This window comes from Falco cherrug, chromosome 4, assembly GCF_023634085.1.
Source record: "Falco cherrug isolate bFalChe1 chromosome 4, bFalChe1.pri, whole genome shotgun sequence".
In the NCBI taxonomy this organism is placed as follows: domain Eukaryota; kingdom Metazoa; phylum Chordata; class Aves; order Falconiformes; family Falconidae; genus Falco; species Falco cherrug.
The window spans coordinates 39,444,025-40,020,740 of record NC_073700.1 but is presented as its reverse complement, the minus strand read 5'-3'; the positions used below and the strand labels follow the sequence as shown (position 1 = coordinate 40,020,740).

At 40.3% G+C, this 576,716-nt stretch overlaps 7 protein-coding genes across 15 annotated transcripts; 4 read left to right on the top strand and 3 right to left on the bottom strand.

Annotated features, from left to right (window-relative positions):
• The first annotated feature begins 328,140 nt into the window (after positions 1-328,140).
• IL20RB (interleukin 20 receptor subunit beta) lies at positions 328,141-341,985 on the top strand. The gene is made up of 7 exons (XM_027801849.1): positions 328,141-328,226; positions 333,835-333,972; positions 334,686-334,876; positions 337,091-337,215; positions 340,712-340,862; positions 341,169-341,311; positions 341,860-341,985. The coding sequence occupies exons 1-7, from the start codon at positions 328,141-328,143 to the stop codon at positions 341,983-341,985; spliced, it is 960 nt and encodes a 319-aa protein (XP_027657650.1).
• Positions 341,986-354,833: 12,848 nt separating this feature from the next.
• GSG1L (GSG1 like) lies at positions 354,834-414,117 on the top strand. 2 transcript variants are annotated; one of them, XM_027801876.2, is made up of 7 exons: positions 354,834-355,220; positions 372,322-372,369; positions 389,141-389,293; positions 393,480-393,591; positions 398,311-398,478; positions 412,187-412,792; positions 413,281-414,117. In XM_027801876.2, exons 1-7 carry the CDS (start codon positions 354,920-354,922, stop codon positions 413,705-413,707), a joined length of 1,815 nt encoding a protein of 604 aa, XP_027657677.1. In that variant the 5' UTR covers positions 354,834-354,919; the 3' UTR covers positions 413,708-414,117. The 2 variants fall into 2 exon arrangements, with proteins under 2 accessions (XP_027657677.1, XP_027657678.1); XM_027801877.2 differs by lacking the exon at positions 398,311-398,478.
• Positions 414,118-423,749: 9,632 nt separating this feature from the next.
• Positions 423,750-489,593, bottom strand: KATNIP (katanin interacting protein). 4 transcript variants are annotated; one of them, XM_014278020.3, is made up of 26 exons: positions 489,354-489,593; positions 488,627-488,703; positions 486,519-486,688; positions 482,063-482,136; positions 478,031-478,165; positions 475,777-476,038; positions 474,224-474,373; positions 472,004-472,167; positions 469,904-470,016; positions 469,358-469,472; positions 468,752-468,958; positions 464,450-464,590; positions 458,808-459,702; positions 453,555-454,286; positions 452,783-452,991; positions 448,939-449,002; positions 445,266-445,443; positions 442,649-442,814; positions 437,650-437,807; positions 437,263-437,327; positions 435,966-436,076; positions 433,977-434,116; positions 431,349-431,450; positions 430,537-430,697; positions 428,091-428,179; positions 423,750-426,743 (listed from the first exon to the last, which is right to left on the bottom strand). In XM_014278020.3, exons 2-26 carry the CDS (start codon positions 488,686-488,688, stop codon positions 426,688-426,690), a joined length of 4,719 nt encoding a protein of 1,572 aa, XP_014133495.1. In that variant the 5' UTR covers positions 488,689-488,703; positions 489,354-489,593; the 3' UTR covers positions 423,750-426,687. The 4 variants fall into 4 exon arrangements, with proteins under 4 accessions (XP_014133495.1, XP_027657587.1, XP_027657588.1 ...); XM_027801786.2 differs by having other exon boundaries at positions 482,063-482,133; XM_027801787.2 differs by lacking the exon at positions 474,224-474,373 and having other exon boundaries at positions 423,751-426,743.
• A 56-nt stretch (positions 489,594-489,649) lies between these two features.
• Positions 489,650-531,960, top strand: GTF3C1 (general transcription factor IIIC subunit 1). Of its 2 annotated transcripts, none has more exons than XM_055707597.1 (37): positions 489,650-489,893; positions 490,484-490,693; positions 490,859-491,035; positions 491,320-491,463; positions 492,034-492,130; positions 492,620-492,743; positions 495,931-496,089; positions 496,684-496,799; positions 498,356-498,680; positions 500,382-500,599; positions 501,100-501,236; positions 502,957-503,110; positions 504,093-504,196; positions 504,436-504,620; positions 504,973-505,248; positions 505,477-505,622; positions 506,038-506,135; positions 507,748-507,844; positions 508,604-508,781; positions 510,119-510,254; positions 512,107-512,242; positions 514,073-514,154; positions 514,827-515,012; positions 515,548-515,705; positions 516,115-516,257; positions 516,459-516,540; positions 517,714-517,826; positions 518,785-518,847; positions 519,409-519,502; positions 520,616-520,788; positions 521,441-521,725; positions 523,844-524,097; positions 525,559-525,845; positions 526,378-527,038; positions 529,027-529,066; positions 529,821-530,013; positions 531,564-531,960. In XM_055707597.1, exons 1-37 carry the CDS (start codon positions 489,673-489,675, stop codon positions 531,783-531,785), a joined length of 6,474 nt encoding a protein of 2,157 aa, XP_055563572.1. In that variant the 5' UTR covers positions 489,650-489,672; the 3' UTR covers positions 531,786-531,960. The 2 variants fall into 2 exon arrangements, with proteins under 2 accessions (XP_055563572.1, XP_055563571.1); XM_055707596.1 differs by having other exon boundaries at positions 501,097-501,236.
• A 601-nt stretch (positions 531,961-532,561) lies between these two features.
• Positions 532,562-533,299, bottom strand: POLR3K (RNA polymerase III subunit K). Its single transcript, XM_055707622.1, has 3 exons — positions 533,168-533,299; positions 532,837-532,924; positions 532,562-532,763 (listed from the first exon to the last, which is right to left on the bottom strand). The coding sequence occupies exons 1-3, from the start codon at positions 533,276-533,278 to the stop codon at positions 532,636-532,638; spliced, it is 327 nt and encodes a 108-aa protein (XP_055563597.1). The 5' UTR covers positions 533,279-533,299; the 3' UTR covers positions 532,562-532,635.
• On the top strand, positions 533,277-536,465 carry SNRNP25 (small nuclear ribonucleoprotein U11/U12 subunit 25). Its single transcript, XM_055707621.1, has 6 exons — positions 533,277-533,435; positions 533,531-533,621; positions 533,712-533,817; positions 533,923-533,997; positions 535,159-535,221; positions 536,263-536,465. Exons 1-5 carry the CDS (start codon positions 533,277-533,279, stop codon positions 535,211-535,213), a joined length of 486 nt encoding a protein of 161 aa, XP_055563596.1. The 3' UTR covers positions 535,214-535,221; positions 536,263-536,465.
• A 131-nt stretch (positions 536,466-536,596) lies between these two features.
• On the bottom strand, positions 536,597-574,727 carry RHBDF1 (rhomboid 5 homolog 1). Of its 4 annotated transcripts, XM_055707602.1 has the most exons (20): positions 574,216-574,727; positions 573,485-573,657; positions 558,054-558,195; positions 555,722-555,852; positions 553,034-553,135; positions 549,940-550,153; positions 547,953-548,159; positions 547,107-547,229; positions 546,786-546,946; positions 544,301-544,552; positions 543,563-543,674; positions 542,580-542,654; positions 541,836-541,997; positions 541,629-541,729; positions 540,826-540,889; positions 540,274-540,368; positions 539,232-539,307; positions 538,618-538,718; positions 538,197-538,350; positions 536,597-537,355 (listed from the first exon to the last, which is right to left on the bottom strand). In XM_055707602.1, exons 3-20 carry the CDS (start codon positions 558,171-558,173, stop codon positions 536,936-536,938), a joined length of 2,670 nt encoding a protein of 889 aa, XP_055563577.1. In that variant the 5' UTR covers positions 558,174-558,195; positions 573,485-573,657; positions 574,216-574,727; the 3' UTR covers positions 536,597-536,935. The 4 variants fall into 4 exon arrangements, with proteins under 4 accessions (XP_055563577.1, XP_055563573.1, XP_055563576.1 ...); XM_055707598.1 differs by lacking the exon at positions 573,485-573,657 and having other exon boundaries at positions 574,216-574,726; XM_055707601.1 differs by lacking the exons at positions 573,485-573,657; positions 574,216-574,727 and adding an exon at positions 573,687-573,934.
• Between the last annotated feature and the right edge of the window lie 1,989 nt (positions 574,728-576,716).

Sequence of the window (576,716 nt, the reverse complement as noted above, 5' to 3'; positions counted from 1 at the left end):
ATTTAAGACCAGAATCCTGCTGAGCTACATTTGGAGTAGCCTGTAAACACTTGGGGAAACAAGGAAACTTACACTGATTTCAGTGTGAACGGTGGCAGCATCTACAACCCAAAGTATGGAAAACCAAAGAAAACACGCTGAAAACATCAGATTCCAACAAAACCACCCAAACTGGGGATAACAGATAACAGTAAAGGGAAACTACAGCAATGAACACACCAAGAGCTGTCCAGCAGGCATGAGGCAAGGAGACAGAGAAACAAATACACACTACTCAGGCATTTTGGTTTCCAAAGTACCGCAGATGAGGGAGAGAACACCCAGCTGACATACTCTAGCAGGACAGATTACACTTGCAAGCCAGATGCCATTGGGGTCTACATACTTCCTAACTGAGAAAGACTGTAGTTTGTTACCACAGAGGTGACACAACATGGAGCTAAAAAGGGAAATGCAGTGATGGCTAGAGAGGAGTGACGTTAATTCTGCACTCTTGCTGGGGGTTACATCCTCATCTTCTACCCCACAGGACATTCCTGCAGCTTCCCAGTGCCCAAAGGGAACATGTCTACCGTACCTAAAGAGAGTACAGCGTGACCAGAAAGTGCAGAGAAGTGAGAGGGGGACGTTAAGGGACTGCAGCTGTGCACTGCAAAAAGCACCCAGACCTAGGAAATGCTTCCAGTGACTTCCATTTCCTTTCCCTCCCATTCATGAGTGAGGTCTAGTAGAACAGTTGGGAAGTATAAAATTGACTGTGGGGAGAGAGGGATAAAAGGATTCATAGAGTCCACATCTCCTAACATGCTTATCGCCCTGTTTTGTTTACATTTTGCTTAGAAACAAGGCAAGATGCTCACCTATATGGACCATAGCCTATGGATACACTGTGTCCGGGTACACTATTGCAAACAGTAACCAATGCAAAACAGTGCTGCAATTTCAGCTGTTGATTTACCATGTTTCCGTCACTTCACGAAGGTGATGAAATAATTCTTAATGCATATTGTATTCAATAAACATTGTAGAGAAAAGCAGCAGCAAAATCTAGAGAAACATTGCAATCTTCCTAATTGAGTTAGTTACTGCAACAAATCTCTCAACATGTTCTGCGATTAATTCTTCAGCTGAGTTGAAGTTTGTTTGTGAGCAGTCTGTGTTAAATCCACAAATCAATTATATGACTCTGCCTTGCCATAAAGTAAGTGTTATTATTAGGCCTCTATGGATAATCAAAGTTAAAATTCGCTTTCTGTAAATATTCTGAAATATTTGCTGAAAACCGGCTGCCAGCATTCTCACTGAATACCAGTAAATGCATCTGCTAGAGTATTTGTGAAAAGCAAACACAAAGCAGGTGCAAATGAACTCTGATCAAATTTGTTCAAAACTTCAAGCAAATACTAATGTTAGATGATGGGCAGAAACATATTTTCCATATTTGGCTAACTGTAATTGCAATTTCTCTTGTCCAACCAGGAGAATTAAGCAAAAGACAAAAAGAAAATCTGGCAGAGGCTGTAGCAAAGTATCTATTGTTAAAGAATTGTGTTCTAGTGGCAATGTAAATAGAATTAATAGTGTAATGTTACTACGATGCCAAAGCTCCACATAAAGAAATCTAGATCAAGTTTTTATTATAAAAACTTAGTAAGCAAAAATAATTAATTACAAATAAAATTATGTTAATAACAGGATTCAACCATAATTTATGTACTAAACTACTAAACTAGTAATTGAACACCAGCTCTTAGGACATGAATTTGTTTTGAGCAGAAACAAAACAGGGTTCTGGGTGAAGTAGTTAACGTCATGGTCTGGATTTTCAGCACCATGCAGCAGCAGTTAAACTGCTTATCATCTATTCCAAAATTTTCCAGGGATTTCATAGCATGTGTAAAAATATACATAGCTTTAGGTTAAAGTTAGCTTTCATGTCAACTGCATTCCCTTTTGACAAATATGTGGCTATTTGCTAACATCATCACTAAACCTGGAATTAATTAGGTTAAACAAAGAAATAAAAGCCAGAGACTACAACTGATCAAGAATGTTTGGTTTGGAGCTAGCAGGGAGAAGATGAAGAAGAAAAGCCGCTGTGTATTTAATAAAGTGGCTACTTTACCTTGGAATGCTTCCAGAATGATAAGCAACGTTATTTAAGGAACGTAGCTCCTGATTGCCAGCTTATGCAAATGACAAAAGAAGCAGAAAAAGTAGGAGTAGAATAGTGAAAATTATTCCCAAAGCAGATGGGTACCTGTTCTTGAGAAGAATATTTACAAAGAATAAAACACTTTTCTCCATGAAAAAATTACCAGTGTCTTTCTTATGAATCCTATGTATTTTATTTTATTTTATCAATAAATGATTTGATCTAAACTTTGTAAAGGTTGATTAAATATTCTCCAGTACTCAGATATCTTTTACTGACCTGGGACCTGATCTTTGACTATCATATTTGACTGCAAATACATTTCAATCAGACTTTCAGCCAAATTCTTAACAATCCGATAGCTATTTCCAAGGAACTCACAGATGTGCAGAGAGGAACTGAATTGTCAGAGGCAACAGCATCTTCATTGGGTTCTGTGACCAGGATGAGCCTTTAAGGCACATTGGTTGACCCAAGCACACCACCCCCACCTCACAGGGGCAACAGGCACTGGGACAGAAAGTTACTTGACAGATTGGAAAAAAAAAAAAAAAAAAAAAAAGCTAGGTAGTTAAAATCAATTAAAAGCTTTCACATGAAGTTAATAGAATTAGTAGTGTTCTCGCAGGATTTTGTAACGGGCATTACAAGAGCTTCAAGTCGGGTCAGTATATACCTCTTTTTTGTTACAGATCACCCTGTTTGGGGGGAAAGAAAGAGGCAGGGATGTCCTTGCTGGACACAGTGAATATCTTCCCTCTGTATTTAACATATACTGCTATCAGCTTAATAAGATGAAAAACATGGAAAAAATCTGCTGGTGCTGCCAAATTTTCAGATTAATTTACTTCTTTCTTTAGTGAATTGGTGGATTTTACTCAATGGTGACTTTCAGAAAACATCTACTGAACTTTTGCAATCCATTTTATTTTTCTTTTAGCCAGCAGTTAAAGCTTAAGGGATTTTGAAAGCAGAGTACCAAAATTTAGCTAGACCTTCCTTATTAAAAGAAGGAAAATCTCCAATAATTAGCTCTTCCCCTAAATGCTTTTTGGCTCTAATTACAAACAGAGTGCTATGCTAATATACCTTGTGTTGCAAATGTCTCACAATTCCTGCTAATCAAATTAAACTGAATCCTCAGCAAATAAACTCTCAATGCAGTTAATGGAAAACAAGGAACAACACTTTGTCTGAGAATGGGTCATTACCACAAGTTCCTAATTACAAGTACCTTACTGTGCTTTACATTATGGATTCTTATATAGGCTCTTAAGAATTAAAGTGGTAGCAAGATCAAAAATTTGATGTGTCCTTGAATATTTTTATATGTACATTGAATACGTATACAGAAAAGTGACAAAGAGAAAAAAAGCAAACCTGCAAAATACAAAGACTTCACTTAAACACCTTTTGAAATATAATAATAATTTATGCAGTTTATGAGACTGCAGAGAAAGACTGATTTTGACTCAGGACACATTCTGAAACCAATTTTAATTTACCTTCTCCTCTACCCTCTTGATAGAGAATGTTTCACACCTACCAGTTAATGAAGGATTATTACTTTCCTCTAGAGTAAGTTGCAAATACAACCAAGGTTAAAGCAAAGGACATTCATTCTGTATTAGTTTATATGATGCCATCAAACGTGAACACAGGTGATTGATGACTTATTGCTATTACTGCACCAAGCATTTATCAATACTACACTATGAATTATTTTCTGTATCAGTTCTCTTATTGTCATGTGATGGCATATTTTATCGAATTTACTTAACTAAAAAAAATGCATAGAGAAAAGCACTGGAAACATCAGAAGGCATAATAAATCACAGTAACCAAATTACAAAATACAGGATCTGGTATTACTTGCCAGTCAGAGCTCTACTGTTCATAACAGTTGTGTTTCTTTCTTTGAGATTTTAGAAACAATCTGCAAGGACGAGTATTGCAGCCAATGCAGCCGGTACCGCAGGGTTCTTCCGCAAGCCAAAGTATTGGACTCCACCTTAACCAAGTCCTACAGAACTGAGCAGTTAAAAAGCTATTATGGCTAAAAAAAGACTCTTTCACCAAATAATTTTTTTTCCATTTTCCTGGAAGTATTTTGCATATATTTATTTTCCAGAAGAATTATTACCCCAAACTTTCAAAGTTTCAATAAGATAAATATTCTTATCTAACTAGCTACCAGCTAACTCTGGATATGAAGAATTTATATTAAATTGTATCTGGTGCAATTGTAAAGCCTTGCAATTCTGCATTTCTAAAATTGCTGAATGTTGTTAAGATTCATTATTATTGATACAACATGTGTCTGCCTTCCCATCTCCCCCTGACACCACAGATTTTGTAAAAGCTAAGTTCTTATTTCTTTAGCTTTGTATTTGTCCTCTCCCTGAAGTGCATGGAAGCACAGAGTGGGAATTAAGACTACCTGAAAGAAAATTAGATCCTATTTGGCAATCTATGGCACTGTGGAGAAGGCAGGCTCTGGAAAGTCCCACCTCTAACATTGATCCTGTCCTGGGCCTCATGAAACAAAAATTATCTGTGTGAGTTGACAAACAGCAGTTCTTTCTCCACCTCCCCCACCCACTCTTGCTCACTTTTACAATAAAAAGGTAGAAGCAAGCATTATAACTAGGAATGGAAAGGGTTTTTGCTAGGGAGTATTACAGATGAACATTTAAAGTTCGGTCAGCTTGAGAAATATTTACTTGAAGCTGCTATGCAAAGAAAACAGGAATTGGGAAGGACATCTCATCCTCTTAGGAAAAGAGAGAAGGATGGGAATGGTACATTAGAGGAAAGGGGCTCAGGATTAGGGGTTGAATGGACAAATATGAGAGGTAACTAAGCTTCACCAAAAATGACCTTCCAAGTTTGAGCCCTAGAAGTCCAAGGAGCAGAAAGTAAGCTCAAAGAGCACAAACTGCACTATTTTTAAAGTCTCCAGTTTTTCCTCTACTTGTCTATATTACAGACCCTGAGTTATCAGTTTTAAATGCACATTTCCTAGCCATGCGTTTGTGCCATGTGCAAGCATCGCTGACCATCCCTTCAGTCCCCCACATGGTGTGATTTCATTAAAAGGGGTATTTCTTTATCAACATGTATCATCATATTGACTGGATACTTTTTTCAGTCTTGCTACCATTCATGTACTTTTGAGTTGAAGTAAGGAACAAGAGAAATAAAAGGAAACTTATGATATCAGAAAGGAAAGATTCTGTATTTAACACAAAATGAGATATTTTTTCTACTAGTCCTAATGATTCTTTTTAACTAGCTTAAAACTTTAAACAGGTGAAATATTTGTTGGAGTGCTGCTGAACTAGAGTTACTGTAACATCCCAAACTGCAGACACTGGTGGGAGAAGCAGAACTTCATCACTGATGAGGTTTTTGAAGTTAAACACACCATACTGTTATTTTTGGTGAGACCTAGTTACAAGATTAGAGTTGTGTGCCAAGCTCTTCTGGAAATACTAAAATTGGTCGGAAGACATGAGACAACCCTAACACCATATCAAATGCTCTCCTGCCTTCCAAATCCTTCAAAAACCATGAAATAAGAAAGATGGAGAATTTCAAGATATTCTTGTGGCACTTCTCTATATTTTTCTGTTGTTAATGCTTGTTATCATCTCATTACGCTTTAGAAATTTAATCACTGTGAAGCTTTTCAATTTCTCTTCTTTTTTTGTCTATCAATTTTTGAATGTTTTTAATTTCTTCTCTAGATGGCTAAGCCATTAAAATATTCCAAAGTTCAATTTATAAAAAAAAAAAAAAAAAAAAAAGAACTTTTTCCCCCCAAGATACCAGTGAGATTTCATAAGAAAAGCTTATTTCTTCAGAATCACCAGACAAGTCAGTTCTGCTTTCTTTCAAAGTCTTCCTTACATCTCTCTGGAGTATTTGACAAAAAAATGTTTTATTATGAACAGCATTAAAAGTAATCGATTTCTAACAAGGCTTGATGACATGTTGTAACATGAACCTCTTTAAAAAGTTTGTCAATATACACTCTTTCTGATAAATGTACTGCTATGTCTGGAAATAAATTCTCCTAACATCTAGAACTTTAAGCTTCTGATATTAGCTAAACAGACCACCAATTTTAAATTTTCTGAAAAGAAAAATAATTTTAATGGGTTTTTTTATACTACCATGTTCCAAAGTAATAATCTGCATTTCTGGAATTTTTGTCCCTCAGTCATAAAGAAGACCCACCCTTTCTCACCTTTCTCCTTCTTGTCACTAACTTGCATCCTGTGTGAACATTTTGTACTTTAGTTTCTGCAGAAAGCCAGTGTTGATAGTACAGAGAGAAAAAACATGCTGTTGTATCAAAACAAGGGCGTGTTTCAGTAAGGAGCAGAATGCTTTTCATTTGCACTGGCCATTTCTCTGCAGACAGCACTCACAGTTTCTCATTCCTCAGTACTGGTTTATTCATAATAAAAAAAGCAAGCACCTTATCTCAGGAAACTGCATTTCAAAACATAATGCAAATAGTTTGCAGTAAAATCCCCTCTTATCCATCATCAAAACAGGTATAACTTTCAACTTCTTAAAGCTTTCAGTAGGTTTATAAATATTTTTGGTAAAAGAGACTGAACTGACATTTCAGCTTCCAACTAAATAAAGACCATGGGTTTTTCTGAATCATCTTAAAAATCAAAGACAGACCTCAACAGGCAAGTCAAGGCAATTCACTCAATCCAAAACTCTCCAGAAAGCTTGTAGTAGCAACTGCAAATCCTTTTAGTTCTAGTTTTAGACAAGCATAAGTTAGATACACCGAACCTGCTAGCTGTGTTTTAGATGAAGTGGAAAACGATCCAAAGGAAGCAACCACAAACTTCTGAACAGATTCTTATTAAATATAATTCAGATCCTGCAAATACATACCAAAATCCTCCTTCCGTTTCTCAAACAACCTTCACCAGAACTTACAAAGTAATAACTTACATAAGTAATAGTTACATTTGAGCCTAATCACCAATATTAGCTCAGGTTGGCAGTCAGTTTTTACAAATGTTAATATCATAATACTAACTGAAAAGAGTTTCACTGGGAAACATTACACAAGCACATTCTTTCTAGAGCAGAAACAATGATTTTTCATGCCTAAACCCTGTACTCAGAAGAAAAATTAAAAATAAAAAAAAAAGACTAGAGAAAAAATATAACACTTTACCACACCCCTCTAGGAGAACCATTGTCATGATTTATATTCTCTTGTCTCTTTGTGTGTTTTAATCTAGGACTCACACGTATAAAATATTTCTTTCAAAAAGCATCAAACTAAACAAATGAAACAACTTCCTAACCTTCTAATTCATAAACTGTTGCCATTTGCTGATACATTAGTACTGATGGTTTTTATCCAAATTTGAATTTTGAAAAGTTGAAGTACTTCATATTTCATGACCCAAGATATTTACCTTCTGTTCCTGCAGGTTACAATGTGCTGAGATGCAAAGGGTGAGCTGCCCACTGCTCTGACCTGCCTCTGCCTTCTTGTACTACTTTATCATCAGAATATAAAGGGCAACTTTCCTACTGAGATTACACCGACTACAGCGTTTCTGTTCTCCTTAATTCAAAGTTTTGCCTTCTAAATAATAAAATCTTTGGTGCTACTTCCCATCAGCAATGCCAGCGTACTTCAAAACATAGTTTTGCTGAAAAAATTTAGGTTCAGTTTTAGAGCTTTGTTGGGGACTGAATATATCCATGTCTGAGAAAGGGAACCAAGAAATTATACTCAATATGAAATTTACTCTGAATATTGATTTGTGTTTCCTCCAGTTACTGGGTAACAAAAGTTTACAGTAAATCAGCAGAATTATAACATTAAATTATTATCTACCTTTACAGGAAAGTTGACATATATAGTCACTGATGCCTTTAAATCCCTTTCAAAAGACTTTTTTCTTAAAAAAGTTTACCTGGTGTCAGTCCATAGCTCTAATTATCATCTGGCTAACTTCACATCCTTCCAACTGCAATATCTCCTATTTCCACTAGCATTAATAGACAAGATGTGTATAATTTTAATTACTTCCTTTGAAACAAACCACCGTAAGAAAGATCATTTCAATGAACTCTTTATATGCAAACAAAAAGAATTTCAACACACCTTTCCCCCTTTCCAGACTTCTACATGGATGACCTGTTCTAGAGTTTTCTGGGTTGAGAATAACACAGTTATGGGACTGTATCTCCTAAGCTGCATACGGGCTATATGATGTAATAAACATTGAGGAACATAAAAGTGAATGCTTTCAGTTCAAATGGGATTGTATTGTTAATAATGCCAATATGTTCATATTTGTCTTGATGGAAGACATTGTTTGCAGTGAGAACCACTTTCACTGGAACCACCGCCGCTGGTGCAGCCCCTGTCGCTAAAGGCTTTCAGCAGGCAGTTGAGTTGGCTGCTAGTTACCCTCCCCTGGGCTTCCTTTCCCACAAAAGGGCAAATCCCACACCAGGTGATCTTTCAAGGTCCCTTCCAGCCTGGCCTATTCTATGACTCTCCAACCCCTGTGACGCGGTCATTCCTCAGGGGAGGATTCCTGCCCTACAAATTGTTTAATATAATACCCCGGGTGATTCCCGTAAATGGCCTGGAACTCTACAGTTCATTCCCAAACATGATATAATTGAGCTCAGACTTTATAACCCACAGGAGAAAAGTTCCTCTTGTTTCTCAGACAGCTGAGAAAGAAGTGAAGTGAGAATTACAGGTTGATTTCTGTAAGCTCCTTCAGAGTAGAGCACCAGCCAGTACTGGAATGTAGTTTGATTGCAATTAATTTTGTAATACAAACAAATAGTGATGTAATCCCCAGGCACACGTTATTAAGTCATTGCTAATTACATACAATAAATCAGTGATACAATCTTACTAATATATTAATAGAAGGAGGCACATAGCAAATACTGGGCTGATGTGCAACTGACACTGTAAAGGAGACGTATTAATTTTCTACATACCATGTAATAACACAAGCTTGATTTTCAAAGTCACTCCTGCTTTTGATGACAATAGGCAATTATAAACAGTGAAGTTGTCTTGCAGGTAATTCCAAAAGAAAAAGGATCAAATCATTAAACTAACAGTAGCCACTGCAAATGATGTTTTCAAAGAAGAAGCATAAACATGCACACGCAAAGGCTGTATTTGTAGAAATTGTCAGAACAGAACATTTTCCTCTTTTAATCTCGTGGAAATAAGAGTTTTGCTATTCTCCACTGATATTTTGAAAATATGAAGATGCTTTAAATCCAAATAAACAATAGCTAGATCTGTAAACCCATCAAGGAAAACCTCAGAAGAAAATAATCTCCCTTTTTGATATCTTAGGACCTTAAACAAACCTTGAGTTGTCTGCTAGGCAATTCCATGCAGACTTTCATCTTTGCTGTCACTTTTTTACCATTAAAGTGTCTTGTTGTAAAGCACTAGAGACTGATTCAGAGACTTAAGCCAATATAAAAATCTCTGCAGTATGAAGAAGTTTTATGTCACTACTCTAGTTATTTCAGAATTGGCTGCAAATAAGAGCCTGAGGATGATTTAATGTGTCCTCGACCCATCACGGCCATGGTTAAACAAAGTAAACACATCAGTCTTTAGCAATTATTTATAACTGGAAGAAAAGCACAAAACAGCCACAATAAACACAGCACTGGAAAATATTCTGAAGGGAAACAACTAAAAGTATCCGAAAATGTCTTTCTTCACATATTGCTGTGTTCTGTTTCTCAGTAAAATAAAATCTCAATGACCATCCGCAGGAGGAGTTATTAGAACTAAAATCGCTGTTTCTAAGTAAGATCCCAAGATACCACTGCTGAAGTGGAAATTCAGGAATTCAGATCTGATTACACAGCAGCAACCAGTACTTCTACCGCGTCTTTTTCAAAGAGAATAACTAAGCTCTCCAATCTAACAGAATGTACTCACTACTTTAGATGGAAAAACACAAATACTGGTAACTCAGTTGTGATAATTCAACTCCTACAGCGGAAACTGTTTTGACAACCAAGCTGTACGGCACTGATGCCATTCTCTTTTAAATCTGCTCAAAGAGATGATATTTACCTTGCTGTCTAAACCCAATTCCTTCAGCAGACATTGCTTCTTGACCCCTGTACTGGGGGACTTTCTCTAGAGTCTGGACTGAGGATTTGCTGTCAATGAGATGTCTAACCCCAGGATACAGATATTCAAGAAGGTCACTTTCTGTCTTGCATCAATAAGCTGTTTGTTTGCAATGAGGCCAAACTAAAGGACCTGTTTACATAGCTGTAAGGAGAAATTGATTCAGGAGAAGCCATCCTAACACAGGACTGGGTGGCAGTTTGATAAACTGGATTGATGTCAAGGTCTTTCATATGCTTTTCACTGATCTGTGTTTGCAGTGAGAAGAGGAAAACACTGAGATAAATGAAAATGGTGCATGCACACCTCCACCATGCTAGAAACTGCTTGAAAAATTGTATCATCTCACAAGAGACTATGAGATGCCACTATAACCTACAGGACACAACTCCAATTAAATCTTCTTGTTAGAATAAAGAACTGGAAATTTCAACTGTCAAGGCTTGTGGTTGCTATATAACATTGCAATGGCCCTCGCAGACACACAGGTGGCAAACACAGGTTCTTAGTAAGGTAGTTTCTCTGGAGGCACACCAGAAAGTAATCTTCTGAGGTAGAATCACCTTTTCATGAATTCTTAGTCTCAAGATTTGTTTAAGAAAGAGATTAGTGATGGTCCACATTTGGCCAAACTGACAACTTACATTCTCACCTACTAGGTATTCATGTAATTGAGAAATGTACCCAGACAGCCATGCATTGTAATACCCATCATCTAGTAAACCTAAAAAAACCCCAAACAAAACAAACAAACAACCACCAAAAAAACCCCCTAAAAACCTAATAAAAAACCCTCCTTTTGGATTTCTTCTCTTTTGGGAAGGTTGGTTATTGGTTTGTTTGTTTTTTCTTCCTTTTTACCATGAACCTCTACTGATCTGGGAAGAGACAATTTGGCTAATTACATGGAGTTCCATTTTTATCTTAAATGTCGCGGTTACCTTTAGAGGTCAGGACAACTTTATTCTAATTCAGGTAGTCCTTGCATACTACACTTCAGTACTGGCTATGGTGGGAATTCTGAAAGAACCCTTCTTTATGGAAGCAGTAGAAAAATTTTTCTTCTGAGTGGTACTATTTCATGTTTCGAATGGCCAAGCCTTATTATGAGAAAGTCATGATGAGCTGAAAAAACTGATTATTCCTAGGCATGAAAAATAAGCTACCATAAACAATTTTCCTAAATTCCATTTGCAATTCTGCTGTAATTTTCTGGCTGTGAAAGATGTTTGGAAACCAGTACTGTTTCTCCTGTGTTAGCTTTAAGATTGCTGTACTCAACCTGAGGACAGAAAGTCTTATTTTAGTATTAATGAATCAGATTGTAATATTGGAAATCATGCCTATGGCAGACACAATTTATTTAAAGTTTAACTTACATCTCTTTTTTATCTGCACAGAGCAGCCTCAAATCATAAAGTTTAAAAGTTTTGCACTATAAACACACTCCTTCCGGAATGCTAGCTTTGCTGTTTCCTCTCTGGTCCCCTTTCTTAACTATATAATACATTTGGGAGCAGAAGATGCCTATTACTTTCATCAGTGAGAGATAAGAGTTGTCACCACAGAATTAAGCTTTTGCTATACTTAATCACAATCCTCCTATCACTTAAAAAAGCAGCTGGAGATCTTTCTGAATTAAGCTATTAACTGGGATTCAAACACTGGATTTAGTCACAGAAGTTTAATTGACTTTCAAAAAGAGATGAGCATCTATTCTATTTAGGCTGTTCTGATAATACCACCCTTAGTAGCTCAGGTTTATGTATGCAATGTTTAACTTCAGAAGGGGAGGAGCTAAAAGTACCAATTTATAAAAATTGCTATCTTATTCTGTCCTCTGTAGGAAAGTTTATTTAAAAAGCAAACAAAAAAACCAAGAGTTAACACTCTCTTCCTATAAAATTATCTTAAAATTAAGAATTCTCAAAAGAATCTGTATTCAATATACTGTTATCTTTGTACTGATTTTCTGCAGTATCACACTGAACTGAAAGGGTACTCATGATTTAATTGCAATATCATTTCATTTGAACTTCTAACATGAGTTCCAAACCAGCCTTTATAACTTTTTCTCTCCCTTCTTTAGGTTATATTTTTATTTGATCTTTTTTCTCATAGTCCCATTTTATCTGTCCTCCCTTTCTCACAGCCCAAGGCTTACAAGGTCACGCCAGTGACTCCCATATTGAATGAGACACTGAAACCAGGTAACACACAGTGCAATTGATCCCTGATGAGTAGGGGGATATTTCCATCTAAACGAGCAGACTGAGCTCTGTGGTTCCCATTAAGGTTAATGGAGGTTATACAGCTCAGTCCTGGTGTATCATAACAAACGCTTACCCCCTTAGCTAATCCATTTCAATCCTTTAGTTTTAATAGAGGAATTTAAAAAAAAAAAAAAAAAAAAAAAAAGACAAAACAAAACATCAGATTTAGAAGCCAAATTCAGACTTGTTCAATGTTTCTTCACTAACTTTCAAAAGTGTTTAAACAGCACATTTTACCACTTTCCACTTCATCTGCAAAAGTATTCAAGTTAGGGAGAGTTCTATGAGAGCCATTAAAAATCTGTCAGAGAAGTGCTGGTCATGGCAAAAACATTTTTCAGAAGCTGTCAATTTGCCCAGATATCCGCCAGTGCTACCAGGCACAACAAGGGATTCCTCATTTAGAAAGTGTCAATTCTTATTATTAATGTCATGATGAAAACACCTGCTAAGTGTACGTGTCTGACAAAGTGAGGCTCAGTCACGGGAACGAGAGGGTGAACGCCACTCAGATCAGTGAGCAAAGTGGAGCAGGAAACATTTTTTCACACTTAGCTAAAGACAAACAACCTATCTTTATCCTGCGCTGGGGCTCGTTAAAGGTGGGTTACAGAGAAAGCAGTAAGGTATAACTGATGAAAGATAACGCGAATCTAATGTATTAGGTAAAATTACATGTTTGGAGAGATCAGGTTCTTAGTCATTCATTTTGTTTGCAAACTCCAGGTATAATCCGTATGAGAAATACTATACAGTTCATGTTACACTACAGATGTTGGTTGCTGTCAAAGTGCGACTGTAGCTCCTAAGGACACACCAAGCGAGTTTGGCTGCTTCTAGCAGTACTGCTACAGCTAGGTGGAGGTCAGGGCAGCCAAGCTGCAAGCACAATCGTCACAGGCACACACAAATTTCCAAAAAGCTCTTTCAACCTACGTGAACCTCAGGATGCAGTGCCTTGCCTGCTACTGCTAGATAGGCATAGAGCGCTGCAAGCTGTGCTCTGCTTTTAAATAGCACATAGAGAACAAATTTATCCTATGCCTCACTACACATTCTTGTATATATAGATATAGACAAAACTGAAATGGTAGCTGCTGTCAGTCTTTAAAAAAAACAAAACAAAACAAAACAGAAACAAAAAACAAAAAAACACAACACAACCCTACCCCCCCACCCCACCCCATCCCCAACCAAAACCAAAAAATATGTCAATATTGTAGCCATGGAATTATGTGAGCTACCAAAGATGATACCATTTGTGAAAAGTCTTCCTGTGTTTCAAAGGCAGGGTTTGGAAGAGGATTTCAGACTTCTCTTTTGTATTAAGACAAATCATATTCAGTAAGAAAGGTTGCCATTAAGGAAACTATTCAACGACTTCTCTCCTTATTCCTACATCCATGACACAAGTTGAGAAAATACTTTGAGGTAGAAGAAAACACTGTAAACAACAGTTGATCCAGCTGGCCATATGCTGACAAACAGCAAAGTTGCCCACCATGAATCAAGTTTCCTTTCAAAGCAATTGCTATAACAACATCTCGGCTGGCACCAGGCAGGTCTGCATTCTGATGCTGACACCACAAGGCACTTAAATATCTGCTTAACTTTAAGCTCAGGGCTTTAAGCACATAGCATTAACCGTAATGAGTGTTCTTGTATTCTTAATCACATACTCCGATTCACTGCTAGAGAAGGCATGAAGAAATAATGGGCCATATCTTCAGTTTGTGTAGATTGGTGTGACTTAATTGAAATGAATAGAGTTGTGTCAATTAATACCAGCTGATACCAGATCCCAAGGGTTCAAATTCTCGCAAAGTGTAAAGTCAGCCTCCAGCGCAGCTGTTACTGCAGAGTTGTTGCTCTCAAACTATCCAACTCCTCCTTGCCTTTCCACCAAGCAGGAGTTAATGATCATACATCTCGTTTTTGAGATACTGAGAAGGATAACTCCAGTCTTAGCCAACACACTTGTTCTCTCAGTAAAAAATTCCATTATCAAGGCTTGTGTGAGTTATTAGAGCACACTTTGGCTATCATATTTCACTGCAGAGCCTGTAAAGTGTAACTTACTGTTTAGCTGGGTGCCTTAAAAGCTTTTGCACACGACATTTCAAATAGAAAACAGATTAATTTGCTTTTAAATAGACTTCATTTAGATTATCTAAATCTTATCTTTTTTTTTTCTTGTTGCCTATTTTAACAGTCTCTCTAATAGGATCAATGTCATCTTTTTTCTAGTCAGTGCAGAAGACAGTTTAGCACATGACTGCTGTCCATCCTACTTGCACACTGACCTGGTATTTCTGGAAGAAAAGTAGGATTTAAAAATTTGTAAAAATTAGATGTCACAACTACTTTTTTGCAAACATTCTCATGGGGAGAAACAAAAAGCAAATTTTTTTGGACCATGCTACAGGACAAAAGTTTACAAAAATGCCTACAAAGAACAAGAATGGTTATATTTAACCAAAATATAACTTATTAAAGGAGGGCAGTTTTTAAGTATTCAATTCATATGATGTTTTTGCAGGCACCCACCCAAATAAAGACTCTAAACCTTGTTTTCCCTAATATTTAAATCTGATTAATCTATTTCCCCATTAAGAACTTCACAATTAAAAAGATTTCTGTTCAGCAAAGGACTGAACCCAATGCCTAAATCCATCTCATATCAACAGCACATGCCAACAGAAAAAAACAGTACTTTGGTAGAATTTCATTTCATAATTAGAAGTGCTGGTATGCATCACTGCATTTTGACCAGAGATCAGGTGCATTGGAGGTCTCCTACCAAAGCTATGTTATTCAGTCTGGAGCACTACCTTATATTAGCTCTTGATGGAAAAATTAGATCTCACCTATATCACATTTTGCAATTAAAATAACCATGCTCTGAAATACACACAACTAAATCTTAAAATATTTTTTAAAAAATTATGAACCATGTAAACTTTATCCATAATTCTTTGCTTGATCACTTTTACCAGCTAACTGCTCCTGACAACAGTCCAGATTATGCTTAATAGATTTTGGGTTTTTTTCCAGATAAAACTTTCACTTACATATTGTTGTACAATCAGTATTTATTTTAATGGGAATATATACACTTCCAAAGTTTTTAGTTTTTAACTGTAACATGTCAGTACATAAACATTTTACTAAATACAGATATTTGGTTTTGGGGGAGGAAAAAGCTTAAAGCAAAATATTTCAAATATTTCAGGTCCATTCATGCAATCCTAAGCGCTGAGCAGGAATTTGCAAAATCCTCCAGCAATTCCTGCTTCCATACATAGTCCTTTGGCAAAAGGACACCAAAATGATTTTCTGTTCTAATGCTTCAAACAGAAAAGTGGTACCAGTGAATATTTTTGGGGATAGTAACTAGATTTATAACACCTACAGGAACCATGGGGTAAGGATGGCTTGCAAAATGTTTCTTCTGGCCATGGTATGAAACAATTAATTAAGACAGTAACGCTGCTGAGAGAAGTGACTGCAAGTTTTTTAAGTAAGGGGTTCAAACATAAACATTTGTCTGAACTAAATAGGATTTGGGACCTGTTGTCACTTTCTTTCAAGAGAGTTGTTGCTGTAGTACATAGCAATATTTTCTGACTCCTGGTAAGTGGCTACTTATAGAAACCAGAGCAAGGATGTTCTGTAAGGTCTAGTAGTGGCCATGCTCCAGGACAGGAGCTGCTGCTTTCCCAAAACCAACATTCTGTCTGAGAGAGGCAAGAGCTCCTAACTCCCCTGTGTTCCAATTCCCACATGATCATTATCCCAAGTGTACTGGACACTTTTCCTCTCAGAGGGTGACAAAATTTGATACACTCCTTCCCCCACTTACTAGTACCGAGAACCTAGATTTATAGCACAGGCATTGAGCAAAATGTCTAAAGTCAAATATTGGAACTCTCCTATAGTAAACTGTTTGCTTGGCTTCAAAACAGCTAGTAGATAATAACTTAATGAGCTACATATGCTGCTATAGTAAGGGGAGAAACTTAGAATTTTAGTGGCCCAAATTCCTCTTGGAAATCATCCATGGTACTTTCATGGAAACAGAAAGAAGATGGTGGCACTCTGTTACATGGTGAAGGCTGGAATAACTGAGCACTGCTTTATCTAGCACAGGTTTGCTGCATCCAGACAAGAGCAAGGAAACTTCCCATGTGTCCAGCAATAAAATGTTGGGATGGGGAGACAAAGACATGAAGAAGAAACTCTTACAATTTAAATTTTATAAACAAACTAGTTCATGTCTTCCTGTTCCTTTAAATCCTTTGGGTTTTGTAGATCTAACCGATAACCTCTAAGAAAGCACCATCACTGTGCTTCTTGTGGTACCACATCTTAGATGTTTAAAAAATAACCACCAATAATGAGCAAAGCATTATTCTCACTTTTCTGCCTTCATGTAAGAGGTGAGGTGTGAGACCCAGCCTCAATAAATACACACAAAATATTAACAGAAAAATAGTGTGCTCTTAATGCATGATACTTGGCATGAAATGAACACTGAGTTCATTCATTTACTCTATTTATATTTCAGTTTTAGCTCCTCTCCTCTCCACTACTTTTTTATATTACTTCTTTAGGGAAGGGATAGAACAGGACAAAAAAACTAAGGCAGCTTTGTTTACTTTTGTTTTGTAAAAAGCTAGAAAGTTTTCATTAAAACACACATGTATGAGAAAATAATCCTTTATTGTGGAAAAGGTTTAAGGATAAACAACATGAACTAAAATGCCTGAGTAGCTCTACAAATTTTCCTACTTCAGGCTTGGGGTTTTTTTTCTGTCCATGTTCAGTACTTAACATTACCCTCTGTTTCTGCAGCCCATCTAAAATTAGATCATAAACTCTTCAGGGTAAGGATTGTGATATGTTCTTTGCACAGTGCCTACTGTCATTTAGATGCTTGACAAAAATAATATTGAAATGTTATTTTTCCACTTTCTTGTCTAAAACTCTAAAGTACTACGAAAGTATTACCCAAATAATGTAGATGGCAGAGATAACAGCCTGTTTTAATGACTGAACACAAACACTCCAGATGTTTTGCCTGTATTATTCGCTCACTGCTTTTGCTGTTTTCTTTACTGTTTATAAATCCCTGTTGGTTTTGACCATTATATCAGTATTTCTTTCCTAGTTAGCCCCTGAACCCAATTCCCATCAGAAAAAAATTGAGAAGTACACACCCAGTATACTAACAACCACTGCATCCAATGCACATATGGGTTCTATTGTATGAGTCACTACCCTAATGATAGCTAAGCATATTACTGCCTAGAAAATTAACTCACACACTGTGAATAATCACAGAAAAGAAATTTGTTTTGCTACAAGGTTGTTTTCCAGCTGTTTTAACGCAGACAATTTTTTCCTGAAACACAAATTGGGGGAAAAAAAAAAAAAGAGAGAGAAAGAAAGAAAAAGACTTTGAAAATCTGCATAATTTGAAAGTGCTTAATGTAAATTAGATAGATCAGCCTAATTTTATTTCAGTACTTTTTAATTGCATTTATAATTAGTAAAATACATTAATGTGCTACACAGAAGGTCAGGAGTTCTGGTGAAAGAATCTAATTAAAATGCTCTACTGCATTTATGTCACACATGCGCTTAGTAACCTTGAGGCCTTTCTGCAGCAGCAAAGGAGTTTTTTGTACTTCTGTTATTTATAACTTTTGTCTTCAACAGAAAAGCCATAACTGTATGAGTAGCACATGTAATGGGAGTCTTCTAATCTCTCACCCTATCAGAACAACATGCTAATTATGATGGCTTAGTCCATTTCATATTGTACTTTTGCATGACAGACTAATAAATAAAAACAGGTTGGCTCCCTTTATAATGAGGGCTCCTAGATGCCCACCTGCTGCCCAGTCTTTCCCTCTTAGCGGCCCTGAATCAAATTATACCACATATAATGGACAAACAGAGAAAGATCTGAAGTTTGTGCCAGTCAGAAATTTGAGTATATGTGATGTTAGGTATTTACCCCAACACCTGAATCCACTAGCAGCATGTATTTAAAAAAAAAATAAAATATTTTTTTGGAAGAGCTTACAGCAATAATCAGCAAGCAATAATTAGTGATTATAATTTTTTCTACTTAGAACTCATATTGTGATTTTATTACATTTAAATTACACATGCTCAGGTGTTCAAATGCTCTCCTTTCATCACCCTCTTAGGTGGTAAAACATCATTAACATCCTTCTAGCAGCAGAATGATTACTCAGTAAGATTACAGATCTCTGCCTTGCTGAGTTTTACACATACTCCTGTGATAGGCCTGAGCAAAATCTAAGGGAAACAAAAAAGGGAGGGCAGACTTGAGTGTTATACATACACTGTTATTCCAGCTTTTGTCTCTCTACTAGTAACATAACTTTCAAGTTTTGGAATAATCACTGGAATAATAAATTAGTGAATGTCAGCTCTGTCTTCAACCAGAAGAAAAGTTACCTCAATCTTTAATAAGAAGGAAAACCGCAAGAATGATTGCTTCTTCTCAGGATGGAACACTGAAGTTTTCGAAGATTTGTTGCTTCGTACCAGCCATAAAGGTCGGTCAGTGTCTGTAATCACTATTTATTGGCCTGAACATCATTGGAAAGAAAACAAGCTACGAGGCATACAGTGTAAGTAGACTGAAACTTATGTAAAAACAAAAAACATTCATTCCTTTCTATTATAACCTCTCCCACCAGTTGTAAAGCAGTCACCGGGTCCTGTGGACATATCTCTAATAGTTTTGTAATAGAACAGAAATGATTCATTTCTCTTTCTGCTTTTACCTATGGGGTGGAAGTCTTTTCTGAAATAAAAGAATGACAAAAAATGGCAGGGCTGCAGGCTTGCTCGGCCTGCTGGGACTCAGCTATTAGAAAACCTGCCTGCCTACGGGACAGGGCTGGCTCAGATGGCCAGCGAGTTGGACACAAACTTTTGAGAACTGGCAGCCATGAATGCAGAACATGTGAATTGGCAATAGAGTGTGAACAGAATATACTACAAGGACTGTGTTTGCAGAGCACCAAGAGAGGAAGATAAGAAATCTCGGGAGCTGTGGAGCAGGGAGAGAACTGACATTCGCTCACTTAAGTTTTGCTTTGCCACTCTAATGTAACACTAAATATTGTATTACAGCTGGCAGATAAACACTGGCTTGCTTTGAAATGTCTGTCCTGAATTGCTGGCAGTTCCGTCAACCATATCGCTTCCTGTTGGCGTCCAGCATCTACCAGGGGACCAAACTCATTTGGATTCCACAAAGAAATGAAGGGATATTGAAGCCAGATGGCCCAAACCCAAAATAGTTCAGCTTCATGGCTTGCACTTTCAAAGACACGGAGAGCTCGGCACTATTGCAGAGAAGGGGATGTTCCCAGGAGATCCACAGGAAGGCTGGGAGCAAAGCCTGCTACCCCAGACCATGAAAGCCATCCACTCCATTAACCTCAGCCGAGGACCCGTCTTGCCTCTGCATCAGAACTGCGGCAGTAGTTACATATAGTTGCCACCACCACTGCATGATGCATGGACATGGAGAATCTCGAATCCATGCACCTTAATGAAATTCTCCTCTAATCCTAATTCAGACAGAGAATCAGACAGCTACTGGAAAGAATCAGCAGCACGGAGGACCTACGGCTAGTAGGCAGCAGAAAGTTGATGCTCATAGTAATGGCTCATTTTCCCTAAGCCAAATATTTTTGGTTGCTGCCTGCATTGCAAGATAGTTAATATGCAAAAGGGGTTGAAGCTGATGTCAATGGCCAGTATACTAATGTGCTGGAAATTAAATGTATTTGGACAATAGCAGCAGAAAACATCTCAGTGCTGTACAACTTATTTGTAATTGCTTACTTCATCTAAACTGGCCGAGGAATTTAATTTTTTAACTGCATGTATATTGGGCCATATGTAACTAAAAGCACAAACTGTACCAAGAATGTTTTAATCCTTATTCTTGTCCTTTAGACCACAGAGCAACAAATCACCAATGCCATTCCTAAAATTATTTATCAATTACAGTATATAAATTTGGCATTGCATACATTTGTGAATGACACAAAATATCAGGTTTTCAAATACAGGTCATCTTCTTCTCCAGTATTCAGAATTCTTGTATATTGCAAGTCCTATACAGAATTCACTGCTGATTATGCTTGCTATTTCAGACAGGAAAAATAGTTTTAAAATAATTATACTTCAATTATATAATATTCCTCAAAGTGCTGAACAGTACTCTTGGGAGAACTAATCTCAACTCCATACATTTATTCCTAGTTAAGATTGCTCAGGTAGCTTCTCTGAAAGTGAAAACTAACCTCGAGAAAGTATCATATCCTGCCATAAGCTCCATGGAGATGTTTAAATCTCACATTAAAAAAAAAGAAAAAAAAAAAAAGGGGAGTGGGGTGGGTGTAATTTTCATGACATTTAAAAGTATCAACATAAGGCAGACACAGATTATCGTGAAGCCTTAATTGTGCTAAAACCCATGAACCATGTGCTGAAATTTTGCAAGGATCTGTTTTCATGGCAATCATGAACTCAGAAAGAATGATACATTTAGGGAAAACACAATTAGCATCACAATACTCAATAAGCTTATCACTTTACATAAATTAAATTATATATATTATATATATATAGATTAATAAATAAAAATCACACTCATAGCAAGAGCGTACAGAGATTTACAGAACAGAGAAGGAAGTAAAACTCTTGGATTAGGCAAATGTAACCCTCCCAACCTTGACTTTGCAGTCCATAATATACACAGAGAGATTAAGATGAAAAATAAAATCTGACACATATAAAATATTAGCTTTTTTCCTAATGATTGGTATTCATATTATTAGCATTATTGTCTCCATTCAAATCTAGATGTCAATTTCTCATTACACACACAGGGGCCAGGTCAATGTTACAGTTAATGAATATCTGCTGGTGCAAATGCTTATTGTATCTTAGCCTAATTCTAGTAAAATTTAAATGGTCTATTAATTTTCTTAATAAATTTAGATATGGCTTCTGACTGCAATCTGTCTTTGATTAGCTAACAAAAGTGTGCGAAGATCCTGCCAAGCTGATGGTTCGGAATATTTCAAGGAAATCATCATCTACATCAAAAAAAAATTAAAATAAATTTTCATTTCTCTTCCGTACAGGCTTTTAAAATGGGAATGATCCTAAAGTTTGGTCTGCGCAGGCCTTCTCAGTCCTGCTTCATCAGGACTTTTGAAACATAAAAAATGTTACCACTGTTGGAAAGTCTCTTATATGCATGTACTTTCTGGACTACGATTACAGTCCATTAGTTTATTTGGACATATAAATAACTTCAAAGATTTTTTCATCTTTGGACCCAATAAGGCTTAACCTTTGCTAAAATCAAACTCTGTTCTACCCTGCCCAGCTGAATGGCCTGCAGGTACAGTACCACCCGGAGCACAGAGCAGTGCTCAGTCACAAAAAAGATTCTCTTCTGCTGACTTAAGACTTCTACGGTGGTTTGCATCTCTTCATACTCAAAAAAGAAGGGGGATATGTAAAGAGCAATTCACCTGACCTGTTTTAGACCTGTACCTCAAGGAAAATTTTATTTATGGAAAAGCTACTTCTGGTTTGACTATGGAAAAAGGCAATCCAATCCAATGTATACAAGAGAAGTTATCCACCCAGCTGATTTTTTCTCAACATTTATATAGCATCGGACTGAAGTAACAACTGCATCCATGAAAAAGGATTGCAAATATACATTGTTATTTAGTGGTTTGTGCTACTTCTGAAGTGGCAATACAGAGGAAAAAATATCATCATCATGACCTAGAATCATCAGGGGAAGGACCACTTCCTTGTGACATCATCATGAATTTAGCTTGTTCACAAAACAAAAACACAGTGGGACAATGTCTACTGAGAAGATATACCTGGAAAATACCCAAGAAAAGTGCAGACCAGAGAAGGGGAAAAGCTATTTAAACTAAATAACATTGTGTAAAAACAGATAGACAGTCCAAGAATAAGTTCAGGATTCTTGAATACGTTCAGTTTTCCGAGCACCGAATGAGCAAGCCTCTGACATGGCCTTCCAAAGCAGCAAATGGTGGCGTTTCCCGAGTTTATAAATATATGACCTTTACCTGAGACTACAGGGCTAGACCCTTCTTAACACTCTTTTCATTTCAGATCAGTTTCTAAAGATGGTAACACACAAATCCAAGGCAGTAGAAGCCAGGGATGTAAATCTGCTAGCTGTACAAGACAGCAGTACAACTGGTCCCAAATGCACACGTAGTGAGAGAAAAGTCCAATGGTACCTCTAAAGAGACCACTGCAAAATTTTGATCTTTGCTTGCAAAGCACCTAGGTTCCTTCAAACATGAGCAGAATCAGAATAAAGTATTCCTGTGACATACTGCAACACTGAAAAATCCTATAAGTATTAATACAAATTATTCAAATGTTATCTGTGTTATTCATCGAGACAAATCTGTACTAAGATGGAAATGATGATCTAACCCCAGATCCAAACAACTCAAGGAAATAGATGTTTGGAGACATAATATTCAGCTTTCCTCGGCACAGTAGTACAAAAGTTCACTGGAAAATAAATGTTTTGCAGCCTTAATTATCTCTGAACTGTTTTTTGTTTCTTGTTTTGGGGCTGGGTTTTTTTACATTTTAATTACAGTTGGCAACCGAGTGTCTCCTGCTGGTAGCTGTAATCAAAACTGCAAACTGATTAAATGATGCAATCTATGCCACTGGGCAGTTGTTGGGGTCTGCAGCGGGTGTGCAGACAAGTTAGTTGACTTCAAAGACTTAGCCTTGTACCTTTAAGACAGCCACAAATTGTCAGGTATATAAACAGGGTGTGAAGAATCGGAACTTAGAACCACAGCATACGGGCACCTACAGCAACAGCAAATAGCAAGCAAGAAGAAGGACACAAAAACCTATCAGGGTCTAACACCTGCACTGTCTAAGATATATAAATGGTTTGTATAAACAATAAAGGCCATTTTGTCCGAATCCAGCCACGCAGACACAGTGTTTAAGTCCGCCTCGACTTGCGTCACCACAGGCAGTATTATTAGATCCCAGTGCAAAAGACACTAAACCAATCCAATATTTAATATACAAACAATATTACAGCTCTCTTTACAGTAAATAGTTTGGAACATTCAAACCAGGTCTCGCTACCTACCCAGTCATATATGAGTAACACCATGCCACAAAGCAGTCATCTCTGGATTCAGTCGACTGTTCCCATTACATACCAACATTTCTATCCATTACAAGCCATAAAAGCACTGGTGTGTGGTAAAAGCTGCACACAGCACTGCAAAGCACCAGGCTGCATTGGTCAGAGAAAGCCCCATATGTAACAACATTATAGACTCCTGAGTGCCATCTACTGGCACTTTAACTGTTAACTAAACCTAACAAAATTTTAAGTTCCTCATCAAAATTTCTGATACATGTATATTCATTTTCATTCCACGTCATCCCATATGAAGTTTAGACAGATTTTGATGCATACTTTTCCCCACATTTTGCTGTATTCACTGGAAAAGAAATGTTACGACGTTATCTAGTCAGACATACATCTCAATGTCAAAATCAAGTGAAACATTTTACTTTGTCTGCATTCAAGACTGAAATATGTCTGGCTGCACTGATTTGGTGCCTTATGGAAGTGAATTGTTTGCCCATCCTCTTATATAAACCACCATTCTCCACTGGGCCTGTGTACACCATGATGGGTCACGACAACATTTTTAGGGGACGGTTTGATGTTTTTTGTAAAGCATAGTGCAGATTAGGAGCCAAGGGAGTCAAATGGAGATAAGAATAGTAGAAATTGCAATCCCTGTGGACTAATATTTAGGCAAATAACATATACCTTATTCAGGAATTGGTAGAGAGGATCTCAGGCATTTCTGAGGGGCAAAAGAGCTCAAAGCAGCTGGCAGATCTTTTAGGACAAAGCCCTCCAAGCACAACAGTCCATCCTGGTATTCAGGAAAAGGAATAGAGGTAGCAGGACACTGGCTAAGCAGGGAAGTCATGACTGATCTCCAACAAAATAGGATGTACACTGGAGGTAGAAGCAGAGACAGGCTACAAGGAGGAAGATAGATGAGCTCATTGCTCAAGCATGCAGGGAGGGTGGCAGGAAAGCCAAAACCAGGAACAGTTGCTGTGGATGCACAAAGATAAATCATACCTGACCACACTGACTGCATTCTGAGCTAAAATGACTAGGGAGTTGGACTAGGGACTTACCACAATTCCTTCCAACCTGAATAATTCCATGATAATACATTTTTTAGAAATGTTGTTTTTCAGATGAAAGAAAAAAAAGTATTTTTTTAGAAAGCACGCTGTAAGGTAAATAAATAAATAATAAAACAAAACAAAACTACCACCATGAGAAAACACACACACAAAGAACAACAAAAAACCCCAAACCAACAACTAACCCTCAAAGAACAAAACAACCCACAAATACCTTCACTGTTTTTAAATGGGAAAAAAAAAGGATTTTTCAAAGCTCACAAAAAAGGACCTATCTGAGTAATTTTCTGACTAGCAGTAACTGGAGAATGCAGTGGAGAACCTCCTGCCAAGCATTTCTCAGGATTATGACAAGATATTATTCAGCCCACCAGGATGATGAAGATGTCTTATTTAGTGAAAGTCTTTCCTGTGTGTAAGCTCATCCATGACCAGCAGTCTTTTCCACAATTTCTTATATCAAAATGGCAGATTAACAGATGGATTAGGGGAAAAAAGCAAAACCCTTCAAGAGCGAAATTAGTTTACTTAAAAGATACTCAGTGGTTCCTCCTCCATTCCAGCATACCACTGAATGGGTGCCTTTCTCAGTAACACTGTATTTGTTACAAATAGAATTTAATAAATATGTTGATTTCTTTAAAGTGGTCTTAATCATGGGAAATGTTTGGTACCTTTCTCCTCTCTGGTTCCATACAAAGTACATCTATTAACTAGGTGTAAAGCATCCAACACTAGAGTTTCAGGAACTGTACTTTTACTCAAGCTTCTTGATTGCCAAAGGTAATCAGGTGCTAGTTACTATGTCAGTTTGCAACTATGGTAAACAAATAGTAATTTCAGTGGTTTGAAACAAAGCAACTTCAAAAGACAGCTATAACATACTTCCAAAGAAGTGTTCTTGACTCAGCAGTATGTGAACTCTCAGGAATTTTAGGCAAAGTTTGTCCGAAATTAATAACCTCCTCATTCTCAGCCATGACACTAACATCTTACCATCTGCTGATCACAATGAAAAATCTCACACAAGAGGAATTCTGTCTCTGTAAATCTTGAGGGCATCCAAAGCATCAAGAACACACAAGCTTTCAGTGTAACTGCATGGCCTCTTAATCACCAATAAAATCAATGAATCAACAGGCAGAAAGGTAAACTGTAAAGAAAGGAAACATTTTGTGCTCACACTGGAAACCAGAAAAGCTACAAAAGATGGCTGCTGAAATGCCTGGTAGACCCACCATACAAGTCAAATTTTGTTCAAAATATACGAGAATACAAATGTAATTATACATGCTTCATGTTTTGAAAAATATATTTTAATTAGAAGACTTGGAGTTAGAAAGCCTTAGGAAAAAAAAAATATCGAAAAACCTTGTCTTGATAGGAAGAAAAATAAACTGAGAACAAGATTAATACAAACCACAAGGGCTGCTAAAAAGATTTTCCTTCGAAATATCTTTCCCAGATCTGGATTACAGATGGAGCAAAAATTTTTAAAGTATTTACTTTCAGTGGAACATTAAGTCTTTGGTTATTGATGTTCAAAAACGAAATGCCAGAAACCTGAAATATTTCAGTTTAACTATATTCTAAATCCCCTCAACTCCCTAGCATGAGAATTCCTACATCAGTTCTGTTCCTTTTCCTCCAACGTAACAACAAGCAACCACTTCACTAGCAAATCTAAACAAACTGAAAAGACATGAGCACCTACACAAATTTGCCTCTAAAATTCCATTTCTTGAAGACAATAGGACTACTCTAAAACTACAAGTCTTATTTTTTTGTATCATATTTATCTTTGCAAGCTTAACGATTATAACATTTGATTGCACTAGCTGTTAGGAACTGATACCTAACACATGGCTGTTTCTGCTGGACTGGGCTGGGAGGGAGCTAATTTTCTTCACAGGGGCTGGTACGGGGCTGTGGTTTGGATTTGTGCTGAAAACTGTTGCTATCACAGGGATGCTTTCGTTATTGCTGAGCAGGGCTTACACACAGCCAAAGGCTCTTCTGCTCCTCACCCCGCCCCACCCCACCCCACCCACCAGCAGCATGGGGGGCACAAGAAGTTGGGAGGGGGCACAGCCGACCCCCACTGGCCAAAGGGATGCTCCATACCATATGGCGTCATGCTTAGCATATGCAGCTGGGGGAAGAAGGAGGAAGGGGGGATGTTTGCAGTGATGGCGGTTCCCTTCCCAAGTCACCCTTACGTGCGATGGAGCCTGGCTTTCCCGGGGATGGCTGAACCCCTGCCTGCTGTGGGGAGTGGAGAATGAACCCCTGTTTTGCTTTGCTTATGCGCGCGGCCTTTGCTTTCCCTACCAACTAAAGCTTCTTTATCTCAGCACACGAGTTCGCTCACTTTCACCCTTCTGATCCTCTCCCCCATCCCACTGGGGGGGAGCGAGCAAGCAGCTGCGTGGGGCTTAGATGCCACGTGGGGTTAAACCATGACATAAGAATACTTCTTTAACACATTATTTTAAAAACAGGCAGGTTTTTTAAGCAATTAGTCTTATAATACAAGCACATTCCATAGCAAAGAATGTCCAAAGGAAAGTCTAGTAATCTGTAAATAATTTGGTCCTAGTCACTCATTATAAGCAGTGCTGCCTACTTTCTCTTAGACCTTTTAGAGTTGCTTTTGATTATTTTCCCCCTTTAGTTGGGTATGAGGATACTTACAAGGCATAATTAATTCATACTTTGGACTCTCAGGATTATGAAGTATTATAGGATGGCAGTGCTAAGACAAAATGCTTTAATTCACTAGCTGTCATGTATTTAATTAGAGATTTTGATGAATCTTTCCTACTTAGATGAGCTTTCATACTTTGCGTTCTATTAAAAAAAAGGTGAGACAGACAGACAAGAAAGAAAGAAACAAAAGACGCTTTTAAACAAGGACTCTAGGACTCTGATAAACTTTTTGTTAACATGGCAGACTTATCTATCACATTAATGTTAGACCTGGAGTCAAACAACTTGTCAACTGCCAATGCTGACGTTTTCCACAAAGCAGGAGTGAGGGTGCAGGCTCAAAAATGAGGCTTCTATTATAGAGAGAGACAGAGAGAGCATGGACAGAACTCCCTTTCAAAAAGCTGGCAAACCATGCATTTCCAACCTCCCCTATTTTGCATCATCCAGATACTCACAAGGGCAAAACAAACTTCTTTCCCAAAAAAAAATCTAAAAATACTTTCCTTTATGATCTCAAGAATAGTTTATATTTTGTATTTTCCATATGAAATAAGGCTATTCAGCAATAATTAAAGCTATAAATATAAATATTTAAATGGATCTAAGAGTCACGGGTTATCTTTGCGTACATCGTATTAGCAGCAGCATATAGAACACAAAGTGTGAAAGATGAGTTTATAAAACTGATTCTTATTCATGATATTGTGAGACATCCTTTAAACATTTTTCCATAAAAATTTCTCTTCTTATAATGGTAGTGTATAATGCACCGTAGTATTTTCAGTATCAGTGTCTATGTTAATAAAGCACTTCTATGACACTGCAATGCAGTTAACATTGCATAAATATTTTAATTTTTAGGGTTTTTTTTAAACAGGTTATATAGTATCCAAAGTATATAATAAATTGTTGCAGTAGAAAAAATATCCTACTATAATTCTATCTTGAATCTTATTTCTTTATTCAGCATGCATATTAACGAACCGATTCAATGATTCACCTTTCTAAAAATCTTCCATTTTATTTAGGTTTGGCAAGCCTGACTCCCCCATGAAAATATAAGTTCTTGATATCCATTTCAGTTAGATGGCCAAATGACAAATCAGAAACAGTGATAGAAGGAAAAATCTAGAAAGTTTTTAGAGAGAAACTTAAATATTGCGCGTCATTTTAGTTTGCATCTATTAAATAGCCCTACCAATGTGAGGTGGTTCTTGATGTACTGCATATTCTTATCTTATGTTAGGCTAGTAATTATTTAGTATTAATTATTAATTAATTAGCATTATCCATCTCCACTCCCATTAAAGTCAATGTATGATTCAATATTTAAAAGGAGAAAAAAAATTGAAACCTGAAGTATTTCCTTGCCAAGGGACCACGAGGGGAAAAAACAAACAACAAAAGGGTATAAGAATTGTTCTTTAGTGAGTCCCTCTGCAATAAAAGGATAATGATTGCGGAGCGCCAAGCACAAATAGGTACTATTTTTCTGGCTGCTGCCTGAGATGTCTTATCGGTGTGGGCAGAAGGAGCTTAAAGGAGATCTTAAATTTATGATCATTTTAAAACAAATTCCCTGGAAAAATTACTCACCCAATTACCAAGGCTTTGTAAATATAAGACTAGCAGCACAGTACAGGCTTGTAGAAATTAGATTTCTAGTTCTGTGAACAAACTGAGGTTTAAATTTTGAGCATTCTGTCACCCCAGACTGGAACCGTGTCCTTACTCCCCTTCCTTCCCCCTGGTGCTCCCCTCTCACCGCAGGGCTCAGTGGCATTGAGAGGTCTGAATGCCCATTTTGCAGAACCGAAGATGACAGCTTTGCAATTATCTATGTAACCGTTATGTGGACAAACCACCGAGCTTTCTAGCACCTTGGTGCCCTCAGCTGCTTCTCATACAGGTATTGGACTACCAGCAGCACCCCAGACCCAGCCAATGAAGAATCCCACAAAGTCTACATCAGGCTCCCTAAGCTCTCCAAACTGAGCAGCTACGGAGGATAATAGGTGTTTGGCTGGGAGACAGGCTGCCAGGAGCCCTTCACGCGAGATGCAGGGTTTATTCTAAAATCTTTATTGGCTAATGCAGGAGGGGAATGGAACTGGACAAAGCAAGGGAGATGATAAAGCAGCAAACTATTTGCCTGTATGGTTTCTCTGAAATGTTTTAGTAGAAACACCTTCTCAGCTCTAGTATCTGATTAACAGCACTACTAATCATCATTGCATCTTATGGCTGATGGCCTCTAAGACAGAGCAGGACTCAGTGATATTACAGAACAGCACACGTTGCTGTAAGCCATTCAAGGCCATTTTGCCCGGCCCCTGACTAACTGGCATAGCTGGACCTGCTGCTTCCAGCACCCTGCAGCGCGAACGGGCACCACTGCTACATCAGCAGCTGCCGCAGAAAAAGACTTGCTGCAGCAGCACCCTGAACAGGGAGGTGAAAGTTATTGGAATTCATTTATTACACGCTTGAGCAATGGCTGGAACAAGAATTTGGTTGGGGCCAAACTACTTTCACAGCAGGGCCAGGTGATGGTCAAGGAGAGCAGTTCAGCCTTTGGCATAGAAGAGATGTTATGCTCCACTGAAGAAAACGTCTTGCCATCATTATTGACTGCTGAGAAAGAAATATTGTTATTGGGCATTAATTCAGCAAAGCAGCTTTACCAAGGCTAGATTCTAATTGCACATGATGACTTAGAATCACTGATTGTATTTAGCTAAATGCAGAAAGATTTTCATATCTGCTTTTGTTTTACAAATGAAAATATTTTCCGGTTTCAGGTGTCTGTGAGGACAGCATGATCACAACAAATTCTTGCATACTGCATTTTAAATAATGCAATAGGTCTATTAATTAACTAGTGCAAAATTTTTGCCACTGAAAGACTAATCCATGGGCCACCACACAGTCCATGCCCCACTCATACCCCAAATACTCACTTGTAGTAATGGAAAAATTATGTTTTCACTAAGGAAAAGAGGGGTTTTTTTCTTTCTGTATATTATATTGAGTTTCCAAAGCATTAAATCTGTCTAAAATTAAGAGCCATGTACCTTGCAGATAATATATTAGGCCATCTCCTGGAATCCATATGACAGGACTACAGATTATGGTGCCATATAGAAACATGGCATCACTGAGCTTTTACTGTAATGCATCAGAAAAAAAAAAAACCAACACTTTTTAGCATGAAGTTAGAATTCATTCTTTTTATTAAGAACAAATCTTTTTCAACAACTTTTGACTTGTGTTTCCAATTCCATTTCTTATGTTCTAGATATACTATGAAAGTCTAAAATACGACAGGAGTATTTTCTGGCATAGAACCTCCTCAGAAAGCTGTATCCCCCTGTTCCAGAAAAAAAAATTCCATTTCTTAATCTATTTTTACCATATCTGAAACTATTATTTCTAAAGAAAAAGCAGATTTGCTGCCTATTGAATTCTTCATCAGGCTCAGAACAATGAAACAACTGGAAGCTGAAAATGGCTCTTCAGCCCATGATATATATCTATAAAGGAACACTTACCTAGTGTGCAAGACATTTTCACTTACAATTTAAAATATGTTTTCTACTGACTGAAAATAACAAGGAACTATATATACACATATAAAGACATGTCCCAATTTTAGCCAGGACACACCATAAAACATAACTACGTCACTGAATATTAGAGATTAGTCCATCTCAAGTATTAACACATGAATTCATCTGCTTTATGAAAATTTAAATTGCCCTTTTGTTCCCATGGACCCAACAGATGATTCAGTCAATGACAAAGTGTAGCCCAACTACCCCCAGGTCCTGAATTTTGAGTTTCAGCGAGAGAATCACCTCCAGGATTAGACTTCAGAAAGTCTAACAGGCAGAAAAATGTTACTAAACAATACCCCACAGAGTTTCCAAGAGACATCTGATATTCTTGTATCATTTAATAGTCTGATTACTACTGCTACCATTTTTCCTGCAGTAACACCACATGCAACGTTCTTTCCCAGATCACTGTATCACATCATATATTTAAACATTGTTCTCAAATACTTATTCTCAAAATGTTATTCACTTCCCCTTCTCATCACTTGCCCTGCTCCTTGTCCATAGTATGCGAACCAGCAGTCCTGGAACAGGATAGTTTATTATACTTTAAAATAAACAAATGTGTAATTTGTTTCCATGATGCAGTTGGTAATTTGCATCACAAAAGTAGTAAATCTCAAAATTTTTTCTACAAATCTGACATTAAAAATGCTCTTTGCAGTATATTTGAGGACTAGTTGGACTGACAACCCCTTCAAAGGAAATGATGGCCTCCAATTAGTTCTCACATAGCAGACAGTGCTATCAGAAACTATGAATAAATGATTGTCTTTAATTTTCATGACCCCTTTCATGGGGTATTTGAAATTTATATTTTGATAGAATTATGCCTATTAAATGAAAAATAGCACACCATTTTGCAATTCTATCATTATTTATGTCAGCTATGGGCACTTCTCAAAATACAGAAGTTCTGCAGTGGAGTTTGCAGCACCTCCGCAGGACAGAGATAACACAGCTGAGCATTTCCCTGAATCGAGATCACGACCCTGGGAGAAGCTGAGGGACAGAACTGCTGCTCAAGTATTGCTCTGACAGTACATCACAGCAAAAAGGACCTAACATGCCTGCACGCATCCTCCGTTTCTTTATAAATTGATATGAAAGAAGTTTAAAGAACAAGACATGATTCTTACTAGATTTGGAAAGTTTTGTTTTGTTTTTTTTTTTTAAAGGGAATGTATTCTACAACACAGCTGTGCTTGAACAAGGATACTACTTGGAAATACCGCAGTTTTCTTGAAAGGCGTATGCTTTGCTGTTTTAGTGAATAAACACAGGCAAAAATTGCCTCTTTATAATCCTTTCAGATTTTATTGAAGAACACTTTTGATTGATTAACATTTTTCTCTGAAGTGCAATAAGCAAATCCTTATGGAAGAAAACTTTTTGCTTTGCTATCCTCAAAATAATAATATTGCATGAGAATGCTTGTCTGCCTCTTGATGTGTTTATAGAATAACAGATGATCAGAGGCTCCAGGAAAAAAAAAAAAAAAAAAAAAAAAGAAAGGAATAATTCTTTGAAGAAATAGATGAGATGGGTTATATGTACGATCACAAAAAGATTTTTTAAATGCACGTAATGAATTTTGTGGTTTGTAAAATCCTGACTCTGAAAAATAATTGGTTTATGCATAAATCATCTTCAGAAATATTTATGATGAAGCTTCCATTCAAAATAAAACAGACAAATGTCTTTAACCTAATGAAATTGCATAGTAAATTATTTCCAAGAACATTCCAATGTCAAGGTAACTCACTTAATTATCCATTATCATAGAAATGTAGACATAATGTTAATTAAAATGAAGGGGCAAAACCATTTCCATTTTTTATTAAGATCCATTGGCCTCTTGAACAGCTATTAGCCTTGCTGTCAGGGTTAGGTGGAGGACAAAATTTGCCCTGGTAGGTAGACCATTGCAAGCTGATTTCAACAGCTTCGGAACTGCAATGTCATAATGAGAGGCAATTGAAAAACTATCTGCAAGCCATTTGTATTGACAGCACACAGGAAGCTTTTGTACGACAACCATTATTTCTGCAGTGTACTTTGCAGCTGCAGTGCACAGTCACCTCAAACAATGAAAAAAATTATCCACGCTTGCAGCTGAGAATACAAATATACCTGCACATTGTTGGCAATTCTAAGTGACAATCTGCAAATAAAATTTTCCAGCAATATACTTGTCTTAGTTAGAACTTTGTCAGATTAATTATACTGCTTGTACATGCAGATATTTATTTTAGGAGTCAATTATCATATGCTGTACGAAATTTTACCTTCAGGGCTTAACAGCGTAGAAGAAGGAGAGTGAAAGGCCTGTGTACATTAGAATGCGCATTATACAATTCTGGTTAAAGTCCACTTGGAGCAAAGTAGCTGTAGAAATAAAATGGCACTTTTGGGAAACTTTTGTATATACTTGTGTCTGTCTGTACATTCAATTACAGTTCCAGAGGAGAAGCATTCTACATTTGTCTAACACTGTTATGATAAATCATCAACCATCTGTTGCAAATTAGATGCAGACTGATAGAACACATAATGCTGCTCTGCCCACCAAGACACCCCCACACCAAGGTGGTGTGTAATAGCTAAAACAACGAAACAATGATAGTACATTGACTCTGCTGGCATGCTGCTGAAGTTTATTTTTCAAAATATATTGTCGTTGATAAAATAAATTCACAGAACATGTATGTTTGAGACACAAATGCCTGTATAATTCTGTTTTACATTCCTTTCCTTTTTTGTGCCATTCAAAGACTTTTATAAAGCTCCAAATAACATGACTTATGGTTTTATTAAGTAAAATATTTGCTTAAGTGGTTTGAATAATGGGGGCAACAGCACTCAGTCTTGTGCAAAACTGATGTACTGCAAAGAATGAAATTCAGTATTTTTTGTTTGTTTGTTCCACATTTAGTTCCATGTCATTTTATCCTTGAATCACATTTATTAGTCTAGAATCAAATTCAGATTGCTACTGTTATTTTTCTGACTTCTAGTTTTCAAGTTATACATTGTATAGTGAAATAAAAAGGAAACGCTGATGTACTTAAAAGGACCTAGTCTTGATGAAACTGTTGTCAATGTCTGTCTTCACATATGGAAGTAGCTTATTGTAATTCAAAACTTCTAAAGTATTTACATTACATTTAGATGTTTGCTGTAACAATACTTGAAATATGTCAATAAATGCTGTAGGTGAGTGCTATATACCACATTATGTTGCATATTATATGTAAAAGTGTTTAGAGATATACAGATTCAAGATCTTGTTCATAAAGCATACTTCCACGTTTTCACTGTCACAACTTTATTTTATCACACTAGCTAAAAACCTGCTCACCTTATGCACATTAACACGACTCAACATCATTGGGGATTTTCATGAGTAAAGTGTTTCATGAAATTTAAAACATATATTACTTCCTTCAGTCCTTTGAATGGTGAATTATAATTGCTTTAATAATTCAGAATGACATAAAAATGAATCTAAGGTAATAACCGGCTTGCATATTACCTACCACATATTGCACTTTAAAAGGAATCAGGATAGATTAATTAACCAAATCTTTTTTCTGACAAAAAAAGGCACAGTCGCTGGCAACAGAAAGTTTCACTGAAGTGTACTAATGTTTCCAAGTTGTTTGAATAATCTTTTTCCATATCCCTAATAAACCTGAGACACTTCAAGAAATTCAGCATATCATAGTAATTTTCTAAATGCCTAAACTTCTTAATCTTTAATTCAGAATTACTCTTCACCATTATCTTACAGAAGTTAAAAATAAATTTAAAAAATCAAAACAATTTGTTTTCTTCTTATCCCAGAATAAGCTTATGTTTGGCTTGGGATTTTTTCCCCCAATTTTGTAGTTAACAAATTGCCTGGATTTACTTTAGAATTCTGCTAAAATAAGGAGTAGGACAGGGAAAAAATTGTATCACATCACTAACCACAGTGTTAAAGCAAACCTGCACATGAAATAGAGTCTTCTAAGAATTTGGATGCTACTATGCTGCTAAATATAATTTTAGAACGAACAGCAATTATGGAAATAGATAATGCTAAAAATTTTCAAAATTTTTGCATGCAAGCGCACCCACGGTCTCAGAAAGTGCAGGAAAACACATCAAGGACCCTGAAAAACTGAGCTAGAATAACAAAAAAAGGAATTAATGCTAAGCAGGTTCCTCCCAGCTCTCCTCATACCTGTTCAGGACATTCTTTAATCTAACAACATGACTGGCTTTTGTAGGAGGGAGAGGTCCTGTCCTCTCTTCTTTCCAATAATCCCACAAGGCCGGAGGAGGTAAAGCAACAGTTATCTTCCCAAGTACTAGCAGTTGCTTTCCAACGAGCCGACTGACTCGCAGCAGCTCAAGGAGTTCCTCAGCAGCCACCCCACTATCCAAGTAGATCTTGCACCTTGGCAGCTGCGAGGCAGGCGCCCTGCACCTTCTGAGCACTCGGGCCTTTGGGAATCGGGGGCAAACCCTGTATGAGGTTTGCATAGCATTTTAGCTCTAATAATCAAGTTAATCACATCTGAAGGATTCTTACAACACTGTGTTTAGGTCCTCAGTTTGTAGAGTTTCTGTTTCCATGGTTACCCACACAGTCCACATTTCAAAACTGCCACAATAAAACAATGATAAAAATGAGCCAACTTAGCGTAATACAAGTCACTGCACATCTAACAATCTTTCCCCTCCTTTCATCTCCCCTCCCTGCGCTTTATAAAGCTCTCAGATTTCTCGATATAAACAGCCTCTCAAGGAAAGCAAACACCTCTTTTATTGAAAATGCCCAATTACTGGACAAATTTCTTCTCTCCCCCCAAGTAACTTTACAAGTCCTGTAACAATGAGGTACAACGGTTACTATAGTAACATTATTCTGGGACTAAATAACAGTATTTCTTCTGTTTCCTTTCAACAAATAAAACAAAAAATATGAGCACACTCTGGATTAGCGGCATTATTTATTTAGAAGCCTTGGTGGATTGTTATTTATATTCAAAACCACTAGCTAGTTTTGGTGCAGCATTCTGTCTTCTCTGAGTAATCAGGGCTACACCGAATAAACAAGATCTTCTAGTTGCACTAGTGTTATGATCTCATTTGTCAGAAGGTCATGACTGACAGTGCTAAATTGATGGAAAAACATGTTACACGCCTTGAGGGCATCAATAGGTTTTACCAGCCCTGAGCAACCCCACCTGGGACTAACACCCGGGGGCCCAGGAGCTCCCATCCAGCTTGGGCCCCTGATCCTGCCTCTTGCCCCAGCTGATTCCAGACAGGCTGACAAGACGTTGCCAAATGCCTTGTTACACGTCTGGTTCCAACAAGAATCATTCTTTTCTGGGACTGAATACCCTGAGGGGGAATCCTGCTTTAAACTCAATTGCAGAATGTTGTTACTGTGGCACAGACACTCGCGGACTGTTTAAAACCAAACCAAAATAACAACAGACCTGCTTGTTGGGAGCTCTGCATAGGGCAATGCTTGCCTGGGGAGCCAGATTGCTTGAACAAGACCAGTGATCTGTGTCATGAACGGAGTCTCCACTGCAAGCATGCTGCAGCTGCATCTCCAGGTGGACTGGAGCCCACAGAACACTATTCTGCTGAATTCTTAGGTGCTGCTGGGTCCATGGTCCTGTGTGACCACTCCAGTACCCGCATGATCTTAAACTATATACAAAACATCCAGCTATCCTAATTATGTACAAAAGAACTGTCCTAATGTCACCATTCCTGCATCTGCAGGACCAGTTTCTACTGGCTGTGTACTGGTATCTTACGTATACAGCTTGGGTCACTTCTGCAGCAGGAACTCCTAAGAAGAGGCTCTGGGACTGCTAGACTCCCCGCCGGGGAATTAATCACACACTGAAGCACCAAGTTGGTGTATGCACTGCAGGAGCTGCCCGAAGGAACCTGAGACTGTCCAAAATTCCCATCAGGAGGGGTCCTGCAGCAGTTAGTCATTTGCTTTACTGGAAAGGTGCCATGGTGTTCAGTCAATCAAGTCACCCCGACCTCTCAAACCATTCCATGTTCTCACCCACTGATGACTACGCTGGGGAGTTCCTGGACCGCACAAGGAACTGAGGACTAAAGAGCGCCAAATGCACACGTGCACAACCCTGATACCCAGGCACACCACGAGTGTCACTACAGGACCAACCTGAATTTCATCTTTGTATTTCACACAGTGTAAATGCTATGACTCTTACCACACCTCCTACACTAATAAAGTAAAATTTACATAGAACAGGGAGGCTGGAAAAAAGTATATTATTATCGCAGTGTTTAACTGAGGTTTAGTTTAGATTAATATTTACGGAAGAGGGATCTCAAAGTAATAGAAACTGGAGGTTGTATCAGAAATCACAGTAAACTTGTGGTAAGGAATTTGCCATGGATGAATCATCCATGTTATTATGGAACCAAAAATGATTCTCCACATACTAATGGTACAAACAGTACAAGATGGCCACCATTACAGTAATTCCGATTGTTAGGTTTTGTTGCATTTTATCTGCATTTGTCTAGTCAGTTTGCATCACTCTTGATCCTCTGCAAAGAGGGGAGTTTCACCCTAAGGCAAACTCAAGGCTCTTTGAAAATAACATTACTGTTTTTCCACACGAAAAAATACACTGACAGACAGACATCAGCTTCACTATGGTCAGCTATTGCACTTGCCAGATACAATCCTTTTCACACAAACGTGCAAAGAGTAATTTGGCAGTTCCATACACAACTTTTCAAAAAAACAGATAACTGTAGAAAGATCTGCTTGCATAGCTTTCTGCCGTAAATCCTCTCTGCCCATATGTATCAGCAATAGAGTGAAAAAGCACATTAAGACAATGAGTAAGTGTTGCAGACAGCCACATTAAAACCACTGGGGATTTTGCAGAGTATCTTGTGATCACAGATTGAATGTGATTTTTAACTGAATGTGATCACAGACTGAGCATGACCCATTGGACTCAAACGTCCAGCAGCAGATAGGAACATACGAGTGTCAGAGTCCCCTTGATTATTGAATCTGGTCTCCTGCTCATAATAAACAGTGCAAAGGACATCGGAAAAGTTCAGGAAGGCATGCAAACCCCTTTTTCTACATATTGCTCCTCAACATCAGCCAAAATTTCTTCCCTGGCAGCCTACAACCCACTGCAAGATGATCTACAAAATTAAACTCCCAACTGTAAGATTATACAAGAGGAAAGCAAGCTGCAAACTTGGACAGTTAAACTCATGGGAAATCAGCTCACCATGAAACATATAAAATAATTTAAAATATTTAGTTTCTTAAAAAAATAATCATGAAAGTTTAAAATTTTTAAGCATAGTCCATTGGAGTGAAAATTGATCAAAACACTAGATGTCCCCTCAGAATTTCTGATGAGTTGTTAAACATAAGTTCAGTATATGCAAGACAGCAGCTCTTGAAGGGATAATATACTGGATTGTTTGCAGTGAAAGAAAAGTCTGATCAAAATAAGTACAAAGAAAAATACCAGCTGATTTCAGAGCGCTGTACACTTTCAGTCCATTTCAAATATCTCCAAAGCCTGGAATTTAAGGTTGATGCTCTTTTACAAGAGTAAAAAGAAAAGTGCTGAGTTTCAGAGTATTAAAGATGCTCTACTTTTCTTTTTTTCAATGCAAACCCACTAATACCAGTGTCTTTGCCAGCCTTTACACTCTCAGTTGGGAACTAGATGAAGACATGTCCTAAAGCCGAGAGGAACAAAAGCAGCCAATGAGAAAAGCAAGCTACAAAAAGATAGCGTATGTGAATTGTTAACCAAATTGAACAATCATATTAGCTTTCATGTCCAATTCCAAAAGTCCTTGTATTCCTGCTCACAAAGAAAATAAATAAGCAAGCTATGTCCAGGAAAAGTGCAAAATAACTGATATTGCTGCAGATCACAAGCACCAGGGTTCATTAGAGGCAATGCTTATCACAGTTATGGTGAAGGCATATCAAATACCACCCAAAACACACATTTCAAACAACAGTTGCTTCTCTCCCTTTCACGAAAGCCAAATCTACACTTTCACCAATTTTGAAATGTTTCCAAAGCCTTTTAGACCGAAAGGACCAGGCCATTTTCTGCCCAAGCAGCCTCATTTTCATGGAAATGGTCAATGTCTTCATGCAATAATTTGCTGAAAAACACCTTTATCATTCAAATTTTTCCCATTATGACTAATAAATTCATAAATAAGAGGTGCGATGAACATTCCTAAGACATGATTTTTTCTGTCTTGAATGAAGTGAACAGTTTATGACTCAAGCAAGGTATTGGCACTAATAAATTATAAAGGCCTCTCCTCATGAGTGGGATTAATCTTACATATCATAAATACTGATTAGATATTCTATATGCAATATGGAAATAAAATGATCGGTTTATTCATCCTAATATTGTGAATTATGTTCAAACGGCTTTAGAGCCACATGATATAAAATCAGTAGGCCGTGATGAGAAAGCATTTCTAAACAAGATACACATCATAGTTGCAGCAGAAAGCAAGAGAAGCCACTGACAAACCTACAGGACCCCTCATCTACTGCCAATGAAAAATGATTTCATTCACCACTTGCATCCGCACTGCCTGAGTTGAAAAGGTCATATCCGTCGCTGAACACACACATCAGGATTTAAGGGGCAAGAGGGCAGGAAAATGCTATCATTAATATAATAGAAGGTAATGAAATTAGTGTTGTACAAGCTTTATCTTCCATATAACAAATACTCCCTCAAAACGCTTAGAATTGCCCTTTAAAAAGTGCCCACACTTGGCTGTAAAAGAGATCCAAATCTGATTTTAGCATTTCTAACAAATAAAGAACTCTCTATAAGATTTCTTGGAATATTCTCCCAAATTACTAATCACATTTAAAACCGGAAAAATTACTTTTTTTCTCCAAAATGAACTCTTCCTGTTCCAACTTCCTGTCAACAGCTTTTGCAAAACTTTATTCTGGTAGGCTGGAAAACCTCTATTAGCAAAGTTTTGTTCCTGATGTTACTTATGATTTGTGATCCTATAACCTCCTCCTGGTTAACTTCATCAGATTTTTCTCCCGGAATCTCTCACTACAATTGAAACTGAAGGGTAATTTAAGTTGGCTGAAAGTAATTACATTGGTTAGTCAGAACCATAGCACTAACAAGCCACTTTGTATGGAAAGTCCTTGGCATCATTAATGACCACAAGCCCTCTAGGTCTCTTTGACTCAGGAGAGCTTTGAGTAGCGCAGCACCTCTGTGAACTGTACTGGGACACAGGTGTATTACTCTCTAATTTTGTGACAAAAAAAGTTCCCTTTCCTGAAATCCAGCTTTACTTTTGACTTTGCCAGAAGCACTTGACTGATCTGCCTTTCTCTTTAGCTTATGAAGCTTCCAAGTTGCGTAGCTGGGTGAATGTTTAAAAAACCACACAGTCAAACTATGATGACAAACGCAATACCAGGTTCTTGACATTGAAATATTAAAGTAGTTTTACAGTACATTTGTCGCTTTGTAGCATGCTTTATCACCACACTGCAATCTCTATTTTCAGAACAGCTCATCTCAAACCGTAGCATGAAATAAAGATGATAAAATCTGCTTATGACTGTCTTTGTGAATATTTTACTTTTTCAGTCTTTCCCTTTGCTTCACTGTTGCAACTCTCTCACCTTTCTCTCATTGACTATCAAATTTGTCCACAGGTATATAGAAATACCACTATTGGTAAATATAATGAAAGATGATTGTTAATTCAGCTTGATTACTTGATACTACACAGGAAATCTTGTAACTCATTGAGGTTTTCCTAGATGTCACTGGTGTAGCTTTTGGAAATCCTCCAATGCTGACACTTGCACACTCCTCACATACTATGTATAAATCAATTGTACGCCTTATCTATATAAAAAAATATATTTTGCATTTTGTTATGTCTGCAGTTAGTAATAGATTGATAATAAAAACATTTCTAGAATTCCCATTGGATACCATGATTGCTCATGAAAGCCAGCAATTCCTTGATAACTCTCCTGATCAACAACTGTAATCCCCACAGGATTATTTTCCTCCTTGACTGTAGTCATGATTAGTTCACTCTCTGTTTGGATCCAAGAAGTATGTGTTTGTGCTGGATCCTACTGAACCTTCAAATGTAAAACAGCTCAGGTCAGAAGGCAGGCACTTCCTTCCAGGGTGAACTGCTATAGCAGCCAGTACTGGTAGATGTTTCACCAAGTTCCAGACACCATCTAAGTCTACAGTCCTACCCCCTGTTGCATTGCCATGAGGGATGGTTTTGATGGTTTTCAACCCTTTGGAGGGGCTGGGATTTCCAAGCAGACACCTCTTCGGCAATTTCTTTGCAATCTTTCCTACATCACTAGTCTTTTCCACTCCTTCCCATGTCAAAATAAGTTACCTATGTGGAATCTAAGGTGATGCAAGGTAAAGGTTAACTGTAATTTTGAACATTATCAAAGATACTTTGAACTGCCAAAACATACTTTTATTTTTTAATTTCTATTAAAAAACACTAGCAACAGGAAAATCAACTTGCTATTCACTTGTGCTTTACATTCAACTCCACGCTGATACTTACTCAGCAGTCTATTTTTTCCATGAATAAAGAAACTAATATGAGACACAGAGAGAGAGGTTCCTGCCTGATTCTGCAATGATGTGGAGGAGGGAAAACATTTTTGTTTCAGTGATGATTTTATGCTGGTTTATTTCAAAGCCTAAGTGGGCTTTAGTACCCACAGAAATGATGGCAAAAGGTTTGGGAAAGCATTCCATGTAACTGAAGCCCTTACAAAGAATTCAGGGTGAAGGAAACCTTCATGAAGGTATGAACTACACCAGTAGCTCTTTCACTTTGGAAAGCTCATAATATGCTACCCTATGGATCAGGCCCTATTCTGGATTCAAGAGGGATAGACATACAGGTTAAAAAACTTATGTGCACTTTTACCAGGAGCTATTTTGGCGCTGTATTCTGATAGCTTTTCTGGGTAAAGACTGCAAGAGAGGCTCTATGTTATGAGGGGATTACATAAGGAAAAGTCCACCCCATAGGTGAAAGCTGACGTTTACAAGTAACTAGCAACTCCATCTCACTCAACACAGTAAAACCTGAAGACTAAATGATCTTGAAATAATCTTAAACATTCAGGATTCAGAACTGTCATTTTTCAATTTTCTACTTAAATCTTATATTCCCACCCTATGAAGTGTAATATTAAGACATCTGCCAAGACATAAACCAAAGATCTTCAGGTGTAACATCTCTGTAATCTCTGCTGTATGCTCCCTGCCCCCCGGCAGTTTAGCAGGCAGTGAGTGTGTCATGACTGCACAGCCCAGCTCTGACCCTACACACCTGCCTCATCTCCACTGAGACCACCGAGAAAGAGCTGTAAGAAAGTCTGTAGAGAGATAAGGAAGGTAAAAATCAAGAGAGATGGTATGGCTGAGGCATATTCACAGATTCAAGAGGAAAAATGTCAACATAGAAAAGTATAAAATCCCAATGTGTGTGTGTGGGGGGCGGGGAATAAAACATGAAGGCCAGTCAGACCAGTTAGGACAGGAAGAGTTGGGTAATCATGTTGAGCTGTCAGCACCATCAGTTTCGACTGACCTTGTGGCAGAGAGCAGCTTGGCAGCACTGACTGTCCCAGAGAGCAGTGGAGACCAGCCTCTCCTCTCCTGACTGGTGCCTGTTGGGACAGCAAAGACCCTTCAGGTGCTTTAGGAAGATAAGGATATTAATTTTTACTTGAATAACTCATTACGTACCGTCTATATTTTGTGTGTCAGCCAGTAAATAATCACTTTATAATTTTGTTCCATATATTGTGCTTTACTTTGAACATGTTAGAAGTGGTCTGAGCAAATGAAACCCAAAAGCGGGGCATAACAGTTTGTCTCACCCAGGTTATTGAATTTATTGAAAGCAGGTAAGAGCTGTTTATTTCCTTGCCTACATCTTAAATTTAACAAAAGTTTCTACTCTAAGTTTCACTTTCAGTATAAAATATGTCCTTGTGGAAGCTGTTACAAATGTCAACACTTTAAGGAGCATGAATTTATGGTGGCATTGAATTTTAATGGCACTATAAATGTCTATAGTAATGGTGATATATCTATTGCAATAAATTGCTATGAAGAAATATAAAAATAAATGTAAGATAAAAGATTGTGTATAAAATATGTTTTTACATACTCTTTAATGATTAAAAATCATAGAAAACTAGAAGTTATAAATCACTGAAAACTGCTGTTCTATTTTACATGCTGTTTCACATTTACAACATACAGATATAATTCCTTGATCAGAAATTGCACCAACTTTAACAAGGACAATCTAGATGATTCTTTTGTTGACTTGAAGAAAATCTCATTGACATTAAGGATCACTGAAATACTGATATTAATGACCCTCGTTACTGAAGCCATGCCTGCTATGAAAGGGAAATTTATGGAATTTAGCATCAGTGGTTAGTAATGCTTCCTGCCTGGTCCCTTCCCTCACACAGCTCCCCATTATTCACCACAGCTCATCTCATTTTAGTTGAGGAGAACTGTTCATAGGACAAAGGTATTTTCACATTATGGTAAAAGGGAAACTTGAAAAAAAAAAAAATTCATAGACCTGCAGAAGAATAGACAGTATTTTCTCTGTGTAGGTCAGAAGTAGTGCTTGATATAATGAATGATCAGTCTACACTTCCATTAATTCACTGCCTTAAAAACCTTTATGTTCTTGATTTATTTTCTTAAAAAGGGGGCAGCCAGAAGTTATGAGATTGCTCCTTGACAGTCACTGAAGTTGACATCAATAAAACCTGTCCATCCAGGAATATCAACGGGGGATAGGAAACAAACAACAAAACAAACAAACAAAACAAACAAACAAAACCCCACACACAAATGGAGTTTGTTCAGGAATGAATACTTGCCAGGCAAACAACAGAAATCCCAGTAAACACTCTAGGCTGGGGCAGTGGGGTAGGTAGGGGGAAGTCACAAGAAAATTTTGTTTATTTTATATATATATTACAGTCACTTTAAATGCAAGAATCAGTTTTTCTCTGGATTGCAGTAGTAAGATATCTTAATAACTCACTGAAGTCCCTGAGATATGAAAGCTGACCTGGAAGATTAAGCGATGTTGCTATAATTTACATGAACAGAGATTTGTAATGACTGGATGAATCTGAGTCCATGTATTACATCCATTTTGCACAAGGAGATCTGAGGTAGAAGCAGCTGTAGATAACGGGGTATCAGAATACTTCCAGCAGCACAAATTGTAAACCTGATCCCTGCCTTTCCCTTCATTATGCCTAAAACAAAAGCAGGGACTAACGAGATTAAACTGTCCATGACCTGATTATCGGTGACACTTCTGTTTAACATACATAAGCAAGACCTAAGTGCACAATGAATGGAAGTAGTCTAAATGTTGCCAGCAAAATAAAGAGCTGCAAATGAAAACTCTAGCACCTGACGCAGCATTGTCAGCTGTCACCAGGTGCAGGGTTGCAAAGAACTTGGTAAAGGGTATTCCTGCAGTGCAGCAATCACAGCCAGGAGGATGAAGCAGTAGGAATTTTGGACTAAGGACTGTGCTCACCTCACAGTGTTGTAAAAGCACCTTCTGTGCAAGTGGATTCTGCAGATACCTATGGATGTGGATGGAGAAAGAGCTGCCAGAAAATGGCACTGGAAAAGTATCTGTGAAAGTCTCCCAAGAAGAGATAATCTCTGGAGACTAGTGATGATGTTGAATCTGCAAGAGCTGATAAATTGCCAAATCTGTCCAAGGCCACCAGTATACACTAGCATCAACAACAGGTTGTACAACTTGATGTGTGTCCGTGAGGACAATGGCTGTTATATGCATGCAAAGACTACAAGATTATACGAACACTTTACAGAAGAAAGGAAACTGTGAGTGACGTCGTGAACATGTACTTGCAAGCCACAAGCCTTCCATGTGATGGAGGTTATTTGAAAACTTTCTAAGCCTGAAGTATAATTTTTGTTCTCCAGCATGCTTCTTATGGGAATTACACAGATAATTTTGAGGAATCCCTGGAACTGAATGAATGATAGTATCTTCATGTTATATCTTTAGGATGAGATATTCAGGGCTGATTTAACTTTAGTCTTAAGAAAATTAGGAAAGCACAATGTAACAAATGCAAAGCACTTTTTAAAATTTTGCTTTGGTTGTTTCTACCCCTAAAAACAGTGATCATTGAGACAGAGACCTGCAGTCAACTTATGACAGGTACAGTCTCACAACAAAGATCATTGCTGACCAGTGGGTAAAGGTACCGGTTAAAAAAGCATGAAGGTAATAAAACAGAGGTTCAAAGAAAACATGTAGGAAAGAGCAAGCTTAAACTTTTTAACAAATACTCTCTAGTAAAAACAAGTTGTGGACTTACTGAAAAGTCTGCAGATATTGAGTTCAAATGACTGTTATTTACACTGCATACTCTTCATTCTCGTGTGGGCATCTGGTGCTGCATACTTTCTGCAACCTCATTGCAACAGAAAGAGCTCAGTACATGTAGAACACCACATACTCATTTTCCATGTCAATCATAATCTCCTTGCCTCTTACACTTCTTATTTCTTTTCCATCCCTTTCAGGAAAAGGAAAGCAATCATATCACTTCAAGACTCGTTATACAACTGAGAAATTTGTATTTGGGAAAATTTTTATATTATGTATTTCCTTGTCTTACCCATTCTAATTGATGCTCAGGGCATACTATAAATATTAACATTACACATTTTCTCCGGGGAAACGGCTATGTAGAAAACCTGAAAGAAATATCCACCATTTATCTGCTCCTTTGTTTTTTGCTGCTCACCTCTCAGCAGGCTGGTGTGGCCTCCCTGTTTCCATCAGACACCTCTGAACTCAGCATGGGATGTTATTCATTATATAAGTATTCAGCTTACAGAGTCATTCAATTGCAATATGGTGCAAAACACCTGGGCACATTAGCTTTCTTGGGCTTTTGGGGGTTTTTTTGCCCTTACTTTATTAAATTCTTATCTATGGTTATTATTTAAGCATTTTCTTTGGTTTCCACTGCTTGGGGTCTTTTGTCTTGGAATGACAAAACATTTTCTTGACAGATAGCAAAGTTTTAATTAGTATACTCCTATAAGAAATGATTTTAACCGTTTGTTACATTTTAAAACCAAACATTTCCCTGCACCATTCAGCTTCTTAGTGCATTTTTTTTCATGAACAGGATACAACTTATGTTATTAATAACTTAGATTTAATTTTATCAGTATGAGATACAGACATATTCTTATTACAGGTAAAGAGAAATGGATATCTGGGCATATGGAATGTTTTATTAACACACCGCAGATGGCACACATCACCTTTCACTGCTAAATAGGCATCATTTCCATGCTGAGAGGTGAACTTTTCTCACAAAGTTATCACATGAGTATTTCAAACACAGTAGCTTCTCCTTAAACTAGGTTCTTCCTTCATGCATAAGAATTCCAAACCAAGAGTGCAAGATCTTTGAAAAATCTCTCCCTGTGCTTGAAGAAAGCTCATGCAAATATGAAATATTACATCACAATCATGGCCTTGCTATTATTTCTTTAAAGATGTAGAAAAAGGTGATAATATAGGATTTTCTTATTTCAGTAACCTATTTCATTTTGTTCACACTTTCATCAAATTTTGTTTTCTTGAACACATTAATATTTCCACACACATGCACTTTACATAAAAGACAAGAAGGGTCTAGTCACGCAAGATGAAACACATCCAGGGAGGGAGATGGAAATGGTCATTGTCAGAGAAATGGATAAAGTATAAACTGTTATCCTTACATGCACAAAGTTTTTTTTAATACAACATAAGAACTGGTTGGTTTGTTTTTTTTAAATGCACATTGTCAGTAAAACTTTCTACAAGATACAGCCACTTGGAAATGATTACAAGATCTTCCATTCCATCACAGGAAAACAAACAAACAACCAAAAAAAAAATAAACCAACATGAAAAAGAACACCAAAAAACTAAAGGTGAAAAAGAAAATCTATCCAAAACTACTATTAAGTTTTGCCATAAATAGCAACAGATGGGAACTGTAGCTTTACCCAAAGTAATTGAGATCACAGACAAAAAATATCAGCATCACTGTCAAAAGAGTGAACAGGGAGTTTTTCCTGCAATTCTAAGCCAATAAATTGCTGCCATCTAAGTTTATGCATGGCACAAAGCAGCAGTCAGTTTGGGTAGGACAGTCATTGTAGTGATGCATTTGAACCACCTGCTGCCATTAACCAAGCTGATGCATCTTGATGTAAAGCAATGTGCTAAGGTTCCTGCTAGAGCTTTTAAATAAACTGGTGTTGTAGATCAGCCCCTGTAGACAGCTAAGCACCACCCAGCTCCTCACTCAGTCCCCTGCAGTGGGGTGAGGGAGAATCAGACAGGCAAAACTGAGAATAACTTGTGGCTTGAGATAAAGGACAATTTAATAACTGAAGCAAAAGAGCACACCAAGCAAAGCAACAGAAGGAATTAATTCACTACTTCCCATCTGCAGGCAGGTGTTTTGTCATTTCCAGGAAAGCAGTGCTTTATCACATGTAGCCATTACTTGGGAAGACAGACACCATAACTGCAAACATCCCCCCTTCCTCTCTCTTTCCCCAGCTGCCACTGCTGAGCACAACACCAAATGGCCTGGCAAATCCCTCTGGTGGCTGGCACCAGCCGTCCCAGTGGTGTGTCCTCCCAGCTTCTTGCTGGGAGCCCCAGCCCCTGCCTGGGGGGCAACCCCAGAGGCACCAAAGCCCTTGCGGCTCTATGAGGACCATTCAGCAGTAAATAAAACATCCCTGTATTATCTACACTGCTTTGGTAACAAATCCAAAACCTGTTAGCAGCTATTATGAAGAAAATTAACTCCATCCCAGCCAAAACCATTACAAGTGGATAGTCAAATAATGGGACATGACCTGTGTTACAGAACCAAACTTATCCTACTTTAAAAACTACCCTTAAAAAAAAAGGCATGGGGGCTGGCGGTGGGGGGATGAGTAAGGATTTTAGATAATTTTTGTGGTCAGGATCTCAATTGCTCCATGAAGACAGCCCAAGCATTTTGATAGAATGTTTAAAGATGTGGTCTAGATAGAGCATGCACAGATGACATTTTAACTTTTAATTCGTCTGCATTCAGATGTAATTATATTTTTTACTACTGTTAGCTAACATCATAGTTTGCAAGCCTAAGAACAGGTGTGTAGAAATTTATGTATGCACATCTTTAATTTTTGTCAAAATCTACATATATATATTCTCATTCAGTTGCTAGGAATCTGTCTAACAACTTACATCAAGAGTGCTGGTTTGTTCCCAAGTATTATGAATACATGGTAAAATTATAAACAAAGAAAGTTTAAGATAATTAGTTTTGCCTTTCCTGTGCAACAGCAAAAGACTTTTTTAAAAAAATCAATCTTTAAACAGGATGCAACAAGAGTTACTACCATATTCTCACAGTGGCTGCAATTAAGTGCTTACCAGAAGATTTACTGCAAGATCTAAACAAGGGGGACATATTTGCATGAAGAAAGACCAGAAACTGTCTTTGTTTCAGAGCCTTTACCTGATTCAATTTCTCTCTTAATTTCAAGAGAAACGTTCTGCACATGTCCACATTTGACACATTTTACTTCCCCTGCCACACCGACCTGTGCTTCACAAAGGAAAAAGGTCAAGTCACCGTGCTCTCAGTTTCCTTTAAGAAAAGGAAGGTAGTAGGTTTGCAAGAGCAGTTCTTGGCAGGAATCCCTAAGAAACAAGGATCTTTTTTCCATATGAATAGGCAGGTGTCAATTTAGCTAGACCAATTTCCTGAACCAACTGCTTGTACAAACTAAAGAAAGGGCATTTATCTTGCATTAAGCTTAAAGAAAACTATACAGTTTTCAGTAGGTTAAATCCATAACTGACACTGACTGCTAACCTTCCAGAAAACTGTGGCACTGACACAGGTGTATGTGCATCAGCTTCATCTGTATCTGCTCATTCTATGTGACTGTTTTTCAATTGCTTTATGCTTGAGCATTTATTGAGTCAAAACAGTGGGAGCAAAAAACAAAGCTCTAAGCTGTAAAATCTCAAAAAAACCCAACAAACAAACCCTAAATACAAAATCCCCCACAGCTGGACACACCGTTATAGCTTTGTAAAGTGACAAATCAGTAAGTAACTATGAAAAGTCCACCTACAAAGAGTCCACAAGAAGGATCTAGATTTTCATTTTGGGAAACATTTTCAGGTAAAACACTAAATAAACCATACTTGAAAATGTCTCTTTCATCAGTTATGCTACAGACTCAAAATTGATTATAAAGTGACCCATTTGATGGCAGTTACAATAATTTCTCTGGTACTCACATAGCACAAGAGTTCTTCGGATGCTTGCCCTAAGATCTGCATTTATAGAACACCATCTGGTACTTCACACTGATCAAGTTTCGCTGTTACCAACATACTACAAGGTCTTGTTTCCCTAAATATAGAAGTGTTAAAATTATCCACAGTGTTATTCATCTATTACACTGAACTAAATAGTGCTCACACTGATTTGTGATTTTTGTTATTGTTTTCCTAAAATGTGCTCAACATTATAAAATTTTGCCATTTCAAGAGAGTGTGTGATGATAGCTATACATAGATACTCTTGGACTGCTAGTTTCAGCAGTGTCTGAAATATAAATTCCTAAGCAGCAGAAATAGAAATTCTTAAGTGGCACTTTGAAAATCAAAATTTTGGAGGGCACATGACCAAAGCCACATGACCACAATGAGTGCTATTTGCAGTTTTGTCTCAAACTAGAATGCCCTCTTGGTCAGAAGTCACAGAAACACCAAAAGGTCAAAACAGAGAAGACTTAACTGTACTCCTTTCCACAAGGCACAAAAAGACAGATGAACCATCCTGGATCAAGAGCTCTGGGTTCTGCACCTTCCCTCAGAAAAAGATTGAGAAAAAAATACAGCACAGAACACTATTTCCTAAATTCTTAGTAATACTGCTCAGACACTGTGCCACATACAGCAGCAGTCAGAAAGTGGACTGATACAGGCTGGAGAAGTGAACTATGCTGGTACAGTCATGATATAGCCATCAGCCCGGTGATAGGTCCTGTGTTTAGTTATACCAAGATACAGAAGCAATGCATGAATAGAGAAATAAAGAAACTCAGAGAAACTTCTGACAAGTTGCAAGAGGTATGACTAAAGTGAAAATAGCACAGAAGAAAATGAACAAGTGGTCCACTGTTTAAAGGGAATACCCATACTATCATCCCTCCGAGTCCTGACAGGCTCCAAAAGTATCTAAGGACCGACAAGCCAAGTGCTAATTCCATAAGGAGGCTACAGGAATAGATGCATGAATTATCGCTGAAACACAAACGCACAAGGAAAAAAACAGGAAGTGCTCATGATGAGATCATTTACAAAATGGAAAGTCTTGAGGGAAGAGAGCAGCAGGTGTCAGAATGTGATCCAGAGACTCTCAAAAGAGACAGAGGACAAAATACCACCTTGGCCTTAAAGAGTGCTGTGGCAGGGGCTGCAGTTCCACTATGCTGCAGAGCATGGGCTTCAGTTGTAGGAAAGCCCCTTTGCCGCTTACGACAGGATTAAAGGTCCATAGAGTTAGAGTCAGACTCAGACAGCTCATGGCTTTGTTTTGGATACAGCTGGGGATACATGCCACAAATACGCTTGTCAGCCTATCGGTATTGACATGAAATATGGATTGCTTCATTAAAATAAGTCAGATAATCTTTTCCTATGTGCAAGGCATTCCATATTATTTCCCTTACTAATGCAAAACTTTTCAGAAAGTACTTTGTGTTTGAAAGCAGCTGAACTCAAATGTCTTCCAACAGACAGGTTTCCCAAGTTGTTTTTGTTCTTTTCTCCATGGAGTAATGATCACAATTTGTGAGCTGGCTAAAAATACACCTATGAGGAATTTCAGTGCTTAATAATACAGTGTTGTTATCACCACATACAAAACACCCAGGATTATCTCCAATGGTAAGTCAATGGATTTTAGTTTGATTGGTGATTTAACTACAGCCTCGAAAGAGTTTTTGAAGTTACTCATAGCTGAATTCAGCCTGATGTACTAAAAAATATATCACTACTAAAGTACAATGATTTTTTTCAACATTGATTTTAAAAGGTCAGTTTATGTATTCTCTTTAGGCTAGTAAAGTTCCTTTTTTTCAGCCCTAGAACAAGCTATAGCAACACTGTAAACACTATTCAAATTGTATCTGGTGTTCTACAGATGGGGCTAACATATGACGTATGTTAACATCAGGAAAAGACTGTTTCTTTCAATTAACCTTTGCTGTAAGAACAACCTGAGTAGTCACTCAAGGAGAAACACAAGGGATTCACACTTTTCAAGCATGTAGCAAAGCAAGATTATAGCCTCATATCCTCTGACCTACTAGCTACAAGAATCACCATTATCCACACAGCCCTACACATAATCTACAGGTGTGCTTACTGTGTGAGACAAGGCAGTATCTTTTGAGCAAGGAAGAAAAGGGAAACGTATTACCGATGTTAAGAGAACCACATGCGACCCCATGGGGTACTCAGATGGTGCACCTACATGGTATTTTGCATGAACAAAGTCATTTCACCTATATTTTGAGATGGTTAGAAGCCACACTTATTAAAGTGAAAAATGAGATTAATTACACCTCCATGACTTCCAATAAGCAATCAGTTTTAGCAATATCATAGCTGTCTCCCCACTACCTCAATATTCCTCAAAAATAACTGTAAAGTTTGCTACCTCAATTTTGGGGTTTCCATCTTGGGGAAGGAAAAAAACCAACCACAAGAAGTGAATAATTTAGAAAAGTTCACCCGTCAGAGTAGTGAAAATCATGATCATTTGATATAATAACTAAATACATGACAATGATTTCAATGGCAGTCTTCTCAGTCCTGCTCTGTGCAGTTTTTTTAGTGTTATGACATTTCAAAAAGTCTACTTTTAATTCAGGAAATGTAAAGTAAAAAAACCACAGTCATAGTACTTAGATTCATGAAATAAAGATTAACTGTGAGATCACTGGTTTATTTTAATCAACAGACTATGCTAAATCTGTACACGTCAGCAGAAACTGCAGCCCAACTGTGCCTAATGCTGCATGTTTTATGAGAGATCCCTTTCATAAAACAGATCTCAATCTAAATAGACATGAATAACATGAGACTTCCTGATCTCTCAAACTGTTTTTTTTTTCTTCTGGACAATGGTATTTGGTTCTTACGTACAATGACCTAACAAGTGTTACTGCATTAAAGTGAAGAATGACACAAGCCACAAAACAAGAGTAAGCAGTAGATATACAATAAAAATTCAGTAATCAATGAGGGAATACAGTAATGTGATCTAAAGGAAGAGAAGAAAGGAGAAAAAAAAAGCCCAGTTATTAAAAAAAAAAAAAGTAAAAGGAGAGAGGTATGATTGAAAACACACACTCTGGGATTATTTAATGCACTTCCAGCTGCCTAGATCAGTCAGAAAGTTAGAGACAGGCCCAGTGGGATATATTGAAATATCATTTATCATTTTTTGCAGCATGGAGATCATTCTGGCAGGTCTACAATGCTGTATGCCTACTCACTGCAGAGCAGTACATGGTACAACTGATAACAAAACAGAAAATAAAATGCAATTAAACGTACGTAAGACCTGTGGGTTTTAAGTTACTTCATACCAGCTGACCAGCACTATTGTACACAGGCATCTCCAGTTTTCCCACCACAACACGTACAACAGGGTGGTACACAGCCCTATTCTGACTGGAGTCTGCAAGCCCCCTCAGGTGGGTTTATTTATCATGTGTCTGGGGGCAAACAGCCTGGATGTGAATCAGGGGACACAGCGCTCCTCTCATAATAAGCGTATTTCCAAAAGAACAACCGTCTGATCTCACATATCTGATAAGTTTCTGATAACTGCTGCTTTCAAGGCAGAATACTTCGGTAGGCTTTTATTGAAAGAGTTTCCTTTTTCCCTTAATCAGAGGTTAGTGAATCACTTGATTCTTCAGCAATATGAAGATTTTTGAGGTTTTTTTGTAATCCACATGCTGATGTTCAAATCTGGTTAATTCTGCTAGAAAGCTGAGCCCTAGTGTATAGTCCTTTCCCAAATGAATCTACAAGAACTGATCGTGAGTCCTTCACTGACACTAATGACCTCAAGACCTGACCTACCAGCTGATGGACCATTATATCATGATATCCTTTCCACTTTTCTGGTGATTCCCTGAGTTATACAGTGCTTGCCCTGTGTGATAATGAACTGAAGGAAGAGTGGTTCACTCCTTCCTGTGAAAACAGACGATTTATGAGGTGATGACTCTAAGTTATCCAAAAAAATCCTTCTAGCAATGTGATTGAACTATATAAATCTAAAACCTCAAGACTCAGCATCATAAAGTCAGCTTTGTTTAGAATAGGATCCTTTCAAAATTGCTTGCTAGATGGGACAACACAGTTGCAAAACCATTCTTTAAAGTACCTTTTCAGATTTACAAGGGCACTATCAATCCTTCTTTCCTAATTTTAATTCTTTACACACAAAAAAAACCCAAACCCCCAAACTCCCTCCAAAAAAACCAACTAGAAGATTCTACCAAAATCTATTTGCTGAGCATCCAGTCTTGGATATTATTTACACTATTTGCACTTGTTTGAAAAAAATATTCTTCATGATGAAGCACTTGCAGCAAAGAATATATGATTAGCAAAGTACATAAGTACATGCTTACACACATGTTACCTAGGAAACACTTATGTTTGTAATATAATTTAGTTTGATGTTTACAGTACTTTAATCACGTGCCTAAGCATCTGAAAATAAGCACGATGTTGCTTGGATGTTTAACTGTCATAAAACCCATCAAGCCTGGAATATTTCATTTAAAAGTGTGCACATGTAAAGTTTCTATTTTATTCCATAAATAATGTGTTAGCATTCAATACTAAGCTATACATGACAAACAGCTTCAAAGGCAAGCTACAGATGGTGCCCCTTGACTCGATTACACAAGAGAGAGTTTGAGGTCAATATGCATAAATTTACTGGCACATTTAGGATCCCTCCTACCTGGACTCCAAACTGTTTTGTGCCAGTATCCCTTAATGATTTAAATGATTGTAAAATTGTATACTTAAATACAAAGAAACCAATTTTCAGGTCTGTCTTTAGAGTCAGTGGTGTACTCTTCTCAGTTTGCAGAGTGCTACTATAAAATAATCTACCTGAAGTTATGCATCAACTCATCACCGAGGTTCCTAAAGTTGAAATCCAGTCAGCTACATTTTCTGTTCTTTAAACTTGCAAGTTTGTTTTTAAAATTTACTGTATTAAAAAAAAAAAAAAAAGTTTAAATTTTACTGGGGAAAAATTATAGGCTGAAATTGAATTTTATTTATGTGCCTTTTTCATTCCTGGTTACTATTTAGATAACAATGACCATAAGAAGAATTAAACAGCAATCATCATCTAGTCTAGGTATCAGAACTGGGTTTGATTCATTGCACATTCAACTGTGTTATTGATTTTCTTCTCTCTAGCGGGCAAGTATCTGACAAATCCTAAATTTAAGCATGATAACAAAATAAAACAATGACAACTTCCATTTAACAAACCTATAGATTCTTCTGATTTTTCAGGAAGTACTTTTCCTTTTTCTGAGATAAAGTAAAATTCATATTTGCACAGCTGCTTCTCAACACTATCCCCATCCTTATGCCTGAATCCTGCTGCCAACTGAGCCTTTGAAAAAGCCGTCTCAGACACTGCCCAGACACAACAGTGCTCACAGCCAAGTTCCCTGGGCAGCCTACACTTTGGTGGGCCCTAAAGGGTTTGATTGTACCCAGTAAGTGCCAACAGAACAAGATAATCCAGCACAGATATTGACCATTGCTATACTTACTCCAGCTACTCCACTTCTTTTTCCAGAGAAGGATTTTCAGGGTATCATAAAATCAAAAATGTGAAAGGAACGTGGTAATGCACAGAAACAAAAAAGTAAAGAGTAAAGTGGAATAAAAAAAAAGGAAGTAGGAAGGCAAGACTGAAACCAATGAATCCTTCTACAAATGTCCTCCTCTTGAGTAAGAATGCAATCAATACTATGGCAAGACCATATCCTTGCCTGCTATATTACCAAGAAAAAAGCACTAAGGAGCAACCCATTCCCAATACTGCAGTTTCCTTCATTCTTTAATTTGCTTTCCCTACTTTGAAAGATAATACCCAGGACAAGGCTAAAGGATAGATTTGGCCTAAAAGCCATGAGAAAACTGGGGAGAACAGACAGTGCACACCTGCGAGAAAACAAAGCGTTTGTTTTTTACAAGCGATAGCAACCAGAACATTAAAAAATTGTTTCATTCCAAGTAACACAATTTCAGTCAGGAATGACGTACTTAATGCATTTCAAAATGCCATTCAGATCATTACCATTCAGATTGATTTACAATAATTGAAATCACTGTTGTGTATCTGATCATTGTATATGTCTGCATGTGTATAAAACCCTACTTTTTTTTTTTTTTTTTTGTCAGGGCTTCAGCTTTTCACTGAAATAATTATACTATACTGATACTTCATGTAATTCCCCTCCAGGTATAAGCTGAAGAGATAACGTTATTACTTTGGAATAACACTTAGAACTGTACACTCAGGAGGGAAGAGCTGCTTCACCATGATGAAATAGATAAATTGGCACTACTGAGTGTGCAATCAAGAGATACGATACTAAATCTGCATCTATTACCATAGCATCAAAATCCTGTGATATCATCATCATTGTAGCAGCCCTCTGATGTAACTGTATTCCTAGATTATAGATAGAAGACCAAAATTGAAACTCAAAAGGAAAAAACTGCAATAGGATTTAAGAACCTGGAATAAGACTTAAATGGAATTTACATACTTAAGTCTCAGGATGCAAGCTTAAAATCCCTACCCAAAGGGGGGAGGGGTGAAAGAAAAAAAAAAAAAAAAAAGAAAAAAAAAAACCACCAACAAAACCCGACGATAAGTACAAACAAAAAAATCCCAATAACTAATCAATTAAATAATGAAAAATACCCTTTTAATACCTAAATTTTCGCTGGTTTTGCTGTAAGGTTCTCTAGGCCTGGAGAACAGTTGTGTGTTGGGTCTGATTTTGTTTCTTGATGCTGAAGAGATGTGCTCTATCCCAAACCTAACTCCTGTTTTGATCCACAATCTAGGTTTCCTATACATGTCACTGCTTTCTCTCACAAGAATGTTCATAGGGATTTTCTAGCTCACCATGACCCAACCCCAACAACTGTGATACCTGTTCCCAGTTTGAGCCCCTCAGCTATATCCCACCACTTTAATGTGCCAGCCCTTTAAACTACTGGGAACCCAATCAAGACACAAGGTGTACAAAAGTGTTGTGCTGCTCTTGGCTGGGAGGGAGCTAATTTTCTTCACAGGGGCTGGTACGGGGCTGTGGTTTGGATTTGTGCTGAAAACTGTTGCTATCACAGGGATGCTTTCGTTATTGCTGAGCAGGGCTTACACACGGCCAAAGGCTCTTCTGCTCCTCACCCCGCCCCACCCCACCCCACCCACCAGCAGCATGGGGGGCACAAGAAGTTGGGAGGGGGCACAGCCAACCCCCACTGGCCAAAGGGATGCTCCATACCATATGGCGTCATGCTTAGCATATGCAGCTGGGGGAAGAAGGAGGAAGGGGGGATGTTTGCAGTGATGGCGGTTCCCTTCCCAAGTCACCCTTACGTGCGATGGAGCCTGGCTTTCCCGGGGATGGCTGAACCCCTGCCTGCTGTGGGGAGTGGGGAATGAACCCCTGTTTTGCTTTGCTTATGCGCGCGGCCTTTGCTTTCCCTACCAACTAAAGCTTCTTTATCTCAGCACACGAGTTCGCTCACTTTCACCCTTCTGATCCTCTCCCCCATCCCACTGGGGCGGGAGCAAGCAAGCAGCTGCGTGGGGCTTAGATGCCACGTGGGGTTAAACTACAAGAAGTGTCAAAACACATTTCAATCTTCATGATAACAGCTCTTGCTCCAAAGACTGTTTATGTATTTGACCCACTGGGTATAAAATCCACACACAGACTGGAACAGGGACTGCAGCTCCAGCCCTCCCCTCTGCAAACTGCAAACCTACCAGTGTCTCTCATCTGCTGCCCTCCTGCCTGTCCTAGCCCAACTGGGTCTCTTCTCTATAACCCAAAGGTGCTCCTGTGGCCTTCCCTATCACCCCCTTACACCCATACATGCAGCTCCCAGCAAAAACAGAAACACTGAGCCTCCTCATGAACATCCTCAAAAACATTACTAAATTACTGAATAAAATTTGATCTCTCTGTAAGTGTCCCACTTCAAATGAGAGGCTTCAGTTTTGATGCCCGTCTCCAGGACAGAATGTAATCATCACGGCTTTTGAAAAGAAGAGTATGCTTCCTGGTACCTAGGTATTAACAAAAGTTGGACAAAAAAGGGCTGTGATTTCCCATAAACTGCCGGGCCCCATCTCTCAGATGAGACCACTAACTTCTGTAGATAGGAATCGAATACCAGGTACTTTATAAGAAAGCAGACATAGGGCTTGAGTCTCTCCTTCAGGCAGCAGGTGCATAAAAGACCTTCACTGCAATGACTAAGTTTTGTTGCTCCAGCAACCTTTTTGAGGATTTGAGTCTACATGACCTTGCCCGGGTCACAAAACACTTTCCTTCACAGCAAGAAGTAAAGGCTGACACCATAGTAACCCAAATTTCTGCCTGAAACCATGGTAACAGGATCATCTTGCTTCAGGCATGCTGCCTTAGGTATTGAGCACAATTTCAAAATATTCAAATTGAAATAAAACACTTTCAAGCAAATCAATTTTCTGACACTGGCTCCTTCAAATTATTACAGCATAGATTTTCAAGATGCCCTGTAGCTCCTCTTTAAGGGTAAATGCTTTAAAATGGCTGTCCATTTATCTTGATACACCAAAAAACAATGGGTAGTTAAGAAATTCTGTCCAAAAATTCCCTTGAAAAAGTGGTACAGAAAGACACAAGGGTTTCCGTCTGTTCACCTGTGGGTGTTCTTAAAAGCCTTTTCTGTGAGCTTCTCCTTTAATACAGAAAAATGCTACAGAAAGCACTACTAGTTGAACAGTCTAACCAAAATGAAGAAAAAATAGGAAGAAAAAGCCTTTTTGCACTGACCAGCTCCTTTCATTTTCATCAATATTAAGGTTATTTGTAGCACAAATAAGTGCAAGACTGCTGCTTTCAGTTTCATTAATCTTAAGGTTATTTGTAGAAATAACAAGTCCAAGATTTTCTGACAAAAAAGTGATTTTCATGTGGTGTTTTTCCTCTAAGCAATCAGTAATGCAATAAACAAAAGAAAATATAACCTTCTCTTCAAGCTTTTCTGCAGGCTATATCTGAATTTATGACTGATATGCCTACATTTTGTCTGTCATGAATAAAATAATGTGGGGATCACAGTATGCTGTGTCTCGTGGACAACCACAGAATCCTAACAGCACCATACAGAGGTTTCCTAATTGAAAATGTATCCTAAATGAGGTTTCCTAATCAAAAGATTCTGCGTAGTGAGATGTGTACACACCAGTTAGGAAGCAAATGGGACAGAAGGAACAATACTGGTCAGAACTCAGCTGATAACTAATTTTTTATAATCCAGTGACCTCTCATTTGAATGCAGACATCATTTATATGAATTTAAGCAGTTCATTAATTACAATGGAAGAAACTGGTTTACACAGCAGTATTTTCTATACCAAATACAGTGAGAGTTCTCAATAACTTAATGCCAGATTTTTTTATAAAGTATTTAACTGCCCAGCTCCAACAGAATTATTACAGATCAGACTGCCAGGAGGGGCTGTCTTCCTCACAATAGTTGGTATATGGTTTTAAGCAAGAGAGTTTCTTTTAGAAAGCAAGTTTTAAAAATATCTAGTGTAACTGTCAATATTTCATTATCCACATAAATGTCAAATCCTTTTGTGAATATTACTATTTTATTGGCATTAGTATTCTGACAAGCTGTAACACATGTTAATTATGCACTGCATAGTATTTCCTTAATTAATTATGGCCTTTCTTCTTGATGAATGTCCTTGGCTTCTTATATTGTTAGAAAGGGTAAACAGCAGCACACTATTTCACTTTACACTGTTCATTTTAAAAGTACATCTTCCATTCTGTCTCTTATCTCTTTTTTATACTAAGTAGCTCTAATGCACACTGCCTATATGCAGACTTAATCAAATGCACAAAAGATTCATCTCCAAAAAAACAATTTGTGTGAAGGAATACCCATTATGTAGAAGTGGAAAGAGAACTTCAAATTCAAGTCCTTTTTTGAGTATGGAAGTACAATTTGCCTGTGCAGTTCATCAATGGCTAAAACACCTGAAAAGCAAGACTATCTAAGGCTATTATTTGGGGATTTGGTGAGAATACATTCTGCTCAGGAATAAGTAAAAGAAAGAAAAGCTAATTTATTTTTTTTTTAAACCCTATTTCCTGTTTGTCTGAAACACACACCAAATCGCCAGCCAGGCATTCAGTGATACTCAGAAAGAATATTGGACTGAAGCCAACAGTAATATTAATATTACTACCTGATTAAGAACAGCTAGAAAATATTAATTCAGTAAGGTACTGGAAAACTTATTCCCCTCACAGACTTCTTCAGTTCTATGCAAAAATGTAAAATGAGAAAGAGCATCTTCAACTGCACAGTCCATGCCAGTAAGCTGGGATAAGCCTGGATTGTGCCCATTGGAGATGTGTACACACACAGTTTTAACGTGTATATCTACATGCACTAAAACCAAATAAAATATACTTTGACTGTGACCTAGCTCTTCAGCAGTACGTCTCCAACCGCAGTGGAATCTGCAGCAAAGCGCTACCCGCAAAGGCCTATGCAGTGTGGCTGTTCTTAATGGACCTACCAGCACAGCTTGAGTTGACACCAGGGGATTACCAGGACTGTCCTCCTGACCGTGTGCTACACACCAGCCCGCGCCACCGATGGCACGTCCCGGGAAGCTCAGCACATTAGCTAATTTGGGACACTTTCTGCTGGTGTCAGGATGTTTAAATAGTGTATGAATACATTGTATATGTATAAACATATCTATTAGTAGCTAAAAACCTTCCCTCCCTCCAGATAGAATGACATTATACCCATTTGAGCTCTTTTTATATCACATTTATTTGCAGGTAAACATGAAACAAACCTAATGATTCTCTGACAAACAAGGTGTTTCAACCAACAATGAAAAGATATTGCAATCCGACAGGTTAGCTCTTTTGCTCAAGTTCTGAAGCTGCTATTATGGTTGGGAAAACATTTATGCAAACTGCTCAGAAATTCGCCTTGGTCTACTGCCCATCCAATATCTTATTACTCTGATGGAGTCTCATTTCAATGTAATCATATTCCCAGTAAAAATTGGATAGTGCAGGAATGGGAGATTTTGACACAAGTTATTCAGTTCAAAATATATGAAACACTATTAAACTTGGCCATAAGGATTTTCAGGAGAGAGAAGGGAATATTTACTTGACTACATTTAAAATACATTTTATGTGAAGTTTTGATTTTATAGCAAATATCTCTGCTGATCCCTTTGTTGCTTCCATCTGTAGTAAACATGATCTGGTGGAAACATAAGGCTTATTTCAAATCCTAAAAAGTAATTAAAGCTGAGACAGTCCAGGAAAAAAAGAAAAAAGGAAAAAAAAAAAAGATCACCAATGGTTTCTCTGTGCCTAAGGGAAGTTTTAATTAAAAGTCACAGGAGAATAATCTGCAAGAAACAAAAATGAGATGGCTGCTGCTAATTTGCCTGGGTCTCAAGCAGATAAACAGTAAATAAGCAACAACTAAAGTTGCTGTGATTGTGCTCATTTTAACACTTACTGGGAAATGTGTTCCCTTGTCGTCTTCCTCCCGAGTGCTCCTCGGCAAGGCAAAGCCTTTGCTTTCCCAGCCATGGGGCTGCCAAGTCCACCACAAAAAGTTTTCCTCTTCTGTAGCATGGGCTGAGCAGTGGGTCCAATGTCATGCATTTTCACCAGTGTGCCGGTTCCTCTGGCATGAGGAAGGATTCCAGCTCATCATCCACAGACATCCGTAAAAAAAGCCCTGGAGCAAGCTGGGGAAAGAAATCCCCTTTCCTCAGGCTAAACCGCCTGCTGAGGCCCTGCTCTAGCTATTGAACACAGTCCTGGGCTCTCAAATTGCCCTGCAGAAAAATGGCATAGAACAGCCTTCCTCTGATCTTTTTTTCAGAGCAAAAGGGGGAGGTTTCTCCCTCTTTGCTGTCTCCAAGTTCTCTAATTCCCTTCATCAGTCAACTGCAATTTGCAGCTCTGTGGCTCCACCAAGTCCCCCACAAGAGATGACAAAATTTCATCTGTTGATGAAATCAACAGGGTAAGGACAGCCTTTACCCTGTCCATGCTCTGTTCTAAACTCTAAGCTTACAATGGTAACACAGAATACAGGTTTAACAGTGTATATCCATCTGCCCACCACAGATGTCAACCTCAGGAACTACGGGAATAACTGTTATCCTTTCTGCTCCTGGTTTGCAAAAGCCCGGCTAAATGTCAGATCAAGAAAGTTGGGATCTAGTCTTCATTTTAGGAAGAAGGAAATACGGTGTACTGTGTACATACGGAATTACCAAAGCTACATTCATTTGCTAACTGGATGAATAGCTGCCATATATTCCATTTCTTTCCTCCAAATGGCAAGTTGCATCATAGGTGAAAAGTAGCCATTTATATCTGCTCAGAGCTCTTACCCCAGCTTCCTCCTGACTGACATCACAGATAAAATCTAGTAAGACAACTCCTTTTTCAAATTAATCTTTAATACTCTTCCCTGCATTCGTGACAAAGAAAATCACATCTATTTTGGGTTTTCTTCTTGTTATAGAAGTAAAAATCTCTACTCCCATTTATCTACCTACATCCACACTAATTTTGAATTTTAACAGGAGGGCAACTCCACTTGCTGGAAATTCAGACATTTCCAGATAAAATGAGCAGAAAATCAGTTCTTCCTACAGTGCACGTTGAATTGTGCTATTATCCTACACACAGCAGGTGCCAATTTTTACAAAATCATGAAGTGTCACAATTATAAGCAGAATTACTTGTTAAAGTTTAAGAAGCAAATAAATAGCAACCAGCAACGTTGATTATCCAACAACGGTAGAAAAAAAGGAAAGGTATCTGGGTCTGATGAGACCAGTATATTTTGTTCTAAAGGGCAAGATGTATTTCTTAAAAATGTAATGGTTGCTTTAGAATATTTTTAGATACTATTATTTTAAGTGTTTCTTAAGTTACCCATACAAGCATTTTTCCTCAGAAACATTTACAGATAATATCATTAACAATTTTGGCATTAAAACCGGAGATGCTACATCCACTTACACTGCTTGGTAGTTATGTTTAGAGGAACCTGAAAGTAAGGTGGAGAGGCAGCGTCTGAAAAGTGGTACTGCCATACCTTTCTATCCGCTAGCTATTGTTCTTGCCTTCCAGCCATAAGACACCTTTCACATGGAAAGCCCTGATCCCAGAACTGTCTGTGTGGTGCAAAACTGATACAGCGTTTTGAAAACACTGAGAATAAGGCAGGTGCAGCTGAGGTAAGAGCCTTGCTGCTGCTTCTTGTCTACTGTAACCACTGTCCATCTCATGAAACAAGTTTCCTGAAGATGGTCAGAACCGTAAACGATTTGTCTTTTATAGCAACATTAGTAAATTGTGTCACAAGTATTGTTATTCCTTCAACACCCACAAGAAATGAATCAACACAAGACAGATGTAATAACAATAGAATTATCCTGCCAAGTGCCTGCCCTACAACAGTTGCCATAAGCCTCCTCCTCTGCCCTGCTCTCATTGGATCCTCCAGCTCTAAAGGGACACCTCAGCCCGGCAATAAAGTCTCTGCTCCTGTGCAAACACTGCTTACTCATATATATATCATATATGAGTATGAAATATATGAAATCTCATATATATATCTTAGGTATGTGATCATATGCAAGCACATTAATATTGCCACTGAAGTCTCCAAGAACGTTCTAATACCTAAGTTATGACAGTACCTTCCTCCTTAAACCCACTGCCTTTACCAGTAGGCACCTCCTATAACCCACTCCAATGGACCTCCATTTTACCACTTGTTTTGGTCATCCCTACTGTGCCCACTGGAAAGGTAGAAAGCCCTTCTCCATACATTCCAGTCTCAACTGACTTCTGTCCAGAACAGACTGTTTTGGTGAGATCAGGCCCCTCTCCTTCTGTCATTTTAATTTTATGAGATTCTAGTTTCTACCTGAAAATTTTATTAGCCTCAAATTCCATTGCCGTTTTATGTCACTGTTTTATTCTCTTTGTATTATTTATAGGTGGTGTTAATGCAGTCTATGTTCCTACTTCTGAAAAAAATGCATTTCCCCAGCATTAACTAAAAAAAATCAGGTGCTAAGAGATGACATTCTTGCAAAAATTATACTGACTATAACACTCTGAAACTCTTCCTGATCCACTACATGCCTTGCAAAGCCACTGTATATGCTGGAAACTGTAAATATAATACTTGGACAATTACCAGGGCTAAGTGATGTAAAGGTCATTTTGACACAATTTATCACCATCAGTTTAATGCAGGAGGTGGCACAATGTTGCAGACCAAAGTCTTATGTATGAAATGACATATGACTCAATGACGTTTTTCCTCCTACAGAGGAAACGCAGGATCTGTATAAGCACCTCAGATGGTGAAACAGGCAAAAAAGAGTACAAATTCTTTATAGGTTTTTAACCATCCCCTCTGAAAGTAAACAGTATGATATTTACAGGAATAGATTTCAAGCTAAATTGAAACCAAATACAAGATGCAGAAATACCAAAAAAAAATGTCATATTGGAGCAGATCAGCAGTTTACTCTCCTGTTTCTGCTACTGGCTGTCAGTTGTTTTCGGGAACTGCCTTTTGGATACACATCCCTTAAGTGCTTAATTGCAGACTTGCCATGCCCACTCAGGAAGTCATCTTCCTAACTCTGTAAGAAGGAATCCTCCACTACACTGTAAAAGAACTCAAAAGGACAAACACCATCCTGAAAGAGCTCAGGTTTAAAACAGTTCTTAAAATAATAGTTTAGCTCATTTTTGTGCAGTCAGGTTTGGAAAATACTGCAAGATTCAAGAACAGGAGACACTATGTAAATATAGTATTCATGTCAACTTTTTAAAAGGCTGACCACACATTTAAGTCTAAAGCTACATTTCCCAGTATGGGTGCAGCTGTAAACAAGTGTTACCAGTTCCCTTGACCAAGAAATGGTTACCTGACGTTGGATAAGGAACACCCACCCATCACAAAACTGAACTGCTTAGCTATATACTAATTCAATAAAACACAACTTCATCTTCCTATATGCACTGCAAGCTAAGCAATACATGGTCCATAGAGTACACCCAATAATTTACTTTCAGTTGCCTGCCGCTGTTTAACACTTTGAGATAAATAATTGTGGTGGGTTGGCCCCAGCTGGCAGCCAAGCACCCACCAGCTGTTCAGCCAGTCCCCCGGCCGGCCCCCACCACACAGGGCAGCAAACAGGAGGAATGAGAGCAAGAAAACTCATGGGCTGAAATAAAGACAGGGAAATCACTCACCAGTTGAGGTTGCAGGCAAAACACACTCACCTTGCAGAATTTGACTTAATTTATTGCCAATTAACATAAATTATCTCTCCCCCCTCTTATCACCACAGGTGACGCTCAGTCCCAAATGTATAGTTTCATCTCTCAGGTATACATCTGCCATTATTACATGGTGTATATTTTCCCTGGAAAAGCAAAGATGACTGAGCTTTCCACTGTTCCATGGTAATATCAATTTTTGTGTGTGACTTTGGGGTTTTTTTGTTCATCCACTTGCAGTCTGACAGGAATGAGAGAGGCAAATATCTTCAAGCAAAGCAATTTTAAAAATAAAGCAGCAGATTACTCCTATCTTTATAGACTGTAACGAATACACAAAGGAAGAGAGAATCTGACAGAAATAGAGAACACATTCCTGAAAACTGGAAACACAGCAGAGAAAGAAGGCTTCTGGTCTACAAGAGCTGATACCTTAATTAGGCAATTATAACTATTAAACATTGACAAAGCTCCAGGCCTAGATGAATTACAACCAAGAAATCTGTAGAAGAGTGGTAAGGGGAAAAGGAAAGCCCACGGCAGGATTTGTGATAACTTAGTAAGGAAGGGAGTATAAGAGAACTGCAGTGGCAGTTAATATCATTCTTTTTATTTTAAAAGGTTCTGAGACCCTAGAAAGCCCAAGCTTCTTATCCTGGACTCAGTTATGCAGGAGACAAAAAATTATTAAACCACACTTAGAAATGCATGACTTGCAAGACCATGACAGCAGGCTGAATACGTACAAAAAGGAGGTCATGACAGACAAATTTACTCAAATTCTTTTATTATGTTACCTACCTGGAGACAACAGCAATGTAATAGACAATTTATCTGGAATTCAGAAAAGTGTTTCATACCACATCACAAAGCAGATTGATTTGAAAAGGTGGCGTGTTTTTGAGAAGAGCTGACAAAATAAATTCAAATAGATTCAAAGACACATATCAGAAAGAAACAGGCCAGCTGTTGAGTGTGAGAAGAGAACTGGAGCTGCTGGGAACATTATAACTGACAAGTTTAGATTATTTTCTAGAGCTGTGACCTTGGAAATGTTATGTTCAAAATTACTACGTTTGCTAATGGCACACTATTTCTAAAGGCAACAAAGAGGAGAAAGAGAAAACAATTTCAGAATGACGTGGATAATTTAGGTTACAGTCTTATTCATGGCTGACATAGTCCACTCTAAAATACAGTGAGAGCAGCCACCTAAACTAATTCCATAATACTGGAAAGTGACCACAAAGAATAAATATAAGTAGGAAACCCAAGAAAGTATTGTGCTTAACACAAAAAAAAAAAAATCATCTTCTAACTGATTACAGAAAAAAAGCAAACAAGTTGTGGGTTTTTTACCATCAAAAGCATACAGAAAAGAAGTGGAAATTATTCTAGAAATGTACAGTGGGGTGTCATTTGAGAGGATCATATCCACGTTGAGAAATGACCAAGAAAGTTATTGAGCTGTTTCCCTGTACCAATACTGGCTGATAAACCTGTAAAAATAAAATACAACTTAGATTAAATGCTCAAGAGTTATGTGCTTTCTGGACATCAAGGATTTGTGAATTCTGTCCAGAAATCCGCCAACCTTTGTACTTGAAATTATACACACTAATACTTCAACTTCCATACTTTGGATGAAAATTACGATTATTAAATTACATGCTGCTGAATTCTAAGTTTTTTAAAAGGTCTCATATTTGGTTTGATTCTATACTGAGCCACAATTCTGGGGAGAAAATTTTAGGTTTGCCCAATTTATACAGGTATGAGATGAGAGATAAGCGAGACAAAATAATAGATTCAAGTCTTTAGCACCGTAGCTTAGAGGAAGATAATTTCTTAGGATTACTGAAGAGAAAGCAAAAAATTGATGTAAAAAACTGTGACTGGAACTAATACAGAAAAAATAAAAACTATGGCAGCTTTTCTGTTGTAGTATAACATGCCGAGAACCCATCCTTTAAATAAATCCAGCATGAGAACAAATGAGTGAATTTAGTGAATTTAAGATGAAGCTGAGTTTGTGGCTGGAGGAGGAGGAATGATGGTTTTGGGAATAAAAAAAATTGGTATATAAACCAAACTGCCTCTGTGGCGGAAAAGGCATGCTTTGATGAATCTATAGTATTTTCTTGTCCTATAGAGATATTACTATATGTTTCTGATTTTCACATGGCAAGACAATAGGATTTCCTGCCAAAGTACCACAGAAAACAGCCAGCGAGCTCATTTGACCGGCTGGAGGCACAGCCTCTGACTGTGAAGTGAGGAATTCATTAACTGCTAGTAAAAGACTTCCATCCAAAAACATTTTAGGGGAGATTTTGGATTACTGGATTTGCAACTTTGCACATATAATTATAACTTTCATGTTAATGAAATCCTTGTGCCATTCAACTGATTCATTCAATAATTGCCATGTATTAGAGTGGACAATCAGAAGAGAAAGCTTAACCTCCAGCAGACACCATTAACATCCAAGTGGCAGCTTTTTGCTTTTATGTGAATATTCAGGTTGTGTATGTATGTGAGTCTGCTGATTTTACTGTTTATTATGTCCTTACCTTCACTAGTAAAGCTTACAGTGATAATTTTGGCAGAGCTGTTGCCTAATGACTTTCAAATATAATTAAAAACATATTTTGATATAAACTGTATTGCCAAAGTCAAACATATACCAGCTAAGTGAAATTAACCTTCAAGTGATACTTGAATAACAGTAAACCACAAGGGTATGTAAGAGATTAGATATACTGTAGTTTAATTATGTTACAATAATTCACCTCATTAATCTCCTAGGAAACAATAACCACAACAGTTAAATACTGTAATTAACAAACCTATTTCAAACTTAATTTTAATTTTATACGACTTTGCAATATTATCCAGCGCAATTATATAAAAGACAAACAAAAGATAGAAGCAAATATCAAGTTCTCTGGAGAAGACATTAAAAATATCCTCACCTCTGCAACCTGTAATGGGAAAGAAACAAGGCCAGTGCTACTCTGACTTATTTCTGTCCCAATCTATGCAGCAGTGGTTCCACTTCACCTGCAGATAATCTCAGGATCTATCAACTCACAGCTTCTGCTAGGTCACAAGCACTCTGTGGACGTTTCTGCTTCTCTCTGCTACCAACATTCCTAATTCAAATAACACTTCCCTGTGAGAACTACCAGTTTGGGTAACACACTGTAGCTTAACAATGGGGATTTAATGTGCATTTGGGGTTTTTGCCGTTATGTTGGACTACAATACTTTTTTTAAAAATTACATGCAGAAATAAATCTGTCTCTGTCACTTGCCAGAAGCCTTAAATCCTTCAATGCTTCTTCAGCTGCTCATAGTGTTAGAATTGCTATTGTAGGCACGGAGAGAAGCAAACGGCGAACTTCATGGGTCACAGGATTCCACCATATACACAGAGAACGTTCCTCCACACCTGCAGTGCCGCTGCCTTGGGGCAGTATGGGGAAGCTGACATTTTGCATCAGGAATGCTGTGCCCCAGAAGACAGGTAAAATTCACAAGAAAATTCTTTGGTAAAAACATCCCTACACCATGCACACCTGAGGATTATTGCCTTACATAGGGCTCTGAGGGCGTGGTCAGGAATCACAAATATAATGGTACATAGAAAAGGAAACTGATACAAACGAGGCACCTCAAATTAGCAAGGTGAGCCTGGCACCTTAACCGTTATAACTCAGATGGTACCAATATCACAGAAACAAGTTCAGTACAGAGTTACAGGAAAACAGCTCTTGGCTATATCAGACAACACTGAAATATCAGTTTCTTGGGGATCTTCTGTCTGTTTACAAGGTAAATAGAGTTAGCCTTTGTATTTAATGAGCTCACAGTCAAAGTTCATAACAACTGCAGGTATTTTCTATGTGGATTAAGACAGGTATCGCTTAGTTTACAGCTGTAGATCGAACCCCCATTTTTAATAAACTTTGGTATAGATTATATTCCTCATTCAATTACAGTGCCAACTAAGAGATAGTTTGTCTTGATTACTTTGATCTTAGCTTTTTAGCAGGTGTCATCGTTATTCCACAAAACTTCTGTGAAATTACATTCTGATTACGTATCTTCTGTCTTTTGACCTTTTTTTCTTTACAGCTCTCCAAGGAGAACATGAAATATCTTTATAAAATCAGTGAGTGATAAGAATTTCATGTTCTCATAGAACAAAAAAATAACAGCATTAAGAAAGCCATGTGCAAAAATATAAATGTTGCGGGCAGAATAAAACTCATTCATTTATAACATTTTTCCATTAAAACAATGTAATGACTACTGAAGTTCAAATGATGTATGAGTGTCTCCTTGAAGAAGCTATTCTGTACATCTGATAAACCATAAATACTATAGAATGTACCTCAGACAGAACAAGCACATCTTTGCGTGATCCTGGAAAATATACAGTGTACGTGAGGGTGAGTAATGAAGGTGTACAAATGTAATATATCTAGCTGCCCGGTGGACACCCACAATTTGTAATTTAATTATCCACATGTTATGGTGTATTCATAATTGTATTAGACTTTGGATAAGGCAATACTGGTTATATTAAGCTTAAAAAATAGCCCACCTTTTCAGGTTTATGATAATTTATAAAGGAAAGTATAGTTATAAACAAGGTGAATTAAAGCATTAGAGCTGCACCAAAAAAGACAGTATATTGCAGACACATTCTTGAATCCACAACATATAGCGACATTTTTATCATTGTCATCTTGTATATATTCGATTTACACAAGAAAAACCCTAGTATTATCATTCTGCATTACTGCCAAGATATTCTTATTAATTTTTCTCTGTAAGATATTCTTAAGAATATCAAGACTTTCAGAGTGAAAAAGAATTGGTCAGTCTTGAACCACTACTTGACATCTAGAGGCACAGGCATTATACCTACAGAACCAGATCCTGGCAAAATTTGATTATATCAGAAACTCTATTTTACATAAAATAGTTTAAAAATCACTGAACTAGATAGAGAAGGTTAACTTCATATTTTGATGGCTTATACACTCACCTGGAATAAAGCACAATGATTTTCCACCTTTTTTTTTATTTATTTTTTTCAGCGAACATCTCATTATTTAAAAGAAAAATGAAGCATTTGCTTCTAAAAGACTGAGAGAGATCATAGTATAACAATCCAGGCTACTGCAAGTTTTTGGAAGTAACAAACCTTAGTTCAAATCTCTAAATTAAGCAGATGTTTAAACATGATCCTCCTTTTCATATAAAGTTAAACAATATTAGCAACAGAGACTGAAGGAAACGGTTCCTTCATGCTGCATCTGATCATTTTGTGAGCAGGACATCTTTCTGTGCACTGACAGACATGCTAGCCCTCTTGTGCATGAAAGTATTGGGCCCCTTGCACATCCCCACATTTCACAGCAGAGACTTCCCTCAAAAGGAACAGCAGCAATAGTAGCTTTGAGGATCTAGACCTTTATTTTCTCTGCTTTGCTCACAGGTACATTTGCTCTTGTCATGGGAGGGAAAAGAATGCTATTAAATAGAATTCCTCATTTGAGTAAAAATTCTTTCTTTCAGACTTTTTGAGTTGTAAAAATTATGAAGAAAACATTATTTCAGTTTGATTTTAACCATTATTTTTTTTTCCATTTTCAGCATTAACACAGAGCAAAATGAAGGAAAAAAAACAACAGGAGAAAAACATTTGTTCATGTAACAAAGTTCATGGTGTTCTGAGCGTGTATTGATGTGGGTGGAAAAAGGGGAGATGCAAAGGGCACTGAGGGCATGCTTTCATCTTTTCAGTGGTTCCTGGATTATTAATTTACCCTGAGGATCAAGGTTATAAACTGAAAGAGGAGGAAAAGGAGAGACCTGAAGGATAGCAGGAAATTGGCCTCCTTCACAAAAATTCAAGCAAGGAACTGCTCTCTGATTTTGTCAGTAGAGGAGGGCTCTCCAACCTTCTTGGCTTGCACAATCCCCTTTCTGCTTGAGAATCATGTCCTCACCAACCCCCTTGCTCACAGGTCTGAAGTCTCTGCGACAAGAGTTGGGCAGTGATGTATGATGGGCTGGGTTACTCTCAGTATGCTTTTAGCAGACATTGATAGCAAAGACTCTGAAAGCAAAGAGGTCTCAACTGAATTCCCTCAGCAGTGGAGTGAATTAGGTGACTGGGAAAGCCAGCATGTGTTTACCAAAGACAACTCATGTCAGACTAACCTGATCACCTTCTACAACAAAACATTTTCTGTTGACACAGGGGGAGCAGTAGATATTGTCTACCTGGTATTCAGCAAAGCATTTGAGTTTCCCACAGCCTTCTCCTGGACAAACTGGCGAGCTATGGTCTGTGAGATGGGGAGGAAATTGGCTCACAGGGCACATTCAGAGGGTGGTAATCAATGGTTTTTATTCAGGCTTGCAGCCTGTCACAATTTGAGTCCTCCAGGGACCAATACTGGGCCCCATGCTGTTCAACATCTTTATAAATGCAGCATCACCAAGTTTACTGATGACACTAAACTGGGTGGTGAGGTGGACCCATCAGAAGGGAGAGCTGTCTTACAGACCTGGACAGCCTGAAAGAGTGGGTTAGCAAGAACTGCATGTTTAACAAAGACAAAAGCAAGGTCCTGCACCTGGGATAAGCAAAAGGCACAGTGCAGGCTTGGATCTGTGTGGCTGGAGAACAGCCGTGCTGAAAGGGACATGCCAGTCACGGTGGACAATAAGCTAAACATGAGTCAGCAGCAAACAGCTGCAGCAACAAGGCAAATCAGATGCTGGGCTGCAGCCACAGGGGGACTGTTAGCAGAGACAGAAACATGATTGTCCCACTCAGCACTTATCAGGCTGCACCTGGAGTGCTGTGTCCAGTTCTGGTCTGCATGATTCAAGAAAGATGCAGACAGACTGGAGAGGGTCCCAAGGAAGGCTGCAAAGATGATCAAAGAGCTGGAGAACCTGCCCAGTGAGGAAAGGCTGAAGCAGTTAAGACTTTTCTCCCTGGAGAAGAGACAGCCTAGGGCAAACCTAGGAGACATGGAGAAGACAAGGGGCAATAGGTATAAGTTGCACCAGAAGAGGTTTCATCTTGATACAAGAATGAACTTTTTTTACAGTGAGAACCACCAATCCCTGGAACAGCCTCCCCAGGGACACAGTGGAGTCCCCATCACCAGAGTTCTGAAAACGTGACTAGACAGGGTGCTAGGTAATCTCATCTAGGCTGGACCAGACAATCTTTGAAGATTCCCTTCCAACCTGAGCTGTTCTATATTTCCTCATTTTTTTCCCTCAGAAGCCAGCAAACAATAAAACAGATGACATTCTTTCAGATGCTGCAATAAAAAAAAAAAAAGGTAGCTAACATAACATTCCTGTTAAATCTCAAGTCTTCTTGCTCTGTTATCAGTGAAAGCTTCAAAAAAAAAAAAAAAAATCACACTATAACATAAAGCCCTCTCATTCCTCCCCAAAAGACAATCACATAACAAGATCTCTAATAAAAAAGGAAAAGATTAATTGGAGAGCTGCCTTGAGAGACCAAACGTTCCAGACCTGACAGTTTTATAATGTAAGTAATTAGGGCAACATTATGAGTTATGTTATCAGAGCCAGCAGCATGATCAGCAATTGTTTGTATTTCAGGGTCTATTCATGAGTAAAGTACACAGAAAGTAGAGCACTAAAAGCAGATGAAACAGATGTTGATGGAATAGAGCTGACTTGAATGCTGTTCTCACCCTGCCAAAGCCTTCAATGAATTTATCTTCATTAAAAGGAATGTAATCTTCAATAAAAGGAAAAACTAGTAAACTTCTGCTTATCAATGCCGCCTGTAGAAGTTAACACAAATAGACTTCTGCAGGTGTCAGATCAAGTCAACTTCTTTTGTAAAATGAAAATTAAAGATGAACACAGCAGTTTGGGGCAGGGAATAAAACCAATTTGCACTATCCTGCACTCATTTCCACAATTGTACCTTAGCTACCTTTCTGCTAGTTGTCTTGAATGATCTTGGTTCCGGTGGGGGAATGTGTGTGGCTCCCTCCCTCGGCATGTGGCTACACAAAGTAGAAAAGAAACAAAAGCCTAAACACCCAAAACTGAGAAAGCGCGTGCCCCTGAACTGGTAATGCCAAAGCCCTTGATCAGTTGCCAGGTTAAACAGTAAGAAAGGAATTGCTAAAATTAAAAAAAGAAGTCAGCTCAAAAAGAAATATCCAAGCAGCATGAAAATTTATAACAAAGTGGAGGGAGAAGAGGGCAACACATTACCAGTTGGACATTAGCTTGATATTTGCCAGAGGTAACCCCAAGAGCATCAAAACCTCCACGAAACTTGAGGGAGGTAGGGTCTTATACCCCACAAAGAGGATGGAGAGAGAGGTGTATGCAAAACAGAACAAGCATGTAAGGAGAATTAGACACTTTTAGGGATTAATTAGAGGAGTGTGTAGAAATCTGTAGATACATATTAATGTTTCACAACTGCCAAGTATTGCTTATCTGAAGTATGAATAATTGTTTCTGAATGTATAGTTCACTGATTGCCAGTTAATTACATGCCATTAATAAATCAATAAACTGCTTTGTGATTTAAAGAATACAAATTGAAGTTTTCCTCTGACAGCTGTTTCTTCATCAAATCATAGCATTTACTTATTTAGCTTTTTTTTCTTCTTACTTCTGTACTTGTTTCAGACCGTAACTGGTATCATATGTTAAAAGACATTAATTTCAGCTCAACTGAAACTTGTTTTGTAATCAATTCCATTTTTGGTTTTGTCAAATGAAAACTTGGCAAACACCATCAAAAGGGTCACAGATACAGTAAAACATTGGATGCTTATCAAAACCAGAATTAAAAACACTACACGTAATTTATCTTCCATCAAATAAAATAAATACCATATATCTGACCCCAAATCACATGAAAAATTCTACAGGTGCATGTAGTGCTTCCGTACAGCAAGAGTAAACACACCATCACAGATAAGAAATAACACATGACAGGGATGAACACAGGCTGGAATACACTTTGTCCAAAAAACATGCATTAGTGGTACTTCCAAAAAGCACTAAAAGAAATCACCATTCCATCTCAAGGTGCCTAGTGTGCAGTGGGAAAGGCTGAACTTCCTATTCACTTTGCCATAGGTTTCTGAAATCTCTTGTCAAATACCTGCTTTTACCCTTGATGGGCCATTGACTTGATGGATTTTTATCAATATATAGTTTTGATGAAATGTAAAAATCAAGGGCAAGAGTATTGTTCAAAGAGAAGATTCCCAAGCTTCCTGAAAATTCTGCATTATAGCCAATCCTTTTATTTCTGTGCCATGAAACAGCAGCAAGAAATTTCATTTAGAATCCTACTTCACTTTCAGCAGTAACAGAGTTCTCACATGGAGAAAAGAAGCATAAAACATTGTTACTACATTCTCACTTACTGGGAAAAAGCCTAGTTCCTAATATCTGTTACTGTATTGAACATGTAGTTTTCTCTTTGGAATAATTCCAACCCTGGCCTCACCATTTCTTATATCTTGACAATCAAATGAAAAAGTTACAATACCAGAGGGAGAAAAATATTAAATAAAATTTTAAAAATCCCAAAAATAATCCCTTGTTGGAAAACCACAACTACCTAAAAAGTAGCTAATTGGTGTGGTTTAACCCCAGCCAACAGCCAAACACCACGCAGCCGCTCAACCCGCCCCCTCCCGCCTCCCTCAGTGGGATGGGGAAAAGAATTGGGAAAAAGGTAAAACTCCTGAGAAAAGAACGATTTAATAGTTGAAATAAAGTAAAATATAACAACAACAGCAACGAAAAGGAGAGGGAGAGGAATAAACCCCAAGACAGACAAGCGGTGAACACTGCAGTTGCTCACCACCCACTGACCGATGCCCGGCCAGTCCCTGAGCAGCAATTGGCAGCCCCCAGCCAGCTCCCCCAGTTTATATACTGGGCATGTTGCCCTGTGGTATGGAATAGCTCTTTGGCCAGTTCGGGTCAGCTGGCCTGGCCCTTATCCCTCTGGGTTTCTTGTGTCCCTCCTCACTGGCAGAGCATGGGAAACTTAAAAAGCCCCTGACCTAGAGTAAGCACTACTTTAGCCACAACCTCGGTGTGTAATCAACATTATTTTCATCCCAAATCCAAAACACAACACTGTACCAGCTACCAAGAAGAAAATTAACTCTATCCTAGCCGAAACCAGGATACTCATTTAAGTTGATAAGGCAATTAATGCTCCAAAATGAAAACAGTATTGAATTTACAGCTGTACTTTACATTTGAGGAAAACTCCATGTAAAATTAAAACAATGCAAGTTTTAATTGTTAAAAGCTGACTTTTCTTGCAAAATATTCTAGTCAAAATAGTGGTATAAACAAACTCCCTGGGAAAATACAACTTTAATGAAGAACTTCTATGAAAACTACATTTTAAATCATCCTTCCAATATGTGATTCATTCTCTCTAATCTTATTAACAACCTAAGGAAAACATTGGGGAAATAAAAAGATATGCTTTATGCTGCAGGAGTAACACAGGAGCCAGCATCTTCAGGCTGAGCAGAGGTGAGAGACAGAAATTGCTGGTAAACACATGCATTGACAGTTTAGGCAAAGAGGCAATATCTAGTACCTGTTCAGGTAAAGGACAAGTCTAGGACAATTTAAGGTAAATGCTTGTATTCATTAAAAATTTTACTTACCGCTCAATACAGAAACAAGCCACACTTCCAAACTTTTATTGTTTCCTGGGCTGTCCCACAGATTTCAGTCCCACGGTATGACGTGTACTTTAGCATGTGCACCATGAATTCAACTGAGTTATTGACACATGCAATGGTAAACCGTTCCTGAAGCACTGCACTAGCTTGGGCTGGGATACTGAGTGTCAGACAGGAGCAAGCTTCCAAATGGCAGAAAAAAGTTTCCCTTTATGGCACATGAAAAAGGAGCATTGCTTACAGTGCAGAAATCTTTCCTTCCTCATGTCCATCCATCTGGAACAACCTGCCCACATGAGTACTTGCCCAGCAGCAACTGCTGCTCCTCTGAACCAAGCCGAGCTATAGGCTGACACCCACATCTGCTGGGTGATCAGAGCTTTCTATTAGCCCACTGCAGCCTGGCTTGCACAAAATCCTGAACCACATGAAAAGGGATCACGAGTTGATGGGTTTGGGCAGGGTAAATCTCATCTCACCTTTTTCACTGACAAAACAATTTAAACTCTTTAACAAGTTATGTATGGTAACTCATGACAAGTTTTAACACTCTGATCTATATCTAGTATAGAGATTGATCTTTGACTTCTACTACAGACACTGAAGAGGACACCCAAGTGGATAAATACCTTTTTTACACCAAGTATATAAATTTTCTTATCAATGTAAAGTGATTTTTTGTTCCAGAGAATCAGATCCTAAACAGCTGCTTTAATCCTTGCATTACAGATGGAAAAAATATCAAGGTAATATGTATCACAACACCAGTATAGCCTTGCTTTATAGTTGAACTAAAGGTTCAGAATAATTTAAACAAAGTAAATAATGTAGCAATGATTCATCTCAAAGGAATACTACTGTAACCACTGAATAATTACAAGCATCAGTATTTATTAGTATGCAAAGGAGCAAGATCTGTTCCCTTTCCAGTGCAGCTCAAAGGATAAAAAGCCAAGGAAGCAGCACACATTATAATAAATCACAAACAAAACCTCCCTCTTTGTTTCAGCAAATATCTTTGCTATGGAAGCACAGAGTACAGAATTCTTCTTAAGAATTAAAAAAAAAAGAATCTGTTTAATTGCCATTTTCACTGGTTAATCAGAGTTCCTTCAGAGCTCGTTCAATTGAGAAAGTATGAAGGCTTCAGTTTACAGAAGTTTTGTTAAAATTATTACAGAATTTGTCATGCATCAATTTCCAAAACAATCTGTGTTATTTTCCTCTTACGATCTCCTTGACATTTTTAGTTCTTCAGTGGTGACATAAGTTTCTATTTTCACAAGAGTGGCAGTGTTTTATCTGATAAACAGCAAAAGTTAGAAAAAAAATCACAGACATCTGTGACTGCATTGAAAAACCAATACTGTTAATTATTTTGTGGTTTTATGTATAAAAGCATACATATAGAAGAAACAAATGAAGTAACCAAGAGAAGAAAACATTTTTAAGGTGTTTTAAAGACACTGCTTCTCATAAGAAATCACTGAAAAACTCATCTTTGCCTCTTGTGTATGCATCTTTACAAACCCCTTTTGAGGAAATGACAGAACAAAAATTATATGTGCATACTCTCAGAAGCCACACAAAAGAAAAGAGAACGGTGAAGTAAAACCTTAAGAAACATAATGAGTCATTCTAGCAGGACATGAAACATGATATACCTAAGAAAGCATGGTTCTACTTCATGACAATAAAATAAGCAGTTAAAACATTCAGGTCAACTATTTGCCACTGGTCTTTTGTTAAAAAGTGTCAAATCAAGACATTAGAGATGGAGGGGGAGCTAAAAATTGTCTATACATAAGGTGTTGTCTCCATAAAAATAATGAGAAATGAATGTTTGCAAAAAAAATGTAAATGCCTGCCGTCATCTCAGAGAAACTTTGTGAATAGCTGATCAGATCCTCAAAGATGCCTAGAGTGCAGTTCCCTTACATATTAATGGGCAGTGTATCTATCAGAACTACTGCCTGCACTACAAATCTGTAGCCTGTCAAGACTAAAGGAAATCTCAAGGGATACACATACTGCTGTGCTTGTGGGATGAGTTATTCGCTGTCTCTAAGTTGAAAGAAAAAGAGCTTAGAAACATCTTGGTACTTAGAATGTTAGCACCAGACCTTAGAGATGCTACTGTCAAATTAGCCTTTTAAAACAGAAACTAAGGAGACTTGGTTTCCCAAAGCTGTCCACTGGACAAGTCACTCACACTGTTTTCCCAGTCTGCCTCATTCACCTTCTGCCTTCAGAAAGAGCAGAATGAAATAGTTGCTTTCCAGTTTCCACTTTATTCCACTTTCTTTCACATTTAGACTTGCTTTCACTTACAGTTCAGAGAATCACTGAGTAACCCTGGGAATAAAATCACAACAGCATTAGCAAGTTGCCCAAGTACACAAGATTTCAACAGGTTTATACAGTACACCATGGAAGTGCAAATCACCACATCTTTATCATTGTTGGTACTGCCCTGGATGAAATGCACAAGACACAGCTCTACACTGTGCTATGTTAAAATCAGTCTCCAGGTAGAATATGCTGACCTGCCTGCAGCTGAACAGGGGTAGCCAGATGAAATGGCCAGCACCACCAATTTTCCACTGATGAAATTGCAGATCCAACCCTGGCATATACTTCTGTTGTGTGGCCAAACAGACTTATTGTCTGGTAATTCTCAGTGGAAAGAACTGACCATCCCCTTCCTCCAACACACGATCAAGGAAGGGCACCTTGAGCTAACACATTTACACCAGTTTTTAAAATAGCAAATACAAATGAAACCAAAGAACCCCAAGACAGAAACATGGGAGAGGCACAGCTAAATCCTGTTATCTGCACCTAAGACTGTCAGAATAATGAACCAGATGAGAATTCTATAGCCAGTAAATACCACTATTCTTTGAGTTTTAGCAACTGTAAATATAAAATGCTTGTGCACATGCTTATCAAACACTTGTATTTCTAATATACTAGAAGCATACTAGTAGTATATAGAAGTGTGCTAGTATACTTCTAGTAGGTAACTAATCACCTGTATTTGTTGTTTTCACTATATACAGGTATATATGGCTCCCTGTTAAGCTCAGGAAGGAATTCACTGAGCTTCAAGTCCCAGTGACCACTGAGAACAGCTGAAGGATTTCCAATATGTTTCATGAATTACAACAGAAGTAAATCAAAGCCCTGGTTAAGAAACAGCTGTATGGGAAGTCTGCAGCCCAAGCATAGGCAAAGAGTGTGGGGAAGCCTTTTCTGAGGCATACTTAGTTAAGAAACCAACAATAGGGTCTGCCTTCCTCTGTGAAATACCATTTTGGCCTCTCTCTCTAACGTTCCACAAAACAACGCACAATCTTAAAGTTAACAGAGATCCTTTCAAGCGTGAACTTAATGTACTTCTTGCAGGCTGGGACACAGGATGCCTCTGTTTGGCCCTGTACCTTCCATAGTCTAAAGATGCTCACTGCACAAGTAGGCTGCTGAAATTAGTATCTAAGTGAAATTCCTGCCATGCTATTCTTTGCCATGGATGAAATAAATCCACAGAGCGGCACACTGGAACTGCCTGCTTAGAGAAACACAGCTAAACCCTACAGATTTTGTGCTCAAGTCTTCGCTGCAGCCAAGAAACAGAGAAGCTTGCCTTTCCCACGAGAGTCTCATCTGAAAGATAGCATACTCCCCAAACAGGTGAGATAGAGGAGGCACTTCCTTGTAATTATTTAGTGCAATTGCTTCCGAACACAAGCCAGATAATTACCAAATGTTAACAGAAGCTGTTATTTTCTGTCCTGTACCCCAAGTTTGTACGTGGCTACAGGCAAGAGCTTTCCTGATTATTCTTCCCATTCTCCCTGCCCCTAAAAACAATAACAACAAAAAAATACTTTAGAACATTAACCAAACAGATTCTCCTCTTTAATGCTCGTGTACAGATTTATACTGGCTTCAATGGGGATTCTATCATACCTCAGAACACCCATCAGACTAAAATTACACAGGTTTGCAGGAAAAAAGATGATCCAGTACACACATTTGCCAAATGACACGTATATAAAGGGAGGGTCTATATGTGGGTACTCAAAGCTTTAGAAATGTAAATAATGGAAACATTAGTAACTTAATGGCAAGACAAAATACTAATAATTAAATTAATTTAATAGTATGTCAAGATGAGGAATAACAGCCTTGAGAAAAAAGACTGGTAAATTATTATCCCCCAGGCTTGTTCTACACGTTGTTGAACTGTGAAAAAGACAATATGCAAACTCCTTCGCCATATATGTAGCTTTAACACAGAATTAGTGCCTGCAATTTCAGAGCTACTGTCCTTCAGGAATTTTGTCATTCTCACCCTTCTGGATCAACCAGACTGGTGAGAAAGATTTAGAGACAAGTAAGTACTAAACGTGATGGGTATGTGGATTTTTTTAAGACCCTAAAATATACAAATAGGATAAGAAGTTTGCCTCTCTACAGAAATATTTGTTTCCTTGTCATTTCCCAATACACATTTGGGCATCATATTCAATATTACTGTAGAATAGACAATGAATTATGTGAATAAATAATAAGCATGTGATGCATAGTTATTGAAAAACACACTGTTACAGATTTTCTGTTGGGCAATGTTGTAATTTGTAACCCCCATGGATCTATAGGATATCTGCAATAGACAGCACTCTATCTGATCTTATTTTACCAGCAAAACATACAATCAGATCTACCTTTGCAAGAAAACATAACACACGTATTAGTTCTGCAATTAGTTACATATTTAGTTCAACTGATATCCCTGGCAGTATGCTCATCTAAGAAAACAATATAACCTACCATAAACTTACATTTGTTTTAGAAAAATAAAAATATTTAGATTAAAGCTTCATTTTCATAAATATTAGGACTACACCACAGTGTAATATAAACTGTTACAGTCATTTCCAATAGCCACTAACTTGATTGCCTGAGGCAGTGTGCATTTTTTTGTCTTAGATTTACAAAATATTTTCCTCACAAAATATGTGAAAAATACTTGCAGACTGTGGTCCAGATCTAGGAACCACTTAGTTCTAATAGCTATGCTTATTAAGACAAGACAGGAACATACACATTCTTGCAGATTAAGATTTGTGTAGTTATAAAATTATAGAAAATCAAATATTTACCAGTTTAGGAGACAACTAAACGAATAAGACAGAATTAACAGTGGAAGTGATTCAATGGCCAAAAGGATCAGTCCCTCTTCCAGTATAAAAACCCATGCTGTCTTTAACATCCATACAAAACAGCCTAGTTCCTTTTCCTGTTCTAAAAAATATCTTCTAGCAAGTATTAACTGTCTGCATTTAATAGCATTTAGCCTTCCCAAAGAAAGATACCCTTATCTGCAGTGGTTCAAGTGTTTCAATTTACAGCAAAATTTACACAAACAGTGACATTTTGGGGGCTTTGTTGCTGTTCCTGGGATATTTTTAAAAAAATTCTCAAAATTCACATGCTGTATCAAGAAGTCTAGTACTGTCGTAGTGTGGAGACAACCGAACAATTTTTATCCATTGTCTATCCTTTCTGAAATCTGCCTTGTAACGCTGTAAGAGTACTTGGGACAAAGTACACCCTCGGTGTTCGCATACTAATCCAAGCCAATGTAGAGCTAAACACAACTGCCAGTTCTGTAGTGAATTTTCTGTGCTATCTTGGATATCTTTCAGTAAAATTTTCAAAAATACATTCAATAGATTCTCAAATCCAACAGGAATCAAGTTTTTAACTCCCTTGGTTCCTAAGATCTTGACAATATAATTCAAAACAGATAATTTATTTTCTCTTTGCCTTTCTTTAAATTTCTGACCCAATACATGACATTATGGGATAGGGTTTGTCTCTTATTATGCAGACAGATATAGATGTAGATATTCATAGGGTATATATACATACACACATTAATGTATGTATACATAGGTAGCACATCTGATGCAGTAAGGCCCTGCATTCAAATGAGACAATCCGGATTAGTCAATTAAGATCAATTTCTTTCACCCTGTAAATCTAGAAGTAGCTGTCACATATTTTAAACTGAAAGAGGTTAGATTTAGATGTGATGCTAGAAAGAAATTCTTCACTATGAAACTGACAAGAGACTGGCCCAGGCTGCCCAGAGCAGCTGGGGGTGTCCCAGCCCTGGCGTGTCCAAGGCCAGGCTGGACGGGACTTGGAGCAACCTGGTCTAGTGGAAGGTGTTGCTGCCCATGGCAGGGGAGCTGGAACTAGGTGATCTCTAAGATCCCTTCCAACCCAAAACATATTGTGATTCCAAGATTCCTTCCTTATAAATTCTCAAGGTCAAATCCCAAGGTCATCCAAGAGCTCAGACATCTCCACTTGATTTACTGAATATTTTCAATTAAATTGACTGCAGTATAAGTGTCTGACAGATGTGAAATCTATTTTAAATATAAATGAATGTAACAGAGCAGAAATATGTAAATCACTCACTACAAATATATTACAGTACTAGAAGTATAACAATTAATTTGTTGTGTACAGTAATTGGATTCTCTTTGCACAATTTATTTATTGCACATATTTCAACAGAACATGCACATTAATACTTTGAATATTTCCACTTGTGCTTTCTACTCTCACAAAAGCTATTTTGTTATTCCTCGCTTCTGTGGTGATTCTTTATTCTTATTTTAATTGTAAAAAATCTCAATAAGTGCAGTGAATTCCTCACTCACAATTATTTTTAACTAGTTTTTCATGTCCTGTTGAATCTAACAGCTTAAAAGCTTTGGCTTTAACTGCACTTTTTGAACCTCCTGTCCTTATAAATACAGAGACTTTTTCTTAATAGGATTTCCAATTTGATGTGCCCTGAGATGCAAAGCCAGAAGGATTACTTAAACTGTTGAAATTTAATTCTAAATCATTGTGGGTTTGGTCACATAACTGAAGAGGTTTTACTGCATATTGTACAGGGACGTGCCACACAGGCCTTTTTCACATCAGAAAGTTTAGAAAAAACAGTGTTTGTAGGGCAAGCTGATTATACTTTAGTTTTTTGGGCTATAGGTCTTATATACCATGATTTTTTTTATCATAGGTTTACATATTTCTATTTAAGTAGATATTCTAAGGGTCAAGCTCAAGCCGTTCCTAGGTCTCTAAATCAGGAAGAATAAGGATGAATGACAAAATACTTTAGAAGATTTATCACATTGAAAGCATCTATACCACCAGGGAATCAGATCCTCAGGAAGAATATTTGTGCTTTTGGACAAGGACTTCATTTCTTTTGTAGTAGATGCAAGAGAAGCAAAACCAAAAACTGAGTGGGAGGAGCCAGAATCTTTGAAATATAAGGAGAAAACCCATGTGGAATACATGATACATGAAGAATATATTCACATAAGCATCCAGTAGATGACAGGAAAGATCTTCAGATCATTAAACAGCCAACACGAACGCAAAGTCCAAGTGAACTAGTTGTTCAAGTCTTTCAGAAAGATAAGATGTTAGACTTGCACATTCAATGCCATTAAAAAAATACTGACCCACAGTCGCTGAAAAATAAAAATTGTAATCTGATCTGTTGTGTAAAATACCCCAAAGAGTTTCATTCAACATTATCTATATCAAACCCATAACTAATTAGAGCTGAAAGCTGCCTCTTCAAAAATTACTGAAAGTCCCTACTTCAAGTAAAAATTTTAATATTTTAATAGACATTAACTTATTTCTTAATAAAAACTTCTCCATTTTTATTTTTTTCTGACACCTCTAGCATTATCCTATAGAAATTCTGGTCTTCCTGTCTAAAATAAAATAAAGTACTCTACAAAGACAGTATTCTGTCTTACGGACTGCTCAAAAGTTAAATATCTTTTGGGACTCCTGAATTCCTACAGAACACCATAAAGCTTCTACGTGAAAATTAGGTGTCTGTATCTTTTCTACAGAATCACTGTGAAAAGCTGAAATTTACTGTTATTGCACACTTGTCAGAATTGACATTTGATTTTTAAACAAGTTGAGATTTGTCTTCACTCCCTTTGATGGCCATTTCAAGTTACTTTTTCTACCCTCTGTTTAACCCTATTGTATTTGTCACCTGCACCAAGAGTACTGTATCCAATCTTCCCCGTACTAAGGATGTAGCGAGTCCAGAGGAGAAGGCCACCAAGGTTTTGACAGGGCTACAGCACAAGACAGGAGAGACTGAGAGAACTGTGTTTAGTCAGCGTGAAGTTAGACAGTTAAGGGGGTTGGTCGGTCTTGCCTTAGGTGTGGTTATATAGAAGGAAGAACCAGATTCCCCACAAACACACAGCAAAAGGCCAAGAGGCAACAAATACATTGCAAGAAAGTCTGGTTAATTATAAGGACAAATTTTCTATGTAATTAGAAATGTGCTGCCCAGAAAGTCCAGACTCAACAAGACACAATCCTGAGCAGCATGACCTAACTCTAAATTTGGGCAAGATGCTGAACTAACTGACATCCCAAGGCCCTTTCAAAGCTAAGTCAATCTGTGAAATAATCAAAGAAACTTATTATTCTTTGGTTAACAAAGACTCTCTGGATTAGCCCAACCCATTTTAAAACATACTTTAAAAATCTGATCCATGTTTTCACTTTATTTTTCAAATGTCCCAGGATGAATTTCCCACACTGTTTCCCATTTAGCGGCTGCCTCTATTCCACATAGGGCAAAGGGTAAGCAAGGACAAATAATCCCACTTCTGTGCTGGCTCAGGGTATTTCACCCCATCTGCAAAGATCATATTCGTCATGGATTCTTCCAGGGTAAGTATAATGCCAGTTCTTTCAGTAATCACCAGCTGTAATCACAAACGTAGATGACAGCAGCATTTCTAGTGGGCTCCCAGATCTATACAAAGGCTTTGGAAATTCATAATTTCTACATAATGCAAAGTTACTACTGGCAACACTGGAAGTTTTATATTTGATTTCTCTCTGATCTCTTCAGAACACTTGCTATGTTTAGCTTTGTCTACCATTGTGCTAGCTCTTCTGACAGTATCATGCTCGTCTTTTCAAACATGAGTCACCAGAAGGATTTTAGCGCTGTATGAAGCAGCTTGAGTAGGAGCCACTAGCATGAAAACTCACTGTGCTGGAAAGTTACCAGCTGTTACTACCTAGGGAACAGTGAAACACATCAGTTAAGATATAGGCAAAAACTTCACATCAAAAAATATTTTCAACTTTGAATGAAAACAAGTTTTGAAATATAGATATTTCCCATACATTAGAAATGTTGAGTTCTGACCACTCTAAAAGCAGTGTTTCCCTTTGAGATAAACACAGGGAGAAAGCAAAATAAGTCAAGCAACCATCACTAACTGAAATTACAGCAGTGTTAGAAATCCAGATATGTATGATTTGAGCCTTTTACCAACTTATCATACACCCTTTGGCAGGTGATGTCCAAATTCCTGCTCTAAACATACTCTTCCTTTATGTGCAATATTCATTATCACACTCTCCATGGGTTAACTGCGCATCATATCTCCTATCTGCAATGTCCATGTGGCTTGAAGTTTGCTACTTTGACTCTCTGATCCCTTAAGTTAAATATGAGGTAAGAAACTGGAAGATTCTTTGGAAAAAAAAATAAAGCCAACTTTTTTCCCCTAAGCAATTACCTGAAATTTGCATGATCTCTGAATTTTATTTCTGAGGTTAAAAACAAACAAGAAGTTTTAAAATGGAATTTTAAAAAATAAACAAAAAATGTTGGAAGAGGATTTTTTTATTAAGAAAAAAGTTTTCAGTGAAGACTGTCAACTGGATAAATCTACAAGTGTGTGAAAAAAAACCCCTATTTTTCATTTTCATAACACATTTCTATACCAACATATCCTCATCCTAAGCAGACGTCTCTGCCTGATCTTTATGTACCAAAACGACAGAAGATAAAGCCAATAATGGGAAAATTGCACTTAAAGAACTGTCTGTTTGGCAATCTTTTTCCCCCAAAGAGAACATTCAAACTTAATGGACAGAAGTCTTTGTTTAGACGGACAAGAAAAGGAAATCTCTCCAATTGCACTGAATTTAGGACCATCTGAAGTCACTAAGAGTGGTGACATAACAAGTCCAGGGTAATTACTTATCTATGATTAATCCAAGAGCATGTGACCTGTGTAAACTACATTGGGTGTAGGTGGTAAGGTTTTGGCAGTGTGGGTCTGCAGGTGACAACCGCTACCCATACTGAGGCCCTGCTTTGCAGGGAATGGCTGAGCATTGATTGCTGATGGGAAATGCAATATAAATGTCCTTTGGTTTGTTTTGCTTCTGCACATGACCTTCACTTTTTTTTCATTAAACTGCCTTTAACTCAAGCCAGGAGTTTTTATTCTTGTTTTCTTCCCCTGTCCTGCCGGGTATGAGGAGTGAGAGAGCAGCTTGGTGGGCACCTGGCAGCCAGCCAAGGTCAACCCACCAGAAATGGTAACCCAGTGATTAATATATAATAAACTATCAATTATTTTTAAAGATATTAAAGCTATTGGGTGTTTCTTAAACAATGGCTGGTCATACCTGACAATTTCAGTTTTTCTGGATATGCTCAGCCATTAATTGGAAAACTAGCAAACAGGACATATCTCAGTAAATGGATCATACTGTAAAAAAGTATGTATATCCCCATATGAAATCTTTTCATAATGGTAGCAGTACTGTCAGCAATCAGGCACCCATTCCTTCAGACAAAAGGGATTTATGACCCTACTTTGCAAAGCTAAAGTTTCGTTTCACTTTTTTTACAGTTGTAAATCACCAGTTGTGGTATTTCTTAAAACAAATAATGGATTGAGCATTCTCCTTTGTGATAATTCCACATATTAAGTACAAACCCATCAGGAAATTATCTCAATGAATAATACGTCAAAATAAAGCAATGCACTTTAGCTCATATTCTTCTGATGGATTTAAAACCAGTCTTTAGGAAATGATAATGTTGTTTTGAAGATGAATCTACTTATAACAGACACTATGACAAATGATTTCTTTTCAGACCAGCAATTTATAACGGCCAGGTGGAAGATGATATAAACTTAATAAAAGTTTGAAAACATAACAGAACTGAAGGCAGTGCATCAATTTCTGAATCTCCAATCACGAAGGTAATGTCCTTAATAGCTTTTTAGAGCTCTGCCTCTCAAGGCTATAAATGTTAAGTTATCCAGCTCATGCATCTCCTATCTTTTCCAGTCCTACTTTTCTCCCCAGTGTGAGATTATGAAATACATTTATCTTTGCCCAGTAGAATACTGTAGCTATAGACACAAAATATGTTGCTATCAAGGAAACAAAGTACAGTGGAAAGTGTTCTGATATACTTATTAACTGTTTAGTGTTTCTTTATTAGAAGACTAATATAAGCTTAGCTTCTACAAAATCCCCAAGGATTCACGTATAATTGACTGAAGTCTGTTATTGCAACAAACACTGTAAAAATGAAGTTTACTTTCACCATGGGAAAAACATGCCCAAGTCTCAACTGTTTATCTAAGAGTATTCTCTAACAACATACTCCACATCCACCCCACTCAATTTTGTCACATACATCCTGAGAAACAATCATGAGACGTTAATAACCTCAATATTAACTTAGTACAACTTCTTCCAGGGACACAAAGTTCTAAGCACGCATACTACTTGAAGCAATGGGGCAGAAATCCTAGGAAGAATTATTGCTGCGATTGCAATGCCAACATCTTCAGCTGATACTGAGGTTTTCATCAACATTGACATCTTAGTTAAAACTAGGTATGTTGCCTCCTGCTCCTAATGCTTCATTTGGTTGCAGAACAAAAATAAATGATGTCCCACTGGTAGCAAGTGGGTAGAGTGAGCAGGGAACAAAGAACATGCTTAAACATCGTACTATGAAATATATGCTAACATTTCATCAAGTAAGTCAAGAAACCGTCTCAAAATAACTATCACACAGAAAGAAATAGCTTAATTCAACGAATACATGCATGTCTGTACACAGTTCAGCCACTCTGCTGAGAACTGTTGTCATCTCCCAAGATTCAAAGATTAAAAACCAAGATGACCAGAATTGTTCAGACACATGGCTGTCAGCTAGGCTTTGTGAAAAACGGAATCTTTCCCAGAATCTAGCATCAGTTTCAATTTTTGCTCACTTTTTGTATTCTTACTTTGTTAATTCAACAACAGAAACAAACCCCCCAAGTTTCACAGTAGACTGAAGACTGAAGTAACCAAGTTACTTTAATTTTGAGAACCTTTAAATATAGTCTTAATATTTTTTTTGCATTACCATAAGGCACAAGATCTCCTGTTTTAACGTAAACTGCCTTTGTCCTACCTATCCTAAAAATGCAAAAAACAGGGCAGACACCGATCACTATTCACTAACATTCTAAAGGAAAAGACAAAACAAAAACCAAAGGGAAGTTACAACCGGTAACAACAGTATTTGCAGTTTCTCTATTATCAACATTTCAATTCTCTCAGCAAAGCAGATGAAACCTGAAAAATAATCAGATTGCTGTGCAGGTGTGTGCCATCAGTTTCAGTGCTGACTGACTGAATTAGAGATGATAGGGTAGACAGAGCCATGCCTGCCTATCAGCAGTGAAAGCGAAGGTAAGCAGAGCACTTGATCACTGGACAAGAGTTATCAGTGCAGTGATGCACAATAGGATAGATGGGAAGTTTGAGAAGGGTTACTTTTTTCTCCTTTACTTCCTCCCTCCCTCTTCCTCTCTCAGGAGCCCTTGGATGAGAAGTGAAAGACAGGAAGCAGAGCACTGAAGGAAAGGAGTAAGCTAGAAGATGAGCAGAAATGCAAGGGCAAATCCAGAGAAAAGATAGGACATGAGATAAGGGGTAGGAAACAGAACAGCTAAGAACCTTCTGTGTCCATGACAAAGAAAGTCATCTGAAGAGCGGAGAATATATGAATAAATGACTCAGTTCAAACACAGAAAATAAAAATCAGTCTAATCTTCCTCTGTACCATTTCTACTACCAGTAAAGCACTCAAGTTCCTTGAAAAGATATAACCAAGGCCTCCATTATCTAGCCTGATTTGTTAGCCTTTGTAAATCACAAAATCCCAGTCTATAACAACCACCATATCCATATCTCAGAGAACATCACAGCTGATAAACAGAGATGTTCTGACAGACGTAGGTGGTTTGTAATGTTCACGGTAGTGTTGCTCCTATGAACAGAGGGTGCTTTCCTCCCTTTGTGCCACACACTCCCAATCTCAAAATCTCCCAATTGACTATTAGGCTCATCTTAATCAGAATGAACAATATTTTCCACCCCATGTTCCCAAAGGAACAGAGAGAACAAAATCAGGATGCACCCAATGGGAAATGAAACTGGAAATTTAGGCATTCTAAGAATTTTAAAAAAATATACAGAATTTTGTGATGGAAGACTAAATAAATGGGAAAAGTAAAACTTGAAAAAAAGAAATATAAATTCTAGAATACAAAAATCTTGGTACTTGAATCAATTACAATGGACAACAACTTCCCAAAAGAAGCAGCACTCTCTGTCACATGTTACTTTCAGGAACTTCTTTTCAATATATTGGGTTAACATGTAGTTTACCTGATGATTTTTACAAAACTGTGGAAATACAGTTTTGTAAGTAGTCCACAGAAATCTGCTGAACCACCCCTCTGCCCATCTTTAAGACTGAAGCAGGTGCCTCTTTACTGCAATAACATAACAGCAAAACTACTAACGTTGCATTTGACATTATAAAAAAACATCGGGAAACACAATGGTAAACTTTGAACATTCCAAAAATGCTGAAATATAAAAATACCTCTAAGAAAAGATTTTTCAGAAGGTACTAATAAGAAAGACTTTTTTTAAGAAATCATGAAGTATATATGCATAAATTTTTCACCTTGAAAAAGAACTTGAAAACCTAGACTAGAAAGCTGTCCATATGTTTGCTCTAACATTCCTGGAAATGTGAAAAAAAATAGGTAAAATACTCTTCAGTAAAGTATGAAATAGAGTCTTAAAATTTTTGTTTTCCTTTTATAGGTTCTGTGATACAGGAAATCAGGAAGAGACTATCAATGATTATGATGATCCCTGGAGGCGATAACCTTTTACAAACATCTAGACACCCGCAAGAATACCTTTCTCCTACATACAGAACCTTAGGTGATAATGGCAGGTGTTGCAGTCATGCAGAAATTCAGCATCTGTCCTAAAACTCCCATGGATGTGATCTTCCTAATCGACACCAGAATTAATACTTTTGTGTAAATTTGTTCAGTCACATTTTCAGCTGAATTAAGGAAGCAGATAGTACAGAAACTTAAGTGGAGGGCATAAAAGTACAAAAGTAGAGTTCAAAATATTTGGCCGAAGTTCTCTGAATTCTTCTCCCTCAGTTGTGCAAATGTGTGAGTGTTCCAAACTGTTCTGTCCACATAAAAACCTGTATGGCAACTAAAGGATCTGGCCAATAACACTTCAGGGACTTTTTTTATTGTTACTTATTTATCGATTATTTCTGATACATACACCATTTCCAGTGAAACCAGAAATCTGTTTCAGCATGCTTTATATATCTAATAGTTGAGATTTCCTCAAAAATAACATTTTATAGGTGTTTCAGTTCAAGCACTATATAAGCACATGTCAACCTCCAAACATTTTTGCTACAAGAAAAAACAAACATGTCAGCATTTTATTAATTAACGGTTTAGTTTTACTTTTAAAATTACCTCATTTCAGAGTTCTCTATTTAAAAGCATTATAAAAGTGGAAATAATCATAATTAAATTATTTATAATTGTGTTAAAACAATAATTTGAAACCCCAAAATGTATTTGGACTTTTCAAAGCTTTCTATTTTCCAGAATTTTTTATTTTCATTTATGATCAAAATGCCAAGTAAAAATAGAATTAAAAGGTTAATAAATAAATAAAAGCCCCTCTACATATTTCTTCAAGTCTCCACAAATATACACGGGTACATGTATAATCCCAGATTTTTGTGGGTTACCATGGTTATCTGCTTTCTTTGCTTGTTTGAACCAGAAATTAAAAAAAATAAATAAATTCAGAAAAACATATATTCTGCCACTTCCTATAATTCCCTTCTTCATGGTAGCTTTAAAGTATCAGCATAGAAGGGCAGTATGATTCACATGCCCTGGACAATGTTAGGGTTGTCACGTTATCAGGAAGGTCTATAATCAGAATGACCTACTCCGCTATATTTTAGAGCCATATGGACAGTGATCAGCACTTCCCAGTTAAAATGGTTGAGCAATAATTTTTTAATTCTTGGACCCCTGACAGAGGCCAACAGTGCACAGGCAATGATAAGGCTTTTAATGCATGCAAATTCGCCAGGCATGATGCATTTAATAATCCCTCATCTGAGTAAGTTGTAAAGAAGCCAGCAGGAGGAATAATTAATTTACATTAATAGCTCTCAGTGTGGTTTGCTGTAGTGCCTGAGTTAAAAAATAATAATAATAATAATAATAATCTGGAGAGCTAGAAGTAAGAGTTCACTCTGCAACAGCTATTTGCATTCCGATTCTCTGAAAACCTGTAAGTGCACAATTAGATATCAAACACTTGGTACATTTAACAGAGAGCAAGATGTGCCAACAGCAAACTATAGTAACACAGCAATTTGCCAAACAGTGGCAAAAACTGCTTTTCATAGGCATTGAGTTTACAATTAGGGAATCATTTCCGAGTGAGTCCTCATTATCCTGCATGATGGCAACTGATGGATCATGCTCATAAAAAGTCTTTTGAAGTAAAAATAGTGATGGAATAATTGTATCACAATGTGATACACCATGTTTAATGAAATGGAGCAATGCCAAGTGACATTAGCCTTGTGAACTTTGTGCCCTTTCAATACCACTTTGAAAACTACCATAAGGAAAATTTTTGCATGAAAACATGGTTAGCATCTACAACAGCTATTATCTTTCAGTTTCAACTGTTCAGTCTCTAAATTTCATTTAGTTCACATTTAGGTCCACCCTAACACTTTGTTACCAGGACTTTTTTTTTTTTCTGATAAATGAAAACTATAAAAAAGCAGAATCCATCTATAGAACTCCCACAGGAATAATCTCAAGTAATTTCATTTAATGCATCACCTAATAAGACCATAATTTTATTAACAGAATAACATGTGACTCAAAATTACTCAATGTGACCGTATTTGAACAAAGTTGCAAAATGGTGCATTTAGTTCACCTCACAAGGTCTTAAGCTACATGAGAACTCATTTGCTTATTTTGATTCTCCATGTGGCAGACTAAGTTTTGCTTTCCACTATGGAATAGTTAGATAAGAGTCATTGTAATAGGCTTTATTATCAGATCACAAACATTTTATATCATCTGGTGAACAACTGAAGTAGTCAATGAGTTAAATGGAGACATTCAGCAGTTGCTTTCTAATGAAAACAATATGCTTACAATCTGTTCTACATAAATAACAGTTGCAGAGAGCTGAATTACAATTTCCTACCTATGGTAAATATTATTTTAATAGGATACAGTGTTAAAGGGGAAACAGTGGGATGAAAGCAAAAGATGTAACAATATAGGGTCAGGGTTAGGTAGGTTGCTCAAAGGAAAATTGTTGCCAAGCATCCACACTTGAAGAGCCAGCAACAGTTAGTTAATGACTCCTGACATGTCTTTTATTTCCTTTGTCTTGTGTAGAGAAATATGAAGCGAGGAAACAGGTGTCAGGAACGTTAACAGTCTTTCCCAACTGGGATGAATGTTGAGCATGCCTTTTTGGTTACATGGCAAGAATAATCTCAACAGCTGCATTCAGATATATACACACACACAGAGCCAGGGAATTATACAGATTTTTTTTAACATAGAGATGTACTTCATTATGCTCCCCTTCTTTTGCAACCACTGTGCTTTAGTATGTTTTCCCTACTCCTGAAGGTGTGACTAGCTGCAAGGATGTTCAAGGGGCAATGAACCAAGCTAATTAATGACTTCAGGGGAAGACAAACAAAACCCTTCTGGGCAAAGAACTTTCAATTCAACCACATTTTATAACCTGCTCTTAAACATGGGACTTTTTTTTTTCTTTTCTTTTTTTCACTCCCTATGCTTTTTCAGGTATTGATTTCATTACCAGTCACCTTGCCATCTTTCAGGCACTTCCCACCGCACACGACCTTTTGCAGAAGGGAACAACAGTAATTCTCATACATTACCATGCTGTGTCTCAAGGTGCAGAAAGATCTCATTATCTGTTGCGTACCAGTTTGTAAACCCTGATTATTCATGCAATGATGCGACTGGAGCTTCACAAATGTGAGAGGTCATGTCACAGACCTTATATTCAGTAAGTTTCATTTTACTGTAGCATTTATTTAATTTCTTTTTTACTTTTACTTTTGCAAACTAGTGTTTAGCCACCTCACCTCATATAAGGCCACTGTATCACTTCAAGGGGGATATCACATATATACTAAGGTCTAGAATATAAACAGTGCTTTCAGAAAAGATCAGATACTTAAGAAATATGAGAATAGTGATCACGGAGTGGTTTGGCCTGGAAGGAAACTTCCAAGTTCATCTACTCTGGGCAGGGACATCTTCCACTGGATGAGGTTGCTCAAGGTCCCATCCAGCCTCACACTTCAAGGCTGGGGTGACCCGACCACACATGGCCTCCTGTGGCCTGAACTGCCCGCAGGGCCGCCCCACTCCCACCCATGCCTTCTGCACGCCAGCAGCCACAGCCCTGGGTGCCTCACAAGCCTCCTGCTTCTCACGGCCGCCACGGCAGCTGCTCCCCTCAGCTTCCTGCCTTTTCAAACTGCCCTCAGGCACCTCACGCACCTCGCGCTCCTGAGGTGGCGGGGCTGGTGGCAACTCCCCCTTCAAGTTACTGCACCACAACTTATGCTCTAAACCACTGTCCTGAAGGTTGTGTCTCACATTCACGTGGTCAGTATATTTCTTTGTGTTTAACTATTAGTAGTGTATTCATATAAAACACAGATGGACGGACTGATATATATTTATTCTAGGCCCTTCTAACATGCCCAGTAGAGCAGCGTGTCACACGTCAAAGCTGCAGTTTGGTACACTCCACAGATCTTTGATACAAGATCTGCAAGAACATATTTCCTTCTAATTTTTTAGAAGCTGAGTAGCTAAGTCAGTCTTTTCTTACAGTATTTCTAGAAAATCCGTGAAGTGCTGTGCTTGTGTCAGCATCAACAGAGCCATCTTTATCAAAGAAGAGCTACAGAATGAGGGTAATAACATAAATTTCCTCACGGATCTCTCTCAAACCTAAGTTAAACACTTTCAGGAGAGCAGCACACTGGGACTGTTCAGTCCTTGTCCCCTCCAAGAGAGATGATGCAATGCACCTGCACCTAAAATGAATGGGGAGCTGCATTCCAGCAGCACCTGTGGCTTAGTGGCAGCAAGAGAAAGAAATAAGTGACCAGGGGGGTCATTAGCCTTTATCTGCTAGTAGGTAATGTAATGTACAGGCAGAATCACCAGTTATGCCTGTGAATTGACGAGTTTGTGATATGAATGTGTATAAGTAATATTTAAAAAAATTAAAGTTTGCATAATTTAATTTTTATTCCCATGTATCATGAAAGCTTTTTGGCATATGAATCAAGTTCAATTTGTAAAATTTAAGTCAGAGCTCTATGCTTGGTAAACCTACTAGTTCAGCCTTACACATGACAAAAGAACTACAGTTTTACCACATACCATGCAGAAGGCATCTGTATTTAAACGTCAAATAACAAAGAGCATATTGCATTCTTAATTAAGTTGTTTAAAAGCTAAACTATTCTCAGTCTTAAAATATCTACATTTTTTCTGTTGTCTGAATTTGTTTTACGCAGGGATCTTGTTCCCCTTTTTCTTCTGGATTAGAAGTGATCTCCTTACAGTAGTATTAGAAGACCATCATCCATTCATTCTTAACAAAATAAACTTACTTTAAGCTCCTTATTTTTACTCATGCTTTTGCAGGCCTTGACTAATACTTTTTGCTCTTCTCTGCATAGATTTCAGCATGGTCACGTTTTCCCTAAAATGGATTTGCCATTATAGTAACCATCTCCATAATGCAAGATTCACTTATGGTTTTTCTGAATTGTAACTTACTTTTCTTGAAGATTGACAAATTACTGTGCAAGATGAAAAGTGCTTTGTAAATATTCGTTTAGAAATACAGCAAGATCTCAAAGATAATTAGATTCAAATGCCTTGTGGTATGATAAGAGGAAAAAAAAAAACCTTAAATCAACACTTTAAAAAGTTGGGTCTGTAACACATCCAAACTACAGAACAGTATCAAATGCCAGCCCCTACTGGCCTTTTACAATGGAATTACTGATTATAAGGAGATTCTGTAGAAGGCCAAAAAACTATAATTCCATAGTTCATAACAGCCAAGAGACTATAATTACTTTGCAGTGTTCACCTCAACATTAAATATTAAATGCAGAAATGAGGACATGAACTGAATTTGTAGTGAGAAACTAAGAAAATAATTAGAAATAAATGCTGCTCATTTGGTTTCCCCCTTACTATACAAACTACTAAAACCATAACTAATTCTACAAATACAGCACTAGACATTTTGCTGAAGTGCATCCCATGCTTGTACATGGATGAAACAGCACCACCACCCTACCTCCAGTTGCCTCAAAAGGAACTCTGTTCTCCGGCAAGACTAAGTTAAATTTATATAAAAAGCACTCAAGCAAAATCATATCTTTCACTGTGAGAAAGCTGGAGGCATAACACTCACAGAGGGAAGTCACAGATTACTAAATTTATGCCCTGCCTCACTGTTTTACAGTTTGGAATTAGCACCTGAAGGCCTAACCTAAAACACAGTAACAATTATCATCAGATCCTTAATCCTTGAGGATTATTCACATCTCAGAACACTGTTCTCTAAAATTTTTGCACTGGGAGACAAACTACAGAGATGAAGTTGAAGCCTTGCAGATGGTTTGGGGAGGAACAGGGGAAACATTCCTGGTTTCTGGTATTCAGCTAGGGAATAAAGTAGACAAGCTCAAGGCATGTGGCTATACCAATTTACCAGCATTATGGGAAATAGCTGTTACACCATTGAGATAGAACAACAAGTTGGGAAGAAGCTGACCAAAAAAAAAAAAAAAACACCAACGTTTAACATATGGTTACCAAGCACCATGACTTTAAAGACAATTTAACAAAAAGATTGCTCTTAGATACATATTTTTCAGTATTTTTTTTTTGCATGATGCTTGGAACCAAGCTTTGAAACCTGATTTGACTTCCAAAGCGGAAAAGTACAGTCTAGATGCAAATGATAAACCCAGAATATTCCATCCCTTTACCTCTGAAATCAATGGCACCAAATGCATTTCAGTAATTCTGAAAAGCCAGGATGAAACTGGCCCTGCCAGTATAGTGACTCTTACCAGCTCAGATAATGAATCAACTCATCTTGAAGCAATACCTTTTTAAATTTATATCTCTATTCAAATGTCAGCAAATTTCTGGCAACATTGCACTGCAAGGTCAGTCATGGAAAAGTCACACCGGTCAAACAGTTGCCAGGGTCACCTCAGGAGCTAGCCCAGTGCCTGCTGAGGGCAGCCACTGATTTCCAAAGGCTTTGGATTTAACTCACACCGAGAAGCTGAAATGTGTAGCATATAAGGTTGTGTAATGTCCTGGTTTTGGCTGGGATGGAGTTATCTTTCTTAGTGGCTAGCACAGTGCTGTGTTTTGGCTCTGATGTGAGAACAACATTGATAACGCATTGTTTGTAGGGGTTGCTGTGTGATGTTTATACTAAGTCAAGAAGTTTTTGGTTTCTTGGGCCTTGCCAGCCAGAGGGCTGGGGGGGCACAAGAGACTGGGAGGGGGCACAGCCAAGTCAGCTGACCTGAACCAGCCAAAGAGCTATTACAGACCATGGGGCGCCATGCTTGGCATGTGAACTGGGGGAGGTAGCTGGGGGGTGCTGATCATTGCTCAGGGACCAGCTGGGCATTAGTCAGTGAGGGGTGAGCAGTTGTACTGTGCATCGCTTGTTTTCCTTTCTCCCTTTTCCTTTGGATTTTATCTTTTTCCCCACCTTTCCTTTATAACTGTTGTTATTATTATTGTTGTTGTTGTTGTTATTGTTGTTCTTTCCTTTTTATTCTGTTTAAATTATTAAATTGTCTTATCTCAACCCTCAACATTTCTTTCCAACTCTCCTACCCACCCTTCGGTGCGGGGGAGTGAGCGAGCAGCTGCGTGGTGCTTGGGTGCCGGCTGGGGTTAAACCATGACAAGTAATCTTAAGGAAAGATTATAGATAGATTCATACCTGTCTACTGTTGAATAAAATAAACTAGGACTAATAATATATATCAGAAAAAGTAACTCCAGAAAACATTTGTTAGGCCCTTTTTCTGTCATGATCCAACCTGAAGTAAATTAAAGGCAATTATTTTCAAAAATATATTCTTTATCTTTTGATCCTGCTAACAGGAGAAACCTATTTCTTGGGTTTGTGCATTTCTAAAACATGTCACGCTTTTAGTCTTAAATTTCAATTTGTATTTTTTAAATGGTGGTTATATATATATAGCTTATGTCACAGCTGTAAAACTTTATGTCTTCAAAGTAAGTAGAAAAATTACTACTAGGAAACATTATGATGTTTTGCTTCTGGCAAAACCACTGTCAACACTGAAATCTGTACATTCTGATTAAAACAGAACTTCCATCACAAATTTTTGTCACCAAATTCACTTCCAGCTTACATCAGCCAAAAACTTTGGCCATCTCATTTGATTGTAGTGTATTAGCACACAACTTTTGTTTCACTTGGGAATTCTTGAGAAAAATAATAGGTCAATTTTTCAGACAAGCACAATAGAATCAACTAAGATTAAAAACTGAAATAGAAGATATACCCTTCTCTTCCATCTTTTGAAGCGTTCTCAAAACCTTTCCTGTCATATTGATGATCCACTTAAACTTTTTGCTCTCAATCTGATCACTTTGTTCACACTGCTTGAGAGATTAGGTAGAAAAAAAGATGTTTTAGCCATACTGTTCAGCAAATGCCAAGAGCTCATCTTCATAACATCAGTGCTATGTGATTACTTCCTTACATCGTATTTCCACAAGTAGAGGATTATACAGCCTACTGTAAAATCCACTTATTTCACTATTACCAAAGGGAATTTTATTGTCATAAGTACCTACATGCATTTTTATCAGTTGAGTTTACTAAAAGCAGTTGGAAAGAAAAAAATGTCCATATTCCATTCTCACAGCAGATGTAATTAATCATAAATCTCAGGGCAGATGGAACTGTTGTACAGGCTTGGAAATCTCTGCAGTACTTCCAAAATTATTGCATTTGCTGTTTTGTGATACTGCAAAACAAACAAAAATTGCTTGGTATTCAAGTTCGGTTTTCATGTTTATGTTTATATATCTAGTCTGCCCTCAATGTTTTCTGTTTTTCTTATTATTTGGTTTAAAGGATAGGCTTTACTAGGATTAAGACAGCTGTGTTTTGAACATTTCCAATTGTCTTCAGTTTAAAGTACTTAGACTTGATCCACTATTGTAGTACTAGTCCACCAAGAATACTGGGATAGCTCGCTGGCACCACTGCTCATTATAATTTTAAATTTTTCTACCCATATTTCTCTTTCTATCTGCCTGCACATCCCAACACAGCATTTACTTCTAGCTTAAATGCTGCAATGACCGGTCTTATTTCTGCTGCAAATTGAATGGCTGAGGTTTGTGCAGGGATGCTGATGGTGGAATACATAATGCCCTGAACAGAATCATATTTTGCAACGAACTGTATTTTTTATAAATGTAATGCTGCATTGTTATGATTTTGAAATAAAGATCCTTGTGCAGTCAGATATGCTTCTGCAAACTGGGGTTTTTTTGGTCCTCAACCCCATAGCATACACAAGTCCCTTTTAGTAATGAACATCAGGTTCAGACCATGACCCTTTTAATGACATGTAAAACTGTCTCCCTATTATAAAACTTGAGCTGATCAAAACCAGAACCAGAAAATACTTTTCATCATTTTCAGGACTTGTCCAGGAACTCTGATTTTGCAAAGTTCTTGGACAATGTAAAGGGACTACACAAACCCAGAGGAGATATAACTCTAAAGAGAACAACAGAGTTCAAACCTAATACATTCTCTAGCATTTATATTGCACCTCCCTGGAAACACTGTGTACTAGTCGTCATATCAGTAACACACTCCTTGCTCCCAACCACAGCAAAGTTCAGTCCATTTGCCTGAACAAAGTGACCAGAATGCTAACTTACTGTAGAGGAGTCCCCCAGTCATTGTTTTGTACATTCTGTCTGAAGCTGTTCCTTATTTCACAAGCACAATACTTTCTATGCAGTGTTTCATCATTCCTCTCCCTCCAATGCCTTCACTTTAAAACATATTGAGAGTATTTCCATTCACATACAAAATAGTTTCCCTTGATTTAAAAATAAAATAAATGCCACCAGACTGTAAAACCAACCAGGGCCTGAATCCCTGGAAGTTTCTTTAAATATTTCAGTAATACATGCATTGATTAAAGTATTTCATCCTCAGTTCTGTGTAATCAGCAGAATTACCAATACTCATAGCATCACCCACTCCGAATCACAAAATGCTAAGGCTATGAAAAGATTAAATTTGTAATAGCTTTTAAGCATTAATACTAAAATAAACACTTCAGCAATAAACATTTCAGCTAAGTGGCACTGCAGACTTTTCCATAACCTGAGGAAAAGTAAATGCTCATGAACTGTTTTCAGGATTTTGTACATATATTAGAAAAGTTAGAATTGCAGAAATTTCTGTTCATCTGCTTTTACATTAAAACTGGCAGTCACGGCAATTTTTTCCAAAGTTTAAGTCTCTCAATTCTATTGAGCGATAGATGTCAGCACTTTTAACTTACCCTTAAGTGAGCTTATAAAGCATTAAAAAAATTTATCTGGAAGTTCTAAGTACATTCCTATTTTTACTTTTTGCTTGCCTGCCAGTAAGAAAATCTTCCCAGGTTACTTGAGAGCAGACTTGCAAATTTAATATTAAAAGTTTTGTTCAATATTTTAAAGCACAACATTTTAATAATTTGAAGTTTTACAGACAAATAGACACTAAAAGAATTTTAAAATAAACTGTAGAAATAGCTTCAAGCAATCTAAGTTATTTACGTCCCTTTTGATATTAAAGTATCTGATTATTTCTGAACAGCATCGTACCAGTGGAATCTCAGAAACTTAACAGCTATGCTGGAAATACAAATCTGTAAACAAAAACCGTGGTTTGAGCATCACTTCATCTGTATCTAAATGAGCAACTGAACACTCAGTTAAGGAAGCCTCTCTCTCTGTAGGTGGACACATATTTCTGCTAAACCATCGATCATATGCCCTGGGTTGTAGATGTCCCAGCCCATGCTACACAACCATTAGGTTTCAAGCAAATGGAATTTTTGCTGTTCACATCAACAGCATTAGAATTAAATCCTTAAGATGAGAACTGATTGAGAAGAACTATAGTGAAGCTCTGTAAACACAACAGGAAACTTCATTCTTCCCATTTTACTGGCACGGAAATGAAAAAAGAGAATGCTTTCTCATAATAGGATCATTCTCTAGGTTATTTTCCAAATGTTCCCAGAATTCAATTCTTGATTCTAATCAACCTTATTATTTCAACTCCCAACAATTCTTATATAAAATGTTTACAAGATAGAGCGCATACATTGTTTCTAACTATTTTACAATTACCTACTTTGAAGTTAATTATATCCTCACTCAGGACAACCCGGTTCGCTACCACTAATTTACCTCAATTATTCAAATGGATTTAATTGATTTTTGTAGTACATTACTCAAATGCAAATATAGATTAAGCCTGATATTTTCCTTTTGCAAGAGAAACCTTTAGACTGCTTATGATTTGCATAACTTTGTGAAGACCTTTCTTCATTAAAAATAATGACAACGCATTTTAAATGGACTTGCTATTAACAAAATGCTCTATTTGTACATTTCAGGCTCAAAGCCCAATCTTGCAAATAGCTAAGTAGTTTCAGCAAAGCTTGCTAAGTGTCAGAGTACTCTCTTTTCCTTCCTAGTGGTTTTCAACTTATTCAATTTGTGAAAGATAATAAATTTTTCAGTAGAGAGGAAGTCCTTGTATAGCAAATACAAGCATCCTGAGCACCAGTATGGTTTGTGTAGATTTTATTGTACATGCCTTACAGCAGTCTGCAGAACAGATTGAAAACCATTCCTCAGAAATTCAGCAGCATGCAACTTTGATTCCTAACTCTTGGGGGGGAAGGGGGACGCAATACTTGGGTAGAACCCAACCCAAATGTCCAGCTCTGTTGATCACTCAGATAAACCCCCTTAAATTCATTTTGCTTTAATATGCCAAAATTCTCATTTGAGAAGTGAGCATAATTTATGAAGCAGAGAACCTGTGATGAACAGCTCTGAAAAAAGAGGCAAGTGCTACTACTGAGGAATTAGCTGTGCAACAGATCCTAAAAAACAAAATTTAAAAAAACACAAAGCGTACTCTAGAAACAATATTCAATTCACCAGGATTTGCATTAGCACTTTGATAACAAGTCCAACAAACTGCATTTCTTTAGAGGGAACAGAGAACAGCTTGTCTCCACAGTCTATTATAATTACCGCAGAACTGCACTAGAAACTTGGCAATTTTGAATTTCATAACACCCATGACTGACATTCCTAATTAATACTATTGTTTTTCTCCTCTGGCTGAATTTCCTGAATTCCAACCTGCACAGCATACACTAAAAACAGGCATTAAAGAAAATAATATCAATGTTAATCTCTAGCACAAATATATTAAATGCCTTAGTAAAGTGTACGGAAAAGGACAGCATTCCTATAAATAATGGATCATTGCAGCCTGATAATCTTTATCCTCCTACGCTAATAAGATGATAATCTTTCTCCTCCTGTGTCCTTGCCTTTGAATTTCAGTGCTGCAGTGGCTAAAGTGCATTACCAGCTCTCCTTGTCATCTTGCTTTGAAATTTGTATATAAAAGAACCTTCTAAAAGAGAAAAGAAAAAAAATGGCCTAATGAAGATACAATGCAGAATGCTGTGCTGCATTAGTCCCTGATTAATACTGATACCAAGTTTTTCCCATTTCCTTTCTGTCATTTTAGTGTAGATCTAAGTCCTGGAAAATTCATAGATTTATGTATTTGATTCACGTTGGTTCGCTCAGGGCCCCTCTCTAATCTGCAGTAGACATCACAGATCTCCAGGGTATCCCAAACTATCTCCAGAAGCAGAATCAACATATTCGAAAGCAACATCAACACCAAGCTGACATCTCTCCACACCTCGTTTATGAGCAGAGCTGGTATTTATTTCTGCATAGCATGGTACTGAAGAATATAAGAGTATTAACTGTTACTGATTTCATGACCAGAGATTGTATGGCAAAATAAAAAAAATACTTAATTCATTAAAAATTCATTTCATTTCAGAAATGCTAAACTTGTATTACCTTTAAATTTGAAATAGTGATTTTGATGCAACTGGGGGGAAAATCTGACAGAAAGGAAGTAAGAAGGATAATATGAAAAACAAAGAGATTATTAGAGGTGATCAGAAAACTATTTTATTTATAAATAGTATATTGATTTGGCTTCACAAAAAGGAAAAAACACCAGTATTTTTAAGCTGAACCCACAGCATCCTACAAACCCATGTCATCTTCGTTTACCCACCCCCATAACTTTATTTAAAAAAACACTTTGATGTAATTTGGATGTAGAAAACTACCTTAATTTGATGTGGCCAAGATCAGTTGGAAATCAGCAAAAGTTAGATTTCATTTCCAACAGAGACTTCCTGCAGGCCAGATATTAACAGCTCCAAGTTTTAGATCTAAAATTTAAAATATTTATTTTGACAGATTTAAACTGAAATAAAACAAAAAAAACCCCAAACACAGCAGAGACTGTACCATACATATTCTATATATTGATCAAAAATATTTGAAGTAGAATACTCTGCATACAAATTACACCGACAGCCACTGTCAACATACAGAAACATGGAGGTGATAGACTTAAATACTGGATTCCTGGGAAGTGGCCAAACATTACCTGCTGATGGGAAATAGAGAATAACATTTTTTACTTTCCTTTACTTCAGCACACATGACCTTTGCTATTGCTCCACTAAACTGCCTTTATCTTGACCCACAAGGGTTTTTTTCCCCCCATCTTATTTTTTCCTCCCGCTTTCTGCTGAGGAAGGCAATGATCGACTGTCTTGGTGGGCACCTGGCACCCAAGCCAAGGTCAACCCACCACACACATGTATTTCTTTCTAAATTGGACAGTTCTGCAATGCTAGATCCATGGTCACTGATTTCCCAGTAAAAGAAATTTGATAATAATGCCTGTCTCTTTGAACTCATGATCTGAAGACTTAAACAAATTTCTAGCTACAGGGAACGGGAAAGGACCATAAAGCATTTAAATAGAGAGGCAGAGATTTTAGTTCAAGTGTTGGACGATGGAAGTGTGTATGAAAGTCTCAGTGTCTTCTGTTTCTAACTCCGTAGACTGCTTTCAAATTTCTCACTTCCATGAGAACCAATAAAACCAAAAATAGAATAGCACGGCTTGAGAATGACATTCAGAAAGATGCAACTGTTGGAGTCTGTTCTGCAGTGCTATTCAGTGAAACTAATGTATGTATGATTGATTGCAAAATCTGTTCTTTTGTAGATTGGGCAGAATTATTTTTTTTTCTAGCCCATGAAAATGTTAAAGATATCAAAAAGTGTTTGCCTACTGAATCTCAGTAAAATGTCAAAATTTTCAGTGCACTGAATTTGTCAGTTTAAGTCAATCAGTAGGCTTTATAAAATAGTTTTTATATGCTTTTGACTTATATTTCACTTTTTTAAAAATGTGTATCTAAATTGAATTGAAATATCAAAATAGAATAATTAAATCAAGGGGGGGGGGGGGGGGGGCACTCACGGCGGGGGGGAGAGATGCCAGTTTGAAAATACCTAGAATAGAGTAGATCTTCTTACAACCTCAAAACTACTTTACCAAAATTTCTATATACGTCTTTTTGCTTCACTTTCACATCCTATAAGGAAGTAGTAAAGTGCCATATACACTTAATCCTCATAACTGCTTTATCCACAACCTTGCAAATATCAAGCAGAGCATCCATCTACAGATTTTGTTTTGAACACTTCCCTTTTATCACAAGGTCATTCAGTCAGTACAACATTCAAAGACCAAAAGTCTGTGCATGTCAGAAGTCTGTCTTTTTTTTTTTTTTTTTTTAAATCTGCAATGTCATCTTCATCAAAGTCTGCAAAGAGCTTGGAAAAGGCTGTAGTCCCTTGGTAGCCCTGTGTTTCGTGGTGTGTGGTTTGAGAAACGCTTTTATCAGGAAAAGTGTCACAAAATTTTCTTTATGAACCCCATAAAGTTCTGTGCTTTGGTATCAATACATTCCTAGAAATGCCGGCACTGCTTGAATATTTCTCTTGTAAAACTTTGACAGACTTGAGCATGTGGCAGTTCTAATGATCTTTGTCTTGTCCCTTTCACCTCATGACACGTTTTACCCTTATACTTCTCTCTTGATATTGCCACATCCACAGTCCCCTTTCTACAAGTTCCTCTGAAAAACTCAGTGCGGCTGACAGCAAATTCTCTCTTCTTATTCCTTTGGATGTGCTATGGGAGATGCACTTCTACGTGACAGAGACAGACTGTCCCCTAAGACCTCTTTCATGACTGGATCACAACAAGAATGACAGACGTGACACTAGGGACAAGAACGCATTTTCATTGGGTTCTGGAGAAAAATATTTATATTTCAAAAGCATTTTTTTTTTATTTGGCTGTGAGAACGACCAGACTTTGTGCCTCAGGATTTGTTGGCTAAAAGACTTAGAGAGTGAAATGCCAAATTGGAAAAAAAAAAAAATAATCTGAATTTAAAGCCTAATACCAGTAATGAAAAAAAGCCATTAATAACAACAGGAAGGCATCACTGTTTCAGTATCTCTTTCTTTTGCCTTTTCTACTTCTTTTCTCTGGTCTTCTCCTGTTTTCATTTTCTCCTTTCCTCTCATGAATCTTTCTATCATTTTTATCACTTATTCCAGCAGGATTTAAAATATATTTATCCAAAGGTATATGAAGTATAGATTTTTTGTTATTTTTTTTTACCTTTTGTCATTTACCTTCTTTTAACAAAATGGACTGTAACAGTACATATGAAAAATACCTGTAGTTGAAAGCGCAATGTTTTCAGCATTGGGTTGGGAAGTGTTCCTAGCCAACAGGTACAATATGATTACAATATGTCCTGGATGCCTGGGGAAAAGCTGCAAAACTAAGGCAAAGGATATGTGGAAGATGTGAAATCCTAATCTAGACAAGTGTTTTACAGGAGAGTCGAGATTCACTAGAATAAGGAGCTATTCTGGGAACACAACAGTTCTTCATGAGTATTTCACTGTTAGATGAAAACAAACAAGAAGAATAAGAGAAGCTTACAGTTTTCAGAGAAACTATTTTATCTCAGTATTACAGTGCTAGTTGTATGGAGAAGAGATGCTGGAGGATCATATGCCACTGAGATTCCTGCCATAAGGAGGCTGGTCAGATTAGACTAGACTACAGGTAAACCTGTTCTAACTCCAAGGAAAGACATACAGTTACATGGAGATGGCAGGAAGTTTTTCACTTCAATAACATATTAAGCATCTCCACCAGATAAACTGACATGGAAGAAGAAACACACAAGAGAAACAATAGGATAAAAAGGAATGGGTGGTTGTTTTTTTTTTTCCTCAGGGATCCACAAGAAATAAAAGGAACAATCAAGGGAGAAGGAATATATGGACCTGTAGGAAATGATCGAGACAGGCCTAAATCATAAAAGACAGCACTATCAGGTAATACAAAAGGATTCCAGTAAAGATCAGTGCATACCTGAGCTTATTCTTAAATTTCCTTGCTCTATGGAAGAAAGCAAGTATAAAATCATGCTTATTTCCAATTAGAAATCAGGATTTAGAAGGTCAAATATTTTTCTCAGTAAATGGACATAAATCTGTAGTTAGTCTGACTCCTAGACGGACGTTTTAACAGAAAACTTCTCAAAGGTAATCATGGCAGAGTAACTAGCACCTTTTCTCAGGGACACTGCAAACAACCTTAGAAATTACAGCATACAGCATTGAAGCATAAAAAATATGACCCTCCAGATGAACATTGCCCTAACCCAATGTCCCATTTTTAAGCTAAAAATGTACCATACAGGGGGTTTTATATAGACTAATGTTTAAAATGCTAATACAAAAGCATGCAGAGAAACATGTACTTCTAACACACAATGGCATCCTAGAAATGCAGAGAAGTTACTTACAATTCCTTTGGTAGGTATGTGTTGAACCTGATGTATGTGTTAAAACCAGTATCTGTTGCATAAGGTCACATTCAGGGTGCAGCTTTGCTAAGCTTTAACTAAATCCTCCAATTTCTTGCCTACTGTACTTCACGCATTTGCAGATCATGTATAAGACTGCTTCTCCATTTCAGAATGCTAGTTGCAATTCTGTTGTCATTTGTCTGTGCTTCAGTTGCAGCAACACATATGATCAGCTTGGTATCTCTCCTACTGTACACTGTTACTCTGCATCATCATCTTTCTAGACATATCCTGTTCATCTCAGTCTCATCCACCCTCGCTGGCACTGTTTATATCTCAAGAGATAATTTGTGACAATTTACAGATGCTTGCTTTATCAGTTTAGTTTCAAATAGTTATTTTCAGCTTACTCTCTGCATTGTGTATGTAAAAAGTAATGAACCATAGTAAAAAACATATGTTAGTTCTGAATACAGCAAAGACTTGAATACAAGTTCACTCCACAGTCTGACAGGAAAAAAGAAAAAATATCAAAAATACTATGAAAAATATTTAATTACACGAAAAATACTTGTAAAAAAAAGCTAAGCAATTAGTATAAAATTTTGTGAGCATACGTTACTCTATTTCAGGACAAATATGCCTCAAACATGGGAGCCATTATTTCATTTTTATTTTAGATTCAACGTTCTTATGTGAGTCATGATAATACAAGCTGATGGTCAGGTCTGAACTGTCATCACGTTCAACAGTGTTTGCTTCAGAACGCTCCATTGTGTGATATTACAATTAAATACTCTCTGTTCTCATAACAACCGCACTTTGGGGAAGAATTGGGCTTTTAAGCATTATCCATTTAATATAGCCCTTTGAAAGTATCTATTTCTAAAAAACCTAGAGAGAAGCAATTGTGTTGATAAGGATCATTTCTTCTATGTTCAACACTATTGAAATCTGTGCTGCCATGGGAATTATGGTTCTTCAAGGCTAATCACAAGGGCAGTAGTAGCATGGGTCTTTATTCATGACAAGAGACTGTTAATCCTGAAGTGTTCGGTGGCTTGACTGCCTTGAAAGCCAGAAAGAAATGCATTCAGTACCACAAACTGGGAGACAAATTAGCTATAGCTCCTAATTTCCACTTGGAAAAAATAAAACTATAGGAAACCCCTAATTAAGATTCTTCCCTTAATAGAATAACTTCATCATCAAATGAAATAAGAAATACAACAACGACTAGTAAGTACAGATCACAACCTCTATCATGTGGTTGCAAGTGACTCAACACATTCGATTCCACAAAGACTATAGAGGGGGGATTCAGCCAAGTGCCTGAGCTGATGCACTACTGTTATCCAGCACTTCAAAAGAGCACCATATTTAATTTTCGTGTACAGACATTAAAACAAGCTTTTAAAATGGAATTTGAGATACCACTACTGGAAAGTAGGCCAGGTATATCAGGGATCTAAATGGAGATTTGTTCCCTCCCATAAGCCAGGTTTGAAAATTTTAATCTTTGCTTTTCTTCACATCATTCACAGTACATCATAAAAATTCACCATAAAGTGGTAGAACTGCTTTAGAATTAAAGACCAAAATTTCTTCATTTGCTCATGCATCACCCAATAAATAATCACAAACGGTTGTTATTCTAATCATTTTATTAATGGGATCATTTGCAATGTTTTCCTGAACTGGGCATAATTATAACCCACACTTCATCACCCCACCCATCCTCAGTCTTTTTTCAGCCTCTTTTGTTGTTTTGGGGTTTTTTTTCCTCTTAACTGCCAGCTGCTGATACAGATGTCACTTCCTGCCAGATGTTTTCATATTATTATTATTATCTACCCACAAATAGAAGTGACTGTACCAATCCAGACTTTGGAAGTGCAAGTTGCTAAGTGAGATTCTGTTGCTCCCTACAATGTGTCTCTACAGGTGCAATCTTGCAGGTGAAGATTATCTGCATTATTCTTTCTAACTAAATTTAAAAGAATAAGCCAAACAGGTACTTTTAAAACAGCCAATGTGTAATAACCTATCAAAGGGGGATATAGAACTCAAACCTATAGCAAAGAGAGAGATACTGTAGGGAGAGCTGGGCAGGTTGTGGTCAGTCCATAACAGCTCCTCTCAGTCACTCCTTGCCCCTCACACTTTTCCCTGCTCCAGTGTGGATCCTTCCACAGGCTTTAGTACTTCAGGATAAACCACCACCAGCATGGGCTGCTCTCCACAAGGAGCCACTCCTGTCAGGAATGTTCCATCATGAGCTCTGCAGGGCTGCAGTCTTCTTCAGGTAATATCCACCTGCTCTGGCATGGGATACCCTCCATGGACTCCCATGTGGATACCTGGTCCGCCATGATTTCCCCGTGCATCAGGAGAATCTCTGCTCCAACATCTGCAGTGCCTCCCATCCTCCCCCTGCTCTCACCCAGGTGCTCACAGGGTTGGTTCTCACACATTTTTCTCCTCACTGCCTGGGCAGGGTTTTGCCATTTCTTAAGTAAGGAACGGGCTGGAACCATCTGCACCTGGCACAGCCCAGCCTCCCCTTAGCTCTCCTGCTACCGAAACTTTACCACAGACACCCACTACAGAGCCCACACATCCTGCGAGGCTGCTTAACCTGTGTGCCCAGTCACAGTACTTATATAAATCACCCCAGGAATAAAGACTTTTACCTTGAAGTTTTAGGGAAAGTAGTATAACTGAAATTAAACACGAGGTGAGATGAACACAAAATCCACAATATTCCACTGTGCAATAACTTTGCACTTAGGTTCTGATCTTGCTCCATTTTAACCTGTCATCACTTGTTAAACTTCTATGCCAGCTTAAGACACTGAGAACAACAAGCCTCGTATCATTACAGTAATAGCTTTATTAAAGGAATGAGGTTTAAAGCATTACCTTTCTCAGCATCTGAAAACACAGAGATAATTATGCCTGATTTTCTTCAAAGCTTTCCACCCTCCTAATGAGGTCTAATGAATTCAGCATTGAAGATTTAACAACAGGTGCCTTTACATTAGGAGGCCAAGCTGCACAGGCACAAACAGCACCTGTGTTTTCCTCAAGAATGCTAAAAAAGGCCTCCAAAGCTGCTCCCTGGAGCAACAGCTGCCTTAATAAACAAATAAATAAATGCTATTACCTAATGTTCATAACTTGCCCAGGCCCTGGCCTCTACCCCAGTGTTGGAGTGTCTATATCTATCACAAGTATTGGTTTGTTCTCATAACACATGCACAGTTCCCAACTTTTTAGTTCAATCTAGACTATCAGATGCAGGTTGGTAGGATTGTTTTTATCCCTTTGCTTGAAAGTCTGCAAGAAAACCTTTGTAGGAGGCACTCCCATCTGCTGCTGTCTTAGGGAGCAGAATGTTCTTCCCAGATCACCACAGTGACCACATATCTGAGAGGGCATGTAACTTTCTTATCACACAAGAAGGCTGAAAATCAGAAACTGTAATTGTACCTCAGGCCCGTCCTTAAACCATGAGACCACCCTGCTTTTTCAAGGTGAAGAGCTGACCTCCTTTGTCTACAAGGCAAGACCTAGTTTTTCAGCCCAGTGTTCTCCAAGTCGAGAGACTTCTCATGGAATACAACCCAGATTCAGGTCACAGACTGGGATGGGTTAAGAGAGATCATCTCAGAGCAAGATCCCCTCACTGCTGTATAGGAGATAAAGAACAGGAATTCCCCAGGCTGGTTCACAGACCTACAGTGACAGCTAACTCAGCGATAAAGAAAAGCTTCTAAGTGATCCTACAAATTTGGAACAGAGCCTCTGTGAGTGGTTCAGTGGCCGTTGGTGTTCACTTGTATCTTACCTGAATCCAAGGCATTTCCTTTTCTGCCTAAATGTTCCCCAATGTCCAAGAACTTTTATTCTCTTATTTCATGCTGATTTATTCTAAGGAAGGCAATTTCTCAGCATTTGTTTCTTTCTCTTAGCAAGCAATTTAACTAGTGAGAACTCAGCGAAACAGCTGTTAAAAATTGGTGCTGATACTCACAAACTCTTTTATAACCCATGACAGCAACACAAGGGAGTGTCTCCTTAATACTTGCTGAGGAACTCTGGGGAAAACACAGATGAGGCTGGTCTCACTTCTAATTAGGAAAAGAATTATGCTCCTGCATTTTGGTCCCTACCTCAGTGCATAAGATAGCTACAACCTTCTCAAGTGAGAACAAAAGACACTCAAACAAAAAAGCCAAGCAACTTAAAAGGTCTTTTTCACTGAAGTTAACCCACAGTCTCTGTCAGTTTCCAACTCCTACTTTTCATGCTTTGTTTGTCTCCATAAGAGCTACACGTTCTTCTGCTTCAAACTAGTGATGCTAGGAAGAGAACTCACAGAAATCTGTTCCCCAGGCTCTTGTGCCTGAGTCTTTTCCTGCAGACAATTGTGATTTGTGGTCATCCCTAAGCGGTCCAGCTATTTACCTACCATATTGCCACACAAGCATTTCACTCCGAGATCTCCAGCTGTGCCTCAATCTAAAAGTTTCTAATTCTCTTCAGATCACTCAACACATCTCCTGCCCACCCACATCTGACTTCTTGTCTGGATCTGCAGAGGTAAACACATATTTATCTAAGGTGGTCAAGAGACAAAGAGGTGAAAAACTAGAGTTACCAATCACTAAACTGAGATTTTATCACTAACCATCACTGCTTATTTTCAGATCCTTAAAGAGGAAACATCTACATGGTAAATTACATTATCTGAACAGTAATATATGATCTAATAAATCATATTATGTTCAGTAAGATAAAATATATAAAACACATTCTTTGATGTAATAAATATGCTCTAAATGATAGATAACACTCACATAAATCCTTTCATAAAAATGTTGGTCATTTTAATTGTGACACCCACATAAAAATAAGACCTTAAATATACTTAAGTTTCCTATAAAGAAACACATACATAATACACAAAAGACAGTTAAGCCCCTCCCCAGAAGACTCTTACTCATACCACACAAACACCATGAGCATTAGCGTTATGGTCATTGCTCAATTGTTGTGGCACATTCCACTTGCAGCTTTATTTCGGGAAGGTACAATGGCTGAGTATGATTAATCAGAGTCTATTTGTTGCAGAAGCTAATGGAAGGAACAGTGCTAAGCATTTTTCAAAAATGAATAATAACCCAGGTACCTGGCACCTGCATGTGATGTGAAGCATTACAAACAAATGAGGAGTAATAGAGCTTACTAGGCATAAAATGTTACCGTTTCATAAAAAAAGTGCAGAATAAGCAAACTAGAAGTAATCACCCTGAGCACTTCCACCAACTAAATAACCTTTAAACTTTCTGAGGTCCTACAAAATACCATGATTGATTAGCACCTGCATGAATCTAAAGGGGAACGGGACATATTTACTTTGAAATTATACTAGAATTTTAGACCTTCCTTAGTTCTGTTACTGTTCAAATACTAAAACACTGAGTTAACTATTGTAATGATCCAGATCTTTCTATTGTGTTTCCTGGGCTTTTAAAGTACTTGGAGAAATTTTATTGAGGCTATAGGTATTTGCCAAATTAATGTCTGGAGACTGCCAGGCATTTTAAAAAGAAATGCCAATTAATTGTTTCCTTATGTTGCACATTATTTAATATACTTTGCTAGAGATCCATCTTGTTAACAGTCCCCCTGCTTGGAACTTTATTTAAAGAGCAAAAAAAGAACTTCTAAGGAAACCATGGCTGATATATATGCAGATAGCAGTTTTACAGCTGGACAATACCCTTTTTAGAAAGGGTAACAGTCACTGCGTTTGCTGGGTAAAATGTTGCCAGTTCACTGATACCTTATTTCCAGAGAGCTGGAAATCATATTTTGTCATACAACTATATTAATCCTACCCTAGAAATCAAAATTAAACTTGGATTCATCATTACCAATTTATCAATTTTAGTAGTCACCTATCCATGGCTTCATATTTTCCAATTTGTTGGAACTTTTTTTCCATCTGGTTTAGCTTCTTGCTAAAGATTACTCGTACATGCTTTGTCTGTCCATAAACACTCTTACCTCAAAAATCTTCCTTCTGATGTGTCCTAATGTATGAGAGACTTTAGGGTCTGTCCTTTTAATGGAAATATTCTCAATTTACACTAAGAACAAAGAGGAAATTTATTGGTCACTAATTCCAGCCAACATGTAATAAATTCCACTCAAGGAGAAGTAATTCACAGTATACATGGACCAACACCTGAAAAAAAGGATCAGTAAGAACTTCAATTGCCCAATTACAGCACCTTTAAGTTAAATCCAAAGACTTGGGTTCTTTTTGTGGATTTATATTCCATACAGGCCTTAGAAGAACAAACAAAGTAGAGAGAACTTGAAAGACCAATATTTGTTGATCTTCAGAATGCTGGAAGTTCAGGAAGTTATGAGTATTAGAATTTCTGAGAGTCAGCTATCGTCAAATTGTTGTCCTTTTATAACTTACACACTTCAGAGGATTAAACAAAATAAAGAAAATCTTACCTAACTTTTTTCCTATAAGTAATAACACACCTGGAGCACAATTAAATATGGAGAGTACAAGGCAAGTGCACTGAGACTGTAACAGAGTTAAATATGGGTTAAAATTGAATACTATGAAAATCTTAGCCATCTTATTTCTCCTGAAATTAAAGTGCATTTTAAATAAAGGCTTTTTTAGAAAACAATACAGTACCATTCTCCTCTGAAAGAAGTTAGATATTTAGTAGGCTGGCTGACATTAGGGGTTGAATTTGCATTTGGCATACTTTAAATGTTCAAACTGAAAGGAGTGAAAGCCTTTGTTTTGAAACACAAAAATATCACACTGTGGAAAAAGAGAGAGAAAGAGACAGTGAAAACAACTGAATGATGGATTGAGAGATAAACATTGAGCATTATTGTTTATTCAAGCAGCTAGCAGCACTAAATAAGGTTTTCCCAATATCATTACTGTGGTGATTAACATCCTTTTTCACACTTAAAAATCATTCCTGAAACTCAAAAGTGAATTGATTTCTCCCCACTATAATTAATTACTCCACAATTAATTGCAGGAAGCTGCATATTTTTTCAACCCTGTACTTGCAAAATAGGGGCTTAATTCTACTCCCTTTCAGCTCTGTTCTGTGTGGGACCAGTGAACACTGGGGTATCAGGATGATGAAGTACCTGCTCCTAGCTTTCTTTCTATATAAAGCAAGAAACACAGATCTGCCGTACTACATCTCTGCCTCAGGAGAAGGAAAGCAGCTAGTTCTCAGTTTTAAATAAGGTACCAGAGACAAAAGACAGGACTGTAAAAAATATTCACTGTGGTTTAACAAGCACAGCCAAGCGTTCTGCTGGTTATAATGAAAATGGTGTCTTGAGAGTTTCTGTGTTGTAATAAGATAGCAGGGGTCACCTGGGCTACAGTGCATCACATTGGTATTTGAAAGAAAATTCCTATAAAAAGCAAGTAAGAGAAACGGAGACTAAAGATTGTTGAGGATATGTCAAGAATACTGTAATTTGTTTCCAGGTACTTTTTTTGGTTTTTTGAGCTGATTTTTGACAGGGAGAGAGAACAGAGAAATGGTGCTAATGTTTCATATTTAACAGCTACAAGAGTTTCTTGGCATGAGTTTGCTAATAATGTAATCAACTGAATTCTGCCATTCAGGTTTATTCTTTTATTGTTTTGATACACTGCACTTCAACATCAGCAATAATGGTACAACCTGTGGCACTTACATGTGTATGTGAACAACAGTGATAAACTAAACATAGTGCAATGAAAAAAAAAAAAACCTGAAGTAGCTCATAATTCCCACATTGGTGACTAAAGAAGGTTTGGGCATTATTTTTTCAGAATTGAACCAGCCTGGATCGTTTCTGTATTTGTGGCAACTTGGCACTTACCAATCATCAATAATCTAGATTTGGATTTTGTTAAAAACAGACCACCTCTATATATTACTAGTGGTATCAAAGCATTTTTCTGAGCTAGTAAGTATTTAACACAAGTTCAATAACAGAATCAAATGCAGAATATCATCATTGCATCACAAGTCACCTTTTCCAGTGTCTGCTAAGGATGACATCCCTTCAGTAACTTATTTTAGTAGTTCTTTTACTGCAGAAAAAAAAAAAACGTAATAAGGCCTAAAGCCCACATTAACACATTGCTGAGGTGCTTTCTATGCCACTAGAGCATTTGAAAGTATAAAAACTTGGCTTTCAGATCCTAACCCACATCCAATTCCAATGCACAAGATAATAATATGAAACTAGTTTATGTACGTACACATATGTGCAAGTACGCTTTCCAGAAATAATAACTTTGTGTTGATGAGATACTGGAAAAGCCCTTGGAGAAGAAAGCATTGAACTGGTTACCTTATGGTTTACCTTCCTATTTCAGCTTATTTGAAATCCTAACCTATAAATATGGGCAACACCAAGGAAAGAAAAACACAGGTTTTAACAGGTCTGAGGAAATTGATTTGTTGGGCTGAAGAACATTTCTGAACAAGAAGGTTACGTCATGTTTTGTCTCTAGCAGTCAGTACAAGGAAGACCACCCACTCACAACACCAAGAAGTACTTCCACCATGGCTTATCCACAGCCGGTACAGTCAGGCACAAAGCTCAGATCTCACATGAGAGAATACATCCAAATCCTGAAAATGGTCTCCAGTGCCACACCTCAAACATTCCCACAGGGGTTACAACTAGCTTGAAAGCAATATACATCAGAGAGAAGACTGCCTTTAGTTGACCTGTTTCCTGAGCTCTAGGGCCCACAGGTCAAGTGTTTCTCAACAGCTGCTAGAACTAGAAACTGTCTCAATGAAGGCAGATAAAACAGCAAAGTATCATATGACTCAAGGAACTGTGGCTATGCAAAAAAGGTCCAGCTGCTTAAGACTTGCAAACAAAAGTGAACTTTGTTTTCATGATTGTTAGGAGGGCATTATAAGCTGTATTAGCAAGACCATGACCTGCAGGTTGAAAGAAGTGATTCTCCTCATGTTCAGCAATTGTGAAACCACACCTGCGTCCAGGCCAGGGCTTCCCCATACAAGACAGACATTGAGATAACATGTCAGAAGCCATGAAGATGGTCAGGCACTGTACTGAGGACTCAGGAATGGCTGAAAACTGGGTTTGTTCAGCCCCAAGAACAGAAAGCTAATAGACGATACGGCTCCCTTCAGCTACCTAATGGCAGCATGTGAGAGAAAAACAGGCTCTTCTCACAGGGGTAACAAAGAAAAAAGAAGAGGCAAGAGATACTGCCTGAGATATGGGAGCTTCTGGCTAGAAAGAAGGAAAACAAATTTAATCAGGAAGATGGTCAAACACTGGAAGAGAGACCCAGAGACCCTATAGGACACCCATCCTTGGAAAAATTCAAAACTCAACACCTATGGAACTCAGCAAGTGAAGAAGAAAAATGAATAATCAAGTAAAACAGTAAAACAATAAAACAATCCTTAAAATAAGCATCTATATATCCTGATAACATTCTGATTCTTTTAGCCTCTTATTTCAGTCAAGAATCAAGACCCAAATGTGCCAAATCCCAAAACCAAGGCAACTTCACAATGAAGCACTTGCAAGGTGAAGTTACAATGGCGAACTGACTGATAAACCATACAGACAAAAAGCATAGACTAACAATGAAACTGCTCAGAGCAGAGCAGTAGTAACATCACAGCAGTAACATCACAAGTAACATCACATCCTACACACCATAATTAATTCATCATGTTATCCAAAAATTCAGCAATCATTTCAATATATTGAAGTATCTTCAAAGAACAAAGCCTTTGTGAAAGACGACCATGCTTTCAGAATCAGACTTCATTGATGACTGAAAACAAAAGCTAAAGGTGCACCATTAAACAACCTTGTCATGGCCTCATATTACAATAATAAGGTTGTCAATAGATCTAAATTAAAGGCATCATTGTCCGCACTGAAAAACGTTTCATTTCTGCAGGCTGGGATTCACTTTCCCCTGCATGTTCCCTCCTATGTTAAAAAAAACCCCTGTAATTATAAATGCTTTTATTCAAGCAAATGCTTTTTCCCCCCCGACTCTGTAGCTGCATATTTTAATATTGCAACAGATTAGAAATCACAGCTTTCTAAAAAACAAAGAAGTGTCCCAAGAACTACGTCCTCTTCTAAAATGCTAATTTTCTTGAGATAAATAACATTGTCATATGTCAATTATTCTAAAGGAAAAGAAACCAAAGAAAACAAACTACGCACATCCTTGGACTACAACACTGCAAAATTGTACCTTTTGAAAAGCTTTGTTTCCTTACCATGAACTTTTGCCTTTTTGAATTGCTAATTCAGTTAATGAGTTCATTTTGCTCTGAAATTTGCATCATGAAAATTACCAGCCTTACAAGGTCCTCTGTGCACAAAACAGTTTGCATATTTTGTTATAAAGGTTACCTTTGAAATTGGGAAATAGTAGGATGTCTTGAAAACATAAAAATGTAATAAGCTACATTAGGGTCAGTACTATAACAGTACATATTTTCATTTTTAAAAGAAAACATTAAGAACTGCATTTATTTTTATTCAATTTGTTTATTAATACAAAAACCCCAACCCTAAAATAAGTCTATGATCATTGCTTTGTCTGTCAGGTTAGCCAGAGTGGCCAGCTAGACATGCAGAGCTGGGACTTGGACCGCCATAGTGCAATTCTAGATTTGCAGATTTACTTGTCCTATTCCCAGTGATAGGCAGCATATATGAGCACAGGGAAGACAACTAAAAAGTCTCATCTTAAATCTATGGAAGTTAACGTTTGTTTTCAGCTAAGTTTCCAGACACTGTTCTCTATGGAAGGCAGTGTTCAATATCTGCATGACGGGGAATATGAAGGAAATTATACTGTAAGGCACGTGCAGTGGAAACCACACCTTCGTTCTTGATTTGTTCACCACGTAGCAAGAATGTGTCTTGAATCAGGTTTTGAGGCTCCTGTGTCTCAGAAAAATGCTAATGAACCGCTACCTGCAGATTTTAATGCTAAAGATGGTAATTTCTGGAAACTAACATGTGTCGTATTTAAACAATATGACAAAAATAAATACAAAATTACAACATCTGTTTCCAAATCAACCAATGTCACAAGTGTATCTAGAGTCAGGGTTCAGATACATGGATTTCATACATTATACATTATAAATCAAGTCTTGGCAAAGGCATGGAGCGAAAGTCAGAAATATTCACATAGCTCTGATATTCTCAAACTTACATACATGCTGATTAAGACGCGTAAGGTTTTCTTTAACCTCTGCTTCTGTGTTGCCAGGACAGCCTAGTATCATCACCAGAACTAAGCATCTAACAAAGTGTAAGCAACAACCGGACAGTGGTGGCTTTATCCAGCTACACAGGACTGAGGGAAATTGTAAAAAAATCCTTCCGGGATTAAAACATTGTACTGTACTTAGCTTTCCGAAAAGATTGTTGTGGGACATTTTCCCTAGGAAAAACTGAGAACAATCCAAATGAGCAGATACATATTGGAATATGTATTTACACAGCTCAAAAGCCCTTTGAAAGCTTGGTGTTACAGGCAAGACAAGAAGGCAAAGCCTAATTCAGAGCACTTTTGCATTTTGTATTGTTTTAAGCCTAGGGTAAATAATCACAACTGCTAATAGGGCTTTACTGCACCAGAGGTTGAGCAAAAGATTAACAAATTGGGTGACAAGGCTGAGGAGACAGCTCCACACTGTCTTCCACAGGGAGAAGGCTGAGGAAACAGCCTCACACTGTTCTCCACAGGGAGAATCCCTTCAAGCAGGCATGTGAAAAGAGTAGCTGGTACAATCTACAAAGCGGCTGAGAATGACACTTGGGACTTAGTAGCTCACCAGTAGTTTATGGACCAGAGTTTTAGAAGATCTGAAGCGACTGAAGTACTTGACCAGCTGCCTTGAGCAGCTCTCAAGGCAATGTTGCACATCCAAATAAACTACAATATTCTACAAAATGTACTTTATGAAGCAAATCATAACTTCTTTAAACTCCTTAACAATCAGAATGTCACAATACCTATTGATGGGGAAATTTTAATAACTAATGGCTTACACATTTAGGTGTGAAATATAATTTTTGAAGGATAAGAATGTAAGTTCTGAAAGCAACCGATTGCACTGTTAAAGAGGTCTTTAACTAAGATAATACATAAACATCAAGAATTACATGGTGCTGGAAGGACACAGTGTTCCAGGTTGTAATCGTCATATCCCAACTTCACAGATATGTTTATAATAGTTCTTGCTATGAAAACGGTACTTTATGAAAGAAAAAAAAGACCGACCCTGTATATACAATTACTAATTCTGAAGTCTAAATTCATCTGCCTGTCCACTTACAAACCGCAGAAGGATGAATGACTAATGCTGCAGACCCAGTCACGTACACAGGACTCCAGTCTCAGAAACTGCTGATGGATGCTTGCATCAAAGGTTTTCATTTCAATATCACATTCTAACTGCTAGCTATTCTACAGTATTGCTCTTATACCCTTCTAAAATGGATCTACCATAATCTTTTGATTTCAGCGATACAATTTTATGTATTTTCAGAGATAAAACACCACAAAACAAAAATTCCCCAAACTCCTTAGATACCATAGTTCTAAGTTTTGAATTGCTCTTTAGTATTTCACTCTAAGACTGGTTCAGCCACCATTAGTGTATTTTATTGTTTGTGCTTTGTATATCCACAGAGTGCTTTCCCAGCATCATCAATGCAGTCTTGTTACAAAGTAATTTCAATGAGTCAATACACACTAGCAGTTTGAAACAGCAGGGACTCAAAGTCTGAGAAGGGCAAACTCCTGTCACAGTTATGTTTCTTGATTTATTGGAACATAAATGTGATAAACAGGACCCACACTTCATAAAAGCAGCAAGGTACTTTCCTAGGATCGTAGGGTACATGCAAACCACAAGCTTCAGAGGCTTTTGAAACAGAAGGTCTTTGAGAGGAAAGAGGGTCTCAGCTGAAGGTTAACTACATGCACAACATGCACCAATAATGTTTGTGGCTCTTGGACTCAATCCTAAACCTTCAAAGTTCTGTATAAATACAGAATATTTAAGATTCCTAAAAGGCTCTTTAATAAGATACACGTGACCCACATACCGTCTTTCTGTGTTATGAAAGAGCATCATCACATTCAGAAAATAAGTTCTTGCATTAACAATGTTTTGTTTGGCCAAAAAGAAGAAATATATTCCCTTTTCTTTGTTACACTTATGTGATTTCTTAATCATAAGACAGTATGATTGGCTATACTGATGGCACCTAGCATTAAGAGGTTACCCAGCATTCAGAAATAAATGCTTCATAAAATCATCAGATGCGAGTTCTTAAAACCAAGAGACAAAAGTCTTCAGTCCTCTATTCCAATTATTCATATCTTGAAGTGGTATTCCTAAACAAAACAAGGCAAGAGAAGTATCACTGAAAACACATCTTCTAGCACTTTTCTTCAAGTGGCTTAGACAAGGCAGAGAACTTCAGAATAAGTGAAAAAAGGGACAAAAGAAAAGTAGATGAATGAAGTGTGCATGATCATGCTTCCCTGTCCTTATTAGTTCTGCAGCAATTTTTCAAAATGCTGTTGACACCATAATAGTCCCCAGGGAGAACATGTTAACTAAAGGGATAGCAGCTTCATTTATCAACAGTGGGATAGCAAATTTGCCTGTAGAAATTATGCCAACCTGCTAATACAGCTAATCAAGTATTGGTAAAATCAAGACATGCTACAAGAAGTCAAGGTCAAATTGCTGGGGTTTAGTATAGTTGCTGGGAATTTTTTAAGAGTTTTTCATTCTAGAGTGTATGTTCTGCAGGGCTACAATGCACAGCCAAACATGGAGTTTAACAGACCAAAAAAATACTCTCACAGTATGGAATAGGCAAACATTTTTCTTTGAGAAACCTGAGCTCCCCTGTCCAATCCTTGAAAAAATAAAGGAAGCTTAAAAGGTTTTGTCCACAAAGATTGCATAATAGCATAAAGACCCACTGTTACAGTTTGAGTGGGAAAAGATGATAAAATACTATGTGTTTTCACACATACAACTTGAACTTCAGATAACCCACTTCCTTTTGAAAGTAAAGTTCCTCAGATAATTCAGGAATATAAAAAAATAGTCCTTAGATATAATTCCACATAAGAAAACAAATGACTTGCAGAGGGAATCAGAGGAAAGGACATTAATAGATGAGAACAGGACTGCTGTAATTATACTTCATTTATACTATTCACTTTCAGTTGTATTATTCACAGTGGGAGGAAGGTAGAATAGAAATTTCCTTGTTTTGACAGCGTGTACAGAATCTAGGCCTTTACAAACAGTTAAACTTTTTCTTGCTTTTCTTTTATGTTGGGTTGCACACGCAGATAAGGCTTTTGAAGCCAGACCAACCAGAGCAAGAAGAGGCGCTGATAACCCAGTGCCTATGACAGAACCTTCTGTCTAAATCTCACATTTGAAAAGGAAACTTGGGAGTTTAACTACATTCACAGGCATCTTACAAGCTGTGACCTTTTTTCCCTTTTCAAAAACCTAAATCATGCCATTTGCTTTACTAATCGTTTTTTATCTGCTTTCTATTTATTCTGCTCCTTTAGAAAGATGTGCTGTGGAGACTCCCAGTTACCTCTAGATCAGCGGCTCCTGCCAATAACTGGTTGGCATTCTTGTGCAGTAGGTTTTGTCTTACAATAGGTACACAACTGGTAATAGGATATTTCACCTCATTCTTTATATACTGGCCAGCTTCTGAAACAAAGGCAACCAATTAATTCCACTCTCACCTCCCACTCTGGAGAACTTTGCAGAGTGACCTGTGGTAATTCTGTCAAACACTATCTTTTGGACTTGCGTACTGCAGAGCAGCGTACCATCTGCTCCACAGTGCGATAGGTTAGTCAAAACATCACACAGAAATTGGATTCACTGAAAGTAATCACACACTAGCTCAGAAATTGCTAATAATGCATAGATAATAGGAGGATCTGCAGAAAATACAGATACTGTATTCTGATTAGCAAACAGAACTTCACTCCAATGCCTGCAGGTCTAGAGTTCCTGCTAGAAGAGCAAATACATACACATTAACGCATGACATGGGTAAATCCGGAACCCTGCGACCAGCATATTAAAAGCAGAAGCATAAATGTGCTCTCTCATCAGATTTTGTTACTAGTTTGGACTCAAGGGTCCTTATACTTTTTTCTATGAAAAATAAAATACGAATTCCAACTTAGTTTTAAAGAAGGGGGGCGCAAATAAAACGCAAGCATGGAAAGCTGCCTTATATTGCTTATATGAACTAAGCTGGAACATACTCATCTGTTTCATTTTGTTCAAAAAGCACTTCCTAACACAGCGCTTCAAGGGAAGCAGAATGTTCAGAAAGGCAGAACTCTGGGTAGCAGAACAAAAAAGTTACAAGCACACTTCAACAAAAACCCTGCACCAAAAGCAAAATGGATGTATCTTGGGCCCTTGCTAAGCCTTTACAGGGATAAAACATTGAAATAACAACCCTTTCCATTGGTACTGAAGTACTATCTGTGTATATGAACATTAGAGGAAAGAAATGCAGTTTGTTTGTGTATCAGTGGCTTGAGTGGTCAGAACACTGAGGTGTAAACACATCTGAGAGTAGGCAGTCATTTAATGGCTTTGTCATGAAGAATACTTTTGCTTTTTGTAACCCACTGTCACAACCTAAAGGGTTACCTGGTTGACAGGCGTATAGAGATTGCAACCATGGATTTGGAGGATTCCACTGTACACAAGGACACAGAGGCGTTATCCTCTAAATTTCTCTACTTTATCAGATTATGGCAAATACCACTAAAGTCACCACTCACAGCTACATTTTGTAATCACTAGTCACTTCACTGTAAGCCATGGCAGTACCTTAAATAGTTTTAGTCAAAAATTTGAAAAGCCCCATAACAGTTTAATGAGGTATTTTCACAAAACAAAAAAAACCCCACTGGCTGCACTTGCACAAAGCACAGTTGCGTATCTGTAATAAGTTCTTTATTTGTAGCTGAAGGCTACAAATGCGTCTTTCATGAACACTTAATGTAAGTTAGCATCTGCTGTTGCAGTTATTCAGTGAAGTCACACACAAAATGGTGATTTCACACACAAAGAGGCAGGTAAACAGAAGTGTGGATCTACTCCTCAAAATATATTTAAGTATTTACTCCCAATGATTAAGACACACGTAAGGCAGACATACAGTGAAATTTCACCTTCTCCAGTAAGATACTATCAATGCTGCTGGACTGAGCTTCTGTCCTTGACCTTGGACTGCAACAAACAGAAGTCCTGTAGCTCTGCAGAGAGCACATGAAGCAGTTCCCTTAAAAAGAAGCTAGAGAGGCATCATTAGAAGTTTTCCGTGCCTACAAAAATTCTTTTGTTTAGGTGCTGTGTTATTGTTATGAGAGTGATTGCATCACCTGAGATCGGGTGAAGGCTCACAGAGCTATTGCTCAAAGTTAAAATACCTTGCCAAGCTGCACGCCTCCAGCCCCAGGCAGATCTGCTGCTGTTTAACAGCCTATGGTGAAAATACTTCCTAGGTGGATCAGGATGCTGTATGCTAGCTGCTCTACAAGAGGAAAAGCAAAAATAGACTCCCTTAAACCGATATTAGGAGAAATAATCTTGCCATATTGTCATCTGGTGAGTTCTTTCCTGTCCATAATTTTATATGTATAAAACCTCAGAAGAATAAAAAGCACATAATTGAGAAGATACAGATGGCAAATGGGGCATCTGACCTTCTGCCTTTAAATACAGTGGTCTGAACAGTGTGTTTTTTCAGGGAGTTTGATTTGTAATAGCAGAACCTTTTAGCCAGAAAATAGGAAATATATATAAAAAATGGAAAGCGTTTGCTTTTATTATAGTACCTTTCAAGACCGTCAAAGCATTGGCTCCCTCCCAATTGGGGTAAATAACTACTATAACTTTATTGGCAAATAAAAAGACTATTTTTAAAATTTAAAAATACCAACTCTACTTTCTGTATTAAAAAAATGAATATGAAAACAGTATAATTTGGCTGAAAGAGGAAAAACTTGTTTTGCAAGATTAAAAAGATAATTTGACCTTAGTTAACTAACTTCTACACCTGTACTCAACCAATGACCCCAGGGATAAGATTAGCCAAAGTACATGATGCTAATGGGAGTTCAGTATCTATTATTTATTTCAGCATTCTGTAGGAATTAATTTTTAATAAGCAAGCAGGCATTGTGAATTTAAAAACAAATTTTCAACATCACAGATATTTATGTCACCAGAGGGAAGAGATCTTTAATTATGAGACAATAGGTTGATATTTTTTCCCCTACAAATTTCTTTTCCACACTGATGCTTTTTATCTCAAAACATTCATCTCACTTTGCAGGCTAGAGTCACTGTAAGTTTGTCTTCCTCATTACTTCTCTACGTGGGTAATTGTGCTTCTAGTTTTCAGTCTCACTTCACTGGTGTACACCATTTTTTAATATCATTTGTTAATTTTTATTCCACCAGCATTGTTTTTAAATATTTTTTTTTGTTTGGATCCATTGTCTAATTGTAGGCAATGAAATTTCCAGTAATATTAGATTCATGATTTAATTTAACAAAAAATGATTCAAAATTGGTGGTTTTAAGCTTTTTCAGAGATATCGTAACAGAACATCACCATTCATTGCTGCTGTGAGGGTGTTTATAAATCAGATTCCAGTCCAAGTCCCAGTTCCTTGCATTCATTCCAGCGACTCACATCTTGTTGCTACACTCATGAAGTGTTTTATTAATTGAGACTGAATAACAAACACCCACATTCTGGCACATCCACTTCAGGCCTCACAGTTTTACTTTTCTCTTTACGGGTACTTTTGCACTTTTGTTTACTGTATCTCAGATGCTTGAAGCTGTGATATCATCATTATAGAAATGTTTAATCAAACCCACAGTTTACTCCGACAATATTTGGCAGCTATAACTCACTATAAACATTAAACTGGCAAGCTTACTCATTAGATTTTTCCATGGCTTCTAAATAAGAATCATGTGGCATAAAACAGATATTTAGATACACACTGTAATTCCAAATTATTCTACCATGACTTTTTGTGTACAAATGTATACAAATAAGAAGAATCAGCAGATTTCTTCCAATGTTATATATAAATATAAAATAAAGTAACAGCAACTCGGCAAACTTGTATATTGCCCAAATAGGCAGAAGCCCCATTCAACTGAATGATGCAAAAACAGAGTTAAAGATACTGCAGATGCCAAAAAGATGTGCAGGTTCAAAAGCTATTTAGAGAAAAATGTTTATTACAGATGACTGAAGGCCAAAAATGGAGGCTTCCTTAGCAAGCCGTTATATCCACAGTCATAAGCTGCAGAAATTTAGGAACATAAAGATTATTACACATCTGATTGTTCTTACAGGTTTATAATACCTATTACTGGCCATATTAGAATAAAACATCTTGCACGATAGTCTCACCAAGAGCATTATCGTGCTCTTAACAACACTTTCTATCTTAGGCAGGAAATTACTGGTAGTTTTCTTTGAATGTAAATTGGAAAACACTGATGAGCAACATGCAGAATTTACAATTGCTTCAATTACTTACATAAACCCTTCCCTTTTTTAAAAATGTCAATACAAGATTGCTTTTGGGAGCTTATTTCTTTCTGCCTTCTTTTTAATACTGGTCTTCATAAATGGATGTTTAGCTACTTCCTCAGAAGCAAATCTATCTCTCAACATATACGCTTCCTTCACAGGTCCCATGAAATGACGTGAACAATCAAGGGAAGAAAGGATCAATATTTAAAAAAAAATAAATAAAAAAGCAAGTGTCTTCCCTTACAAATGATAAGGTTTACACAGTTTATTTTCAGCCACTTAGTCTTTAACCTGAATACATTCAGACTACTAGAATCTCCAAACAATTGTTTAAATTTTTGCACATCATTTGTATTTGTCAAACTCATTTACATCCAAAACCATATTATCTGTGTCTATTCAAATAGGTACACCACAAATCCTTATTCTGGGTCTGATAGATTACTGCTCAAATATTAGCCTGTTATGAAATGCTTTGTTTTGTCTCAAACAGACTGTTCACATGCTTCAGGTTAAGGATAGCTTCAAGTACTCTGCGATACAAAGACATTTATGAAGCCACTTCTTCAGTTATCTCACCTTTTGTAAACAGTCACGTTAAGAACTGTAGTAGTATAAGAACATTTTGTTTTCTGTTACGTAATTAAGAAGTTGGCAGTTATGGACAGGTTCATAGAGGTAGCTGACATGTTCTGGACTTTGTTGACTTGACATGACTTGACAAAATGACAAAAACCAGACGTTTTCCTTGCATGCTCATGCTAATAGGGCCCAGAGGACAGTGCTCACTACACCCTCTCAGGTAACCCACTCTAAAGATCATTTCTGGAACAAAATGAATCTAGTCTGACATCAGTTTCCCAGGATGCAGTAAGACCACATTCTCCCAAACTAGATTTGGCTGTCTCCAGGGAAACCAGGTGGCTATTACCAGCAAAAGAAACTATTACTTAAATAGTAGGTACCTAACCTCAATCTCTGTCTAATCGGTGCTTTCACAGTAAAAGAAGGTTAACTGTCCTGACAATAAACCCCAGACATTCTATGTATCTGATATTTCTAAGCAGCAACTGAATAAAAAGATTTATTTCTTTCTTCCAATAAGGAACAGAAAAAATATGCAAATACTCACAAGTTTAAATTAATCTGTTTGGGTTTCATTTGTTTTTTTAAAAAAAATAATTAAGCATTCTATATTCAAAATGACTTCTTTTCTAACATTATTACATATATTCTTTGCCAGGGAAGAGTAGAACTGCTGAAATACTACTCCACCAAATTCATCAAGGAACACATTTTATGCTGACCCGAGAGACAGGCTGATTTGGGAGGCAGCAATGGCAGTATTTGCCTTTACAAAGCAAAACCACGGGCAAGTAGAGGAAGCAAAGGAATTGAGTACCAGCGTTCCACATTTAATATAGCAGAAGATGAATCTAGTGCCAAACATTTTTCGAGAAAAACAACCTCTGAGTAACATGATGTTTGAATTTCTGCTCTGAAGAACAACCTCTGACTCCTTAAAAGGAGAAAACTTTTCTGTAAATACACATTGTGAACTACAATTTCCTACAAATTGTCACTAGATGGCATCTTGTCATCACTTTAAATATCAGAGTTCATCACCACTGTCATTCCCCTGTGACAGAAAATACTAAAGAGTGTCCTTATGAGATTTCAGTTTACAATAATGCATAAAATCCTGGCTCTACCATTATGCAATACATACTATGCGGCTGAAAGTCACCTCAAAAAAGGCAGAAAATAAGTCCCCATAAGTTGGCTTTTAGTACATGTTACAGTGTATGCGTAGAAGTGATAGCAAAAAATAAGGGGAGTTAAAGGGGCAGTTGGGAAGGTAAGCTGTTGGGGAGTGTTCTAATTTATATTTTCCATCCATTGGAATTCTAAAAGTTTTTATTGCTGGCTTTTAGAAACATGTTTTCTGGATTGGGTGGCTGGGTTTTTTTATTATTATTATTTTAGTACAGGATTTTATACTTTATGAACATTTTTAAGAAGAACAGAATGCAAAAGAAAACCACAGAAATATTAACTGAACTGTAGGTACTTTTAATATTAATGATGCATTGATTTATTTCCCTCTAAGAGAATGATAAAGACATCAAAATTAACAGTATGCAATTCTCATAACACAGTTAAATAGAATTTGTTTGATGGGTAGCTATACAGTATTAGAATCTTGCTTATACAAATATTTATGCAAATCAATAATTGTATTCATTTGTTTTCCAGTAGCACATTTTTGCAAGCCCTAACTGAAAACCAAGCAAAAGGAAAAAATTCAAAGGAAAAGCTGGGCAAAATTATCACATCCCATTTAGTTTCACTTGAATTAAATAAGTAGATATTTACAGAATCGCTGTATGAAATGTTTATTTATACCCTATGTATTATAGTCTCTTGCATTCCGTCTATGGGAGCACAGTCCACCCCACAAACAATCAGGACTTCTAGCAGTGGAAAAGATCAGCTTTACACAGCTTTTATACAACTTTCATGCAGATACCACCTTTTCCTGCTTTTTCTTAACCTGTTTGCTTATTCTTAGATTGTGAGTATGCTTACAAACTCCTTCCTGAAAGTTTGTCAAAATCCAGTATTTAGAACCACCAAAAATTGAACATTACTAACAGCAAAGACATTTAGTTTTCTCCTTTGCTTACTCCACAATTCCTTTTGAAAGACCCCTGGTTCAGTTCATTTCACCCATAGGGTGGCTTCCTTAATCTTCCAAGTAGAAGCGGTGCGTTGAGAGCCTTCAACGTCAGTTTGGCTTATCCTCCACGAGTGACAATACAAACAGAACTCCTAGACACCCACTCTATTCATAAGTGTCCTCTTCTTCAGGTATGCCTTCCCTCTCTGTATTGACCTGCTGCTGAGCCCCAGCTTTTCTTTCCACAACAGAACCATGAATATTCCAGAAGATACAAAGATCTTCTATCAACCTTTACCTGGTATTTCATCAGCTCTCTAGATTCACCTGCTTGTCAACATTTGAATTTCCAACTATTGGAAATTGCTTATTCTTGTATTATTTAGACGGACTTTCAAGCCCTCAGCTAAAGCACAGAAGCAGAACTTCAGATAGGGAAAGGAAGGCTGCCAAGAGAACAAGGCTTTGCTTAGTACCATCTCTACTGCCAGCCGAGGCAACACCAAACTTTATTTTAATCAATGAAAAAAATCAAAACCTCAACCTCTGTCAATTTATCCTAGAGATCTGCTTTTCTAGGAATAACACACACAGCTACGACTTTGTAAACATCCACACTGTTACCACTGTAGGCAACCTATACAAGCTATAAAAGTAGCACTACCTCATCATCTAAAGGGTGCTGGAACATTTTCAAGGAGACTATTTCCAGTTAACACGGATTGCAACCTCCAGCCACTGGGCCAACTCACCTGATGCGATAAAAGACAGCGCCATATGCAACAACAGTGAGCAATAACACTAAACAACCGAAGATGTAAGGAATAAAAGTCAAGGTTATTTAACTGTTTCTAACTTTTCCTGTCTGCTGTGGATCAACACAGCAAGATACTTCATGTGCCTGGACACTCAAAAGCAGCCAAACCACATGATGTAAAACTTGATAAAATCTACCCACGTTAGGCAACTCAGGTAAAAATTTGACCTTGTTCTAAATTCAATTCACATGCAGTGAAAACCATAATGCACTTTCAGATCCACGTGACAAAGCTGTAAAGAATTTTCCTGTATTTACAACAGTTCTGTAGATTAGGTTGAGGATTAAAAAGAATTAATATATTTTCCCCTGATTTTTTCTTTTATTTTCACAAGTTAGATCAATTCTACAGTATCATCTGAGGTATCTGCACAATGAACTTTCCCTTTTCCCCTGCACAGACAATGCTCCCCCTCCCACCCAACATATTATCCAAATGGTCTTTAATGATGCTTAGGGAGGAGCTGTTTTTTCTTTCAATTCTATTCTTGTCCCTGGTAGTGACAGATTTTTTTTTATTATTATTTTTTAAATGCCAGTGTTAAGATATATTCAATTCAATAGAAAACTAAAATGTAAAGAAATCTACTTTTTTGGCAAACCATTATCTCCAACTAAGCATCTTTGATGATGCTTAGGGAGGAGTTGGTTTTCCTTTCAATTCTGTTGTTGTTCCTGGTAGTGACAGATCTTTTATTTTTTTTTTATAATGCTGCGGCTAAGATACAGTTAATTCAATACAAATCTAAAATTTAAAGAAATCTACTTTTTTTGGCAAGCCATTATCTCCAGCTAAATAGGTATCTCTCCCAAAACAGCAGTAGAGATAAGGTAACTTCAGGTAGCTAGCACATTTCTATTCAGATCACAGGCAGCAATTTCTGCAGCAATTTTATTTCTCCACAAAAATCATTACTGTCCCTACTGAATTACCCTGAAGAGTCCTATTTTACTCTCAGTACCTTTTTTCAACATCTCTTGATTAAAAACCACACATGATATTTGTTATCAAATATCAATATATAGACAAGAGTTTGAGAAATGGAGACTGGGGAAAAAGCAAAACCATTTTAGAAAATGTAAACCTTTAAATAAGCAGGAATGAGATTTAAAGGTAGCCTAGGAGAAGAGTACGAAACTGCAGATAGAAGAGTACAGCACTTAGAGGATGCCATGAGAAAAGGGATAATAATGGCAGAATCCTAGCCCACATCCAGCCCTCTGGATTGTGACAGCTAGTCATTTGACAGCTTCCTAAAGCTTCCCAATGTTCATTTCTTCAGTTAGATTTTCTTGGCTGCACAGGTATAACTGATTGCCTGATGAGATTTAAGAACAAAAGGTTTTAAAAGGCACAATCACTCAGCTTAATGAAAACATCCTGAATTATTTAACAAACAATCTATTAGGCAGCTATACCTATCAAGAAACATGAAGTTTGATAGATCTGATTCACCACTGAGTTACCACTGTGGATTTATATCACTAGCTCCAGTCATTTCAATAAAATCTCAATTATGTAACACAGAAGTAAATTCAGTCTATGAGTTTCAGCTGCATTAGATTTTCGTATAGGCTCTGTCACTAAGAGCAGAGAAAGCAGCCATCAATTATTTAAAAAAAAATACCTGGAAATAAGCCTTTTAGGCTTTGGAACTGGGGCATTATTCAATAATTCATTTTTTTTATCCATTTGAATTCGCATATGTCAACTCTCCTTTTATTACCAGATTGTTCTATAAGCAATGATCTAGCAACACATCTAAAAAAAAATAAAATCTATGTATTCCTTCTCATCCATCACAACAGTTTTCCAAGCAGCAACAGAGACAGCGTAATTTCAAGAGAAGAAAGCTAAACTCATAACTCATTTTTTTTATGCCATGCTTGTGTGGCATCAGAAGTATCGTGGAAACCATGAAACCCTTTCCTCTTCCTATCACAGCTCTCTCCGGTAGATCAAAATACACTGCTCAAGCTGCCTTTTAACTCTTCCCCTCATCCAAAAGTAAGCTAAAAAGCAATAATTAAAGGTCTGAGTTACTGAGGCTCAAGCAAGACAACTCAAGTCCTGGGGTTTTATAAGGCAGTACCTTGAAGTTTGAGGACACTTTCTTACAGGCAACAGCAATCAAAGGATTCAATCATAAAATAAAAGAAAAATTAGAACTTCCAGGTTACATTTGGCTAACATATTCTGTAACACCGTACCCCACCCCTTCTCCCCTCCTCTTTAAAGAGAAGGAGCTTTTCAATATGGAATGAAAGGTGTTTCTAAAAACTTGCTCTGCACTTGTAGCAGACCATTTTCTATTTTAGAACACACATTCAGTCAGAAAAACCCTACCTAATTCTTCAAAACGTTCATTTTTACCTGATACAAACCTAGTTTCAATGCAAATATATGACAAATTCCTAAAAAATTTCCTTCAAATTCAAAAACAAATTCCTAAAAATAAACCTTCACCTCTCATAACATTAGTTTACAAGTTAACTTTTGACAAACAGAAAGGCTGTGACTTTTCAGTAGCTGTTATTGATTTTGAAAGCTGTTCTGGTAGGGAAGGCAGATCAGTGTCAGTGCAGAATTACTGAAAAAAGGTATTCTGCCAAAATTTAGTATATGGGATAAAAAGGATTCTGTCAAATCATCATCAGATAAATTTGAAAATTTGTATATATTATGAACTTTCAAGATATCTTTATTTTTACATTAATGTATCTAAGCAATTTCAAAAGGCAGGGATCTCAAACTGAATGACAGTGTTCGTTCAGGAAACATCCGCCACCACTTCTTTTCAGGGAACTGTCAGTGTTTAAGGTTCAAGTTTAAAGTTGCATTAATCATACCAGCCAAGAGGAAAAAAGGGGTTGCCAAAATTTGAAATATTCTGTATTCCTTTCTTCTGACATAAATCTACATGCCTACATCCTCAGGTCTGAGAGGATACCATTTAGATTATCAAATGAAAAAAAAAATGACCACAAAAAATAGAAACCCAAATGTGCATCAAGTGACATAGTGTCAGTGACTGCCATCATCCAACAAAGGGCACGTGAAAAAACCCTATGGCATGATATTAGCATTTTAGAGAGACAAAAGAGATTAAAGCGACTTAACTGCAACAAATTATTAACTCGGTACATCAAACTGACTTGAATATCATCAGCACCTTTGTAAATCAGGCCCATAACACCTCAGCATAAACTTATTTTATGGTACACTTGTTCCCCACCAAGTAATAATGTTACATGGCAAATGAAGGATAGGTGCAGTATAGAGGCAGACTGTATTATTTTTATTCTTTAAACCAGCATAAGGTACTTCCTCTTGGTCCAGCCCTGTTCAGTTTTCAAGCAAATAGCAGCATTACTCTTCTGAACACTTTGGTCTCACATGCCACTGAACTTCTCCAAATTTCTCTTTTCTTTTTCTGTATCTCCCTTCAGCTGGGGACACCATTCCGATATGGAATGGCAGGGGGAGGCCTGCAGTTGTAATCCCACCCTACAATTTACTCAGATGCTATCCCTCTCTGCACAGTAGTGAGACACAACCTGAAGCAGAGTCTATATGTTGACATTACACAATTAGTAGCACACAAGATAGATTCACTGGGCTGTTAATGAACTTACCAAACTGAATAAAACTGATTAGAGTCCTTGCAGTGTAAGACAGATCTTTGCCATACTATATATTCAAGTATTAAAGAGCATTTATGCTAATTCAAGTACAATCATGTCAAAAGCAGCAAGATGTCACGGGTAAAAATTGGTTCTAGTGATTGATGACTGCAAATTTAAAACACAACCTAAACTCAGCTACAGAATCTAATCTATTCAGCAAAATATTTCTACTTACTGGACCTTGAGGACTGTTCTTGGCACTGGAAACCAGAGTCATAACATCAGATTTATAGTCCTGAAAAGAGAGGATGGGGCAGGGGGAGAAGTCAGAATAAACAGAAGAGTTTGCACTTTACATAACAGGAATAAAAATCAGCATTGAGCACGACTATAATTAGGGTCAAGGGACCCATTAGTAAAAACATTTGATTACAGAGATTTTCATTGCTGTTCATCTTGTACATTAGTCCTTTTACTAAATTACACACTTCTTTGGTTTTACTATAATGATGCCAAGCCGGCTAGTATTCTTATCCCTACTTTAGAAGGGTGTGGGAGGGAAGGACAGGATGCTGATGCAGCTACTGCCTTTCAGAAGCTCAGTCGAGAAGTCCAGTCCCAAACTAGGTCTGCACAGCCTCACCATGGAAGTTTGGATAACAGTTTCTCAGCCAGCCAAAATTCTCTTGTCATCTTCCAAAAATGACTCTCTATCCCATTAGAAGAGCCCTGGTTGATTTGCCTGCTAGGCGACACATGTAATGTGTTACAGACCACTACAGCACAGGCTGTGCAGGCAGGTTCATGGCTGTGCTGCCTCATCACCCTTTTGGACAGGGCTACCTTGGGGTCCACCCTAAAATGACGTAAAATTCCTAGTTTGCTATCTAACCCTCATGGAGCTTCTACTACATCCAAAGTGGCATTCTGCAAGTGTGGAGATAAAGCAGTTTGGGGCTTGGACACATCTTCCAAAGGCTTTGCAGTTACAGCTGAAAAGACCAGAATGCAGGGGAAAAAAAATAGTAATACAGAAAGTGTGAAAATAAGCTGACTATGCTGCCACTAAAGCAATAGAGAAACAAAAGCTTAGAGAGGTTTTTCAATAGGTGACACAAGTGCCACGGTATCTAGATACAGACACAAGAAATACAAGTGCAAGACTCAAGTCAGGAATTAAAACAACTATTTTTAAAAGGATGTGTTAGAAAGTAGTTGGCAAGTTAGATTTTTGTCTCTTCCCTAATGAGTGCAGCCACTACATTCATGTTTATACTTCGAAAAGGTCTCCCAGGGCTAGCATCCTGTTGTCTTGCTGCTCCTGTCAATAAGATCAGACTTGCACGTCGAAGTGAAGCTACGCAGTTCCTCCTGATGTTTAGGAATGGAAGCCTGAGCAGCTGAAACTGAAGCATGTCTGGCAAAGGCAACAGAGTAACTGCTGTGAACTTTTTTCATTATTATTATTATTTTTTAGTATGCCTCCAGATATTAAGCTTCCCGATCTTATATTTATAGACGTGCTGTGATCCAGTAGACGGGACATATTTCAGGGAGCTGATAGTAGTTCTCTGGCACTTCACTGCATGACCTTTTTGTGTCACAGTTTGCCCATTAATATATAGAGGACTACACCGCTTTCTTACCTAAAAAGAAGCTTCATGCCTGTCAACTGTCTCAAAAAACAGCTGTTGCAGAAACACAGCAGTTTGAAGCATATTACATTTGCCACTGACACACAAAAAGAATTGATGGACTACAAACATGAACATCTCTAACGGCATCAAAAGTAATTAAAAAAAAAAATCCTCCATGTATCAGAAGTCACAAAAGGAACTTCTTATGCAGTGACTATCCACTTATCATATTAGTTCCTGAAAAGTATATACAGGAATATCAGATGCTCTCCATTCAATTAGACATTGTATACATTAACATACGCATTTCTTCATAGCAAATGCTAAGAGACAGACTCTACAGGCCATATTTGTATATACACACACCAAACTACCATCAAAATCAGCCAACAGACCCAATTCCTTCAGTCCAACTGCATATTTCCCACAGAGGAAAGCAGTCACTTCCATCCACTGTGAGAAGCTGCAACATCTCAGGGGTTGACATCAAACGAAACCACCAACCAGATCATCTGTTTTCTAGCCTCTGCATAATTTAATAGCACTTCCACATCCATACTCACTGCTGTATCATTGATAAACTGTGCATTTTCTACATTTTTAGGTTTTCTTCATGTTTACTCATTTCACTCTGCTTGCTTCCTCACCTTAGCTCTCTACCTTAGTGCTACAAGCTACAGTTCAGCCACCTCATACCCATTTTACTTCTGCTTTATTATGCACATTATACAGAGTGTACACAGAGATGCAGTACAATGTACATTCAACTATTTATATTTAATGCCCACTACCTTCCACTTCATCTTCTAATTAGCATGCTTTTTCTTGTTATAAAGGTATCATGCAGTAGGTATCTATGACCCTAGATCATAGTTTCACAGTGCTTGCAAAGGGCACTGTAAGAATTCAAACCCCATAAACTGTTTTGCAGGGATGTTGCTCTTGCGAAAATCTCTAGGAGAGGCAGGCTGGCAGACATGCAGAGACAGATTTTATCCTACACAACTCTTTTCCAGAAGGCAATACCCTGAGTTCCAAGTAAGTATGCCATTTTTAACATGTATTTTGCAAATAGACTCTCTGCCTTCTCTGCTCCACCTCCCTTATTTCTAAGCAGCACACAGCTCTGTGAAGCAGTAACAAACAGCTTTGCACCAATGTTGCATATGGCACATCTACTCAGAAAGCTTGTGATGTGCTCCAAATCAATGACATGCTTGCCACCTGTGATAATCCAGGACAGACTGAGCCAGAAAACATTAGCAAAATTAGCAAAAATCCTCAGGCAAAGGTTATTTTTAGGGTGGCATAGAATTCCATCAGTAGTCCAAACTAACCTAAGCCTGTTAGCATACTAGGAAGAGCCTCAGTCCCTTGTCCAGCAGGGCCAGAAGTTTGGGCTGGACAAACTGGTATGTGCCAAACACCAATCTCCTCCTGTATTATAAAGATTAAAATAATCATTCACTCCCTACAGCTGCAATAACAGCATTTGGGTGCAGCTTTCCGATAGACAAAAGAGATTAATTCTCTAGTCCCAATCCCACGATGATCATAATAATTTTCATATGTAAGACATTTTCCTAGACACTATTACTGTATTTAAAACAAAACAAAAAAACCAACATTGTTTGTGGAGTTGCATTCACACCCTTTTTCAGGTAATATGCCGTAATATTATCTCATCTATGTTTGGGTTATGCGAAGTAGTGTGCCACTGAAATCATTTAACTGCACGCTTGCCTTAGAGTCTGCAGGAAATGGAAATTACGTCACTTCAACACTGCAGCATTCAGAGCAGCACAATAAAAAAAAAAACTTACTCACTCCCATGGAACTATACTTCATGCTCCTATCAGTGCCTCCTCCAGGTAATTTCTTTTGGGCCTCTTGTTTCCATGATTATTTGTTTTTTGAAATGGTTTCTGCTTGGTACTCAAAGATGGAATTGCAACAGCCATTTACAGGCCGTTATCAGGGTCTACGCTGTTATAAAGGGAGCTGTGCAGTCTCCACATCAGGGTTTCCAGAGGCTTCTTATGATTTCTTCTTCTACCCTTCTGCCCTTACAGAAATCATGAAATAGCATTAAAAAGCTCCCTAATTTTTATATGGGGCACACCCTTCTCCCTAGCGCTCAAACTGAAAGTTTAGAGTAAATGTCAGCTTACAGACATTACTATCCATTCTTCTGCCTTTAATGGGAAAAATAAATTTTGGCAGTCTTTCCCCAGTGTTAAAAGTCTTAGCTACTCCCTGGGGATAGAAAGAATCAATGCAAGTAAGATCCATATTTTCTTTCTTGGAACACTACTACTTCCAGCAATTTATTTGACTGACTATGCCTTCTATTACCATGTAAATTGTTTCAGGCTGCAGGGGAAAAAAAAAAAAAAAAAAAAAAAAAGTATTAATCTCCCCTCAGTAAGTCATAAAATAAAGAAATCAATTTCAAGGTCAATTTAGTCTAAATAACACCTGCTGCCCTTTTTGTAACATGCAGACTCCTCTGAAACACTAAGTTGCTGTCTATAAAGGCATCAATACGTGATGTTTCACGTAAATCAAGGTAATGTATGGTACAGTACAGCCTATTTTCAGCATACCATCTGAGGCTTAAAGGAAGATTCAAAACAGGTCCCTTGTCATCATGCCTTTTCAGCATAAGCATGAGGCTTTATAACAGAAAACTAAAGCTAAGGAACTCGTGTGTGTATAGAGGTCTGGTTCTGCCAGAAGCTTGTATCTCTGAGGTTTTGGGGCTATCAAGGGATTCGCAGCTTTGTGCAGGAACTATTTAGATCCACAAAGGGTAAACCTCAAAGCAAGAACTTCAGGGAGGAGAGGAGGGAAGTGGTAGGCACAAGAAGAAATCTTTTCGACTTCTAGTGGAAAGCAGAATGGAACGACAAAGAATAGGAAGGAAATAGGGTGATGGGGGGTTTTCCCCCCCAACCTCAAACCAGGAGTTCAGGAAAACAATTTGAAAATTTCTCTCCTGTTTGCACAGAGGGAAAACTTAAGTGGAGATCCATTTTTCTTTTGGTCAAACCCAGTCCTATTTTTCCTTTAAGTATACTTAATAGGTTTTCATGGTAGCAGAAGACTATTTGATGACTCTACAGATCCTGCACATTCATGCACTGTTTCCTGAAAGGTTCACCTTGAACTCTGTTGCTTGTCTGGACCATCACAGAAAAGCTACAGACGCACAGGACTGGGTGGACGGGTGGATGTATTTCCACCCACGGTGGTAGTTTTCCCATAAGGTTAGTACAACTGCTTTTCCTTTCGCATGTGCAATTTGCAACAGTGCTGCTGCCTCTCTAAATAAGAAGTCCCTGATGGAGTAATTCTGAGCCAAAAGGTAGTCAAGGACAGTTATCTCGGGCAAAACTGGAGTTCAGGGAGAGGTTTCTTTCACAAACACCCGAGACATTCCAAGTCTTTGTAGAACCCATTAGGTTGGAAGTTAAGGAACATGCCAAGCCTGCTGCATCTAAAAAGATAGAAGAGATATTTTTTTTTAACAGCCTTTTTATTTCTTCCCTTGGGTCTCCCAGCAGGAGACGACAATCTAGACAGTCAATACCCAAGCAGTGTTCCTGAATGAAGCAAATATTCAGATATTCTGGAAAGGGGATTCCATAGTCTTATAAGACATTTAATAAATAAAAATACAACTTGAAGGCTTTTTAAAAGGGCTGAAAAAGGCTGAAAAAGCAAGGCTGAGCAGACAGGAAACTGTAATCACATTCTAGAAGACAGTTTCACAGCAAGAGTCATTTAAACCATAAATAGATTTTCACTTCCTTAACAGGGACATATAATACAGTTCTCCAGAATAAGGAATCTCCCAAGGGTTTTTGCCAGGCATGAAAAGGCTGACGTTCCTACACAGAGTGTTACAGTAGCAGAATTCTCCCTCAAACAGCTGGCTGGCAAGTGGGAAGTGGTGTCCAAAGCCTTTCCACATTACATTGCATAGGTGAATCCAGCAGTTGAAAGCATTTTCACTTCCTATTCTACATGGCAGAACTACATTCCTACTGTACACAGAGGGGGAAAAAACACCAACCCAAGAATAACCATGTTCTACAGAGCAGGGACTGAGTTAAAAGTCAGACAATACTACCCCTATTTCACAATCCGTAACTAGCAATGGAATGTGGAGCAATTTTAATTATACCGTCTTTCTATACATTCAGCTTTATATTTAAGGTATCTAGAAGAACATATTTTACTTAAAATAATCAAAATATCATTTAATCAGTGCTAATTTTTGCATATATTTATAAAGTATAACAATTCCCCTATGATATTATACTAGGGAAAATGATCTTTAGAGGAAACAATAAGGAGTGCTCCCTTTTTCCAACAGACAGCACTCGGTCAATCAAATCAAAGGTTAGAAATAAATTTGAAATATAAATTCCCAGAACAGCCTGTGAAAAATACTTATTGGATACAAGAACATTTTTCATTGTTGAAATCCATGGTTCTGAATCATATTTAACACAAACCACTGAAATCTTACTATCACAAGCCATCAAAAATAATGGTTGTGTACCAGGAGCTGCCAATATACTCACAGCTTAATGAGTCAAGAAACAAGTATGAGATTTGCTCAAAGTGATAAGCATATTAATTTGTATGATGTAAAATTATACAAATATCCATTTTGCAGTTGAATTGTCTGGCAGCATGAAATTCCACAGTAGAAAAATAAATAGAAGTCTGGATTGGCTATTCAAAAGCCCAAAAGGTTAGAACCATAAGGAAAGAGCAAGCTAAAAACAGTGTATTTGCTAAAGTTAAAGGAAACCAATAAAACACTAACATCAGAGATGTGCAGCAAGAAAGAGTAATGTAAGAAAAGAGAGGAAATTTTTTTCAGCAGGAAATTCTCTTCTCAATATGCCAAGCAGACACTTCAAATGCTGAAGAGTGAATCCCTTGGAAGAATACGGGGAGGTGTTTCCTGAAGATGAAGGATGTAAGCAATGCAAGAGGAAACCTAGAATATCCCTAACTACATCTGCTCAACCGAATTGTTAAATATTTCCTAATCCTCAAACAGTCAGTCAGTGAAGTGGGTAAATTATTGCAGGATGCGTTGTGAAATCAGGTTGAAGGAAAAGACAAAACAACTCAAGAGTTAAATACTTTCAAAATGTAATCACAAAGAAAAGCATAAAGATGAGGATGTCTGACATTTCCTATCTCCCAAGTAGAATAGCTTTAGGTTTACTGAGGCAGAAGCTTTCAGTAACCTACAAGTCTCTCAGGGATGTTTATCTAGGAGAGTTAAAAGACAATCAAGAACAGAATCTACAGAGCAGTGATAATCATCACCGAGGTCTCACAGTTTGAGGAGTTCATCCTTGCGCTGTAATAGCCAGTAAACATCCCCACATATCTTCGAAAATCAGTACTGCCCTTGGGCATAGGTAATACTGATTGGTAGACCTCAAAGTACAAAATTCCAGCTGAGTTCAGAAAAAGAAATAAAAAGTTTCTGTCTGTTGGAAGCTCAGAAAAACCCAGCCAGGCTGTAACTCTACTCAAAACAGCCTCATATAATGTCTCCGACGACGACGACTCTGCAGCGAGGCAAGAAGTGTTTTGCTAGAAACTTCACAGAAGCATACTCCCATAGCACTCCATCACTGAAATATTAAATTCAGGAACTCTCTAACATTTTCTTTAACTGAATTTAAAGGCAAAAGGTCAGACACAAGAAAGTATCCTGATTTGCCCCGCCCCACCCCCTAGCACGGAAATATTTCTTATACTACATCCTTTTTGATCATGGATTGTTTTCAGATTTATTTCTTCTGAGTGGTCTGCCTGTCTTAGCACAGAAACAAAGAACACTTATTCGTAGAAGATACTTTAATGTGATTCTATGGCATCAGTTACAATGGAGTGATGCACAAATCAAATTTAATATCTGCCATCAAGATCCGTTAATGGCACAGCATTGATGTTATACCAGCAGCGATGCATTTTAACTGCCTTCCATTCTCATAACCCAAAATGCTTAGACGAGTTAGGTTATATGCAAGCTTCTAGGGCTGCGACTTCAGACAATAATAAAATATAAGCATAGTTATCATGTCATTAGGAACAGTTATATGAATCTTTGAGGTTTATTCATTTAGAATTAAATTGGTATCTCTCATACTTATTGTAAAATTAACTGGTACCAACATACAGTCTTTTTCTCGGGAAGACCAGAATGTACTTTTTCCAGACTTTGATATATTACATACAGGCCCACATATGTTGAGCCATTGTTACAAAATTTCCTTTGCATGAACCACTGTTCCTCAAAAATAATGGAGCCTTGACTCAAAAAGTAAATATTTCACTCTTGTGAAAAATTAGAAGTTTGTACAGGCCAAACGATGGCTGCACACCCCTTTGCTTTAAACAGCTTAGGGAAGCATAGCTGACTACTTCCCAGCTCCCAGGTGAATACCACATAGTGAATCCAGCTTTCAAAAGTATTTCTATTTTTCCTTCCTGCTAATAGCAATAGCATGTCATGAATTCTACATCCATGAGTTAAATAAGGATTGATAAAGATACATATTTCTAAATATTAATACATCATACCTTGCTCTATGATATTTGATATGTAACCTTCCCTCATCTCCTGTTAAAGCAGGAGGCTGTGCACTACCCATGACTTGGGCAGTTCCTCCTAAGAGCATTTAAGCCAAAGTTTACTTTATTAAGAACAAATTTTAATATATGTACCACCTGTTTTTTGTTAACATTATAACTATACTGACTGTTCTCTGAATGCGGTTTCAACAAAGAGCTGCAATTACAAGCCACCTTATGCTCTGAAGACTTGTTTAGCACAGATTTCTTGTAGGACTGATAGAAAACTACAGTTATGTATTTCAATTTTTGTTATACTACTATTATTCATGTTATTTTTCAGGAAGGTTGATGAAGCCTGAAATAATAGGAGATTTCTTCTTTTTATTGAAGAAGTACATATAAATGCAAACAAAAGTGAGGAATCAATTCAAAATCCTAGGATAGCTCTCCAATAAATAAAAGTAAAATGAAAATTCAGCTGCATGCAGCTATTACAAGCTCATATAACTCTGACAAGATAGCACTTATAGCTCTGTGTTTATTTCTGGCACTATAATATGAGGAATGCTCTATCAGTTGGAACTGGATTAAAAAAAACAAGATTCAATTTAAGAATAAATGGCATGAGTCTTGAGGGAAATTTAAAATTTGTATATTTAAGAAAAATAAATCTATACAGCTTACAAGAAATAATACTTTGCACGGTAAGTTTATGAAGGAGGTATACAAGCTATGAAATTATATAGATAGTGCTAACATACAGTACACGTCAGTTTAAGAGAACCAGCAGTAGAAATTATAGTAACAATAGAAAAGGAAGGCAATAAAAAGCAGATGCTCTGAGCAAGGACAGTAACACACAGAGAATTAGGTGCACAAAGAATAGAATTTAAGGCAAAAATCTTTGTATCCTTTCCCCACAACTCCCTCCCTCCTCGCTGACGTTGGGTTAAGCCTGTTTCCAGAATACATTATAGAAATTGGAATAAAAACAGTCAAATGATTTCTGCAAGAATTTTCAGCATCTCTGTAATGCTTTAAGGTATTAGAAATTAGAGGAAAAACATGTGACTGCATTAGAAACTGAGAATGTCCCTCGATACCACTCTATGCTGTACCTATGCCCTCTTCCTAAAGATTTCTCCTCAAAGATGGTTGTACGGAAGCAAAACCCTCGCTAGCCCAGAGAAATCAGGTGTATTCAAATCTACAACCTATAGAACCAGTTGAAATTTTGTCACTATTTCAAGACCACAAACATCATATACCAAGTTTGAGTTTTCATACAAAAGCTTTCTTTTACTAATGACTTGGTTAAAAGTATATGCCTTTTCTAACCTATTTAACGGACAATTCAAGTACATATTGAAACATGTCAACCCCAAACTTTCAGCTTCCAGAGAACAAGAAATTCAGGTCAACAAAAAAAATTACAGGCCTAAATCAAAGCTCCAGAAAAGGAGAGAACCCTTCCCTTGACTCAAGCTCAAGGGAAAAATTGGTAATAGTATGGCCTACACACACCTAGTTCAGCAGCACCGTATTGCTGCTTAACCTCTGCATTATTCCAGATTTTTATCAGTGAAAGAGTTCAGAACCACATCGATCGTCTCTTACTCAAATGTACGTCTTTCACAGGCACCAGCCCTTGGCAAACAGCAATACCACGATATATATGCAGATATTTCTAACTGACAGTGACACTTTCTACTTGTCACGAGTCTCTAGTATTAATTGCCACTTGAGAATCAATTCCTCGAACCAAAGGTGTCGGCAGAGCACATACCTGTATCAATATGGGAAATGAACAGGCACGTGCATACATAATAGTGGCTTGATTTCCTTTAGGCCACATAGAGAAACCCTCTAGTAATATCAGATCTAGCAGCTTGTCTCTAGCAGAGACCTTTACTTAGCACAGACCTTTACCTCACATGTTCCCAAGTGTAGTTAGCACAAATTAGGGCACATAATAAATAACCATTTCCACTCATGGAACTCAGGCTGTCCTTTACAATCTGAATGTGTCCATTTAAAATAAGGGAAGAAAGCCTGTATTTAGGGTTTCTGAAAATAATCTACATTCCTTAGGGTGCTGTAAAAAGCTCTTTTTAATGATTACTGTCTTGGTAGAGAACAGGTCAGTATCCACAAAATCCTCTAAGCAAAGGAAACAGGGTAGATGTACTTTCCTGATGGAAATGCAAATGCACCCAAACAACCCCCAAGACGAGAGAAATGAGGGCACTGGTCGTTCCTTGAGGGCACACAGAAAAGCAGCCGCAGCAGCCCTCAGAGGGGAAAATGCGAGAACAACGTGGACCAAAGAGACCATCGCTTGCCTGCATGGCAGCCCAAGCCAGCTCACACCCAAGCCCTGAGCCAGTGGCCCTATTAATATTAACAAGGCTTCCAAACACAGTCACCTTCACACTTTGAAGTCAGAGCACTGAATAACGTCCTAAATAAGCCCCTAAACTCAAACTTCTCAACAAGCTAAAACTTGTTGCTTGAAGGAACCAAAATGCTTTCATTTATTCATGATGAAACTTTCATCTCTTGTTGCTCCCTGAGTGGAGCTGAGCATGAAAAGGATTTCTGGGTGTTTTAGCTTCAAGGCATGAAAATGTGCAGTCAAAGCAGATGGCTGTTAGCCAGCTCAAAATTATATGTGACAGGTGAGAATTTGCTTCTGAAACAGACATCAAATTCCAAGAAAAGATGATCTTTAATACTTTCAAAACACAGGCTTTCCCCAAACAAACAGTTTCTGAAGAAAGCTTACAAAGCAGAAGAAACATTTAAAGTGAAGAAACATTTGAAATAGTTCCTTCTGATTTACAAAAATGACTTAGCAATTTTCCAAGTCTTTATTGAAAACTGCGTGGTGAGAATTTTCATCATTTTCACCACAGTGATTGCCTGGGCACTGATACCTCCCACAATCAGACATGGTTTCTGACTCAGTTGTAGTTCAATCACTTGATCTCCTGTCTCTCCTTTGCCAGAAGGAACTGCGTCAAGACTCTGCTCTCTCCTCCATGCCCTTGTGTTAGCTGTCTATAACCTATCTATTGCCCACAGAGTTTTATTACAATTCAATTAATGATTTGCCAGCGGCGGCTCTGTTCCCTGTGTGACTATCCTGTAAGAGAAGGAGCTCATGCAAGTGTGTATGTAGAGGAGCTGGTACCTACCTGCCTCTGAAAGGCACAGGAGAGGCACAGGGCAAGTCTTAACCGTCCTATCCACTGGCTGCCGACAGCTCAGCGAATTACTGTTTACACAGGATTCAATGGCACAATGAGCAAGACTTTACACATCTGAAACTGGATACTGAGAAGATGGTGCAGAAAAGGTACAAAGGGCATAGGAAAGGAAAGCTCATCTCCTAAAATATATTTTTGTTTCATAAACTTACTTCAACTAAAGGTCTTTCTGTTGGGTGGTAGAGTGATGCCAGCCCTTTATAGCTTACAGTCTTCCATCTATGATACAGGAATCCAAACCGAGCACATTTGAACAGAGGGCTTGTTTGCTGGGTTGTTGCAACCAATGTCATCATTTTCCGCACACCTATTATCAGTTGCCCTTGTCTTTCTCTGGCTGCCTTGGTTTATTTTGTGGGACTTTTTAACAGAAGGAATAAAACTGAACCCAGTCTTCAAGATACTGACACAGCAAGGACTCCCACAGCAGCATAACAATATTCTTGCTTCTGTTCTCTACTCTTTCCATAAGACAGAATTTGTCTTCTTAAGATACTATACAGCTTTCCAGTCTGAGATTTATCACACTTTGCTACAAAGCATCCAGCAGCAGATACTACAAAACCACATTACTCAATCCTGTTGCTCAAAGGGAAGAAATTCACCTACCAGTTGCACAACAGGTTCCAGCTTGTGTTCTGTGACACAAGTTACACAGGCTTTTCCTGGGGCGCCCAGCATTTAAATCCTTACAGCAGAGAACTCTTCAGCATTCTTTATGTTACAGCGCACATTAGACATCCTACCCTCCAGATACAACTAGACCTGACTTAAGAGCACTCTTAAGCTTTGCATATTAGGAAGATATGTTGCTACAAGACAAAACTCTTCAAGTTTGTGTCCATCATCATACATTTATCTGATACAAGACTGCTTATTCTCTTTTGGGAGAGAGAGAGAAAACACATTGATTTTACCCTAGATGGATTGGCAAGTGAAATGATACTGAGACAGAAATTTCAGCATTTACTTGGCTTTAATAAACCAAAGTGAGTAGAGTGCCAATGCATTACTGCTGGCACATTGAACATGGAAGGAAAGGGAAGGATATCAACCCACAATTTACACCAGTCAATCTGTGCAGGGAAGTGTGAACTCAACATTCACATCAGTATTTGTGCACACATTATGAGAGCACACAAGTCAAGCTGCAGAATCTGCTCTTAGATTTATTTCAGGGGGGGTATATACTTGAGCATGTGTGTTTGAAGTGCTGCCTTCTGCAGCAGAGAACTTTGCTTAGGGTTGAAATTCACTGTTGGGCAGGACAGCACTGCAGCTTCCAGTTGTTGCAGATCTCTGTGCTTCTGTGGACTCACAGAAAATAGTCAACTTCTAACACAGCTGCAGTTCCAGATTAACTAGATTCTGTACTTTGTATCGCTTAGTCTAAATGTCACTCTACCAACAGGAGGTACATTTCAGCAGCCAGTACTGACTCCCGGTGTTTTGATCCATTTCAAATATGGAAACAGCTCCCTGGTTACTTACTAAGCTGAATTTACATGGGAAGTTACCCTACCCGGGACCTGTTCAGTTATCTGAGGCTTACAGATTCCAAAATTAAGAGTACTTAGGTTATAAATCAAATGACATCTAGTTAAAATAAATTCTAGTAATATTAGAGCTTACAATCTGCAAAACTATTGACTGTACCCATGAGGAAAGTATATTGATTAAAATTTATGTAGAGCCAAAAAAAGTTAATGTCCAAAAGAAAACAATTTGCTTTACATGTAATGAAATTTCCATTAATTTAGTAACAGTCAGCTTGTAAATAACATCTCTGTGATAAAGATTGGCTTCTTCTGGCTGCGTGTCCAGCTTTACAGAGAATTGTTGAGTTTCAGCAGGTTTTGTATTTGGGACTTTTTTTGCCCCTCAGCCATTTCAGCATAGGAAGCAATGGAAAAGAGATCATTGTCTTAAAGGAAAAGAATCCTGCATACAGATTGCAGGACTTGATACTAGAAGCCATAATAGCCCTTTATGTTCAGCAAGAAGTACTGATAAGCACTGAAACCATCCTATATCCAGTGCTCACCGTACAGTTGCCTGAAGGTGTAAACATGAATTTAATGCTAAGTCTACACGAGATATTTTTACCAGCACAGCTACACAGTTGAATCACCTATGGCTGTAGAGAGACTAGCTATACCTTTACTGGAGAGAAGGGCGAGCTGTGATATCAGACGCCAATCCTCACTTCTTATTGTGCACTGATCCGCCTGCATGGCTGGGGGAGGGAGCAGGACTGAGGAAAGCTTAACCCTGCTAAACCGAGCCCCCAGCAGAACACGAAAACTACTACTGAGATACCATTACACTGGCGATGGCTGCTCCCTGTTCTCCCAGGTTCAACCAGTGTATAATGAAGAGCAAAACACTGGTCAGACCTGCTGCACCCGCTTCTAAGTCTCTAGATGAGTTAAATCCTCCAGAGGCCCTTAATCATGGAATTGAAAGACACTATGAAAATTAGGAGGTAGTTTTGGGGTTTTGCTTTAGAAGTAATTTTTTTCAGGATGAAGAGTTACTGTTGTGTATCTCTGAAATTGCTTGGCAATACAACATAAATATTTTAGAAAAAACTTTGAGAGCAGCAGTCCAAAGAAAGTGTTAATAAGATGTCTATAAACAGAGGTTTCTCTCCTCTCAAATTAGATCACCAAAACCTCAAATAACACCCAGTTCAACAACTTTGAAGGGTCAAATGTTGGCTTCACTGTCATTTCATTTTTCCCCTGGTTCTTTATCTTTTTTAAACAGCAGCTATGTTTATGCTTGGAAATAGTGAGAAGTGAATCTTCCCAGAGCATTTTGTGCTTACTTGCCAATCCATACTTTGAATCTGCTTAACTAGAATTTACAAGTCAATTGATACAGTGGTTACATCTGACACACATCAGTCATCCTGTCCCGATGATGGACGAGGCAAGCTGACTGCAAAACGTGTCAGTTTTTAAAGCATTGCCTTAACCAAACAGAAATGAGCTAATAGCAATGCCAAGTTGTCACTCTATATTTATCAACAAAAGGGAATAATTTTTAGGAAAATAATAAACCCTTCTCACAATACTAATGCTAAATGACCTGAAAAACTTTCCTAAGGGACTGAAGTCATAGAACAAAGTTTCATTTTATCTTCATAGATCTGACAGCTCAATTTCCCAAGTTCCCAGGGACTTTCAGCAGTGCTGAACAGAGGCAGTAACAAATGTCAGTGTTTACTTTGAGATCCCTTTGTTAAAGCTCTCTGTACTCAGCAGTCTCTTTAATAACACTCTTTAGGCTCAAGGAAAGCATATTTTGCATAAAGCAATAGGGAATGACTCAGCAGAGTGTGTCTATTATGTTTAAACAAGATGGAATTGCTGTATTTAACTAACATATGTTGAAGGTTTCCTAATGTGAATTCAAACTCTTCAGCTCAATGTGACCATAAATTATCATTTGAAATACATTATAAAACTGTTCAGATTCAGTCATTTCCCACAAGCTCTCCCTAATTCCACACACTGACTCTAGAAGCAAAGGATTTTTCCTTCTGTGCAGGAGTTCACAGTAAATAATATTCAAAACCACCCCTAACGTCCCCCAGATTCTTTTAAAAATAAATCTCTTCTCCAACATCATCCCTACAGCCACGATCTGCAATGACAAATGGTACAAAGGGTCAGACTGTCACCTGTTGTAATCCGCATCCCCCTCATGTGCATCCACTCATTGAATCTTGTTACTTGTGTCATACACTTACAGGCATATGGAAATACTGAAAGCCCTTTCCATATTGCCACAAGAACAAAGAAGAAAAATGCAGACATACAGAAAACAGTTATAAGCATGGCATCAAGGAAAGATGCTCTCCAATATGTTTCTTTTCCTCATCCTTTTTCCTCCAAAACTATTTCACATCTTCCTAGTTGAAGGAAAATTAGGAGAGACAGGTATTTTCCTTTCTTCCAGCAGAATACCAAAGCATTAAAGGTTTTCCTTCCAGTAGACTGATGTACTGTTTCCTGCTTTCAGTCTTGGTGGCACAGACCAAAGTTTTGGTCCATAACATTTACACTACCCACACAGGGTCTCATAGCTAACATGTGACAGCCCTAACAATGCAGCAAATACTTCCGTGAAACCATGTTAGCGTAGCTGTTATCCTCCTATGATACATGGCTATTCCAATGAGAGAACTGAATAGGGGAAAATATGTGGGATATAACGCTGAGGGAAGACAGCACTTCTCAAGTCATTGCACCCACAGGCTTAGTTTTGCATTTTCATCCCATGTCCCATCCATTGACAGCATTCTGCTGCCTTCAAGTGACCTAACCTACCAAAACAAATTTCCATCCTTGTTGACGTGAAACAACAAAACACTCAAGTTAATAAAGAAAAAATTTGGTCAATTCCTTAATAACTCAACTCTTAGTCTTCCATACAACGTCAAAAAAGGAAAACAAATTTTAATTGTGGGGTGGGGTTTTTTGTCATTTTGTTGTTTGGTTTTTTTGTTAATAATATGATATGGTGTAGGAAACTTTGATAGCATCTCCCTTGCCTCCTGAAATTTGTGAGTCTTATAACAGCTCTACACATCTTCATCCATTTTGGAAATTTATCTTGATATGTGGGAACTTGTTACAACACTTCTACTGGCCAGAGAGGATTTTTCCTCATTGCAATATCAACAGAACAATAAAGGTTAGAAACTGCCTGGGCTGAACCCTTTTTTTTCAGCATGTACGCTTTTTCCGTGGTAAAAATCAATAGATATTGTTAGTTCAGCTAGCAGTTTTATTTATCAAGCAATCAAATATCAAGTACATAATGAACAGGGAGATATTTTAATCTAGTCCACATCCAGCTCATGTTTACATGCATACATCCATTCACTTCAGCCACTGAAATGAAAGCAATTGCCAAGATCAGTGAATTATTCTCAAGCACTAATTTTACCTAGGAATCCATACTGGTATTTAGCATGAGTCAGCTGCCTTGACTGCGGGGGGGGGGGGGGTTCTTGGTGTTTTCTGGGTATGTTTTGTTTTGGTTGGTTGTTGGGGGGTTTTGGTGATGTGTTTTGTTTGGTGGTTCGTTTTTTTGGTGGTGGGTTTTTTTTTTGGGGGGGGGTTGTTTTGTTGGGGTTTTTTTTGGGGGGGGGGGGGCATGAGGGTGGGGAGTTAAATTGCATACATTTTTCCTCTTAGGAAGAAGAAACACTGCCTTTGAAAGCAAGCCGTGCTGACATTGCATCTATGTATAGTCACTTACATATTTAAACCTTACCAGCTACGCAAAAATCTCCAGTCTCAAACATATACATATTAATACTACTAAACCTATTAAAATATAATAATGCTTAGATATCCACTGTCATTATAAATGCATTTATCTGATTTGATCTCAAACACACAGATGTGTCCTTTTTTGAAAAAAGATATCTGTAAACAGATCAGATCTTGCATCAGACATTCAGATAAGCTAAAAAGCAAAATAACGATTTGAGAAGGTATTTGTGAAAAAGCATACCACACATATTTCTTGCCTTCTTTCCAGAAAAAAACTCCTGAAAAATTCTATTTTTTTCAATTCTCATTATAAAATACCAGATTTTATTAACTACTAAGCATAAATATGGCATATATTCTCTTATTATGTACATTAAACTACAGGGTAAGGCAGCTAATTCCCACCTTAAAACTGAAAATCAGAATCCAACTTTATCTGAACTGGGGGACACTGCACTGCTAGAAATCTAGAAATAGTGTCATCAGTAGTTATTAACCAATTTATATAGTGATTACAGAAGTGAGCAAATCAGTGTAGGCTCAGAACCATAAAGAAAAATCATAGGTGTCTCTAATCCCACACACCTCACAGACACTTTCTCCGCCCTCAGACTTTTTTCACATGTATCTTTCTTCACAAATACTCCTTTTCTAAGACAAGGCTACAGTTCTGCTCAGTCATTAGACCTGACCTTATGAAAAGATTTTCAGAACAAGCAAATAAATTCTGCACATTAACATTAACATCTATAGTTTGAAACGCAATCTGCTGAATGGAAAGTATTAGAAGAATATAGCAAAAAGGAGAGGGTACAAATAACTACACTGTAAATGAAGCATTCAGCTTCTTTTATAACTGGAAAAGATTTTCAGCTTGATATTTTGGGGAGGTATTAACTCCGCTTTACACATTGTCTTAAACAATATTTTTATTCCATTCAACAGAAGCCTTTATTATGGACACGAAACAAACAAGCAGTAAAACCATTTTTAGTATTTATTCATTGCATGATGTGGCAGGATATGCTACCAGATACTCTAAAAAACACATCTATACTATGCAGAATCATATTTCCTATGTATTCTGCATATAATTTAAATCACCATATAATTCACCACATTCAAATATTCCTAGGTTCCTTGTTTGGCAACAAGAGATCAACAAAAGACAACAAGCAGATGCAGAAAGATTAAGGGTCAGATTCAACACAACTTAATACACAGCCAGAGCCTCCAGCTCCACAGTAAAATAAGAAACAGGTTTCACTTTAGGTTTTACGCTTACTAATATGCAACACATAGCAGTAAACATTTAAAAAGCCTACATAGAAGAATTTACTCAAGAATTGAACTCTATAGCTAATTCCCACCTTATTACTAAAGGTCAAAATCCCACCAAAATGTCTGTACGTATCCCTGCAACAGCTGCAATGTGATGTCTCTGTCTAGCTCTCAAGCAACACCGTAGCACATAGTGAATTATAAACACTTCTTTGTCTTAGAAGTTAAAAGAGATGTGATATTGGTTGCAGTTTTGATGGGAGCTTTTTGGTAGTTTTGGTTTGTTTTTTTCTCCCCCAATAATTCATTTACGTGGTGCTGAATAACCTCAGTATTGTCCTTACATGATTATAATTAAAGTCCTGAGGACATCTTATTAAACCTACTTAATAGGAACCAACAATGTCCAAGATTGCACTAGATCCAAATCCTCGAAGATCACAAATAATCATGTTCCCTATTAAGATACTTCTCTTGATATCAATGCTGGTAACAAACACAGCTCTGTTTTCAAGGACAGTCTCCCCACTTTCAAATGCAGCAATCAATGCTTTGCTTTTTTTTTTTATTGTTTTCTGACTGCAGCCAAGATACTGCCTCACATTTTCTCATAGCTCACATGGAAATACGATGCATTGCAGCTCTGGAGTTGCTGTTGGCCGGATGTGATGTGGGAAAACCACCACACTCCAGGAGTTCACAACTTTCTGCATGCAGCAAGAATGATGGTTACACACCAGGAACAGCAGGCTCCATGAGGCAGCAACAGTGAGAATTTCAGTAACAAAGTGTGATGATGTGGCAAGATATGTTCACTTTAAAATGACATACCCAACTGCTTTGGTCAAAGCTCATCATAACTGTTTTCCTCATAATTAATTGGTTGTCCAAGGTTTTCAAAATCTAGCTGTAAATTACAGATTCAAAGGTGGTTAACAGCAGCTCAACTGGGTGACAGGAGTTTATGCAGAAAGTTTAATCAATTAGAGCTTTTTTTTAAATATTAAAAAAATAAATCAGACTAATTTCCAGCTCAAGACTTGATATGTAACGAAAATAAGTAACCAAGAAAATAACTGGAGGCTTAACTGCCCATTTAAAACAATGAGTTTTATGAACTATTTTCCTTTGATAATATATTTGGCCAAGAACTTTTTCTGAAAACTAGTACATGCAAAAAGGGAGAGAACCAGGATCAAAGAAAACAGAATATAGAAAAGAGAATGTAGAAAAATGGAAACAAGCAATGGAGACAGAACAATAGGACAGTGAACTAACTTGAAGAAGCAGGATATCCAACTCAAGTTGTTCTGTAGAGCCATCCATCTAACCTCTTTTTAAAAGCCTTCAGTTATAAAAATTTCACTTTTCCCCAAGTCATTTATTCCTGTGCTTCATTTTAAGCTTTCGGTTAGAAAGCTCCTCTTAATACTATATCTAGATCTCTCTTGCTACAATTTAAACCCATTATGTTTTGCTCTATTCTCTGTGGATCTGCATTATCATCATCATTACTTTAATCTCTGCAGCAACCTTTTCTGCATCTAAAGTTTGCTAGTATGTCTTCACACACTTTTTTTTCTCTTCTTTAGACTAAGCAACCTTCACTTTTTCAACCTTAACTCATAGACAATAATACAATGTGTAAGAGTCACTATTTTACATAAGTTCAGGCAGGAGAGGGCATAACAGGGATTGAAGCTGAGCCGGAATACCATGCCACTGTTCAAATGTGAAAGATTTTATATTTTTCAACAGCTTTTGAAAGTGGCACAGCACCCGAGTTACTTTTATATACAGTTATGCACACACATATACAGGTACCTTTATTTTTGTGATATCTTAACATTGGTGGTTCAAACCTTAAAGGATTTGTATTGTAATCTATGTATTTTTAAAAGTGCACATCTAGCCAAGCCAGCCCTCTGAACTGGAGGTGCATTCCCGAGTGCAATTTTCATTTCAAAATTCCCGAAGATTAGGTTTATTCAGCTTTCAGAAGCTGGTTAATTTATTCAAGCCTGGAAAGCACAACCACAGATGGCAGCTTTTGGCTCCAGTTCCAAACTCCTAATCGCAATTCCCTTCAGATGTAGAGTTTTCATTTGGCCCATACTACCAGAGACAGCTGTGAAATCTATAATCTGGTGAGTCTTTCAGATTATAAACTCGGAAAGTATTTAGTTATTCTTAACTCTGTACTTTGGATGTGTTCATGTGCCTAGGATCTCTGAGCAGTAACGATTCTCAGAGTGAAGGATGCAGGAAAATACAACTTTTTGCATGTTCCAATACCAAATTCCTCATGCTACTCCTGCCTAGCAACTCAGTTCCACTCTTAACAAAGAAACACTGCTCCTGATAGATTAAACATACTCACCCAGGTGCAGATAGCGCTGTTTTTTTTTTTTTTGTTTTTTTTTTTTTAGAAAAAACTGTAAACATAATGAACAAAAGACAGCAAAGAACAAATACGTTATTTGTCCTTTTTTGATTTGGACTCAGAAACAGAAAACAAGCAGGAGAAATACTTCATTCAAATGAGCTAATGAGAAGTCTGTTCTTGTACAATGAGATCCAGAGAAGTCTGTACTTGCCTTAGCTTCACTGCTTTATTTATACTATGTGTGCTACTCTTATTTGAACTCTATATACACCAAGTCTATACATATAGATTTTAATTCATCAACTCCACTGTTTCTAGAGTAACAGCTCTTCCATGAATAAAAGATGTTAGACATTAGGCTGACAGTTCCATGACAGTTCTTCACCCCACTCCTTTTAAAACCTGGTCAGCTTTGCAAAGTTGAAGATATAACTGAAGTCGCTAGAGAATTTGAACACACAAAAATCCAGGGAAATAAAAAGAAATATACTTCCAAATCATGTGTTGGCTTTCCAGCCCAACAGAAATAGACATATTCTGTACTAGAATCAGTGGTGTCTTACAGCTCTGTATATAAAAAAAATTTCAATTCGTATTCATTAGCAGCAAACTGTTTGAGAAAAAGATGTTGTCCCTCAAGATATCCATGCCATTAAAAAAAAAAAAAATCATTCCATAAAGAAGTTTTTTGACCTATTTAATCATTAAGTATCTTCATTAATCAAGGAAAATATTTCTTTGGTTAGTACTGAAGACCAGGAATTTCTCCTACTCAATACCTAGACCAACAATTTTAATTACTATGACATTTAATTAGTTTTCTTTTCTGGGTTCAAGTGCCTTTTGAGCCACAGAAAAACTGAATCAAAGCATGCTGTCTCAGTAAGCCCAAACAGCAGCATCACATCCTATGCAAAGTCACCCAAGGACTGACTGCAAAATTATCCTTTATACAGCAGCGATGCACGGGGGCGTTTATATAGAAGTCTCAGCTCCGCTGTGCCTGGCATCAAAACTTGTCTTGGATAATGTAAGTACAAAGAAAAACTGACAGTAGGTAGAAAAATGAGGTCAGGAAAACAATAAAGAGACTAAATCTGGTAAAACAAGCATCTGCTAAAGCACACCAGCTGTCCAGCCACACCAGGAGTACTGCCAGTGTCACAGCAGAGCTGAGTTTCCACATGGTACTCGCAGATCATTTTTTTTAAAAAAAAAAAGCTCCTTCTGTCTTACCAGAGGAAAAAAGTAATACACATTTTCCAAGAAATATAGCTATACACTCTCAGTGAAAGTTTGCATTTAATGATTCATATGGTAAGAGAAAAGATACGTAGCTGAAGTAAAGAGGAAAAATCATAAGCGTGTTCTTAAAGGCAGAATTCCCGTTCCTAGGTACTTAGCTACATGCACCTGTCTTCATTACCTGGAACAAGGCCCTGAGGTTACAGAGCCCCTTAGATTTAATATGGATTATCTCTCATAACAGTTCAGGCTGTATGCTGCAAGAAAAAGGCAACCTTCTGAAAATGCTGTTGTAGATGAACTGGCCTGACTGAAACACTTCGGGCAAGATGCCTTTATTATAGTGCCAGCTGGGCAAGATGGAGTCCACTAGGAGCAGGGAAAGATGATCAAGAATTTGGTTTGGGTGATACTGAACTTAAATTGACAGTTGGACATCCACTCTGGGATGCAAGACAGGCAGGCTGAGATTCAACCCTTCTGTAGTACAGCTCTTACTGCTCTGCAGAACAACACTTACCCATCCCCACAGCTGGGCTGCCTTTCACCTCCTGGCTAGTGTGGAATGACAAAACGGGATGTGACGCTCGGAACTGGAGGTAGCAACGGCTACAGTAAAGCAGCCATTACTACTAACGGCCAAACCTACTACCTAATCTAATAAGGAAATAAATTCTTAGTAATTTTTTTGTAACAATACAGTACTCCCTACCTTCCTGGATGAAAAATCCCAGAATATTTCTTTCTCAGTGTTTAACAGTAGCTGCGCGAACTACACATAGCTGACACCTTCCAAAGCCATGCTTTGGGCACACCTGCCCCTGCAGGGCTCTACCCTCCCACAGAAGTGCTGACTGCTACCTGGGGCATGAAGAGTTCAGTCTGGAGAGAATGTAAAGAAACTAATGTCCAAATAATGTAATAGCAAGAGCTTTACTCTCCTTTTTTTTTTTAAAGACAACTTCATTTTAGCTGAATCATTTCATTCCACAATTGCTGACTGCAAGCGTTACAAACAGATTATTCATTCCTATATCACTGCATTCTGCACATAATGTTGGCTTCTTAAATGGCATCTGCAGCTTGCCAGTCTGACTATAAATATAGCTCCTTAGGAACCATTAGGTCTTTTAGAAATATTTAGGACATTTTGAAAAGCTTTGTTATTTAGCTTCTAATAGTTCCATCAGGGACCATTAAATCTATCAGGTAAATAGGTCTTCTGAATTATTATTTTTTAACCACACATTAGTGGTTCCTAATGACCATGAAGATGTTGCTACACTGAGTACGCTCTTAAAACGTATTGATATACACAGGAAAATGCATGTAAATACTGTATTTACCTCTTTCAAATGTTGTCTGCTTTGAGAGTTAAAAGACTATTTAATGTGTTCCCTAAAATAATCAAAATTGTGTAATTAGCGCAAGTTAAAAAGTAACCATTTAAAATGTGCACATTAAATTTGCTTCCACTGTCCCAAAATTCTTTGCTAAATGTGAGCAATACTTTAATAAATAGAAAAAAAACTTTGAAAAACTATAATATTTTTCCTTTGTCGTAGCCTACCAACAGGACACAAAATTCCTTCCACCTAGTAAGCTATGCACTGCATGGATGATCGGGGAATATGTTATAAACCAAGTTGTATCATTTGGTTGAAAACAACAGTTACATAATAAAATCGCCATTACAAATAGAACTCTGATTTCATCCTTAGCTGGAAATCTGTCTTAAAATAACCACAGGGTTGGTCGGTTTGTTTCTAACAAGCAGCAGTCTAAAGAAGGACCCTCAAGCTACCCATATCATTGCAGTTCATTCTGCCTGGCATAGCACTGCGGGGAAAAAGGAACGGAGACCATGCCTTCAATTTGGCAGTAGAAAGGAAGCAAAACACAGTAAAATTACAAAAAAAAAAAAAGTAATTAGGATATCAATTCCACCTTCACAGAAAAGAGTCTGGGTAGTTTGATTTCAGCTAATCAGTGGGGGCTCACGAACAACCTGAACAGATCTTGTAGATGGAAGCAATAGCTGCCTGTCCTGAGCATAAATAAATGAAGTCAGAAGAAATTACTTCAAGAATTGACAAATTCCCTTGGATTAAAAGCAAACTACAGCTTGACTCTATTCCCCTAAACTGACTGAATAAAACATTTTCTAAGGAAAAAAGGGAGAAAATTGAAACGAAAGCAACAACATGTTTTTCACTGGCATGTGACCTATGTTGACTACACTCACAGAAAAGCTGGTGAAGAGCCCACAGGAGGAAGGCACAAACACTGAGTGGTAATTTGAAAATTCAGTCTGCCATCAAATATTTGTTTCAATTTCAGTGTAGTATGCACTCAAGTATAGGGAGAAGTGTAAGGTCAATAACACCAGGAAATACTAATCTAATGGACAATAATTCGTATATTAAGCAAATATGTTTTCAATAATTTCCATCAGTCAGTTACTAACTCTGCCCAAAGTCAGACTGCACATAGGTTAAGCCTACTTTTCTCCAACAGTGAATCCCTAGATAGGATTACCAATTACATGCCTACCGTGGCAACTGCTGTACAGACACGCCACAAAGTCAAAACAACAGAGATATTTCCTCGTTCTGCCATTAACTCTGTAGTTTGACCTTCTGTTGAAAAACCACTATGTCATAAGGTGCTTAATATATATATATATAAAATATTGGGTATATAAAACACTAGGTAAGTATAGAGTATTTGTGTAGATTAATTTGCTATATAATTATAGATTATAACAGTATGTAAATAATTTTCTATAATTACATATTATCTATATAATAACATAGTACTGAAAAAAACTCAAAATTCAAGGTATGTCCAAATGAAACACCTTTAAGTAGGAATGCAGCTTCCCTTCACTTTTTGTCCAGAATGAGAAGTCTCAATGAAATCAACCCTTCAAACCAGATCTAACTCACTAGATCACCTCTGCATTGAAAGCATCTTGAAATTCCTGAAAGATCCTATAGGCAATAGTGCCACATTGTATGCCACAATTATCCAAATTTAATTTAGCTCACATATAATCTTTACAAAGTATGGTAAGTCACAAAAAAAAAGCCCACTATGTAACTGAAAACATAGATAAGTGAAGTTTAGTAACTGGAGGATGGGGTGCTCAGTTGATTAGTAAAGGCATGAGTAGGACACATGAAACTTCTAGCAGTCAGGCCCCTGCTTATTGATGGGTGAAGCTATAGAAGCCCTGCAGCAGAATTATCCTTACTTATGTGATCTCAATCTGTTTTCTATTGATTTTCTTACACAGCAGAAAGTTTTGATTAACTTTAGTAATAGTGATGACTGCTTCAAAATGCCTTGAATTGATCAGACATAAGGATTTTCTGTTAACTAAAAATTAAAAATATATTTCTTCCAGTATTCCAATTAAGAAATGCCTTCCTCTTTGCAAAGGTATAAACGAAAAGATTGTAATGTTCCGCTAGCCATCTTGTTGACTTGGAAGGTCATTAGGACACCTCCCAGAAAGGTGATCTAAGCAGGGGGAGAAGTTTTTCTATGTGAACATGTATTCACAGCACTGAGCATCCTTCAGAGACTGCACAGCTCAGCTTGTTACATGTACCAGAAGATACCACATTTGCAGGAACTGAAATATAAAATACTAGCAACAACCCAATATAACAAAGTAAACAAAACCACTTGTAAGTAAAGCTTTTGAAATAAAAGCTGCCATAGCAGACAATGGAATGCTTGAATGCTGTGTTATTGCATGAGATAACGGTCTTCAAAAAGCTTTGCTGTCAGGCCTGGTGTGCATCACAATGGCTGGTTTAAAATATTTTGTGTCTTCTGAACCGTAAATTTTTGCAGATGCTTCAAGTCTTCTATTTTACAGGCCTTTCTAGAGAAACTGGAGAACTAACATCATCATGGAAGTTCAAAGGTTTATATACTGTCCAGTAAGGACAAAGTACAAACAGAAAAAAAAGATTGCATTGCTGATAAAAGGGTTCACATGCAAACACACCAAACAAAACAGAGATGAACTGCCTTAACAAAGATGACTGAAAACTATGACTTTAAGAATTGCCCTTATAACAAAAAAAAAGTTATTTGTTATCCTATCAGTTTGTATTAGATTAAGCAAATTCATCACAGAAAAAAGTGCCATTTGGCTGGCTACGTTAACCAGAAACATCAGGTTTTGGTGCACATCCCAAGCTGAAAGCTGCTTATTAGACCTGGCAACATTTTTTTTTTCTTCAATGAACAAAAAGTAAAAACATAATATACATTTAGGGTTTGGTTGTTTGGGTTTTTTTAACCTAAAGCTATTATTATGTTAATCAGAATTTGTGGTCAATAGCATGTATTTCTGGTTAAAGACAGATGACCCCATGAGCTTTTGCACAACTCACCTCTAAAAGGAAATTTTATTTGAAATAGAACTAAACCATAGGCTTATTGTGTCATTTAGGCTTCATGGTTCCATTTGTTGCATTTCTGGCTCCTCAGGGGGTGGGAAAAAAAAATAATCACTGAAATTGCTAATATATTCACAGTGTTTGTAATCCCAGGACAGAGAGAGACCAAAGGGCCTATATGGGAGGAGTTAAGTGCTGACAAAAAACCCAAACCTCTGTTGGGTTAAGCATGCAAGAGATAGGGGCACAACTGCTTTCTTCTTCCCGGTCACTAAGAATCCTACTAATAACTTCCACTGCCCTTCCCAGGAAGCAGATGGAGATTCACAATCCATACACACTTCTTCAGCTGCTAACATTGCCTTGGCTTCTCCAGTTAAATGCCAAAAAGATGAGATCACTGCTGCGCGAGTGGTGGAGCTTGTTCTCTACGTGAAGCCTGCACAGCTGAAGATGGAATTTTACTCTGCCTCGCAATTTCTGAGTATTTGAAAGCAAAACCCCTACAACCCCTTCACTCTGTTTTTCGTTTCTATAGATGCTTCCTGTTTCAACCTATATTCTTTTTCATACATTTTCTCCCTAATGAATAGCTAAATTGGAAGCATAATAAGTTATCTCCTAAAACTTCACACTTTATACTGCAGCACACAGAGCAAAGAGCAGATTTGTTTTCCTCAAGTTTTTGCTGACACCCTTTGGAATCTGTAGTTCTGTGAGACTAATACTTCAACAGTTGTCTTCTACTTACCTAGAATAGATCTAAACTGACGGCGCCACATCCTGAGATCCTTGGATCGCTGCAGTTGCTCTAGTCAGTAACTGATTCTAAGGTTCGTAGCAGTCGAGTTCATCACACAAGCAAGCTTTTAGATTTCCATCTCTGTACTCTGGTGTGCAAGCAATAAAAAAGACTTAGTGTCACCTCCCTGTAGCTCTCCAAACACCTTCACATTTCATAATGGCTATCTAAACCCACATTTTTCTCCTCCTGTTTGATGAGAAGCATGAGTTTGTGATTTTTTTCAGACATGTTCAACAAAAGTCTGATGCTACCTTCCAGACCACTGTAACTTACAATTTCCTGTATCCCTCCACACTGCACATTTTAAAGTGTTAGAGTATCTCTTCCATAATGTTATCTAAAAATAACAACAGACTGGCGTAAAATCCACCGTAGAAATCTCACACCATTTGAAAGCAGCCAACAGAAAAACTCCCACTGGTATGCACTCTGGGTAGTGAATGATGCGTATCTTGAGAGAAATATTGTGGAATCGATGCTAGAGATCAATCACTTAAAAGAAACACAGTCATTTGGGACAGTATCTTTTGCAGGGCAGAAAGCAACTCTGCTAAAAAACACTATGCACACTGTACATTCGTATGCATATGATTATGTAGAAGTTCATTTATAATATATCTCAGGAGATGCTGTAGCTTGCATGAAGTTATTTAAATAGTTTGGGGACTTTGCAAGAGAGATTTACTCTTGCTCTCTCTGTGTTTTGTTATGGAAGGTTTATCATCAATATTAAAGTTTAATTCCCCCAAAGCAGTGCATTAATACATTCATAAACTTTAATACCTAGAGCTTTATACCCACCTTCATCATATATTGAACACAACTGTTAAACAGCAGTTCCATAATTTCCTGAAGTTTTTTCATAATAAAGGGATTTCAGAAATATTTCTAAAGCACAGAGTCATTTTGATGCACTACATTTTGCCTGATTTTAAATGTCTGCCATGCAGAAAATTGAGTTTTATGGTTTTCAAAATAAAAACCAAGACTGTAGACCCGTAGTTCTCACAGCTCATTCTTTTCAAACTATTTTGCTAATCACACACACTTTTTGTAAATTTATTATTTATTGCTTGCCCCAAAAGCCTGCTTTCCAGTTCACACATAATCATTTGGGTTTATGCCCTTTCATTATTTTGAAGGCATGTATTGCTTTGTGTAACAAATTCATCTTTGGGAGTCATTTCCCATTAAAGATCAACCCGCTATCCCAAATACTGTAAATATTTCTAACAGGCCATTGCCTGTCCTAAGAGTCCCCTGTGCTTCTCATACAGAGCAAGATATTGGGAAGAGGACATAAGCTGTCTTATTAAGCAGCTAATTAGCGTGATGGCACATTATAACATTTTTCTTTGTGTGTTCTGTGCACTTAGATGAGGTGACATCTAAGGACACAGATCACAGACAACTACGCTAGAAGGAGGAATGAAGGACATTGAAGAAGAACAAACAGGAAAATAAAGCCCATTTTGTTACAGTAGAAGAAAGCAAACGGCACCCTTACTACAGGGGGGAAATAAAAGTACTCCCAAAGACACTATCACTTGTCAGAATTGCTGCTGCTCTTTCTTTGACACCATGGCATGTACAGAATTGAGAAGGGGAAATTCAGAGACTATCAGGACCGCTTTAAAGCTGGCTCTCAGCGTCTAACACAGATTACACCACGAACCAACAAAGCCAGAGACACGAAAACCACCCCCAGCGGTCTATGAGTGAAACCTTAATTCAATATATAATTTATTTAATTTGGCTTCTGCTGCCTATAATTGCTTCAATTCTCAACAACAGCTGGCAGGCACAAAGAGAAAAAACATACTTAGGACAGCAACAGAGAGAGATTTAATTAATTTTTTAAATCTTTGTGGTTTATTTAGCTTCTGCTGCCATCTACAGTAATCACCACAAATCTGCACAAAGACCAGGTACAGCGCTAACAGCAACAAAATAAACCTTCAGCACAGTAACAAGCAGGGCTAGAAAGGCACCGGGGACTTTCACTGTCACTGGAAGATCTAATGAACTCCCTCTTCTCAGCTGGGGCCTAAAAATTCATTTACAGCTACTCGTCAGCTCTGTAAATGAATTAACTCATCTACATAGTACACAGATACAAGCATAGACCTTACGAGCCTGTATAATCAACAAAGTAGCGGTGCTGGCTATGAGCTAATGAAATTTTTAATTTCTCTATAGAAGATTATCACACAGGTATGACTAGTTCAATTCCGTTTCTAATTTTTCCATATGGTCATGTCATGAAAATGGTGGACACCATAAGAAATTAATTTGTTAATCTGCTCCCAAAGAGCCTTGTGTAATGAAAATATTTTTCACTAGTTATCTTAAGTAATGGACGTTTTTACATTCCAGATAACACCAAATAATGCTGCACTTCTTCCAAAACCTGTACATCTAATAAAATTGGTTTGTGGCACAAAGTAATATGCCCAAGGCACACTAGTAATCTTTACAGGATAAACCCAAAAACTCCAAACAAGAATGCAGCATCTGTTTTAATGTTAATTTTAACTTAAAAATAAGTAAATTGAAAAGACACTATACTAGCTAAAACTTTAACAACACACACAATTTCTAGTTCTTTGAGTCTTATCAGCAGTCCCACCAATTTTCATCTCAACTTTGTCAGTGCTATACAGTAGCATCGGAAGCAGCATAAATCCTAAACTTCACTTTCCGAATATATTGAGCCAAGTTCATCTTTTTTTATCCTGTGATTTGTAGCTTTTCTTTTGGGGAGTTTCTCCAGCTCCAACAGTCTGCATATTTCTACTGTCTACAGCATGACACCCATTTTTATTATTTATTTTTTTTAGTTTGAATACAGTCCATTCCTGGGATTCCCATTGGTAGTGTCACTGAGGAGTAACAGATTGAAACAGCTACATTTTGAGCTATACGCTTCATTAAGGGATGGGCTCTAATGCAACTCTACAGTATTCTTACTCCACTGATGGACAGACTGGCACTAGGCTCAAACTCAGAGCTACCACAGCCAAGAAAGGTGTGATTATTACCTTGTTAGAGAGCTGTCTAGTGAGTATCTCTGCTGAAATCCAGTGTTCTCAGATAAACCTTAAGAAAAGGTTACCCAAGGCAAGGCATAACTGAAAAATCAATTTTCTTCACTTTTCCAACTCTGACAAAGAGTCAATATTCAAGCTTACACAGTGCAAGTACAGAAAATATTTCTGAGGATCTAAGAAAGTAGTTTAACAGGTTTTTTATGCATAACCGTACTTGGTACTTCATCATTAGGTATTGTTAGAAGGATAACGCATCAAAATATTTGTTTACTTAAATTTCTGCCATAACACCGTCAACTGAGAAAGACACAGAGTATTAGCTGGACTGTGAAACCAAGTTTAAGCCGTAACAAAATCTTCTGAAGATCAGCAAATACTAATGTCAAAGTGAACACACCTTTTCTAGCTAGCTGTTAGTACATGAGTACTATTGGCTACATGAGATTTGGAGTATAAGTGGAACTCTGAACAGTTTTCACAGTATTTTCCCCCTCTGTTTTTGATTGCTACAGACCACAGCAACACCAGGTAGAGTTTCAGCTTCTGATTATAGTCCTGTGGCCACAGAGGCAGCCGGTGACAGTTCCTGGGAGAGGTTGCCTTCACCCGACAGTAACCCAGGCATTACTCACCTCACTACAAACTGCCACCCACAGCAGCAGTAGCTGCCTGGTTTTTCAGGATCTGGCAGAGACGGCCACAAGCAGATGAGATTAGAGCCATTTTGCCACCCTAGAATTGCCTCCTTTGCCTACTTTAGTCTTGCTGTGCCACAGTTATGAATTATGCTTGAAACTGCATGGAACAAAGCAGCCAAAGTGGAGATTTCCGTGGGTGAGAAGGTACGACTATCATCCCATCTTCCTTCAGTTCTGCTTCCCCAACACACAGAGGTGTTACCAGGATAAACAGATCCACAGCCTTGGGGGTTTTTCAGGTATCAAGGTTGTTGGAGCTCTCTGACTGATAACGAAACTGCTCCGAGGTGCACAGAAAAGCATTTAAACATGCAGTGATCACTAAGGAGCCTTAAGTGCAACAGTGATAAGCACCTGGCACAAGCACTCAAAATGAAACAAATCTCGTCCTGGCTCTGTGACTGGTACCCTACATGACACTGAGCAACTCATTTCAGGTTCCCCATCTTATGGGGTTCATGACAAAGACCTGGACCTGGTTTGTTTATTTGGGAGCAAAGAGGGGTGGGTGGGTAGTTAATGTGTTTTGAGACCAGCTACAGAAAAGTGTTCACAAGGTCACATTACATATTGCCACCACGGGCACCCTAATAGATTTTGGTTTGTAACATTGCAGAAGAGTACTTGGCCCACTGCAGCTGCCAAATATCAAGAACTTCAAAAAGCAGAAAAAGTGAAAAATAATAAAAAAAAAAGTCAGAGCCAGAAACCGTAGGCCATAAAATGACCCTGCTGTAAGGTTTTAATACAGAACATAACAGCAGCCCACTTTGTCGTCATTCTGTAAATAGCTACAATCTGTTCTAATAGATTTACAAATACACTTGAATGTACCAATAAAAACCTGACTCAGCACAAATAAAACTCAATCTGCATCTCCATGCAAAATCTGAAGTCATACCTATGTCCATATTAAATTTCAGCTGTTTCTTCCTCCCATAGCTTTGTCTGAAGGTTAAAGCACAAACCCAAAAGGCAGGCTGCAACCACCAGGTTTTCAGCACAGTCAAGAGCAACAAGCCCTCCCCACCAAAACTTCAGTTAGCAACTCCTGATTGAAATTTGCTGAACAAGCTCTGACACACTTGTCTCTGACAACATCTTTTAAATTATCTGACCACACCTGTTTAATGTTTGGAATGTTACATCAATGGGATCTTCAAACTCCAAGGGCTTTACAACTTCCAATACTAAATTCAAACATGTGCTTTCGTTAAAGTCAAATGTGCACATTGAAAACATTAAATAAACTAAGTGTTATGGCTTCTTAAACTTAACTTTCCCAGTCCCAAATCACAGAGGATCTGCTCAGATAAAGGCGTGTTTTTTTCAAGTTTGATGGCATTTTTTTGTGGACTTTTACAGCTTGATTGATTAGTTAACGCTCATCTTGCAAAATACACCTTATTAGAGATGGCTTTCATTACAGATCCATGTATACTCCCTTTCTACATGCTTCTGATCATCACACCTTTACTGTATTTATGGAACTTCCATGCAAAATCCAAAGAAATTACAGTTGTGGACTACATTGTTCTTGATCCTCATAAAAAACAAACACCAGCACTCTCACCCGCCAAACCATTAAACCCCACATATTAAACAATCACCCCAATTAGAGTCTTACATCACTTGGATGGTTTCAGGAACTTGCTGGGAGTTTCAAAACTGCTTTGAAATGCTGAGATAAGACATGCTCATTTTAAAAACTGACTTGCAGAAAGAAATTGAACCATATACACCGTACAAGATTACTGAACACAGAAGAGCTGAAAGTGTTTGTCAGATTCCCTTAAAAACGTGCCAAGGCAAAAATCATCTGCTGGTGGTGCTGTAACATGAGAGATTTACAGCTTCCTTTCTGCCTGTCCATTTCTCTTCCAAACCAACATTTCACCAGCACACACCACTGATTCACAGAAGGAGAGGTTCTCACATTAGTCCTAAAACTCAGAATGATTTCAGACTTCAGGTTTTACCTTTCAGTCTTCTAGAAATCACCAAATTACCTTCAACAACTCATTAAACAAAACCTTTTACATGCCAGTAAGTAAAGACATTCTGAATATTTTAAGAAGTCCATTATATGTTTTCCATTCTACTTAAAGAAGGCAAAGCATAAAGCCAATAAGGAAAAAATGAGACTGAAGAAGAGAATCAGATATTATAGTCTCCGATAATACCTGTTCTGGTGATCAAAAAGAAAACGTTGCCTACTCAAAAAGCTGTAAAATCCTTACAGGATTAGGATTATGCCAAACACTTCTCCTTCACATAAAATATAGTCTGAATTTTTTGCACAACTGCTGGAAATTGAATGATCTTAGAGCTGATCCTGAAGTGCCTTTTCCCTACTTGCTATGCATATAACATCCATGAGGATACGGATTGCCCTTAAGCCAATGAACTGTACATCTAATAGCTTGCTACTGTTTAGACATGAAACCTTGTAACCCAGAAGACAAGCTTTCCTGAAATAAGCTTCTTACAGCTGAGCCTGTTTATAAAAAAAAAAAAAAAAAAAAAGCACAGTGATGTTTTATTAATAGAGCTAACATCTGTAGGCCAAAAAATTATGCAGTAAAACTACCAGAACTATTCATGGCTTGTTTGCACATTTTTTGCCTCTGCATATTTTAGGGCCAAGTATATTTACCTATTTACTTTAAGAGTCCCATCATTTAAATGTCACATGAAGCATGGGAAAAAAGCTTCAAACCTAAATTAAAAAAAAAAATGTTTATACTGTACCACACCTATTATAAGTCAGTCTATGAAAACAGTGGTGAATGAGCTTCACCAAATTATATTTGAAAGCAAATATGAATCGTTTTACAAACCCAGTGAGTATATCCACAGTTAAAAGGACAGGCAAAACAACTTCTGTCTAAACTACATTTCTAAACTCTTACAGCATTCTGATTGGTAAACTATTTCCCAATAAAAGTGATCACTAAACATGAAGTGATAAAGTGACATGAACTAAAAATGCAGTTACTTACAATTTTAATAACAGGATTTTCAAGAAGATGTAATATTATTACACAACTGTAGATAGAAGTGTTGCTGTTCACGTAGAGTACCAGATATCAAAAGTATTAACTGCTAATAGACAATCAAGTGTACGAGATCATAATACCTATGGGCTGCAGCCCTTTTACTGCAGAACAAAAAAAGTAACATAAAATTTCACAGTTTGAGTTTGTTGTAATTAAAGCCATCAAATATAAATTTGAGACATACTCAAGAGCTGCAAACTACCAATGCATTCACATGTATGCCAAATGACAGAATTAATTACATAAATTGATGTTTCTATTGAAACTAATAATACTTTTGTTTCTTGGAAATATAGCTGAAAATGTTCACCTAAAGATGGTAGTGAAAAAGATCTTGTCATTGAAGTACTTCTCTGGTACTTAGAAAGTCTAATTACTTACTAATTCTGCAGTCAATTCCCAACACAGAGTTAGTTAGCTAAGTTCACCCATCTCAGTTTCCATTTGTAGAACAGGAATAATGCTTCATCCTACTTTTTTTGTCAAGCATCCGCTTTACTATGAATTCACTTAAAGAACTTTTTTTAAAAAAATGCCTTTATAGAGCATGCACTGCAATAGGCTTGCTGCCTTCATAAATTAAGACCATGACAAGAATGCCTACTGCATGTGGTTTTGTTTCAGAAGCAGCTTGTGAAGCTTTTTTTTTTTTTTTCACAAGAAGCTGACAAAAAGCCTCATAGTTGGGCATCTCAAAGAAATCTACAAAGTGCTGCAAATACCAGAATTTTAACAGGCTGAGTATTTTCATGCAGCTACTCGGTGAAGAACAGTGATAACGAGAGGGGGAAAAATTCTCAGAGGGATATATTAATTGCAAATCTGTTTGTGACACTAGATCAAATTGAAGATATTAAAATTAAAACCACATTAAAATAAAACTGCACTAAGAATAAATCACAAAAAAATAGGCTATGTTCTACAGAATTGTCCAATAAATTCTGGAATCTGATTTCAGTCAGAGACACCCATAAAGCTTCAGGAAAGCGAGCAGTTCTGCCAGGCTGCTGCAGCTTGGGGGCCTTGCAGGCACAGCCACACACATCAAGCATACAGGGAAAAACATAGTTAGTATGCTTTTTCAGTAAAGGCATCTAAGATGCACCAAGAAAAAAGTCACCACGACAACCTTGAATGGGTTAAGAACCAACCAACCAGAAACCCAAAACCCTTATAGCAATCAATTGCCTCCTTATTAAACCCTTACAGCAGTCAATTGCCCTCTTATTAAACCAAATAACGCAGACAGAAACTGTTGGAGGCAGCGCTGTATTTTGGAAGGCTGATTCTGAGAAGTGAACATAGCACCGCCTGGGCGAGCAGCGCGGGTGGCCTTTCAGGCGCAAAGTAGTCACCCACGGAGTAGCGACCATGGAGCTCCTCAGGTCAGGACAGCGTTCCATGCTCTACAGACCTCACACATTTTCAGTCATCTGAAAGCATCGTAAAGGCAGAGAACACAGGTAAGGGATGAACGCCCGAAAAGCCACACAGCTGCCATTCAGGTTTTGGAGTACAAAGAGCCCCCAAGGTGTTGCCAACTCACTTTAGGTGCCTCTGGGTACAGAGCGCACTGGTGACAGGCAACCTTTCTGCCCCACACCTCCGCAATTTCCTGTGTTCTCATGCAACTAGTTTGATATAAATTTTTTATCTTGCCAGCCTGACAGTTTTATCAGAATTCCTTATCTGATCAGTTTTACTGCAACTTGTCATTCATGAGAAACCATTAATAATAAAAGAAAAGAGTTTAATGGTAATTTGACTGGCTAAAACTGACTGCCAAGTATTTTAAATCTGAACTTTCAAACTTAGCACGGTGATCTAGATCAGCTGAGGGTAGTGAGCTTTTGGCATACAGAAACCTTTATGGCCTTCACAACTAACACTGAGGGATCTCACGAGTTGTTTTATTTAAGGTATTTACCACCACGACTTTGCCTATACAGAAGTAGACATCTGGAGAAAGTATTTTGGGCACTTGTTCTACTTTCAAGGTATCCCATTTTCAGAATCAAATGGTTCATTTTATAAGAGCTAAGATGATTTATAGAAAACCAAGTAAGAAAATCCAGGGCAACCAAAAGTCATCAGAAGCCTTCAACAGCTCAAATAAGCATCTCTGATCAGAGTGGAAATAAACACTGGCAAAACCGAATCAGGAGTACTTCTTAACAGGGTTTGGAGGCCAGGGCGGAAGGTGAGGTGGGGGGAATGGATTTTCTTTTTTTTTTTTTTCTTACAGAAACATTCTCTGTGGCTTCTCATGGTCATGGTTATCATTAACTGGAGGAAGAATAAATGCCGATAGCAAAATAAAATGGATTGTTTAAGAAGTTCAAAACCTTCTCTATTCCCTTTGTTTTTTTGATAAAGTAGCAATTTGCACTGGAACAAAATATCAGTACTCAGATTAATTCATATTCTGTACACACTCCGTAAGTCACTGAGTATTGCTTCAGTTGCAACCTCCAGTAATAAATGTGCTGAACGTTTTAGATTTAAAATAATATGAGAATAACAAATATCCTTAGCAGACAGGGCTTGACTCTGAAATATATGGGGGTGGAAGTGAAGAGTGGTACACTTTATCTTAGTTGACAAATTTTCACAAACAGCTGCAGCTCTGTGCTCAAGCACAGCACACTACTTACAGAAAACGAGTAAAATACAGGAATTCTTCAGCCCAGTTGCCTATGAAAATACTCTCGGTATTCACTAGGAAATTACCATAGACATGATATGTATCAGAGTGCCAGTTTCCACATAGACAGCAGTGCATAAGGTTTGGGGAATTTTAACCAATCAAGAACATCGTTAAAGCTCAGACATGGATAAATAGCAAGCAGCTGTACCAAATCTGTGCATTTTGGCAAAACCATGTATTTTAGACAAGGTACACTGAATCACCTATACAGCATGAAGTAATTGTTAAAAATTTCAAAAAATAATGTTTCTGATTAAACATCAGTTAAAAGTTATACAAGATAAAAAACAATACTACAGTTGTACCAACAAGACTTCCCCTTGTGTCACCATGTTCAAACATCACTCCCTTCTCTAGACATTCAAGTCAATGAGCAGTCTTCATACCCTCAGTGACCTTCAGTCTGCAGCCTAGGCCAGTTAGATGAGCAAACTAGCATTTCTGAAGAAGTGATCGGTACCTGGGAGCTCCTGCTGAGCTTCAGGCTTTGGCCTTAAAGGAAAAATAAATTAACCATAAAGGTAAAATACCAGCTATCAGAATGCACTGAAGCAGCATAGCTGGAGCCAGCACCGAAAAGCTTTGGGGCAAAATGATTTATGGATCATAAAATTAGGTAGATAAGTGATGTAAATCATGGAGGTAAATAGGTGAGCATACGTGGCGCTTGAGGATGAGAAAATTCTTCCAGACAAATAAGACAATGAGGTGACCAAAGACCCTGCTAGTACAAGAGTGATTTTTTCAGTTACCCCAGTGGCCACAGGACTAGTCCCACAAGGAACCTCCCAAGCAAGTGCAGGTAGGATGAAAATGAACATAAAGATTGCAGAAGCATCTCTGTTTCCACAAACACTCAGCAAAAATTTTCTTTCAAATTCCTTAGAAGCAGCTTGCAGAACACCTTTCAGTCTATCCCTTGTAGATGAGTCTCTTCTGCTTCCTGCCCCCGCGGCTGCACGTGCTGTCAGCGTGTGACAAATGCAGTCTTAACGGGATGCCACAGTAACAAACAGGACATTTATTAAATCACAGACAAATTGGAGACTCTTATTTTCTGACTCAAATTAGAACTTAAAAATAACTTTGGGGAGATGAAAACTCCATGCATTTGTCAGTTATGAGTAAAGAGATGAAATGGCTCGTCAAAGGGAAAGCCCAGCTCCCCGCTTCCCCTGCTGGGAAATGGTACCACCACAAGCCATTTGTCACCCAGCTGCAGCGGTCCCCAAACAGAGAGCTGTCCAAAACTAACCAGGGTACAAGGATGTTCACCTACATCTCAGGTAATTACCTGATAGCATACAAGATAGCCACTAAGGATCGGTGTTAAAGCATCTATCATCACCTTCTTGTCTGGGTCTATTTGTCTACTATGATCAGGATTACAAGCAATTTATTCATCATCTCCAACATAACATGTACAATTTCTACTTTTAACTTTGTTTGAAAAAGATGCAGAATAGGCCTATAATTAACTTTTGTGTTTTAAATGTAACGTTGTGTGTCAGAAAGCTTGCCTAATACAGTTGAGAGCAGAGGGCTAGAGACAGCAATTTGCCATTCTATATCATACCCTGACAGCAAGCTGACATTCTGTTTTAAAAGTACTGAGAAATTTGAAAGGTTTCCAGATAGCAGGGATTTAAATGTTCTTTCTGAGCTGAGATTTACTCATTTTTTCCACTCCATTGGAAAAAAAAAAAAAAAAAAAAAAAAAACACCACACCAAGAAAACCAGAAAATCATTACTCCCTTTATAATTACAAATGCACTTGTTTGGGGGAAGGGTTAAAGCCATATGCTGGGAGCTACAGAAAGCAGCACACAAGCAGTCATGTAGCATTAAATAATCATATTGCTGGGATAAGGTTTTTTTAGGTATTTTGTGAGTAAATCTAGCTACAAAGCATAACACAAGCAGGAAATGTTCTATTCATCTCCAGCTGCAGTGTGGGGAGCAGGGAGGGGCAACTGCTCCAGTGATTCTTTTCACCAAAGTTTATAACATGCAAAAGCCCAAACAAACAGGTAATAAAAAGATTAGAAACATTTACAAGGATATTCCAGAGGAAATAAGTCATGTTATAGCTACAGCTGCCTTATCACACTAGCCCAAATCAACATCACAGGCTGCTTTTCTATGTATTTTTTACTCCCTGCAGCTACAAATGAGGCTTGGTGATTAATTTCATTTTTGTAGCAGTAATAAAAATACAAGTTCAACAAGAACGTGAGGAGGGACAAACGGGGACAAAGAGTGGAAAAAAACTGCAAAGTTACAACTGAGCTTTGCAGTACAGTTATATCTTACATTAGAAAGGATCTCAGATGGGAAGAAAAAGAGTTTTGAAGCATTAAACTTTAATGACTAGATCAAACATATTGCTGTATCAACTGTAAGCTAAGCCTGATAAGATAGAAAGGCAAGATGTACCATCAATCTCACCAAACGGGTATTGTCATTCACATTCTGTGCTTATTACCTTTACCTGTCATGTGTGCACATGACACATACCCCAGTAATATCAATCAATGCCAAGACAAAAATTGAGGTAAAAATCTTCCAGAGTTGCTTTCATCTGAGAGAAGCTGGGTTTTGCACGTTTCATTGACTGCTTGTGCTCCCTTCCCGCGCAAGCCCACAGGTACTGCCATGTAGCCAGTCGCTTACACCACCGCTGTAACAGGCTTTTTAAGAAATGGGCACAACTCACCTGCTCAGCATTGCAGGTGGAAACCTGGATTTAATCTGTAATGCTCAAATGAGAAGGTCAGTAAGCTTTCTTCACCTGAGCTACACCACTGAGCCTAATAACTTCAGAAGACAAATCTGCTACACACTGCCATCCCTTCCCCAATATCCCTAACACCACAAAGCAGCACCACCCAGAAGGGCAGCCAGAGACACAGGCATTCCAAGCCAAACCATTTTATTATTGTTAAAATTGGTTCTCTTTCTATAATTGATTGTGACTTAGGGAAAGCACGTCAGTCATTTCTGCTTAAAATTTAGAATAAACTCAGTTTGCTGTGGTAAATGACACCACACTGGGAGGAGTGGCTGTTACACCAGGGAGTAATTTTTTATTTTTTTTTCATTTGGTCTTGCCTGAAAGACTTTTGAAAAGTAAAATGAAATTAGCAAGAATGTTTCAATACAAACGGCTTTAGTTTTAACATGGCCTTTGTATAACACATGTTTTTCCTAAGATAATCTGATGGCCAAGTGCCCAAAATTATTGCTTCTCAGAAGACTTTAATGTTCTGTAGCCTTTGAATCCTTCAGATATAACCAGAATGGCAACTCCTCTTCAGGACAGCATGATTGTCCCAGTTGGATAAGGAACTGAGCACAACATCACCAATCAGTCAATCCCATGTTATGGCTGCTCACAAAGGTGCAGGAGAAGAGTGGGATGCAGGCAGTACCAAAACAGCTACTTGCATTTTTAGGGAGAGGGGTATTTACTCAGTAGCCCAGTTTGAGCCACAAACCAGAGGTTAAAGGACCTTTAAGCGGTGTGTTTTCAATGAGCTGGAAACCAATGAAGAGTTGTGGTACTCCTGTGTCTGGCTCCCAAACCTCAGCCTTCGGCCTCGCCACCCCAGTGGGGCAGGCGCATGGTACATCTCAGAGCTGCATCTCACAGGCAGGGTCTTCACAGCTGGGTGACTCACATCAGCAGCTGTCAGGGGAAGCCAACTGAAAAATGCCAGTGATGCCGACATGATGATCAGTCCCACAACTCAGCCAGGCAAACACTTTCTCTTTCAGTGAACATCATTATTTAGAAAGGAAATCTTGCAAAGTCTTTTTATAAATTTGCTTTTTTTTTTAGAGACTATTGTAACAATTTTCCTATGGCAACTAAACAGGTTAATTATTTCCTGCAATACTTCTAACACGTACAAACTATGGCATTTTAAATCACATATTAATTGACTATTTAAGGAATGGAATGCTTCTTTTGCAGTGATCTTTCATTGTGACACAGGCAATTATCTTCATGGATGGAAATCTATAGCTCCCAGAACTGCTGAACAATTAGTGAAAATTAATAAAAATCCAGGCATGACTTGATATTGCAGTCATAGATCAAATGGTAAACTAACACCAACTACATCTCCTCAGAGAATAAGATCTGCAAGTTTCTGTTTAAAGTAAGTCTGCTAGTAAAATGATTTTGGAACATGTACTTCATCGCCATAAACAGCTGCTGTGTGTCACAGTGGGAATCATTTCACCAAGATCCCCCTCAGTTAAATTGGTAGCGATATTTGTTTCTTTGGGGGGCTGCAAGTAGATATTTCTGCTTATGCATAGTACATAGATCTGCTTCCTGAGATCTGCCTTCTGAACCTTTTAGGATTTCATCTTCAAATTCAGATCTTTGGAAGCGGCTGAGCAGCTCTAGAATAACTAACTCAGCGCTTATTTGATGTTCCCGTATTATATCACTAATTACTTGGATCAAACACTTAATTTATCTAAATGTGGTCAGGCATGATGGGATCTGCCCCCACACTTCCAGTTCAGATGGTGAACAAGAGTAGAATTGCCTGAAATAGTTAAATGCCTTATTAAACCTACTGAAAGTTAGTGGTACTTATGCTCCTAAGTGCATCTGGATCTTCTGAAAATTGTACTACAAAAGAAATCTATTATTGACTTGGAGCCTGGGCCTATAGTCCCCACACAGCGAAACTCCCACTGTAATTCAGTGAAAACTGCACAGAAGATTGCAGAACAACATTTTTAGATAAAATAATGGTCCCAAAAATTATTCCACAGCACCAACAGCCACTAGAGAAACCACAAAACTCCAATACAGGCTGAAGCGGAACATCGGACATGCCACATAGCGCGCTGTAAGTGTGGAAGCCTGCGCCCATTTAATGCTCTTTATCTGTAAATACTCCCTTTCTTTTCCCTTCTTAGCCCCCATTCCCCACAAGCACAGCATCCATAAACTCTCAGACTGCTTCTTGACATAATCAAGCAATCTTTAACCAGCGTGAAGCTGAAATATGGAGGTATGAGAAAGGTTTGGGAGTGCCACTTTGTGGACCCACCAGTTTCAAAGTGTGTCACTGGTGAACTTCATAGCCTGAACTAGAAATAAGAGTCACTAAAGAGCCCGGCAGAACAGAGAAAGTCTATTTTTGTCCTGGCTTTAATTAATTGTGAGGCACAGCTCTTGGTTAAAAACATTAACAGGAGTACGCTTTACTGTGTATATATAAAGAACTAGTTAATAAGCGTAGTAGCACACTGTTCAACTCTAGGTTTCTGGCACTCATAAAACTTACTTTTTGAACACTCAAAATTAGTTTCTACCAGCCATTTTTTACATCATTTGTTAGCACTTAAATGCCACAAGAGCTTTCAGCATGAGTAAGCAACACCATTTAGAAAATCCATTTGCTTTGGCTGTACCAGCAATTGTCCTTCATTCTTTTTTATGAACATTATAGGAAACAAATTTTGCTTCTAGGGGAACAACGACAGAGAGCAAATATTCAGTTAATATCCTCAAGCCTGCAGAGAAATAGCAATATGTTTTAGATAGGTGGGATAACACTCAACAGAATAGCCAGAGCTGTGACACAGAGGTTATTTATCCAGAGGTGGATCTAACCACAGCTTCCACCGTATCAAGCATACACATCTGGTCTGTGCGAGCATGAGCACAAAGCATGCAATGCAGTGATTTAACAGATATATTTGGATCAACTCCCCTCACTCCAGGAGTGTTGTTTTAGACATCCTAATCTGACACTTACTCCCAAGTCAAAACTCACTCAAGCAGCTTTGAGGCTTTCTCTTGATAGTGACTTTTAATTCAGAAGACTCAAATGCTTTTTAGCTTCTGGTTTTGCAGACATCTATGGAGACTAAAGTCTGGGTAAACTGGGCTTTATTTTCTGTAGTTTGATGGCAGAATATTATGACTGCCACTCTCAGTAAACTTACTCTAACCTACCTATAAACAAAAAAGTGATAGCATTGTTAAACATACCAGTGATAAATACAACCAAAACAATCACTAACTGGTCTGTGTGATTTCTTACACTGAAAAAGAGATGGTGTTTTTCTCAGTTCCAGTGCCGGTCTTTGAGATGTCACCTTCACAATCAACTTCATTCTAAGAAAATCTACCAGCCCCTCTTGTTTCTTTCATTTCTGTATTTTGTTTCTGTTATTTCCTTGTCTCTAATTCCTTTCTGAACTCTCAGTTGCTCCTTCCTTTTTTTGTTTGTTTTCCTTCTCTACTATTGCATTATTTTCCCTTGTATCCCGCAGATCAAGTGAGCAAAATCTTACCATAGTGCACTGCAGTACATGAGAGGTCAGGAGGCAAGTGAGCACCAAGAATTTAGAAGCCAGTCTGCGGACACTCACTGCTTGTGATAGCTCAGGCCAGTAGAATCCATTTATTCAGAAGACAAAAAAAATCCAACCTCGAAACAGAGGCAAACATCCCAAACCAGCAACAGAAGCTGGGGGAGGCGAAGGTGGAAGGCAGAACCCTGTGGCGGTGTGTGTCTGGCTGTCTGCTGCAGCACTATCAAACCCAGGTTAACTTCAATAAGCAGTTCCCACGCCTTGCCCTGGCACAGCTACCAATTCCGCACAAGGTTTCAACAGTTCATCTACTGTCCGGGCTATTTCTTCACCCTTGTCAGGCCAGTCCACCCTGCTTCTTGCCTCCGCCTCGTCCAGAGTCTTTCTTTTCTGGGCTCCTCTTCCAGCCAGCCTCTCCTCATCCAGGCCCCCTGCTTCTCCTGGGGCCTCTCCTTGTCTCTCCTACATTTGGGGCATTGTCTCTTCTCCCTCTGCTTCTTCTGGGGGTCTCTTCATCCAGTGCTCCTCTCCCCTACCCCTTACAGCTATTTAACTACTTAGCAGGAACCAGCCACAGCTGCACCTTCTCCACATTAGCCAGCCCACAGCTCTATATTATCAATGTTAATTAACCTGCCTTCATTCCTCTATAATCCTCTACAGCTGTCCTATCTGCTGTAATGTCCATCTCGGGGAGCCACGTCCGCCCTGCGCGGAGCGGGTGCAGCGCGCCCCGCGCCCCGCAGAGGGCACGTTTGCCCCGGGCAGGCGCCGCGGCCGGCAGCGCTGCCTCCCCGCAGCATCGCACCGAAACCCGAAGGCAGGTTCATCGGTTACGCGGCTCCAGCCTCCAAAAGGCGAATACTACAGCAATTCCTGCCGGTTCTGTTTGTGCCGGTGTTCACAGCCACGCTTTTAGGGGCAGCCGCCTGCCATAGCCCGTTTTGTTCAGGGCCACCTTGCAATTTTATGAGACGATCATTTAAAAACTGACAGGTTTGTTCTACGTGCTGAAATTCCAGGCTTTTGCCTTCACATCACTGTTCACAAAGAGCTGATAGCTCACCAGAAATCCATTTCGAGACAATTCTGTGAACATATTATCACTACTTTCTTCTCCACGTGGAGATTTCACTTCTCTTTTCTCAAATTTTTTTTATGTGGCAATTCTTTTAATTTATTTTATTAATTTTTTTTAAGGAGTACACACAGCCCTGGGTTTTTTGTTTATCCATAAAGCTACCCTGTAGTGACATAACTTCTCCCTCAGCCTTCACTGTATTACAGACAGAACAGTATGCTCCCAGTATGTCAGAAGGGAAATTTAACTCTTCATCTCAAAGGGCTTCACTCTAAAGAGTAACACTTCCTGGACCAAAACTTTGGGGATATGCATGCTTTGCACCACCACCACCATCTTTAGAAAGGCTCAATAGACCTGAATATACATTAAGTTCTAGTCTTAAAATGGCTCCAGAATACAGGATGCTGCATAAGGAAGAAACAGGAGGAACGAAGGGATTAAACTGAACAAGGTGTTTGGAAGGGAAATCATTAGGAGAGATCACCAGATATAACACAATTGCAAATTAAGCTTCAGGATGCATGTATTCCAAGAGGATTTTGTATTCCAGACACAGTCTTTAAATCTGAATATCTGAATTCATGCTAGTCTAACATAAACAGCAAGGCTCTGCTGCAGTCCAGGGTGAAATAAAGAGCAAAGATTAGCCTGGTACATTAACAAACCCATGACATCATACGCTGCTGTCACCTGGTTAGCAGATATATACAGTGTGCAGAGCCACTTGCTGTTAACCCCAAAGAGGAAAGACCCAGCCTGTGAGGCACAGGGCCGGCTTGGGGAGCTCAGTTGGAAACTGTCAGTGAAGCGACCTCAGTAGAGGACTTTGTTTGGCCCTTTAGAGGGTAGTGCTGCTGCGGAAAACTCATCCTTCCCTCTGGAAGGGGCTTTTGGCTATATCCATCATACAGCTGATCTCAAGCACTTAAAAAAAACACCTTTGTATTCTAGCAAGCTATTTCTTGCATTTCTCTGCATGCCAGCTACACTATGCTTAATCCATCACGTTTGTAGCTGTCTACTGCCAAGAAGCAAATACTTCATTGAATATTTTATAGCTATTGCATTTTGTGGAGACAAACTGTGACTACTTAGATCAGAATAAATAATAGCAATAAAAATAAAGACTTCAGTGATTTGATTTTCTTAAGCACATCCAAACCCTTTCACTTTCAAAGTAAGACAAGACACGAATACAAGGCATGCATCTGTCATTTACACAGCAAGAATCTACCTTTATGCAGCCTACCTTCTTTCTTCAATATAAACTAATACTACTCCCTAAGGCAGCACTATTCATCTCTATCATTTAAGTTATTCTCTCTTATTATAACAAAGTCATAAAAAATAACCTTGTTGGGTTATTAATAGAACTCCATTGTGAAAATAAATAATTGCTCTATTCATTAGTACACTGAGTCAAAAGGTGAGAATAGAGTAGGGATGGCTATATTGGAAACAAAGTGAAGAAAACAGATTGAAAATGGCATTTTACAGACTATCTGATATTCTTAGGTTGGTTACTTATAAGCAGTACATTTAGTGTACACAAGTAGAAGAGTAGACAGATTAGTATTGAAAAACAGGCTATGTAGAGATTGATCAAAAAAATGTGGATTAATCCATAGTCCTATTCCACTATGGTAATACAAAATCCCATAATTTCAATGTTACAGCTGTTTTTGGAAGGGTTACAAAAGTAATTGAACAAAGGAAGATGTATCTGAACACTGGCTCATTTCCTTCCTCCAACTTCCACACACCGAGTTGTTTAACTGCAGACAAAAAAAATATTACAAGGGAACATCAACACCTTCACCCTTCAGTGGTCACTTCTCCCAGCCTTATCACAAACTGTTCAAAACAACTTGAGATCAAATAACCATCACTACAACCCAACAAAGCAGCAGCAGGGAATGAACTAGCTGAACCACGAGAAGTTATTCTTCCTGACACTAGATAACTGCAGTTCTCCTTGTAGCAGCAAAGCATGCTTTGTACTCCTCAGTGCTCTTCTGTGACACAGAATTTGAACAGACATATTACTAACCAATGCAAGTCTGTCATAATGAGTTTTATAACAATTCTGTTGGTTGTATAGCTCTCATTTTTAGATCTATAGACAGACTAATTTGGACAGTTACCACCTCCTTCTTCCCCATCTAACAAGTACTCAACATTTCAAGCTACCACTTTTTACAAGGTTAGTACTTTGTTAATTAAGCAAATTCTATCATCTTTGCTGTCAAGCCGGGTAATGCTTGACATTCCTGTAACTGTCATGCAGATGAACACCACAGAGTCCAGGGTAATCAAGAACACAGCTAAAAATCAGATTTGGGATTCCTAGGGGTTTACAACTGCAAAACCACATACGTTGGCCAAAATTTTTAGACCCATGGAGGGCTATAACAGAGAGAAGGCACTAGCTACGTGGAGAAGTAAACTGCTACAAGACAAGCAAGCAGTTACTAGTGAAAGGCTGGTGCTGTAAGGAACAGGAGGAGAAAAATTAGTAAAGACTATGCCGAGTCAGAAACCAAATATATTTTTTACTGCCTTTCATCCATGGTAACTCTCCCAGACAAAAAAAAAGGGGCACAGATCTTGCAATACTGTTCTTCAACAATCTCAGTAACTCAGACAGTGGACTTAAAGCAATCCTTATACACAAAAACCCACCATAAAGATCAAATATGTATTCATTACTTCTGGAAGTATACAGTAACATTAGCTCCTTGTTACATACCTTTTACAAAAAATACAGCTATAGCCATAAACTCCCAATTGTTTATGTCTACTACGTGCAGCAAGCATAGACAGCATCAGGAAATCAAAACTGGAATCACTAGTGCCAGGAGTGCTAGACCATTGCAAATGAGTTTTCAGAATTAGCACCTCTTATTAGTGGGACACACCACCAGAACCATAGTCACTCTCGATAAAATATTGGAAGCATTAGTTAAAATAGTTGGGGTATTGCATCCAAAAATTTCTTAGCAGTTTCACAAATTTCAGCAACGATATAAGGTGACAAAAAAAATAGTGAAATCATTACTCAAGCCCCAATTTGGATCCAGATTTTTATTTAGAAATGCTAAAATATTTTCATTCCAGACATACTGTCTGCATTACTAATTCTAACAGCTCAAAGAAGGAACATTCATAATCAATTATTACAGAGTTAGAGCTGCATTTTAGCAATAAACTGTATAACAGGAAATATTTCCTTCGTAATGGCAAGAATGTAATCTTTCATAGCTCTTAACCAACGAGTAACAAAGTTCTTTGATCTCCAAAGTTGTGGAAAAGAAGAGCAAGGCTTTGAGAATATGATTGTTCTTTACCAGACAACTTCACTTAAATTGTTCCATCTAAGTGAACAATTAAAACCCCTGTAATACAGGCAATGTTGTTCTTTCCACCCTCTGAGTATTTGGAGTCAGGTAAGGGAATCTGATGACTTCATTTTCTCAGTCCCCAGGATGAAGAATGAATGATCTTGAAGTATAAGCCACAGATACCCAGTTTCTGTCTCGGTATACTGTAGGCAACTTAGGCAGCCCAGGGAAAACTGCTACCACTTCTGTGCCTCAATTTCTCGTTATAGGGAAAAAACAAATTACATACATGTATATTAACAGTTACATGAAGCTTGATTATTGTTACAAGTATTGCAGAAACTTTATGTTGAATGTATATACTAGGTACCATTTATATTTTTATAAATATATAAAAGGCATAAAAATCAACCTAACAAGGATAGAACCATTTTTACACTAGTTAAGTCACTGACCCATCAGGTTTACTCTACCTGCATCCCAGTACAGCTGTGAAGAGGCTGAGCCCAGCAGACCACCTTGTTTGTAAGCACCTGTATCACACAACTACAAGTCAGAAGAATTAGGCAGCAAGCAGATGTGGAGTGCTGATGTTAGGGGAAGAGAAGATCTAGAATTGTGAGCATCCCATCCAATTCTCTATACATGGATTAAATATTGTGAAGATGTTTCTGAAATGCTGCCTCTGAAGAAAAAAAAAAACTGCTCAGCATTTCCAGTTCCGAATGACCACCGAGTGTTTTAACAAAACACTAAGAAAAAGGATGGCTGTGGATTTGTGAGGCAGCAATATGTGCTGTTTCAATAGATTGCTCTTACGAAACAAGTAACGATCGGCACCTTGTCACGTTGACCTTGATCCATGAAAAAAATAACTAAATAGCAATCATGAATGATGTTACAACTTCTCTTACTGAAAGCTTCCCTCTTCTTGCTGGAATAACATACTTTACTAACATTTACCCAAAGCAACCCAACCTTCAGATCTCAACCACCTTTAACAACTTAATGTAAAAAGGACTGCGGCTCTAGAAGCATGCTTTCTCAAGATAAGGAGAAACATCATCTTGAAATCTTGAATCAAAGCATGTAGAATACACTAGATTTTGGAACTGGATGAACAAAATACTTTTCTACATAATTATGATATTCTCTCACAGTCAGGATCAAGAGATTGTAATTAACATTCTATTTAGAAAATTGACAGGATTTTTTCCAAAGGTACTGTTACAGGACCATGCTGGAGCAAAGATCTGTTTGCAAACAAGTTACTGTAGTGTGCTGAAGTACCACAGTAAGTCAATAAATGAGGTAGAAGTATACAATATTCAAGAATATGTAGCATTGGTCATGGCATTTGTAAGATCAATAAAACTATTTCTTAGCATACACTGCAGATAACTTCTCACATGTAGTGCTTCCCATGCTTCTCTTTTTTAAAAAAAAATATATACATGTTGTGTAATACTTTCTATCCAACATGACACTTCCAAAACCTTTCCAGATCTATTTTGGCACTCCTAGGTCTCAAACAATTACCAGGGATATGTCCAAGTTTAAATCATTCACAAAATACTAGCAAAAAATAACGTTTAAGGTATAACTTTGCAGTGTGACTTCTCACATCTCAGCTAACACAGGCACTGTTCTGTCTCCCAGCTTCCACTGCCAGTACCCCTCCTTCTACATATCATCAGTGCAGAGCAGGTGGAACAGCAATATTGGAGACTACTTGCAACATCATTCTCAGCACTGGAGTGAGTGTTAAACTGGAGAAAGTCTAAAGGAGGGCCACTGAGATGGTTGGGATGTCGAAAAACATGATGTTACAAGGAGAGGCTGAGGGGAATCTGTTTGTTTACCCTGGAGAAGAGAAAGTTAAGGGAGGGATCTAACTGCAGTTTACCACTATCCAAAGGGAGAATACCAGGTCAGACTTCTCAGGTGCATGGCAAAAGACCACAAAACAGTCATCACAGGTTGCAACCTGGGAAATTTCAATTGGACACAAGGGGGGAAAAAAGCTTTTCAATGACAATGGCTTAGCACTGGAACAGGTTTCCCAGAGGGGTTTTGTAATCTCCATCACTAGATATTCATCGGATCAAAACTTGATCAAACAAGGCCCTGACAATTTGTTCTAACTTTGCAGTTAGCCCCACTTTGAACAGCTGTTGTACATGATGCCATCTGTACATCTCTTACGATCTGAATCTATGATTCCATTTTACCTTAAAAGGCCATGGCTCTCACTTTAAAAAAAAAAAAAAAAAAAAAAAAAAAGAAGAAATTTAAAAAACCAAGACACTATATGATCCAAATAGCCTCTAAGTTATTTTCTCTCATCCATCAGCCTAGCTATTTATTCTCCATCTGCACAGCTTACACTGCTCTTGCACTTGTCTTTGAGTTTCATCAGGCTATTTTGATTTGACACAATTTGATCTTGATGCATCCACATTGTTTCAGTTTTTGTTTTATCCTGTAGTTACTTTTATATAGGCTGCTTAATTTTCTACTATCTTCCCATTGATTGCAAGGGGAGTTAACTCTCTAGTTTGCTTTAGAAGCTTTCTGAAACTGCTCTGTAGCTATTTTCCTTTTTGATCCCAAAAGCACTTAGAAACTTCGTGACTGAATATAACTATCATCTATATGCAAATTCCTTAATTTTTCCTCTGCTAAGTTATATTTGTGAAAAACCAACACCTTAAATGATGTCTATTTTCATTGCACTTGGACTTGATCTTAAAGGTCTTTTCCAATCTAAACAATTCTATGAATCCAAAAATGAAAATAAATCTTAAAACAAACAAATAGACACCTATACAAATCCAAACAGTCTCACATTACAAAACATTCTGGAAAACAATCTTGAGCGAACGCAGCTGGTAATACCTAATGAGTATAGGTTATAGCCCATAGTTTTAAATACACAGAAATTTAGTCTGGCATTTCATACGACAGTCAGCTGTACTGCAAGGACCAGGCAAGGCAAGCTTGATGTGGCTTGCAAGTTGAGTTCTATTCAAATAAGAATCAAAAACGTCTGAACTGGCTACAGAAACCTCTTGCATAATACACTAGATTCCCTCTCAACACGTTCTGGCATTCCTCTCTCTTGATCCTGTCTGGAATCAGGAAGTACTAAGGCAAGATAAATAACTGGAGTGTTTTAAGCTCTTATAGCAACTCCCCTGCCTGTTTCCTTCTCAAAAAGAAAAAAAGACGGACTTATACTTCATGACAATTTTGAGCAGAGCTTTTGCAAGTTTTGTTGTAACTCAGGAAAGGTTTACCCAAGTTCACTCATGATACACAGTAGTTCAGCTCACCTAGTAAGCTGCTCCTGGTTCTCTCCATTTCAGTTTTAGCCTTTGCCTATTTGATAAAGGCTAGTAAGTTTCTACAAGTAGAACAGACTAAAAATAGTCAACTCACTGTTAGGTCTTTAACATACTAAGCAAATGCCACAAAGAAATTTACTTTCAAATCTCTTCCCCGGATTATAAAGACTGATGGCTCCAGCCAGACCTTGCATAGATTCTACTCGGCACCAGGACAGCACTTGGGGTATGTAGAGACCCACTCCGTGCTAGACAGCCCCAGGCGCCAGGGCATCTGCCAGCTTCCCACACAACTGCAACCCCCAGAATTCTCCAGGTCAATAAGATTCAAAACTCTCTTGGAACAAAAGTAATCTCTCTCAAGCTAAAATGAGTGATTATGTGCAAGTGGAGGTTAAAAATCCCAATTATTACAAGCAGAATAATTTAAAAGATATTTTTATTTATTTATTAAAGACCTGAATGTAGACTTTATCATAGCTAGGCAGTTATTATCAAGTCAGCTTTGCCTCTCCTTCCCTTGGATTATCTCTACCCTTTTGCATGCACATCCCCCACTCCCTTGTGTGCTTCAGTAAAGTAATGACTATTTTAGCAGGATTTTTTTTTCCAGTGATTCATTTCCCCAGAGAAATCAGAAGGTGGGCTAAGAATGAGAACACAGAAAATATTAATTATGAGATGTTAGAAGCCCAAAGAGAAAAATCAGACTTCATACACTAATACAATACATTCAGGTTCTGCATTTTATTGCATTGCAAACTCAGCAATCCAGTGAGAAATGCAAGAGGCAATTTTCTTTGTGTGAGTCACACATGGCTGATCATTGCATCCCCACATGTAGCATTTGTCAAGAATTAGAATTGCATATAGAGAGATTTTCAAAATTGAATAGCAACTTAGTCTTTGCCTCCTGTTAGTCTCAATGCAAATTGTGCGGTTAATTTAAGTGGTCCAAAATTCCTGAAATCACATTCTTCCCTTGTAATTTCACTCATAAATAGCAATTGAACTGCTTCATGGAAACCCAAAGGCAGCTATGCCAGGGTCAGGGATATTCAACAGCTTTTTTCATGCCTTCCAGGCCTGCAGAGTTTATAATACAGGAACAAGAAACACTTTCTATTTTCTTGAAAGATTTGTTCTCTAACATCTTAAAACGTTAATTTTAAAATGTTAATACAAACATACCATTGGGCAGCATTGTCTTTTCATTTCACAGAGCTCCAATGCAAATGTGAAACACCACATCCACATCTGCTCTGCTTAGCTGCCCTGCTGTCTCCCTCCATGGCTTCGAATGTTTTCGCCCGAGTTCATCTAGCTAGGACCCCAGCTGCATCATCCAGTGCTTGCTGACTCCCAGAAAGCTGTGCGTGCTGCCAGCAACTTCAGAACCATTTGTGCTATCAGACACATCTGGTCCCCAGCTTGCACCTGCAACTGTGGATGAGACATACTCTGTTCCATTACTACCCATCTTAGCAATCTTCTACAAGAAAACAGTTTACACCGGTATGTTCCCACCAGTGCACCATGCACTTAAACCTGGGTCAGTGGACACACATGGAGGCAGAACAACCCTGCAAGCAGCTGTGTCTGTGAGACACCTAAATGCCTCCTGTCTGGAAGCCAGTCTGCTGCTGCTGGCACTGGGAAGAGAGGCAGATGACAACTGCTGGGAAAGAGGACATAGTTTCTTGCTGCTTGAAAGAGGCAGTTGCTTGCCAGGGGATGGGGAGGAGGTTTTTACTGCTGGGACGGTCCTGGATATGGCTGAACAGCTCTGGCTCACCAGCCTGGAGATGGCTGGGCATTCCCTGTTCCCCCTTAGACTTTTCTCAAGGCCACAGTCTCCACCTTCCTCTTTCCCCATCTCCGTCTAGTATCACTGTTCATGTCTCAGTTTTGGGACACAAATGATGGATTGTCAATCATTGTATTATACTGTTATTTTCATATGTACACAGGCGAATCTGTGAGGGTAGTCCTCAATGCAAAGAAAGATACATGGCATGTGCTTCTAGGATTGAGATAGGAAGCTACAGGAAAGATGTCAGACAGGCAGCAGTTTAAGTGCTACGATCTGGCTAACCTGAACAATAGAGTCTGCGTCGCCCATCTTACATCCCAGGTTTCCTCTGCTAGTGCCATTTGCCATCTTATCAGTTTTCCTACATGAATCAGGCAGTGCTGTAATAAGTAACTAAGGGTAATCTGCTGATCAAACAAGGTAAGCAAGAGGAATGAACCCATTGCGGGAGGTCTTGAGAACTTCCCGAGACATGTCCACAATGTTATCTTGCTACACCAAACATGGGAACGTCCTGCTTGACAAGAAACCACCATAACGGAAGCAGCAGAGGCGCGTACCAAAGATGGCAGAAGCGACCTCGGTGAAGATAAAAAGAGCTGCTCAGCTTGCTTGAATTTGCGAGCCCTTGGTGGAGCTGCAACTCCCCGGCCACCCAGCGCTGCTTTTGCTTTCCTACCTTAATAAATTTTTAGTGAATCCATTTCGGACTCGATTTGTTTAAATTCAACTATAACAGTGCTGTGCCTGATTGCCTCCCATATACAACCTTAAGCCTCAATGAAGTGGCTGGAATCTTGAACGTAAACTCAGGAACAGCGCAGGCTGCCTTTCCAGATGCCACTTGATATAGTGAAAAACCTGGAACTCTGATGCAGACAGAAGCTGCACAGCAACAGAAACATCAACACCCGAGAAAGAGCCAAGGGCGGGAGCTTAGCACTTAGCACTGAGAAGGGACAGTTAGCACCCATGTAGATAAGCTCAACAAGAATGTAAATAAGGAGCCTTCTGAAGAGGACGTGCTCTAGGTTAAAATAATTGTGGTAGTAGGTGATCAGCGACCTCCTACTCACATGGCCCCCATCCCAAAGAAGGTGGATCCCCCGCCCGGGGATCATGCTGATATAGATTAAAACCAGCCCAGCGGGCACGTGTTAGCTTGACATGTTTAGGGTGGACAATAAGGAGGGACTAATCGTTAGCTAGCAGATGTTTTCAGAGAACAGAAACTAAATAACAAAGACTGCTAATGTATGCAAAGATAAACAAGAACTTCAGGTAACTGCCCAAGAAGATGAAAAGTACATCTTGAAGAGACGCCAGAGGGAGGAGATTCTGAATGTTCAGAAACCTTATGTATATGCATGATTTTGTATAACAAATATAGGACTGCTTGTTGAAACGGTGTGCAAGTTAGGAGGAGCGATCCCCCATGTGCCCGGCGCCGCAATAAACATACCTGCTTTGTAACTCTCCTCGAGTTGTAGAGTTCAATTCCACACGTGACTCTTGAGAAATCAAGATATCCTTCATTTGCAAACCCCACTCACACACACATTATACAAATTAATAAATGTGAAACTAATGTAAAGGTTGCTATTATTGCTGTGTCACAGATCCTGACTGAGTGAGCTCCAGGACTAGGTACTTATACCTATAACATTAGGGACAGGGCTTTTATTTCCATCAGTGCTTTCTCACTCCTTGGAAAAAAGAAAAGATAAGTAGATACCTAAGCAGGAGAAGGCTACAGGCTCCTCACAGCCTAAATCTCTTGAGCCCACTGGAAAATTTCAAAACCTTTGTTAATTCCAGGTATCATCGCTAAGGTATAGGGAGAAGGTAAAGCCTGACGCTTGTTATGATTTCCTAAATCAAAGCACAGCTCCTCGCTAAAGTAAAATCAATGCCAAGCTCACAACAGCAGCGCAGCATAGCGCAGCAGGCTTGGAAACCAGCTTCAGTGCAATGCTGTGAAAGAAGCCCCAAAGCTAACCATGGGTTATGGGCAAGGGAGAGGGAAACAGTGTGGGGCGAACCCACTGAAGAAATGAAAATTAGTTTATACAGTGAGAAAAATTTGAGGAATCTACCTCTGCAGACAATTCCTGCACTTCCACATTTCACTTATATCCTTTTCAGAGCTATATGTGAGAAACACTAATACCCCAAATACCCACCTTCTGTAATGAAGATTAAATGCAGTAATTTAGTATATGCTGATACATCTAGCTGCTCCACTTCTGAAAAAGTCTTTGCACGTTAGGGAAAATAGGCAAAATCATGGTGACCACTGTATTATTGTGGCTACATTCTGTTGGATGGGGCTTTCTTCTGGCTAGTACTGTACAAATATCACAGCAAAGATAACAGTTGCTAGTGAAAACAGTATCATGCTACATCTCAAAAAATGAGTGGTAAATCATTAAATACACGCAAATTTACACACATTTTAGCTAAGACTATTGTTATACAAGTAAATACAGCAATAATTATAACATCTTTAGGCTACAACCACACAATTACACCTGTCATACTTATAGCATAAGTTTCTTGAAAGAACAGACTAGAAATTAAGATGGGAACCTGGAACAGTGACTGAAGAGCAAAGGAAGTGTCAAAAGGTTTTCAGACCCCGTAGTGAAAACTGTGCTGAATACCAGACAACAGTGAGAAGCACTGCATGGAGGTAGTTGCTAGAGGTGCAAATAAGGGAATACCAAAAAAACCCCAAAGGAATCTGGAGTTGTGAAAGAACAAACTCACAATGACCATCCTCTGCAGGTAGAGATAAGAGGTTAAGATTACACCAGTCACCCTGAAACCCTGCAAGAAAAGCATGGTGGCACATCCTCATAGCACTGCTGTCAGTTCAAAAAAATCACAGTGCTTCTAAGTTACTTCACCATCTAGTAATTCAACAGCTCCTCTCCATCACTGTTCTCCTTTCCAAGCTGTTTATTAGGACTTCAGCTACCTAATTTTCATCCTAATTTACATCTACTTTGAAAACTGCTTTATTGTACTCTGTACTGTATTTAATCATTTGTCATTGTGACTTTCATTATCAGTCTTAATATGGAAAATTTCTCACAGATGCTGATAATTTAAGCAGGAAAAATAGTAACCACATCTGTTAGCACAGTCATGCCACGCGGTGTATCAGCTGGAGGGCCTGTGAAGACTGGTAGTCTCCAGTTAGCTCCTGATGTGATGGACTGACAGAAGCACATGCTGAGTATACATGTTTTCCGCTGTTAGTCTCAGAGCCAAGTAAATTAACTAGATGATTTGTCAGACACTTAACTATTTGGGTTGTTGACAGGAAAATAGCATTCATCAGTAAACAACAATGGAATCTAGTTACTTTTTAAGCAAGAAAATGTATCAGAGAAACTGAAAGATATAAGCATGACTGGTAGCTTTTTTTTTTTTATGTACAAGATCCTTATTTTCAACTCTTTTTGTATTATTCTGAGCAAAGCTCAGGAATTTCCATTTTGGCCTTTAGGTATTTTTTTCTAGTAACTACTGTTATTTTGGATTTATGAATCTCAGAAAGAAAAACTAATAACCATGGCCAACCATCTCAAATTTGCTGTGGGTTTGGGTTTTTGGTTGTTTTTGTTTGTTTTTTTTTTTCCCCATTAGCACTACCCTTTGTTTATTGAGGATAGGAAATCATTTAGATGGTACTTGGGGCTTTTTTCATAAAGGAGTAATTATCATTACATTGCAGTAATTTAAATTAGTATGCAATAAAGCACTTCACACTGAGTCATCACATTTTCTTGCAAGTGATCCACAATGGGCACCTACAATTATGCATGAAAGGAGTGTGCCACTCCAAAATATAGTGCAGTCAGCAGGAAAATGAGCATGAGCTATGCTGAATGCATTAAGTGTACAAATAAAAAGGAAAAAAAAAAAAAAATCAGAGAGCGTGGCAGCATATTGCTGTAATTGATTCCTGCAAGTCCTGCAGTTTTCTTAGGTGCTCACTAAAACAATGCTGCAGAGCAATTACTACATTAAACAAAAATGTTTTCAAGCTTAGCTCACCTCTGAACTTAGGAAACCTTTTAACTAAGCTCTAATATTCAGGCTCAAGGCTAGGGTGGTAATTTATTATTTTTAAGATCTTTCTCTTTTTATTGAGGCAGAAGATATCTTGCAAGTGTCATCATTGCATAGCAGGTTTTCTTTCAAGCGGTAGGCCTAAAAGAGCAATAGTCTTTGCAAAACTGCTGTTTGAGGCATTTCATTTCTGCTTCGAGTTTCAAAACCAGGACAGTCAGACTGGAGATACAAATCCCCTCTAATATTTGGATATCTTTATTTTAATTGAGAATATGCCCTCTCACATATAATATTAAAATAAACAGATCTTATCAGCAAACCATAAAAAAACACAGCAACAGAAAAAGTCATTACATTTCACCAGTTTTTGAAAGAGCAATAGCTACAAGATCAATCTTTCAAGAAAATGCATGATTTCCATGAATAAATTTTTGTACGAGATTTTCAGAGCTTCTCAGGGGACTTGGATACCCAGTTTCACGACTGTATATATTCATTTTACAATTGGGAAAATTGTAAATTTTCCTCTGCACAGAAGCAGAGGGGAACTCCTGTTACTGATAGAAATGACAGACATGGAACAATAGAGCATTCTTTTTGTGCTTTTTTTAGAGCATGGCTGGGACAATACCCATTCCAATTAGTTCAAGGAGTCATTCAGGCTAAGTGGTTTTAACCAAGGAAATTTACGTGGATATTTATTCTCATCCTATAGGACTTTAAGAACAGGCTTCCATTGACCAACTTGTCAATTAGATGAACAACCAGCTTCAAAGTAGAAGACCACATAGCAGTACTGTTCTTGCCAACAGTAACTCCTCATGCTGCCAGCCATAGGTAATCCCTAATCTGAGTTTTCTCTACTGCTTCTGTAAAAGTTATTCTACTTTGCATGAGAAGTAAATGTTCCCACATCAGAGAAAGATGAGAAAATAATCTCATGGCCAAACAACTAAAGCATTGAGAGGAATGATACCACTACAAAGTATGGAGAGAATAGCCATTGCTACTGCATTTATTGAAGTTTAGTGCTTTATATTAAATAATTACTGGATCAGGGACTTACCTTTTGCCTGGCTTCATCTTTTGTTACCCTACAGTGTTTAGTTTTTCATTTTTCTAATAGCCACAGCTGGGAACCAGACTGAGGTCCCCTTATTAGTATTCCACAGCACACGATGTGACAGCAGTGGCCTAGCAGCCTCATCCATTCTTCCCTTCCCCACCCCACAGCACCCAGATTTCATACAAGTATGATTGCATAGACACAGAACTCTCCTGCAGTAGGATATAAATTCATATCTGGTCGCTAAGCAGGGTCTATAAAAGTGAGGCATTATCCACAGTAGATAGAGCACTGAAGTTAATTGTTCATACACACCTATGGTATCAAATGGGATGAACCTGAGAGCACTGCAGGAGCAAGCCAAAAATCATTCTGAATTTGCTCTCTATCATCCCTGGAAGTTCATGGCTACCAGAGGACCCCGCTTGATTACTGGAAGAAAAAGAGCAGGTGAGCCATCTGTCTTGGAAAAGAGAAAGTAGACACCCTCTGGTTGTTGCTAACCCAAATTATTCTCCAATTTCAACTTCAGTCCCCATCTCTTTGGTTTGTTTTCTAACTATGAAATAAATTGGGTCTACCTAAGCAGTGTCAAAGACTCCTTCCTCCCACTTGTAATTCTTTAATGAACAGGTACCTGAAATAGATATTTTGTTTTGGTGATTTTCAGTCAAGGAAGAGTATTTGAGCTTAATTTTTGAACTGGGCTGTTTGCCTGCAGTGCAAACCTTCTTGTTTCCAGATTTTTCCTTCCTGCTGATGGTCTGCAACTGCTGGTGGGTGCAGCCCTATATTTAAGATGTGATAATTGTTTCATTGCAGAAAAGAAGCCCTAACATTAACTTTTGGAGGCTACAGGTAAAAGAAGTGGCAGAAGAACAAGCCAACTGTGTTGCTAGGTAGTAGAAGACTGTTGCTTAAGTAGGAACTATTCCTACAGAAGAACTGAAAGTGAAATATAGGGCTAAAGTAGAAGTCACCATCATGGTCAGGTCATCTGGAAAATCAGGTTAATCCAGGCCTGTGTTTGAATGGACAAGAGCCTGCTGCTGGAATAGGGCACTGCAGACCTACAACACAGCCAGCCATATTTGCCTTTTAAGCTCAAAACAGACTCAGTCATCTCTCAGTTTATGCAATTTCTCTGCTAAACAGATCTCTGAGTTTGGCACTCAGACTATGTACTTAGTAGTACTTTGATGGAAATGAACCTGTCAGGTAGAATTGTTAAGAAAATCCCATTCTTTCTGTTTCATCATTTAAGTTGTCTCTACTGAGTTCATGGATTACCCAGGTACTCCAATAACTTGCTTTCAATCTCATTATCCAAGTAATTTATATACGTAATAAAATGCTTCAGTCTTGACACTAATTCTTACAAAATTTTACATTGGTATTAATTTTACTTCCTAGATTTTAATTGAAGAGAGTACATTTTGTCACAAGGGAAATAAAGCGCTAGTTCTTCTATCCAACAGCCATGTGGCTTCATTAGAAACTACATTAGTTCCTCATTAAGCAACAATAATAGTGCAGAATTGGGATCAATAAAAAATACATTGCCCTAAGGTGTTGAATAGTTTGGTTCAATTATACTCAATACTTCAAGATACAGTACTAAAAAAACCCCAAACCTAAGAATGCTTAAGAAATGCCTTAACACAATGCTTAAGAAATGTCTTTTTATTTTCAATTAATATAGATTCTGATTGTAATGAAATAAAGGCACATGCTCTGGCACAGCTCTGCACACTCCAAGAAAAAATTTACAAATTAAAAACTTGCACAATTACAAGCATTGTTCCATAAACTACAACATAGGTAGCTTCAAGACCATCTTAAGAACTGACAGAATTAACTGAGTTTCACACCCACAGAATAAAGCACCAAATATGGTATGCAGCACCTTTTCTGTACCATTTGACAATATATTAGCAGTTATCCAAGGGTCAGCTGATAAATACTGTAAATAAGCATTAGGTTTCAGGGAAGGCAGCAGAAGGGATGAACTAAACTCATTCTTTGGAGGAGTCAGTCTATGCACCATTACACCCCAGGACAGGAGAACAGCCCACTGCTGCTTTTTGAAGGCATGAAATGTTTAAAGCATGAAAATTAAAAAGCACAACAATAGAAAAATAAAATTGCAGAGATGAAGTTCAGCCAGGGATCACACTTTTATTCACACTCAATGTTACTTCTCAAACATACAGCCAAGTAAAATCAGAAGGGTTCTGCAAGGAATAGGGTGAAATATCCCATGCAACTTCCCTCTTTGTTTTCTAAGGACCATTTCTTTTCCATCTGTACTGACAGATAGAAGGCCACAAGGAAAATATTGATTTTGCTTCTGTCTGTGTTTTCTGTAAACCAGCAATCCATGCTTGGTTTAACCCTTCTCCCCTTACACTTCATGGTTGTTGCCTGCATAAGGTATTTTCAAGCAGAGAAGCTGGATCTTGATATTTAGACATGGAAGATAACTTCAGACAAGTTATGTTGTTTTTTAGTGAGTAATGCTGTTAATATGCCTAACTATACTATGGCTAAAATTCCTAATCTGAATTATAATCAACATTGCTTTTATGTTCTTATCAAAGGTACATTATGTTGTTATAGAGTTATTGTGGAGTAAGTTAATTTTCAGTACAAGGAGATTCAAAAGACAGTCTTCACTTCTGGCATGAGCTGATGGCCGATGTGGAGTCGTTCACTAAAGACCTGAAAAAAAGTTGCACTGGTATGTATTTCAAGAACATAAAGAGTATCACTAGTTAGAGATCCTGCGTATATCAGATGCTTCCTCCTATGTCCCCAGCTGATAGTACTCAGCAACAGGTTTGGCTATTTTTTTTGGAAATATGTGGCGTGATCAACATTTTGAAGCACCTTAAGACTTTGGAACAGGAGTCCATAGCCCATGCAAATTTTAAAAATCATACACACTATCACATTCAAAGTTATGCATCTGTGAGCAAAACTATAAATCAGACTAAGGGTTAAGTTTTGACCTGGAACCACCAATAATGATAATGCTCAGTGTCCTATTCCTGTGCAAAGCGTCTAACTAGAAATACATCTTCAATAATAATAAAATAAATCAAATAATAATATTTGATTTTATACATTCTTTACTGGAATTATAAATCTCTTTTTTTGTGGTCAAAGCCTCCTCTGTATTTTTTTCTTCTTGGGACATCCACACTCTGAACTCCAATAGCAAAGTAATATTCAGGATATCTTCCCATTGCTGCCCACCAAGTCCTGGAAGCACCCAACTTCGGATGTGTCTTGTGTATGAGTCTCCTAAAAATCCCTGCTGACGTACTAGAGTGCAGTCCTTTACTATGAAATAGACATTTATACAAATCAAAGCAGACCTTTCAATCACTTCTGTCAAGCGAATGAAAAGCTTCAAATATGCTCAAATTGCCATCTTCTTACTTGAATACATGAATTTAGAGAAACAATTGCGTAAGTATAACACATCCAGGCACTAACTTCTTCCTCTCCAGAAGTTCCTATTTGGATTTATTGTTCACTTCAACAACAGGCTTGTAACCATCCCTAAGTCTACCTTCAAGAGAGACAGGGATCAGCCCTGAAGCCCTAGGATCCACAATGTCACACAAAGTGAGAGCTATTGAGACTGTGACTAGTTTCTTCTGTATCTTTGCACAACCATGAAAGGTCTTCTCTACTATCATGCACATGCATCCCACTGCAGGGTTCCTCATCAGCTGGGAACCTGCATTGCTCAGTGGCCTCGTTGTAGGTGCTCGGGAAGTCACATAAGGAATAAGCCACACTTCCAGCTGTAAGAGAAATCCCTCTTCAACAGGGACCATTTTCATCAACATAATACAAAGTTAAGATGTCATGGAAACAGTGATTCAGCTTTCACAGCCCCATGGGAGAAAGTTAAACCTCACCTTTGAGCTGCTACCTCAAGGAAATAGGCAATAGCATGCTAGCTGAAAGAATCACTGACTTCTTTTCCAGGGCTGTCAAAGGAGAAAAAGTAAGCAACTCTCCAGCAGTTATTTTGTATATTCCACAGGTTATGAAACGTTTAAACATCTCAGCTTCATTTTGACATCTGAAAAAGCAATATCAGCAGTTTGCTGCTTCACATACCACAAAGCAGTAGATGTCAAATATTATGTGCAACTACATTTTCCCTTGCCTTGTTCTCATCGTTTGTTTTTCAGCAGCACCTACAGGCCACCAACCTGTATGAGGGCCCAGTTGTTTTAGGCAATGTACACCTGCATTTTAAGATGCAGTATTTGACTCAAAGATGGCTGCATATCACAGGTGAAAGCATAGGTGAACATTTGTGCAGAAAGAATATACAGCTTTTTCCTCCCACAAAGAAGATACTAAATATATCCATGCCTTGTCTATCAGGCTGTTATTGTTTTGGAGAGAAACAGAATCTATCGAAAGCTGAAACTGAGGGTGTTGGATTATGTTCATTTCAATATTGATATGTTAAGCAATATTCAGGTTGACAGACCTCCTGCATTGTGAATCTGTGGGAGGGACCACTTAATGCAAGCTTCTTGCATGCATATTTTCTTTGTTAACTGCAAAACTGGGGAAGATCTGCAAGAAACTGATTTTTCCTTCTATAGCCTGACTAACTGTTTTTATAACTACAGTGTGAGTAAACTAATATTGCCATTTAATAACATCTCACCTCTACTTTGTACTAGCAAGCACAACTACAATGAGTGGGTATTTCACATCTCCCTCATAATCTTTCATCTAACTATACTACCATATGCAAAATTCAGGGTATAATATACTTACTTACTGAAACCTTAAGGAATATAAGCAGAGATACTAGAGTTAATTAAGACTGACAATGACATAAACAAGGATCCTCATTCAATTTTATTCTTAGGTGCTGCTATCTTTACGGCATATTCTGACGCAATTTCACAAAATCTATATCATCAATGGCTATGCCTTAGGAAATGAATCATCACAAAATTCCAAAACAGAAGCACTAGGTAACTGCAGGGAAGCCACAGTTCTGACTAGTAACTGAATTCTCATTTTAAATGCAACAATTATTACAGCTTGAGTCCCAGGTTAGCAAACACAGACATAGTGGGAACAATAGAACTATAAGAACAAGTAACATCAACAATATAAACTCAGACTGTCAGGAGAACTGGAGAAGAAGTTCCATTTCTCTGAAAACTAAATTAATGTTATATTTTTCAAGAGGCTTGGGTTTGTGTTGTTTTGTTTGTTTCCTTTCAAACAATACTGTTAGACTAAGGCAGAAAACAAGAGGGGAAAATCCAAGAATGTACTACTTGACCAACATTGCTCCAGTTTTTCCAGAGACAATGGTAATTTATTTCATCTACCCATCCTAGAACTGTGTCTCATTCATATATAACCCTTCAAATCTAACAGACACACAGAAATGCAAATACACAAGTGACATCAGTTTTAACATACAGGAGGCTACTGTCTTTCTGATTGTATTTGATATTAAATACAGCAAGGAGCTCTATTTTATTTTAAGCAAGGCTCGAGAGATTCATTTCTTCAGTGGAGCAAAGAAAACAGGAGTGGGGAAAAATGATACAAGAAATTAAAAAACAATTAAAAAGGACTGAAAGAAAGAAAGAAAGAAAGGGATCCCTTCCCATGAGGTCCCACTACACCCAATATCATTAACAACAGTCCTACATGAGTTTTCTTGCTCAGACTATTCAGGAAAATCTACATGATTCTAGTTTCAAATTTCTAAGACTTAAAAAAAAAGCTTTAATTGTTAAAATAATATTACATTTATGAACTTTAGTTGTGTCTAAATTCATGAGCTTTTTCTCCCTCTGTCAAACCAAAGTAACTGGGACATATAAAAGAAAAATGTTTTTCCAAATGGTCATTCAATTGCCGAACTCCAATTACCAGTCTTTGATTAAAAAGGGTAAAACCAACCATGTCCCGAGATTCTTAAATGCTGTATTTGTTAATACAGTAGTCCCTACCTAAAAGTTCTGGTGATGTTGAGACCTTTATCAAGTGTAAGTGGAACAGAAGTTTTCAGCTATCTTAACAGCTGAGCAGACCCCTCAGTAACAATTCAGATACTAAAAGATCAAATATTGTTACCAAAAAATGCCATTATTCTGGTTTCTTTCAGTGAAGCCAATCTTTTAAGCATTTCTAGAGATTCAGCATATACAAAACATACTGAAATGCCATGCTTCCAGCGAGCTACCTACCAAGTTTTTTCCCCACCTTCACTCAGTACCACTATGTTCCAACACAGAAGCTTCAGTAGAGTAGTTGAAAAAGTGTAAACATGCATTAGGAAGATTCTTGTGCTCAAAACCCTGATTGAAAACACTGTGTCATCACCATTCCTAGCTACTTTTCAAACACGTGGCAAGAGACAGCCTATGGTCTGACGCGCTTATAATCTAACTAGACGTGACAAACCAAGTGTAAGGAAGCGACTTGCTCAAGGACATAGAGCAGATCATTAGCAGAAGAGCAAAGAGAATCCAGGTCTGACTGTCAGCAAAGTTTCCTACTCAGTAAATCATATAATCTCTGGAAATAAAAGTAGCATTATGAATCTGCAGTTGTAATAATTCCTTCCGCTTTAATTAGTTTCTACCGAGAAATCACTGTACAATCTTTCTAACACTCACAGAAGTTCATTTACTTAAAACAACAAGACTTATCCCAAAGGAAAACAGAGAGGCCTGATACTAAAAAACAAACTGTTAAGCAGATCTTACTTAATACAAGAAGAAAGAAAGTTGTGTTGAAATTTGGAGCGCTAAGCAAAAAACCTACACTTAATAGTATAACACAACTGAAAAGTAGGAAAATAATTTCTTCCATATGGGAATAGGCACATCCTTCCTCTCAAATTTATGCTCTGTATCTACAAGCTGAACTTTGGCAATGTATATTGTTATTAATAATACTCAGAATCAGTATCTGTTGTTTCCAATTTTGTTTTTAATGGATCTCAGGCATTTAAGTTTCCTTACAAAGCAAGTTACCTATGATTATTAAAGCACTTAATCTGCATTTAAAACTCAGCTGCTCTGTGTTTGGCCAAGTGTCAAAATACTCCTCTTGAAATGCATGAAGCATCAGAAATCCATCTGTGCCAGCAGAAAGCTCTTTCTGAATTTTATTTTTGTTCAGATAGTTTTGAAATTTGTCCTGACATAGGTTTGTAATTATTGTGCTCCTTCTGCCTCTTAAATGCTATAAACTGACTTGCAGGTGGATTGGTCAACAACTTCCCTGATGATGAGGTCAGAACTAGCTTACACCCAGGGCCTGAATATGGACCTCTATCCCAAGCCACATGAGCCTTAAGCATCTCAAACACTGCAGCATCATTGTTATACGTAACCACAGGTTGTGCTGTAACACTGCTGACTTCAATTGCTGTAGCTTGAAATCTGCCTTCCTCCTGTTCATGTGCACTAGGATCTGTGCCAGGGCCTTGAGACTACATTGGAAAAAGAAAACCTCCAAAAGAGTCTAAGACAAGCATTCTGCTCAGACACTGTTTTTCAGCTCAGTCCATCAGGATAGGATTCACAGGCTGAGGTGGTGAGAGCAGGAATATCCACAAATACAGCCCTGTCTGCTTGGTCTGTTAAGAGCTATGTATGAGGTTGGCTTGACCAAGCTTCTGGATCTTGACCAAAAGGTTGAATGTGGACGAACAGAGAAATGCAAATATTGTTCCTGCCTGGTTGCTGAAAGGAAAGTCAGTTTACCGAAGTGAAGCTTGAACTCTGCATGACAAGGAGATCTGCAGAGAGATTCACTTTGAATTGGAAAGACCCTAGGAATCAAGCTGGATTTCTCCATTGTTTTTCTTACTATTGCAGTAACAAAGACTAGTATTATGCAAAGGTATAACAAAGACATAGTCCTTGCCCCATGTGAACACCACTGACTTCAAGAGATAAAAATGCAGTTCTTATTCCTCACTCCAGACTACAGACTAAAACCTGTTTACAGACTGCCTTCAACACTGAGGAAGAGTTAAGGTCACAGTTGTTTGTGCAGCACTGCTCACAATGGACCACTTCTAAGATGAAAAGATAATGCAGCCTGTCAATTTAGTCTTTTTCTTGTTATAAGTAACAATAGCAAAGAATAGTCAGTCTGCTGGCTTTCCCGAGGAAGAAAGTAGAGAAAAGACTCTTTAAAACACGATTTTCACATCATTACATGGAATTCAAATACTGTCTGTTTTCTGTATGTTTGACCTCAGTTATTCTTAAATTAGCTAAATTCAAAATTCTAAGTACAAAAATTAGTGACTGTCGTCATGTGTGTTTTTCCCACTTCACTTTAAATTTAATGAGGTGACACGCAGGAGCTTTGTTTTGTTCCCTCTACGCAGACATGCAAAATGACTAAAGTCCTTTGGATGCACAAAAATTCCTACTGAACAGCATTTTGAAAATTAAACAGGATTAGGGCTCTAAGATGTCAAATAAATAGAGTCTAGTAGACCAAATTAATTCTAATATTTGACTAGAAAATGTAGACAACTGAGTTCTCAATCTGACAAAGTATTAAGCTCCATTGAAGTCAATGGAACTTTAAACGTGCCTAAAATTCAGGTTTAAGTGATCTCTTGGATTTGAGTAAAGGACTTTATTAAACAAACACATCCATTAAACATCTTTTCAATATCATGAAATACTGTGCTAAAAGGTTCCAATAACCAATATATTTTTCTTTCGTGATTCTTACAGATATACATTGTCTTGTGTCAACAATGCTGCTGCTTTTATCTTCCATCAGCATCTCCTAACAGTTCAGACCATCCATTAATACACATTCTTAACAACCTTGTGTCATGCCTGTTACGATTCAACTTGCACTAATTTTACTGATGAAGCATTATTATTAAAAATGCCTTCCCTTTATTAGAACAATAAAAGAATCTTCAAATTAAGTGCCCATTTTACTACTCACCCATCAAAACCCTAATTGTTGTAAAAGACTTTTGTATAAAAAGTCTTTGAGTGTTTAAAAGCAATTTAGTGTACGGGCAAGAACATTCCACATGAAAAATAAGGCTGGAAATATCAAATGGAAATGTGCTGTAAACTTGTAAACTGGCCAAATTAAGTGAGGCCCACCTTTATTATTTTAACTGTACCTCAGAATAAAGTGAAGCTGTTACACAAACACTGCTTACATGCAGCTCAAGAGGCACACAGAGAAAATGAACAATGAATATTCTACAGTTATCATCAGCCTCTTATTCTGATGTTGCAAGTAACACCCATGAAGTCAGTGAATTTATTAACTACAGTAAATTGGGATTAATAGCATGCCTGGGAGGCACCGACTGCATAGCAAACAAACAGTGGTAAAAACCATAAATCCTTCAAGAGATATATTTGGATGTGGCTTTATTAAAAATCTGGATTACAGTTAAGAGGCTTAAATCATCAGGAAGGAATCCATAGGCAACTTTACAATTTTGCTTAGAAACTAGATAGAAACTGATTAAATGAACTGCAGCTAAGAAGCATTCAACTTCCAAAAATTGTTACAAATTTTAGAACTTATCAGTATCTGGCAGTCAAAACATATGTGGGGACGTGAGCCTAAACTACATTGCTCCGTTCACATATATCAGGCAAAAATTAATGCAGCAGGGATTAATGAATATTTCTAAGGACTTTTGAAGATAAAAATCATTCAGATCAGAGGGGATCTCTGGATATCAAAGTAGGGTCAGACTACGTAGATCTTTGAAACCACCAAGCATGGAGATTCCAAAGCATCTCTGGGCAACTTGTTCCAATGCTTAATTATTCTTACAGTGATATTTTTTCTTTATACCCAGCTGGAACACCATATTTTTCAAATTTGGGCTAGCTTTTCATTCTCCCTCCATATGCTTCAGAAAAGAGCCAAGCTCCATCTTCTTGGTAACTACTTACACACAGTTCAACAGCAATTAGGCAATTAGGCCTTTGCTCACCTTTCTCCAGAAATAACAATTCTCTCAGCCCATCCTCATAGTTCATGTCCTTCAACCGCCAACCACCTTGATGGACCTCTCCCAGTCTCACTCAAGTTTACCTATACTTATCCCATACTGAGACAACTAAAAATTGGACACAGTATTCCAGGTTCAATCTAATGCATGGCAGATAAAGAGGAATACCAGTTTCCCTAGATCCATTGGTTGTGCTTGAGTGATGCAGCACAGGACACTGCTTGGCCTTGATCACTGCCAGAACATACAGCTGGCTCCCGTTTAGCTTTCTGCCCACCAGGATCCCAGCCTTCAGCAGAGCTGCTACCCAGCCAGGCAGTCCCCAGCTGGTACCACTGCAGGGTTTAATCCATTTCAAGTGCAGAAATTTTTATCTGTGCTATTAATCTCCATGAGATCCCTATTCCTCCAGCCCTCCCAGAGACAGCCCTTGAGTTCATTAACACCCCCCCAATTTGGCATCATGTGGACTTGGTGAGGGTGCACTCCATCACCTCCTCCAGTTCATTGACAGAGATATTAAACGTAACAGTTCCAAGATAGACCTCTAAGGGCTACATTTGTAACTGGCTTACAGGAAGAGGATGAAGCATTAGTAATGGAAAATCAACAGAGCAGTTTTATTTTTTTCTCTTCAGTTTTGCTTAACTGAAATCACTAATGTGCATTTTTTTCTTTGTTATTGTTAAATAAGCTTAATTCAAATTAATAAATACACTGTCTAGGGTCAGTCCAATATAACTGGGCACAAAATTAATTTCAGCAGTCACAGGTGGAACAAATCTGGCTCTGTTTCACAGTACAAAATGCAAATGCAGAGACAGTGATATAAGTTCTACAATCACTTCAAGGCAGATTACAGTACCAGGGCACATGGCCTCTGTAAATAATGGCTGCCACTGTCACAGCCCTTACTCAACTGTGCTAATTACATCCTGTTATCAAACGATGATGCAATTAACCAGGTTGACCATTGCTGTTATACTGCATGTTCTTTTGGTGACCTGAAAGAATAAATTTAGATTCATTCTTGCTTCTTAAATTTCCAAAGTCACGAAATACAAAGGTTCCTCCATGCACTGCCATGACTCACAGCTTCCTCTTGCCTATTGAAAAACTGCAGATTACCCAGGCCTGTAAATTACAGGACTTAAGGTTAAGTAAATGTAGCAATTTATCAGAGACCTTGTACAGATCTTGAAATCTTTTTCTCAAATGCAGAAGATGACATAATTTGGAGGATGTACTCTTGTTTCACAGATCAAGTCGTACTGGTACATTTTCTTAGGGTCTCAATTGCTATAAATCACAGCAGCTTCCTTAATTTGGAGAGATTTTACATGACAATTTTGACTTGCTCATCAAGAATGGTTTATTTACGAATTTGTCAAAGGTAACTGCTTCTGACTTTTTTTCCCAGCAAATCTGTCTGGCTTTCATACTCATTAACATGGCTGTCTCCCAGACCTTTTTGATACTCAGGATAATTAATTCCCAAGAGAGCTTCCTTTATGCATCAAGATGTAAATTTTGAGCTCCTAAGACAAAGTAACCTGTGGCACTCAGGCCCTCACCTCCTGAAAAAATCAACAACAACAAAAAAATTTTAACACATCACCCATCAGCCTCCCTTTCCATTGGCACTACTTATGGCAATGACTAACGAGCAGTTCCTCAACATTTGATAACTAGACATTTTGGCTTAACACACACAAATATTTGTGTTGGAAGCACATGGGACCAAGCATCTACAGGTATATTCGTAGATACTGAATATACTTAAGCATACCCATGTCATTACTGGGCGTTTTCAGTTTTTTGAATATGCTCCCACCTTACGAGATTCAAATAAAGCTGAAAGAATGCCAATTCACTCAGCATCGGGAATTCCAGCTGACTGAGCAGAACTTAATTTTGAAAGCTCTATAAAGCCTAGCATCTGATCCCTGGGCACCTGCATTGCGTCATTCATAACTAGCTCTGAAAAATACACTTCCAAAACTAGAAGTAAAGCAACATACTGAACATTACGGAATAAGGCAAGTCAACCCCTGCAAATATGGATAAGCCGGGGAATGCATAAAAAAAAAAAAGTGTCAGTCTATACAAAATTCAAGCTCTTTCTTCTGCAGTTATATCAGCATATAATGATATTAGGAAAAAAGCCTTAAATTCTAACTTGCCAAAACTGCCTGAAAAGACAAAGCCTCCAATGAAGCAACAAGTCACAGCTTAAGAAATTAATTGGTATCCATATGGTTCTGAACAAGCCACATTGTGTCCTGTCCTGCAGGTTGTTAGTCCATAATAGCAGAAACACTCACATTAACATTGGGACAGTATTTTCAACTGGTTTATGAAGCTAGATGTTATCAAAATAACATTAGCAGACCAGAAAGGCACAGGTCCTCTGCATATTCAGCGCTAGATGCTCAAAACAAAGGAAACACGATCCTGCCCTGAACAACATCTAACTTAAAGAGAAAGTACAGATAGAGGATAATAGAACAAAAATGCTATGATCACAGGTTTACAAATAGAAAACTGAAGCAAGAAGATTAAACCCTTTGCCCAAGATCAGAGAGGCATTTAGTGGTAGGAGCCTAGTGTTTCTTGAACCCAGTCCAACCCCAGAACACAAAGCATCTTTGCTTTCTACTTTATCTGGTTGGGTTTTTTGGTTAATGCAGAGATAGCACATTTTGTATTTTTCCTTAAAACAAACCAATTGAACAACCCTTATTGTCTCCAAGAGTCCTACTGCCGAGAGAGATACAGAGGCCTCAGATACTGCAGCCACCATGCACTTCTAGAGAAAACTAATATTCCTCATAACCACACATTCTGGAGCACTTTATTTCTCAATTATCAGAGTTACCACATACTATTTCAGCTGTATAATGTTGATAAAGTGTGGAAAATAATGATTAAGCCATTGCATAATTTTTCTGACATAAAAAAGCAACACCAAGGACAAACCCACCCTAGCAAAAAACCTGACGTAGAACCTTGTAGCTAAGCTGTATCTTAGAGCAGTTAGATGCTCCAAAGTATTTTTTTCTCCTACTGTTGGACTCAGTTGAGTGTGTTCCAAACTCCAGAGTAACTTCTTCCAGGAGGAAACTGAACTGAAGAAGGGAGAGAGACCACAAGCTTGGTCAGGGTGTGAGGAGACACAGTATTGCTGATACTATTTCACAAAGAGAAAGAGCACACAAGGAATACTAACCCAGTAAGATTTTACATATATATGTAAGATTTTCTGAATAGAAATATCTTGCTTACTTGAGCCCAGCAGCGAGCAACTCAACAGTCTGGAGGTTTCTGAGAGGTTCACGCAAGCCACCCAGCCAGGCCGCCTGCTCCACAGCTCCCTGAGGGAAGCCAACACCAAAATGGCACCTAAGGGAACTGGGAGCTAATCCTTTCTGAGTGAAATCACCTGCGGTTTTATTCTCCAGACTGTGCAGCCGTTAAGAGTTTATTCACTGGGGCAAAAGGGCAGCACAGCTGTAAGGAATACAATGAGGTTGGCAAGCCCCATCAGCCTCACAGTTGGGCCACCTGGGTTAGGAGCAGGGCTTGTAGATGCACAACACCTGTGAGGGGTCGGGAGCAGCCACCATGGGGGCAGGGGGTCCTCAGCCTCGCACCTAGTGCCCCCGGCAAAGCCAAGCCCAGTCAGGAGCACCAGCCTCCCTCAGCCAGCAGTGATGGGCACCATGTAGCTGGGCTGTGTACTTCAGCACAGCAGGAGCACCAGGCCAGGCCAGGGACTGCCAGTGGGCCCACCAGGCACACCCTGGGCTTAGATATAGAGATGGTAGTCAATCCCAAATGATTTCTACAGTAACATGACAGGTTTTGTGGATGAGGAGAGAGTAGCTACTGTCATTTATCTCAACTGTAGGAAGCCTTTTAATGCTGCTGTGTCCTTCTATCCAAGTAAGGACATTAAATCCAGGACGGGTTGATAAGTAGATGACTAGCTGGATTTAAGAAAAAAAATAATATATAGATGATCAGGCCAGGCAGTAGTGGTTACTGGGTTGTTCTGTATCTAGAAGCTGGTAGCCAGTGGAGTACCACTAGGTCTGTACTGGGACCTGTCCTGTTTAACATTCCTGTCAATGACCTGGAGAAGGTCATGGAGTGTCCTCTCTCATGGCACCACACTGGGGTAGGGGTTTGAGTCAGTGTAAAAGGCAAGACCACCACTCACAGGGACCTAGCATGCTGGAAGAATAGGACAACAGGAAATTCCTGAAATCAACAGGGAAAAAATGCAAATGTATGCATCTGGAAAGGAGGACCTCTTTGCAGTTACAGTAAATAGAGAGTAGCTCTGCTGTACAGTCTGAAAGTCTTCCTGGACAGCGAACTAAACATGAACAAACTGAATATAGTGTGTCTTGGCAGCAAAGACAACCAATGTAATCTCAAACAACAGGTCCCAGGCCCACCTTCTCATTAGCAAACAGTAAGTGTATACCAGAAGCAAACTGAACTCCAAACTTCCTTTAAGCAGTGCACCATCTCTCCCGTTCACCACATTAAAATGTTACGCTTCCACAGAGCTTAGCTTGCAGTATCATGTTACTACATATAGAGAAAGAATTTCCTTTTCAATCAGGCTAAACTTTACATAGTAGAGTTTTAAGGAACACAACAAAGTACAAAGCAGTAAATTTACTGTCATACATTTTGTCTAAGCAAAAAAATTATGACAAACAGTTCCAAACAATTTATATGTTCCCAAGAAAGCAAAGAAAATTTATAGAAACATAATTCAATCTTACTACCTTACTTGAATAAATAAGAGATTAGTTGATGTCTAAATTGGTATATAAAGTGTTTTCATAATAATAAACCTATCTCTCACAACAATGGCTCTGAAATGCACTTCAGTCAAGTTTCTGTTCAGATTAGAAGAACAGATTACATAAAAGCTTCATAGCCCGGAAATATATAAAGCAATAAAACAAGAAATTTGTCACATTGTTCAGAACTAACACCACCAGAAACTGGCTAAAGATGATAATAGAAAAAATTAAGGAGGTTGATTATAACTTGTCATTTTTAAGTTGTTCAGAGAGTAAGAAAAGCTGTTCAGTGAACTAAATAAGCTAGCACAATTAGATGCATTTGTGGAAAGACTATATATGATTATGGAAAAGTCTCTTTAGGACGTAGTGGCTTGTTACTGGGGAATCTAGAGGAGTTTAAGGTTGGTCTTTCTAGTCCTACAATGTATGTAGTCCTGCAGGTAAGTAATTTTCTTACTACTTCTCTCTCTCTTGTCTATTACTACTACATTCAAACACATACTTGAGGATGCAAGATTATGTAGTGAGCAACACATTAATTGAGATAATAATGCAGTTAGACTGCAAAAACAACAACCACCCAAGACCAACCAAGTAGCAGATCACAGACATTGAATAGGGTGTTCATAGTTTAATCCTGGAGTAGATCCAGCAATATTAACAGACCTTTTTCCACAAAGACATATGTTACAATATTTGTGATAGTTATTGCAGTATTCATTAATTAAACATAGTACAAAAGGATCCAATGAGATCACATAAGAACCAAAACTTCAAAGGCTTTGAGGAAACATCTTATTTTTTTCCAGTTATGAAAAGGGAATAGTAAGATATATCTAGTTCAAGATAAGTTAATTAAGTATAAATCATTTTAGTTCAAGTTCTTGGATATGGATTAAATGTTTAGGCACAACTTTTCAAAAGTGCCTCTGCTCTACAGCATTAAACTGCACAGAACTATCACCACAAAACCACCAGTCCAGGACTACCACATATCATGGCCAGTCACCTGTGATATGATCACTAGACACAGTAATATGGAGAATATTGGATTATACATGTCATAGCTGGTGCAAGGCCAGAAGCTGTGATTCTTTTAAAGAGAAGCTCAGCAGAAGGCAGGGTCCCTTTCCTTGCTTAGAGGCAAGGTGGCATGGATCAGATGTCCAGCAATATTTTTTAACTTTGAAAGGAGGCATCTCTTGGCTCCTAAGCATATTCAAATTCTAACCTGAGAAGGAGAATAAAACCCAGTGCACTCCCGTAGTTGCCAAACCTGGATTTAAATAACTTCATAAATAGAAATCTCTCTAGAGAACTTGTGTTTTATAGAATACATACCAGAAACAAAGCTCAAACAGTAGCAGGGCATCTTAAAGACACAACTTACCATGCCTGTCAAATGGCAGTCACACCACGGCAATGCAGAACTTGCCTGGAAAACAGGGTACGTTAAATCACATCCAACTCCGTGCTAGATAGAGACAGTGGTGTTGGTTTTAGTGCCCTAGTGAGGTTGGATATGTGAACATTAGACTTCACTCTCAGCATCGAATGCAGGATGCATATAATATTCTAGAAAGAAAAAAATAATTTTCAATGATCAAGTGATGTGAGCAGCCAGAAAGGTGGCCTGGCTTGAAGAGGGGAGAAAAAGAATTACAGAAGAAAAGAAAATGCCTGCCAGCCTTGAAACTAGGTCTGGGAACCAAGAACAGCCTTGTAAAGTGCAGCCGGGGTACCTACAATCTGGAGACTTTGTAAGATACCACTGATAAGCACAAAAAGACCTGAGAAACTGTAACTACAACTTATTGTCTAAAAAATAGAAATAGTCTGGGAAAATAAAATGTCTTAAAGAACAGAAACATCACCAGCATTGACTGTTACAGATGAATAACAGAAATTCACAGCATCTGTGGGCTGCTCAAAGTGATGCTGTCCTACACTCCCTTATGTCTCTATGATATAAAAAGGACCCAATTTTTTTCCAAAATGGAGCTTCTCTCTCCAAGAACTTCCCATGCTGCACACAATTTTCCTTCCCTATTGAGGCTGAATTCTACATGAATTTTCTACGAGACTTTGAACTTTCACCAGGGACTCGCACCGGGGCTCACTTCGGGATCAGTTCAGTTTGTCCCCTCAACCTCTGAGATGGTTGGGTACCCTCTCGGGGATCAGTTCATCCTCTCCTTTGGGGTAGTTTGGTCTCTTCTCACATATGACTAATTCACTTAATACTGGTATTAAATATCCATGCAAGTAATCTATCATAAGAATATCTGCTGTTTATATTGTTGACAAATTGCTACACTGATGACAAGTCTGTAGCAATCTGTAATAGTTTATACTTACTTGCTATTATATTATTTGTTGCTATATGATTGGTTGTTGCCATACAGTTCTTTGCTGCTATAATTAACTGCTTCCATACTATTAACTGATACTGTGTTATTGACTGCTGATAGTAGTTTGTAATAGCTTTAAATATATATTTACTTCATTAATCATGGATATACTCGCTAGTGGTGTTTTCTGTGATATTTGCGGTCATCTTTATTAAAGTAGATAAATTCAGAGAATAAAAGCCTCTGTGCCCTTGTGTATTACAATATCTTGCAAAATCCTCATACACCTGCAGACTGGGTAACCTTTAAGTCATGACATCAAGTTCATAAATGGGCAAGTGTCTAGGAGTGAAATTAGTATAGAAGACAGCACACGAAAAAGGCAGCTGAGTAAAAATGAAAGAAAACAAAATGTTTACCAAAACAAGTGAAAAATACAAAGTAAATTGCACCTCTTAGGACCTTGTTTTTCCACTGCAGCTAGGCACACAGGCGTAAGACTTCTGAAAGACCACTCTGGAATATTTTACATATATACACGCACATCACAATTATTTAAAATTCAGAGCTTTCTGTACTCTCCTATATACAGGGAGCACTCCCGAGACAGAAGAAATCAAATCTGAAAGCCTTTCACATAGATAAAAAGTTCTATATATTATTTCAAGCCTGCTCTGAGTAGCTGATACTCTTCCTGAACAAGGACAATTTGAGTACTTTAACAGGGTGAAACGGATTTGAGAGTACTTCAGCAGAATTAGAACAATTATGTGCATTAGGCTACTATAGGAGCTTAAGCACTTTAATGGGATAAAGAAGAATTTAAGCGCTATGCACTGTATGACAGTTTAAAAATGGATCATTTGATAAAGATTTAAACTAAGTTAATGGATACAGTAGCAATTATCTACAGACTGAATTGCTAGAAACAGATTTTGACAATCATCTTTGCATGAATTCATGGGAAAAAATTTTATTGCTACAGTGTACTGTCCACATTTAACAATTTAGTGAACTCTTTCTTTCTTCCAAAACCAGAATGAAATTAGCATAGATGCACCTAATACATCTCATGTAGCTTAGGTGGCCTCTAGTTTTCTAATCACCCCTACAATGGTAGCATTTTTTAAGTGACAACATTAGGAGGAATCTGCAGATGTTCTTCCTCAGCCAAATTTCACTGCGCAAATCACTTCAGCATGAACAAAGAACAGATGAGAGGAGAAAATGAATTAGTTCAATGGCTTATTCTCTCTCCTGCATACACACAGTAGATACAACTGGCACACACGGTGACAAGCGTGCACAGGAAGAGAATGTCTCTTCAGGTTTTCCTCTTTAAAATACACGGGTCCTTCTCGTATCTTCTGAACAGATCTATCACCTCTTCGTGTCTATTTTAACTGCTCTGGCTGTGTGTGTAAGGAAGCGTACTAGCAAACTCAGGAAAGAGTTACATACGACTCGCTGAGAGCTGACACAGAGCAAGCGAGGAGACAATTTGCTACCAAAGTTTCCTTGTCACCAGGTAAAAACAGGCTTTTCTGCAGAATAACATCTCTCTGTTAATGATAGATTTGGTTAGAGGATAATCTGCTCCTTGGTATTCTCTCTTATTGCTCTCAAAGCCGGATAGGGAAAAGTGCTCTTTCTTACAGGCAGAGGAAGACCAAGGGCCTAAAGTCTTTACAGAGGGAAAATGACCTGGAAGGACCCACATTGCTGGTGAAGTAGATGGTGAAAGAGGGCTTTGTAAAGCGTGGAACATCACACGTTTATATGTGCTCACCTCAAGACATGGTAAGGGTCTTTGTTTTCAGAAGACACTGAACTATCTGGAAATGGTGTCTCCATCTCATCTTAAACAGGATATCCAAAAAGTTGGGCAACCAAAAAAAATCAGTCTTATAGGAAATTCTTGGCTTAGAATTTCAAGTATTTGAGGCTTCCAAGTTAGATTCCCAGCCAACATCAAACAACACAAAAAAATGTGTAACATTGCATGGGAAAATATTTCCTGTTTATAAATTAACTATTATTAATATGAAGTAGTACATAAACCACATTGTTACTATTTCACAGACACTAAACAGAATGCTAGTAAAGCCTATAGTAATATAACCTTCACAAAGAGCAGTATGAACGTATTCATCTTATAGGCATCTACTTAACATAAATTTATGAGGAGAAATTTTTAAACAAGAAATGTATCAACTTCCATATGCTGAACACATTAAGGGAAAGCCACATAAGTATATGTAAATCCAAACCTAAGTTATTTCCTTAACATGATTAAATTATTCACAGAGCTTATAGCTGCATTTAGCATTGTGGTGCAGAACTGAGGTCTGAATCCTGTAGTTTGAGTGTAACGAGGTAAGCACAAAATTAATTAGTGCTTCATGAAATGACAAATTTGGGGAAAGACCTTTACCGTTATTCTTATATTAACATCTAAAGGATGATTCTAACATGTACCAACTTTATACATACTTGCATAATATATTATACATTTCAGATGAAAGCAGCAGCTTCATTTGTCATTTGCCTCATCGAACCACACACACCTTATTATCCAAAATGTCAAGCTAGTGTCTTTCTAGTCTGTTTTTATTACCACACCAGGCTATGATCACTAAATTATGTTCAGATACATTGACTCCCTTCAACAGGGAATAGGGAAACACCACAAGAAATTAACACTAATCTTCTAATTCAACAAGAATAAAATATGTGACTGATTAAATCTTAATTAACAGTTCACAAAAGGCTGCTTAATGTCACGTGGCATATGCATCCTAATTATCTGACTGCTCCATCACTGTTTGCATGAGGGAAAAGGCCTGTACAAATTTCCAATTGCTTTTCATTTCTTCTTCCTCTCATTCCTTACATCCATTTTTAAAGTAACAGAAACTAGTTCCAGTTTCCTAGTGATTAAGACAGCTGCATTTGATTGCTGTAAAAATGTTGGTTTCGTCATGTTCATTTTGTCCTTAGCTCTTGCAGCTGCTCATATCTGAAGTATCACACCCACCTACACATAGCATATGCAGACACGGTCTTTCCAAACTTAAGAGATCAAGCACGCAAGCCCAGAAGAATTAGTCACTTTCAGGCCACCTGAAGACATGTTGTTAAAGTTAAAAAAAATGTTAAAAATTTGTGCAAACTTCTTAATATTGCACAAAAAAATCACAACAGGAATGTTTGCAGTATATTCATTTTCATGTTCTAACAACAACTGTTGAGTTTTATTAAGAGATAGATCTCCTAATAAACTAATTTGAAATCTGTAAGTCTACAGAGTCGTAATTTTCCATAAACGGCATCAGAAATTCATCAAATAACATTAATTACTTAGTTTTACTTGTCATGCCTAAATTTTTGAAAGTATGGAATTTATTCTTCCCTGATCTTACTTACGACCGTAAAGTTTATGCAGTAATTACTTCTTCCTCAGATATGTTGTTATAACCGCATAATTCAGCAGGTAGTATCAAGAAGAAATTCTTGATTAGGATAGGTTCTTAGTTCAATTTAACTTTTGGACAACAACTTGAGTTCTGTTAACTTGAAACATTTACAGAATATTTAGGACTTCTTTCATGCCCAATGTTTATGCAGAGTAAAGAAAGCAACGTGACCTGTGCTTAGAGACCACATAAATCACTTGGCAGCATGCTGGGCATAAATAATTTCTGTGTATGAGACTCCTGATGAAAACTGGACAGTAAGAACAAAGTAAATATTTGCCTCTGATGAGCTATTTGAGCTTTTCAAGAGCGCAAACAAAGTAGGCACAACCTAGCTGAAAATAAATGTATTTCCCCTGAAAAACTGCTTCATTTCTGCATGGCCCGAGACTCCCAAGCCCCAGTACTGCCAGAAGGAGGAGGTCTATACATTTTAGATCTTCTACTAGACTCTGCTGTAATTAAAAGGTCTTCAACACGTTTGAGAATTTAACCCAAATTATCCCAGTTTCAACTTTCAAGACACTATGCTCTACACTTGGAAGTTTTACCTCTCCTGGTAATAAAGCCACCCAGCATTAGTTACAAATTACAGACAATTTTTGTATTGCTTTTAGCTATTTGTAAATGCAGGTCTGAAATGAAACAAACACTGTCACCTTGGACAGCTCACTCGTAGCAAGGATTCTTGCCAGTTTCAATACTTCAACTAACATTTTCCACAGAAAAGCCAAGACTGCCCATTTCCCTCCCTGTAATTTCTATCATGGGCACCTTCTTAGAAAAAACTATTTTAAAGGAAAAATACAGAGTCTAAAATCTACATTCAGTTACACATGTGCAAAATCCACTAAACTTGACAAAAGGAATGCATAGGGTTGCAGGTATAAAGTTTGGGTCCCTTCATCCCTTTCACCTCCTTTTCCAAAATTTAGATCTAAAATCCCACCATACTTATTTACCTCCATGTAGTATGACCATAAATTAGAGGTACTGGCAACGATGAGCAGAAGTGTCTGTGTGTGCCCACAAGGTGTGTTTTTCTTAGAATAGTTTGTTATTTTTGAATAATATTTGATGACCCTGAAACAAGGCTGCATGTGTAATTAGGTTGTGCTAATAAAATAGTTACATAATAAGAAAACCACAGCTTGAAGGCTGTTGCAAACAAAGAAGCTTTAACAGGGTTCCACGGAAATAAAAGCACAGATGACAGCAGAGACCTTGAAAGTGCTGACACAGCACTATATTAAAGGTCCCAAGGCTATAAACAGAAATAGTTAATTACTGATCACTAAAGAAACACAACCCTGAGACATGGGTAAAACAGGGTTTAGGGATAACAAAGGGAGCAAAGGAAGAAGGAAACCAACATATGTAAAACATACTATGAGTATACTTGGCTATAACAAATTGTTACCCCTTTGAGAAAGGGCAAATGGATCACTCTAGCAGACATAAAACCAGTCCTGTGCAGACCCAGAGGGTAAGAAGGAAGAACTCCCTATCATCAGCCTCACACTCCTCCTGGCAAGTAGGCTGAGACACTGACTACTCGCCATAGTGCCCTTTGCCCTTTCACATAAGTGAAATTTCTAGCTGATATTGCATATGTACCCATGGTTTCTCTCCAAAAACGTGAAGGTATCTTTTGATTAAAACACAGTTAATGGCAGGCAAGCCACGGGGGCCTGTATATAATGTATAAATAAAATATTTTCTGGTTTTAAACAGTTTAAAAGAAAAGATATTTTAGAGATTAAAAGATTACATAAATTTACAATATGCATATCTTTGAAATAATCATTTCGATAACCTCCAGGTTGTAATCTCAGCTTTTATAAAAACTGGAACCATGATAAAAACCAGAACTGGAAGTAGGCAACAAAACCCTTAAAACTTGTAATTGGCACAAGATTTATTTCTTTTTAAAATGAATACATAATTAAATTGCAATTTTCAGAACTAAGCCAATTATACCCTGGATTGCTACTGTTATTTTTATCTTCCCTTCTGTCCCTGGCATTAAAGGAGAGCACATACACAGTGTATTTCAGCAGGGGTAACAGGTTTGACTAAGGAACACCTATAGTCATTTTTGAGGAAGAAAATAATTTTGCAGTCCAACACAGGTGCTAGTAATTATTTTCAGTTTGTTTCAACTCCTTGAAACTTCACTATAAAAAAAAAAAACACCAAAACAAAACAACCAAACCAAAGTCGCATATCTTAATCCTACTCAAGCAACATGTCTTTTTAGATAACAGAGCAATTAAAGAATGAATGTCCTCCCCCAAAGAAAGTCATATCATTTCTTTAAAATTGTAGCATATTTTTACCTTAGTTTGGCTTTACCTTTAGATCTCACTGATAAACTGTATTGTAACAAAAAATTTCACTGTTCTTTGAAGGATAAGCACAGCTCAAATTCATGAAATAGTAATTTATTTCCTTCTGCCCCAAAAAAGCCAACAGATGCATAACTAAAACTGAAGGACTGTATCAGCATTGTGTCACATTCCAGTGTCAATAGCTGATGTTACTGAAGGCACATGAGAAAGGAAAATAAATACAAAAAGCTTTCTCTCTGTTATCAGTTGCAACTAAAAAATAAATTAAACACTGCTGTTGCTCATACAAGTCAAAAGATAACACAAAATCACTACCTGCACCCCAACAACATACAGAGACTGTCACGCGTCTATTGTGCTCCAAAGGAATAGTCTTTTCTGGCAACTGTTTCACTGTATAAGGAAAAAAACTGCACAGTAAATGCAATCTCTAGCACAGTATCTCAATGGGCAAAATTCAATGGGAAGGCTGTTAACAGGGGATACTTGGTCTTTTCATATGTTTTCTTATGAATCTTTTCATTCCCTGACCTCTTTTCATTCTCTGCCCAAGGTGAATCTCATCATGATGATGCTTTTTGAAATGCTAAAAGCATTATGAGTAACCTAGCACATTCCATTTCTTAACTTAAATTGAATCCAAAGTGAAGAAGTGAGAGAAGCAGAAATCTGTGCCAAATTAGGTGCAATTCTCTGCATCAACATAAGGAAAGCATAAGCATAAAAATTTTACCTCCCCAGTCTCCATGTAGGACAGAAAAGGATTACATTGTCCTGATATGTTTTTAAACAGTGATTCTTTTGCATGACATTAGTTAGGCCTTAGTTATTTCCGGTTATGTTACTAATGGCTCTTTTCATACGGCTTATTTTGAATCCTGCCATATTACCTGAGCCAAATCCATTGATAGCTATTTTCTGTTATGTTTATATTTAGCCACTTTCACATGCTGCTTAACACTTACCTATTTTGAAATCACTGCAGTTCATCCGGTGACAAAACACAGAGAGAAAATCAAGCCTATACAATAAAAGGAAATCATAGACATAGCATTTACACATGCACATACGCATTTACACAACACACACAGATATATACAATTAAAATCACCAGTTATTTTCCATTCAAAGAAATGGGTAACCTGTGGTATTTCAAATCCCAACCCACAGTAACTTTAATAAAAAAATTTTTGGGAACCCTTGTAACTTACTTTCTCACATTCACTTCTGCAGAAATATAGTTAGGGCTGACAAGATAAAAGCCTTGTTCTATCAGGTTTACTGAGTTCTGAACAACTGTCCAAAGCACCTTGCCACTGTCCCACCTTCTACTTCTCCCAATACACATACAAAACTCACTTCATGTATTTGTACTCCTACTTTATGAAGCCAAATATCACCAAAACTAAGATAAAAGCGCTGCATTTTTCTCCAGATGATGGTATATACACGGGGCCTTGCCAGGCTGCAAAATAAACCTAATTATATTGTGCAGTCCCCCAGCTGAGCTATCTCTGCTTCCAGGAACGCAAGCAGAAGCAGCAGGTATCTGAGTATTCAGATCATGTCATCTTCCAAGACTTAAAAAGAAAATAATTATCCTCTAGTAATTGAAAATACAAAATGAGGTTTAACATCATGTTCTGATCTTTTTATTTCATGCTGTGAGAGGATTAATTTACTGAAAATGGAAAGTGCTCCCAGACTGCTGTACCTGGCCCAATATATTTCACATAATCAGTGCTGATAAGTTGTTTGGGGAGCTAGATACAAGACTTCAAACCTGACCTACTTCAGTGTATACAGGACCAAAAGTCAGACTTTCCCATTATGACTGCTATACAGCTTTATTCAAGTCATTTGCTCTCACTGTGTCTGTTAATTATTCTGTGCACTAGGATAATGACCCTAGGCTGTTTTGAAGAGACTTCACATTTTTCTGGTAGTGCAGAGGTACTTTTCCAAATCAACAAGATTTCTCTGTCCTATTATCCAACTGTCAGTGAGCAAATCTTTTCCCTTCCCTACCGAAATGCAAGATTATCCCTTAGTTAAGATTCTTGTAACCCCACGAATAGGTTTAGAGAACACTACAAGTCTGCCAAAACTCTTGAGGAGATTCTGCTTTCAGAATTTCTTAGACTGAGTAGCCTTCCCACCAGGAGCTTCATAACCTAGCCTCTTTCTTCAGGTTTGATTTCAGTCCAGCAATTTACTGGCTTTCCAAATCAGAGGCAATTCTTACAGCCTCTTCTCAAGCTCTAGGAAACATCACTCTGCCACTTGTGACGTGGGGCTTCGTGTTTGCTCCATGTTTTTTCATAAGAGTACCTCAAGGCCCTCCTGTTTTGTCATGCTACATACCCCAAGCGTATGTAGCAGTTCTCAAGGGCAGAAACAACCTCTCTGTGCTCCAGAAAAAACAACATGTATCTCTAACCCATTAAACATTCTAACATAAAATAAAAAAACTAATACTATCCATCTCATAAGTAAATCAAAACATAGTTTGGGGGGTTTCATTGGGTTATAATTTGCTAACATAATTTTGTTAAATCAAAAGTAAATAGGATAAACCTCAACTTGTAATGAAGCACAAGTCGTAAAAGCCATATGCAAAAATACATAGAAACGTAAGTTGATGTCTTCTGTATTTTTACATATACTTTTAAAAATTACTATTATTATTATTAACTTCAGAAAGCTTTACAAAGGTTTGGTAGATATATCTGTGCATTTTCACGTGCTTTTAGTGTCTTTCATGCCTACAATTAACTCTTAAAAATTTTGTAACTAATCTCAGTATTTCTGACTTTCTAGAAATGTTTACATTTTCTGAATTCAAAACGTTATCTACAAAATGTTTTTCTGCCTCGGGAAAAATATTTTCTAGACACCTTTTCAGGAATCGGAAAAACTTTGTCACTCCTAAGCTGTCAAGTGAAAATGGTAGGCTTCCTCTCACTTTCAAAGTTGCCCAAATCAGAAATGGAGCTGTAAAGCTCAAGAAACCTGCTGGAAGCTTGACAAAGGTTCTTCAATGCTAATACATTTCTGAAAAACAATGTTGTTTTAACAAGCCAGCACTTACAAATCAAATCATGATTCACAAAATAATTCCCAGAAAGCCCTAACAGCCTGATGTTATTCTTATGTAGCCTCATAGGAAGCAAACAAAAATCTATATCTTGCTGGCTGTGGTAAGTTCTCTAACTGCACTGGCCTTTCTGCCCTGCCTTTTTTGTAATTATAGGCATTTGCATATAGTAATTTGTAATTACAGTTCAGAGTGATTTATACATATGAAACATTAAATCTCACTGAGCTTAATATCTCTCCAAAAGAAGTTCCATATGTAATAAAAAATAATGCTTTATATCTGTGATACCTGTCGTCATTTTAAGATGCCTGCATTTCTCAAGTGTTTTGTGGGTCTGACATATATAACTGCAAATGAAATTGTAATCTGGCGCCCCTGGAACACAAATGATAGATAAACCACTCCTCATATTAGAAAAAAAGTTTGTTTCTGAAAATGTAAGACTAAATGGGAAAGGCATTTTCCCCTAAGTTCCCTGGAGTCATCCCTCCCCCCTCAGCATCCTGTAAATGTCTGCTAACCTATGTATTTATTCTCACAAGTACCTTTTCTCCAGATTACATAAGTAGGTTCTCAAGGTTAAGAGAAACTTGAAAAGGCTTGCTTAAAAATATTTAGGGAGTCATCTGAAACTCACAAAGCCCTTAGTCACAGAAGCATGATCTCTATAAAATATTTCTCCCTGTAAGAATAATATGTGACTATCATTAGTTGGTGTTAGGGTCCTTTTATTGCAGTAGTGCAAGCCTCCTGTCATTGTAATCTAGAAAAACGTATAAAGCAAAGGAACTTCTGTCCCCACCTCTGCTTTAGTGTGTTCATATCTTTCTCTTCATTGATCACTACCATCTGAATTCAATTACAGTTTAAACCCCGGCACCTTGCCACTGTCTTTTTGGCCCTGTATTGTCCTATTTTTCTGTAGCCTTATGAATACAGAATGCATCTTGAAAGCCTGCCCATTTTACTTTTCAGATGGCTCAAAAAGATGTAGTGCCTATGACTGTCTTATTTTGTTCCTTAACCTTTGATCAAGAAAGTGTTATGTAAAGAAGAAACATCATAAAACCCCATGACATTGGGGGGCAGGGGAAAGGGGAAGCATTCTTTACCCACTGGAGGGAACAGAAATGTTCAGACTTCATACACAGGTTACACAGGTTTGCTAATGCTGTTAAATCTCATGCTGCCAAAAGAAAAAGCAATGAAAAGTGTTCCAAAATCACAGGTTTCCTGTATTTTGAATCTGTAACATAGCTCTTAAAAGCTACAATCTGTTTCTCGTTTCTTTTATTATCCAGGTCATCTCCTGAAAGATTATTCTACAGTAAGTCACAAAGCACAGACTAGAAATGTATTTATTCATAAAAAGAAAACAAAAAAATAACATTGAGTCCTGCACAGGTGAAAATGTACAACTGGGCTTCTACTGGGAGTATCCAAGAATATCTCTAGAAAGAAAAAAATCTTAAAAATTTGAACTTCTTGGCTTTCAAGCTGACACAATTCAGAAGTATAGACTTTTCAGCACCTTGATCTATTGAAGTTCATTAAAACCCAGGTCTCCAAGAGCGGACAACACTTAACACATAGATTTGAGGAGTAGATGGGCACTTAAAGGAGTGTCTGCTTCTTAACTGCTTTAGTATGCGAATTTGTGGAAACCATCTTCAAAGCACATGGCACTCAACAGGTTAACAGTGGTCTGAAGTAGCTTATCAGTAACGATGGAAACCTACACTTCAATTAGCACAAGTTCTGTATACATTATTAAAGACAAGTGCTAATAAATTATACTTGGGTTACAGGTGGCAGCGTTTCATTTTTCCATTTAAGAATTCTGCACAAATTCTTATTTCAAAGCCACGCGAAAATGAAGCAGAGATTTAACACTGTGTACCACTCTCAGACTGGCTGGCCACTGTCCCTGGTTCCCTGGCAGACAACGGCCTTGAACTGCAGCAGCCCCACCACGCACCCTGCTACCCTTAGTGTCCTGTGGCCATCCTTGCCCCAAACTGCTCACCAAACATGAAGTAGAGCAGACAAAGAAGCAGACAAATACCAGAGAAGAATTATCTGTAGGATGAGGCTGCAGCAGAGGCAGATGTACCTGACAGTGAAAACCCATGGACATTAAAAGTGATATCAATCCTGCTCAGATGCAATTTGTAGATAACCTGCTAAGTTGGTGACAGGGTTGGAGAAGAGTACAAAGGCCTTTTGCTAGTTGCGTAAACAGCACCAGGATGAGTAAGAGTGCAAGGAAAAGCTGTCAGAACAAGGACAAAACTCCACAGCACATGGGAAGTTGAAGTTTACAGTCAGGTTTAGATGTACAGAATGAAAGTTGAGCTAAAGAGAGCATATAAATAAGTTTCTAGTATTGCTGTACCTGCAGAGGTACAATTTCTTACAGTAAATCACAGAAGGACGTTACAGAGGAAGCCTATAACAGCCGTATCTTCTGTGTTTTTTAAGAGTTCCACTTATAGCTGATGGCAATGAAAAACAAAGAAACTTTCATATTACCTTTAAATAATACCAGAAATTCTCAGAGACCAAAACAGAGAACCCACAGCTGAAGGAATATGCGCATGAACAGGACAAGCCTGGTAGATTCTCACTGGCTTTAAACGCAAAGAGGGATTAAACATTTCTGCTAATGGCTGTTGGATTTTTCAGTTCATCGGGGTTTAATGTCAGCAGCTCATAATGCTCAGATAGGTGCATAGTCTGCTTTCTGTCTCTTTCTGGGTTTGCAGTTGGCTGGATTTGATAAGAATAAATAGCAGTAAATGCAAGGAAGAAAGGGAAGAGAAATGTCCCAGAGTTGGCTCAGACTGCAATAGCTAAATCAAATAATTATATATAGGTCAATGCAATTTCTCTCAAACTGTTTATCAGATTGTGCCATAAATAAAGTAGATCACCCTGGGTTTAGGAAAGGCAGGTCCCCCTTGGCAAACCTGCTCCCCTCCTGTGACAGGACGACCTGCCCGGTGGGTGCGGGAAGGGCGGTGGATGATGCCTACCGGGACCTCGGTGTAAAGCCTTTGGCACCGTCTCCCACAGCATCTCCTGGAGACACCGGCTGCTCACGGCGGGGCCGGGGGGGCTCTGCGCTGGGTTAGAAGCTGGCTGGGTGCTGAGCCCACAGCGTGGTGGGGGATGGAGTCACATCCCGCCGGTGCCGGGCACACGGGGTGTCCCCAGGGCTCGGTGCTGGGAGCCAGCCCTGGGTAACGTCTGTACTGACGGGCTGGGCGAGGGGATCGAGTGCCCCCTCAGTCAGGCTGCAGGTGACCCCCAGCTGGGGGGTGCTGGGGGGCAGGGGGCTCTGCGGGGGGGTCTGGGCAGGCCGGGCCGAGCGGCCGAGGCCACTGAGTGAGGTTCAACAATTTGTGTAACAATTATAGTACAACTTTCAGTAGCAAATATGATTCAAGTGGACTGCAGTTCTTAAGATGAAGGACAAACCTTCATGCTGCCATTCCCAAAGTAATGTTCATCTGTCTTACCTATTGAAGGATTTATGCATTCAACGCATACACAGTATACACCATACTCACCATTGCCAGAGCATAACACTTTGTAATACTTAAAATCAAACTATTTTGCTTTCCTTATGGTAACATGGAGGCCAAAATATTATTCAAATATGCAGTATAAATAAACAGGAAATTTAATGGAAATGTCATAAATGACAATGAAGTTTTGAATTCCTGTTGAAAAGAACACCAACTCTTTTATTATTATTATACGTCTTCAAAAACCTCTTCCAATACTTTAACGATATGCAACCATTGACATATTGGGATGCATTTTAACACATTCTGAGTGACTGTGATCAACCTAAATCATTCTTAGCCACAAAAGCAGTATTTTCATGTCAACACAGAGAGAGCTTACACCTAGTTAAAGTAGGCTGTAAGGTTATGATACTCATTATATCACCACTGTAACAGCTACATTAGGTTAAATAAATCTGTGCTGCACGTGGAAACTTTAGTGTGCAAGACCTCAATTCCTAGTTTTGAAAAAGCCCTTTAGGAACTCTGAAAAAGGCAGAGCAGTTCAAGAAAGGACACAGAGCAAAGATATCAGAGAAAGAAGTGTCCTTTGTTTATTCTGTATCTCAAGCATTTGTCCAGAGGCAGCAGTGTAAAACCAGCAGCGTAAAACTTTCCTCAATCCATTTCAAGAATCACATGTCTAAGAAGAGATACACAATTCTTATTCCCTTTCTCAGCAGAAGTATGAAGAATCAGTGCAACTGGCTCTGTAATTTTAAAACGTGGGCAATAAACTGATGAAGAAGCAATTATTAAACTGCAAGCTTGATAGAACAAAACCAGAGATGTATAGGACACATGAAGCCCTGATTCAACTATTTTATTTTCAGGTTTCATATTCCAGAAGCAAATATTTATTCTAGCCTCTGCCAGAGGCTGAACACCACTAGTGCCTCAGCAGTAGTCTGCAGAAGACTGTTTAAGCAGTCTATGGTCTGTACGAAACAGTTTCAAATTATTTCAAAGTATTTCTTTATGGGATGGAGGTATAATGGCACTGTGACAAAAAAAACATTCCAAATAGTCTTTTGATAAATAGTAAGACTAGTTGGTCACATCAGTTCCCCCAAAATATAATATGTTCACATCCCATTTTAGTAAAAATCATACATTATCAATATATATGTGTTTTAAATAGTTTCACCAAATATTCTTTGGTAAAAAAGCTCTGTTTTACAAAACAAAGAAAAATTAATCAAATTATGTCTATGTTCTTCAAGAGGCAAGTGCCAGAATGGTATTACATTATTTGTACTATAGGCACATCTCAGAGCATTTTACAGATGTGCCTAGAACAGTATATGGATTTTTAAGATACAGTATGCTCACACATACACAAATAGTAGAAGCCAGATCTAATCAGTTTGGACCGTCTTGAAAAAAAGTAAAAGAAAAAACCCCTACCTTCTTACTTTCCTCTTCTTTTCTTAAGATATAAACCAAAACTGCTGTGAAAGAATAAGGCAATTCATATTAAACTGTAGGAATCAGGTCAAAACTATTTAATGAAACAGGGGGTTTGTGGAAGTGAAAATAATAATTATTCTTGCCTTTATTTGCCACCATTTTTAGCAGGAAGGGTAGTAATCAAAAATTTGCCAAAAATGAACATTACAACAGAAAGAGCATTGAGCAGACTTCTTTTTATCTTTTCCCTCTACATGGATCACCCTTTATTCTGTGCCCAAACTCTCAGATGCACAATCATCTCTATGACAGCTCCAGAAATTGAATGATCCTCTCTATGACAGCTCCAGAAATTGATTAAAAAAAAAAAAAACAACAAAAACAACACACCAAAAAATTATTCAAACATTACAATGAGGAAAACAAGAGCTAATTTGGCTATTCATAGCTCACCAGCTCTCTCACGATTGCATCACATTCTGCAGCTTGACAAACAGTTGCTTTTAAGCTGTGGTTCTTTCCCTGCCATGATTTTGAAAAGTGCAATTGCAATACCACTTGCCACAGCCTAACAATATTAGCGAAAAGAATAAAAAAGAATCCTGGAAAAAGAACATGTGTCAGTTGTACCACACTGAGACTTTTCAGAGTAGAGGTGCTATGGGAACGAGTACAGCTAAATTATTACGCAGTCTCCTCAAGTACCATGCTTCTCCAATGATTCCAGGTAATCATATTAACAGCTTCAAATGTTCTGTAATGACATCATTCAAACACATTGCTCCCAAAGGTTTGATATTAGATCAGGGAATTACCATTCATCATACATTTGTGACAAATCTAATAGTATGAAATGATTTGTTACACAAGGCAGCTTATGTTAGTTTCTCCCCTAACAGCAAATGTCTTCCCTTACCTCATGCATCTAATCTTGTCTGGAGCTAAGATGATGTACAGGAACCCTTAATTTGATATCTGAATTAAGAGAAGAACTTTACCTGAGGTCAAGAACAGGCTACTTCAGTAGCCTTTCAGTAGTTGATGTATGGGCTGTATTTTTCAAAACCATTTAAGGGCCTCAGGAATAGCAGTCTTTTTAAAAGTTAATAGAATTTGGGCATTGATATTGCATATTTGAAAAGCCAGTATTGGCTGCTCATTTAGGAAAAAAAGATAACAAAACAAAAAAACCTGACAACATATGGCCCATGGATGTTTTAATATCCAGAGCAATAAACATGTGTGCATCATTAAATTGGCTGTGTAAGCACTAGAAAGCCATGTCTTGCAGGTATCTATTCAAAAAATTAATCGAAATTGCAAGCAGAGAAGCACCCAGACTGCCAAAGAGAATATGGTGTGCCAACTATCCACTAAAATACAGCTCTTGTGTCTGCACCTGCCCTAGAGATAGGGCATAGAGATAACATCTGTAGGTTTGGTGGAATTCAGAACTGCTGTAAGCAAAAATTAAGCACCTAATATTCCAAATACTCCGCAGATGTGCAGCACAGACAAGTGTTCCTGTCAAAGGTAAAAAAATAACGAAATCTCAGGAGCAATTAGTGTGCGGACTATTCTTACACCTTTCAAAGATAGTGAATGCAATTGTTCAAAAAATATTCCTAAGTAAACATTAAAGTATATAAATACCTGGCTTGATAACTTTTTTTTGTCCTGGAGGAAAATATGGCCCTATTTCCCTCCCATTTCCATATACTATCCCCCTTCTGTCTCCATACATGGATAGAATGTAGGAGTTGATTCATACTTAGATAGAATACCTGAACAAAAACTTGAAAGTGGAAAATAGATCTGCCAGCATTACTTTTCATTTTCCAGGATTACTTTTCAAGTTAAATTATTGTTGGTTCTTTTTTCTAATTCCACACTTGTTGGAGAAGTTGGAGGCATTTTTTCTACCGTTAATTTCTCCTTCTAGTCTATTCTACAATACTTCTTATGACTAGCGATTACTTTTCATGAGTTCTATATTTTTCTTTGACGTATCACACATGCCTATAAAAAGATGTGTGTATTCAAGTGAAAGAGAGGAAAAGGCAAAGAACCTGTACAGCCATTTGACCGTATACTTAATTAACTGCCTCAGAAGTGACCTCCTTCCTCTGTTTTTATTTGAACTGTTGCCTCCTTGAGGACAGAAGTTTTTCCTTTTTGTTTTGTGGCATGCTCAGGGCTATTCAGAAATGTCACCTCACAAACGAAAAAAAGAAAAGCAACAGGCAAGGAAAAGAAAGCCCACTGAAATTCAGATTATGACACTTCTTGAAAGCTGCAAGGAAATGATGATACTTTACCTCAAACTGTCAGATGCGTCTTCCAAAATCCCTCATTGCTCTGTAATACATTACCATAGCAACTTGTCTCTCCACTGATACAGTACTCCCTATGGGCAGGCCGCACTTTGTCAATGCTGCTGCTTCTCTGATGATGCAAGGAACACTGAGCAGTTAAATAGCAAATCATTAAAGCAATGTTTCCCCAGTGACCACACTGAATCACAGAAGGAATGGATAGCAAAATTATGGCAGGGGAAAGGGAGAACAGAGTGAGAAGAGCTTGCAGCACTTGGTGTAGGAGGAAAATAAATGTGTTGGAAAATAATAAAGCAGAGAAACAACATCTAATGTTTAATTTCCTTAAGGAAAGAAGAACACAGCATTACTACAGTGTAGAGCCTGATTTTATAAATCCTGTCACTGATACACTTCCTTTGCCAGTCCTCTGTCTCCAGTTTTGCTCTAGGTAATACAGACCTTGATTAATATTTATCTGCTCAATGACAGTTGTCACCTAAATGGTCAGCCACCATATCTGTGACTTCACGCATCTGACTACGTATTTTGTTGGGCATGAAAAGATGATTAAGATTAAAATCTAGTTTTTCCTCTTTTACTTTTTATATTTCTTAATCTTTCATCTTCTTACCTATGCACAGGTATTTTAAAACAGCTGATTTCAGGATCCAGCCCCACTAGACACAAATCAATTATCTCTTAAAAGAGAAACCCTGTTTATCATACAGTACAAATACACATTCTCCATATAGCTTGCATCCAATGTTGTCTCAATATGCCACATCCGACATGCAGAGAACTGAGACTCAGAAGTGTTACAACACTTCTCCCACAATACACAAGGAACCAGTGACAAAGGTGGGGGGGAAATCATTTTCCTAATTCTCACTGTTTCTCTTGTGAAGTAATAACTGAAGTCATCGAGCCTGGAAAAATAAAAATGCCAATTAAGGGTATTTTAGATATCTATTACCTATATGATACAGACATGTTTGAAATATTTTGTCTTGTGTTTCTACATAATTGCAGAATCCAAGGTTCATTCTCAAAAGGGTTTTGTTTTCAATAACTAGAAAATGTTACCATATGCTTATAAGTACACACAGTTTTAGTCATTTATACAGTTTTGAAAATACACACCATTTATCTGGAATGGGTAATTCTGTAGGTATCATAATAACAGAGTCAGGATAAGGTTTTTCATCCTCCTGTGCTGCAGGTACTCCCTGCAACACGCTGTGCACTTAACATGGAAAGAAAGCATGTCAAGAAGTTGTCTCCGCTTTCACAGAGCGAGACTGTTAAGCATATGTAACAGTTGCTGCAGCTACAGCATGCTTGAGCTAACAAACCTTAGCTATGGCAGTGGTGCCACGTGATGCCACATGTGTGTTGCATGAAAGTCAATCCATACCCTCAACTGTTCCTGACCTACTAGGAAAAACAGATGCAATTAAAAACATTGCAAAGAATATAACTTTCTAATATCTGTAGTTTACATGCGTGAGCTGGGACTTCAAGATCAGACAGAGTGCTGTTTTAATAAAACAATGAGGGCCTTTTTTGTAATCAAGTGTTCAGAGTGTTCTTTGTCACTGTAAAAGGTTGCTGCCAGTTTAATACAGTGAGGATTACTTGAACAATGGTGGTTCTGCTCTCCAAGTCCAAATTTGCCTCAGCCCCTTTTGCTTGCTTTCATTCTTACAAAGCAGCAGCTTGGTTTGCCCAAAACCACTAATTTGCTCTTTATTTACTTAGAAATAAAAATCTACCTAAGCTGAATGCAGAACAACTCAAGGAAGAAATTCAACAAACAAACCAGAGGAACTGGAGGAAAGCAAATGTCACTCCTATCTTTAAAAAGGACAAGCAGGAGGACCCAAGTATTTACAGGCTGGCCAGCCTCACCTCGGCACCTGGGAAAATACTAGAGCAAACAATCCTGGAAAACATCCCCAGGCATGTGAAGGACAAGGACAACAGGAGCAGTCGCCATGGACTCACCAAGGGGAAGTCACGCCTGACCAACCTGAGAACCTTCTGCAATGAAAGGCTATCTGGGTCGACAAGGGGAGAGCAGTGGATATTGCCTGCCTTGACTTCAGGAACACCTTCGGCACCATCTGCCCATCAGATCCTCATAGAGGAGCTGTGGAAATATGGGCTGGATGAGCAGACTGTGAGGTGGATTTAAAACTAGCTAAACATCCGAGTCCAGGGGGTGATGATCAGTGGCGCTAAGTCTAGTTGGAGGCCAGTAACTAGCAGTGTACCCCAGGGGTCAATACCGAGTCCTGCCCTTTTTAACAACTTCATTAATGATCTGCATGTCGGGGCAGAATGTCTCCTCGAGCATGTTTGCAGAGAACACAAAACTGGCAGGAGTGGCTGATACACCAGTGGCTCATACTGCCATCCAGAGGGACCTTGACAGGCTGGACAAATAGGCCAACAGGAACTTCATGAAGTGCAATGCTTTTTTTACTGTGGGAGTGACCAAGCACTGAAAAGGGTTGTCCAAGGAGGTTATAGAAAACCCATCCTTGGATATATGCAAAAGCCATCTGGACATGGTCCTGGGGAACTGGCTGTCCATGGTGCTGCCTGAGCAGGGGATTGGACAAGATGACCCAAGGGGTCATCCATCCTCAAATCTGTGATAAGCCAGGCTACACAGACATTTCAGAATTCTATTTATTGGTCCTTAAGAAATATCCCATACTGAGCTCTGTCAAGGGCTGTGTCCTAAGGTACCATGCTAATTTGGTTGCTGATGTAATAGCATTGTGTACTTTTCTTTGTATCAGCCTGTATGGGTCCTTCATGAAAGCTATTCTGCCTCAGCTTAATAAATGTCCTTTGTTAAAAATCCTGTCAGCTCTGGGTACTTTTCCTTTTGCTCTTTAACACCTAAGCACTAAGCACAGAATGTCATGATATTCAGTCACTTTTTCTAGAAAGTATCCACTAGGCAATTAACATTGAACTTCTTCAAATGCTGAGCCCTGTGTGATTGACATTTTGCTTGTTTTAGCAGTTCCCATGTTGTGGAAAGACAGCTCGTGTGTATGGTACAGGAGTCAAGGGACTTACAAATCCATTTGTTTCGATATCTGGAAAGACAAAGCAGTCTTAAAATATTATGAGCTTCAATTAAAACACAGCTGAGGGCAACAGGCTAAAGCATGACTGTGAGAGCAGCAGAGCTGAATGCTGACAAGAAACAGGGATGGAGTATTGGAATTCAAAGCAACTCCTGTAACTAATAAACACAGCCAAAGGCGTATTCCCTTCAGAGCAGTTCATTAAGTTCAGCCAGCTATTGCTCTCTGTCTTCTTATGCAGAAGTCAGAAATTCCTTCTTGTTTATGGGCTGTTTTTATGTTAAAGAATTTAACAATACCTGATAGAGAACATCCCCTCCCAGAAAGGTCAGTTTGTAAACAGCATACATTACATACAGTATAGGCACATATCCAATACAAATATGCTCCAGGGACACCTTAGGCAGCAACCTGGACTTCCAACTCCAAAGCTTTTTCAATTACAGACTCTTTTCAGCTCTGTTGCAAGCTATTACATGACCTTCACCTAGTCAACCGTGTTCTCTTCCCCTATTTTACAAGCCATAAAAAGGAGCTCGGTTCTGACCTATTTCACAACTGATGTGTTTCTGTGTTCTGCTTTAGGCTGTAGGCAATAAGGTTTATGGATCACAGAGGCCTCCATAGATGGATTGAAATATTTTATTATACCCATTACCATTGAGCAATCCTTATGCTTGAGAAAGAAAAAAATATTTTCCATGTATGTTTGCAGAAAAGTCCAGCTGCAGAATACATGTACACCGATAATTTTAAGACTGAAATAATCCAGGAAGAGAAGAGAAGGCCTAGAACCTCAGAAAAGCACTACATCATCCAAAGAATGACATAACTACGTTTCGTCTTGAATACAAAGCCGTCTGTACATGCTAGTGTGCGTCAAGTGTCTGTTTCGACTGCATACTTTTACCTAATGATACATGAAAACATGTAATCCTCATGTACCACCATAGATAATTATTAACTTGACTGTAATCCACAGGGGTCAGAACCCATTTCCTACATTCACAGATGTCATCACTGTGATTCTAGTCCTTACTTAATGGAAAATAAACTACCATATCAGGATGGGTAAATGGAAGTAAAACACCAATATACGGCGGCAATTTTGAAAAAGTTGAAATCCCTCTGCTGCGTCCTAACTACAAGACCTTTCCTCCTTGTAATCATGTACTGCATCATTACTATCGGGTTCATTTTGTATTGATTTCTGTTATAAGCCACACCAAAGATGAACAGAAAGAGAACATAAAGCATCCTGTCCAGAAAACACCTTTTGTGGCAAGCTCTACCTTGCTCCATAATACATGTCACTGCTTTCAGTGGGAAGCACCGAGTGACGAAAAGGGCCAATGTGAACATGGGACTATTTCTGGTCAGAGCAAAACATTTATTGAAAAATCAGAGAAATGCATTTGACAAAAATGCAGGCAAGAGAAATAGTCACAATAAATAATGGCTGCTATTGTAATGCCATTACCCTGAAGAAAAAAGAAAGGACAGTAAAAGACTTCATTGTTTAAGTGACTTATTTCTTATAAAGATTTTTCTTCTCCTCTTTTTAACAAGAGGGACAGGGAAAAGGACAGCAGCTTATCTTGCACAGCCCTGCTCTGATCACCAGACTACTCAAGATTCAGAGTCCTCAGTCAGCAATGGCAAAGTCTGTATATCTCCCTAGTTCATAATCATTATTTTTTAAAAATAAAGTCTAACAACTTTAAAGGGTAGGAAAGCTGTTCCAAAACATCCTGTTGCCCATCAAATCACGTACTCTCCTAGCTAAGGGAAAGGTGAGGTACCAGGTTCGTATCCTGCGATGACACAGGTAGAGTTTGTAATTATAACCAGACCGTCCCTCACAGCTGTTCCTTACCCAAACATCTCCCCTCCTTTGCTTGCAAAGATGGAAGACCATACACCCCAGGCCTTTTTTAAAGGTGTTACAAATGCCTGAAAAACAGGGGAGGGGGGGAGGATGGGACATGGCGGGGGGGAGGGGAGAGGGGGCGGAACGACCAAGAGAAACGAGGTCAGAAATTCATTTTCAGTTAAAACAATTTAATAGTCAGTCTAATATATTATGGAAAAGTAACTTTGCTATCAGTCTAAACTATTCCCCTCCAGTTTTCTAGAAGGTCTTCACACATCAAACTAAATAATCAACCATCTGGATGGCTCTAATTATGCTCCACTGCTGAAAGAAATACAAATAATCCACTTTCACTGAAAAACACCTACTTGCACAAAGCAGGTAGGGCCTGCAATTCGGAATAATGTTGCTGCAAGGTGGCATTTAATACCCTTTTCACTGTATTTACTCATGCTGCACTAACTCATGCAATCATGCCAAACAATGGAATACAATGACAGAACATGCTCCTCTTGCTTAATACTAAGGGAAATACAGGGTGCTTATTCTCAGTACAGAAGATCCAAATTCAAAACTGTAAATGGTTCCTTGTTTTAATGATTTTTTCTATTTTATCTGTCCTTGTCATTGCAGCAGAAAAACAGTATTTGTGACAGTGATTCATTCTCCTTTTTCTGATCTGTTATCTTGTGACTGAATTATGGGAATTGTATATTTTCATTTTAAGAGCTCTGTAGACATCACTAATGTCAGTGAATACCTGAATTCTCCATACTTACAGATGATTAAGTGTTTTGTTTCTTTGCTCAATTTGAAAAGGTTACATCTAGTTGTCTTTCTGTATCTCAATTGTATTGCTCCATTTGAGAAAAATACCAGCTTCTCGACAAGACACTCAGGAGTCCTGTCCTATAAAATCAAAATACTCAATTCTATGCAAAAGTATTCAAAACCAAGTCTTCGTACAGTATGAAAAACAACTAACAGACTAGAAATCATAATAATAAATAGATGATCCTCTTATCTGCCTAAGACAACTATCTTTTCTTCTAACTTCAAGGGACCCATATAAACCAGGGACTACACCTTCATAACAGACAGATACCCTTTTCGCCTCCTATCCCCCAAAAGGCTTACCAAAGTATAGCTGAATCTTAATGATTTTTCTATTTCCTCCTATCCCACGTAGTCCCTAGTACAGAATATGCAACTAAGGCAAAAGACATGACCAGAGCTGCACTGTGGTATGGTATCTCCAGTGCGGCGAATGAAGAGACGGGAAGTAGCTTGAAGCAAGCAAGATGTCGATTTATTAGTGATTCTTTTACATTAATATACGTTTCTACATTCTACATGTTAGACACTGATTGGTTAAATCTTAAGCGTGAACTACGCAGATTGGCTATTTTCTAAGATGCATCATTTAAACAATAGGTACTGATTAGTCTATCTTAGCATCAATCTTTATTCTAAGATTAGGGGTTTTCTTTCTACTTGACTTTTGTGAATAACAAAGTTCCTTATCAGCACTATCCAGTTCCCTTATCTTGCTGTATGTCCCTCTTGTCTGTAGGGTTGGCATCTCAGCTGCTATGGCTCAAGAGTCTGCTGTTAACTTGTTCCTTTGTTCCCAGGGCTTATGCCCTACAAGTCCTAACACGTCTCCATTCATCAGGCTAACAGTGCTCAGACTCTCATCCTTGAGGCCTTGCCCTACACTCCAGGACCCTAGAAAGGATCTAAAAGCAAGGGTAGTTAAGTACAATTTAGAGCAACACCAAAACTATTCTTGGGTTTACCAAGGACTGAAGCAGACTCTGGACAAAGCAGGAAAGTACATAGTAGTAGTTGGGTATCATCTCTCTTCTCCATACCTGGTCTTCAACTGCGTACAGCTGAGCTGAATGAGGCCATTGGAACCAGAAACTTTGGAAAATAAAACAAGTACCAGCTGTATTTCTGTCACGAAGGAGCATCAACTTGGGATTTGAGAATGAAGCCAGGTTCTCTGTTCCATGTGTCCATCATCAGTGCTAACTGCCCAATTCAGACTTAACACGAGTGTACAGGGGTTTGCGTGTTGAGCAGAAAGACTCTGCTCAGTTTCATGAGAACTACAGGAATGAACACTTAAAACCTTTTTGGTTTCCAATGAAGAAAACAGTGATGCAAGATATGCCCAGGGATCTGCTTTTTCAAACATGCCCATTATTAGGAAAACTGACAATATAAAAAATAATAACACAGCATGTAATAACAGACAGCTAAGATTCTAAAATAGCTAGTAGAGATCTTATCAATTACTCATTCCATGGCACTGCCATCTTTACTATAGATAGCAAATCTGAGTTCTAAATACTACTGTGTACACCTTAAGGATGTGCAGGGAGAAATCTACATTTCAAAATACCTGTTACTTCAAAGAAGATTTTATTAACTTATTACCAAAGTCTGGTTATAGTGTACTGTTTCCACTAAGAATAAATAAATAAAGGGGGGAAAAAAAGGAAGGTTCTTCTCCCCACGAAGGGGCAAAATCAGCTTTGAGTCATCTTGAACCTCATATTCTGGACTTTTATAAGAGCAAGTAAGGTTTTCAGCATAAAGTAAAGCGGGGGCGGGCAGAGGGGGACAAACCAAAACCACCTGTTAAATAACAGTGCATTTCCCTTTCAGGACTGCTCAGTGGTTGTTCTGCTACCTACAACAGCTGCCAAGGCACACAACTATAAGCAGCACAAAGGATTCATGCCTTCTTGCTGTCTCTGCTGAGGGGACAGTCTGAGTCATATAGGACAGCCTCTGGCTAGATACTGCCTGCACTCAAAGATGTTCTCCCCCAGCCTATTAAATGGCTTTTATAGCTGCTTTAAAGGCTACAACAGAGGAGAAAATCCCTCCCAAAGGTATACTGCACTGTAAAATCTCTCTATGATTCTTGCTTATAAGATGACAGCCATAGCTCTCTGTGTAATCGATGCTTCCTTTAAAACCACCTTGAAGAAACAACTGAGTTCTGTGGCCAGAGCACGCTGGAGCAAGGCTTTCTGAGCATTGGTTCGATTCAGTGAGCAGATTTCTATGAGATGTACTAGGCAGAAGGTCAATGAGATGATCACGTATAATGGTCCTTTCTGGCTTTAAGAGTTTATCAACAGCAATCCTTTACAACTCATCTTATATATGTATACCCTTATTAATAACAGCAGAATTTAAGTAAAAATATTCTTATTTAATCCTATTGATTTATAAAACAGCGAAGTTACAGTCCCTGTAGGCAGGAATTTGAAATGCCAGAGGTCTGTGTGAACATTACACATCTTTATGAGTTCAAGTTTGTTACATGTGTTGATTTATGTGCAGTAGGCTATGTTCTGCAGCACTGTAAGCTTTATAAGTTGATAGAAATAACATTGCTGAGCCTCCTTCTCCTCCCAGCGTTTACAGCTAGATTTAATAGCAAGTGTAAGGCTTTTTCTGTATGTACACAGGATATTTCAGAGATTTTACTCCTGTCTCACTCTCCACTTGTCTCCATGTCTCACTGCTAATAAGTGACCCACACCCACAGGTATCAAGAAGAAATCAATTAGCAGTCACAGGACAACATTTTCCTGGTGGCTCAGACCAAGGTTCAAACCCTCAACCCCAAGCTCACCTCCATTTTATACCAGGCCAGTGTTCTTGAGGCAAAGAAGTGAGAAGGATAGTTCCAAAACCCAGAAATGCCAGTGAGGTTTCTTCCATTCAGCTTTCATGTCTTTAGCAAATACCTTCTAAAAAGATTACAAGGAAATAAAAATCTATCTGATGTGATTTTCACCAAGGTAATGTATTTTCCTGTGGGCAGAGATATGGCAGTGCCACTTAAGTGAAGATGCCAGGATTCAGCATCCATGCAGTGTCACAACCATCTAGTCAAACAGTAGTATAAATTCAAGCTGTCAGATAGGATTCTGCCAATATTCAAGGCATCACAGTCGTAGCTCTGACTCTAAGAGGGGACCAGCTTTCCAAGGCAGCAGAAATGCCCACTGAACTACTTAGAAGACAGTAAACTGGCTAAAATTAAGTGCAATATCTAGTTGATACCTAACCTTCTTGCAGTTTGGGTTGCATAGTACAATGAACATGGTAAGGTTAATAGCAACATTTACAACTGCTTGGTTTTATAAGAACAAATGGTCTATTATGACCATGTAGAAAACTGGCTTGATTTTAAACAACTAAAAGATTAACAACTAGTAGAATCATCAAAGCTATCATACAAATACATATATACCCTCACATTGGTGTTTACTGAAGCTGAAAACATAATTGGCAGATACAGCTATTGTGATAAGGTCAGATCCTCTTAGGTTAATCATTACATAGGGGTGAGGCTTTTTTTGGAGGAGGCACTTTGGAGAAAGGAAACATTTGCCTTGTGAAAAGTTTGATAAAGCAAAGAACAATGTATGCAACGTGATTCATAGAAATTCTTCTGAGATGTGCTGTGGGTAGAAGCACAGAACATTTACAAAGATTTTCCTTGACATCTCCCTGCCTTATTCTAAAGGTGTACACCTCTACACATCTGGGTGTCCTGAAAAGGAACACCACCACTGTCCTCAGCAGCTTCTGTGGTTTGATATGTTTAAACTTTAAATCGGGCCAAATCTAGTTAAATCGATATTTCAAATCTGATCTATACTGGCATAAATGAAAGCAGGTCATAGCCCTCTTTTAATCTTTTTTCCTACATGCCTGACTATAAAAATTTGTCTTTATATCCTTGAAAAAATCTGTGCAGTTGTAATATATGACTGGTTAGAAATGAGTGAAAAACGACAACTTGTTTCTGTGAAAAATTTAGAAAAATGATGTTATTCTATAGTTTTTATTTGCTTTTACTTGAATTGTTTTAAATAAAAATATATTTTCAGTCCTTTTGTATGTCCCCTTTTTCCTCACTTTTGCATGAGAACACTGAGAAATCTTCCATGCTATAACTTCTAGAGCTATTTTCCATATACCATTGTATTAGTTAACCTATTATTTACCAGCCCCTCCCAAAAAACTCATAAAAGTACTAAACAAGTATTCCTTTGTTTTCGTGTAGAAAGTATTATTGATCATATTTGAGAATTGCAATTATGATTATTCTAGCTAATTGATTGTATGTAACTATGCACAGTATCCCCACAGAGATTATTTCCTGTATGGATTCCCAGTCTTTCAGGAGCAATTGAGGAAGTACAGAAAGCCACAGGCTGCAGAGTAAAACAACTCTTCAGAGACTGCAGGATGGGACCAGAAGGGGATTAGTGTTGAAAACCCCAGGACATGAGAATCCGCTCTTGTGGAGGCAGGCATCTCCAAGCCATCTCAACCATCAGGCAAGACATCCCCTAAGGCCTCTGTACTGTAAGCACAGACCAAGGGTCAGCAGAAGAGTCCTCTGCACCTTCGCAACATTGGGAGAGCTTATCATAACCATTATGCCACACTGCTAATATTAACCATGACTGCACGCTGATGAGTGTTTCAGTGTCTACCGTTGCCAATTAACAAAATCATATGTGATGCAGTTATGATATTACCATAGACAAACATAACTGACAATTGTACTTGCCACTGCCATGCTTGAGTTATCATACTTTTTTGTTACTGTCTGTATAAGCTACTAAAAGATCAGTAGCGATGTATATAGCCACAGCCATGTAGCCACAGTTTCTTCCTTTGACAGATAATACTGCTGCAGTTTTTTCTTCCTGCTAACACCAAGGCCAGAAAGGGTACGCGTGCCTGATGTAAAGTTATTTGCTATAGATATACACCAGGTACACTATAACATCCAATTTAAATGAGAACATAAAGTCTTAATGTAATACTATTAAGTAACTTACACTTTGCTTTTTCTCATTAATAGACATTCAAAAAGAAGCCATTAAATTTACCCAGGGTTAAAACCAATGAGAAAACTCAAACTGGTCACCCATTAATTCATTCACCCTTGTGCCTCCCAGGCCATTACTTCTCTCCTTATTACAGACTTGCAATAAACTTCTTTCTTTACTACCTGGCAAGTTGCAAAAATAGAATGATGGCTACAATGTCATCTGATTTATAAATAGGTGAAAGCAATGGCTGAGTGTGTATTACATTGAGATTTATTTTACAGTTTTGCTAATACACAAAATTATTAATTACTTCATACACAAATAAAAGTGTTCAAGTACAATTTTTCCTGAGGAATATTATTCCTTTTATTGTGTTTGTAAAGTTGGTTCATTTATCTGTGAGCCCAAGAATATGGAGCCTTTTGTGTTCAGGTAATATTTAAAAGCAAGGCAAGTCTGAGTTACAACTTGTGAGTGTCCAAACAAGAGTATTTGCAAAGAAAATAAAGCTTACAAAACATTTGTTGAGTATAATTTACTGTATGTTATTTTCAAAAAGAAGAGAATGATTTAAAACAGCTGTGTGCATATATATTATTTAGCAAGAAAAAACTCATTTAGCTTTCTGTTTCAGATAAAGAATTAGTGCTTTTACCTTCCTTAGAATTCTGAGAGTAGCCTACTTCACCTGCACTAAATAGCACATTTATTTGATTTCTCTTAAAATTAGACCTCTTAAAATCCCTCTTAAACATTGTTGTTCAGGATTAAGCTGCAGTCCCTACTTCTACCAAACCAAGAACCCACAGAATCTGAACCAGAAAAAAAACACAGTAGCAATGGCAAGCTCGTAGCCTTTTATGTGGAACAACAAATAAATGTAGCATTGTAACCTATAAACAAGTACGTATAGCTACATTTATTTCTTACCTGTATCATCATCATCTGCACTGTGGCAGTGTTCAGAAATTGCAACGGAAGGTCAGAATGACTGCTTTGTATATCACATAGCTCAAATAATTATGGTAGTTGCTTTAGAGAGTGAGAGCTTTGTTGTGAGGTAGTAGAAAACCAGAGTAAAGGGATACATTTTGACTATACTCTTCTGTCCTACAAGATTGCTCTGTCTTTGCTTTTTAAGACTAGTTTGGTGTGGAATGAGAGAGGTTTTAAGGGAAAAAATGAGAGGTATCACTTTGACAGTGATTCAAGAAAGATTTGTACTTATTCAGAGTGGGTAGGATGACACATGGATCACAAATGAGAGAAAACAAGTTGTAATAAACACCTTGTGGAGTTTAGTGAAAGTACAGAAAAGCTGTCTTAATGAATTGTTTAAAAACAGAAAAGAAAAACTTTACTTCTAATTGAATGAAAGCACATCCCACCTACTACAGATTTGGACTAATTCTCATGTACATGGGTTCATACTCTCCATTCCTACAGTGATTAATCATAAAAATTTGATTTTGAGTGGACTGCAGGGTAGCTCATTAGACAATTGAATAATGGAGAAGAGACAATAGTGAATTGATTTCTTTAGCAAAATGAAAGCTGACAACAAGAAATTAAACATTGCTAACTTTTCTAATAAAAGTGCTAGATCAATACCTCTGAACAGCGTGTTCCATTTTTCAATTTATATCAGCAGACCCTGAATATTGTGATTGGTGAGAAGGAACAGAAACTGAGGTACGGAGGAAAAAAAGAAAAAAAATTGTTGAACAGGTTACCTGGAGAGTCTGTCTGACACTGCTGAAACAAGCCCAGGACTTCTGCTCCTGGAAGAATCCTAGAAGATGCTGCCTGCAACTCTGAGCCGAGTCCCTGCAGCAATGCTTTATTGTGGTGCTTGCTTCAGAAGGATCAACACTTTCTGTAACATTACCAGGTCAGCGATGACCAATAAGCCTTCTCCTATACACAGATTTAATATCTTGGCAAGGGTGAAAGCCATAATAAAAAAATCCTAGACATTAAGGAAAAATCCTTTTTAATTGTCAGTTAAAATGTACAGTGTATGTTAGGTATTTGCATGGCCTCCAACACTCCAGCATCACAATACAGGTTTTGATGCACCTAGCTCATGTTTCTCTAATGAAATACAGAAAAGCCCTTAGCCTTGCTGCTTTGAAAGATGAGAATGAAAGTACAGAGTAATTGATTTGCTCAAAGTCATCCACCAAATGTCTGTGGAAGAGAGAAGGACTATGATCCCATGTCTGCAGGGTACTGGGCTACAAAACAGATTTTTGTAATCTGCTTAATTCTTTCCATCTCTGAGAAGCAGTCACAGTCTACCAGGCCAAGACAACATTTGGAGACAGCAGCACATCACAATGATGTAACTTTCTCAGAAATTCAGGTACACCGAGTTCCTAAACTCCAATTATAGCAATAGGAGACAAAGCTAGCACAAGATTGCTATCCTGAAAAAATGAGACAGAGAGAGGAGGGGGACAGGGGATAGAGGAAGAGAGACTGAGGTGGGGGAAGAGAGAAGGAGGGAGACAGAGAGATTAGTGGAGAGACACAGGCAAAGAGGAGACAGACATGAAAAGACTGAGCTCTGGCTCAGCTCAGTGCTACTAGTCCAGCAGGAATGTCTCCTACATGGTGACAAGGTTAAACCTATCCAAGTGCCACAAATATTTAAGATAGCGAAACCTACTTCCCAAGAGAGGATGGATGCTGGCTTCTAGCTATGTTACCTCTAGAAGACTGACTAGATATTGAGCAGCACAGCTCTTCATATGCAAAACCACTCCCAAAGATGAAAAAAAATGTATTTAAGCAAATTAAAGTACTTCTCCCATTGTCATCAGTAATTATTTAACATTTAAAAGCTATGATACTGTTTGTAAGAGTGAGTTTAAATAGACGGGTATTAAATACAAGGTGGAAAAAAAGTAAGTTTTCTTTGCTATTCTCTGGAATATGAGATATACTTTACTAAAGTTTTAATTCGACTTACATTAGGATTTTTACTTCATGCTCCTTTGACAGCAAAAATCAAATAATCCCATCTACTCTGAACAGTTTGTGATCAAGGTAGACAAAAATGATGAAGAAAAAGAAAAAATAATGTTCTTAGTCTCAAAAAGTGGAAGAAAAAGTTGCCTACAATTCAGACAGGCTTACAAGAGTCTTCCTTAACCAAGACAGGTTGCACAGTATTCTTTTACAATATAACTAAGCTATCCACAAACAAAGAGCAGAAAGTACTGAAGAATTAGATCAGAAAATATTTATTTTGGTGGACCTAGTGGGATATTAAAACATCACCATGAACACAAGGAAAAATAAATGAAATCCTGAATGAGGAGTTGAAAGGCTCTTGGCTACTTATAATGGATTTCTCCTTCCTGAACACCTTCAATAAGACTTTTTTCCCCTCCTCAAAAAAAAATAAAAGCAATTCATTGAAAACTTCTTCACATTAGACTTTTCAAACTACAATGAATATTTTGCCTCTATTCTAATCATTTCTTTCTTGGACTGGGAGAAAAAAAAAAGGGGGGGGGGGGGGGGCGGGGGAGTGTCACGACATTTTCCTGTGATTTCACTTTAAACTAAAATCCTCCTGAAGGTGATCCTATTCCAGTCTGCTTCTTTTTGACTGGCTGCTTTCTAGGTAAAATGGCCTAAGGCAAAGGTATTTCATCAAGTAAGTGGAAAAACAAACAATTGCGCTTAAGCTGAAAAACTGTGGGAAAATTCAAACTAAAAGGATAAAGGCGGTATCTCAAAAAGAGAAGAGAAAATCAATAGTGAAGAGATAAGATCTGTAAAAGTGCAGGAAAAAAAGATATCAACACCACACAGAGAATAAGAACTCACTAATGGTACAGATCAAAGGAGAACAGGAACATGAATAAGAGGGATTGAAGATGTTCTGAATGAGAAGTACAATATCAATATATAAAGTATGAATAATTGTAAAACATCAAAGTAGCACTCAAAATTCACAAGTCTCAAATTTAGACTTGAGATTTATGAAGTGATGGGTAAAGGGAGAATCATCACAAGCAGAAAACTTCAGACTGAATACTAGGGGGGAAAAGGTAACACAACCAGAAACTGTTCCATAGAGTAGACAAGGGGGTCCTGGAAGCACTTGAGAAGAGCTAGAATGGAGAGTGTTTTACTTCAGAGAAAGCACATTTCATTAGGAGGTCAGGGATCAGAGGAGATCATAAAACATGGGTTGCTTCCTAATCAGTCTGCAACACTTTTCATTTCTTTGCCTGAACCCCATGTCAGCTTACAGAAGCAAGTGGCCCCCAAGCCACCACATAACCCTGGTTTGGACAGGAAAACTAATCCTGCCTGTCCCAGCCATCCAGCGCAACTGCCTTTTCCCTGCACCTTCATCACGGACTGTGAAGAGTTCCTAAGGCTCCTCTCCTGCAGGGAGGCTTGGTGTCAGCCGGTCAGTTGGCTTCAGCTGTCCTGGCTGTGCCCCCTCCCAACTCCTTGCACACCCCCAGCCTCCTCGCTGGTGGGGTGAGCAACAGAAAAGGCCTTGACTGTGTAAGCACTGGTCAGTAATAATTAATACATCCCTGTATTATCAACACTGTTTCCAGCACAAATCCAAAACACAGCCCCACACCAGCTGCTATGACAAAAATGAACCCTGCCCCAGACAAAACTCGCACAAGGATGCAGCAGGGTTTGCAGCCAGTCTCCCCAACCCACTGGGCTAGCCAAGCGTGCAAGGGACACTCACTGCACATCCACGTGTGCAACAGGGAAGGCGTGCACACAGGTCCAAAATCACTCCAGTTAATTTGCCTGAGAAAGAGACCTAAAAAGTTCCTTTCACGATTGCAGTATATTTACTGTGCCAAATATAAAACCACATGCTACTCATAAAAATCAGGTCTAGGAAGAGTTATGCCTGGAGCCTGGCCAGTCACCAATCAAACCAATTTATACCTCAGATCTGGTTTAGGTACAGGGAGAGGGAACTCACTTTTAGTTTTAAGCTCGCAGAAGCTCAACAGAAGAAATTAGTAAAAGCATGCTGGAGAAATAAATATTGTTTTATGCAGCACCTTGTTGCTTCTAACACAAATCATAGCTCTTCAGTCATTCCTAACTATTTGAAACCTTTCCCCTCCAATGTGAAATCTGAAAATTCAGGTTATTGTGACAGGTTTTATTACTTCACAAATGTTTCATGAGTACTCTATATGGAGTGGGAAATTATCAAACTAGCTTTTACATGATCTGTCTGTTGTCTCCTGAAAGACACAAATATCAGAGCTACTCTAACATTAGACAGCTGGAAAACAAGATTATTATTAAGATCTTTTTAAAACCTCTTACAAGAGAGAGGCCTGACCCAACTCTCTTTGAAGGAAACTGGAATCTTGCCATAAGCACCAACAGATTATATTCAGACAAGAGGTGAATGCTGAAGTACAGAAAATTGTAGGAGACTAAGTAATCACTGCTATAGCAAATCCAATTAGTAAACTAACACCCCTAATGCCAAATGCCTGTTCCTTGAATGGCTGATAGAATTGTTTTGGTTGAATGATTTTGTTGCACATATTCCCCCTGTTACTTGCCTTTTTAATATTCTGTTCATTTAATCAAGTTGAGTAAGTAACTCAGTAAATATTTGGCTGCTGTTACTGACTCTGATAAGATAGGTTTCTTCCACTCACATGTCTTCTGTGCAAAACACAGAAGGACTGAACTAGTCATAGTGAGCTATGGAACAGAACTCAGATGAGCAACCTTAATTCTGAATCAACAAATTTAGGAAGTTGTTTATTTTATTTATTTTCTTTTTAATAAAATTAGAAGCCTTATGGCTTAGTCCCCTATGTTGCTGGAAAAGTTAGCTGATCATAGCAAGACATTCAAGCTGGTAAAATCTGGACTGCAAGGAACAGGCAAATGGACTTTATAAATGCAGGGTGCATGAACAAAAAAAGCAATGAAATTCAGTGTTGATACATGTGAAGTGATGCACGCAAGAGGAAAAGCCATCCTGAATTGATGAAATCTGGCAACCTACTAGCATTGGGGGGAAAAAATATCTTGGAGCTATAATAGGTCAATTAAAATGTCAGCTCAATGCTCAATAGCAGTGAAAGAAAACAGCATGTTAGGAATTATTAGGAAAGAGCAGAGAACAGAACTAGAAGCCTCATTATGGCACTGAATAATTCCATGGTGAGTCTACAATTTCAATATTTTGTGTAGCTTTGCTTCTCACCTACCTTAAAAGGATCTACTAAAATTAAAGTAGAGAGGAGAACAATAATGATTAAAGTTCTCTCAAGAATATCTAAATCAAATACACTTCATCCTGGGAACGAGCAAACTGAAGAGAAATATAAGCCAAGAGCAGCACAGACAGGTGGAAAGGAAGTAGTTGCTTACTATCGGCTGAAAAGCTAGAGAGGAAGTAGTAAAATTATCAGCTTGAATGTTTAAAAGAAACAAATGTTGCTTCATGCTTTACTCAGTTTCACTGTGGAATTCATTGTTTCAAGATGCTGCGGTTGCAAAAAGTCCATTTGACACATAGAAAAAAGTCTATAGACAGTTACTATTTTCCCCACCAAGGCAAAATCAGAAGAAATATTCAAACCAGGAAGTTATCAAGACTGAAATACGTATTTATATTCTTCTCTGCAAAACCTTAATGATGGACTCAGCCTTTCCTCCGTAACAGAACCTCTGGAATTCTTAGGAAAAACTCCTGGAACAGTGATTGAAAATTTGGTTCTTTTTAACATCTACCCTAAACTGGTGAGCTACAGGAAAGGAGACCTGCAAAAGAAATCACTGTTGAAGTAGGAAAAAATACTGTAATGCCAAAGATCTGATACAAATTCCCAGCTTTGCCTCAGCCTCCTTGTATAACCTTAAGCTGATGATTTCATTTTTCTGTTCTCCAGTTTGATTTGTAAAATGAGAATAGAAATCTTTCTTCCGATCCAATACTCCTCATTTACTATGTAGCCTCTTTGGCTCAGGGCTGTCTTGTCCTAGATAATGTAAGGCATTTTGTGCAGGCAAAAAGGCTTCCTGGTTCTAGCTTCTAGATACAGCTGTAATGTAACACAGTATATTAAGATTATATTTGAGTCATGGATTATATTACATTTATACCTTTACATTACATTTTGACTTACTGTAAATCAAAAATAAACACTGCCATTCATTTATTTCCCCAGTCCAAATGCTGTTCATCTTTACATCCACAGGTGTGAATCAGCATGTTGCCAAATCAAGATAAATCAGACAAATGTCAAATGTTGTTTGGGTAATACCTGCAAAGAACACTGTGCTCTGCCTACTAACTTTCATGCGAGACCTACCTCTCAGTGAGGCTAGAAAGGAATACTAAAGCCATTCACAGTGCAGCCCAGCCCATGCAATTTAATTTTCATTCTAAAATACAAAAAGGTGGCTTGACTTCAGACAGATGCAAGTACACCAGGCCTTGGGGAATCTATTTAAATAGAAGCATTTTACATGGATTGTTTTAAATAACACATTTTCATAGCATCAGGTTAAAAAAAAAAAAATAATCTTACATGCTCTGAAGGGCTCTGGTTAACTTATTAACATACAGATAAGTGGAGTTTACTTTGCTATGCTTCAAGAAGATACATTCTAATGAAGCCAGTGCTTTGAAAGTCCATCTACTCTGAATTACAGCGTAATTAATCTGTGCTCAGAAAGGCATAGAGCAAAACATGTCTACAGAACCCACAATGCCACAGAGCCAAGGGCAGACTGCTCATGAAGTCAAGGGCCAAATGTTCCCCATACAAATGGATCTGTACAATAAAAATCAAGCAAAGTAGAACCAAAAAAAACTAAACCACCCAACAACAACAATCAGTCTCCACAGACACATGGCCTTTAAGTTGACATTAAATTGCATGTGGAAGTTCCAATAAAGGGAGAGTATAGTGGACTGTATGCTACTTTTATTGTTATGGACTGCTGTGGCACAAATCAGGCTTTTAGTTGCAATCTAATTTCCACTCGTCACTGGTAATACTGATCAAAAATCAACATCACTTTAACTTTATCAATAGGTAAGACCTAGTGAAGGCAATGGAAGAAACATATTTGTAGTCATATATCTAAGAATATGGTCCTAGATTTGTAATATGTTTCCAGCTGAGTATTTCTGGGCCCCAGCAGACTTTTACAGAGCCTATGAAGCATGCATAAAACCTAATAGCATTCCAACCATTGCTGGATTTTCTGCCTTCTGTTCTTTATCATAAAGTGGGTTATGATTTACTATTACCTTCTATGTGGACTGTTTGTCACAATTAAATTCTTGATACTCTATCAATAATAAAGTTGAGTAGGAGTGGCACAGGAAGCTTTTAAAAGAGTTAAAGCTTCTTTGATTGGCTTGTGGCTGTGAGCCCCAGGTTCACAATGCATTTTATTCTAGCAAAGGTGATTTGTAAGACACGGAAAAAATCTGTTTTCAAAATATTGACACCACCTTCCCTTTCTATTCAACATTAGCTTCAACTCAGTTTTGCAAAAGTCTTTAAGTCAAAACTATTCTGAATTCAAGCCAATGGTAGAGACTTGGCATAATTTGTATTGCTGCAGTGCTTGCAAGCAGGAACAGCTGCCTAATACCATTCACACTCAAAGAAAAAGCTGGTGCCTCTCCGGGGAGTAACAATGTAATTGTGGAAAAATGAAAGAAACAACTGGGAGAACATCAGGTAATAGCGAGCTTGCTATGAATACAACATCAATATAGGAATTGCTGCAAGAAACCTTGTTACCTTAAGTTGATCTTCTCAACTCACAGGGCCCTCATTTCTAGGATGTTACCTTGAAGGTTATCCTGTCTGGATTTAGAGTTTTTGGAGGAAGTGTTTGAAGGATGGGGAAGGTAAGTGTGCACTTAAACAGAAGCAAATTTGTTTTCTTTGCAAGTGTACTATTGACACTATGGGCACTGTACACAAAGTAGCAGACATCAGGATGGTGAAAAAATATATATTTTGATTTTATTGGATGGTCTTTAACATGACCTCCAGAGAGGGAGAGAAAGCTTGTGATATTAGTGTAGCCACGTGCTGATACCGGGAAAGCATCTAGTATGTACTGCTATGGGGACTGAACTTTTTTGTTTTCTTATCATGATATTCGACTTTTGCAGGGATGTCATATGGCCCAGTCTTTGCACACTGAGATGTCAAGTCTCAAAGACATCTCATGGTGTCTGTCAGAGGCGTTAAAAAAGTAAAAGAATCTCTTATGTATTTACAGTTGCCCTAAGGCCCAGACTCAGTCAACAAACCATTTTATCAAGAGTTCCTGCACTGTTTGAAGACATACATCAAGCCTGCAGCACCTACCACCAAAATCAGGATCTTCATGGCAACATTTTTCCTCCCCACCAGTGCTCCCTGTGTATGGTGCGTGCAACTACACACAGTAATGGGAAAATCTACATTCTTCCTGACAACTACTCTCAATAAAATAACTTGGAAAGGCCTTAGCAGGCACTTCAGTCTGCAAGTCTGCTGCCCCTCTCTATGGTTTATGATCTCCAATACATCAATAGCGTGAAAGCATTCCAGTGATGTATTACTAATACATCATTAGAGTATTGTCACCTTATTGATGAATTGCATGCACACATTGCTAAAGTCCTGTCCCTCTGAAGACATATTATATAAAAACAATTTCCTTCCCCCCCCCCCCCCCCCCAGGACTTAAGGAGCACATTTACTTTACAAGCTTATTTCTCAGTGGTTCTGATTCCTGTCTGGTATTTTATCCTGCACTACTGGATATACGAAATAATGAAGTCACTATAAAGCATTATTCCACAACACACAGAAATGACTGAGCAGGTGAAAGGCTGTGAAACCACTCCACCTCCACCCCCAGGAAAAAACCCAATGAGCAACAAAAAGCAGAATTACAACATATTAAAGCAATTATTGGCATGGTACAAAATAAAGGCTGCTTGAATACAAAATAAAGCTTGGACAATATGAATTCAGCATAGATAAATTGTTCCCAACTGGCTCATCCAAAAAAAAGTTAAACCTTACTGCACATTCCCCTTTTTTACTACTTATTTCACAGAGAGATGAAGAATGGTAGTTATTCATGAGCAATGCAGATTTTGAACAATTTCTGAATTGCCAGACTCTATCCACTTTCTACACTTTGCATCTTATACCTCTCCATCATTTTGTGAAGAAGTAGGCATCGTTATTGACACTTATATAAAGGAAAAGCAAGGCACAGAAAGGCCAGCTGATTCATGGAGATCTTCTGATAGCTGAGAGTAAGAGTAAGGTCCCCTAAAGTCTCTTACCCACAGCTATCAAGACCATTCCTCAGATCTTAAGTGCTATTTAATGCTATAGAAAACATTTATTTTGACACCTATACCATTTTGCATTTGTCACAGGAAACTCCTCAAGACCTTGTTGTGGCTATGATGTTACTTTTTTGAAGTGGCATCACAGTTAGGGCAGACTCTTTGCCCTTCTAAACTGGCATAAACAATTGCTTCCTAAGATACAGTTCTAAGGTAGTTTGATTTATGTGGGTTTGTGTTGGCATTTTTTATTTGTTTAAGGCATACTTTCCAGTGTCCCTGACAAGCTGAACTTGCACTCTTCAGGGTAGTCAGGGTAACTGCCTTCACACCATCACCTTCTCTTCCTTGTTTTACAATTCCCACCTTTCCCTTGAAGTCTCAAGTGCTATTTTCCCAAGTGATTATATATGTAGAATGTATAGAAAATTTGGTGCTCTCAACAAACCTTTCTGCTAGCCTCCTTTCTTTAGCAACACTGCACTTTGGCTTACACAGAGATGGAAATAATAGAGAAATAATTTTGCAATCAGAAAAACATAGCAATGGCTACTCTAATTTACCTCCTTGATGCGATGTGGGTCCCTTTCAAGGCAACATCTCAACATGGGAAGGACATTATGGTTTCAAAAGCCGTACTTCCCTTTTGCTTAAAAGTTAATTTTCCGTCTGTCTTCCAAACAGATTAAGAAGCTACTTCAGCAAGCAAAAGCAGTATGTCCAGCTAAAGACACTAAGTCTTAAAGGAATGAAGAACAGGATATAAGAACAAGGCAAAATCTAAAGCCAAAAGCAGGATGAGTAATTTATAACCAAATTTGCCTCAGCCTCCTAAAAATTGCATCAACTCTGACCCTGCATCCTTTGGCCTAAAGAAAGATTAAGATGAGGTTTATATTCTTAACAGCAGTGCTCAGTGAGATCTGTTAAAATAACCCATTTGGGATGCTTGGACACAAGAAGATGAAGCAAATACTGAACTAGTAGAAGTGAATATGAAAAATATCAGTCCCTAATACCTGAGACTGAGATAGTCAGAAGATCTGCATTAAAAAGCTTGTTCATCACCTGAACATCCCAGAAAAGAAAATGACAATTAAATCCACTTAGTTATAGTTTACTGCTATCCTTTGGTGCCAACTCAGTAAAGCATTTAGTTAAGCAATTGGGTAACTTTCCTCCTATTTACAAGCTCGTTTACACAGACTTTCATGATGTTTTGACTCTTGATTAATTCAGAGGGATACCTAATTTCAGGAAATAGTAAAATCACCCTCAGGTTAACAAAAGAAGCAACTCTGAGAGCCTAGTGAGAAAGAGAGGGGAAAAGAACTTGAAAGTATTTTTGAATCTACTAAAAGCAACATTAAAAGACAAAAAGGTCTACTGCAAAAAGAAGCAGCAAAGCACTTAGAAATGCTATATTTATTCTGGGCAGAATACAAACTCTTCTTCCTTGCCAAGGCTCCTGCTTACATCAGACATTGAATTTTCCAAATATAGCCTAGTAATTATTGATGGTTCTTTCTTTTTTTTATACCCAAGATGAAAGACTGTCAGGGACTGTTTGAGAGCTCTTCCCCCCCCCCCCCAAAAAAAAAAAAAAAGCAGCCTAGAATTTTTACCTGATTTCTGGTAGAAGGGAAATGAACGGATGTGCACATGCAGCAGCACACACTAGAAAATGCTCCTAGAAAGATCCCAATACGTTAGTTTTATTTCTCCCAGACTTTTGTTTCTGATCCTTTTCAGAGACCAAATGGATCATGTTATAAAGGATCCAAACTCAAACAGCAGCTTCCATTTCCCACCAGTAAGATGCACCACCTTCTAAGTCAATCCATTTTTCTGAAGGTTCATACCCAAAACAGGCTTTTGCAACACAAATTGGTTAGGAAAGAAATGGAGCTATTTGGACATATTTAGGTTAGCTGTAGTTTTCAAATCAAATTTAGGCATTGACTTTAAAAGCTCACTTAAATGCATTCAATTTTCTCAAAATCATGAAAGCTGAAAGTGCATTTTATTGGATCACAGACTGCCCTTTCATTCTGGAGACAGTTGAAACAAAAAAAGGACAACAGGATTGAAATACGCAGCACTTGGTTCAGCACTACATTATGCTGTGTATTTGTGTGTCTCTACGTGCCAGAAAAGATGGGAGGGGAGAGAAGGACAGGAAAATTATTGTTCTTTTCAAGTTTCAGCCTGCAGTGCTGCCAAGTACCTTACTAACCAGAATTTTTAGGCAAGGCGTTCAATTAAAGAAATCCTGAATTTATCACTTATGGGCTCACTTGCTGGATTCAAGAATCCAAAGGCAACTGAACAAGTGTATAAGGTACATGTGTTCTACAAATAAATAACCCTGATCTTAAAATGAATCACATAAACACATAATGCTGAGGTATGTTTTGTTAAGGAAAATCACATTAGAAAACAGTAAGATAATCATGGCTTCTGAATGCTGGCAAATATTAGTTGCAGCAGTAGCTCTTGCATAGGAGGTTATATTGATCATTTAAAACTTGTTTACTTTGGCTAAGTAAATGAAGACTTTTAGATACATCTATTATACTTCAATAAATTCCATGTTTAATACTTAGTGTTTATTTAGCACACAGTGCAATAACTGTCTAATTAAATATAGATTTGCAAATCTTGTTTTAAAGCAATACTGACACTGAAAGGACTGCCAAACCCCTTTTTTTTGTACAATGTTGATTTTGGTATCAATCTCTCTCAACTTTTGCATCAGTAAAACTGCTTTTTTCCTACATCTTAACGTCATACTCAAGTCCTGAGGTTTTCTGTCTGCACTCTATTCCCTCCCACAGACAAATTAACATAAGGTATTGGGTTAACTTGATTTTCAAGTCCTAGACTTCAACGTTTTGTATAGTTCCACATCGGCTTCATTATACCATGAGCATAGCGAAAGCCAGGACAAGGCCAAGAGGGCAAAAATTAAAACAAGCATCAATTATCGTTAAGCACATACTGAAGCCATAGTCCCACAATAACAAATGCCAGTTCTGTGTGCTACTGAATCACTCACCAGTATAAATTTGATCTGAATCAGTCATGTTATCCAGACAGTATGGGAAGAATTTATGCAGAAGGATAAACAATAGTCTGTCGGCAAAAGCTAGGTATTACATTGATGAGACTTGATCTGCCATAAAGCCTACTGATACAAACTTAAGCCATTGTGGTGTTTTGTTTGCTTGTTTATATTAAAACAAATTGAACAATCAGAGTGATTCAACAGCAAACCAGCATTCTCCCTCAGAAGACCACAGAATTTTTGTTCCATTAATATGAACTAAAACAAGATTATAATGGCTGAATGTATCCGTTACGTTTCTTCCATTTCAGCAAAAGTACTACCATTTGCTGAGCTGAGCTTGAAAATAAGCTAAACTTTGCATTTCTGTTGCACCTCCTATCCAGAGATATGGAAGCACATTACTACCATTATTAGTCCTCTAGAAAGGAACAAAACGTCTGTCCCACTTAGCAGCTGGATAAGTTTACACAGCAAGTAAAAATATGGTGATGCCTGGTAACAGCCAACATGGCTTCACTGAGGGCACATCATGCCTGACAGATTTGGTGGCCTCCTACGACAGGGTTACAGAGTTGCTGGATAAGGGAAAAGCAACTACCTGGGAAAGGGAAAGTCATCTACCTGGACTTTGTGCAAAGCATTGGACACTGTCCTGTCAACATCCTTGTCTCTAAACTGAAGGGACATGGATTTGATGGATGGACCACTGGTGGATAAGGAATTGGCTAGATGGTTGCACTTAAAGAGATGCTGTCAACAGCTCAGTGTCCAAGTGGACCAAGCTGTGTGGTGTGGCCAAAATGCTGGAGGAGGGGATGCCATCCAGAGGGACCTTGACAGACTTGAGAGGTGGGCCCATGCAAAACTCATGCAGTTCAACAAGGCCAAGTGCAAGGTCCTGCACATGGGTCAGGGCAATCCCAAGCGCAAACACAGGCTGGAGGGAGAATGGATGGGGAGCAGCCCTGAGGAGAAAGATGTTGCGAGTGTTCATGGACAAGAAGCTCAACATGACCCGACAATGTGCGCTCACAGCCCAGAAAGCCAACCACACCCTTGGATGCATTAGAAGAACGTGACCAGCAGGTTGAGGGAGGTGACTGTCCCCCTCTATTCAGCTCTCATGAGACCCCACCTGCAGCACCGCATCCAGCTCTGGAGCCCCCAACATAAGGAGGGCATGGACCTGTAGGAGAAAGTCCAGAGGAGGACCAGAAGATGGTCAGAGGTCTGGAACACCTCTTCTTTGAAGACAGGCTGAAAGAGCTGGGGTGGTTCAGCCTGGAGAAGAGAAAGCTCTGGGGAGACCTTATAGCAGCCTTCCAGTACCTGAAGGGGGCTTACAAGAAAGATGGGGAAGGACTTTTTACAAGGGCACGTACTGATAGGACAAGGGGGAATGGCTTTAAACTGAAAGAAGGTAGATATAGACAAGACACTAAAAAAATTATTTACTATGAGAGTGGCAAGGCACTGGCACAGGCTGTCCAGAGCAGCTGTGGGTGCCCCATCCCTGGCAGTGCTCAAGGCCAGGTTGAGCAGGTCTTGGAGTGACCTGGTCTGGTGGAAGCTGTCCCTGCTCAAGGCAGGGGCGTTGGAACTGGGTGATCTTTAGGGTCCCTTCCAACCTAAACCATTCTGTGATTCTATCATGTCAGCAATACACACAGAGCAGTCCCGCTCTGCAGCATGTGTCCCTGACACTGAACTGTTGACTTCAACATGGCTAGTGTGAATTTATATCAATGTGATTCTAGCCAGTCCTGATCACTGCCTTTCAGCAGGTTTTTTAAGCAATTAAAATTAATGACATGCAGACACCTATAAAAATGTAGCAAAACAAAGCTATGGAAAAAAGCAAAGTATAACTCATGTTTGATCAGTGTAAACCCCTGACCTCTAACCTTACATAAACAAGCACACTCTTCCTTCCTCCACCCCCCAAAAAAAGCTGCCCAAGTTTTACCTCCTAGTAACATACTGTTCATATTGGCATATGCTACACAGGCTTTTGCTTTTGACAGTGTTATAACAACCTGTATACACTATAATTTCCTTTTTTGTTTGATCACCATCATTCCCTTCTCCTCTGCTCTATGGAGACTTAAAGCACATATAAACCACCCAAAGCAAAAGTTTCATCTATCATATTCCAGAGTCAAAAGGTAGAGTCACACTGTGCAGATCTGAACTGTAGGTGATTCCAAGTTGTGACAGTCACACTGTGCTGTGACCAAAGCTGAGACAAAGCTAGCTAGCTCACATCTCTTTCTGCATTAATGTTTTCAGGTCCCCCACAAATACCTCCCGCATGTCAGTGCATTGTAATGAAGGGATTTACAAGCTTAGAAAAGCACTAGAGCATAGAACCCACTGACTCATTTCACTGGACAGACATATCCTTAGGAACCCTTCTGACTGCATCTTCTTTTTTTTGCCAGTGTTTTCAGAGTTGCAGGTAGTGTTGACTTACTAATGCACATGATGAAAGAAACTAATGAAAAGCCTTTGATCTGTATTTCTATACATCTCTAATGACTAACATCCAAACTATACTCATCAATATACCAGTTGTAGTTTTGTCAATTGGTGTTGTGCAAGTGTCAGCTGAAATAATAAAAATCTGGGGTATTACAAAAGAGAATATTCCCCTCTTTAATTTCGCCTTGGTTCTGAAAGTGGGGTTGGGCTTGGTTGTGGGGGTTTTTGTTTGTTTGGTTTTGGTTTTTTTTTGTTTTTTTTTTTAAACAAAATCTCCTTTGTTCATGATCTGCAGGCTACATCATTCAAAGCCCAATCCTAGGCCTTTAATAACAAGTAAGAGTAAGTGGCTTCAACAAGATTACTTATCCTAGCAAAGACTGCAGGACTGAGTCCAGGTATTCCCTGCCCCCCCCCAACAGGTGTTCATCTCACACTACCTATCTCTTACCCAGTGAGATTACAAAGAACTTGTCAAACAGGAAAGAGAAACCAGATTTATGTTAAGTGCAAATAACTGTAATTGACATTTTCCAGAAAATGCTATTATTCAGAATTAAAGCACCTATCTTAAAAGTGGAATTAAATGATCTAAAATAAGGCAGTATCCTTGCTGAATAAAAGCCATGACATCTATGACATCTAAGCTCTTCAAGAGCCATCATGAACTAAGTCCTCACATATACAAGCCTTTACTCCACAGTGAAACAACGCACAGATGTTGAAAATAAGATATTTTGATGACAAACAAAACTAGGCTCTTACTTAAACTTGTAATCATTGAGGAACACATGCAGAGCTGACTGATTAGAAGCCTGGAGCTGACATATTAGGCAAAATTACACAGACTAATTAGAGTCAATTTAAACAGAACTGCTAGCAAACGAGAGACAGAACAAAGCTGAACCTAAGAAAATCCCTAAGCAATCCCTGTGCAACCCACTTGTGAAATAGGACACTCTGCTACTGCAGCACTGGTAGCACTTCAGTAACAACTAAACCCTGCCATAAGTTTTGGCATGCTGGAAACATTGATGGATATTATTTCGCTTATAAATGAGATTATAATGCAAACTTCCAGTCATCAGAGACTGAACACCTCTGATGTACCACACAACTCCTCTCTACACACCAGAAAGTTCTATGTCATCTTCAGAAGAATTAAGCTATGCATTTTTGTAATTTTTGACCAGTTTAATCACTTACTAGAGGAGATTGCCTGGATAACCATTCATTTAATTTGCCAATTTATTCAAAATATTTCTCTCTCAAAAACAACATATAGAAATGTGATTTTGAAAAAGTTTAGACATCTTCATAGACTGAAGACAGCTACTCTCACAGAGTAACATGAATTACTCTTAATAGTGTTCACATTTAAACACAAACTTAAAACACTCTTTGAGAATATAGCCCAGTAAACATATTTCTTTATAAATCTTAATGCACCTAAATGGTAAGATGAAAGACATCTGAAGAGACAATTAAAAGTCTTGACTTATGTTTAAATGATATTTAGTACCTTCATATGTTAAAAGCAAGCAGTAGCTCTGTGTGTCAAATAAAGCATTTGATAACAAGGCAAAACAAAGTACATTGAGCCAAGCTGATTTGTACTATCAATTTGCTTCGTACTTTTCAGCCTGTGGGAGGCACTTCTTTCCCCACTTTTAACTCCAAAACACATGCATTGGTTCATTGTTTGGGGCATGTGAAATTATCCACAAGAAACATGCTCAATCAGTGGAGGTGGTGGAATGAGATGGTTTAATCTCTGGACTGAAAACAGTTCCTTGTAAAAAGGAGTATTTTGTGTGAATTCTTTGAACTACTAATCACTGATTTACTTCCTCCTAAATGCAAAAAGGCACAATTTACACTGAGATTTATTCTGCGGGAGAAAGAAGAAAGTTCCTTGGGAAAATATTTGGAAAGAACTGAAGTTACCAACGTGGGTTGATGCCATTTGTCAACAGTGATTTGTTTGCCAAGAACAAAAATGGGGTTTAAAAAACAAGTGGCATGGCAGACCCATGATGAAATGCAGGTTTTGGGAAAAAAAATAAATTAAAAAATCAGTCTTTCCTCTATATGACTGTACAGAACACAAAAATACTTCAAGTCTGCTAATCCAGCAGATCTTCATTTGTGAGAGCTTAATCTCTACAGGTATCACTGGAGCTACAGACTGCATTCAACCCAGAAAAACTCAGCAAATTCTTCATGCCCATTGGGGAAGCTTAACTCAACTCCAGACAAGAAAAGGAAGAAATTGTGTCTGAAGTGGAGCAGAAAAGCTAAAAAATGTAGCAGAGGCACACAAGCAGCACGTATTCATGCAAGAAATGTGAAATCCAAAGGCTAAATCAAGATGCTCAAAGGCAGAACTATGGAGGAAGGGGCAGCTGCAAGGCAAATAAATCTCCCAGCTATCTTTGCCAGCAGACCTCCAAAAGGTTGTGTATATAGCAGGTTTGACTTGTGAAAACCCGTTGCTTCACCCACTGTTCCAGAGGCTTTTTGGTGCAATGTAAGGCTGTAGACGAAATTCATTTTTCACCGCACACCATGGCTAGTCCACAAAGCAGAAAATATTCTTTACACTGCAAATACTCTTTTCCCCCTATGTGAAGTACAGCAGATACATCTGCGCTCTGTAATTTGCCCCAGCAAATAAAGAGCTTTCTAACAGGTCTCACTTATTTATCCACCAGCAGAAGACCATGCACAAGTTGACAGATACAAACAAAAGACACAGAAGATTGAGACAAAGACCTTCGGTGCTTTTCTTATCCTCCCTTGCTACTGGCCAGCACGCAATTTCACATTATTACTTTGGAAAATATAACTTAAACATGTAGACATTTCCTCCTATACAAACATTGGAGTTGTAGTAGCTGAGAGTTTCAACTGAAATGAAAGATAGTAAAGAGAAGAATAGCTGCTATTGGAAATGGCTTCAAATCTCAGGGCAGTAAAGAACAACAATCCAGAAGCTGTTAGTATAGCTAAAAGATGGAAGTACATTTTTAAGTATGAATGAAGACATAAATAAAATTAATGGAACAAACCAGTGAGAATTCTTTGACTCTCAGAGCCAAAGAACATTAAGATCATATTTCAAATATTAATCTTCTATTTTTCCTCTAAGGTTTGCTACGCAAGCACAGATGAAAACATACTGGGAAATAGTAAATAAACTGGATAATCAGGATCTAAGTTTCTATTAACTTACAGGTAATTCCACCCTAAATATAGGGAACTCTGAAATGCTTTAGGACTCAAGTTCAGATGTTATCCTTGTAAACTCCTGCTACGTGCTAGCAGCAGAAGGTATAAGAGAAATTTTGCATTTACTCTCTTTGAGCCTATAGTATTTACAACATGTAGCTTAGATAGAAACAACTAGACTAACTGAATTACATTTGGAAATCATCACATACAGATATCAGATCTCCTCCATAGTCTCCTTTGCACTCTCATAAGCAATAAAATCCTTATTACATTTAGGGATAAAAAACAGGGCAAACTGCCCTTTCCTTATTTTTCAAGCGTCTTTGCATTTACTGATTCCAGAACCAGAGGGCAGAAAAAAACAGAGATAAATTTTTTTCCTGTGTTGTTTCTAGCTGACTGAGAAGAAAGGAGAACTACAATTAAAAACACAAGAGCCTGTTAGATCTTTCACTTTGTAATCTCGGATTCAGACATCTAAGGTGAGAGAGCTAACCCAAATGCTAACAGTAGGACAACTCATGACTTCTTGTTGTCTAATGTTACCCTGTCACCTACATACTTCAATTACTGTCTGCCTAAAAGCATGCAATTCCGTTGTGAAAATTATCTTAGGACTGTGACCCTGCTTTGTAGAAGAGTAGAAAGAAGTGGAACAAGGCAGGGGTGCTCACATGAGCTTCCACTGGCTGATAATTTGGCTATAGAAGCCTAAGACAGAAATTCAAGTTTTATGCTGTAAATGTACAGAAGAGACCACTCCAGCAGGAATATGGACCAAATTTGCTAAACAATTTTATATTTCTCCAGCATCTCTAATTCTAAACCAGTAATTATATAAATTTAAGGCTACTAAATAATAAGGAGGAAAAGCAGATATGGGGAAAAAAAAGTCCCAACAAATATGCTCTTAAAGCACAAGGTTTTGAATGGATGAACCTGCTTTCTTTAAGAACCCAAGTTACTAAAGGAGACTTTGCTAACAGGAGACCAACAGTTGGACCGGTGTACATGTTCCAGTGTCTTCCAGTGACTCCTGGTGTGTTGTGATGTTGAGGTTCAGAAAGTGACCTCTGGAGACAAAAATAGCAGCAGTTGTATGTGACCTAGTAACTGAATCATTAGATACGGTGTTCCAAATGCACAAAACCATGAAAAATTGCAATAAGATTAATGTATTACAGTGAATTATTTTAGAAAACACTACAGCACAACAGCAGGATTTAAGAATGTTTTCTAAATATCTTAAGAGGCACAAGTTCTTAAAATTTGAATATTGCTAATAATATATATGCTCTATTTGTTCTTTCAGGTCTAAGTATTTTAGCACTAACCACAGAAAGTGAGATCCTGTGTTGGAATTCGGATTTTGTTTTAAACAACAAAAGCCAGCATGGAAAACTGCTAATGCAATAATCTTTACAGCACTCTCAAACCAGATGTAGGCTTTGGTAAGCTATTTCCTTCTGCAAACAGAACTTTGTTTGGACAAGTAACCGAACATGCTCTGGAGAGTACATTGCTCCCACTACAGGGACCTGCATCCACTGATTTCTGTTAGCATCATACTGAATGCCAAATAGCCTTTAAATGAGAACACTAAATTAAGAAGTTCTTAGCCAGTAAATCTCAGCCTGCTTAAACAACTTGCTACATTTCTCTCTGGAAGAGCCCAATAGTTCAAATGATCAGTGGCTATATTGTTATAATCAAATGGCATCATGATACAGAAGCACAGCCCACCTGCTATTGATAGCAGGGTCGGAACCTCATTTACCAGCTTTAACGTCTTCGCATCACTGTGCTGTCTGTCCAACATGCACTAATCAATGTAAATATTTAAGTTATAGCTACAGTAAATTCCTGGACATCCTTTGCCTGGGCATTGAACAGTGGAGTCAGAGAGCCCCCAGTAGGCTGGGAACACGGCCTTGTTTTACCTAACAAGCCTTAGGGTGCTATACAATATGGCAAACATCAATTTGAATCAAAGCCTACAGAAACTGGTAACAGCTACAGATTGTAGTATGATTTTTTTCAGCTCTACAGTGCACAGGAAACACAGCCTTGGGAATTCATCACAGGTTAAAGCAACTGAGGTGAGATAGAAGTGATTTTCCAACAAAACAGAACATTCACTTCCCTCAAATAAATTAACATTATTTCTTACTAGTCATAAGTTCTGAAAATAGTGTACCCCTCCAAGATGGTGTCCTTCTCATACCAAGCTTATCTTCATACAAAAGGTTTGCATCTGCAAATGCATTATTATCTTTGAAACTCAGATGCAAAGCTGGACTGTCTGCACTGGGAAATTAGTAACCTGCCAGGCAGCTTTAAAGGTAGGACCTTAATCTTTAAATATAAAACATCCATCTCACAAAATTATATGCCAGTCCATTCAGAAGTTCTGTAATTAAGTGTATGTTACTTCTGTATTGTCCTAAACTATAATTTTTATTTGCACATTGCATTGCATGGCCAAGACTGCGAGTAACATTCTCTAAAAATCTGCTTCCTCTGGGCCAGATTCCTGGATTCGTCTTGGTCTCAGGCTCTTGCAGGTTACAACTCCACCGATAATTATTTTCTTCCCTTATACAATGCTAAAGAGCTACTAAAGGCTCAAAAAAGCATTAGCCTGGAGACCTGAATTCCAACATTACTTGCTACTTCCAGATGAGCTGAACAGTTGTGCTAAAAGAATAAAGATCATGAGTTTTAATGAAGAGTTCCCACTTCTCAGGACAGCCAAATCCTCAATCAGTAGTACTTTGAAGCATCACCGGCACTTCTCCTTTATTAACTTCTTTTAGTGTTCCATAACGGAATCTGTTCAAGGACCATGCTTACTCTAGTATGGAGCAACAACAGATAGCAAAATGTTTAATAAGCAAGTAGTTGCAATGGCATCTCACTATGATGGGGGTGTGGGGGGGCAGCAGACAACACAAAAAGAAAGAAGTCTGGTTGCTTTTGAGTTAAAGGCCCTATACACACACTTTTCTTTCTTTCCCCAGCACAGAATCTCCCTATAAAAAGGTTGCTCATTTTGTCTTGTCTGTGGCAAACAAATTAGGAAAGTAGAAAAAAAAGTCAAACCACCTACTCCCCATCTTCTGTTCTCTTTACTGTGAAGGCTCACCTCACACACTGTCAATGCAGATTACTGCTACAAATAGAAAATCTCCCCTAAGATAGTATTTTTGCCTTTATATTTTCATGTTGACTCAGATTGGTTGAAAATGTGCCTGTTATCAACTTAAGACTGTAGGGCTAAGAAACAGATGATGCTAGCTTTAAATCATAAGGCTTAGAAAAACACATTTCTATGTAATAGGGGCATCTGCTATTCTTCATACAGGAGTGTAACAGCTTCAAACCCTAAATGACAGCAGTACATGTCATTTGTACCAGCATTTTCATCTACCCTCCCTTGTTAATATTGCAATTTTGGCCCATCATATAAACAACATGTTTTTGTATTCTTTTAAAAAGCTAGAAAAACAGAGATTATAGCCTAGGGGGTGAGAGAGAGTCCCCCATCCAAAAGCACAGATGCTGACAGGCAGGAGAACAGAAATAAAACATCACAATCAACTGTGATAGACTAAGATTTCACCTGTCTTCTCATATACCAAAGTTATCCTCGAGAAGTTTTCAGTCACTTACTCAATATCAAAGTATTGCTAGCACAGCATTTATCATAGCATCTGCTTGATATTTCTTATGTTGAAAATCCAAAAAATTACTAATAGTATCTAGATTTAAAAAACTTGAAACATGTTAAAGATGATCTGCTGCATCTGCTGGCAAGGCCTTCTGCAATGCTGTATGTTTTTATCCTTGAAGAGATCAGCAAACAGGTTCAGAAGAAATTAGAACAATAGCTTCCTTCTACTAGCCTAAATTTCAGGGTCAAGAAACTGCATTATTTTTTCCTTAGTTTTATAGATATTTGTATCTGAAACACCTAACAAAAGGCAAAAATCCAGGTTGTGATCCAAACGGAACATTTATTTTTTCAGCACTTTACCTATGTTAACCTTTTCCGCAAGAGTAAATACTTAAGAGGACTCAACTTTAAAAATCAAAATAGAAAAAAACCTCCAAGCAACATTGACATAAAACCTTTAAATAGCTAACCATTCACAGGCACCACCTCCCCTAAAAGTGACACATCAATGATTATTCCAAACATGTTCTTTTACTTCTCATTTTCCAGTATTTCTTTGCTTTAATCACAGAGCATATTGATGCAGGTGGGTCTTCCCTTTCTCCTTTACTCAATATTCATCTTTAGCATTCTTAAGTGCAAAAACTTTTAGTAGCTATCTATTTCTTTAAGATACAGCCATGTGTTAGACCAGTTCTACAAGCCCGCATAGCACTGGGCAAAATATTCAGCATTTCTTTTTCAGATTCTCTCCCGTTATATTCTATACTGTTCATTTCATAGCTGTTTTCAGAAAGATAGCTTGCACTCAAATCTGAGAAATAAATGCAATACTATAGACTGGACAGAACAGACTGGTACATATAAACAGGACCTAAAGAGAAGTCACTTGGAAAAACCATCATAGATGACACTGAAAAGGTTTTACCGGTTTGATCAAAACAGATGATCTAGCGGACAGCAGGAAAGAAAAACAAATCAGTCTTTTTGTACCCCGCTTCAAGTTACACAACACAGTATTGGCTATCATCTCTGTAACCAAGAGATAGAACATGCAACAGAGATTTATGGTTACTAAAGTTGTACAAACCTTCCTGTTTGTTTTAAGTCCCTGAATAAATGCACTCCTACAACTGAGGGTCCTTCTTACCAGGCAGGTGGTAAACGTTACAAATAACATTTTTAGAAATGACTGAATTGTGGAAGTGCAACTCCATTGTTGGTCCAGAGAATCAGGAACTCAGTTCTCATTAAATGTGGTGGCCTACTGCCCACGACAAGGGTTTTATACTTTGTCTTACACAAGTATTTATCCTTAATTCAGTTTAGAGGGTTTGCAATGTGTAACAGAGCCATCAGCTACATGTTTTCTCCGGTTCCTTTATCTTACTTTCTTGTCTAAATCCTATCCACTGAAAGAAAGAAAATATCTTAACTATTTACAACATTTTGTTGTTTAGTCATACCATTACTGTGTAGAAAAATTATAAATTAGACTGATGATTTAGACAGAAAAGCTCTGCAGAGCTTTTACCTGCACATACCATAGAAAGTATCTTTGATCAAGGTTTATAAGAAAAGACCTCTTCCCAGGGACACGCACTCCAGCTTCTTAAAGAAAAATCAATACATTCTGGGAGGAAGCATCTGGAGGATTAGCTTTTTGATTTAACAAAGCATCCCTCACTCCGGGACTTAGATCTGTTTGAAGCTTGCAGATCTTAAATCACACGTCAAATTTAAGAGTGAGCTTAACTGTTTCTCTAAATAGAAGTCCTAGGAAAGTGGTTTTGCATTTGTAACACAGGAAAACATTGTCACAAGAGTCGATACCCTTCAGATTTCTCTGGTTTTGGATTTTTTCCTGTTTTGTTATAGCTAAATCCAGCTCAACTTTTTAGTCCTTCCATCCAACACTGAATGGTTGTAAAAAAGCTCATAGAACTAAAATATTTACCTGCACTAATAGAATTAATGTAATTTGTTAACAGAAGGTCATTTTTCATATTGAAATAGCCAGTGTTTTCTTTCCAGTGGTTAGAATGCCTCCTTCTACATTACATACTTTTGAAAGACATCTGCAGGACTGTCTGTCCCTTTTCTTTCCAGAAGGGCACCGACTTGATGTAGTGCTGAGGAAGTATAAAAAGGAACAAAATTATGTAACATCTATTGAAACCTCAGTGTTTAAATTCCCTTTCACCAGGGCTGTCAAAAAAAGCAATTTTTATTGAGCTATGGAATCCAATAAAACTGTAACATTGCAAAGGCACTGGGACTGCCTGAAGTAATAATGTATGTATGACTAGGAAGGCAGTTTTTAGACCATATAGGCTAAGGGGTTTTTTTCTTTTTAATCTAGACTTTAACTTATCTTTTCTTCAGGTAAGAACTTCACAGAAAGATTGTTATCTAATAAGAAGTCAAAATCTTGTCTTACTGTCAACAGCAATAAGGCACTCAAATACAGCTGTAGGTCTGGAGCATATTGACTTAGGAGTACAAATTCAGCTACCTTCCACTGAGATTTAAGACCTTACATATCAAGATCACTTTTGAAAAGATGGCTGAAGTTTGTGAATCAGTTAGGTTTTATGTATTTATTCTATAAGTGAAACATAAAATACATTATCGTTAACTGTTGCCTTTAAAACAAACTATTTTATCTCCTCTCACCAGATACAAGAAACTACCTACTCGTTTTGAACATTCCTTTTTACACAGGGTCTAATTTATGGAGATATTCGAATGGCTTACAACTATTTGTGTCATACTGTATCTGATTGAACATAGCAAATCACCCATGCTCTGTGGTAATAACTGGGCTTTTTGCTGCTGACCCATAAAATACTTTCACTACAAATATTATGTAATCAAGTTTTATAGCAATAAGTCCTCCCCTAAAAAAAGTCTCAGTTTCAGCTGCCATGCATAGCAAACAGCACTGAAAAATAGGTTGCAGTAGGAATTTATCAAAAAGGCAAAAACAGTTGATGCTATTTTCTAGTCATCAACATTTTCTAAAAGAAGAAAAGGGGGGTAAACTGTTATTGACAGCTTTTTGAGCAATTCCCAATTAAAATCTTTTTGATATCTTCTCCACTATGACACCATACTAAGTACCTGGGAAGCATGAAATAGGGAACTGTCTTCCACTGAAGTGCTACTGAAGTTTGGAGAAATTCTTCTCAGGAAAAAAAAACCAAACACACACGCCACACACAAAACAACCTCCCCTTAAGGAAGGCACAGCCTGTAACACCATCCTACTCTTGCAGTGCCCTTGACCAACTTCTGCAGTTGCCCTCTATAGACATTTTTGTTTCAGCTGACTGCATTGCCTCTCTATTGTAGTATTTCAGAAATTTTGCCTATAAGGTTATCCAAATTCTATGCTGACTCCAAATTGCTTTTTCTTCCAAAATGTACAGCAAAAGACGACCCAGATTATGGAACAAGAGCAAAGAGGCCAAGGAGTGACTGTTAGATGTTCATAGCATTGACACATGGAACCGGTTCTCCGCCAGATTTGGATGTGAGGTATTTTATTTTCTCTTTTTTGACAAAAAACTGCAGAAGTGTGGCTCACACTCTTGAAGAGGTGTCTGTGGAAAGTAGGAAGACACCTCTCAAAAGCTAGCATGGGTAAATGAGCCTTAGGGCCAGCAGCAAGTAGCAAACTATAGAAATAAAGGAATAAAGATAAATCAGCGTTGGCCTCCATGGCAGCGAAGGGGAGATGAGCAGCAGAGTCTGTAGCCTCCCTGCAGCTGAACTAAAAGCAGAAAAACGCCCATTTCCAAGCCTTTACATCCAAGTAGTGTGTGCAGGGCACTACTGTCATACACTTTATTAGTGTAATAAGCATTTTCCTCAGCTTTTGCAAGTGGCAGTTCATGAAAATATTGTGCCATCCAGGATCACATGCAGATGATGATTTTGCTCACATCATCCATGGATGTCTAACAGAAAATCCCTGCAGTGACAACTCTGACCCTTCAGTAAAAGGGCACAACTTAAAATCTTCAGTAGTCATTCATCACATTTAGTCGTAATTTCATTCTGGTTTTAGTCTTCTTTTTTTTTTTTTTTCTTCTGCTGAGGCATGAGTTTCTTTGACTTTTCTAGAGAAATGATCCACCAAGGACAACACAGGCTATCTGTGACAAGGTAAAGTAAGTCACAGCACAGTGCATGTGCTTCACACCTGCCCCTTGATTCCATTCTACTTTAATTTTTCCAGTATGATGCAGACCAAAAAGCAACTTCAAATACTGTAGTTCAGGAGGGAATAACAAGAAGCAGCATGCAGCACTAGTAAAATTAAAAGGGACATGAATTCTGATCCTAGCAAGCCCGTTTTGACTTCTGGATGAGTATACAGGTGCGCTGCTTTCTGAGCCTTTGGCAGGGGGACTGGAACTAGGTGATCTTTAAGGTTGTTTCCAACCCAAACCACCCTATGATTCTATGATTACTGAACACATCTTAATAAAACAGGAACGCTAGAGGCAAACACTACCCTCTCTCTTCTCTGAGCTAATTGGGAGGTGATAAACTCAAGCTATTATCATAGTGTTTGAGCTTGTGCTAATTACATTGCTCAGAACTACACAAGTTAAAACAGGGCAGCCAAAGAAGTGTTGCCTAAGAACAGTGTCTTGGGCTGAAAATGGAATTTCAAGACTAAACAAGAGAATCTAGTGCCTCTTTACCTCCCACTCTGGAAGAAGTGCCTATGTCCCCCCAGGATAGGCAAGAGCCAGATTCAGACCTTTGTCCTGCCTGCCGCAAGTCCACTTATTGGTATGTGTGACAATTCCAGCACAAAGAAGAATTGACTTGTGACAGCTAACTTATGGCATTGCTTGGCATAAAGATACATTCAAGTACCTGATAGGAATTAAAGCACATAGCAAACACAGGCTTCCTACTCTTCAAATGCAAGTTCAAGTTACTGACTACTTTGAAGCACACCTATCTCTGCCGGCTTTTATTTAGGAGGACTACTGGAAATGACAGCCCACTACATTCCAAAAACAAATCTGGAAACAGCATTTACTATAAACTGTGTTCTAGCCAGCCCAAATTTCCAGGAACTCTAGCGCCTTAAATCAGAAGGTTCAGGGGAACTGGGGTGGAAGCAGACACTGAATACTTTCATATGCTGGAGGTTTTTTTATCAGAATAACTAAGGATTCTTCAGTAAATTTTCAGTAAGGGAGTGGAACAAATTAGGTCACCCAGCAGACTCATGGCTGCAACATCAGTGGCATCACTTCAGTTTAAGTTCAAGACAACTTCAAGGAAAAAAATATTTTTTTTCCCCCAGAATAGAAACCCATTTGCCATCTAACGCTCAGAAATCAGCATATTTAATCCAAAGTGACTTGGAAGCATACACTAGCTCTTTTGATCACCACTCAAAAATTGTTTTAAGATCAAGATTTACACTGACGTATCTTGTCAATGCACTGTCCATGTCTTTTAAGAAAGAGAAGCAGCAGAATACAGATAAAAAAATCACAGCAGAAAAAGGTAACAACATAGACAAATATGCTATGCTTTAAATAGCACACTTCAACAAAAGAAATATTATTTTCTTTAACAGGCAATTTATGCATTGTGATAGATCCAAATAAAAATCCACACCCTTTTTACCACACTGTATTCAAAAACCACCCTCAATATATTTGTAATTACGAATGTTATTTCCTCTGAGTATACAAATTCTGGAAGTGTTTTTTGGATTACAGCTACAATACAGCTAAAGTTCCAGTATTTATAGGCTAGGAAAAAGTTCTGAGGGCAAGACTTCATTTTTTTTCCCTTCCATATGTTTTTAAAAGTCATCATTAGAATCACCTAACTTCTCAGACCAATACAACATAGTGATCGTTATTTCGACTAATTCAAGAGTATCATAAATATTTGCTCAGTGCCAGGTATGGGGCCCAGAGGAAGATACCAATCAAGCAAATATGGATCACATCGACTACCTGGAAAAGGGAGTTTATGCAGCTTCCATTCCAGATGTTAAGGTTGCTGGAGTTTCATACATGAACAGATTAGATTTGCAATTAGACCTTTCTTTTCCATGAAGCAATGAACCATTTGTGAGTTCTTGTAATTAAATCCCTTTCAAGCCACCGTATCTCTGGATTCCTTTTACAAAAAGTTGGAGGGAGTCATCTCCAAAATGTAACAGATGTCTGTTAAAGTACGTTCCATGCTGGAAACAAAGGGTTACTGTTTAAAGCAATAATTCATGAAATATGGATCATAAATCAAGTCTACTCTCTATTCCCCTTACCTGCTATTAGCCAACAGGAAAAATCATGCTACATCTTGTTTTCTTCCATCCTATGTCCTTTCCTTTCTCCTTTCTTTGCCGCACAGTCACACAGATTAAACTGGAGATGTTGCTCATTCATACCCTCCTCACCCAAACCACAGCCTTGCCCATGCCTGCTGCCTAGGTGAGGAACCGTTTCTGTCTGGCTAAGACTGCTTCAGCAAAACTTTCAGAACATTATTTTGTCTCAACTCTTCATCTTCCCTTCTCCCCCTTCTCAAGCTAAAAACTCTGGTAATAGCCTAACAACTAGGAAGTTGTGAGCTCTGGGATATGGACTGGCAAATGACCCTGACTATGGTTTCTTTTCTCATATACAAGCCCATTACCAAGAGCATCATGACTATAGGCAGCTCCTGCTCTTGACATACTTTGGAATGAAAGACTATCTTTATCCAAGGAAAACATTGATTTGGCATAAGTTGAATTCAACTCCAAAAGGTACCTCAGTGCTTCAGTGTTTCCAAAGGAAGTCAGTGACGCCAGTGGGCTGTTAGCACTAACAGTTTTCCTCTAAAGATCCACCCTACCTGGACCTTGTTATTTGCTAATGAAGACATAGCCAAAACCAGCAAGTTTTCTCTATTTCTGATCAGTCTGGGACTGATTGTAGCAGGGCAGGAGCTTCCTTTTACTTAGGTAGGCTCAGATGCAGCACAAGAAAGAATGTTTGAGTTAATGTATTAACAAATTTAGTCTGAGACTGTCTTAACATGTAAACTACAGGAAATACACAGAGGATTTAGAGCACCTCCCTTAGTTACAGAAGATTCTTTGGTTAGATCCAACAGCATTTCCAAAAACTAAATTCAGAGATGTTTCACATCATTGTAAGAATACATATGGAAACCTTGAATGCTCTTAGTTATAAAATAAGATAAGAAAACGGTTTGCCTGTAAAATACACTGGTATGATGCACACTGAATACAACTTCACATACACTTAAGTCAGTATACCTATTGCTGCTTCATTAATACTTTAATATTGACTAATTAAGTAGCCTTTAAAATGCAGGCATAGTGTGATAAGATGGTAGTTGCTATTCATTTTGTGCAGGTCAAATACACAATTCAGTTCAGCTTCTAGATCACACTACAGAGCATTACCAGAGTAGCAATTGCTTTTGAATCACACATCCTCTGGCACAGCACTTCAATTACATTTAATTACTCGGCAGTTGCATTCCAATGAGTCTAAGCAAGATTTATGATGATGAAAATATATTTCCATATGTACTTCAACATTTTCCAGTTCTTATGTACCAGAAATATAGAATTCAGGCTTTTGTAGCTCTTACTGAAGCATTTATGCTTATTTCTGTTTTGATATCTGGAGTCCCATGCCCTAAAAATACCCTTAATTCAGACTCCAAATTCAACAAATTCAGTGTTGCTCATAATTTATGAAAATTCCCAACTGAAAAAACACTAGGTATGAAAGACATGTCTAATTTTGTACAGAAAAATGAAAGAACCAACACCCAGAATCTGAAGTGGAACAAAACCAAACAAAAACCAGGCACGCCATACATGTATTTTTGAATAACCAGGGTGATTCTCCATGAGAAAAGTATCCCAAAAAAAAGTGAGGGATTCTCTATCCAGTCTGAGTTTCCCAACACAAAGATAAACACTGAGAGCCTTCTGACTGGAAGAAACACACTTCTGTATCAAAGGCATCTTACCTGACTCAGTAGTTATAAGTACAAGGTAAAGGCATATGATATTCAGAAGCTAACATGAAATGATCAGATGTTTCCAGTTTTATATCACACAAAAATTCTAGAATCTTTAACTCCATGAAGAAGTATTCATACTGGGATCTCTTCACACTTCTGCAAAGAAGTAATAAAGTACAATAGAAATAAATGCTTATATTGAGAAGTGCAGAGCCCAATTCTGAGAAGAGAAAGAAAACTTCAATTTTTATTCGAACGAGCATTGATGGATATATAAACGTAACAGGAATCTTGCCACTGACTTTTTGATTTTGCATTAGGTCCAAAGTGCCTGTTATCACACAAAAGCCCTATTTAATTTCAAAGGAGGGGATTTTTCACATACCAGCCCTGAATATTAAATAACAAGGACCTAAACTGACTTTTCTATGCAACAGCAGAAGAAAAATCTCCAAAGAACGTTAAATCCAGAGATTTTATTTGCACTGAGTTTTAAAAGGAAGTATGGTCATGTCACTCAAAGAAAAAACAAACCATACTTCATACCAGAACATTTGCTTAATAACATGGTGAATGTCAGCTAGAGATTTCTGCTGCAATATTGAACCTGAGAAAAAACAGTAAATCTCTAAGCAGTATTGCTCTGTGATAAAACTATACACATCGAAAATTAAAACTTCTAAAAGCAAGGCTGACTCACCATATGGCAACTCTAGTAATATTATAAACCACCTAATTGTGTGGCCATCCACCTTCCACTTCGCAGTGGATGATCGTAACATTCAGGGAAGACAGAACATCTGTGAGCCTGAAGTCTGCTTTGAAAATCTGGAAACAGCATTTGAACCACACTAACCATATCAGATTTGATCTTTGTTTTATTTTTATGGACTACTAGGAAGCTTCAGTGTAGTTAAATGCATGCCAGTTTTCAAAGCAGTATTTTGATAAATTACTTCTGCTAAGAATGTTGCAGTTGTTTTCCTGCATTTTGCTTCCCTAGGGAGTAAACTATGGCAAAAGATAGATTTTTGAAGAAAATGTCTATTGTTCTGCATGTAGGATTGGCCTTAATTTTCCAGATAAGAAAGGCTTAAATATTAGATCTGATAAGCCTATCAATTTCAGTTTTTATAAACCTGGGCCATTTATGCTGTCTTCTAGGTCAAAACTGAATGATTTCTCTATGATCAAAGTTGTTATTAGTCTGCAGCTGTCTCTAATAGGTCAAACTCACAAGCATGTTCACTTTTGCAGTAGCTGCTGAACAAGGATCTTGGCAAAGCAGAGCAGAGATCCAAACATTGTCAAGCACGAAGCAATTGATTTGCAATCTTGTTTTCCAACAGCACAGTTTGCTAACTAGATTCTACAGGCTCTATAAAGTACAACATTATAAATTTGATATTTTAATATGATACAGAAACCATTAATACACATATCTGCATATTGATAGACACCTGATTGATAAAGTGGCTTCCTAGACTAGCAAAGATTGAAACCAGCTGGTATTCCTATGATCATCTAATGTATCATCCACTGATTTCTATACCTGTGTGAGCACATTACACTCAGTATTCACCTCATTTAGTCAACCAAATTTTAACACAACCAAATTCTCTCCTGTTACCTGACTCAGTAACTACAGATTAATTTTAACACTAGATGAACACTAAACCTGAAGCAGTCATGGTCTTAGACGTGAGATATTTCTTAATAGCATTATGAAAGTTTATTTTGTCTCTACTCTAAATGTAGCAAAGAAATCAACCCACTGGGCAGAAACCTGCAGGGTCTTTGAAAAGGAAGACCTAAAGTTGCAGAAGGCAACTACTTAGAAAACTCTGTGAGTAGTTTTGTAACCATGGTTTGAATGCTAGATGCATTTACATCACTTTTTAAATAGCGGAGCCCCGGAAATCACCTCACCAAGAGCCTGTTTAGGTTTACCACCATTCAGATTCAAAAACTTCTTGATATTATTTTTCCCATACACCAAGCAGATGGACACATGATCCAAGATATGATTCCTTAGCAACACTCTGCTGCAGTTTAACACTGTTATATTACTTCCTTCACTATATCCATGACCACAGAAAGAAAAATTTGATTCTGTTACTGCATGCATGAGATTTTCTCTACTCTTCAGAAAAGCAATGCAAGAGACACCTGACTTAGAGGATGTGATTACATCCACCCTATTTTAAAGTATGTTTTTAGTACCACTAATTTAAGCAGAACTTACACAGTACTGAAAAGCATGCACAAGCACTTTCCTAGGCCAAATCAAAGCCTCTGTTTGAAGAACGGTATCCTTTTCTCATCATGACCTTACAAATATGCCCTCATTAGTTATGGAGAGCAAAATTAAGCTGCATGACCATACAGAAGAACAAAAGCAAGAAAGAAGATCTTAGAAATGTCTTTATGTTACTGCAAATAGCATAGAAGCAAACAATACACAGAAACCAGCAACAACAGGAGTAACTGTAGGAATTATTTAGTTTAAAAAATGTATTAGCATTTAGTATTTCATAAGCACACAAATTTTCAAATGGGGCAAGGTATTTTCTGTATGTGAGGTCTTATTCTGAAAGAACAGCATATTAGCACTGCTGCCCCTGGAGATATCAACCGCATACCCTACATGGGGCACACTACAGGAGAGAGATCATAGCACACAGCTTTCACCTGTCCATACAATAGACTACATGACTGTAGAGGAATGAAGGCAGTGGGTTGATTAGCATTGTTAAAATAGGGTTTGTCTCTGTCCACTTCTGATTGTTCTAGCGAATCTATGATCAATCTCCATGTTCTTAATGAAGCTGTGGCAATTTTGTCTCCTCTCGTGGCAGCCCCCAAAAGTAACAATCCAGCGCTTTGCATCTCTGAATGCTGGAGACATTTTTTACCGTAACTGGCAAATTATTCCTTTTGCACCACCCTAGCAGAGTTCTTATTGCCATCTCATCATGCTTTATGCTTCTATTTTCAAATATGTCTATTAGCATTGTTAACATAGAATTTTCTTCTTCTGCACCCATATCAATGAGTCCCCATCTACAGTGGGCACAAAAAGTTGCCATTTGAGTTAAGATGGACAACAAATATTGCAATACACCCATATCGATTAGCTGTCAACTGCTCACCTCTCACCATGTCTGTTATAGGTCACAGGTTCTCCCACTTGTCTCAGCTACACATTGGGCACCCACTGCTGTAGTCAGAGTCCAACTCAGGCAGCCTCACACAGGGCACCAGTTGCTGCAGCACAAACAAGCTATCAAGTTGCAACAAGGCTTTTACCATCTGTCAGATTCTACTGTCCATGTTGTATCTCCTTCCTCCAGAGATCAAACCACACTGCTGCTCCTCCACTGTCCAACCCCCTCTCCCCCAATCCTCAGGGCTGTTTAACCACTTAGCAGGAACGAGCTACAGCTGCACGTTACCCATGTCAATCAACCCACTGCCTTGGGGCAAGGCCACAGCTGCATGTTATCAATGCTGATCAACCCACTGCCTGCATTCCTCTACAGGTGACTAACTCAGTTGAAGAAGATGGGCAACCATGCCCTAAGGAGCTGTTTTTCTCAATGTTATCAAATTTAGTCCATTTTTTATTTTATTAAATGCTTCCACCTACATTTTATTCCAAGAATTGCTTTTTCAAAGGATTTTGTTTTGATGTGTATAGCATATTCTTCTTTCCTTTGATAAATGGAAGTGTTGCATTTATATAGCAGATTCCTCTAAAAACTGTGAAGGGGCTAGCCATTTTGTTCCCCAAAAAAGTGCTATTACTGTGAATTATTTTTAAAAATGCTGATTGCATCTGGTTTACCACTTCATGGATGGGTGGAGACTTTTTTGTGAAGGTGAGGCTTCTGCATAACAAACCCATTAATGATACCACACAGACAGAGTGCCGTCTACAGGATCAGGCACAAAACAGTAATTTGCTGTTGAATGTGTTACATCTCCATTGTCTTGCTGTAATAGTTCCAAGCATTTGACAGGGCTTTTCAAACTATCTAAATCTTTTACAAAGAACAATGGAAGAGAGAATGAAGAACTTCTGCAAAACAGTCATTCAATCTTAATCAAGAAATTAAAAAACATTCCTATAAAATGCTCCCATTCATCCTGTCTCATATGTTCCTCAAGTTCCTAAGTTATTATGGAATACTACTGAATGAACCGAAATGGCCCGCACTTACTGCCAGCAGCTGAGCATCCTGCATTTTGCTGAAATAGGTGAGACTGGAATGCTGTGAGCTCATCTGCCTGGCAAGCCAGAACTCAAGAAGTTATTAGTGAAGCGGGTACACAAAGTCATTTCTCACAGTAAATCTTGATCTGGCAAGCCATTTAAAACTTCCATTATTTCAAAAGAATTTTCTTTCTTGCAAGTATCAATGCTTCTAAATTTCCACTTTTTAAATCAAGACTCTCATCAACATTTTGGTTTATTCTTAAAATTCTGTACTGCTGAAGTGATGGAATTATTTCAGAAACTCAGCTTTACTAAAAATTCAGCTTTTAATTTACATTCTTGTGTAGCAGCTTACATTCCCATTTGCAGTCTTACAGATAAATCTGTCACTAAAATAACACCCAAACAGCTTAAAATGTAGAAGGTAACAAAAATTTAATCTAAAATTACTACTTTTAAAATATCATGATTGAAGACAGATTCATGATTTTAAGAGAGGTTTACTTATAATTTAATATTTGGAGTTGTTAATACAAGAGTATTTTTATGATAAAAATCTATGTAGCTGTTAGAAGATTTAAAGTTTTCTGCATATATATATACACCAACACTTTTCTCATACTCATTGTATAATTTCTTCCATATCTTAATGTTTAAGCTGTTGGTATTTTTATTAAGGTGACATTTGACAGTTCAGTCCCCACAGATACAACTGCCTTTATTACTACAGAAACATATTTTTCCCCTCCACACACAATTGTGTAGCCCAAAGAACATGATAAATGATTGGAAATAACAGCTTCAGGATTATTCAATTTCTTTACTCTTTTAAGTATATTGTGCTGGATACTTTCCTCTCCCATTGAAACTTTTCAGCAATGAAAAGGTAAAATGGGTATCTACTATTTACAAAAATAAAACAAAGTAGAAGAAAGCAAACTGACAGTAATATTTAAAAAAAAGTTTTAAATTCAGCCTCTTTAATCAGTTGAGGAGATGAAAACACATGTATCTTGTAGAAGAACAGGCCATTGAGGTAAGCAAGTCGGTTCTTTAGTCAGAAGCTTTTTCTTCCAGCTACCAAAAGCTCAGAGGTGAAAGCCAAAACCCCGGACAACTGTGCTGGCTACTATAAACCATACACACCTGCTAAAGAGGGAGATGGAAGGGCAGGGGAGTGCTGAAAAAAGCCAAGCGGGAAATAAGACCTAATCATAGGGGATTCCTAAATACCAAGATTCTAAAAACAACTACAGAAAGGACAGTCAGGCTGAAACATTGATTTCTCCCCTAATTGAAGGCAATGTGATAATGGCCTCAGCACTTTGTTTGGGTTTCAAAGTTCCTCATGTTATTTTGGGATATGACCTATCTGTGCACATGCACAGTAAGACATCTTTCACCAGCTCTCACAGATCTCTGTGTGCTACTGTCAACCTCTCAGGCCAGTACTCCCCAACAGCATCCAGAAATTAATCTGAACAAAACAAGGAGACTTCCTGAAGTACCTATATTAAAACAACAACAAGCCAATTTCAATTATCTCATTTAGGAATTACAAGATACTGGGACACTGACTGACTTCCACCACCACCCCAAGACAGTTAAACTCATTTGCAATGAAAGCCTGCCATGTAAGCAGAGCATACACACAGAGATCTGTATCAAAGTCAGCAATAATAATTCAGTTACTGTAACAAATCTCCAAACCAATGACAACCTCCAGCCTTCCTAGATAAATTTTCCAGGGAACAATTTGTTTATCCTACCTATCTTTTGCACTTGTTGGGAAACATTTACTTGGGAATATGTCATCATGTCCTGCTTTAGGTCACTTCTATGCTATATAGCTTCTGACCATATACTACAAGACACCTCACATATTACCATGAGGAAAGGACATGGCTTTGCTTTACGTTGGCTGAAAATTGTGAAAGAATCCCCCAACCCTGCCCCTAATCTATAAATTGAGGGAATCCACAGAAAAAAAAATAATTTGCTTAAAAATTAATTTGGGAATGAGGTAGAAAAAAAGTTAAACAAACACTTAAATACTTTATCTGAGTGTTACACTCCCTCTTTAACACTATCTTACACACACACTTAAAATCCCGTGCCTGTATTGGATGCCAAATTTAACATGCAAGACCGCCCACTGGTAACTTCCCCAAAGACATTCTTAGAACATTGGTAGAACTCAGATGTCCCTGATCTTCTAACAAACAGTATGTTATTAAGAAAACTAGCTATGATAAAGAAGAGACACCTTTAGAGTACTGCAAAGGCACTTTAACTCTTTCCTCTCAGTCTCAGAAGAGAAATTCAGGTCCACACTTTATCAGAATTATCTGCTCCATCTTCCCAGGAGGACAGAGCTAGAATCAAGGGGCCAGCTGCCCTTCCTGGAACAGCCACATATGTTACAAAACAACAATTTCCCAGAAGATGCAGTTGCCTCAATGCAGATCTGTTTTGCTTTATCACTGAAATAATAGGTTTTCGGATTTTAAATTATATTAATGCAGATCTTGTTGATCCCTGTTTGAGAGGTGGGTTCAGTGCCTGGCTCAAGCCACCATTCCTGTGGTGGAACAAACTCCTGATTCATACCTTGAATGGTTTCTTCCCCCAGATAACCCTAATGAAATACAAAAAGTCTGAGAACAGCTGTTGACATACCCCTGTAGGTTCTATTAAATTTTGTTCCTGCTCCAGCACAGCTACAATTGGTTCCTAATTTGACACTGGCTTGATGAGAGACAGGTCAGGGGTGGAAACATTTAAAACAGTGCTTTACAGACTATTCCACTCAGTCTGTGTGGCTTCTCAATTTCCTCTTTCCCCCAACGTGTGTAATTTTGCAGAGATCTTTGCATAAAACTTGTGTGGTTTTAAGTATTCATCAGTTCCTGCTGCTCCTTCTCCACCCAAAAGCCTAATACCAACTCTGACACTGCAATCATTTAGACAGTAACTAATTGCAAATCAGAGAAAAGATTGTGCCTCCAGGTGAGGAATGAGCAGCAGGAACAGATGAACTCTTCAAGATCCCATTTTCATGCAAATGCCCCATACAATAAAGAACAGAAAACCACAAGAAAAAACAAACTTCACAATTTGTTTAATGAAAAGTTTCTGTCAGTTCTGCAGGAGGTATCAAGGCTCTTTTAATACAAGTGCACTTTTACCCTAGTCTTAGAGGGCTTAAAGTTTAAGTTTAGAGTGCACATAAAAAACAGATTCAGTCTCAGGTCTTGGGAGATTTAGGAGGATCCCAATGTCACCTATGCAGTTTGCACTACTTGTTCAGTTTAAGTGAAATCAAAATATGTCTAACAAGTGTTATGCAGAAAGCTACCATCTCCTTTTGGCCTAAACTAAAGGGAATTTGTTACTGCATTTGCAAATCAAGTTCTGCTGCACTCATACTGAAAAACTAATTTTGAAGGTAAAGGAGTCTGCCTAGTCTTTGGAGGGCTTCCTGGCACTGAATGCAAAGATTATATTAAATATGACCCCAAGTCACCTTCAAGCTGTAGCTTAACATACAAGCCCTTCGAAAGAAACTGGGCTTTTATTATCAGCAATAATAAACACACTTCCCAAATTTACATAAGGCCTTTCATCAGAGAAACTCATGATGCTTTTCAAACTTTAATTATTTTAGGTGAACCTAATGGAGGCATGCATGTTAAAGTGTTATTGTTGCCATTTATAAAATTATTAATCCTAGAATATGAGAATTTTAACTACTTGCTTTATGTGATACAACTAACTTGGCAAATTGTACTAAGAAAGCCACTTTTGGAGTCAGGGGACCTTTGACTGAACTATTATAAGTACAGCTAAAAGCAAGGAAATTTTAACTTCTTTCTAAGTTAAAGATGTAGGAGGGAAATTACCATGCCAAGGGAGAAAACAAAACAGTCACATACACAGCTGCATTCTTTTTCTTGGTTTCCTAAAGCAAAATGCATCTTGGGACACCAGACATTAAAGCATTGGCTTCTGCCATCCATCTACAGAATAACATCCAGTGCCAACAAGGTAAAACCACAAAGCTCTAGGCATGACAAACATCACAAGTTAAACATCATGATGAATACCAAATAATTTGAACATTGTCAAAGACAAAGCAAAGCTGTTTAAACAGAACCTGACATCCAGCTCCAGAGAGACACACTCTTAACAGGTCTCATCCTCTGTTGCTATGACTTTAGTGACTGATTTCTTTGGTCTCAAAGGGAGCATAAACAGTATCTTTACATTTTCAGGAAGAAGCATCAAGAACAGTGAAGTACCTTGGGAGCTTGATGACAATTCTTTGCATTAGTTTCCTCTCTTCTTGACACCTTTGAGAAAAGTAGATTGTTCCCACGGTTTATTCCCTTACATGTTATCTGTATTCCCCCAGCAACCAACATCACCTCTTCAGCTGAGGGGCTTTACTTCACTAAAATACAATTTCCTTGCTAGGTGAAAGCAACGAAAATCCATCAACCTGACTCCAAATCCCCATTAAAGTCTCTGTATATAATAATATGTCTTCATAAGGAAGACTGTTCAGATGATTTTATATGATTTGTTATTACAGGGGAAACTTGAAGTTTTTGACACTTTAAGCTGTTGGATACTTTTGTGATACTTGAAGCCTTTGGAATTCCTTGGCTAAAAGATACAATGTAGCAAGTGCTTGTTTATGGTTTTGCTTCTGTTTATGTTTGCTTGTTTTTGTGAAGAGAATGGTCTACATACCGACTTCTGCCAATTACCAGGCAGCAAACCTCACTGACTTAAGATGCAGAGTAAGACTCACTGAAACGTCCATTTCTTTGAAAAATTTCTTGGTGCTATTGCTGACTAAATGAACGCTGTGCTAAAACACATCTTGCAAGGGACTTAGGACAAATGGTCTCTCTACCATCTGCCAGGAGAAACCACGCTCTTCATCCCCAGAAGCATCCACACATCTGCTCCCAGTGGCAGAGCACACAGAATCAATTTCAAAAGTTCAAAGCAAAGAGGAGCAGAAAGAAAAGCTTAGTGAATTTTCAAAGTCCTGTAGACAACATGCACTTTCTTGAGATGATGGGAAACAGACCTTATACCTTGAAAGTAATTGTTTTCTTCAGGCAACAGTTCCTTAGCCCAAGGAGTAGGGTCAGTAATTTAAAGAGTTGTAAGCTTTTTTTATAGGCCAGACATGCACATTTCCTTTCCAGGTTTCCTTAAGTCAGCATGCCAAAATTACCAATTAATGAAGTAGGGTATTTTGGACTTTGGGCATAGAAAAAGAAAAATATTCCTGGCAGTTATGAAAACTGATGCAAGACCAAAGCAGCCACAAGGATGTATACACATTTGCACAGTCACATCATACATATGTAACTAATTCAATAATTCAATTCTGCACCCTCTATGAACTGGTATAGTAGTCAAATCTTAATACTAATTCAGTAACCTGTAACAGCTACTTCTTTAGAACCTCCATAAGAGGGCCAAGGATTAGCATGTGAAAAATCCCCCTTCCTTTAGCAAACAGAATTAAGATTAACGTGTTTAGCGATTATGCAGCTGGTATAAGAGAAAAATCTACTTTAGCAATTTAAGTAAATGCTCATTTTACATAAAAAGGCTTTAAGAAAGGAAAGAGATAATAGGATGCTATCACTTGTATATATGTGGAATTCCAATGAAAACTGCCATATACTGAGAAAACAGCAATTGGTATGAAATATCATTAATTATTGTATTTTTTTTTCTTTATTAGGTGGTTTCAACAAAGAAATTGCTCTGTGGGATTATGATTTTCCCCTAGTGAAAAAACAAACAAACAAGCAAACAAAATCATGCATCTGTCCTCAGCATTACCAGGCATCACACTTCCCTAACCTTGTGCAATAGTTTTTCCAAAAAACTAACTTCCTGATGTGCATGAACTTTTAATGTTTTAGTATAGCTCAATCTGTTTCAGCAGAGGCAGCTGTAAATTGCACAAACACTGCTAAGAGAACATTATCATGTCACAGGAGAAAATTAAGAAGTTGTTGCTGTGCCTTGTAGCCAAACTGCCACCACTCTCTAATAACACTGTACTTCACGCTCTTAAAAGGTATCGATAGTCCAACTCGTGTATCCAGCTCTCAAGTGAACTCAACTCTTCTGATTGCTGACAGTCCCTTAACTGCTTTCGCTTCGCCTTGTTCAGTGCATCTAGTGATGACTCCAGCCACCTCTGGAGGTGAGATTTCTTTTATTTAGACATCAGTTACGTATCTTCAGTGAACAGGTCACTCAGGTTTTTCTATGAATTATATAACAAGCTGATCACCTTCCAGCAACATCACACAAGCCCACTGCAGTGGGCAAGAACTTGAAGAGCACATTAGCCCATCGTTTATTTCAGACACACAGTTGGGGTTTTTTCTGGTTTTTGTTTCCTTGTTTTGTTTTTGTTAAAGGCTTCCCTGCTGTACACTATATACACTGCATGTATCCCCAAAGGAACATCTTTAGCAGCTGCCTTATGTACATTATGTACAAGGTTATAGACATTGAGTCCTGAGACACCAAACAGTAGTTTGTGTCACATGTGACAAATATATTTGGATTTTTGTCCAAACTGACCCATCAACTAGGAATATTAAGGAGCTTGGAAAGTAATCTTTGGAGCAAAATTCATCTGTCAACAGATAATAAAAAGATATTAATTTAGTTTATCTTCTTGGCTCTGCTATTTAATGAAGTACTTTTTTTAAATAATCACCATTCAACATATTGTAAGGGTACAATGTGGCTGCCTAATGTTGCACTGATCTAGGACAATGAGGGAAATTAGAACAGAGCTCAGGATTACGTAACAGAATGACTACTGTCAACTGATGGTGTGTTATGGAAAATAATTACAGTCCAACCTGAAATGATTTTTGATTGAAGTTTTGGAGTTCTGTTTGTAAAAACAATTATTTATAATATACATCTACCACTCTGAAGTACTAACATACATATCCAGATTGGCTTAACTGCACAGCTATATAGCACACTAAAATTAATTTAAACATAGCGGGGGGGCGGGGGGGGGGGAGGGGAGGAAAAGAGCAGGGTCACTCCAATTAAGATGCTTCTAGAGTTATGCCGCACAAGGATCTGTTCTTCCATGAATATTAGTCAGTGATTTTTTTTCAATGAATTGAGGAAAGTGTGTAGGGACAAATCAAGTAACTGGTAATTTTCATACAACTTAAACCAAATCAAAAGCAGTGATAAATTCCGAGCATGTCTGACAGAAATGCACTGCCATATGAACACACACAAAGCCATTTGTGACAAAAGCAGCATGAGGGTATAGTTTTAACAGAAACCAGGGTCTGACAGTCAATTCTAGCCTTGAAATCTAACAAGGGTCTATATATTAGTGGCCAAGAACGTCATCCCGTTGTGTAACATGTGCTTACATAGCGACATCAGAAGAAAATCTTGTCACATAACCAAAAGCTATTGTGCCTGCAAGATTTGGAAACCAACCTGTAGTGAGAGGAAGAAATTTTGTTCTGTTGCTTTTCCAAGAATCAGTCTTTTTCAAAATCTAATGCAACAGCTTTCTACAATATCATTATTTATTTTAAATTAAGTAAAAACTGATTAATTGCTCAAGTAGCATTCTTTCCATTTTATATAGACTCTTTTAATTCACACAAAAGTCAATGATTTTGCCCTCTGGAGACAGTGAAAAGATTAGGGGTTTTAGTTGAAATATATATTTTAGTTAAAGCAAAAAAAAAAAACCTTTCAGCATCTCAGAATAGAGGTTACTTCACCAGTCCATTATTGATCAGAATGCTTACTTTCCTTTTAGTTATGGCCCAACTCAAGGAACTAATATAATCTCAGTGTGGTGACGGTTGGTAATTTTACATACTAAAACCATTTATATTTTTTGTGATTAGCCTTTTTGGGAAATAACATTCACTGAAAATATTATGTGTTGAATACACAGTACATTTCAGCTACTAAACCAAACATTCATACTATGACATAAATTTATATACATTATATCAATTCAATTAAAAAAAAAACCACACTTTTTAAGACACGTGATTAAACAAAAAGCTTGCCAAAGCCTACATAGTATAAGTGGAACTGGGATGTACACTTAAGTGAGACTGATAGATTTAAATGTAAAATAAGATTATGCAGCCTGTCTCACTGTCTCTCTTTTTTTCTATCCTTCTTCCAGTGTACTTCAGCTAGGACCTGTTTCTCCCCTATCATTCTAATCCTGTGTTAGCAAAAAGCCTGTCAGTGTACGGGAGCAGTTGTTCTTCCTGTAAGTAGCTCCAGCACAACTTTCCATCCTGTTCAACCATAAAAGTACAGTTACCATACCTTACCAGAAACTGCCAAACACTTCTTATTCTTGCTGGGACTCCAAAAAGGGCTTGCCTATCACACCCAGTCATAGAGTAGCGACTTTGGATATTGCAACATAGGAACTAGCATAATAAATATACAATAATTTGATTTTTTTTGACCCACACAAAGCACATAATTAGTGCTCACCAAACAGGATGGCAAAGAAATCTACTCTGAACCACTGTGTTGTAAACTAGAAAAATTTACTGGATGAAATTCAATCCTTGCTGTTTATGCAAGTTTTATCCTGCCATGAGTTCACTTAAGGCTATGCATATTTATTTGGTGTTTGCACTAGTAAGGCTAAGCCCCAGTTAAAAGAAACAAATGTTCAACAGAAAGCACTAAATCAGATTCAGGTCTCAACAAGAATATCAATAAGAAAGATACAACCAGCATTTAAAAACCACAGATCATCATCAGGGTAATATTTGACAATACGTCGCATTTTTTACCTTTAGATATCTCAGAGATGGTCCATGCTATGCAGCCTTCCAACACCTGCAGTCATTCTGACTTACAGCAAATACAGAAATAAGAATTTTAAATGGCTATGAGTTTACACATGTTATTTGAAATCCTCATCTTAGAGAAAACTTGTGAATACCATCTTACTAAAATCCCTAATCATTAATTTCAGAACAAGGAGACTGAATAGATAACACCGCTTCTCTAAAACAGGATTTACCACACTGTTCATGGACATTAACAATAAAAAAAACTTTGTGAAAACTTGAAGATTTTTCATCTCCTTACTATCAAAGGTAACCAATACCATCAAAATAATGACAGAGGCTGGGGAAATATAGAGCCCATCAAGTGTATGCCATTAATGACTGATCCTATGTTGTCTTCGCTCATCTATTCAAGGTCATTATGACCTTGGGAAAACATAAAGCCCTTTAAGTTTACGCTAGAGATGGCTGATTTTATGGTGTCCCTGCTCAATTATTAAAGGCCATTATGACCCTGCACAATTCTTGCCAGCCTTCAGGCAACAACACTGAGCAAGTAATACACCACAGATAACTCATCTTCACTCTCCCTTTGCAGCCTTTACTTTCTTATAGCAATGAGGAATTACTACAGGTTTCAGACGTTATCTCTGAGTCACAGCTTGGAGACCACAGGTCTTAACAGTTGAGGCCTAAAACCTGAGCAGCTTGAGCATTGCATATAATGACTTCCTATATAGTCTTGGACAAGTACCTGCTTCTCTTTTCCCTCACCTTTTGACTTGTCTGTCCAGTTGCCAACTAGTTAAAGAATTTTTTTTTTTTAACAAGTACCAGAGTTGTGTTATTTCCTAGGGATTCTAAATGATCTGTAATACACAGTAACATTTGAAGCACAAGGATACACAACACGGTTTACATTTCCTTGCAAGTACCTGAGACAGCAGAACAGAAACATTGCAATCTGTAGCACTATCATCAGACACAACTCCACGTAATGGCTGGTATAATATGGCTGAAATGCATTATATTGTAAGCATGCAAAAAGAAAATAGCAGGTAGAAGAAAGATGGATTTATAAGAATTATTGTGCTTAGAAAATCTTTTTCACTTTAAACAAGTTTTGCTTTTAGGACTAGAATGAAGGTATCCTTTCCAAGGACTGCAGTTACTAATATGTCCTCTCCCGCCACTTCTCATTGATTTGTAAATCTTAGATAGACTTTTATTAATTAAATCTCAGTACAACTAATTCAGAATTACTTCATTATCTACCACTTACAGTCAATTACATTAGGTTAGGTTACTCAACTGTTGTATTTTCCTACACTGAGCTATTAGAAGACTCCTGTTAGCAACCAGCTTGCTTCATAACTATTGAAAAAGTTAAGTCCATTTTAATAATAGCTTAAGTTGCCAGAAGGAAAGAGTTCAGGGCACAAGACAACTATCAAAAGTAAACGTTCTGTCTGTATTCTTAATTTAAAGGATAAATTCCTTTCTAGCATATACAAGACTATGCATAACTCCTTGGGCTGTTTAAGAACTGCATAGTGGACAAAGCAGTAGAACACATTAAGTGCATTCTCGAGGGAGAAATTACATGGGTGGCAGTGCATCAGATACTACAGTCTAATTTAATGGAACAGAATAGGCAACTTCTTAGTAATAATGCACCCACAAATGAGTCTGAACATTAAGCACTCCACAGGAAAGGGAAAGCTGGTAAAGCACCAGCTTGCTTCTATTTTCAATTTTTGCATTGTTCCTATGGCATACTCCCCATTGTTTCAATCCAAGCTAATGATTAAGACAGCAAATATAAAAAAAAAACAAACACCCAGAAAGTAAATAATTTTATTATTTTCTAAATCATAAAGACCTGAAATAAAAATATTTTTCATAATGACTGGGAGATTATTCAATGCACAGTAACCTCTATCACATTACAGAAGGAGAAGGACAGTAGCAAATATGAGCAATGCATAACTATCTTAATTTCATATCTCCACTAATTCAACTCTGTAGATAAGAAATGTCTTCTATTGCACTTCAGAAGATTTTGACGCATTTTGGTTGTAATTTCAATCAAAAGTAATATTCCAATTACTCTGCAAAAATTATAATTTTAGGTAATTGATTATTCAAATTGAGATAGAAATGCTCCATGAATGCTCCTTATCAGTAAAATTAAACTGCCAATGGGTAAATACAAAGGACTTATGCCTTGGTTGCAATTGCATGTTAAAAATAGGCAGTCATTTACTGAATAAAACAAAATTTCTCCCATGTCAAAACAATCAGGCAGTCTATATGAAGTCTTTAGTTTTGTACACTTACCCCCTGCCATCTAGTGATCTGTCCTAATAACTACAGTAAAAATGTTAAAATAAGGTCATTCATAAGGGTCTATTTCTGCTGCCTTTAGTTGTCCTAGTCACTTCCTTACTCCTCAAGTCCCAGTGACACAGTTTACCAACATGGGTCTTAACCAGCAGAAGGTTAAGAGGAGGATGAATCAGTTTCAGGGAGAACTTTTCCATTGACTTGTTCTAAGAGCTGGAATCAAGTCTAAACTCATTTTTGAAGATCATTTATCCATACCTTTCTACCAAAGGTTCCCTTATTAACATTTAGCAAATATTCCCGTGGACGTAACTCCAGCAGCTTATATCATACCAACACTCACTTCTAAAGAATTATTATTCCTTTCCTTGCATTTCTAAAGACAAATGCTTCTGTCCTAGATCACACAATATGATTGTGTTACAAATCAAAACAACACAAACCTTAATTCCAGCATATATCACAGCTTGCTCAACAAGTCAACAGACTAAAACCTTGTTATCCTCTAAATCAGGTAACCAGATCCAAAAAAAGGCAAGAGAGGAATGGCAGACAGACTGCTTTACACAACACATTCCAAATATCATGCTATTCAAAATGTTTCAGATCTGTGGTGTCCTCCTAGAGGAGGTCCATTCCTTTCCATAACTTCTGAGGACAAAAGGATTTCAATAGACTTAAACAATATTATAAGTAGGAGGGGAAAAAACTAAACTGCAGCCTTGATAGTAGAGTACTTCAATCTGCTTAGGACCCTGAAAGTCAAAAATCAGCACCTGAAATTGGATTCTCAATCCAGTATGGACCCATCATCCCAAACTGGGTTGATGTTCTCTCTCTAAACATCATTCCCCTTCAAAGTAATATTCATAAATATGATCAAGAGCACAAAGCCATGGACACACAAACAAGTCTTGTTAATAAACCAACTTTAAAGAGCAAATAATTTTTTCTGAAAAAAAATCTATATGAGAAACTGCATTAACACAGTGCGAAGTTGTGTGGCAATGCACAGAAAGGTCAAACTGTCAGACGTCAGATCCGCTTCTTAGACTTGACTCTATGTTGATGCATATATTTCATGAAATAGACTTGAGATATTGAGCCAAAACCTACTTCTTTTATTACCTGAGCTAACATAATAGATAATAAATTTGCATTTCATTTTCTAGATTAACACCATTCTCATATTCAATGCCTCCTTTTATCTTTGTTATTTACCTCAAGTACTTGCATGCCAGCAGCTCGTGCTGCTAGAGGCACATACTAAAGCTTCTGCAGTGAATCCATATGCAGGGTTCAGTTCCTGCATCCTCACCCGCTCTCTGTAGAGCTTTCAATTTGATACCCTGAACCCAGACCTGTGCCTCACGTGAGTGAATTTAATCTTGAACTGAACGTTAGGCCTTTTAAGTTCCAAGTTCATATCTTTATTCCTAGAAAATCCTTCCTCTCCTCCTGAGAAATTTAAATGATCAGCTTTCCAAGGGGTGTTTTTCAGCTTTCCAAGGTGTGTTCTTCTACAGTTTGGGAATACCAATACACCAGTAAAGAGCTGAAGCAAAGTGTTTCTATCAAATGGGCCCAGTACAAGTTTAATGTGAAGCAGCAGACAGATGTTAGGGAACAATGAAAGAGGGAAGGCTTTTCTCATTCTTAACCATGGCCTGGCCAGCCCAGGCTTCTAGTATCTAGGTATGACATGATAGTGCCACTGTGGAGAACAGGAGGAAAGGCCACAGGGACTAGGGCGCATCTTCATTCCAAATGCCTCATGCAGGCAGTGATGAGCACGGGAGAAGAATGCTAAAATTTTAATCAGATATGAAAGGTAGTTTCCCCGTACTCCAACTGACCCAAAATACCTGCTTTTAAAGATTAAGGAAGGAGTGGATCTCCCAGCACTTTTCAAAGAAGTAATGACAAGGTTCAATTTGTTCTGTATGCAAAGACAAGGACATCACACAGTATACCACATCTTCCCATCTAAACTGTATTTAAAATATCTATTAACATCTGAGATTTAGAAAGCTGGATTTGTCACATGCTACAAGTTTACTGTAGCCAGTTCTTCACAGCTGATCAGCAAAACCAGTTTTCTCTTCTTACAAAAGTATTAAAGAGTAAGTTTCATATTCTTTTCTCAGATTTCTTTTATACCATGACAGTCCCAAAACTGCAATACAGATGTTACTTTTGATGTTAACAATGAAAAGCTGCAATTTTTCTTCACTGTACTTCTACACTTTCCTCTTTTCAAAGTCTTCAAAAGGCAATTTCTGTAAAAATTTGAAACAGTGCTTTAATTCCCAAATTCGCTAAGTTTTTCTGAAAGTTGTTTCAGAAGATACAAATGCTCGGAAGGGATAAAAGTTCATGCTTTCTCCTACACATTCCTGCACAGGTGACATTACAGATGAAAAATCAATTAAGATTGCTGGATGCTATATGAACACTAAAGAAGTCAAACCAAACCGGGGAATTTGGTCTTGTTCTATAAATTTTGCACAAAATTTTAGGGAGAAAAGAAGTTTGGTTTGTAGCAAGGCAGGCATTATGAATACAGAAGTATCTTTGCACCAAAATCCAAACAAGCTTCACCAGGTCACATGGACTAACAGCTGGTTAAAGAGAGACCAAACAAGACTGTATCTCCTTTAAGTATAAGGATACATGGATTACAAGGGTACACATGCTTGATGATCGTAACTCGTGGATAACGCATAACTCATATAAGATAGTCAGGGGAAGAACACATCTATCAGTCTAGGGGAAGAACACATCTATCAGCCTAGGAAAAAGTAATTCTTTGAATGCTTACTTCTTCACATGCTATTTCACTAAACTTTATTTTATACTAACAATTTCCAGTACGTATTGAAGCATTGGTAGGGTGACAATCAACCACAGGACATCATGTAGTGGACAGTTATGGTCATCCTCCAACAAGAGGTAGATTGAAATCTACAGACACAGGTTAAATACTTTTACCCAAACTTTTGAAGAAAAGGGGTAACTCACCAGCTCTTCCAAATGCTAATTCCCCACCATCTATACCAAACAAGAAATTTCTCAAGTTGAACCTTACTACAAAGATTGCATTCCATTTTGTTTGAACAAAACACTTCATTCTTATACTATGCCAAAAAGAAATATTACAGAGGAAAAAATTACATGGCCTTAGACTATGTAATTCACATCTCCTGTGTGCAGTTTCCTCACTGTAAATGAAAGCACTAAAAAGAGAAAGGAAGAAGGAAATTATTTTAATAGATGCCTAAATTAACAACTACAGTTTTACCCCAGGTTACTACATTAACTAGCTACTAGTACGAAGTGAAGAAATCATTCCAGATACCACTGCAAACTAGTTGTTGGCAAATGCAGCCCTTCATTCCCATGGCAAACAAAACAGCTCTGTCCAGCGAAGCTAGCGGCAGAGATGTCCTTCTACAATCAACTTCTGCACAGCAGCAGCTACTGTTATAAATACACAATGCCAAGTGAATGCCCAGAAGTATTATACATCATTTCACAAGCATAAAATATAGATGGTGTTTGCATTTACTCATAGTACAAGATTTCATTGTGGAGTAATGAGTTAGAGCAGACGACCTAGGTAGATTTCTTTCTTCTCAACCTAAGAATGGATGTTGAATCAGGCAAATAGCAGTGGAATAAATAAAGAAATAGCACACTTACTGTGCTGATTTTTTTATTACTAGTCCAAAAATGAGTCAAAGCCTATAATTTTTTTTAATGTCCTTCTTTAAAATAGAAGACATAATGGACTATTAGGAAATGTTCTTCCAATGCATGCATTGATTACCCATACCACTATGCCTATTAAAATAAAGATTCTTCTAAGCACAGAAATGAAGTCATTCCAGTGTTTCCTAAGGGCACACAGTCCATCTTTTCCAGCAACTTGCTCTCTATAGGGTGACAGGCACTTACAGCAATAGTTGAACAAGTATTTATCGTTTCAGAAAGAGTTTTATGTTAACAGAATTTCAAATGTCACATAATTTATTTCTAATAATGTCTCCAACTCAGACACACTGCTTTAAATGGGAAGGGGAAAAAATATTGGAATTCTATACAAAACATAGTGCAATATCCCAAGCAAAAGTCCATTGAAGTGAGTGGAAAGAATAGCTTCACTGAGCTCCAATGAATTTTGAATCAAACTCTGTTTAAGAATTATTATAAGAACTGTTACATTATTATAAAAACTATTTAAGAATAGTTTTTAGGCGAGACAAGCAGTGACATAATTGATCACTACCATATTGCTTTGTCGTTATTTTTAGCAAACCCCTGACAAAAAGTCAGAATATAGTGTTGGAGCAGATATACACAGGTCCTTGAGAGGACAAAACAAAAGGGCAGGTATCCATCACCACAGAGTTTTCCTGTACTTGCAGAACATTTAATAAGGGAGTAAACCTAGCCTCACCACTGGGGCAGAGCCCAGTGATTCAGGTACTCAACCATTCTAGTATATTCTACATTCAAAAACTGATCCCTTAAAAGACAAAGTAAACTTACTCAATTAAGGCTTATTTTTCAATAACTTCCTAATTAAATATTATAGTAAGACATACTATCAAAAACACTTTTACCCCAAATCATAGTATTCAGTTATGAATATTTATCATGAAGTGGAATGGATTTAAAGCCTTTATTTCAGAAAAAAACCCACAACATTATGATTTGACCAATTAACTTGTCCATATATTGTATAACTTTGGGGGGAAAAATATCTTTACCAAAACTGGTATTAAAAAAAGAGTGCTACTTTCATATCTGAGAGTTAAAAAAAAAAATAAAAATAAAAGCATGCCTTCATAAGCATTGAAAACCCAAAACACAGACTTAAACCGAAGTGCAACTGTATGCAGTTACATGGACTGATAAAAGAGATCTGACACTCTAGACACATTTTAAATAGTTTCGTGAGTCAGGAAAACTGTTGCATTTAGAGATGACCTTCCACCACAATGAGCTGAGTAAGCGGCCTTTCAAATTATTTAAAAATTTAAATCCTACCAAACTGTGGAGCATCTACTTGACTCCTCATTCGAAGATGAGTATCTTAATTCAGGAAATGAATCCCAGGAGAGAAAAAAATACATTTCAGAAAACTCCTAGACAAAATCTGTACGTTAAAATTTCCAGCAGCTGTTCAGTGAATTCTAGAAGCTACACTCTCACTGTATGACAATTTAAACAGGAAACATCTACACCCAAGACACTGTTCCCACACACACCCCCTCCACTTCTGATTGAGGGAAGCAGCTAGTATGTGTCCAGGAAAAGTACCGGGCCCAGATTGCAACCTTGAGAGGAAAAGCTTCAGCTGGCTGGGAATCCATATGTTGGCGCCCTCTCCCCCCCGTTTTCTGCTATGCCTCAGAAACCTGCTGACAGGCATAGCAGCTGAGTAAATAACCAGTCAGAAAACACTGACAAAGTTAACCTCATATAAAGATCTGGTGATGGTGATACTTATACAGGTAACTGTCCAGCAGCTCTATTTTGCAAAATCTCACAGATGCCATTTGCTCTCTCAGTAGATGAGATCTCTAACCACCAACTGTCCTCTCCCCCTGGAGGCTGTGCCCTCACACCCAGCTGTAAAATAGTGTTCCACAACATAAATGCAGTTGAAAGTCTGAATGGACAGGCTGATAAGCAACCCAAAATGTCCAATTCAATGTACCAACTGTTATCCAATTTCCAAATACATATAGGGAGCTGAAAAACAAGCTTTAGCAGTTAATATTCCTTCTCCCCTCACACACACCACCCCCCCCCAAAAAAAAAATCACTTCTCTGACATACACATTTTGCAAGCAGCTAGCAGTGAGAGCCAAATGAAAATACACACTCCTGCACTAAAAAGCATGTAGCCAAGATAAGAAACTGAAGAGTAACATTCTTATAATCTCAGTGAGACGGGACACTTGATTGCATTTGTCCTACACTACTTGATGCCCAATTACAACTTCAGGATGACAAATAATTTCAAAGGTAACCTCACGGCCCTTCCCCCTTTCCCAGCTCAGAGCCACTGAAGATCCTTACTTACACTTTTGCCTTCACCACCTCCTTCGGGCACGGGCTCTTCTCTGCCTAAACAAGGCATTATTTCTTCTGCTGCTGCTCCTCTGTCCTTCCCAATGTTTCCTCCTTCATTCCCCAGCTTCAACCTCTTCCCCTCAGGTTGAGAATCATCCACGTCCTCCCTTCTCATCTTGCCATCTCTGCCTCGCTGCTTCACAGTGTCTTCGGGGCTGCCACAGGAATTTGACATTTTTAAAGTGTTACGGACTTTTTAAAAAAGACCGATGAAGCTGCCTTTTTTGAAGGGGATTTTGTTTCCGAGAGCTCCGATGTGCTCTCGCTCCTCTTAAATTTTTAAGTGGTGTTTCGAAGCCTTTGCAGGAATTGCACATAGCACTCCTGTTTCTCTGCCGCCCTCTCCTGCTCGCCGGCCAGCACTGTGCCCAGGACACTTCCCAGTGCACGCTACTCGCAAGCTTCTTTCTATATTCCACCCCCTGCACCTAACAAAAAGTAATAACCTTTCCTATATTGATTGTATGCACGAATCTGCTACTTACACTGCCAAAACCTTTGTACTTCTCTTCTACCTGATCCAGGGTAATTGCCTTTCCTTAAAGTACAAAATATTTGCTGCACCTTTTTTAAATCCAGATGTACCTCTGTCCCCGAGGGACGTAGTGATTTTGGTTATATACTGTTACTGATGCCAAGAATGATTACCTATTAAAATTTAAAGGTTGATTTAATTCCAAACAACTTTTTTCAAAATTATTTCATTATAGATTATTTTTTTAAGGGCATTCTTACTTTGTAAATAACCTTTGTTTCTTCTAAATCCATATTCCACATTGTCACATCAATTTTGCACAATGTATTCTGGTCCTACAGCTGTAACAATGAGGTTAAAAAAAGATTAGGACAACTCAACATGACAGTTTGGAGATCCTTTTTCTCTCTCAGTTTATGAAAACCACCAACACAAATAATCGAAGGATTGGTGTAGTATCTGGGCTTTTTTTTTTTTCTAATAACAGTAACCTAGTGCTTTTATATATAGACTACAATATGCTGCTTCACCTTATTCTTCCAATACAGAAGGCAATATGAAGTAGAGTTTTAAAAAAGGGTAATATGAGGTTTGTTTTCTCCTGCTTAAATGCTTCTAGAGTTAAATAAGTTTCCTTGTATCTTGCAGAGTTCAGTGAATCCCTAAGAAGCCCTCTGCAAATCCCTACATATGTTCCAGTCAGGGGCATAGGGACTAAGCTTCAGAAATAGTGATCCGTCAGTTGTGGATGAATGCATCTAATCAAACTATCCAGTATTTCCAGGGTTCAATAAGGTATGTCTTCCAAGAATATGACAGTTACAGGGAGTTAATCTTTGTCCCAACATTGATATCACTGACATTACAGAGTAGGCTTTAGTTTGAGCAAGTAACATTGATTATTCAAGAATGAACATAGAGGAGAAGAACCTTAACAGGCATCAGTCATTCAAGACACCCCAACCTGATCTGCAGAGATGTGCAAGTCTCCACACCCAGAACTAGAGACATTAAACATCTACTAATAAAACTCCTTGTCCTAAAGGAATGGGCATTTGCCTCAGCCTAACTTGCAGCTGTAAATATTTTCAGAGCTGGATGAGTACAAGCCAAGGCAGCTCAATGAAGGAAAAATAAAACTGCTGGGCTTTTTAAATGGTGCTAGATAAATACATGCCTTGTAATCTGCAGTTGTTTAGTTCCACAGCTTGGCCTTCTTTTTTGAATCATGTCCACTTGTGATTAACCATCTACCAAAGTAACCTGCTTGACTGATAACTTTGCTCCTCTTCAATAACCCAGAGACTGCCAGCAAGAGCACAGCCAGGCAGCTACTGCCGGAAGAGTCTCACTCTAGACGAGCACAGATTAATACAGCTCATGTCCCACTTCCCAGATCTAGGAGTTCCTACACACATATAGCTCAGGAGAAAAGGAAAGCTTTAAAACACTACTCACTATCCTCAATAGCAGCAGAAGTAGCAAGTAACAACTGGGATTTTGTAAACAAGTTACATCCCCTATACAGAACTCTTGACTTAGAAAAACCCTTTACCCTCTTCCCCTGCTTATTAACAATATGATCCAATACTCCTCCAACACCTTCTCTCCAATCTTTCCCACCTTTCCCTCTGTCTTGGAACTCTTTCAAGAGTTCTGCAACTGTTCAGACCATGTCCCCCATAGTGGAAGGTAAAGCTCTAAACAGCAACAGTGGTCAGACTGCAAAAGCCCGAAGCTTTCTCCTTTCTAGTGCTCATTCACCATTCATACCTGCTTTTTCCATCACACGTGTGCCACCAGGTCCTTTAATCCTGTTTTCCATTTCTGCTCAGTTTATTCTTTCTATACACTTCCCAACCTTACCTAAAATACTAAAAGACAGAAATAATCCTGAAACAAAAATGTTGTTTTAACTATCATACTGTTCAGGCAGATAGCTTATTTGTACAGTAAACTGCATCAATTTTGGTTGACAGAGTTCTCCATCCAAAAGCTTTGATTTCATAGAATCCAAGCGCTTTGCAAGAAATCGCCAGTTCTACCAGTATTTTAGTTGTGTTTGAAGTGGGACCAGACAGCCACCCAGGCTGCCTCAGTGACCAGTCCAGCCACATCCCTGCCAGTGTGCTTGCCAAGCAGCTGCCTGGCTCCTTGCACACTTGTGACTCCAAGCTGTCTTGACCATAAGCTGAATCTGCTTCTTCCAAATTAAAAACTAAAACATCCAGTTCTTTGTTTTTGAAGCATAGCTTCTCTTTTCGAAAAAATGAAAATTTACAGAGACAGACGCTGTATTTTTGTTTCTAATTAAAAACAAACATTTTGGAAATGCCAACATTTTCTTGCAAAGAAAAGGAGAAATGGCATGATAACAAATAAATTCTCTGTTGGTATTCTGGGAGAGAAGGTTGGTCAGGCCTTTGCTTCCTGTTACTTAGCATGCAAATACTGTATGGCAAGAATAGTTAGTTGTTATATTTTTATGTTTCTACAGCATGTTGCACTAAAAGGATCCCTGACACCAGGCAGTTCCCCCATACATTAGCCTACACCATAAGTTTGCGTTGGAGCACCGGACTTTATGCATGAAACTCACCTCGGAATGGGTTCCAAATCTTTCAGATCATTCGTTATAAATTTTAGAGGAGGATAAAGTGATCAACCTGGGAGAAGAGTCAGTGCTACAGACATATCTAGCTGCCTTCTTTTTTCTGTATTGCTACATCCCTTGCTTAATGTCAGCCTGATTTAGTTTCACCTTCTGACTTAGCTGAAGAGTTCACTTAACAACTCGTCTTGGCCATAATCACTCCCTTCCCTTCTTTTGACAGAAGTCACTTTATACCAAATGAGCATTTTCAGATTTCAAGTCCCTTGTTGGTTCCTCACACAACCCTTCACAAAACCGATCATGAGCCAAACAGAGCAATTAGCACAACTCACTAAAATCTAAGAGGCCATTAACAAGGATGGTATGCCAAACTGAGTAACAAACTGCTTTGAGCCCTTGGGAATTCTTGCACAACCAGCTTTCAAGAGGTTTCTGCTTGGAATCATTGCTAATAAATGCAATATTATCAACAGCAAAACAGAACAGCCAGGCTTTCATAGGTGTCGTACACAATACCATTCTCAGCAGCTAGCCCAGCTCTAGTCAGCATCTCTTCTTGGACCGTAAGGTATGCTAAGTACAATACAACTGGCATGTTGAGCATCCCAGGGCACTGCAATGAGACACCAGTGTTCAAACTGAGCCAGAGATACAAACACATCCTGTGATACCAGTTAACAAAAAAACAGCCCAAAAATCCCTCTGATCTTTCTCTCACTTGTTTACCCTCTCACAGAGGCATCCTTTGTAACAGCAAAGAAAACATAACATCAGTGCTTACCTGGAACCAAACAGGGAGCTGTAGCTGGGAGGAACATGGGGATAGCAGCTACAACTCTGTTTATCTATATCTGGATACCTGTGCACATGTTGGTGTGGCCTACAATCTCAACAGAGAAACCTGTACTTTACCGTTTCCACCTTTGTGGAACAGCAAAACACACTGAGCCCTGAAGCAGCTGGAGGTACAGTAACTGTGAGGTCTCCTGCTGAGAAGCCTAGTCTCCACCAAGTGCCACCCAGGAGCCGCGGGATTTGGATGCATCCTGCTGAGTCTCATAACACTCAGATGTAAAGATGGTTTATTTCATTGTATCCACTTTATAAATAAGCAACTGAAATATCAAGGACAGTTGTTTCAGTTCAGGGGCTGAATTTCATCTCCTGTAGAATGCCGGGATGGTGCCTACCCATTGTTTGCATCCTACTTAATCTCTCAGTTTAAACTTGGCAATGACCCCTTTTTGTTAGGCTCTTCTAGGAAAACAACACTCACAGTGAATTTCAAGTTTCAAGGACAGACTGGCCAAGAGATTATATTTTTACCTAACTGTGCTCCCACTGAAAGTAGGCACGTTCAGTGTAAGCAGAGTCAGACCATTCCCAAGTGATTTTGCAGTTCAGCTCAACCAGTTCACAACCATGATAAAACAGAAGTTTGGGATATTAATATATTTTAGTGTCTTAATGAGTAAAATAATGGGAATTATCTCAGAATGCTATTTATATGAGAGTTCTATTATGTTTAATTTAATGGAATACTTGTTGCATTCCGTTAGCTCACCTTAGTTTGCAAGCCAATGTAAGACTAATCTTCTGATTTAAAGCCCTCTAATGTATGCCTTCCTCACAGTGAAAACACAGGCTCTGTAAGTCTATTCATGTTGCAAGAGAACATAAAATGCCAGTCCTGCCAATGAAAGGCAATATAGTCAGCAGTAAAAGCTCGGATCTCTTTTCATACGTGCTCTGATAAAAAAAAAAAAAAAAAAAAAAAAAAAAGGAACAACAAACAACTTACACACTTGTAAAATTACTTTCATGGGAGGAGAACGGAATTGTAAGTTTACGTTAATCAGGTAATTTGGCACATCTTATTGCTACTAGGAGGACAAGTTATTTTTTAATAAGTCTGAAAATGAACCAATAGGTATGGAAAATTAATTTTTCATTTATTTTGCTATTGCTTCCAAATTAAACTCTGCATCTCATCATTGTAATTACTTCTAAAAGCTTATAAATATTTCATTCTTCTTTATTATTGTTTTATGTTCACTGACAAACATTGCAAGCAGACTCTGTTGTTTATAGCACATTGTTTATAGCTTCAGGTTTCCCTATAAACTTACTGTGCTCTGTACTAGGAGCAGAGAGAGAAATAATCTTTTTGCATGGTGGTTTCTATATTGCCTACATTTCAAAATCTAATTGCAAACCACATGTTATCATATAAACCAAAGTGATAACCTTGTCTAGAACTGTTGAGACATTTGGGTTTCTAGAGATATGATCCCAAACCTTCACAAAGTTCTTCAAGAGGTACTGTAACAGGCTGTAGGTATTGGCAAAGGCCTCTAGTGATATAGTGAAAAACCTGGAACTCTGCTGCAGACAGAAGCTGCATAGCAACAGAAACATCAACACCGGGAGCTTAGCACTTAGCACTTTGAGAAGGGACAATTAGTACCGATGGAGATGAGCTCAACAAGAATGTAAATAAGGAGCCTTCTGAAGAGGACATGCGAACTGCTAAAAGAAAATAAACCAAGGTAAAATAATTGTGGTAGTAGGTGATCAGCGACCTCCTACTCACATGGCCCCCATCCCAAAGAAGGTGGATCCCCCGCCCGGGGATCATGCTGATATAGATTAAAACCAGCCCAGCGGGCACGTGTTAGCTTGACATGTTTAGGGTGGACAATAAGGAGGGACTAATCGTTAGCTAGCAGATGTTTTCAGAGAACAGAAACTAAATAACAAAGACTGCTAATGTATGCAAAGATAAACAAGAACTTCAGGTAACTGCCCAAGAAGATGAAAAGTACATCTTGAAGAGGCGCCAGAGGGAGGAGATTCTGAATGTTCAGAAACCTTATGTATATGCATGATTTTGTATAACGAATATCGGACTGGTTGTTGAAACGGTGTGCAAGTTAGGAGGAGCGATCCCCCATGTGCCTGGCGCCGCAATAAACATACCTGCTTTGTAACTCTCCTCGAGTTGTAGAATTCGTTTCCGCACATCGCTAGCTTTTGTAAGGACTTTGGAACTAGATTCTTGCCATAATATGGCAGCTTCAAAATAGCCCCCTGCAGGTGACATCTAATAAATAAGATTTGGCAAAAGACAGATCTACAAAAATCTTCCTTCCATACAACAGCATTGTGATACATCATCCCTGCAGGCTATGTGCACCTAACGATGGGGGGGCTGCAGCTGAGGAAGAATGCTTGGATGCAACAGTTGTATCTGCTCTGATGGCTACATGAAAAAACAAAATAGGATATGTCGCTGACTATTAAATCTTCCAGAACCAATCAGATATCAAAATATCCCCATGAAACTCTACCAGAAATGTGTCAGGACTTCAGTAAGGATTAAAGATTCATGGTTACTCACAGACAATGGAGAGACTTGCTTTTTCAATCTTGGATCAAATGGTACAGTTTGTTTCTAACTTCTCCCATGGAAGATCAGAAACAGCCCAATGTTTATGCCCTCATGTTTCTCTCCACAGCTACAAGTTGCATTCTGTGCCAGATAACATCAATTTCCATTCCCACTGCCACCATACCTGGGTGATGACAGAACAATGTCCCACCCTCAGGATCGTTATGCAAAACATGCACAGCTGGGTGAAACATACACGTGTGTTTTAATCCCCTTTCCAAATCTCCTTTCTTAATTCAAAGGGGATTAGAAAGAAAGACACTTTCAAGTTTATAATTCAATAAATTTAAGTTAAAACCAAAAAAGTATTTATTATTAAACACATTTATAATAACAATTTTTTCCCTTTGTTGACGTGGTACTTTTCTTGCTTTAGAAAGCCATTGTATGGGTAGGAGTTCTTTCTCCAATATCCTTACCATGCCATGAACTCCACATGTAGACAGCAGACATGAAACTCCTCACAAGAAAGTAGATTATTCCTACATAATTTTCTGTAACACCTTGAAATCCTTCTTAATTAAAAATCTTGCCTACCACCACTTACCACTCTGGAGTTCTGGTTAAATTATGTTTAACATCCAAGTCCTGAGCATCCTATTACTGATAATCTTGAGCCTTAATAACGTTGGATCAGAGTAAAGTAAGCATTTAACTGGATGATCTGGTTTATTTTAATGTCATTAATAGGCCAGAATACGGCAGTTAATTGAACAATGGGATTAATTTTTAACCAAAGCAATTGCTGTCTTCTCTGTGGTCTACTTTAAGCATGAGATGTATTGTACCATCCACTTCCATCCTTCACATTAGTTTCAGTGCATCCAAATCTATTCACCCTTCAAATAAGCTTGTCAAACATCTGATCAAGTGGGCAGTTATTGGCAGGAGCTACGCGTGTCACCTATTGCATTGCCTGGGTTTTTGAGATCAAATTTCAGTCTTTCATTTAATGGATAAGGACATCTAAGATGTTTTGAGGAATTTGAACATCCAGTTGTCAAACTGGGGCAATAAACAGTCACTCTTTGGAGACTGGAGTAACAGCATTCCCGCTTAGGTGGCTCATATTAAAACAGGCCATAAAAAAATCTTCTGTTTCAATTTTTATGTTTCAATTTTTACAAGAAGCCATCTCAAATTATCTAGTTGCATTAGGAAAGTTACTCTGGATTCACACCTGCTGAGTACAAAGTCGATGATGCTGTTATCATCACCCTCCCCCCTACCAACACTTTCCATCTGTGTAACCCTTACAAACCAGAGTAAGTTTATAAAGAGAATCTATTAAAAAACAGCCTATTACTATAGGCTTTATAAAAAACGGCTATCACATTTAAAATCATATAGAAAGCATTAAAATCCCAGATTTATCCTGTCTTTTCTTTGAAGAGAATCTTAAATGGCCAGAGAGTAACAAACCACTACTGAAAGACTGCAGGCACTACAGAGGGGAAATCTTTTTCATTTTTCTGGAAAAGATCTTTCCCTCTGAAAAAAAAGTTATATAGAAGAAAGGTCTAAAAAATGATTATACTTACTTATTGTTTCAACATCTCGGGATCATAAAAGTCAGGTGAGAAAAATATTATACAGTAGTGAACAAAATACAATAGCTGACAGAACACAAAACCATATTCAGATGGCATCCCAGACATACACAGATCAGAAGGCCAGAACTCATCATTTTGGCACAGCCATACCCTGTAAACCCACCACATGGATTTACAGTCTCCTAAGCAACAGACTGACAGGCAGGATTACACAGCACCATACAAGGGTTGGTGCAGCATGCATGAATAGCATCATTTTCTCCCCCTTAGCAAAGGCTTACCCAATCCACAGGATGGGGATGCAGACATAAAGCCTGAAAACATTGCTCCCAATTAATTTGAACCCATACACAAATAGAAAACTCCTAAGTAGATAATAAGCAGCTCATGTTTTTTCTCATGCTGTTTTAAGTCCTCTGGAGGAAAGCTTTTCTTAGTCTTTGTGCCTGCCTAAGTGCTTTGATGTCAGCCTACTGAAAGGACCCTGGCTGTGATGGAATATTGCTTACATGGTCACATTAAACATATCTAAGCACAAAGTTAATTTTCAGTTTATGTGCTCTAAAACTGTAGTATCTCCCTCATGAAAGAAGTATTTTGAAGTATTTAGACTACTTACTCAAAAACAAAGATAGAACAAATATACTGTAAGAACCTGAGAAGCATCTCAGCATTCTGGTTTACTAGCCAGCCATTTGTGCTGGTTGGTCCTGTACTTTTGTTGTGCCATCAGGAGTGGACAAGGGCACAAAATATGCCATTCATAGTTTCATAAAGACTTCTTAATTTGAGTTTGGACTTGGATATATCAGAATGATAGCAGTTGCATGTAGGTTTCAAAGTAACCTTCATATTGCAGCTATAACAACGTTTCCTCATTTATGTGCAGCTCAGACAACAGTATTCAAAACATTTTCACCCTCTTTTAGTCCTTGAAGGCAGCCCAGGCCATGTGCTAGGTACTGTGAAGGGTGCTTAGGTTTAAGGTCAACTGCTGGCTATTGTCAAGACTAAGTTAAGCAGAACCAGATGAAGAATTTAGTATGTTGATGACATCAGTGCTCAAGCTGATTAGTGTAAAATACTATTTTCATTGTTGCACAAGACTAGTTCGCGGCACTAAAATACATAATACATGCTTTTCTGAAAACATGTGCTGTATGTTATCTCATTATATATTAAAGTGATAAAAAGTTGAAGCAATACACTCAGTACTTAAAAGTGCATTTAGTTATATTTTACAAGGCATTAAGCCATCTTAAAAGGTTACATTTTAGTTTAATATTTTTAATTGATTCTTTGGAGTAGGAGCTTCTGTCAGAGAAAGCATTTTCAGACTTCAGGCTGGCTCACTTCAAGACCCAAATTTTGAATTCCAATTAAAAGCTTGAAACTGGTTCACACTTTTCTTCAGCAAGTTGTTGATTATAGGAAAATCAAGTTAGTGCAAAAAACACATAAACCAAATTCAGGGAAAACAGACCTGTTTTTGAAATTGTAACAGAGAGAACATCCAGACCTTGACTGTAATACTATAAAGCTGCTTGGCACATCTCTACAGCAGGTTTCATGTTGACCTCAAGGCCAGCTGACAAACTGAACACTTTGCAATGCAAGTCCTTGATAACAACAGCCTCACAAAGATACACATCCCTGAAGAGATCATCCAGAATATCTTTTGGAGTATAGAAACCAGGCAAAAGGTACTTCAGCCAAAGAATGCTAAGTAATAGGAGATGTCAGTCAGAAAGCTTGTTACCTTCAAATACCCTTTCTTAAAAATGAAACACTATGCTAAATGTTCTCTAAATATTATAGGGAACTAGCAAGCTTTTGTGATTGATAATTTTCTGGAATGTCTATGTTGTCCTTACAAATTATTCAGACTGTCTCAGAACCCCCTGTACAGCACCCAGCAGGTGGGAGGAGGCCAGCTGAGGATGCTCTGTGCAATTAAGGTCCATTAGTGCTCTCAGGGCCCTGATGATTCCATGCTGGAGGCAAAACAGATTGATAAATAAGGATCAGAGAAAAAAAGGACAAGGATGTATTCACATCTGTTTTATAGACAGGGGTTTATAATATAACCAGTACAGGAAGTGATTAGGTTCTTCCTTCAGCACCCTTGGTCATAAAATAAATAAATGACTCCACTCAAGCTCCCAGTAGATGTAGTTAATGTTATATGTCTGCTTCTCCTACCACGTGACTAAACCTCAGGCAAGAGGACAACTAGTTTTTGCTTTCTTCACCCTGTTCTCCTCCCTTGCTGTGTTTTAATACAGGCCATTTCCAGTGAAGTAACACTTGTCTCCACCACAAAAGCTTCCAACTAATTGTCCCCCACCCCAACCAGACAAGTACAAAGCAGAAAAAAAGGAAAGAAGATACTGAAAGGTTATTTGCTCTTTCCTTCCACTTGAGCATCCTTGTAAATTTTTAATAACCAGTATAAGTAAGAACATGCATAAATATGGACCAGCAGAGACCAGCTTCATGAAAATCTTCTTTCTAAATGTTAAAAATCTAGTTCACTTTGATTCCTTGGGGGGGAGGAGGGAAAGCAGAAGCAGCACACAGGAAAATTATTTAAAGCACCTATTAGTTCTGTAAGGATACAGAAATCTCCTGCCTTCTCCAGGTTTAAAGGTCACATAGGACCACCAAGAAAACTATTTTCCACAAAGTTGGGGTTTTTTTCCTAAAAATTTCTGGTTTGTGGTGTTTTCTATCCCACCATCTGTGTCTGAGGCCTAATAATGGACTGGCAGTTCCAAAGCCTTAATTTCATTCATCATTAGATTTCATGCTAGGAACAGACTTCAGAGTTTTGGCAGCAACAGCTGTCATGCATTGAAATAAACTTATTTGTATTACCAAGGCATGTGTCTGAAGGAGCTCAGCCTTATAAAGCTGCCCTTTGCTCTCTTCTCCTTGGTCTTTGAACAAAAATTCACTTTGCCACTCTTACTATCTCCCAAATTCACTGGCACATCTGTGAACAGTGATAAAGCACAGGATTGCAAGGAAGTAACTGACAAATCAAAACAAGCAGCTTGAAAAATGCAGCAATTGGCTCTCACTAAACTCGTTGGGGTTTTTTTGTTCCTCTTTCCAGTATTATTCCAGTTTACAATATGATCTTGATCAGTGAAGTCAAAAGAAATCTTATCAAGTGATTTCAGAGATAGTCAGCTCAAAAGCTTACATTATCATCATAATACTAGAAATGCTACTTACTAAAGGAGCGTGAGAAGACAAAGGCACAAACTAGATGGCTGGAAGAAATAAAAACTGCTGTAGCATTCAGCCACCATTCAGGCATGGTGACTGCCATCTGAATATCCTTCCAGTCCACCTAGCATCTCCATTTTATAAACTCTGCTGTCTTCAGTGCACCCTCTTTACCGCTCTAGCTTCAGCACAGCCTCATGCAAATTCTCCTTTAAAAAGCTTTGTTTCCCTTTCACACTTTGTAGCCCTTGCTTTGCTTGTATATCACATACCTTTTCTTTGTCTGCTTTGTATCTTTCTGAAGGAGTGGTGTCATGCTTCATGCTTTAAAAACCTTAATGCAACAGAACCTTGATCATAACTAGGGCCAACAGATACTACCATAATCCACATGTATGATACGTGGAGCCCATCAGTCAAAAGCAATATTCTTTGTCTATACTGCAGGAGTAAAGAGGAAGTCAGGTCAAAAATAAACACACTAATGTCAGATAACCAGCTTAACCAAGTGAAGAGTTGGTAGTCTGAAAGCAAGGTCATCAGTTTAGGTCAACCTGGAACCAACCAAAGTAGAAATAACTGAGCTACAACATTCCTCTGTAGAAGAAAACAATCTTCTCCTCATAGCCAAAGGAAGAAAATAAAGTGTAACCCGGGGTGCCTGTTACTACCTGAGTCGCAGAAAAGACCAAGATCCAAAGCAGGAGGTGAACCTCACTGCCTTTAGTGCAGGTAAGTTATTATCACAGGTACTTCAGCGGAAATAAAGCATATGATCCCAACCGGTTTTCAGCAATTTCACTTTCCTCCAAGTGATATGGAGAAATAATGTGAAATGGGGATAATGGACATGGATTGTGATTGTATGTGTCTGCTTAAGGAATGTGGGTATGGTGACTAGTCATGGGTGCGGTGACAACCACAGTTTTGAGGAGACGCCTGCCCCTCTTCCTCTAACAAAGGGGAGACGCCTGCCCTTCTTCCTCTAACAAAGGGGCTATTTAAAAGAGAATAAGAAAAGATGAGAGACATTCAAATGCTATCTAGAGGGAGGGAGTGCTAAGTCTCCTTGCTGGAAAAGATTGGGTGGTCACAATCACCTGAAGAAGATCGGGTGGTCACAAGGACATGAATCACCTGAAGAAGATCGGATGGTCACAAGAACATGAATCACCTACAAACCTGCAAGACCACCACATTCCAGGAAACGGACTGATAAGCTAATTAACATACGAAGCGGGGTTTAGGTAACAAATATGTATAGGCGTTAATTGAATATTCATTTGTTCATTGTATAAATGTGAGATGGTTCGTCACTTCGGGTATGCACGCTTGTGGAGGAGCGATCCCCCGTGCATCTGCGCGCAATAAACATACCTACTTTATAACTTTCGAGTTATAGAGTCTAATTCCGCACGTCAGTTTGGCGAGCCAGCCAGGAGGATTTCTGCTCGGCTGAGGGACCAGCTGCGGAGCGGACGCTCCTAGGCGCGCCCCGGGAGATTTCCTCGGAGGAGCCTCCTCTTCTCAGCTGTTCACCCGGGAGCAGAAAAAAAACCCCTGGATCCACGGATAAAACGGTATGTTTAGTAACGGGGCGGCTGGTGAGACGCACGGAGACGTCCGGCGCGCAGCGTAGTCCCCAGGAGGAAAGGTACCTTGGGAGGGGGTTTGCTGACCAAGGGGTGGCCGCTAGCGATCTTGAGGGCAGATCGAGCAAACCCGAGGTTACTGCCATTCCTAAAAGCCCGGAGGCCTCGTGACGGAATAAGGCGGAATCTCACAGGAACAAGAGGGACCTCACAGCAAAAGTAAAAGGGAAACTTTTGCGTAGGAAAAAGAGGAAGCTAAAAACTTCCTTTAGGTTGTCTTAAGAATTGGGGAATTCCTGGAATGTAACAACTGAAATAGCGCTCTGTGTCTTGTTTGTTCTATGTTCAAAACTCGGAGTTATGAAATGTATGTTGAAAAATATTAACATTCTGGTAATTTGTGGCAAATAGCGGAAAACTTAACACTCTGCTTAAGACCAGGAAAAATTGGGTTTTGTTTGTTGTTTGTTTATTGGCAATTGTTCATTGAAATGCATACTTTGTGAACTGTTAGTGTTCCTAAGAGTTTGTACATAAGTGCACGGTACCGTATAACATACTGCTTGTGTGACTGCGGGCTGCCCGGAGAGTGTGAATGGTGTGATTGAGATGCGCATTTTGATTTTCCGTGTATAGCTTAATTATTTTGACTAAGTGTGAGTGCAAGAGTGCTTGAGACAGGCGTTTGAGTGCAAAACGAGTAAAAAGCTCTATCCGCGTTTCCAACCTTGGGTGGCTAAGGCGGCCGGAGAAAAACAAAGTAATTAAAATTGCAAAATGGGAAAGGGAAGGAGTAAGCCCTGTGAAAAATCGCCTTTGGGTTGTATATTAAAACATTGGAGTGATATCGTAGGACAGGGTGGTACCGAAAATAGAAGGAAATTGGTTAAATATTGTAATCAGTGGTGGCCTTTGTATAAATTGGAGAGCGATGCGAAATGGCCTCTAGGAGGGAGGAACGTTAGATTATAACACTCTCCTTCAATTAATGTTGTTTCTGAGGACAGAGGGAAAATGGGATGAAGTATTATATGCAGACATGTTCTTTGTCCTCCAGGACAAACCTGAGTGGCAAAAGGACTGTGGATTAGTACCCCCTCGGGATCCTATGGTACTAGCACTAGAAAGAGTGCGGGATTAACATCACCTGATCTTTGATTGTGGCTCTAGAAAAGGATGTTCTTGTTGAAATTTTTGTGTTAAAAAGCTCAGGTTGCGGTTCCTTCTGTGGAGCAACCAGAATGAAACACGTTGTAAGATATAAAAACATGTACTAATGTATGTAAAACCTGAGGCATGCGTGTGTGTGTGAAGAATCAAAGACCCTGTGAAAGTGTTGAAGTATTGAGGTGAGTTTGTACAAACCCCTGTACCCCCTCGAAGGTGCGACTGAATCATGCTGGAATGCATGGCAGGATGTTTTCTGTTTGCCTGCAACGGCATGATACGTAATAACAACAGACTTAAAGCAACAAGTAGCAGATTTGCATTCAGGGTAAGAAAGAGTTAAAACAGAAGTGCTGCTGCAGAGGCAGGCTTGTGTAACCTGCAGAGCAGGAACAGCATCTCCTGCCCCGAACCCTTCTGCTGGTGAGGAGGAGGGGTTGCTCTTGCTGACAATTGAGCAGAAGGACCTGACAATGTCACCCCAATTGCTGCAGCATTTGCAGTACAACAGGACCGGTAACGGCCCTTCTAGGGCAGGGAATGGGTATGAGGTGGAATTTTAGTGAATACAAAACCAACTTACTTGTTAAACTTCAGTAAAAAAAAAAAAAAAAAAAAAATTGTTACAGTTGTGGGAGCTGCTGGCCACCAGGAAAACATCCTGAAACCTTTAAAGTACAAACTAAAAAAAAAAAAAACAAATAAGAATGCCAAATTCACTAAAATCTTTGTTGGGATGAGATTTATTAGAACATCTAGACGTTTAAAGAAGGGGAAATGAAATTAAAAGTTAAATATGATCAAGTAATTGAAATATTGAGCTTATCTTTAATTCAACAGAAAAGAGGACCTCCCTGAAGTAAAAGAAATTTTTAACCAGGTGTATCTGAAAATAAATTCCAGGAAAGGTGAAAAATGCTTTACCTGTTACAGTAAAATGATAAGGGGGAGGCTTGCCCAGTTCAGATAAAAACAATATCCCTTGGTCAGCAAGGCTGTGGGGATATTGGCAGAAAAACTGAAATAAAATACACTCTGTAGTAGTTCTACTAATGTAAATCTGTGTGTTTTGCCATGACAGTGACTTGTTATGGGATGTGCAGATGAAACTGCATTGACAATGAAGTACAAGGAATAAGGTTGGTCAGGTGCCTCCTACCATAGTCAAGGGCAAGACTGGGTTGGCCTCTGTGTTTGCCACCAAGAAGAATCTTGAGCTCCGCTGTTGGCTGCAACCCAGTAGGCGTTGAGCGGTGGGAACAAATGCCATGCCAGACCTTGATGTGAGGCATGGCCCACTCTGAGGCACTGATTTGGAAATTGGAAACCGCCTGGCCGACCATGAGGCCAGACGAGTAACAGAGGAGGTAGGAAAAGAGGAATTATCCTTAATACCAGATGATAAAATCCAAACTGTAAGTACAGATCGAGAGCCAAACTATTCTAAAGAAAACTTAAAGGTAATTCAGGACATGAATTATAAAATAAAATTAAGTAAGTGGACTTATTTAAGGGATGGTTGTATAGTGGTACCATCCAATTTAATATGGACCACAGCCCTATTATTAATAAGACGCATTGGGGAGCTGATACTTTATATAAAAGTCTAAATCAGAAATTGAAAGGGTGAAACTTGTATACTGTAATAAAACAGGTGACTCAGCAATGTGAAATGTGTTTACGCAATAATCCCAATACAGCAAATAAAATAAAACTAGGGAACATTAGCAGAGGGAATGTTCTAGGGCAACATTGGCAGATCGATTTCTCAGAACTTCCTAGAAAAGGGGGGTATCGATATTGGTACTAATGGATACCTTTTCAGGTTGGCCAGAAGCCTTCCCATGCAGAACTGCTTAAGCCCGCGAAGTGACCAAAATACTACTCCAAGAGATAATACCTAGGCTTGGAGTCCCAGCGGTAATGTCCTCGGATAGAGGACCACATTTTGTGTCCAGAATAGTGCAACAGATCAGCCACCATCTAGGAATAGATTGGCAATTACATACCTCATACCGACCACAATTGAGTGGCCAGGTGGAAAAGATGAATCATCTAATCAAACAACAGATTGTCAAGTTAGGCCAAGAAACAAATCTAACTTGGCCCCAGTCTTTGCCATTAGCTCTTACACGAATTCGAACTAGGCCGAGAGCAAAAGAGGGGCTTAGCCCATTTGAAATTTTATATGAACGACTCTATGGGGTACAAAAGGGGATGTCTTCACAGATTGGTGAAGAAACAATGACTTCCTATATGGTGGCACTAAACAAACAATTAATAAGAATTGAGAAGCATATGATGGGAACACGCAGTAGGGGTCTGGATGGACCTGTTCACGATATACAACCAGGAGACTATGTATACGTTAAGTGTTTTGCAGATAAAACCCTGGAACCACAGTGGACCGGACCTTTTCAAGTCCTACTCACCACCTACACTGCAATCAAGGTTGAGGGACAGAATTCTTGAATTCACCATACCCGGATTAAGAAAGCCCCTGCAACTTCTTGGAAAGTAACCCCAGATAAAAAAGAACTGAAACTCAAATTTACTCGGACAAATGGGAACAATGTGGGTGGCAAGTAAGTGAACCTGAGCAGTTGCGGATCCACCATATGGGAAGGGCACCACAACAAACAATATAGAACAAGAGTCGGGGACTGAGCCAGTGGCCAGGCTCGCCCAACTTGTTATTAGTAAGCCCCAACTCAAACAAAGATATTTTTGATCAAAACAGATTTTAACGTTTAGATTCTTAAAATGATCAATAGTGGGTTTAAACCATTTGTGTTTTTTTGTACCCTCTCTCTTGCCTACAACCAAGAGCCTGATAATTGGCCTTGGAATCATGCTCAGAAAAAACACTGGAATAATGGGAAAGGTGGACTCAAAAGACGAAACTAGCTATGGTGGTTTTTTCTGAAAATGAGGTGTACCAAAGGAATCAATGGGATCGGGAGGATGTACACAAAGTCGACCGATTATGGGGAAAATTAGGAGATAAGATAAAAGTAGGATGTCAAACATATAATGAAAAGGATAACACCAAGATTTCGGGAGACACCCAGATTAATGTCAGAAAGGTAGATAAGGAATTTACCCTTCTAAATACAACCGTGTGCTTTAATTCACGGGAATGTTGGCACAATTTTACCTTAACCGAGCCCATCTTTATAATATGCCTAGGAAAGGACTTGTGGAGGAGCGATCCCCCGTGCATCTGCGCGCAATAAACATACCTACTTTATAACTTTCGAGTTATAGAGTCTAATTCCGCACGTCACAAGCATCATCCCTGAAAGGAAGAGATCCTATTTCCTTCAGTCATGAAACAGAAAGAAGCTGTCTCTGCCTTTTGTGAGAGTGTCTTATAATTGATAAGGGTTCATCTTTACATGGGATTGAAAGGTATGTCCTAATCCATCAAAGCCTTTTATGACACAATTATAGAAACCCACTCGGTGTCTAACAAACATAGCTAGCTTATTTGCCTCTTCCTGTTCCTGTTAGCAAATGGCAAAGGCAAGGCTGCTATCTAGTTTTGTTTATACATGCATTATCACAGGTGCCTAAGCGCTGTGTAAGCAATTTATATTAGAGAGAGCAGAAATTTCAAGAACATACTATAGGCAGTCTCTAATCCAAGGAATAAAATAGAGGTTTTGGAGCCACAACTAACATCTGACTATCTGCTATTATGTAAAGCAGGCTGTGGGTTAGTAGTTTTAAATTTGCCAGAGGACAGCAGAAAAGATTAATGCATACCTGCTCATATCCGCCTCAAAATGAGTCTAGTATTTCAGGTAAAAGACTCCTAACCCCCTTAAGTGCCCATTGTTCATTCTTAGTATCACTTATTTCATTGATGTGTTATGCTCAGAATGTAGCTATGGTGAAATAAATATCTTTAAAGACACACTGAAGTAGAAGGTGGGAAGGTCAGGGGAAAAAACCAAACCTGGCATGCAAAGGCATTTCACACCTTACGCTCCTTTTGTCTCTCTCATTTGAGTATTGATGCTGTGTAATCACACTAGCCTTCATCTAGTTAATGCCCTAAACTTCCAGAGTGTATTCTTCTAAGCAACAGAATTATAATCTCTTGTGTTCACCTTTATGGAAATAAATCAGCCTAACATCCTCTGCAAAACGGGAGCAAGTGAAGGAGTGCCTTATTCGTTTCCCTTAGAAAGTGAAAAGGAAAAAAATCCCTGCTGTACCTCTGCAGAAGCAGCTACAGTAAAGGAAGCATATTTGTTTTACTGTTAATTCTAGGTAAAGCAAGCCCTATATGGTACTTTACACATCACTGGCAAGCAGTCAGATAAGCTGCTGGACAGTGCACAGGTCCTACAAGAAGTTAAAGAAAACTGCCATGGGAGACAGAGACCAAGAAATGGTGAGATTATGCCAGTCTTTACATAGCTCAGATTAAGTCACTGGGGCTATCTTGATTTTACCTTAGGGACACCTATAAACCTAATTGCAAGAAAGCTGTTCCCAAGGGCAGACAAGCAAGAATACACAATTCAAAAAAGTGGTTATATTAAACCAGGGAATGGCTAACTACCCTTAAGACTAACAGAAACCCATTGATGATGTAATTTTTATCACTTACAGGTTCTTTCAACCACAGGAAACCAATGCTTCAAGCAGCAGCTGCCATGTGTTGCTGCCATGAGGAGCCCGAGGTGTGTGAGTGACCAAGGCGGGTGTGAGGAGATTTCCCCATCCACCAGCATGCTCGGGTGCCATGTGCAGAGTGAGGGACCGGCCAGAAGCAGGTCCCTCAAAAGCCCAGAGTGCCACAGCCCCTGAGCTGGATCGATCTGCCAGAAGCCAACTATCGTCAGCCCCCAGGGAGTGGCAGCCATTTGAGGGGGGCACTGCAGCAGTTAAGTGTGGGAAGGGCACCAGTGGCACCGTAAAGCATGCACTGGGCAGGATCATGCAGGACCCTAGAGCCCTGGGAGCATCCCCCTTCAGGGGAGAGCAGCTGAGTGATCTTTGTCTTGCGAGTCAGAGATAGGGGTGCAGGTCAAGGCATCATGCATATCAAAGCCTGGCTTTGTGGCTGGTGTCATTGTTAGAGCTTTGGATTCTATGATGATAGGACCTTATCTGATGAATACAGATAACTGGGGATCCACCTGTCTAAAAGAGGAAGGCGAATCTTTGCTGGCAGATCGGCTGACTTGGCCGATTAGTTTAAATCATGCTTTAAACTAATGAACTTGGGTGGTGGGGTCCAAAGCTGTGACACTTGTGTGCTCACAAGCAACAGGGTAGATAAGCGCACCTAACACAGTAGAGATGAATGCCTCCCAACCCTCCAGAAACCTCTCCCTCAAATCCTGCCTGGCCCCAGGGAGCTGCAGCTGTGCTCTGAGCACTGACGCTAGTGTCCATGTTTCACCACACAGAAGGATGCTTTGCTGGCATCTGCCAGCACACTCTACAATAAGGACAGTTTTATTCATTGCATTTTAATCAGACCTGAGCGATCTGTTTAAAACTGAGATATAGCCTCTGCATCTCACAGTTTTAAAGGTCTCCCCTTTATTTATCAACAGTGTTTAAACAGCTGTACCTTTGTGGTGCAAACCACACAAGGAAGTAATTAAATGCTATAGAATTTGAAGTCCTGGAGAGAAGCCATTAAATTTAATAATAATGCTGGCTTCTACAGCAGCTAAAATAACACATGCACAGCATTAGCTTTTATGTTTTGACTGATTATTTCTGCACCACCTAGGCAAACCATTAAGTTTAGATCTTAAGTTGAAAGATACTACTCAAAATCTCTTAATGAAGAATGAATGCTTCACATTTCAGCTTTAACTATTGAATAGCATTTTTTTTATTGAAGTATTTAATACAACTATAATGTTTATGTGCTTAAAGAGACAGATCTCACTTGCTCTTACCACATAGCACCTCCTTGCATGATTTTCCTGAAAGACCATCTGTTCTGAGAGACTGTAGATATATAGCCACTATAAATTGACTCTGCCTTCAGTGCTGTTGAGGATATGGCCCAGCAGACCTGCCAAGACCAGAGGAAAAGATTTAAACATCTCATGGTGGTGATTCAATTAATAGAAATCCATCTTTTAATACCACAATTGTATAGAAATACAGTTGACCAAATTATCCTACAGTGCATTCACTGCTGCAAAATTTTTGTGAATTGCTACTAGTATTTTAACTATGATTTTCTTACATTCTTACATAATATTCTTTGCTTCTAACTTTTTCAATGTCTATTTTCGTGTATCAATAGAAACATGAGGACTCCTGAAACCCATCTGCAATTATTCTAGACAATTGTACATAAAGAAACTGAGGCATGAGTTAGGGGGTTGACCTGCTAGTCACTCCAGACAAATACCAAAGCAAAGAACAGAATCTAAGTTTCAAAAAGACGTTTTCTACATCAGCAACAAAGTGCTGTGTAAGGTTATATTACAGAAATACTAGTTTTTTTCTCCTTATCAAATGTTTTGATAAGTCTGGTACTTTCCCCCTATCTTTAAACATTACTCTTACAGATATGAAAAGCTATTACAGTCTTGAGGAGTATCAGTTTAAGACATTTAGAAAAAAAAAAAAAACACATAGAAAAGGTTGTTGAAAAGGAGCCTTTGGCATCACCTAATCCCATCTCACATTTGAAGAGGAGCTATTTTAAGCAGTGTATCACATCACATCACCCTGTCATGGAAAGAGATTTCTAAAGCCCAAAGTTTTGAAATACAACTGGGTGTTCCTTCTCTTGTTGCAAATCTGTCCCTAGCCATGAGGCACCTTGACCAGTAAGAGGTTTAAAGCATTTAAAATACTAGCTGTGTAACACAGTACAAACAGTTGCCATTGTAGTTCACACTAATTCTAAACCATTGCTCAAGCGGTTGCTGCTTTTCAGCCCCAGCAATCTATTTCTATTTGCTTTTATACATTATACAAATCCAATTACATTAACGTAAGGAAAAAAAAGTGGGAGTTAAGGTCCTTCATTCTTGTTTTCCTCATAAATGCAGATTTACAGCTACCTGCTCTGCATACACCAGCTTTGAAAAACTGATCTATTTCTGATGGACTAAGAGAAAATTCACCTTTCAAGAGATACTTGTCTAATTCTCATTCATATAAAAAGCTGCCCCACACATGTTCTACAGCCATTTGTGACTGCAATATGTTAAGCTATGGCTTTTTATTTAAAGGGTGAGCTACCAACAGATCCTGACCACCTGTGCCAGTCCTAACCACTCTTACCTGTTTCTCCCTTGCACCTGTTGTGCAGGATTAAGCTAGTAGAGACTTTAATAGTCATAGCTCAACACCAGACACATCAGATGCTGTTAGTCTAAAGCCGCTTTACCAGTGCCACGGACAGTCAGGCTGAGTAGTCCTAATAGCTGTTCTATCCAGTGCAAAATGCATTTTGTGCTTCAAAATCTGAAGCAGAGAAGTTACTCTTTAACAATTAACCTCGGCTGTATATCATGGACTTGATTATTACATTGAGGAGCAACGCAGGGTCAGACTATCAACTACATTTGATACTCAGGTTTTTGGTGGAATAAAGAAAGAGAACTATACTGGGAAATGACTATCCAAAAGTCCAAATCCTTCCACTATGAAATGAATTAGCAAACTTTTCTTTTAGCTAGAGGCATTAATCATCATCTTGCAGTCCTTTTCCAAGAACTTATCTTTTCACAGTATACGAATAACAAAAAAGTAGTGGGTGATACCACTCACAGAGCACAATGCCAGCAGCTGAGATTTTTACCACAGGAAAACAAGCAAAAGATTGTAAAAGACCATCAGGCAGCTGCTGAATCTAGCCGACATTAGGGCTTAGAAAATGCTTAGCATGAGCACTTGAAAGCTAGCCTGTTGATTTAAAGCTTGTTTACCTAGTGGTAACAGCATCCATTTGTAGTGAAGATGCACTTTGGTCAATAAGCACAAATACTTAAACCACAAATTGGGCTAAAGGGATTTCTTCGGAAGAAGCAATTAAAGACTTAATGTGTAATACCTTGACTAAATAATCACAGAGGGGAACAATAACCTCACTGAAATACATGGAGGATGAACACACCAAGGGGGGAGATGACTCTTCAGGGACTAAGATAATAGGATTAAAATTTAGAATATCAAATACTTTAATAGTGTAACCTATTAGGCCATGGAATAATTGGTATCATAGAGCAAAGAGGCATTTTATTAATACCATATAGACAAAGTACTCACAGTGAGACTGTGGAGAAAAGCAACACTTTTAAGGTTTTTTTGTGGCATCATTTTTAAATAGACTTATGAGTCTATTATTGCATTCTTTTAAATATTTTAGTATAATTAATTTGAAATAATAGGTGAGATTTTCAAATGAAAGTAAGAGAAGACTTTTCTCCCAATTTTCCTTTAGGAAACTACTTCTTTGGCAGAATATTTTCCTCACTCTGGTTCATAGTCTGTAGGCAACGAAATTCCTACCTTTGCAGGCAGCTGTACTTTTCCCCCACCCAACAGCTAAACTTCCAGCTTCAGCTAACACTGGCAGTACCGTCTTTCATTTCTCAATAAAAAGTAGGGTCTGCATCATTTCCAGAACATATCCAGTTATGTACAGTGATGGTAATGTTAAAGTGTTTTTTGTTAAGATCAAAATCTTTGTTGCCACATAAAACTTTGTAACTGAGAGACTCCAGTAAAACAAAGTGGAGTCACAGTTTGAATGCCACTCTCCAGGAAAGATATTGATGGCTTCTGGCTGGAAGTCCCACTTCTAATATGTAGATACCCTGCATCAGATTTATATGCCTTAAATGCAAACAAACTAGCTAAAGTTAATCTATTCTCATCACACTTGATTAAACTCAGTACACAAATTCCCCAAATCAATAGTTAATTAAAAAGAGATGGCAATTTCTACATACTAAATTAGCTCATATCTAGCATTATACATTCCCTGTTCCAGCTATGTGTATAAGACTGGAAGAAAGAAAACTAGTTCAACTGGAAACAAGTTATCTATTACATTTATGAGGCTGCCTTTTGTTTTGGGGACAAAAAAAAAAAACAAACAAACAAAAAAAGCCAAACCCCAAACATAACAACAACAGAAAAGCCTCAAAGAAAACTTTTTAATGCTGAATTTTGAAAAACAGATCATTACTAGGTATATCAAGACTGACTAGAGGAGGGCATTGCAAAGTTGTACAAGGCTTGGCCAGCCTATGCAAAGTAGACACAGAACTAAAAAAAAAACCAACCAAACAACAAAACAACCCACAATAAAAAAGGGAACAAAACCAAAACAAAAGGAAAAAAATGTTGCCAATGTGTAAAAATATATACAACTCTGTGCCATTCTATTCCTATATTTCCTAGAGAATGCTACTTGGGTATGGCAGTGAGTTTATGTACCAAAACAACACTTTGGTGGTGTACAGCCAGGACAAAAAAATAGAGCTAAGAAAAGCTGCGCTGAAGCCTTTCTTCTAGTAGCAGGCTCTTACTAGACTTGTGTAGTAGACTTGTAATTGGAGCCATTATTTTCTCATTCCTCTTCCTTCCTACGCCCAACCCAAAGCAAATATCATCAGGCATTCCTCACCTCCTCAGGACTTTCACAGACCATGAATTCAGTAACTCATTTTATCCTTAGGGCCCAGCAAATTAAGGACACTGATTAGTCCCTGTTTCACATGAAACTAGCAAGTCCTACATTGCTCTACTGTAGTCTATGGTATTCCTTCACATGAAGCACACTGCAAAGATAAGGAGTTGTAAGAGTGAGTCATGAGTCTTAAAGACACAAAAATTTAAGGCTTTTCTATTTTTCACTGCGTTTGACTTCCAAGTACACTACAGTCAGTTATGTGAACCTGCCAGCAGCAGAATGCCTTCATCCTATTAGGACATTTTTGCAACTTTCTTGGTTTACATATCTTCAAATTTTTTAAGCTAAAGAAAAAAATTATGTATACCAATCTGGAGCTAGCAGATGTGGGGATAGAACTAGTTATTTGTATTATGCTAATGTAAGCCGGTTCAAAATACACAATTAAATTGCAAGTTTGGTAGGCATGTTAGGCTTGCATATGCCAGCTACTCCACTAGGTCTCTCATGCCCAACTAAGAACTAAGGAATATTTGTAATCCAGGTACAAAATGTCCTCTGCTCCATGCAGTACATAATCCAATTTGAAGGAAGGCAACACGAGCAAGACAATAAAGGAATAAAAGCAAAGGCTAGGACTGCTCACATTACCTCCAGCAGATACCTCATAAGAAAATATCAAATCAGTGGAATCTATGTATTCTGCAAAAACTTGTCAAAGTTTGCACTGGAAGCCAGAGGAGCTGATGGCATAACTAGCTGGTACTGCTGGCCTGCCTTCTTGCCCATCCAGCCTGCTCAGTTAACATGAGTGAGCTGTTAGATTTGCAATTGTCCAAACCATTCTTCACTGTAAACAAATGTTTAGATTGTAACAAGTGTAAAGGCAAATATGAAACATGTCCTATTTACAGCCCAGAAATGACTCACCAGTATTCTTCACAGAAGGTTTTGTAGAGCTCAGCAAGATATTCCATGACAAATGTAAGCTCTGCTTGGAACCTGAATTTTATTTGGGGAGGAGGCAGGGACAGGGGTCGGCATCAGTGTTTTGGGTTTTTTGGGGGCAGGTTTCTTGTTTGTTTTTTCTTTTTAGCTGTATGTAAGATAGTAGCATATATCTCTTTCAATCTGTTCTTGACTATCAACAGTATCTTGAACCAAGTCTGGCTTCATTCCTTTATGAACTAGCAGTACTGTGACTGATTCCCAACAGATGTTCCTCCCCCAGCTTTGCTACTCCTTCAGAGAAACATTACTCTCTTTCAGAGGGCTTTTTCCAGTTCTTCTGTATGTACACGCAAGACACGCCCTCCTGTGTAATGTTTTCCCCACAGAATACAGACGTTTTGTTACTGTGGAAGCAGACTCGGCTACTTCTCTGCCATGATCTCTTGCAATCTTGAGATAAGAAAGGGAAGAGAAATCAGGGGTTGGAATGATTCCTTTTGTTTATGCCATTCGTGCTACCAGTCATTCCAGAAGAAATCAGTTGTTATAACATGGTGTTATTTGCCCCACTGTCACCTCACTAACATTTGTTCACTTTCAAATTACATATTTCTCTAATACATTCAGGAAACATTTTTAAGGTAACAGAGAACATACTCACATCAAAGAACATGAAATAAACAAGGGAAATTCCTTTGTTTGTTTGTTTCTTTGAACACATGGTAAGCACAAGGAGAAAGTGACAGACTGACTTGTCTACTGAATGGTTTAATAGTTTTAGTTCCTGCAGTTTCTCTGGAAGTATGAAACCCTTTTTCATAACATGTCATGGGTTTTTAGTAAAAAAATGTCGTGGTACCCATATTTGTATACACATAGGCTAAGTGTTTCAACTCTGAATTTAAAAGAAAAATATTTAATTGCTCTGGGGTAAATGTACTTCTAGAAGTTAAAGATGGGTTACAGAATATAAAACGATGTATAAAACCAGCAGCTATTATCCTGTGACATCCTTAAACTATATAGTTTCTCATCTCAATGAACTGGCCTGAAGAATTAATTCTAAAAATAGTTCTTCCAACAGTTATTTCTCATTCATTGTACTTTCACTTGAAGGAAGATTATAAATTATTACAGTTACCCCAAATAAAGTTACACACAATGTGGACAAGAGGCAAAAACCATTTCAAAGGAGTAACACTGTAGTTTTTCTAGTGTCAATTTATGCCTTTGCAGACACAGGTAGCCATCTCTCACTAACCCAATGAAAGAATGCTAATGGATGAATACATCCAGAAACACAGTTTCAAGTTGTGCATGTATCATATCACTGAAGAATACATGGGTCTGAGAAGGCAGAGTAAGAGAACTGCAAAGGCTGGAGACTTGAAAGAGAAAGATACACTTTAAAAAAAGAGCTTAGAGATATTTGTTTTGTTTTCTTCATAGTTTGAACTTTAAGAAAAGTCTTTTCCACAGGACAGTTCCAGAGGAACTGTGGTAAACAGGAAATGGCAAACTTCAATTCCAGTCAGATCAATACCTGTGATGTGGGTCAACTCTATAGACTAGTTATGTTAATTCACCTACTTGTCACTCAATAACTGCACTTAAAAAACAGAATACATCAGATTCACTAAAGAAACAATTTGGAATTAGGATGAAATCCTGAAAAACACTGATCCCAAACCAAAAAAACCTATGACTAACCTGAACTGTAGTTAAAAAGTGCATGATAGGATTTGTATTTTTCTCTCAGGAACATCTGTGGTGTAATCCAGATTTCATCCATACTGGTAATGCCGGCACAGGTGGGTTTACTGATCTCAGTGGTTACTGACTGCAGAAAGTGACAGCAGAGTCACTTCTCTAAGTTTTGCCTGTTTAAAAAAAATATAATTAAAAAGAACGCAATTTGCAATTTTCCACAGATAGTTTAAAAAAACAGTTTAGAAAATAATATTAACATTAACTGTTGCTAACACTGTTAGATGCGTCTGCCTCATGCTTTGCAGGGACCACACCAGAGGTCACCAGTTGCTAAAGGTTTATTAAAATAAACTATGCATCTAGAGCTATATGAGCTCGGTACTACAAATGATCTCTTTACTCTTACCTGTTTACTCATCACTAAGGTTTGAAACAGAATAAATGAGGTTTTGAAAATAATTTTTTCTGATGCCTACTTTTCTCTTGCAAAGATGTATCCTTTACTTCTTCCTTTCTACTCCCATAGCTTTCAGGCTTTTCGAATTGACTAAGCCCATAAGGTACCTTCTAGACAGGAAAAACCTTCCAATTGCTTCTAAAGTACAGTCATGGACCTTTTTTGCAGTCAAAAGAGTTTGCCTGCCACTCTGGCATCTCCTCGTGTGGGATCCTGAACCTCTCTGTTCTTCCTCTGTCCTTGCCTGGCTGCCTGCGGAAAGCGCCACACTTTGGAAAGGAAATGTCACCCCAGGGAGCACACACAGGTCTCAGGGGTACAAGTGTCCTGCTCCTTTCCCAGAGTCTAACCTGATCTGGAGCACAGTCCTAGGACCTGATACCAGAAAATCTTCCCAGTCACATTCTTTTTAACTGCACAGTAGCAAAAATCAAACAGCTTATATTGTCTTTCACGTCTGTGTAACTATCCCTCTCACAGGCTGTAAGGGTTGCAAGGAATTTGAACGGACAACCTACAATATCTCCTTTTTCTCAGTCAATAAAATAGAGCCCATGTTTCTTGAACCTAATACCTAACTTCAGCAATCTTTTAATTGACTTTTGTATAGAGCCATTTCTTGTGGCTATTGAAGATGTTTTTACATCTTAGAGCTAGGAAACACTCTGACAAATAACAGAATTGTCAAAATATTTAGATTTCAGGGGACTGAAACTGTGACCAAGCTTGGTAAATAGTTAACAAAGAGGGAGAACACTTCTGAGATACTGAAAAGTTTCAAAATTTAGAAAGCTTTCACATTCATTTTTTATTACCTGACCTAGAAAAATAATCACATTATACTCAAGCCCCTGTGACCACGGCTGATGGCACAGCCATTCACCACAATGACTTCTATTTTATTTCAAGATTGCTCACTCATTCGATAGGTAGAATAGATAATGCCCAGCTAATCTGTGGATTTTTTGTATTCTATTTCCCTCTTGCTGTTCAGTGTTATCCTATGCATATTCTTGTTTTTCAAAATCCTGCTGAGGAGACGGAGTTACTTGGGCCTGTCTTTCTACCACAGGCAACGGTGCAGCACCCAAGCTCAGGAGCAAACACCAGGCAGAACACTGTCTGCTCTGTCCAAACACCTTTAATTTTTCTTTTCACACAGATTTTTTCCTTTTCATACAGGACACTACCCACTGCTGAAATACTCTTTTTTCTTTTCACATACGAACTTTAGTTTTTCACAGGGAAGTTTTGCTAGTCAGTTACAGTTTAGGTATCAGAGCTGAAATGAAAAGTTCAGACACATGTTTTTGAAAACATTCCAAATGTGATTGCTGTTCCTAGGGTGAATAAGAAGTACACTTCCATAAGTTTGAAACAGTTTGTGTTCTGCATTGTATTAAGATTTCCCCAGCATTTCCTTTTGCCGGGTCCCCCCTTACGCAGGACCGCCTCGCAGCTCCCCTTCCTGCCTCCTCACCTCACGCCACCGGCAGCACAGGAGTGTGGCGCCACAGCTCTCGCGAGAGTTGGGTGGGCGAGAGCGGGGCGTGGGCCGTTTAAAAGGCGGGAAGCCAAGGGGAGCTGGCACCCTGGCTGTGGGGTTGCGAGGCTTGCGACGCTCCCGGGGCTGTGCGAGCGGGTTTCGGGGCCCTGGAGGGTCAGGATGGGGGGTCAGGTGGCAGGCTGCTGGCTGGCAAGTGTGGGGTGGTTGTCCCTAAGATTGGTTCAGTCTTTGGGAAGCTGAAGCCGCCAGCAGCAGCAGCTCCTGCGTGCTGACAGGATGTGGGGTGCCTGGGGTACAGGAACATCTGCTGTTGCAAAGTTGACTCACTTGTGAGTGGAAAAACCTGCGCTGAACAGAAAGCTTCATAATCAAAACGGGTAAATATTGTTACATTATTCAGTGGCAATTCATACAAACAGGCTAAAATATTACATTTGTCAGAGCCTTTAAAAGTATTTACCCCCCTCAATATAAATGGGAATAGAAGCACAGAGTGACAGAAGTTAATGGTAAGGATAACAAGAGACCTGTCTCCTGAAGCTAACTTTAATGTTTTATATTTATTTAAACATAAACATTCTTAGCCTGATTCCAAAGTGAAGTGCTAATATCTGTCCGAGTTACTGTCATTTTTTTTCATTGCTTCTTTCTTGCTTTCCTCCTCCAGCACTGCAAAGAGAACCTTCATACTCTTCTGGGGTTTTGTTTGAAAGCACTCATTCTCTGAAGGCTTGGAATGGAAAGGTGGGTGGAGAAAAGAGAGTTCTACTTTTGTTCTTCATGTGCTGCTAAATTATAGTGCCTGGGGGGCAGTTGTGTGATGCAGATTAATGCTGACAGGAATTATGGGGCTGTAGTCTTCCACAAGTTTGAGAGTTTAAAGCTTAACATATATTTTATCAGAAGGTCTGGTGCTTATTTTTATTATTCCATGTTTTCCCTTGACATCAAAGCTCAAATAATACAAATCTAGTAAAATGTGTAGATAATGATATTTCACCTCAGTTTTACAGACTAACTACCAGAAAGTATATATACCCTGGAGTGGAAAAGGGAATGTATAACTATCAGAGAAACTTAGAAATTCTGTCAATGTACACCAAAGGGAAAAAGGATTACTTTTTCCCAGTAGCATTAAAATAAAGCAACGCAACAAAGTGCTTGATCACTACAAAAAGTAGTCTTAAAAGTTTTCAACAACCGACTTGTAACTTCATCTACTTCTACTGAAATGAAAATCCTCTTTTCTCAAAATATTCCTATGTGTCAGATGCATGTCTGACTGACTGAAACATGGCATGTCCAGGAGTGGTAAGGTACAGACTACTTGTTAGTATAAATTAAACAGTTTGACTGAAGGAGACATATTCATATACCTACCTTGCTCATCCTCATAACTTTTGTCTAAAATGCATTAGTTCATGTACTGAAACAGTATTTAAGAGAGATTGATGTGGCTTAGTGGACTCTCCCTGCTATTAAAAAGTACAATAGGAGTACTGTGTTTTTATAGATACTATGAAAAATGAAAGAAACAAAAAGTATTTTGACAAAAGGTTATGTGAACTGAAGCATTAGTAGCTACAGTAGCAAAACACAAATACAACTTGCAAACCTTATGTCCTGATTTTAAAGACTTACACCAGTATTGGTGATACTCAAGGCTAAAGCTAGTCTAAGAAATAGGACTTTACAGTCTGCTACAAGTGAATTTGAACATTGTGAAAATGAGCCTTTTCCATGGTGCATTACTAATTCTCACTGACATCACCTTTCGCTGCCAGTTGCATTAGTTTGACCTGGGAATCAAGCTTTCAGATCAAAATGGCAAATGTAATGCTTCTGCTCTGATAAAAACCATTAGATGAGGAAAAGACATTTGCCTTTTTCCATGTTTTGGGATAATTTTACTTCAGAGAAGTTGTCATGTCCGGAGTGGATGTCATACATGACTGTGTATGTGTCAAAGGAGTTCCTCTCTTACAGAAGACCTTGTGTAACAGACTAATAGAAATATTTCTAGGTGAATAAAAGGGGATTACATACCATGATTTATGGAGAAGAAGCAAGTTTACTTAATCACTGTAGTTTTTTTAAGTCATTACATTTCTTGTGATCCACTGAGCAAACCTATTTGCATAACTAGGTTTTAAATGCAAATCAGATAAAGAATTTTACTAAGTGGATGATTTGTACAATACAGCCTCTAGGTCTCTTGTAGAATTACTTTGATGAGGGAATGTTTCTTTAATTATACTGAGGGCCAATTACCCCATTACAGCCACAATGTTTTGTGGATTGCATATAATTTTGCTGTTTCCAAAGATTCCTTGCCATAATTCTGAAGAAAATGCAAACAGCAAGCAGACACTTGAGACACATTAGGCAAGAGATGAAGATGCTTTAGTGAATTCAATTTAAGCTGCAACATTAAAGTGATTTTGTTGAATAAAACATAATGCAATAATAAGCCTGTGTATGTCAACTCTGCAGAGAAGATGATAGCTGAAGAGCTAGCTTTCCTTTCCTCTTTTCTAGACTCTTCTCTTTTTAGACTCATTAGTCAGACAATCCTGCAGACAGAAACCTTTTCTAGCATCTGCTTTATTTCAGCTTAAGTAAATTTCCTACAGTTGTATTGAACAGTTGAATAAAGTGTTAAAGGAATTAATTTATGTCAGCTTCACAGAAGCACTAATGAAATTACACACTACATAATTTTTTATCAATTTATGCCTGATATTGGGGATAACAATGTATAGATCACTCTAGATCACTGAGTAATGTTTGCCTTTTTAGAGAAGGAGTATTTACAAATATATATAATTCAAGGACAATAAAAATCTCAGCTATACTCTGTCCAATTTTTTCTCATTATACATTCTGTCATCCTTCTTTATAGATGACTACACTGAATGCAACAAGGCCGTGAGCCTGTTATGTCCAGAGTAAAGATTACACATTACATTAATGAGGCTTGCAGTTTGGAGCTCATGGTTTCTTCCCTCCTCTTGGAGGTGCTCAAATCTGAATTACATAAAGTAGGTCTTCTGTGGCTGCAAGAACATTCATCTTCACCAGAAACAGAAGAAAGATTTAAAAGTTAATATTACAGAAAATAAAAACTAACAGGGTTATCTATTCATTTTAGCTTCCATCAGACCTGTTCTAATTTCCATATGAAGTTAACCTATAACTTTGGCTAAGTACAGTACAGCTACCAGGTTTTTCTTTTAAGACCTACCAAAACATCTATAATCTGATATTTGTAAATGGAGATGTGACTCCTAACACTTATATCTGTACTGTTCTTAGTTATTTCTACTTTGAGCTTTTATAGACTTTATGATTTTAGAACAACCACCAGCTCTGGTGTCACAAAGCCCTCCACTACAGAAAACTCCCTGGATTCTATGATTGTAATATACTGGCAGCATTTCAGCTTTAAGAAAACTCCTTTTATTTATTCATGGAGTCATCATTTTATATGGAAAAGAATAGTAATAAATCAAAATCTCAGCCATTCATCATTTAGAGGGGTGCGTCACCTTGTAAATTCAAATTGGTTTAATGGTTTGGCACCACTTTATTTAATCTTCATTGAAGGAAGAACAGCTAAGAGCAGCCAAGCTTATACATCATTACATATATGAATCGAAGGAAAAAACAAGAAAAGCAACAACAGGAAATAAAAGAAAATGTTACTTAGAGGAAGAAAAAGGAGTCAGACAACCTTTTTTGTTTCAATTTAGGTGTTAAAAAATACTGTGCCTTTGTAAGATAATAAAAGCCCTAGGATCTGCAGGATACTGATAGTTCAGTTTGGAAGTTGGGGCGAGTGCTCCAGGGGTCTCTGGCATGCTTGTCTATGGCAGAGTTGAACCTTTGGGGGAAGTTTGTCAAATGTGGTTGACGGTGGTTTTGCCATTGCTGTGGTATGCTAGCCAAACACATTCAAACCTATTCCCTGCTCTATTGTGCAGGGACTCTAGGGGAGCAGCAATATAGAAGAGCTTTATAGCTGATCAAAGCTGTCCTTGCAGTCTTGTTTGCTCTTATCTCCAGTTCTGTTCTCCTCACAAGCCTTATTTCTTTGCTGTTTGGGGCTGCAGAATTTAATTTCATTAGAAAAAAAAAAAAGTATCATTTAAATTCTGTGTTACTTAGAACAACTTTATAACTTAAGTGGGCAATAGGAAATAGATTATGAATTCCAGGGGAGTTCTTAGGTTGTGCTAATTAAAAGAATGAAGATAAAGCACAAGAAATTATTTGCACTACAAAGTGAATGTTGTAGGGACTACAAATTCTAGCATGTATGTTACTTCAGTAGAGGAATAAATGAGTCAGTCTATATTCTCCTATCTCTTTAACTTGCTGCTCAATCCTTAATGAGGAACAGGTCATGCTAGATTGTAGAGTCAGATGGAAAGCATCCATCCCCACTTCTTGAGTCAGAAAAGAACTATGTTTTCAAAAGGTAAAGAAGGAAGGAACAATTTTCAAATAGATGTGTTTACCACAGGAAGTTTAACTAAACTACTTTCTACTGTGTTCATTACCTCACATTTTAGCAGAAAAGAAGCTTCAGCGATAGCATAATAAAGGGATGAGATCTGGGCATTAACCCCTTCTAAACAAAACGTTAGAAACGTTGCTGTTTCCTGCCCTGTACCTTTTTTTCATTCCCTGACTCCTCCTTTCTCATTGACCTCTTCTGAAAATCCTCATGTTGTTGACATCCGGAACAGTGACTGTGTGCTTGTTGCACATGCAATGTGCTTGTTACACACGCGATGGCTACAGCTTTGTTCAGAAATTGTATTTGGTCAAGTAAGATGGCTCAATAGCTACAGGACAGGCCATTTGTGTAATCCCTAAAATCCCTAATTGTGTGTGACACTTGTGAGTTGTGTCATTCCTGAACTGGCCTTATTGTGGTAGCTCCAAGCCAAGAATTATTGTTTGCACTTTGGTGACTGATAGTGTAGATCTAGTGGGGAGTTGCAAAATAATCAATTTTCCCATCTTCTAGCCATGCAACTGACTAACCTAATAGTGCCGTCTATCTTGTACTTGCCCCTGCCTCATTTTATCATTTTTTAGACCATTTCTCCAATATCCAAGATAGTTCTAAATTGCTCTCCAAAATCTTTGCAGCTTTATTGAACATTTCTTCCGATATTCAGTTTCCAATGTGTAGACCAGGAATGAAAACACAGTATAGAACCAAGGCTGTTTGAGTGTCCATCCTTCTGATAAAAGCAATACAGAATGAAACCTTTACTAATAAAGTAATAACATACTGGATATCAGCAGCTTTTTCACAACATCATAAACCCACATTTCTCTTAATTCATTTACCCTACTGAAAATGCAGTAGTAACAACATTAGCATGCGTATATGTCATTCATTCCAGCTTTTGTGTGCTTTGCTGTTCCACCTGTGTTTTTCAGTCTCGATTATTCATTGGTAACAAAAGAACTAAACTTTTGTTTAATGTTCATAAGATTCAAAAATCTAATATTAAAATAGAAACAAAACACAAACACAAAAAAAAATGTGTTCAAAAGGAAAATAGTAAATGGAAAATTGTAAATGGATTGCAGTTTGTCAAAACATATTTAGCAACATGATTTTTCTAGAAGGAGACCTTCAAACTAGAGGGATCCAGTGGTTGTTAGTATTCTGCAGTGATATGCAGGCCTTGGCAGAATATAAAGAATTTTTAGAGACTGATTATGCATTCTTTTTTATTGGTGCCATGTTTGTAATATTTGTTTGTCCCTGGCTGATGCCACAGTAGGTGATATAAAAAGATGTATGAATTATTTATAAAAGAACTCAGTAGTCATCAAAGAGCATTGCTCTGATGGTGTAGTATGCATGAAGGCCTTGGATAATAGATTACAGTGGAAGACACTGGAAGGATACATTTTGGTCTGCATGTTTTTTGCTTCATTTCTAGAGGTCTAGGCACTTTAGACATCTTAAGCTGCAAAAAGAAATTTTCCAAGTAAAAGCATGTTGAAGGTCTATAGTTTCTCCAAATCCTTAAAACAATGAACTTTGTCATACAGAAAGGTCACTGAATGTATATATTGTGTTAGCAGGTTCACTTAGATATTACCTGAGGCCTTTCATCAGAAAGACGTCAATTCTGTTTGTAAATCAGTATAATCTGTATGTAGGTGATTATTCATAATGAGCAGGCTTACTTCTTTTTTTTAAAAAGTCAATGTTATTAGCCTGATCTTAAAAGGGAAACAAAACACTGGTGGTTTCAGTTCTGCGTCTCCACATCAGCATTTCACAGAACAAACTGCTGCTGTCACTTAGAACAGTAAAAATGAGAAGGGATTTAACTTTTGGACCATTGAATGCAAAGGCATTATTATTTAAGATGAGAATCTGGCTGTGTATGAAATACCTTCCGTTGGGACAAAAGCAGAAGCTGCCTGGAGGGAGGTTCCTAAGAGTCCGCTTTCTGGTTCCCTCCATTTTGGACCATAGGAAAGAGGTGTGGCACAATCAAAAGCAGTAGTTCAGAACTTCTGAGATACGTTAAACGTAAGATGATGACCAGAGAAATAAAACTTTAGAGTCTGTATCTAGTCTTACTGAGAGGATGTCAAAACATTTCTCTGTGCTAGCACTGTTCCCTGTACCTTCAGAGAAGAAAACGTGATCCTTTCATTAATGATTCAAAGTGGCTAAGGCTATTTTGAAATAGATCAATGACCTGTGAAAACTGACACTTTGGCTCTTAGAAATTCAGGCTTTGCTCAAAGTTAAGTTAAGGTTGCCTTAACTTTTCTTTCATGCAAATGTTAAGAAAATTAGCAGGCTCCTTGAACAGAAGCACGAGGCAGAACTGTATTTTAAATTTTATTAAGGTCAGTTCCACGAACTTGAATATAATAATTCAATGTATATTGCCTATGCTCATTCACTTCCTTGTGCTCACATGCAGTAATAAGAAATCATGAAGTTTATGCTAATAGTATATTAGCTGGTGCCAAAGTATGTGCTTGAAGCGCAGGGTTTTAACAGAGGGTAAGGCACCTTGTGCCTATTGGCACCTTACCTCTCTTATCCTTCCTCCTCCACTTCTCCACCCATTTATTTAATGTGTGGTGTCTCACCTTAAGTCAAGACTGCAGACAGACGTCGGCAGGTGGTGGTGAACCTGTGTAACTGGATCAGAAGTTCCCTACTGTGTACAGGCAAGAATGAGGTATCAAAAAAGTACACTGAGCTTCAGCGGTTACCACATGGTAGATTGCTTTGTCCAAGCTAGTAAAGTCAGGCAGAGGTCAGAGAATCCTTCTGACCTTCTCAAACACCACATGGTGTATAGCAAAATGGCATTCCAGGAACTGTGGAGCATTGGCAGCTGAAGCTGGTAAAGAACAGCAACAGCAGAGAATTTAAGCCAATGTTTTTTGAACAAGTACGGGAGACCAGGTGAACTGAGAGACTACTGCCTCGGTAGCACCACATTATGGACTAGAAACTCTTCTAAGGGAAAGACATGACAATCTAGAGAGCCTGTGATGATCAGCAGCGAAGTGTATGGACCTACGTAACAAACTAAAGTAGGAAAGGTAATTTTGAGGGGATTTAGTAGAATTAATGGTCTCGGTTTTAAGCACATCTTTTAAACTGTCTAGAGTACAATTTTTGAATACCAGATGGATTATTCTCACCTGTCACAGCTATGCTATCAGATATATTTTTTTTCCTCTTAATTTTGATTCCTGAGATATCTTCAGCACAAACAGGACTCTCTTTAAAAAATCTAAAATTCTCATCCTGAGCCCCGATCACATGCTGAGTGAGAAATGTTTTCTGAGTTTACTTCCATATTCATCTGCCAATATCTGACCATCAGGCCAAACACAGCGTTTTTACAATAATGCATGGTGTCTCTCATAAACCTACAAACTTTAAGAGTCAGACATTCATGTGCACACTCCTGTATCTGCCCAGAGTATTCAGTATGGATGATCTTACAGACTTCTACAGGCAGTTACTGGGACCACACACAGACAGCTTTGGAGTCAGTCTCTATAAATTACTCTATAAAATAGCAATCTGTTCTCATCCATGGAGCTCCAGTACATATCATATATTGTATATAACCTTGAAATGTATACCATTTTTATCTTTTGAATAGCACAGAAATAAACGTAACCTTATGAGCACATTTTGCAGTTACAGAAGACATTCAATTGCCATAGCGCTGCATATAATGAGAGACTTGAGAATTAAAAAAATTAGTATTAGTGATCTCACAATGATTTCTTCAGTCACAGGCTGTAACCTCATATGTGGAAGCTCTCCCCAGACTGACTTTACTGCAACTCTACTGAATTTGGCTTAGTTTGTAAAGAAACAGAGAATGTAAGGTCTTGCTTTAGAAAATGACAGTAACTGGCAGAGATGAACTTCAGAAAAACAAATATGCAGTTCCCATGTTAGTGTCCTGAGAAATAACCATATTTAATATATATCATATATTATACAGGTATAATAAAAATATATAATATAAAGATTAATTTATAATATATATTTATATTATAAATATAAATAAATATAGAATAAGAATTGTCCCTTAGCTGAATACTTACATATATTCTCTGAAGTCTAAGAGGCTTTTAATACTGCAATTTGGCTCCTACACCTGCATAGATATTTCAAAACATGCTTACTTCTCTCCTGTTAAGTCATTTTTTCTTAAAATCCTTCTACACTCAATTTCCTCTAACCTACACTCTCTTTCCTTATTTCCTTACTTCTGGAAAATCTAAGATGGAATTCATGAAAAGCAACTGCTATATACACAGCAAAACTCAAAAATGGCTCACCCTATAGCAAGAAGGTATCTTCTTTGTTAACCATAGCTCTGTTGTGTCTTTGGCAAGACTCTCTTGTTCACTTGTGCTTGAGATTCTTGGACCAGCTTGAATTATTTAAGCATTCATCTAACCCAGAGATACTTTTTTCAAAGAGGAAAATATTAATCCTCAGTAGAATATACATTAAGCTTGTTTCCAAAGTCAAGACTTCCAGATTATCTTTTGGCACTGAATTGCTGGATGTATCTGTTAGAGATTTCTATAATACGTTCCACCAATTTTTTTTCTTCTATAATGGTACCTTATTTTGCCTCTCTTACTCCTACTGAATTTTGACAAAACCCAAAAAAATTAATACACTAGGTTTTCTCTATTTATGGTTCTAGAAAGCATACCAGATAGCAAGGTTTTTTAAGAAAAAAAAAAAAATAAAATCTTGTGGACAGGGTTAACAAAGTACCTGTTTTTCTAAAGTTAATATTCTTTCTTAGCTGCATTAGCTGAGGATAGGTCTCATCTAGAAGTAACACAAATACATTCACAAGTATGTATTATAGCTTCCAAAGATTTTTTGTCTTTAGAAGTTATCTTTGACAAAATAAGGTGCCTGCAGCCATTTTGTGGAGCAACAGTGACATTTAGTGGTCACTGAAGCAATTCCTAAATCCTGTTGACCCTTTATTGTCTTGTTGACCGCAGGAACATTTAGCATACACTGTCTCTCACCCTTTCTGTACTTCACAGCTAATTTCCCCTTCCTCCTATACCCATACTTTTGTATATTGTAATGTAATATTTGTGAAGGGGTAAAAAGCAATTTTCTGTAATAGATTACTACAGACATTTTAACAACATAATTTTTTGTTTTGAGGGTCTTGAAAGTCAGTTCTTCTGCATATTATGATAAAACACTTAATAATAATGAAATCCAAGTTGTTTGAGAATCAGGCCAAAACAGCACATTGTACAAATCAAATTGCAAGGATTGGCTAGAACCACTATTTCCCTTAATTTTTCACTTGGTTATCACAGCATTCTGGTATTAAGCTCAGATTGTTCATTTGTGGGTTTGCTTTGAACCCTGAGCATGACGTATTTGCTTCTTCAAAGTCCCTGTTTCCTACTTCACTTCATAGGAAGTCGCTTTTCCCAGATGTCTTGATACAATTTACAATTGTGTCTGCAGAACTCTGCAAATAAACTGGAAGAGCAGAGCTAAAGCTTTCCTAGCTGGCATGCTGTACCACCACAAGCAGCTCCCTTCCTGACCTTAAAAGCCACAGGCTTAGGAGCATAAGGCGTCACTTACTCTGCAGCACAAGCCAAGCCATGGTCTGTCTATTAGCACAGAGTGAACTGCCAGTATGATTATTCAAAGTTACTCTGTTTTAAAATAGACATAGGTTCCTTCTGATGTAGGTTTTAGGAAAACTTTTGCAGAGCACCAAGAGAAAAATGGTCAACGCTGAGTGTGTGCAGCCTAATGCTTCAATACCAGAACACTGAAGTACATTCTTGAACCTACATACTATTTCTCACATTTCTTATGAAAGTTACAGCCTGTCCAAATTCAGCATCTAACTAAATTTTCCCTCCCTCCTATACACTTGTGTGTACGCTGCTATGTATTGTTAGATGCCAGCTAGACTTCGCTAGATACATAGAAGCAGTTTCAGTGAAGGATTAATAAACCATTGCATGTGAAATTAAGCCTACGAGTTCCTTTGCGATTGGAAGCATTAAATAAATATGCATGAGTGTTCTGTTTTGTTTCACTCTGATTTTAGGAATTCCATACATTTTAACAAAGGAGATCAAGTGTTTGCTAATGATCATCTGAACATAAACATGACATTTAGAGCTTTTGGCCCTATTTTTAAACATAATTATTTAGCTTAGCCCATTGACAGGATCCACATATCTACTGATGTGTAAACTCTTGAGATATCATCCTTTGTCCCATTCTGGGTCTCTAATACCTATAGAGAAAATGCTAGTTGAAAAACCAAAGGAGAAAATCAGGCATTGAGCTAAGGTAATTTTGAGTACTACAGCAGCAGCTCTTGTACTCATCTTGTCTGTATTATAGATTGCCATTCAATGGAAGGACTAAATTAATACCTACATAATTGGAAGCATTGAAAAAGTAGAGATGAGAGTCTTGGGAGAGAGTTGGACGGATAAAACAGATAGTTTTGCTGTTTGACTAATTATGGGAAACAGGACATGACTATCTCTTTCTAAGCATGCTCATTTCATTGAGCACTTAATTCCTGTTTTTCCACTTAAGGCAATATTTGCACTTAGTGTCCCAGTTTGGAGAAAGCTTCTTATTACCTGTATGCCTGAGCCCATAAGCATCTGTGAAAGCACAGCACTGCAGTTTTTTTCAGCCAGTACTAAAGTTATCTTTCGAGACTCCTGAATTTAAAGGGCTATTTCAAGGATGTATTGTCTGTCTTGATGAAACTTCTTCCCAATAAAGAGCTTTGAAAATCTTTTCTAGATTTAACCACAGCCAGGAGTTTCTTTCAGGTAGTGCTATAATTTCTCTTTGAAGAACTTAAAATTGTGCTTTAATATAGTACTTCTCCCTCTAGTCATTTATTTTCTTCTGTCAGCCTTGTTCCTGCTCGTAAACAACAGCAGTAGTTGGTATGCCACTGAAGTGCAATACAGACACATCTGATTCAGCCAGATCAACATAGTTTATTTACCAGCAGCAGGAAGCTCAGCAGCTTATTTATGCTGATGCTTGGGTGTGTTAGTCCACGCTGCGCTTTATGCATAGCTCAACTTGGTAACTACTTCTTCCCCAACATACTTATTTTTTTCTCAAGCTTTCTTAACTGGTTCTGTGCTTTCCACTCACCTAGCAAATCTGTTACACACAACAGCTAACCTTACAGCTAAACTTGTTGTGATTTACTAAGAATGTAAACAAACCAACCAGCTGTACATATTTTGCTTTGATATCCTTCTAATTTGGGTATTCCCTTAGGAAATGTTGGCATATCTATCAGCAAGCCTTATGTTTGTAAACGGCCTTCTGGGGTTTGAGCAATTTATTTTTGGTTGTTTTTTTTTTTCAGAATAGTAGCAAACGATTGAACTGTTTTCTTTACCTTCTGCATTACTGTTGATTTCCTCTGTTTTGCAAACTGAATGATCATTGTTGCAAATATGTTTGGCAAATGTCATGACCTATTTTAGAGTTCCCCTGTTCAATCACACGTATTAGAAAGAGAACTACACTCACAGACCCTAAGGCAATCAATTTTTCCTTTTCTTGGTAGTGGCAGCTTTTTTTCCTCATGAGCAGCTAGAAAAATTGTTAAAACTCCATGGCAAATTCCAGTTTCTCAGTATGTCTTTGTCTTTCTTTTGCTGATTTTCACTTGCAAAGCCAAGCCTACCCAAACATTAATAAACCAATTTATTGCCAATTTATTTTAGGGGTCCTCATTTGTCTCAAACATACCAAAAGCTCAACTCTGTTTACATATTCTGCCAGTTTCCCTTCTGTCCAGTTTTCCACTATTTCCTTGCAAGGTTAAGCTGGTGGTTAACTTGAAGCACCATGTCAAAGGCTGTACAGTCTCTTTTTTTTCTGGATGTAGATTTTGAGTATCATCAAACTAGTGTTAATCAAATTTTATGCAACAGAATCTCATTTCTGTCCTCCTCAGCCAGTGATTGTGATGCTGATGGTAAACTGTCTAAACTGACCACCCAAATATAGTTTTGCAGCATGTTGGATTGATTTGTATGAGCAAAATAATCCAGAATACCTCCAAAGTAGGCAACTGTTGGAATTTACCCATAGTTTCTTACTGAAACTATGTAAACGAGCATTTACAGCTATATAAGCTACATGGAAATGTCGAATGAATCCTGTTTCCTCCTTAAAACATCTTTAATACACGTAATTGCTAAGTGAAACAAAGTCATGACATCTAATTGAGCAGTTGCACAGACCTGTAAAGAAACGCTGGCATCAGATTACCTGGGCACTCCCTGGAACTACACCCTTACAAACAATGTGTGTGTGTCTTTGGCATTGGTGCAGGCAGGCAGAGAAGCTGTGGTTTGCAATATTCCCCTGGAGTCTTCACTTCGCTCACATCATGGCTGGCTCAGATAGGGCTCCCTATCCAGGAGGGGAAATTTCTGAGCTGTGCAACAGGGTATGAATGTGGAAAAAGGCAACAAGAGTGAGCAAAATGTCATTAAAGCACATCTGCTTCTTCCTCTGCGCTCTGATTGCACCAAATCTCACAGGTAAATGGCTAAAATATCTTCAGTTGACTTAAGTCAGAAGGCAAAGGGGTTGTGAGAAACAAAAAGGGTTTTGTCCTTTTGTTAAAAATGCCTCTACAAAACTTAAACCAAATAGTATGAGGTCAGGTGATCTTGCATTTTAATCCTTTGTCTAAAATTAATACTAGAAAAAGACAATCCATAAGTTCTATGTTATGCAAGTCAATTCTGAAATCTAAATGGGAGTTTCAGTTTGAAGGAAATTATCTTACTGACACTGTATTTTTCTCTGCTCTTTTGCTGTTCTGTGGGAAGCTGAACTTTAAAGTCCTCTTTCAAATGCTGATCTCTTTGAACACAGGGTATGCCCTGCCTGTGGAGTGGATGCAGGGTCAGAGAGGAAGGGTGTGAAGTGTTAATTAATAGCTCAAAAATGTTCAGTGAGGGTCTCCTTCACCATGGAAGGAGGCTGTATAATTTGTGATCTTCCCCAAGTAAATACTAGGCTTTTCTAGAAGGAGTTTAGCTTCAGATCTCCTGACGACACTTTGGTGGTTTTGCCAGTCCTCTAGAAAGCAAACATGGCTTGCCACTGTGCTCAGATTTTTCTCAGTTCCACCTTTCTAAATGTGCCATCTTAGCTCCTGAATTCACATTGTGTCTTGCTCCATTTTGTTCTCTGCCTCAGAAAAAATAGTTGCATAGCTTCCTTGGCCAGCAAAACAATTTAGGTAATTGTTTATAGTTCTTAGTTGCTAGCTACGGAAACCACTGACTCAGCACCAGGTTGCATATGCTCTGAAAGTTTATTCTATGGAATAGGAAAGATTATGACAAATGTTTTTTTTAAAAGATGGCAAAGCTGGGCAAGTATTCTTTAAAGAAATCTGGGTTTGTTTTTACTGTATTTTTGTTTCAGGTCTGGCTAGTTGTGTGATGTTTCTGCTGTGTGTAGTGACTGCCAGCCTTGCTTAGCTGCAGACACATCCAATTTTGTCTTCTACACTGAACAGTAGGAAAGAAAGGTGGGATAGCTGATATTGTGCCCCCCATTTTCTTGGTCTTGACCTGAAATATGAAAATTTGTGTCCTAGTGTCCTTTTTGAGCAAAGAACATCGTGTGATTATTTACATCTAAATCTGCCCTGCAGTTGCACAGAGCAGACAGCAGGTTAAGAGGGTGTTCCTGGCTAGCCTGGGAGTCCAGGCTTTGCATCCCGGGTGCTGGGGAGAAAAACAGTCAAGGGGGGTATGCCCTGGGGTCTTGCCTTTTGCAGTCAGTTTGTGCAGGTGGCAAATGGGGGAGGGGATATTCCCAGAGCCCTCAGGTTAGATTTACAGCCAAAGAGATGGTTTAGCATAATTTACTACTGTTGTCTGAAATTGTCACCATTTAGCTTACAAAGAAATTCCTTTAGCTTTTTGTGGTGTTACAGACATTACTCTGTTTTCTTGTCACCAATAGAGTGCAGAATTCTCTTGTCATTTTCCTCTTCACTGGAATTTCCTCAAATGCAGAGGCAGACAGTGCTCAAAGATACAAGAAGCTAGTGACTGTTGTCCTCCAGATTAGAAAAAGGAGATTAAATGACACAATGCTTGGAAGTTAAAAGGCAATACTTACTAACACAGCAGTAAGGAGGGATTTCTCAGCCCTGTATATAAAAGTTTAAGGGTCGTGCCAGAAAAAGTACAGATGAGCTGAAGTACTTCTGAATGGTATGCAACACTGATTCTGGAGTTACTGTATCTTCTTGTGTTTGTTGAGCCCCAGAAAGGAGAGGCTATTATGAATAAAGAGGTAATTTTATTAATATTTTTGCAGTGTTCACTTACATTTAACAGTAAGTAGTGGTGATAGTAGTGATGAAGTAACAGCAAGTAATGATCAAGTAGTAGTGATGAAAGATTATTGGGTTCTGTATTTACAGAGAAAGAACGGTATCAATACCTGTCCCAGAGCAATGGAATTTTAATAGAGTTTATTTAAGGTATTTTAAACTGAAAAAAAAGAATGTACTGGACTTGATCTTTTTTTTTTTTTTAATTGTAAATTCTTTCAGACAGAGTAGAAAAACATTAAACAAAAGAGGTCATCACCATTCTAAACTGGAACCCATTCTTCGCGTCACAAAGTAAATGAAATATACTGCTGATAGGGTAGGAGGCAAAAATGCTATTTACAGAGAAAATCTGGACATGCCTTTTCTCTGGCATGAATGGACATGTTAGGAGTTAAAGTAGTATGACTTGAAAGACACCAGTTTGTTTTTTCCTGTGAGGCTATTTACATATTGCTTGTGAATCCAAAATAAAGTGGAACTGGCATGCAGCCTTGGGCTAACAGCTTTCTGGGTCCTGCCTGCTCTCTCTGTTCAGTTGTCTCCTGCACTTCATATGATTGCTGTCTCTTTCCCCTTCAGTATGTATAGACCAGAGTTAATGGAGTATTTTAGTACTGAAGCAACATACTTCACCGTTTATACTCAGTGCTTTCCCTGTTTATAAAACCTGAATTGCCTTTTCTCCCAGTGTTAAACATGTATTTGCTTGCAATCATTTTGTGGGCTGTTGCAACAGACAGATTGGAGAAACCACAAATACAATTTATTTGGATATGACACAGGATGCATTATGTCTGTACCAACAGTATTTTGGAAAAGCAGGAACCTCTCTTCCAAACTACAGCTTTCAGCATAGCTCTGGGTCCCAGGCAGAAAGCAGGGAAGTGCATTTTTTCTTTTAACGGTTAGGGACCCCATTTCATTGGTGTACTGGCTGAAAAGATCTCAGGTTTTAGCTTCACACCTTTTTGATTTAGTCCTGAGGTCTGGCCATTGTGTTTGCAGTAGGGCATGGTTATGCAGTTACAAACATCTCTATACGTACAATCGAGTGAGCCATACTAAAGCTGAATCGTAAGTTTCACTCTAGTGTATTTGTTATTTAATTATTTAACTTACTAAGCACAAAATTTTATACTCATATATATACATATATAAGCTACACTTGCATACATATGTATACTTATGCCCAGATACCTCTTTCTATATTGTTTGATTATGGAAGGTAAATAATAACTTCCTCTAAGGATGCAGCTCCCCTCATCTGAAGGCAGATGTCCAAAGTAGTGCACTGTTGATGTGAACTGTTTGTCCATAACACTATACCTCATCACTACCATCTTACCTGCAGTGCTGGAGACTTGTTTTCTGTCACTAAATTGCAAACACTCCATGGTACTGAATGAACAGCTGCTGTGTGCTGTGGTTCTGCCACAGAACATATGTGGCCCTGTAAAAATCAGCAAACACACACAAGTATTAGGGTTTTATATCTTATTTCTCTTGGAAAAGAGTTCTTACAAGTAGCAGAATTTGTGCCCATCCTGAATCTATTAAGAACAATCAGAAACTTAAACCAGTGATTTTTTTTTTTATACAGGTCCACGGCACTTTCATTAGGCCCAGAGTTTTTTCTAATGAAAGGAAGAAATCTTAGTGTCTGTATCTGAGCTTCTGTGGTTCCGCTGAAGTGATGCGACAGATCTCACTGTGCCAACAGGAGAGTCACTGGTTTTGCCAGCAAACCAGGCAAACAGTGTACTAAGCCAGGCATAGCCAGGAAATGAATATTGGTCTCAACCAGATAGAAAATAATTTTTGAGCCATTAAAAGGAGAATAATCCAAATCAGAACTATCTTCTGCTTTTAAAACTGGTTTCTAGGCAGTTTAATAAGCTTACTTAGTAAGTTCAGTACTATTGAGCACAAAAAAAAAATATATATCCAAAAAGTCCTAAAGTCAAGAACTTAAAAATTTGGAAACACTCCAGTGCAGTTCACCCCTGTTCAGACCTGGAACATCATTGTGTGCATGAGTCATGTGGAAAAATTAGTGTCTGTTCATGTAATTGAAGTCCGTTGCAGAATTCACACACTTAGGTATGCCAACTCCCCAAATTAACATGGGAACCAAGAGTACAAGGAAAAAATACCATAGAATCACAGAATGGTTTGGGCTGGAAGGGACCTTAAAGGTAGTCTAGTTCAACCACCCTGCCATGAGCAGGGACACCTTCCACTAGAGCAAGTTGCTCATCCAACCTGGCCTTGAACATTTCCAGGGGTCAGAAAAGTAGTAGCAAACAATCTAAATGTTGAGAAGCATGGACAATATAAGAGACCAAATGGGTGTTTAAGCTGCAGAGTGAAAGTCAATACTTTTTTTTAAGACAAAACGTGCCTTGACCCTGGCATGGACCCTCAACCAGCCAGAAACAATAGAACTGCTGATATGGCAGACAGTGACTCTTCCATTATCTAAATGGCAAGGAGAGGAAAGCTGCTCATCCCAGAGATATCTGGCTTCTAATTTAAATAACAGCTGAGCTTTGTGTCAACATATCCATATAACTTATGCCAAAGAATCATTAAAAGGGTTGGCATCAAGATTCTCCACATCATTAGTGATTTTATAAAGATACGAATACAGGGAATATTCTAAGGGCAGAAAAAGGACCAATGTTGTTCCAATGCTTTAAAAGAATAATCATGATGAAAACATTGTTCATGGACTTGTCAACCTGGTTTCGATCCGGAGTAAAACAACTGACATTAAATAGTTAATTTTGTAAACACAGCTTAAAAGACACCCTCTTCTTGATAACACTTAGCAAGGTCTATTTTCCATTAGTCTTTAAGTGAAATAGACATAATTTTTTAAAAAATCTTAGGAAATAATCTTTAGGTAACCTACATATATTGTGAAAGAACAGTTACAGTGTTTCTAGGAGATTGTTGAAATGACCACTGCTATGCTGGGTTGGTTAACCTGCTCCATCCGTTCCTCCCTTCTGGTGATTCCTTGGGAACCATTCCATGCTGAGCAGAGAAAACATAATTTTCTTGGGACTGGAAAGTGGCAGAACAGAGTTAACTCTGTTCCCATAGTGTAGTGCAGGGTGTGCCCATGGAGAATCCTGCCTTCTGTGCTTTGGTCCAAACACTGCTAAGGATTTTATGTTAAGATGCCATAGGATAAAATTAACTACACTGTAGGTACTAACCCATACTTATGTTTTGACCATCTCAGAATAATGTAGTAATTTCATTTATAGTCCATTGAATACATCTATTCCATTAAGAGGTGCTTTGATTGCAGTCTGCAAGCACTTACATTATTAGAATCCTGCAACATGAAAAAAACTGTGCCAGAGCTAGGATCTTCTACAGTGTCCAACCCAGTCAAGTCTGGAAAGAAATGGCACTTTTCAAACCATAACATCCAGTGAAACAGTCTATAGAGTGCAATAGCATAACTGTTACTTGACTTCATTAAATTGAATTGGATAGCTTTATAAAAGCTTGACTTTTTTTGCAGTGTTTTGCTGATATGAAAAACTGAAATAATGAAAAGGCATGCTTTGCCTTTCTGTAAGCAGTGCCAGCCTAATTGCTTTGTCATTTCCTCTTTGGTTGTCATTTCTTCTTTGCAAAACCCTTTCAAACACTGAAGTAACAGTAGTGAAATGGAGAGTGTGTACTTCTGATGCAAAACACAGTTTTGCACTGTTCTTCTAAGCTTTTTTTGTAGTACATTCATATACCTTTTTTCTTTCTTTTACTGGGAATTTTAGGTGAAGATGCTTTGTTGCCAACACCTCAGAATATCTCTATTCTTTCTACCAACATGAAACACTTCTTAACTTGGAGTCCTGTGATCATCCAGGGAGAAACTGTGAGATACTCTGTGGAGTTTCAGGGGTAACTTCTGGGTTTTTTCTTCTTTGCTCTTTGAACACTGTTTACATAGACTAAAAATCCTGCACTGTTAGGATGTCTTGAGCACTGTTCAGTTCACAGGCATAAGAGAAGCTATATACTCCAGCACTGTTGCTCACAAGCTGGGGAGGTGTGGTGTCCTTTTGCTCCTATTCTGAGACTGTTTACAGATTAATAGATACCTAAAATTGCATTAAGCCCACATAAGAAAACAGTCTCTGTCCAAAGATTTAAAAAGGTAGGAAGATTAGCAACAGTTTACTTAAAAGAGGGAAGAGAAAACATTTGAGATTTATTGAGTGTTAATCTTTTAAACATTTAGCACACATTACAGGAGGTTTCTGACACATCTTGAGCTATGACTTGTATCACAGTATGGTTTCGGAATTCTGTTTTACCAGGGATGATCAAGTCAAGTGAGTGGGCAGGATTTGATGCATCGACACTGCGTTTGCTATCCCCACCTCCTACAATATCACGCTGCATTTGGCTCATGAACAAGCTGTTTCTGGGAGATTTTATCTAGATAAGATCTAAAACACACCCATACTGGTTTCACACACTCCTGGCGTTCCAGTCCCAATGTATCCCAGTACTGGTTTTACCTGGAAAGAACTAGCAAGCAGCCTTAGCCTATGTCACAGATAGATCTCTCATCAGACTGTTGTCTGTCTGCTTTCTTTTCCTTTCCTCAGTGAATATGAACGTGAGTATGCCAATGAGAGCTGGATTCCAATCTGTGAATGTTCACTCATCACAGCCACAGTGTGTAACATCACAGAAGATATTTCAGCCACTGTGGCCTATAACCTGCGTGTAAGGGCAGATGTTGATGCTAGAAGATCAGAGTGGGGCACCCTGAAAGGTTTCTTCAATCGCATCACAAGTGAGTTCTGCTATTTGGCTTCAGCTACATTAGTCATGTTAATCAGAGTTCAGTGTTGAGGGATTGCTCATGTGCATGTGTGTGTACTGTGCATGTCACAAAGCCCATAAACACACAGAGCACAGCCTACTCAGCTCCTCTCGCGCCCCGCTGGGTTTCACTCTTAGACAGCTACACTGTGTTCTTGGACATGAGTTCCTCCTGAGGCAGGGCTTGAATTTCAAGGGCTTCAATGATAGGGAAGACTACTCCAGACATTTCTTTTGGCAAGTTGGCCATTCTTGCCTCCAATTTTGAAGGGTCCTGATCAATTACAGTTGCTGTCAATGCTCCATCTATTCCATGTCACCTAGTCAGTTCTGAAGATCCAGAACTTGATCCTATGGAAGCACTCACTCTAGAAAGTCAACCATCTGCCTCATGCTGTCCTGGAAACCTTCTCACTTCCAGACATGATTTCCTCCTCCTATGTTGTCAGATCTATGAAGTAACCTCAGAAGAGGAAAGAAAAACAAATCACAGCATTGCTGCAGTCCTAGCAGTGTAGGGTATTTTCTCCACATCCTTCTAGCTCCAGGCAGAGCTTCGCGCCCAGCTCAACCCAAGGAGCACGTTGCAGCCTAAAATCAGCATATTATTTCCAGTGTTTCTCTGGAATCATTACCTCTGTTCTCTGCCATGCGGTCAGCTGAAAACTGTGGTGGAAAACCTCTGTTGAGGTCACTATTGGAGTGCAACTCAGTCTGGGATGAGCAGCAGTCATCAGTTTTAGCCAAGGAAGAAGTCTGAGAGAAACTCAGGAATTCAAAGCTCAGCCCACAGGTTCTGTATGTGGTTCATAGACAGTCAGGGCATCAGCATAGCCCACGGTACTTCTAGACTAAATAGCTCCAGTGTCAAACCTTAGGTGTAGAGACACATGAAATATGATAACACATGGAAAACACTTGTAAAGGTTCTTTCTAAAACCAACAATTTAGTTGGTCTTCTTCTTTTATCAAAATTCAAATAGTTAGTTGGTATTCAGTGTGCCAGCACAGAGATAAATATAAACGCTCCTGTTTGGTTAGTAGTGGCATCTTGCAATGTCCATTTGTCAATACATTAGCCTGATATTTGTTGTTAACCTGCAAATGTTACCGCTTTTCAAAATTTTGAGTCATAGCATCAAGCAGATGCTCAGCTTTTAATTTAAAAGTATAAAATAGTTTTACAGGCCTCCCATATGTGACACACTTATGAACATACTTTGATTTTATGTTTTCATATTGCTTAGTATTAATGACAATTCACTGGATGCAAAAGCAAATTCTGTTAAGAACATCTCTTCTGTATGTGGCTATATATTGCTCTCCCTCCTTTCTTGAAAGCAAGGTTGAAACCGGTTTCACCTACAACAGAGTGGTGAAGAGTGGCATAGATAAGGAGTGCAAATATGACCTCCATACTGCCTTGGTTCCCAATTCACAAACATACAGTGTGTAGTTTCATCCATGCTTGATTGATTCTGATTGTTTCACTAATACTCCTTGCAACAGAATCCCAGATTGAAGCAAGTTTTGAATATCAAAGTAAGCGTGAAGCAAATCATCTACAGATTTACTTGCATGCATTTACAAAAACTTAAGTCATAGCAGGTCACCAGCTCAGGTCTTTTCAAAACTATGTAGATGCTGAAAGATAATTAGGATTCATGTGAACTGCCAGAGTTATCCTGAGGCTCATATTGCTTTTTCCTTCACCTTTGAATAACTGCCAAAATTCCCATGAAGCAGCAGTGGTTTCACAGCTCCTGTTCTGCATGTTAGTGCTAAGCTAATGCCCAGGAGCAGAACTGGCCATATCTGGTGCCTCAGCTTCTGGTCACCCAGCTGGTTCTGCTGCTGTTGATCACACAGGACCTCCAGGCCAGCCACTTCCTCCACTGGAGAAATTCCAAACCTTTCAAGGTCTGTGCAACTCAGCTATTACCAAACTCCTGTTTACAATACCAGTCATGGTCCTCCTTCTGCTCAAAGTCTGCTACTGTATCTAGACATACTGGGAAGTAGAGCAGAGACAAGTTTCTGCCCCACTGAAGCAACCAGATATTATTCCAGATTAATATTACTGTGCTCGTGACAGCAGCTTCCCTTCCTCTCCCAGCTAGGAAAAAAAAAAGACAGTTTAAGGGTTGCCTGTGATGCAATAACAGTGCTCTCTCTGTGTTGGCAGCTTCCCTGACCCCACCTCTGATGAAGGTCATAGCAGATGGGTATCATTTACTAGTGGAGCTGGAAGACATGGGGCCTGCTTTTCAGCTCCGTGTGCTCTACTGGAAGAAGGGCCAGGAGAGTAGGGTGAGTTTTATCCTTGGGTTTAACAGGGAGCCCACATACTTATAGAGTGCAAGCATGCAGACATTGCCCAGGGCTTGTTCGCCAGTCCAAGCTCCTGCTGTGAGGCTGGATGACCTGCCTGGAGTCAAGGTGTGCCAAATTCCTCTGCACTTACCAGTGGGTTGCTCTTACTCCCATTGCCGCAACACTCTCAAAACTAGTAGGCTACAACAAGGCTTTTACCATCAGGCAGATTCTACTGTCCATGCTGTATGTCCTTCCTCCAGAGATCAGACCACACCACTCCTCTTCCAACCAACCACTTCTCCCATGCTCCTCAGGGCTATTTAACCACTTAGTGGGAATGAGCTACAGCTGCACATCACCCATGTCAATCGACCCACTGCCTCTGAGGCAAGGCCACAGCTGCATACCATCAATGCCAATCAACCCACTGCCTTCATTCCTCTACACCCCATGGGAAGCTTGTTTCTTTCCACATTTCCTTCTCTGGGAAGAGGAATCCCCCAGGGACCTCAGTTATTGAAAGAAACCAGAAATCAAGAATGGAAGGTGTTCATGCTGATTTTCCTCTCTGAATGTCATTTGGACACACAATTAAGGTGTTGCACTAAGGTGCTGACAAAGTTTTCTCAGGAGTTTTTTGTAAAACAGCTTGCCTGTGACAGCAAACTGTAACTTGCTTAGCTGAGGGCATTGCTTACACCTGGGTAATACTGAAGCAGTGACAATTTATGTTCCATTCAGGTCTTCTTGTTTTTACTAGACATATTTTTTCTTTTTCTCCTGGGAATTTGGTGCTTCTATAGCACCTAAGAACATAAAAGCATGAAAGCAGCCATATAAAGTCAGATCATGGGACTATAAAACCCCCCATCTTCCTTCTGCCAGTGGACAATGGATATGACCAAGGAAGATAATAAGGAGAGAGCCTGTGTGTAATTACACTTAGATTATTTTCTGAGATTTCAGAGAGACAGCTCCAGGAAATTCCTGAGGCAGACATGGTATCATTAATAACCCTTGATGAATTTTTGTTCAATTAATTTATCTGTTCTGGTTTTCAAGCTATGTAAACTTTTACTATGTACACCTTTCTGTAGTCAGGAGTTCTGCAGGTTAACTGTTGTGCAGTCTCAGCCTTGGTTTAGCGGGGAGAGAAACAATTATTCCCTATGTGCTTTCCCCACCACTCTAACAGGTTTATATTGTCTATTTTTTTCCAGGCCAGGGACTCCCAGATTGCTTAGTTGTTGACTGTGGAAGCCCTTCTAGCTATTTTTGCCTTTACCAAGGTGGGCTGGGAGTAAACCTGCACGGTTCGAGGTGCAGGAGCACTGTAAGTTAGCACCGTAAAACAAAACAGGTCTTCACACTCTTTTTCTTTTCCCAGTAATTGTTAACATAGGTGACTACCACAGAGCTATTCCATGAAACCTGAACACCAGGTTCCTGTTTCTGATAAGGGATGCTCAACTAAGGTTCAGTCACTGTAAAAATAAAGGGGTAAAATTCTCATGAGCATCATTTTGCATTTATCTGTGTTGAATTTCATTTTTCATTTTCTTACAAGATCCTCCTGCCGTTCTTCACAGATGGCTGTCACCTTTATTATTCTGAAGTGGTGTTTTTAGTGTCATTAGCATGTATCAGTTTTCAGTTTTCTTCCTGATCATCCGTAGAAATATGATGGTGATCACAGATCTGCATGGGTCTCCACCATGACTTCTACTCTGAGAAAGGATTAGCAATCTAAGCATACAGAACTCTTTCTCGTATCAGGAAGCAGCAAGGGTAGGGCTGCTCACTGTGAGCAGGCAAGCCAGGAGCAAAGGGTGATCCCAGTGCAAGCAGTGCCCTCCCCAGTGAAGCACAAACCCACAGAGTGTGACCACAGTGGACAGAACCAAGTACTGGTAACAGGGTCCATTGCCAGCCCCAGACAAGGCAAGCGCCAAACCAGGCCCAGGGTCTCTACAGGGACCCCAGCCAGGAGCAAAAGGAGATGGGAGCAGAGGCAGGGCTTGACGATGAGGCTGCAGTGTGCTTAAGGGTCCACCCTGGAGACAAGCTACATACAAAGTATATCCGAGGTCCCTGCTGGAGACAGGTCTGGAGACAGGCATACTTCCATCATAACTCAGACTGGGACTGAAGGTCTTAGGCTGAGCTTAAATGGGGCTCCTGAGCTATGGACAGGAGAGTGAGGACAGGGAGGCAGACAGGGCTGGTCAGGACCATTCCAGCCTGGTTAGGGCACTCAGAGCTCCGATGTCTTTTTATCCCATGGCTATTAGCTTAATAAGCTTTTGAAATAGATCTTCTTCACTATCTTTTGGAAATGCAAGTAAATGAGATCAACCTTGTCTGTGAGCTTTCTGACACCTTAGAAAAAAGCATATAGATTTGTATGTGATTGCTTTTTATGAATGAAATGTTAACTATTCTTCAGTATATATTAGCCACCTAAACATTAATTCCAAACTTCAGAATACTTTCTACTAACTGGACTGTCACAAGCATCAGATTTGCTGGTCAGTTCATGTCCAATTCTCTGCTGGGGCTCTTAATTTTTTTTTTAAATGACTGTTGCATTTGACATGTCTGATTTGAGGTTTTGCAAGAGGTTACACACCTCAAGTAGTCGCTGACCTGATTTTGTCGTTGAAATCTTCTCAGGCTAATGGCCCTCAAGATCATGTTTCAGTGGAGAAGGCTATTTTGATGGAAAGAAGGACTTGCCCTGCCAGGAGAGCCTGACTGGCTTGTTGGAGGTGTCCATATGTGTGTGGTGCTGGAGGCTGATCAGGCCTTCTGTGAGGCAGGCTTTGCATCTGCAACACAGCAAGATTCAGGAGCAACTAGTTAATTGTTATCTGTCTCTTATGACTGAGGAGACTGGGAGTAGCAATTTCATTTTGCTAGCAGTTAATGGAGTCCTATTTATTACAAGAAAATGATGTACTGGTGTTCATATGGTGTTTAAGGGTTGCTGAAGTGTTATAGTTGCACACACCAAATTCACTCACTCCTCACTAGCCTGGTCCATCTCCTGTCTGTGCTCTAGTCATGAGAGAGCTCTCACACCCCTATCACAGCATGGTTCTGGCACTCCTATCATACCATGCTAGCATCAGCATGATTTTGGTATCCTAGCAAAAACTTGGATCAGTCAAGATCAAGACCCCCCTTCCATGAGGGGAGTAGGTCATGGTCCAGTGTTGTGGACCAACATCATGATTATGCCTCTTTGGCTCACAGCCCCTTGTTTCCATCCCCTCCTACCCTTCCAGACACATGTGGTCTCATTCTGTACTCCACTGTGCTTCCTTGTTTGCTGTTTTTCTCCCTCTCCCCTCTTATTCACGCAGTCCTCTGTCATCTCCTGCTGCTCCTTCCTTTTCTCCCAGTAAAGTCTGGGCTAGCATCATGTTAGGACTCCTCAGTTATGTCCTTGCTCTATGTTCTGATGCTCTCTCCCCTGGGCTTGTGGCAGATGCAACAGAAACTGATGAAAGAGGTCAGCCCAGTTGTTCATCTGGACACCATGGAGGCAGGACCTGATTATTGTGTAAAAGCTCAGACGTATGTCGAGGCAATCAACAGAAGTAGCAGCTTCAGCCAGACACAGTGCGTGAGGGCACAAGGTAACACCCAGCCTTCCTCCCCATTGCCCAAGACAGATACCCCAGCAGCTCTTCCTTTCATTTCCACCCAATATCTCATGTCTTGTTTGCAAATGTGCTGCCCTTTTGTTCCTTGGGGGAGGCAAAAAAGGAAGACTCAGGAGTGCAGCCCTCTGCACTGCACTGGTATCCTTTCCTGGAGTGTACTAGCAAAGGATCTCACCAGGATGGGTGGGAAGAGCAGTCACAGAGGGTGTAGGCTGACTGCACTGAGTAGTTCATCCTAGCAATCTCTCTGAGAAGTTTTGCTGCTTCTGTTATTTCTAGGTGGGACATCCATGTGGCTGGTTACTGCCCTCATCTCTGCTGGCTTTGCTGTGGCTGCTTTGGCCCTGCCTTTCCTTACCTGGAAAACAAGTAAAATCTTTCAGTATTCCTGCTGCCCTCTTGCAGTCCTGCCAGACACACTGGTAAGTTGTGGGGTTTTTATACTTTATTGGTTTTTAGGGTGCTGGGTATTATAGGAGCATGAGGCAGGCAGCGTGATGACCTGTGCTGCAGGGGTCAGGCAGCACACGAGCTGGCTGCGCAGCTGTCACTGCTTTTGGCCCAGAGCCCTGAACAGGGAAGATGCTCCTGGTGCTTGTGGAGAAGCATCTCGGGGGACATGGACTGACCCTGCCTCACAAGCTGCTACCTGAACAAAACAGCTGTGTCACTGGCAGTGCTGCTCCATGTCCCCAGGTACCAGCACTGAGCTTCTCAACTTCTTCGTGAGGAGAAACCATCATCAAAAGCAACCTCTTTTCTCGTGCACTCAGGAGGAGTACGTTTAAGTCAGCAGCTTAAATGTGCTGTCCAATTCAACTGAGAATGCAGGCAGCAGCTTTTGTGTGTGTGGCTTCCTGAGCACTGGATCTCTGGGCAGTTGTGGCAGGAAGGATGAAAGGAATAGTTTGTGGGGAAAAGTAGAAGATGGACAGACCAGTTCATCAGCCTAAGTGCATTTGTTTTACAGCAAGTACCAGAGCCCCCCACCCAGCTGGTACTGTGCGGCAATGAAGAAGCTGAGCAATGTGATCTTATGGTGCGTGTGGTGCCCTCAGAAGAAGTTCTCCGACTGTGGATTCAAGAAACACTTTAGAGCACCCCAGAAAAAAACAACCTGTGGGAACAGAACTTCTAAGCAGAGCTGCCAAATTTTGCCCCCACCACTTTCCTCAGAGTGCCAATAAGTAACATGGTTTTCTTCAGGTCTAAGAGCTGCTGCAAACCAAAGGTGTTGTGTATGATGAGCATGTGGCCTCTTGTGGTCCCCTTTGTAGCATCTTCCTCCATCTACATAAAAAGCAAGTGAAGATCACAGGTGACAACTGCATGTTTCTGTTCTCCTTCATATCCATACCCATGACCAGACATGAGTTAACTCATGTTCCCTTTACCTCTGTCAGCCACATCGATGGTCCCAAGGCAGAGCCCCCCCTTCAGCCACCAGGATTTCACCAGAGCAATAAATGCAGAGCCCAGTTTCTTACTTCCAGACAATTTCAGCCTCATGATTTTTGCCTCAGTAAAAAAAGAAATTAAGCAGCCAGTAAGAGCCTCTCACATGGCTAAATCAGCTGGAATGAGTAGGAAATTATTTTTTTTAAAGCTATAGGCCCTGACCTATGCTCATTTAAAAGGCATCTGGGCTCATTTAGAAGGATGCTGGGCATCCCTGTAGTTCAACACCACACCTGAAGCCAGTCATTGCCTATGTCACAACTGGAGTGCCTATCTTGGCTAGCAGAGGAATATCAGGACATATGGATCAAGCATCACAGCACTGCAATGTTAGTAGCCATTCCAGGCCTGACAACGTCATTATCTTCCAAATATCTTGTCCTCTTAAGGAAGGAAATTGCAAAAGACAAAGAGAAATTCCTTCTAAATACAAGTAAAATATAGTTCGTGCGCATATTACAGTTATGGTTGTCACTTCGAAGGAAAGTAATTTATTACCTGTGAAGAAGAGACCTGCGTTAGCAAGGCATGAAAAGACTTCGAGCTGAAAAGCTTTTTGCGAAGACATCAGTGGATCTAATGAAATGCAAGACAACGCTTAAAGAAGGTGCCTTTTAAAATTTCATTCTTGCAACCTTGCATCAGGCCATCAGGTGGCAACGAAGCACCGTGAAAAAAGTAGAAGTGACAGGCCTGCTGGTACCTCTGTTCTCTGGGGAGGCAGCTCACGCCCTGGCTCCTGGTTAGCACCTCACTTTCCCGTTGCAGCCCAGTTGTATTCCTGTCTCGCTAGCTTCTGCCTGGACAATATGGGACTATAGTGCTTTGGTGTTAAATCATAATATTGGTACTGCTGAATATGTAGCAAATTACAGGGTGAGAAAATCTGTGCAAGTCTGAGCATTGAGGAGTCAAGATTAAATTTTACATTGTTGATACCTGTGAAGTGCCTAGTTGCAAACACCCATGTGATGCTGGGAGCAAAGAGGAGAAGGGCCTATGCAAGGACTGATATGGCAAGTGCTAAGGGATCCAGCAGCTCTCTCGCCTTCCCTGAATCGAGCTGGGGTGGCCGTGGGAGGCAGCAAACAACTGGCTGATTCTGGCAGCAGGCAGTGGAGAGCAATAATTTTGCTGAGGACAGGCAGCACAGAAGTGCACTCCCTTGCACGGCTGTGCGTTCTTTGTCAAACAACCCCTTAAATGGCTTTGCCCAGTGCTTGAATTTTCAAGGCATAGCTCCCCACTACAGATGCCTTAGTAGTAAGTCTGGTTTAGAGAGCTCCTCTGCCTCAAATTTATTCTTATTTTATTCCCCACTGATTTGGATGAGTTCAGTGTCTTGGTTTCTAATGTGCCCCACAGGAGTGCCCCCATGCAGGAAAATGTCCTGTTGTCCATTCCATTGCTATAGGTCTGAAAAGCCTCAGCAGTTCCTCCTGTATTTTCCCTCCCGACATTGTTACATTATGGCAGTTACCAGCAATTGTTCAGGAATACAGAGAAAAGCAGGGAAAGAAAAGGCCCTTGAATGTGAAGGGCTTTTAAAAATTATTTTAATGCATGTTTTCCACCTGCATATTAAGCATAGAGCATATGTTTCTTTCTAACCTGCAATAACAGATTTTATGCCCTTTCTCATTGCCAATAAAGCAGTTAAACTGTTGTACCAAACTGCGCAGACAATGTTAAACAAAAGAAATACCTGAAAAAAATTCTTACAATAGGGAGATGGAAGGGAATTGTTTAAGTGCTGCTACCATCTTAGCAAGAGCATATTCAGCTTGCATCAGGATATTCCAGTTCATGTCTGTGGAGACTTGAAGCCAAAAGTGCGATACTGATTGAAAGTCCCTCGAAAGCTGCTCACTTTGAAGTATGTGCTGCATTTTCTTAAGCCTGATAATCATGGTATAGAACAAGAGCAATTCCTTTGCCATCCATGTACACAGTACCGTGGTGGCATTGGTACAGGCAGCTGCCATCAGTCACTATCTTTAGTGCACTTCTGCGCACTGCAAGAGTTAATCATGCCTTAGCAGTCATGGCAACCGCTGCCTTTGATAACTGATTTTGCTTCCACAACCATGATACTACATTTCAAAGAAGGACCAGACAAGTAACTGCAGCAAAAAGCAATGTGTACTGATGAACTTTGGTGTTTCTTTCCATTGATGTGGTAGTAAGTGGCTCCATTTTTTCAAAATATACTTCTTTTTTATTTTCCTCAAAAAAAAGTTACATGAAAATAAAGCACAAACCTGCACCACCTCTTCAGTGGGTTTTGTTTCTGTGCTGCATGGAACCTGTGGGATGTGATTCCAAAAAAACAACTTTTTTTGTGAAGACTTGGAAGAACAGAAGAACAGGAGAAATGCTGATAAGACTGGTTTTCAAAGGAAAAATGAGTCAGTCTATTAAATGCAGACCAGTAAAAAGACTGTTGATTACATGAACATTTTAAAAAAGAGTTACATATTACTGGCTTGACAAGAAAGCGAGGAATTGAAATATCTGTTCCATGACACTAACTGGCTGGAATACAGACTAATTTTTCCTGTGAAGTATATTTCCTTAGAAGTATATTAATGTTTCCAAATTTAAAGTGCTGATATTAATATATAGTCCAGCATTTCACTGTCCAGTCAAACTGAAATCTTTAACTTAATAAATTACCATTTTAAATATTTTCTGCATATGTATGTTTTGTTTCTTTAAAAGTTACCTTTTTTCTTACAAAATCAAAAAGTAACCGAAATCACTGCTTTGACTACAAATCGATGCAATTTCTTGTGAAGGTGGTACTGTGTCCTGCAAATGAACTGCTACAAAGATAATAAACATCTAAAACACTGCAGATAAAGATGTTTATTGTTTAAAGACTTTATGTACAGATGATTCTGTTGCTATTAAAGTACAAAGCTGCAGAAACAGAAAATTACCCAGTTCAGGTCTCTTGTGGTCTTCTCAATAAATGGAACTATAAAAAAATTCAGAAATTACTAAATCAAGGTATATAAGGAATTAAAAGATGGCAAGGTTAAGTGAAATTGCCCAAATAAATACTGCACACAGAGCCCTAATTTGGTTTCATTCAGCGTATGTGCTATAATTTAGCTATTACCACAGAAATGGCTATTTCTGAGGAGTTTAATGTCTGTGATTCGCTCGGGATCAAACTCTGACCTTCATTAACAGCCAAGGACGTGCTCTCATGGTGCAGGCCAGCAGGCAGTGATCCCACCCAACAACATCTCCTGTTCACCCCCACAGCCTTCAATCCCAGAGCGAGGTTTGACAGGAGCTTGCGCTTGCTTTACAGATCTTCAGCGCTGGAATGAAAGAGAGAAATGAGGAAACTGGCAGCCTGAACTTTCCTGGTGCAGCTGTATTTAACGATGTTAATGGCTAACTTTGCCCACACCGGGGTGTGTCGTGCCGCCCCAGAGTCTGTCATTCCTCACCCGGACCCAGGAGGAGAGCGACAGCTCTGCAAGGTGAGGTGAGCTAGCAGCAAGGTAGGAAGGGCTGCTATCTCCCAGCAAGGCACAGCTCCCCTAGTCCCACACAAGAAGGTCCAGGGGCAATGGTGGGGGTCAGGCGTAATCACTGGACAAGTCTGCAGTGATGAGGCTGGTGGATCAGGACTGGGGCATCAAACACGGCCAGGCACAGACAGAGCCAGAGTGTGGCTCTGGCAATGACCAAGGGCCAGGGCTTGAGTTCAAAGGCTCCCCCAGCAGAGGGGGGTCCTAGTAAGAATTTTCACAGTCCTCCCCCACAGCAGTCTGAAATCAGGTGACATGGGTGCACCATATCAGAGCTGGTCTTGGCCATAGGCCCTCCAGCCACTGACACCAGGGGATCTACTGACCTCCTCTACAAGTAAGCTGAAGGACCTGTGTCTTCATTGTCCCTTGGGACATTGACAATATTTGATTTTTTTGTCATTTTTTTTTACATTATCCTTAATTTTTTGATGAGACATCTGAATCAAGAGCATGAGGCCTATTTAAAGACACAGCACAGGCTTAAAGTAATACATTCCACTTATTAAAAATGACTTTAGGAAGAGCAGAGAAGTGATGGCAAGGTGAAATAGCAAGGTGAAGAATGATAATACAAGCAATAAGGCATCCTTCAAAAACCTAAAGTCATATCCAAATGAGAAGAAACAGGAGGGTTCAAAATTTCCATCTGGTTAAATATAAGCACACACTAGATCAGGAGAAAAAGAATTTGAGATACAACTTCTTACAACTATCTAAACTAATAATAGATCCTAGAAATGGGATGCTTGCCAGGGAGTCTACAGGGCCAACAGATGATCATGTATCAAGGGAGCTCTCAGAGAACTTAGAGCAATGGCAGAAAAACAAACTAAATTTGTAACAACTTCGCTTAATGTGAAGGAATTTACGAAGGTTCCCATGCTGAATTTTCATGCCTGAAAGCATAGGATTACCTTTCACAAATGGATGTGCTTGGAATGTTTGTTCATTAGGAATGTTTGTCTACTAGGAACAAAATGGATAAATTACTCCAATATTCAACCTGGAGTTTCTCTGTGTGTGTGGGATATATGAATACTAGCTGTGGTGCACAGCTCTCCCATGATCCCAGGATAATCCAGGCTGGAAGAAACCTCAGGAGGTCCCTAGTCCAACCTCCTGCTCAGAGCAGGGCCAGCTCTCATGTCAGAGCAGGTCACTCAGGGCTTTACCCAGTGTGGGCTTGGAAATCTCCAATATCGGAAACTACACAACCTTTCTCAGCAACCTGTTCACCTTGGCTGTCCTCGTGGTGAAAAATGTCTCCTTAAGTCTGGACAGAAGCACTCTTGCATTATACTGGGCATAGTACTGAACTTGTTTGTCAGGGTCCCCAGTAGTTTTGATCTAGGTGTGAAGTTAGCTTGGAATTGGGGGTTGGATCAAAAGAACCCCAGTTAGCCATTCCAACCACAAATATTCTACACTTCACATTTGGCAGAACTATTTTAACTGAGTCTTCCTACCTCTATCAAATCATGCAGTCGATTCTGTCTTATGGGGGTTATATTAAATATACAGAACAACAGATTTCCGTGAAAACTGAACCATTTGGAGACTACCCGTAGAGCACATGGTAGAGAAAAGGGAGAAATCTAAAAAAATGCACACAGCCTTAGAAGCTAAGTAGAGAGGTGGAGTGTTCCCTACCTGAAACCTTGTAGGAAAGTGAGAATAGTGAGGGCTTTTCCCCATCCAAAACTCAGCCAAGGAAGGGCTTTGAAAGAGTAAATATTCAAGATCAGCCGTGAGCCTGGAAATACAACCCCAGACTCCTAGGCTGAGCAGGCAGTCCTTAGGCTACTGCTGAACTTCATCCCTCCTGCAACTTCATTCCTTTTTAAGTTCCCAGAAGATTTATTGCATTTTTCCTTTGAACAATTGCTTTTTTATTCTGCCCCCCTGCTGAAGCCAGATAGCTCACATAGTCCTGTGAAAGCAGTCTGTGATACAAACCAGCTGCAGCTCTATACTTTTTAACATATTGTGGTCTTTGAACCAACCTCCCACTGTATAATCCCTATCTGTTCACTGCTGTGCTTTCATTCTGGTAAGTACTGTCCTGCTCGTCCTCCAGGTTGCCCATATATCTCATCCCTCCTGCTGCTATCCAGACAGGCTGATGGCGAACATTTTCTCTCTTTTTGCCAAGTCCTGGCCTTGACTTCCTCTTCTGCCATCTGGTACAACTTCATTGTTAATTTTGACATTGTTCCCATCACTCTGCTGAGTTTGGTGCTACCTCAAATGTCCTGCAGTTTAGAGGATGTCTCTCACCATGACACTGTGTCTCATTATGGGATAGTGTTACCCAGGCCTTCTCAGCTTCTCATATTGTCCATACAGTTTGGAATTTTCTTACTCACTTCTGCATAGCCATTCGTTTTTTTCCAATGCACTGTGAAATATTGTCCCCTGCTAGGCACAAGCTTCCTGTGCACCAGCCTGCCATCCGCCTGTTGACCTTTTCTCTTCTACTTGGAACAGTTATGCAATTACCTAGCTTTTCCATGAAGAGACATTTTTACTCTCTTGTTTTGCTTTTACTATTGATCTCTTAATTTTTACTTCTGTTGCTTTGTCTTCTGCTCCCTTCCCAGGGGGAAAGACTTCTGCTCAAATTGAGATTTGGTAGCAAAATGTTTTAAATCTCCTTGCTGTATGTACAAATTTGCTGTGTTCTGTAGCTTCTGCCTCAACATAGACTGCAGTATTTTGCAAAATTCAGCTTTAGCTTCTAGAGCCAACCTGACTACCCTGCCTTCCCATGGTTGCCAAACTTTGCACTGACCTTCAGGATCACTACCCCGTCTTCCATTTGTCTCTGAGCCAGCAACACTACTTGAGATCATGAGCACAGCCTGGGGGCTCTTGATCCATTGGCTTGGAATATGCATTCAGTGACAGAATGTAAGCTCATTCTCTGCAAGCCATACTGGCCCCATCAGAAAGCCATCCCTGTACATAAGTAGCCTCTCCTGCTCTGCTCTGGTAAAGTCTACTTTCCCAAATGTATTTTGTACAGGATACAATTTCTGCAGAGAATATACAGAAACATGAACCGCAGGGTACAGAGCCTGCTCAAACAAAGCTGCCTGGCTACCCCTTTTTGAACTAAAATCTCATTGCCAAATCATATTCTACCACTTAGAATTCCTAGGCATAGAGATGAATCCTCATTATGGGAATAAAATACATGGATATACAAATAAACAACATTATTCTTCACATAAATGACATCAAATGTACAGAGTTTACTCCTTTGCCAAGCAGAAACTGAAAGCTATAGTCATTTAAATATTATAGCTTCTGTCCCTAAAAATATATTGATAATAGAAGGGGGAAGATGTCTTTTAAAAAACCCAAAAAACAACGGATGGGCAAGGGATATCTGAGAGGAGTTAAAATGCTATTTCAGAGTTTGAATCTATTTTGAGGAAGTCAAATTTTCATTAAATCCATCTTAAATCTGGTTGCTTTGCCACAAGGGCTAGAATGCAATGTTTCTGAGATCTCTGTGATCTCAAAAGGTTTTGATCAACCGTCAGTGACCAACTAGTGCCAGTGTAACCTTAGCAATGTTTCAAAAAACGTAAGTGATATAAATGAATCAATCTCTAGTTAGGGGATTAGGCAATTCAAAAGGCACAGTGGGATATGACAATATATAACTTTATATAAACATGGAAATCAGGTGCCTGGATTATAAAAGAGCACGTTTGTGTAACTGGCCCTTTGACACTTCTCAGCATTGCTGTTTATTGTGGCTACCTTTGTTTTGCGGCTACTATTTTGCCAGGCCAAGGAGTCTACGAATACTGAAAGGCTCAAAAGCTACTATTAAGGCTTTGATGAGCAAGAATGCTTCTTTTATTGTAGCAATAAAGAATGTGAGTTCAGCTTCTAGGGTACTTAAGTAAGCCTCTAACTTCTTGCAAAAACTTAAACCTATCTGAGAAAAGTTAGCCTTAACAAAAGTACTAAATATTAATTAAACTTTCATCTTAATCCAATCCAACAGTATGCATCTTGATTGTGAAGAAATAATTCTTGTAACTCCAGGGCAGAAAAATTTCTAATTTAGGGTCAAAAGTAGGATGCCATTACATTTTATTCACTCCCAGAATAAGCAAACACATGTAAATGGCCTATTGGGAATAGTCACAGAAATATCTTACTTGTTCAGCCATGACCTTTTGGACTGCCTTTTCAGGCAACTTAGCCAGTCAACTCTCCTGGACACGATCTACAACATGACTCAGGCCTGTCACTTCTTTTCATCTCCCTTCCTCTCCACCAGCTGCTGGAAGAATTAAATGCAGATACCAGATAAGTGCAAATCTGTTAGCATCCCATTCCTATTATAAATATATGGACCACCCAGTTCTTACGCAGAGAGTAGTGCTGGATGATTAATCTGACTCTGTTGGTGACAGACTGCAAATCAGATTGCTGCAGAGACCCCATTTGTTATCAGAGGAAAGAGTGCTTATAGTCTGAATGGCACAGTCCTGGTGACCAAGCAAGGATGAGCAACACCGAAAACTGATTAAAATAACCAAACCAGCTATACTGAAGAGCATAGTTAGGAGCGCCTTGTCTACTGACCAGTGACACTGGGCCAAGGAAATTGTTATGGGGAAAACGTACAGGAGAATAAACATTTTTTTTTTTGCTGCTTTCCTTTCTGTCAAGACTGCTAAAGGTCTTTGCTACAGTCGTGTCAGAAACCATTTTTTGCCTGGTCAATTTAAGAGGAGAAAAATTTTCCTAAGCAATCTTCTTGTGCTTGACTCAATGCCCACAAGCAAAGTGCATAAAAGACACACTTCAAGTCAGATGTTAAACTGAAAGACCAAAATTTCATATGGTATAAATATGCAGCCCACTTTCAGATATACACTAGTGGGATTGTCCATTTGCTGAAGGCTTAATTTCTGTAAAAAAATCTGTAATGTCTCTCAGCATCATCTCTGAGATGAACAGGATTGTACAGCTCAGCCTGTGGGCTCAGAGTGCTAAGCATCACTGCTGAACACAGACTAGTCTGGGTCAGAGTTCTAAGCAAAAACTAAAAAATGAGGTGAAAACAACAAAAGGTAGCTTATATATGGAATGGAAAGAAGAAAAACTATGCATAGTTGACTAACACACACAGTAGTGATCTGGGGAAGTATATAGACCATTTCAATCCTAACCCACTTCTCCAAATAAAAAAATCAATACTGTTATGTGACTGAGGTAAGGAAAAAATTGCCATTTTGCTGGACAGAGTGGGGACGGGGTAAGTATACTGGGGGCACACTAACAATTCTTATTTGCCACAGTAAGAGATCAAGAAAAAGATGAGCTGTGCAGATCACTATTCCAAAGGAGGAAAATTCTGACCAGAAAAAGAGATTTTAAACCATTTGCAAGATGAATTAATTAAACAAGTGGTTTCTGTGGCTCTGTGGTGCTGAGAAAAAGCACAGATGAGCTACCAGATGGGGTCCAACCCAAGGTTGGTGGCAGAAGGAGGTGGGAAGCCCAGTCCAGTGACAGCTGAAAAAGACAATACAAACACATAAGAAAACCCAGGAGGATAGACCTGTAAGAAATGAGAATTTTAAGAAAAGCTGTAGGGTTTTTAAAATGTTGATTTAAAACCAACATATAATTCCATGCAGCTGACACCACTGGTCTCAAATAAACAACCAGACTAAGCTCACCAAGCCCTCTGTCATCACCAGGGGACCCAAAAGTCAGGCTTCCTCTCATTTCAGTGAATGTTGCTTCTGTTCCCCACTAGTGAGAAAGGGCTCCCTTGCAAACGCTATCATTATTTTAAATCCTCTGGGTCAAATTTTTTTCGTACTTGAGTAAATACTGAGGAGTAACAATTTACACTGATCCTATAAGAAAGTAAAGGAAGAGGGGTTTAGCTATAACTCATGAAGGTAGTTTTTCTCACAACATCAGAGAAAAGCTATTGCTGCAAAAAGGATTTTAAAGGTTCTTGTAGCCACAATATGAAAACTGCTTCTCTATAGCATTCAAACCCTTCTGTTTTACTATTAAATCTAATACCACATAAATACAACTTAATCCAGGCATCTGAAATGCCTTCTGCAACATACACATGATCTTTCCATTTTTATACACAACAAATCTGATAAACAGATTATATAAAAAGAAGTCATCGGAGCATTACAGCATGAGTATAGCACAGACTAGTTTCTTTCTTTTCAAGTAATGCCAACATATACAGCCAGAGTAGTCTAATAATTGGAAAAAAAATACTTAGGAAAAAGAAAAAATCATGTTAAAAAAATTCCCTGACTTTGAGCATAGTTTACTTTGTGCTGAATATTTTTAAATGTTTAAAATTCTAAAAGCTCTCTATCACAAAAGAAACTAAATTTCTGCTTTCTTTTGCTTTTTTTTTAAAATATACTGCCACCATCTCTATTCTCAACAGCCCTGTCAGCCTGAAAACCATGAATAAAGAAGATAAGGAGGAACACAAATAGAAATATCTGTTAGGATTAGAAGTAAAAACAAAATTATCACAGATAACCAAACTCCTGGATGCCCACCCCACAGGGAGAAGCAGAGTCTGCAAAAGTTGGTGCTGAGACCAGAATACGCAAGCCATGGAGCAGCAGAGAGAGAAGATTTGTGAGAAAAGACCTGCAAAGACCTGTAGTCACACTTGGAAAAGTGTGATGATTCAGATACTGACAGCCACTTGAAAGATAATCCTGAAGAAGAGCACTAGCTTTCTTTTGAAGGCATTCTGTCAGAGTTTAAAGTGCATTGTTTATTCCTCTAAGCAGGTAGATAAGCCTGAGAAACACACGAACATACAAATTCTTTACTAAGTAGGATGTTCTGCAACATGAAAATAATTGAAGTAATAATCCTGTTGTCCTCTAAATAACTATCATCTGTATTTCTTGCATACAATTAAACCCAAGCAAATAATGCTGATTATTTGGCTGCTAAGACTGGAACTGGGAGGGGGGGTGGAATTCAAAGAGGACAAAGGAGACTGTGCACAGAGGCACTCTGCTAGCACAAGCCACTGGAAAAATCCAGCACTGAGGAGGCAGCAGTCATCATGTACAAGCAGGAGTGGGCAAAACGGAGGCCGCTCAGGTAGGGAAGTATCTGCAGTACAAAGCTATTTCACTAACCTTGTAATTTTGCCATCACAATTGTTCTCACAGAGCAGAAGTTTCTAGTAACTTTCTGGTTAATTTATAACATAAAATGGCTGAAGTCAAGTGAGTCGGTTTAAATCGTGAAAAATCACATTGACAGTTGGGACCACACATGCAGAACAGGCAGCAACAAGAAGCATAATACGGAGTCCTATGGCTACCTGTGAGGAGGGCATCAGGGAGGCAGGAGCACATCCCTGAAGTCCTGTGTGGTGGCTTGCTAAGGAGAAACTTCACCTGGTTCTTGCTGGCTTTCTTCAAGGAGCTGGAGAAACTACCATTACAGTTAATGTCTGCAGGCAGTAAGGCATAGGATGAGCTTTGCATATTGAGTCAATGTGCTGACTTAACAGAGTACAGGGTGTGAGATGAGAGCATTGTCCCATCTGCTAGTATGAGCCTGTGTGGCTGCTTGGTTATTTCCAGGGCTTGCTGGAAACCCACTGCTGAATTGCTCTGAGAGGCCACAAGCATCCCCACAGCCCTTGCAGGGAGTCCAAACAAGGCTGGAAGGAAATGTCACTCAGCCCAAAGTCCAGGAGGTACGTGCAACTTCACCACAGAAAATTACATTCATCTACTATGGACACAAAACTGTTGTGTGACAAATGTGGCCAAACTCAGTGCTTGGATACGAGGTCTTACAGGTTGTACCACCACCACCATCAGGCACCCTGGTCTCCCCACAGCACTCAGTATTCACCAGATAGCTCTGAGCAATGTGGAAGAGGTCATAAACTCAAGTCAGCCAACAAACAAGAATGGACGATAACTTCTCTCTGAAAATGTGATACTATGCAGTGCTCCCTGCTCTCAGAGCATTGCCATCTGGCGAGTAAAGGCCAGGGTTTGCTCTAATTAGTTCTCTCCTCCTGCACAAACCAGGACCCTCAGAATGTCCTACAGACCCATGTCAAACAGAACCTCCGCATGCACTGTGGCTGGGAATGAAAGCCTGAGAAAAGGACTCCACCTGGTATTGAGAAAGATGTGGGGTTTACTCATTACACACATTCAAATCTAAATTCCTCTGGGGCTTTGCTGACTGCCCTGAAGACAGAGATTTACACCACTATGCTGACAGCAGAATCAACCCCCTGATGTACTACCCGCTAGCTCAGAGCAGGAATGTTAAAGTACCACTCCATCCCTCCTCCTCCTCCTGGATGAATCTCTGCCCTCTGGTATATGAAAAACGTATTTCACAGCTCCAAATAACAATTCTTTTTGGGACTAAGATGTGACGCCTCCCCCCAGCCCAACTCAACCGTCAGCATGCTGCAGTGGTCCCCGAGGTCTGCCGAGGACGGTGGCAGCAGGCAGCAGCTGTCCCTGCCGCCTGCCTCCCACTGAGTTTCTCCTGCTTCATCCTACGGGAGCAGAGGACAGCGAGTCCCGCAGCCTGCAGGTGTCTCCCAGCGGAGAAGGCTGCGGAGCCCCTTGGGATCATGTGTGGTACCCGAGCAGATGTTCACTTGCTCTTGGTGCTGTTTGTGAGGCAGACCCTCTCTGATCCTGCCAGCGCACTGAAGCACACCAACTCCGAGAGGACGGCCGCACTCCCGCGCCTGCAGCTGCTCCTTTAACATACAAAGGCAGGATTTCAAGTGAAGAGAAGAATGGGAGTCTGGGTGCAGCGTTTCCTTCACTGCTACAACAACAGATTGGAAGAAGCTGAGAGTTTTGATGCCTGGACAACTGGATTCTGAATCGTGAGAGGCTTTGAACGCTCCCCCCCCCCTCCCCCCCCCCCCCAATAAAACAAACCCCTTTGACTTCTTCTCTCAGCAGGAGGGGGAGGGAGGGCGGATTTACCATGAAGACAAATCGAAGATGCAGAGCCCTGCTAGCAGTGAGTCTGAATCTGATGGCTCTCCTCTTCTCTACAACAGCTTTTATCACGACCCACTGGTGTGAGGGCACACAGAGGGTTCCCAAGCCGAGCTGTGGGAAAGAGAAGAAGACAAACTGCCTCAACTACAGTGGGAATGAGACTGCAAATGAGACAAACCAGAATGTGGTTCATTACAGCTGGGAGACAGGAGATGACCGCTTCCTTTTCAGGTATTTCCACACTGGGATCTGGTACTCCTGTGAGGAAAATATCAATGCTGCTGGTAAGTATAAAACAACTTCCTTCCAGCTTGTGTTGCTTTGTGTTTGGCTCGGTGTGATAAACACACAGGCAAGCTGTTCTGTGCTGTATCTTAAAGCAGATTCGCCCTGCAGAGAGAGGCAGGATTTTAACAGTTCTTTTGTTGAAAAGCAACCTGTTTCCAGTGAGGGCAAGGATTTGCTTGTTTACCTGCTGGCTGATGCAGGGTCTGTGCTCTAAAGCCAGCTGAAGCTCTGAGAAGCAGTATGTCCTACCCTCCTGGGCACTGCAGCCAGAGACTGGTCAGTGCCTCCCTTCTGGGAGCTGCTCCATGGAGCGCACAAAAGACAGCGGCTGGTAGTTGTTAAGGAGGTTCTGACATCTAATTGTAATTGCTCCTGAAATATCCCCTAAGACAGTAGTCTGAATGACAGGGAAAGCACAAAGGTCACAGTTTTTATTATGCTGTAGCCTAGAGTGCCTCTTTTCTGGTATCCCTTAGGTAAATCCTGGTGGCTGGGCTGTATGTTTATTGGAGTAGAGAAATCGCAGTTAAAGGGCACAACTGGGCACAAGAAAGCTCATTTCTGTTCCCTGCTCAGCTGTTTACTGGCTGAGAACCACTCAAGAAGACAACCCTCCAGCTTATCAGTGCCTTCATTTCCTTTGCTGTACCCTGGCACTTACCAAGAAATGAAACACCGGAGGGTGGATGGAAGGTAGCAGCCATGGGACTGATTTAAGTCTCAACAGATGCAAACTGACAGTCCCTACTCCCAGAGCTGTCTGGTAGAGCTAACATCCAAGCTCTGCTTTTGAGAGAGCTTTTTTCTAGATTATGTGACTAGAAAATAAAGTTTACAAATGTGACACAGTATGAGATGATGATGGCTCATGGATACTGGTCCCTCTTTGCTGAGCTGTTTCTGTTCTATCCTGCCATTGCCCAAGGAGTAGACCGGGGAGTTGGTCCTTCAGCACTGTTGGGAGAGAGGAACAGTTATTCATCCTACATGTTGTGTCTTTGAGGACACAAGTTCCTCAATAATGGAAAGTTTATTAGACCCTGGTAAAACTACTCTGTAAGGATGTACTATCAAGTTGGGCAAACCTGGGGAGCAGCTCACAGTCCATTTCATCCCAAGGTGCTGTGTATACTCACTGGAATTTTTGAGGAAGGTGCTTCAAGAATTAGTTGGTCATTAAAACTCAATTTGATGTATGAAAAGGAAAGTTCATTAACTCCAACCTTGGGACTGTCAATAAATAAATAGCTCCATGCTGAAACGAGGGCACCAAAGTAACCTTCCTGATGTTTGAAAAAATATCAAAAGAAAAGATTATTTGTCTTACTGATTTGGAAATAAACTTAGGCCACAGCAACTTCACTGGGCAACTCTCAGCAAGACTCTCCAACTTTTTGAGCATCTTAGCTGGAATTAGGACAATCAAACATGACCGAATTTCTGGCAGACATTGAAAGGTTTCCAAGCCAAGATTTATGTGTGAGATAAGTTGTAACTGCATGACTCCAGCCCACTCAGAAAACTGAATTATCTGTGGGAGAAGAGAAATACAGTGATCTATTCTGTACTGGGTAAACAAAGCTGTGCTGTCGTGGGTGATTTCAGGAGATAGCTGGAAGCCAGCTTTAGAAAGTTATGGTGAAAGCAGGAGAGAACGGGTTGTTTCTCCCTCCCACACCACCACAGCAGCCACACGTGTGTTTCATCTTACTTGAAACAGTAACTTGGTGAAAAGTACTCTTCAGTTAGCAGACCAGGAAGGACCAACCTTTGGAAAGAACTCAGCCAGGTGCAGGGATATATTGGCTTAGACAGACAGCTGCCTAGTTCAGGATTTACCATAGGTTTTTTTCTGGTAAGGACAGGAACAATGTAACGGACACAGGTCTAAATCTGTCCCTAAGAATGTCAACATGAAATAACCATGAAAGTTCTTCATTCAGAATACCAGACTGTCATTACGTTGTCATGGCCTTTTGCAGCCTGACTGGTGATCATTATCTGAGCTCCAGGGCAGTGAGGCCCAATCCAACAGCATTGTGATCATGCTTATACATACACCCCCAATGCTCGATATATCTGTGAGTAACCCATCTCATAGGCTCATCACACCGTCCACAGCATGCTTACTGACCACAGCCCTGTAGGTATCACAAGTCATTATGGCACCATGTTGTTAATACACATCCTAGGATGTCAGGAGAACATCCAGAAAATACTGCTAACCACACAGATAGTAGTGTATTAAATTAGTCAGAATCCCTGACTTGAGTGCACTTCATACTTTCAACAGCATCTTTCTTAAAGCTTTACCAATAGCATACTGAAAATGACTGCAACCGCATTACTCCAGGAAAAGTCCTTTCAGTAGCCATTTCCACAGCCTCACACCTCTGTCAGCAGAACATATGGCCACAGCCTATGGTCAGCACCATTCCTACAGCTCCTGTCCTATCCCTGAAGCCTTGCTGCCCATGTCTAAAGTTAAGTAACATGAATCCCACCAGGAACACATGAGTGCCAGTAACACTCTCTGTGGTTGTGATGCTGTCAAAACTCTCCAGAGACCCCTAACTTTCCACATTCTTAATCTAGCCACCAGGTCTGTCCCTACAGTCACAGTACTGTCAAAACTTTCTGCTGTCTGCATTGGTGCAGCTGCAACACCCCAGATATTGTAGTGCAGACACAATAGGACCAGTTTCCAGAAGGTTGATACTGCAAAGGACAGGATTGCAGGGCTTCCAGTTGGCTGGAAGGGCTGGGACTCAGTCATATCTTAAAATGACATTTAGGCTGCAATCAAAAAAATTTTACTGTTCTCCTCCTCCCATTGTTTATCTGAAATGTCTATTTTGATTCCAGAGGTTGAGGTGCAAAAAGCATGCTATCCACTCTGTGCAGGGACTAGCAAAGTGGGCCTTCATCTTGTTGCAGATTTCTAGTTTTCACTGACATCTCTAACAGAGATTGAATGCTGCGATTATTTCTGAAATAATTTGTGACTCCAGAGTTTATTTTTATCCAGCATACCTAGGATGGCTAAAGAATCCAAAAACCATTTAGCACCTGAGAAATATAATTGTGAATCCCCTCTGGGAATAGAAGGACAGGAGCATATATATTACATTGGTGGGTGTGTCCTGTAATTATTTAGCACAATTTCTGACTCAAAAATATGCTGATTCCCCATCTACCAAAACGAGAATGAAGGCTCTCCTTTTCAAAGTGGATTTGATGCTTTGGATTCCACACAGGTGGAGGTACCATCTGTAAATTGAGCAATGCACCTGATCTCTGGAAGGGGATGAAGCTAAAGCATACCCTGTGAGCTCTGCAGATATTGCTGGTCACACATCCTGTTCTGCACTCACATGCTGCACAGGGCACTTGGTGCCTCATCCCAAGCCACAAATTCCTTGGACATGGCCAGGTGTCTCAGAGCCAAGCTCTCTATCATTTAATTTCTTTTTGAGTATGACTTCAAGTGCATATCTGATGTCACACTTGCAGTCTAGGTCTGTCCTTGTGTCAGTACAGGACACCTCAAGATAACAGGCAAGTGATGTATTAATAGCAGCAGTAATAAACTAACCAGTAGATTCCATGACTCAAGAACATACACGTCATGAAAAAATTAACACATGAAGTAGGTAAGGTGGCATACCTTATCCTAACAGGTAAGAGGAGTTTGAGAGCTGGGAAGCAATAATGAGTTAGTTTTGCTCAATAGTGTGTTTGCTTTGATTTTAATAGAAAAAAAATCCACAAACTCAGAGCTTGTTTTAGTTGCTAATGAACAGGCAATCTCAGTAATAACATCCACATTCAGAGGGAAAAGCAGCTGCCTTGATGCCTTATAAGAGTACTGTCCCATTAAATAAATGAGCATTTTCATGTTGCTCACCACACTCCATAGAAGTCAGGTAGATCAGGAATGGCTATGTGTAGTTCTGTTCTTGGAATGATATTTTAAGGGCAGGGGGTCTGTAGCTCTTTGCATGCTCTGTACCACATATTCCTTAGCACTCTAAATGGTAAAGAGGAAATGGTAGAGAGGAACTTGCGTGGTATATAAGGATGCATCCAAATGGGCTGTAAATATGGACATCAAATGCACATTTGTGAAGGGCCCAGAGAATGAGAGAGGTATACCCTGCAGAAATAAATAAATAATGTAAAGACAAGAACTTGCCATACACTTTCACTTATCCAGAGCGGTACTGCATCACCCTTCTCCCCCACCACCGTGTGGTAATAAGCATATGTGATTCACCATAGGCGGCTGTCCAGAGAGGGGGACCGGGGAAAAGCACCTTATTACTGTATAATTAAAAGCAAGAGGAATTGAAAATTCTTGCTGGATTATGAGAAATACAATATAATTGGCATGACTGAAACCTGGTGGGTTTATTCGCATGACTGGAATGTAAAAATTGGTAGTTATAAATTGTTTAGGAAGGGAAGACTGGTAAAAGGAACTGAGGAGGTAGAGCTCTATATTAAAGATAAAATTTCCAGTGATGGAGAAACTGAACCCAGGGGGCCTGGATAATCTCCGTCTGAGGATGTTGAAATAATTGGCACACGAAAATGCAGGGTTAGTAGCAAGAATCTGCACACTGCTGTATTCAAAGACTGGGAAAAAAATGTATACAGGCCACTTGACCCAGCAACCTTAGGACAGTTTTCAGGGAAAGTGCTCACAGCAACAAATGGGTTTTATCAAAGGCAGGGTTTTATTAAAGGTGAATCTTTTAACAATATGAATAATTTCTTAGGGAAGAGTAATGCATTAGGCCCAGTCTCTATGGATTTATAAAAAAAGCATTTGATGGAATGTCCCACTGAAAATTCTTTACAGAAGAACTACAGAGAGGAGAGAATGGTAACAACATGGTGATAGATGTAGGCATGCTTCCACACCAGGGAACGCTAAATAGTCTGAGCCTCTTCAGACTGGAAGGAAGGCACAATGTACAGAGAGCTATGATATTGGTGGGGATCAACTGGGAATGGCAGAGCTCAGACAAGAAATAGTGTTGACTGCTTCTGCAAGCTAAGAACAATAAGGCATAGCAGACAAAAAGAAATACTCCTTCCTACAGAGCTCCCTGCCAGGGAATGCTGTGAAGGCCAAAACTGGGATTGCATGGATGCAGGGAAGAAATAGCCATTTGTGTTACTAACATTATGATTTGTGAGCAACCTCTGACAGGGAAGTCCTTGAACTACTGATGCAGTACTGATATCACAAGGGGAGCACATGGGCAAAATCACCCTATACCCACCCTTTTGTTCTCCCCTAAATATCTGTCATGGGATGACAATACAAAGATAGTGAAGTATGTAGATATTTTGCCTGAACCTGTAGTGCAGATTTTACTTTATTTATTCTAATGGGGATAAATAGAGAGATTGTAAACTGACAGAACAGTCACAAAAAGGCTGTGGCAAGTAATATAAATAGGGAAAATATTATAATGGAGATCAGCTATTTCTAGTTATCCTCAAATTTGGGTTTACGACTGATTCTGTTATTGCTGAGATTAGCAAACTAGGAAAAAAAAATTAGGGATACAATTCACGTCACCTAATCTGTAAAAAAAACCACAACAAAAACAAAGGCAAGATGAATCCTATAGCAAACCTGTGGACATTAGCAAATGTAAATGTCTGTGCCTAAACTGATCGACGTCATTGTTACAGTCAGTGCGTATTTCCTGGGAAGATTAAATTCCTACTCATATGGGATGAACTGAGCCCTGGGATTATATTTTTTCCTCATTGGCCAAAAAGGAATCCATATAAAAAGTTGCCATTTCTAACACAGAAGTCTTAATTTGAAGAGAATAATCCTACTTTAAATGAACTCCTTACATATGCTGAGACACAAAGTCTGGGAATACTGGCATTACAGAGGAGAGATTTTTCTGCATAAGTAAATATGTGAGCTGGTCTGATAGAGTTGCAAGAATAGTACTAAAAATCAAAAAAAAAGCAGCTTTAAAGCACAAAACACTGAGGCATAAAATTCTATGAGGATACAGGTAGTTAGCAATTGCAGGCAAAAGATACGAAACAAGTTGTGGGCCGGTATTTGTCTGTGGGGTGACTGAGCTGCAAAGTGCTGTGATATAAAAGAAAGGTGTTATTCTAGGGAAAAATTAGCACCACTGCGCAAGGTTCAGATAACACCGGTGCATTTCACTAATGCCATCGTGTATAGTTACGGTAAGAAAAAGGGGGAGGTGAAACAGATGCAGAGTGGGATTTCTAAGTAGCTAAGGAAAAGAGAATCTCCTTCAAGAAAAGAAAAGAAAAGAGAAAAGAAAAGAAAAGAAAAGAAAAGAGAAAAGAAAAGAAAAGAAAAGAGAAAAGAGAAAAGAAGAGAAAAGAAGAGAAAAGAAGAGGAGAAAAGAAAAGAAAAGGAGAAAAGAAGAGAAAAGAAGAGGAGAAAAGAAAAGAAAAGGAGAAAAGAAGAGAAAAGAAGAGAAAAGAAAAGAAGAGAAAAGAAGAGAAAAGAAAAGAAGAGAAAAAAAGAAGAGAAAAGAAGAGAAAAGAAGAGAAAAAAAGAAGAGAAAAGAAGAGAAAAGAAGAGAAAAGAAGAGAAAAGAAGAGAAAAGAAGAGAAAAGAAGAGAAAAGAAGAGAAAAGAAGAGAAAAGAAGAGAAAAGAAGAGAAAAGAAGAGAAAAGAAAAGAAAAGAAAAGAAAAGAAAAGAAAAGAAAAGAAAAGAAAAGAAAAGAAAAGAAAAGAAAAGAAAAGAAAAGAAAAGAAAAGAAAAGAAAAGAAAAAGAAAAGAATAACTGGTCCTCTTTAGTATAACATTTAGTATAAAAATGAAGATCTAGAGGGGATGTGATGGTACCTTATCCGTATATATATATATATATGTATAAATATCAAGAAAACAATAGGACTTAAGTAACTTGTCATTGAGAAAAAAAGCGAAAATCCAAGAAGGGGTTCCTAGAGAGGGTGTCTCTGGACTTCACCTCCACAGAGGGCAGTGTGAACAAAGGAAACCCATGGGCTGAAATGGATACTTCTTGAAGTCACAGAAAGAACTGGACCAGGGAAAAGGAATGTTCCTGGCACGAGGAAGCTTGGAGTGAGTCCTGCATAGCTGATTTGTTGGTATCTTAAACGAGGTCTGAAAGGATTCATCTTGGTTTCACTGCCTTGCTGACACCATGTCTATATTCTATTACATGACATCCATGCTTCAGGGCTGCAGTGGGTCACCAGTAGGAGCCAAGAAAAAAACAGTTGCTGACTTGGTGCTTACCATGTTCTCTGGAGGGTTTTATGCCTTCTCTAAAGCATCAGAAATTGGCTACAGGTGGAGACAGTGTGTGAGGAGGTTGCTTTGCTGCCGTTGACATTATTACAGCTTCTCAGTATCTAATTGGTATGTCTGCTCATGCACTGAACATTAAACTGATGATCTAATTTGAGATCAGAAGGGAAATCTCCCTCAGGCTAGATAACAAGGATAGTAACAAATTTTTGCCTTCCTTTACAACATGGGGAAGGTCCATTTCAGAAAAGCACTTGTGAACTTCTAACAAATCCCTGGTTTTTTGCTCTCAGGATAAGATAGGCCTGGCCATAGGAATTTAAGCTATATGATAAGAGTCTTCAGATCTGTTCATGTTCCTCACGTTCACTTTTGCTTTCTTCTTGTGGTACATGATAGCTGTGGGTTTTGTGGTGGTGATTGTTTTATTATAGACATTTGGTTTTTTATAGGATGTTGGGGATATTTTGTGTCTGCAGTGCACTGGGAATTTTGGACTTTAGGTCTTCCTGATCTTGCTAGACAGACTAGCTATATGAACATCTATCATACATAAAATGTGGATATAAATCCCTGCAGGCTGAGACTCATAAGAGTAAAGGAAGGGACTAGGCAATGAACTACTTCTTTCTTATTTGATATGTTTCTACCTCATGAGCAAAAATTGTGTTTCTTTCTCTTTGGATGTGTCTGTCCTCAACCATTTAACCCAGTAGCTTTAAAGGAAGCATCTGAGGGGTTCTGGTATTTTCTCATAAACAGAATAAACTTCAGAGTGCTGGAAGACTAACACATAGGTCCCATATCTCAAAGAGAATGGAGATGCTTACTCCAGTGTCAGTGCAAAATATGAACAGATACATTCATGGCTACAGAAACAAATACAGGATGGGATATCAATCATCATCGTATCCCGTGGTTTTTGAATTATACCAGGATCAATACTGATTTTAAAACTTTCCTTGTATGGAATTAACAGACACGGCTTACTAACAGATCTCAAAATGGGGACTTACCAGGGAATAGGGCTGCTTCTAGCAGCACCCTCTGTTAATCATAAAGTGGCGTAATGCTTTTCAGTATTCTTGTTGGTAAACAAAATGGTAATATAAATCTTTCCTGATCCAGCTTACAAATGACTACAGAAAACAGTAAAACAGTAAATAATAAGAAGCAGATGTTATTACTATGGAATGACATAGCTTGCAGAATAGTCACAGGCAAGCAAAATTCACTTTAAAGTGTTCTAGCTTGCATTTAGCTGCATTGGGGGTGGGGGGGGTGGGGGGCAAGGATGCAAACCATGCTTACGGTGTGGGAAACTGATTTAAGAAGCAGAGCCATTCCACCACATCTAGACCCACTAGGTTTGGAAAGACCGAAAAAAGCATCATACTGTCATTCAGCCGGATTTCACTGAGCATCACCTGGTCAGAAAAAAATCCACTAAATGAGAATTTCTTGCAAAGTTATTAGGTACAAGCTTGGAAATACAGTTCACAAGAGGAAATACAAGCACAACTTTTTTTCACTTGATTTCAAAACGTGGTCATTCATTTGCAGTGTAGTGCAGTGTACTTCCTTTAAAAGTCTGTGGCTGAAAGGTTAAAGTTATCTCAGTTCCCATACCTGAAGTTGGGTTTGCCTGCCTGGAAAACCAGGATGCTGCAACCCAAAAAGCAACTGAGTGTCGTTGGATTAGGAGAAGTTTCTGGAGTTCACTTTGAAACAGGCAGCCTAAATTGCAACAGCTGAGGAACAGAGAGCAGATAGACACACAAATGAGGGAAAAAATATTGTTACAGTGTCACTGTGTTAACAGTGAAGAAGGAATACAGGTTGATGTAGTACAGGCTCTGACATTCAAGGTCCCCTCCCCTCCAGTAATCCCTGTGTCCCTTACCTACAGTCACTTGCATGTGTTTCAAGCTGCAACCTCAGGACTCACGTTCACAGGGACGTGCCAGGCCACCAGAGTAATGCTCTGTCCCAAATCTGTCTTTCTCTCCATTTTGGCACGCATCAACTTTAGAAGTTTTCATTTTCTGGAGTAATCGCATCAGTGAAAAGAAGTTTTCTTCTTTGCTGTCAGTGACTTTCATATCTGCCTGCCCTGCTCATGTATCTCTGGAGCTAGGGCACCAATCCAGTACAAATACTCTGGTTGGGCATTATCTGGAGAGAAACACTGGCATGGATAAAAGAGAATCCGTATTGATCCACAGCTAATAATTGGAAGGAGTGGGATATGATTGGTTACTTACTCTTTTGATCTTTGTTAATCACCAGTCTGAATGGAACTGCTAATGCAGTCACACAGAAGACTGCAGAAGGTATGTCATACTTGTACAATGATAGATTTCAGCTACATCTTCTGCGAAGAGCATCATTTCTAGCCTTTCACAGATTTCTGGGGAGAATTTATAGTCCCACAGATACTGGACTGCTGATAACTACCTTATTTTGGTATAATTACACCCACACAGAGTAAGCACAGTGTGACAGATGGGCACCTGTGGGATGAGCAGGTAAAAACCTTCCTCTTCCTGTTCCACGGTTCAAAATGCTTAAAGCAACTCAGAACTCTTTGTCTGATTTAATGTTTTCCAAATTATAAAGTCAGGTCTAATTTGACATCAGAATCATTGAAGGACTCTCTCAGCACCATTGTTTCCTTGATTCTCCCAATCATTTAGAAAGCTGAACTATTTTCTAGCTCTCCAAATGATAAATGTGTGCACACATCTTTCAGGCCTTACTAAGATAATCAGATGAGTCTTGTGACTTGGATGTGTTTCAATTAGATGTGATTTGAGAGCAGCCTGTGGAGATGTTTGCTTTCAGATACTGTGCAAGATTTTTCACATCAGGAAGAGTTTCAGCACAGAAAATGCAGTTGCCATGGCATATAATCCCAGTTAGCACGAACACTCTGGGCACTCCCTGCTCTGCCCGCACCCTCTGCCCACTGCACAGCTATCTACTGCTCCAAGGAACTGAAGGGGAAACTCCACAGCGTGGATGATACCTCTCTGATAAAATTATTACCATTTCTTTGTGAATAAGTGAATTGAGGCAAAATGCATGCCTGAAATTAAAAAGTGTAAAGCTTAAAGTTTTTCCACTTTAAGAGGTAGAAAGTTTTAAGAGTTTGAATTTGCTGAAAAAAACCTGTAGTATAGCATTCCAATCTAAAAGCAACCCCAAAAGGGAAAAAGGCTGAGAAATCAACCAAATTCTCATGTTATTTGGAAGTAAGAGAAATGTTGATGGGCAGCAGCTATGAATGACAGCTGTTAGAGTGAAAGACAGCAATTGTTTTCATAGTTCAAGACATATTTAGTGCAATTCTGGACGAACTTGTTTACTTTCCAGAAGAAAATATCGCTCCAGCAAAATCAATGTGGTCAACTGAAAAATGTTGATTTTGCAGATTAATACTCAATTTTTCATTAGAAAGAAATCAATTAAATACTCTGTCTGAGATCTGCTTAATCAAAAGTGGAATATTTCACTCACTAATTAACCTGATACAACGCAGCTTGAGTGAGCTCATTAACCTGTATTTTCCCTAATGTAGTACTTTATTTCACTGAAGTTGTGTTGGAGTCCTCAGCCTCGTCTAGGCTGGGATCCCTTGAGGGTTATGTCTTTTTTTAGACAAATACAATGATTTTACTCTCAGTAGATGATGTGGGATCTCATCAGAATCACATGACTCCAGATATAATTGGAGAGATAAAGATTTGTTAAGGCCTATTGGGAAAAAAGGGGACCTTGTCTTTCGTAGGCTGGGAGCCAGTGTTACTAAAAGGGAATGCTGTTTAAATGAAATGTAATCATTTAAATTTCCATCAGAACTGTACTTTTGAACTCGTAAAATTTTATGCAGAGTAAGTGAATACAGACAGCTTTTTCTTTTCTTTGAGATGAAAAGCAGAGTTATAACAGAGATCGTTCAGAAATCACCAGATTTCTTTTAAGTCACATTATTTAACTAGAATATTTTGAAACCATGTAGTTGGGAGACATACAAACTAGGATTTTTTAGAGTTGTTTTTATTCTGCTGCCCTGGTTGTTAATGAGGCATCTATCACTGGCTCAGAAAGGAAAGAACTTGGGAGTGTAGGACCAGTAAGTACAATCCAGGACATCAACTTCTGATCCTTGCTATTGCAACAGCCACGTTATAAACTTAGAATACTATCTTAAAGCCTATGCTCTTTTTGGAGTGTTTTCTGCCCTCTTCCCAATTTCCAGTCTAAACCACCAGTTTACTGAGGTAGACTCTGGAAAAATCCAATCACTGTTGCACAGTGTGGGGTCCTGAAGACAGGCGCACACAAACCATACATTTTAGACAACTGGTGGAAGAAACGGTAGAATACACACGGGTCTCACAAAGGCTTACAGTCAGAGTGACTCCAGTGCGTACAGTGAGCTTGGAAGTACATCTGTGCACTATAGTTTAGACCCAAACTATATGCACCTAGTCCTGCCTCTCCAGCTGCCTTATAGAGTTCCCTAATTGCTCCCTAGAGTTGTCCATAGACCTACAGCGGAATGGCAGCCTGCATCCACTTTGGAACTGCAGCTGAGCAGATCTGTCACAATGCAACTGCACTGTGCCCACGACAAGGAGTGCAGCCCATAACAGGGAAAGTAGCCCAGTATACCGAGCAGACCTGATGGTCTATGGAACCTGTTTGTCTTCATTCTCTGAAAGGACCAAATTTGAGGGATTTGGAAAAGCCACTTCCTTAGCTTTTCCTTTCAAATTATTGTTCAGGCTAGGGAGGTACAGATGTCTCTGAACTCTGCCTGAGGAAGGTAGGAGGAACAAGCATTTGCTTCCAGCACAGAGTCCCAGCTGTCCAAAGTATGTGTGACACTGAAGTAGGACTCTTCAGTGGATAAGGTAACAGAGCAGCCTCACTACCTCCATGGGGAAGGCGAGGTGTCTGGGGGACTGGTCTACCTATCTGAGGTGACAGGACATGTGGGTGACCCCTCCACCGTGTGCGACTGCTTGTCAGCAGTGTCCTGCAGTGCCTCCTTCCCATCCCTACAGAAGTTCTACGCTTACCAGCTCATTTACTTTCTCCAGAACACAGCTCTGCCAGCACAGTGCCTGCTTTTCACACAGCCTTCTACTTTTTCCTGAAATGATTTGATTTTGAAGACATGAGACAATTTTCATGACAAGTATGTGCCACAGACTTGAAAGAGCTGGAAGCTCAGGACTTCCCTCCATGTTGCGAGCAGCAGAAGGAGAATAAAGAGCAGGGGCTTCAGGTGGGAAGCAGGACAGAGATCATCTCATGCTGCCACACCTTTCTCTGTGTCCCTGGCACTGACACAGTGATAAAATCCACATCTTCCTGTACAGTGATTCCTAAGAACACGCAGCAGCCCAAAGCTGAGCTTTCTTCAGTAGGAACTACTGAGGAGCTGGAAAGCATTTGACCTGCACTTCTGCGGGAGCTTCCACAGCTGCAGAGCCATGAAATGGGAAAAGTCTTAATGAGCCTGTCTGAGCAAATGCTGTGTGTGCTCCTAGGCAGCAGATGCCAGGAGACTTTAAGGCCCAGGGGATCTCTCCTCCCTTGACTGTTTGCTGCTGGTGTCCTTCCCAGTTCAGGCTAGGCGCATATTGAAGATGCAGGTGCACACACATGCACATGCACACACACACATGTGCAAGCATGCGTGACACTAGTGTGGCTGGCCACACAGGCCAACCCAGAGAGAGCTGTGCCTTTACCAGCACACACAGAAACAACATCACTCCCAACAGCAAGCTTGCTCCTCTTCCTCCTCTCTGGCTGAGCAGGTTTGCAGATCGCTACTGAAACCTGCACATCCCTTCCCTCTGTAGATGCACAAGCACATCACACTAATGGTCCCTCAGATATTATCATGGGCTGTAAGTTTATCTTCCATACCAAGACTGCAAGACTCTTACCCAGCCACTAGCTTGGGCCTTGGGCCTTTCCTGATATCTGTCCTCCCGCTTTTCGGCTGGTTAGGTTTGAAGCTCCCTAGCAAATTAGAAATACACATAAACATGCACGTAAGTAGTATTATATTAATTAATTAGGATTAATTAGAGAAAAACACACACAATTTTTGGGCTGTTGCTGGTATGAAGTCCCGACCCATGACCCCTTCTTGGGAAGCCCAGTAGAGACACAACTGAGCCCGTGCAGTACCAGTGGTTGTGAGGGAATGTATTTGCAAGGGCTTGCAGAGATGATGTTTCTACCTCACCCTTGGGAAGCCATAAAAGAAGCCAGTATCAAGTGTTACTGATGTTTAGGTGGTCGGTCAGCCCTCTCTCCTCAGCCTCCAGCAGCTCCCTGACACTGCTGAGCTCCAGAGAGCTTCACATACACTGTACACGGGCATTGCTCCCACGTGGAAGTGGAAAGCATTCAAGCCAGGTCATGCCTCTTCTTTCTTATGTGTTACATGCAGGAGAGCACACTTCTTGGCTATCTCTTCTGTCAGAATCGCTGCCACAAATGGGTGAAGGCAGGACTATCAGGGGAATGAATCCTAGACACTGTTCTTGTTGCATGTCTAAACAGCCTTTTCTGTATTCTCTAAAGAGTCTCCAGGAGCCTGGTTATGAGGAGAAGATGCATCTGGAAAAGGGCAGCACAGCAGGATAAACTCTGCCAAGTCTAAAATTAAACTTAAGAGAGCTTAAGAGATCGGTTATACAAGATACCCAAAAATAACTTAGAATAAATCCTAAGAGGAACAGTGAAAGCACTGCTGACATCTTCAGTTCTCAGTGCGATGCCTGTCTGCATGTTGAAGTACGAATGTGGTCTATAAATACCACCAGTGGTTACCATTGAAAATGGAGGAGGGGTTTCCAGTGCTCCAGCAACAAGAACAATGGAGGGAAATGTTCTTTATCAGGAGCTGCTTGTGCAATTCCTACCACAACCTTTAGCAATAAGTCAGGCCAGGCATTAACCACTGAAAATGAAGTGACCTCCTTCCAAGCTTTTCTCTGTCTCCAATCTACAGTCATTTCTCTGTGCTACAGCTCCAAAAGGACTTCTGAACACTCCAGCATTTTCTGTCCATATTATTTAAACTGGAGGCCTCAGCCATGTGCAGCTTTCCTGGGAGAGGTGGGGGTCTGGGCAAGCTGATTTGAGGGAGGATGAGGATGCACATTCTTCCAAATAGCCTGTGATCACGCTCTACATCGGTCCTGCAGACAAGACACCTGCAGCCAAACACTATGGTACCGCCAGCCTCTGCAGTACGCACGCAGGTCAGAAAGGCTTTGTACCTTGCCATGTGTCTGAAACACAGCATGTATCTCCAGCTCTCAGAACAGCCCGTGCAGTTTCTGTAGTAGCAAATGCCATTCCTCTTTGGCTGGCTTGGGATAACATGCTAGAGTCAGGTGTTTGTTAAAATTTTCCAGTAATAGGGCTTCAGATTCAGTGCAGCTTCAGGTGAGAGATGATTCAGTGCTAGCCAGTTAGCTTGAAGTCAGTTTAGAATAAAACTGTGGTAGACGTAACATCTTGCATCCGAAAAGAACAGCCACAATCCCAAACCACAGATCCATATGGCTAGAATGAAAAACCCTGATTAACCTGCTTACATCGCATCTGAATCTAAAGGTCACTCTCCCAATATTCCTTTGATTTTATGTCAATGCTTTCCTGACACACCTCACACCCTAAAACTCAGAGTCTGGATGAGAATGATTCCTGCTTACAGCACAGTATTTTTCATAGTCCACCTGTATCTCTGGATTTCTTGGTCAGGGACCTAAAGTACACCAAGTGTGAAAAGATACTGAGGGAGGTGGCCTTCTTCATGTCCTTAAAAGTAGAAGAAGGATGACTACAAAGATGACAAAGCAGCTAGAGAAGTTCAGGTTGGCTGTGAGGAAACACTTTTCCTGAAGGGTAGTGCAGCCCTGGGACCAGAACAGGAGAGAAACTAAATAGTGACAGGAGAGTCACTAAATAATGGGTGTCACCATCCTTGAAGTATTTCAAATGTGGCTGGGAAATTTCACACCTGACCTGGTCAGGTGTTAGTGATAGTCCTGCTCTGAAGGAGGCTGGACAAGAGACCTGCAGGCTTCTGTCAACACAACACTTCTGGGCTGCTGTGATTTCTGTGATCCATCACTTATCTTTCAGTCTGTCTGCCACAAAACTTAATAACTAACTCATCTGACATTCCTTCTGCTCAGGTATAGACTGCCCTACCTACCTCTTTGGAAACAGAGATGGTGCTTTGATAAGAACTCAAGTGTCGCTTCCTTGTCTTGACTGTCCTCTTGGCCATGCCTGGATTCACAGAGTAGAAATCCTCTCCCCTGCCACGGAGATATTTAAATGTTCGTTTCAATGTCAAGTGGACCTTTTCTTTTAGAGCAACTTATTCATACACAAACAGGCTACAGTCTATGTACACAACATTTTTAAGCATATTTAGCATAGGTTTAAAACTGCAAAAAGTAAATTTAAAAAGTGGTAATAGCAGCATTATAATAATAGATTGTTATTTCAGCACAGTTATAATTTGAATGGTTATGTTTATCTTAATCCCACCAACAAAGACACCAGAAAGATTAACATTTTATATTGGTTTGTATATATAATTAATTACAACTAGGAAAAAATTACACACTGACTTCAACATCACTACAGCATTTCACTGTTTATTCTTTTTTAATGGCTTACATTTCCTAAATTGGTCTTTTGACTGTGCAATTAAAATTGAGAAAAACTAATATAAAAACCTACTCCTATAGCTGTCTGCATCAATTAATGTCTTAAAGGTCAAAATGGATTCTTCTCCATTACCTCTGGCAGGCATGCTGGGCTCTGATTCCTTGAGGCAGGCAGGCTATGGGTCACCCTGGAACATGTCCTGCTGAAGGAGACACATGCACTTGGTGGATGGATGTACCTAGAGCAGAGGAATTGTTTTATAATCTCTGACTGCCTGAAGAAGGAATAAGAAAGGTCAAAACATCCACCCTTAAGATACATTTTCTGCTCAGAAGCACTAGGCTTCTCAAAAACGTCTGCAAAAATGGAGGTGGAGTCCTAAACAGAGAAAATGTAATTTAAAATGATAAACAGATGCAGCAGCCACAAAGCAGAGGGAGTGGCACAGGGCTCTGATGGTCATAGCAAGGCATTTGCCTGCTTTGTCAATTTTTTTTTTTTAGATGCTATGCAATTGCTTAGCTTGCTTTGTGCTTCAGGTTTTGTCTGTCCTAGTCACATGTGTTGTATCTGTTTGTTGAGATGTCTGTGCCCATGGCAATGCTTCCTGGAGCAAGGAGGTTCGGTCACACCCTGGTGGGGCGCAGGCATTGTCCTGACCACGAGAAGGAGAGCAGAAGCGTTGGTGAGAGAGGCCTGTGCCCTCCCAGCACCACCCCTCTGCAGTGTTTTGCGCTCTGTCTCTCCATCTGACGTGCAACACCATTCCTGGCCTTGGGAAAGAGTCTCACTGACCCCACAGGGATCCAGCCATCAGAGATAACTTTTTTCTTCATTAACTGTATTTCATACTCCTGATGAAGGGACTTTAATCCTAAGGGAGAGTCCAGCCTTGTGAGCCCCACATTTTTGGTGCAGGATGCAGGCACAGGAAAATGTCTGCTCTTTGTGTGAGACAACCTAGTGAGCCTGTAGAGAGTCAGGTGGGAGCAAGGACAGAAACACCAGTCAGAGAGAGGAGGCAGAGCAAAACCAATCAACTTCTGTCTCCTAAAATAATCCTTTTCTTTTAAAGGTGAAAAATGTCGAAGTTTTATTGACCTTGCCCCGGCTTCTGAAAAAGGTAAGACGAAACAGTCAAGGCTTCTTCCCATTTTACAAATTGCATCAGTATTGTTTCTTGTCGTACTTCAGTGCCAGGGGAAACATTACTTCCTAAGCACACGAGCACCTACATGTCATCCAGATTACACACAGTCAGGTGAAACAAATGCCAAGGGTTTATGACAGCTGTTTACTTGGTTTATGCAGATCTGTCATTTCTCTGATGCATTTTCTCTTCATTCAGCTGATTTTTTTTCAAGAATATAAAGATCTATATTGTAATACAGACATTTCTTTTCTTCCTCTAGTGAGGAAGGACATGCTACATGGTTTCCTCAGGCCATGAAGACATTTATGGTCAGAAAGCTGCAGTCACAGTACCAAATGTCTTTTGGTGAAAGCAAATCATCTAGATGCTTGTTTGCTTGATTTACCATTGAAAAAAATATATATTCAAGCGCACAGAGACAGGCTGCAAAGATTTTCCTTGCCCTGGCATTGGAGTTGTAAATTCTCAACACCAGTTTAACCCATATTTCAAAGTAGTATTTATCAGGAAAAAATGGGTAGGGTTCAATTAAAAAAAATGGGCAGCTGAGCCCATTCTGCTCCCTGCTCACAACAGAGTGCTCTGCCCACAGCTGAAGAGGTGCACGAGCCTTGCAGTGCCCTTCATACTAGCAGTGGGCTTCTGGAGAATCCAAAGGACAGATGAAAATTCATGTTTGTACAAAGAAGCGGTGTATTTTGTTAGATCACTTGAGACAATCACAAAACCTTTTGGGCATACAGTACCTCCATCAGGTCTGGCAGAGAGGCAGTAAGTGGTGTAAGGAACAGTTGTTCTTAGTTTGTCTGAATTGCTGATCAGCTGGACAAATTGAAAGAGAAGAGCAATTACCATTAATAAAGCAGTAGGGTATTTCTATGAGAGAAACAGTAACAGAGACAGCCTCTGTGAAATTCATTGTAAGTAAACGTAAATAAATTATGCACATAAGGGAAGAACAATCCTGGGATTACTGCCACTAAATGGGCTCTGAGTTAAGTCTTACACACACAAATGGGACCTTGGGGCGTAACCATTCTTATGAAAACACTAGCTCAATACTCAGCAACAGTCAAAAAACAATCAGCTAGAAAACATTAGCAAAGGATTTGAGAACAGAGCAGAGAGTATCCTGTTGCATGAGGACTGTAACCAAAGCTTCACCTTTATATAAAATACAGTGTGGTTTTTTGTCCTTTTTAGTCCAGAACACAGAATGGCATCAAGGATAATCATAGGTCTGGAAGGTTCTGTACAAGGACAAGACTAAGACTTTCCAGCCTGAAGGAGAAGCATGTGAGAAGAGATATGATGGGCATTGATAAAGGCATAAGAGGAACTGAAAAGGCAACTGGGGGAATGGTAGTTCACTGCCTTTCCCAGTGCAAGGACTAGTGGGCATTGCATGACACCTTCAGGAGACAGACTCAAAACAAGCACAATCTGTCTGTTGCAAAGGCAATGGGATGTTTTCATGCTTTATCCATCTTCTGTGAAAGTTCATTATGGTGCATAATGCTTGGTTGCATCACCCACACACTTTCCAAAACAGCATTTAGCGCTTTAAGTATTTCTTTTTGTTGTGTGAAATGCTGTCAGCAAATTTTTTTTTAGTAGAATTTTAGAGTTACTGCACATTGTCACTGTATATTTCCAGACTATTCTATTCTTCCTTTTTAAGGAAGGCAGGCCCTTCTGCTGTAGTGATGTCAAGAAAGTTGTATCTATTTCTGAAGTTTTCCAATAGAGTTGTAAAGCATATTGACAGAAAGAGAGGAGAATGCTCTGTCAGAGATGGAAAATGCTGACCATCTGACTCACAAACAAAGCCAGGATAAATTCCGCAACTGTAGATCGTTGGACACTGCAACATACTTAATCTTAATTTTTCACCATCAGTCTTATACTGTCCAGAGATACTTCCACCAGATGTGAAGAGAAAATTATGTCGGTGATGCCCAATTTACTTTCACTGCAGAATTCTTTAACTTCTTGACTTATTTGGCTCTTTTCCTATTAAAAAGAACCTTCCACTCCCTTAATTTCTTCATCCCCTGTCAGCATTGACTTTAATGGCCAGAGGCTTGTCAAGTACTCAGTTACACCCAATACTGGGACAGATTCTCAATTTTTCTTCCAAGTAAACGAGATATGATAAAACGCAGAAAATATCACAGTTTGAGTTCAGTTATACAAACATATTGTGGTTTTCACAGTCCATTGTGTAACTGGGAATTTTTGGACTAAACATCTTCACAATGAGACTTCATCTTATTCAGTTTCCGTACATATTGTTAGCATCACTTACAACTAAAAAGTGGTTGTTCAAGCTTCAATTATCTAAAATGTCTCAACGAGTACATGCTCCATTACTGCAAAATGAGCACTCAGGTTTTCCAAAGTTTTCTTTTCAGTAGGTTTTCCCTGATCCAAAGAAGACCTCTATCTAACCAACTGTTAAGCTACACACAGGCTGTTGAAGCCTGGGCCTCCTTCTGAGCACATCATCTTCCACTTTTAAGACATGCTAAAAGGAAGCCTAAGAACAAACTTAGTCTAGTTGTACAGCTAGTCTCTTCTGGAGTCTGTCATCAACAGCAAGTCAGTACAAAACTCCTTGATAATATTTAAAACCTGCTTAGCATAGAAAAGCTAATCACCAAAACTCACAGTAATATAAAACCATTTATGCTAAGGCAAGCTACATCCTTACCACAAATCTTGCATTCATAAATGAAAATGTTTCTTATTCTTACTGTAAAAATGTAATAGCTTATGCTTGAGCTTTCTATCTTTAATCCGTTTGTGCTGATCTCTAGTGTAGCTGGATACTATATCTCTGATCAGTTATTATTCCCTTTGCATATATCACACCCATGACATCTACTAAAAGGAGGCAGCAAAATTTGGGGGCAAACAGACCCACAGTATGGTATAAATAAGCGTTTCCAACCCACACTAGGAGAGCTCTTCCCTGCATTTAAGGCAGCTGCCAACAATCTGTCAGAACCTTGTAAGCCTAACATTGAATTTATTAGCTATTGCTGGTTGTTAGTGCCAAATCTGCTTAACAAAATCAGCTTGGTGATGGTAGATAATAACTAGAAAAAAAAAACATTTTCTGTGTCCACAAATATTTCTTATTACAATTTCCATTTGCTGTTGATAAAGGATGATAGGGTAATAGCTGGTTATATTGGCCAGGACTTTTAATAGGCTCTCACAGAGCAGATGTTGTCGGATCCCATGACGTGTGCTATTTTCTAATGTTTGTTACAGATGTGAGTAGAAAGCTAGCAAGTTATTTCCAAAAGGAGTCACAAGGGAACTGTCACAGTAGGCTGGACCTGATCTTTCAGTTCTGAATTGCTCCTGGGGTCTTCTCCACAAAACTTAATCACAGTTTTGTTCCTGCTGAGTATTTTGATATCCAAAGAATAAAATGATAACCTATTTAGTGAGGGACACTTACATGATACACTCAGTTTTCAGCTGCTTGGTCTAATTTTGGATGCGGCTTGAAACCTTTCCTCTCCCTTTGGGCTGTTGTAAGCCTTCCTAGAACATCTTTCTGCCATGCTCCCTGTTGCAGTGTCCAACCAGAACACTGAGGCTGGGACACACTCCACCACTATCCTCCTCTCCCCATACCTTTTGGGTGCACCTTCTAGCTCCCCTTTACCATTGCATCAAATCTGCACCTGAGAGGACTTCCAAGAGGCCATGGAGGATAGGTTCAAAAGGAAGAGACCAAGGCCAAGTATTATGTCTGGAAACTGTGGCACCACAATGGAAAGCAAAATGTGGCTATATATGTCCCATCAAATGATCTGATAAATTGCTTCACTGACTAGCATAACACCACAGCTATATATGTATATAGGTCTGTTCCTCCCCCTGCCCAGAACTGTGTGGGGATTCAAATTCCCACATCCTTCTATAGATGCATAAATGTCAGCTGTCAATGACAGTGACACCGTGAGAGCCAGAGGATGGGGAGTCACGACCAGCTGAACTCCTTGTGTAAGTGAAGGCTGGGATATATACAGTGGAAATAAGTTGGAAGCAGAATTTTTGCTAAAGAACTTTGCTGGGGAAGAGTGAGGGTCTACAGGAAACATGGGGCCCCCAAGAGTTTTGTTCTCCAAGGCTGTGACTCAGGCACTTCCAAGTACCTGGAGTGCCTCCAGCACATGCTGAAATGAGGTGCTCCAGCCTGAGGAGTTCTGTTGCAAAGTTGCCTCAGGAACAGTCTCAAAGGTCAGCATTGGCCCAAAATTTAGAGATGGCTACACCAACACAGGACAGGAGTCACAGGACAGACTCCTTACAGGTGTGGTACAATCTGGTCTAAGTTACTCTAATGCTCTGTAGAACCTCACTTGCTTCAGCTGTGGTACTTATGGAATAATATCCACAATGAATGGCAAAGCAGCAGGTCATCAGCAACTGCCTATATTGCAGTGCTTTCTGCTTATTTATAGGGAAATTCACATGTATAAAACAAACAAGACTTTTTAGAAACTATAGAGGTTGAGGCAAGGCAAAACCTTGCAGAAGGAAAATGTTCATTGCTAGTGAGCATTTAACAGTCCAAAATGTTACAGGGGACTTTTTAAAATTAAAGACTGTACTGGCAGAGGTAGGAGATGCCTTCTGCATGTCCTCTACACAGCCCATAATGATGCATCCTGTAGAGATGAAGCAATAAAAATTCTATATTATCTAAAGAGTAGCTGGCAAAACTAAGGTAGCACATGGCAAACAGCACATAAATAAAGTCTCACCTAAACACAGCACAGAAAAAGAGAAATCTGAGCCAAATCTATACATGCTTCGAAGCCAGCACTACAACAGCAATTAATGAGAAGAGAAACTAGATGCCTGATTCTAATGGATACTGACATAATAGGTGTACCAGAAATTTGATGGGAGAAAGATAATTAGTGGGACAATAACGTCTTGGTACTGATTACACTGAAAGACAAAGCAGATGTCAGGTACTAAAGCTGAATCAGAATAACAAGGTAATGTCATTAATGAGCAACAAAATCTCTGTGGATGGATTCCATGCTCAGATAAAAAATACAGAATTATATTAGTGATCACCCATTGGAATAACTTACAGTAGCAGGGTTAAACTTGATATCAGAGAAGGTATAAGGATAGAAAGCAAAACAGTAGGAGCAGACTTCAAAACCCCATGCAAAAACTGAGAAACATCATGCTTGGCACAATGCAGAGACTAAAATTAGGACAAATTTTATGAGCATGGAGAAAAGAGTTGCAAAACCTGTAACTCTTGACTTATTCCCGAGTGGTGTGGGGACCATGATTCTAAATGTTGGTAAGAAATACCTCGTATCCAGGACTAACAGAGAGAGATTCGGTTCCCTTGCAGAAGCAAGAAAAGTTAAAAACAAAAACAAAAAAACAAACAAACAAAAAAGTTGCGAAGAAGGGTATGCAAGAAAAACGAGTTGATTAAAAGTAATTAAAAGGTTCAGCTAAAAGGACAGATGGAGCTTGAAAACTTTGACAATACTAGATATACTACAGACATCTAAACTATTCACAAATCCTTCTCAGTCACTCAGTGACTGAGAGAAAATGGCAGATAATATTTGGTGTTGGTAAACGCAAAGTGGAGAACACGAAGAGTAATCCTACCTTTACATATATAGTGATGGGTTCTGAATGAGCTTTTCCCCCTCAGGATAGAGTTCCTGGAGTGATGACAGACACTTCTATGAAACCATTAATTCACTGCTCTGCAGACATTAAGAAAAGATAAAAAGAAACATTGGGATCATTGTAGGAAATAAAGAACAGAACAAAAATGTCACCATGCCACCACATGTATTCATGATGCACCCACTCGCAGCACTCTGTGCACCTCTCACCCCTCCTCTGCCAGCCCCAGCTCAAAAAAGTTATGATAAAATTGAAAGAGGTAGAGAGAAGACTTTGACAGTTATGGTCAAGGATAGGGAATACTTTTTTGTTTGCGGACAGCGCAGAACAGATTTCAGGCTGGAAAAGAGACAAATGAAACTCGTAAGAGCCAAGTTAAAAAACAGACCTCCTTTTTTGGGAACTGGGTAGCTCTTCTTGAGAAGAAAAAAAAAAAAGAGGACAGATTTTCTAAAAGGACCACTGAGAGACCTGCATCCAGTGAAAAGTAATGTAACTGGGTTTCCCACAAATTGTACACTTTCCAAAACAGTTTCTACTGTCTTCTTGAATATTTTGTATTTTGATCGCATTAGTCTTAATATATCTGCAATAGGGTATATACATACCCACACAGACACATACCTGTGCACTTGTTTTAGGAGAGCTGTCATTAAGTATGCAGGAAAAAATGTGTTACTAACATTTTATCTGTGTTTTCTTACACATCTGTTATGAAACACTGAAGTTATTTTTAAAAACTCATCAGATATACAAAGATAATACCGTGCTTAGTAGCTGAATTCCTAATTCCTAAAAGGAAGCAAGTCCTGTATTTCACACTGGTGATGTCAAAGACACAGAGAATACTGGTTCTCTGCTGTGGACAATGACAGCCACAGGGTCTGAACATAATTTCTCAGCCCATTGCTGAGGGGGGGAAGTACATCACATGCCCTGCACTGTAGGTCTTCAAAGGGAAACATTTAACCCAAATACATTTAGTAAGGCATATGGGCTAGTCCTTATTTAGAGTATTTTTCATTGTCTTTTCTATTACATAACTCACTATATTACTATTACACCAAGAAAAAAAAGAAAATAAGCACAAAGTTATTCCACAGTCTGCTCAGTATCATGCACAAGATTAAATTCAAAATCAAGCTCAATACCAGAACTATAAAAAGTCACAGAAAACACATCATCCTGTAGAAAAGATTAATTTTAGGATTCACAGCTCCACCTCATCTTTCACAATCAAGAAACTAATGAAGAACTAAAGTTAAACAAAATAGAAACAGCTGGCATTTCTTCTCTCACCTAAGCAGTTTCAGGTATTTGTCATATGGTCTCTCATGTCTGCAAACAGCAGTCTCTTCTCTGGGTGTCGGCCCTTTATCTATCTTGACTGTCTTACTTGCTTTACAACAACAGGTAGTTTTAGGTATCTCTGATAGCTTTTAGGATCATGAAGCTTCCATTCTTTTGGAGGGACGTCTCTCATAGCTCTGTGGTCTACTTCTCCCAGTGTTTTTACACTGCAGCACAAGAGGAGCAGGCAGATGGTCTGATATTATGAGACTGCATTAACCAACAGACAGGCTGACTGCTCAGAGCTGAGTCCCTATGCCAGCCACAACAGCATGCTCAATGTTTATTTCTTTCACCATTTTTTATTGATCACTCCAATATTTCTGGCTTGTAATTGCCAGTATTGGAGCAGCAGAGATGAGCAAATTACTAAAACAATCAGAATGCAACTGGAAGAGAAAGCATGAGATTTACATGGCACTTTCAAGCTTACTTTAATGCTTTTCCCAAATGAGATGCACATTTCTCAATGTGTACCCATTTGTATATTTTTTTCCTCTCTTCTCTCTTGCCCTGAACATGAAGAGGAGAGCTAAAAGTGAGAACCAGGTGTCAGTTCCAACATAGCATGTAAGTCTGGAAAAGCCGAGCAATGACAGCCAGAGTCAAGAAACATAAGGACACCAAATATAGACCAGGAGGAACTAAGCAGACAGGACCAAAAATGTGGAGAAAATTCCATTCAACATAGGTAAACAGAATATTTTTAAAACCAGTAGTGAAAAAAACCAAACACCCACTAGGTCTATGGAGCACTCACCATAAAAACCAGCACCTACTACACATTTTGCAGCTGCCAGTCTGCTCACAGCATTACGCTACTAGCTCTGGAATCAAGTATTAAAGAAATAACAAGATTTTCCCTGATGTGGCAGACCACTGTGTGGGCGCCACAGGCTATGGATGGTCAGCATCTTCCTGAGAATTAGATCTCGATAAGGAAGTGCAAGAGGGCTGTTGGGGCCACTCTTTTCACAGCTATCTCTGCTCCCTTTTGCTTCCTTTCCCAGGAAGGGTGACAACAAGGGCTGCAGTTTTTCAGTTACTAAGAAGTTCTGGGTCCCTCACACACTCTTTAGCTCTAACACAGTACCTTACAGAAAGAAATTTATCTTTAGATTTCCATCATCAAAAAACAAACCAAGGAGAAGGATCGATTCCCATCTAGCACACAGGTGCTCTCCCCCCATCTCCAATGCAAGTGTTATGTTCATAAAGCAGGCCATACAGCCCTGAGGCTGTCAAAGGCAAGCGGGCACAGCTTTTTGTTGCTGGTAACATGACCACAGGTAACAGCTTCCCATCTCCCTGGCTGCTGCAGCATGCAGGGAGACCAAGAAGAATAGTGAAACATTTTTGCACAAAGAAAGAATAATGCCTGTACCACGACTTCCTCCATGCAAACTCACATCACCCAAAACCAAGTTTTACCCTCATATGTGGTTCCTTTCCTCCCATGTTGGATGACATCTAGCTATTTGACTTGTCAGCCTCTTGTGGTTTCCCTGTGTTGTTCAGCCATTCAGGATCTTGGGGACAATGACTGTGAACCATGGGCTAACAGGAGCACTTTCTTCCTCAAGTAGCAGCATCAGTGTCTGGGGCTAGCAGCAATGCCAATGAGGAGGTAGGGAGGTTGCACACTCTCCAGGACAATGTTGCTTGAACACTTGATGTCCCTTCAGCTGTCCAACAATGCAGCACCCAGCTTGTCCTTCGAGTGCAGTGCTCTGGATTTCATCTCAGTCAGCTGCGATAATCCTAATAGTTATTTAGGAGCACACACTGCTCAAGCTCCACTGTTTCTAGTATACAGAAGGTTTTTGTCATATGATGAACCCTGATGTAGAAAAAACCCCAGAGCCTCTACTTGTTTGTATCAGAATTTCTCAGACAGGTTAAGGTTGAATTGACAGAGGAGTGACTTGAAATGATGCCTCACCATAGCTCAGACTATCAGGCTCTGACTATCAGAGCAGATGCGTAATGCTGAGTTATGAGGAATGTGGCAAACATAAACCTTTTCAAGATCTCTTTGCCTGCCTGCACCATTGTCCAGTCTGATTACTTGCTCAGGGACAGCATGGCAGTGTGACAGTTCAAATGAAGCTGCTTTGGTCAGATCCTTGAACTCATCAGCCAGGAGGGCAGTTGTGCTATTAGGAAGGCTGGTGAGCAGCAACCACAGATCATCTTCAGCAGAGAGCAGAGACTGAGACAGTAGGAGGATGAGATCCCACTGAGGCATTCTGAATGTGAGTTTACCCCAATTAGGAAGCTAATTTTCTGTCTGAAAGGGCCCTCAAAAATCAATACAGAATCTGGACTATTGCTTTTTGGGCATTGCTCAGGGAATGCTGGGGCTTTCAGCAGGAAGCATCCCATAGCTTGGCAGTTAATACATTCACTTATGTGGTTTTTTTTTATAATTCTGGCATAATTTCCAAGCTACTAGCCAAAATGCCTGACTTAAATTTTCATGTACACAATTCCTGCCTATGCTGCATATAACATAGTTAACATGACTCAGCAATCTCCTTCAGGAATAGCAAAATTATTTTCCCAGAAGAGATCCTTTATGAGCAAACAGCTCATGTTTATGGATTAAAAACACTTTGAACTCTAACAGCAATTTCTCTGTTGGCCACCTCTTCAGTGCTGCCTTGAGAACATGTACTAATATTGGATCTTTGACAGTAATTTTCATGACCTGACCAGCCTAGAGAAGCAGCCAGGAGGGGATTTCAATATCATTATTTCATCTGGAGATAGGACCTCACAATCTGGCATCAGAAACTGTTAGCGTAGTAAGCTGGCACCAAAAATCAACTTTTCTAATTTGCCAACAAGTATAACTCCATGCCTGCATGTGAATGTAGGTGGTAGGAGGTATAGATGTGTATTTAGGCTCTCTAGAACTAGTTTGTCAGCTGTATTCATCTCCAAAGCTCAACAATAATCGAAATTATGGAACTTTGTGGTTCCAGAAACAGCAGTAAATGCTCCTTTATCATCCTGCTCATAATCGCATTCAGATGTTATCCACGTTCTTGGTATTTCAGCCCAAATTGCTAACGAGTCTAAGAATGGCTTTAATAATACGACACAAGACAACTAAGAATTATCTTTGCATGTTGTGGGGAAAGAGCACAGAAGAGCATGTCAGTAATTTCTTGACATTTCTGAGGTCAGTTTAACCAGAAGTCTCTCACAGAAAAGTCTGCATCAGCAACTGTTGCTTTTTTGTGACAGGAAATTGCAGTGGACCTGAACAAAGAATACTAGATGTTTTGCTATGTATTTTTGCTCAGGATACTGTGAATGGTCCTTGGTGTTTCGTACTCCAGAGGAAAAAGGCCACATGGATACCAACAGAATAACCTGTGGCAACAACAGCAGTTACCCCAGTTTCATATTTATACTTCTTAACTTGGATACCAAACAGGCAAAATCAGCTCAAAACAACTGGAAGTCATTAACCACACTGTTCTTTAGATTCCTTAATCAGGAATTCACTGAAACGTGGTACGATGCTTCGAGTCCTAAGCAGAATTTCTATGACATTTTTCAGAATTCCTATTTCAAAGGAAACTGGCATGGGAGATTCCTGACTCAGAGTGCTCCCTGATGAGAGGTAATAGCGTGTTCATTTACAGTGCCTTCTTCCCTGGTGATCTGGGCTGACTTGAAATAAACTCGGGTTTTGTGAAGAACTTCTGAGCCGAGACTCATTGCAGGCGGAGGTAAAGCTTCTTTACCTTGCTGTCAGAAAAATATTCAGTTTGTTTCATTCATTCAGAAGGTGTCTGCAACCTCCTTTTGTTAACACATTGTCTCTGGCAGATGCACTTAACATGATCACCACAGAAATGCACTCAGTATCTATGAATCTTCTTTCAAAATGTTGATGCTGCCCTCCGCTGTCTGACAGAAATGCAAGGGACTGATCTTGTCAGAGGGTTCATGAAGTACTTAAGTTCCTAAAATTTCAGCAATCATGTGGGTAACAGTTATCTTTTCAGCCACAATGAAGAGTTTGTTCGCTTCACTTGGGGTTGCTGGAAATGAATTTCCTTGGCATGTAACGATGCTGATGCAGTGGCTAAGTCCATGAGGAGGTGACACTGATGCTTTTCGCTATGAACTCCACAGAGAAGACAATCTCTTAGTGCATTGTTGAGGAAATAAAAATAGCTCCAAGGCACAAAGAAGTTTAGTAATGTCCCAGCTATTTTACTGATCTTGAAAAATCAGAATCTCTGGCCAATGACAGAAGCAAGAAAAATATTCTTTTAGCAGGGGTATGTTTTCATTTTAGGCAAAGCTGGTGATCATATAGAGTGCAACACATCTTGAGATAACATGACAGCGGTATGATTCCTTCTGAGGTAGGAATCCAATGACGTCAGTTGATTTATGTAAGTTTTTCTGGTGGGTCCCAGCTTTGCCATCTCAAGTTCCAGGTGAGCAGCTCAGCCCAGGTCCTGTACTTCCAGTGTTTTCACTTCACAAGGAAGTTGTCCAAAAGATGGTGACCGCTTTACCTCCAGGAACAACTTCAGAGTCTGTGGTGTTCAGCATCAGAACAATCCCACCTGTGACATACAGCATAATATCTGTGGGGCAGGAGCAAAGATTCAAAGTGGTCCACAGTACACAATAGTAACTGTCATTGTCAGCAGCACTGTTGAGGACATGGTAGACTGGTTGGTGGAGAAGTACCAGAGTCAACAATGGCTGGAGAAGGTGTATTAGAATAGCAGGTGTTGATGGTTCCAAGATTAGTGGGTCATCAAGATCCATCAAGGCCCATCTACCCATACATTATCAGACACCAAGTTGAAAGACACAGGACAACAAGCAAATCATGATGTGTAACAGAGACATGACAGAACAACAAGACAGATCACTGTCAGCTCCTAGCTGGAATGAAAAGGGACATGCAAACCTATCACATTTTTGCTAACCTACAAAAAGCCCAGAAGACATGAGGAGGACTCAACAGCTGGTGTCCTCTGTATTATTTCAGGGAATCCTGGGAAGAATGACTGAATGCACGCGTCTTGGTGCTTGCAAGCTGGATGGACTCCTTGCACATACTCGTGATTGTGAGAATGTGTGTACAGGAGTGTAAGTGAAATCAGTTTTGATTTAGTTTTGTTTTAAAGACTGTCCTTTCCCAGGAGGTTTCATGTTGCTGCCACAATGGCACAGCATTATTTCCGACAAGGTGAGCAGGGATGACACAGCATCTGACAAATGCTGCTCATAGTGAGGAGGAGGCAGGCCAGAACCTGAAATCTTTCTGCATTAGGGAAGAATGTCCTTGACATAACAGGCACATCCCACTGTACACAAACCCACAGCACCTCTCTGCACATGTAACAGCCAATTTGATGAACAGGCAAGGAAAAAGCATAAACAGGACAAAAACAAACAAACAAAAAAAAAAACCAACAGAGAAAGCTGATGATTTATAAGAATACAGACCCTCAGATACAGGCCATCCAGGTAGGATTCTCCAAATGAATGGAGTGCTGACTCTTCTGAAGGAAAGTTTTTTCACAAAAGCTGAGTTAGGCCAGACAAATCCCTGGAGCAGAGGACACAGGCTGGTGGGAAATAAGACAGACAGAAAAGGTGACAGCAGAAAAGACAAGGAAAGAGAAAAATCCTCTGGAGAACTTCTTCCCTGTCACCTGGAATAACTGAGGTCTCCTCAGGAGAAGGAGCTCTCTACTTTGCAGGAAGGAGGCTGTAAGAGATTGTAAGTAGAAGTAAGTGATGCCAAGTGACTGCCTCATGAATCTCATGTTGAGAGAGGAGCAGTGGGAGATCACTTCACCATCAGCACAGAACAGAAAGACACTGTCTCCTGAATTAATAACCTGAATCAACTGTTCTGCTTCTGACAGACACAGGAAGATGCAAAACCCAGATATAGCTTGCATTTTCTGGATGTTATTATTTCAGATTAAATTCAAAATCAAAGCAGGCAGGACAGGACATAATCAGAACTATGCAAACTCTGCATGTGTAACTTACTTTCCCCCACACTAAATGCATTTTAAAAAGGCATAGAGCAAATATTCAAGGTACGCCAGGAAATAAGACAGAAGAGTTAGAGTTCTTTTCCAGATAGGAATAGGGTCCAAAAAAAGCAGAAAGAATTGACTATGTCTTCCAGGGGTAACTCACCTGGTCATTGTCTCATTGGAAAGAGGTTTCACAGGACAGCAAAACTCATGTCTCACTGAGTTGTTCATCAGGGCCATAGTTCAACTCTGTTTCTACTCCTGTTATCCCTACCCCAGTTAGTTTCCTCCCTCCAGCTGCTTCCCCAGCACAATAGACCTAGGAACTGTGAAATTAAAAAAATCATAGGATGATTTAGGGTTGAAGGGGCTTCTGAAGCCTTCAGTCCAAGCCTCTGCTGAAAGCATGTCCACTAGATCCAGCCGCTCAGGGCCACATCCAGTAGAGATTTTAATGTCATCAAGGACAGAGATCACACAGCCTCACTGGGCCCCTCTTCCAGTGTTTGACCACCTTTTTGCTTAGCTCAATCTGGAATTGTTGCAAATTTTGTCTCCTACTCCTGGTTCAGCTGGTTCAGCTCCAAGGGCTAGGCTCTATTATCTATGTACCTCAGTTAGGCAGCTGTAGAGAGCGAGAACTTCGCCTCTTCTTGTACAGGATGAGAAGGTGAAGCTCTCCCTGCCTTACCTTGTACACCATGAGCTCCAGCCCCACAACGCTTCCTCACTGTCCCCCATGCCCTTAGAGGTCTTTAAATTATGTCAAACCTTCTCCAGCGTATCAGGTTTGAAGATCTTCCAAGGTTATCCTGCTGGCAAAACCACTCTTGTCCCATTTGACCAGGTAGATCCTATTCCTGTCACCAGCCCTTGTTCCTTGTGGTTAGAGAAGCCAGCGCACTCCCTGCGACACCAGCCACACAGCCAGGTCTTCCTTCCTCCTGTTCCTTTCTCCTTCACCAGCAGGATAAAGAACAGCCACCGGGCCCCATACCCTCCACCCTCACCTCCCAGAGCCCTCCTGTCACTCTGAATGTGCACAAGGCTGCCTCTAGCAGCGTCTCCTCTCCTGCCTTCTGGCCACGTTAACCTGGAACCTCCCATAGAGACGTATGTGCATCTCTCCAGCTTCCCATTATTTCTCAAGCACACTGCGCTTCTGTCTACAGTATCCAGCTTCAAGCACTATTTCATAGGTGGGCAATAGATAAAATAGATAAAAATTGTATAGAACCAAGATGTTCTAGAGATACCCAAAGAGGTCCTTTAGTGAAGCTGGTATCTTAGGCAGCAGCTTGTTCTTTCTGCAGTATCTTTACTGCGGATGTGGATCAACTGAACCCCCAAGCCATCAACAAACCCCTAGATCCCTTTCTCCAGGGCTGCACTCCAGCCTCTTGTCCTCCAGTCTATACATACATCCAGGATTATACTGTCCCAGGAGCAGAATCCATTATTTATCCTTGTTAAATTTCATCCAGTTGGTGATTTCCCAGCACTCAGATCTACCAAGATCTCCCTCCTCTCAAGGGACTCAACATCTCCTCCTAATTTAGAATCATCAGCAAACCTTCTTAGCATGTGCTCAACTCTTGTGTCCATGTCACTGATAGAAACATTCAAGAGAACTGACCTTAAAACTGAGCCCTGAGGAGCACCACTAGTGACTGGCCACCAGCCTGATGATACCTCACTGATCACAACTCTTTGAGTCCAATCCTTCTGGCTAGCTGTTCGCCCAAGGAAGCTGAAGACAGAGCCACACTGGAGTCACTACTACAGCACTGCCCTTGTGATACCAGCAGTGAGTATCCTCAGGAGTAGAAACAGAGCGATAAACATCTGGGCAGATATGTTGTCTATTACCCTTTCCAGTCTGGGCTGAAAAATGTATAGAACCACGGAGTCATTCAGGTTGGAAAAGACCTATGAATTAGAACTCGTTAGTTAGGGCTCCCTGCTGCCCCGGTTTATAGTCAGGTTTACATAATCTGATTCTTGCCAACTCAAACCATTTCATCATTCTCCTGTGACAGAAACTTCTGTTTGTGAGAAAATGAGGCAAAATCCGTTATTAATCCTGCTGATTCACAGAACACCACCCTTGCTGTCTCTCACTGGTATTTCTTTTTGGAAGCCTGTGCCAGTTGCCCTGATACCAAATTGCCTAACAGGAGTGAGGTAAACAGCTGTTTGCTGTTGATAGATGCAATATTACACATACAGTCACTGCGAGAAATTAGAAGGTTTATTTATTACAGTCTCTGTAGTATTGTTTAAAAACTCAAAAGGTCGGATACAGTGGCAACAATGAATAGCACATATTAATCAGATGTAATTATAAAGACAAATTCCCAGACAAATATGAGCTGGGATCAACTTGGTCATTAAGAGGACACTCAAATACTTGATAGAAGTAAGACTGCATATCTGGTTTGATATAGGCATTATCACACATATGTTCTTACCGCAAGAAGAGAATGTATTAATACAAGTGAAGCCTGTAGCAGTCTCTATGGTTACAGCGACAATTTCTAATATAAGCCATTGTCTTCAGATGCTTAACTTTCCATGTTTCGACTGCTTAGGCTGAAATTTTCCATCACTGCTCATTGTTTCCAGGTGAATTCTCTAGCAATCAGGTTAGCAAATGTACCGAAGAATTCTAGCAGATTCTCATGCTGAAACAGCAATTGGAAATTTGGCAGGGACTCAATATTATCATCTGTTACCAACCTCTCAGATTTACCCCATGGCTTGGTGACTTTAAAAGGCCCAGCAGATCGTGCAAGAGGTTTTGTGCTGAAATTTCCGAATGTGCTATCTATAGCGAGCGAATCTGTCTCAGCCAGACCCACTTACTTGCGCACAGCCCCAAGGTCCTGCAGCACGCGCAGGTCACACTTGCATGTCAACTCTGCCCTTCCTCTGAGGGATTGTACCTAGGGGTTGCGAAAACGGAAGGCACTCCAAATTTTGTGTCTGCAGCTCTTCAACTGCGTGAGTTATAAATAACTGGCTCTCCCCCACTGGTATCCTGGCAGTTTTTGTATTAGTCCCAGCAGCAGAGACCTGTGCAGTGGATGCAAACGCTCCAAGTCAGAACAGTCATTCGGCAGGACACCACTTTCTGTGAAAGAGTTTCTAGTAACAGGCCCCAACATTGTATTGTGATAAGAATTTTAAAACCTAGACTGAAAACGTTTTCTTCGAACACTCTTGTGAAAAAGAGGTATCCAAACCTGTCCATCTCCACCAGCCCATACGTCATCAGGTATCATGTCCCATCACCTCCATGTATGCCAGATTCTGCTCATCTAAACTATGACACAGGGAGGGAAAACAGATTGTGTGTCTTATGTTTTGGGTCAGAGGAGCCAAGAGGTTCTAGAGATACCCAAAGAGGTTCTTCAGTCAAGCTGGGATCTTAGGCAACAGCTTGTTCTTTCTGCAGTATCTTTACCACCCTGATGCTCTTCATATCTTCATTCACCTCTTTTTTTATTTTTCAGAGTTTGGGTGGTAGTTTGCTAAATTTAAGCTTTCTGAATACACAATTACTCCTAGATAGTCCTGATTTCCTAATCAATTTTTACAAACTCTAACCTCTTAAAGTATTTACCAAATAAGTGTCTGGTTGCTGCTCTGTTGTATTGCAGGTGTCCTGTGGTTATCAGTAGTATCCGAGGTGTTATACATCATGCTGTTAGTCGTCGGATTCAGCCTTATGTGCCTCGAGCTCTTTCATTCAAGCAGTGTGATAGATGGGCTCAAGTTAAATGCCTTTGCTGCTGTCTTCACTGTGCTTTCAGGTATGAACCTTTCCTTTCCCTTTTGCCTGAGGAACCACAACAAGACAAAATTCTAAAACTTTGAAAGAATAAAACCTGGGGGACACAAGACTCTCTTATGCCCATTTAACTAGCATATTTTTCACCATGATTTTTTTGTTCCTTTGAAACAAGGACTGCATGATAAATTTGCCTCTTGCCAGGGAGAAGCGAAAATAGATATTCCTGATTTCACAACAGCGATGCAGTAATTAGCCTTCCCCCAGCCTGCACAGCCGTTACCGTAGCCATAGCCTGAGCCTTCCTTTTTCAGCATCATCGTACTGATTAGCCAATAGAAAATGAAAAACATATAGTGTTGATAATTTTTTTTCCTGTGTTAATCCTGAAAGTAGGTGAAGGCTTGATGCTTCAAACCAAAGAAGCCCATCTTGTTCATTAGCAAAACTAAGTATGAAAAGGGCTCTAGTAATCGCACTGAGCAGCAACCTCAAGAGTAATGTGGGGACATGTACATCTCTCAGGACAAGTGTTTCAGGTTATTTTCATGCTTGGTCTGTACCTGGAGCCCTTCAGTGTCTGAACTTGAGGAACTCCTCTAAAAGAAGTTATCAAATCTATCCATGTAATTAAGTGTCCCTTTACTGCTGTGCTGGCTAAAAGCTCCACTTCCCAGGATTTATACAAGCATCGAGCCACAGCTGGTTTCTGTAAGCACTCCTGCATGGACCTCTCTGGCAGAAAGAACTTCTGTAATAAAAGGGCATTTTATTCTGCTGTATTTCAAGCTGAAAGAGATTATAATGGGCAGTGTACATTCTGTGAAGGAGTTTGTATCTTCAGAAATAGCTTCAAATTTTTAAATACAATTAGAGGTATAAAACTTAGATCAGAAGCAGAGCTGAGAGGACAAAAAATATCTGGTAAAAACTGCCAAAGCATGTATTTCAGCTTTGAATGTAATTTGGATTTTAAAAAAAGTCAGTTCAACTTTCAAAGTCAAAATACATTGAATTCTTCAGCATTCAAGCAATTATTTCCATGCTGTTTCTGTCTCTTCACCATTAACTGTGGTTTTAAAGTTTGTAAGAATTATGAAGTTTGCTTTCCTACACAACTTTCTATTTTTATTTTGTCCTTCCCTCTTTATAAACACATTGCCATGGTGTTCCAAATATAAATTTTAAAGTTTGACAGGGAAAAAAGATAGAAAAATAGGAAGAACTGAAAAAAAAAAACCCAAACAAACCAAAACCAAACCCCATAACACTGCTAGATTTTATTTTCAGTAACAGAGATATCAGAAGAAAGAAGAAAAACATATTTGTTTAAGTTTAGCATATTTATAATGACACAGCTCAATAGAAATTAAGTAACAAAGAGGATTTTGCCTTGGAGCAACACACCTCTCATTAAATCCATGCTAGAATTCCCCCTAAAACTGCAATGGGTTCCTCATATTCTCATAGCTCAACACCTAAAGGTTAGGAAAAATTATGCTGATAGTGTGGCCACTTACTGCAGTTTCTCAACCTCTTATGAGTCATTTAAAAAACAAACCCCAGAACATCATGATTTTGGTATCCTTTGTAACTTTATACAAATAAAAAAACTTACATATGTCTCTCATGTAATATTCATAATGAAGTATTTTAATTAATGTGATATATTTTATAAATAATATTTTTGGTAAAGTTATCTGAACATGCTTTAAAAGACCTTGTCTTTTCAAATTTAGTTCCTTAAGTTTTCCCATTACTGACACCTAGCAACCGTTCTGGTCCTGCAAGGCCAATGATCTTGAGACAGCTATAAATGGTCAGTGTTTCTGCTCTCCCATCCACCCGGTCACTCCAGTCCACCAAATTATCAGGATTTTCCACCTGCAAGCGTCTGTTGCCCTGGACCCCAGGTGGGTGGGCAGACAGGCATTTTGTCCTCTTTGCCCAGCTGGAGGAAAAGATGACCTTGTAAATACAGCATTTGTTGATTTACATTACAGCTGTTAATTTTATCTAAAATCTTACAAATAAATGTACAACAAAAAAGTACCAGAGGATATCCCCATGGAGAACTTGGCAAGGCACACCTAAAATAGCCCACACCAATGGGTGGCATCAGGAACAAGCCAAATCAGAAGTGCATGAAGTAGCACAATGAAAGTAGGATTCGTATTGTGCATGGCATAATGGCACTGCCAGCGCAGCCTGGCACATGTCTGCCCCCACCCCGCCCCACCATGAGGCAGATAAAGCAATAAACACCATGTTTTCGCTGTGGTCCCCCAGTTGCAGCAGGATTTGCTGATGACCTCCTACTCACCTGTATCAGTGGACTGTCATGCTGGCCTCCCACACGGCAAAAGGCCTGAACGTTGCTGAAATGCCATTAAGGTTTTGCATGACAGAACAGATCAGCCTTGCTGAAGGTAGTGCTGGCTGTGTCAAACCTCCTGATGGCTCTGAGTGACTATGACATGTCTCAGGGCAGTCTGTAATATTTTATTAAGGTTGAAAAATTACTGACAGTAGGTACAGGAACAGCAAACCACAAACTTTAAGATCAATGTTATAACTGTCAGCTGGAGAAAAAAAAATCCACCACTTTAAGAAGTACAGCAAGCTCCCAGTGAATTCTGGAAATTAAATATAGCCAGAAACAAGCAAGGTGTGTACCAGTTTGCTGTGCTCCCATTAGGCCACCCACCTTGCTGAAATACCATTCCTTCCGATGTGAATTGCTCTTTCCACCTCCTAACTTTGCAGTGTGTCACACCAACATGAAGCAGCTGAGCAAACCACTGCAGCTTCTTGTAATAAAATGTCTTCTTTCAGCCTCTGCAGTTGTTTGCATCAAATATGACATTTGTCTTGCTGAAGGTCCTGCTTAACATACCCACAACACAAACATGACGTTCCCCGACTTCCCTCCCCCAGAATTGCCCTGAATCATCTACGTGTCTGGTGAGACTAATGAAGAGCTTTAGACTCTGAAAGTAAGCAGGAAAGAAAAGCAAAGAGTTGGGTCTGGGGAGGGAAAAATCAGCATCTTCTATATGGAGGAAGGGCAACCGTGGAAAAAAGTAGATGGTCAGAGAGAACAGTAAATGGCAGCTTCGGTTAAGGTGCCAGTGTAAGGTGTAGGACCACATCGTACCCCACCCTGACAGAACACCAGTATTCCTAACTGCCTTGAACTGCTGATGCAGAACAAGGGAGTTTTTGACATCTGTAGGTCCAAGGTCTATTTGGGATATGATGATCCTGCCCCACTCTTTAGCTAAGTGCCTGAACCCATGCTTTTCGTGAGCTCAGCTGGGAGCATAATCTGCATTGCCAAGGGACTAAGCACACACATCCCAGATTATTGTACCTAGAAAATTCTCCAAGCATCAGAGCTGCTCCTGGCCACCACTCCTTGAAAAGCAGGGTCTGGTTTTCCTCAGAGAGATGTCTAAATGTAAAAATCAGACAGTTTTTTCTGCTTAAGCTGAAGAACCATGCTGGCCAGCTAAGCGGCAGAGCAAACTCAGGCTACCCTGCGATTTATCTGCAGCCCTGTTCTTAACACCATGGTGAGTGGAGCATCTAATCTTCACCCAGTTGTCATTATCTCAGCAAAATATAATGGTGGCACAAAAGCAAGCATCATCAGCATTGTACTGGCAAAAGTATTCCTGTGGTGTCCTCTTGCCACACATCATCAGGAATACTGAGTTCATTTAACTTCCTTGTGTAACTTCCAAGTGTTTTATGAGTGTTCAAATTTATAAAGTTTAGCAGCTGTTCAGATAAAATATCATTGTTTGGCATTAACACTTTGAATCTTGAATTGCCTACAGAAGTCTCTCTCCTTATTCTCTTACCTGAGGCCTGCCTGCGATGGGCTAAGTGAGATAGCTTGTGGGTGGCATACCCCTGTTTTGCAGCAGCAAGGTTGGTGGGGATGCTAATTGTGCAACGTTTTCTTCAACAATTTTCTTTCTTTAACTCTTCTCTTAATTGAGAATTCAGTATGATGTAAAATAATGAGTTCTCAGTCACACCTTTCCTCTGCCCATGCAACTCCCTCCTCCACAGTAGAATAAGAGGCATAAAAGTACAACAAAGACTTTTCTGGAGCTTTCAAAGCACTTCCAGCAGTAGCTATCTCAAGAATTATAAAAAACATTAGCACAAAAATTCCTGTTATAATCCCTGCTTCTCAGGTCTCTTGGGGATGGTGGCACACATGATGTATACTCAAGTTTTCCAAGTGACAGTCAGCCTTGGGCCAGAGGACTGGCGACCACATTCATGGGACTATGGATGGTCCTTCTGGTAAGTGTCACCACTGGTTAATATCTTTTCATTTTTGAGTTGTTCCATCAGTTTGTTGAGAGATTGTACATATCACAGATTTCCAGGAAGATGCATGTAAATTTCCAGCTGCCAAAATGCTAGGAGCAAAAAACCACCATGGCCATACAGTTGTTGAGGTGTAGAGGACAGTTATCAGTGACTGTGCAGCAGCAGCTGTGCCTATCAGCAGGTACATAGCATTTGTAAATAAACAGCAACCACAATTACCAACACAGATTGAGCACTCTCATTAAAGTTCAATTTAGGTACATAATTGCCATGGCATTTCAGAGACTTTGAGCTTTTTTTTTTTTTGCTTTTTTTTTTTAATTAATGTCTTAGTTGAACCTTACACTGCAGCTTTTAACACAGCCACAGTGGAAGGCATAGTGCTCCTGGCACCTTAAGACTTCCCTGTGGATCATGGCAAGAAGGCTTGGGAAAATGGTCATGACATTTTGGAAACTGATTTTATTTTTACTTTTCCCATTTATCTTCTAAAATTCACATAAAAAATAATTTGGCCAAGATACGTCAACTGTGTTATATTGCTTGCAAGCTTATAAGAAGCTTACAAGGAGACCGTGGAGAATAGAAATAACTGCAAACGACTTTCACATCCCTCTAGAGGCATCAGCCTCTTTGCACGGCTAAGGAGAATACTTTTTCATTGCTAAATATAGTGTATTATTTTCATTCCATCTCAAAGCAGAGACAAGAACCTTTGCTAACACCAGTAAACAAACACAAATGCTTCTTACGCACAGCACTACAGGGAATTATTAGTCTTTCCTTCTCCCCTCACTGTATTGTGTTTGATGGGAGGAGTTACTAATATTGTAGTAACATGTTACAAAATATAAATTGCATTATATTTAAAATACAGCTTATTTTGTGTATCAAAAATTAATATTTATTGCATGTGGTGATGAACTTCTAAATAAACTGCAATCATATATTTATAATATTTATATAAATGTTCGTAGCAATTCTGTGGTCATAATTGTATAATTATTAATATCTTTAAATAATAAGGCATATCCTCTGTTAATTTGTCTTCAGAACTCTATTTAATAATTTACTGCAATACTCAAAATTCAGAATATTGTTAAATGTCTAGCATGATAAAGCACTCATTAGATCATTCCCCTTCATCTTGTGCAAGACAAGAAACCCCGTGTCTCAGAGCGGGCATCAAAGGCTTGCAGGTCCCGTAGGGCATCACGAGCCCACTCATCCCACCCATGCTCAGAGAGAGCTGTTCAGAGCCAGCATCCCACCTGCGCTCGCAGCCGGCAGTGCTGCCGCTGCCCTCACCACAGCTTTGCCCCAGAGCAGGCGCACCCCTGCCCGCAGCTCTCCCCACGCAGCCACCGCCAGGGCACAGCAGGCTTTGGTTTAAAGACCCTGGGGTTAGGCTTCACTGTGGAGGATGCTGGAGATACCCACCAGCAGAAAAATACATGGGAGCAACCTCAGCTCTTCCCATATTCCTGAAGTGGGACCTCAGCTTCACTCTATCCAGTAACTGCGGGTTCACCCCGAGCTCTGCTCAAGCTATTGCCGTCACAAAGTAGCTTCTCAGATTTGGGAATCTCCCTCCTTTCCACTAATACCTTCCGAGGCAACGCACTTACCTAGGCAGACGCTGGGCACGGTGCAAACCGCAGCTCAGTCACAGCTCCCCCGGGGCAGACGTGAACAGCGCAGCGTTTCCAGCCGGCAGCGGTGCTCAGCAGCCAGGGGAAGGCCATGGGGTTCCTCATGCCACGTCAGTGACTGGGAGCAGAACTGGCAAAGGAAGGTCTGAAAGTCAAATGCAGCAAAAACAAGAGGCTTCTTCCTCCCAGCTAACACTAAACCACCACTTCCATAGGGACTAGAGAGCTACAACCCCTCCTGGCATCCCCAGACTTCAACGCCTTCTTTAAGAAGGGTTAAAAACAAACACCCACCCAGTCTGGTGGAGTTTGGGAACGCTGCACATGCAGGAATTTCCTTCTGCTCGATCTGGGTTCAGGTGATGGCCTGAAGCATGAGCTTTAAATACCCCTGAACCAGTAGTACAAACATCAGCATTGTTTACAGCCTTCTGTAAGAAGTACCACTGCATCATCCTCCTAGACACCTGTCAGAGCATGGAGAATTGCAACGCCACTGAAACGTGGGTCCTGGGAACACTGTCCCCATGGCCAAGAGCCCAAGGGCATGAGTGCAGACCTGGACTGCCATTCGTTTCCCAAGTGCCAATGGGAAAGCTATTTTTTCCGTGACTCTATTTCCCCTCTATCGAAAGGGGATGACAAAAATACTCCCCTCAGATAAGGAAGGGATGCTCATGATCTGCTCAGACACCCCAGGGTTGAAAATGCATCACTTTGTCCCTGTTATCCTACCCCATTCCCAAGCCTTTGGCAAAGCCTGGAAGGGTGTTTGTGCTCTGGCACGAGCCAGGAGTAGCCCAGGGAATTCTCCACTGGCTCTGAGGATCAGGGGATGTTCAAATTTGCCCCTCCTAGAAAAAAGAAATATACAAAACCCTGAGCTGTTTAGGCCACAGAGGAACTTGAAAGCACAGCCCTGAGCTCAGCTACCAGAGGCACTATAGGTACAGTCCCACCACATCTGGGGCACAGCTGGCACAGAGGGGCATTGCTGTTAAAGAGGCCTTCACCTAAAGTAGGATGGTACTCTTACAGGTACGAGAACCACTTTTTACACTGAAATAACATTTAACCAAAGTCCATAAAAAATCTCAACCATATCAACCATAATTGTCTCATTATTATGATTTACCAAATGCCAGGCCTGAGGTCACATTAAGAGTCTTCATTCTGTATTTCCTTCTCTGAACCTTTCAGCATTTCTGAGTTAGTGATTAGAAATTATCAGAAACTTTCAAGAGAAATTTTTCTCCATATGTCATTCCCCAGGCACCAACCAGGCACAGTGAAGCATGTGGTTTCAGCTGGCTTCTTCCTTGATATTGTTTAGGAGTCCAGCTGGAAATATTTGGAGCTCTTGGAGGTTTTCCACACGCTCCATGTAGGAGGAAGACACTTGCCAGGATTCCCTGTGCCTGGACAGTCACACATAGCATAAATTTCCTTTCCACTTCACCCAGCTGTGGGAAATCTAAGAGAACTTCATCACCCCGGTGTTCACTGTGCTTCCTTCTTATCTGACTGCATCTGGCAAAGGGGCTCAAAAATGCGGAGGAAAGGGGCTGCCTCCACAAGCTTCACTGCCATGGGAGTCCCTAAAGGACTTGGTATGCACTGAATTTTGAAATCATTGAAATGAGCCGTTTCTGTTTACTTGAACCATTTTTTTCCCCCAGATTTTTCAGTGCATGAATAGGTGCTCTTTTTCAACTTTCATCTAATTTGAAATGAGAAACTGTTTCCTTGTCTGCAGATCCTTTGCAGAAAGGGAAAACAGCTCATGCTGAGGGCTCTGTTGATAATGCGTATTTATAAGATAATCCTACTGTGGCTGTATTCTTCCTGTTCTGCATAATTTATATCAGTGTTCAATTTGGTTATAGGAAAGGTGAAAGCAAGGCGCAGGTAAAGTGTGTAGCTGACACAGATGATTAACTTAATCCAAGTTAGTTAGGAAGCCACTGTGAACTGTAGCTGCAGCTGATGGGCTGAATGTGAAGTCAACGGGAGCCTGAAAGCAGATAAGCTCTGCAAACAAAAGGAAGATTTCAGTGCCTTTTTTGTAGCTCTATTTCATGCTCAAAATGCATCTAAACTCCGTGGGGTCATGAGTTCCTCCCCAAGCCACATCTGAACTGGAGATCAGGGAGATGAAGGCTGGAGGAGAGATGTGGAGGGAGGGCAGAAGGCACCTGGGGGAAACCCAGTCCAGAGCAGGGAGCAGAGCAGCTCCCAGCTGAACGTTCCTTGCCAGGAGGCCCAGGACAACACCGGCTGCTGTTCCAGCCTGGCATTGGGACAGTTACTTTTATTTCTTCCACTTTCCTTCTCCCTCCATCTCCCCATGCTTGCAGGTTGGTACTTGAAGGTGTCCTGCTACCAGCTGACTGAGATTGGCCAGCACTGCCTGTACACTGGGAGCACTGCCCTCAGATTTAATCTCTCCACAAAATGCAAGCGCTGTCTTCTATTCTGGTCAGGCTTTTAGAGACTGGATATAAGCCAGGAATGCTAGAAATGTCCATGAGCCAGGGAAGAAGGAAATACAGTAGTCTGATGAAGGCACAAAACCACAGAATTGAAACCAACCCTGCAGTAGCATTGTGCAGAGCCGGTCTCCCATGGACGCTGGAGAACTTCCACTGGTCCAAAAGATGTGTTCTCTGGGGTGGGACTCCTTCTAGGAGTTTGTGACTGCTCTATAGATTTTAGCACTTATCTGCAAGGGTCTGAAACATTTCAAAGGGAAATTGAGAGGCATTTGACTCTTCTGTCAGAGCACATCGAGTGTTCACATTAGCCACTCTGCCACACGGTTGTCCATGGGATGAAAGCTGTGCCCAGCCCCCAGCCCAGCATCCTGCCTGCATGCCTGAGCATGTGCCACAGGTCACTGGAGGTAAGATGAGGAGAACGGGTTTGTCACCACCGACTTACCTGCCTAGTTGCATCCTGTGTATGTGTGTCTCTTGGCATCAGAAATATAACGTGAGCTGCTGTCTTAACCCAGCTCTGCTGGTTTCTCTCTCCACAGTCTGGCATGGGGTTCTTTCACCTGCTGCATGGCGGCCTCCGTTACTACCTTGAACTCTTACACTAAGACTGTCATTGAGTTCAGACACAAGCGCAAAATCTTTGAGCAGGGCTTTCGAGAAGAGCAGAACTTCCTAGACCAGGAAGCCATCAAGTACTTCAGAGAAAGGTCAGTGCAGTCAGTTGCTCGATCAGTGGAGGTTGTCACGGACTCTGCTAGTCGCAGAAAATCCAGGCTCTCACCGATTTCAGCACATGTGGGCGAAGTCTCTGAGATACTTGGAGAAGATGTGTGTTAAAGACAAATACAAAAGATCCTCCTTGATTTGTTTTTTCTTAAATTTTGTGATGTCCCAGTGCCTGCCTTTTCCTATATACTCACACAAGACTGACAAGTCCCTACAGTGTGCATCCGATTCATAGGAACTCATAAGAAGCTATGCTGCCAATACAAGCTGATTTTCCCTCTCTGGAAAGGTAAAATTGTGGGGAAACAAATGTTACAGCCATCTTTTCTCAGCATGTGTAATAGGCACCTCCCAATAATCCTAACAGCTGCTGAGACATCTTCCAGCCACTTTGGAGTTGCTATCTTCCATAGCCACAGGCCTACAACTCATGCTAGGCTCCTCCACACAACTCATCCTCCTGAGCTTCTCCACACAAGCACAGCACATACATTATTTTGCACTGCAGAAACATCCACACAGTGCCACCCACGCTGCTGCCAGGGCCTTAGACAGGCTCTAAGTCCTGCCTGAGCCTTGAAGGCCCAGATGCTCCTTCACTCTGCCCATCACCACACGCTGCCCACCTGCCGCACCGCTGACCCCTTGCACTCTTAGCTGGCCCAGGTGGCTGTGCTGGGATACTTGCTGCCCTTATTCTTTTATGATAAGTTTAAGGCTTTGCTTAGAATTGCATAAGGTGAAGAACACACAAATATTGACCTCACACAGCAGGGAAGGTGTGATGCACTCCACAGGGGTACCTTCACGGAATGAGGAGCTGATAAGTACAGAGAATCCTCACCAAAAGCCTATTGTTGGAAGTTACATAGAGATATTTCAGGGTCAGAGAACATAAGGAGGATTCGTTCTTGTTCTTCTGACCAACGTGGCAGTGGTAGAAAAGAGTGGCTGGGAAGCTCTGGGGAGACAGAAAATTTGAAATGATCAGACATTTCAGTAGTGAAGTGAGGAGCTCCCCTGAGCAGGAAGAACTAAAGAACTTCCATGCTTGTTACTTTGCTTTGGTTACCCAACCTAAACTAATAGTCCCTATTCTTACAGTTATTCCTTAGCCAACTTCCAAGTTTTCACTCTACGTTTCAGACAGTCTGGAAGGATGAGCGAAATGATTCAAACCACCATGATTTTCCTAATTTTGCATTTAGAGGTTGACACTGAATTTAAAAAAATTCTGTGTGTGAGAAAAAACCCTCAAACACAGTGAAGAGAAAGTGGTCAGCATGTGCCTCAGGAGAAACCAACACACAGTGAGGGAAAACACTCAGCCAAGGGAAAACAGTCAGACAAATTACTGAAGTGAGAATTGCAGATGAGAGACCAGCAGAATTGTAAATAACATGTTGAGTTCTATCGGGAAATGCTAAGGAAACTTGATAAAGTACCCCTGCCGCCCTTTCTGGAACAGTAAACAGCGCAAAACATTAATGGCATAGAGGACTGTAACCCCCTTTATCTCACATATGCTTTGTGTGGTTTGCTTTTGATTCCTCGTGCATTCACCACGTTACACAGCCCCCTCTCCTTTCAGTCTGAGAGGGCTTCACCCCAACACACCAGATGAACAGGTGAAGGGCCCCAAAGAAAGACAACAAACCAAACACAGCATTGAGGGTTTTTCAGGTCTCTTGGAAGGAAGGTTTGAACTCAACCTAGGGAACTAGCCGGCTATTTAACACACACATGCCCAAGGCGAGTGACAAGCCCCTCCTCGGCCATACAAAGCAATGTGTTTTTAAACTCTTCTTTCATACGTTTCATTCAAAACCAGCTCCATACAAGGCAACACGCATACAGAACAGCCTGTTCCCTGTGACTGCTCTGCATACTGGTCAGAGCCACCCTGACCAGTGTACAGAGACAACGCTGTCTCTACCACTTGCTTTATGACTGGGCTGGATGTTTTGTTCTGTCCTTCCAGTTTCCGTGCTCGTTTTGAATTTGTGTGAACAGTGCACTTATCTGTCACATCCTCCAAGCCCTTCCACACGCACTTGGCAAACACAGCTCGAGCATGTGGTGTTCCCAAACTTCATGATTATGACTTTCTTTTTTTATATCACATTATTTTAATTGTTGTATCTGAATACATAATAAGAAGCCCAGAGAGAGTGTTACCATGGGATCAATTTAGAGATTTAAACTGTGCAGCATGACTTTTTTTTTTTTTTTTTTTTAAGTTACCATACGCATGATCACCTTCGCTACTGTGACCAGGGAATCCTCTGGGACTGCTGGGCGTCCAGGGGTCATCAATTGGCAACACAGAGTCCGTACGTGCTGTGGGTGCCAACAGTCCCAGCAAGCACACAACTTCCCCTTGCTCCCATCTTCCTTTGCACAAACAGCAAATAACTTCAATTCTCTTCCCTTCCTATGCTTATATATACCCAGGGATACTTCACATTCCTTCCTACTCCTACACCTCCATATTCCTTTTCATATCTCATAAATAAAACCCTGCAGCCTTTCTTCCTTCCAGGTATTTTGCACATTTTGCTACCCTCTTTGCATGTTCCTTTGCCTCAGTACACATCCAGCACCCACTGTACGCACGCATCTAGCCTCTGTGTTGAATAAACTTTGTGCAATGGACAGTTTTCTAAAAGCAATATATTTCTAGTGAAAGTTAAAGCTTTATCATCATTCCCAATAGCTGCAGTTTATCTTCTGGGAGACAGGGAAGAAAAGAGTTAGCCGCATTTTAACTCAGAAAAGTTTTTTGTTGGAATATTCTTCTACAGGTCCCTGTTCCCAGAGAAGAAATTTACTTTATGAAAAATACTGACAGTAAAATAAAAACTGCTAATATTGCAAGTACTATGTCAAACATAATATTATTGTATTTCACTTAATTTTAATCGCATGTAACTGCACATAACAACAGAAGATTTACTAGAAATGTATTAGATGAAAGACCTGAAATGTTCCCTTGAGAGTTCCCAGTTCAACCAGTGTGCACCATGTTCACCACCCAGTGCAGGAGATGCAGGGGATGAGCCACATCAACGCCTGGCATCTTGTCCTGACCTGAGTTTCTCCATCAGCTCAGCCCATCCCCTCCCCTAGCACGTCTGCATTACTGCTGCTCGTTAACTTCGGTCTCCGCATCCTAAGAACTGCCTCAGTGGTGCAGAACATAGGAAAGACATTTAGAATTACATAAATATCTGTGTACACCCCAAATGCTGCTCCACTGCCTGGTTTGACTCCACCTTAAGCACATACAGTTATCCAGCCCTAAGTCCACACGTAAGCACAAGCAAGTTGCAAACAGACAGCTTACAGAGAGGCAGCCAAATTCTCTTGACTCCCTGTGACCACAAAGACACAGACTTTGTCTCTCAATAGCTAAGCATCTCGCTATTTCTCTCACTGGGAAAATATTTAAATGGCTGCTAAAAAAAAATATCAAAGATTGATGGTGTTATATTCAACAATCATTTCATTCTGAGGCCTGGGATACTTTGAAAAGTCCAGACAAAATAGACTGTAGTTCACACCATAAAATCAAAAGATATTATATCTCTTCAGACATAAAAGCTATGATAGCCCTCAGAGTAACTGGAAGCAGAAAAAGTAAATGATACAAGATTGGAGGTGTTATTCATGCATTAAGTGTTCTATAACATTGTCAGTAGAATTATCTGCAATGTGTCAGCTTTCACTCTTTGTCCTGTTATTGGCTGTTCTCCCTTTTTCTCTGGTTTTTCTTTTAACTGAATATTTGTCTATAACTTTTGCTCACCTTTTTCAGTTGTTTAGTTTATTAGGTGTCAGCTCATAATAGGTTATCTCTCTTCCTTCCCTCTCAATTTCTCCTTCTCCATTTCACATGAATAGCCTTGCCCCATATGATCTCGAGCATGGTCCATTGTCTAAGGGTTCACCCCAGCCAGCAGGGAAGGAACCTCCACATCTGCTTCCTTTGCTATGAGGCTCCTTCCAGATAAGTCAAAGGGACAAGAATTCTTTGTTCTCACCTATATAGTCTGACAAGCTGATTGTGACAGTCAGCTGAAGGGATGTCGGCGTGCTAGGACCGTCTCCTCTTCCACTGCCCAGCTATCTGGCTTCTGCAGTGCCCTGCAGCGTAGGTAGCAGTTCCAGGGCTGCCACCCCTTTGCCACTGCCGGCTGCCACGAGATGCAGCTGCTGCAGAGTGGGGTCACACCATGCCATCCCACACTTTCCTCCCCACCCTGCACAAGTGTACCCGTAAGGCCCCAAGCAGGGGTCTGGGGTAACCTCTCCAGTGCAGCACTCACTACGGTGCACTCGGACTACCACATCTTCAGCTTTCTCAATGTAACATCTAATAGATGTGCAATCATCTAGTTTGGGGGTTCTAAAAAGACAGTGAGAGGAAGGCAAGATGGAAATCAGCAGTAGATGCAGCAGTTTTAGCAGCTTTGTCCAAATGGCTGTGTAATAATTAGGACACGTTCATAAGAACTGTGAATTTTGGACCAATTGGCTACACCAACATTACTGTCGCACCCATTCAGGCAAGGGACAGTGCAGCTAGGTGATTCACACTGAATGTCTGTCCCAAATTTGTCCGCGGTTTCTTGCCTTCCTTTTTTTATATATTAAAAAAAACCCCTTTCAACTGTTCCCCACCACCTTTCCCTTCTCCCAGAACTCTGGTGGACTTTGCTTTCAGGTAAAGAAGGAAAACTTTCCTCTCTGCTTCTTTGGTATGCTGGGGAAAGGCAGAAAGCATTAGTGGGGCAGATGGAGACCCTGGGGTGACAGCCACAGCTGCCGGAACAGGGATGATTGTAGCTACAGGGAGGAAGGTCTGGGGCAAGGGAACATAGAGGCTTGGGGTGACAGTACGTGAGGATTGAAGCCAGGGGTCAGGGACAGGGGCCCTGGAAGGGTGCCAGTCAAATCCAGGTGAGCTCCTCATGGAGACCTAGTCATCACCTTGAGCAGGGAATAACAAGTTAGTGAAGCGGTATGAGGAAACTGGCATTACCCATCACCCTCTTTTACTGCTGATGAGAGGAGAAAGAGCAGCAGCTTTTGGAAACGCACCCATATGTGGTCAGGCTGCGTGAGGCGGGGGTGGTGCACCCCTCTGGGACTGCGGCCGCTGCAGACGGGGGGCTAGCCCACCCAGCCTGGTGGGAAGGGGGACCCCAGAGCTCAGCACAGGGCTGTCCCCAGCCTGCCAACCCACCTTTTGCTCCCTGGGAAGCAAATCTCACTTACTAGGTGCTGTCAAACCATACAAATTTAGCAAGAAAGTCTGGAAGATGCAGCCTTCCCCGTGCACTCAGCCCCGCGCAGCGTTTGCCAGCTCGCAGTGCCCACCCACGCCCGCTGTGGCATGGCAGCCGCTCCACAGCAGCCCCCTTCCCCATGGGGCCCTTGCTCTGGTCTGCAAAACCAACCCAACGTCAGGCAGATGCTACCGGGGACATGCTAGAGTGAACAGAGTTCAAACTGCCGTTGATACTAGTGCAGACAAAAATGTCTCTGCAGGGATGGAAAATGTCAGTTTGAAGTGCTAGGAGCAGTCTGAAACAGACAGCAGGTCCAAGGCTGTTGCAGAGATAATAAATCAGGACTACTCCCAACATTGTGAGAATCAGAACTTCTCAAATCATCATTCACATATGCTTTTTTTTTTTTTTTTTTTTTGCTTTTCTGTACCTTTCTGTAATATAGCTTACTCACAGCTTGCTTTCTCTAACTCCATTGTACTCATTTAAGGTGTTGTGCAGATCATACCAATGCTTTCCAAAGACATGCTAAACTTTTGCTCCAGTTTCCTCTTTAGCCCCCTAGATATCTGAACAGATTTTAAGCTACTGACCTACCATAACTCCCGTTTACAGAGTCAGTATCTTTTTGTAGGGACATCAGTAAGAATTTCCAATCTGACTATCCACCTTTCATTAGCACACAGGGATGACTATAACGTTCTGCCTTGGATTTATTCTGTACTTTATTCTGCAACACAGGAAGGTTTATCTGCAGAGCCGTTCCTTCCGGAAAATTACACGGACTGGCACTTAAATGGTGTAGCACTAGCAATACACCCACTTCCAACACACACGTACTGTACAATGCTGTTAGTCCCTGACACTTAGATGCATCCTGAAGAGTGAAAGAGTGGGAGAGACGCAGCCCTGAGCCCCTCATTTCTATCCCCCACGGCCTCTTTACATGAGCTTTCCCCTGAGAGGGGCAAAGCCAATGGAACCAAGTCCTTCCTGAGACCGTTACGAGCTTCGTAATGGGCCTGGCTGGCTATAGATGGAGGAGCCCAGGTATGTTGTGCTCATGTTGATTCTGACCCTTCCATTCCTGTATGTTTGGGAGCAGCCTTTGTTTCTGTTAAAGGTGCTACTTCTATATTCTCTTTTCCAGGACTGAGGAGGAGAGGGCTGAGGCTGGGGACCTGAGGTTACAGTGCCTCCATAGCTGCTCCCCAAATAGTAAGTGACCATGGCTCAAATATGTCCGATACACAATGGCTTGTACCAGCCCCATGCTGGCTCCTTGGGGTTAAGAATAAGGCTTGGAGTAGGAAGCTATGGAAATAGAGGTTTGTAACTTTGCCAGACAGCGTTGCCCAAATGATAATCAACTAGCATACGAACAGTGCAAAATTCTCCAAGATTCAATTTAGGATGTGCACATACCCTATAATTTTATGTTATCTCAAGAAGCTGTGACTTCATAGTAGTTTAAAAATATGCTCTAATTTACACCTGTATAAATTTCATTATCACTACCTTTTTTCATCTATATTTATCATCAATTCATGATGATGCATGCTATTGAATATAAAAATGATTGAAAGCAGCTTTGGTAGACAATAACTTTAGTGTAATTAATGCCATTTCTTGCACTTACTCAGAAAATTGCTATGCTTTTATTCAGCGTTTGCAAAAATTCTTACTTTAAGCTATGGGAATCAGTGGTTCAATGTACGGAGCACTATTGGAGCATGGCTCCTGCCCTGCTCTGAATACTACACTTTTCCTTTACTCTCCAGGAAAGATGTGGGCAGTTTCATGCATCTATTTCCTTGCAGAGAAAGCAAGCGATCCTTCATTCAGCAGGAGGGAGGCTTGGGAAAGTGACTTGCTGACTCTGCGCTATGAAAATTTGGAAACCTCATAGCACTTTGCTGCTTCAGTCTTGCTGAGATGCACGTCTCAGCCACATACGCATGGAAGCTTGGTGTCCGTAACCCTAACAATTGAGGGTCCTGCTCCCTCATCAGACCTGCTGGAACAGCTCTGCAGTCCCATGTCACTGCAAGTGGTCTCCCCACAGGCAGAACAGGGCTAGCACTGCTCTCCAGCTTGGTTTGGCATCAGCTCACTTGGTAACTCCTGCTCCTTGAAAATGCCATGTCAGTTACGGACCTTTCGGAAAGCAGATCCACATCCTTCATTTTCACGGGCCTGGAAATGTCTATTAGTACAAAACGGATCTGGGTCATATTTCCCAAGAAAATTCCCCACTTGCCAAGCTACTGGCTTGTGCTGAAATATGCTCATTTCATTACAAAGACTGTCCAAAGGTCTTTGTTTCAAAGAATGAATAACAATTCTTGACATTAGGTGTTCCAAGGAATAGAAACAAGGGTCTATTGGTCCTTTGCCCAGCTCTGCCTCAGTACTTCAAGTTCAAGGACACCCAGCTTACCTCCACAGGTGAGCCGATAGCGCTGCAAAAGCAAACTGCAAATGAGAACTCCGCTATCAGGTTAAAGAACAGTGGCCATTCTTCAATATTACATCAGTTTCAGCTTCACACCAGCTACCTATCGTAAAAAAAATCAGATCAATATTTATGAAGTGACATGAGTGAAGTTCTGCTCTCAGTTCACACTAGGTATGAATCCAACCTAAGCTTTAGAATCTTCATTATTTGTGCTTGTTAGGGAGGAAAATACATTCGTTACTGCTGCTCAGGATGGCACAAAGCCTCACAACCTTCAGATGAAAGTCTTCCTGGAACAAGCCCCATAACTGGCCTGTACCTGAGCAGAGGATCCTCCTTAATGTTGTTTTTAGCTTCCTGCACTCCCACTCTTTGTCGCATTACCCATGCAACGGGCTCATGGCCAGCAGAGAAGCGTTAGTGGCAGGAGAATGACATGAGAAGTGCTTTGCTAAAAGTCAGAGCAGCCACAAAGGTTACACTGGCCCTTTGGCTATCCAGGGGCCTGCTGGGATGGAAGAGGAGGGCACAGCACCTAGAGCAGACCAAGACCTCACCATTGCTTGGCCAACACACCACCTGCATTGCACTAGCAGGGTAAATGCCAGCAGATCGTTCTGAGCTCTCCTTGAACACTTCACACGGCAGTGGTCCTGTACCAGCAGGACACAAGGAGGTATCACCAGAAGTTATTCATCTGTTCACTTCAACCAGCATTTCGTTCCCTAGAGGACTTGTCTGCTGCCCTCAGAAAAGCTCTGAGGCTCTTCTGGTTTGAACCAAAGAGCATATAAGGAATATTCACTCATTCTCAGCCATCACGTCTACAAAGACAAAACAGAGCATCTGGTCCTTGTTGAGAGGCAAGTGTTTGGGGGGAGTGCTGCTATAGAGTGAAAGAGAAAAAACTTTAAATAAAAGAACAAGACTGAGCAGTCATAGAAGACGAACACCAGCTGGCCAGGTGATTTTAGAAGAGAGAATATTAAAGGTTTGTGAGCAGCCCAGGAGGCCTGTGAGAGTGCAGGTAGCAAGAAGGGCCTTATGCCAAGCCAGGACCAGAGCAGGATCTCAGGTTCCTCTGTTGGCGGGAGTAAGCTATCCATTTTGAGAAGTAGCCTTAAATTATGAATTTCATCAGAAGCTTGATTCCAGAGGACCCCTGATCAGGGCAATGCAATATTCAGTCTTGACAATTCTGTATTAAACCATTTAATATCCATCACAAAACTATAATTTTCCTTTAACAGGGTTTAAACCTGCCTGAGCTGGGCTAAAAAGAGCATCAGGAAACTCTAGCTACAAATTGGCATCCTCCAAGCTGCCTTCCTGTGCAAACATATGGCACTGGCCCTTGCACATCTAGTATCCCCAGTCATATTTCATTCATACCAAATTTAGCATTTCCATTGCAAAGCTCTAACTTCATAACAAAGCTCAACCATTCTTAATAGTCTATTTGTTGTCATTTTTGACGTTGGAGATCTCAACTTTTTCCTTCAGATGTGCAGGGCTGGGGGATCTCAATGCACAGCTTGCGCACGGTGGCTACAGGAAAACAACAAGAAGTTTTACACTAGGATTTTTTTTTTTGCTTGCAGTTATTTATTACCAAGAAAAGCTCACTGTTATTAGGCTTCAGACAGCAACCGTACCTGATTTCAGACATCTGTATGTCCATGCCACTTCCACCCTCTCCTCCAGTCTTCTCCCAGCTCTAGGCATTCATATGGTGAGCTTGCTGCTTAGATCGATGTGCCTGGGACCCACCAGGCGGATGGGAGAGGCATGGGTGATAGCTGTAGAACAAGGGGTAAGAGAGAGGTGAGAGAAACATCACATAGGATGAAGAGGGACAGGTATGGTGGCAAAGCCAAAGAGGGGATGGGCAGCTCAGAAGAGCCAAGAGCTGAGCAGGAAACAGCAGATTCTTACCATCTGTGGCTACAAGACTTGGTTGTTATTTGAGGCAGATAAACCCAGGGTTTGGGACACCAGCTTTTCTTGTAGGACACTGAAAGACTATTCAAAATTAATTCAGCATTAAAAAAATAATAAGGTTTTGGCAGTGTGGGCATTATAGGACAGTCACCTGACAAAGAGGAGGCCTTGAAAAAAAATAATTTTATTCTCATATCATCACCCTGCAGGCATTTCCCCTGGGTCCATCCCACAGCTCTTCTACCATCCTCCCACCCTGGCTGTCTACAGTAAAATTTATGCAACCAGCCCCTCAGTGCTTCACTGTAAAACATATTGTCATTTCTTTCTATTAAGACAAGATCATGAGAAGAACTCTAGACTTAAAACATGGTGAAAATAATTCATAAAAAAAAAAAATAATATCCACTGTTTTTTCTTGGTCACAAGTGTCACAGAAGCAAAGTGGTGCCAGATTTACAGGCAACTTTCAAATGTCTCCAAATTCAGTGCTACAAAAAGCCTACTGCACAAGCTCAGCTGGAGAGGGCAAGGCACAGACGGCAGACAAGGTCACTCTGACAACGGGGAACATGCTTTATATGCTGAGCAGCACAGGGCTGGAAGAAGGCAGACAACAAGGGCTTGACGCATTTGAAGTGTCGCTCAAAGTTGAGTCAAGGTTTCTCCTTGTGGAGGTACCTGACAGCTGCAATCACCTTCCTATTTCATGTCAGCATTGATTGCAACTCCGGGTCTTGCAATTCTTCCTGTAATTTATTCAGTTCATAGTGATTCACTACATAAAAACAGGTGGAAAAACATCCATTCTGATAAAGCACCATGGTTACAGATCTAAGATCCAGCCTTGCTATATTGAAAGCAATGGGAATTTCTTTCCTGTCTTCAGGCAAACCCTTGCCCACTAGAAAACTCCAAAGTTATAGGTCTCAGCTCTGTCCTCATTTACCTCTGCTAAAATCCAAACTGACATTTTGCTTTAAGAAGCTTCATATTGTTTCTTAAGCAACCAGTTCCTCTGCTTCTGAGATAAGCGCGATGATAAAAGTAAGTTCAGGCCCATGTTCAGTGCTGCAGTCAGTGAAAATTAAAGAGTGGAAAAGGAAAGCAAAATAAAGTCATAGTTCATAATATTTTTTTGTTTCCTCTAGTGTACAGGTGAATTGGAAAAGTTTCTTACATAAATTTCAGTGAGATTAGTTACAAAACACATTTTCTGTCACACTTTTAAATTGTATCTTTCAATAAATGTTCCATCTCCTACAGCTAATCCTGGATTTATCCAAAAAAAAACCTACCCCAAAACCAAAAAACCCAAACTAAAACAAAAATTCCACCTTCCACAAAAAAGATAACCCTATCCAACACTGCTAAAGATGTGAAATGAAGTATTTGGGATTGTACATGCACCCAAACAGCCTTTCAGTTGCTGTGCATATTATATTTCCCCCCTGGAATGCAAGTAGGGATTGTTGCTCACTTAACGTTCAGATAGTTTTACACTGTAAGATATTTGAGGACAAATATGCATATTTTTAACAAAAAAAGTTTAAACATGCCTTTTTATTTTAGTTGCCTTAAAATGGGGTTTGCTCTTGTCAGAATAAGTTTCCTACACGTTGCTGCAGCAAAAAAGTATTTCCTGAACGTGGGGTTTTGTAGCGAAGACTAAGCAATGCCCGAGATTCAGCTCTGATTTAAATAATTTTAAGTAAATTTGTGTTATTTGAGCCAGAAGATCCCCCTTTTCCACTCCTCCTCTTGGTCCCAGAGCAGCCCATGTGCCAAGAGCCAGCTCTCCCCCGTCGCTGCCCTGGGGCGCGGGGACGTGCTCCTTGGGCCAGAAGCTCTGGCTCCAGGTCCTCGCACCTTTACCAGGTTTGTGAGACTCTCTGGGGAGAAATGAACAATCAGCTTTGCACTTCACCTGTGCCAAATTCCAGCTTTCGGAACACTCCCACAGCACGACCAAACACGCTCTGAGCCATCATTCCCTGCTTTCAGGAGAGACTGAGAAACAGCAGCTCAGTTATCAAAGGCAACATGAGGAGGATGCCCGGGGCCGGACTCCTGCAAAGAAGGGGAAGCAATCCACCTGAGCCAGGGGGCTGCAAGTTACACGATTTTTCCTTTAAAACCTTTTGTATTTACAAGGGACTATCCTGCAACCGGCACTATAAAGTCAGTATGGAAGAGGACAGCCCAGAGGCTCCAGTGGAAGAGAAGGATGGTGAGGTGGGACTCAGAGGCAGGAAAAGGGAAAGGAGAAAGGGAAACTAGAGGGGGAAATAAATTCCTTTCAGAGAAGGCAGCAGACTACTAAAGCACAGAATAACACAGGGTGGAGAGGGCCTCCAGAGGTCTCTGGTCCAGTCCCTTGCCCACTACATGTCCATTGGACCAGGCTGGATCAGGCTGCTGGGTTCCTTGCCCAGCTGAGTACTGAACACCTGCAAAGGTGGATACCCCGGTACCTCTCCAGGCCTCTGTCCCAGTGTTTGAACACCCTCAGGGTGAAAAAGCTTTTCCTTCTATCTAGTTGGCAATTCTTGTCTTCCATCCCTGTTCAGCCAGTTTATGAAGGCAAGGCACTTCTGGGGACGGAGCCTCCCTCTGACACTTGTGCTCTGGTTTTCTCTCCTGCCTTCCATCTAACTAATTTTATGCTTCTTTCTTGGTTCTGTTCTTATACAGTAGCTTTGCTTTCCCAATTATAAAACCTCTAAATTTGATTTAAACCTAATAATTACACTGTGATCTAGTAAAGGCCTTGATTAACCCTATTGAAGCCAATAGATGTGGGGCATGCTTTTTAGGACCTTAAAAATGTGGTATTTAATTGCATCCGACATTGAGAAAGGTGCAGGGAGGTGGAGATGTGAATATGTAGCTAATTCAAACCCCGATACTAACAGGACAGGACTTCACGCGCTAGATCTCATACAACCCATCCCTACCAGGATTCTCTGCTGTCTTCCACCACAAGAGACAGACGAATATACCAGATGCATGAGAAGACTCGGTTGGTCACTGGTACTGCTACAAAAGTTTGTCATGTCCTTTGGCTGTTAGAAATCCTGTATTGTGATCTGCACAGTGGGTATGTTCATGTTCCCCTTCAAGGTCAAGGCACAATCCCAGTCTACAGCGGTACATCTTCCTCTCTTGCCACCAGTCTTGCCAAACTAAGTAAAATTTAGCCATAGAAAGAAAAGCATTGGGATGTCTCCTGCCTGGCAGCAGCCAGGAAAAAAGTACAGGAAACAATACTGAGGAGGAGAAGTCTGGCATCCCACGTGGCTGGCTTTGCCAGCCACCTAAAATAGCTGGTCAGCCCCGTACACAGGCTACAGCTTGGGGGAGGCAGCGGGGAGAAATGTCTTTAACACACTAAGCTGTATAAAAGAAACATCCTATAACGTCACTGCAGGAACAATGATGTCATTCTGTGCTGCCCTTCTGTTTTTATCTTGCCTGTTTATGCATCCCCTGATGGACTGGGTAACCGTGCAGAGCCACCAGAAACCTGAAGCACGTGGGTCCGAGGTGAAGGCACATCTTCACACTTTGCAGAGAAAACCAAGGGCAGGTGCTGTGGCAACCTGCCAGCCAGGTTTTACCCTTTTGCACTTACTGGAATTTGTCAGAGTCAATATGCCAGTAGCTTGCTTCCCTTCCTGTCCTTCCCCCGCACTAAATCCTTGGTTCCCACAGAGCTGTATGGCTTTTGGGAAGGAGAACACTGATGTACCAGTGATTATCACACTGATAATAGCTGAAAAACGCTTGGTTAGCAACAGGGAGGAGCTGGTCCTGGACTTACCGTGCCTTATTCTCAAACACTTTGTTCCTGGTCATGAGAAGCCGAGGGTTTTATACAGACATAAGAAGCAAATCAGCCTGTGGGGAAATGCAGTTATGGGAAACAGGCTTAAAATTGTCTTATAAGCCTTTAGCCCAGTCCAGAGGAAAAAGTGTCTGTTTGTCTTTCTTTAGGGCTTCACAACACCCAGCTCTAAATGCCACTAGCACGCAGAGGAACAGGAGTGACCATAACGCTCAGAAAATACCCCCATTCGCTACGCCAAGCTCTTCCAGCGACACATCAAGCAGCTCTTCACTTTCATCAGAACCAACCAGCCAGATCTCCATGGTTCAGGATCAAACCCTGCTGGACATTACCTCCATCACTAGATTGGCCCTAGGAGAATCACCAAACCCTCAACCATTTGAGCAAAGAGATAAAAACGTAGCAATATTGTGTTCCAGCCCACTCGGAGCAAGGACTATTGCAGTACCTTGCCCGGCCAGCCCCAGGCTCAGTCTAACACCCAGCTCAGCCAAGCCACAGCAATACTCTGACTCCTCTCCAGGCAGCCCAGGGATCAATGCAACCTCCTTCTATACCTTTTGTCCTCACACAGCACAAAACGTACAAGCTTCAGCATCAGATCACACACTGACCCCAACCAGGAAAAGCACAAGGCCTCCAGCAACAATGACTCCTGAAGAGAGTTCCCAGTCTCCTGGCTATTCTAAAGCTGGATTAAAGAATACAGGAAAGGGTTTTGAATCAGATCTGGAAGATCCTGATCACGAAAGGTACGTATCCAGACCATACACATGTCTTAGGTCTTCAAATGACTCAACTTTGTATAGGGTCATTAAGAGCCCCTCATAAAAAAAAAAGTTAAGTATCTTTTATGACGTAGATGTTCCCAGCACCTGTTTTGCAGTAACAACCCTGTGCTCCCCACTAAACCCTCTTCTCCAAGAAGCAACATACCGCATTGCCATACATTCATATAGCTCTCCAGACCTGCCATCAGCCCCTCCAGCAGGGCACAGCCATACGGCACCTCCTTGCCTTCCACATGAGAAAGCCCACCTCTCCCTGTGCTAGCGGAGAGAAACTCTGCTGTTCCTGCGAAAGCTGGCAGACCAGAGCTGGGGCCGGAGCGCAGTGACGTGGCTGGTATCTCCCGGCCCGGCCCGCAGGCCCTGCGGTCTGAGCCCTGGCAAGCTGCGCCGATTCCACCCCTCTGAGCCTCTGAACTCCACACTGTGTCTGCCGCTTCTTTCCTTGGCAGGAGATTTGTAACCGCGAAGGAATTCCAAGCCATGGAGAAAGAACTAGAAGATGTAAAAGACGAACTGAAATGCCTGAAGTGGAAGGTGAGACACATTGGCGAGACTGTGCAGCCCCTGGCTGAAGACAGCAAGCGCTACAACGGCTATACCCTGACGGAGCTCAAGGCAATGGTGCAGTTTGAGGATGACCCTTACAAGGCTGCACACAAGATCCTAAACGCGCTCTTCAGTGATGTCTACTTGCTACAGCACTCAGTCACCGAACAGGCCTGCAAGTCCCGGTCTCTGCCCAAGCCCAAAATAGACCCAGAGCTGTACACGGTGTACTGTGACATTCTGAAAAGCATATTCCCTGCAATGAGCAGCCAGACCTTGAGGGAAGAGACCCAACACGTGCAGAAAAGCAGTCAGAAAGATGTGCAGTAACACCAGACCCTGCAAGATGTTCTGCAACGTGAGAAGCCTCCGCTGATTTTAGAGGACTGAACTGTGGTAGGTACCGCTGGTTGAGTCCATCCCTTTTAGGTATGAATCATCTGTAACGACATTGGTGAGCTCTGAGCCCTTCATGCCACTTGCCCAATGAGACAGGGTGGGAAGGCATTCTGCATACTCCCTATGTTATAGAAAAAAATTGCCCCCTTAGTGTGTCTTTCAATATATGAACGTTTCCTTGTTTCCAGCAACTACAAATGCTGACAAAAGAATCCAGAGAAGGCAGTGTATGTCCAGGCAAGGGCCTTCTCCCACCCCCAAACAGACCAACCAACCAGCACTTGGGTAGTTTCTATTTTCTAGAGTATATCATTCATTAAATGACATTACTTGTTAGAAAATTGTGCCTGTTCTTCTGTTTTTATTTTTTCCCCTCTAAAAATGCTTTGCACATCTGATCAATCATCTTACCTTGAATACACACTGGGATGAAACCTGGGCATGCAGCAAACCACCCTCCCCTGCCCATCTGCATTGCTGAGTTACACGGGAGGAAAACCAGGGCAGAGAGGTCAGCAGCTCCAGCACCCCCGAGCAGGTCTCCATTCCACCTCGCTGGGGGCCAGGACATAAAAGTGTGCAATATGCCCCTAAATCACCAACCCGCTAGTGAAACAGGGAAAGGTCTGTGACCTCCCTCTCTCCCAGCCTCTGACAACTGAGCTGACAGACCAGCAGACACGTGTTACCAGCCGTGCTTTGCCTCCCCGTGACGATGATGCTGGAAGGCTGGCCCTGCTGCTGCGGAGCCTGCCCCCAGGGAAGGAGGCTGCTGGTCATGGAGGACATGGAGGAAAATGGCCCTGGAGCTCCTGCTTCCATGTCTGGGACCCAGCAAAGTGCAATGGATGAGCAACAGTTTGTCCATCAGGTTCTGCTCACAGGGCTGGCCTTGCAGCCTGCTTTCTCTTTATGGTTTCTCTTTGAACAGACCTGGAGGGATGCGCTTGTGCCACTTTGCTTGGTACCAATGGAAGATACTGCTTCCCTACCCTACTGGTTCACCCAGCACCTTTCAGAGAGTCACTGACACTTCTTGGGAACAGTCACTTCCCTGGTCTCAGTGTGACACAGACATCACACCCCAGCACGTGTCCATCCTGCACACTGCTCCGGCTCTCTGCCAGGCCACAGGACAGCAAGAGGAGCAGAAAGTAACCTGTGAGCTCAGCCTACCTTTCCCTCTGCCGGGATATAAACCACTTCTTAAGTTTATTCCAAAAAGAACGGGGGGGGGGGGGGGGGGGGGGCATAAAATTGAAAAAATAATGAGCAGATCATTCCTTGTGTCACCATGGCTCCAGACATCTTCAGAGATGGGAGGGGCAGTCCATTCCAAGGACACACTCTGTACCTTCTCGGCTCTTCTGACATTTGTATGAGCAATCCTACCTGTCTTTCAGCATGATCCATCTATACTGTTCTCTGCTGGGCTTATAAATGCATATTTTTAAGCTCCTTGTTACTAGCAATTTATGTTACTTGCAAGCCGATGTGCAGAGGCACAGCCCTTCACCTGCATGTCCTCTCTGTGCCACACCACAGCCCAGCTCTGCAACCGTGCCCAGCACACCACCGGGCAGCCACGGCAGGACACAGGGTGGGCACAGCGCCACAGCAAGGGACAGGGCACAGGACACCTCCCCGCGCAGCCAGCCCCTTCGCCGGCAGGCCGGGGTCGGGGGTGGGATGGATGGAGCGCTGGAGGTGCAGCATCCCCCAGAGCAGATCACGCACTCTGGTGAGCACTGTCAAGGTTCATGACAAATTGTCTGGAAGGTGCTGTGCACCATGGGGGGGATGATAGTGTCTCACACAAGCACTCCCTCCAGCAAGCATTTATATTCTGCTTTCCTGGATCTTTCTGTAGGAAAATGCATCCCTTTGGTTCAGGCGGGTGCAAAGAGGCTGGCCCTCCCCTCACAGCGCTGTAGGTGCTGCCCCAGGCTTGCTTTTCTGTGACAGACCAGACCCCGAGTCACCTGGAGGCCTCTCTTCAGAGCTTTCCATCATCTCCAGTGGACACAGAACTGAGGCATCAGCCATATCAATCCTTGTATGTTGCATCGCCTGCTCTCTCTGCCTGTAACATCGTGACGCAGTTGTTCCTATACGAACAGGCTCTGCGGCATCCCATGTTCATGAGGCTGGACAACATGCTCACATTAGCTCTTTTAGCCTTGTTCTCCTCACGCCTACTGGACCTACCTAACAAGGTCCAGCACAGGCCTATGAGTTGTTTATTACCCTGGCATCATCAAGGCCAGTTCTGTCAGATATTGTCAGTTCCAGGTCCCTTTCAGGTTTCAGTGTCCTCCTCCTGGCTCAGCTGTGGCACGATTCACCTCTGCCCATTTCAGAGATGTGCATTAGGTCTTTCACTCTGACAGCCCCGGCATTTAGCTGTGCCAGTGGAGCTTCCAGGTTATTTGCACCCAACTAGAGCTGGCCAGTCCTGCCAGATCTTCCACACGTCATTATCAGGTACCTGCAACTTCTGAGTCCTGCAGCCTGTCCCCAGCACCTCGCCACCACAGCAGCCCGTGATCGGCTGCAGGGAACCTGGGGAGAGCAGCAGGGCACAGCCACCGCATCTGTCCTGCACAGGCTGCTCCTTCCTTCTGCTCCTCTGCTGTTTGCACCTCAAAGGCAGCTCTGCCTCTGCGAGGTCAGTTTGGTTTTCAGTTCCTACGTTATCTGCAGCTTTGTGAACATCTCCAGTACTTGAGCCGCCTTCCGTAATGTTAGTACAGGGAGAAAAATCCACTGATTTTCTACTCATTTTCCTGAGCGCTTCCTGCTGTTTGTATTCCTGTGCAATACCATGTCCTTTCATCCTCTTACCAGCCTTAGCTCTCCCTGCCAGCTTTGCTTACCTCTTGTTTGCTGGGAAGAGAAACACAATTCTGAAGAGCTCTTCTGTGCCCAGTCTGTTGATTTTTTCTGTGGTCACTCCTAAACACAGCAGGAGAGTGAAGGCTGAACGCCTACACCTGCAGAACGAGCCCCTCTCCGTGGAGGGTAACAAAACCGAGTCAGCATAACAGGCGTAAGCCAGCAGTATCTTAAATACACAGGCCTGAAAGCAATTTTTTTGCTTTCACTTTTAACATCCCGCATTTGCCAGAAATGTGTCGTTACAAGCATTCTCTGCCTTAAGACTTTAGGTCTTGCTGCCTGGTGTTCAGACAGAAAGGCAATTACACAGTGCCATTATTCTGACAGTTAAAAAGATTCAGCCATTGTTCTTCTTGGACAATTCATGCTGATGTGCACCGTGCCGGCATTGCTCCTTAGCCTAAATAAGCCTTCTCTCCAAAATGTTATCACCTTCACTTGTATAGACAGACAGAGAAGGCAATCAGACACCTAGTGAAAAATTAGTCTAAAAATCCATGTTGCATTCCATCTACCCTCCTTTAAACCACAGAACTATTTTTTTCCGCAAACACGTACTTTCAAGTCTGAAGACCCAATACTGAACTAAATTATTTTTTTTTCTTTCCTTTCTGAACCACAGGCATTACATTTGCTATTCTCCAGTCGCACCCAGAGCCAAAGATTCATTAGTATTACACTTATTAAGTAACATGCACTGTCGGTTATGTATTCATCCCTGCATATAACCCGAGGACCTAAGAGCCATGGCACAGGTTGTCTTCCCCTGTGCCATCTCCAGGAGCAGATGTCTAGCCAGAAGTGTGAGGACATGAATACTTTTTCCAGCCTCAGGCGATCTGTAGTTTGTACTGATTGATTGTGTTAAATAAGCAACCTATTAATATTCACCATGCTGCGGCTCGGTAGGCTTCAGTTGGCAGAACAGATCCTACAGCAGATAAGTTATGTTAAACAGAGGGTCCTGATCCATGCTGGTCATAGAACCGCAGAATAATTCAGGCTGGAAAGAGCCTCTGGAGGTCAACTGGTCCAACCCCTCCCATCAGAGAGTATTCTAGTAAAAGACACCAAATAATAAGATCTGTGCTGCAGAAACGAAACCATCGCAGTACAACAAACATCTGACAACTGCCACACACCCACCCCCGCAAAAAAATAAACCACCAAAAGCCAGAAAAAAAAGCCAAACAGAGAGAAGCTGTACAAACAACCTGCGCTGGAACCATTTGCAGATCGGATCCACCATAGGAAAATCTGAAGAGTTATCATCTCCCAAAAGCACAATGCTGGGAGATCATCTAGACAGGAGCTCTCCACAGGCTAATCAGCCTGTAGAAACTTAATTTACATCTGCATTAGTGATAAAGAAGATAAATGGCAAAGTTTCTGTAGCGCTGTTTTGGAGGGCCCTTTACTACGGTTAGATCTACAGGCATTGCCAATTCACTTTCCCGACTTCTCATTAATATCTCTAACGCATAATTGCAGTCAAAATCAGTCACTGAATCACACATTTTATGACCTCATGCTTACCCCTTTGTACTGTTAATAATAATATCCCTGCATAATGTGAACGCTGTCTGCAAAACAAGTCCACCAGCCCTTCTGGTTTATGACTTAAAATATAGCAGAACCAGTTTTAGGCAACTGTCAGCATCTTTATATTAATTATCAGCATCATCTGCACTGAAATCTGAGCCACAAGGGTTTGGGCAGTACCATTAATTACCATTAATCCCTTCTCCATTCTTCCTACCTGAACGCCTCTTCTCACGACGTGTTCTCCATACGTGTATATATCTAGCTCCTCTTACACACTCCAGTTCTACTTGACTTTATTAATTTTCATGTTAAATCTTAAAATCTTTGTTTCCCAAGGTGAAACTGCCCCAGAGACCCTTTTCTATTTCTTATATCCATATGCTTCTATAGGTGGTTACTTTTCACTATGAGCTAAAGTCCTCCCCTGCGGACCCCTCCTCCCTTGGAGGCTGACAGGCAAACAAGTGCCCCACAAGTCGCCCCCGACCCTTATTCTCAAACCACAAGCACATGACCGAGGTGCAGATCTCCCCAAGGCTTTAATGCTACTCACCCAGGAAAAAGAGTGACACTGGGGGATCCCAAAGGATTTCAGACAGAATACACAAGGACAGAGCATGCCCTGATCCACCCAAGAACAGTGCTAAGAAACACAGACCTTCGCTTCTTGCAGATTTGTTAAGAGTAAGTTTTCTCAGTGCCCCAAAGAGTGATTAAAATACATATCAATGTCTTCTTGGGTCACTGGGTTCTGATCAGATCTCCCATTTTGAGTTAATATTCAGATACGTTACCATCCCAGAGAGATGAATAATAGGAGCTATTTCATTTCTCTGACAATATTAAACATAATGAAAAGTCTTACTATCATCCCACATCCTTCTCCATGAATTCTGGCCACAGATAGATCCCCTGTTGGTAATGGAAATGTCAGTTTGATTCATCTGTTCACCAACTAATCCTTACCAAACAATTTCCAGTATATAGCAAGCCATCCAAAAACATTCCTTTGGAAACGAGCCAGAACCGCCATTCGTTGCAGATTAGTTTTCACCACTGTTTAGGCTTACACCATTTCAGGTAGCTGTGCTACTTACTCTATTTTTAGCAGTGCCTCCAGCAGACCAGGAAAGAAGCAGATCATAAGACTTCTGCTAATCTGCAAATCTGAAATTATAGTTGGGAGATGAAATTTATTATTACACAGCTAGATGACGACAGCAGAGATGACCTTTCTGCAATGCCAGAAGCCTCATCCATGCTGATCTAGGCCTTTAATCAGTGGGGAACAACAGAGATCAGTATATACAGAGGAAAAACTTTTTCCCTATTAGGACAGTCGCGTATTAGAACAGATTGCCCAGAGAGGTTGTGCAGCTTCCATCCCTAGAGGTTTTCCAAGCCAACCTAGGTGAAGCCCTGTGTATCCTGGTGTCCTGATTTTGGCTAGGATAGGGTTCATTTTCTTCCTAGTAGCTGGTGCAGCATTGTGTTTTGGATATAGGATGGGAGTAGTGTTGATAACATGCTGATGTTTTCATTGTTGCTAAAGTAGCGCTTACTCTAAGTCAAGGACTTCTCAGTTTCCCGTGCTCTGCCAGCGAGGAGGGGCACAAGAAGCCGGGCGGGAGCAGGGCCAGGCCAGCTGACCTGAACTGACCAAAGAGCTATTCCATACCACAGACCATCATGCCCAGTATATAAACCGGGGGAGTTGGCTGGGGGCTGCTTGAGGACTGGCCAGGCATTGGTCAGCAGGTGGTGAGCAACTGCATCGTGCATCGCTTGTCTGTCTGTCTTGGGATTTATTCCTCTCTCTCTTTGCCCTTTTCATTATTAACAACTATTTCAATTACTAAACAGTACTTAACTCATGGATTTTACCTTTTTCCAGTTCTCCTTCCCATCACCAACATGGGAGGGGAGCAAGCAAGCGGCTGCGCGGTACTTAGCTGCTGGCTGGGGTTTAAACCATGACACCTGGTCTGACTTTTGTAAGACCAGGTAAAGATTTGTAAAAAAAAAAAAAGATGTGTAATTGCAGAAAGCAGCCAGGAATATCTTCAATGAATGGGAGCACAGAGCCATGAATAATAGGCAGGAACAGCACCATCAGTGTTTTACACTTGCTAAGCGCCCCTTGTAAGCAAGCAGGGCTGACAGTCACCTGTGTCTCAGCTCAGCTCGCCATGCTGCCCGACTCATTTTCCTGCCAACCACTCCGTACACTCAGTAAAGCTGCTGTGCTGGTGCTGCCTCAGTCCTCGCCCTTTTTGATGAAAGATGAAAGCTCTCTCTTGCTCAAGATGAAAGTTCTTTCCCCAGCTTGTTACAGACAGAAACGTCTATTCTGGCAGCCACCTTATGCTGCCACCAGGCAGAAGAGAAATCTTAGTGAAAATGATAAAAGGGCACAGCTGCTCCTAGTTCATTATCTTTACCGCAGGGACCATCTCTCCTCCTAAGTACAATGCTCCCCTTGGGTGGAAAGCCATTTCCCTGAGAAACCTTCACAGCCATTGCAGCTTCTTGTGTATTGCCCCCTACCCTTATGCCTACCATGCTTACCTTCCATCGGAGCCTGTGACCAACATCTGTTTCAGCTCCAGCTGTTCTGATGGGGACACAGTTTGGCAATCGGTTCGGTCCATAATACCCAGCCATGCTCACACTCAGGAGGCAGCGGCTGGGTACCAGGCTCCTCCTGGCCCATACAACAGCTTCTTTGCTGAGAAGATGGAGACTTGGCTATTCCCAAGGCTATTCCTTTAGCCTTCTCTGACATTCACCTCCACATGCTTAGCCCAGGCAGGAAGAACTTTCAAAACCCACTGTGAAGCTCCTTTTCCAGTTAGATCCTGGTAAGCTAAGGAACATGAGAAGCTGAGCTCTGGAAGAACAGATCACATATAGGAGTAATAGTTGAGCACAAGTTAATTGTGTCTATCCGATACATCTCCTTAGATTTCTGGTTCCCTGGAATGCCCATCTTCTCAGGAAACCTGCACAAACTCTGTGCATTTTTTGAAGTCCCATGAGCAACAGAGCAGAGATGCACACTAAGAATTTGTGAGTCAAGTGGACTTCAGCCGCACCAAAGAGACCTGTTGAAAGCCAAAGGCGGGATTTCACTGTGGTCTCACTGTATAATTGGGATCTTCCAAAAATCAACAGCGTACACTGGGGATGGCTGCTAGCAGATCACGAGGTGGTGGTTTTCCTCTCCTAATTAGAGCCAAAGCAGTGAGCTATGACTGGAGGACCATGCAGTGTTGGAAGCAATAGTTCAGGCTGGGAAACTCCTATCCTGCTGACCATTGGGATCTTCAGCCCTCGGCTTCAACCAGGGGCTAAAGAAAGGAACACTAGAAAGCCATCAGACAGAAGGTCTGTAGCCTTGGTTTTCCCTTTGCCAGTATTTTCTAGGTTATTAAGAAAGAAGTTGCAAATTCCAAATGTTTCCTTTTACGCATAGATCTCAACACTGCAGCACTTCACAGGGTCCTGAGCTGGGGTGACAGGAGCTGATGCTATTAGGCAAGGGTGGAAAATTGATCTTTTCCCAGCAAGATTTAGAGGGCAGTCGGACAGGAAATTACTCCAGCTGGGCACTCTGTCCCCATCCCTCAGCTCTTCCTGCAGCTAGGAGATTCACTCTGTAATTGCTTTCTTAGTCCACATTTTATCCTCAGCTGACAGAATTCCATTAGGGTGATACAAGCTGTGTGATAAAGGGATGTTTGTGTCTCACATGGGCTGTAAGTCATTTCTCAGCAAACAAGCAAATAGTCACAGAAATGGGCAAAGAGACCACTGAGCCAGGAACCCTCTTTCTTTTGCTCTGAATACCAGGACCTTGGCACTCAAATGGAAGCAAACATTCTCCCAGTCCGTTACACTCCTCTCTGCTCCCCTCCTTGCTCTTTAGAGGAGACATGCCAGTGCCCATCTCAACGAACACTTATCTCTGCAGTATTTCCAAATGGACAGTAACTGAGCAGGCAGACATGCAGCACCAGCACCCCTAGGAACGAGAGCCCCGTGCAAACAGGAGCCACTGTGCTGTGACCACAGCACGGGGGTTGGTGACACCACAGATCCCGGACAGGCGGGGGCCCATGTATGAGAAACTAGATGGCATGAAACTAACGCTGCAACACGTCTGAGCCCATACGTCTGAAGAGCACAACAGGCTGGTCACACCGGCAAGACACAGAACAATGATTCCAAACAGGACCTTCGGGACTGGTTTGGAAGACAAAAGGAGTGACCTCTTAAGCATAATGATGCAGCTAAAAGACATGATGAAAAAAGCCCAAAGGGAATACAGGAGGGTGCATCAAACGCGGCAGTGCGCACAGTTGCGATACCTACAGCACTGGTGAAGCCATTACCAGGCAGCTCCAGAGTTCACATTTTTTGAAGACTGTTGGAACAGATTCGGCTACCTCAGCGACTCTTAACAGAAGAGAGGCTCCTGTTAGAGCTCAGCCTCCTGGACCAGCAGACCCGGAGCGTGGAGGCCAGCCTAAGGCATCCCTACGCACTGTGTCTGCTCACACCAGCGCTAGTTCAAACTCCAACCACTTGCTATATTCCCCTGGGCAGTATAGAAACGTATCGAACAGCGAGCATTGCGGAGGCAGAGAGCAGGAAGGAACAGGAAACGCTTCTGTCTCACACAGTAAAAGCCACTGAGTCAATCAAAGGGAAAGCAGAGATCATCCCCCGCGTGAGCCACAATTCAGGTGTCAATGCAGCACTTCATGTTTGCTCTTACCAGACTTGGGCTGAGAAGCGAGCTTTTCCTGGTAACGTCAGAGCGTTTAAAGACTCAACACTCACCCTCCCTCACCTGTGCTCTCATCCTCACATCATCACTGGCAGCAAGTTGCTTGATCCGCTGCGTTACCTGGTACACAAGATCTCTGTCCAGTCTCACACCACCCGGTCACCCATTGGCACTGCCAGGATCCCGCAGGTGCTGCCAGTCTGGCGCACATCCCTGAACCGGCGGGGCTGAGCATCCCCGTGGGGAAGGAGCAGCACACCGGGAACATGGCAGAAGACCAGCAGGACCCGGAGATCTTACAGAAGACAGCATCACCTAAGCAGGATGCTGTAGTGCAGTTTTATGTCCAGGCCCAGCCTAAGCCATGAGAAGGGCTCGGTTTAATTTAGGTGCCGTATGTAGCTGCTCATGTGCCTCTTACGGGTTTATCCTCCCAAAGAGAACGAGTCTCCTGATTCAGCAACACTCAAGCTTCCATGTCTTCTGTGCCACCTTTTACACTGCCTGCACCACCACTTGCTCCCTTGTCCACAGACAGGTGCTTCTCCCTGCTGTTTAAATTCTACTGGATTAAAGGACAAAAAGAAAATGAAAACAGAAGGTGGAGGCCTTCCCAGGCATCCCGGTTTTCAGATTACACCATTAAGACTGACAAAAATATATTTTTAGAGCCCAAAAAGTAGACAGCATGACATGTACTTCCTCACAGATTATTTCTTTATCCTCCGTCCTTCTCAGTGTCATTGTGGGACAAACAAATTCATTTCTGTTACCTTGATCCAGCCCCTTTAAAGCAAGTCACCACAGGTAAATGTGAGGAACTACGACAGATTTTTTTGAGTGGCTCAGAAACCGGAACTGGGCAAAAGTTCAATCATTTACATCAAAGGCTTCAGCAAGAATTCATATGAATCCTTTTCTTTTGTCACGCTTTTGACAATGTTGAATTCCATGCACATTCTTGCAGAATCACTCTTGCTGAAACAGCGCCTGACATTGACTGAAGTGCTCCGTGGGGATTTTCTTGATTGCGTGTTTACTCTTCCTCTTTTCCCTCCCATAAATGCTAGTCTGACATGAATGTACTTGTGAATAGCTAGCTAAAAAAAGGTGAAAAATGGAATAAACTTTTTTTTTTTAAACCCTGATTCACTGTGGATGTAAGTCGATTGTCTATATTTGAGTACATAGGGCTGACTAGGACAACTTAATTATCTTTGGTTATATAAAGGATCATTACATCTCAGCTCTAATTAGGAGGCCAAATGCTGACATCTCCTACCCCACAGAGATTAATGAAGTATTTTCTAAACATTTTGCTACTTTCTCTATATGACTGACTAGAAACAAGGACTTCATTAGGCCTTGCCTTGGTGGGTATGTCATCCCGGAGCAGACAGCAGGCTGGCAAACCCTTATTTCAGACAAAGACATTGCAGGGGAGATGTTCCACAACTTCACAATTTTTTTTGAAATATTTTGAAGACTTTCATGGTCTTTCTACTGTGTGGCAATTGTGGGGAATCTCTTGAATGAGTAAAAGGAGCTGCTAGGAGAGGCTGGCAGATGGTACAAGCCAATACTCTGTGCCAGAACAGCTGCACTGGATACAGATGTCCAAAGGGAAAAGGTGTGAAAACCAGCTGCAGTTACCAACAGACCAGTGAGGAAGAGTTTGTGGTAGAGAAACAGAAACACAGGGAACTGTGACCCATCTGAGGTTGACCCAGTATTTTGCAATAATTTACAAAACCTGGAGTTATGTCAAAGCACTAGGGTTGAAAAATCATTAGTCCATCACACAGGACTTGATATGCTCCAGGCAGATACAGAGGAGACAGATGAGCATAGAAAGTTGCCTCCCCCTTGTACCTTCTCTTATCAAGAAGAAGGACGCTGCTCTGTGCCAGAAAACACGACAGATTTCATTCCTCTTCACATTCAATGCAATTTTCTCAGAAGAACAAACAATGCGACAGGCCTTATCTCATCTAGAGATTGCCTACACGATAAACCTGTGATTCTGCCTTGAGTCTTAAAAACCTTGCTATAGCCTCCCTGCTTCCAAACACACACATTTCTATCTGTTCTTAGCCCTACCAGTAACTTTCAGCTCTGCCACTTTTTTGTTTTGGAATCGCATGTAATAGTTGTCTGCTTTGGAACAAAAATTAAAACTGGATTCTTGGTAGAGCTACACTAGGGGAGCCAGTTCTCAGAACAACAGAAGGTTCGTTTGTCAGTCCAGTTTGGAAAGAGCCTTTAAACAAAGTACAATATACTCAGAACACTGTTTTACATTTAGAAGTAAAGTTTTTTGTATTTAGTAAAAAATACATTTTGTTGGTCCATCAGTACAAAGACATCTGGGAAATCCATTGCTGTCTTGCACCTATTCAGCTTAGCCAACAACAGTTAAGAAGTATGCTTTTCATAAGCAAATATACAAGATATTGCACTCCTGACCTACTACAGAAAGGGAAGCAGCACATTTTGACTTTCTATCAGAAGCTGCAGTACTATCTCTCTGTTTCAGGTCTAAAAGCATTTACTGACTTCAGAGCGTTCAGTTCTCTTTGGGAAAAAATGAGCAAGTTCTAAACGAGAAAGGAAGAATCTTCTATGGAAGAGATTTACAGGTTGTCACAACTGACAAACTTTCAGTGAAAAGTACATTTGCATAGCTACAGATCTTGCAGAATAATTATTTGGTTAGTTTTTGTTTAAACAACCGCATGTGCAGGGCATTTTGTGTTTAAAAATGCAGTTTCCTCCATACTTCCTGCTGGTTAACATGCATTTACCATTTCTCAAAAGTGATGAAATGTTGCTGGCAACAGATCTGGTCGGTGCAGCACAGAGGTACGGCCTCCTTGTTCATATAACCAAATTCAGGCAAAAGAGGAGAGAAAAGCACCGTTCTGTAACAGGAGGACCCTGAAGGGTAGAGTGCCTGTCAATGGCACTTCAGGCAAAACACCTGATCTGCCTTTTTCATGGTAGTGAAATAATGAAAGAAATAATTATTTCACTGCAAAAGATGAAAGAAGTGACAGCTGAAACTTACTTATTAAACCCTGACAAATCCACTGCCCAACCTCAATTTTCTAAAAGCATTCCTCACACTTCTGCCTGCCCAGTGGTACCTCTCCAGATGTCAGAAACAGTGTCGGCCCCTAGAGAGAGCCGTGGCATCAAAGCATACGGTGGCAGCCCAGAAACAGAAAAAGAGTATTTCCTCCAGTAAGTGCATTTCCCAAAGAACTATTTACAGGCATCAGAAACAAAGCAGACACATCTTTCTAGTGAGAAGCTTCATGACCATCCAGCTAGGAATTAGTAATTAAAGCTTGAGAAATATTCGAAAGACCTCTTGTTAAAACCATCCTGCTTCACCCAAGTTCTTGGTATTTGGCAGGAACAGCTGTCAGTTAGCAATAAGGTTCTCACTCACTCCTTTATGTTCTTTCCTCCCTGGATTTTCAATTAAGAGACTGAGAAAAAAAATCATAATGAAAAAAAAGAAAACCAAGTTCATGCTTTAAAGTTCATTACTGAAGAAAATTTCCTGTAGTGAATAAAATTCCCTCTCATAAGACAGGAGGTGGTTCAGCAGCAGCAGAAACAGAAGATCTTCCATTTGGATGGTGCGCATCTTGGAGATCACAATCCCTTGTTACCGTTTCCTCCTCTGCAGGCCTTTTTCATATATGCAGGTTTTCGGACGCAAAGCTGTTGAGGAAAATGGAGTGCTGTTTTAAGACTGTACCTGTATTAACAGTGAAGCCACAGACTAAAATGAGGAAGAAACACGCTCTTTCCATCCCAGAGTGATAGCTAAGCTACTCTTCTCAGTAACACTTCTTATCTTGACAATGAGTGCTGCCCCTTCTTTCAGTCCCATGGAATCACTTCCCTGTGGAATCTGGTCTGAATTCAATGCTGACACTGTTCTGCACAGGAGGTTGGACCTCCTGAGGTCTCCTCCAGCCCAAATCATTCTACAAATCTGATATCGACCACTGCGGCTGATACCAGTACATGCTACAGAGGAGACACGCCGCAAATGGCAACAGGCAACCCTCAACAGATCACACCAGAGGCATTCTGTGCCCTTAATGCTTAGACAATAGATGTGATAGCCATGGCCATGACAGCTGTTCTTTATTGAACATAGGGTATGTCTGCCCTGGAACCCAGGATGTCATTACAACAGGCACAGAGATGTTCAAAACACTTCTGACACAGCGAGTGCTAATACACTAATAACTTTGAACCTGTATTTGTACAGTCAATGGCATTTCAAGTCCTTCTCCTACAGAACTGTTACTAGAAGCCATCAAACACTTCCTGTAACACTTTCTAGAGGAACTAATTGGAGAAAGTATCATGCTCAGGAGAGAAAACCAATCATGATTATACCATCTTGACTGAGAATTTGTAATGTATTTAGGGAGCTATGCTGAGCAATTTACAATGAATGGCTGGGACTCTTCAGACTACAAATACAATCTACTCTTTCTCCTTGGGAAAAAGAGAAGTTGTCTTTTTAATTACCAGTTTGTAAGAGAGAAGACCAACCAGAAAGACAGTGGGAGGAATAAAGTCAATGTGTTTTCCCCCTTGTTACACTTACCATGATTTTGGATTTGCTTGAGGAGCAACAAGCAGCTAATTCTGAGATACAGATGCATCCTCTAAAGCTGCTTAAAAGGCCAGTAGGGATGCAATCAGCCTATTATTCCCAAAGCTATCTATGAACCTGCACAATTAACACCAGTTTTCAGTTTATCTTCAGTCAGTTTCTTTCCTGAGCACTTCTGTGTATGTGTTGGTATGACTACATGCCACAGCCATCTTTCATTCGTATCATTCACTTTCAGATTTAAATATAGAATAAAAATCCACTGGAGTATGACATTCCTGGTTTGCCTTTCTATGGTAGAAAAAGTAGAGCTAAATATATAAAAGAGGTGCAAATCTCCCCATTTTACCCAGTTTGAGTCTGTAACAATGTTCATTATCTATACTGTCTCTGTAGAAAATGAGCAAAAGAAAACTGTAGAAGACAGAACTAACCCGGATCAGCCACAACCTGCTTCTTTTTGCTGTTTGTGACAATCTCATTTTCATTCATCATTCGTACATCCTGATCTCCCACGTGATTGCTGAAAAGATTAAGATCAGTACAATAGCCAAAATAATCAACATTGTGAAAAGTTATGAGAGTCATGGAAAAGGTTACCAGAGAAGTTATTTAGGTCCTGGAGGCTAGACAAAGCCACATTATATGAGACTACTCAGAAAGGAAAGGCATTCTGTCTGCATCCACCTGAAGGATTTCTTGCCGGCTTTTTTGTGGCATTCATTCAGGCACACATTCAAATCTAAATATCATCATATTCACTCTACAGTTTTCATGCCTGCCTACACAGCTTGAACCACATTTACCAAAGTGAGACTTTAAATCAGTGCTGAACAAAAAGGGTATAAAAATCCCTATATGGAGCTTAACACTGTTTTGTAATGTTAATATAGCATTATTTGAAAGTTTTCTGAACTAAACAAAATTAATTTACTGTTACAAGTTTTGTTTACAGGCTGCTGCAAAGTTTTAACAATTTCTTTTTGGGAAAGAAGTACTAACTTCATCGTTAAATTAAATCAGACAAATTACAGATAAAAAATGTGAACCGAATTGAAAGTTAAAGAAAATATCTCTAATAACATCTCCCTTTCACACAGACAAAAACAAAACATCCATGTCTTCAGAAAAAAAAAAAAGTGTATTTTTCTTTTCTCTACAAATACTGCACAAAATAGGTTTCTATTTTTGGAGAAAAATGCGATGTCTCGCAAACTGTCCGAGAGAAACAGGGGAACCTATACTGAAGTAAATCAGAATTTACACTATTGATGATAACATCAGATTCAAGTTCAGGGTTCATAAAATACTGAACAGTGACATGTGAAAGAGAACAGGCCAAAATCAGAAGTAACAATACATAAAAGCTCAAGAGCATTTTTTAAATGGAGGACTATTATCCTGCATGTAGTAAAGGATTTGTTTTCTATTGATGAAGTACCCTATATTTTAGTAGGGTAGTAGGTGAAAAGAAGGAAAAGAAGATTGCAAAACAGGTTAAGAAGAAAGACCAAGAAATCTCCTGCACAGAAGTCTAGAAGAGAAGACTCTGCATGTTCTTGACTGGAAAACAGATCATACAGTTTGCATGACCCCAGAAGTATACCCTGCTTAAAACTAAATCAAAGGATCTATGTTTTGTTAAAATATGTGACAAAAGTTACGTGAAAAAGATCTATGATTACAGCTGGTGCTCCTCTGCTTCCAATAAAGTAACTTAACTCACAGAAATATGTTACACTGAAGAAAGTAAAGGTTCATTTCTCCTCCTCCTCTTTATATCCCACTGAAAAAATTCTCAAAACTCGTATTTCCTCAAGACATTCTCAGTTTAGTTTCACTTGAAAAATTGTTTACCTCCCAATTTTACCGTGACAACACAGACACTTGTACACAAACATGATTCTAACACAACACATCCAAACAATAATAATTTATTGCAACATCTGACAAGCACCAGTGGCCAACAGCCAATACTTTAGAGAAACAGAGGAAAACAAAGCCCGTAGGCAAATGTGAATTTCTGTTCTTCATCAGGACAGCTTATGTTTCTTCTACTTACTGCAAAATATTTGAATATGCCTCTGAATGGGTCATGTGCTATTCTTGAATGCAAAACTGTCGTCTTTTCCTCCAAGTGATGTATGTGCAACACATTCTACTTGCTAGCTGTGCAATGTATAAGAAAGTGTTTATTTCTCTGTAAGCTTTCAATTTTTTACTTCTCCATCTCATTTAAAATAAATTATTCTTTCAATCTTTATTTTCCTTGCTAGGGACTGTTTTTTAGACTCTATCAATCCTGACCTTCTAAATATAACTGCATTTTTTCACTGCTTTTCATCGTATTTTCTGTGCAATTGCCAACTTAGTGGTTTCAAAGTGTCATTCCTTTGAACACAATTCATCTCTCATTTAAGAAGTTCATTATTTTAGAACGTTTACAAAACAGTAGAATTCTGGTTCCTTAATTAGTATCTGTGCCAAACCAGAGGACTTTCTTTTCTTTACTTGATGTTTTGTTCTTTTTCATTAACTTTATATTTTTATTTATTTTTCCTCTGTGTAATATCATTGGGATTTATTATTTCTTCTGTAAGGAAGCTTAACTTTTTTCTTTTGTGTTTATTACTATAGGCTTCCATAAAAACATATGTAAATATGAATCATGAATCCCAGAAACTGCTAAGAAATGCTTACAAATAAAGCTGGCAACTTGTCCTAGTATCTAAGAAACTATTGGTTATTTCTCATTAAGTGAGGCAGAGTATGCTTTGGAAGGGAATTTTCTATAGCAATATACATATTGCTGACATTAGTTACATAAAAACATTTTCTGAAAACAAGATTCTTTCCTCCAGTCAAGATCCACTCACATACCTAATAACAGTTCTCTTCTCCTGAAGGCAAATCTTCTCATCATCTGTGAAGAGAATGGTATGATACGGGACCACTGGATCACAGGTTGGCAGGATGCCTGATACTACATGGTGCACCATATCCAGAATGCCATTGTAGACAAGCAAGTCATCCACCAGAAGCTAAAGATATTTAAGAAAGAAACAAAACATGTAGAAATCAGGCACTGCTTTCACCACTTGTCTCTATCAATTCACCAGAAATTATTTGCCCTATTTGTTCCACAAGTCTGGCCATTAGTTTAGCTTTTGTTCCTTAAAACTTCCACTTCTCTCTATTTGCTGCTGGGTTTTGATTTTTTTCCCCCCAGGTTTTTGTCTTCTCACTGATGTTTCAAATGCAGCTTTCAAGTAGGCAATTAAAAATGTATTTCATATTTTACATAATTGCCATTCTACCAACTAGAGTGAATCACACTCAAATCTAGGAATTAATGAATCTCACCACACTTCAGCTGTCTAAAACTTGGGTTTGTAGTTTAAACTAGTCTTCCAGGCCTGCTCTACACTCAGTGGAAAAAGGAAAGCATTATTCTATCTTAAGACAATTATCCAAGAAAAATATCAGATAAAGTGTTCTCCCCCCGGACAAGAAAGGGAGAACAGATGACTGGCATAGATTAGTCATTTTAATACTAAATGCAGAGTTAAATGAGATGAATCCCATCCTTTGAGATTATATGGAATCACACTTCAGTAAACTGTGAAAGTAAGTACAGAAATCAAGTAAGCTGACTCACCAGAACATACAAAATGCATCCAAAAATTACTTACACCAAATTCTTTCACACCTCTCTGAGGTGTTTTGGCATAGTTCCATAACTTGATCATTGACACAGTAGTAGGTACATCAAAAATTACATACACCCTATTCACCTGTAAAAGAGAATTAATTTATATTTAACAGCACAAACTGCCCAAAGAAATTAAATTCTCATGCATGTTGCATCAAAAGGGGTGCATATTTAAAGAGATATAGCTAGGAGACAGACAACTGATGCGAGGGATTTAAGTTCCGCTATCATCTCTGTTGATAGTTCACAGATGTTGTGCCTGCCCCAGAGCTGCCCTCACACACGTAAGTATAACTCCTCAGAGCACCTACCCCGAGCCTGCCATCCTGGGCAGTCATCCTGCTAATCAGCTGGAGGAGAGGTCGAGAGACACTTTTGACGACTATTTCACATCAGACATGTGCTTCAGGATAAGACAAGCTGGTGTCTATTCCATTCCCCCAAATACAAACGGAATCCACCTTTCTATTTGCAAGGCTGAACTTTCTCCTGTACCCTCTGACTTTGAAAGCTCTTGCACAAGTTTTGCAATTTTTGTCTGAGGTACAGCAGTAGGAATGTAGAGACAATTCTCTAGATGCTTGCTAAACAACTACTGCTAGCGGTGTTACTCATTTCACTTTCAGTGACATTAACGTCAAGATGTGAAGACCAAGGATTAGGCTGTAGGAAACCAATCTTGCCTGTTACAGTTAATTCAATGTTATTCCTTTTATGAGCTACTAGATCAATTTTGGGCCAACATATCTTCAGCTTCATCTCTAGCATCCTCTGAAGTTGTAATCCTCTGATGCACTGGAGAAGATAACTGTTAGTTGTATCACATCACTATGCTCTTTTTTTTTTTTTAACTGAAGAAAAAAAGGGAGATGCGATCAATATAAATGTTTCTGCCTGTGATTTTCCAGAAGACAATCTGGGCATAGCATTCGATGGCAATTGCTAGTCTCACATCAAATGATAGATTTGATGGAAAATACATTCAAACAAATAAATAAAATTACAATCAGTAACAGGAAACAAAGAATTCCAATTGTGCTTGCATTAGTAATAAATTTGCAAAAGACAAAAACCACTTTTAGAATTAAAAAGGAAGATATATTTAGAAAGGAAAAGAAAGGCTGTAATATAAAATTTCCTTAAAGCTTTCGAACCTTCCAGTATAGCACAAAGTTAATTCAGCTTTCTAGGCAACTGGCATGTTTCAAAGCAGCTTAGCAATGATGATGTAAGTATACACAAGCTTTGGATCAGCATCCCAACTACAGAGGATGATCATGAATAGGCTGATCACTTAATCCATTTGCAATTCCTGGCTGTACAACCATACCACGCAAGAAAGAAAAATATTATGTGGATCTTGAAAAGGGGTAATTTGCTACAGTTCAAGGACAGAAAGCATCATGATATTGCTTACTCTTTCCTCTTGCATAACACACTTTATCAATTTACCCTTTTTATACTGCTACCTTATGTTTTTCTACAGTATTTTGGTGTCAGACACAACACCACAAAACAGTGTATGCATCTATCTGTGCTGGAACTCCAGGTACTGGTATTTTCCTGTTTGTCAAAATGAAAGAGCCTCTGCGAGCATGTCTTTCATAAGGACATGAGCAAACCCAGACTCACAATGTTATAATGGATATCTGAGCATCCCATTAAATTAATTACCAGGATTCAAGATGTGGGATCTACACAGTAGGAGCCTCAAGCATTACATAGACCTTCCGTTTTCCTAAGCAATGCAAGTGGTCAGTATTCCCAACTATACTTAAAATTGTTATCTTTATTATACCCACTGCATTACAACATACAATGATACATGAAGTATTTTCAAAATTGACTTAATTCTTTGCTTTTAATATTCTAATTAATAACTAACATATGGAGTAAGGATTTTTCCAACACAGTAAGCTACAACATATCACATGTCAGGTTTACATTTTGTTACTTTTGAAATCCATCCTCTTCTAAGAAATAAACACATCTTAATGAAGTTCATAACAGGCCCCTAAAAAATGTCCTCTCCTAAAACGAAGTCAGAACTTTAAGTTTATCTGCTCTTCCTGTTTGTAGATTTGATATCCCATAATTTAAACATGGTGCTTCTAAAAGGGCTGAACCATTTGGGGCCTTAGGACATGAAATACTAAACCTGTCATCTCTAATTTATGAATTTGAATTCAACACAGATAATGAGATTAAAAAAATTCTCACTGCTGGAACAATATTCATTGCTTTTTGTAAAAACGAATTTAAGATCCTAGTCTGCTCCCATTTGAAAGGTGTTTATTGCACAGAACACACATATTAAACTCCTTTGTCAGTATCTTTATCATAGTAACTGAAAAAACATCTAGCCTTGGAAATTCTTCTGCTGTTGCACCATGGAGACAGGAGGAGATTACAAACCTGGGAAATCTATACTGCTGCTATCTGTGCAGTGAAGAGAAACTGGAATAAAAAGAACTTCTAAAAGGCACTGATTTAGCATCATTTACTAATATCAAATTTACCTAAGAATTATGTATGCTTCTTCCTTTCCTTTATGCTTCTAGCTACATCTACGCACATCACTAAAATGATATGAAAAGAGAAAATGTACCAAACCAGGAAGAATGGGTGCAAGCCACATATGTCTGCCATCAGTTGTGTCATTTACTCTGTCAATTAGTTTGTCTGGAGTTCGGATGTCTCCAGACACATCTTCTAAAATGTTGACACTATCTGGAAAAGCAGCAATATCTGAAAAAAAAACTTTAAGCGCAAACAACCGAAAAGAGCATTTCAGAAACAGCATATTTAAAAGCTCACGCTTGCTCTTCCAGGTTCCATGAGCAAGTATTCACCATTACCACAGTAAAACTTAAAAATACTCCAAGCACTTCACATAGGTAGATGAGAAACCTGGAGGCACATTTTTAAAAGCAGGAAAACCCTTACAAATTCTGGCATTCAAAAAATTTTTTTTAAAATAGAAATAAATGACCTAGCTGCATTTATTTTCAAATATGTATCTTTGACTTCATGACGAAGTTCCCTCATCAGGAACATGCACCTCCCAGCTTTTTTGTGACGAAGCCCCATTTTCTTAGAATGAACTTGTGAAAACTCCTCATATAAAACATGTCTCAAGAAAAGCTTCCTTGCAGGAGGTAGCCATCGATCAGATTAGCTTTTGCTTGAGTTCCTCAAAGTTTCTGATAAAAAGCAGTAATTGTTTAATAAGGCCTTCTTTCAGTTCTTTGAGAGGGAATGATTAAACCTCCTATTGAACAGGCTTTCTAGACAACTGCTAACCACATTTTCTCTATAAGAGAACATCTGTGTAAAAAACATATGTATGTTCAAGACATGCAAAGGAATGTGAATGGATGACACTGTCTTCAGAATTCTAAATCCCTAGCAATCCAGTTTGAGGGACACTAACTTCCCCTTCTCCTGCGTTCTAAAAGGCCTCAGTCTGTAAGTATTTATAAAGAATTTAAGTAACGACATGGCAATGCCTCAACTGTTTAAGAAAAGCTTACTCCAGACTCAGTACTGAACTATCACATCTAGTACTGCACTAAGACAAATATCCTCTTTTGGAGATCCTAATATATCTAAGCAACGCTACTGTACAGGCAGAAACAGGCCATCATTCAAAACAAGCGGAGGTATCTTTACCTGGCATTGCATTGTACTGTAAAGACATACCATTTAAAACCCAAGTTAAAGATCCTTTGCTCTTAAAAACAATTTGTTACCACTTTTCAATTTCAAAATGCTTCTTCTCCATTACAGATGTTTCAACTGCATCATGTATCATACAAGATACACAATTTTTTTTTAAAAAAGCTTTTATTACCTTTTTCAATGTATCCTCTATTTATTAGGCAATGAGGATCCTTAGAGATGTACAATTCATGCAGCATCCATGGTTTTTACCCTTCCTAGTTGGCTAAGAAACTGTTTCTTCCATGTGACTGAACTACGTGAATTGTATGTTGGTGTATGAAGTTTTTAGCTCTTAAGAGACTTCAGCTGATACAGAGCACTGAAGTGTAACCCTGATGACTATGAATCTTTCAAACACACCCTTTGTTCCTGCTGTCGGTTACCCAGGGAACACTGTATCAAATTCGAAGTCTCAGCCCTTATCTTCAAGACGGGATCGGATGTCTAGAATAGCCTAAAGCTCCAGAACAAGAGTTATGAAAAAATTCTTTCTTGTGGTACAATGAAAGATTCCGTAACAAATAACTGAGTTCAACCTTTCCTTATGAAATTATAACTCATCAAACTTCCTGGTACCTCCATACCATAGAAGAAATAAATGTTGATAGCAAAAACACCCATATCCTTCTTAAGCTTTCCCTTCTCTAACCTTGCCTTGCTTTGTTGGTGCATCCCATTCAGAGAAGAAATGTTCTGAAAGTATATAGAATACATTAAAAGATGGAAAGAAGTATCATCACGCAAATATAGAGAAGTACAGCCAGAGTAGTCATAGGGGATAAACCGGCAATTTGGAAGAAGCAGCAAGCAATGCTATATGATAATTTGCCAGGGAGCAAGCAAGGATAGAGGCACTTGGTCATTAGAAGGATACTGTTTTCTGTCAGTACGATTTGGTCCCCGTGTTCATTGAACAACTCAAGTCCATTCAAACCAATGTAGTATGGATCGCCCCAACTTGTCAAAAGCTGAAACTGGAAAACAACTGAAAAGCAAAAAGCTGTTAAGGAAAATTTCAATACTGATACTTTGTCCTAAGAGACTATTTAATTTGCAGTTTCAAAAATTATTGTGCAGCCCATATCTCAATGACAGACACTCTTATTAGCAGTTTGCAGGAGCGAAAAAAAATATGTTTTTCACTTCTGACTTTACTATGTCTTAAAACTCTCTGAATAAAACTATTTTAAGCGAAGAAGACTGCCTTTTCTAACACTGATAATAGATATAGAAATGATCATCTGCAGGTGACACAACTAGGCAGAAGTCTGTAATTGTTTACACACATATACAAGTTCATGTATATGTATGTTCATATACGTTCTTCCATCAGATGAACTACTGAATCTTTTCAGTGTGCGTCTTACCTTCTTGTACACTGCAAGTTTTTAACACCACAGCTCCCATGTGGAGCCTTAACTGCCTTAATGTTTCCTGAATGTTCCTTTGCCTGGTTTTGAATTATATGGGTGATAACTGGGCAGAAAATACTCCCCTACACTGAATGGCACAACAGGTAATGATGGAGCCTGTGCTGTCCATTTCTGTAATGGAGCAGTCATTTGTACCTCTTTGCTCTACCCAGACACTGATTTTCATGAAACCAGCAGGAACTTCATATTGCTGAGACTCCATTCTCTCCACACTTGGTTAGAATAATCTAATGGGTTTAAAAAGCCCATCAAATAGATTGATGGCATAACAGTAAGTATTATCAGAAAAGGCTGTACTTATCTAGGAAAACCTAGGCTTAAAAAGCCACCAACATAAAGAAAAATGGCAGAAATATTACACAGTTCTGGTCAACTTTAATAAAGATATAAAACGAGACAAACGTTCAAACATACGCAAAAATATGAAGACTACTTCTAGCTTTGATAGGCTTGCTGGATACTACACTAACAGAGCTTTAGCTCCAGCTTGGGTGGATTGTAAAAGGCAGGACAAAAAGCTACCAGAATATCTGAAAACAGTTCATACATATGTTATGTTTTTATTTATTTATTTATTCTTAATCCATACTTAATGGAAGCCTTTCTCATATTCTTGCTATCTTGTTAATTTCTTAAAGCACCAAAAACTGTTGGATTCAAAAAAGGTCAGGACTGATAACCACAGTATATAACTAAAATATTCTACATGACAAGTAAGAAAACGACAGAGAAGGATACAACCACATGGCATTAACGGTGCTTCATAGTCCATACTAGCTTGTTCCATTCTCTTTGAAGCAGTCCTGCCAAAAAACCCCCCAGACAAAATAGTTTCTTTATGTACCTTTGGCTCATTCAGAAAAGAAGAGAACAAAACCAAAGAACTAAGCTTTCACAAACACCACCCCCTACCCCACCACCTGCAATTATGGACTAGCTTGTCCTCTAATCTCAATGAAATCTTGTTAACAGTATATAGTTAAAACCCAATTAAGCATTTTTCTCTAAATGCTCTGTATTTTCATCCAGGTGCCTCATACAACTGGTTTCAACAGAGAATATAAAAAAATACTAAACAGTTAAGAGACATTGCGTGGTTCAGATAACAAAAACATCCCAGTTTACCTCCTTTGTACTTTATTAGTCAGCTGGGGCTGCAGATAGTCAAGAAAGAGAATTTCTTGGGCAAAGTCAAAATGGCAGTTGCCTGGTCCCTTGCGGATAAGAAAGCCTTCTGGTGGGGAGATGCTGTGACCATCCAGCAACACATGCACTACCTTAGCCTTGTTTAAAATAACATAACATAAGATTACATGACATGAAATGATATTACATAAAATAAAATAGATCCAAAACAATTGTATTCACTTCCCAGGCTGAAATCATTTCAGTGATTTTGTTATATTTGTTTCATTGCTCTGTAGTATGACTTCCTTTGGCAAAAACAAAGCCCAAACCAGCAGATAGCAGTTGCAGCCTGTGGTATGCAATTCAAAGCATCACAGCTGACACTGATGGGGATGGGAGAGGTGAGGATTTGGGGGAAAAAGGAAAAAAAAAAAGTATTGAAGAGATCCTTCAATTACTGGGTCTCACTAGATCTCAACAAACTGAAGCTTCAGGTTGTCAAGCACTGGAACAGGCTGCCCAGGGAAGCGGTTGAGTCATCATCCCTGGAGGTATTTAAAAGACATGTAAATGTGGAGCTTAGGGACGTGGGTTAGTGGTGGGCTTGGCAGGGTTAGGCTTATGGTTTGATTTGATGATCTTAAAGGTCCTTTCCAACCTAAATGATCCTATGATTCCAAGATTCCTGAGCCTGCAGCAATACATACACCCATCAACAGAATGGACAGACAGCTTTCAGGCCAGAACATGTCACAAAGGTGATTTGAGGAGACAGTCATCATGCACCTGAACGCACTGCTAGATCAGGTCTGATTGCTCAGCACTGGCTGCAGCTAGCCTTTAAGAAATCATATAACTTGGGGGTCTCTCAAGAGCAGTTTCTTTTTGTATCTCTGTTGCATTTAGAGAAAGTCAGTGTTTCACCAGTTCTATTTATCTTTGTGGCAGGTGGCACTTGGACTTTCCAGCATCATGCAAACTCATCTGGCAAGCAGTCCTTATGCAACCTAAGGGCATATGAATAAAGAAGAGGTACCCATACCAGGCAGAAAGAATTGAGCCTTGTCCACGTCATAGATGCATGCAGGTTTTATACAATCTCTGAAGATTAAACTAAATAATTCAGGCATACTTATTCAGATGATGCAGGAGTTCTGGCCCCTTCACCCTCCCCCATTAGCACCATCTGGTGTATGAGTGATCCCAGGCACATAAAAATTCAATCATGCAGCAATAATTATCACTGCATCTTGCCCTGAAATATGTTAAATATAACTAACGTTAAAAACAAGCAGCATTTATTGCACTGAGTCTTCCACTAACTACTGGTTAAGGAAGGAACGATACCTGTAAAACATAACAAGATGACCTTAAAACTGGCACTGTGATTAAAGCTTGCTGATTAATGGACTGAACCAAAATTGTTTCACTTAGTTAACAAAAGACTTAATTTAGTCTAAAGGTAATATGAGTCAGTTTTATAATCTTTGGATTTTGTACTGACTGATGTATACGCGATAATTTGTGGTTACCTTAGTTTTGTAGCCAAATACTTAATTTTCATTATTAGGATTTCTATTAAAAATCTATATGCAATATTTATAGTTAAAATTCCCATTTCAGGTGTCTATCTAAGGAGAACTTAAAAACATTCAGTGTTTTCTGTAGTCTATATATTATTATTTGCCTGATACTCATAACAGTTTTCATACTTTTTCCATTTGTAAATGATTTTTTATTCAGTTACAATTTCAGTAACTTACACATGCAATTTCCCAAAAGCAAATAATTTTCAGTATTTGTTTGGTTTTTTTTTTACACAAAATTTTTTTGATTTGCAAACCTTGGGTATTGTACTAGACTTAAGGAGGTGCTCAGTTCATTTTCAAACAGCATGAAGATTAATTAGGAGAGAATGTGTGAGTACCAAGCATGGAGAAATAACGATTTCTGGTTTCACTTTTTATATGCTTGGGAGCAAAGAAAGGAAATATCTTTTTCATATCAGAAACCCTTCTGCATGCTACTTTCCAGCTGAATCAGTCTGCCAGGCTAAGGAGAGGTAGTGAAAAATCCACTGAAATACACTTTAGTTTAGGAAACACGTATTGAATGGGAAGTCTAGAGACTTAGAGATGAAATCTTACCTATTATACCACAGCTGCTTATATTTATGTGCCCTTACAGCCCTCATTTCTAAGTAATTTTCATCATCTGAGAAGGCACTCAACCATCACACATAGCATTTTACAAATCACATAACAAAGCTTTCACAAGGTAATTTTTCATACAGCTGGAAATAGCACGCAAGCCTTCATTTTGACAGTTCACTGCCATTACCCTCTCATTCTAAAGCTGTGAATAGAAGCCACCAGTCTACAGCTGCCTGGCAAAAGCATTATATCTCATACCCGGGACTGTTTCGTAGCAGGAACAGCAATACTTCAACAGACAGATGTCATGATGCCCTAGGTTTGCAGTCTAAAGCCTCTTTACTGTGACCCAGCAGATACCTTGCATCTTCAGTTTCCCAAATAATTTATTTCATCCTTTTACAGGACTGAGGGATGAACTCCTCATTTAAATTGTAAGCACTAACTGTTACGGGACTTCCAGGTGTGCCACCTGCATGCACACTTCATCAGACTCACCTCTTTTTTCTACCTAGCAAAGTAAACTGTGAAAATATACCTTCCTTTCTTTCTTGGTTTGGCCTCCAAAGACCGAATTCCATGATAGGGTTTAGGGATTTAGCTGTTTCTTTTCCTCCTTTTAATAACTGTGACACACACACAGTTTGTTGATTTGGTATGCAAATTCATGTTCAAACTTTTCTCCCCTGTTCTGCCTTGGAGAAGCTTGGGCTTACAACAGTAGTCAAAAACATTCCACATCACCACCTAAGAGACAGTTCTTCATATTGCATTTTGTACACAGAATCACAGAAAGATTTAGGTTGGAAGGGCCTTCTGCATGTCTCCAGTCACAGCTCCTGCTCAGAGCAGAGAAGCCTGCATAGGTGAATCAGGTTGCTCTGGGCTTTGTCAAATTTAGTTTTGAAAGTTTCTTATCACTACATCCTGTCCCAGAGCTGTGCCACTCTCACAGGGAAGTGTCCTTTCTTTATGCCAAATCATACCAATTAAGTAACAGATTTTTGTGTTTTAACCCAGCAGGCAGCTGAACACACAGCCATTCACTCCATCTCTCCAGTGGGATGGGGGAGAGAACTGAAAAAAAATGGTAAAATTCGTGGGTTGAGATAAAAACAGTTTAATAGGACAGAAAAGGGAGGGAAAATAATAATAATGATAAAAGAATATACAAAAGAAGCAATGCACAATGCAATTGCCTACCACCCACTGACCGATGTCCAGCCAGTCCCCCAGCGGGGGGCTGCCACCCCCCAGTTTTATGGTTCAGCATGAAATCATATGGTCTGGAACATCCCCTTGGCCAGCTGGGGTCAGCTGTCCTGGCTGTGTCCCCTCCCAGCTCCTTGTGCCCCCCAGCCTGCTCGCTGGCAGGGCAGCGTGAGAAGATGAAAAGTCCGAGACTTGGAGTAAGCACTGCTCAGCAACAGCTAAAACATCGGGGTGTGACCAACATTATTCTCACACTAAATCCAAAACACAGCGCTGTACCAGCTACTAGGAAGAAAATGAACCTTATCCCAGACAAAACTAGGACACAGATTTTACTAAAAATCCCTAGTTGTTATACAGGGGTTATGTTTAGATGGGCAGCTCACCATGCTCCTGAACCCTCCCATGTGTCAGACATGTTGGGTTAATGCAATGTATTACAAAACCAGGTGCCATATGTTAAAATCTGTAGATCATTTATGGCTTAAATTAAAGAACTTACACTCTGGCCCTCTGGGAGTCTTTGGCCAGCCTTTGGCACTCAACAACACCCATGCTGATACGAAAAGATGACAGGGCTCTGTTGTGGAAAGGAAACACCTCTCCACGCATTTATGTAGTTTTCATATTAAAGCAATTCCTGGAAGGTAAATTTACACAAAGAAGCCGTTCTGCCACTTTTGCCACTATCTTGCCCAATCATATGAAGGATCTGTGCCTCCAGCTTCAATTCTAAAATTTCTTCCAGAACTTTAGTGACCCTTTTTGTCCTTGTCCTGTCTCTCCCTGGTTTAATACATACCAACATTTTTCTTCTTATCTACTGACTGAGTCTAGACATCAAGAATGCAACAGTTACACATGAAGGGGAAGATCTGGAAACAAATGGATTCCTAAACTGTCTGTGCTGTGAACAGCAACTACTTCTTCATTATCATTACAAGCGTACGTGTATAGCTTCTGAGAAAAACCAGAGAAATGAGGGACAGCAAAACTCAGAGTGCCAGCAAGATGTAACATGACCTCTACCAGGTATCAATTGCCAGTCAATTCCCAGTATTCAATAAGAAAAAAAATACAAACCAAGCTATTTGGAAAAAGAAGAGAGGAGGTATGTGAGACAGTTTTAGCTAAACTACTTTAGCCAAACCGTTTGAAGATGTCAGCTTTCCCTAATAAATGTTAGAGATCTAGAGACTCTTCTTGCTTCTTGGGAAAGACTGATTGACTGGCCTTCTGTAACTTACCTAAACAGAATTTCTGTTAGAGAACCGTCTGTGCTCTCTCACTCCCTGTGTTCCAGGAAATAAAGAATCATATGGTAGGCCTAAGTACTAGATACCGAGGGATACCACTTCAGAATCATGTATTTTGAAAATAATATGTGCTGTTGTATGTGTCTCTTAGAAAAATCAGCTGTGAAGATTTCTTTAAACTATCTCTGGCTTTTTTTCAATATTTGCTGTTTGTGGAGACAGAAATGCATTATACCTGCCACAAAATTCAGACTCAGACAATCTAGAAAGATTTATGGTGTTCCATTAAGGCAGCTATATTCATTTATCACAGTACCAATTTTCCAATGCACTGCCGTATATTTTTGCTGGCAGTGCTCCTTTTCTTTTACTTACCCCTCTATAGGTATCCTCCGGAGATTTATTATAGTTCCAAAAGCGAAGCCCTGCAATACTTTCAATTTTATCAAAATGGATTGTGAGCAGATGATCTTCTCCAAAAGAGAAGGGAACAAGCCACATATGGTCATCTTCTACTGTGATATTAGTCCCATCTATTAACCTTCAAAGAGAAAAATCCATTAGCTGCAAAAAAAGGAAAAGCCTGCTTTTCTCATGAAAATCAGGTACTTTACTAGGTGTTTTTTTCTAGATCCTGCTTCCAGGGCTTAATGTGCCCATGTGTACGCAATTAAAAAGCACAGTAAACATCAAAAATAAAATGCAATTGCTGAACTAAAGACGGGGGGTGGGGTGGGGAGCAGACAGTATTTCCTTTAGTTGGGTGTCCCTGAGGAAAAACAGAAAAATCCTTAGGTTTTCCCTGTGTGAACAGGAGCCGGTAGAGGAAAGCTCAACTGTACCAAAACGGCCAAAGGCAAAACTCTAAGGCCCAGACACAATATAATTTATTAATATAGTACCATGCCTGAACTGGTGTGTGTTACTATGCCAAAGCAACCACACCGAATCCAACAAGTTGCTGGATGGCAGCTGGATAACCCAGAGAAGGAGCAGAGTTTCTTCACATCCTTCTTCATGCACACAGGTTGGCACATTCCTACTTTTCCAAAAAGCTTTGTACCAGGATGACAATGTCTTTTCATAATAGCACAGACTTCAGGCTGACTAGATAAAGTTAATTCCATTATTTCCTCATTTTGGAATCCTGACATTCTCCTACCACAAACTACAGCATACAAAGATTGAGTAAAGGAGAATATAAACTAATTGTCCTCTGTAATTACTTTGGTACACTGCCCTGTGTACTTACTATTTATTTAAAAGTTTAATGGAAGAATGAGTGCCAGACTTGGCAGTTCCTTAAAGAAAAAGGTTTGAATAATTACCCTTTCAGAGAGGAACTGATTAGGGAGCCCATGAGAGAAGATATAATCCTTGACTTGGTCCTGAATAGCACACAGGACTCACTCCAAATGCTAGAGCTGAAGAGCACTGCAGTGCACTCAAATTCAACATGCTTGCAGAAATATCAAAAGTCAGAAAAGCCCCTATTTCTTGTGCCCAAACAGGTTTTTACACAAAAATGATGATGTAAAAAAAAAAAAAAAAAAGGCAACAAAATAAAATAAAAACATTACACACAGCAGGGAGAATATTAAGGGATATTATACTGGAAACACAGAAAAATGAATCCCACTTACTAAGAAAGATGTTAGAAAGAGGGAGGACTTGAAAAATCAAAGCCAGCCTGGCTCAGTGGCAGGATAAAGAAAGTTATTACACGCCATCTTTCAACAAAATTCATGATCAAAAAACCCTAAATGGATAGGATCATAAACTCTGGAAGGCTAAATGCGTATGCACAGGCCAAAAAAAAAGAGTATGAAGGCTAGCAAGCAAAAGGTACCATAAATAAAATTCCTCAAATACATCAGGAGCAGAAAGCCTGCCAGAAATTCTGTAGGATCAACAGATGACTAGGCAGTAAAAGGAGCATTCAGAGAAGATAAAACACCAACAGGAAAGCTAAATGAATTCTTTGCATCTGGGTGCATCACAGTGGAGTATGGAGAGACTTATAAAGACTCCACCACCAGAAACTCTTCATCACAGGGGATCTCATGGGATGATTTCTTAGACCTTGACATCTACAGAAGACTTTCATACAAATAGGCAGAAGAACCAAGGAATTACATACAAGTAAACTTGACATCTGTATTAGTCAGATTGGCAGAAATTACAAAGAACCGTGGATAAATACAGCATTCTAAGACTCAACAAAGATCTTGAAAAGAGAAGCCCTAATTCATAAACCTATTCACAGACCATAAATATGCCAGAGGACAGGATTACAGCTGAGAATACCCTTTAAAAATGGAGATATGACTTGGAAACAACAGGATGCAGCTTCAGTAGCATCCAAATGCTGAGTCCTCTCCAGACCCATAGCATATGATTTCTGTACTGCTGCCATTCAGGAGGTACAAGTTAATTTGAGGACGTATACTGTCAATGAATAAAACTTCATTTTATTAACAAAAAAAATTTTACAAAAGCTGCAGAATTGCCAAAAGAATGACACCTATTTATGCAATACCTTAATACACCCTCACCCTTGGCTAACTTGAAAATTTGTCTTGAAATCATCCAGAAATCCTGCCTAAATATCACTGCATATGCACAGACAGATGCTACAGAGCACCCACATTTCTGCCTGGAAAGTCGTTAGCAGGGATACCAACCGGGCATATCACAATCTCCTAACTCAAACACAGTCTTTTGGAAACATCTTATTCATGTTTCTACAACAGGCTGTTCCCGAGTAGCATTCCAAGAATGAGCAGTGACAGTATGAAAATCATGTTCACATTAACATGTGTTAACATAATAAAAGCATATATAATTCTGTCACTTTAAAAAGTCTCATGTAAAATGCTAAAATTGATAAATTTCCAAAACTATTGGTGGAAACAACAGGCACAAAGAAAAAAAATAAAAGAAAAAGAACGGTGCCGAAATGCTTGGACAATCTAACTCTTTTGCTACTTACTTTTCTAATGTTCTGGAATCTCCTGTATACTCCGGAAGATCATTTAAGTCTTGGGGTGAAGCAGAAATCTGTTCTGTATTTATTTGTAATGCATGACCATTCTTTCCTATCACTTCAAATCCTGTCAGTCCAAGGTAATGAGAGTCTCCCCAGGTCATGGTAAAATTCAGTTGCAGGCCTATATCAAAGAATATAAATTTAATATATCTATACACATACTTACTACTTACTAGTTTGAAGTAAGGAGACAATATAAGACTGCATGCAAGCCCCAGTGATTAACATTGTATGTACTGTGTTTAGACTAAATAACTTTATATGCTGTATTGGATATGTCCTGGTCTGCACACCTGCCTCCACATGTATTAGACCCCTTTAGTGGGGCACCAACATCTTGTTCACTTGTAACTGTACAACTCCTGATCAAGCACATTACCAAGTGTCTCATTACTTAGATTGTAGACTGGTGGTAATTAAATGATAAATTTAAGCAGTTACATGAAAGATTTTGTGATTATGCAGACACAGAGAAGACCTATTAGGCTGAAGCCTATCCATCATCTTTTGCCAGCTAAGTGACTACATAGATTCATATAAATCCAGTCTCTCATAAATCCATAAATTGTCAGAGAACATCAACTCATAGTTGGTTTACTAATGCATTTAAAGTTACTACGTTCATGTCAGAACTGGACACATGGATGTATTTTAGTGGAACAGCGTTAGTGAAAAGCAGCAATGTTGATTAGCCTGCATCCCCAGAAAATAAATACAAAAGAAAAACTGGGCAGACAAAAGATTGTATGTGTATCTTCAGATCCACCTGTTTCACACCTTACTGAAAAAATATAAATAGCATATACAGATATAACAAGTAATATTTCAATCTGGTCAGGTTCCGTAAAAATCTATCACTGTAAATTAAAAACATCTTTTGTTTCACACATTACAGAAGCCCAGAAATAATCAGGTTGGATAATGTGTAAAGAAGCACCAGTAGTCATGACGCCCTGTAAAACAAACAAGCATTAAACCTATTAAGCCATCCAGCCCAATTACCTCTAAATAGCCGTAGCAATTTACGCGAGACTAAGCCTTGATATGCACATAAATTCACTTGGGTGTAAGATCTCATTAGCATTTTCAAGGACGCTAAGAAATAAATAGTTCTATTAGCTGACAAGTTTGGAGCTATGGCTACATTGCTATTAGACGCTATTCCCAAGGCCATTGCTAAAACGAAACTCGCTTAGTGTACGAGCATGCAAGAGTTCTCGTATATTTTGAAACAAAAGGGAAAAGACTGAGTAAAGCAGCTACACACAAGGTTTAGTATTCACATCACCATGCCAATGCCTTCATAGAATCTCAGACTGATGCAGGGTGGAAGGGACCTCTGGAGGTCTCTAGTCCAACTCCAAGCTCAGAGCACGTCCATTACATCAGGTCTCTTGGGAGCTAATCCAGCGGAAATCTGAAGGTTCCCAAGGCTGGCAGATTTCAAAAACTCTCTCAACCCTACCCTCAGGGTGAAAAAGATTTCCTAATACCCGGTTGGCAATTCTTGTCTTCTACCTCATTGACTCAGTTGCCTCTCAACCCGATCCTATGTCGATGCCTGAGAATGGCCTGGACCCCTCCTTTCTACGCCCTTCTGATAGGCTATAGGTAGCAAGAAGATCTCCCCTCACCTTATCTTCTCTTCTGCAGGATGAACAAACCAACCCAGCCCTCCCACGTTTCTCTCACATGCCAGGTACGCCAGCTGCCTGACCATCTTGGTCACCCTCCTCCACTGGACCCACACCAGTAATGACAAATTTCTTCTTGTTCTAGGGAGCTCCATACTGAACCCCATACTCCAAACGCAGCTGCACACAAGCAGAATCCCCTTCCTTGCCCTGCTGGCTGCACTCTTATTTTTGCATCCCAGGAGGCAGCTGGCTGCCTTTACTGCAAGGCGGCACTGCTGGCTGGTTCAGTTTGTGGTCTTCGAAGGACTTTAGGCCCTTCAATGCAAAGCTGCTTTTTTAGCTAGCTGGCCCCCAGCCTGGCCTGCGGCACACATTATTACCTCCCACACTTTGCACTTGCCCTGAACTTCATGAGGTTACGCTGGGTAACATGTTACTATTTCTCCAGCTTGCTGAGGTACCTCTGAAGAACAGCCTTGCCCTCCAGGATATCAACCACTCCCCTCTGCTTGGTATCACCCACAACCTTGCTGTGACCGTACTTTATCCCATCAACCAAGTTCTTTCAAAAAGAAGACACTGAGCAGTGCAGACTACAGTAGTACTGTTCCCTGAGGGACACCTCTAGTAACTAGCCACTAGCTGGACTTCGTACCAGTGACCATCACACTCTGAGGCACTATTTCTCCTTTACATCATGACTGGCAACAGGATGGAAGAGATGAAAACTACCTACAACAGGCCAAAGATATAAATCCTCAGTGACTCCATGCACAATTTATTACCAGGATTCCCAGATGAAAAGGCAGTACTGATCCTAAGTTTTGCACAATTTCCAGTAATTTCCCAAAACAAGAAACAGCAAAAGGACTCTCACTCCAGGTCTAAGGGACCACCCCACAAAATAAGAACAAGGAACAATATACACAGGCAGGGCAGGGTATGCAGAAATCATTGGCAAAAATGAGGCTGTAGCCTCTAGTTGTTTTTGTGCAAGGTCGTTTACATAGACAGGCCCTTGTAGCAATTAATGGCGTTTTTTTCTGTTTAAGAGACTAAGTTGGAGTTTGTTTTGCATTTCATAAGGCATGGAAAGCCTCCCTTAAATGCAGCTAGCTTTCTCCAGCTCTTTCCCTGCAAGAACTCATAGAACTCAGGACCTATGTGTGATAGGGACAGGTTAGTCCAATTAACAATGTCTTGTCAGTGTCACAAACTATACCTGCTGAGCTCTGAATCACACCCTCACTACACTTTTTTCACCCACTTTGAGAAATGGGAGAAGGGAAAGGCATCTTAAGTTCACAGGTATGAATTGATCATAGACATGCTCATAGATAAAAGTTCACAGATCCAGATATCCTTCATGGGTCACAGATCACAGACGTGTGACTAAGGCACAGCACTGTGTATATTTGCAGAGAGCACAGCACAGGTTGCTGAGGTCTTTATGCCAGGCCCAAGAACCAGATTTCTCTTGTGCTGGTCGAACGACCAGAAGCTGATACCAAAACCTCTGGGCTGTCCAGAAGTTCTCTGGACAATAACTTAAAGGGCCACATAGATCTGTTTTTGTACAGGATAAAGAAATCAGGTACTTCAAGTATGAATATAACATTCTGGTATAGCTTTACTGTAGGGTTTCCGTTGCCTATCAGATCTGAGAAATTAAGTCAGTGTACAGAAATATGTAGGATTGGGAGAGAATTACTGGGTAAGGGACACGGCTATTACAAATCCCATTCAGGGACTAGGCAAACAGCTAGTGCTATTTTTCTGAGATTAAAAGCCAACTGTTACGACATAATATTCTAAATGCCATAGTAAACAAAGCTTCTGCCTTAAATATTCAATTACTCTTCTTTATACTAGACCTGACATCTGTCACAAAGTTCCGTACAGCTCTGACAAATCAAATCCTCCTTGATAACATGTTAAGGGGGAGGGAGATTAAGCAAGAAGTAAATGTAAGAACTTACATTTTCCAGTAAATATTCCTGATTCCTTGGGTATACATTCAGAGAGAGGGTCTGGCTCTTGAACCTAAGAAGTAAACAGGTGCATCATATACATATAACAGACATACTGTTTATAAAGTGTGTGTGTGTGTGTGGACTTGTCTGTTTCTTTAGTTTTGGGCAGGTTTTTTGCATCCAGCCTTTTGTATATCAATCTCCCCTTTGCCCCACCATCCAGGGTGTCCTGCAAATAATGGGAAATATGCCCCAAAATGTAGATCATAGGGCTCCTTATAAAGTCAAAACTGTTAGGGGTTTTTTGTTGTTAGTGCACACTGAAGTGTTAAACAGGAGACTCCCTAGTGTGGGCTACCTGTTCTCAAAGAGGCTGAAATTCTTAAGTCAGTCTCACTTACCTGCAGACTGCAATTAGCAAATGATAATGTGCTGTATTTGTAACACATGGCAAATATGTTGCAGAGACAAGAAGAACCAAGAGGCAGAGCAAATAAGCAAACTTGTCCAAAAGCTTACATTTGTTCTTTGACAATACTAATTAATAATAGCCTATGTTATTCAAAATAGCAAACCAGAAAGTGAATAAACAGATGACAAATTCTGCTGATCATACTGGGGCAATTAGGGTAGTAAAGACAACTGCAGAGGTTGCAGACTGACTTCATTTCATTGAGTGAGCATGATGAAATGGCTAATTATATACACTGTAGGTAATTGTAAAAATACTACATATGATGAAAACAATCTTTACAGATACAGTACTGGGCTCCAAACAAAACAATAGCAGATTAGAATGAAATCTTGGCATTATTATAAGTAATCCTACAAAAACATCAGTTCAATCCTCATTAGTAAGCAAAAAGCCAAACAGGAAATTAGAAGTCCAGACTCATTCTCTATAGCTTCATTCATCGTTAGAAGTAGACTTCCTGTCATCCAGAATACATCAAATGGATCTACATTGTGCCTAAAAAAACCAAAAGGCTTGTCAACGCTTTTCTCCTACTGTTATATTAGAGCTGTGCAGGATAACCATTGACATCCTGGATCTTATATGTGTATGTTCCCAGACTGCAACATATTCCATGTAGTAGCAAATGTCCTTGTAATTAAGTGGGTGAAACTGAAGAAGAAGTGTGCACTGAAATAAACACACACAGACAACCTAGAGAAGATGGAAAAAACCCTTCTACTGGGGGTATCTGTCTTGCAAAACTGTGACTCTATCTTAGATACTTGATGCCTTCTTCTCAGAACAACTTCAAAAGACCAGCCTGGGAATTAAAATTTGCAACTCCACTGAATATCAAAACCCACGGACACAATAAAGCTAGTGGTTTTATGGAATGCAGAATAATGCCCTCCCTTGCAGGCAGTAAACCACCTGTGCCAAGCTACCTTATTACCTTTTCTCCCTCTTCCTCCTTTCTTGACTACTCAGATCCCTTCATTCCACTGGTGCCCACTATCTTTTCTTTCAGATATTGTTCAATTTTCTATAATTTCAACTATGCCTACTTGCTCCTGCCTGTGACTTGCTTGCTCCTACCTTATGACTAGAACAAAACACCACCATAGTACAGGAGTTGTTGGAAAAGCAATAAAAAGTAAAAAGTATTTCCCTGGTCCTATACCTGACCATACTGTATAGCACCTTCCATGTGAGGAATAACTGAAGTAGGACTAAACATTCTGGAAAAGAGACTTAGTGTGACAGAGAGGCATAAATCTTTTGAGTGTCCTGAAGAAGCAAATGGAAAAAAATTGTTTAGTTTCTTCCAACACAAAAACTAGGGGACATTAAGTGAAGCTAGAGACAACCAGAAAGAGGTTCTTTGTGCTACACAAGTTAAGCTGGGAAATTTACCACAGAGCATGGTTAAGCTGTAGAAGTGCCCTCAGGTTCAAAAACCTAGTGGATGAATTAACACAAAAAAAAAAAAAAATCTATGGCTGGTTACTAAACACAAAGGCTAAGTCAAGGAGTCCTTGTGAGACAAATTTCGAAGGGCTGGATGAGTGTTTCAGAAAAACACCACTGCATGTTTGCGCTGCTCTTACATTCTCCGCAGGCATCCACTATCAGCCACAGTCAGAGTTGGGTCAAGTGCACTAGTAACAGCTCTGACTTGCTATAAAGGCTGACATGTTAAGGATTACTGAATTCATAGGAAAAACAGACGACTGTGGATAATATTGACAAGAAATTAAGATGCTCCCATAAGAGCTTTTGAAAAGTTCTGTAGACAGTGCAGTGTAACTCTGCTTCATCCACTGAACATGCTACAGGAAAAAAGGGTGCATCATCGACAGGTAGACTGTTCAAGCCCAATACTAGCCTGAATGCCAACGTAATGCTGGGCAAGACAAATCATCTAGTAATCTGCATCATTCTGATAGCATAAGCATCCGTCTACAAAATCTTGATGGTACCAACAAATACAGAATATCAGGGAGATCAATGGCTCAGTCACAATAGCTTCTGTTATCGCATTGCTGATACAGCATGTTTCAGAGTTAGAAAAGGAGTATGAAGGGCGTCACAGATGAAGAGCAAAATAAAAGGCAGAGGCTCTGAGTAAGGACCAGACAGGCCACGTCTAGGCTTCTGCAATGAAAGAGTTCCTGGTGAATGCTCACAATAAACAAGCGATCAAGAAAAGAACAGTGAACTTCAATTTGTGTTCATGGAATCCTGCATTGCGTAAGGTGCCTGAACAGTTTAAGATACGACAAACAAAGATGACACTGAAATTACTGTTGCCAGTGTTAACCAGCACTGAAGAAGTCAAAAGGATTAGAGTCACTGACTCATGATCTTAATAGTGAGATCAAATTCCAATGTCATGGCATGTCCCTTTGTCTTATAAGCCACCAGGAGAAGAGGACAAGACAGAACAGGAAGGCTTAACAACAGCACAAGGCTCATTAGGAGCCATATATCACTGGGAACACTTCACCTGAACCAGCTGGAATTTGGGTCGATTCAGCTTTGGATCTCCTCACAGACTTACACGTAAGAGTGTGACCCCTACAAAAAGATAACATCATTGAAGCAGCAATAGGTGCTCATGAAAATTCTAAGGTAGAGGATTTGATGGAAATCAGGTCAAAGTCTGCCCCACACCATCCTGAGCAGAAAATCTTGCAGGATCTTAGCTCAGACACTGGACTGTTGGGCTGGAATGGTTTGAGGCAAGACTCCAGTGCTTGAAAATATGGCTTTCCTCCAAGCAGTAAAACACCCACTGTATGGAACAGTAAAGTGGCATTTTTATGCTGCAAAATGCACACAGACCTGTGGAGATGCTAGTCAAAAAAGGGAAGAGTAAAAATTAGGGGACACTTGACAGGGGGAGATCCTTCTCACCTAGGATACTTAATTCGTGGAGGAAGGAAAAAACAAGTAAGAGTATACTTTGTGTGGAAAACACGGAAAAGTCTTTGCTTTGGAGTGACAGGGAGCACAGCTACTCATTACATGAATAAATGTATGATAAAAATCACGGACAGTGGCATAAACCTGTAGGAGTACCTAAATCAAAAAGAACTTCCTCTAATCTCTGTCCAAGGAAGTAAAGAAAAAAACCAAACCACCATACAATCTGGTATAATTTTCCTTGTAGTTTTATTAATTAATCAGAAAAACAACAACTTGGAGGACCTTTTGGACCAAAAAAACGCACATAAATTATTGAGCTGGTGAAAAAAGTAATCTTCAAAACAGACAGATAGCTGCATTAGTTCTTCTACAGAGCTTTACTCCATCATGGAAATCAGTGTCTACTGCTTCCATGTCATGTTTCAAAAAGACATTATAGGGAGTTCTGAACATGGAGGCCCCTACCTGTAGATCCCCTGTTCTTGATCCTGCTTGTGTAAAAGGTCTTTCATCTCCCTCCCTATCAGCAGTTGTTGGCCTCTTTAGCTCTTCCTCATATCTCAAGGAGCTGGCATTTTCCATTTCTCCATGATAAGTTTCATCATAGCAGTACATAGCTTCAAGAATGTCATCATCGGTAGTAAACAGTATGGTATCCCCGAAGTGCTCTGGAGCTGGAGGCAATATACAGAATTAAATGGAGAAACCATACAAAAGAATATATAGAGTGATAAAAACTATTTTCAGTCCTTCTTTACATTTAATTTGCAGTAGTGTTTAAAGATAATATATGGTAAATTGATACTGACAACTGATATAATTAGTATGTTCATTCCCAAACTTATACTGCACAGCAGAATAGAGAACTCAGTCAAATTTCAAATACATATAAAAGAAAATGGGGAAAAAGCTTCTCCATCACCTTTTCCAGAAGACCGTATCTGTGCGAACAAGTAAAAGTCTGCAACTTTTAAATGTCTAGTGACTATATGATGTTATTGATATATGGTCTTGTCGCTAAGACATCGTTAAGAGTAGAGATTAACTCTATATGCTGCTAAATTCACAGTTTCATTGAAGAATGCATTACTGGGTTTTGCATTATGTTTTGAAATTAAAAGGACTAAATACTATACAAAGTGCCACTTGCTTTGAAGTGGAAAGTGATAACAAACAAGCTAAATGTATTTGTATTGTACTGCTGTTTCCACAAAGAAAACAAGAAATTATAGCATACCTCCAGACAAGGTTCCTGAAGCTTTCGCAATTTCTCCTTTAAAGATGCATTGTTCATCTAACAACATTATAATGTCTTTCACACCTCTGAAAGAATGTATGCGAGATTTATTATAATTCCAAATCCTAATCATAGCTACTTGACAGGAATTCACAAAGTCAATAAAGATGAAGTGAGGTTTTCCAGGGGTAAATGGTGCGAGCCAGAGATGCATATCATCCTGGGTCCGATTTACCCCATCAATTAGGTTGGTTATTATTCTGGGATCATTGCCATAAGCTGGTAAAATATTTATATCAGGTGGTTCAGCTGTTATTTTTGAAATCTGAACAGGCTCTCCTTTAGAACTGAAAACTTCAATTCCATTAAGACCAACATAATGTCTGTCTCCCCATGTTGTTTGAATGTCTATCACCAAGTGCTTTCCATAAGGTAAAACAGGAATTTTAAAATCATTTCCATCATGTGCCTCCACAGAATTTCCTTCTTGCCTTTTCAGTAGCATTTGTAGTCCCTCTTTTCTCACTTGCTGATATTCTCCAGGCCGGTTGATTTTCTGTTGATGGAGAAACTCATCAAAAATATCCCCTTGAAAATCCATGTTAGAGATTCGGCCACGATGGGAATAATTAAACTTTACCAAGGAGTTCCAGGACTCCTGCAGCGTGTGTTCTTGTTCATTGTGCCACTTTGCTCTAGAAGTTGCTATGTCCTTGATCGAAAACGCTGCATCTGGAAAAAAACATTACACAGGCATTTAATGTATCAACAGGACTGGAAGCAAAGCACTACAACACGAACTTTCCAGAATTACACTGATCATACTTGTGTTCCCTTACTGTGAAATTCTGTTACAGCAACACTTTTTTGTTGCCTCCCTATTACGAGGGCTACATGTTCCAATTTCCCTTCCCCATTTAGACATAACAAAACCAATCGTTTTTAACTATTGAAGAGCAAAGCACATGCCAAGATACAAAATGCAACTAAGTTTGAGATTGCAAATCCTTGACACAACGCTTACAGAACTTGGGATTTTGCCCAGTGATACTTATTATGTGGCTGTCACGACAGTTTAAATCATCTGTCTGCATTTCTGCAGAACATCTTTCAAACAGCTGGAAATGGCTTAAGTGGTGAAGTTTATAAAGCATTACAGAGAACAGGTAGGGCTTCCTGTCAAAATCAGCCACGAGTATATAAAGAAAAGTGATGAGAAAAGACGTAGGTTCAGCATACAACAAGAATGAGGTCAGCATTGCATTCTGTGCAGGTAACACCCAAATATTTTTCTCACTTTTCAGCAAGTGAGATGTAGAAGGGGGATAATGACAAAGGATCTAATGGGAACGCAGTGGAGACGACAAATTAGAGGGGCACAGTGGGAGCAAAGCATGCTCTCCTTGTGACTGCACTTGGGAACTGCTTAATTTCCACCTCAAAACAATTAAGAGCAGATAATAACAAAGATTTTCAATAAAGCTGTCACTTATGTATTTTCTTCAAATAAATGAAGAAAAGCAAGTGGAGTACTAAAGAATTACAGACCCATGGGCTAGATTTTACTTCTGTACAATGTCCTTGAGTGTATACTAAAACAAATGGTTATCAAGAATAAATGCCAATAGCTGTAAAATGCAAAATAATAATTTCCCAAAAGACTTCTCAAGACTAACTTTCAACTTTCTTTTTGGAAAGAGGCAATGTTCCTAATCTATCTGTGGCCAATAATCATTTACAATACACAAGCGAGATAAAAATAAGAATTTTAAAGCAGATGGGAAACTACCTAAAAGAGGGTTGTTTTCCAGAATGAAAGGCTGGAGACGAACCTGGCCACTCCTCCTTACCCCACAAGGGGAATACAGAGAGGAAGCAGAGGTCCATACTTCAGAGAATATCAGACTTTTTAAGTCACTCCCTTGTTCAAACCATCATCCATATGGATACTCATGAGGTGGGTGATCCCAAACTACTTCCCAGAGCCTCACAATTTACCTGAAGAAGATGACACTGTATATATATTTACCACTTTAAAATGTCAAAGTTTGAAAATTTCAGAATGAGGATGTACAGAAGAGTATTTGACATCCACTGGTTTTCCTTGTTTTGGAGGTTTTTTCCCTTTTTTTCCTTTTTTTTTAAACATTACATACTTCAAGCAGTACAGAGATTACAGCTTTGAAGCACTTCTACAGCAGTTCAACAGGAGTTACTGTCAATGGGAGGTTAACAGGTTTGTTAGCTATGTTAAGAAGTGACAACAGGAAAAGTGGAGCTCTGAAATGAAAGCAGAGAATAGCCCAAAACCACAGGCCAATGGCTGAAGGCTTACAGGGTTTGGGCTGGTTTTTTTTAGAATCTAAAATTTATTATTTTTATTGGAGCCACGTGAACAAACTCTGCATGCAAAACAAAAGTATCCCACTTGCAGATGTTACAGATACATTCCCAGTCTTCTGCATGCCTGAGAGGATTGTATGGTGGATGCTATCCCAGCATCCAGAAATGATGACACCTGCAATGTGCACCTCCCCTATGGGTTTAGGGGGGATTTCTTGAATCACCAAGTGCCTTGCCCTGCTTCCAATGGCAACACACTCCACACAATTCCTCTCAGAACTTCAGTAAACTACATTTGAGGCAACGTTAGCTTGGAAAAAAACTACCTTTCTTCTCCCTCTGTTGTGTTAATCTCATTTTTACTTCCTGCAGTTATAAATAGCAATCATATTTCCATGCTGCAATCACACAATTCATTACCTAAATCATTCTAAAAGCTCTCTTCTGTATCTGTTCCACTCTGTAATCAGCTTTCCTGAAAATGGATGATCAGAACTGCAGTTTTGCAACTGACATCTCACAAGTGCCTGTGTTGAGATATTAATATTCCCCTAACTAACAGAAATGCCTCTGCTGATACATCCTCAGAGTGCATCACTATAATCATGCCTGCGTCACACTAGCATTTCATAGTCAATCTGTTACCAACTACTCAACCAAGATCCTTCTCTTCCTCGGTCATTTTCAATTGATGATTACTCAGCTTACAACTTAATTTTTTGTTATTAGTCCCCAAATGACCCTGCTAGCAGCACTATTGAATTGCATTCCAAAGCTATTACTCCAGTTCTCAAGCTCATCTTTCTGTGCCGTTCTTTAATCTTCTTAACTCATAACACCCCAAATTATATGTTATTTGCAAATTTGATCAGTACACTGCCATCATTTCCTTTGCACATTAAACCAGTTATCAAAGAAAAATTGTATGTTTTTATAGCAACATTAACTCGAGCCAAATATGCATGTATGTGCTAGTTTTAATTTCTGTTGTTCTCATTATTCTTCATTTAGTGACCAAAGGCGGGCTGTGACATTGCATACGAGCTTGTGCAGCCTCCCCATTGTCACATACTGCTATTGGGAAACTGCAGTTCCCGTAGCCCCGTACCAATTAAAATTCACCACTCTTAGGGAAACGCTTAATACTGTTTCCCTGTGGTTAATGCTCACTCAGCTCCACTGCGAAGATGGCTTTACCCTGCACAGTACAGCACAGAGAGAACAAAAGCTGCTCGATGGCATGCAATTTTCCCAGGGACAAACACATATTGGGAGTTTTAAGCACCAGAAAAACCTGCTCTGAGCAACATTAGAGAACAGTATAATTAGAATCATAATAAGCCTCATCTTACAGTTTACATGAAAACTTCTCAATTTTTAGCATTTTTACAACCAAACAGAAATTACTAAGGTGGGACTTATTTATATTTTCCATAATGTTGACAAGTTTTTAATATAACAGAGGTACTGTGAAATGTGTGAAACAGCAAAAGGGCTGTGGTGAGTGGGTGGGTGAAGGCAGTTATTCCAACTACTTCCGTACTTTTTTCTTCTTTGAGGTATAATTGCAGACATACTTATAAGATTATTGTTTTCTCCACAGATGGGCAGAGAAGAAAAAATTTAGATATTCTAAGTTTAGAAAGAACCATTTTCCTCACCTGTCTGCAAAGCTGTTGATATTTGAGCTGGCATTCCTGCACTTACGCATATTTCCAGTCCCTTACGACCATAACTTTAATGTATACACCCAAATACAGTATACAGCAAGCTACACTATCATGTACATTTTTCTGATGCTAAATCACTCCCAAAATTTCAATTCGTATTTTTGTAACCTCGTCTTCCAATTCTCTGGGGCTTGTTGTCCTTGTTCTGTCAGACTATCTTCATTTGAGTCAAGTCTTACAGGATGCCAAAGAAGAGGTATGAAGGGTCCAAAAAAAAATAAAAAAGTCAGTGACACATGGCTTGAAACTGAACAGAGGAGATTAAAAATAGATCCTAAGCAACAGAAACCCAAAAATGTTAGTTAAAAGCAAGACAAACTAGAACTTGTGGGTAAGAAATTCTATTCTTGTGTTATTTATAGTGGTTAAGCACAAAAATATTACCCCCCACACAGAAAATTTCTTAGCCATGAATTGCCAAAGATTGGGAGAGAGCAGGAACTTCACAACTTGGCCAGTTCTCATACTTTTCCCGGGGCACACACTGTTGCCAGAGGTAGAACACAAGTACACAAATCTGGATCTTCCACCTCCAACAGGATCCAGACAAACTAAAAAAGGTTTGAAGAAGAATGAAAAGGATAATCAAAAGCATGGAGGAGATAACAGCTAAATTTACAAGAAAAAGCTTCATAAATAAGCAGAGATGTCTGAGGGAGAGGTTTGAAAGAGGTATGTGATCTCATGAGCAGAGAAGGGAAAATAAGGGCAGTTTTCCAATCACTCTGAACAAATACATTCAGCATATATTCTCACTGAGAAAGACACAAACCTACTACACAAACTGTCAATTTACTCACTACCTTGAGGTCACACCTTATCTTTTTGCAGATTTCCCATGATATTAGCAAACATTTGCTGTCTGCAGGACTGTCAATTTTAGCATATAATTTACTGAAATATAATCTTCAATCTTCTCCCAGTAAATTAAAAAAAACTAACTCAGAATGTAAATTTGTCAGAAAAGCATTTCACATCAGGTGTAGGACAAGGAGAGAGACTGAGCACTGTCATAGCATGAATGAGAAAAAACTGAATACTGTAAATAGCAAAACTAAAATCCCCCTGCCTAGGCCTTCAGGAATGTCAAGAGGTGCCTTCCCACCTAAATGATTCTGTGCATCTGCAAAAGGGAGAACTTGTCAGCACTTGCACTACGGTTGCTATTGTGAGCTCTTACCTTTGAGAGCAGAATCATCTTCTCCAAGATTTACAGTGCTTAATCCTATCTTTTTTGCACATCTAACACTTCTCCTTCCACTTGTAGGGTACTGTGAGCTGCAGGAATTTTTGTTAGAAGGTTGCTCCAAAACGTCCAGGCCCACGTCATCCTCCTTTCTGCTTAGCGTTTGTGATCTCTCACCTCCATTTGCATTTCTACTACTGGATCTTCCCAGTCCATTTCTCTGACATTTGACACCCTCAGTCAGATCAGAAAAGTTTTTCATGATTCCATCTGACTGTGTTTGAAATCTCAAGCCTAAACCATGTTCTGTAGCAAGCCAGGGAGGCTTCTGCTTACTGGAAATAACTTGATTACTCTCTGTTACTTGGGAAGATGACTGTAACCAAGAGGGAACTGCACCTGTAGAATCAGACAATTTTCTTCCTGTTAGCTTTTCCATTTGCTTGCTCAAAGCAAGTTCATCATCAGACTGAAGAAGATGCGTAACTGCTTGTGCTGTTGCATTCTCTTTAGCATCTTTTATACAAACATGAGATGGTAAAACTTTTAGATCATCCTCTAACTCAGACACATTTTTCTTCGTAAAGCTGTTTGAGTTCATCTTACGCTCAAGATGATTGTCCTCTGGCAGAGATTTCCAGTTTAGTGAAGTACTGTTTGACTGTAAGCATTTAAAATTTAAGTCTGCTCTCTTCTGGGTGACTGCAGGTGCGTTTACTTCTTTCCCTTCATTTGAAGAATATGCAGAGGTATTTTGCTTGTGATCTGTGAGGTCAATTGTAGTGCTATGGTCAGTGCAGAGATCTCCAGAAGCTCTCTCTAGTTCACCATCAAATACAAGGTTCTCATTGATATATAACCTCACCTTCCTTGCTCCAACATCAAGGTCCTACAAAAATAAAAGTATGAAGGTTTCAGTTAAGCTGTTCAAGCATTAGATATCACTGTTCTGGAACTCTGACACTTGAACGTAATCAATAAACAGATGAAAAACTATTAAAAACCCATATCAGTAACATGCTTTTGACTACTTTTTAATCAAAAGCTCAAACTACTGAAAATATCATGGAATACTTAAGATTTTATTTAAAAGGACTAAAAACCCTGCTAGACGCTACTCTGAACCATTCTGGCTGACAAGGCTTGAATATTTAGAAAAGCTTGAGCAAAGAAGTCTAGATTAAGTATGCTTATATTTGATCAGGATATAAATTCCAGAGGCACATTTTGCTTCAGCATCTTTAAGATTCATGACTTTTATAACATGTTCCACAGCGAACCACCCCCCAGATCAAAGCCACTAGAGTTAAAAAGAGTTATAAAGAGTTATAGAAATACAGGGCTGGAAAGGACATTAAAAAGAAAAAATCATTTGGTCCATCTCTTTCTAACTGGAAAAAGTAAAATAACCTATACCATTGTGAAGAAATCTGTTTTTAACAGTTTCAAATGATCTGCCTTCATAGCCTATTCTAACACTTAACTAGCCTTTTAAATAGAAGGCCTTTATCTCAAACACAACTCTGCCACTCACAACTTTATGTTCTTTTCTGTGCCACTCACTAAAACCTTTTTTTTTTTTTTCATTCCCCTGAAGTTGGAACTAATGTTCTTTCTATACTCTATCATTTCCATCTAACCTTTTTCTCCTTCTCATCAAAAATACCGGTATCTTCAAAGAAAATCTCGAAGATAAGGCAAAATCCATCTCCTTTCTGCCCTCTAAATTTCAGTAATGTGTCCATCAGTGTAGAATCTTTTTAGATTCTCTGTTCTTTCCTTATTTTCATGGAAAATAAGAAGCTTTTCATGAAAGTAAGAAGTTTCAGTTTCGTCCCTCTTGCTCATCTCCTGGATGCCCTTGAATGCAATTTAAACTTTCCTCTGCTCCCAGCCTAAGCCAGTTACTCCTTCACCTTCAGGTACAAGTGGCTCCAGTTCTTCACTCCTGCACACACTCTTTACAGCTTACGAGTCTTTATAGCTTCCATTCAATAATGAGTATGAGGTGAAAAATGTAATACGGACCTACACAGGGGGAAAAACGGAAGATGCAGGCATAACAAGAAAGGTACAGCTGAGGGAGGGGAGTAGGTGTGGGAATGCAAGACACATTCCTGATAGAAAAAGATAACCTTCACTAACTTCTCAGAGAACAGCTGTAAACCCAGTTTAATTGGCCATTATGACATGACTGCCTGTGTTATTCCTAGAGTATCATAAAGTGCTATATGTCTGTACTGATGCATTTGGCCATAAAACATGATATTTTCTCCCCTTGAACAAGGACACTGCTAGGTTAATCTAATTGGGGATCAAAACACTTTAATAATTGTATATATTAAAAACTGACTACATGGCTTTGCCAGAAATGATGATGGGGAAGAGAAAGACTATCAGGATGCCCAGTAATGTTATTTTTTTTAATCTCTCTACTTCTGGACTGTTAGTGTACTCCTTAAATGGTAGAGATATTGGATATTTACAGTTGAATTTGGGATACTTGTAACATTTTTACATAGTATCCTAGCCCCTACTGATGTCAGATATACTCAAACCTTTGGTCTGTATTTTTTACCTGGGAACAGATATAAACTGCATGAAACCATGGAAATATACACAGGTATATTTTGAAAAGTGTTTGTCAGTTTCATGCGTTTTAATTAAAATCTGCAACCTCTAAAGAACAACAGGATTTGAAATGAATCTTCACCCACCAGTACCGGAGGAGGAAGGTAGGCAGAGAAAACATTACAAAATGAGATAGATGGTGGAGCTTACCCTCCCTGAAAGATGGGCAGTCAAGCACAGAAAAGGGCCAGTAACCTCAAAATTACTACCCTAGTCAGTAGGAAATGACTTCCCAATCTCTGGAATATCTGGGATAGGTATTGTAGGAAGCAAAAGAGGTGTTCAGATTGCATGAAGATGCATCAGGCAACCCTAACAGACATTTATAGGACATTAGAGACAGACCAAACTGGGGCAGGCATTAATAAAGCCAATAGCTCAGAAGAACCTTCTATTAATGAAGAACTAATAAAAGAGCTAATGAAAATCTCACGCACCAAAATTCTAAGCAGACCTAGGCTCAGGGAGGAAAAATATGAACAGATCTCAGGGACTCCAAGACCAAACATATGCAGACACAAGACTAAGAACATGCCCTCCCACCTGGCTTCTAAACTTCCAGTCGCCTAGCGATCACATGTGGTGTGGAAGATCGACAAAACGGTTAGCTTCCCTAGTGCCACCACTTAACTCTCCTCAAGCATGAGGAGGCTGGAGAAATCCCTTCCTCATGAGTAATTCCATCAAGAAACCACCCTGTAAACTAACACGCAGTACTTCACCCAAGGCAGGGTTCTTCCCTCCCAGAAGAGTAATCAGAATAGCACAATGTCGTAGAACAAGCAAGCAGGTATGATCAACATCAGAGAGAAAAAAATGAAAGATTTTGTGAAAATAGTTCTACAGTTTCCCTCGATGTTCCTTCCCAGCATGCACCTTCAGCCCTCACAAAGTGCCTGCTGGAATGGTGCTTTCTAATGGAGCAACGAGGATGGTATTCCCAGCCATTTCAGTGATATTTGTGCATGAAGGACAAAGCTTAAAAACAGAGGCATTTTCCTGTGAATTAAAGCTGGACAGAAGACCTGAAGTTGCCTCTGCCTGACTTCTCACAGAAGCGTGAAAAAGAAGGAGCAAGAGATAAGGCGGCAAGAACTAGAAGAAAAAATTTCTTCTACAAACCTAACTCTGCTGGCACAAAGCTGCTGCATTCTTACAGAAAATGCACCCCGGTGGCAGTCCAGCACTAAAAAAAAATCTCCAGCTCAAGACAACGGCCATGAACATAGTCACATGAGGAGCACGTATACAAGCAATCACTCGAAGAAGAAAACGATCCAACTGGACAGCAACAAAGACCTTCATGCATTGAAGCATTAATTCCATTCACAGATTTGTGAAGATATACAACAGACATTTTATCGGAACTTATGAAAAGAGTTTTAATAGCACCAAGTAACGATGCAATTTCAAGGCTCTAGCAAGTATTCACAGAATGTCTGAATATTTCAAACTAACTTGAAAAGAACTGGCTGCCCTTACACTTGATCTCTTCTTGCAGACTAAAATGACCTCCTTTTCCACAGACCTCATCTGAGGTAAATAAAGGCAAGATGAAGCATTCTGTGAGATCTTCCTTGTAATTCAATGAACCAAAAACCTATGACAATGATGTAATCTGACTTTTACAGCTTCCTTCAGACATATTTTTTCTACTTTCAGACTCAAGTTCTAAAATTCAGACGTACGAAAGTACTGGCCTGAATTAATTTTTTGCCTATTTTTTTAAGAACTACTGGGGCACCTCGCACTTATGTGGTTTTTGAAGAAGGATGTTAGAATGATTACCAAAAAAAAAGGCACAGAAGTCTGGCTCTGGATTCACACTAGCAGGAAAAGAATTGTTAGCCAATTATATTTTGGGGTTTTATACTTCTCAGACAAAACTTCCTCATGACAAATTACAGAATTGCGCAGAACTGCTTGTATTATTCTTTCATCTTAAGTATAATGAGACATGTCTTTAGTTAGAGTAGATTGCTGCATTGCCACCAAAATCCATGGGATTATACTCCTAATGGATTTTGCAGCTTGCCTCATAGCAGTTGATTAAAAAAAACGGTGCCTTGAAACAGAGAAATACCTTTATATGTATTCCCTGCATTATATTCAATAGGTTTGGTAACAAATCATGCCATTACCTCCTAAAACAGCAGTCCTTTTCACACTCTGTAATGATGATGGAACATTTTGTAGCCCACATTTTAATAGAAAAAGCTATTAGAATTCCAGAAAATAAACATAAATCACGTTATAGTAAATTTGTTTAAGCTGTCCCTTCCCTGGCCATTTCCATATGTATAAATTACCATATGTGCTTATATAAGAACATGGATGAGAGCAAAACCAGAGAGATAAAGCCTCTTATTTATAATCCAGGACAGCAAATCCTCTTTGATCTAGTACCTGGGATTTTTTTCTTAACATTGCAGCGTACAAACAAGAATAATTTTCACGGTGACTTTCAAACACACAAACAAGAGACCATCTGCCGTGAGATGTCTCTCTTGTAACACTAGACTACTTGTTTTATTACGAACACACAGTTAGCATACTTTTCAATTTAAGTGACAAAACTGAAATCGAGCAACAGTCAGCCTATTTATCCTATACATGAGAAAACACATATTGAAACACGTTTCTTTTTATTGTGATAAAACAACTGAAAGTACTGAGTATTAAGATGCACTTACCTTTGTATCTTTATTTCTTACTACAGTAGAGGATTCAGTGACAGAATATGGAAGCCTTTTATTAGGTCTTTAGAGACTTCTAATAGCTTTGAAAGAAAATGCTCATTGTGCCTATGTAAACATTAAAATTACATTGCTACCACTTACAATTAAGACAAAAGCAAATCTTACAGTAGACACGGACCCCTCCTAGCTCCCTATTTTATTAGGGAAAATGGTATCTACTTTTATTTCATACTTTCGGAAAGAAGATCAAACTGAGTTTCCCTAGGCAAGGTACAACATACATAGAGTTGAGAACAGACTACTTACACTGGGAGTTGTTGTGCTGTAATTCCAAATCTTGATCTTGGATATACCAAAGTCATGTGACCGGGTGGGATTGCGGATAACAAAGTAAAGTTGGACAAGTGGATGGAAAGGGCACATCCAAAGGAAGCTTTTCTCCGTGATCTAAGAACATGTACAAGCAGACTGTCACTAATACTCTTTTTCTCCTAAAGCAGGATATTTTAATTAATTCACCACCCCACAAAAAATATACATCGATTAGAAAAGTAACCATTTACGAAAATCTGCTATGTTAAGAGCAAAATCTTAACCTCATTTCCAAACAGTAAATCCGACCCTCTTGCCTGTAAGACAGCTTGCAACAACCTGACAATTAGATGAAGGTCAGCTGCTCGCTGTCCCAGTAAGACATCTGCACGCTCACAAATGACAGTCTGCCATGCTTTGTAAATGCAGGGTCAGGGCAAGCCCAGTTTATTTTAATCAAATTAATCAGCTTTGCAAGCACTAGAGGGGATCACTGAGCACAATGGACACTGCATAATCATTTTACGATTTCTTAAAGTGCTTACACTTCTGTTTTGCCCTCTAAAGAGGGGAATCTTATAGAATTTTATTTCACTGCCTCTGTTTTAATCAGGCTTTGTAGGCATCTAATTTCACTTCTAGATCTCTAGAGCTATATATAGGACTCTACACTTGAAATTTTCTAACATTTTCTAAATGTTTCTAACAGAAACTCCCGACATGAATTTTACAGACCACTGACGATCAAGACATTTTAAAGTACCAAAGAATGCCTAAATCTCAATATTGCTCAGAACAGCCGCCCCTACACATTCAGAAGTGGAGGGAAAGGATGTGCGGCAGCTCAGAAAGAAGCAAGAAGTAAAGAGTCACAGAATCAAAATGTTGAATATTAATATACTTGATGTCAAATGTTACCCCAAAAATGAGACAAATGAGGGCACAAAGTAAATATGCATGCAGACAACATTTCAGTGATCTGAGATTAGCAGATAAATTAGCTCCCTTTCTGTTTTCAAGGATACATAGTACATAGCGTCTAGTCACACAGTACGTACACAAAGTCAGTATTTTTCCATATCCTTTCACTTTGAAGTGAGTCTGTCAGTTTTTCCTGAAAGCAGTAACAACAAAACTTTCCTACCGAATGATGGAATGGACAGAGCTCTGCCAGTCTGTTCAAAGAAATCATGAACAGGGCCACTTCTCAGAGTGGTCATCTTCATTCTCCAAGCTTTGATGGCTCACAAAGACTCTGCCCCACAGAACTCTTCAAAAGCTTTGGGAGACTGTTGTTGCTTTGAATGTCAGTTTTGGGCATAAACAGCCATACGAGTGCCAGACAGGTTTAATCCTTTCTATATAAAATAAGTTGTCTCTTAACATTGAAGACATGAAGGATAGCTCTTCAAACTAGTGTAAACCCAACTCCAGGATCAACTTCAAAGCTAAATCATATTACTGAAGCCATACTATCAAACAAGAATGATTAAAAAAAAAAATCATTTTCCAACAGCAAACAACATCTGGTAAGTGATCGATTTCCAGACCTCTCCAGTCAGGAGCTGGTTCCCTAGAAATCAGTGGGTTCTGGTGTGTACTGAAATAGCGCCAGAAGTGCCTTCACAGGAGGGCACCAGATTCAGCATGGATCTTTGAAAAGACCTGTTCATGCTTCTCACTACTTTCTCTGGAAAGTTGCACATGATTTTCCAAATAGAAGGCATATCAGAGCCAGGCCAAGTATTGTGTTTTGAGTGAGAGGCAGCTGTAGCAATTGTTTTATCAGTGGAAGCAATTGCTTACAACTGAGGATACACAAACTCACAGGTGTTACAGTCACTGTCAGCATGTCAACCATCTGACACCAGAAACTGAAGGCAGCTTGACTCCATGCCAAAACTCACTAGACTGGGGAAGGCCCATGTTTTATCACCAAGAGTGAGAGTGATGTCCGTACCTTCACATAACATACTCAAGTCTGGAGTTACTGTCTTCGCAACTAGCACTGAAAAATCTAGCCCAAAAGTTCTTTGAAGCATCAGGGTGATATATAAGGAGTAGGAATTACATTTGAACTGGATCAAGAGAAAAAAAAAAGTAAGCGTGGGAACCTTTGGTCTTAGATTCTGTGGGAGACTGGCTCAAGACACTGCTTTGTGTGGGCATGAAGATATACCTGCTGGAAAGTAAAGGAAGGCTCAAGCACTGTGAAGAGGAATGACATGGGTCTGAGAGTTCACCACTGTGAAGAAGTACCTTTGTCAGTTATGTCTAGGATTACAATTACCTGTCCTTGTCATTCTGAGGTTTAAAAGACCTATATATGCATGTAAGAATCAGAAAGGTTTACAGAAAGCAATTTCAATGAAATACCTATTTTACATTTCTCTCTATATATAAATAATATAATGCCTTATTAAGCATTATATCCATCAGGCACCATTTCCTTAGTTGAGAGCACCTGATGTTCTGCTGGGCGTTTTTTTCTTTCACAGCATATCACAAAGTACAAGGGAAGCAGCAATTTAGATGTTCTTCTAGAAGTCTGCAAAGGTAATTAATAAATAAATAAATAAATAAATATAATGCCCAATCTTCTATAAGAGTATGTCTGTTCTCAAAGACAAATGTACACCTAAATGATCAAAGATGGAAGTGTTTTAACTGTGGTAAAGCAAGTTTTCCACAAAGTAAGTTTTTATATTAAGTGTTCATTGTGTTGAAAATACTAGACGCTTGGAGAGTCATCAATTTGCAGTTTTTTCTAATGCACCCAAAAGCTTTCCTGTATGATCTGAAATGCACACAAACTGGAAATGCTGCTTTGACTCCTGCAGGAGTAAGCAGTTCAGTTATCACATATCCACATTCTATGACCATATTCCCCGTCCACATTGCATCTTCTCTGATGCAATATCTTGCCAGCTTCAAGAGAGGAGATTAAAAGTGTCACAAATCAAAAGAATATATTAATCAATGAAATACAAAACCTCATTATTTAAGAAGAATGGGATATATAAATACATGAGAAATGCTAAGAATAACAGGTTTATAATGGCTTAATGAATATATTATGACATAATTTATAATTATGTAGGAAGCACAAGAGTCACTGCTGCTACTACTACTGCTGCTACCAAAGTCTCATCAGCCAGAGAGCACAGACATAAATGAGAATGGGTATTTATGACACTCAAACTACAATTCTCAGGAGACAGTAAGAAAGATGGTTCAAGTGAAAATATTGCTCCGGAAATACTACTCCACACTAAGTTTCAACTAAATTTCAGATTACTGCGTATTTGCCCTCTTTCTATTCTCATTCACCCTGCAAGCACAAAAGTATCACTAGCATGAAATGAGTTTTCATTTATATTTTTTAATACACTAAGTCATTTATTATCCTCATCCACTAAAAACATTAATTTTTACTGGAATCCTAGCTTTGAGGAACCATGGAGACAAAGGACACACAGTGAAAGCGCAGCACAAATGAAATTTTGACTGTATGAAGGGCTATGGACATTTGTTCATCTCTTCAGGAGCACCAAAAGTTCCTACCGGTTATTGTCTTTTGTTCACTGTCTTTAGTATGTAAGCACTTCATGTCTCCTCATCTTACTATCTCACAGAAGAGCCATGAAATATTTTCACAATGCCACACATTTTTCTTAGTCTCTTGTTCAAAACTATCTATCTACACATTCTTATTCTTATGTGATTCTTCCCTAGGTAAAAGGATAACAAGGGGATGGGGGAAAATACACATTTCCTCCTTACGTTTACTTAAATTCATATTAAACGTCTGAAAGAAGTTAGCAGTGAAGCTCCCACACCTTCAGATCACAAGAATTACTTAAGTTTATCAGCAGACATTCTGTAAAAGTATGAAATTTCCTGTCCTTAAAAGTTTTATGATCTCATTCTACAAATATTATGATTACATTAGAATATTATAAAAACTGAATGTGTTTTATCCAAGACAATACCACAGAGTTAATATATAAGGAGGCAGAGTTAAAGCTGCCTCCTTCCAGTTGCTCAGTTAAGTCAGCCAGGCAAATTAATCAAATTTTGTTCTATAGCAAAATTATAACTGAATACCAACATCTTTGGACAGGAAAGCTGAATTTGCTAATAATAAGCAATCTTTGTATTTTTTTTAAATTATCATATAGTTGTTATGCAGTTCAGACAAAATGCAATCATGTCTCTAAACAAAAAACCTAGTGACAGAATATTAAAGAAATATTCTAATGAGAAATTCTCACTTCCACGACTAAGCTGTCTTACATTTAAGTTCTTATTGACCAAGCAGCACAAATCCCCTGAGTTGTCAGCATTTCGAATGTCCACGTCATAAGGAGACACAAATATCTTTTCATTGTATAAATCAAAGAATTCCACCTCACTCAGGCCCACGTTTACTGGATTTCCCCAGTTAGAAAGAAGTTCCATAGTCACATAAATGGCATCACATACTTCCATACTGGTTGTCGTCTGGAATGAAATGAAATATGGTATAAACATAAGTGACAAAACAATAAAACACAGAAGAAAATTAAGACTGTTAAGGCTACATTACTGATGGATCAGAAGCAAAAAGCTTGCAAACTCCAGGCTATCTGGATCGCATTCAGTCATTCCAGGTTTCACCAGTTCTGACCCACATCAACTAATAAATCTATGGCAGGGTAAGAGAAGAGAACTTATGACCCTCTTACAAAACCTAGGGAGAAAACAACTCTCTGTTCTTTGTCATTCTGATGAACAAAGGAATGGTGACATTCTCTTCTCTTACCCTGCCATAAGGTGGAATTGGTGGAATACAGGTCATTCAATGTACTTTTATTTCAGTAATACTGGCAAGCATCAGTACAGGTGCATGTAAACACAAACCTTCTCTCTCAACATGGAATCTACTTCAGGTTTGTCACCAGACAGGAATATGTCATTATCATGGGCAGAATGGCTCTCAGGCTCAGCAAGGACTTTCAGGAGATTCTCCTGTTGTCTGAAACATACATATTATTTTACATGTTACTTCCTCATAATTCTTGTATTTTTAAGAAACAGTTTAGCTGGTGCAAAGGTGAAAAGATAAGATGAACACACACACCCCACAGAAGAATCCTGTGTACCCTCACACTGAACAGTAACTGTTGCAGCATCCCACCTTCGATACACAGTTAGGTTAAAAGACAGGGCTCGAGTTCTCAGCTGGTTCTACAGCAGTCTGACAAAGCAAGACATAGGTAATATAGAGACAGAGGAAGATGTTGGCACAGAGACTGGCCCAAGGCTGGAACTTTCTCCCTGATTTACTGTCACTTGCATTATGGTATCTAAAGATTGTCAGGTGTAGCAGTACTACACTACGCCAGCTGGTATACTGGAAAACATCTCCTCAAAAAAGGAAGGTAGTCTTAAAGGAAATATATATACCTGTTTCCAAAAGGACAAATTCTCTCAACAGCTTTTATGACTGCAGTCCTTGGCTGGCTTTTTCCTGGAGGTTCAGCCATTGCAGAAACAACAGATGAAAGAGAAAATTCCCTCTAAGTAAGAAAAAGATGAACATGTTTAATTCACATTGTTTTCCACATACCAATGAGTATCAATCTGCATCTCTGGAATAAATGAATAGTTTGGGCCTAGCACTGGTCTCAGTTAACCTTAGCTAATCTGTAACTCTATAGTGAGTTGAAGCACATTTAACAGAACTGGTCCTGATTTGCAATGAAAGAGCTGAGCTTGGAGTTTGATCTGTGTGGAAGAAAAGTAATGTAAAAGCATTCTCTGATGACTATTACATATACATATATATGTCTGAAATCCCATTGTATACATTTGGTAGGACTCAGAGTTGGCCAAAGCTTTGGCACAGGTCTGCTTAGTCTTCTTCCTTCTCCAAAAAAAGGATCATAAAGACTTTTAAACCCCAAAAAAGCTCATTTAATTAGAATAAAACCTTGATTTATTTTTTTAAAGATAGAACCATCAGCAGTGACTATCTAAAAGAAAACAGAGGAAAAGTCCTGCAGTTCTTACAGGGTTATAGGCTCTTTCTCTGCCTGTACCCCACTTTGTAAGAATATCCTGCTCCCTTTGTTAAAATTTGTTGGTAATTTTTGTCACAGACAGAATACTCAGCATCAGCGAAAAACTAGTCAGAAAAAGAAGAGTCCTTCTATTCTTAGGTGAACTCCATTTCTATAAATTTTTAAGACTAAGAGAACTTTAAAATGCTTATAAGTTAATTACTTTTTTAAGTAGTAAAAAATCTGCATTGTTATACATTTAAATATTAAAGGCCAAGTTCAATAATCCCTTAATTGTGTAAGCAAAATTAAATTACTTCTGAAAGATCAGTTAGGTCAGCTTTAAGACTGAGAACTTGCAGGGGTTTTTTGAAACTCCATCTCAAGTGTCAGGGCAAAATTACATCTGTTTTAGGTATTATTTAATTATTTTTCATTTAAGCACAACAATATTAAAATCAGTCCTAATGTTAGCGGGAAGATATATTATATGAGAATATTCAAAGGAATTTGTTCTCTCAATCACAAAGCTATATATATATATATCTCTCAAAACCAAGAGAAATAAGATTGAAAACTTGACCTAGATAGTGAAACCATACGTAAAGTACTTACCTATAGTAAAAGAATGTTTTCACCTTTGTTCCTAACCAAAACTCCCCAGAAACCTAATGTTAGCTCAGAGATGACAGTGGATATTCATCATAGCACCAACTCACAACTTCAGAGAGCATCAGCTTAGGTAAAAGTTGTCAGCTGTCTTGGAAACCCTCAGTGTTCAAATGAGCACCTCCAACAATGTCTAGGCATATCTCTTCTCCTTCCTATAAAAGTGAGTCTCTTAAACACCAAACTGGAAGCAGACTTTGAATCCATGAACACTGTCCGTAACAGAGAGTTTTGTAAATTTGCTCAAATTTCTTTATGCCTCCTTATTCTTTAACTTAACAAGGAATAATGGTCTGACCTGAATCAGAAGGGAATGGATTTTTGTGGTTTTCTTTGTTTATGAGGTTTTAATTGGTTTTAAACACAGATGTTTGATCTAAGAGATGTACACACATTGGTGCTGGAAACCCACACCAGCTCCTCCTCACTAAGAGGTAGCAGTGTACATGACAGCTCTGCTCCAAAAGCAGAGCATGTATTAACAGGCAACAGTGCCCATATTAACAAGCCCAGTAAGAAGGTAAGATTTATTGGTACTGAAATCACATTATCTCATTTAGGAAGCTTCCAGAATGAAAATGGCTCAAGCCATATGTCTATACATATTGTGACTAGTCTATCAGTTGCTCAGTGATCCCTGAAATCAAGAGAGCTGTGGGATGCTATCCTGGGGAAGCAGATTAAAGAAAATCACCCTACAGAAGAACAATACAAATTCAATTACGCTTAAAGAGGCATCACCATTCATTCATACACAATCTTAATATGTAAAAGATAGTAATTCACTGAGATTTTGCTACTTGATCAAACAGCCCTCTTCTGTATTTCACCATACCTTTGGAGAGCTTGTGGAAACTGTCTGCCTTTGCCAATCTGTCTGCAAGACTTCATTTTCAATTTGCATTGCTTTAACCACAGCCATAACTGAGAAATCAGGATCCTCCTCACACACATTCTTTCGAGTTGCTGAAAGCGGTCGTTCTGGTCGATTTAATGGTCCTGCCACAAAAAGAAGGAAGGAATATTCATTTGTCCAGACATACAAGTACGGAACATTACAACAGCACGCGTTTCAAACATCCACTTCAGTTACTGAGGCAGGGCTTTGCTAGCAGTCTGTAACTATTCCAAGCGAGGCTGAATTGCTCTAATTTGTTTTTATTGAGATTCCAGGTCACATCTACTTTAGACAACAGCTGAAATGGTATCATAAGAGGAGAACAGAAAAGTGAAAAACATAGGGTTTATGCCTTAAGATTTTCTGTACTTGCTTTGTTCTGGTATTTAAAGGAAATGCATCGTAACAGTTCACTGAAAAAGAAGTATATATAATTTCAGCACACAAGAGTTTTTCAATGTATCTGGGGTGTTTAGCTATTTTGGAGGAATCCCCAGAGTTTTCTAGAAAAACAAGGGGAGTCAGGAGTTGCTGTTTGCAAAGCAAAATAAATTACCTTATCACTTAAGTAGTTATCAAAAGGCCCATATGCATCCCAATCCTCCCAAACACCACAGAGAAATAGAAACATCACAGCCTATAAACATGTTTAAAAGAAAGGAAATAAAGTTTAACAGTAGAGGATCTGAGACTGGACTGAAAGAGAAGCACAGTGGTTACATTCAAGAACTTCAAAAGTCAAGAGAAGAACAGAGACTGAAGTTGTGCAGACATTTAGATCAAGTAAAAATATTGAAGAACAGCCTAATACGCAAGTGTGGTCATAATGCTGCAGTGAGGTTTACTAAGCAGGAGAGTAAAATGGCAGTGGATGCTAGTAACAAGAAGTCTACTTTGAAAAGATAGGAAGTTAAAATCGAACTGAGATTTGTATGCATTCACACTCTTTAAGCCCTATGCCATCTACACCCATAAAAACTTCAACGAGTATTAGTCACCTCTGCAAACACAGGGACAGAATAAAGTCCTTTTATTTTTTTGTACTATAACACCCCCCAGAAATGTAATTAATGTAAGGATTTAAAGTGATAGTTGGACAGAAACAATTCTAACAAGCACTATTATAACCTGAGAAAATGCTACACCCACCTTTGGAAAGCAGTCAAAGCAAGCATCTGCTCAGACAGATGGTGGGTGAGGGTCTCAGAAGCTACAAAGAGGATTTATTTTGAAGCCAAAAAGAATTAGTTTCTTTTCCTCAATTTGGTTTCCTGCCAATTTAAGAAATGAATATTTTGACTTTTCAAAACTCTTAGCTCTATTGCTTTCTTGGGACACGTCTGGATTTTGCTTTTTTGAAAAGTGTCTTAACTACAGACTATGGTAAGTCTGAAAACTTTATCTCAGACCTTTCAAAACTCAATTTCATTGGATTTGTTCAGGTAAGGACTGCATTGGAGTAACAACTGCAGCCATGATTTCAGCCCCTAAGATTTGGGGTTTGGTTGGTTTTTTTTTTTAGCCCAGATCAAGACTGCACATTAGTAATAGATTTCTAGAATAAGCAGTGATGCCTTCAAAATGGTGTTCTCCAGTCCAGGAAAAACATTTTCCAGTATGGTACTAGATACCATCATATCTACCCAGCACTGGAAACTGATCTGCATTGTTCAAGGTGTAATTCAAGTACAGACCCAAGCAGCAACAGAGCTAGTTTTGCTGTGCTGTGGAAAACTATGCCTTTATTGCTATAAATGCATTGTGTTAAAGCCTTCTACCAAAGCGTCAATTGCTGATTTTGAGAAGACACACGTCTCTTGATACCACAGGGAACAGACCTCTGTGGGGAAGGTGGAAAACGCAGAGCAAGCACAAGGACTGAAAGGGAGAGGAAAAAGTTTTATGCTGTGGGAGCAAGAAGAAAAGGAAGGTAGTGAAGATGTAGCAAAGACTCAAGTATACAGGCTGTGGACTTTCTCACGATATTACTCAAGCCAAAACACTCAAGGTGGTAACAACAACAACAAAAAGAAGAAAGGACAACAGCTAAGAAAAATCACATAATGATAGATGTGTGCCGAAATTACATCTGAGCCAGAGAGGAAAAAAAAAGCATGAAAACTTTTCTTATTGACATTAAATTTTCTTATTTCTTACTAGAACAAATTCTTTCATGTCTTTTCTGGTGCAAGAACTCAGCAGAGAGTGGCCGAGTGATTTTATTTTTTACCACAGCTGGTTTGACAGGAATGTACATTTCAGCATTATCTTTTCTTTTTGCAGAGAGAACTCGTAGTGGCTTCCCTTCTGCAAGATAATAAGGGAACAGAAATAATCAACTTCAGATGTATTTAGCAGCTGCCAGTCAGGGAAAACTTAGTGGGATCTTAACTGCTAAAATTTTGCCACTTTAATTATGCTGGCATAGTTAAAGTGATAACCTCCACCTTCCCTCCCTTTCATTGACTCTGTTCTATTGATGTAGAAGTACATATGCATGGCTGGCACTGGATTCATGGAATAAAATAAAATATGTCGTTATAAGGTACCAATATCTCTTATCCATACCAGATACTTACCTGCATTACTGTCAAGAAAAGCAAAAATAAAAAAGTCCCATGTCACTTATTAACATTGTTATACCAAAATATATCCTTAAAAGACAGACGAAAATGTTGTCTTATTTAGAAGTTTCAAAGGGGGAGGGGGTTGCCTAGTGTAGTTCATAAGAGTACTTTTTCATTTTTTCATTTGAGAATTATTAATGCCTCCATTGTTTTCATCACAGGCTTTGAAACTTCTCTCTGGAAAAAACCAAGTCATGTACTCTACCGAAGATCTTGTTCTCACTGTGGCTCCATCCCTTGTTCCCCTACCTCTTCTTCTGCCACCTCTTCACATTCACACTCCACTCACCTCTGTGATAATGAGGAACACTCCTTTACTCACTTTGTTCAAAGATTGTTCCTCTTAAGTTAAGCAATTAACTATGGATAAGGAAAAGGCGGGGGGGGGGGAAGGAAAAACAAAACAAAAAAACGAAACCAAAGAATGTACCCGAAATGAGTGGGGAGGAAATTCTGAGAAATACTGAAGGTAGACCAAGGTCTGGTTTCTGCCTGAACTCTCTACCTTTAACAAGCTAAACATCTCTGAGACCTAGTAACTCATTTTGGGTTTGGACATTGAGGTCTCTTAAGAAGAAGACCTGACAAAAAAAGAAGTGGCTTATAGCCAGATATGTTTGCTTTCTCATATTAATACATCTTTCACCAGGGATGAACAGCACATGCTATGACGACAAGCACCCAGCATGCAGGATGTGAAATGGAGAAAGCCGAGACTGGGAAGATTTGGCTGCCTGGATTACTGCAAAAACAATTCAATAATATGTTGAAAAAATAATAACCTTTGGAGAAATCTCACAGACTGTCTGAGACAGTCTTAATTCAAGTGTCTAAGGCTGGTAATGCAAGTGTGTTAACCAGGGCTATATATTTATGCTTGCAAAAAAATTCTTAATATAGTATTAAGAGGATGCAAGTCTCTCAAGTCAGGAGATTAAAACAGGTTTGCTGAAGACTATGAAAGTATTGGGTAACCATTAACAATTAACCAGCAGTGACTCCCTTAAAAGTAATGCTCTCAAATAATAATAATAATTATTATTATTCTAGTACTGTAGCAGCGTATGATAGACAGAGGCTTACTACTTTGATCCTGGTTGAACTCCAACACAGTAAGGGCACTGGAATCAAGGCCAGAGCATCTCCCAGCATCCTGACATTCAGAAGCTTCTTTCTGCAGTGATCTACTGCTACACAACTGAAGGTCTCCAAAGCTTGTAATTGTTTCCTCAGTGGGAGATGGTTCTGAAAACACATCCTCTTCAACAGAATCATAATCATCACTAAGACAGTCTTCTTCCATCCTTTTCTCTTCTGTACTGAGTTGCAAGCTTCCTCTCAATTTCTGGTACAATTCAAACAGATTTATCAGAAAAGCTCAAACATATTTTAAAATAAACCAATGTGGCTGCCTCTCCCCCACCAGGAGAATCTTCTCATGAACTCAGAGCCCTGATGCAGCTAAAAATATTCATATTCCTATGTCGTGTCTTTACTCCTCTGATGAGGACTTGTAAAGAAAAAACATCCTACAATTCCTTTATTCATTCTCATTATCCTTGCAGGAAAATCCTGTAGGCCAAGGAATTTTTATGCACTAAACCAATTTTTAGGAACAAGTTACAAACAGGAGGCAAACAATGGAGAGAGCAAGGGCATAGATTTTTCCAGTCTCACACAGTCAGATTACTGTATCTTTTGACTTGCTATTTGAAGACTAGCTGCAATCCAGATTTTCCAAGTACCTTCACAAGACTGCAATAAGCAACTGGATAGATAATAGTCCTGTCCTGTCCACGTCTGTGCTTCAAAAAACAGTAGGAAAGAGCTGTATTCTACTGGACTAAGCTTCCAGGTTGCACAGATTTTTTTTTAAAGTGGGCACACTGTAACAGGATTTTATGCAAAAATTTATCTATTTTGAAATTTACTGAGGAAAAAACTTCCATGCCTCTCAGCATATGCCACAAACAGCACAGATGATGCTGGGGAACCTTGTGTTTTTCTGAATGCAAAAGGCAAAGACCTTGCATATCTTCCCTTTTCCCCCCCTACTTTGTTGGTATTAGAGTTTTGAGATAAGTATAGGTAAGCAAACCGTACGAGTAAAATGAAAACCTGAAGCTATCTTAGGTACAAATGAACTGTGACAGTGTATGTTTGGATTGCCATGAAAGCTCCAAGCTGCTCTTCTGCTACAGATACACTTGTTAGGAAATCCATGTTGACAGAAACATATTACAAAGAGCAGGCAAGCTTAGGTTCAAAAGAGGGTCTATAAGCAACCTAAGGCTTGATATTGAGCGTGTCTTTATGACAGTCAAGAGTCATATTTCTAGCTATTTGACAGGGAATTGTACAGGTTTCCTTTTTGTTGGAAACCTCATAACATCTGCATTATAAGAAGACATTCAAGAAAACACATTATAGCTTCAGGAAAACCAAAAGTACTTCCATCTGGAATATGAAGAAAAGTGGGGGTTTGGTTTAAAATTATTAGTTTATTACTTACACATAAATGATTATAAATATCTATCACTGTAAACAAGTTACTGCTTTGTAGAGCAAGAAACAGTAATCACAAGCTCAAAAGCAATGCAGGAAAGGTAGAAAGATACAAGCTAGGAAAACATGTTTGGGAAGTTTGTCTGATGTCAGTGGCAACATCTGTAGACAGTTTCACATATAGATGCTACTCCACTACCCAGAAAAGTTTTATTGATGTCATTAATTGGTTAGGCAGAAAAACATTCATGAATTTTTGTTCATTTTTTTTTTTTAAGAACAAGACATTTGTGAAGTGTGCTAGAACAATTAGTAATCAATTGAAAGGCTGAACTGTCAAACAATGGAGCCAATACAATAACAACCCCTGATGGAAAGCAACTGTATTGATTTTATCTTTAAAACTTTACTCTGACTTCTGTTAGGTAAAACAATGACATACAATAATTTTAGCATGGCTATTCAAAACCGTAAACCCAGAAAAAGTTGTTGTTTAAGCTTTCTCTAACCCAACGAGATGTTCATGTGGACAACCATTAAGTGAACTGAAAGAGCCTACCTGCATAAAGCACCTTGGTTCTATCCAACAAAGACAATACTCATTTAAATTAGGACTTAACATGTTACAGCATTGCTGACTGAGATTAGATTTTCCAAGTAGTTACATTTTTTCTTTTCTTTTTTTCTTTATGTCACATCTTATCAATGCAATAATCATCTAGTAAAAGAAACACTATATACTGGGTTTGCATGGTCTTGTCAAGACTGATACCTGGGCCCATTCACATTTCAACTGATAATACCATGAATAGAAAGCAACTGCCAATTGTACCTGGGAGCAACGGAGAGGATCATCACCATTTGTCTCCACACTCAAGCTTTCATAAGGCTCAAAATCCTCTGAGTACTCAAAAGGAGGTTTAATGCAGAGTTTAGACCCTCTTTCTGTTTTAATCTCCACAGTTTTCTGTTAAAAGCAGCATTCAAAGAAATTAGACATCTTTTGTGCCATCAGCTGTACAAAAAGAATAATCATCACATTCACAGAACAATACCAGATCAAGCAATGCTTTTACCCTCTGTTCCACAGAAGGTTTCTGTTCTCACCTTCAGGTCCCTGCATTACGGTATAACTGCCCTAGTCAGGCTCCCCACCTGCTGCTGCTATCCCCAGAGCAGCTCAGGCCCAGCACACACTATGTGTTTGGCACCAAAGTGAGTGCCCATCAGGGTTCACCCCCTCACCTCACCAGGTAAGTGAAAAACTGGTATGAGTAGGGACAAAGCAATCAACAAAATAGCTGAAGTGGAATCACTTAAAGCAGAGACATGTAAAGAGGTGCTGGTGGAACAACCTTATGGCAAAAGCTCTTCAAGCCTCTTCTGAGGAACCAGCATGCTTGGGTGCTGCTCTGAAATGCACCTGTGTGGATAACTGGCTAGCTGAAAAGGGTCACATAGACACAGTCCAGCTGGCTGGACAAAAATGCACATCGCTCTCAGCTTATCTGAAGTAAAGCAAAAATACACTATCCTTGGCTGTTCTTGTTACACAATAACAGGAAGATTTCGGTGGGAAAAGAATGTTGCAGGTGGGAACAGATAACTAAAGAAGAGAAACTAGGGGCGGGCTTGGTATTTAGGCAACTAACCAATAATGAGCTTAACTTTTGTAATATGTATGAGCTAATTATAACAAGGCATAAAAGGTGACTGTAAGGTACAATAAACGAAGTCTGCTGATCACTCATATTGAGTGACTGTGTCTTCCCTCCGTCGCGACACACCTGCACTAATGGAGAACAAGCACATGGGGAACAAACAGGATGAGTTAGAAGCTTGTATCTGGTTACAGGGCTATGACCTCACTGGGATTACAGAGATGGTGGAATAGCTCACAAGACCAGCGTGGTGCGATGCATGGATGCGGACAGAGGTTCTTTAAGGCAGGCTAAGTAGGTGAGAAGGAACTGTCATCCTTAATGTGAGAGAGCGCTGGAATGTACGGAGCTCTGCAAGGAACAGGTCAGGAGCCAGCCAAAAGCTTCCGAGTCAAGAGTAGCTGGCAAACCAGCATGGGTGCTGTGATAGCGGGTATCTGCTATAGACCACTTGATCAGTAGTAGATGAGACCTTCCTCAAAAAACGGGAAGAATTTGCAAGTGCAAAGACCCATGTCCTCAGGGGGTACTTTAACAAATCTGATATCTGCTGGAAAGACAACACAGCAGGGCTCAAGCAATCTAGGTTTCTGAAGTGCACACAGAATTGAGGAGGCGACAAGCAAAGATGCCCTACCAGAGATGCTGAGAAAGCTGGGACTTTTCAGCCTGGGAAAAAGGCAACTTTGGGGCTTCTCATCAATGTGTATAAAAACCTGATGGGTATCTGCTCATTGGCGGGACAAGAGGCAATGAATGCAAATTTAAAAAAAACCATGAAATTCCATCAGAACAGTAGAAAAAAAAAAATTACAGTGAGGGTGATCAAACACCAGAACAGGTTTCCTGGAGAGGATGTGGAGTCTCCCTCTGCAGAGTATTCAAACCCTGACTGGACGTGGCCCTGGGCAAACTGCTTTAGCCAACCCTGGTTGAGCACAGGAATCGGACTAGGTAATCTCAAGAGTTCCCTTTCAACCACAATAATTCTGTGATTCTGTAACGTCTATGCATGAAAATGACTACTTTAAGTAACTGCAATTTTTTGAAGATGCATTATTCTTGTGTATAATATAACGAGGAGGAAACGTTATGTCATAAGCATTTGAGCATAAAGATATCTTTATCTTTGTAAATTCAGACACGGCTGTGAAAATGGTTCAAATTAATTTGTTTTACTTCATAATTAGGATGCAATCAAAGTATGCACGCTATCAGTTACTCAGGCATGGCTAAAAAAGTGTAGAAGATTTGAGAAACTCATCTTCCCATACCACAGAATTTTAGTACTCCAGAAGATGACAAACCAGAAAGCAGGAAGCGCATATACCTCTCTCAAGGAATAAAGTTATCTGTAAGTAACTTTTCCCCCCCCACTTTTGAACTCTGCCGCAAACATATTCCATGGGGGGAAGTCTCATAAGTGAACAATGTTTCATGTTTCAATAAATGTAACATGATCCAAAAGTCTGTGCAATGATATTAAACTTGGTTACCTGGTGTTCATACACTCCCCTACCATTTTAAGTGCCAGGAGCAGCAATGTCCCAGAGGGAATATCCTAAGGCAACTTGGCTTTTGACAGAATGTGTTCTTTCAATAAGTCCGTCTTCCCACCTTATAACATACTTTAGCACAGCCTAAGTTTGACAGTTTTGATCATTAATTGCTAGGTCCTCTAGCTATCCAAAAAACCCACAGGGCAAATTATTGGGCAAGTAAACTGCTGTCTGGCACAACCTGCACCTTAGTGGTTGCATGTAGCAGCACTCTCCAAACTATCAAGCTGCAACAAGGTCTTTTATCATCTCATACCAACACACTCTTCATGCCAGTCCCTCTGCTGCTTTCTCCTCACCCAGAGCCCACTCTCTCTTCTCTTGCTTCTTCCTCTCTCTGCTCCCTCTTCATTGGCTCTCAACCACTTAACAGAACCAGCCACAGCTGCAACTTATCTACATCAGTCAACCCACAGCCCCTGAAGCCAACCCACCGTTGTATATTATCAATGCTAATTAACCCAGCTTCATTCCTCTACAGTTGCACATTTCCTTATGTGTTAAATAATTCCAGTTGGTCACTGAGATGCTATAACTGTTATCCTTCCATCTCATTGGATAAAGACTTAAGGTATCATTCTAAGCTAGTCTCAAGTAGTAGCTAGTTTACACTATAGCTACCTATATTTGGCTAACTTTTCCACCCAGCCAGAGGAGATACCTTCATTTGGTTTTTGTGATTAGAATGATGTAGGTTATGATAAGTCACATGTTTGGCAAATTTAGCAAACAAGTTCTGACAGGCCAGTATGTAAGCAGTGACCTACTGAGTAAACAACAGCTGAGAAAATTAATTCATCTAAGCAGTAAAGGTAATAAATAAAGTAATACAGCCTTAAAACCTGAATATGCAAAATTTGCTGAAAGAAAAGAAAACCTGCATGACACAGACCCCTGATTCCCAGTCACTCAAGCATGGACTGGACATCCAGCCAGAGCAACCGCTAATCAAGTAGTGTAATTATTTGGGTGACATATCTCAGTTGTTCAGAATTCACATTTGTTAATTAAGTCATACTCCTTAACAGATTAAGTCAGATCCTTCATCAGACCAGAAGAAAAAAAGACCACTGAGGTTGTCCAGTGAACCAACAACTATGTAGCTCATGGCTCCAAATTTGTTATTGACAGGGTATTTTTATTACCTACATACAGTTTCTTCTCTTCTGATCTACAAGAATCTGTCACAAATTACAACTCAAGCTATGCAAATTACACCTCTGTATCCCTTAATACTATCACAGGGTGGAAAACAGCAGTGACGGGGAGGGATGTGTCTCCAAAATGAGGTTCTCCATCCTTTGCACTAGCTAACCTCTAGGCTTGCCAGCAGAGATGTCACGCAACAGCTCTTCTGCTAGAGGACAGATTGAGCCAATCATGTCAAGACTACAAAAGTTTCTGTCACAGATGTCACTGAAAGCAGACCCTTTCAATGAGATTTGCCTCTTTAAGCATCGAAGTAGATACAAAACTGGTCAGGATATCACTTTGCATTGTCACTCAGTATCCAGACAAAACCAAGAATCAGGTTCTACAAGAATCCCAACTGCCTGCTATGTACTAGTTGCAACAGATTGTCCCTAAAATTATTTACAATCTAAGACTTACTTCAAAGATGCAATCTTTCAAAATGTTTCTTACCTGAAGCCAACCTCTGCGCCGTGTTTTCCTTGGTGCAGTCGGTGTGCTGCATTCACTCTCTTCTAGTTGGGCTGCTTTTTCAGAACGTAGAGAAAAGAATGAGAAGACAGAAAATAGAAATATGCTATTTGACAATAAAACCCCCAGGAACTAAGGTGTATGTTTGGTTGGTTTTTTCTACAGATGAGGATAGAAGAGTAATTCTTTGACATGTGAATGGTATCAACAACTGAAAAGGCATTCCACTTCAGATACTGCCTAGTTGTGCATTAGTAGCAGGAGTTTTGAACCTCTTTGATGACAGTCATGCTTACATGTATTCAAGAGAATAAATTGTTTAACGATACATTAGCTTAACAGCAAGTGAAGCCCCACATTCACTGATACGAAAGTATAGAAATATGTTCTAGAATAGGGGCACACATCATTCTAACTCCTAGCTGGGTAGACAGTAAGCTGTCTTAGGAAGCCAGCGGAGCCCAGAACCCATGCTACTGAAGGCAGTCTCCAATAGATGGGGTTCTGGTGAACAACAGGTAATATGCTTGCTGGGTTTACAAAGGAATTGTGTGTATTTACTCTCAAACTAAGCAAACATAACATACTGGCAGCTTAAACAGAATGCATTAGGTATTTAACATACCATGCAGAGAAGGACTCTTCATGTACAAATCATAAACGAAGGACAATAATTTTCTTTCATTTATAAGGCATGGAAGAGCTGGTTCCCAAATTTCTGCAAAAATCCTGTGTATGATCAAGGAGACCTATGGGTTCCTGTGCTGGAAATGGTCCCAACTTACAGTGGAACAATGGATTGCTGAGAAGACACTTTGATTGAGACAAAGAGACAAACCTCAGATCACATCAGCATCCTCAGTGGAGCAAGGACAGCACCAACACTCTCAAAGGCATCCTAAATAAAGACATCTCATTTCCTATGTCCAAGACAGATTTACAGCTTCCATTTCTTCTCAGTGGAGAAAAATAGCTGATGCAAAACCTTTTTTCTTTAAGCCATAATTTAATGGTCAACCTAAGGCAGCAGAAACTGGCACTACCAATAAAAGAAGCAATTGTCCTACAAAGGTCATAGAATCATGAGAGACTTCATTTGGAAGGAACCTCTGGAGGTCACCTAGTCCAACTTTCTATTCAAAGCCGGGCTTACTTCAAAATTATGTCAGGTTGCTCATTACAGCTCTCAATACCACATTTTCTTTTTTGGGTTGGACAATCCTACATGCACCTGTGCAAGAAACCGTTCAGTGAACTGATATGGGCAAGTTTTAACTGAGGAAAAACAGAAAATAAAGATTACTTTTAATTGTAGTCATTTTTGTCATCTAGTTTACCAGGAGATTGCAAAAATGCTGGTACAAGCAGAAAGGAGAGGACAGCGACAGAGTAGGATTGTTCTTGGGGGAACAGTGTATGCTTATGTCAATTCAGAGTGATCATATAATTACAAATCAAGAAGTACAAGATGTTGTTCTCTATTGCTTCAGCAAAGTGTCTGTCTCTCAGGCCCAAAACAGGACTAAAAACAGAGGGGAAAAGGAACAGAGCACTCCAAGGAAGAAAAACACAACTTCCAGCTAGAGCTCCTGTTACTCTACCAGGCTATTCCTAAGTAGCTCCAGAAAGACTTTGCAGTCACCACCGCTGCTGCTGATTGTTGTGGGGCTCTTCTGGCACTGAGAGTGAACTGTCCTGAGATTACAATGCTAGAAGCATGGTCTGATTATTCAGTTACTGCTTTGGGACAGAACTGGAAGCATCTTTCACTTTCAGCTCCTAAGCAACTGCCCAGAAGGCCACTCGTTTCCTACAAATACAAGTAGGAAAAGGGAACAGGGTAGGACTCATGCTACCACTGCTGAGTACTCAATTCTCAGAATTGTCCCAGTATTTTGTGATGGATTCATGCGACTAGGTCTCTCAAAACCAGGAAAAATAGTGGTTCAAATCCCAGGCAGAAGTTGATGCAGCTGAGCTAGTTGTCTGTACTACTAACATTACTTCAGAACAAAAACATCCTTCTCCATGGGATGGATGGGATGTGAATACCAACCACTGCCTCTTTTGGCACACAAAATAGGTCCACTGGTGTCATTCCCATGGAGACTTGAGCTGACAGTGCCTATTCTAATAGCCAAGAACTGAGCAGTACATCACCAAAATATCCTTCATAATCAAAGGAGACCCCACGTTACCTTTAAGCCATGCCTTTGTGACCACACCAACATTCACTGAAGGTACACACATGGCTGTGAAACTATGTCTGGATTATACACCCAAAGAAATTACAGTATACATAAAGACCCGCTTCATTACCTTATAAGCTCATCGTTTACTTTAATTCATTTACCAAGCCTAAGCATAAAATTTTTATCAATCACTACTATCATGAATTACTCCTAGTGAACACAGACAAAGAAAATAGTCCAGACAAACAGAATTATGATGACACTTTCAGGAACCACAAAGAGGCATTTGTGCCCATTCCGTATTATTAAGTATCACACATTCCTAATTTTTCAGTGAAGACTAATTCTATAGACGAATGCTTTAGAAATAATAAATGATGCAATAATTCTCGTGGGAGATGGATAGGAAAGAAAATTCAGTGCTGTATCTCAGCGAGAAATCATTTCTGTAAGTAAAATCATATTCAATCATTAGGAATAAATGCCTAGAAATGAAACAGACCACAGAATTGCTAAGGTACTACCCCCAGGCAAGAAGCTTATACAGATCCCCAGTGACTCCCACTCTGGACCCTAGTGGCAAAATCAAATGGAAGAAGAAAAATGACAGGATGATGATTCAGTTGATATCTTTCACTGCAGCTACACGTGTCTAAAATAACAACATCGGATAGGTAAGAAACAGCAAAACACCAAGTTCTCTTCTGCAGAGAATGCTACTGTCTCTGAGTTGATGAAGTTGAGGAGAGGAACAGTGACTGCCACTGAAGTCTTTAAAGGTCCCTAAGACAAGCTGAAGTATTCTGCCTTGACTGAATCACATGGCATTAAGCAACCATAAAAATGAACAACTTCAGTTAAGCTTAGAGATAACAGCTGCACAGCAGAACTTTCAAGAGGAAATTTCTCCTGACAGAGTTCTATTACAGCTGCTGCCGCAATATCCCTGCACAATTTTTGGAGCAAAAAGTCAAAGATGTTGGTTCACACTCTCTTTAGCTATGTAAAGGTACAACATCCCAGTGTGACAGAGCACACAATCTCCTCCATTTTCCAATATCCAAGAACATGAACTTTTTTGCATCATTACACATGAGATTTTACTTTCACACAAAACAGTGAAACTAGGCCAATAGCTAATTCCCCACCACCATCCATACAATCCGCAAGAAATTACATAGTAGCCAGCTAAGCCTGAACACATTTAAACCTGAAAACAAATAGTATGGGTCCAGTGTAGCAGGAAAACAAAGAAAAAAAAAAAATCAAGTCATGGTTAGAACACTTACTGAAAATAAAGTTAGCTTCCAGTGTTGTTGAGATTAATAAACTTTCAACCCTAATATATTATTAAATAACTTTTTAAACTTTGTCTTCATTTTTAGGTGAAAATAAAACTTAAGCAGACACTATCTACATAGCAATAGATTAAAAAAATAGACTGTAAAATAGACAGGTTGTAGCAAATGTGAGAATAACAGATTACAGTTGGTGAACTGCTTTACACAGGGATTTAGTGAAATCAATTTTCATTATGCTAAATAGATTAGGCCAGCAAGCTCAGACTTTATACCTTCATACATGCAAAATTATTCCTGTCACTACATTGCTCTCTATGACAGACAGACTTAAATTAGAAACAAAACACACATTTTTAAGTAGTCGGCTAATCACTGGCAGTAAATGGTAGATTTTCTTTACTTCAAATATTTAAAGAAAGATTAGCTGTCTTTTTAAGACAACTATTATAGCTTAAACAAAATTTATAAGCTTAATGCAGCTATTACCAGATATAATTTGATTGTAGTCTATGTCATCAAATGTCATTTGTCTACAGGGCAACAGACTTAGATAACGTTGAAGTCCATCAGATTTTAAAGCCTATTAACAGTATTACATATCAGACAAAGGTATAGCATTATTTTACACTGACAGTTTATATACATTTCTAACTAGTTTTAGTTATAATCGTTTAACAAACGGAGAGGTGGGGAAGTTAAACTTCAGAATTAGTCAGGGACCAACTGAGAAACTGATGAGGTGCTGCAGAGATCTTTCCTTACATACAACCAGCTTAAATACTCTGATGAAAGACTCCCATGGAATTTCATTCCACGAAGCTCAAATGCTGCCACCTCTTTATCACAGCCTGATCAGTAACCTCACTGACTGAATTACAGCTCTGATGAGTAAATGTTTCAAATAGTTCTAGACTGCAGCCTTTGTAAAACTCTCATATAACTCACCATTTGTCCTGGTGGTCTTTGTCTCATTTTTAAGGTAGCCATGTGACTTGATTTTTCTACGGTAATTTCTCAGCTCTGAATTAGCTCCATTCAGATACAGAGAAAATCCTTGCTCTAACTGTTCCAGTTTGATTTGTACAGGATCCTTTCTTTTTAAACGTCCCAGTAGCCTGAGTAGAAAGGATAATAATTCATCCTTATGTAGTGCATATACAGATGATCAGGCTAGCAATAAATACAAAAACACACAATATCAAAGCTGAAAAATATTTTCATAGTTCAAATAATTTCAGAACATAGCTTCCAGGATCTGTTCCTGTTCAGTAATGCTTGTATGAGTACCCACACGCTGTGACATATGAAGTTTGACCAAGCCTCTCCCTTCTGAGTTTTTTTTTCCCATGTTCCTTCTCATTTCCCATTATCTTTTCCATTTGGTATTTAGCATATTTAACCATTCTTCTTGACAATTTTTAAGTTTTACTCAGAACATTAAAAAGCTTAAAAATGGTTGAGCTCTTTTCAAGACAAAAAAAGGTTTGTGTTTTGAAACTTAAGAGAGAAAGTCCCCAATCAATAGTGCAGTTAGAGATACCAGGAAATTAAAGTCTGGTTAAAATAATATTTAAATAACGCCCATCCCCAGGCTCAGCTTCAGTGAAACACCTACCCTCCCTCTTCCAGTCCTCATCTTCCCTACTTTCTCCATGGGTTATACTCAGTCCATCCTAATTCCTTCAGTGGGGTGACATGCAAGCCAGGAGGTTGGGGCATGTGTGTGACAATTTGCACCTGCCCCTGCAGGCTGCTTCCTGGTTTCCCTCTGACTCCAGGGTGGGTCAATCCACAGGCCAAAATTCCCCAGGAGTGTATCTGCACTGACATGAGTGTGTTCCCAGCCTGTCCCCAGCCACGTGGCCAGCAGCCCTCTAGGCAGCATGCCTCCACAGGAGCACCCTGTCGCCACCACTCTCTTAAATCCACGCCAGGCTGCTCTGACTGATGATGTTTTGGCACACGATGGGCTGTTCCTGTTAGTTTTGATGCAGCAGGAACCAGCCATGACTGGCCCAGGGTAGTACCTGACCTGCTCCCACGCAGGCTACTCTGCAGCCCCCACTACCCAAACCTGCCAGTTATGCCCAATACATGAACACATCCAGCATGCCTCCTCTGCAAGGTATGGTTTGCCACCTGCTTGTCGTGTTGTAATTCAGTGGCATTTGTTTCCAACAAAATTCAGTATTAGGGCTCTGATAACAGGGATGCAAGTTGTTCCAATCATTAAATATTTCGTTTTACGCTTTTCTAAAAACACTTTAGGAGACTATATGAAAGAAACCCATGTTCACAAAAATTGGATGTTGATCTAACATAATTGTGGCTTTTGTAGGTTTTTTTTTTTTGTCTTTTCACCAAACCATTCAGTTTGTTATAGAATTTGAGTACAAATCTTATGACCTGTGGTAAAAGGGGGAATCCAGCAAAAAAGTTCTGTAGACTTTTCTTTTTTTTCCCCTTCTGAATTAACCTGTGAAAATTCATCTCTCTAGGGTACAATGACAGGAAGCTTCCTATGAACAAAGATTAAAAGAAATGTTTTAAACTTGTCTGAAAGATACTGAAGTTCGCAAAAGTAACCTAGATGTCCTTGTCTCCCACCTCAGCAGAACCTGACTTTGCACATTTAACTTTAGCAACTTTTGCATGCAATTTTCAGTATTTCTGACAACCTAAAATCCTTGCCTCATAACATTCACACAGTGTGAGCTGCCAGTTACTTCTGGATCTACCTCTTGCTTTAGAAACAAAAATCTTCCCTGTAAACCATGGAAACATTTATAGTAACAAATTTATTTGTATTTTAAAGTATGCTGAAGAAATACTCTGATCACCTCTAGAAATAAGAACTTTGACATATTTGGCAAACAAAGGGAAGAAAAGAGAACCAGCTGAATGTTTTAAAACACAGCAAGTCAGACTTTGCATCACAAGTTCAAAACCCAAGGTTTTAAATTAATATTCACAACTACTGATATTAGCTACTATGTTAGGTAGTACACAACAGCTATTACATACTCAATGGTGGTAACAATTCTGTATCTTACCGGTTTCTCTGCTGAAGGTATATTAAGTATTCATCATGTTTTTCATCAAAATTAGTCACCATGTCCTTAACATAAAGCTGCAATGAGAATGTAATCGTCACGCTGAAGTATAGAAATTATTTATTATAGAGTACTACTGGTTTTGCACCCTCAATATACAGAAATGCTATAAACTGAAAAAAGTTCCTCCTTCAATAATGTGTAACACTGACAGCGTAATAAATAAAGTTCCTGAAGAACAGAGAAGATATTACTTGTTTTATTTTTTTTCAGAACCCTTCACAATCTACTGAAGAGCATATAAATATGAAAAATGGAAGGCATGTGCTATAATGAGTTTGCAATCTGAGAATTGACGAGCAAGTCAACTGTGAGGCGCCAGCTGAAAGGGCCATGCCCGCAGCCCAGCTGTGGGCTGATGTTCCTGAACTGCTCACATGGGCAGTTAACTGTTGAACTTATTCACTGCAGAGGCTGTACACATTTAAGGTGTTCATTTAAAGATTTTTGCTTGCCTTTGAGGAAACATGAACTTTTCCAGCAATTCCCACCAAAAGTATCCCAGAGTCGCTGCTGCAAGTTGTGATACGGTGCCCTCTTATATGCTTTGAAGTTTAAAGTTACCACCGAAACACTTAATTTAGCTCTCTACCAGAGAAAAATAACAAAAAACAAAACCAAAAAAAACCGCAACCAAAAAAAGCAAACCCTGTATTTTGCCTCTTACCGACCGCAGAGTATCTTTGCTTAAACGCTGCCCTTTCCCGCGCCCGCGCCGAGGTCAGCAGCGTCAGGGCTGAGCCAACAGCTCTCCCGAAGGACAGAGCAGGGCCCGGGGCCTTGCCCCCGCAGTGCCAGCAGGCCCCGGGCTGAGGGGCGCCCCCGGGGCCGCGGACCCCGCACCAGAGCAGCGGAGGAAGGAGGGAGGGAGGGCCGGGCCGGGCCGGGCCGCGCCGCCGTTGCCCTGTTTGTGCGTTCCCTTGGTTACCGGCGCGCTGGTGACCTCACTTCCGGCGCGCCGGCCCCGGCCAGAAGCGGCGGCGGAGATGGAGGCGTTGTGGGTGCTGCTGGACGAGGTGGCCCTGGAGGGGCTGGACGGTATCACGCTGAGTGCGCTGTGGCACCGCCTGGGTGCCCGCTGGCCTCCCTTCCCGCTGCCGCTGGAGCCCGCCACGCAGCAGCTCCTCTGGGCCGCGCTCAGCGCCCAGCCCGACGTCAGCTTCTACCTGCTGCCCCGGGCGCGCCCGCCGCTCCGCCTGCACGACCGGTGAGGGCAGCTCCGCCGGGCCGGGCCAGAGCCTCCCGTGGGGCTTGGGAGGGGCTGGCCGCTCCGCTGGGGGCAGCTGAGGGCTCTCCAGCCGCCCCGGGGCTGCCCCCGCCGCCCCTGCCCCGCCTGTAGGGCCGCTGGGGTTTGCCCCAGGCTGGCTGGCGGCGGGCAGGGCCGAGCGGGGCCGGAGGCCTCAGCAGGTGTCCTGGCGGGGCTGCAGCATTGTTGACCACGAGCATACAAGCAGAACTTATATATCCCCGTTCGTCGCGGTGGATGTATCTGTATTTTCTGTAAACTAGTGTGCGTATATGTTGCCTTTATTCCCACCACTTCAACATCCTTGAATTTTTGAAGATCAAATAACGTATTCGCTGTCTCCTGCCTCACACACTGCACATTGATAAGGCTTGGTCGGTCTCAGGAGTGCAGCTCTGCTCTTTTGTGTTTTTTCTAGTTTTGAGGTTTCAAAATAATTTAGTTTTTCCAAGGTATTTCATAGAGTTATCAGTATTGTCTGCGACAATCTTATATTTCAGTTCCACATTCCCCTTGCTCGGTTAAATGTTGGCTCTCTGCTTCTGTTTCAGATATGAAGAAATAGACCTTGAAACAGGAATACTGGAAACCAAAAGAGATCCAGTTCCTTCAAATGATATTTATCCTGTCCACATGATTTTGGATAATAAAGATGGCATACAAGGTTCCTGCCAGTATTTTAAAGAGAGAGTAGATATCACTGATCAGATAAGGAGAAAGGATTTGCAGCCATGTTATACTTATACAGAAGCTGTTGAAAAGTGAGTGAAATCCTTATATTGGGCATTGGAAGATTTTTAACTTAAGTTTTAAAATTTAGTTCTCTTTGCAGATTATATCAAGAATGGTGTTTCCGAGGGGAAAGCGGTTGATCTCTCTGCTTTCATGGAACTAATAATAATTTATTACTTGCCCTTGTTTCTTAGGTGGGGAGAGAAACTTGTCATTGTTGCCTCCCAAGACCAGCGTTACAGAGCTTTAATAGGCTGGGACGGGGACCCTGACTTAAAACTCCCTGACTTCTCCTACTGTATATTGGAGCGCTTAGGTCGTGCTAGGTGGCAAGGAGAGCTTCAGAGGGACCTTCACAGTGGGGCTTTCAAGTAAGTTTATGTCTTGCTATATGAATTAAAGCTAATAAGTTTCCACTGGTTATTTATAAAGTTCTTTCCACTTAAGAATTTCTGTGTGTTGATTTAAACTCCTGTCTATATTGGTAGTGTCTCATCCTTACTACCATGAGCACTTGGTTCTTTGAGCCCGTATTGCTGGCAGTGTACTGTCTCTTCCTTATAATAATTATAATTATTCCTTATAATAATTAGAATTTATATATTTTATATGTAAAATTCCTATGCCTATAGATATCTTTCCGTCTTTCCTTTAGAGTGGATGCTGGAAAAATTCATTATCACCGAAGAGTATTGGACAGAAACGGTCTCATAACAATGCAGTCCCATGTCATAAGGCTACCAAGTGGAGGACAGCAACACTCAATTCTTCTACTTCTGACTCGCTTTCATGTTGATAGGTATGTGCCACTCAGGCGTTTCAAAATCTCCTGGGTAGACTGGGACCATTTACTCTGATGAAAGATCGCTCTGTTGTCACAGAACTATTAAAGTTTCCTGGTATTGACCCTTGTCCATTGCTTTATTAACTCCTCTTCTGAATGCTGGATAGTTTAAAACTTACTTGTCTGGGAGCTGTAAACAATAAGGTATTCTAGTGTCTGTCACCTGCCTACGTAAGTCTAACTCCTCTTGTTGTAGCCCTAATCATTGTGTTTATTTTGAGTGTTCTCACTTCAAACACATTTCTAATAGATTTCTTTTGTCTTCCTATCTTGTTTATGATTAGAATATGTACTTCTGTGGCTTGCCAATGAAGTAACAGCCTGGGCTTAGTCACTGTTCCCTCAGTTGGGTTCTCTTCTTAGTGACAAATTCTCTCGTGCTATTCACAGAGGGAAAAGAAACTGTAATTCCTAAAACAATCTGAGAACACTTCCTCTAGTGACTGACATTTTGTAAAGGTACAACTCATGTTTATAAAGTTATATGCGTGCTTATGTGTAAAATGTTTTCCTTCTCTTGGTTAGGAGGAGCAAATACGATATTCTGATGGAGAAGCTCTCAAGTATGCTAAGTGCTCGTTCAAACCAGATGGAAACATTAGGAAACTTGAGGGAAGAATTGGTGAGTTCCATTACTCTTTCAAATTCTCACTCATGAGGAACATAGATAATTAGTGTCAAAGGCAGTCATTCATACTGCCTGGGGTTTTTTAAAGTTGCACAGAATTTGGGGGTAGGATATTCTAAAAGAAGATCTTAAAAACCTACTAGATCAAGTTACTGTTGCTGTTTAATAAGGAAGGAGTTCTGTTTGATCCACAGTTTCAGAAAAGTTTTCTCAGTGGATCTCATCACGCAATTTTTACTTGCTCAGTGCTGCTGCTGGTTGCTGCTGCTTGTTTGGATGGTAGAGTTGGAGGGATAGAAAACACTCCAGAAGCATTTCACACTCTGCCTGTGTCTGCCATAGTAGGCTTTTATGATCCTTCTTTGACATCCTACCCCAAAATACCGCCTTTTAAGAACAGGCAGTATGAATGTCTTTGGTACTAATCACCTACAGGTGAAACTTTTGGGCTACAGTGGCTTTTGTGATTTCTCTTCGCATTAGGGTCTTTGTGAGAGAACTTTCAAACGTCTGTATCAATATATGATGAATGCTGGCCTAGCTAAGGTAATATCCATCCCATTACAAGATATACACCCCAATGGAGGACCCTACAAGACAAAGAAAGGTAACTAGAACCATATTTTTGCTTTCTTTTTGTGTAATGACATCAATGCTATTCTATCTGTAAGCTTCAAAACTTAAATCACAAGATGTCTAAGTGAAAATCTGTATGCAGTTATGTGAAGAAATATGCTAATTCAAGTGGGCTGCAGTGTTCTAGTTTTATTAAGCATTTGTTTCAGGGTTTTTAGAAATGGATGCAGGCAAGTTTGTTGTATATCAGTGTAAGCTGTTTGAGTGGATTGAGGCTCCTAATAATACTACACGAGGTGATACAGAGTGGGGACAAAGAGCAGTCTGCTGACCTTTCAGGTTCAAGTTGAATGACAAGTCAATACACTTGAAAAAACATATAAAAAGTTTCATTAAAAAAAAAAAAGAACATTACAAAATAAGCTAAAGAAACAGACCATCTTAGTTAAGCCTTTTGCTAAATTATGATTTTTGCTGGAAGTCATGAGAATACAAAGTTTCATTTCAGATTATGAAAGTAAGCTTCTCCAGCACTACCGTGGAATTCTTGGAAGTAAGCAAGATAGTCAACAACTACTATTCAAAAAAGCTGTAGTCTGCTGAGGGACATGCATAACCAGCTCTAAATTCAAATTTAATGGGTTTGCAAGAACTGCTGATAACTTCCAAACATGTAGTGGAAAGACAAAGAAGAGTATAACTCCATGAAGAAAGGGAATGAAAGAAAGGAACTGCTCTCAGAAGAAGATGCAGATAAAACTTGCATGGGGAAAATATTACAAGAAGTAATAACAGAAGGTATGAGGAGGGATGGTATCGCCAATGGAATTAATGCAATTGCTTAAGGAATCCTAAACCAGATCTTTTATCACAGAAAATCCTAAGAGGCAGGTTTGCAATGGTTAAAAAGAAAGTCATTCTAAAGGATGAACAGTGTGTTTTTCAGAGATGTAGCGAACTGTTTGTGAAAAAATAAAAAATAAAACAACTAAATCTGATATGATCTAAACATTACAAATGACATCGTCTTTGCAAGTAGGAGTGATCATGAAGAAGTAAAGGAGCCAATAAAAACATGACAACTTCAAGAAGGCAAAAGTGAATGCCAGCTACATGGAGTTGGATTAAGGCCCTTGATAAGAACAAATTCCTTCAGTCTTTTAAGTCTGAGGGAAGGAAATCTCTCTGTCAGGAAATTGTATCATGAACAAAGAAAAGCAATGGCCAAAAGTAGGTACAGCATCTAGCGCGGTTCAGAGAGAAATCTCCTACATTGCACTGAATAAATAAGGGAGTGATTGAACGAGTTCATTTGTCATGAAATATACAGGTCTGCCTCCTTCCCATAAGAATATCAGAGGGAGTTTTATGCAGGAGAATTCTTTGAAGTTCACAGTTTCAAGAAAGCAGTGGAGATCCTCAAAAAATATTCTAGAATAGATCAGTATACAATAAAACATATGGGGACAATGATCATCAAATTTTTACAAAATATGTATTGTACATAGTTAATGTATTTCTGGTTTGAGCAAGTGTTTCAACATACAGTGGCTTGTATGGCAGGGATACCTTTAGTCACACCACTTGGCATTGGCGTTGACGAAAACCTAGATTCTGTCTTACGCTGGCTTTGAGTAGATTGCACCAGTTATATTTGTTTATACTTCCTCATACTGACTTAAGTCTCAGAGGCATTCTAATGAGCTGAAGACACTTGTAAATAAAGCCCGAGAGACTAGATACTATTCCTGAAATGTGGAGTTTATAAACAGTAGTAAAAACATCTTAACTTCCAATTGAAGCATTTACTTAGAAGACAAGAAAATGCAAGTCCATTTAGAAACTTGGTGGCAACTACAAGGCAGTTGTTTCATGTTTTGTCAGATTGGCACAATGGCAGCTGCATTTACTACTTAAATTTAACATGAAAAATGCCACTTGATGAATCTTTCACTTGTATGATAATTCCATCTTACAGACATAAAAGCTGAAAATCTACAAAAATGCATTAAAAAACACTAGGTATTAAACTAGGATAAATTAATAATAGCTGATTTTCATCAGAGATCAAGATAGTTTAATCTCTGGAGTTACAGAGGAAAGCAGATACAAATATGTGGGACACGCTGAAGATGAAGCCAGAGCATCTGCTATTGGAAGCATATTAGGCAGCAGGAGCTAAAGTAAAAGGAACTGGTTGGTTGGTTGGTTTCTTTGTTTTTCCCCAAATACTGCTTCAAGTGAAAACTAACAGGGTGAAGAAATACAGAGCATGTGATAACAACGCATGCAGCCCTACCATAATGTCAGCACTTAATTACTATCCTAAGCAGTATCCTAGGATACTGTCAAGGAAAGGATTCAGATTGAGGAAAAATAATGGAATCATCTGGCCTAGAGCTCCGTCTCATGGTTAAGTTGCTGTGGATTAACTTCATGTCAGCTAGGCTTTGGTAACTGATTGTATATACACATAAGATAAAACTCATCAGCTGAAACTGTAGTGATTTCAGCTAAAGCTTTCACCTGGCATTTTTCACAGCAGGGCTGTACCAGAGGAGTAGAGATGGCTGTAGATGTTCCCACCACAGCTGCAGGATGAATTAGCTACTTCTGCCCTAACTGCTGAATCACTGCAACTTGATAAGCTGGAAGTGTACAGTAACCTAGTTCTAGTTTACCACTGGTCTCTTAAATTGTTCAGCAGGAGCTAGATGATACTGGTGATGGTAGGTCATCCTTACAGCAGGGAGCAGGATTACTAGAGCTCTCTTGAAGTCGTATGTCCCCACTTTACCCTTCTGGGATCTCATAGAAAAGTAGGTGGAGAGTTACTACAGCACAGCCAGTGCCCAGTAACATGTTAAGACATGGAATTCAATCATGTATGTGACTGGTGGGTGGCAGTGTGTTCTGTCCTTGTATATAACAACTTCATATATTGTATCTCCGTTTTCATTGCACATAATTATAGTACACAATACGTGTTAACAAACCTAGCCATTCCCTAGCTGCAGAGAGTAAGTGAGGACAGATTTTGACATTCAGATACAGGGAAAACTGTTGCAAACCTTTCCTAGAAATAAACATTTGATTTTGCTCGTTTGTTCCCCATTGCATCCCTACTTGTTCATGCTGCTGAAAGAAATAAAATGGTTTAAACAAGTGCACGCACTCTATGTTTTGTTAAGAGTCGTTACTAACATTCATGTTCACAGGTACTGATGTGATGGTCCGTTGCCTTAAATTACTAAAGGAATTTCGGAAGAAAATGGAAGACTATCATGATGATGATGAAGAAGAGATCATCACAAAAGCTGTTCAGCCCGTGGATATTGTTTGTGAAAGGGATATGCTCACCCAGGCTTATGAGCTAAGTAGGTCATATAGTAAGACATCCTAAGATGTTTTTCCCATTGCCTTCTTACTGCTTGTATATGTAAAAGAAAGGTATATATTGTGGGAGGGGTTTTAACACTTTGATACATAAAAAGCAATCAAAACTTAATTTTTCATGGAAATGTTCAGATTAGACTGGAGCTATAGGTGCTGTCACCTGTTAGCCCTCCCTGGAAGCTTATGAACTAATCAGTACCACCCAAATAAAACAGCATGGTAGAACGAGGATGTTGTGGTGGGATGAGAAAAGATGATAAGGGAAACGGTGTTCTTTCTTCTATCTCTTTTCCTTTCGTGATAGAGAAATTAATATCTAACTGTGGAAAGCTGGTGGGAGAAATTCACTCTTGCTTTTAATCTGAAGCTGTCACTTTCAAACCTCATTCTGCTGGGTCACTGCTTCGCATAAAATTGTGTTTCATGACATTATTTGACTGAATGTTTTATAAATCTGTGAAAATGTCATTAGTTACTGGGGAATTAAATTTTATATTCAGAGCAAATATGAATGTATATGTAATTTGGTCAGATTATTTCCCTGAAATATTTTTTGGTTTTCCTTTCTGAAACAGTTGAAAGTAGGGGAACCAAAGGTATTTCTCAGGCAGAAATTCGCTTGGCTATGAATGTGGGGAAGCTAGAAGCAAGGATGCTCTGTCGTCTTCTGGAAAGGTACAAAGTTGTCAAGGTAAGATTAAAATAATTTAGATACTTATGGGAACTGGAGATGCAATTGTGGTTAGTGTGGTAATATGTTGTAACATTGTTCACCTCAAATGATAGAAACAGTGTGATTTGAGAACTGACAGTGAAAGAATCCTGGTAAGACTGAAAAGCGTATGACTTTGAAGAAAATGTATATAAGACAAGTATTCAAAAAATAGAAAGATTTTAACCTGCTGTATTCTGAGGACTAATCCTAGTTGTTGGAATGTAACATATCCACTCTTGTAGGGTACCTTTTCTTTATTGTTTCCTGGCTGGCTGCCTTGATGTTTAATAGTTTGCTGACCCAGATACAGGAGTATTTTACATTGGTTTGTGACTGGATGCTTAAGTAATAAAGATTGTGGGGAGAAATGCGCACTGCCCCATTTTTTTTGTCTCTGTGGAGTGCACGTTCTGGTGATGCACACCAGCTGGTGGAATTCTGCCAGGCACTGTTTCGCAGCATTCCAGAGAAACACTGTTCTGAGCACCATGATGCAGGTCTGCCCTCCAAAAAGAGACAGGGCAGAGAAACTGGCCTCGGCCCTGCTTCGCCTGGTTGCGACAACTTGTCTGAGTCATTCACTGTAATCAGTGGTAACCCAAGTGGCCTGGAAGCTGGTACTTTATGGAGATGAACATAAATGTCTCTCCACTCAAAACAGCCACTCTGCTTAATTTTTGCTGTAAGGCAACTTCTATTTTGCAAGATCCTTTACTAAAGAATCTTGTCAGAGATCCTCTGTTGAAAATTATCAATCTACTACCAGTAAGTTCTAGAAGAAAACAGTTACTTCTGTGGAGGCTATGGTGATTAAACTCCTTATTTCCAAATACTTCAATATTTTTTCATTTCAACAAGACAAATTCAGCTGTCATTTCTCACATGTACCCATCTGCCCCTTTTCGCAAAGGCATGATAATTGACATCTTTCCAATAGAGAATTTTTTTACTAAGATCTTGTCATTTGGTAAAAAGTTCTGTAGAATTAAAAAGAAACAAACTATACGAACCACTGGAGTATCTAAACATACTTTCTCCTAAGTCAACTGTGAAAATGAAACCTTCCCTTATTGATAGACTAAGTGTTTGAGTTTCTGGATGCTTGAAAGCTCCTGTTGTAGTAGATGGGGCAACAGCAGTTCCAGTTAAGTCTGATTCACTCTGGTGACTTCTGTGTTGTAGTTATTTCAAAGGAAAACTTTTCTGAAAAAAATTTATTTCCAGCCTGAACAAGTATAGTTTGTTCTTTCTTAAGCTTTTCTACATCCCATATACTGTAGGCGTTTCATTCTAGTATGCAGGTAATGCAGGTTTGTTTATTTTTCATTTATTTTCATTAATTTTCAAAAAATTCTTTTGATTTCTGTATGTTAAGGTTGATGAACGTTTTTATTTAGAAAAAAGGCAGAATAACATGGGATCTTTTGGTGTGAGGGGAGAACAGTTAAAAAATTTTCCCGCTGCTGTTGCTGGAGAACACTGCAAGAATGGAGAAATAAGGTGGTAAAATAACATTCCAACTATTTCCTTAGGGTTTTATGGAGGATGAAGGTCGGCAAAGAACAACAAAGTATATTTCATACATCTTTGCAGAGGAGAGTGATTTAAACCGTCAGTTTGAGAGAGAGAAGGCTAGGAGTGAGCAGTTAGCTACGGTTACTTTGGCATTGGTGCCAGAAGGTTCCCCACCTGTGGAGGATGCGTCTCCTGGAGAAGATGATACTTTGGTCTCAGAGTCTGACAATGAAGAAGAAGGGAAGGATGGCAAGAAGAGAGGAAAAGGTCAGAAGGCCAATTCTGATTCTTCGTTGAAATTAAGCTTCCAAGATGACACCCATCAGTCGACAGCAGCTAAAGGTAGATCATGATTTTGAAATTTAGAGAGAACCCTACCTTGTCCTTATGGATCCTTTGATTAAAGAAAAAATAATATGCTATTAGCTTTCATTAAAGTTTTTGGTCAGATATTAATTTTTACCCCTATTTGATTATTTCCATGCGTTTTTGATGTTCTCTTTTTCCCAAAATTGTTATGTTTTGGAATACTGTAAGCATGGTAATCTCTGGAGATTCTCAGAGCTGAAGGTTGCTCTGGTGTCTGTATGCCAAGTAGTGGTTATCACTAATCACTGAGAAGGTAATCTGCTTCTCCTTACCTCTGTGTCGTTTCTCCCCTTATTTTCCATGCAAATGAAATGGGTTCACACACCATGCTCCTTGGATATTCAGTAATTTTTCTGGTGGTTTGAAGGGCTGAAATAATGCTGCAGAGGGTCAGACAAATTCTAAAACTGTTGCAAGGAAGGAGGCAGGACCATGTGGCTGAAAGCCAGCATAGTGGTGAGATTGTGGTAGCTAGCAGTCAAGTTGGCTTAAGCTGCTGAGAAATACAGTATCCTTGGGTAATTTTTATGACTGCCTTGAATGTTCTGTAATGAACTGACAAGGTATGTGTCATGGGCTCTGTTTTTCAAAATAACTTACAGTTCAGGCTGTGCCCATCAGAGCGCACCATCTTGGCAGAGAGCTTTAGCTTTTCAAGTCCTTGAAGATTTCAGAAGGGATTTGAAAGCACATGGTCTTGTATTTCTTCCACACTAAGGAAAAAGATGGGCTGTGCCTCTCATTAAAACACATAATTTCGTTCCATGGGATGTTTAAATGTCATCTTAGGTGTGGGAAATAGCACAGGAACTGACAGACAAGCCAGTTAACTTCTTTATTTAATTTTAACATATAAAAATTCTTCCCCTTTTAGCGGTGGGGTTTTTTCAGATGAAAATGTCTGGTATCGAGCCTTAGACTCTGTGCAAAATCTGTTGTGAACTTTCAAGTGGGATGAGTATATGCAGAGTAATACTGACTCCTTAGCTGAGACCAGATAAGGTGGTAGCTACTTTCAAGCAGCCATAGGCTTGGGATGACTTGACCCACAGCCTTACTCACCCAAGCACATTGTAATAAAAATGCCTTGTCCCCTGAAGCTAATTGCTTCATCTTTTACCTACCAGCCTTATGGGGACATTATTTTCAAGAGCATATGGTGGTTTAATTTTTATTTGATTTATTTGAACTACTTGAACATTCCTACAACTTCTCTGAAAGTCCAAGGGAAGAGAGAACAGATCTCCATTCTGTATGTATATTATCTTCAGGATAATACTAAATCTTTGTTCTCATTTTGCTTTGTGAGAAAAGCCAGGTTTCCAGCAGAACTCTTGAGTCTTTGTGACGGAAACCTTCCTTCCTTCAGACAGCATTTTCTGGATAAGCTAATCTGGCCCTTCATGGTCTTCTAAGTCTGCCCGTGGAGAGAATTATTTGATGGCAGAGAGTTCACTTTGGTTTTTTAACTTTACTTTTAGAGGCTGAATGCGATCATTCATGGTCAAACCACTGCTTCCAGCAGGGTAGAAGAATATGTGAAAAATGTAGCAGAATGCTTTTGAGTACAGTTATCTGGCTGAATGGGGGAGTACCTTTTACAGAGAGAGAAGCTGAACACTTACAGGAAGCCAAGAGCAGAATAATTACAAAGCTGTTTGCTCTTTAAACCAGTCTCAAAACCAACAGCTGTGAAGTCTCAGGGGAAGAAGCTGCCTTCCCCTCAAATTCTTGAAGAGCCTGATGAGCTTTCAGACAACGTTCCGGGGGAGAATTCTACTTTGGAAACTCTAATGCAGGAGTCCAGTCTTTCCACCTGTGCTCATTCCCCTGGTGAAGCTGGGGATGGGGATGTGGCTGTGGTGGAGGAGGTCAGACTTGAAGACCCTAAGGTAAGATCACATGTCTTAATATTTTCTTGTTGGTACAGTTGTTTGAGCTAAGCTATATGTTTACACAGCAAGGCTTTAAACTCTAGTTTTTGTGTTCATTTATGGGATTGGTCTGCTTTTTTTAAATTTAATTTCAAAATACATTCATATTTTGGCTGCATTGTAGTTCTAAGTGAAAATTATTCCAGGCAATAGGCAGGTAGATCTTCAAATTATAGTTCTGGGTTAGTTTCCTGGTGCTCTCCACATTCCCTGTGTTGACTTAATACATGTCATCACTTAATGTCTGTCTGTGCACCCAAGTGCTGCGTATCATCTGGTCTGCCTCCCTGCCTGTGAAGGGGAGGTAAAAGATAATTCTTGACTGACTAGTTTGTTACAAATAAACACATCAAAACTCTGAATTCCTCAGATGCTACTGTGTGAGGAACCAACATCAGGCTGAAGACATTGAATAGTTAATGTAAAATTTTTGTTTTGTTCATACTGTGCACTAGAAGACATGTGGCCAAAAGAAGGAAAAGCGTTCCAAAGCTACAGCAGTGGAGAGATCTCATGAAACGTACAGGCTGCTGAAGCGCCGCAATCTCATTGTGGAAGCTGTTCGAAACCTCCGGCTAATTGAAAGCTTGTTCACGTGAGTCAGTCTGAAAACAGTGTGGTGGGGCCTGATGCATTTTGGTAGCAGAAGCACTACTTGAGTGAGCAGTCTGTGTGCTCATTCCGTTGTTGGCTTTTCTTGTCCCTGATGGCACTATACCCTATAATGTTGGAGAGGATGGCATACAGAGAAGGTGTGGAGGGTTGCAGTTCTACTGAATCTTGACAATCAGTCAGCTGTTTGGAAGTATCTGCAGAGAACTGTTAATTACACAAGTGAATTTTATACAGTATGTGTCCCATAAATAAAGACCAGAGAACTTTTTTTTTTTCTCTCTGCAGTAGGCCACAGTGCTTGGGGCCACATAGTAAGATACACTTCCCTGCCTGAGGATTCTTTCATATGCATAAGTTTCATTTCTGCATGGTTTCAAAAGTTGTTCGTGTGTTATTCTGTCATGGACTGTAGAGACTCATGACTTCATGTCAGTCAGTCATCGTTGGTCACTAGGATTCTAGCAGAGTCCTGGAAGTTCACTTTTCTTTGCGCTTTTATGTGTAATGGTTATATGTCTTCTCCTGACTTGCCTTGTCTGGACTAAAGACACTTCCCTGAACGTTGTGATGCCTTTCAGCCTTTTAAGATTCGCCTCCAAAGAGAAACTGAAATTTTGGTGCTCTTCTGGAGTCCCAGCTTCCAAATTGGCAGGACTCTGTTGTCACAAATAGAATTGCACCATCCATCTTCTGTATCAGCACATAAGATCCGGGCATTTCAATACACACAGGGCTGCCTGCTATTGGAATTTAGTAAGAAATCATGGCCTTATTCTCCCCTGGGTGTGAGAATTTTGAAACCTGCTGTCACCTGGTTCAGTTGCATAGTGGTGTAAAATTAGAGCCTCGTCTTCTGGCACCAGCCTCATCGCTGATTGACCAGGTCATATCCAAGTGCAGGCTCAGAAGGTATTTCAGGTCTCTGCTGTTCCCTTCAGTGCCACCAGTGGGTAGCTCACAGGTTCCCTCGGCACTGGTGAAAGTTCTGCCCCTCCCCAATCTCTGCCAAGAAAACCTGCTGTCACTCCAATAATTTTAGTTACCAGGATGTGGTAGTCTTTTGAAAAAGTTGAAGTCCGCATTCCCGTAATACCCTTCCATATCTTTTTCAGAATTGAGTCTCTGGGATTGAAAGAGTCAGAAGTAGGCCCTGAGGCATTTGTGACAAAGTGCATGAAAACAGGCATTAGGAGAATAGGGTGTGAGCACGCTCCTGCAGACTGCCACAAGGGAAGAAGTGAGCTGGCTTCAAGTGATGGGATATCTGTATCTGTACTGTGAATGTGTGTGTCGTTTCTGAGCTTAGAACGCCACTAAACAATTTCTGCCCTGAGCTGAACTCACAAGTGGAAATATAAACTGTATATGTGTAATCACAACTTTAAAAAGCTGTAGGTTACCCTGACCTTAGGAAGGCTGGATTTGGAACTGCACTATAACCACACACAGAGAAATCAGGCATTGAGAATTTGCTGTTATCAGAACAGCAGTCCTCACCTAAAAAGGAAAAGCTTGATTACAAAGAAAATACAGCTGAAATGTAAAGCTAAGTTACTGGTTGTCTACAGCAAAAGGGAAAATGAGCAGTAATTGCTAGAAGCAGGGGAATACCTATTTACCCTACATCCTCTTAACAAACTTCTTAGGCAGTTTGGAGCATTGCTGGACTTAAAATGCAAGGTATATTTTGCATCTTTTAGACTTCAGAAGATGGTCATGGATCAAGAGAAGCAAGAAGGTGTCTCCACTAAATGCTGCAAAAAGTCTATCATACGACTGGTACAGAAGCTTGCGCGAGAAGGACTCCTCAGACTCTATCGTACTACAGTCATTCAAGATGGCATAAGTAAAAAGGTGACTTTACAAACCCTGGCAGCAGAAGCAGCTTTTCTCACAACTTTCTAATCTATGAGAAGGTTTTGCACCTTTTTACTGAAATACATGGATGACTTCATTTTTTGTAGCAGAACCCACAGTCAAGCTGCCTAGAAGCTGCATGTCCCAAACTAAGCTACTGTGAAAACCAGATTAGTTCTTTTAATTATTGTGCTGCAGATAATTGTGAGGCGAAGGAATAGTCTAGAGATCAAAGTCTCTGAATCTCTCTTCTGAGAGGTTCAGCTGCTTATCGGTTATGCAACGCATGGTTCTCTCTCTGCACTGTCAGGCTGCAACACAATTCTGTTTAATCCCCTTTGGAAAGCCAAGAGTATATGAGAAATCATAAGTTAGCTTCTGAGTTGAAATTTGTAGAACATGATCTGTTTTTTCCAAAAACAAAAATCCATTGTTATTGAGGTTTATGAAAATAGCATGTTTGTAGTTGTAAAGCTGAGACTTCTTATTGTAACTGTAGTGTGAAGTGCTCACAAGCGGGGAGAAAATCTACTGAACATTGGCTGCTGCACAATTACTGTAGAGCATATGTGAAATCTTACTAATCTGAATTTTGTGTGTACTTTAAACAACAATATGTATTCATAGCCTTATGAGCTATGGCTTTTCATTTATCCCTTTCAGCCTGATACTTGTAAGTTGAAGTGCTTGTTCCCCAAATGTTTCAGATTTTAAAAACCAAAAAAATGTGATGTTTGTAGAAATTATCTGAACTGTCTATTGTTACAGAGACCATACAGTCTGGCCTCCTGCTTGAAACAAATTAGCAATGGGAGTTTTTCATCTGAAAGTGTTAATATTCTGTGATGTACTAAACCTTCATAGGATCAGTCCATTGTGGCTACTGTTAACTGTCTGTGAATCACTGATAATTTATGCACCTGATTAAGAGCCAGTGTCTTATAAATACCTTTTCTTTGTTTTCTGCTGCTCTGAACAGGTAGAGTTTGTTGTGCACCCTTCAGTGAGTCCTAATGATTCCCTGGTAAAAAGTGCCATCGAGCAGGTGCGTTTCCGAATCTCCAATTCAAGCACCGCAAACAGGCAAGTTGCAGCGGCGGTTTGGATGGCTTGTGGGAAACTTGGCTTTTCTAGTACGTGCAAAAAATATGCAGAGGAAATAAACACAAAGTAAGCAAAAGAAAAGAAAAATCTTTTCTTTAGCAACAGAGAAATGGAAGCACAAAGATGAAGGAAGAGGCTGAATATCTCCTGAAGTCAGGAAAGAGGAGGAATTGAACTCTGCTTAATTTTTACCAAAGTTCTGTGTGGTTTTAATACAGGATTAAAGTTCCCCAGGCACCGACATCCCAGGACCACACTGAGGAAGAGAATGCAGGGCAAGAGGCAGCTCCTGATTGCGGAGAAACGCAAGAAAGCTCATGTAAAGCTGATAATAATAGTCGGGCAAGAAAAACTGATGAAAAAATGGGCGTAACACAGCTAAAAAACTATCACCCTGTTACAGGTACAGCTGCCTTTGGCTTTTTTGTCACCTTTCACTTTCTCATTCATTGTTAATGATCACTTCAGATGAGTGGGATTTTCTTTTACAGAGGAAAAATTGGGTTTACATTAAAGCATTCTCACAATCCAACATTTACTTGGCTGCTTTTTCTTTTTCTTTACAATTGTGAACTGGAGTATTTGTATGCACTACTACCTTTTACCTATTTGTAAGTTAATATTTGTAACTTAGATTTACTTTCAGCTGCCTATCTTTCTTTCTGCTTTTCTTCACATCAGTTTTGCAGAGGTAGCTGTTTCTCCTGTTCTGACCCTCCTTTTATTTCTGTTTGGTACTTAATCTTCCCTCACAGTTCCAGGACTTGGGCGTTCTCTTGGCTTTCTTCCTAAAATGCCCCGTTTAAGAATGGTCCACATGTTCCTCTGGTACTTGATTTATGGACACCCTTTAAATGGAACACAGCAAAAAGGAGGTAGTGATGGTGAGAAAAAGGGCAGCAAACAAGGGCTGGATGCAAATGCAGCTGTACTTGAAGCGCAACCGGATGGGACCTTGGAAATTATCACAACTGTGGTGAATCCCGAAATCTCTGCACAGGAGACTGAAGTAGAGTTGTCTAATCAAACAGGTGAGAAGTGGCACACCCTGACTTTCCTACAGACTTTGCCATGGTTCAACCTGAAAAAAAAGTAAAAGTCCACTTCAAAAAAGACTGAAAAATCAGCAGTTCAGATGATTTCCAGATTTCTAGGCTATGAACTGCCAAATGTGTTCTGCTTGAACACTCGCTGTAAAACTATTAGTGTAGCTATTAGGTTTGTGCTCTCTGAATCTAAGCCAGTCTTCTCGCTCCTAGTATATGTGGATGATGTGTCATGGATGCGCTATGTCCCTCCTCTGCCAGTTCACAGAGAGTTTGGATTTGGATGGGCTCTTGTTAGTGACATTCTTCTCTGCTTGCCTCTCTCACTTTTTGTCCAGATAGTGCAAGTCAGCTACAAGGTATGGTGCTTTTTTGGTTTACATTTGTTTTACTTTAAAGTCTGATGATATCAACTGTAGCTATAAGCAGTAAAAACGTCCTTTTAGTCTGTTCAAACAAAACGTGCTATTGGAGAGTAGACACTTTAGTTCTTGAGAGTCTTTTACAGAAAAGTTAGTTGCTTTTACAGCCACAATGAAAAAAATGTATAGCCCTGTAACACTGCAAATTCTTAAGCTAATATTTTGCAAAGAGCTTTTTATAATCTGAATGAATCTTCTGCCTCGTTGATTAACAAGAATAATGTTTAAGCATTTTACAAAAGCAGTAGCATTTGCTTAGAAAATATTACAGTGGACAGTTCTGGTAGCAAAGCTTAAGACTTTAAAGGCTAGTTATATTTTGCATTTTGATGAACTTCTAAAATAATTCTAGGTGGATGGTCTGGAAGATTTTTTAAATGATCCACTAAAAAAGCACACTCTGATCAGATTTCTTCCAAGGTCAGTCCGACAGCAGCTCCTCTACAAAAGGTAAGCAGATGAGTCAAAGTAAATGGTTTTAGGAAGGAAACAACAGTGGTTGGCTGTTTTCTAAGTTATTTCCTGCTTGTGTCAAAGAGAACTTTGTTACTTAAGACAAGGATCATCAGTCTTCTAAGGATAGTGTGCCAAATTGTTTTTTTTCTCTCCCAAATAGAAGGTAATAAGAAACTAATAAACAATATTCATGCATGCTGTCAGGCAGTGTTTGAGAGCTGGGAGGTTCTGTCCTTCATAACTCATCAGCAGGATGTTACTACCGTATAGAACACACTCCTGACTGCTGCTGAATTCAGAATTTAATAGAGTCTAAATGTTGCTGTCCTTCATAAATCTTTCAGAAGATGCCACATTTCCCAGTTCTGCCTCTCACACTTACCATTCAGTTTCTACTCATGCTCTCAGTGGCACACCTGCCCCTGTTTGCCATTCTTCGTCTAGGAGATTTTAAAATTGAGATTGGACTGAAGACGGGAAGGGAGAGCAACAGTAAAGTGATTTGAATACGCGGAATCCACAGCACCACGTTAGTTTCCCCAGGGAAGTCATTGCTAACTGTATGGATTTGGATGGTTGGAGGCTTATACAATATTTTGCAAACCTGCAGATGTGTTGCTGGTGAGCGAGTAGTGCTGAACACTCTCAGGTGTCAAGACCTGTGGTTAGTTCGGGTTTGCAGTTCCTAACCTATTAGTTGCTACACCTTAGTAACAGGGAAACTGGATTTATGGTTATTTTCGGAAATCTGCGGGCTCCATCTCATAGTTTTATGCAAAACAGTATGACATGTAACCAAGTTGTCTCTTTGCCCTTTCTGCCCGCCACAAAGCACTACGACTTCTAACAGCCAAATTGGCTGCAGTATTTCTAAGCTGGTCAAATAATCTTTCAGAGCCCCAAAGAAAGCTCCTGCCAAAATATAATTCTCGTTTAGCTGCACAGAAAAACTTTGGTCTTAGTGAAGTTAAATGTGGGCAAAACTAAGTTTTTAGAAACTCTTTCTAAGAAACTAGGGCTTGCAGCAGTTTCCAGCAACTTCTAGATTTTTGCCATTTAAGTAGATGCGCAGCATGGGAAATGTTGCATTTCCTGCTCTGCCAAAGCTATAAACAACCAAAAGCAGTTTCTTGGCACAGTAATTCTAAAAAAACTTAACTATAAAGATTGTTGCCCAGTTCTTTGTATGTACACATGTGAAGGCTTATTAGCCCATATTTAGCAGTCATGTTTTCTTAATCATGTTTTCTTTTCATTACACAAAATTGTCTGCGGATCTGCTGGTGTTCAGACCTTGTTTAATTCGTTTTTACATATGGTATTTCTGGCTAATTTTGTTCTTTGATTGCAAAATTTTAGTTAGTATTTGGCTAAAACACTGTTTGTGATTTGAGGAAAGGAAATTTTGAGCTTTGGGTTATTATATGTTTTCCATAGGCTGATAATTCAAACAAAAGTACCACTTAAGAAATTCTGAAACTCATTATCTCAAAAAAGCAGTGGTTTCCTGAAAACATGGCATTGCTGCATGAAAATGGCATGGTTTCTGTTATCATTTTTACTGTATTCATGAGTGCTAATTGTAATACTCCTCATGTTGCTGCAGGAGATACATCTTTTCAGTGGTAGAAAACCTTCAAAGATTATGTTATATGGGACTGATACAGTTTGGCCCAACAGAGAAGTTTCAAGACAAAGACCAGGTAATTTAAAAAAAAAAAAAAATTTGCTGTTATTTTTCATGGGTTTTGTCCAGTGAAATAAATGCAAGATTCGGTGTTTGTAATTTCCTTTAATAATTAAATACTGATGTTTTAGATGTGTATGCAGACCTCCAGATCCAAGTGACATATTGCAAACTGTACAGATAATTTTTACCCCTTTCTCTGGAAAGATTCTACTCAAATGTGTAATGCTGAACGCTGCACACAGTAGTGATCTAGGAGGTTCCAGGCCGGCAGCACTTTATGAAAAATGAGCATGTCACATTCTTTTCTATCAAGGCGTCAGGCATTGGATGTGTGGCACAGATCAGAGTAAAATAATGACATTTGTACACATCTTGTAAACAGAGAGCATGTGCAATGGAGAAAGCAGTCCCAACATACACTTTATGAGGGTAAGAAAGATAGTAAGGCTCCAACACACATCTATTCAAATGCTGAATGAGAATTTGTAGTCAATAGTTGCTCTCTGTGGAAACTTGGAACATCCTGTGCACAAGGGGAAAAAGAAACTGTTCTAAATCTAGAAACGAAACTTCTGGATCGCTGGCAAGGGAAGTTTGGGAATACGGCACTGTAGGGTGGGGATGGGTGTGTCTGCTAGCAGCATACTGGCTCAAAGCAGTGGAGTCTGAGAAGATGCTAAGCAGTCCTAAACTAGATTAACTTGTGTGTCCTGTAAATTAGGCAGTTTCAATGACTTTTCCCTACCAGCCTGAAATACACTGTATTTGACAGGTCTTTGTGTATATGAAGAGAAATGCTGTGATTGTTGATACCACTATCTGTGACCCCCACTATAACCTGGCGCAGAGTAGCCGCCCATTTGAGAGACGCCTGTATGTTCTGAATACCCTGCAGGATGTGGAAAACTTCTGGTTTGATCTGCAGTGTGTCTGCCTTAACACACCACTGGGTAGGGTATAACTGTACCTTATCATCACCTTCACTGTTCTGTCTGTGTCATTTTATGAAATTATGGTCCACTTGAAATTTTCAGAGCAGTTTTCATGGAAAAGCATTGCTGTCCTGTTAGAAGTAGCAAATTTGATAATAGCCCTGTTAGATTTTAATCCAGTTGTGAAAAAGTCTTTTTGAAAATGGTTACTAGTATATTTTTGCTGTAGCTCTCTACTAGTTTGAACAGAGATCCCTTTTCCTTAGCAAGATGTTGCTAAACCTTGTAATAGCCCAAGTAAGATGAGATGTGGAAGTCAAGAGAGTTTAGGCACCCCCGTTTTTTGGTGTTTATTTTTGTGCTTGGTCCTTTTACATTTTAAATAGGTTATACAGATACAAAAAGTATACCTTATTAAAAAAATAAAATTAAAAAAAAAGAACTGGAGGAAACCCTAGACAACACTATTCTGTATTTCTGCAGTTTAGTCAGCAAGGTAAAAGGATCTATTTGTAATTTTGTATTTCTTTTGTATGGAAGCAGCTATGTGCAAAAGGCTCCTTACACATTTGTCAAGTGGTAGCGAATCACAAGTCTGTGATCGTTGCAGCTTTCATAGGCTGGTCAGAACATTACTCCTAGCCCCCAAAATATGGTAATGATACTTTTTCACCAGTTTGCGTGTTTGTGGAAGCTTTGTTGTGTTCCAGTTAAGTATTTTCCATGTTGAGCCTTGAGGGGAAAATTGCTCAGTGCTAGATTTAAATTTATACTGAGCCTCTCTCTAGATCAGATACTTGCCTGAGATCTGGGCCTGCCCTGTTGCCTTTGTAACATGGGCAGCCAAAAAGCAGTAGTAAGCCAGAAACTGGGGATTTTACTACCTTTGAGTTTTGTTACTATAAAGCCATCACATGACTCCTCTGCTACATCCTAAATGTATCTCCAACATGAAGGGGTCAGACATGCAAAACATTCACACTGTTTCAAACTGAGCTGCAAACTGAACTGAAGACACGTTCACAACCTGCCACAGTGTTTCTTGAGGACTGTTGCCACATTTGAGTATCTGAAAGTGTGTGATCTGTGCCTAGATCACTGAACTGCTGATTTTTTTTCCCTGTCAAGGGTACCAGCCTTCATTACTTCTGCCCTGAACACAATTTTGGACAAGTTAGTGCCTTCTAGTGTTAGTTAACGAGAACACCATTAGCCTGTGTGAGCAGGTAGCATGTTTTATCCAGAAGTGGTAAAAAGTTAGTACCATTTAGGAGCAGTAGTTTGCTGCAGCAAGGTGGTTTCAAAATGGGTTGAAGTCTTCTTATGCTGATAGTCAAAACCATTTGTATGTTTAGGAGTTGTCCGCTGTCCTCGTTCAAAGAGAAGTAATCTTCAAGGGGAGGAGCCTGCACTAGATGTAGAAATGGAACAAGAGTCAGCAGTGGATAAACACAATCTGGAACGAAAGTGTGCAATGTTGGAATATACCACGTATGTCATCTGCATTCTTGCTTTGTTGCTTGACTAGTGGAGGCAAAGAACTGGTCTGGTTTTGAGGATGTTACTCAATAGCAAAAGCAGTTTAAACTGTAGCATTTCAGTTGGTGTTGTGGGGGTTTTCTGTGTAATTCAGAGGCTGATTAAAAAGACTTGTAGTTATGTATCATGTTTATGAGTAGCTTGCCTACCAAGCAGGTTTTTATGCTACAGGAATGAGAAAAACCTGATTTTGATTTCCTTCCAAAGTAGTACAGATATGTGTTGCAAGAGTCTTGGGGAAGGCAAAGTTTAGAGGGAAGTAGAATTAAGGCAAAGGAAAAATTTAAAAATTCTCTGTTCCTGTGCTTTATATTGTGTTATCTCAAGTATGCTGTAGCTTCAGTAGCTCCCCAGTGTCACACTCTGAATTGTGTTCTGTGGTGCGCTTTGCACATTGTTTCTAATTTAATATGTTAATTTCTAATGTGGTGCTGGTGCACACTGGTGAAATCTGGAAGTGATCTCTGGAGAGCTTTAATCTTCTGCCTAATCACAGCCAGAATACTCAAGGATTGTATACCTGTGACAGCCATGTGGAACGCCGGTTATACTTTTCATATCGTGTTGTGCACAGTGATTTAGTTTTGTTTATATTCTGTTCTGTCTTAACAAACAGTCTGTTTAAAAGTATTTTCAGTAGTTCAGTGTTACACGTAGATGTATCAAGTTATCTTAAAAAAAGATCAATGGAGTTGAGGCAACCTAATTCCATTGATCCTCACTGACAGCAAAAAATTCTGTTCAATCCACTTGTCAGCTTTTGCTATGGTCTCTGTTCCATGGTGATGTATCTTTTAGTTTGGATATACGGTGTCTATTTGCACTTGGGCTGAAGATGACTGCACCCTCTTTAAGGTCAAGAAACAAGTTTTGGATTTAATTGATGGTGTACTGTTAAAATGAAGGAGTTGTCTATTGAAAGCTTGACTGAAATAATTTTTTTCATGGTAGCTTTCAAACAATCTTTCATAAGGCGAAACGGGATTTCAGAAATACTCTTTGCTGTTATTGCTGGACTGTCAGAGCTGTCATATCTACTGCATATACAAAGCTCATTCATAGTTTGGGTTTTGGGGTTTTTTTTGGTGGGGGAGATTTTGGTAAGTATGTTTGTCTCCATGATTTCTTGCAAAGCGTCATATTTATACAGAAGAAAAAAATATTTTTTTCATTCTGCACTGTAACACCACACTAATTATTAATAGTAGCTCATTCATGAAGGATACCAGTTCATCCATTATGTGCTATTCATTATTAGTTTCATCCTCTTTCCAGGGAGAGAATTGCAGTGCATTGCTTTCCTGGCTTGTGTGTGTATTTAAACAAGCTTTAATGTATTTGTTAGAAAACTGGAGAGACCAGTGCTTGACAGGCAGTGTGAAGAAGGGTTATGATTGCCTTTTAGTTCCTGTGTGAGATTTTCCCCACACTTGTCCTGAGAAAGTGTTTCATCTGAGCAGGTATTTTCTCTAGTTCTGTGGTAGGAGTAGTACTGAGAACAGAGTTTAATGTGGCTGTTGGAACTTAGTTAACAATAATGAAGTTGCTGTGGGTATAATCTGTAAACTGAAAGCTCAGTCATGAAATAGCAGGGATTAAAACTTAATGGAAAAGGATTGTTGTCATGGTACTTCTGGAACAGGGTTAAGGGAAGTAGTATCTCTCCTTCTCTTCTTTCCCAGCCCTATCTAAATTGGGCGGGCAAGGAAAGGGTTCTGCACATGGCACACACATCACTTCAGAGCAGCTGAGAAGGCGCTCCCTACAAAATAATTACTGTATATTTTGTTACTCTTTCTCTTAGAGGCAGCCGAGAGGTGGTTGATGATGGAACTATCCCTGGAGATGGGTTAGGAGCTGCAGGTCTGGATTCCAGCTTTTATGGGCATCTAAAACGCAACTGGATCTGGACAAGCTACATCATCAATAAGACTAGGAAGGTGGGTATTTTAAAATTTGTATTCTGTAATGACTTTTCCAAATTTTAGTATTCTTAAGCTTGAGGTACCGATAGCAAAATCTTGCTGCTTGCATGCTTTCTCAGTTGTATCTCAGTAAGGCTTTGCGTCACTGGAAAGAAACTAATGCCAAATGTGGTAAATCTTGGTGCTGGAGTGAGTGAAAGAATTGGATGTGAATTTTGTCTGAACTGAATTTGATACTATATTCAACCAAAGGAGAAATACTTTATTAAGCAAGAAATTTAGATTACTTATTGGTACCTCTTGCCTTTCTGGAACACAGAAGTTTTCAGACAAAAACTGAAACATCCAGAATAAGGAAATACGCACAGGAAAAAAATAAAATAGTTTACTAGGAAGCCAAATACTGGCAAATAAGAATGACCATCCTATTTCTGGCTAACGTCCTGTCTGTGGTTGCCAGTAAAAGATCTGTAGGGAAGGTTGTACAAGCAAGGGAGTTTTATAGTGGTAAGTCCTCAGAATATTCTCGCAGCTGCCTGCAGGTTTGTCTCCAGGCCAACTAAACCTGGGGGTGGTGTTTCAAGTAGTTAATAGCTCTTTCTTCTGGCATTAATTTGTCTGATTAGACACAAGTAAATCTTCAGTATCTGCAATGTAGCAAAGTGGGTCAAAGTCCTATTAGGGATCACCACTTCCTTTTGGTGGTTTAAGCTCCCTAGTAATTGTAGTACTCAGGGAAGCTGTGAAAAATACCATTCTTCATTACCCTTTCCATTTCACTTGATTTTATAGACATCTCTCATGTTTCCCTCTCTCACCTCTGGGTTTTATTTATTATTTATTAATTTTTTAAAGACTGGCATCTACTATATTACTTAACGGTTCCCAGTATGGAACCTCTTCTGCCTTTAATCGTTCTTCTTGATTTTCTTTTAACCTGTTCTACTATATCCTTTTTAAGGTGGAAATAGAATCACATAGTGCTTTCAGGCTGTGGCCACCCATGGATTTTTACAGCAGCATGGTGTTGCTCTCCTTTCCTAAGAATTCCTTACATTTTGTTTGCTTTTTGACCATTACCAAGCATTGAACAGGTACTTTCACAGAATTGGTTGTAATTACGGTACCCTAAGTGTAGTGGTCAATTAGAGCCTGTCAGTGTATATATAAAACTAGTTGCTTGGGTTTTTTCCCTCAGGCAGGACCATTTCACTCTTAATTTCATCTGCTGTTCTGTCACTAAGTTGTTCAGCATTTACAGGACCTCCAGCAATTCTTCAGCCTCAGCTTTTGTCTCCACATCTGTGACCAACTTCTGTCGCCAGTGAATTCTGCACAAAAGAAATGGGTTTTGCTGAGAATGTCAAAGCTCCTAATACATTGCAGTCAGTTCGGGCTCAGATTTAGGATGGATAGAATATGGTGTAGGAGGCATTTACTCAATGTTTGTGTTTGCATTTTGGTTTTGTGCTTTTTAGAAGTCCCTTTGGAATGTAAAATGCTTTGAAAAAATACTGTTGTGCAGAAAATTCTGCTCGGCCTCTGTAGCAATGAAAGAATTAAGCATTTCTTTTCCAATGATGATTTCTTTTAAACTTGAGGAGATTTGCTGTTTTTTAACCTTCATAACTTAGTGGTCATTACAGTATGATTTAAGAAAAGCTCTAGAGCTGTTCAAATATGTGGTAGCAATAAGAAAAAAGAATTCTTCATCGTAGCCAAGGATCTTTTCCTTTCAACTGAAAATCTTATTTCTGACAATACACAAAGGATAGAATGTATAGTGTTGCTAAAACCAGTGTGCTCCTTTTGCGTATCACATTTTTTAAAGCTGTGTTGTCTTAGGAAAGTACAGTTTCTGAAAACGGACTGACGGTGAGACTCCAAACCTTCTTAACAAAGCACCCCCTTCAACTCAGCACTGGAGGTAAGGTGGTGATGCTGGTGGTGGGTCTATAACAGTGTAATAGCTGTTACTGTCTTTGTCAGACCCAGTATGGAGGATGTAGGGTATTCCTGTTTCCTTATGGTAATCCAGGATGCTTCTGGGGCAGTAAAATAGATAAATAATTTCCTTCCCTATCTCTGGATATATGGGACAATAATGGTGTTTTATCCAGTATTGTTGACATGGTTTGTTCCTGTCTCCTTAAAATGATCTAGCGTGTTTCTGTGGTAGTAAAATAGATATGTAAATAATTTCCTATAGAACAATAATTCTTCTCCTTTGTAATTTTTGATGTGCAGTTTGAAGAAAGTCTAGAGGGACCAATATTCTGTATGACTAGACACTTAAAACTGCATAGCCTAACATTTAAGCTAAGGAGGAAGAAATGCTTCAGTTGAAACCTCAACTCAGTTCCCTTCTGTTTGTGCACTGTGCACTAGACTTAGCAATTACATGATGATCCCTCAGCTACGTGGGGTTTTATTGTGTGAGCTGCTGAGAAGTGGCATGAAATGACACGACTAACAAAGGACAGGTCTGAGAGGGCATCTCTTTTCATATACTGAAACTTTGGCATTTTCTCTTTATACATCAATATTGTGGAAAGTAATTGTTGTAAAGCCCCACTACTGTAAATATGTGTCATTTTAGGTAACAAAATTAATATTTTGGGAGAAGCAAAGGTAGGATCTGAGTCACTTGTCCAGAAAGAGGAATGTATTGAAATAAGTAAAGAACCAACCCAGGATCGAACAAGACGAGTGCGAGGTGGAAAAAGCCAAAAGAGGAAGAGGCTTAGGAAAGACATTGGAAAGAAAACAAAGAAGAAAAAGAAAGGTAACTAACACATCAGGAAAAAGAAGCATTCTTTTTAATGCATAGGCCTGCTGTAAGTTGCTTTACAAAAGCTGATGTGACTGTCAAGTAGTGCAGGTAATGGAAACGTACTGGCCCTCTCTCCGGGTTGCCTCTTGCAGTGGAGGTTTGGGTGTCCTGGGGCTCTGTACTAGCTCTGGAGAAAAACAGCAGTGTGCTGCAACTGCTACCTGTGTGTGAATCATGATGGCACCACTGTACTGTACAAATGAAAGAAATTCTAATAGTGTCTGCAACAGATCAACTCCTTGCAGTTCACCATCAGCTTTGGATAGCTGGCTCAAAGATTCTCCATAGCGTGATGCTCTAGGTGCTTGTTTTCTCATTCCTAGGAGAGAGATTAATGAATTTTACTTTCTGAACTGCTACTTCTCTGCTTTTGTCTTTCATTCTTACAAACTCCAAATGGTGCTCTTACTGCTAGTGATAGTTTGAATTAATCAGAATATATAGCGCTGAGAGAACTGTCTTGTCTTTTTTTTTCTGAATTTGTTAGAAGAGGATTCTGTAGAAAAGAGCAAAAGACTCCGCTACCATGATGAAGCTGATCAGAGTGCCCTGCAGAGAATGACACGTCTGCGTGTCACCTGGACGGTGCAAGAAGACAGTCTGCTCATGCTGTGCCGAATTGCTAGTCATGTGCTAAACGCAAAGGTATTTAATAGGCCTATTAAGTAGAGGTCCTATATACTGAGCACACATTTCATTGGTCCTAAGAATAAATCATGGTTTTAACTATCATTTGTGTACATAAAAGCTGAAGTTTTAACTCCAGACATAGTGACAGGACAAGGGGCAACAGTTTTAAACTGCAGGAGGGCAGGTTTAGACTGGACATAAGGAAGAAATGTTTTACAATGAGGGTGCTGAGGCGCTGGCCCAGGCTGCCCAGAGCAGCTGTGGGTGCCCCATCCCTGGCATCTTCGAGGCCAGGCTGGACGGGGCTGGGAGCCACCTGGGCGGGTGGGAGGTGTCCCTGCCCGTGGCCGGGGGCTTGAACTTGATCCTTTTTGAAGGTCTCTTCCAACTGAAGCCATTCTGTGATTCTGTGTTCTTCACACAGGTGAAAGGGCCCTTTGTTCCATGGCAAGTAGTTCGGGACATCATGCATGCCAGCTTTGAGGAGTCCCTTGACAAAACTTCTCATTCCGTTGGACGAAGAGCTCGTTATATTGTCAGAAATCCACAGACCTATCTTAATTACAAGTAAGAAGGTTTCTCACTATGTTCTAGGTATAAGCTAAATTCTCCTGAAATTAACTGAACATCAGATATGGTCCTCCCATGTTTTTGTCTTGTTCATGTGACTGATAAATTGCAACTTTTCTGCACACTAGTGCTATCAAATCTGTGTTGAATTGGCAAAAATTCAACCATGTACAACACCTTCAATTGTGTCTGTTGCAGAGTTTGCCTTGCTGAGGTTTACCAAGATAAAGGCCTTATTGAAGATTTCATGAATAGAGAAAATAATTATGAAGATCCACAGGTAGGAGAGTATCCTAAAAGGTCATAGAGTACGCTGTTTGGATTACTGAGTACTTGCACTGTTTTGATTATTGTGATTTCATATCTTATCTCTCCTGTGTGCCCTTAGCTATTTTAAAAATAGCATCATTGTAAAAATGCAGCATCATTGCTGTTTTGGGAGTAAGGTGGACACAGGCAGCTTTCCAAAGGCACATAAACAGCACTACTGTGCAACAAAAATTTTGTTTTTTCAATGTGCTTGTTCATAAACATCCATGACTGAGCATCTATATGCACTGATTTTTTTTTTTTAATTTTCTCAGTGTCCTTGTTATCTGAGCAATAAAACATTTTTGCTCTGTAATTTCTTATTTTTTATTCCAGTTGCATGTTGATATATTGCCTTAGCCTCTGTGGATGAGTGCAGGAATGTAAGCAAATTTTATGACAAAAGCCTTGATTTGATCAGTCGAAAGATTTTAATTAATTTTTGAGCTTTTTATGGCTTAAATCAATGACTATTTCAAATGGAAAAGTTGTTTACGCTTTCAGTGCAAACAATTCCATTTTGAATTTCAAAACTGGGACAACATCACGGCAAGATTTTTTTTGGTTTTATCCAGGAATGACAATTTGCATTATTGTCAGAAAACTCCAGTCAGTTCTGTTGTTATGTTGCTCACTGGTGAGACATTACTGAAGTAAATGCATGTGCCCCCATCCCCAAAGCCTGCCTCTGGAAGCAGAAAAAAACTTATTTCTAGAGAGGTACTGGATTGTTCCTCTGGTGTAACAGGTGTTCTCCAAGCCATAATTGTACAGAGTTAATGGAGAACGTGATAATGCCTGAAGGGTATGAAGAGAAAAAGACTTAAGCAGAAGCTTAAACAAAGCTCTAGCAAGAGATCTTACACTGTTAATTCAGCATAATTGTTTTTAGAACATATGTTTGTGGTGGGTTGCTTGTAGCTGTGAGCGTGATTACAGACAGAACCTGCAACTGTTAAGTAAATCAGCAAACACAACTTTCACGGAGCTTTTTTGATGCATTCCTTTGTCTGCTGTGCTGTTCCCGACTGATTCAAACACAGCTATTTCTACTAGAATTTTCCATGAACGCTTTAAAAGTAGAGGGTCTTTTCCCACACTAAGAAACTGAGGCTGATAACATTTCAATCTCCTCTTTCCTAAGGTTTGTGCAAAGGAGTTTAAAGAGTTTGTGGAAAGACTGAAAGAGAAATTCAGTTCAACCCTGGGGAATCCCAAGCTTGAGATTCCTGATACTTTGCAGGAACTCTTTTGCAGGTACTTCAATTATGGTGCTTTAGATTCTGCGTGTGGGTGAGGCTGTGAAAGAGGAGGGCAACTCAGAGTAGACATCTTCTCTGCTATGCGTTATTTACACCCTCTGTTACTCATACTCTTAATATAAAAAAAAAAGTTTCAGTAAATTAAACAAGCCACACTTCTTTTAAATCCATGCTTCCTAAATACGTAGAACTGATTTTCAGTTATTTGTACAAGCTTGCTTATTTTAAAACATTCCTATTTTGCTAAATAAGACTTTTAATCCAGAAATTCACAATGTCAGATTTTCTTAAATTGTCAAATCCTCAATTCCACTATTGGAGATGCTGGCACTCAGGTGTAACATTTTAATGCAATAGAAAATTTCCCTTTACCATTTTCCAAATTAACTGGCCCCATTTTATATCACAGTTTGTAGCTGGTTGCTCAGCTAAAATCATCTCAGTGCTGCTAAAACTGTTGATTCAGAAGAGCACTCAGGCTTGTATAGCATTCTTCAGCCCCAGATCATCATGCTTTTTTGTGACGAGTAACACTTGGAGAGGAGTGTGAAAATTTGGGTCTCAAACCATTTTATGATAACAAATTTAGCACCTGTGTAAATTTTTTTACTTTGGGAAGAGCTGTATGTTACAGCAAAAGTGCTGCCAACGGTAACTGGAAGTCCAAAACCTCAATAGAACAGGAAATCCATGCAGTTCTGCTCTGTGTCCTGTCCGTGTGTTTTATCTCATTGTCAACGGGTATCTTAGTGAAGTGAAGGATGTTGATCTGGACAGGTCTTCTCATTTTTGACACTCGTGCTGACGGCTGCTGGAGCAGATAGGAGCCCTGCGCTGGTTCAGCGCTTGCCTTATTAGCAGTTGCACTTGTCAGCCTCTGGGTTTCATGGTTGATATAAAATCACAGAATGTTACGTTTGTTTCAGTGTTTTCCTTTCCCTTCCCTTATCTAGATTCCGAGTTTTGGCAATCGGAGAAGACACAAATCAAAACACAAAAGAGGACAGCCTAAGCAGGTGAGTAGCAGTAGCACCGTTTTTCCCACATTAGGACTCCAAGGTCATGTCAGCCCTCACATCTGTGAAAGTAATATACATATAGTCTTCTAATTCAGTACATTTTTCATCTGTTTGTTGCAGCATATAAATTTATTAATACAAAAATACTTTTGCAGGGCCGTAGAGACCTCAGACATAGATTATAGATTTGATGAATAAAATGACAGCAGCAATGGCCTTGTCAGAATGGTGGTCTGTTATCATTAGGAAAACAGTCTATGTTTTCTATGTGGGTGCTGGATCTTGAGAGGAGGAGATGTTCTTCTCAAAGAGAACTTCTTGTGTTAGATTATCTGGACTGATCCAAAAATTCAGAGTGGAAGGTAAGGGGAAAATGTAACAGGCTCCATTACATGAATGATCCTCAGCTGTAGTAATCTCGGGCCTTTATGCATCTATTTCAGAAGCAAATGACTGAGTTTGTATGTTTTTGTGCTAGTTTAATAGTTAGGTACCTCATGCATAAAAATCACTGTGAATAAATTATTTTCGTTGGTTTGTCTTTTTTTTTTTTTTCAGTGTCTATGATATTCATTTTCTAGTGCTACAGAATCTGATTCAGAGCACGCTGGCACTCTCAGATAACCAGATGAAATCTTGCCAGTCATTTCAGGTACAGTATCTGGACTGGACTTTACTGGTCATAGAATCATTTAGGTTGAAAAAGACCTTTAAGGTTGTAAAGTCCAACCGTTAACCTAACACTGCCAAGTCCACCACTAAACCGTGTCTGAGTGCCACATCTACACATTGTCATACAACCCTAAAGGGTTTCTCCTTCCCACCTTGACATATGCCTTGTTCAAATGGGAGAAAAGAAACCCAGAAACTTACATTTGTGTCCGTCCTGTGGGACACAATTCTCTTCTGCTTTTTGCAAATTACATATTCTAGGCAGACTTTCAGCATGTTCAGCTTTTTTCTCTAAGGCTGAGATCACAAGATGTGAAGTTGAAGCAATCCCCAAAAACCATATGAAATAAACTCCACATCCCTTCCATTGGGTCAGACTGCATCGTGATTTAGTGCCCACTTGAGCAGTTGGAATTATGCTCTGGAGGACTTGTTAGAAAGACAGTCCTAGTATCCAGCTGACACTGGTGTTGGGGAGCCTGTCCTCGGAGAGGCTGTGGGGTCTCCGCTGGAGATACTCAAAATCCGCCTGGACACAATTCTGTGCAACCTGCTCTAGGAGAACCTGCTTTAGCAGGGAGTTGGACTAGATGATCTCCAAAGGTCTCTTCCAACCCTGACCGTTCTGTGATTCAGCATTGGGGACAATGAAAATATATCATCTATCAGTCAGGCACTTAAAAAAATAAAGTTATAAGTTCAAACAGAGTTTAGTATCTTATCAGCAGGCAAGAGTGGAGCCTAGAAAGCCAAGCTTATAGAAGCATGTGTTCCTGGTAAAGTGATGGAAAGAATCTACCAAAATGTGTTGCAGATGAGCATTTTTTACATATATAATTCTAGTGGAAGCCTGATCTCATTTTGAATGTCAAGTGTTCTATAGTATTTAGTTAATTTAATTGGCATTTACTGTGAAAAGCCTGAAAGCCCATAAAAGGAATGTAATAGTGCAGTTTAGTAAATTTGTTTGTATCATTTACATTCTGGCTTCTAGCTTCATGTGCATTTAGTTAATGTAAACCTCAAGTAGGTGAGTCTAACAGTGGATTCAGAGCTAACGCTGCCTTTTACATTGAACGGGGGTTTTTTGCAGACATTTCGTTTGTACCGGGAGTACCGGGACGACATTCTTGTGAAGGCTTTCCTAGAGTGTCAGAAAAGAAGCTTGGTCAATCGCCGTCGAGTAAACCACACGTTGGGTCCAAAGAAGAGCCGGGCTTTGCCTTTTGTACCCATGTCCTATCAGCTGTCTCAGAGTTACTACAGGTGGGTCTCAGAAAGGTCACTCCAAATTTGAGCAAATAAAAATCTATCCAGGCATGCTTGGCATGGAGGAGAGAATACGCATCAAGTATCTAGAGCAAAGAACCTGCCCATCTCAGCTGAAGCTGAAGCCACAAAGCTAACATCCATGTATGTTAGCCTTTTATTCCGTTAGTAACTAGAGCTGGACAGGGAATAGAGCCAAGTTTGCTGGGCAAGGCTTTACAAAGACATAGTGGAGAGGAGAGGAGAGGCAGCTCCAAAGTTTTAGAGGTGGTGGAAAGAGTTTTTTAGCACTCTGATCATTCTGCTGGTTGCTTGCTTTTTCTCTCCAGTTACTTTGTGCTGCCACTGTACCTGGATGTTGGAGGTGGGGGAGGACACTCAAACTGTAAATGTATTGAGTCCTCAAGCAGATGACTGCTTTGCTATTTGCTATATATACCTGACCGTTACATGGTGCATAAATACCTAACGTTCTGCAACTAGTACAAGGACTGTGAGAGCAGATGTAGAAGGTACTTGGTCACCACCTCTAGCATGGAACTTCAACTGTTTGCCTGCTCTATGCTACCATGCGTCTAAAGTTCATACACAGTAAATTAGAACAGATTGTGAAAGATTTATGTTTCATTGAATTTGTCTTTTTGTCCAGAGTTTTTACATGGCGGTTTCCCAGTACAATTTGTACAGAGTCCTTTCAGTTCCTCGAGAAGCTCAAGGACGCTGAAAAATCAGACCAGCCAGATAACTTCTCATTTAAAGATCAAGAAAACAAAGCATCAGAAGGCATGATTGCATTTCCTATGGATGGGCCTGGTGGCCAGTGTGTGGCAATGCTTTCCCTATTCTCCCTGGGACTTGTATCTGTGAATGTGAGAATCCCAGAGCAGATAGTTGTGGTGGACAGCACTATGGTGGAAAATGAAGTGATAAAAAGGTAAAAACTGTTATTTCTATAGTAAATATGGTTTGTGGGTAACTTGAATGAAACTGGACAGGCATTAGCATTTCCTGCACTGTGCTGTGGCACGTGATGTTGTTTAGATTGTTAGTTCTGAGGGAGCAGTCTGAAAACTTAATGGCACTTCAGTTAGTGCCTGTCATTATAGCCTTGAACTGCATTTGTCTTCACGTATGTGACATTTAAATTGCTAGGCACTTCATTGCCATCAGCGCTAATGGGGAAAGGAGAGCAGGGTGTGCTAGAGGAGCATTTCCATCAACATTGTACCTTCCTATTCCAAAGACTAAGAAGCATTAGTAACAAGGTTTCAGCTTTATCAGTGAAGCCTGTCTCCACAGTATGGGTTCCCTGTATTGTCTCCGCTCTGACTTTTTTTTTTTTTTTTAAGCCTCCGGTAATTGCATACCACACAAATCGAAACTCTCTCCCCAGGCAGTCTAATCCTATGAGTAGTTATCTTTACAATCATTGTGTGTTTTCTCAGAGTGCAACTAAAATGTCTTGCTGCAGTTTAACCTGTTGTATATATACATGGAAAATACTTTGTTCTTTTTCTCTTTAGAGCAGCTTATTACCTATTCGAAGACTGTTATCATAGTCCCCTTTCCATAATACGCCACCCTTTAAAATGAGCAGCCTCAGTTCCTTTACTTGTGCTTTTGGTACGTTATTTGTGTCATCTGGATCTCTGTCTTTCTCACTGTTTTCCTCTGCACTGAAATGTGAGGTCAAAAACCAAATGCCACGCTCTTGCTGGCAGGTCTGTGCCAATTACATCATGTTTTATAGGTGATATGCCTGCTAATACATTGCAAAACGATGAATGGCCATGGTCTTGCCAAAAAAAAAAAAAAAAAAAAGCAGCCAAAAACCCCCAGTGCAGTGATTCACATACAGCTTATGATTCTTGTGATTCACTCTAACAAGTTTCTTTTCCTTTACCTAGCTAATTGTTTCCTCTTAGTGTGGAAGGACAGGTGCATAGTACTAGAATATAAATAGCAGGCATTTGTCCATATGAAATTGTTTCCTGCTCCTTTCCAGACTATTTCTCCAGTTTGCTGGAAACATTCTGAATGCAGATCCTGTCTTCTCATATACTTGCAGTCTCTCCAGTTCAGTATCCTGTCTTCTCATATACTTGCAGTCTCTCCAGTTCAGTGATCCTATGCAAACTTAATAAGCTATTTTATCACCCAGGTCATTAGCAAAAATACACTGAACCCTGGTCTAGCCCCATTTCTCAGTACAGGCAGAGTCCAGTTTTCCAACTGGTTATGTACTTGCACTGTTTTCTTAAAATGTTATGTTCCCTTTTGGTTTTAAATAAGTTTTAAGAGAAGGTACATAATCTCTAACTCATTTTAGACAAGGTTAGAAGGAAGCTTTGGTTGTCTCTGGCATAATCTGCTTAAAACATAGGCAACCTCCAAGTTAGATCAGGTTGTTCAGAGCCCTCACCTTTATCCGTAATGGCTCTTGTCATGTCCTGGAAAGAAAGTGTTGGTTTGACAAAGTTTGTTTCTGGGAAATTTATCCTGGCTGCTGCTACTACTATTCTTTACTTTGAGGCTGTCTGTAGTTTGTGGTGGTTTTTTGGTGTTTTTTGTTTTTTTTTTTAAAGTCACTGAAGTCTTTGGTCTGTAATTCTTTCTTCTCCTTTTCTCCCTTAAAAATAAACCCTGTCTGCCCTATCCTGCAGATCCCTTTTGGTCTCAGCCTCTGTGCTGTGATAGATGTTCCCTCATGATGAAGTGTCTGCTGAACCGTAGAGGTTCAGCACTGTAAGCTGAGATATTCTGGGTTTATTTCAACATGTTTACAAAAAAGAGAGTGCTTCCTTTTCCAAGGACCTTTTAGTCTATATTTTTTTTTTTTTTGTAGTTGCTTGTTCTCAGCACTTTAAACAAGCCTGCTATGGACAAACCCGCAACTGTTCGCGACCAAATACCAGAATGCAGAACAGCATGTCTTCTCACTCTGCTCAGTGTCATGAGTCACTTTCTTATTTGGGGGGGGGCGGGGGCGGGGGGGGGGGGGGGGGGGGGCGAACAACAACCAACCCAAAAAAAACCCCTCTGTTTGCTCTAGTTTGGGAAAAGAAGGACTTGACGATGATGATGACGATGATGATGACTTAGATGACAGCTCTGGAGGCAAACGGAGAATAGAAGTAAAAGCTCGTCAAGCATCTCATACCAATTACTTACTGATGAGAGGCTACTATGCCCCTGGAATTGTCAGCACACGCAATCTGAGTCCCAGTGACAACATTGTGGTCAATTCCTGCCAGGTGAAGGTTAAGCTGCGATGTACCCCGGTTCCAGGAAGACTCAGCTCTCCAGGTTAGTCTGTTTGGCCTAACTTGCAACAGAAGTGGGCTGGAGCAGGAAAGATGGTGAACTCGTCAGCTGAGGAACTGATTTGAACAAAGCCTTTTAATAGGAACATTCTTTTGTCGTTACACATGCAGTTTGCCTTGTAATGCTTTCTCTCCTGATTTAAACAAACAGTTGGTTGGCTCAGAGGCACCTTTTGTTGGTGACAGGTCCTTGCCTGTATTTCATGTTGTGTGGAACTATGAATCCAAAGAGGAAGTCTTCCTCTGCTCTGTTACCCCTTCTCCAGTAGGTTTTTCAGTCCCTTCTGCAAATTAAAATACTGTATTTTGTTACACCTAGGTTTTCTCTTCTGTGAAAAGAAAATCTTTCAGAACTCCTTGAATGGAAATTCACATTTACTTGTCTTATGCAAGTGCCTGAAATAGTGGTGTCCGATCTCTGGCCTTTTACCTACAGTAATTTAAACATTTGGGTAATATCTAGAGCTTGAATATTTGTAATTTATCAGCACTTCCCCTTCTTAAAGAGCAGCTTCCTTTCAGCTGTAATGCATCTGTATCCAGGAAAGCCTTTAGTTATCTATCTCTTTGGCTAGAAGTTCTAGTGCTGCCCCTGGTCATTCCTATTGCTGTTGTGGTAGAGGTAAAATAGAAATTCTTTCTCGTATCTCTGCTGCCACATGTGCCCCCCCCGGTGTACTGAGCTGACGGCTCATTACAGTTGTTCTCATTTTTCCTTGGCTGTCAGAGAAGCGCAGCTGTCATGCGAGTGTCCCACAAGCATGATGTAAAGGCAGCCTGCAGATAAAAGGGTGGGGAGCCGGTAAGAACAGTGCCAAAGCTGCCCTCTAATCATTTGGGACTGGCAAAAGGTGTCACGGTACTTCAGCTTCTGAATGCTCACTACAGTGAGGGTCAGTTTTGTGCAGTGAACAGACCTGCCTCCAAGCACAGAGATGCTTTGTTACACTAATTGTACCAAGACATTGCCAACTTGTGGTTTATACCGTATTTGGCCAATATTTCTGCAGTGGATCAGCCGCTTCCAGTTTTTTGATTAATAGGGTCCTCCATAGCGTTTCCTTGCCCTAGACTTTTCACTTGACCTTCTTCAAGAAAAAAGGAGATGATTGCCTCACAAACTTAGAGTTAAGCTGACCCAGTGTTAGAGAGCATACCAGTAAGTCTACGCTGTATTTCAGCGGTACCTCACTTTGATATGAGGGCGAGCCCTTGTAAACCAGCTTGCTGCTCTTCTGCAGGTCTTTTCAGAGACAAATATGTAAGGCAGAAAGCAAAAAGGAAACTGCAGCAATGAAGATGGAAAACTGAGCTCTGTTTTTAATTGAAATAGTCTAGAATACCTCTGATCTGTCTGTCTCAGAACATTTATCTTTCTGTAGCGTATTGCCTAGTAACAACTGCTTCACAGCTTATACATTTGGGGTTTTTATTTGCTTTGCAGTTTCTTCTCTGCTTGATAACACGGTTGTGGGAATCTCCTGCCTCCCTGAAACTTTTACCAGGCTGATAAAAGTCCAAGAAGAAAACTACGAGGTTGATCAGTTTCTTCGTGAGTGTACAGAACATTATGGCTATAATCCCAGAGATGTAGCTGCTGTTTTGCAGATTCGTAATGAAATAGAGGCAACTTCCCACTTTGGAATTTGCAAAACTGAGCTGAGCAAACGTTTCTGCAGCTATGAAGAGGAGGAACCTGAACGCACCAGGAGCTTGGAGCAGTACATTCAGGTGATTTTACAGCCAGCTGCTTCCCATACATTAATGTCTGCATGTTTAGTGTTCCCCTTGAAGAGGACAATCTTCCAGGCTGTAGGAAGCAAATATAAACTGGACAAAACTATTTATATTAGGCAAGAGATCACATACCAATACCTGATAGCAATCTCGCATCAAAGCTAGGAAGGCCAAAACTTAAAGCAGCACTGCCTCAAAGATAGGAATGAACTGTTTCAGAAACCTAGAGGTACAAACTTTGTACCACCTTTGGAAGCAAAATGGTCTTTCCTAGTTACATTTTGACTTAATTTAAGCTGAACATAAATATCTTGTGTTGTAATTTCAGAAAAGTTTAAGGGGTAATACATCTTTTCAGCTTCAGTGCAGCAGCACATAAAACTGAATATTCTACTAAGATTGTCCTCTTCCTTTGCTGACAGTTAAAGATGGCAATTCCATGTTATTTGGTTAAACTGATGTTTTCCAGTGAAAGCTCCTGAAACAATTTTTGTTGTGGTTTTTTTGTTTGTTTGTTTTTTAATAGGACCTTATTGAAATGCAGCAGGTTTTAGAAGTAGGAGGCCACTCTGTAAGACTGGTTGCAATAGTATTTGCCAAGCCCTGGCTCTTGCATTCAGTCTGTCTGAAAAATAAACCAGATGATTCTGATCAGCAAGGTGCAGACACCACTCCCCCAGATGTACAACAGGATTGCCTGCCCTCAGAACCAAAGAAGGGAGAGGAATGTTCGAGAGAAGAGGAGCAGCTGGGAAAAGACACACAATCTGTCAGTGATGAAGAGCCCCCAAGGAAGAGATGTAAGACTCAAAATGATGACCTTCAAGATGGCAATCAGTTCTGCCAGGGTTCACAGAGTGATTTGAAAAGTGCAAATGAAAATAACTTTGATGCAGGTGTTCCTGATCCTGTTACAATGCAGGAAGCTTTAGTCATGGATGAAGAAACGGGCTCCCTGGGAGGGCAGACAGAACACCTAGCTGAACACGCAGCGTGTGCCTCAGACGCTGTGAATGTGGACACTTACAAGGAACAAGATAAATCTTGTTCTGAGGACAAAGAACTTGAAGTAGACAATGATGAGCTCAGCACTGAGCACAAGCAGCAGATTCCTAGCCTTGAACAATCAGCTGGTGAGCAGGATGATGATCTTTCCTACTTACAGGAGAACCCAGGAGTCTTTAAAGGTATGTAGGAGCGCTCTACATCCAAGAAATCGAGACTAGCTCATCATCAGTTGCTCCCAAACAGGTAGCTCCATTTTATATGCAAATACTGGATTCTTTTTGAAGCTGTACCGGGGAGAAAGGTTGTCATTTCTCATAGACAAAGTGGCATAACACTACTTAATCTGGAACGTCTTGGAGGGTTCAGATACATAAAGATTCCTTCCTATGCCTGTTGCTGGAATGCTCATGACTAGTTCAGAAATGTGTGTTCTTTAGAAACTCGTTTACATCTCTTACTTTTCTCCAAAAACATATTTAGATCTGAAGTTTCTAATCTCTGGCTTCAGTCCAAAGGCTGGACATCTCTAAACCTGGAAAACACAGTGCTACTGGTGTACAGTTAACTAGAATGCCCGTGACTTAAAGTTGTGAAGTCATTAAAGCATTCACCCAAAAGCAGCACATGCCAGTGAGAAGATCAATAACCTTGTTTGTAACCCAATATGACTTCATTTGCATTTCCTCTTTACTGCCAGGTTGGGGTTTTTTTGATAGCTAGCAGTTCTTGCTAAGCTTTACGTTAAGTAGGTTGTTGGGGATTTTGTTTTGCTTTTGTCTTTTATCAGCTCTGGTTTCAGATGGAATCACAAGCTAACTGCTTGTGTGGTATTTTGCCAAGATCTGCCTTTACCCGGCAGACTGCCGTGTGAATCAGTGCAGACGGATCCAAAGCATGTTAGAGCTTGCTGCTGTTTAACTGGAGCCTTCCTGCAGGAAATGGACTGTCTAAACAGCATAGACCTCAGCAGTTCCTAACGTGAAACTACTAAACACTGGTTTGGATTTAACTTCTCTACTTGTTTGTAACACAGGAGGGAAGAAATAGTTATGTTATCAAGCACAGACTTCTTAAGGGTCCTGCTGACTGAAGGCCAGTTGAAGGGTTTACGTGTGCTTAAGCCAAAGCTGTTAGCCTCTGGGTGTGGTAGAAATACCTACGTTAAGTAATCGTGTAATTAAAACCCATGACATAATGCATAATGGAAGTTGCAGAGGCAGCCTTCACTTTGAAACCGAACCCTGCTGAAATCTTGAGTTTGCATTCTCCAGTCTACAGCTGTGTGGGCTTCTGCTCAACTTCCGTAGGATTAGCAGGAGCATTAAGCGAAACAAGCCGATGTGAGTGCTTACACGCCGAGACCCTGCGTAGCTCCCTGTGTAAAACTCCGTTCTTTCAGTTCATAGAACTACCTGCGGTTCAGCCATGTCAGCAGACTTCTAGGAATAAAACTTCTTGCTGTGCTTTGGGAATGGAACCATAAAAAGCGTGGCTGGAGTAGGCAGAGGTGGTTGCAAGGTGAGGTGTGGAACGGAGTACGCTGCAGATGGGTGAAGGCAGTCAGAGTGGAAGCTTAGAGCTCCCCGTCCAACTGCAAACACGCGGTGTATCACTGAAGGCTCAGGGCTGGAAGGGACCTCTGGAGATCTAGTCCAACCCCCCGCTGAAGCGGGGTCACCTAGAGCAGGTTGCAGAGTCGTGTCCAGGCAGGTTTGAATGTCTCCAGAGGAGACTCCACAGCCTCTCTGGGCAGCCTGTGCCAGGGCTCTGTCACCCTCAAAGTTTTTCTTCATATTGAGATGGAACTGCCCGTGTTGGGGTTTGTGCCCGTTGCCCCTTGTCCCGCCGCGGGGCACCGCTGAAGAGCCTGGCCCCATCCCCTTGGCACTCGCCCTTGAGGTGTTTGTGGGCATTGGGAAGGTCCCCTCAGCCTTCCCTTCTCCAGGTGAAGAGGCCCAGCTCCCTCAGCCTTTCCTCACAAGGGAGATGCTCCAGTTCCCGCACCATCTTTGTAGCCCTCCGCTGGCCCCTCTCCAGTAGCTCCCTCAAGCTTGTTTGTGTTTGCATAGTTTGCTGTTGCATTTTACAGCTTAGCTGCCTTTTACATTCCTTCCGATAGATAAAAGAGTTTGGGTTAATTAAAAACCGTATGTTCTGTTCTTTTCAGGAAGTTCTATGACAGATGTATCCCAGGCAGCCAGGGACCGGTGAGTAACAGAGAGGTCTGCAGAATAAGCTAAACACTTGGTACTACCAAAATCATACCTGGAACAATTTGGAAACCTTAGTTTTATGCTCTGATGAGCACTGAGCATTGATGATGGAGAAACCCCATGTTACCCTCCATTGTTCTTGTTGATACTTGTGCTTGTACGCATGCTGAAAAAATTCTTCTGTTTTCCCAAAAAACAACTATCTCCAAATATCAGAGGAACAAAACTAATTTTATTTCACAAATAAGTCCAGTGCCAGAAAGTCTCAGCTTCCACATGCCCGGGAAAGGCCTGGAGAAAACTGCAGTGTAGGAAATGGGATTTCTACGCAGGGTCTGTCTTTTGCCCACAAAATGCTAAAAATGAGGAAATTCTTTCCTGCTGAGCACTGTTGCTGCATGTTGCAGACTGAAGCAGGTCTTGGATAACTTTTGGAGGATATTGGAGCTAGTACCATACAAAGCTTTCCTGGTTGTCAAGGCTCAAGGTAACTGCTGGGTGCTGTAGTGGTGCTAGAGGTGTTTCTCAGGTGGTGAACACGTAGCGTGAAATACTTCAGGTCTGTGGAACTGTCGGGTAGATCAGCACCCGTCTCTGCTCAGAGCAGCTGCAGAATTTACACCTAGCATGTGAGCAAACATCAGCAATGGATGGAGGAAGAATCTGTATTATGCAGAAATTATGATGATTGGAAATCTAGCTAGAAAAGTGATTTCTGACAGAGCTGCACTTAAATCGTCTTTTGCAGGGCCTGCGAGAATGTCTGCTTCATCGGGAGACCGTGGAGGATTGTGGATGGGAACCTGAATAAACCTGTGTGTAAAGGGATGATGGAAGCTGTGCTCTATCACATCATGACAAAGCCAGGCATCACGGAAGGCATGCTGTTGCAGCATTACGTGGGGGTACTGCAGCCCGTTGCCGTCTTAGAGATACTGCAGGTATGTGAAACACCAGCTTTAATCAGGTTCAGCTTCCACACATCCGCAACTACTTTGCTAGAAGTCGCAGGAAAATGGGACTGTGACTGTACCATGAAAAACCACCTTCTGCCTTTAGTGTAAATTACCCAAAGCCAGAGCACGTTCCTGTTCACCATGAGGGAAGGAAGCCTGCTTTACCCATCCTTGACACCACCATATTATCGATATTTTAAATTTGAGCTTGCTTCTGAAGTGGATGTACATGCAGTTGAAATTCCAGCTGGTTAACAACGAGTGGTGGCTTGTCACTGTAAAATATGAAGCTGGACTGTTTAATGCAGTGTTAATCACCATAGAGTTTATCTTCGTTTTTCCCTCACATTCGTTTTCAGATGGGTGGTCTTTGACATAAGAATCAGACTGAAATGTCTGTGCTAGACAATACCATAAATGACCTTGTCCTGACAGACCTGCTTACAGGCATTCATCCTTACATATAAAACTGCACGTAGGGAGAAAATGTGAGTTTCCTGGGGGGCTTTTTCCCCTCATCTTGAGGTTTGATTACCACCAACTGCTATTTGCAAATGAAACCTTGATCTGTATTTTTTTTTTTTTTCCTATAAGGATTCGAGATCTTAGGTATAGCGGTAATGTTGCGGTCCTTCCCATGAGCATGACTTCCCCTACTAGCGCTGAAACGAACGCTCCAGTGTACGCGTGCCCCGCGTCTGTCCAAGGGCTCGTAGGTTTTGGTAACAGTGCAAGCTGTGTGTGCTGCCGATGAAGCACTGAGCAACTATCCCGTTCCCTGGGTGTTCAGCACAGCCCATCCGTGTGTCCTATGCCACAGCAACCCTGCCAGGAGGGTAGCCGGGATCGGGGACAGGTTTAAGACCGCAGTACAGAGTGTATAGTGGTGAGGCATGCACGTGTGGGACAGCAATAGATTCCTAGGCAATTTTAATTCAAATCCACAAAACCAAGCACTTACCTGTACATTTTACAGGCATAAATTGGAGAGCTTGAATCTAACTGGTAACAGATTTGATAAGAACTGGTTTTGAAACCAGAGACAGAGCTTATATCTCTAATATGCCAAACACTAGTAAATCTAGGTGCACTCCTATGTTAGATCACTGAATACACACCAGATGTCTTCAGCAAACAGAGCACATGAATTGCCTTGCTGGGTGTTGCGGTGGGAACGAATGCTAACCCATTAGCAAGAACTGACCCAAAAATCTGGGATTTATGTCTCTATCAGCCTTAAATTATTTGTAACTGATCCTAAATGTTGAGATCTGTTGTTGAACGCAGCAGCAGTCAGATGTTAGCTACTGTGCCAAAAGTAACAAACGAGCATATATCCAGCTATGTGAACTTGCTTAGTTGTGCTGCTGCAATCTTTGCCATCCCCATGGTCACCTGAGGGCGCAAACCTGCTTTTAGTATAAATCCTCTAATTTTTCTGAGAGCACTGTAGGTAGAACATCATTCAGCGCATATTTTTTTTTTTTTTTTTGCACCGCAGCTGCTCAAGCTAAAATATGTGAATTTTTCTCCAGGGTCTGGAAACTCTTGGTTGCATCAGACGATTCTACATGAAAAAGCCGTCCTTGGTGTCACTCTTTTCTCAGCCAGTTATAGAAGAACAACTAAATAATCCCAAACTGAGTGAAACCCCAACAGTATACTACGAGCCTACGATAGACTGTACTCTCAGGCTGGGAAGAGTGTTCCCCTGTGAAGTGAATTGGAATAAATGGGTGCAGATTATCCCTGTATAAAAGAGGTAAAGCTAAGTCATGTTGAATTGGTTTAGCCTGTAGGAGTGAGTGTTAATGCAGATTAAATGTTACAATTTGTGCTCCATTGAGTGTTTATGAAGTTATTTATCCTTTTTACTTTTGAGTATGTTGAAAGTGAGAATAAAGCTTGATGTTAAAGCGGGATCAAATATTACTTCTGCCTTAAGTATATTCTCTTTTTACCAATAATTGCTTGTAGAGCATATAGTTCATAGTTTCTGCTTTGTATTACGGTGTTTTCACAGGTCATAGTAAAGGCCCCTTTTTTTCCCCTTCCCCCTAAGGCCACAGCAGGAACACTTTACTGCTGCGTTGCCTTCTGTTCTGCAGCCCAGCCGCTGGCTCTGAGCTAAGGTTTGGTACCTGCTCTTCAGCCAAGTTCCCTTGTGGTCCCTCTGTATTTTAAACACTGGTTGCTCGACATGCGTGGTATCAGTTTATTCTGTGTGCTTTTTCCAGCACCCCTGCACTGCCTGAAATAAGACCCCCACCTTCCCCCCGTGCTGTGGCAGTGGGGAACCACCCCTCCAGGGCTCGGGGCGGGGGGGTGGGGGTGTCAGGTTTGAAAGGAACCACACGGCAGCCGGTGCTTCCACCCAGTGACACTTTATTGCAGGAGAAGGCACCCAGCCCCATCCCGCGGGGCCTGCGCTCCAGGGCCGGCCGCCACCGGCTGCCCCCTTCCTCGGCTTGGAGGGTGAGCGGCCCCCGGGACCCTCACCCCCCCCCTCCCCGGGACCCTCACCCCCCCCCCCCTCCCCGGGACCCTCACCCCCCCCTCCCCGGGACCCTCAGCGCCCCCCGGGCGGCCGGGGCAGGGCCGGGCCCCTCAGTCCCGCCATCGGTGCCCGCACTGCGCATTGCAGCACTTGTAGAAGGTGGTCATGGGCTCGTCGGCCGAGCGCGTCTGGATCTGCATGAAGTAGGCGCGGGGGTGCTCGCACTTGGGGCACGGCTCTGCGGGGCGAAGCACCGTCAGCCCCGGCCCGAACGCCCCGCGCCCCCCCGGCCCGGCCCGGCCCGGCCCTACCTGCGGTGGAGTCCACGTTCTCCCAGGCCGCGGCGCCGCCCAGCACGTCATCCACCTCCTTCAGCCGCGGGTACTTTCTGCTCGTCACCTGCGGGAGGGCTCGGTCAGGCCGGGGAGGCCGCGCTCGGTCAGGGGGGGCCGGGAAGGGCTCGCTCGGACCGGGGAGGGGGAGGCCGGTCGGTCAGGGGAGGGCCCGGTCGGTCGGGGAGGGCTCGGCCAGGGGGAGGCCGCGCTCGGCCGGTCAGGCCGGGGAGGGTTCGGCCAGGACGGGGAAGCCGCCCCCGCCCAGGAGGCCCCGGCCGCCCGCGCCCGCCCCCCGCTGCCCCGGCACCTTCCGCGTAACGTTGCGCACGTAGGGGCAGGTGGTGCAGGCGAAGCGGTGGCAGCGGGGCCCCTCCTCGGCCACCAGCACGTTGCCGCAGGCCGGGCAGAAGAGCAGCATGGCCGGTCCCGCGGCGGCGGCCGCCCCTTCCCCTTCCGGCGGGGCGATGGCGGCGGAGCCCGAGGAGGAGCTGGCGCACGCCGAGGTGCTGGAGCTCTTCCAGGCGGCGCTGGCGCGGCTGGTGCAGGACCCGCTGCTCTGCGACCTCCCGCCGCAGGTGGGGCCGGGGCCGCCGGGGGCCGGGCGGGGGGCGGCGGGGGGCGGCGGGCTCAGGCCCCCCTGGCTCGCCGGCCACGGCCTTGCCGCCCGCAGGTGACGGCTGAGGAGATCGGCTCGCAGGTGGCGCTGGAATACGGGCAGGCCATGACCGTGCGCGTCTGCAAGGCGGACGGCGAGACCATGCGTGAGACGCGGGGCCGGGGGGGGCTCGGGGGGGGCCGGCGGGCCCGGCGCGGCGCTGACAGGGCGTCCCTGTGCCCCCGCTCTCCCCCAGCCGTGGTGGTGGTGCAGAACGCCTCGGTGCTGGAGCTGAAGAAGGCGCTGCGGAGGCACGTCCAGCTGCGGCAGGCGCGGCAGGGGGGCGTCCAGCACCTCAGCTGGTGAGCGGCTCCCGGGGGGCTCTGCCTGCCCGCTCCCCCCGCCGGCAGCACTCCCCGGCGGCCGGCGGGTCCTCCTGCCGCTCCCCCTGAGCCTTCTTCCCCTAGGAAGTACATATGGAGGACGTACCACTTAACCTACGGCGGAGAGAAACTGGCAGACGACAGGAAGAAGCTGAGAGAGTGAGTGCGCGACTGGGGGCTGGAGGGGGCCCGCTGGGGTCCGCACAGCATCTGCGCGGGCTGGGGCTTCTGCCCTGGCCGAGGGAGGCCCTGCCCGGGGCACTGACCGGAGGATGGGACAGGCCCTGCCCTGGCAGAGAGGCCACCAGCAGCGCAGGAGGGTTCCTCAGCCCCAGCCGTCCTGTGCTGGGCACGCTCACCCCATCCCATCGAGGCCCACGGACACGCGTCCTCTTGGCCACCTGCAGAATAGGCTGCGCTTGCTCAGCCTGTACCCGAGGTGTCCTGCAGGGACAAGATAAGTGAGAAAAGGCGTTGAGCGTGAGGGGTGTGGAACGCAGAGATGGCCAGGGATGGTGTCACACACGTGAAGCACATCCATTCATCTCCAGGGAAGGTGGGAGCACTTGGGGAGCAGCTACTTGGCAGAGGATGGGGTTAGGAACCGTTACGTGGTGGAGGGGATCCTCTGGGAGTCATCTAGTCCGACCCTCTGCACAAGCAGGGTCAGCCAGAGCCGGTTGCTGAGGGCTGTGTCCAGCTGGGTTTTGAGCGTCTCTGAGACCGGAGGCTGCACAACCGTTCTAGGGAAGCCTCTTCTGCTGCTCGGTCACCCTCACGGAGGGCCTGGAGCAGCTGAGGTACAGAGGTAGGAAGGAGGATGGAAGAACACTGAGCAAAGAGTAAGTGTGTTGGGCTCTGGACCTGCTCAGCCACCTGTCAGACAATCCAGTAGCACCACTGACAGATGACGCCCATGTTTCCGTGCCCATTCTCGGGGCAGGGAGGCAGGAGATGCTTCTGAGCACTCTGGCTGTTGCATACAGCCATGCTGGGTATGCCAGCCTGTGGGCAGGCCAGCAAGAAAAGGTTTGTGGGAAGTATTAAAAATTTAGCAAGACAGCCCGAATCAACGCTGTCCTTGAAAGACTGCGCCACGAGTGATAGATGTTGCATTAAGGGGGTGTTGCAGTTAAAAAGGCAGTTGATCAGGTGCTGGCAGCATGTCCTACGTAGGCAAGTAAGAATTTTGCCTTGTCCTGCCTTAGAGCACAGCACGGGGTGGTAGGAGTCCATCTCCCCTTGCAAAGGAGGAGGCTGTAGGATTTCAAAGGTTTCAGTTCCTGGGAAACGCGTATAACAGCATAAGTCTCTCTTCAGGTACGGCATCAGAAACCGGGATGAGGTCAGCTTCATAAAGAAGCTTCGAAAGTAACCTGTCAGGTAAGTCCTGAACACCCATTAAGTGCTACCAATTCTTCCTCCTCCCCAGACCTTAGTGTTCAGGCTTATAGCAGCTGGTGTTGCTGCTCCCCGCTGCGTAGCACGCATTTCTGAACGCTGGGTGCTAACTAATCCCGAGGACAGAGGTCTTTGTGCTACAGGCCATTGCCATCACCCAGGTCACTTGGGTCCGTCTGCGTGCCTCAGACTGTCATACCCCACCCCACTCCTAGTGCTCCTGCACCACTCCGAGCACCTGCAGCTAACAGAAAGGTCCCACGGGTGCACTTACGTCAGTGCAAGAAGCAAACACAGCCTGTTTTTGCTGTTCCACAGTGGGTGGATGTTGAGCTATTTCTCTCAGTTACTGCAGGCTGTAAGGATTTAGGAAAAGGGGACCTCAGCTTACATATCCTGTAGGTTTTGACTCCCAGTTTCTCCATTTTCCAGTTTATAGAAACTTGTGTTCAATGGATTCATTGTTCGCAGAAGACAGGCCACACCACTAGACAACTTTTAGTCATGATATTTCTGTGCAGCTGATGCATTTAAGAACACTTCCAGCACAGGAAGCACTAGTACCGTGTATAGTTACCTGTTTGTAACCTGTGTTGACATAATTCTGGTATTATATTGCTATTTTTAGAAAGTCGTAAACATAAACACAAGATGTGGCCAAGTACTCTCAAGCTTAAATTTATGTCTGCTTCCCCTCCACACCCGAAAACACAATTGCAGTGGCTGGAGAGCAGTGGTGGTAGCAGCTTTTCCATACTTGGGTTTTTGTTTTGGCTCCAGCTAGCTGGGTTAGAAACTGTTGCTTTGAACAGTAACTTTTTTCCCCCCTCTTTCTTTCAACATTGCAACACGCAGCGTAAGGAGATGGGTGCTGGACCACAGGCCAGCGGCCCCCTGGTGTCAGTGACCAGCAGTCCCCAACGGCACTGGCTGATCCCCCTGGGCTTTCTAAGCAGGGTGGGCTGGTGCTGAGAGCCCGGCCTGCAGGAACTGTTGTCACTGCCAAATTATTTTCTTTAACAGAGAGAGCAGAAAATCCAGCCCTACCAAAACCAGACTGTGGATTCAGCACTTTCCTGGTGGAAGAGGTTGTACCATTTCAAAGAGAAACGCTCTCCAGTTGAATGGACATTCTCACGTGTTTTTTGCAGTTGCTGTTTGAAACATCCGCCTCTGAGCTGTGTGTGGAATGCCCTTTCAGTGATTAAAGAGAACCTTTTGTTTTCTGAGGCTTTCAAGGCCCTTATTTCCAGGTACAAATCTGTGTCTGACCGTTTTGGGTGCTAGAAAAGTATTGATTCTACCGGTATGTGAAACAGCACAGGGGAGATAAAGTAACAAACGTAGGCACACACTATGCAGAACAATTAACAGTAGCTAAAACGCTACCTTACCATTTAATCACCACCTTAGCAGTAGTAAACAACTCTGGTTAAAAATGTAGTATTGAAACTAGTGTAATAAAAATAATGGCAGCAGAAAAGGTTCAATACAATTGAACAAGGCACAAACGTTCTGTATTCAGAGTCTTCTGGGATAAGGCAAAACATGCCAAGTGCTAAGGAGACAGTTTAAATTAACCACGGGCAAGGTTAGAAGTGTCATTGGATTAGAGGCTTTGTCCACATGGAACTGGCACAGCAAACGCAAAGACAGTCCATCTCCAGTGCCTGCTCGAGAAGCCAGTCTTTGCCTTTCAGTGGAGCTGTGCGTCCAGGTCGTATTTCTCGCAGAATTTGTCTGTGAATGGTATACAAGTAAGGAACTCGCACCACTCGCACTTGATGGGGTAGAAATAGAACAGAATAACAAGTCCTGAGAAGAGTGCGATGAAGATGAGCTGGAAAACTATAATTTGGCATCGCTTCCTATATAAATCAAACTTCCCAAAGCTAATGTAGGGCAGGAAGGCAAAGGAGAGGAAGAATCCGCTGATAAATCCTGAAATGTGAGCAAAATTATCAATCCAAGGCAGGAGGCCAAAGGCAAAAAGAAAGAGCACCACAGCCAGCAGCTTGAAGAAAGCCCTCCATGGGCGTGCCAGGATTTGCCAACTCTGGAAGAGCTCCACAAAGAGACAGGCCAGAATCCCAAACTGGGATCCTGCAGGGCCAACCTGCAGAAGAAGAGCATTACAGGTAATGTCAGACACGTGCCACCTGCCTGGCCTCTGCAGCCAGCTCCAGGCGTTGCAGTCGCGTGTTACTCAACTCATCGTTCAGTGTTTCTGGGGGAAAAAGATGCCGCAGCCTGCAACTTCATCCTTACAATGGGGTTCCTAGAGTAAAGGGGCCTGGTTTGATTTAGGATCAAGGTAGGCGTGAGGCCAGCAAGCACCAGAACAGACTTTATATTTAAGGAGGACAGATCTGGTTTTAGTCACCAGAGGGGAGAAGCCTTTGAAGGCAGTCTGGCTCCCCCCACGCGCCGTGTGCTTTTCCTTATTGAAGGACCTGGAAGACAGTCCTCCAGGTCCTGCCATGCAGCCTTCTGAAGTGAAGCTGGACAGTCACATCCGACTTACCCAGCTGTGGCATGTGGACGGGGCCAGTCCTGTCAGGCTGTGGGGAAGGTGAGCTCTGTTCTTTGCCCCTCTCCCGCCCACCACTCACATGCAGAGGGTCTCTGGCACCAGCTGCAGCTCTCAATTCCCACCCTGCCAGGGGCCTCTCTTACCCGTGGCCGGACAAACCCCCCACTCATTACAGGAGGCAGCCTTCTTACTGCAGCCAGACCGGGCCGCTCAGTTGGAAAGCCCAGGGTACGCGGGGGGGTGTTACTGCTCAGCAGCTAGGTGATGGTGTGGTGCCATCTTCTAGCTACAAATCGGCACAAGGCACATGCTGCAGAGATGAGCCCAGCTCTGGTGTCTCTGCCTCTGCCAGAGAGGCACAGGGATACAGAGAAGGCTTGTGTTTGGGGCAAGTTACCAGGACCCTAGTCTGCAGGAGACCCACCTCTGCTCTGTAGGGTAGAAATATTGCACTGGCAAGGTTCCCAGTGATGCCACTGAGAAGGTAGATGATAGAGATGCGATGCCATCCTGCCAGCTTCTCTAGGTCCCGCAGGATCGTCATTTGGAAACAGACCGAAACCAGACAGTGCAGGATCCTGCCAAGTTGAGAGTACAGGAGCTGAAGCAGCAGCCCCTGAAGTCACCACTGTGCTTGTGTTCTTCGCTGAGACTTGCTGAGAGCTCCTGGTCTGGCCTCACCCATGCCTCTAATATCCCTCTCAGAAAGTGGTAAACTTCAGCAAGAACATCAGCTCAGCACCCCCGTATCCCCCAGGGAAGGGACAGCCAGAACAGGCCTCACCGCAGTCCCAGGGTTCAGGGTTCCCCCACCCAGCCAGTGGAAGTCGTACACCTGTGCTCACCCAGCATGGAGGAAAAGCGAGAGCCAGAGGCGGTAGAACTGGTCAGGGACTTCTGGATTTAGGAAAGGAAGGAGTCCACAGACATCATCCATGCAGTGCACCTAGGGCAGAAGTGGGGTGGTGAGGTGCAGCAGCCAGCACGGCCCTTTACCGAGGCCAGGGCAGACTGCCATCGGCTCTGGAAGAGGGGCTCTCCTGCCTCGCCTGTGCTCTATCAAGTCCCAACTCGTTTCCAACACCAAGTTACACGTGACCCCACCCATTCCCTCTGGCAGCTTTATGCCCTCACTCTTCACCCCAACACACCACAACTGAGACATCCACACTTGCTCACCAGTGGAGCAGGAAGGTTGCATTCCCCACTGCTTCCACAGTGGCCCCGTGCTGGGCTTTCACAGCTGCCAGCACAAGCCCTGAACTGGCCTCCAAAGAGGGACAGACGCAGCCAGCTCTGCCACTACAGTTGGGATCAGCAACTTCCCCCCGGGCTCAGGGTGGGACAGGACACAAGACTCCTACCTACACTGCAGCACAGCTGCCCCCAGATCTTGCCAAGCTGCTAAGAGGAACAGGAGGGAGAAGGGCAGCCACACAACCCCCCGCTGCGCACTCACCTGAGAGCAGAGTGTCGCCTCCTCATGGAAATAGCCCCGCATAAACTCACAATACTCCCGGGAGGTTATTTCACACCTGGAGGAAGCACAAGTAATCAAAATTAGGAACAAGTCACACGTGGAAGGTGCAACAGGCCATCCTGTGCACTCCTGGGCCACCCACCCGCCCCGTCCCATCCCAAGTCTGCCTCTGAGAACCGCTACCTTCAGCTGCCCCTGAAGTGCTGTAGCGTCTCTGCAACAGATGCACGAACACGTTCCCATCAGCGCCACTCTCCATACACCCCTCTTGCCTCTCTCCCACAGGCAAGCTTGTGTCACCTCCACAGACTAACACCCTGCACACAGGGGTTCCAAACCAGGTGCTAAAGCTGAGCTGTTAACAGCTGAGGAAGAGCCACCAAGCTTGGGGAAGCTGCCTCTCTGGGCTTGGGGAGCTCTTGCGCCTCTGCAGCTGAGTGGAAAGGGGGGGCTAGGCCAAGAGCATCCTGGTCAGGACTTTCAGGGACAGAGAAACTCCTTGGGGCAGCACTGATTTTTCTCCCTAGCAGGCAAAGCCAGGCCCAAGCACTAGGTAACTACTCGAGCTGAGGAGCAACGTGAGGAAGAACAGCATCTTCCTCCTTGGCAAACACAGAGCAGGTGGTTTCCTGACATCTCCTTGAGCGCCCAGAGACTCCAGGCTGGGGCTAATGTAGCCTGCCAGGACCAAGCTGGCCATTCCCAGGGAAAAGCGCAGAACTCCCCAGCAGAAGTATTTAACCCCTTGGGATCTGAGTCCCTCCAAACTGCAGGACCAGTTGAGCAAGATACCCTGCCGCACCGAAGACTCAGGCTGGCTGTTATCTCCTGCTCATCCCAGAGTCCTGCTCCGTCTGGGAGACCTGTCATGGCTCCCTGTCCAACTCCGCTTCCCAGCAGGGCTCTGGGCTGCATGTGGGAAGGACAAGGAGGACAAATGGCTGTGTCAACAACCTGAAAAGGCCTCCCCATGTCTCACCCCAATACCCAGCCCCTCTCCACACAGGTAAAAATTCATTACCTTCCTTTGGTCCCAATGCAGCAGGGCCGGCCCGTAATCACACAGTCCATGTGAAGGTGGTTGGTGTAATTCCCAGCACTGTTTTTTGTGCAGATCTGCAAAACAACAACAGGCTGCAAGTCAGACAGCCGTGGCTCTGCCTGCTGCCTGGGTAAAGTCGAAACAGCCCCCTGGGAAGCAACCAGTCTCACAGACATGGGCCTCCCAAGGTCTCCCTCTGACAGCAGAAAGGTGCTTGCTGCCTGAGCCTCCACCAACACCTCTCCGACAAGGAATGAGAGCAGCGCCGAGGCCGAGTCGGTCTCCATCATGCTGTTTACCCTGGCAGGGCCCAGGGCTTTAGTTGGCACAGGGCAACTTTTGTCGGTGGAGGGTGTTGAGCCTTGGCTAGACAAAGCTATGGCTGCCCTGATCTGCTACTTGTCACAATAAGCAGGTGCCGGCGCCAGAGGTTCTGCCCTTCCACCATACACAGCTGTGGCTCTGCACAATGAGATGCCAATGCCATATTCCAGCTGCCCGTACAGGCTCTGTGCCACGGGCAATGCTCACCGGCCATTTGGTGATGTCATCTGGCCACTCATGCGGCTCCATCGAGGCTGGCTGCTCACACACCCTGCAGCAACAGAATGCAGAGAGCAGCCTGAGAAACAGCTTTCCCCAGCACCGGGCAGGACCCCCCAGGGAGCCATCACGCTGTCCCTGCCCCCAGGCTGTGACCCCACAGCTCTCCTCTGTCCCTGGCAAGGGGCTGATGACAGGCTATGCCAGATCAGCCAAGGCTGTGCTGATCAAAGCCACAACCTCCTTCAGCGAGCACAGATCACCTTCAGCATGAAGGCAGCGGCTCAAGAGCACACAGCTGCCCAGCAACTCACTGGCTCCCTTCCAGGTGGGCACAACCCCAAAGGTGGGCATTCAGCGGGTCTCAGCTCTACATCAGCCCATGGTGACTGAGGGCAAGGGTGTGCCATGGCACCCAGCAGCTGGCAGGGCTCTGGGGCAGAGGTGTGCTGGGAACGTGACTGCTGTACCCCAAGAAGGGAGCTTGTTCAGGGAGCAGGTGAGGAGGAAGAGGAGAGGGATGAGGAAGCTCACAATAGGCCACTGTGCAGGTGGGCAGCCAACAACAGTGGAGACTACAGGCAAGCAGAAATATGATCAGAGCTCTGCCTAAGCCTCCTCCACAGCCACGGGGGCAGGCAGGGACTTCGCTGCCCCCATGTCTCTTGGTCTGCAAAGCAGCCACTGTCCCACCCAGCAATCAGCCGGCCTGGCACTCCACATCTCTCTGACTCTGCTGTCACAGCAGCCCTGACCCCTCCAGGATGGCAGCTGGGCTAGGCAGGACCTACCTGGGGTCCTGATGACAAACAGACCCAAACTGTCTCTTGCTTCCTGCCAGCATTGGTGTGCTGGGGTGATGGGGCCACTTCACCCACACAGCCAGCGTGGACTGCAGGAGAAAGGAGAGGTGTCACCATGAAGCCCAGGGTGGGAGAAGCAGAACAGAAGTGGCCCTGAGCCTGCAGGGACAGCACAAAAGGGGCCACCGCACTCACCGAGCACTCCTCCTCCGAGGTCTGCACGCAGCCTGACTTGTCATTCCGCACGCAGCAAGCCGAGTGCTTCTCCTTCTCTCGCTTGGCACTGATGAAGCTGTGCACTTGCTGGTCCTGCCTCATGCATGGTGAGAACTTGGCCCCTAGGTGGATCAGCGCCTCCTGGCAGAGATGGAAACACTCAGCTCAGCCAAGGGGCAGGCAATGATGGCCTGGGGCTGAGCAGGCTGGGGGAACTGCAAGGGATACCCCTGTCAAGGCTCCACAGAGCATGGACAAGTCCTGCATGACGAAGCCCAACACACATCAGGCATACTTCCAATACTTGCTTTGAAGAAGGTAAGCCCAGAACAAAAGTTCAGGAATTTCCTTGCCTACAGCTCCAGAAAGGCCAGCACTGTGGCCAGGAAACAAAACTCTTGGGGCATAACAGCCTTTCCCAGGGGGAAGAGCATCAAGAAAGCTGTCACACACTACACAACTCTCTAACCCCATGCTTGGCTTCGTAAGCACAGGGTGCAAAGCAGAAGTGACAAGGTCCATCCCAGCCCCTTCTGCAGGGTGGTTGGGGCTCGGCACACGGCTGCGCCCTGCCAGTGAGGGCAGGGCCCCATGGGGGGTCCAACCAATACCAGCTGCCTGCACCAAGCTCCAGGCAGCAGAGGGCTCCAGTCCTCCGAGTGGCACGGCTGCAGCACAGGGTTCCCCATCAGCCCACCAGCAGTCCCAGCCAACAGCACTCACTGAGCTGGGGCCAATCCAGAAGTTTTCCTGCTGAACGTATTTGACGTTTTCATAAACCCCTCTGTTTCGCAAGACCTGCAAGGAGGGAAAGCAAGAGCCCCATGAGATCGTGTCCACAGGGTCAGCAGGGCAAGCAGCAGCGGCTGGTGAAAACAGCACCTAGGACGAACAGAAATCCCCATAGCTGGTGACTGGGCACACCATCCTCTCAAACTGGTCTTTTGCAGGATCACAGGTAAACCCCCATCAAGGCGCGGGCATCTTCATCTTAAGATTTCATTTAAAATGTCTATTGCCAGCTACTTCAACTTTCAAGAAATCCCAGGGCCTGGAGACCTGGGAGTGGCTTGACAGCCTGCAAAAAGCTTCACACAGGTCTGAAGCATAAGCAGCACCTGCCGGCAGCATAGGCCCAGGTGCTGGTGACAGCGCTCTGAAGCCCGTCAGACACATAGGTGAGAAGCTCCCCAGGGCAGCCCCTGCATGAAGCTGGGATATGGCTGCAGAAACATGTTCCCCAGAGACCTTTAACAGGCAGAAAGGCTACAAACAGCTTCAAGATCAGCTCTCAGACACATCAGTTTTGCAGAAGCAAAATCCTGCAGCTATTGTGAAAACTCAACTCAGGTTTGAAATATTTCCCTGCCATGAACATCCTCCTGGTCTCCACCAGGAGGGGAACCAGTTGTTTGAAAGGGCTCCCAGCACAGACACAAGCAGAGCCTGCAAAGCATCCACCATGCTTTGTGCCGGATAGAGTTTGATGTCAAGAACAATGCGGCTGCAGGAGGTACAGAAGGCAGAAAGGCAGCATTGAGGACTCGCAAAGATGCTGCAGGCAGCCCCCCAAGGCTGGACACCCAGTGTCCAGCCATCAAGGCCCTCAGGCAAGTAGCCAGTATGCTGAAGACTAGGACACAAATGCCAGCAACCAAAGGCTGAGACACAATCACACTCGAGGCAAGTCAGGGGGATTTACTTACTGAATCAACCGTTTCATGTTGTGAGAACCCCACAGGGGCAATGCCGTAGATGCACACAGCAAGGATGGTGATGAGCGAATGCACAAAGGTGACCCAGTAAGTGAAGAAGGGCCTGGATGGAGGGAAAGGGAAAAGATGAGAGACGGAAACCCAGGCATATTACATCTACTCACAGAACGCAGGAGAAAAGCTGATTTTTTCTCCAAGAACCTTGGCAGAATCTAGGGTACAGGGCCAGGATGACCTAGAGATTGGGTCAAGATGGAAGGCAATGACCTAAGGTCTTGCTGGCAGACAGATCCTGTTTACTCTGACTCCTTCATTGCACTGGGCAAGCCACACTTTCCCAAGAAAACATCCATGAGAACACAAAAGGCTGAGGCCAAAATGTGCTGTGTGTCTGAAATAATGACTTTAGGGGAATGATCAGAGGCAGGGATACCTGAGCCTTCCTGTTCATCACAGGACAGTGGTGGTGGTGTAGAGATCTGCAATTCCTCCAGGTAGCAGAGATACAGAAACCCAAAGCAACGTGAGGAGCAGGATGAGCTCCCAGTGCATGGTGACAGGCTGCTGTCTGCCACAGTTCGCACTGTACTTCAGGGATAACGACTGGGGGCGGCTTAGCAGCAGGATTCACTCAATGACCTCGAGGCAGTGACCTGAGCTGCCAAGCGGCAACAGCAATCACTCACTCGGTAGTTTTGTTGCTGTCCCTTCTATGACTGCAGCTCTCACCTGTGATCATCCATGTCTTCAATCTGCCGCTTGACATAGCTGTCGATGCGCTTGCGGTATGTACGGTTCGTCAGCTTCCCCACCATACCCAGGCCATACGGCCTCTTCTCCTTGGCGAAGAGCTTCCTCACAGGGACCGCGATGCGCTGGCCACGCTTCTGTGGGCTGACACTCACCACCTCCTGCCGCAAGCGGACCTTGGGTTGTGCCAGAGCCCCATCCTTTTGTTTCCTCCAGCCTCGCTCCAGTGGGCTGAAATAAAAAGCAGGACAGCAATGGTTTCCTTCTGCATGGCACAGCAACAGGGACCAGATGTCCCCTGGTCTTTGGTGGCAGCAGGCCCTCTCTCTGTCTCACCACAGCTGGGCTTAGCAGCAGCTGATGGCAGACAAGTGGAAGATGTATTTCAAAGGGTTAAGCACCACCAGTTGATGAAAGTGCAGGACTACATGCAGGAGGTGGCACAAGGTGCCAAGCTAAGCCCCACTGATGAGGAGCTCTCAAGGCTTTAAAAAAAATGTTTCAGCAGCAGACTGAAATGCCAGGCACATCTAAAGCCTCACGCACATCTACTTCCTCCTTTACTTCATTCCTTCTACTCTACTCTCTACTAAGAAATGGAAGTGTAGTCTAGCCCAGCAGTGGAAATCCCCACCCTTAAAGCATGTCACTCTCATCTGACTGGCAAGTCAAACCCCCATGCCCACCAAATCACACAGAGGAGAAAAGCAGGAATACAAGCAGCTTCCCAGACAGAGAAAGTGACACTGTCACATGCTGCAAGCTGTGACAGTTATCTCTCACAATCTGTCTTCCATTCCTCCCTTTATTTGCACCAATGCATGCATTTTTGGGGAGAACAACAAAACCAGGCTTCAACACCACAATAAAAATCCCAAGCATCACTGTCTAAAGGAAGGCTTTTTTTACCAAAGTAAGAGTATGTGGTGAACATTGCGCAAGCTACTGCTGAACAACAGCACATGCTTTGTAAGTCTCCATCATATTCAGATGGTTTTGTATTTCTTTGCTCTTAAACAGCAGTCTGGAGGTGAGGACTGCAGCATTCAGACCCTAAGCAAAAAGAAAAAACCCTACCTACCATTTCACCCTTGCTCACTGCCTAGCACATGTCCCTCACATGTGCTCTAGTCTAGTTTACCCCCTCTGGCTTCCTAAATGATCGCTCCTGCACAAAGGCAATGGTTGTCAGAAGCGGTCAGAGAATTAACTTTTTCCTGAAAGATCACCAGAGCATCTTGGAAAGATCATGACAGCTCTGAAATATGGACAAGCAACAGAATGAGGGAGAATCTGAACCTCTTTAACCAAATACACTGCTGTGAAACTTCAGCTATTTTCAGTATTGCACCTTGCAGAAGATGCATTTTTGTAAAGCTGAAAGTCCCAGCTTCCCCTTGGGAAGTCCTTCTTCAACAGAAAGTGCAGATTCCACTGCAGCCTGCTCTTGCCCCAAGAGTTCAAGTAGTTTCTGTGTTAGGGATGTGCTGTTTCCCAGTATTTTCAGTGCTGAGCTATCAGCCTGTGCCAAAATAAACACCTGACCACCTAAAAGGACACCCGACTATGATTCTGATAACAGTTCTCTGAAGTGTGAAGGAAATCTATTTTCCTCCATAAATAAAACTATTTAAGGAGATCCAAATGGAGCCAAGAAGTCTAAAACTGTCTCAGAGGAGTGACAACAAACTCCCACCATTTGCTGCTTCCACTTATATTAAGACTGAGTCAAGTTCTTGGAAACACTTAAAGGGAAAGTGCCAACACAGCAAGATGGGCCGAGAGTAGCAGAACCACAACAAGGACCTCCCTGTCTGCTCCATGTTCACACCCAGGAGAGCTCTCTTGCCGGGGTGAGCTGCCAGCTAAGCTAGAGCTGACTCGGAAACGACACAGAGCAATTACTCAGTACCAGTTACTCAGGTGGAAAAAATCTAGGCATACAGTACAGTACCACCCACATATTTGTAGGGCTCTCACCATCAATGCCACACCTTTCTCTCATTTCAAGTGAGGAATGTAGCCCAGCTTGACACTCAGCAATGCTTCACACTGCTCCTTGGAGCAGGACAACAGTTCCTGGTGACTGTAGCAATGGCAACAGTCTTCTCGTCTTTGCTACATTCTCCATAGCCAAAGGCTGGATGCCCAGCACCCTCACAGCTGATCTAAAATGTCTTTTGTTTCCTCAAGGCACGATACAGGCTCCAAAACACACCACATGAGGCTAAAAGTTGCTGGAGAGACTGCAGAGGTGGGCTCAGAGTCATCCTTTCACATGCACAGGTAGCTGGGGCAGGAGGTCTTAAGCTGGGTTTAAAGAAACCCCATCACTGCACTGCTCTGAGCTCTGCACCAAGCACACACAGCACTCAGATCCCAGCTTCCTCCATGCAGGACATCCCACTCTGAATGGGTTGGCCACCACATGTCAGGCTTTGGCAGCTTCCAGGAAGATACTCACAGTAGCAAGTGGCTTCTTTCAAGCTCGTTTTTGTCCAAGGCACCTCCTGTGAGATCTGTCTGATCCAGAGGTTTCACCTCAGCATCTTTGATTGCAGCTTCTGATGGCGACTCGAACACTTCATCTGGATAAGTAGAGAGCTCCTCATGAAGGACTCCTTCCTGGGCAGAGAAACAGAAGTCCCATCAGAAGAAGCCAGCATCGCATTTGAGACACCAGCCCTGGCAGAAAGCAGTGCCACTCTCTGCAACACAGTCCTGCCAGACCTAGAGTCTCGCACTGCCTCTGGGGCCAGTACCATGCCACAGGTCTGCCCCTCACCCGAGCAAAGAAAGAAGTGTCAAGCTCATCTGGAAAATCCACCGTGTCCTCCTCCAGGAAACTTGCTGGGGTGAAGCTGCGCCGCTGAGCTCTCCTCAGAGTGCTGTCCTTCACAGAGCGCCCCTGTAGCCAAAGAAAGTGGCATCGAGTCACTGCCAGAAACCTGAACCCCAGGCACATGCAGGGCCACCCCAGTCAGTGCACAAAGAGCCTAAGTGCTGAGCTGGTTCACACTCGTGTACGGAGCAGAGCAGACCTGCTGATGTGCGATGCCTTCCTGGTGAGACTCACAGGTGCTACCCACGTTGCAATCCACAGTGCCCACCTTCCCTGCAGGTGAGGCTTGCAACATGCTCCTCTACCTTGTATTGTACAGTGTGACTGGCCAAACCACAGCGATGGGTGGTACTGAACACAGCAAAAAAGGTCACTGGGCCCAGGAAAGCAGACACGTGGCAGGATGAAGAGACTTGCATAGTAAGAGCCTCAGGCACTTCTGCTCTTCCATGACTTTCTGACCAGGTGCAGATGGACCGCCCAGAGGTCCAGGCAGGCTGAACTGGACCTGCTGGAATGCTCTGAGGATGCTGGCTGTGAGAATCAAAACCCCCAGGCCAATAAAGGGAAAGCAAGACCTGTACCAAAACCTAGCCATCATCCCTGCTTCTCGCAAATTCTGCCTCCTAGACATATGGCTGAAACAGAACAGGAGATGGCTTGATTTCTTCCCCTCTACCACTGCTCTTTTCCTATCCTCTCTGCTCAGCAGCTCCTTCCATCACCCTTCTCTCAGGGCAGAGCCCCATGCTGCTGCCAGACTGATCCCTGCCCTCCCACAGACAGTACCTTCACCAAAGCCGCAGCTGCTCGGAAACTCATTTTGGCAACAGACTCCCGTTTCCGCCGTCGTGGGAGGCGATTGAACCCTGAGCGCGAGCTGGTGAAAGAGCAGAGCGACGTGGCACCCGGTGTGATCGGTGTGTGCGGGATGCTGCAGCCATCATTGTCGTCAGCCATACGGAAGGCTCGGCCACGGGCCAAAGGGTCTATGATCTGCCGAGAGAAGGAGTCCATCAGTTCACTCACCCCCAAACGCCTCCCTGCCAAGCCCACCTCCCTCCAAGCAAACATCCTGAGACCATGACAGTGGCCTGGCCCCTGGGATTGCCCAAGAACCAGGCTGGATGAACCAACAAACAATTCCACAATAGTAATATGGAATAACTTGTTGCAAGCTAAGCCCTAGCTGTAAGCCTCAAACCTAGTCCTCAAACCTCTCCCCCAGACTCTTTTTTTTTTTGCTTCTTTTCTTTTTTCTTTTATTGGTATTGACTATTTTCACGCAGAACATTTCTCATGTTCACACGAGACATCAAACCTCCTTCAGCCCTTCCTGACCTCTTGGTTTAATTCATCTCCTGAGCCAGTGAGTTCTACAGAGAACATGGTGTCTGAATAGGAGTTTGAGAAATCCCTGAAAACAGCCATGCTTTTTCTCCAGCTAGTTTCCTTTCTGATACTGGGCAGCCCAGGACATAAACAGTACCCTGTTGAAGCTTAACTGTATATTTACATCTGCTTCCATTAATGAAGCTGTAACAGCTGGAAAAAGCAGGCAAGCTTCCAGGAGCTGCAAGCCCTTCTTTGGGACTCTTCAGGCCAAAGCTCTCACTTCTTCCAAACATACGAATCAACCTAATGAAAATATTGCCTTCAGCTACAAACCTTGCCTCTGTCCTTACATCATCACAGCTGTGGTTTCCATAAGACTTCTATGCTTTAAGCTAATGTTTTATGAGCTTTTTTTAATCCACAGTTGCACACTCAACTGGAAGCCTTATGGGCTTACACCTACTGATACCATGTTCTGATTTAATGTAGCCTGCATAGAGCCCAACAATATTTCTGAGTCTCCTGTGACCAAAGACTAACTGCAAGGCACTTCAGCTAGTAAAAAAACAGGAAAGAGCATAAGTGAAACATGATTGAAAGATGCACACTATTCTCCTCTGCTTCAGTACATAGCCAGGCTTCAGGTCACAGACTAGCCTGCTTTGGAAGGAATCAGTTTCCCCACTTGCCCAGGTTGCAGCGGTGATCACTAATGGCCAGTAATCAACCACATCGATTACTACCTCTGAATGGAGCAAAAAGAAGAGCTGGGATATTGCGGGTTAGTTCTGCAGTGCTGGTAACTGGATGTGCTTGATTGGGTCTTGTCCCATGGGGTCACGCTTGAAGGCAGCAAGTAGGCGGCTACCAGATGCCCTTTGCAGGCACTCAAAACTACTTCTGAGGACCCATGAGCAGAGTTGCAGTACTGCTGATGCAAGAGACACTTCTCAAAGTCCCCATACATAACCAGGTTTCTATGAGGACAGAAGCTGTGCCACTGCCCGCATTCTGTTTGGGACAAGGATCCGCTAGCCAAGTGTCCTGCGTGATACCAGGCCTGTTACTGCGTACTGGGGTCCAGGATACTGGCTACTCTGTGTACAGCAGAATTTTGTCCTTGAAAAATGGGAGCAAAAAGCCCAACCTGAGAGCCCTTGGACATGCTGCAGACACCTAATCATCACCATAACCATAACATGACAAACATGGCTCTGAGTCTATCACCGAAACAGCTGAGGGATCTCAGGCAATGAGACCGGAGAGAGGCTGCTGAAGTAGGGAGTCTGCCAAGCTGTATCTGAGACTTGCAAGTGTCTGAGCATGGAGCCCAGGCATGTTCAGGCAGAACTAAACCCACAGATAGGTCACAGCTGCCAAAGTGGTAAAGACACTGTGCAGGAAACTCACAATGGCCTTGACTCTGTCCCAGGTTACTCACTTTTTGCATGCCCAGCTGGCAGGGTCCGACATAGAGCGGAGGAGGAGTCTCTGTGCTTGTTAGAGAAATATTGTCCTGACTGGGCAAGTCCATTTCCCGGATGACCTGAGGCTTCAGCTTCCCATACCGCAGGCTGCAGTGGCGGAGGCTCTTTCTCTGCCATTTCTGAGTAGCGTCGCTGTCTTTGCTCACCCCAAACCAGTCCGCTGTGCCCCTGAAAGATGCCAGCATACAAGTGCAAAGAAGCATTATGTTTGCTTGTACTATGCACATGAAAAGACAAAACCCCTGGTGGTCACTTCCAGCCCACCCTGATTCAAAGACAGGCAGAACTCTTCCCCACGAGCATCTCACAGCCTGTCCTCAGCTGGTTTTAGCAACCTGACAGATGCTGGCCAGAAATGTTCAACCATCAGCAACATTCTGGCCCTTAAGACAGAAGCAAAATGACAGAGGAGATTCACCGTGTATAAAGGACAGTTTGTCCTGAGTTTTTCTAAAAAGAAAGAGATGGAACAGAAATTCAGAAATAACTTGAGGAAAGTTGGGGTTTTTTTTCCTTTAAAAACCATCTATTGAAAACACTTACCATCTTCAGGCCAGCTCTAGATCCCCATTGTGGGATAGTTTCACGGCTCTGTTGCTTCTCCCAAGAGCCACCAGAATTCACTGTTCTCTCCCAGCCTCTCCCCACACTCCCAGGATACCCCTAACTTCTCCATCTCATGCTGCAGGATTTCTATCCTCCTCAAAGGTAACATTAATGGCAAACATTTGCTGTGGTCCTGAGCGCTGCTAAAGCACAGCAGTTTTAAGCTGCTCGTTGCAGAGGTAGGAGCACAAGGCTGCAGCCACAAGGTAGGTTTGCTGCCAAGTGGCTGCTGTCACAGAAGAGCAGTGGATCAGAAGCAAAATCCCAAGGAAGATGGAGATGGATCAGGATAAGTCAGACTAACAACCTACTTCAAATGCTGCAGGACAGCTGGTACCCTAAACCTACAAAGATCATCGTAGCCCTGCCAAGCCTTTCCCACTGTGGCTGATCCTTCCTCAGAAGATGACAAGCTGTGTCAGCCTATAGCTGTCTGGCCCACGTGCTGAAACCTGAAAGTCCTTCCAAGCCAAACCCAAAAACCTGGCCTCAGACCTCCTGCTCAGGGACAGGATTTCCAGCTGCTGAGAAGCAAGACCTCACAGATCACTAAGGGAGTATTAAAACATACACTGGAGTAAAGGCTAAGTTAAATCTAGAATTAGGTCACATGGGGAAACTCTCCAGTGCACTGGAGACAGGAAACTAGTCCTGTGTTTTGCACCTTACCGAGCAAAAATACCATCAATGAACAGGTGAAGGTGTCCAGCCACAATGTAAAAAGATGTGAATTTAGAACCCACAGCCTTTCCAGCTAAAGCCTCCAGATGCAAACAACCACACATTGCCCTCACCTTCCCTGTTCTCCCAGCAATCCAGAACAGACTTTTCAGCAGGCATGAGGTCACGTGGCACCACTGCTAGACCTTACCTGACCTCACTGACCCAGATGTCTCCAAATGCCTCAGCAAGTCAACAGCGGCCAGACCTCAGAGATGGGGCTACGTGCATGTCTGAGAGCACTGCTCTGCTCCCATGGACCCACACCTCAGATGCTCTTGTCAGAGCAATCTTCATCTCTGTTCAGAGCAGATGGGCCTAGGGTCAGCACCTGGCCTGACAGACCCAAACCAAGCCTATAGCACAGAGGGTAACACTCTGGCCATGCAGATGCACAACACGCACCATAAAAGTCTTCTAATTCAGAGAGCTTCTTCATAGACCACTGTAACCAATACTCCAACACCAAGGTGACCTTGGATGACAAGCCCATACAAGGGGCCACTACTCGAAGGGCGAGGACTGTGGGTTGTTTGTGCCCATACGAGCCTGCTGATGAATGGCCCATTGGGCCAACAGCAGTGCCTCAGAGCCCTCTGAAGGTGTGCTCCCGGCTAGCCTGGAAGAACAAGCCACCACCAAGCTCTTTTGCACTGTGAGGGCCACTCCTGAACTGCCAGATACCACTACTGGTCACGGCAGCGTAAAGAGCATTCTGCACTCTAATCATAGTTGAGATAGTCAAGGAGACCCAACTACAGAGTTTAGGGTACCTGGAGCACCCTGGGAACATGCTGAATGCCCCTGTTCAGGTGGGAAGCCCCATCACATCCTACAGACTCCCTGGAGCACTCTAACAAGCAACACACCAACGTCAAAGGTCAGCTCTTGCCCTTCGATCGTGTTGAGCTAACCAGCCCTGAAAGCCCAAGACCAAATGCAAAGTCACCAAAGGTGGACACAGTGCCAGAGTGGCATCTGGCCAAGTGAGGAAGGCAGGACAGGAATGGACTCCTGGGCATTAGGTCCAGACCCTGCCATGAACAAAGTCACATTGTCTGTCTGATTTAAATGTTTACTGAGCTCCAGTCTTGGGGTGGTGGTTGATGGGCCATTGTGCCCTGGACTCCTGGAGTGGCTCATCTCCTTGGTGCTAAGTAAACGAAGACCTCGACCTCAAAAAGAAGACAGTCACATTTGGATTAGAAAAAGTCACGACTTCAACAAGGAAAGAGTGAATGCTCTATTCCATTGACCCGCTTCTGAGCTCTGTCTGGACCAACATGACTAACGTCTGTTCGGTGCTGCTTCCCTTCCTTCCCCTTCTGCCCCAAGGAGGCTTTGGGGCCAACATATGCATATGCCACACATTGCATTGATGCTAGCAAAGGCAGGCTGCACTGTGGCTGCCCTGGGGAGATATTCCAGCTACAGTGAACACCAGGAAGTTGACAGCTTGTTAGGAAAGGAGGGAGTGAGGCTGGTGGGTGGACAGCTTGTTAGTCCATGCTACTTACTGACAGCTGCCTACATATTTAGTAGGAGTGACAATTGTTTTTTGTTAGAAGCACACATGAACTTTCTCACTCCCGCCTGTTTGTAGGCCTCCTGGCCAGCCCTGGGAAGGCAGCGTGGTCCCAGCAACAGCCAGAATCTGTGCGGTTCACAACAGCCCTTGCACACACATGCAGGGGTGGGTTTCACACTCAGTGCTACCAGTACCTGAAAAACGATCGGGGCAGGGACTGCCGCTTTCTCAGGGAACTCCTGCCCACCCGGTGCCCATGAATGGGCAGGGTCTGACTCCTTTCAAACCGTACCTGTCTGCTGCAAAGAAAAGAAAGCTGAAGGGAAGAAGCCTGCAGGGCTGTGGAGAGGAGCATCCAGCATCTCCCCATCTCCTTCCATAGCCACATTGGCAGCAGCTGAGCCACGCTGCACATGACAGCAGCCTCCAGCTGAGAGCGTGACCTAAGAGAAACAATCAGACTCAAGCCACACAGCACCATCTTTGAACCCAGGAGGCTGGTGAATCTTTTTGGTGCATCTGCACCTCTGAGGTATGTCTCCCATTGCTCCTGAAGATACCAGGATACTGCAATCCCCCTCAGCCCCAGACCTCTGTGATCTGCTGCCTTCTGCCCAGACACCCAGCTACATAGCCCACTGGCTGGCTTTGAATACCAGAGTGTGAAACCTGGGAGGTGTCAGCAGGACAAGAAATGAGCTGATTCGATATGGGTGTCTGATGCCACTGGAAGTGTCCTGGGCCTGTTCTGGTTGACCCTGGCAGGATCTTTGCCTGGTGCACTAGTCTATCTGTGCCACATCTGCTGTCTTGCATGGACATCTCAGACACCCCAGGAGACTAGAAGTGGTGTTAGATGCCTGCACTCAGTGAATCACTCCCATGCCATGTTCTGGACCACACAGACTTCACCTTAGGCTCACACTTGATCTGTATCCTCCAAGCCCAAGTTTCCTTGGTACTTTCCAGTCTCCTGTCCTTGTTTCGATCCACTTATTTCATGCTTTTATTGCTGGTGTCATGTCACGTATGCATCTCCTGCAGTTCTGCCCCTTGGAAAGTCCTTCCCACTGCTGCCCCCGCTCTCCTACCCACATTCCACAGCACTCTGTAGAAGTCACCCGCAAGTTGTGAGTCCTCCAGGAGGAAGAGACCTGGCCACCCCCCATGCTGCACAACAGCCTGCACGAGACAACTCAGCACTGCAAAATAGCATTGAACCCCCCATACACACTCTGAGCAGAAGACTCCCAGGACTCAAAACCATTTGTGTATCTCCGGGCTACTCCCTGCAGGACCACATGTACTCCCAGGGTACAAAATGCCTACACAGACCATTTAAGCACAGGCAGGGACGCAGCCACCAACCTGAGCCCCAGCACTTCCATTACAGCCTGGGCAGACAAGAGGAAGACAAGTCATGGGGTCTGTTGGTGCAACAGCCACAGGTGTCTGCCCACCTCCCCCAGTGTTAGGCAGGACATCAGCATCTCCCTTGGTGTCTGGCAGCTTCACCACCACTGTCCAGTGCTCCTTCCTTGCTCACTGTAGCTCCATATGCCTTGTCTGTCTTATAGTGTAGCAGCACTGGGGAAAAATTTGTTCCCTCAGCACCAAACTGGTTCAGTTCCCCAGCTAATCCACCCTACACACAAGCTGCATGTTGTGAGGACCTCTGGGGGAGAAGGTTACCCTCGCCCTCCTGCACAATGCTTCTTGTCAGGGCCTTTGCAGCACCCTCCCAGGGTATTCCCTCATCCTTGACATGCACTTGCCTAACTGTCCTGGCAAGGAGCGGGACAATGGCAGGGAGGTGAGAGAAGAGGCAGTCTAGGTGTGCAAGGACAGCCTCAGGCAGGCCCGGAAGCCACCCACAGCCCTGAAAAGAGCAGACACTGCTTCATGGCTCAGCCCTCCCAACCTTGTAAGAAGCAGGATCACAGATTGCTGCTGTGGGAGAGCTTCACCACCATGGCAGCTGGGGAATGTCTGAGGCAAAGGAAAACAGTGCGTGGGAGGTCAGTCTCTCCCATAGCTGGAAAGTTGCTCCTCTGTGAGTGGGCGAAGCCTAGCTGGCTGAAAGTGCCCCTGACCTGTGGAGCTCCAGGGATGCTCCTGTGATCCAGGCAGGCCTGACACGTTGCCAGGGATACAAGCCAGGCATCTCAGGAGAGCAGCTGGGAGAGCCACTCCCTTTGGACAAACTGGGATAAGCCTTTCCCACAAGGAGGGAAGGAGCATCCAGCTCTGTGGCCATGTCTCAGAGACCCTGTGAGTCATAAGGACAAATGATAACCCCCTATGCAGGCATGGGAGACGAGACCAGAGCAGCCTCTCCCTACTCTCCATCACCCGCCACGGCCATCTCAAGGACCTGCCAATGACTCAATGCTAGGGGCCAAGCTGCTGAGAGCCCTGGCCCACTCAGGATGGGCATCTGCCTCCCCCAGCAATCATATAGTTTCAGATACCGTACCAAAGCAAGGCCAACACACCACATCACACAGTCTCAGCTAAACATCAGGCCCTGAGGCATCCTGTTAGTCAGAAACAGCCAGCTCCCTCTGTCATGGGAGCAGTCAAAATTTGTCTCTAGGTGACAAGAACCATTCGTTGTTCTGATGACCACAATCTGCCTGCCAGGACTTGTCTCCTCACTTACTAAAGATAGGCTATATTGCACCACTGGGCTAATATAGTGGCGACCTATCTGCACCCACCCCTCATTATAGATAACAAGGGAGACAGCCTAATCCTGGTGTGACAGCATGCCACTTAAATGCCAGGCAATGGGACAAGCAGAGGACCATAAATTCACAAATAAAGGATGGCAATGGATGGCAGAATCCACTAAAGCAGGCTCTGTGAACTCAGCATCTCACCTCTTGATGGTCTGGGTGATTGAGGTCTGTCGTTGTAGCACCGGCCTCCTCACTTCATTAGGCAGGGAGGGTACACGGCTGTTGTCAGCGGGCATGCTCACACTTCGCAGAAAGGCCTGCCGTCTCGTTGGCTGCAAGGAAAAGCAGGAGGGCTGTCAGTGTTCTTGGAATGATGCTCTCCAGGGCCAGTCAGGTTGTGAAACGTCTAGTTAGCAATTCAACAGCGGCCCAACACCCCAACAAGTGTGCATGCAGTTGGGCAACAAAATCAGGCTAACAAGGACTGTGTTCATGTTAGCCAGAAATGGCTTTGCAGAACAGAATGGTTAACATCAAGGACACAGCACCTGTGTGTTGCAGTGGGTCTCAGCTCAGACTGGCTCTAGCCTGGCCCATGGACTGATAGCCACTTGTAGATGGAAGTATATTAAACGAGCTCCTGCAACATACCCTCCTGGCTTTTTTCTAGCCACAAGGAACCCAGGTCATGCACTCCTAAACCACTCCACGAGGTGATGAGAAGAACAGTAAGTGAGATTGCTTCATAAGTGACTCTGGATCAGCTCTAAAAGCCTGCGAGAGATGTGGGTGGGTCTGCGCTGTAGCTGCTGCCTGGTGCAGGCTATGCAAGCTGGGAAAGTCACATCAGCTTTGCTCATAACCTAATTGTCTGGACACACTCAGGTCTGAAAGCTCCTGGCATGTCTTGGCTGAATGTCACCTACCAAACATGACAAAGCTCACCGGACCGCTCTCAGCTCATACAACTGCCTCCCCAGGGCTGCTCCAGATTAATTTTTCATCAGCTTGGCAGAGACACCATCTCCCATTTGTAAAATGCAGGCGGAGCAGACTGTCCCTCTGGCAAGTGAAGATCTAATCAACTGTTTCTCTGGTCAGACACTGTCTCCGTCTCAAGACTACTCGCTACTCCAGCCCCTCTAGCCCAGAAAGCTAATAATTTCCACTAATCTTAACGTTTTTGTTATGTTTTATGTGAAAACAATACATAGATACTCAGGTTGTAAGCCAAAGGAGCCCATTACACACTCTTAACTTGACAGCCTGTGCTGCACACACCGGACCTGCAGAGAACCTCTGCCAGCTTCCATCACAAGTACAGAGTGCCTCTGCAGAAGGTGCCCCGCTGGATTTAGAGATTTCACACAAGAGAACATTCATCATAGCCCTAAATAAGTGATTCGGAAGGTTTCAACCTGCATTCCACTTAAAAACACTCCACAGTTAAAACACCGCATTCCACTTCGAATCCCTGCAGACTGAACCCTGATCACTTTCCTTCCAGGGGAAAACCAGGAGCAAGATTTATCTGCCAGAAGCTGTCACATAACTGCTGGAACAGCAAAAAGGCCAGTCTTTGCTATTCCAAGCTCAACATAGGTTTCCTCTTAAGACAAGCTCATCCTCAACTCCCCTCCAGGGAAGCTCTATAACCCTCCATTTCTCTGATGGCTAAACCATTCTTCCACACAAGCAACTGAACCCGGGCACTGCACCCCACCCACGGAGCTGGGCAGTAAGAACCCTCCTCCAGCTCTGCCTTTGGTGCCGGTAGTCTCTGTTCCTGCAATACGGTCACACAAGCAGCCAGCAATCATCCTACCCAGGTCTCACCTGTACATGAGAGTTTTTGCCACCTTGTAGCAGAATTTCCTGTTATTCTTCCTATTGCCAGCACAAATACCTATGTTTTCTCTCAGTTTGCGCAGTTCCTGTTAACCTATCACCCCATCTCTGCTTCACCACTCTTCAATGTTACTTATTTCCCATCCCACATGATTTTCTTATGTTTCTCATGCTGGTAAAAGCATTGTGTTGCCAGTAACTGTTCTTTCTCTGCTGTTACTGATGACAGCCTGTTATTATCTTGGCTGTTCATAAGTCAGATTCATTCCCTGTTCATTTCAGCATGAGGTCCAGCACTTCCAGGGCCTCATGTTTGTCTAGGTGCCCTTCACTCCTCCAGTCCCCTAAGAAATGCTTCTTTGAATACTTCACTCCCATATCCCCCAGCCAGGACACTTTTCACAATCCACACATCCACAAAGTCACATCCACTGATCTGAGCACATCAGCAACCCACTCTCATCCCTCCCACATCCCCTTCAAGGAGGAGTTAATTAGCGATCATAAATTTACTCAACGCCTCTGCCCCTTCTCACATGGCCTCGTGACCTGCCATCACACACTGCCTTTCCCTCAGCCAGGACTGCTGGAGACCATGGGCACAGGCATGCTCTTGGCACAGTGAGGCTCTGCACACCCCCTCCATGGCTCTGCAGACCCTTCCTCCTGCCCCCAGCCTCTATACCTGTACAGGCTGGGGCTCTTCTGGCACCGACACAGGCACCGGCACCGGGATGTCCAGTTTTAACCATGGTGGCTTCTTCCGCTGTAAACTGCTCGTGCTGTCGTGTCGCACCTCCGACATTGTCCCACGTTCGTCCTCAGGCCTAGGAAGAGGGAAGAAATCAGAGTCAGGAGCAGGCAGGCTCATCCCTGACATACATGCCAGCAGGGTCAAGCACAGCACTCTCCTCCAGGCTGTGAATGATGAGAGCCAAGCCCCACATCGAACAACTTCCCAAAGTGCCTTGTGAGGCTTCAGGCATCACAGGTTGTGTCTGCACTGGTCAGCCAGGACCAGACACTCAGAGGACAGAGTGCATTTCTAAGGCCTGCAGGACCTTGAGCCAGGTGCCAGTCACAAGTTTGAGAGTCACCTCCCATTAAGTTTTTTGCTGAGACTACTGTCAGATCCAGGTTCCTTAAGAACCAGCCATGAATTAAATCTTAATGAGATCTGGATCCAGTCCCAACTGAATAAGTAGCTGCAATACCAAAAGCCACTGACCTCCCTCTAAAAACAGTTTGTGACTCACAGGCACCCTTGCCCATCCAAAGCAGCACCAAACTTTCCTACCTAACTACTACTTAGCAATTAGCAAGTGGCCATTTCTCGTTGTTGGTTCTGATCTCTTCTAAATGTAGTCATTTCCCAGAAACACAACATAGTGCACAAAGTAATATAAGTATAGCATCAACATTACAGAACTGGCACTAATCCTGAACTAAGAGTGGTTTTCATACATAAATAATAATGATAAGGTATTTAAATAGAAACCGCTGTGTTACCAAAATTCCAGAGGAACCAGAGTGACTCGCTGTCATCTTGCCCCCTCTACTATACTTCAACTTTCTCTTCCTGTTTAGGTTGCATGCAGTGGGACAGGGACCATGCAACTCCTTCAGGCTGGCAGAGCACCTACTTTACTGTGCACGCTCAGAGAAACAATTAAGAAAATAGATTTAATTGGAGGAATCAGCTCAAATACCTCCACAGGTACTTTCCAACCTAAGTTATTCTACAAGCTCCTAGCACAAATGCAACTGCAAGCTAGCAGTGGGACACATGTGCTGAATGGGACAACAGATTTAATTCCCTCCTAGCTCCCCCGTTGCATTGTCCTAGGCCACACATTCCACAGGGGACAAAAAAAAACAATTAAAAAAAATAATATCAAGAGTCCCAGCCTCTTCTCCCACCATGGTGGACAGATGGAATAAGAATCCAGTTAACTTAGCAGGCACACATGATCTGAAAGGGAGTAGGAGAAAAGCTCTCTGTTCCAATTGAAACTCAGTGCTCTTACAATGTTAACACAGTCAATTTATTTTAAATGCTTAATGAGTGTAATATGCAAGGATTCTTCCTTGGGAGTGGCCAAGTCCTAAGACAGGACCAGAGGCAGAGGGACCTCCATCCTTGGAGACATTCAGCACTCAACTAAATGAAACCCTGAGCAGCCTGAATTATCCCTGCCTTGCACAGTGCCCGAGCCAGACAACCTGCGAAGGTCCCTCCCAACCTGTATTAGGCACCGGTACCCTGAAACACGCGCTGCCTTTCACAGCATTTCCACCATATTCCCACAGCTCACTGCAGCTGCTCTGGAAAGGGAGCTGCACAAGTGGCAAAGCTTACCACTGCAAAAGAAACACGGGGGGGGGGGGGGGGGGGGGGGCGGGGCGGGGCGGGAATAGGTCAACAAAAAGGAGAGGGGGATGATCTGGATTGGGTTAGAAGAGAATCTCATCTAAAAGGAGCTGAAGACCAGCTGCTAGCTCAGTCCTGCAAGCTGGGCTGGCTGCCAGCAGCACCGCGCTCAGCTGAGCTGGAACGACAGATAGGGAGGACTCAGCTGTAGGTGGGTGAAGGTTGGGTTTCAGCAAATACCACAGGCCCCCAAAAGTCTGGGAATTCAAGTACAGACATGCCCTTCATATATGCACCACAGTCCTGTGTGCAGACAGTGCCATACATTAGAGGGACACAATTCCTTCCTTCCCTCCACTCCTAGCCACAGGGGTGACTAAATGCATCTGTTCTAACTTCCTATAAGAAGAAAATAAGAGTATTAGGGGAACTCACGTCTGCTCTTGGTAAGGGTAAATCCACTACAAGACAACTTTCAGTCTTGCATACAAACAGGCAAACTTGCCTTTACGGTGAGGTCAGAAAGCAAAGCAGATTTCTCATACCTGAAAAACTCCCTTGGTGTAATGCAAAGAGCTCCAGCATTTACCCATGAGGATCACGAACACCAGGTCTTCTTGAGATGCTCTAATCAGACAAGCAAAGAGGGACAGAGCCACCAGTCTAGCATGACCAAACACAACCTATTTCATACATGCCCCTCATGATGCAACTTAAGAGCCTCCTTTCTGTGCCTTCAAGGGCAAATGCAGAGCCTCTGAACTAGCAACTCTTCTTTTTCCAGCATCTCTTTAATGAGCAGACATCACTCAGCTTCCTTCCTGTCCACCTACAGAGCTGCCTTTGTGAGCAGGTGCTTTGGGTGTAACGCATACAAGCGTGTAAGGTTTGCAGCTTTATCAAACAGTGAGACCAAGCCAGGATGGTAGTGAATGAAATGTCCAAAAGCTGGCACAACACTGCACTCTGTGAAAGACTTTCAAGTGAAATCTGTTTTCAGTCCCCCTTCCCAAATTGCCACAGACAGGGATGTTCACCTATCCATCACGCTGGCTTCATTGCAACCCTTGCAGACTAGTGCACAGGGATCTTCAGCAGTGTGCACACACGCCACATGCAAGGAAGAGGACAGAGCACGCACACACATGGGGTCAAGCCTGTGGCCTTATCATTATCCCCAAAGTTGACTTGAGTTTGTACGTTAGGCCAAAAGAAGATCTCAAGATGAAATTCACGTAGCTGACAAAGCAATGCACTGCTTTGTCCCAACTTCAGCCATTAAAGAGCTCTGTAAATAGCAAAGCATTAAAATGCATATATAACTGTGTAAGTGTTTAAAAACCAGGTGAGTTTCAAGAGTGACTGCAAACAGAGTACTTGGGAGCAAGTTCTTCTACCAGTTTGACCTTTCTTACTTACTGAAATGTTCGTTTCCCAATAAAAAAGTACAGTGAAGGCAGAGCTGTTTAGCATTCCCAACTACATGTGTGCATTTGGAGCGGCCAAGCCTAAACCTCACAAACACATAAGATGAAACTTGCAGGGCCTGATCCTCTGCACACTGTGGATACACGGCCACAGCACAGGTCAGCCAACTGCCTCTGACTCAGGGCACAAAGACTGGGATTTGGACATAAGAGGCAGGTCTCCAGCAGATTAATGGCGAGACTGAATGTGGATCCAGCCGTATACATAGACATATAGTTTAGCTGTACATAGGTGCATAGCTGCGTACATACATGTACAGCTGGATGGTTGAACAGAGGCTTTGCAAGGCAGGTAACACCCCTAATTTATACCTGGTCCTCACTCAAAAGTGCTGCAGTCACTAATTTCTGTCTCTAAAAGCACATGCTAAGTTTCACACTAACCCCTCGATTATTTTCAGGGGTTAGTATTTCAGGATACAACATCCACATATTTGATTGGGCCAATGGGTTTTGTTTCAGAGTTGACTGCATTGGTACATATTTCATTTGAATGGCCCCATATCCTCAGTCCCAATTTCTCAGTACTGTTCCAACAAGCTTTTTGAAGAGGTCACTGACAGCAGAAGGATAGGAACATACACAGTACAGCCATGCAAGGTCAGGCCTAGCGTCCATCTAAAGGCAGTATCTCATTTCCAACAGAGGATGCCTGGCAATGGGTACAGAGTACAGGATCACTCGACAGTCGTTATCTCCCAGGACAGAGTCATAGCATGTGCTATGAATAACTCGGAGGCTTCTGGTGCCAAAGATGTCTTCGCATTTAATGGTTCTGCATCAATCCAAAGATTTTTCTTCCAGAATTTATCCAACTCATCTTTTAAATCAAGCAAACTTCTGGTATTCGTAACTGCATGTAACAAAGAGCTCCACAGCTGAAACATGTACTGGGTGACAAGCCATCTTCTCCAGTTTGTCTCTAAACCAGCCATTTCCTGTGTTCACTTGATGCCCCATAGTTCTCAGGCCTGGGCTAGAAGAGTGAACAGCTTTTCCTTGTCCTCTTTTCCATGCCAATCCTGACTCTACAGATCTCTTCCATGCCCTTCCTACCATCCTCTCTTCCCACAAGCACAGCAGGATCCACATCCAGCTGCTCAGTCCTTGGACAGGAGCTGTTCCAGACCTCTCACTTGTGGTTTGCAGCACCTCCTAAAGTCCAGAAAATGCTCCACCAACCTTGACATATACTAAATATCTTCACCCTGGGAAGGTGGAAATGTTCATGCTTTCAAGCTTTTGTGACCTGTCATTGGGGCTTGAAACTCAACTTCTGGGAACCGTTAGGATACCAATTCCAAGTGACATCAAGAGAGAAGTCTATTACCAAAATCATGTAAGAGCCATTGGAGACATGGGTAAGGACACTGAAGAGACTGGGAAGAGGTGGAATGGCCCCAATACTTGCCTGGACTTCTCATCCCAGTGCTGGCACAGTTCCAGTCCTGCTGCCACCACCTGCACTGCCCAGTCAGCTCAGAAGCTGTTCCCTCAGCATCACTGAACTGAGGAATCCAGAAACACAAACTCTTCTCCAGCACACAGGTTGATCACCCAGCATTTGTAAATCTAGCTTCTTCCAACTGATCAGCTGCATGTACAACTGCGGTAGCAGTGCAAAAATTATTAATGAAGTCCATTTCAATGCAAATAAACAAACAAAAGAAAAAGGTGGTATATTGCAGATATTCTGGGAAAGTCATTTTCAAAAGCTTCGTGCCAAAGCAAGGTCACAGTACCAGAACAAAAGCCAAATCCACTCTGCTGTGGGTCAGGCTAAGAAAGAGGGAGAGCGCATTAAATTCCAAAGTTGGCACATGATCAAGAAAAGCTGCTTAGTGAAATCCACTGACCCAAACAGAGAAGGAAAAGCCTTGTACAGAAGCCTGAGTATGCTCCTAAAACTGACAGGCATCTCAAATACATTCAGACATTTGCACAGTCATTTCAAGGACAAACCATCCTTCCATTTAAACAGATAACTGAAGCTACTCCCATGCTGATTTTTTTTTCTTCCAAAGTTTCCATTTTACCAGCATTCCCATTTAAAATAAAGCTTTTTTTTCCTTCCAAAAACATACAAAACAAAAAAACAACTTCATTCAACCTTGCCACACAAACACACATCATCTACTTTCTCCAGCAACACTGCTCCCCTCCAGCACAGCGTGTGCACGTAAAAGACACCTGGGCTACTCCATTGCAATCTGATCACCACGCCCCATGGTCAGCCTCCAGCTGTTTTCTTCCACTTTTTAAACTCCCATCACTGTAGCAGCTGTATTTGCCATGCCTGCTCTGCAGAGTCCCAGGCAAGGCCAGTGTACCTGAAGGGGTCTGCCCATGCAGCTGTCTGGCTGAGGCACACGGGTAGGCATCCGGGTGGAGGGACAGCAAAGAAACCGGGATCCTAAATGTGTTCTCCAGGCAGAGTGAGCCAGGGGAGACAGTGGACTGCTGGCTGTGCCTCTCTCTCGAGGAGGATTTCTGCTGGCACAGCAGGGAAAAGGCAGGAAGCCCAAGGAGAAGAGGAGCAGTGGGGTTTCAGTCTTGCGGCTGCCAATAAAACCATCAAGCATGGAACAGACCCAACAAGTTACAAATAATATCTCGAATACCAGGCGCAAGCCAGACCTTTAAAGCAAGCCAGATGGAGGGGCTGAGGGCAGGCAGGGATGAGGAAGAAGGATCAGGCCTGTGACCCTGCACTCTAGAAAAGGCTGTTGAGGGCACAGCAACACCCAGGCTTTAGCTGAGACCACCACCATGTCTCCCCCTAAGAACTACCTCAGAAATGAAACAAGGCCAGCAGCACTGCTCTGCCAGCAGCCCTGTGCAGGGTGCTCTCCTGCTCTCCTGACCCTCACTGCTGAGCTCGGAGGAGATGCCATGAGGCTTTGCAGACCCACAGGCTGCCAAGCAGAAGGTGGGGTCAGAGCAACCCAGGCACCCCTGAGCACAAGCCTGGCAGCAAGCTAGGCAGACACGCTGCCCTTTCAGCCCTGCACAGCAGGGAGCTGGCAGGACTACCATCCCCACGCCCACTGCCCCTCTCACTGCCCTCTCCCATGCACAAGCTCTGTGAGTGATGGTAGGGATTGATACTGCCTAAAACAGCCTGCACCAAATCACACAGGCAATGGTTCCCCTGCCTTCCGCTTGCAAGCAAACCAACCTGACAGCTAGCTGCTGCCCAAAAAGCAGTCTTGCCTTACTCTAGTGAGCCACTTCAAGGTGTTTTACCAGCACAAAACTAACCCTAGTAAATTATTTCCTGTTGATCTGGCATCCTGAAGAGGCTCAATTTCAGATAAGCTCTGTGCAACCTGAGAGAGGAAGGGTAGGACCAGCTTATTCAGTGATAGCTCAGCATGATAGCAGCTGAGCTGAAACATCAAACTACAGCCTGAGCACCTTTGTCCCCCACCTGTGTGAAACAATGTTCCTCCATCCCCAGCCCAGCAGATCAGTGCTCAGGGAAACTGCATTTGCCCCTGCCAGCACGCACACAGCACACTGAGCCCCTGTGCTCTCCTCTGGAGAGGGACCAGACAGGAGGCCTGGGGAACAGCCAACCTCTTATTAAAAGACATAGCTTTCCTGCAGGCCAGTGTGGCACACTGGAAAGACCTGTCCCTACCCAAACTGTCTTTAAACTTCATGTCAAAGCAGAACATGGAAGAATGGATCTGAGGTGCCGAAATCCTTTACGTGGGCTTCAATGGAACAGAGGACTTTGCCTTGTAGAGAGTGAATTAAAAAGCACACAATCTTCCACCTGAGAGTTTTCTTTTCAACCTAGAAAGAGCACGCTTGAGCAGGTGGCCGTAAAACCAGCATGCAAGTAGATCATGGGAAAGCAGCACGCCAGCACCATTGCAGAGCTGCGCCAGCAGGAACCCACCAAGGTGGGGAGCTTGCTATGGAGAAGGTCTTTTAACTTCTGCGGCTACCCAAGCAACCAAAGCAGCGCGGAGGGATCTCACCGTGAACCACTTCATTTAATTAACTGAGAAATACCAGTGGAAACTTCCTGGCTTGGAAGAGGCCAAGCAGACAGGAAACGGGAAGCTACACTAGCAAAAACCCAAGGGTTTGGATTCAATGCAAAGCCTTGTAGAATGATACTGGTATGCAAGAGGCACACCAAGACTGCAAAGCTTCAACTGGGACCCACTGAACTTGGAGAAAGTTCAGCTATATACAGAGCCAGTGGGTTTTAAATACAGGTAATAAAGCATCTGCCACTGAAATCCGAATGTATATGAGTCAACCTCATGAACAGGAGCGCAGATCAGATGTCCCTTTGAGCAACTGATTTTCTTGATTTTCAGAAAAAGCTACAGGTCATGATGGAAATCAATAATAAACAAGTTCCTACTGGAACACCAGCATTAAAACTTTTCAAAGCAGCATCACATGGGACCCGAAAGGTCTCCAGATCTGGCGCCCTTATATAGAAGAGAGAAAAAACAGGGAACTCTGAAAACTCTCTGATTCCCATTAGTCCCCAGATCTGTAGTTCAGCTTCTCCAAATACAGGTTAAAAGATGACCCCCAACTGCAGCCTACAAACAACACTCACACAGGCAATTGACTGATCTTCAAGGTCCTTTTGTTGCAGCAGACAAAAGGCAGAATAGTAACAAGAACACAGAAGCCAACGCTCAAAATTCAAGCTATAAAGATGTCACACCCACTTGAAAGAGATGCAAGACAAGAGAAGAAGCAGTGCCCCCAGCCCTGTGTTGCCCCCCTCCTCGTGCTGGCACAGGCATCCCTGCAGCTGTTGGGTGATCCACACTGGGAACCGACCCACATTAGCTCAGCAAAGAAAACGGTTTGTTCCAGCCCAAGCTCCTTCCCTGATCCAAGTCACCACATGGCTCCACAAACACTTGTGCCAGCAGAAGGAAAGGGGAACAAAAAGAGCAGCTGGAGCCAAACGACTGGACTGCTTCTCAAGGCAGCACAGTTTAAAGCAATCACGAAAACATGGCAAAAAACTCACACTTGCAGCACTGTAGGAAGCTAACAATTATCACAAGGGAGGTGGTGGGTTCTGCATCTCTTGAGGCTTAAAAAATCTTCTGAGAAGTGCCTTCACTGCAGGTGCTGAGTGCAGCAGGAATAAAATACTACTGTATCACCAGAGGCAGAGCGAATTTTTGGTGGGATCAAAACATCCAAACCATCCACAGATTTCTCCAGAGCTGACAGCCAAGCCTCATGCATGGGGAGCTTCCATAGAAGGGTTCCCAAGGGATGAGTTTCCCCTGCTCATCTATGGCCTGTGGCACCCACAAAGCAAATAGGTGGAAAGGAGCCAAGTAGAGCAGACTGGACAGAGGGGCTGTCTTTTCCATCTCCTAAGCATGTGTGACCAGATGACAGAAGCAGGTTCACAGCACTAGCCAGCATGCCTGCACCCCAGAGTCCACACAGGGCCCAGGCAACAAGCGATCAGCATCCAACTCCACCTTCTAGAGTAAACCCAATACAGAACCATCTACAGCCCCTAGATACCAGATACCAGCAAGGGGAACAGTTCGAGTATAAAACATAACAAACAAAGAGGAGGGAGCAGTGGAAATCCTTCTGGAGTACTTTGGCATCTTCATCCTGTTTGTGCCTCTCCATGAACACACCCTGCAGCTTTGCACAGAGAACACCAGCCTGCCACCACATGCAACAGCCACATCTCCAGCAGCCATGTCCCAATACCCTGGTCACAGCACGCCACTTATAGGCTACATCTGGGCACAGATTGATGATGATACCTGCTCATAGCTCCAGTCACAGTATGTCAAACATAGGGTGAGAGAAGCCAGCACTGACCATCACTCCCATTCCTTAGGGAAGCTGGTAGAGTCAGCACTGCCTGGTTCTCAAAAGGAGAGGCTTCCCACCTAGAGATCCATTACAGCTACCAGACAGCTGATGCTTCTCAGCATGCCTGTGCAGGAACCCAAGGATACTACTGGTGGTCCAGTGCCACAGTGACCATAGCCAGAATGGATAACAAGTATAATCACATTAACAACTCAAATATTAACAATTCCAATTATAAACAACTGACTGCCAGCACTGGAAGCGTATCTACAGCAGAATCACTTACACAAGCCTTGTTCTTGCATGCTACTCCAAGGTAGCCACAGCTGCCTGTTGGGTTAGCAGTGCCTGTGCTGAGCTGGCAGAGCCCTTTGCCCTGGGGTCCCCAGCAGCCTCAAAGCACAGCTGGCTCAGTACTCTGCCTGGGTCTACACGTTCTTCAGCTCCTTGTTAACAAAGAAGCAGGAAAGCATGATCACAGAAACTATTTTAGTATGCATTTAACTCATTGCAACAATTAATGGGGCTGCAGAAGACCCTGTTCTGGATTTATTTTCATTACTAGTAAAACAGATGTGCTGTCAAGTACTGGCTGATCCACAAGTACCATGGACACAGTTATTGCTTGAATTATACAGCAAGGTAAGACGCACAAAAATGCTTTTGTCAGCGAAGCCATGACCCCACATAAGAAAACAAAAGACAAAACCAACAAAATCCTGCCACTGTATTTTAACAAAGGTACAATTTTTCACTGGAATTGTGCATTTTAAGTTTTTTCCACCAGCCCTCATATGCATCACAAGTACTGTAAGTGTTCGGGACAAGGAAAGCTAGGAACACAACACTGGTACAACTCTCAAGACAGCAGTAAACACTGGCTCTGGTTGCTTTTGAAATAGCTGCTGCCAGTGCACCCACCTCAAGAGCAATTTTCTTGGTAAAGTAACGCCTCTTAGTGATTACAGCATTGTTTGTTTAGAAAATATGACATCAATAAACAATCAATGGAAAAGCAACTGCCAAAACTAGCAAGTTCCCCTAAAAAGATCACAATACTCCAAACCAAGAATTATGTTAGACCAAAAGCCACCCAACCTCCACGGCAAAAGCTCTCTGTACTAAAGCAGCTAAGAATCACTGTTTGTTGTGCTAAATAAAAACGCCCCATTGGCAAATGAGATCAAAACTGCCACAAATGACAACATTTCCTATGGAAAGTTACATAAAACCATGCTGAATAGCAATCTAAAAAAATCTTAGAGGAAATAACAATAACAAACACTGGAGCCACCAGAAGACGGACTATATTCAGGAAGGATGGAAGCCACAGCATCTGAGCCATTCAAGCCAGCTTTCTTTCCACGTTCCTTTGAAATTCAGAGCATCTTCACTCACCATCACACACCGTTTTTTTCCAACACAACCACAGTTCTGTTCACCTGGATCCAAGTGAGAGGACAAGCCTGCATCCACCAGCAATGCCCACAGCAATGAGGCTCAGTGGAGTTCCTTCAAAGCAACAACTAAATAGCCAAGGACTCAGAGCAGAGCTGGTTCAGCTGGAGCTGCTCTTCCCAAGCATTAGCAGATTTAGCAAGGGACACAGGAGTCTGACTTCTACTCTTGCTAGCACTCGACAGTCAGCCACACACCATCTCCTACTTTGTCTAACTGGACAGCAGTTGCAAGAAGAGCTTAGTCTTGCTCTGCAGGTATGTGTACACATGTGTATGTTCATGTGTGCCCAACACACCAACTAATTTATAACGCAAATAGAAACAATCAAATTCTAACTTTGTTTTAGCAAACCAAATTAAAAAACTAAATGAACCACACTTCTTCAATCTGAGTGAATGGCACGTTCTCTCTCACTGCTCTCCCTGAAATTACAGTCCCAGAGTAGGCAGAGAATAGGAAGGTATGCTCACACTTTCTGGCAAAACAACTCACAGCCTGCTGTCTTCTACAGTTCACTTTAACGCACTGGGCTTTGAATTTGACAGAGAAAAGTACCTCCCATGTGCTGCCTGCAACAGGGCAATAACTCCTGAAATACGGAAACTCTAGTCATCAATGCAGCTGCCTGAGCCCTCAAGATTTTAAAATTCAAGCTGTTATAACTTTCACTGAGTCAAAGCCAAGTAAGCGTTGGACCTGTAGAACAGTGAAAGCAGCATCCTGCACAGCTTCAGGATGACCTCATACAGATTGTTCCTTTTTAAAGAAAAAAAAACACACCTTCAAAGTAGGGATTGCTGCTGACCAGCAGAGCAAGGGGCTGTCTCTCAGCAATGTGGAAACAGGAAGGGGAGGAGGCGGCAAAGGTAGGCTTTCCAGAAAAGGCAAGATCAGGCATGTCTTGATATCTCTTCTCCCCTTGGGAAGGCTGTACTGTGCCAGGGAAGTGTTTTGTAATGATACTTCTTAGTTCACTGAGAAGAAATTACATTTCCTTTAATAATCGCTGTGTTTTAGAGATGCTCTGATTACTAGGGCAAGGTCTATTTGTTGCTAAAGGCCCCAGAATTTGAGAATTTGAGTATCCACTGCTCAGGTCTACATCACAATAGTTCTAATGCTTCCAATGGTATGCAAAAAATAGCTTTAATTATATTTGAAACAAATGGTTCATCTACATAGTTGAAGAGTGCACCCAAAGCAAATTTCAGCAAGAACAAGCCTTATGTCAATCTGACATTTGCTGTCTCTGCAGCAAACAGAGCACACAACCAATGGAACTCGCACTCAGTAGCTTTAGGAGATTTAAGTTAACCTTAACATGAAGAGTAAGCTCTCCGCCTTCACCAAGTAGCAAATCGCCACCGTTTGTTATTCAGAAGGATTGACCATACTTTGGGTGATTTATTCAAAAACTCAGCTACTCATTTGCTCATTGTGACATCCCAACACACATTAAAAAAAAACAAAAACACACTTCCTCGTTCCTACTGCAGTATGGACTGAAAACAGCAAGTATGAGACATGGGATCTTAAGTGGGCTTCAACTACTCCTGTATGGCAGCTAGATGAGCAGGACCAAAAAAAGGAGCAAGCGATCAGAAACCCCTGAAGTTCAGCTAACAGGGACATGACAATGGGCAATCTCAGCACAGACACAATTTCCACTGCTCCCTGTGGAAATGCCATTCTCACAGGGTTGCCCCTAGACCTTCCCAAAGGCACAGTCAAGCCAGCCTGTGAAAGCAGAGTGGTTGGCAGGCAAGTCTTTCCCACCCCATGCTGTATTGGAGTGAGGGCCTCTATGACTTCGAGAAAGCAGGCCTGGGTGGCAAGAGCACACATCACACACCAAATCAGTTTGGGGTTCTTCAAGGACACAGAAAGAGCTGCCAGCATGACAATGGGAAATGCTGTCTAACAGATTCATTTCCCTCCAAGGTTAATTCTTGCCTGTTGCCTCCCTGATCCCTTGGGACTAATATCTGCAGGACTAGGATTGTCCTTTTTAAATATTTTTCTGTCACTTGTATGGTGGGTGCTGACCTCAGAGGGGAAATCACTGGACACTAGTGGAGTAAGCAACAGGTCCTCATGTTCATTCAGTTCAACTGGTTTGTCTGCTGGTTCTGAACAAGGCAAAAAATAAGCAAACCAAAAGATAAAAAAAAAAAAAACCAACCAAAACAACAAACCACAAAGATTAAAAAAAAACCACCACTGAGAAGACCACTACCCACATGACCCTGAACAGCAGGGCTTCCCCTCCTTTGAAGAAAGAAACCATCTTCACTCTATTTTCCAGCGGCATTGGGACATTTTACCCACAACACAAGTCCCACTAAATTCAGGCTACAGCACACATTGAGACATTGTCACACTCTCAGCAGAGAGGATCCAACACACTTCTCTGAGCAGGCAGACAAGACATGCGTTCTGTGGGTTACTTAAAACTACAACAGGTACATACCCAGCATCAGGGAGGCAACCTTACAATAAACCGGGTGGGATCTGCACATTTCATGTCCATTTCATTCCAACTAGATGACAATAAAGTTAGACCTGGAGCCCAGCACCTCTTCAGCTGAAAAGACAGGATACTAATCCACATCTCAGTTCAGGGAAAATGTTTAGGAAGGAACCCATCCTTGAGTTTTAAGTGTTTCTACCAAAATGGGTCATATACCAGCAACAGGCAGGTGGCTGCAGGAACAGCAATTAAAAGAAGTGTCACACTGGGTCACAATTAATGCTGGAACCTCCAAGAAGAGCACATGGTCTTCATGGGATGCCAAAGCATCCAGGGAAAACTAAGGAAGAAAGGGAAAACTAAGGAAGAAAGGGAACAACCACAAGGGAAGAATCCTCTCAAAGATCGTTCTGCTAGAGATACAGAGAAACACCAGGATCTTCAGCTCACAGCCAGTCTCACTCAGTGGGCAGCATCCCCAGCAGCACACGGAGTGCTCTGCCAGCCTTTTTGCTGGATACACTGAACGGAAGAGGAAAAACTGGGATTCCTGGTCATGTTTCCCACCTCAGGCCTTCAGCACTAACCAGGCTGTGTTTGCACTGCAGAGAGATCTGACACACTGAATGGAATTAAATCTTTACTAATTATATCTGAGCATGTGGGCTTTGTGCCCAGAATCAACTGTCCTATCATGCCACACTCAGCAGACCCTGCCTCTTTCAGGGCAACGTGCTGGGACTTGCTGACTACTCTCCGGGTCTGGATTCCAGAAGAACAGGACTGATGACCCCAAAAGGAATTCCTATTCCTGCCTCACGACCTCGCTCAGTTGCAGGCTCACTGCAGTCCCCACCACAAAAATTAAATCAGCCATCTGCCAAGTCCAGTGACAAGGCACTGACCCTCTCCGAGGGACATAACTCCTGACTGAGGTGACACGTCAGGGCCATGCGCTCTCAGCACCAAGCCACAGGAAGGACGAGCTCACTAGAGAAGAGGTGCCTGCTCTGCTCTGCAGGCAAGCAGCACTCTTCACATCCAAAGCTCATCACCCTGGCTGAAGCCTACCCAGGCACAGAGCAAGACATTCCTGAGACTGGGGCCAGCCCATGGCTTTCCCCAGAACCTGAAAAGCCAGTTTGTAGGAGATCTCTTGCAACTGTATGGCTTAAAAAAAAAAAAAAAAAAAAAAAAAAAAAAGCCTGTCATGGGAAGTCCCAGAGCAGAACTAGTTTTGTGGGAGTTGCTTTTACGCTGCGCTGCATTCACCTCCTTTCATGGGAACACACACAATCAGGCACACCACTGACAGATGACCACGCATGAGAGCCGCTTGCCTTCCAGGGGGGCTCAGGACCGATGAGCACAGAAACCACAACAAAGCTGGGGACCTGTTCCAAATCCACAGCACCTCTCGGGAGGCTGGCAGGGTCCCAGCTCAGGAATGGCACCAAACTCCCCAAGAATCCGCACACAGACAGTGGAGACCTGGGCTGCCCAGCAGTAGCCACGAGGATCTAAGGACACAAGAGGGATGCAGCAGGAGAGGGGGATGATAGCAGTTATTAGAGCAACAGAGGGTTAAAAAAAAAAAAAGTAGACAAGCTTTCAGGTACACAGGGCCTTTCATAAAGTCCTTTTAACAATGAAAACTTCAAGGAAGTATCTGAAAGCTTATCTGTTTCTTCTAACTATATTAACCAATCTAACACAAGTTATCACCTCCTCTTGCAAAACCTGCACCACCAAGACAGAAGAGCTGGAGAGCAACATATATCCACACACTGGAATGGAAATCCCATTCTCCTTCCAAGGGTCAGCTCCCCAGCTGGCCTCAAGCCAGCCCTTTTTACCGCTGTGGTCATGGCACAAAGGCAGCTACTTGTCTATGCCGGTCTGTCAGCATTACTGCAGTTAACACCCTGCGCTCCTTCCTCGTCCCATGCTTCATTCAGAAGCGCCTACAACTTTGCTGCCTTGTCCCTTCCCGTTACGTGCGACTATTTTTTCCTTTACTGCAGAATACACAGCTTTCTTCCCAGAGGAAATCAGCAGCTATGGGGACAAAAACAGGAAGAAAGGAAACAACTTCCTGCTCACTCCAAGACCCGGCCTGGAGGCATCCCTGACCAACACCGAGCACCCCTCCAAGCCAACCTGGCAAGAGAACCAGCAGCCAGAACCATGCCCGTGCACAAGGACAAGCACCAGGCACAAGTCATCTGTGTTGCCGCTCGCCTCTCCCGAGTTACAGGGGAGAAAAGCACAAGCTGCAACGTGCACAAGGGGCTTTTTGGCCACAGCGGGGCTAGCGATGGAGGGGAAGGACAGGTCGCTCTCTGAGGAGCCTGAAGGGACTCAGCACCAAGGATGCAATCCTGCAACAACCTTACTCAGGCTCCAGTTGGGCTGCTGTGATCCTCTGCTTCGTGCCAGCAGCGCGTAGTGTGAAAAGTCAGTTGAGGGACTCGGTCCTGAGGAAAACTAACCTTTACGTGTAAAAAGCAGTATGTTTTCCACAAAGTGGCTGCCGAAACAGCGGTGACAGCATCAGGGGAAGGGCGGGTGGCAAACGTGTGGGAAGAGATGGGGGCGGAGGGGCCATTTCTGCTCCAGCGCGGACTTGGATCAGCTGAAACACGCCATGACCACGCACCTTCACCTACGGCCGAAAGCACCAGGGTCACCAACCTCCCGATGTCCAGAAATCCACGGTCAAAGCTGTGAAACCCCGGTTCTCCTCACAGATCCTCTCCACAGATCCAAACGCTGCTACTTCCAGCTGTCACTGACAGGGCCGGGCTCTCCACCTGAGGTACCGGGAGGCGAGCAAGGGCTGCCCCAGCCCGCGCTTTACCTCACGACGGTGGGCGGGCGGGGGGGGGGGGGCGGGGGGCATTTTCTCAGGGCTGACAGGGGTCGGCGCCGTCACCTCAGGACATCGGGCTCAGCCCCGCGCTCCGCCGAGGGCCGTTCCCTGCCCGGCTGAGGCGGCGCGATCCGCGCCGCCTCAGCCGGGCAGGGAGCGGCCCTCGGCGGAGCGCGGGGCTGCCCCTCACGGCCGCGCCGCCAGCAGGGGGCTGCCGAGCCGCGGCTGAGGCGGCCGGGCCGCGGGACGGGACGGAGCCCGCAACTCACGTGTGCGCCGAACCCCGGGAGCACCCCCGCCTCGACCCCCACCCACACATACACACCCACACCCCTCAGCCCCGGGACTCACCGTAAAGGCGGGTGGAACGCAGCGGCGAAGCGCCGCTCGGGTCGGGCCGCCCCCCAGTGCGGTTTAAGGGACCGGCTCCGCCGAGCTCGGCCCGCGGAGGGCGCGGAGACTCCTCCCCCGTGCCAGGGGCCGGCCGGCCGGGCACGCCATTCACAGCCGCGGCATGCAAATGGGAGACGGGAACCGAGCGGCGTTCGGCGGCCTGAGTCCCGCCGGGGAAGTGCCAGCGCCCGGGGCCGCGGGACGACGCATAGCGCCGCGCCGCCGCCCTGACTCACGGTGCAGGAATGCGCCGCGCCGGGCGGAAGCCACCGGCCCGCCCGCGGCCCCCGCAGCCCCGGCGTGGAGCCCCCGCCTCCACCGCCGGCGTTTTGGGGGTCGGCTTCACGGGTGGCCAGCGCTCCCTGGGGGCTGCAACCGCCCACCCCCGGCCGAGCTGGGGGTGCAGCTCCAGGTCCCGTTAGTCCCGGGCTGCTGGAAGCTGCGTTTCCCCGCAGCGCCCGGCTGCGAGAGCAGGCAGAGCCGGGGGGAGCCCCGGGGGGGAGCCAAGCTCGGCACGATGGGACACAGAGGGGCCGGGCACAGCCAACTGCCAGGGCCCTGCTGGGCCTGCCCCGGCCCCGCTGCCGCCCTCGGCGCCGGGGCTCTCGCAGGGATGGCACACAGCTGCTGGCGCTGGCCTGGGTTGCTCCCAGTTACCTTCTCGCTCTGTCACTGTACTTTACCTGCTTTGCCTCATTCCCCTCCCCATGCTTAGCCCTGTGTTTCCCATCAAGTTCTTCACACCTCCTCCAGCCATGTGGTTAGCGTATCATCCCTTCCCTAAACTGCTTCTTTCCTCCCAGCTTCAACATTTTCCCCTTCTGGCTGGCATCCTCCCACCCCAATTGCTCAGCTGTCCTTGCCTTTGTCCTGGGATTGTTGCCGAAGATTTCTCCATCCCTCCTCTCCAGAGCGTTGGTCAGCATGTATCATTCACACAGAGGTTTGCTAGAGCTCCAGCAAGGCCTGCAGCATGCAGGTCCCTGACCCACAGCTGTAGATGCTTTTGATATTAGTAAGAACCGGGGTGGTAGGGGGGGTGTGTGTATACCTTGCCATCTCACCGTGTCTTCCCTGCCAACCCGCAATCGAGACAAGCGGGAAACCTGTTGCTGGGGCCAGTGCTCCCCACGAAGGCTGAGCTCATCGGTACCACACCCACCCCTGCACGTGCCCGTGCACAGCAACGGCAACCACACGTCGAAGGCAGCCCCCCAGAGAGCCCTGCTAACTGCATTGCATCTCATTAGCTAATGAGCAAATGCAGATCGGCCTCAGCTAGTCCTGGCTGAGGTGGAGACCAAATTGCACACAGAACCCCAACTGTCCGCAAAGCTTAACAGGCACAAATTATTTTCAGATGTTTCTACCACATAAACAAGGAAAAGTGTCCAGTAACGTAACAGAGCAGAGATGAAATCACAGGGCCCTTCAGCATCTCCCAGGAGGAGCACTCTGGGGCCAGAGTGTGACTCTGACCCGCCCCGTGCTCGCTCAGCCTCCTGCCAACAGTACGTGCATTTTGCAAGACAAACAAAGCTCTGTCACTGAAACATGATTTCTTGCTCCTGTATGACACTCTTGCAGACAGCACTGCTGACCCCATCCCACAAGCTCTCGTTTCCCCAGTGCTTCCCTGCCCAGCCCACAGGTCTGTGGGGTAGGATTCTTTTACCCAACTGCAGGCATCTCCACTTAGTCGGGTAAAATCTACCCTCTTGGTCAAGAATACGCCCTCCTTGCTCCCAGTGCCACACAGGAGGGTGTTTCTCCTTCAGTGCATGGAGTCTTATCAGACTATACATGGATAAGGTTAAGTTAAGGCCAGCTTCTCGCTGATGCTCTCTTGAGCACAAGCTGGTGCACAACAGCAGTTTGGTGTTGAGGACCCACCAGTCCTGGTCCAGAGTAGGTCATCCAGCCCAACAACCTTGTTTATTTTTTCCCTCACGAATGCTTGCAGGGAGTACTTCTGTTTGAAATGCAGCCTCTGAGGGCCAGCTGAAGGAGAGCTCTCTTCTGGTGCTTGTTATGTTTAACATGAACATGTGATTACATGAATTTGCTTCGTTCTTCTCTGCTGGAAACTGGAATTTCCTCCCTTCTACTTGAAACCCATGTGAACCTGTGATCTTGCCACAAGACATGGTTAAGACCCAGTGAAATAGATACCCATCAGCCTGTGAGGTGCAGGACTTCTACTGCTGCAGCTCACTTTAAACTTCTTCAAAGCCAGGTGAGCCACACACCTGCCCACTTACAGTCAGGCACTGGTGGGTCTGCACCAGCTGGGAGCGGTGTGAAACAGCCCATGGGTACCTCACACGTTTGTTCAATACCTCGCCTTCACCAGCACACCGCGGTTCTCCCCGCTGCATGCAGATTTGTATGCAATGCTCCTTGTATGCAATGATCCTGTGTCATCAAGCATTAAATTGGGCTGCACTGTATATTGATTA

Bases quoted from the DNA above. Each gene is read 5' to 3' on its own strand.
- GSG1L (XM_027801876.2), top strand. From the start codon at position 354,920: ATGAAGACAAATCGAAGATGCAGAGCCCTGCTAGCAGTGAGTCTGAAT. The intron at 355,221-372,321 runs GTAAGTATAAAA...TTTCTTTTAAAG, and splicing joins GGAAAATATCAATGCTGCTG to GTGAAAAATGTCGAAGTTTT. The intron at 393,592-398,310 runs GTAAGTGTCACC...CTCTCTCCACAG, and splicing joins GACTATGGATGGTCCTTCTG to TCTGGCATGGGGTTCTTTCA.
- RHBDF1 (XM_055707602.1), bottom strand. From the start codon at position 558,173: ATGTCGGAGGTGCGACACGACAGCACGAGCAGTTTACAGCGGAAGAAG. The intron at 543,675-544,300 runs GTGAGAGCTGCA...CCCTCCATCCAG, and splicing joins GAAGACATGGATGATCACAG to GCCCTTCTTCACTTACTGGG. The intron at 541,730-541,835 runs GTGAGTGCGGTG...TTTCTCCTGCAG, and splicing joins CCTCGGAGGAGGAGTGCTCG to TCCACGCTGGCTGTGTGGGT.
- IL20RB (XM_027801849.1), top strand. From the start codon at position 328,141: ATGTGGAAAAAGGCAACAAGAGTGAGCAAAATGTCATTAAAGCACATC. The intron at 340,863-341,168 runs GTAACACCCAGC...TGTTATTTCTAG, and splicing joins ACAGTGCGTGAGGGCACAAG to GTGGGACATCCATGTGGCTG. The intron at 341,312-341,859 runs GTAAGTTGTGGG...TTTGTTTTACAG, and splicing joins CAGTCCTGCCAGACACACTG to CAAGTACCAGAGCCCCCCAC.
- POLR3K (XM_055707622.1), bottom strand. From the start codon at position 533,278: ATGCTGCTCTTCTGCCCGGCCTGCGGCAACGTGCTGGTGGCCGAGGAG. The intron at 532,925-533,167 runs GTGCCGGGGCAG...GCCCTCCCGCAG, and splicing joins TGCGCAACGTTACGCGGAAG to GTGACGAGCAGAAAGTACCC. The intron at 532,764-532,836 runs GTAGGGCCGGGC...TTCGCCCCGCAG, and splicing joins GAACGTGGACTCCACCGCAG to AGCCGTGCCCCAAGTGCGAG.
- KATNIP (XM_014278020.3), bottom strand. From the start codon at position 488,688: ATGGTGACTAATTTTGATGAAAAACATGATGAATACTTAATATACCTT. The intron at 474,374-475,776 runs GTAAGCCTCTGT...ATTATCTTGCAG, and splicing joins GTTCAACCAGGATCAAAGTA to AAGGGAAGCCACTACGAGTT. The intron at 445,444-448,938 runs GTAAGTTCTTAC...TCTTTGATATAG, and splicing joins AGGAATATTTACTGGAAAAT to GCCTGCAACTGAATTTTACC.
- SNRNP25 (XM_055707621.1), top strand. From the start codon at position 533,277: ATGGCCGGTCCCGCGGCGGCGGCCGCCCCTTCCCCTTCCGGCGGGGCG. The intron at 533,818-533,922 runs GTGAGCGGCTCC...TTCTTCCCCTAG, and splicing joins GGCGTCCAGCACCTCAGCTG to GAAGTACATATGGAGGACGT. The intron at 533,998-535,158 runs GTGAGTGCGCGA...GTCTCTCTTCAG, and splicing joins GACAGGAAGAAGCTGAGAGA to GTACGGCATCAGAAACCGGG.
- GTF3C1 (XM_055707596.1), top strand. From the start codon at position 489,673: ATGGAGGCGTTGTGGGTGCTGCTGGACGAGGTGGCCCTGGAGGGGCTG. The intron at 518,848-519,408 runs GTGAGTAGCAGT...TTTTTTTTTCAG, and splicing joins AAAGAGGACAGCCTAAGCAG to TGTCTATGATATTCATTTTC. The intron at 525,846-526,377 runs GTGATTTTACAG...GTTTTTTAATAG, and splicing joins GCTTGGAGCAGTACATTCAG to GACCTTATTGAAATGCAGCA.